Raw genomic sequence first — 499,217 nt, forward strand, 5'->3', positions numbered from 1 at the left:
CTGAGTCGACTATCGCTCTACTGTGCGAAACAGATCGGAATCAGATGATCCGGCTCTCTTGGCTCTACTAGGCTCTAAATTGCTGCTGCTTACCGTCTTCTGTCTGATGGTTCCGACCGTCCGGCGCATGCTAAATGGGCAAAGTGGAATTCGAGGTTAGTCTTGGCGACGACAAGCCATCCGTTTGTTTTACCTCCGTGGTAGTTCCACTTGCTACTACCTTTTATGCAGCCCACAGACGCTCAGATGGTTTGACCAACATTGACTCCGCCCCCAACTTAATCAAACCGACTTATGTTGATACAACCGTTTGACCAACTGTCAAGGTTGGTTGCAGCAACACGATATTTCTTCGCATGTTAGTAGACTAGCCGAGAGTCTAGTAAATATGTGATTAATATGTTTTTTCGAAGATTTTTTTCAGAAATTTCTATAGAAGTTAGTTCCAAGGATTTCATCACGCGTTACCCAGGAATCGCATCACGAATTCTTTCAGATATTTCTCAAAAAAAAAAAAAAATCATCACCAGAAATTCCCCCAAGGATTTCACCAGGACTTTTTTAAGGGTTTGCTCCTAGGACTCCTCCTCAAATTCTTCAAGGAGTAACATCAGAGAATCCACCAAGAATTTCTTCAGTGATTCTTTTTAGCAATTTTTCAACAGATTTCTCCAGGGATCTATACAAAAACTTTCCAAGGTATTTATCCAGTGGTTCATCTAATGCTTCCTTCGAGAATTCCACCAAAAAATCCTCCAAAGATTCATTTTAGAATTCCTCTAGCAAAACTTCAAGCATTTCTATACAGATACTACCCACAATTTATCCAAGGATTCATCAAGTTCCTCCAGAGATTTCATCAACAATTCCTCCAAGAATTCCATCAGAAAGCCTTCAAAGATTTCAAGAGAAATACTGCAAAAAAATTCATCAAACTTTGATTAGCAGTAATTTCTTTAGAGATTCCACTTCTATTTTTTTGAGAGGATCCACCAGGTTATCCTTCGGTATTCCTATAGAAAGAATCTTCAATAAATTCTTTTATAAACTCCACCAGTATTTCCTCCAAAGATTCTTCCTTTTATCTCTGAAGGGACCCTACGAGGTATTCGTCCTGGGATTTCTGCATGAATTACTTCAATCTTAAATAAATTTCTCCGAGGATTCCTAAAGGAATTCATCCATAAATTCCATCCAGTATTTTTTGAAGGATTTTTTCCAAGGAATCTACCAGGAATTACCTTAGATAATCTTTCAGAAACTCTTTCAGAGATTGCTTTAAAAGTTCTTCCAGAAATATATTGCTGTTTGCATTTGAGATGCAAATGTTGAGTAAACGTCCTCCAAATGCGGTAACACAAAACAATCTAAGGAGGGCTAGCAACGATCACATATATCACCGCCGCCTTAGCAAGTAAAAACTATCTTTGACATCGCATTCCTTGTGAAAAATCTTACCGCGATTGGTGTTACCGCATTTAATATTTGCATTTCAAACGCACACAGCAATACTAAGGAATCTCTCCAGGAAACTCTCTAGGAATTAATCTATTGATTTCTTTGGTGATACCTCCAAGAATTTCTGAAGATATATATCTCCATGGATTTTTTTTTTTCAGAAATGAAAAAAAATCTTTTAGGTCTACTTTAAGGATTTATCCTGAGGCATTTAGAGAAAAGTGTTGTTTGAAACTCTGAGTAAATGTTAGTTAACTCCCTGCAGGAATTATTGATAATCCTAAAGCACAATCCTAGTAACATTTTTGAAGTGTTTTATGGTTGAACTTCTGGCGAAACTCTGGTAGATTTTTCTAGTGGAAATTCCCAATAAAATCTATTGAAGAACTCCTTCAGATGGAATCATAGGAAAACTTTTGATGTAATCCCTGGAGTAATTCCTGATAGAACCATTAGAGAAACTCTCGATAGAATTCCTGAAGAAATTCCAGGTGGAATCTCTGAAGGAACTCCTAATGGAAACCCTAAATAAAGTCCTGATAAAGTCCTTAGAAGAACTCCTTATGAAATCTCTTGGGAACTCGTGATGAAATGCCAAAAACACCTGTAGGAATTCCTAATTGAATCCCTATTGGAACTCCTGATAAAATCCTTAGAAGAACTTCTGATAAAAATCCTTGGGAGCTCCTATTGAAAGACTCAGGGGAACTCCTGATGTAATCCCTATAGAAACTTTGATAGAATTCCATAAGGAATTCCAGGTGGAATGTCTAAAGAAAATGCTTATGAAACTCCTAAAGGAACTCTTCTTGAAATCCCCAGAAGAACTCCTGATGTAATTCCCAGAAGAGATCCTGATGTTATCCCTAGAAGAAACTTCTGATGTAATTTCTCGAGGATCCAGGAGAAATTTCTGATGAAACTTCTGATACAATCTCTAGAGGAACTCCTGATGGAATCGTTAAGGGAACTCTTGTTAAAATTTCTGAAGAATTTAATGATGATTCCTGAAGGAATTCCTGACGAATTTCTAAAAATATTCTTACAGGAACTCCAGATGAAAACATTGGAGGAACTCCTGATCAAATCCCTGAAGGAATTCTTGATAAAATTCCTGATGGAACTCCTGATAGAATACCTAGAGAAATTCCTTATGATATCCCTAGAAGATCCTGATAGATTTCTTAGGTGACCTCCTGATATAAACTCTGGAGGAAGTCCTAATAGAATCTCGGAAGAAATGCTAGCTGGAATCTCTGAAGGAACTCTTGGTGGAATTTCTGGAGAAACTCCTGATGAAATCCTCAAAAGAACTCTAATGGTAGCCCTAAAGGTACTTCTAATAGAATCCTTATTGGAATTCTTGATAGAATCCCTGGAGGAACTCCTGATGAAATCCTTGGAGGAAATCCCAAATCTATTGTTGAAAGAGTTCCTGATGGAATCAATGGAGAAATTGCTGATGAAATTCATAGAATAACTAATGACGGAGTCTCTAGAGAAACCCCTGATAGAATCTTTGGAAGGAATTCCAGGTCGAATCTCTGAAGGAACTCTTGATGGAATCCCTGGAGGATCAAAACGCATTTTGACTTTCCACTCCTGATGAAATCTCCAGAAGCCCTAAAGGCACTCCCGATAGAATAGCTACAGGAGCCCCTGATGAAAAATCCATGGAGGAACTCCTGACGGAATCCTTGGAACAATTTGTAAAGATATACTTGAAGGAACTCTGGATGGAATCATTGGAGAAATTTCTGTTTAAATCCCGAGAAGAACTTCTGATGGAATCCCAAGAGAAACGACGGACAGAGTCCATGGAGGAATTCCAGGTGCAATCTTTGACATATTTCCTGATAGAATCCCAGGAGAAACTTCTGGTGAAATCCCTAGTTGAGTTCCAGAACACCTGATTGAATCTCTGGAGGAATTCCAGATGGAATCCATGAAGAATTCTTGATGGAATCCCTAGCTAGACGAATATCTGATGAAACTCCCAGAAGAATTCTTGATGGAATTCCTAGAGGAACTTCCGATGGAATCCCTAGAGCTAGTCCTGATAAAACCCCTGAAGGAAACCTTCGTGAAATTTATGATTGAATCTTTAGAAGCTCTCCTGATGGAGAGTCCGCGGCTACAAAATAAAACCTTGCTGAAGGTTTCTGGTTTAAATTTCCGGTCGGTCAAGGATCTTTTCGTAATAGAAATTTCCTTGACTTACCTGGGCATAGAGTATCATCGTACCTGCCACACGATATATGAATGCGAAAATGGCAACTTTGGCAAAGAAAGCTCTAAGTTAAAAACTGTGGAAATGCCCATTGAACTCTAAGCTGAAAAGCAGGCTCTGTCCCAGTGAGGACGTAACGCCAAGAAGAAGACGAACTCCTGGTTCTCAGAGGAATCACTGATGGAACCCCTGTAGGAACTCCTGATAGAATCTCATGAGGAATTCCAGGTGAACTTTCGGAAAGAATTTATAAAAGAATTCTTACAGGAATTTCTTGTTAAATCACTGGACACAATGTTGGTTAAATTTCTGGAAGAACACCTGGTGGAATCATGAGGGAGTTTTGGAAGAATTCCTAATAGATTTTCTGAAGATGTTTCTGGAGAAATTAGTTGAGGAATAATTAAAGAATCCTTGGTGAATTTGCTAAAGAAAACGGTTAGAGATAGTTGGAAACGATAGTGAAATATATAGAAACAACTCAAGAGCGTGCATTTGATAGATCACTATGGCACCGATGCTGCGTAAATTCACGCATTTTGACTTTCAACCCATCTGCATCGGCAGTTCATGGGACGTCGAAGATTCAATTTGACATGATGACGTCGGTGTTCGTGCAACATCCCTACATACGGTACGATCGGTTCGTCGAACATTTGGCTCCGCCCACCGGTGGTTTGAGCAAAATCAAACTCGTTTGATTTTAGCCGACCGATTCGTCAACCGTCAAATTGGTTTCACAAACTGTCAAATTGGTTCGTCAAACTGCATCACAAACGGTCAAACATAGCACCAACATGTGCATCAACCTGGGGGGTGGAGTCAATGTTGGTCAAACCGTCTTAGCGTCTGTGGGGTGCATTACGGCCCTTCGGTTGCTGTAATGTGAAACAGTCCATTCGGCTCACATCAGCACGATTACGAATTCTGTTAGATGAGTTGGTTCGGCAGCGACTGTTCCAATACAGCCACCTTTCATGCGTTTGTGTGCGGTTAACATTACGTTCCATGTTTTATGCGAAACGTATAGCAGCAAGAGGCAGTGAAAATACACTGCGAATATCGGTTCGGTTTTTTCGACTGCTGTCATGTCGAGGCTGTATATTTGGAAAGCCAGATTGATACCCTTGAGAAGAACCATGGATAAACCCCACCTCTTAGCGAAACTTTTTGAAAACAAACGAAGAGCTGTTTTACACTTCTAATTCTATTTACGATCCAAATTCTAACGCTCCCTCTTTTTACGCTCAAAATTCCAACTTACGCTCCCTCTTTTAACGCTACAATTATTTTTGCGCTCCCCCAGTTAGGGACGCAACTGTATTCGGCTGTATCTCGCATGAATTCTGAGAAAAATCCAACTTCGGCGAGAAACTTATTTTAAATTTTTATCGCACCGACATCACCAGTCTTGCATCTGGATCGCACATCAGATTCAGAATCAGATGCTATGGCAGAAAAGGGCAGGGATATTTGGCTGACGCCTCCCAAACAGTATTGAAAAGTGCTACTTTTCAGCACCGACAACAGTGCTTTGTGTCAAATTGTCTCTGTTTGAAAAAAAATCTAAACCTTTTGTTTCGCTCTTTCTTTGTTCTACCTTTTGTCCTTTTGACCTTTTGTCATAGATTCAGTATTTAGATACTATGAAAGGAATCTATCCCAAAAATGCTTTCTGGATTTTTTCCAAGAAGTTTGCAGAATATACCAGATGGTTGGGTGACAAAACATCGAATGCCAAATTATTCAAAGGACAAAACGTCGCAAGAAGAGGATAGAAGGCGAACGAAATTTTCTAGGGATAAATTATTTTTTCCTAGGAAGAATGATTTTAACTGTATAAATTTTTAAGCATTATTTTTTAAATTCAACAAGATATGTCTCCAGGCATTGCATGAGAATTCCTACAATGATTTCTACAGAAATTTCTCGAAACAAGTCTCTGAAGTTTCTCATTTCTCTCGAAATAAATTTAAAACCATTGAAAAATATATTCAAAAATTCTGACAGCTGTTTGAACAATTTTCAAAGGTTCCTACAATAAATTGTACAGGAATTCAACCAGAAGCCTCCTTTTTAAGCGACAAAATGTCGAATTGTCGAAAAGACAAAGCGTCAGAGAGGGCAAAACGTTGAAAAGACAAAACGTCGCAAGCAGTAATTTTGTGGTCGGTTGGCTAACGTTTGGCTCAAAATAATTTTTTTAATTCTCTAGAGAGAGGATCATTTATCCAAGTTATTTTCGTTTCCTTTCAATGGATCATTGAAATAACCAAAACGGCCGCTATGGAAAGCACAGATAGCGCCACCGTAGCCTTGTGTGTTTGACAGAACAGCAATGCTGTCACAATGTTAAATCCCATATACAGTGGCGCCTTTGTTTTGATGCGGTGAGCACTTGCAAAAACTACCTTCAATGATCCATTTTATCTTTCCAAAGTCTTTCTACGTTTTGTCTTTAGACTTTTTAACTTTCGATCGATCGGAAATGATTCGCAAATTGAGCCCCAAAAAGAGAGCGTTGATAAAACCCATTTTTCTTACTTTACTGGTGTGCAATAGAATCCCCGAACATCCTATAACAATAGTGCCAACGGGTTTGGAGCTTGATCAGATGGGTTTCATCATGCACTGTTATTCTCCCGATACAATTAGAGCTGTAGCAGTAGACGATAGATGGGCTCTCTTGATGTGTTTCGGATCATGATTGTTACTGAGTACGGTAAATGAGAGATATTCCCAATATTCTCAGAATTCTACCACTGCCTCTAAGAAAACCCCGAAAAATCATTCTACGTATTGATAGCAAATATCTGAAAATAGTATTACTTATTTAAAGGAAAATTCCTGGAAAATATATTCGATGTAATTTTATAACTCTTTTAAATGCTTCTGATGATTTTTTTTTTGTAAAAGTTGTGAAGAAATTTCTGGATGAATTCCTAAAGGAATTCTTTGAATTTTATTTGAAATTATTCCAAGAAATGCCTCAGAGGAAAATTTTGGAGGAGCTTCTTAAAAAATTGTAATATGAATCTCTGTGAGAACATAGATGATCTGAGAGTAATTTTGAGAAACCTTTCACAGCTTAGTGTCAACGTCCGTGGATACAAAACAATGCCATGCTGAAAGCGTATCGGTTCATTTCCAGTCGGCCCAAGAGCTTTGCGTAATGACAATTACCATGACTTCCTGCCACATGATATACGAATAGGAAAGTAATAAAAACTGTTGAAGTACACTGAGAACACTAAGCTGGTTAACAGGATCTGTTCCAGTGTGACCGTAAAGCCAAGGAGTGTATTGGGTGTATGTAATTAAGATTGTTCGGATAAATTCCAGAAGAGTGAGGAATCTTTGATGGAATTTATGGAATAGTTGTGACTGAGTTTCAGATATTGAATTCTGAGAAAATCGAGAATAGGGTGTTTTATGAATTTAGGACCGATCGTTACGCGTATATAATTTGGTCATCTCCATTTGATTTTGCCGTAAATGGCCAAATTATATTCGCGTAACGGTCTGCCTAAAATACTTTGATCACCCTATCTCTCACTTATCGCTCTCTTTAACATTCATGATCGGCAACACATCCTTAGAGTCTGTATATCATCTTCTGTTACATCTCTGATTAGATCGGACAGTGCTTGTTAAAATCTATCTAAACAACATGAGCAGAAGAGAATAACTTCTGAATACCAAACGATGGTATTCCATACCAGACAATTTCTCCAAGCTTTTCTCTTGCAGTAAACTTTTTGACAAGGTCATTTTGAACAGAATGATGGTCCACCTCAATGAAAATTTATTTTTTTGTCAATGAACAGCTCGGTACTGATTAATTACAGATGGAAATCCAGGCTACGTCCATGATTGGACGGCACAACCTGCCACATCAGCATGCTTTGTTGCATTTCAATTAATTTCCCCTGACGGGCAAAGATTGTTTTATTCGTGATTTCAATCACAGCGGGTTAGGTTCAAAATGTAGTAATATCCAGTTTGCATTAATCAGACACACACACACACACACACACACACACATTCAGTCTGAATTGCATTGGCGTGTGCATGGACCCAACTGTACGATACTGAAAGTAGGTGTGCATGAGATAAATTTTAATAAGTGTAGATTTGTAGATCTAAGTAGACATGGAATAAATGGTCTCTTGTTTTGGGTCGTGAATCTTATGAACAGACGTCTTTTCTTTACGTGCATCCGACACTACATTTTGGCGACGAGGTTCAAATTCGGAAGTTATAGTTTAGTTCAATTACGAAAGAGATAGCGAACTTGTGCGACAGTTTTATAATTTTATTGTGGTGTTATTGGCAGTGAAAGGTTTATGAGTGTAGTATGCGTATGGTGGTGGTGATTTAGATCAATTGCAAGGAGCATGAATCAATGACAAACGACGCATGGAAGAAGGTAGGTGCTATTACAGATGAGAGAACCGACCCGATACTATAACCAACTATAACGTAGTGGTAGGTGGCCGTAATAATATAGAATGTTTGATAGAATTTTGTGGATGCTGACCTATAATAGGTTGGGAACAGGCTTTGGCAAATTCATTTTTTTTTCTATGATTGCATTGTTTTGGATGAAGTGAAGTAGCAGCGGATGAAAACGTCAAGGAAGCGTGACATATTTTCAAACAAACAAAGGTTGCTATGATGTTCGGTTCAATTTGGTACTTTGTGTTGCGTGGGGTGTGATGAATAGTTTTGAGTGATTTTGAAAAGAATATGCACGATGTAAAAGCAAACAAAATATTAAACGCATAATTTGCTTACAATTTTAGAGTACCACCTTTGTTATTTATTTGGTTTAGATTTGAGTTCGAAAATGATTGGGATATGGAATGTTTTTAAAAAACTTTTCCCCATGATGATAACTTTGGTTAATGATAACTTGTAGTGTTGTTCTATATTGAACCATGATATAGAAAGCAATTAAACATTTGTAGAAATGGAACAAATATATGATGTTGCCTAATGTGTATTTCGAAACATGTGAACAAGGAGGGAGAGAAGTAGATGTTGTTCTTTTTGTATTGCTGGTATTACCTCTGCTATCATTATTTGATCAATTTCGTAGATGTGTTTACTTCTTAACCTGGGCATGGATTGGAATATTAATAAAAGAAATAAAGTAAAATACAGCCAAGGGGTATATAGAGATGCGGAGTTTATCAGTGATGGTTTTAAAGGACGTATAACTCAAATATAGTAGTCACTAGTGTTATTTGATTAATTTTAATACAATGTGTCTAATAAACAAATCAAGTCAATTTTATGTGTAATACTGGATTACTGATATGGTGTTATATGTTAAAAGTTGTTTCTGCAGTAAGAATGCAATGTTATATAAGTTTCTGCAATAAGAATAGAAAGTTTCTGCAATGAGTAAAAAAAGTTGAGCAATAGAATATCACTAAAATGATTACCTGATCAGTTTTGCTTTTCTACCATGATTGAAACCTGGCATCTATGTGCCTGCCAGAATAACTTGATGGTATTATTTCTGAATTATGGAGAAAAATTTCAATCAATCAATCAGCGATTGTGGATATTATGATATATATTTATGGGTAATAAAGTGAGCAATTGTTTTACTATATTTGATCGACAACTATATGTTATGGAGAACAACTGTATGCTGATTTTGATCGGTAGTTGTAGACGATGGAGAGCATCTGTATGTTATTTTCGATATGTATTTGAAGTCTATCAAGAGCAACTGCGTGTATTTTTTAATCAACAATTCTGAAACGTGGAAAGCATCTGTGTGCTATATGTTGATTAGCAATTGTATGCCATGGAAGTGCCATAAAGAGCAGCTGTATGCTATTTTTGATCTACAATTCTGGAATGTGGAGGGCAACTGTGTGCTATTTACTAAACGGCAACTGTGTACCATGGAGAGCAACTGTGTGCTATTTGATTGTCCATTCAAGAATGTGGAGAGCAACTGTGTGCTATATGTTTTGATCGGCAAGTGTGGACCATGAAGAGCAACTGTGAGCTATTTTGACCTATCAATTCTAGAACATGAAGAGCAACTGTGTACTATTTACTAAGCGGCAACTGTATGTCATGGAGAGCAACTGTGTGCTATTTTGGACTGGCGGTTCTAGAACATGGAGAGCAACTGTGTGCTATATGTTGATAGGCAACTGTGTGCCATGGAGAGCAACTGTGTGCTATTTTTGATTGGCAATGTTAGAGCGTGGAGAGCAACTGTGTGCTATATATTGATAGGCAACTGTGTGCCAAGGAGAGAAATTGTGTGCTACTTTTCGTCGTAATTGTAAACTATAAAGAGAAAATGTGCTATTTACTGAGCGGCAACTGTGTGCCATTAAGAGCAACTGTGTGTCATTTTCGATCGGTAAATATTTAATGTGTAAAGCAACTGTGCATTGGTTGGCAATTATTTAGTGGGCATTAACTGTGTACCATTGAGTGTACTGTGTCAAAGAAACTGTGTACTTTAAGGTGGTTGGCATATGTTGTGCTATCGAGAGAAAACTATAAATTATTCACTGAGCGGAAAAATATGTACTATTAACATTTACAGAAACTGTGTGTCATATTATTATCAACAACTGCATGCCGTTGAAAATAATCGTATATTGTATTATGATCATGATTCTCATGGTTATCAAAACCATGATGAATTGTCACAGTATATCAAGATGAACAACTGAAGGGATGAATAAAGAACTGTGTTGTGATTACGTTACGAAATTTGTCAACCTATTTGCTAAGACCAACCATGTATGACAATTTCGTGCCATGGACGTAATGAGGTCAGAATGATCATGAATAACATATTTTTACTATCATTATCAAAACATTATCTCTGAGATTAAAATTATGAATTTTGATTAATACAGCATGAACAAATATTACAATTATGTGTAATACCAAGCAAAATTATTTGAATATAAAAATAAATAAGTTTTAATTCATGCAAAGAACAAGTTGAAGATAAAATAGTGTTTTACATTCGTATTTGTATATTTGAGTTCAATGTGTGTGTAAAAACAAGCAAGTAGAAAAATATATTTGAAAACATATAAAAAAAATCAATTAAAAAGGGAGCTGTGCACAACAGTTTTGAATATATTATGGCAACTTGTGTTGGCAAACCTAGTCATTATTAATGTTCATAAGAAATCAAATGTTTATTTACGCTTGAGGATGACAAAACTTATTGAGTTAAGGCGATGTCGGTTATCTATTAGAAGCACGAATAAACATGATTGAAGACAATAGTGTGCTCATTTAAAGAAATATATAAATTTGTTTATATAACATTGCAATGATTTTGAAATAATAACCAATTCTATCTATATTTATGTTTCTAAATAAATAAATGTTAAACAGATTTCTCAAATGTTTGAATGGCAGTTTCTCGGCTGAATATTTTATAAACTTGAATATGAAAATTCTTAATGAATGGTTTAGTAAATAAATTTAGATTATCCAAGATACGATGGGTATGAGAATGAATAAAACACACTAAACGTCTCTTCGGAATGTATAAAATGGTACATTAAAACAAGGTACCTAAGCCTTAGCAAAAGTAGAATAGTTACTGTACCATTATCAAAAATCTTTCAAAGAATGCTAGTTCAGTTTGTACGGTTCTGTTGTGGGTTTCATTGAAATCAAATTAGTTAATAATTGTGTTTTAAGAAAACAATTCAGTAAAACAAAACATATGAAGCTTTTTCAAATGCGTAAGCTTAACAACAACGTGCGCGATCGTCTAGTAGGATAATGCTGACAATGACACGTTTGAGTTCAAGCGAAGTTTTCTTAGATTCCATGAAACAATTCTATTAGGTTTGCAAGTTCAACAATTGGTAACTGTTAAAACAGCAATTCGTAAAAATACAGTTGTCGATTGCGGAAAAAGAAGAAGCTTCAATGACACATTCAATTGCATCAAAATTACCTTTATTAGAAATACCTAAGTACTTCAAATGATATTTTGACAAGAGTCCTAGGCGGTCTATATTACTGGATAGAATGCATATTAGTATTAAAAATGCTATAAGTTAGGAAATGGTGAAATCAACAGGAATACAATTTAACAGGTAAAAGAACAAGAATCAGTAGGATCTTTAAGAAAGAAAAGGTAGAGAAATAGAAAAGAAAACAAATAAAAGAGTTCAAAGTAGATTTTATTGATGGATAAGAAAAGTAAACTTAACACATTGGAAAAAAAATAAAATATCATATTGATATCAAAAACAGTTTTCAACAAGTCAGTCAATTAGAAGAACGGAAATGTTCTCAACGACAACTTCCGTCACAATCAAGATTTAAAAATGAAAAGGAAGAAGTTCGATAAATGGGAAAAGTTGAACATTGGAAACAATAAGCTAAGTATCTTAATGCTAGAAAAACGATAAATATTTCTATTTTTTTCAGGTAATTGAAACTCAAAGATAACATCATATAATATCTGAGACTATTAGGTCTACGACTAGGGAACCATATTCTCACCAATTGAATTCGACAGTGTTCCATATCAATCCAGGATCTCTGTTGAAAAATCGTTTGAACACCTAATTTCTACGTGTTGACGGCGCTGGAATGGAAAACATGGCGGCAACACATAATGCTTATTAACTTAAAATAGTTCTGTACGTCAAGAAAACAGTAATAGTAATAGTAAGCAAACAAGAAAATTGTAATACTCAAACTAATTTAAAGAAAAGGAGGAGTTGTACGATACTGAAAGTAGGTGTGCATGAGATAAATTTTAATAAGTGTAGATTTGTAGATCTAAGTAGACATGGAATAAATGGTCTCTTGTTTTGGGTCGTGAATCTTATGAACAGACGTCTTTTTTTTTTTTGCATCCGACACTACACCAACACGATTGGATCTGAATTGCAAAATTAATATATTCTTCCTGTAGCAGCTGCGTCACGGAGAACACTTTGGCTCAAGCGGAAATGCATTCCAAAATGTTCCTGAGAAGACACCCATTTAACGTCTCTTCCAATGAGAAACCGCATGCCACAACCCGAAATTCATCATTCGTACGCGCGTGTGTAGCGAAAAGGTTTCATTAGCTTAAGTACATCGCAGCAGCAGCAGCAGCAGCTGAGCCATTACCATCTCCACCCCGAAGAAAGGAAGAACTGCATTCTGGATGGGTTGTGGATTTTGACAGCTCTCCGACCGCCATCTTTCCACGTTTAACAACCCAGAGCTTTCACCGTACAAGCCAACCAACCCAGCCAGCATCAGACAAATGGAATTTCGTAGATTTATTGCTGCGGTTCGTACATGTCTAGACACACTTGCATGGAAGAAAAGCCGAACGTTTGCTGGGAAGTAGGTACTTGAAATTACGTCGGAAAAATGGGGTTTTGCATTCGTCCAGCTCGGCTGGAAATGGATTCGGGGAAAATCCTTGGCAGAATTGGATCCATATGTGGCAGTTCAGCTGAAACGTTTATGACGGGCTTGTAATGAAAAAGAGTATTGTTACCCAGAGCTAAAATGGTTGAATTTTCATATTTAATAATTTGGAAAGAGTCTTGAAGAATTAGAACGAAATCCTACTCAGGCTTCGGAGCAAATCCTACTCAGGATTCAGAGTGAATCCTGCTCAATATTCGGAGCGAATCCTGCTCAAGATGCGGAGCGAATCCTGCTCAGCAATACAGCTCAGTAATTGGAGCGAATCCTGCTTAGGCTTCGAAGCGAATCCTGCTCAGGATTTGGAGCGAATCCTGCTCAGGATTCGGAGCGAATCCTGCTCAGGATTTGAAGCGAATCCTGCTCAGGATTCAAAGCGAATCCTGCCCAGAATTTGGAGCGAATCCTGCTCAGGATTCGGAGCGAGTCCTGCTCAGGTTCCGGAGCGAGTTCTGCTCAGGATTCGGAGCGAATCCTGCTCAGGATTCGGAGCGAATCCTGCTCAGGATCCGGAGCTCAGGATTTGGAGCGAATCCTGTTAAGGATTTGGAGCGAATTCAGATCAGGATTCGGAGTGAATTCTGCTCAGGATTCGGAGCGAATCCTGCTCAGGATTCGGAGCGAATCCTGCTCAGGATTCGGAGCGAATCCTGCTCAGGATTCGGAGCGAATCCTGCTCAGGATTCGGAGCGAATCCTGCTCAGGATTCGGAGCGAATCCTGCTCAGGATTCGGAGCGAATCCTGCTCAGGATTCGGAGCGAATCCTGCTCAGGATTCGGAGCGAATCCTGCTCAGGATTCGGAGCGAATCCTGCTCAGGATTCGGAGCGAATCCTGCTCAGGATTCGGAGCGAATCCTGCTCAGGATTCGGAGCGAATCCTGCTCAGGATTCGGAGCGAATCCTGCTCAGGATTCGGAGCGAATCCTGCTCAGGATTCGGAGCGAATCCTGCTCAGGATTCGGAGCGAATCCTGCTCAGGATTCGGAGCGAATCCTGCTCAGGATTCGGAGCGAATCCTGCTCAGGATTCGGAGCGAATCCTGCTCAGGATTCGGAGCGAATCCTGCTCAGGATTCGGAGCGAATCCTGCTCAGGATTTGGAGCGGATTCTGCTCAGGATTTGGAGCGAATCCTGCTCAATATTCGGAGCAAATCCTGCTCAGGATTCGGAGCGAATCCTGTTTAGGATTCGAAACAAGTTCTGCTCAGGATCCGGAGCGAATCCTGCTCAGGATTTGGAGCGAATCCTGCTGAGGATTCGGAGTGAATCCTGCTGAGGATTCGGAGCGAATCCTGCTCAGGATTCGAAATGAATTCTGCTCAGAATTCGGAGCGAGTCCTGCTTCTGAGTGAATCCTGCAAAGAATTTGGAGCGAATCCTACTCAATATTCGAAGCGAATCTTGCTCAGTATTCGGAGTAAATCCTACTAAGAATTCGGCGCGTATCCTTTCTTAGATTCGGTTTTAATCCTTCTCAAGATTCGGAGCGAATGCAGCTCAAGCCAAAATCATATGAAAGTTGCGTTGATATTCTTGAGACAATACGCTTTCCACATTCTTAGAACTTTTACAGTAATCTCTGCTGGTATTTCTCACCAGACTTTTTACTCACCTAACTGGATTGTGGATTTATTGCCGGTCTTTTTTATGACAAATCCCTTCATAAATAAACGTAAACCATTGTCATTGCCGAACTTTGCAACAATATTCCATAAAATCAAACAACATAGACCTTCAATCAAAAAAGTAAAAGTCACTCCGAACAGCACTTTGGTATCTACCTTGCTTCGGTGACAACGCTGCTGGTGAGCATTCTAGCAAAGATTACCTAACATTCACACAAACTTTTGCCACTTTTATCCTGCCTCAGCACTCTGGAACGTTTCAACATTCTAAAGCGCGAGAAACACAACGCCAAGCAACGGCTTAAACTTTTGCTTTTTTTGAAGATGCTTTCGTTGAAAGCTGGAATTCATTTTGTGCCATTCGCTTGCTTTTGAAGTCTGGTGGTCCGGCTCGATCCAAGTGGGCTGAGTTGAATGCGAAATATGCTTCTGTTTTTTATACTGTCCTATCAGAGACAAGCAGACGCCCTCAAATCGATCGATGTGTACTAATGTATGTAATTGAGCTGCCCTCAATGTGATATTGGAAAGTTATTTTTTATCTTGCATGAGCCCTAGATACTTAACTTCATCTGGTCAATTGATTGGAACCCCTCTCATCGTGACATCATGTTTACTTGAAAGTTTCAAATATAGAGCTTTTGGTTTACGTGGGAATATTGCAAGTTAGTTTTTGGAAGCATTGGAAGAAATCTTTCATGTTTGCAAGTATGAAGAAAAATATCCAAACTCTTTTGCAATATTCTCTTGGCACACTAGCAGTTCTAAAGTATTGGATTCCAAAATGGCGTTGAATATCGGAACAGTCTTGAACCGTTGATCAACTTTATTGAAGACATGGAACTTTTATGTCGTAATGTTATTTCATCATATTCCATGGTCGGAGAAAATAACCGAAAGCCCATTAGCATATTTTTTTACTATGTGTTTTGTCTACCTTTGCACAGAAATTTATGTTAAAATACAAAAAAGTCATTGGTCACTAGATGGAATGCAAAACTTCAGCCTCCTAGATTGCCTCCTTTCAGCCGATCAATTTCCCAAACTTTTATTGCTCCTGTCCTGGGAGGGAGGCACCGATACTACACACGAAATATAAGACAACGTTATTTTGAACTGCAAGATAACTCCAGCTTGCCAACAACAATCAAGGCAGGCTTCGAGAAAATCGGTAGTTTCCTTTTGTTGTGCACCTTCGATCTTTCCTGACAAACATGAAAAAAAGGCCACAGTTTTCTATGCACTAAATATTCATTTTCATTGGAAAAAGTAGAACGATGCGTTTTTCAATGCTTTATGTTCAATCAGATTAAACGGTGCTCACGTGACATTACTTGCGTTATGTGCATGAATTGATTTTCATTCGATTTTTATCACTTTTGAAGAAATACGAAAATGTGTTTTAATCAGTTACGCGCTTTTTTCATGTTAGTCCAATGTTTGAGATCTGGGCTCACAGTGACAGTTCGTGACAGCGGAATCTCGGCTCACTATGACGTACAGAAATTTTGTATTGGTTTCTCCCTCCCAGCTCCTGTCTATCGCCTGATGTTTGCTAGCGTAGGACAAAGTTCCCGAAATTGCACTTACCTATTTATTTTGCCATCAAGTTGTGTTAGAGCGTATGGGAAAAACCGAATCTGCCAGGAAGCGAGAAAATAGGCTACCATCATATGAGTGGAGTTTGTTTCCCCACCTTCCCATACGTATGAGTGCTGCTTTGCATTGCCCGGGCGCAAAGAACACTTGACAGAAGTATAGAAAAACTAATTCGTATAAATCTTGCTTTCGTTCATGAACATTTTATAAACAACTATTATTTGCTCATAAATCAATGATAACGGATGCTTGCACACATTTTCGTTCGATTTAGTTCCCGCTCGGTTGTATCGGAAGTTTTGTATGGAATGGTGTTTTTTTTCTCTCAGTTGTCATGAAATGTATGTGGCAGTTTGATTGCAGTTAGAATTATGGTTCTTTTTCTCTGTCTATTCTCCGGAGACCATCAAATAGCTGTTACACGGGAATCGTATTCGATTTTTGCTCTCGTTTGTTGCTCCGCAGAGCCAATACCAATAATGACAGCCATGTCGATTTAGTAGCGATCAAAGCAACCCAAACGTCAACTGGACTTTGTGTTTTTGTTCTACTTTAAAACCTTGGATTATGATTTGTTATTTTTTTTGTTCTCAATTTACCGAACTAGTTTTTACTAAGTTCGAACTTTGAAGTTACACATTTCAATGGATAATAATATATTGGAAAGAGATTATTTGAGGAAATAATTTGATTTGTTGTGATCTCTTGCTTTGTAATTAAGTTGAAACATGTTTACTCTCGTGTATTGCAAGTCAGTCCAATCATCATGTATGTCAAAATTTAACCGGTATCTTTCAGCTGCACTAACAAGAGAATATTATTTTTTAGATAAAATAAGGAAAAAATACACCAAGTCAAATTGTTCCATAATGACAACTGCATTCAACTCTTCCTTACTGGATATTCGATATCTCGATATCGAGCTAGAGAACCATAGTAAAAGTTGGTTTTCATGGCTACCTCGATGGTTCCTAGTATCGCATTTGCACTGGTTTTGTGTTCTGTTACACGATACACCCTGAACTCGCTGGTCCCTTCAATGTCGAATTATGGAGAGTTGAATGTATTTTAATTAACGAACCAATAAAATTTACGAAATCTAGTTTATGAATTGAGGTTCCAGTGTATTTCAATCGAAAGCGTCGATCAAAGTAGCCTAAATCCCATTTCCTATTGTTTCTAGGATTTTTGTACCTCGTCAACCATTTGACCAACCCGGAAGTGTTCCCTGAAATCCTCCGCCCATCAAATTAGGCATTGGCCTCACCGCATACGTAATATATCCTTTCTATCCTTCGAACGGATCCTGTTCTGGTCAACCACAAAGTCTATGCAAATCAAGTAGGCCTTTGTGTGTGTGTGCTGCTGCGGTAGTTGCGGCCTACTGCGACCATAGTAGTGCGGTTTCCCGATCGACTCCGAGGTCAGTAGTAAATTGAACGGAAATTGGCAAATATTAGGTTTGTGTCGAACAATGGCCGCTCGGTTTAGGGGGGAAGAAATCCGTCTTGCGGTGGGTATCAATTTCCATTCAAACAACGTCCAGCGATGGAGTTTGCCCCGAGTGTGTGACAAGGATGTGTCCAGAGAGTGAGAGGAGAGAGAGAGAGAAAGGGTGAGGGAGTGACTGCTTCAGGGGTTTGTGGTCAAGGCGAAGGCTGAAGCCTGGGGAAGCATGGCGGAAGGTTAAAGTTCTGATTGATTCAATTTCCCATCAATTGTCTATCGTCTTAGGTCTATATCACTCTCTAGTCGGCTAGCCATTGAGGCAGGGAAAAGTCAAAACTGATAGCTGTGGTAATGCTTGGATGGAAGAATTCGAGAATGTGCCGATTATTCAGAACGACATTTTCCGGAGATAAGAATGATGAATTGATGAACCGGGGACACAGACAAGCGCATTGAAACGTTTGAAAATTCTCTCAAATCCCGTTGCACAGTGGTCCAGGAATCAGTTTTACGCGGAAAGATGCATTTTGAGCTTAAGAATAAAACATAAGACGAAAACGGTCTTCTACAAAGTTGTTTGTATTAGTAAGGCCCTTGAAGAAATTATATAATAGGACATGCTTCAGCAAAGTTGTAGACCATTCAATTTCAAGCAACTTTGCCAAAAAAAGTTTTTTGCATCTCTTAAATTGACTGATTTAGAGCTTTTTTCCTACGGTGACATAGGGTGGTCCGAACAAATTTGGTTTTCTGGCTCTAACGTTTTCAATTCAAATATCGCATCAAAGTAGTCTATGTAACACTTTTAGAGCTTTGAAAAATGCGTAATTTGGTGAGTGAAGAAACTTGCTATCCTTTTCGTTAGGGAGTTATTGTCGTTTTTCTCTCAAAAACACGCCTACTTTGAATGTGATTATCTCTGATTGGGGCAAACATAAAAATATCTTTTGACGGCATTCAAAAGACAAAATAACTCTAATAAAACGTTCTAAAAACAAAGGATTTCTAGCTGAAAAACTTTAATAACTTTTGAACTAAAGTAGATATCACCAATATTTTGTATGAAAATTTGCGTTTTATTAAGCCCTAAAGGTCGTTTATTGGTCTATTGACGAGAAATCTGAAATAAGAAAGATAGGGCTCCAAATCTATTTTGAAGATTTGCATGGTATGTATTTCTTTATTAAGCGAAGTATGCACTTCAACAGAAAAGTAATCGCCTATCTCGATGCGTAGGAAATTTCTTGCAAGAAATGCTCAAGAAAAGCATTTTTCTTCGATCGCAGTATGCAGTTGAAAAGAAATGTCATTTCAAATGCAGCTCACTGTAGGAAATTTCTTGACCATTTCTTGAGCATAAATTTTTACTTTTCTTGAGCGGAACAGCATACTTAGCTTTATTTTGCATTTTGAGCATGAAAATAAAACTTTAGACAAAACTGATCTTCTACAAAATTGATTCTAAAAATGAAAGCTTTCATAATGTGTCATTTAAAACTAGGGTGGTCCACACTATCACATAAATAATATACTTAACTTTTTTATTTGCAAAAATAATGGAATATACTCTTGGACAGAGTAGTAAAATTTGAAATTTTTATCAATTTTGCCAAAAAAAGTTTTTCTGTAGCTTAAAATTTTACCAATCTTGAGCATTTTTTCCCAATCATCGCAGGGTGGTCCAACAAAATTAAGTTTTTCAACTCTAGTTTTTTTTAATATTAGTTTCTCGTCGAAGTTTTCTATGAACGACTTTTAGAAAATAACAAAACGCAAATTTTCATGCAAAGAGATTGTTGATATCTATTCTGCCGTTAGACGCATAATTGTCCCATGTTCCAAAATATGAAGCCGAGAAAAACGCGATTGAAGATTTTGGCACATTCATGCTCCGTATTGATAGAGGTTAAGATAAATTTGAAAAATTTCTTCAGTTGGTTTTAGCGAACAAATATGAATTTTGCTATGAAATTAAAAGTGGGACGGTTATGCCTAGAAATACTGTGATTTGGGGGAATTACTACGCATAAGAGTCCCACTAACTGTAGCAGACTGATTTTGACCTAGCACACTGCTTTTGATAGTAGCTTTGACGTGAATTTTATACTGAAAGTGGAAGATCTGAATTGTACAGCCTATGATGAGGGTCCGTACGAAGGCTCATGTGGCATTTAGCAAAGTGGAGCCGTATGAGGGTATGTATATGATTGTGATTAGAAAGGCGTTTGAATGCAAAATTGTGAGAAAAGTCGTATGTGAAAAGAAGAAAAAGTGCGTTGAGTGGTGCCACATTCACTTATGAGAAAAGGGTCTGAGGTCATGGGTAATGTACACCACTTACAGTGCATGAGCTGGTTTTAGTGTGCCGTCGGTGGTGCGGTATCCCCACACTCTCCGAGTAACATTCACAGGAGTCTGAAATATATCAGCGGCCGCAGTAGTAACGTTATGCTAAGCTGCTTTCACCGCGCGTTCGAAAACAACTTGTTCTTAAAAGTTATATAATAAAACTCTATGTTTTCTTCACATTGGCTACACATTTTACTATATCACATTCGAATTGTTTCGTTAATATCAACAATAGTTTATAGACCCCTCTAGCAAGTCTTTGGTTCTAGAAATGCTTCTGGAAGCATCGCGTTCAAAAATCTTAAAGTGAGATACTCATATTGATATGATTCCGGACACATCAGTAATTGGCAACTTTCCCCAGGGAACTTTGAACCTACTATAGAGTGGTCATGCCAGCTGGTTGTTATGAAAATTCTTCCGCAAGCATCAAATTAAACAATCTTGAAATTTGATACCCATATTGACATGGTTTTGGATTATTAAATATTGGCCATTTACGCCAATTGGTTATTAAATATTGGCCATTATTTCTAATTGGTTCTAATTTCAAGTAGAATCGGTAACATCAGAATATCAATTTAAACTCTGGTACCGCAGGTTGGCGTTTACTTGGAACTAAAAAAGTTTGGCGTTCGGACTGGACGGAATATGACAAACGTCAGAAACGCCGTGCACTACAGCAAAAAGCCAAAGAAAAGGCCCAAAAGCGGAAGAAAGCAAAGAAAAGCTTCAACACTTCTAAGAGCACGACAAATACTATTATGAACAACAAAGAAAAGCCGTTAAATGTTTTACCAAACTTTATGAACTATAACGACAGTCACTTCAGGGGCAGAAGTAACGGAAAAAGTGATCATGACAACAGCCAAAAACCAAAGGTGTTCATAAACAGATGTCGAAAAGGAAACAATTTCCTTCCACCTGACAGGGAGCTTCTGGCTGTAGCAAAGGATCGATACTCGAGACCGCCAACGAACTACCCACCTATACAATTCCAAAGGGGGGAAACTCTAAACCCCTATCCAGTCTGCAATGGTCAACAACGTCACGTTCCCGCCACCAACCAACCAACAAACTGGATGGAGCCGAGCTGTCCTTCAACATCAACTGCATCATGCAAATCGTGTGGATGTACTAGGTACTCGTGTTTTCAACGAAACTGACGCTCTCCCTAGATGAAGAAAACAACAATGACGTGTTAGATCTAAATATATCTTCAAATTTAACAAGTACCGAATTGCAAGATGAAGAGGTTACTAATCTAAGTAAATCAGATTGTTCTACTACTTTTAAAACTTCTTCACAGTTAGGTACAGAAGTTTTGGTTTATTGCCAAAACTTTAACCGTATGAAAAGCGCTTCTAAGATGAAAGAAATCCATAGTAGAATTTTAACATGTCCTTACACAGTTATTTTGGCAACAGAAACTAGCTGGGATGAAACTGTGAATAGTGAAGAAGTTTTTGGAAATAATTATGATGTTTTTAGGAATGATCGTGACTGTCAAACGTCTGAGAAGAAGTCAGGAGGAGGAGTCTTAATTGCTGTTTCTACATTGTTTAGTGCAGAAATCATAGAAACCACTAAATTTAAAGAGTTTGAGCATGTATGGGTGAAAGTACACATAGCAGGCGAAACGCATGTGTTTGTGTCTGTGTATTTTCCGCCGAAAAACGCTCGTAAAATAGTTTATGAGAAATTTTACAATATTGTTGAACATGTTATTGGCGGATTTCCTCCCGAAACAAAAGTGCATATATATGGAGATTTCAATCAACGTGATATTGATTTCTTCCCAGACGTCGACAACGAGAGCATCCTGCTGCCAATATTTGGAGAAAATGAGGCTTTGCAATTTATATGTGATACATCGGCAAGTCTAGGTCTAAACCATATTAACCACGTTAAAAATCAGCAGAACTGTTATTTAGATCTCTTAATGACCAATACTGATGAAGATTTCTGTGTGGTAGAATCATTGACTCCCTTATGGAAAAACGAACTTTTTCATACAGCTATTGAGTTTTCTTTATTCGTGCATGGAAATAACAGACCTAAAGATTGCGACTTTGAAGAAGTTCATGATTATCGTTCAGCAAATTATGACAATATAAGACAGAAAATCAATCAAGTAAGTTGGCAAAATGTGTTAAGAAACGAAGAAAATGTTGAATCTGCCGTTAAAATGTTTTACAAAATTTTAAACGACATAATACACGACGATATACCCTTAATAAAAAGAAGAAGGAATCATAACTCAAAGTATCCTATATGGTTTAGTAGAGAAATCAAAAATTTAAAGAATCGTAAGCAAAAGGCACATAAAATATACAAAAAATGTAAAAATGATGCAAATTTAATTAGCTATTTAAATATTTGCGATCAATTAAATCTTGCCATTGATACCGCATTTGAAGAGTATAATGAACGAACTGAGCGTGAATTGAAATCATGTCCTAAAAATTTCTTTAATTACGTTAAAACAAAAAACAAATCTAACAACTTTCCATCTGAAATGCACCTTGATGATAAAATTGGTGTGAACCCTGAAGAAAGCTGCAATCTGTTTGCAACATTTTTTCAAGACGTTTACACTACTTATTCGGAAAATAATCGAGATCGTGAATATTTCTCATTTCTTCCGGAAATCCCAAATGACATTTGCGTCAATCAAATCAAAGTACATGATATTGTAGATGCACTAAAAAGTCTAGATGTCTCCAAAGGTGCTGGACCTGACGGGATTCCACCTGTATTTTTGAAAATGTTATCAATCGAACTTGCATCTCCGCTATTTTGGCTCTACAATATGTCTCTGCAATCAGGTAGTTTCCCTGAAACATGGAAAAGCTCATTTTTAGTGCCGATCTTTAAAAGTGGCAAAAAATCTGACATACGTAATTATCGTGGGATAGCCATTATCTCTTGTATTCCAAAGATTTTTGAGGCAATAATAAATAAAATTTTATTCGATATGGTTAAAAACAGAATAACTCATACTCAGCATGGTTTTTTTAAGGGACGCTCAACATGCACAAATTTGCTGGAGTTCATTCATTATTCTTTGACAGCCATGGATAATGGAAACCACGTGGAAGCTCTCTATACAGATTTCAGTAAAGCTTTCGATCGCATTGACATACCAATGTTGCTTTTTAAGTTAGAAAAAATAGGATTTCAACCGGACCTTCTTAAATGGGTAGAGTCTTATCTTACTAATCGTCAACAAATAGTTAGATACAAAGGAGTAAAATCTATTCCAATTAAAGTTACATCGGGAGTTCCTCAAGGGTCTCATTTAGGGCCATTATTCTTTATTTTATACGTTAACGACATTTCCTTCATTCTGAAAAAAGTGAAAGCTCTCATATATGCTGATGACATGAAACTGTTTCTTGAAATAGTAAACGATGAAGATATACATACTTTTCAAAATGAAATTGATATGTTTTACAAATGGTGCAATAAAAGCCTTCTCCAATTGAACGTGAAAAAATGTAATTCAATATCCTTTAGCAGAAAGCGTAGTATACCTAACACAACAGTCTACCTAGGGAGTCAACCAGTAGAAAAATGCATAAGAATAAGAGATTTAGGAGTGATTTTAGATTCCAAAGTTACTTTTATAGATCATTATAATACAATTATCAACAAGGCAAACAAGATGTTAGCATTTATAAAACGATTTAGCTATAATTTTCACGATCCATACACTATAAAAACATTATACATAACCTATGTGCGTTCAATTTTAGAATACTGTAGCATAGTTTGGTCACCATTTTCATCAACCCATGAAAATCGTATAGAATCAGTTCAAAAACAATTTCTGTTGTTCGCACTTCGAAAATTAGGTTGGACAAGGTTACCTCTACCATCTTATGAAGCACGATGCATGCTCATTAATATTCAAACATTGAAGAAACGTCGCGAATTTGCAATAGTCTCGTTCGTAAACGATATAGTTTCGCATCGTATTGACTCGATGACACTTTTATCAAAATTAAATTTTTATGCTCCTTCAAGACAACTGCGAAGTCGTAGTATTTTTTATACAAACCATCACCGCACAAATTATGCCAAATTTGAGCCTTTAAATCAAATAATGTCTGTTTACAATAAACATTGCGAAACCATTGACTTTACTATGACGAAATCGGAACTAAAACAAAAATTTATGTCATATCAAAATTCGAACTAGATTAAGAAAATAACGTTTCCAAACTATATAATATTAAGTGTAAAATTGTAACAAAATGGTCTACTTCTGATTGACGACATGAAATAAACTTCACACCGCAAATAAATACAAAAAATACAAGTGACAGAAGAAATGTGATTTATTCATGAACTCGGAAAACTCGGATCATCTAAATTGTCCGGGTGGCCAATATGTATGGCATTTACCGTCGAGTGTTTTCAAATACATCCAAGTTCATTATTTTTTAAAAAGTTATGAGCGTTTGAATTTATGTTAAATTTTGCCTATCTCAATCAGTAGGCATATTCTTGGTTTAAAGTAAAACATGTAATGTTCTACATGGGATGTCAAAGTAAATTGATGTTATGAAAACAATTTTACATAGCCTAATAAAAATTATAAATTTGGCACTTCATTTGAACTTGGTGCGGAGAAATACATAGTGGGACAGATATGCGTAGAAATTCAGTAGCGAGACAGTTATGTGTAGAAATTCAGCAGTGGGACAAATTGACTTGGTATGCTTTTCATACAGTCTTCGAACAAAGTATATTTTTTTAGATGGTTTTCTAGTAATATAGGTTAAAATGGACCATTTGGCAACAAAAACTCAAAAACGACGAAAAGTAACATAGGACAATTAGGCGTATAACGGCAGTATTTTAGTTCAAAAGTTATGGAAGTTTTTATGATAAAAAATATTTGTTTTTCAAGACATTTTATGAGAGTTAATAACACATCGGTAATTTTTTTATATAGTATACAGTTTTATTTTGTCTTTTGAATGCCGTCAAAAGATATTCTTTTATGTTTGCTCTAATCAGAGATATTCACAATCAATTATTATTATTATTATTTGGCTTTACATCAATTATCCTGATAAAGCCTCACCAACAATAATTCGCCAATTCACTCGGTTCATGGCCGCTTCTCTCCATCCTCGACTGTGGCCCACACTCTCCAGGTCCTGGTGCACCTGGTCAATCCACCTAGCTCGCTGCACCCCACGCCTTCTTGTTCCGACCGGATTCGTAGCGAACACCATCTTTACAGGGTTGTTGTCCGGCATTCTTGCAACATGCCCTGCCCAGCGTATGCTTCCAGCTTTAGCTACCTTCACGATACTGGGTTCGCCGTAGAGTTGAGCGAGCTCGTGGTTCATCCTTCGCCGCCACACGCCATTCTCATGTACGCCACCGAAGATCGTCCTTAGCACTCGGCGTTCGAAAACCCCAAGAGCTTGCAAGTCCTCCTCGAGCATAGTCCACGCCTCATGCCTGTAGAGGACTACCGGTCTTATGAGCGTTTTGTACATCGTACGTTTGGTGCGGGGGAGAATCTTTCTTGACCGCAGTTTCTTCTGGAGCCCATAGTAGGCACGAATTCCGCTGATTATGCGTCTTCGAATTTCCCGACTAACATTGTTGTCAGCCGTCAACAAGGATCCGAGGTAAACGAACTCATCCACCACCTCGAAGGTATCTCCGTCTATCGTAACACTGCTTCCTAGGCGGGTCCTGTCGCGCTCAGTTCCGCCAACCAGCATGTACTTTGTTTTCGACGCATTCACCATTAGTCCGACTCTTGTTGCTTCGCGTTTTAGGCGGGTGAACAAATCTGCCACCGTTTCAAATTTTCTCCCAATAATATCCATGTGGTCCGCGAAGCAAACAAATTTTCCGGATCTCGTGAAAATTGTGCCTCGACTGTTAAGTCTGGCTCTCCGCATAACACCTTCAAGCGCAATATTGAACAACAGGCACGAAAGTCCATCGCCTTGTCGTAGTCCCCGCCGAGACTCGAACGAACTGGAGTGTTCGCCCGAGATCTTCACGAAGTTTTGCACACCGTTCATCGTTGCTCTGATCAATCTTGTGAGCTTCCCGGGAAAGCTGTTCTCGTCCATGATTTTCCATAGCTCTACGCAGTCGATAATATTCACAATCAAAGTAGGCATGTTTTTTGAGAGAAAAAGAACAATAACTCCCAAACGGAAGGTGAAAGCGATTTTCTTCACTCACCAAATTACGCATTTTTTAAAGCTCTAAAAGTGTTTCATAGACTACTTTGATGAGAAATTTTAATTGAAAACTCTAGAGCCAGAAAAACAGTTTTGTGTGACCCACCCTATGTCACCGTAGGAAAAAAAGCTCTAAATCGGTCAATTTACGAGATACAAAAAAAAAACTTTTTTTGGCAAAATTGCTTGAAATTGAAACTTTGCTTGTATAATATAATTTCTACAAATAAGAAAGTAAGTTGCACAATTTCTATGAAAACGTGGACCACTCTTATTTTCAATAACACCGAACAAAGGGCCTTACTAAAACAAATAACTTTGTAGAAGACCGTTTTCGTCTAATGTTTCAATCTAAAGCTCAAAATGCATCTTTCCGCGTGAAACTGATTTCTGGACCATAGTGCATTGATGAATCTCATCAAAAATAAAGTTATAGAGGGTTTCTAAACCAATCTCAATTAAGAGAATGTTTTCGACAATTCCTGGGATTATTTACAGAACTATTCAAAAAAAAAACAACAACAAATATTTAAGCCCCTGGCGATTATAGAATTCTCAGGGGCCTTCCTTAGCCGAGTGGCTAGAGTCCGCGGCTACAAGGCAAAGCCATGCTGAAGGTGTCTTGGTTCGATTCCCGGTTGGTCCAGGATCTTTTCGTAATGGAAATTTTCTTGCCTTCCCTGGGCATAGAGTATCATCGTACCTGCCAGATCTTTAGAAGATATGTTGAAAAATGAACCTAACTCAGAAAATGCATAAGAAACTTGATATGTAATAAAAAATACTTGTTATCCGCTTGAAGGTTCAAACCAAAAGAGAGCGATCTCACCTTTATTACTAATAACGACACCTTTTGCTATAATCCCATACAGGACGTCTTTTACCACAGTTAACATTTTATTTGCTATAATGCCATGGGAACGAGTTCGACCCATTAGGTATACACTACAACTCTTTTCCCTTTAGCTTAGAAACTATTCTCTATCTTAAAGCAATCTTGAATCTTTTTACAAATGCACCTTTCAATACAATATTCGACCACATTGGAAATCCTAATTCAGATCAGTGAACATGCTTTCATAAACCTTAATTGCTTATAACAAAACTTTAATTTGATACCAAAATTCAACACTTTGCATGCTCTAATAAATAATATTGATTTAAAAACCATTTCGAGTACAAATTCATTTTGATTGCCTATTTTAATTCAGATCTCAAACACAACTTCGACAAAAAACAAATACCGGCCATTCACCACGACTAATCGACTAGCACAATCAACCACTTTAACATTTTCAAAACATCTTTTGTATGTGATCAAACTTATTGCGGACACTGCTGCCCCGCAATCAACATCCATGTTGAATTTACTACCCTCTACAACCATTTCTACCATACAAGGTCCACCATCGTTAATCCCTGATTCAAGGTGAAGATGAATCAAAGCCAAAGTTCAAATTTTCAAGAACACGTATCTGGAGAACCAAACATCCGTTTGAGCTGAAAACCTAATCGATTGGTCACCACCAGCTAGTGACCAATCGATTAAGTTTTCAGCTTTCAGGATATTTGGTTCTTCAGATCCGTGCTCATGAAAATTTGAAGTTCGGCTTCGATTCATCTTCACCTCAATCATCATACATGCAAAATAGTCTGAATCTTCCGAATCACGAATGCTCAAACGCTTGAAATCATAGCTCTCATTCTTCTCCGAATCCCTCTCCTGAAACGAATGGACATCATTTTCTTGAACAAAATTCACAGCTCGACGATTTTTTAATTTAAAACAGTTACGCTTAACGTGCCCGCGTTTCTTACAAAAGTTACAAATGATGTTAGCATGCATATCTTCATTGTCAGATCTACGACGTTGTTGCAGTTGGTATGATGGACAATAATTTCTGTTATCAAAACGATTTCGGTTTCCGTAATGGCTCCTATCTATTTGATATTCTCGTCTTGGTGAACGGTTTTGATTGTGACTGCGGTTTACAAACCTACGTGACTGCTGCCTACTATTCCTACTCGAGTTCCAATCGTGCTCACTATGACTATGACCCAAACGGTATTTCACGGAATTTATACACCAAGCACCACCCAGGTAACAATTTGATGCTGTTCAAACGCTTCTGCAACTAATTTTAAACAGCCTTTGTTTGAATTAAAGCTGTGCATAGTCAACACATTCGATTGTTCAGCTCCTAAGCATCTAATTCTGGCGGCTTTATCCAGCCTTAAGCTTATTAGAAGCTTTTTGGGAAGCTGAGTTATTGCTGAATATGCGCTTATATCGAACCCTTCTTAATGAAGACCATTCTATATTTAGAATAGAAGGCAGCTATGAAAAGCTTGAGGATCGCTTGTCCATCTTCTATTCAGCTATTAAACAAAATATTAATAAAATATTTATATATTCCTTTTTTTTTCGAGAGTACTCAACGGCGCTAACATTATCAAATACACAGTAAAGATGTATGCTAGATTTATCTTATTGATATAATTGTACAAATTAACAATTATGAATGATCGAAAATTGAACTCAGATTCACTGATAGGTGAGTGGCTACAACCTTACTATCTGCTGCACTTGAGGCTGTATGAGCATCACCTAAAGCGAGAGCATTAGGGGGATTAGGGGCATAATGAACATACGGGGCGAAATGGACACCCCCTCAATATCTGAGAATATGCATACTTCATCAAAAGTTCATACACCGCATGAAATCTGTATTGCATTTGAAGGGTTTGACGGTATAAAAGATTATTTTTTGCTTCAATTGTCCTTCAAAATTTGACTTAAAGTTTTTCTCAGTTTCAAATTGACACATAAGCAAGGCCGAGGAAAAATCCAATTTTTGAGCAAAGTAACGAACCCAGAAAGGTTCTTTTTAGTTATTATGTTTGAGGAAGAGCCCTTTTACATATTGGAACGATTGACAGTCATTAAATATATTGGAATAACTAAATTTCATGCAGGTGTTCATTTCGCCCCGATACCTTTTTACCAGCCTTGTTTTCGACCAAATTGTCTATCTCGCTTTTCTGACATATGATATGATTTTTATCATCATGAATGAATGTAGCACGTCATACTAACATCAAACTAAAAAATAGCGACGTGTAAATTAAATATATTGCCATTTTATGGTCTTAAAACGAACATTTGCTTAACGTGTCCATTATGCCCCTAATTCCCCTACTTGTCGTCCGTTCTGAATAAAGGCTACAACTTTTTTGATTTAAAGTTGTATTGAAGCTGGAGAAATGATACTATCACTACGCTGAAACACTTAATGAGCTGTCATAAATTTGCTATTTTTACAGTGTTTCTTTGATACCATGTGAAGTAAACACAATTTCCGAACCAAAATTGCAACTTCAACTATAAATTACTCTTGCTGTTTAACGTATACAGTGACAAGTCAATTATTTATATTGATTTCCACCAACATTTCAATGAGAAGCTCTTTGAAGTCGCACAAAAATGTTACAAATATGATAAATTCTCAGGCCTTACAAACGTAGAGATTAAAACATAATCCTAAAGATGAGTTCTAAGAACGATTACCGATAATTGTAAGCCCGTGTGCGATTGAAACAAACAGGTGATGTGGGCTATCGGCTATCTCAGTTTTTCATTGCAAACGAGTGTGTTAATTTTATCCAATATTTCGAATATTGATTGAGAGTAGAAACATGGTCGATCGATTGTGACAAATTTAGCTTTTATTAACAACACCTATGTGATAACTCTATGGATAATAACAACAGTGTATACAAAGTGCAATTGGAAATTGGATGCTAGTCATGTTAATCAAAAATATTCCAAATGACATAGTTGTATTAAGCCTGTTTACTGGTTGCATAAAGTTTTAAGCAACTATTAATCAATGTCATTCATAATAGCTGAACTAAAGAGAATAATAAAGATGGACAATATTTTATTCAGCTTCATGTTCAGCATTGAGGGTTTCGCTGAATACGGAGGTTGAATAAGTTTTTGTTCATATGTGTGTTCAGCTGTCATCGTGTTCAGCCTTAAAAACCATTGACCAGCTTATGTTCAGCATTCATTGTTACTTGGGTATCTTGTTTTTTCATGTGCAGCCTATGCCTGTGCATCATATTAGGCTCAATTTTATCAAACCGATTTTTAAGTTTATCAATCATATCGGCGTAGTCAATATCTTTCACATTTTATCCTGGATAAATCAATTTCACTTCCTCAAAAACCACTGGGCCACTCATTGTTATAAAAAGACTTTTCTTCACATTATTCAATTGATAGAGTATGTCCATACGTTGCATATATTGTGCGAAACTGGACCCTCTAACAAAATGGTGGACCGTGCCAATCAAGAAAGACATAATGGCGTAATTATTCACAAACAATAGACACTAAAAGAATATAATATCAGTAATAAAAAATAACGACTTACGTGACCTTTTCTTACGATGCTGATCTGGAACAATCAAGTTGAATCCAATATACACTCTTTACTCTTTCTAGTCACTGGTGCTCACTATTACTTAGCTTTCTTATGCTTAAAATTTGCTCACGGACACATGAAATCGATCACTATCCGATACAAATCGGCCTCACAATGGTGTTTCATAGATTTAAAAACGTTTCATTCAGTGAATGGAATAAACCATTCATGTACAATATAACATATTGGATACAATACAGCGTATTGTAATTGAATGTTGAAGCAACATTATTCTTGTTTGGATATACAAAAACAATATAATATATTGTAACAGAACATTGTATTGTTTTTAATTGGATTTATACCTTACAATTTTGGTCTAATTCCTATTTTTGCGTAAAACAACTGTTGCTTTTTTCTATGTAGCTTTGCGGAAAGAAGTAAACAAAACAAGTTCAGAAAGCAAGAAATGTTGGTTGGAACATATTCAAAAAGTAAAAATAAGTAGTTTTTTAGAAGTCACTTGACATTAGCTGTAACGACGAATGCAACCATGATAAATATCTTTACTTCTATAATAGTTAAAATTATGTTGCTACTTTTGGCACGAATATCAGATAAGTTGGGGGACAATCCATACAAAATACAAATTCTATACTTTTCAGCACTAATTGAATTACAGTTCGTTGAATTGTTTTTGTATTGCATAACACTACACGAATTGCTAATCAAGACAATACACATGAACAATTTATCGCATTGTATTTTCAAAATATTTGTATGAGAAAATATCTATATATGTATTGTTACGATACTTAACCACCCATACATTATATTGCAAAAATCCCATATACCATACAGTGAATTGTTCAAAACAGTATATTGTACTGTAATTGTATTGTTACTTTACTATATACTGTATTGCATTTCCAATATATTGAATAGTACTGTAACAATACGTTATATTGTTTTTGTATTGTATTTTTTATCCGGGCATGCACCGTCAATTTCACAAATTTTCTTTTGAAAGTTCTTTTTTGTTAACAAAATTCTACAACTAGGGTCGATGCACCAATAGCCGCATAGCTAAGAACAAATATTCGTATAAAATCTAAAAATAACGCTAGCGTCATTATTTTTACATCATCTGAAAGCTTTTTATCTTGGTTTTGTGGGAAAAATATGAAAACTGCGAAAAATCATATGTTTGCATTTGTTATCGCTTATCGTTATGGCGTACCACAGGGTAGTGTATTAGGGCCCGTTTTATTAATTATGTATATAAATGTCAAGCGGTTTTTGTGACATTAATCTTTTTGCAGATGACACCGTGATATTCATTGCGGCTAAAAATCTTGATGATGCCGTTGCACATATGAATGCAGATTTACGTTCTCTGAGTAGATGGTTGAAGTACAAACAGTTGAAATTGAATATAAGTAAAACTAAACTTATGTTGATATCGCGGAATCGAACAAATATAGACGTCTCAATACAAATTGACGATGAGACAATTGATCGCGTGCGCGAAATTAAATATCTTGGCGTGATTATTGATGACAGATTAAAGTTCGATGCTCACATCGACAATGTTATCAATAAAATAGCCAAGAAGTATGGAATTCTCTGCCGATTAAAAAACGATTTAACGATTGCTAGTAAAGTACATTTGTACAAATCAATCATCTCTCCACATCTGGAGTTTTGCGCTTCCATTTTGTTTTTAGCAAATGAAACACAAATATCGAGAATGCAGCGTAAAATAATGCGTTTGATTTTGAGATGCAACAAATTCACTTCCTCGTCTTTCTTATTAGGTGCTCTTCAGTGGTTATCGGTGAAGCAAAGAATTGTATTCTTGACGATGGTGTTCATTTTTAAAGAAATTAACGGTTTATTGCCTCGATATTTGTGTGATCGAATTGAGAGAGGAAGTGACATTCATAGATATAATACTAGAAACGCGACTGAATTAAGAACACCACAGTTTTTGTACGGTGCTTCACAAAACTCTTTGTTTTTTAAAGGAATGTATATGTTCAATTCGATGCCTATACACATCAAACGTGCTGCAACTCTATCACAGTTTAAGAGACTATGTATTTCACACGTCAAAGCTGCCCTCTGAACAGCTACATGTTAACTTTTTTGCACTTGACTAATATTGTATCTTGACGAAGTTTTGACTAACGGATATTTTGTATTGACTATATTGTAAAATATGTTTAATAATTATTGGGGCACTAACAAACTACGATGTTCGCCTAGATGATGATGATGGATTTTTTTATATATTGACGTAGTTATAGTTTATTCCTTTTTATGTGTAGTCTACGGAGGTTTGAGTCCCGCGCGCGGTACACAGGTATAAGCGACTGTTTGATTAATTATCATTTGAATTGACAATTTAGGCTGTTGGTGGATGCCATGCATTAGTAGTAAGTTTTCTGGTTGAATGTCGAATATTTCTTGAAAATTCAAATGTTTCCGATAATTTTGACATCATCGGCGGGGCTATCAATTCTGGCAATGTTTTGGATTTTGTTGAACTTTCTTGATCACTATTAAAACTTATGAAAAGTGTGGTTGAGACCAACAGAAATATTACCATTTTTTTTGCTGTATAGTATGGGAACTTCTAATGTTGTTTATATCTGTTGAAATAATCAGACCGTTTATTGTTTGCAAATCTGGTTAACATTGATCATAATTGATTATCTTAAAGATATATCGTCTCGCTCAAACCTTTGTAGGGGTATGTGGTGGGACCATCATCATCATCATCATCATAAGCCTTTTTTCATTCATTATCGCATAGACAAACATGTTTTCTATTAAATATTAGAAACAGCCATCCCTTTTTTTCTGGAGTTAATAAATCAATTTTTATGAAATGCTTGCTTATCTGCATTTTTTTTTTTTTGCGGGGTTTCATACTTGCAAATACGTTGCATACATAAGGGCGTTGGATCAGATGTTATTGTTCGATTATAGTATACATGCTGATTCAAAAAATGTGCATTTGTAAGGTTCAAATTGGCACGCAACTACAGCTTGGCATTACAGTCACCCCACAGTTATGGATCAACTAAGGGTCATTTTTCAGAACAACATATGATTAAAAATCATGGTGACGCTGTACAAAACAAAATTACCTCCCTGACACTGCAGAATATAGTTGTTTTTGAGAATACATCTCAAAATTCGCAGTTCTTTACGAAAAAGTGTCGATTTTGACAGAAATTTCAAACGATGTCCACCCCACAGATGTGAATCAGTGGGAGAGGAGGATCCCTATCATGGATCAAATCGACTCATATTATGGATCAGAACACTATAAAAGCAATTTATCTGCGAGGGAAATGAATTGTGTGTTAGTGAAAGCATAAGTTTTGGCGTTTGTTTCGGAATCGTCTTATCTTTGATTCATAACTGTGGTATGGTGGTCAATGCCCCACAGTTATGAATCAACGCTTCGAGGAATACGGTTGACGTTTTATTTCCTACGGTCGGAAAAAATAAGCTTAAGCATATTGTAATTTATTGCAATGCTGTACAGATTTATGGTTCACAAAGGTAAAATGTGTTCTCCATAATTGCAACTATATTTGATGAGATATTACTGTTTCAATCCATCTCTGATCCATATCTGTGTGCTATCCATAACTGTGGGGTGACTGTACGTTTGCTGGAATTTAAATTCAAACGGCTGCTAGTGTTATGAAATAGGTGAGGCCGTTTTGCCCCACGAGTTGATTAAAGTTTAAGTCCTTCATTACGCTTTTTAAGGATAAATTCAACACTTTTTTCGTATGGAATACAAACTACGAGAGTGCACAAGTCGATTCTCTGTGATAGTTTCAAAAGTTTTGTTGTTTATCGGCCTGAAAAATTGCCTAGGAAATAACACAACATTACAACGAAAACAGCGAAAAATGTTTTTTCGAGTTTTTTACGATTTTTGCCAGGAAAACACTTAAAAATATATATTAAGAAGCATTTTAATACATTTTCCATTATCTCGGGTGAAAAACAACGTCCCAAGGCACGTCGTTCGTTCAAAACAAGGGTGGCGCGTTTTAACCCAACGGCGCAGTTTACACTCAGTTCCCCTACTCATAACGACACCATTTGCTATAATCCCATACAGAACATGTTTTACCACAGTTAACATTTGATTTGCTATAATGCCATGAGAACGGGTTCGACCCATTAGGTATACACTACATGACTGACTAGCGATGCACGGCAGTACTATTGTTAGAAAAAAGCACTAACTGAGTAACAATATCTGTTACAGTTCTGTTGTAATCCACTGGTCGGGAAGCGATACCTATTACCGTCCTACATCAGTACGCGCAAACAAATTTTGTTGTATAATCCAAGGACAGGACGTGACAGCTCAACTAAGACTGCCCCGTTGTTTTTCAGACGATAACCTTGACGATGCAAAAGCCAGTGCTACCAGAATCTTTTTTGAGATAATCTTGTGAACAAATACAAATCTCAAGGCTCATAATTTGGTAGTTTCTTGCACGCTTCATTCATTCAATGCAATAGAGAATGCCAGCTTTTTAAAACATCAGGTTTATTTTCAAACCGACCGAGAAAATTGACACAATTTCCATTATTTTTCTCTCAATAAAGTATTTTGTATTTATTCTAGCATTGTAGGAGCACAGGAGTAGACTTAACATCAAATATTATTAGATTTGAAACAAAAATATTTTATGTAAAATTTTCAAACTTTTGGTGAAAACTCTAATTTATGAACTAGCAACACGGCGTGACTAGCAACAAAGTACCCTGTTGTAACTCAACTCAACGATGTGAAAGTAGGCCTTTGCCAAAACGACCAATGAGAAGTGGTCTTTTTGACAAACAATTGGTTTTGTTTTTGTACTTTTACCTGACACGTCTTGTCTTATGTATAATCTACCGAATCCATGGTACAATTAAGAACTGCACCAACGATTTTCAACTGACTACATTAATCAGTTAACTCAACCAGAACATAGTCAACACAAGAAACTATATTCGGTTTATTTAACCAGAGTTGCAGTATTTATGACTGGAAATATACTATATATATATAACACAATTATAACTAAAATAATGACATTAGTTCAGAAATTGCCAACAGGACTTCCGACTCAATTGGTTACAAAATAAACATTTTTCTTAGGACATTCTTCAAAATCATTAGGTGCGAACATTGGTTTGCACGCGATAAAACTAAACGATCACAGTCCCGAACATCTGCGACATTCCGGCATCGAATGGTAAAACAAAAATGACAAACAAGCGCACGTGTTTCGAACATCATCTCCCGAGTCAAAAACGGGGTTGTTCGATGTCAACATTGATGTCAAATTGAAGTGTATCGAATAAGAATGGTGAAAGAAGTGGTATGGGAAGGTAGTAATAGTCGTCAAAACCAACCGTTGACTTCCGTGTCATCAACTCACCAGCATCAGCCCCGGGTTACTGCGATGGGAAATTATCTGAGAAAATTATTCAGTCATTCCAGTAGTGAACGGCCCCGGACTCTCTCAAAACAACATAGTTGGTATGTATATTTAGAAGCGTTGACGCCCTTGCTGATCCAAGTAAACTGCGCTGTTGACCCATCACATGGAAGCGATTGAACGCTGACTGCATAATTAAGGCAACAATATTGTGCAACAATGTTGCATCGGCTTTAAAGGGGAATGCCACCGTGATATGAAACATGTTTGTATGATTCCGTTAGCTAACAGTATGGGTTTTCATCGAATCGAAGCATTTTTTTTTCTCGAAATTGAAACGGGATAACGAAAACCACAAAAATATGAAGTTCCAGGAAGGAGATTCAACCCCCCTCCATCCCCTTCCTTCTTTCGATAGTGACATTCTCTGGCGTCAAATGCTTGTGGCTATGCCACCACACCATAACGACGGACAGTAAATCAAATCTATCATCGTTTTATGTTTTTGTTGACACGTGAGGATTCCCGCGGATGAACAAGAAATCTCTGTCGGACAGGCGGCTGTCACAATAAATAAAACTGATCACGGTTGCTTGTGGAGGAACGTTCATACTGGAAATATTTTTAAAATGTTTCGTTCATTGTGTGACGCATACAAACGTATTGGTTTATTGGAAAGAGACAGAAAAGGGTGTTCACTGAACCATGATTTTTAAGAAAATCGTTCTGCAATTTCTCATCGTAACAGGCTGTACCACGCAAATTCGTCATAAAGCTGGAAAGGCCTACTTTTGCACTCCGAATATAGCATTAACAAAGAGTGCAAGTTCGTAATCCATATGATTTGCGTAAAGAATCACGACGTAACGCACTTCAGAAAATGTGGATAATAGTAATTTACGGAACAAGTTGCAGAACAATGACTTTTACAGCACGAGTCGTAAGTTTATCCTACAAGGCTTGCCGTGTAGGATAACTACGACAAGTACTGTAAAAATCGAGTTCTGCAGCGAGTCGAACAACATTTTTTGCAAATTCGTAAAAGTCCACTTGAGGGTATCAGAAATTATATCCGAACGCATTTACCATTATTTTACAATTTTTGAAAAATTATTGTGAAATGATTCATTACACAATCCAAAACAGTTGCGTAATGCGAAAACGTTGCGTTGTGAATTATTACAGCACACGTTTCAGTTGCGTAATGACTATTCCCGCACTGCATACTTCAGTGCAGGAAAGTTGGCCGTTCCATGACAGATTGGCGTGATGAAAAACAGCCTATTACGATGAGAAATTGCAAAAAAAAGTATTTAAGTATTAAAGTATTCAAGGATAAAAAGTATTGTACCTTTTAATTTCGTTATAATATCTTATCCTTTGTCAGATAAAGGGTGTCCACGATGAAATTGCCACACAATAAAATTGCTCTAACTTTTTAACCGTTGTGTAGAATTTAATGAAAATTTGGGTGGATTTAGTTTATAGTGCATTATTTAAAGTCCAGTGATCAAAACTCGCGGGAATGGAGTCGAAAGAACAGCTCGTGCGTGATAAAATCTTGCGCATTCATCACGAGAACCAGGATCTCTCGCATCGTTCCATCGCTAAAACGTTGGGAATCGCGAATTCCACGGTGTCGCGAGTGATTGAGCGGTTCGAGGAACGATTGACCACCGATCGGAAGCCCAGAAGTGAAGGAAAAAGTATTCCGTAAGTTGAATGCTGCATCATGGACGACGAAACATATGTGTTTGGCAAGCCATCTGCACGTGCGGGAAGCGGAGTGCACCTTTCGTGACCCAGGATACGATGAACGGACAGGTGTACATGAAAGAGTACCTTCAGAAGCGGCTGCTTCCTCTCCTGAAGGCCCACAACGTCCCAACAATCTTCTGGACGGATTTGGCCTCATGCCACTACTCCAAGGACGTACTGAAGTGGTATGCGGACAATAAGGTCAATTTCGTGCCGAAAATGTTCAACCCTCCCAACACTCCGGAGCTCCGCCCCATCGAGAAGTGCTGGGCGATCATGAAGCAGCACCTTCTTAAGCGACCTAAGGTAGTGAAGACAGTCGAGGAACTGAAGAAAGTATGGGTTTACATGCAAAAAACGGTTAATTCACAGGTTGTGCAGAATCTTATGGCCGAGGTTAAGGCCAAGGTGCGGGCATTTGCGTATGGACTGTAAACAAAATACGAGTAAAATGGTAAAATGAAGTTTAATAGTTATATTTCAATCCCTGAAAATTTGATGACAATCGGATGAAAACTCGAATTTTGCTAATCAATTTTGTGTGTGGCAATTTCATTGTGGACACCCTTTACGCGAATTTAGACTACCAAGAGAAGAAGACTTCAGTGTCAGTTACTTGCATCCACTGCAAGTGGTAGTCGAAATACACGTATCTGACTAACGATAAGCAATTAAGGTGGATGGAGTTTAAAGGTACAATACTTAAGTCTACATTATTGAGATTGGTGCTTGTATCACAGATAAACAGACGTAACACTTAGAACAAATTCTGTTAAAATCCATCGCCCATTTTACATTATCATCATCTGGTGAGCATGTTGCACGAAACACTGTTTTGTACAACAAGACCTGCAGATGGTGATAGTGTGAAACGTCAAACACGAAGAAAAATGATGTGCGCGCCTCTAGATTTGAGATTTGGAACATAGCAAATTTAAGATGGTCGTTAAATGAATGATCGATGGAAATGTCTGTTTGTCTGTGGTTGCATTCTATAATTCGATATCCCTTTAACTCGATGGTCCCTTAAATATCGAGTTATGGGGAATGGGCTGTATCAAGATATGCTATTCATTTGTCGTCAAATTCTGCTTGGGATCTGTTTTCATGATTTCACTTTTAAAATGGATTTTCCATTCCGACGGTGTTTGATTTCCTTTCATCGAGAAAACAAAGTATTTCCATAGAAAGGAAAAAAATATATCATTTAAAATTCATCCGTCATTCCGTCACTTTCACTGAGTTCCATTATGTCCGCGAAGGATTCCGTTTAAGTGTTTATACAACTACCCCCCTTCGCACCTAATTGTTCATTTGTCATTCATCATTCATAACGCTTCGAAGTTGTTTGAACAAAAGAAAACCGGTGCGCGCTCGTGCGATGATCCTGTGAATTCATTCGCTCATCACTCATTTTTCTTTGTTTTCCTTTTAGATTTTCATTCAAAAGAACGCAACACCGGCGTCGAAACAAAATTTTTCACCTGTAACAACATAATTACCGAGCGATGGACGACACGTGGGTGGCATCGCGCTCGAGAGCGGCGCTTGCTGAGACCAGGTATTAAAAGCATCCGAAGGAGCAAAGCTGAGAAATTGTTTTAATTATCCAAGTTGCCTTCTAGGAAAATGTCGTCGAAGAAAAAGGAGTCAAACTGAAGACGTATATATCTCGTGTTCAGTATCATAAGGGCGTAACTGTAGTGATCGATTTTTTTCGTCGATCTTCTCTTTATTAAAGAGTCTTTAGTAAGTTAGGGGTCGTCCATAAACCACGTGGACATCTATGGGGGGGATCTAACCAGTTACCACGGTTCATACAAATTTTAAAATGTTTGTATGGACAAAAGACCACCAGGGGGGGGGGTGGTCTTAAAGTCCACAAAAATGACCACGTGGTCAATGGACAGCCCATTATTTGATCAGATATATGTTCTCGATTGTTATTTTTGATTCAATAGAAAGTACTCATCGTCCTTCATCATCCTGCATCATAAAATGTTCCGTAAATCGATTGCATTTTGTTGCACCAAAGTACTTCGTTTATAAAAAATTAAATTCTAGCGAAAAACAACCGCCATCATTCTGAACGATTGCCACTGTCACTTTTAAAATGGAAATAGTTTTCCAGAGTGCTTTCGGTTCAATGAGAAAACTTTGCCAACTGTCTGTCGCAAAGAAACGGTGGTGAGCCATCGCCACTTTGGCAGCCCTAAGAAGCTTTTGGTGACGCTGACGACGGAGAAAGTCGTTTTCCAACCGTCTCAAGGTACTCCCTCTGCGATCCAGGCTGTGGTTTCCCCCGCTCAACTCAAGGCAGACGTGATTGAAAACATAGTCACCACAGCACAGCCAAAGGTGTCGCTGACACTTTCGGTTGTTATTGACAACTAGAAGTATAAATTTTCGTTGGTTTCTTGTTTGTAACAGCTAATAACATGCATATAGCAGTTATTATTGAAACTAATTTGAAACTTAAATCCAAACTCAAAAGAGATCCAAACTTTTTTGTTTATCGTAATGATCGACTGGATGGATCATGTGGTGGAGTTGATATCATCATTCATAAGCGTATAAAACATCAACTTTTATCCTCATTTGAAACCAATGTTTTTGAATTTTGGGTGTTAATGTTAAAACACAGTATGGTAGATATTTTCCTTTTCAATGCACTGAGTAACAAGTTTATTAATTTCAAACTGACATGTCGAAATTGATTCGCAATAAATATTTTTTTTTATTGTTGATTTCAATGCCAAACATCGCTTATGGAATAATTCACCAAGCAGTTCCAACGGTAGTGATGACTACTCTTCAGGATATTTCTCAATACAATACTCTAAAACAATTTGAACTTGTATTTACTCTTCTAAGAACCCTTCTACGATTGATTTAGTTTTAGCCAACTTTAGTCACCTTTGTAGCCAACTGATTACTCACGCTGATTTTGATTCTAATAATGTTTCTTTTACATTTACGTATCCCATGAAGCGGAGTAGTGTTTGGTCCGTTGAATCTGTTGCTAGCTCCTTTGGGGCGAGCGACGGAATCCGGATCAATTGTGTCCGGTTCGCGTAAAAATCGCACTATCGGTATCGGTCACCCGTGTATAAGCTCACGAATTCGTTTCAAACTTCATCTTTATCGTTCACCATGTCGTTCACCAAAGCGAATTCTTTCCCATATTCAAACTCCCAGTGTTTTCTTGTAGAAGTGCAGATGACTCCTCGGCTTCTGTAAAGCAAGTAACACGTCAACATTTCCCTCCCATCCTCAAATTGAGCTGCATTCGGACGCAGCCGGCGCCGGTATTGTTTGTTATAATAATGAGAGTACCAGTACTTACACACTGAAGATGCTACTGATCCTGAGTGGCATCTGCTGGTTCCCTGTGTAAGTTAAGCTGTTCTTGCAATAACGGAATAGCAACTGCGGGCGGTCAATCATGCTCATGCTCATGCTCATTTACGTATCCCATGAAGCGATTCTCAATCATATCAGTTCCACTTTCAAAAATTCACGAGTCGACTGGAATAGGGGGGCTGGGGGCAAGAAGGACACCTTAAGATATATAGGTTCAAATCATGGTTGATTAGAACAATTTTTGATGATTATTCCAGTGTAGGGGCAAGCTCACCTCTTGTTCTAAATGATGTTATCGATAAGTTTCAAAAATATAAGAAACACATGATGATTTGAGATTTTTGAAAATGTCCCTTCTTATGAGGTTTTTAAACGAGGCACGGGGCAAGAGTGCCACTCGTATGGGGCAAGAAGACCACCAGAGCTAAATGCCACAAACTTTGTATATTATTATTTCCCCGCCTAAACGATAAATTGTAGAAAAAGTAAAGATAAAAACTGAGGGATAAAAGTTGACTTACAGTTAAAAAGTAATTTTACGAAAATAATTTAGTTTTCATCTTATTTGACTGCAACAATAATAGTAAAAATCTTCAGAAAAAAATTTGAATGTCAGAGGTGGTTTATTTTGATTTTATTTGGTAGGAAACATCGATTGAATGCAATATTAAACAGGAAAAATAAAAGTTCATTCGATTTTATATGAGAAAATTGCGGTGTCCCTCTTGCCCCATAAGACATACTGTTATTATATATGTAAAATTTAATGTCAAAAGGACTTTTTCGAAAAATATTCCTCACAGCTATATTAAACAATTGAAAATCATCAATACTGTGCGGAAAAATCAATATGTTTTGTATTTATTGGGAGTCATACCTTGTTTTCCAGTCTTACATTCTTATAATATTTCGCATATTTTGCGTTGGTGAGTTAAAGAAATTTTTCTAATTTTTTGTACTAAACATGTTTAACTGTAATATTTACACAACCCTCAATTAGTACTCAATTTATACTTTTCCTGCGTTAAAAATCAAAAAAATTGGTTTGAACTACGTGAAATTAGAGGTAGCACTATTGCCCCGGGTGTCCTTCTTGCCCCATGTCCCCCTACATATGAAACATACATGGATAGTAATTTTGATGTAAACATTTCTTCGCAAACAAAACTTGATATTGATCATGCTCTCGAAACTTTAAAAAATTCCATTGCTGCTGAAGGGGCATTGCAGTACCAAAATATGAAGTGAAATTCAAATTCTTTATTATAGGCGATGATCTTAAACTCTTGATTCGTCTTGAAAATGCGAGAAGAAGGCAATTTCAACGCACTCGCGCTCTTGCACTGTGAAAACTTAACCCCTCTACCGGCAGCTTTATTTTTTACCGATTGGTCATCTAGTTTCGAAGATATTCCAAAATTACTTGGGGAACCGACGCGTAACCATAACCCACGTAAATATCTCAGGCTACAGAATTTTTATCGTATTCGGATATTCACTCCTCGTAATAATATATTAATGTGGGTATGTTATGAAAAATTGAAGCAATTTGGTGCAGTCGTCTTTGAGTAATAAGCATAAGCATAAAGCATTGATGACCGTACAATTCGTAGTTGCTACTCCGTGATTGACCAGAATAATCGAAGTTGTATAAGGAACCAACAGATGTAGCTTGGGAATAGCTTTCCATCTTCAATGTACACTTTCGAGAACTCCAAACATTATAAAGTCAATAACGGCGCCGGCCACGTCCTTACGGTCATCGGGGAAAGGTGGGATTATGAGTGTGACATCCATTGTTACTAGAGACCGAGATCACCTCTGCATCTCCAGGGTTGTCACAGGGAGGAATTTGTTAGTGGGGAGGGTTCAAAAGCTACATAATCAGGATTCACCTTGGTAAGTGATGCGATTCATGCAGCCTTAGTTCAAACAGTCACCTATTAGTCACTACAGACAACGTGTTCCTAAAGTAAGTCTACACTTTCAGTTTCGAACCATTCAAAACGATTTCTGTAATGAAAAATGTTGGATAAGAGATAAGGTATGTGTATTTGAATACTTTTTAAACAATTACAAGAGTCTTTGCCGACACTTATTGTGAAAAAACATTCATGTTTTGTAAAAAAAAAATAAATACATAAAAGTGACTTTTCTATCGTTGTCATGATTAAAAAGTGTTTCACAATAAAATATACCGTAATTCGGGGTGTAGTTGATCAGTGGGGTGAAGCTGATCATTCCCGTACCCATTAGTTTAGTCTCTCAAGAGAGCTATAATTCGATTTCAATCATGAAAATTTCTATTATGTCGCATTTTCTGATAGCTGCTCTTGATTTTCCTGGATTTGGATTGATATTGAAAATAATTATACCATGAAAAAAAGGATTTTTTGAAAATTTTTGATGAACTGTTGAAGGATTCTTCTCCTTACAATCGACTATTACCAAGGCCATATAAATACACCATACAAATAAACTGTCACATCTATTTCAGATTTGTGTTTTGAATCCAGTTTAGATTTTACATTGAGGATAAAAATTCATTTCAAGAGGAGAAAATGTTCTTTTCGTAAACAGGTTGCCTTTTTGAGAAAAAAAATGCCTACATTTAGGCGTTTAATGTGGTTTATTCTGTAATTTACAAACTTTAAATCCAAAATTTATCGATTTATCAACAAGTTGTAAAATTTTTGAGGCTTGATTCGGATTCAGTGACCCCATATTTAGTAAATAGCATGTTTCTTTATTTTTGGAAACCTATCACATTTATTGATCAACTTTACCCCGGAATCAAAAACTTCACTTTTTGGATTCTAAAAATTATTTTTTTTATTATTAAACCATTTTGTCAAAATTTCCTCTACATAATTCGATAAACATCCAACAAGTACTGGTTTAAAAAATATTTGGATTATAATACATGCATCCCATCAGATCCTATTAAACAGAACCGCTCAGAAGTGATCAACTTCACCCCATATTACGGTACTTTAAAAATGAAAGCATGAAACGAGCTCACCAAATTGATCCATAGCCATAAACTACTTTATCAGCATACTTGATATACACACGGCGACGCGAAAACCGAACTAGCTTGCATGGGCCTTAAAATGCACTGCCCAGCAAACGAAACGCATGGCAGAAAAATAGACGTCACTCCGGCGACGCGAAAACCGAACTAGCTTGCTTAGGGCTTCAAATCACTGCCCAGCAAACGAAACGCGTGGCAGAAAAATAGACGTCACTCCGGCGACGCGAAAACCGAACTAGCTTGCTTGGGTCTTGAAACGCACTTTGCAGCAAACGAAACGCGTGGCAGAAAAATAGACGTCACTCCGGCGACGCGAAAACCGAACTAGCTTCTAATTTGGTGCAGTCGTCTTTGAGTAATGAGCACCACAGTAATGGTACCACAGTAGACAAATAAAGATATTGAAAACCCTTAAAACCTCATATCTGAATTTTCAGATTTCTCCAAGTATACTGAACCCATTTGTATGATTTTTTCAGAGTAGCTCCTTATTACCTGACATTTTATAGTATACATTTTATTTTTTTGATAAATTGACCAAAAACAAAATGGCTGCCGAAGGCATTATATATAGAGAATGTCGGTCCCCCAAGGAATATCGGAATATCTTCAAAACTAGATCACCAATAATTAGTATCGACACAGATTCTCAAACAAGAAAAGTTTTTTGAGGTCTTGTGAAAAAATGGTGCAAAAATATTGAGAAACAAAAATGTTATCGAGGTTTGAATATATGTTTAGCAGTAAAAAATGAAGCTGCCGGTAGAGGGGTTAATGGCAGGATCTGCAACAAGAAATGATAAACGTGTTATTTAAATAAAAAACAAAATCCCTTTTGTAAAATATCTATAATTTGAAATAAAATACTCAGAAACCAAATCAAGCATTGAAAAGAAAACCAAATTTTAACTAACTAATTGCGAAATAGCTCAAAAACTTGCTATGCAGTTTGAAAGCCCGCAAAATTTTGATTTAGGATTCACTAGTTCAATTGAAAATCAAGTTACTCAGGATTTCGAAAACATTCTCAATCAAAACAAAGTTTTCAAATTTTTTTGGGAAACTGATTTACATAAAGTGCGAACTATTATTTAAAAATATCAAAAATATAAAACGATGATGGCATATTACGTGGCACATTTTCATCTAAAAACTGCCACAGAGAGCTTATTATTTTTAGTGCGTTATATACCAATGAGAATATTGAGTTATACATTAAGCTTAAGTTTAATGAAAGCTTTTTTATTTCTCCTGTAAGCAGATGAAATCAACTCCCTTGTATAAATTCTGAACTGCTACGGCAAATTATATGTTATATAGTGTTAACAATAAGTTAATAAAAGCTCAATTGAGTTTTAGCATCAGAAGGCCGCCTCTAAAGGCACGTTCCCCACCAGTTGGAAGATTTGTGCCATAATGCATGGATGCAAGTGTTGCCTAACAAAGAACACCGAGATATAAGAAATACATGTGATGTTTGAAATGATACTAATGAAGAAATTAAAAAAAAATCTCAAAGAAAATTTCCAATTCTATAATACCAGAAATAAAAACAGTAATTCTTCAAACCTATACTATCCCAATCAAAAACATCTCATAAAAATGAAGAAGCCAATACAATAGATTGTATTAGATTGCAAAGTAATTCTAAAATTGCTTCGGAATTTCTGAGAACGCATAAATTTTGCGGGCACCTATTGAAAATTGCTTGGAACGCTCTAAAACTCCCTAGCAAAACTTTGGAAAACTTTGACTGCCCTTCAAATACGTCGGACACTCTTTAGGGTACATTTAAATTTAAATACCCTTGTATAACGAATTGATTAAGTTTACGAAGTAACTTTATTAACGAATATCCGTCTTTCACAAGTTTTTCAGGCGTTTCTAGATTACTCACAGAAGTTTTGAAGGGTTCAATGCAATATCTGAATTTCCATTCCAAATTTCTAATGTCATATGGAAAACGCCCTTAAAAATACTAGGAACCCTTAGGAATCTCTAAAAACGGAAAATACTGACTTTTGATAATCCTTTAGGAACCTTCTGTAGATCTTCTTGGAGCTTCAAGAAATCTCTCTCTGGGAGTAATGGGCGTAGCTAGTGAAGAGCAGAGATGGGCCGTTAACACAGCCCGCCCCCCCTCCATAACCAACGAAAAACAAAACAAAATGAACTAATTTCCTACTAAGGTAAATAATATGTTCATTGAATTGAAAAAAATGTCTACAGAACTCATATTAATGTAAAATTTCGTCATGATGAACTTTTTTGATAATTCTTGAAGTCCAATTTAAAATCAGACTTCTGCCAAAGATCTTACCGTACATAATTTGGAAGTTTTATTAACATTTTGCAGTGGATCTTGCAAGAAATCTGCCAAAAACCTGATAGAAAACTCAAAAGGAAGGCTTCACTTCAAGATTTCCTTCTTCAATTCTTTCTAAAAATCTTTTAATAAAAAATCCTCCAATTTTATTTTGCTACAACATTTATACCGAACCAGGAATTTCACTGAAAACATTTTCAAGCATTGTCTTAGACAGGGATTGGTTAAAAATTTCTCCACGGATTTTTCGACAAATTTGCCTTGAAATGTTTTGAAATATTTTCCTAGCAATTTCTACAGAAATGCTGATTGTGCTTTTTCAAGGATCTGGTTTCCTAGGGAAAGTTCTAATAATTTTCCTTATATATTTTTCCTAGCACTACTGCTCGGATTATTCTAGGAATTTCTCCAGATATCGAATAAAAAGAAGATATAATAGTTCTTGTAAGAATTTCTCTAGAACTCCTTTAGGGACTTTCCCAAGAATTTTATCTTAAAAACTTCCTAAGAGTTATTTTAGTCGTGTTTTTAAAGGAAGTTCCTTAAAAATTATTTTATGGATTTCCTAAATTTTGAAATTCCTAAGAGTTTCACATTTCAAGAATTTCACCAGAAGTTCCTAAAATTGTATGTTGTGATTCATTCCGGGTATTTTACAAAAGTTTATCCAAAACATCTGGCAAAAGTATCTTCAGGAATTGATCCTCTGACTTCCCTAAAAAAAATCTAAGAATTCATCCAAATACTGGATTAGGAATTTTCCCAAGGAAACATGAGATAGTTCGGAGATTTTTTCAGGACTTTATCTAGTGCTTCCTTTGGGCTTTGTTTTTATAATCATAATTTATCTAGGAATATCTCTAAGAACACTTCCAAAAATAAATCTGCAAAATCCAGAGGAAATTTCTCATGATATTATTTCCTGGATGGTATAAGAGATACAAGAGAAATTTTCAGTAAAATCCTGGATAAACCCTTGGAGAAAGAATCTCTAAAGAGTTGTAGAAGAAATACAGAAATTTATGGATGATTTTTTCAGGAATTCTTGGGAAAATGTATAAATAGACTTCAGAAGAGTCTTTTAAAGTTTGTTCAAAGAATGCCCAAGAAAATAACTGTTAGGAGCTTCGGGAGCAATTCAGAGAAAAGCTCATATATGAACCTCTGTAAAAGTTTTTGTGACAGAAATGCCTAAAGGAATGTCTTTGAAAATATGAAAGAAATGTTTTCAGTTTTTCTCGAAGACATCCCTGAAAAAAAATGTTTTTTTTTTTTTTTTTAATCTTTATTTGAGTGTATTTTAACGCACGAGGGCTAGTTCTACACATGAAAAAAAATGTGTATTTCATGAAAAATCTTTAATGAAATTCATCCGAAGATATCGATGGAAGAACCCTTGTTAGAATTCTGGAAAAAACATGGCAGATTGCCAGAGAAAATACTAGGAAAAATGTCTTAAGAAAAATATGAATGAAATTTCTAAAAACATCTTTAAATAATAATGCCTGAAAAAAAATTCCCGTTATTCCTGAAACACTCCCTTTGTGTAATTCCTAAAGGAATTCAGGAGGTTATTATAGAAAGAATCTGTTGAGAAATTGAATATTTCAAAAGTACTTAAGAAATCAACAATTACAACAAATGTTACAATGAAATTAATAAATTTTGCTTTGTATTTGTAATCGGGTTGGTAAATGGCTAGGCTTGGCGTATCATTGATACGCTGGTACTTGAAGGAATAAAATATACCCCTGTAACATGCATGCCACAAGTCATGAAACCCTGCCTTGCCATACAGCGTGAGAAACCAAACGTTCCCATGCCCTAAAATTATCTGACTTGACACAAACGTGTCAGGATAAAATTCCACCTATTTAAATGCTTTATCGATAACTGCACACGCCTGATTTTCCTTCTCCTTCTATCACTCTTTCTCCGTCTAAGTACAACTCCAAGTGCCTCCCGTAGGAAGGATGTACAAATTGATTGAATAAAGCGCAATACAGTTATCAACCACCAAACGGTACGTTTCGCGTAATTTAGTGGATCCGAAAACCAAAGTATTCGTGAGACGTAACACCCCTCTGTGCGGTCCTTAGCCTCTTGCCCAGCAACTCTTATCCCTACCACCTCGCTGTACTGGCCGAGGTATGCGTAACCTTAGGGAAGATCGGGTAACCAACCCCGGTGGGAACTCTGGTCGTTTGCTGACAGGGAACGGGGGGTTTGCAAACCTTGAGCGTCTGAACTCCATGTTAGGAGCGGCTGATCATCGTCCGAGTGCCAGAGAAGGACTCTAAGCTAAACTGCGCACTATGGCTCTCCGAACATTTAGGGAGTCCTCCGGAAATCTAAGGAATTGGTGTCAGGCCCTGCAAGCCAGCCATAAAAACATCAAGCAACGAATAATCAACGAGAGAATACGAACCAGGACAATCGGAGTAAAGGGACTAGCGATTGGAAGCTCGGTACGTGGAACTGTAAATCACTCAACTTCATCGGGAGCACACGCATACTCGCCGACGTGCTGAAGGACCGTGGATTCGGCAGCGTAGCGTTGCAGTAAGTGTGTTGGAAGGGATCAATGGTGCGAACGTTTAGAGGTAACCATACCATCTACCACAACTGCAGCAACACACACGAGCTGGGAACAGCTTCTACAGTGATGGGTGATATGCAGAGGCGCGTGATCGGGTGGTGGCCGATCAATGAGAGAATGTGCAAGTTGAGGATCAAAGGCCGGTTCTTCAACTTCAGCATAATAAACGTGCACAGCCCTCACTCCGGAAGCACTGATGATGATAAAGACGCTTTTTACGCGCAGCATGAACGCGAGTACGACAGCTGCCCAAGCCACGACGTCAAAATCATCATAGGCGATCTAAACGCTCAGGTTGGCCAGGAGGAGGAATTCAGACCAACGATTGGAAAGTTCAGCGCCCACCGGCTGACGAACGAAAACGGCCTAAGACTAATTGATTTTGCCGCCTCTAAGAATATGGCCATTCGCAGCACCTACTTCCAGCACAGCCTTCCGTACCGATACACCTGGAGATCACCACTGCAGACGGAATCACAAATCGACCACGTTTTGATCGATGGACGGCACTTCTCCGATATTACCGACGTCAGAACATATCGTGGCGCTAACATTGACTTCGACCACTACCTGGTGATGGTGAAACTGCGCCAAAAACTATCCGTCATTAACAATGTACGGTATCGACGCCCGCCTCGGTATAACCTAGCGCGACTGGCGTGGAGCGATATAAGAGAAAACGAAAGCAGCAAACCCGCCTATTCCGGGATAAAAAGCGCCGCCTGGAAGAAGCGGAATGTGAAGAAATGGAACAGCTGCATCGTTCACAAGAAACGCGAAAGTTCTACGAGAAGCTTAACGCATCCCGAAAAGGCTTCGTGCCGCGAGCCGAAATGTGTAGGGATAAGGATGGAAGCATCTTGACGGACAGACGTCAGGTGATTGAAAGGTGGAAGCAGCACTACGATGAACACCTGAATGGCACGGAGAACACAGGCGCCGAGGGTTACGACAGCGGAGGAAGTGGCTACGTCAGCACGGCGGATGAAGGAAACCAACCTGCCCCCACATTGAGGGAAGTTAAGGATGCCATCAACCAGCTCAAGAATAACAAGGCCGCTGGTAAGGATGGTATTGGAGATGAACTCATCAAAATGGGCCCGGAGAGGTTGGCAGCCTGTCTGCACCGGCTGATTGTCAGAATCATGTAAACGGAACAGCTGCCGGAGGAGTGGAAGCAAGGGGTCATATGCCCCATCTACAAGAAGGGCGACAAACTGGAATATGAAAACTATCGTGCGATCACTATCCTGAATGCCGCCTACAAAGTTCTATCCCAGATTATCTTCCGTCGTCTATCACCAATAACAAATGAGTTTGTGGGAAGTTATCAAGCTGGTTTAATGAACGGCCGCTCGACAACGGACCAAATCATCACTGTACGGCAAATCCTCCAGAAATGCCGTGAATACCAAGTCCCAACGCATCACTTGTTCATCGATTTCAAAGCGGCTTATGATAGCATCGACCGCGAAGAGCTATGGAAAATCATGGACGAGTACAGCTTTCCCGGGAAGCTCTTAAGACTAATAAGAGCAACGATGGACGGTGTGCAGAATAGCGTGAAGATTTCGGGCGAAAATTCCAGTTCATTCGAATCCCGCCGGGGACTTCGACAGGGTGATGGACTTTCGTGCCTGCTGTTCAACATCGCGCTAGAAAGTGTCATGCGGAGAGCCGGGTTCAATAACCGAGGTACGATTTTCACAAGATCCAGCCGATTTGTTTGCTTCGCTGATGATAAGGATATTGTCGGCAGAACATTTGGAACGGTGGCAGACCTGTACACCCGCCTGAAACGTGAAGCGACAAAAGTCGGCCTGATGGTGAATGCGTCAAAAACAAAGTACATGCTGATATGCGGAACCGAGCGCGACAGAGCCCGTCTGGGAAGCAGTGTTACGATAGACGGGGATACTTTTGAGGTGGTTGATGAGTTCGTCTACCTCGGATCCTTGTTAACGGTCGATAACAACGTTAGTCATGAAATACGGAGACACATCATCAGTGGAAGTTGCGCCTACTATGGGCTCCAGAAGAAGCGGTCGAGAAAGATTCACCCTCGCACCAAATGTACCATGTACAAAACGCTCCTCTATGAACATGAAGCATGGACCATGCTGGAAGAGGACCGAGCAAGCACTTGGAGTGTTCGAATGAAGGGTGCTTAGGACGATCTTTGACGGAGTACAGGAAAACGGTGTGTGGCGTCGGAGAATGAACCACGAGCTCGCTAGGCTCTACGGCGAACCCAGTATCCAGAAGGTTGCAAAAGCCGGAAGGGTACGCTGGGCAGGGCAAGTTGCAAGGCTACCGGACAACAGTCCTGCAAAGATGGTGTTCGCGTCGAACCCGGTTGGCATAAGAAGGCGGGGAGCACAGCGAGCGAGGTGGCTTGATCAGGTGCAACAAGATCTGGAGAACGTGGGCCAAAATCGAAGTTGGAAGGAAACAGCTATGGACCGAGTAAATTGGCGTAACATCGTTAACGAGGTTTTATCAAATTAATTGATGTATATATATGTAATTGATGATTAATTGACCAACTAAATAAATAAATAAATAAATAGATTGCTGAGGAAATTTCCTTTCGATTTCACAAAAAGACTTTTGTTCTACGATGCATACTTCAGGAGATATGAATTTTTAAACTTTAAGGTAAATAGGGAAATCGTGAAAAGTCATCTAAAGTTTTCCGGGAAAATAGGCCACTATAATTTTTTTGAATTTCACTTTGGTCATGTATCCACGAGATCTACCTCTGGTGAAAATTTCATACAAATCGGAGAACCTCCGGCCCAAACCTGTCCGATAATGAAAAAAATGTCCTCCTACTGTTCATGGTAGACGGTGATTCTAAAGCTGCTTTCGGAAGCATGAGCTATATAAGTATTAAAACTGTTTTACCCAAAATGATATAATTCCGTGCACGTGTGAAATTGGTTACTTCAATCGGGACCTCGAACCTACTATAGAGTGATCAGTGGCGGTCGGTGGTTCTGTAAATGCTTCCGGAATTATCACCTTTAAGAATCATGAAGTGTGATGCCCATATTGATATGGTTGCAAATATGTTTTTAGTTGGCCACTTCCCACTATAGATTGGTCAATGCGTCTTATGGTTCTGAATATGCTACTGAATGCATTTGAGTTTGATGCTCACTTAGAATTGAGGGGTCATGCACAAATTACGTCCCGCTCCGAGCGGGGACTAAACTAAAAGACAAAGATAGAATTGACGTCTTTAACATTTAAGTTTTTGTGGTAAATGACTGGACAATGGCAGGTATAAAATAGATCTCATTTGTGGTCCTTAGCCTCGTGTCCAGTAACTCCTATCCCTACCTCCCCGTGGTGCCGCCTGTGATACGAGTAACCGTAGGGAAGATCGGGTAACCAACCCTGGTGGGACCTTGGTCGTATGCTGACAGGGAAGGGGGGCTCCTCTCTTCAGAAGGTGTAGCTTATCAGAGCGTCTGTTCTACATGTTAGGAGCGGCTGATCATCGTCCTAGTGCCAGCGTGGGACTCCAAACAGTGCTGTGCACGATGATCCTCCGGCGAGACAGGGGGTTGGTGCAGGCCTTACAAGCCAGCCGTAAAAATCATCAGTACAGGAAGCATACAATGTAAATTCGGACCGGAACAATCGGCATAGTCCCAAACATCCAAATCGGACTAACGATTGGAAACTCGGATCATGGAACTGTAAGTCTCTCAATTTTTTGGGAAGTACCCGCATTCTTTCCGAATTATTGAGGGTCCGCAAGTTCGACATCGTAGCGCTGCAGGAGGTTTGCTGGAAAGGGTCGACGGTGCATACGTATAGGGATGGTTATACCATCTACCAGAGCTGCGGCAATAGACATGAGCTGGGCACAGCTTTTATCGTGATGGGCGAAATGCAGAGGCGCGTGATTGGGTGGTGGCCAATCGACAACAGAATGTGCAAGTTGAGGATCAAAGGCCGTTTCTTCAATATCAGCATAATCAACGTGCACAGCCCTCACCTAGCAAGTGACGATGACGATAAGGACGCTTTCTACGCGCAGCTGGAACGTGAATACGACGGCTGCCCAAGCCATGATGTCAAAATCGTTATCGGAGATCTCAACGCTCAGGTTGCCCAGGAGCAGGCCCGGATTTGGGGAGGTGCCATGGGGGCAAATGCCCCGGGCCCCCCGATTAAAGGGGCCCCCCATGGAACCAAAATTAAGAACAAAAAACATTTTGAAATACTTTTGAATATTTTCTCTTTAGATATTTGAACATATAATTCAAACAGTATGGTTCGATCAATGATTATCCTTCAATATATTACAAGAAAACATGAATGTTCAGTCACAATTTTCAAAGTCTTCTCTTATTAGTTTTGAGAAACATGATCATTGATATGATCTTCAACAATACGGCTAAAACTTTTAAGCACTGTGCAATTTAAAGAGTTTATTGGGTTCCTATAAAAACATTAAAATTTAAATATATTTGCAATTCTATCAGAAACTTGTTTAAGTCAGTATTTTTAAATATCTATTCTATTTTGTATGCCACAGTCGATGAAATTTTCTTTGAATTCAGTAGGCTTAGCTTTGCTTCAGTAATGGCTAAGTTTTCATTATAATCCATAGAATTAACAGTACTGGCAAGAAAAAAAGAACATATGGACCGATGTTCATACAAAATGTTCAAGTTCAGGAAAATGTATAAGAGCTTTTTACGAACAGATTGGCCTGAAAATTGATTTCCATCTCATAAATAACTTGAAATTGGATTCATTGGAAATTATTCAAATACTATTCAAGAGTTTGGAAGATATTAAAATAAAACCTATTTAAAAACAATGCCAAAAAATTCAAATAAGAAAATTTTTAAAATGTAAATTTTTAGAAGTAGGCATGTTTCTACAATTTTTTTTTCACTTAGATGAAATGCAAACTTTGTAGAAGATTACACTTATCGTAAATTGTTTGATTTCAAAATATCTTAGTATCAAAATTAGGAATTTTTTTTTCAAAATGGGAGAAATTCAAAAACTTCGACGATTTTGCATTGAATTTGATGATTTATTCACAGATCTAATTTGAAGCTATCTCCAGAACGCAGTTAAAATTTCATATCAATTGGTTTGCTAGAAGCAAAAGACTCCAAACTTGACCATTTTGTATAAAAATCAGCTTTGCGAACTTTACTCTTACCATGTATTTACATTTTTTTTTACAATCGGAAACAAACTGGAAACTTGTAGTAGGTAAACAGAATCAAGAGGAACGGCTTTTTTGCTCCATACAAATTATATAAAAGTCAAAAAGCGACAGTCTTCTACGAATTGTAATATTTTCCCCGTTGTAATATTTTCCCCGTTTTCCCACTTAATTCAGAATGCCAAATCTCGGCTTATTTTAACCGAGATCCGCACAGCACAGTAGTCGGAAAATTACCTGGGATCTCAGCAAATAATAGCCGAGTATCAGTAAATCGTGCTTCGTTGCTAAGCAACCAGACAATTTGTTAGGTGAGTCTCGGTTAAAATCAGGAAACCGAGATTCGCACAGCTGAGCTCGTGAAAAATATCTAAGTGTGTAAAAACACTATTGGAAAGCTCAAAAATAGTTGAGTTTTTCAATGTATAGTTCACAACCAACTTTGTATTTGGGCCCCTCATATCTTTGGGCCGACAATCTTGTTCAAAACTCAAATTCAATACGTTTGTTTGTGGAATCCCAAAACGTGCTGAGTTTTGTATAAAAGGGCCCCCTCTATGAGATCTGACCCGGGCCCCCCGAAGCCCAAATCCGGCACTGGCCAGGATGGGGAATTTAGACCGATTATAGAGAAGTTCAGCGCTCACCAGCTTATGAACGAAAACGGCCTTAGACTGATTGATTTCGCCGCCTCCAAAAACATGGCCATACGTAGTACCTACTTCCAGCACAGCCTCCCGTATCGGTACACCTGGAGATCACCCCAACAAACTGAATCGCAAATCGACCACGTTTTGATTGATGGAAGACACTTCTCGGACATTATCGACGTCAGAACTTATCGCGGCGCAAACATCGATTGGGACCACTACCTAGTGACGGTTAAAGTGCGCCAAAGACTCTCCGTTGTGAACAACATTCGGTACCGACGCCCGCCACAGTACAATCTGGAACGACTCAAGCTACCCGAAGTCGCAACTGATTACGCGAAAAGCCTTGAAGCAGTGTTGCCGGAAGAGGGAGGGCTCACCGAAGCCCCTCTTGAGGACTGCTGGAGTAGTCTCAAAGCAGCCATAAACAACGCAGCGGAAGGTGCCATTGGGTTCGTAGAAGCAAATCGACGGAACGGTTGGTTCGACGAGGAGTGTCAGACGGTTTTGGACGAGAAGAATGCAGCGCGGGTGATGATGCTGCAGCAAGGCACCCGTCAAAACGTGGAACGATACAAACAGAAGCGATGACAGCAAACCCATCTATTCCGGGATAAAAAGCGCCGCCTGGAAGAGTTGGAGTGCGAAGAGATGGAGCAGCTGTATCGTTCTCAAGAAACACGAAAGTTCTACAAGAAACTAAATGCATCCCGCAAAAGCTTTGTGCCGCGAGCCGAAATGTGCCGGGATAAGGATGGAGGTATCTTGACGGACGAACGTGAGGTGATTGAAAGGTGGAAGCAGCACTACGATGAACACCTAAACGGCGCAGAGGAGGAAGATCAAGACAGCAGGAGGAATGGCTTCATCAGTATGGCGGAAGAGGGAGACGTGCCAACTCCCACAATAGGTGAAGTTAAAGATGCTATCAAACAGCTCAAGAACAACAAAGCAGCTGGAAAGGATGGTACTGGAGTGGAACTTATAAAATGGGCCCGGACAGGTTGGCCACTTGTCTGCACCGATTGATAGCCAGGATCTGGGATACAGAACAGCTACCGGAGGAGTGGAAGGAGGGAATAATATACCCAATATACAAAAAGGGTGACAAGTTAGAATGTGAGAACTATCGAGCGATTACCATTCTTAATGCAGCCTATAAAGTGCTTTCCCAGATCATCTTCCGCCGTCTATCGCCACTGGCAAGCAGATTTGTGGGAAGTTATCAAGCCGGTTTTGTTGACGGGCGATCGACGACAAACCAAATCTTTAAAGTGTCGCGAATATCAAGTCCCTACGCACCACCTGTTCATCGATTTCAAAGCGCCCTATGATACCATCGACCGCGAAGAGCTATGGAAGATTATGGACGAGAATGGTTTTCCCGGGAAACTGACTAGACTGATCATAGCAACGATGGATAGTGTACAGTGCTGTGTGAAGATATCGGGTGCATTATCGGACCCGTTTGAAACACGCAAAGGACTTCGACAAGGCGATGGTCTTTCCTGCCTCCTGTTCAATATTGCGCTAGAAGGTGTTATGGAACGGGCGGGCTTCAACATGCGGGACACGATCTTCAAAAATCCAGCTAGTTCATTTGTTTCGCTGACGACGTGGACATTGTCGGAAGAATGTTCGAGGTGGTTGCTGAACAGTATACCAAGCTGAAACGTGAAGCAGATCGGGTTGGATTGAAGGTAAATACGTCGAAGACGAAGTATCTGCTGGCTGGAGGAACCGAGCGCGATAGAGCTCGCATAGGCAGACGCGTGACGAAATTCGAAGACGTATCATTGCCGGAAGTCGTGCTTACTACGGACTCCATAAGACCTTGCGGTTTGGTAAACTTCACTTCCGTACTAAGTGTACCATGTACAAGACGCTGATAAGACCGGTAGTCCTCTACGGGCATGAGACGTGGACAATACTCGAAGAGGACCTGCAAGCGCTAGGAGTTTTTGAACGATGTGTGCTAAGGACGATCTTCGGCGGAGTATGTTAGAACGGCGTATGGAGGAGAAGGATGAACCACGAGCTTGCGCAACTGTACGGTGAACCCAGTATCCAGAAGGTCGCCAAAGCTGGAAGGGTACGATGAGCGGGACTCGTTGTGAGAATGCCGGACAACAATCCCGCAAAAATGATGTTCACCTCAAATCCGGCCGGTACAAGACGAAGGGGAGCGCAACGAGCTAGGTGGTTTGACCAAGTGGAGCAGGATCTTGGAAGTGTGGGGCGATCGAGGAATTGGAGGTTAGCAGCCATGGACCGAGTTAGTTGGCGTAACATTGTGGCGCAGGTCATGTCTTGGAGGACGTAGCATTTAAGTTTTGAATTTTGGCCAGTTGTACCAATCAAGGGTGTACGAATTTCGATCCAAGGCAAGAGATTTCAATTCCTGTTTTTTTAAGGTTTCTATTCAAATTCAGACTCATTTTAGGATTAATTATGTCTTAAAATATATAAAAGTTCTAGAAAAAGAGTGATCAATTGCCTAAATCCAAATATTTTTAGCAGAGGTTTTTATTTGGCTTAGTGCTTAGGTGTACGGATTTCGGTCCAATGCTAAATGGAACCATACGATTCCATTTTTTTAAAGCTTTGGAACATTTGAGAACCTTCTTGAGAACATCTGTCGTGGACAAAACTCAATGCCAAAACCTAGTTTAAGAACTGAAATACCGCGTTTAATGAACTTGTTTGCTTTAAGGTAGCATAAAAATCCCGATAACCACTTGACCAGTATTCATTGGCAATCGCCCTGCACTCGAGTTTCAGTGGAACATTAATGTGAGCCCCCCCCGCTCATTTTCCATTCAACAAGCTGTGTGCTGTGCGTGCTCATGAGCAGACTTTGTATTGCACCACTTGATAGGCAATCGAAATTATGCTCGGTGGCAGAAATAAGCTCGACCTACCCCGCAATTTATCACACAAGTGATTGCGGTGCGGCCCGTTAATTGCGTTCACATTTTTATTAATATTTTTTCATTCTGTCACACAAAGTGGAACACGTGGCAAAGATTGGCGACAATTTATTACCTATTTAACCTACATATTGAAAATGCATGGTAGTTGTTATCAATATTTGTGATATGGCTCAGTTAACTTACCTGCGAAACAGGAAAAGTTCTTTCGATATATAAGACAGAAACAATGAAACTTGATTATTATTATTATTTGTTTAATTCGCTTCTCATCTTCTTCAGATTTCTTCTTTAGTACGTACGTAACTGTTTCCACTTTATTTACGGCTTACTTGTTTAGTATTTTGTTACATTTTTTCATCCCACCTGTCCTTCACGTTTTACATTCCTACACTAGAGCGGGATACAGAAGTTCTTACATGTCAAAATCTCTAAAATTTAATGCTTTGTTTGATTTATAAAATTTGATTCAGTTTATCTGCCATATGATTCAACTATTCTCCTATTAGTATCGCGTCGCTTCCGATCTCCTTTTGTTTCGTGTAGTAATTACAAAGTAGTAAAAAGAATTCTCAGCTTCCAAACTTCAACCTAACTGCTCAACAAATATCTACAATTTTACGTTCGTTACAATTCAACTAATATCGCCCGTTGATAACCAGTGTTGCCACGATTCAACGAATCCCCTCATCATAAGATCTCTCATTCCAACCTGTCATCCAGTAGTGGCACCCATCTCATCACCTTTCTCACTCATCAACAACCAAGCGTATAGTTACAACTTATACTTAGATCCAGCCCTCGAGCGGCACCGTCGCTCTTTCTCGCGTTTCTGCCTCTAAGGAAAAAAAACAGAAGAACTAATTGCAATAACCATTATTCCCGTCGAGCGTAGCGCGCGCAAAGTTTCCTTATTACCGCGTCGCCGCTGACCTTTCCTCGCCCAGCTCCTCCTGACCCGGTCGATTACTGATTAAACTTGGGATGAACTGGACTCTCTCGGAAACTACTACTATACTTTCTTCGGCGAATTCTGTTTTTTTTCGCGCTTCTATTCTTGGGGCATCATCGTGTTACGACGATGGCGGAGTTACGGTGGGAGTCAATTCTCTTTGTTCCAAGCGCGCTAATTATTATCTGCCGGCGCTCATTCGCTCGCTCGCACCCCTTGGATCATAGTTGGCGCTGCTCTGTGCGTTTTTCTTTGTTGTTGGGAGCGAAGGACTACAGGGTTGCCAGAAGCACAAATTATTTTAATGCGCGTCGTTCAATTAGTTAAAAAAAATCTAAACATACCTAAATGTAACTCTCAAGTTACGTTATGTAAAGTTTGCCTATATTGGTAGATCAAATGATTAAAAATGTTAGACAATGTACGTTATTTATGTGATATGCAAAACAGATCGAAATGGTAAACTGTTGAAATATTTGATGTCAATAACAGGTTCTACTCAAATTTTCCTTAAAATTTGGATCAAAAACAACTTCTACTCAAAGACGAATGTAGCCCAAAAAATTTTTAGTTAGGAATGCTTTTCGACTGTGCCACTGGGCGTTGCATGCTAGTGCGTTGTCTAGTGTGGTGCTTCCTTCAAAGGGCAAAATGCCCACTGGAAGTCAGAGCCGTAGCGTGGCCTCACGGCGCCCTTGGCGAACCTCCCTTTGGGCGCCCCCAAGTCAATTTCGTTTTCATAATGCAAGTTTGTAAGTGATTTTCGTAAAACTTCCCATGTAAAGTTGATTTAGAGTGGGAAGGGCTCCATGTATGTCGATTTAATGTTATAAATTATAACATCAATATGGCTCATGAGGTGCTCTTCCTCACTTTAAATTAGTTTCAACTGTAGTTATACAGTAATGCTATCTTTATTCATACCGATTACACGATTCAATTGCAGCTTCAGCAGCATGGTTAGTTGGGATAAATTTCAATAGCCATTGAAGACTCTTTTGAAATTATTATCGAAATCAACAAAATAAAATCATGTTGACACTTAAGTATTCACTTGTTCAGAGTACATTTAAATATTTTGTAATTATAAATAGAAGGTGTACACGATAGTCCTTCTTTAGAACTGTTGAAGATTATCTAAAAGATGCTCTGAAGTAAACACAAGAAAATTCATGAGGTGCATCTGCAGAAATAACTAATAAATTCTTCTTCAAATCGTTGGACCATTTGTTTTAATTTATAAATGTCTTGAATACAATGTTTATACATTGGATTCAAAAATAATTGCAGAGGCTTTTAGAAACCTTATGATGAATTTGCATAACAACTCTTCCTCAAAACATTTTTTTTAGTTGTTTTTCAAAGAGCCTCCCAATAAATGGCAGCAAATTCACCAAATCCTTTAAATAAGGTTAAATCATTTTTTTTTTTGTTTCGAAAAATATATTGTTAAGAACTTCAATTTCTAAATAGTAACATGTAAAAATTGGAAGTTATTCTATTAATTGATAAAAAGCGATGATGATGATGATGATTATTATTATTTAGCCACCATCAGCGCAAGGATTACCTATGGCTGCAGAATCATACCGGGATGGTATGATCTACCTGATGGTTTGTTGTAGCAGGGCTAGTTAATATCTTTGAAGACCTTTGGAAGACAACACTAAGGCTGTTTTCTCATGACAAAAGACTGGCGACCCCACGCACTTTCATCCAGTCAACAGTTCAATTAACTCCCTTTGGCTACCCCTCCCCAATACCCAATATAAAGTAAAATATCATATATAGTGTTATTAAAGTATCTTACCGTAAAATTATAAAAATAAATAAATTAAAAATTATACTCAGCTTAATCCAAATAATCTCAAAAAAAAAAAACGTCCGGGAAAGTATTTCAAGCTTGAAAGTCAACCAGTTTGAAACATGAAATGAACATCGAAAAATGGAATGCTTCTAATATTGAACGACCTTTTGAATATTTTGCATCCAACAGATCCAAAAGTTCTCCTCCAGAACGGATTAATCTGGAAAACGGATCACTACCAAAGGCTCGTCACGAACTCCAAATCTAGAAAACGAATCACATCCAAACGCTCGCCACAATCTCCTGGAACTTGTATCCGAAACGCCACAGCACACACGGAAACCGAAACCTCGAACAGCATCTATGGTTCGGAAAATTTTCTCCTCCTGAAAACGGAGAAAAAAGTTGGACGTTGAAAAAACTTGACTTGTTAATTCAAGGCCTACTAAAGTATGATTCTATTAATTGATAAAAAGCGATAGAGACAATCGCAGAATTCGGTGCGATTTTTTAAGCACTTTTCACTCAATAGCCTGTTCTTAGTGATGTTTGTGTAAGCAATTCACTAGAGTAAGACTGTAACAGTTCTAGAACACCCAACAGGTGAAAAGTGATCTAAAATTTATTAGTGCTATATCATCTCCACATAATCAAAAATTTTAGAAAAAAGAAATAAACAATTGTCAGTCATGTCCATACTAGGAAAAAAATTAATTCTTTCAAGCTCGTGCTTGTTCTTCACTGACATGAAATTCTCTGAAAATCTTGTTCTGGTTTCTGTGAAAGTTAATATTTTTTGAATTTTCTGACGAGCTGCTCAGAAGTTTATAAAAGAAACTCTCCCACCTTGCATCAAAGGCCTGTTCAGGATTTTCCGTTGAAAACTATGTTCCTCGCTCTGAGAACCATGGGAAAGAATATGTGAATTTCATTCAGGATTTTTTGAGAATTCAGTCTGTGATTCAGTGAGATTAGGTTTGAAAAAAATAGCTGTTACGCAATAACTTTCGTTCACACTCGACAGAATTTTTGTTTGGGTTGTGTTTTCAAAATGTCTTTATGATTCTCATCAAGTTCATTTGAATATTTCCTTATCAATATGAACCTCTCATCAAACACAAGTTATAAAGACTTTTGAAAGAACAAGAAAGATCACTATCATGCAATGTTTGAAAACGATTCAGAAACCAAATATTCCATTACACTAAGTTTTTTTTAACACGGGGGATACGTGCCGTGCAAAAAAATTCAGGGAACAAAAAACGAGACTATTTCCGGAATTTGTGTAAAAATAAACCGTGTTTATACTAGAATTTGGTAAAAAGAACCGTGTTAATTCTGAAATCCGTGTGAATAAGAAAAAAAGATGTTGTTGTAATTCCGAAATTCATGTAAATAAGAAAAAAAATCGGTGTTGATTCCGAATTCCGTGCAAAAAAAAGTACCGTGTTAATTTTGAAAGGCGTGTGAAAAAAGCCGTGTAAAAAGAAAATGTGCAAAAGAAAACCGTGTTAAAAAAAACATTAGTGTATTACATCTTTGAAATTGTGACCTGAAAGGAGCTCTAATTGAATGAATCTCTAGCTCGTTTGACGCATTTTGGCGCCCCCCAAAGGCTGGCGCCCTTGGCGGGTGCCAACCTGGCCAACCGCACGCTACGGGCCTGCTGGAAGTACCAACGTGTCCGTGTCTTTTTGAAGAGGTGCGTTCAATAGCAAAGATGTTTTTTTAATGACTACGTTTTTTAATAGTTGATAACGCACCAGCAACTTGTTGGTCACCAAGGTGGGGATATAATCAAATGCTTCTACCTCTTCACCCCTGCTCTTTTGATTGTCTTCAATCCAATCATCGTCCGTATCGTATTTAAATTAGAAGCTGGTAGGACTTTGTAAGAATGTCCGCTTTCTTATGAGTTGGAACGTAAACAAGCTTTAATTTCCCTTCTGCAACCGTTTCTCGGATAAAGTTAAATTTGACATCTATATGCTTTTGTTTCCTCTTTCTCTGCCACAGCAATGGCCCCCTGATTGTCTTCGATATTTTGAACAGTCTGCAAAGCCATCTCCGTGAACGACATTGCCACTGCGCGCTGCTTCTTGTATAATAACAGGGCAGCACAGCCAAATAACTTGATCAAAAATCTAGACACACATTTGCGATCTAGCACATCACTAGCGTAGTCAGAGTCAACGAACACCTTGACTGGTGATTTTTGCGAATTTCTCCCGAGGGTCAGCTTCGTACTCTTGATAGCTTGGAGGTAGCGTAATGCAGCCCACAGACGCGCAAATGGTTTGACCAACATTGACTCCGCCCGCAAGTTAGTCAAACCAAAGACAAATTAAAGACCCCATGTCCCTTGCAGTTGCTCAAAATTTTATGGCTCATGTTGCTGCAACCGTTTGACCGACTGTCAAAGATCGTTGCAGCAACACTATAATTCTTCGCATGTTTTGAATGATTTCGGCAAGATTAGAGGATATGTTTTTTTTTTTTTTCAAATTCTGTGGCTTTGAGGCGAATATTTCTACGGTTTTTGGGTAAAAATCTTACACAAGTGCAGTCGACAGCTCGGTCTTGTGCCGAATAGACGTCTTTTGTTATCGCCGCGTGCGTTTCGATTTGTTGACGTATATCAACTACTAATTTCACAAATTTCTCCAACATCTCCTAACTGAAATACCAGTGGTGTATAAAAGATCAGTATTTACCGTGACAAGCAACTAGATACTGTCCTCGGGGGTTTACTAGCTTGGATTGTCGGCCCTTCACCGGGGCTTGTAAACAAGCAGACCCATCTATTGTTGCTGTAGTGGCTATTGTTTTGTTGCTGCAGGAAATATTAGGCAGCTGTCCTTGCTATCGTTGAACGCTATCTTTCGGTCCTCCGACTATGTCGGATCAGGACCAATTCCCTCCCTTTGATGATCCCGGAGGAGGCCCCTCTGACGCCTCTGCACGAAACATTATCCACGGTTCCTACGCAGAGAGAACCGTCCCTACGTGGCTAGATCCCAGTGATGAACATGGAAAACTCACGGTACTAAAGCTGGAGGGTGAAAACGGTCCCTTACCAAGCAAGCCCTTTCTCTTACGCACATCTGTGGAAAAGTGGATTGGTGGTAAAATCGAAGGCGCGTTTCGTGAAAACCGTGGTATTTCTTATGCGCTCAAGGTTCGAAATCCAAAACAAGTTGAAAAACTAATGGCAATGAAAACATAAGCTGACGGTACAAAGGTTAAAATTAGCAAGCATCCCGTTCTCAACAAATCCAGATGTGTTGTTAGCTGCCTGGACGTCAAAGACGCAAGTGACGATGAATTGATGGACTGTCTTGCTCCCCAAGGGGTATCCGAATTCCGCAGGATCAACCGTAGAACTGGGAAAGAACAATACGAAAACACCGCTTCGATTACACAGCGGAACAAAAATGACATATTTGCGTGTCTCAAGGATCAAATTATGTGTCTCTAGTAGATTTGGGGCTTCTGAATCTGATTCCGTTCTCAGAAATGTTCCAGCACGTCACAATTTTTAGCTACAGGTCACTAAAGTTGCATAAAACACTGGTTTCATTGATGTTTACATACAATTTAAACAAAGATTTATCGGAAAATTTTATTATCTAATCCACCAAGCATGCAAAATAAAACTATAACTATCATTTCATATTTAATTTGGTTGAAATTGCACGGTTAAATTTAGATTAAATCGATTTTTTCAACATGCTTGCAGTCTCCATATAAAGTTCTTAGTTTCTCTTATATGGAAAAATACAATACTTTTCTAAACCAACAAAAAATAACTTTTGAGCATCGGAATTATGATGAACTTTGTAGAAAAGTATTGTTATACACATGATTTTAGAGTTCTGAGGCGAATTAAGTAAATAAATTGCCATACAAGCTGACAAACTTGCATGCAAGTTGCCTGAAATAGTCAAATTTAGCATTTTCAACAGCCAAAATCTCAAAAACTAGACGTGGTAATGGATTCAGCAACCCTTAATTAAGTAAATAGCGGTATTTTGGTGCTTGAGACAAAACCGTGTTCCGCAGTGTTATCCTTACTATTGAGGGAACCGTCGTACCCAATCATATTGATTTTGGTTGGTTACGATGTAAGACAAGTCCATATTATCCGGCTCCGATGGTCTGCTACCAATGTTGGTCGTTTGGGCATACCAAGAAACGCTGCCAACAATCACAACCCACCTGCGGCAACTGCTCTCAAGGACATGTGACCGACGAAACCAACAGATGCAATACGGATCCGTTTTGCAAGAGATGTAATTCAGCTAGCCACAGCTTATCCAGCAAAAAATGTCCAACGTACGTCGAGGAAAATGCGATCCAACGAATCAGAGTCGACATGGGAGTCACCTACCACGCAGCCAAACAGATCTTCGAACAATCCAACAGCTCACGATCGTTTGCTGCCGTTACTTCGGCAAGCAAGGATCATACAATCGCGGATCTGTCTTCCAAAGTTGATCGTCTTTTGCAGGAAACGGCAGCCAAAGATAAACGAATTGCGGCACTTGAATCTGCATCGATTTACAACAGAAAACGTGGGAAAAGCCAAATTCGACCAACTTATCCAGAAGGTCAATCAACTAACTAAGGAGATTGAGACTAAGGATCAACAAATCCTGGCTTTGGAGAAAGCACAACATATCGGATCTCGCCTTGATTTGGTCCGACAACATGGAACAATAGAAGATCTTATCGAAGAAGTTGCTGCATTGAAGGGTGATTTAGCAAAAAAAGAGCGAGAAAATCGACTACTTCGTGAGCTATATGGGAAAAAAGTGAATCAAAATATTGCAATTTTAGGGATAACTTTCCGTTCTGCGGTTGAACAGAAAGCTACCGCAGCAGTCTTATTACTGATTTGCCCAAAGCATCATCGATCGGCTGCGATGATACCTTGGAAACCACGCTAATGACTGTTGTTTTCTGCTGTTTTTCAAAGCTTTGCACTCTACTAGCACACTTCGATTAGATGGCTCCGTTCAATGATACAATGATTTTCAAGCCTGCGGTAGAACTTTGACAGCTGCGGTAGAACTTGGCGGCTACCGCAGAACGGAAAATTTTCGAAAGAACCGTAATAAGCAGAGCACGCAAAATCTCAACTCCCTTTCTCCTAAATCCTCAGACTCTCTCTCTTCACTCAAAAATCAGTTTAATCGCTACCATCTCCCGATTACGAACCAATCCAATCCTCCAATGTTTCCAACGACGAAGTACGCAAATGGTTACAAACAACTGCGGCAAACAATCCGGTGACCGACGATAGAAAATACAAGAATAAGAGCAAAAAACCAACAGCGTCTGATGAGAACGAACCCATTTGTACACCAAGCGTCGCTCCAGTAGATAAGACGTCGAAGAGAATCCATTCATCAACCGACTCGGATGACTCGATTGGCAGATCTAAAACTAAAATCAATGTCAAATGCCCCGACGATATATTCGTCACCTCTTCTGATGGTGATGACGAAACGATGCAAAGTTAATCACGCCTACGATCTCCCAGCACTCCTCTTCGCGAACATCGAACTAATACTATCGATTAGCTCTAAATTACCAATGACTAATACTCATTACAATAGAGCTGCGCATTCCCATAAAGAGGAGTCAACTGTTACCCCCACCACTACCAACGATACTGACATCAACACACACGAAAACAGAACCACGTGTGAGGCTTCGGGTAGCCGGGGCCCCTGCAATGCGGCCGTCTTTTCCCAACCGGAACTACAAGACTCCTCTCGACATTCCAACTTTCCAACCGTATTTGAAACGCAAAAGGGTTCCACGGCCTATACTCCACAATTCCCGCTATACTCCAGTGGTAGTCGAGGCCCCGTCAGTGCGGAAGTCCAACCCCCACCGGAACTGGCGGACACCCCCCGACACTTCAGGAGTAGCGGAAGAGGGACGGATAAGGGTCATGCAACCCATTCCCCTAAGGACACCGTGGGAGCTAAATCACTTGCAACAAACGCTCAAGCAACCACCGGATCCAAAAACAATCAACAATCAAGACGCTTAGCACGTATCAGGAAGAGGAAATCTAAAATCAGCACTCCATCAGCGGACAATGAAAATAACTTGCTTAGCAGGATTGGACTGGATGCTGCCAGCTTGGCACATGACAAAACGGCACCATTACCGGAAGCGGCATGTAATGCTGCTATTTACGACGCCATTCATCTACTTCGCTATGGCATCGAAATACCCCAACAAAGTAGCTCTTCATATCTGCCCAGTAAGAGAATTTCATCTGTTGAGCAACAAGCACTTACCGTCAGCAAATGTACACCACAAAGGACTACCACAGATATGAGGAACTCGAACACCCGCTTCGCTGTTCAATGGAACATAAACGGTTTCACTAATAATCTTGCAGATTAGGAGATCATATGTAAAAATAACCCACCAATTGCCCTAGCGCTACAGGAAGTCCACCGCACCAACTGCCAGAGGTTGGACAGATCGCTCTCAGGCAAATATCGCTGGATTTACAAGTGTGCCTCAAACATATATCATTCTGTAGCCATTGGAATCCTAGCACAACTTTCTTTCACCCAAATTGAGCTAAACACAGAACTCCCAATCATTGCTGTTCGCCTCAATGCACCTTTCCCCATATCTATAGTATGCTTCTATCTCCCCTGTGGAAATATAGCAAACCTTGAAGAATCACTTCTGAATGTCTGGAACGAAATCCCCGAACCTAGGATTTTGCTTGGAGACTGTAACGGCCATCATCAGATCTGGGGTAGTCCAAAGTCCAATCCTCGAGGCATGACCATGGTATCTGTGGCTGAATCTACTGGATCTACCATACTCAACGACGGAACGAAAACATTCATCAGAGGCCAGATCGAGTCCATCGTGGATATATCCATGGTTAGTGCTACTATTGCAAACCGTTTCTTGTGGAGCGCCAGTGATGATCCAATGGGAAGCGATCATTTTCCAATAACCATCTGTCTCAATGAGCAACCACCAGCAACTTCACGTCGGCCGCGGTGGATTTATGATCAGGCGGACTGGGCATCCTTCCAAACACGTATGGACAGCATGCTCGAGGCTAACGAACCAAGCAATATATCCGATTTAATTGACACCATCCATCAAGTAGCCTCTGAAACAATTCCTAAAACCAGTTCAATCCCAGGTCGCAAAGCTCTCCCCTGGTGGTCACCAGAAAATAAAAAAAATCGTTAAAGCCAGGCGAAAGGCGCTTAGGAGAGCCAAAAGAATCCCAGATGGCAACCCACAGAAAGAAATCGCCTTTAGCACATACAAAATTTTACGAAACAACTGCCGACAGTCTATGAGAGACGCCAAACATCAGAGCTGGACGAAATTCCTCGATACAATCAATGACCAACAAACCTCCGCCGAATTGTGGCAGAAAGTGAACGCTTTAAACGGCAAACGCAGCTTCGCAGGTCTTGCAATCAATCATAAAGGAGTCACTACGCGCGATCCCTCCGAGATAGCTAACATTCTAGCTGAACATTTTGCCAGCATGTCTGCAATTGGGCGATACGACCATGCTTTCGTTCGTATCAATAATATTACCATGGACTCCCTCAGCAGCTTTCGGATCCCTCCCGAATCTCATCATGAGATTAATCTCCCCTTTTCATTGGCTGAACTAAATTTTGCACTTCAACATGGAAAGGGAAAATCCGCCGGGCCGGACGAGGTAGGATACCCTATGTTGAAATATCTCTCTGAAAGCGGTCGATCTCTTCTACTCCGGCTGTTAAATAATGAATGGACTAGAAAAACCCTGCCGGCCAATTGGAAACATAGTATAGTTGTTCCTATCCCAAAAAACTCGGGCTACTCTAACGAACCAGATAGCTTTCGGCCAATTTCTTTAACATGTTGCATATCGAAAGTCTTAGAACGAATGGTGAACCGCCGGCTGATTCGTTACCTCGAAGATGGCAATTATCTAGATCATCGCCAACACGCGTTCAGGCCTTGCCACGGAACAGATACTTATTTTGCCTCGCTAGGGCAGGTTTTAGACGACGCCCTCAACGACAACAACCACATTGAGATTGCAACTCTCGATCTGTCTAAAGCCTATAATCGCACATGGACTCCAAGCGTTCTTAGGCAGCTGGCAAATTGGGGCCTCTCCGGCAACATACTCCACTTTATCAAAAACTTCTTGACTGGTCGAACTTTCCAAGTCTTCATAGGCAATCATCGATCGAACGTTACCGGTGAAGAGACTGGAGTTCCTCAAGGCTCCGTTATCGCGGTCACTCTATTCCTAGTTGCCATGAATAGCATTTTCAAATCATTACCGAAAGGAAGATTTATTTTTGTATACGCGGACGATATTGTCCTAATCGCTGTTGGAAAACATCCGGTGGCACTCAGAAGGAAACTACAAGCCGCGGTAAATGCAAATGGGCACATTCATCAGGTTTCCAACTATCAGCGGAAAAAAGTGCTAGGTCTCACATCTGCACTTTTAATCACCGTCCACCGAAAAAGGCCATTACTATTCACAACACACCGATACCGTTCAAAAAGTCACTACGAATCCTAGGCGTCCGTGTGGATCGTCGACTTACCTTTAACGATCACTGCAGTGAAGTAAAAAGGAACTGTAGGACCAGGTTGAACTTATTGAAGATTCTTTCAAGACCACATACGACGAATAACCGCAATACGCGTTTAAAAATCTCCAGGGCCATTATTGAGAGTAAACTTTTTATGGCTCTGAGTTAACATGCAGAGCTTCCGACACACTTAATAGAACATTGGCTCCTGTATACAACAATGCCATACGGATAGTTTCTGGCCTACTACCCTCAACCCCAGCGATAGCAGCGTGTGTCGAAGCTGGTATGCCACCATTTAATTACGCGCTGGTCACCGCAGTGTGTAGAAAAGCAGTCAGCTTTCTAGAAAAAACCTGTAAGAGCCAATCTGAAGTCTTCATCCTCAAGGAGGCTAACAGACTTCTAATATCAGTGGCCAATCAGAGACTCCCTCCAGTTGCAGTAATCCACTGGACAGGAGCAAGAAATTGGCGCGCTCCTTTACCCAATGTCGATCTTTCAATCAAAAACAACTTTAAAGCGGGAGATAGCTTCACGATACTGCGTTCAACATTTGCACATCTTTTGGCCACAAAATACGCTTACCACACACAGCGGTACACCGATGGATCAAAAGCTCGGGGCGCAGTCGGAATCGGTATACTCAGTGGGAACCAAAACTTCTATCATCGTCTACCTAACATGTGCTCCATATTCTCTGCTGAGGCCGCAGCAATATACCTAGCAGCCTCCTTACCCTCGGATGACCCTATTGCTATTTTCACTGATTCTGCTAGTGTCATCTCAGCACTCAACTCACAGTCTTCTCGTCACCCATGGATACAGGCAATTCAATCGATTCTCAACATAAACAACAATATAACCTTCATCTGGATACCGGGGCACTGCGGTATTCAGGGGAATGAATCTGCAGACCAGCTGGCTGCCATAGGTCGTTCGAATAGAAATCTCTATAACCGAGAGGTCCCGGGTTCCGATGTGAAAAAATGGGTGGCCAATACAGTACGGTTGGCTTGGTTTCAAGAGTGGCATTATAGACGTAATCCTTTCATACGTAAAATAAAAGGAGAAACACACAAATGGGAGGACGTACCGAAACTGAAAGACCAACAAATCTTATCGAGATTGCGCACAAGTCATACGAGATTATCCCACAATATGGGAGGTGATACTGAATTCCCTAGACGCTGCGACCCATGCGGGGTGCATAACTCGGTCGAGCATTTCATATGTGAATGTCCGATCTTTAATTATCCTAGAGAACTCTATAACATCGGCTCAATACGGGACGCTTTGAAATATGACCCATCTAGTGAATCCGCCACAATCTGTTTTTTGAAGGATGCAGAACTATATAACAACATCTGAGATCTCGAAAACCCGACGACTTCAAGAAATCATCGAGATATCCAGCACTATCCTGTCCAACCGATAACTACGGCCCCCTCATACAAACCATAGTATGAATATTCTGATAATGATAACAAATATGTGTAATGATATTGTAAAACTAAATTGAAATGTAATCTACCCAGGAGAGCACCTTTTGCCCTGTTTTTTTCTCAAAGAGGTGAACCCGCTTAAGGCTGAAAGCCTCTATAATAAAGAAAATCAAAAAATCAAATCATCTTACACAAGTGCACTTCAAAGAACAAGTATAGCAAAAAAATTGAAGAGCTATGAAAAAAAATATGTAAACCCTGCATTTATCGTCAAGTTTACACAAATATTCTTGTTTTTCTCCTCAAATTGTTTCCAAAGTCTCATTCCCATTGCCTATTCAGTTTCCCAAAAGTTTTACAGAAACAGTGATTATTTTAAACCTTCGCAAGTAGTTAAATTTCGGCCCAATACATTTTAGGCAGATGATGAAGTCATAATCCCGGTATTTCAGTGATCCAACTCATTTGTACTTCCGTGAGTTGTTTCTATAATATCAAAACACTAATAATAATTAAAATTTAAAAAAAAATCCATTTGATAAAATATTACGATGTTGCTGCGCACAAAAAACGGTTGCTGGTTTGAGAAGTTGTCAAAATGCGTTGCATTTTTATTCAATGCACGGAATCCTCAACTAAACTTGTTTGATGTTTAAGCGATGCTGTATTTAGAAAGAATAAACACATCTTAATGAAGTAAGAGAACACATGGCACCGTAAAACGACAAAACAGTAGACTTGTGATTTCATTCACCATCGTTCTTCCTTGAACCAATCTCACCCTCATTTTTAGTGTTTTAGACACCGTACCGAAAAAAAAAATGAAATTTTTGTGGAAAAATCAAATAGATCCCAGAAAATACGTTCTTAATCTTCTACTAATATAACAAAAATGAATAAAGTACATACGTTATACTTTGTAAAGGAGAAATTTAATATTGACGGATTTCACGCCAACTCGACAAAGGGATTGGCAGCACCCCTTCAGAATTCAATTAAACTTTCTGGGTGTGAAGACTATGTGAAACTAAGATACTTTGCATACTTTGTTTATTTTTTTCAAAATCGATCTAGACTAACATTTGGAAAGGGTCAAAGTTTTTTTTTTAACTTTTTTTATAAACCCGTATAACTCGAAAACGTTAAGACCTACAAAAAAGTGTTGTATGAGGGGCTGTCGTGAAATTTCCTGACGTTTAAGTAAAAATATTAAAAAAATAAAAACACATTTTCTACACTGAAAAAAAAAAATTCAAAACTTCAAAGTCGATTTAAAAAAACGGCTATTTCAGATTTTGATCATCCTTAAGCAAAAAGTTTCGTAATTAAATTTACTAAAAGTCGTCCATACATTGCAAATTGGGCATATTTTAGAGAAATAAGTTTTTCTAACACCGAAAGTCCCAAAGATTTTTTTTTTACTTATTTTTATAAATCCGTATAACTCGAAAACGGCAAGACCTACAAAAAAGTGTTGTATGGGGGACTGTCGTGAAATTTCCTGACGTTTTAGAAAAAAATATTTTAAAAATAAAAACACATTTTCTACACTGAAAAAAAAATATTCAAAACTTTAAAGTCGATTAAAAAAACGGCCACTTCAGATTTTTATCATCCTTAAGCAAAAAGTTACGTAATTAACTAAAAGTCGTCCAAACATTGCAAATTGGGCATATTTTAGAGAAAAAAGTTTTTCTAACATCGAATTTTTTAAGTCCAAAATGAACTTTTTATTTAATTTTTATTTCGCTTCAAATCGTCTAGTATGATCATTTTTTCAAGTGATAAATGAGTTTTAATCACAAAAAAGATTATATTTGTTTTATTGGGAGTAGTTAAAAGAAATAAGACGGAATTATACAGTTTTTTTTAAATTAAATTCAATTGATCTCGCACCATACCGCTTATGAGAAAATCAACTCCTTCTAACAAATCCGATGGGTTTTTTATGGTTGGAAAGATATCACAATAATATTTAATTTCTTATTTGGTCAAAGCCAATCTTAACAGGTGTCTTGAAAGGGTCAATGTTTTGCTTATGAAAAAAGTCGTGGTTTGTTTTTATTTTTATTATTGCTATATATCCTAAAACGTAGTATCTGCACATGAATATTTACATTATTTTTGGGCTTTATTGAATAAATTGAATATTTTCGGTTCATCCTCTGAATTGGTATACCGTTTGGCTGCAATTTGTGTATCACTAATAGGCATAAAACAATGATATTTTTGGGTACCAGGGACAGTTTTAACCTTATCAAACAATTCCACCAATTCCTCTGACATTTTAACATATTGTTCATTAGATATATAACAGAAATTTAATTTGGTGATACATGTATCAGTTTGTTTCACTGCCCAGTCGAATAGTTCTCGCGGAGATGAGATTGTTTTTCCATAGTATTTTGCAAGACTTGCTCTTTTTGCCATTCGCTTGAGAGTGCCACCAATAGCGTCACAGGGGCCTTTGCCGAAAGATGTGGCAAAAAAGTGCCACTTTGCTTCCAATCCTTGTATTTTCTTGAAATTACATAAGCTGGCAATTTTTTTTCTATTTTTATAATGAGCTGCAGCTCCATCTGACTAAGAAATAACTTTTGATTTGTTTAACAAAATTTATCAATTTTGAAATAAATAGCTGAACTGCTACTGTGTCATGGGTCTGATATTATAATAAAACTAACATTTTCCAATTTATTCTTTTTTATGATAAATTTAGAATTGGGAATTATTCCAGTGATATCCTTGAGCAGCGTTTTTCAGAAAAGTCGCTAATTACCAGTATTTAACCTTGTTTTAAGGAGTCTTTTTTGTTTCGTGAAAAAGAAGACTGTTATTTGCAAATAAAATCATGAGTTATGAGCTTATCAACTTTTTTTAGGTAGATAACAATACAAACATATTCATTATTTCTTATTCATCTGGCGTTTAACGCAGGTACGTTTAGTAAGTTATTTTTCACAAAACTTTTTCTAGAAGAGAATTTAATGGGATATGGATAAGGTTGTAACTTTTCAATGTTTGCAATACTGTTGTGATACCTTTAGAACCATAAAAAATCGTCGGATCGTTAGAAAGAGTTGATTTCCTCATAGGCAGAGGCGAAGTTCATTGACTGCCTTCATTTAAAAAACATAATCATTGTATAATACCGTTTTTTTTTAACTATTCTCGATAAAAAATACAATTTATTTTCTGATTCAAACTCATTTATCACTTGAAAACACGATCATATTTGACGGTATAAAACAAAATCTTTGAAAAAAAAATTTCAGTTTTGGACTTAAAAAATTCGAAGTTAGAAAAACTTTTTTCCCTAAAATTTGCCCAATTTGCAATGTATAGACGACTTTTAGTAAATTTATTTACGAAACTTTTTGCTTAAGGATAATCAAAATCTGAAATGGCAGTTTTTTTTAAATCGACTTTAAAGTTTTGAATTTTTTTTTCAGTGTAGAAAATGTGTTTTTATTTTTTCAATATTTTTTTCTCAAACTTCAGGAAATTTTACGACAGTCCCTCATACAACACTTTTTTGTTGGTCTTGCCATTTTCGAGTTATACGAGTTTATAAAAAAAAGTAAAAAAAAAATTTGGGACTTAAAAATTCGATGTTAGAAAAACTTTTTTCTCTAAAATATGCCCAATTTGCAATGTATGGGCGACTTTTAGTAAATTTAATTACGAAACTTTTTGCTTAAGGATGATCAAAATCTGAAGTGGCCGTTTTTTTTTAAATCGACTTTAAAGTTTTGATTTTTTTTTTCAGTGTAGAAAATGTGTTTTTATTTTTTTAATATTTTTCTCTAAAACGTCAGGAAATTTCACGACAGTCCCCCATACAACACTTTTTTGTAGGTCTTACCGTTTTGTGAGTTATACGGGTTTATAAAAAAAAAGTAAAAAAAACTTTGACCCTTTCCAAATGTTAGTCTAGATCGATTTTGAAAAAACAAAGTATGCAAAGTATCTTAGTTTCACATACTTTTGACATCCAGAAAGTTTCATTGAATTCTGAAGGGGTGCTGCCAATCGCGTGTCGAGTTGGCGTGAAATCCGTCGTATAGCAAAAAACTGAAGAGCTATGAGAAAAAATATGTAAACCCAGCATTAATCGTCAAGTTTACACAAATTTTCTTGTTTTTCACCTCAAATTGTCTCCAAAGTCTCATTCCCATTGCCTATTCAGTTTCCCCAAAGGTTGAAACAGTGATTATTTTAAACCTTCGCAAGTAGTTAAATTTCGGTGCAACATTCCACGCCCAATACATTTCGAGCAGATGTTGAAGTCATAATCCCGGTATTTCAGCGATCCAACTCATTTGTACTTCCGTGAGTTGTTTCTTTAATATCAAAACACTAATAATAATTAAAATTCAAAAAAAAAAATCCATTTGATAAAATATAACGATGTTGCTGCGCACGAAAAACGGTTGCTGGTTTGAGGAGTTGTCAAAATGCATTGCAGAGAAATGCAGAAGAGAAAGAAATTTAATATTGTTAATTTTTTCAAGTTTCAACATACAAGTTTGTTGATATATTAAATAAAAACTACTATTTCTTAAAATGTATATTGTGATTAATTATGTGTAATAATATATTCCCTAACACATGAATTATAAATTTTAGTAATATCAGCGTTATTAGCTGAAATATTTCATAAATCATATTTTTCCGTTTTGACCCCAGACCCATTGTCACCCCATCGACGGTACCGGAAGAAATGGATATTGAGGATTTATAATTCGTACGAAGTACCTTGGCAAAACTTTAAAATTATGAGGGGTCTCCGAGGCTGCCTCCAAGAACTTCATGAAAATTTCTCAGAGGAGTCCTAATCCATCAATTACTCGCAGTATTTTATGCAGATTGCTTTCCAAGAAATTCCTAAGGTAATATTAGAGAATCCTTCCTCAGGTATTTTTTTTAAATGATTTCTCTAATGGAAATAACAGCGAAACTCTGGTGATATTCCCACTGTTAACCCTGAAAGAACTCCTGGTGATATTCCTTAGAAAACTCTCTCGAAAAATTACTGGTGAAATAATTAGAGAATATACTGATGAAGTCTCTGAAAGAATCGAATGACTGGTGGAATCTTTATAGGAAATTGTGGTCGAATCCCTTAAGACATTCATTTTGGGATCTTTGAAGATCATGTTGGCGGAAACCTAGGAGGATTTTCTGCAGATTGTTAGGATTTTTTTCTTTCCCGATTAAATCACCAGAAAAGTATTGGTGGAGTTTTTGAAAGGAATTCTAATGGAATCCCTTTAAGAATTTCAGCGGAAATCCTTGAATGATTTTTTATGGATACCATGAATCTGCGTAAATTCAAGATGCAGTTCATGGAGAATCCTTATAGGTATTCTTGGAGGATTTGTGTGGGGAAATTTTAGTTGGAATCCTTAGAGGAATTCCTAGAAGAATCCCTGAAGGATTTTTTTTGAATCCCAGGAGGAACTCCTGATAGAGTCACTGGAGGATATAATGGTGGAATCCCAAAATACTTCTGAAATCTTTATAAGAAATTTTTGGTAAAATCACTGCAGGAATTCATGAATAGCCCCAAGAATCCCTGGAGATATTCCGCGAGAAATTCCATGAGAAATTCCGAAAGGAATTCATTGAGCAATTCTGGTGACAAAATCCTCATAAGAAATTTCTGGTAAAATCCCAGGAGAAATTCCTGATAATTCTTGAGGATCCTTGGAGATATTCCGGGAGGAATTCCTTAAGGAATTATGAGAATAATTTCTTGAAGAGTTTAGAGTGGCATCCCTTGATTAATTCCGGGAGGACTCCCTCGTATAATTCCTGGTAGTATCTCTTGAAGAACTCCCTAGAAAAATCCCTGGAAAAAAATTCTGGTAGTATCCCTTGATAAATTCCGTGAGGAATCCGTAGTGCATAACCTGTTGAAACCTAGAATAACCCTAAAAAAATCCTGAAGGGACCTTTACAAGAATTCCTAACAGTATCCCTGACAGAACTTCTGATGGAATCCCAGAAGGTGTTCATGATGGAATCCAAGGAGGAATTTATAATGAAATTTTAGAGGTTTTACAAAAGCAATCCATGGAAGAACTTCTGATGTAATCCCTGGACGAATTTCTGATGGAATCCCTAGAGAAGGACTCCTGCATCCCTAGAAGAAATTCTGATTTAATCCCTGGAGTCATTTTTAATGGAATCTCTGAAGGAACTCCTGACGGGATCCTTATAGGAACTGCTGATAAAATCCCTGGAAGGATTTTTGATAATATGTCTGGAGCTTTTAATGACATCCATGAAGGAACTCCTGATGAAATATTCAAAAGATTTCCTGATGTAGGGGGAGATCCCCCAGTACCGGACACTTAAGCCACTAAATTCATAATTCGTAAAATATTGGTTTTATGTGCTCGTGTTACGCATCTATGATAAATATTATCATTTTTATAGTGTACAAAAATAAATTTGAAAATATAAATATGAATTTTGACATTGCATTTTGATTATGTAATTTAGTACCAAATTGATCGATCTTGAAAGGTGGCACCCAATACCGGACACGATCTGGAAATGCCTCGAATTCTGTAAATTTGAACATCATTGAATATGTTTACTATAGGAATAGTATATAATTGCCAATTCAATGCATTTGCAACATTTACAAGAACAATTTGAGCATTTCTTAGTTAGCAAGATGTACATAAAAAACCTCTTTCTTATATGATGAAAAATAGCACATTTTACGATGTTGTTCTGAATGTACATTTTCCTTATTTTTATTGCATCTTTAATACCATGATCGACGGAATCCATGAAAAATGAATGTATTTTGAGACACTGGTGCAATAATTACAAAGATATCATATAACAAATCAGGCTGTCCGAAACTGGGGGACAGGAGGTGCTTAACCAAAATTGTAATTTGTCCATATTTAGTCCAATTATGGTACAAAATACATTCATACTATCAAAATAGGATTATGTTCGAATATGCTTGCGTGATCCAAAGTATTTTTTCATATTCAAAATAATTACTAAATAGGCTCAAAGTTAAGGCAACACGTAAATTTTTTTGAAATTTTCAAACTTTTGTACTTTTTTAAGAAGGCATGCATATTTCAAGGATGTGTTGTTCTACGCAAACATTAGTCTCCATAATAGCTTCCTTTACTACTAATACACCATCTTGATTGAACCATGATTTCTCAATGTTTCGACTTTGTCCGGTATTGGGTGCTGTCCGGTACTGGGGGATCTCCCCCTAATCAGTATGGATAGTTATTGACTTCTATCCAAACTAAAAATCTTCAACAGTGCTTTATTTACCTTTTAAGGCAACATTGCTCACATAGCACAAAGAAGCACATACAAATCTCAAGTAAATTTTCAGAAGGACCTATGTAACGCGAGATTTTTCATTACACATTGAAAACAAAATCCTAGGCTCGAAAATCATAGTGGAATCCTTGGAATTATTTCTGAATTAATTCACACTCATACAAGAATCCCTAAAAACACTACAGTAGGTATCTTCAGAAGAATCTCTGCATTGATGCTCTACAAAATTCGTAGAAGAATTCCTGGATGATCCACTGGATGATTTCCTACAGACGCTCATGGAGGAATGACTAGATGCATTTATAGAAGCATTCCTGTAATAATACCACTGAAGAAGACTGCAAGTGGTAGTCGAAATACGCGTATCTGCCAAAGATAAGCATTTAGGAGCGGAATTAAAAGGTACACGGTACTCCATCTACTTGTAAGTTTCTCTACTATTACCATTTCAATCATTGGCTCTGGCAACCCTGATCGTAGCTGGCGTTGAACTTTTCCACCCCAAAACTTAATTCACTCGCAACTCCCAGCGCCTGCTGTTGCGTTCCGGAAAAATTTAATACTTACCTTCCCGTTCACTGACACTACCTCTTCCTCCTTCACCCATCCAACCCATCCCACACCCAATCTGTTTGTGTTTTCACTTGTTGTATCATCAAACTTTGGGGGCGGCAAGCCATTTCCATCTTCTTTGCGCTTTCCCAGTTTGGAAATTTCGATTCCCCCTTCTCCTCCGTCATCAACGTTATTTACAAGGAATGACTTCTCCGCCGACCGATGATTCCCTTCCGCATCGCGTCACGCCCCAAACAAAGTCTCCCGCGACCCGGACAGCGGCCGACAAGCTATTTACACAAATTTGACACCTTCAGCTGCCCATAATCGCATATCAGTCCCATATTTGCTAGATTCCTTGTTTCGCATGGGACAGTTATGCGTTTAAGGGCAGTTCACTGCCGCGCGCGCTCGTCTTTCTGTATGCTTCAACGCCTACTTTGATTTACAACCGTTTTGCTCTTGCTTCGTTCGTTCGTTCGTTCTTTTGCTCGCGATTCAGTTTGTTTGTAGCTCATTAACACTTTTGATTTCTTCGCTAAATATTTATGAATGCTTTGCTGCTGGCTTCTACACTTTGATTTTTCCGTTTTCGGCTTTGATTTATATAGGTGCATGTTTCGTAAGTTGCATTTTACTCGTTGTTCAGTCCCGCCGGCTTCCCTAAGTGGGAATCGCGTTTCGTCTCGCTAGAAGATTTTTGGCTTTTTTTTTGGTAGGAGCAATAGAGTGTGTCAGAAAACAATCTATGTTCGAAAAGTCATGGTGCTAAACGCTAGAATGAAAGATATGATTATGATTATGATTTGGCTGGATCAGGGACGCGTTTATATGGGTCTTAAAGTGCAAGAAAAGTGTAGAAAGAGGCCGTTTTCAAATGATTTGCAGCACGCTTGGATTATTTTTTGATAAAGTTTGAAAATTTGGCATTTTTAATCACAAAAATTGTAATAAGCAAAATATCAATATCTTTTGAAATTCAATTATTCAACCAAAGACAAATTAAAGACCTCCATGTCCCTTGCAGTTGCCCAAAATTTTATGGCTCATAAGGTAATCTAGAATGCCGTGAAAAGTGTACTGCGATCTGTCAAATTTGGGTACCTTTTGCACTACCGAGGGACCAAATGCAGTACTAGAAGTGGAACCCAATCTGAGCCCGAGTGTGACGGACCTGATTCAACCATTGATTTTGTCAAATCAATACTTTTTAGCCGTGGATGACTTCAGGGAAACGTGCACCATTTCAGAAGAATATTGGCATCAATTTTGTATATGAATTTGGAATGTTAACGATCTGTGAGCTAGTATGTGGGGATGTGCACCATATAAATACTACTTTTTTGCTATTTCACACATCTGGTTCATTATATAATAATTATTATAGGTTCAAGAAGACACTTGATTAGGATTTGATTCTTTGCTCCATTAGATAAAGCAATGAGCAATTCAATCCAGTAACATTTGATTTCAACAAGGATACAACTACGGAAAAATGATGTGTCTGTTAAGTTTATATGGGCTGAATGGTCTAATAAACTCTCAGCAGAAATACAAAATTCATATAGGTTGGATACTGACATATAAGTGGTCTTACATGCGCTAGCTGGTTTCTCAGGAAATTATGTCTGCTTCTTACTTGTTAGATGAAACAATTTCTGGTTAATCAATTTCAAATCATTTAAAAACGGTCTCTTTCTACACTTTTCTTGCACTTAAAGACCCATATAAACGTGTCCCTGATCCATCCAAAAATGTTTTTGTCGAACAGTGTTATTTATAGTATTTTTGTAAAACAAATCAGCTTTCTAAAAAATCGTTTAGAGATTCCACCAGTTCTTCATCAACATTTTTTTTTAACATTTACATATTTTTATGTTTTGTGCAGATGTTTTCGATGCTGCTGTTTTTGAATATTTTATTTTCAACAGCTAACTCTCCCTTACTCGATATTCGGTATCTCGATATCGAGTTAGAGAACCATAGTAAAAGTTGGTTTTCATGGCTACCTCGATGGTCCCTTCAGGTACCACTTCTAGTACTGCATTCGGTCCCTCAGTAGTGCAAAAAGTACCCAAGTTTAACAGATCGCGGTACACTTTTCACGGCATTCTAGATTACCTTATGAGCCATAAAATTTTGGGCAGCTGCAAGGGATATGGAGGTCTTTAATTTGTCTTTGGATCCATGATTCGCATTGGCACTGGCTTACAGAATAGAATGTACCTCAATACCGCCATAACACGATGGTCCCTTCAATATCGAGTTAAAGAAAGTTGGCAGCAGAGCTGGGAATGGTAATAGTAGTAGGCTTGAGTTTTTGCGAAAATCACGTGGCTCTTCTAATACAGTAGTTCAAAATTGTGAATCTCATCAAGTAGCCTATGTTGGGTACATGAATTTTCTAAATCAGTAGTGTCATTGAAGGCTGTAAATGCGGGAAATAGAACATTTTTCTACAGTAGTTTTGGGTTGCCCTTAGCAACGGGTGTTTTGCTATTTTCAAGGCGTTTTGCCTACATCAGCGATACGCGTGAGTTTCACTGGATCCGCTGACTGTGATTTGCCACGCTTGCCTACGGTAGTGTGAATTTCAGAACTTTCCCAAGCTCTGGTTGGCAGTATAAGTGTTCCTAGGCATCTGTGCGATTTTATTTTTATAACTTAACTTTTTATAAAGAACATTTTAAAACCTATAAAAAACGACTTTTTGGTGATTTTCTGCTAAAAATTCATCCTAAAATATATGTACAGGTCGGACTCGATTATCCGGAGTATCGATTTTTTTTCACTCCGGATAATTCAATTCTCCGGATAATCGAATCACTAAAAGAAAAAATTTAAATCTGCGATAAAAGAACTCAAATATTATCTTTTTTCGTTGTTGTACTCATATGATGCAGTGGCGTAGCCAGAAATAATTTTTAGGAACATGAGGGGTCTTGAGAAGAAAAAAAAAGTTTTTGAGTGGCATAAACAAAAAACCTCTTTTTTGAACCCCTCTTTTCTTACATACGTCCAAAACTGCTAAACTATTCATATTGTATATTGCAATATTAAATTATCTAAAAATTATGCATAAAAACTGAAAAAAAAAACGTCAAAAAATATATTCCGGATAATCGAATCCCGGATAATCAAGTCACCGGATAATCAAGTCTCCGGGTAAACGTGTCTCCGGATAATCGAGTCCGACCTGTATGATTATTTACAACGAACATTCTCGTGAAAAATAACGGAAAATTTGCCATTTGAGTAATTGACATGAACACATTTTTTTCCTATCGTTGTCTTTATTTGTCATGATTGGACTCCCGATAACTGCAGCGATAAACGCGCAACTATTCGGCAATACAAAACTGAAGGTCGTGGGCTCTGTTGCTTTCGTGTTTTAAATTATCTTGATTTCCTAGGGCATAGAGTACTAAGATATTTGCCACATGCCTATAAAAACACATGCAAAAATGATCAATTGTCAAAGAAAGCTCCCAGCCTTGTGTGACAAATCTTGTAAAAACTATGTCTGCTGCCTTGTTGCTTTAATCAGTTAATTATCGATGGATCATGAGCATGGTTGTTAACCATATAGACTAAATTTATTGTATTCTACTAAGATTTTTGCACAACTACCATTGGCGTTTGAACAGGCTGGCCAGGGGAGCAGCAAACCAGAATTTTGGATAATAATAAATATAAAAGTAAAAAAAACTGTTCTTATATGAAACTACTTTATGCGAAACGTTTATTATGTCTGACGTTCATATGCGAAACGTCTTAATGCAAAATGGTTCACCCCCTTACATGACGCTTATCATCAAGTAATAAGAGGCTTAGAACTTTTGCCTCAAATCTCTTGTGAATTAATCCAGTAATATTGTGAGATTTGTTCATACATTTAACATACGTCCACAAATTCACAATTCCGGAAAATGTTACATTTTCGAAAGTTATACTGGAAATTCCTCTGTGAATTCTTTCAAATAGATTCTCAAAAAGTCATTGAAAATTCTTACGCGAAGTACACCAAAAGTTCTTCATGTATATTTTCAAAAGACATCACAAATACTACTTCAAATCCACTGACTTGCCTTTAAATCTTCAGTGGAAATTTGTTGAAAAAACCTAAAAATACTTTCGCTTCCATAATAAGCAAATCGGCAAAGAAATCTGTGCAGAAATATTTATCAAAATAACAGGGAGGAGGAAAGGGATATGAAAAGATATTCGTAAAGATATTGATAAAGAGATTTCCTAAAAATTAGAAATAGTTTAATTAATTATTTGCACAATCCATATCCAGGAATTTAATTCTTATGCAATTCCAAGGCGGTACTCATAGAGGCTTCCTGGCACAATTCCCAGGAATCCGTAAGTCAAGGAAGAAATTTTGCTCGATTTCGAGGATAATTTCTAATGATAGATCTTTTTGAGAAATTTGCCTATTTTAATTTATTGGAGGGGTTTTGATTATCCAGAACTTGTGTTTCGTTATTCCGTTGTCCATCTGTTGTTTCTACCTGCTTTAACATATTATAATTTCTCTTTCCTTCGCATGGCACTTGCCTGAACTTCGTACAAAAATATTTATGCTCCGTATGCAGAATTGCAGAATTCGTATACATTTGATTCCTGGTTTTTTAAAATTCATTATTCAACAAACTTTCAAAGTAATGCGAAAAAATTCCTCCAAGATTTAAATTAATTACGAATTTCGCTATATGACGTATTTGGAAATATTCTTCAAAAAAAAAACGGCCAATTCTTTCGCGTTAAGCTTCCACAGCTCTACCATAATAAATAATACATATCCCTACAAAAAAGTTGGTTTGTAATTTCTGCAAGAATAAAAAAAATACGTCAATTACGTCAATTTGTTCTCCATACTAGCACGAAACTTCATAGTTCATGCAAAAGATTTAAGATGAAGAACGCCGTTTCAAAGTTCATTATAAAAGAGAAAGAAAAATGAGCAACACATTTTGAAGTTATTTCTATAAAACCACTTAAGCTTTTCTGCGAAGTACATCGTCAAAAATTTCATCAAAAAGTTTCAAAACATCTACGGTGCATTGATGATGTTTCCTTAAAGAATTGAGTACATTTTCCAAGTGCAGTTTATGCTGATATTATCCAACAACTGTGTGTAACTCAAGAAATCTGATTTAAATTGGATATGAAGTGACAGAATCCTTAAAAAAGATTGAGGTTTTCCTGGAGCAGCTTTAGAATCAAAAATAAGGAGTGGATAGATTTTCAGATGTTATTTTTGCAAGATTTCCGAGATTACCATTCGGTATTATTTATGGAGCAATTTCTAGTACCGTAAGGACGCCATTCACCGCTCATTGAATTATTTTGAAAAATCTGAACAAATTTTCGCAATATTAGTCACCAACATGTATTAGTATACCAGAATAGATTGTATCAGAATGCAATTCATATGATTTAATTCTATATACTATTTATAAAAAATAACTTTAGGCTGTTTACGGCGGTGAACATGAGTTGAACAATGATTTTATTATGGCAGATCGAAAAATGCTTCTTAGCTGCTACGCTTTAATATGATGTTGTACTATAGTACAATGATGACAACCAGCTAATGAAAGTAAATTAATTCCAACTAGTTGCTTCTATAGATCCTCATACTTAGGATGGGCGGTGAATGGCTCCCTACACATGTATCATTGGCATACATGTTATTCAGTACCATTATACGTTGTTCATATTTCAACTTCTTTCCTACAAAAACAAATGTTTTATCTTGCGTCTAGCGCAAAAAGTTGCAAAAAATATCGAAACACCGATTTTTGACAGAATTTAATGTGTTGAAATGCTGTTAAATGAGCGGTGAATGGCGTTCTTACGGTACCTCAAAGATACCTGATGGAATTTATGGAGTTTTTTTTAGAAGTACAAGAGTAAAATACAAATTCTTTAGTAGAGCTTTCTTTAAAAATTTCCCAGAAGAACAGTTCATACTCTACCAGAAACTTTACAGGATTGTTTGATGTTTTTCAAAATTTTCTTCTGAGTTTTGAAGATATTATAACACATTTTTTTCGAGATAGTGTTAAATGAATGCAGGGAGCAACATCAAATTTATGCTTAGTGAATTTGAGACTTTTCTATGACAAAATTCAGAAATATCTGCTAAGATCCTCTCTGAGAAAACACCATCAACATTTTCCCAATCTTTTAAATCTAAGACGAAGTTTGCCAGGACCACTAGTTGGCAGGAATTCGAATAGAAACTTCAGGAGAACCTCAAGGCAATCTTGAAAAAAATTGTTAGTGAACACTTTGAATAATTTGAGGAATGAATCGTTACTTTGCGGTCTTGAAGACAACTTCGGTAAAACTTCTAGAATTTCTTGTACTTTTCCATGGAGAAATCGTGGATGGATGATATTTTAAACTAACAATAGGAATTTATATGTAATAAATACGTAGAGGACCTTCCTGGAGAAATGTTAAAAGAATTTCTAAAGCATTCTATGGCGGAATTCTTAAATAGATTTTTTTAATGCAATAGTTATAGAGATAGAGATTCTTCGAGACATTTTCTGGTATGATCAGGCCACATGAAAAAGTTTAATAAATAAGAACTACTCATCCCAGGCATTATATTCCGTGGTAATCTCAGGAGGAACTCAGTGAATCCAGGTAAAATAATTATTGGATGAAGCACTAAAAAAGTACGTAAATTATTCATGGAGGAATCCTAGGGGCAATTCTCGGAGGAATCTCTGAAAATCACATGATTGAATACCTGAAAAGTTCGTGGAAGAATAACAGGGAATATTCCTTGTGAGGTTATCTAATAACACCATGGAGTACAAATATTAAGATCTACAGGCGTAACCAGCGATCTACCATAGGATTAGAGATTACATGTATATCCATGTAGGCCTACTCTTTAGAATATATGCCTTCATATCTACACACGTAACCAGTGAAATCAATTGACCTAATGAGTGATTTTTTTTAAATATCGCAGACAATGATGACATCCAGACAGTCTCACATTAGAAGTAAGTTCTACGAAGTATTTAGTTCAACGATTACTTAAGGTATTCCAATAACCAATGATCTCTCGAATATTCATGAACAACATGTCACCCATATAGACTCATAAAAGTATTTTCAGTCAAATGTAGAGTTCAACGAGCAGATCTTTTTCAAGTGTAGCTCATAGATCCACAATCGTAACCGAACCAGTGATTTCGAAGAATTATGAGTTTATTCTCATACGTTTCCGTTTAACAATATCCTAACAATGTTTTTTTTTTTATAACGACTGTTGAAGGTTATCCAAAATCTACTAGGAATACAGGTTATCATATCTACTAGCGTAACGCGTGACTTCTCAGAATATTTCGAGCAAGGATAATAACCATACAGGCTCCTATATATAAACTCTACCGAGTCTCGAATTCAATGACTAGTTAAAGTTACGCATTAGCTCTTTACGCCTTAAAACGTAACCAATGATCACCAGAGTGTTTATGAACAACATTTATACACGAATAGGCCATATATAAGTATGAAGCTCGTTTCTAAATTTCCGAGAGATCTTTGGTTACGCCTGTAGATAAGAAAGCCTAAACCCATGGTTAGGCGCAAACAATTGTTGAACTCAAAACTTGAAAGGACATATTGAGTAGGTCATGTTTGGGTGTAAACTTTATTCATTAAGGTCAGATTGGTAGCTGGTTTTGCTAGTAGACCTTAAGGGCAATATTCAGATGTGTTCTTGAATTACCTCATAATTCGTATGACACCGCGTTTTTTGGATTCAGATCAATTGATAATGTGAATCAATGAAATACTTACGATTACGTGTGGAAAATCTGCACAAAACTTCAAAGAAATATAATTTTAAATTACCATTTATCATAAATCAATCTGGTAGAACCTAGAGCAGAGTTGCACAATATCAGTCTGACGGCTGATGGACTAAAACTATCAATATCACTCTCGGACTATCATTCTGATTTGACAACCAATAGCAAATGCTATAATTATGCACACCTTTCCTTCTATGGTTGAGCACCATAACTTTCCGAACACTGTTTTTGTCCTGGAACACCCTAAGAAGGAAGCAGAACCGTATATTTTGTTGATCTAGTTGACTAGAGATTTGTGTTAGCGTTTTGATTGCATGTATGTATATAAAAAACATAAAACAAGATGGCAGAATCAACAACCTAATTGACAAACCTTGATTTTTTGCAGTTGGTGGTCCTTTCACTGTTTTCAACTATCGATATAAATCTTCTTGCGGTCCTCCGCCCCCGGGACGGTTCCGCCTCCGTTGAGTGTCGTGGTCGTCCCCAGAACCGCCCCGGATATAAAGCTCGGATGTCCATCAACCGTCGTCGTGACCGGCTGCTGGTTCTGATGGTTATGTTGATGGTGATGATGATTATTATGCAGGAAACTGTTAGTCCCTCCCGTGCCTGTGGCGGCGGCCACTCCATCTCTGCCATGTTCATCGTTCGGGATGGAGAAATGACGGTACGAGATGAATTCCGGTGCCATCGGTTGCTGTTGACGCTTGGCCGCATCTAGCCTTTGCTTTTTGATTTTCAGGTAACCCAAGACCGAAACGAGGACAATGAACACGATTATCCCGAGGCAGCAGCCAACTATTAAACCCAGTCGACGAGTTAAAATCGAATGAATAATTCCCTGGCTGGACATTCCGTCGACCTCCGCGAGAGGGTTTGGTCCAATTGAATCCAGCGTTCGGACTTCGGTGCATTTCGACGTTGGCGTGTCCATCATCAGCGAGAGCAACGTGTTCGAAAAGGATGTATCCAACTCGCCCGCCATGAAGCCACCATTTTGATTATTTAAAACTTGGTTTTGAATCTGATTCGATTGGTTCAGTAGGCTGTTGATGTCATTTTGGTACGAGAGCCAGTTGCCCAACCCGAGCACGCAGATCAAATATCGTGTATTCGATGACAGGCGATCCAATTTAGCGGAATTTGCCAATCGGTTCAATGTTTTGCCGCGGAACTGTTAGAAAAAGAGGGGAAAACAAATCAAATGGTTGCCATGATGAAACATTCCACAGTGGGCAAAAACTGGCCGAAAGCAGCAAAGAACGTGTACGCTCCCTAATTTAAGAAAAAAATATTCATTGTAAAATGTATTGAAATATGAAAATAAGAGCTAAATGGACATCAAGAGTACATCTGCGGTGATCACCTTTGGTCAGCTTTTACCCACTGTGCACCCTGTCATCATGGGGAAAAAGCATGGCATGCTAAGCTACTTACATCCTCCACTGTGTCCAGCGAGTGGAATATCACGTGGTACCCGTGCAGCCCAGAATGTTCTCGACTCTGCCACGAAACGAGCACCGAGTACGGCTGGATGTCCTGGATGGCAATCTTCAGAATCATCGGAACGTCGCAAAATTCGAGCGGCTCCATGGCCAGCAAACTTTTTCCATGAACTTCCGTCGGCTGCTCGCAACGCACGTTTTCGCTGGTCCATTTCCGGTGATCACTCAACCACTCCCACAACTCCTGCGTCTCGCACGAACAGTTCAGATGGTTCTCTGCACGGAAAGAAAAAAAAAGAACAGAAAATGTCATAATCATTACCATTTTGACGTCGTTCCAGAATCGAACCAATTAAACCCTTTCCCGACGCCATTCCCAATCAATTTTAACTGCACATCAAAACTTCACATTCATTTTCATTTCTCGCAGCAGCAGCAGCAGCACACTGGAAATTGATCCGCAATTTGCTCCGTTTAACGAGAGAAGGGTCACACTGCCCACGGTGGGTATTACGGTTTTATTAACTGTTGCCATCATCGAAAGTAGCGCAAACTTTTATGCTAACGAGGAGAGATTAGCAAACGGCAGTCCCTCCTGGAAATCGTTGTCGTCGTCGTTTACCGGATGGAGCCAACATGGTTCTTCGCCCGTCGTAACAATTACGCCAAAATGGCCCCCCAAAAAAGGTCGACGGTTGCCATGGCGAGGATAATGGCAGTAGGCGATGACGGTACCGGCAACGCATCAAGTAAACATGTCTCAAGTCGTTCAGTGGAACGTGGATTTCTGTTATGATCTGAATCCGAGGAAGATGAGAAGGTTCGTCTATATTTGCTACAGAAAATGGCTTTGTTGAAATCTTCTTCGAAGCCAGATAATCATCCATCGAAAAGATCAAATTTCATCAACATATACTTTCGAGTTTCTAATAGGAAATCAATTACTCCGATGATAAACTCACTAGAATTGCTCATCGACAGATTTACTAGGATTTCATCTAGGCCTGACAAGATATAAAGAAGAAGATTCAAAGAACCACGATTAAATATTAAAAACAATCTCATCCAGAGATTAGGAAAAACTTAATCCAAAGGTTCGAGAAAATCTCAAACAGAGATTTGTGCGTTTGTCAAGACAGAAAGAATCTCGTCAAAATATTTGAAAGAATCTCGTTGAGCAATTTGAAAGAATGTCGTCCAGGGATTCGACAAAATTTCGTCTAGAGATTCGACAGTATTTCCTCAAGATATTTGAAAGCATCTCGTCTAGAGATTCGACAGAATGTCGTCTAGAGATTCGACAGAATCTCGTCTAGAGATTCGACAAAATCTCGTCTAGAGATTCGAAAAAATTTCGTCTAGAGATTCGACAGAATGTCGTCTAGAGATTCGACAGAAACTTGTCGATGGTTCGAAAGAATCTCGTCTAGAGATTCGAAAGAATCTCGTCTAGGGATTCGTCAGAATCTCGTCTAGAGATTCGACAGAATCTCGTCTAGAGATTCGACAGAATCTCGTTTAGAGATTCGACAGAATCTCGTCGAAAGATTCGACAGAATCTCGTATAGAGATTCGACAGAATCTCGTATAGAGATTTGACAGAATCTCGTATAGAGATTCGACAGAATCTAGTATAGAGATTCGACAGATTCTCGTATAGAGATTCGACAGAATCTCGTCTAGAGATTCGACAGAATCTCGTCTAGAGATTCGACAGAATCTCGTCTAGAGATTCGACAGAATCTCGTCTAGAGATTCGACAGAATCTCGTCTAGAGATTCGACAGAATCTCGTCTAGAGATTCGACAGAATCTCTTCTAGAGATTCGTCAGAATCTCGTCCAGAGGTTCGTCAGAATCTCGTCTAAGGATTCGTCAGAATCTCGTCCAGAGATTCGACAGAATTTCGTCCAGAGATACGACAGAATCTCGTCCAGTAGTTCGTCAAAATCTCGGCCAGAGATTCGTCAGAATCTCGTCTAGAGATTCGACGGTATCTCGTCTAGAGATTCGTCAGAAATTCGTCTAGAGATTCGACGGTATCTCGTCTAGAGATTCGACGGAATCTCGTCTAGAGATTCGACAGAATCTCGTCTAGCGATTCGACAGAATCTCGTCTAGAGATTCGACAGAATCTCGTCTAAAGATTCGAAAGAATCTCGTCGAGAGATTCGACAGAATCTCGTCTAGAAATTCGACAGAATCTCGTCTAGAGATTCGACAGAATCTCGTCTAGAGATTCGACAGAATCTAGTCTAGAGATTCGACAGAATCTCGTCTAGAGATTCGACAGAATCTCGTTTAGAGATTCGACAGAATCTCGTCGAAAGATTCGACAGAATCTCGTATAGAGATTCGACAGAATCTCGTATAGAGATTTGACAGAATCTCGTATAGAGATTCGACAGAATCTAGTATAGAGATTCGACAGATTCTCGTATAGAGATTCGACAGAATCTCGTCTAGAGATTCGACAGAATCTCGTCTAGAGATTCGACAGAATCTCGTCTAGAGATTCGACAGAATCTCGTCTAGAGATTCGACAGAATCTCGTCTAGAGATTCGACAGAATCTCGTCTAGAGATTCGACAGAATCTCTTCTAGAGATTCGTCAGAATCTCGTCCAGAGGTTCGTCAGAATCTCGTCTAAGGATTCGTCAGAATCTCGTCCAGAGATTCGACAGAATTTCGTCCAGAGATACGACAGAATCTCGTCCAGTAGTTCGTCAAAATCTCGGCCAGAGATTCGTCAGAATCTCGTCTAGAGATTCGACGGTATCTCGTCTAGAGATTCGTCAGAAATTCGTCTAGAGATTCGACGGTATCTCGTCTAGAGATTCGACGGAATCTCGTCTAGAGATTCGACAGAATCTCGTCTAGCGATTCGACAGAATCTCGTCTAGAGATTCGACAGAATCTCGTCTAAAGATTCGAAAGAATCTCGTCGAGAGATTCGACAGAATCTCGTCTAGAAATTCGACAGAATCTCGTCTAGAGATTCGACAGAATCTCGTCTAGAGATTCGACAGAATCTCGTCTAGAGATTCGACAGAATCTCGTCTAGAGATTCGACAGAATCTCGTCTAGAGATTCGACAGAATCTCGTCTAGACATTCGACAGAATCTCGTCTAGAGATTCGACAGAATCTCGTCTAGAGCTTATACAGAATCTCGTCTAGAGATTCGAGGGAATCTTGTCTAGAGATTCGACAGCATCTCGTCTAAAGATTCGACAGCATCTCGTCTAGAGATTTGACAGAATCTCGTCTAGAGATTTGACAGAATCTCGTCTAGAGATTCTCCAGAATCTCGTCTAGAGATTTGACAGAATCTCGTCTAGAGATTCAACAGAATCTCGTCTAGAAATTTGACAGAATCTCGTCTAGAGATTCGACAGAACCTCGTCCAGAGATTCGACAGAATCTCGCCTAGAAATTTGACAGAATCTCGTCTAGAGATTCGACAGAACCTCGTCCAGAGATTCGACAGAATCTCGTCTAGAAATTTGACAGAATGTCGTCTAGAGATTCGACAGAATCTCGTCTAGACGTTCGACAGAATCTCGTCTAGAGATTCGACAGAATCTCGTCTAGAGCTTATACAGAATCTCGTCTAGAGATTCGATGGAATCTTGTCTAGAGATTCGACAGAATCACGTCTAGAGATTCGACAGAACCTCGTCCAGAGATTCGACAGAATCTCGCCTAGAAATTTGACAGAATCTCGTCTAGAGATTCGACAGAACCTCGTCCAGAGATTCGACAGAACCTCGTCCAGAGATTCGACAGAATCTCGCCTATAAATTTGACAGAATCTCGTCTAGAGATTCGACAGAACCTCGTCCAGAGATTCGACAGAATCTCGTCTAGAAATTTGACAGAATGTCGTCTAGAGATTCGACAGAATCTCGTCTAGACGTTCGACAGAATCTCGTCTAGAGATTCGACAGAATCTCGTCTAGAGCTTATACAGAATCTCGTCTAGAGATTCGATGGAATCTTGTCTAGAGATTCGACAGAATCACGTCTAGAGATTCGACAGAATCTCGTCTAGAGATTCGACAGAATCTCGTCTAGAGATTCGACAGAATCTCTTCTAGAGATTCGTCAGAATCTCGTCCAGAGGTTCGTCAGAATCTCGTCTAAGGATTCGTCAGAATCTCGTCTAGAGATTCGACAGAATTTCGTCCAGAGATTCGACAGAATCTCGTCCAGTAGTTCGTCAAAATCTCGGCCAGAGATTCGACAGAATCTCGGCCAGAGATTCGTCAGAATCTCGTCTAGAGATTCGACGGTATCTCGTCTAGAGATTCGTCAGAAATTCGTCTAGAGATTCGACGGTATCTCGTCTAGAGATTCGACGGAATCTCGTCTAGAGATTCGACAGAATCTCGTCTAGCGATTCGACAGAATCTCGTCTAGAGATTCGACAGAATCTCGTCTAAAGATTCGAAAGAATCTCGTCGAGAGATTCGACAGAATCTCGTCTAGAAATTCGACAGAATCTCGTCTAGATATTCGATAGAATCTCGTCTAGAGATTCGACAGAATCTCGTCTAGAGATTCGACAGAATCTCGTCTAGAGATTCGACAGAATCTCGTCTAGAGATTCGACGGTATCTCTTCTAGGGATTCGACAGAATATTGTCGAGAGGTTTAAAAGAATCTTGTCTAGAGATTCGACAGAATCTCGTCTAGAGTTTCGAAAGACTCTCGTTTAGAGATTCGAAAGAATCTCGTCTAGAGATTCTAAAGAATCTCGTCTAGAGATTCGACAGAATCTCGTCTGGAGATTCAACAGAATCTTGTCAAGAGATTCAACAGAATCTCGTCTAGAGATTCGACGGAATCTCGTCTAGAAATTCGACAGAATCTCGTCTAAAGATTCGACAGAATCTCGTCTAAAGATTCGACAGAATCTCGTCTAGAGATTCGACAGAATCTCGTCTAGAGATTCGACAGAATCTCGTCTAGAGATTCGACAGAATCTCGTCTAGAGATTCGACAGAATCTCGTCTAGAGATTCGACAGAATCTCGTCTAGAGATTCGACAGAATCTCGTCTAGAGATTCGACAGAATCTCGTCTAGAGATTCGACAGAATCTCGTCTAGAGATTCGACAGAATCTCGTTTAGGGATTCGACAGAATATTGACGAGAGGTTCGAAAGAATCTTGTCTAGAGATTCGTCAGAATCTCACCTAGAGATTCATCAGAATCTCCCCTGAAAATTCGTCAGAATCTCGTCTAGAGATTCGTCAGAATCTCGTCTAGAGATTCGTCAGAATCTCATCTAGAGATTCGTCAGAATCTCGTCTAGAGATTCGTCAGAATCTCGTCTAGAGATTTGTCAGAATCTCGTCTAGAGATTCGTCAGAATCTCGCCTAGAGATTCGTCAGAATCTCGCCTAGAGATTCGTCAGAATCTCACCTAGAGATTCATCAGAATCTCGCCTGGAAATTCGTCAGAATCTCGTCTAGAGATTCTTCAGAATCTCGTCCAGAGATTCGACAGACTCTCGTCTGAAGAATTTTCAGAATCTCGTCTAGAGATTCGACGGAATCTTGCCTAGAGATTCGACAGAATCTTGTCTAGAGATTCGACAGAATCTTGTTTAGAGATTCGACAGAACCTCGTCCAGAGATTCGACAGAATCTCGTCTAGAAATTTGACAGAATGTCGTCTAGAGATTCGACAGAATCTCGTCTAGACATTCGACAGAATCTCGTCTAGAGATTCGATAGAATCTCGTCTAGAGCTTATACAGAATCTCGTCTAGAGATTCGATGGAATCTTGTCTAGAGATTCGACAGAACCTCGTCCAGAGATTCGACAGAATCTCGTCTAGAAATTTGACAGAATGTCGTCTAGAGATTCGACAGAATCTCGTCTAGACATTCGACAGAATCTCGTCTAGAGATTCGACAGAATCTCGTCTAGAGCTTATACAGAATCTCGTCTAGAGATTCGAGGGAATCTTGTCTAGAGATTCGACAGCATCTCGTCTAAAGATTCGACAGCATCTCGTCTAGAGATTTGACAGAATCTCGTCTAGAGATTTGACAGAATCTCGTCTAGAGATTCTCCAGAATCTCGTCTAGAGATTTGACAGAATCTCGTCTAGAGATTCAACAGAATCTCGTCTAGAAATTTGACAGAATCTCGTCTAGAGATTCGACGGTATCTCGTCCAGAGATTCGACAGAACCTCGTCCAGAGATTCGACCGAATCTCGCCTAGAAATTTGACAGAATCTCGTCCAGAGATTCGACAGAATCTCGTCTAGAAATTTGACAGAATGTCGTCTAGAGATTCGACAGAATCTCGTCTAGACGTTCGACAGAATCTCGTCTAGAGATTCGACAGAATCTCGTCTAGAGCTTATACAGAATCTCGTCTAGAGATTCGATGGAATCTTGTCTAGAGATTCGACAGAATCACGTCTAGAGCTTATACAGAATCTCGTCTAGAGATTCGATGGAATCTTGTCTAGAGATTCGACAGAATCTCGTCTAGAGATTCGACAGAACCTCGTCCAGAGATTCGACAGAATCTCGTCTAGAAATTTGACAGAATGTCGTCTAGAGATTCGACAGAATCTCGTCTAGAGATTCGACAGAATCTCGTCTAGAGATTCGACAGAATCTCGTCTAGAGATTCGACAGAATCTCGTCTAGAGATTCTCCAGAATCTCGTCTAGAGATTTGACAGTATCTCGTCTAGAGATTCAACAGAATCTCGTCTAGAAATTTGACAGAATCTCGTCTAGAGATTCGACAGAACCTCGTCCAGAGATTCGACAGAACCTCGTCCAGAGATTCGACAGAATCTCGCCTAGAAATTTGACAGAATCTCGTCCAGAGATTCGACAGAATCTCATCTAGAAATTTGACAGAATGTCGTCTAGAGATTCGACAGAATCTCGTCTAGACGTTCGACAGAATCTCGTCTAGACATTCGACAGAATCTCGTCTAGAGCTTATACAGAATCTCGTCTAGAGATTCGATGGAATCTTGTCTAGAGATTCGACAGAATCTCGTCTAGAGATTCGACAGAACCTCGTCCAGAGATTCGACAGAATCTCGTCTAGAAATTTGACAGAATGTCGTCTAGAGATTCGACAGAATCTCGTCTAGAGATTTGACAGAATCTCGTCTAGAGATTCTCCAGAATCTCGTCTAGAGATTTGACAGAATCTCGTCTAGAGATTCAACAGAATCTCGTCTAGAAATTTGACAGAATCTCGACTAGAGATTCGACAGAACCTCGTCCAGAGATTCGACAGAACCTCGTCCAGAGATTCGACAGAATCTCGCCTAGAAATTTGACAGAATCTCGTCCAGAGATTCGACAGAATCTCGTCTAGAAATTTGACAGAATGTCGTCTAGAGATTCGACAGAATCTCGTCTAGACGTTCGACAGAATCTCGTCTAGACATTCGACAGAATCTCGTCTAGAGCTTATACAGAATCTCGTCTAGAGATTCGATGGAATCTTGTCTAGAGATTCGACAGAATCTCGTCTAGAGATTCGACAGAATCTCGTCTAGAGATTCGACAGAATCTCGTCTAGAGATTCGACAGAATCTCGTCTAGAGATTCGACAGAATCTCGTCTAGAGATTCGACAGAATCTCGTCTAGGGATTCGACAGAATCTCGTCTAGAGATTCGACAGAATCTCGTCTAGAGATTCGACGGAATCTCTTCTAGAGATTCGTCAGAATCTCGTCCAGAGGTTCGTCAGAATCTCGTCTAAGGATTCGTCAGAATCTCGTCCAGAGATTCGACAGAATTTCGTCCAGAGATTCGACAGAATCTCGTCCAGTAGTTCGTCAAAATCTCGGCCAGAGATTCGACAGAATCTCGGCCAGAGATTCGTCAGAATCTCGTCTAGAGATTCGACGGTATCTCGTCTAGAGATTCGTCAGAAATTCGTCTAGAGATTCGACAAAATCTCGTCTAGAGATTCGACGGAATCTCGTCTAGAGATTCGACAGAATCTCGTCTAGCGATTCGACAGAATCTCGTCTAGAGATTCGACAGAATCTCGTCTAAAGATTCGAAAGAATCTCGTCGAGAGATTCGACAGAATCTCGTCTAGAAATTCGACAGAATCTCGTCTAGAGATTCGACAGAATCTCGTCTAGAGATTCGACAGAATCTCGTCTAGAGATTCGACAGAATCTCGTCTAGACATTCGACAGAATCTCGTCTAGAGATTCGACAGAATCTCGTCTAGAGCTTATACAGAATCTCGTCTAGAGATTCGAGGGAATCTTGTCTAGAGATTCGACAGCATCTCGTCTAAAGATTCGACAGCATCTCGTCTAGAGATTTGACAGAATCTCGTCTAGAGATTTGACAGAATCTCGTCTAGAGATTCTCCAGAATCTCGTCTAGAGATTTGACAGAATCTCGTCTAGAGATTCAACAGAATCTCGTCTAGAAATTTGACAGAATCTCGTCTAGAGATTCGACAGAACCTCGTCCAGAGATTCGACAGAACCTCGTCCAGAGATTCGACAGAATCTCGCCTAGAAATTTGACAGAATCTCGTCTAGAGATTCGACAGAACCTCGTCCAGAGATTCGACAGAATCTCGTCTAGAAATTTGACAGAATGTCGTCTAGAGATTCGACAGAATCTCGTCTAGACGTTCGACAGAATCTCGTCTAGAGATTCGACAGAATCTCGTCTAGAGCTTATACAGAATCTCGTCTAGAGATTCGATGGAATCTTGTCTAGAGATTCGACAGAATCACGTCTAGAGATTCGACAGAACCTCGTCCAGAGATTCGACAGAATCTCGCCTAGAAATTTGACAGAATCTCGTCTAGAGATTCGACAGAACCTCGTCCAGAGATTCGACAGAACCTCGTCCAGAGATTCGACAGAATCTCGCCTAGAAATTTGACAGAATCTCGTCTAGAGATTCGACAGAACCTCGTCCAGAGATTCGACAGAACCTCGTCCAGAGATTCGACAGAACCTCGTCCAGAGATTCGACAGAATCTCGCCTAGAAATTTGACAGAATCTCGACTAGAGATTCGACAGAATCTCGTCTAGAGATTCGACAGAATCTCGTCTAGAGATTCGACAGAATCTCGTCTAGAGATTCGACAGAATCTCGTCTAGACATTCGACAGAATCTCGTCTAGAGATTCGACAGAATCTCGTCTAGAGCTTATACAGAATCTCGTCTAGAGATTCGAGGGAATCTTGTCTAGAGATTCGACAGCATCTCGTCTAAAGATTCGACAGCATCTCGTCTAGAGATTTGACAGAATCTCGTCTAGGGATTTGACAGAATCCCGTCTAGAGATTCTCCAGAATCTCGTCTAGAGATTTGACAGAATCTCGTCTAGAGATTCAACAGAATCTCGTCTAGAAATTTGACAGAATCTCGTCTAGAGATTCGACAGAACCTCGTCCAGAGATTCGACAGAACCTCGTCCAGAGATTCGACAGAATCTCGCCTAGAAATTTGACAGAATCTCGTCTAGAGATTCGACAGAATCTCGTCTAGAGATTCGACAGAATCTCGTCTAGAGATTCGACAGAATCTCGTATAGAGATTTGACAGAATCTCGTATAGAGATTCGACAGAATCTCGTCTAGAGATTTGACAGAATCTCGTCTAGAGATTCGACAGAATCTCGTCTAGAGATTCGACAGAATCTCGTCTAGAGATTCGACAGAATCTCGTCTAGAGATTCGACAGAATCTCGTCTAGAGATTCGACAGAATCTCGTCTAGAGATTCGATAGAATCTCGTCTAGAGATTCGATAGAATCTCGTCTAGAGATTCGACAGAATCTCGTCCAGAGATTCGACAGAATCTCGTTCAGAGATTCGACAGAATCTCGTTCAGAGATTCGACAAAATCTCGTCCAGAGATTCGACAGAATCTCGTCTAGAGATTCGACAGAATCTCTTCCAGAGATTCGACAGTATTTCGTCCAGAGATTCGACAGAATCTCGTCCAGTAGTTCGTCAAAATCTCGGCCAGAGATTCGACAGAATCTCGGCCAGAGATTCGACAGAATCTCGTCTAGAGATTCGACGGTATCTCGTCTAGAGATTCGTCAGAAATTCGTCTAGAGATTCGACGGTATCTCGTCTAGAGATTCGACGGAATCTCGTCTAGAGATTCGACAGAATCTCGTCTAGCGATTCGACAGAATCTCGTCTAGAGATTCGACAGAATCTCGTCTAGAGATTCGACAGAATCTCGTCTAAAGATTCGACAGAATCTCGACGAGAGATTCGACAGAATCTCGTCTAGAAATTCGACAGAATCTCGTCTAGATATTCGATAGAATCTCGTCTAGAGATTCGACAGAATCTCGTCTAGAGATTCGACAGAATCTCGTCTAGAGATTCGACAGAATCTCGTCTAGAGATTCGACGGTATCTCTTCTAGGGATTCGACAGAATATTGTCGAGAGGTTTGAAAGAATCTTGTCTAGAGATTCGACAGAATCTCGTCTAGAGTTTCGAAAGACTCTCGTTTAGAGATTCGAAAGAATCTCGTCTAGAGATTCTAAAGAATCTCGTCTAGAGATTCGACAGAATCTCGTCTGGAGATTCAACAGAATCTTGTCAAGAGATTCAACAGAATCTCGTCTAGAGATTCGACGGAATCTCGTCTAGAAATTCGACAGAATCTCGTCTAAAGATTCGACAGAATCTCGTCTAGAGATTCGACAGAATCTCGTCTAGAGATTCGACAGAATCTCGTCTAGAGATTCGACAGAATCTCGTTTAGGGATTCGACAGAATATTGACGAGAGGTTCGAAAGAATCTTGTCTAGAGATTCGAAAGAATCTCGTCTAGAGATTCGAAAGAATCTCGTCTAGAGACTCGAAAGAATCTCGTCAAGAGATTTGAAAGAGTCTCGTCAAGAGATTCGAAAGAATCTCGTCTAGAGATTCGAAAAACTCTCGTCTAGAGATTCGAAAGACTCTCGTCTAGAGATTCGAAAGAATCTCGTCTAGAGATTCGAAAGAATCTCGTCTAGAGATTCGAAAGAATCTCGTCTAGAGATTCGTCAGAATCTCACCTAGAGATTCATCAGAATCTCCCCTGAAAATTCGTCAGAATCTCGTCTAGAGATTCTTCAGAATCTCGTCCAGAGATTCGACAGACTCTCGTCTGAAGAATTTTCAGAATCTCGTCTAGAGATTCGACGGAATCTTGCCTAGAGATTCGACAGAATCTTGTCTAGAGATTCGACAGAATCTCGTTTAGAGATTCGACAGAACCTCGTCCAGAGATTCGACAGAATCTCGTCTAGAAATTTGACAGAATGTCGTCTAGAGATTTGACAGAATGTCGTCTAGAGATTCGACAGAATCTCGTCTAGAGATTCGACAGAATCTCGTCTAGAGCTTATACAGAATCTCGTCTAGAGATTCGAGGGAATCTTGTCTAGAGATTCGACAGCATCTCGTCTAAAGATTCGACAGCATCTCGTCTAGAGATTTGACAGAATCTCGTCTAGGGATTTGACAGAATCCCGTCTAGAGATTCTCCAGAATCTCGTCTAGAGATTTGACAGAATCTCGTCTAGAGATTCAACAGAATCTCGTCTAGAAATTTGACAGAATCTCGTCTAGAGATTCGACAGAACCTCGTCCAGAGATTCGACAGAACCTCGTCCAGAGATTCGACAGAATCTCGCCTAGAAATTTGACAGAATCTCGTCTAGAGATTTGACAGAATCTCGTCTAGAGATTCGACAGAATCTCGTCTAGAGATTCGACAGAATCTCGTCTAGAGATTCGACAGAATCTCGTCTAGAGATTCGACAGAATCTCGTCTAGAGATTCGACAGAATCTCGTCTAGAGATTCGATAGAATCTCGTCTAGAAATTTGACAGAATCTCGTCTAGAGATTCGACAGAACCTCGTCCAGAGATTCGACAGAACCTCGTCCAGAGATTCGACAGAATCTCGCCTAGAAATTTGACAGAATCTCGTCTAGAGATTCGACAGAACCTCGTCCAGAGATTCGACAGAACCTCGTCCAGAGATTCGACAGAACCTCGTCCAGAGATTCGACAGAATCTCGCCTAGAAATTTGACAGAATCTCGTCTAGAGATTCGACAGAATCTCGTCTAGAGATTCGACAGAATCTCGTCTAGAGATTCGACAGAATCTCGTCTAGAGATTCGACAGAATCTCGTCTAGACATTCGACAGAATCTCGTCTAGAGATTCGACAGAATCTCGTCTAGAGCTTATACAGAATCTCGTCTAGAGATTCGAGGGAATCTTGTCTAGAGATTCGACAGCATCTCGTTTAAAGATTCGACAGCATCTCGTCTAGAGATTTGACAGAATCTCGTCTAGGGATTTGACAGAATCCCGTCTAGAGATTCTCCAGAATCTCGTCTAGAGATTTGACAGAATCTCGTCTAGAGATTCAACAGAATCTCGTCTAGAAATTTGACAGAATCTCGTCTAGAGATTCGACAGAACCTAGTCCAGAGATTCGACAGAACCTCGTCCAGAGATTCGACAGAATCTCGCCTAGAAATTTGACAGAATCTCGTCTAGAGATTCGACAGAATCTCGTCTAGAGATTCGACAGAATCTCGTCTAGAGATTCGACAGAATCTCGTATAGAGATTTGACAGAATCTCGTATAGAGATTCGACAGAATCTCGTCTAGAGATTTGACAGAATCTCGTCTAGAGATTCGACAGAATCTCGTCTAGAGATTCGACAGAATCTCGTCTAGAGATTCGACAGAATCTCGTCTAGAGATTCGACAGAATCTCGTCTAGAGATTCGACAGAATCTCGTCTAGAGATTCGATAGAATCTCGTCTAGAGATTCGATAGAATCTCGTCTAGAGATTCGATAGAATCTCGTCTAGAGATTCGACAGAATCTCGTCCAGAGATTCGACAGAATCTCGTTCAGAGATTCGACAGAATCTCGTCCAGAGATTGGACAGAATCTCGTCCAGAGATTCGACAGAATCTCGTCCAGAGATTCGACAGAATCTCGTCCAGAGATTCGACAGAATCTCGTCCAGAGATTTGACAGAATCTCGTCCAGAGATTCGACAGAATCTCGACCAGAGATTCGACAGAATCTCGTCCAGAGATTCGACAGAATCTCTTCCAGAGATTCGACAGAATCTCTTCCAGAGATTCGACAGAATCTCGTCCAGAGATTCGACAGAATCTCGTCCAGAGATTCGACAGAATCTCGTCTAGAGATTCGACAGAATCTCTTCCAGAGATTCGACAGTATTTCGTCCAGAGATTCGTCAGAATCTGGTTTAGAGATTCGACAGGATCTCATCTCAAGATTCGACAGAATCTCATCTTGACATTCGACAGAATCTCGTCTAGAGATTCGTCAGGATCTCGTCTAGAGATTCGACAGAATCTCGACTAGAGATTCGACAGAATCCTGTCTAGAGATTCGACAGAATGTCGTCTAGAGATTCGACAGAATCGCGTCCATAGATTCGGCATAATCTCGTCCAGAGATTTGACAGAATCTCGTCCAGAGATTCGATAGAATCTCGTACAGAGATTTGACAGAATCTCGTCTAGAGATTCGACAGAATCTCGTCCAGAGATTTGACAGAATCTCGTCCAGAGATTCGACAGAATCTCGACCAGAGATTCGACAGAATCTCGTCCAGAGATTCGACAGAATCTCGTCCAGAGATTCGACAGAATCTCGTCCAGAGATTCGACAGAATCTCGTCTAGAGATTCGACAGAATCTCTTCCAGAGATTCGACAGTATTTCGTCCAGAGATTCGTCAGAATCTGGTTTAGAGATTCGACAGGATCTCATCTCAAGATTCGACAGAATCTCATCTTGACATTCGACAGAATCTCGTCTAGAGATTCGTCAGGATCTCGTCTAGAGATTCGACAGAATCTCGACTAGAGATTCGACAGAATCCTGTCTAGAGATTCGACAGAATGTCGTCTAGAGATTCGACAGAATCGCGTCCATAGATTCGGCATAATCTCGTCCAGAGATTTGACAGGATCTCGTCTAGAGAATCGACAGGATCTCCTCTAGAGATTTGACAGAATCTCGTCTAGAGTCTCGACAGAATCTCGTCTAGAGATTCGACAGAATCTTGTCTAGAGATTCGACAAAATCTCGTCTAGAGATTCGACAGATTCTCGTCTAGAGATTCGACAGAATCTCGTCTAGAGATTCGACAGAATCTCGTCTAGAGATTCGACAGAATCTCGTCTAGAGATTCGACAGAATCTCGTCTAAAGATTCGACAGAATCTCGTCTAGAGATTCGACAGAATCTCGTCTAGAGATTCGACAGAATCTCGTCTAGAGATTCGACAGAATCTCTTCTAGAGATTCGTCAGAATCTCGTCCAGAGGTTCGTCAGAATCTCGTCTAAGGATTCGTCAGAATCTCGTCCAGAGATTCGACAGAATTTCGTCCAGAGATTCGACAGAATCTCGTCCAGTAGTTCGTCAAAATCTCGGCCAGAGATTCGACAGAATCTCGGCCAGAGATTCGACAGAATCTCGTCTAGAGATTCGACGGTATCTCGTCTAGAGATTCGTCAGAAATTCGTCTAGAGATTCGACGGTATCTCGTCTAGAGATTCGACGGAATCTCGTCTAGAGATTCGACAGAATCTCGTCTAGCGATTCGACAGAATCTCGTCTAGAGATTCGACAGAATCTCGTTTAGGGATTCGACAGAATATTGACGAGAGGTTCGAAAGAATCTTGTCTAGAGATTCGAAAGAATCTCGTCTAGAGATTCGAAAGAATCTCGTCTAGAGACTCGAAAGAATCTCGTCAAGAGATTTGAAAGAGTCTCGTCAAGAGATTCGAAAGAATCTCGTCTAGAGATTCGAAAGAATCTCGTCTAGAGATTCGAAAAACTCTCGTCTAGAGATTCGAAAGACTCTCGTCTAGAGATTCGACAGAATCTCGTCTAGAGATTCGACAGAATCTCGTCTAAAGATTCGACAGAATCTCGTCTAGAGATTCGACAGAATCTCGTCTAGAGATTCGACAGAATCTCGTCTAGAGATTCGACAGAATCTCTTCTAGAGATTCGTCAGAATCTCGTCCAGAGGTTCGTCAGAATCTCGTCTAAGGATTCGTCAGAATCTCGTCCAGAGATTCGACAGAATTTCGTCCAGAGATTCGACAGAATCTCGTCCAGTAGTTCGTCAAAATCTCGGCCAGAGATTCGACAGAATCTCGGCCAGAGATTCGACAGAATCTCGTCTAGAGATTCGACGGTATCTCGTCTAGAGATTCGTCAGAAATTCGTCTAGAGATTCGACGGTATCTCGTCTAGAGATTCGACGGAATCTCGTCTAGAGATTCGACAGAATCTCGTCTAGCGATTCGACAGAATCTCGTCTAGAGATTCGACAGAATCTCGTCTAGAGATTCGACATAATCTCGTTTAGGGATTCGACAGAATATTGACGAGAGGTTCGAAAGAATCTTGTCTAGAGATTCGAAAGAATCTCGTCTAGAGATTCGAAAGAATCTCGTCTAGAGACTCGAAAGAATCTCGTCAAGAGATTTGAAAGAGTCTCGTCAAGAGATTCGAAAGAAATCTCGTCTAGAGATTCGAAAGAATCTCGTCTAGAGATTCGAAAAACTCTCGTCTAGAGATTCGAAAGACTCTCGTCTAGAGATTCGAAAGAATCTCGTCTAGAGATTCGAAAGAATCTCGTCTAGAGATTCGAAAGAATCTCGTCTAGAGATTCGAAAGAATCTCGTCTATAGATTCGTCAGAATCTCGTCTAGAGATTTGTCAGAATCTCGTCTAGAGATTCGTCAGAATCTCGCCTAGAGATTCGTCAGAATCTCGCCTAGAGATTCGTCAGAATCTCACCTAGAGATTCATCAGAATCTCGCCTGGAAATTCGTCGTCAGAATCTCGTCTAGAGATTCTTCAGAATCTCGTCCAGAGATTCGACAGACTCTCGTCTGAAGAATTTTTCAGAATCTCGTCTAGAGAATTCGACGGAATCTTGCTAGAGATTCGACAGGAATCTTGTCTAGAGATTCGACAGAATCTCGTTTAGAGATTTCGACAGAACCTCGTCCAAGATCGACAGAATCTCGTCTAGAAATTTGACAGAATGTCGTCTAGAGATTCGACAGAATCTCGTCTAGAGATTCGACAGAATCTCCGTCTAGAGATTCGACAGAATCTCGTCTAGAGATTCGGACAGAATCTCTCGTTCTAGAGATTCGACAGAATCTCGTCTAAGAGATTCGCAGAATCTGTCTAGAGATTCGATCAAGAATCTTTTAGGGAGATTCGACAGAATATTGCGAGAGGTTCGAAAGAATCTTGTCTAGAGATCGTCAGAATCTCACTAGAGATTCATCAGAATCTCCCTGAAAATTCGTCAGAATCTCGTCTAGAGATTCGTCAGAATCTCGTCTAGAGATTCGTCAGAATCTCGTCTAGAGATTCGTCAGAATCTCGTCTAGAGATTCGTCAGAATCTCGTCTAAGAGATTGTCAGAATCTCGTCTAGGATTCGTCAGAATCTCGTCCTAGAGATTCGTCAGAATTCGCTAGAGATTCGTCAGAATTCACAGAGATTCTCAGAATCTCGCCTGAAATTTCGTCAAGAAAATCTCGTCAGAGATTTCAGAATCTCGTCAAGATCGACAGATCTCGTCTGAGAATTCAGAATCTCGTCTAGAGATTCGACGGAATTCTTGCCTAGAGATTCGACAGAATCTGTCTAGAGATTCGACAGAATTTGTTTAGAGATTCGACAGAACCTCGTCGAGATTTCGACAGAATCTCGTCTAGAATTTGACAGAATTCGTCTAGAGATCGACAGAATCTCGTCTAGACATTCGACAGAATCTCGTCTAGAGATTCGAAGAATCTCGTCTAGAGCTTATACAGAATCTCGTCTAGAGATTCGATGGAATCTTGTCTAGAGATTCGACAGAACTCGTCCAGAGATTCGACAGAATCTCGTCAGAAATTTGAAGATGTCGTCTAGAGATTCGACAGAATCTCGTCTAGACATTCGACAGAATCTCGTCTAGAGATTCGACAGAATCTCGTCTAGAGCTTATAAGAATCTCGTCTAGAGTTCGAGGGAATCTTGTCTAGAGATTCGACAGCATCTCGTCTAAAGATTCGACAGAATCTCGTCTAGAGATTTGACAGAATCTCGTCTAGAGATTGACAGAATCTCGTCTAGAGATTTCCAGAATCTCGTCTAGAATTTGACAGAATCTCGTCTAGAGATTTCAACAGAATTCGTCTAGAATTTGACAGAATCTCGTCTAGAGATTCGATCGGTTATCTCGTCCAGAGATTCGAACAGAACCTCGTCCAGAGATTCGACGAATCTCGCCTAGAAATTTGAACAGAATCTCGTCCAGAGATTCGACAGAATCTCGTCTAGAAATTGACCAGAATGTCGTCTAGAGATTCGACAGAACTCGTCTAGACGTTCGACGAATCTTCGTCTAGAGATTCGACAGAATCTCGTCTAGAGCTTAATACAGAATCTCGTCTAGAGATTCGATGGAATCTTGTCTAGAGATTCGACAGAATCACGTCTAGAGCTTTACAGAATCTCGTCTAGAGATTCGCGGAACTTGTCTAGAGATTCGACAGAATCTCGTCTAGAGATTCGACAGAAACCTCGTCCGGATTCGAAGAAATCTCGTCTAGAAATTTGACAGAATGTCGTCTAGAGATTCGACAGAATCTCGTCTAGAGATTCGACAGAATCTCGTCTAGAGATTCGACAGAATCTCGTCTAGAGATTCGACAGAATCTCGTCTAGAGATTCTCCAGAATCTCGTCTAGAGATTTGACAGTATCTCGTCTAGAGATTCAACAGAATCTCGTCTAGAAATTTGACAGAATCTCGTCTAGAGATTCGACAGAACCTCGTCCAGAGATTCGACAGAACCTCGTCCAGAGATTCGACAGAATCTCGCCTAGAATTTGAACAAGAATCTCGTCCAGAGATTCGACAGAATCTCTCTAGAAATTTGACAGATTCGTCAGAGATTCGACAGAATCTCGTCTAGAGTTCGACAGAATCTCGTCTAGAGATTCGACAGAAATCTCGTCTAGAGCTTTAACAGAATCTCGTCTAGAGATTCGAGGAATCTGTCTAGAGATTCGACAGAATCTCGTCTAGAGATTCGACAGAACTCGTCCAGAGATTCGACAGAATCTCGTCTAGAAATTTGCACGAATGTCGTCTAGAGATTTCGACAGAATCTCGTCTAGAGATTCGACAGAATCTCGTCTAGAGATTCTCCAGAATCTGTCTAGAGATTGACAGATTCTCGTCTAGAGATTCAGACAGAATCTCGTCTAGAAATTCGACAGAATCTCGACTAGAGATTCGACAGACTCGTCCAGAGATTCGACAGAACTCTCGTCAGAATTCGAAGAATCTCGTAGAAATTGACAGAATCTCGTCAGAGATTCGACAGATCTCGTCTAAAATTTGACGAATTCGTCTAGAGATTCGACAGAATCTCGTCTAGAGTTCGACAGAATCTCGTCTAGACGATTCGACAGAATCTCGTCTAGAGATTACAGAATCTCGTCTAGAGATTCGTGAATCTGTCAGAGATTCGACAGAATTCGTCTAGAGATTCGACAGAATTCGTCTAGAGATTCGACAGAATCTCGTCTAGAGATTCGACAGAATCTCTGTCTAGAGATTCGACAGAATCTCGTCTAGAGATTCGACAGAATCTCGTCTAGGGATTCGACAGAATCTCGTCTAGAGATTCGACAGAATCTCGTCTAGAGATTCGACGGATCTCTTCTAGAGATTCGTCAGAATCTCGTCCAGAGTCGTCAGAACTCGTCTAGGATTCGCAGAATCTCTCAGAGATTCGACAGATTTCGTCCAGAGATTCGAGATTCGTCCAGTAGTTCTCAAAATCCGCCAGAGATTCGACAGAATCTCGGCAGAGATTCGTCAGAATCTCGTCTAGAGATTCGACAGGTATCTCGTCTAGAGATTCGTCAGAAATTCGTCTAGAGTTCGACAAATCTGTCTAGAGATTCGACGGATCTCGTCTAGAGATTCGATAGAATCTCGTCTAGCGAATTCGACAGAATCTCGTCTAGAGATTCGACAGAATCTCGTCTAAAGATTCGAAAGAATCTCGTCGAGAGATTCGACAGATCTCGTCTAGAAATTCGACAGAATCTCGTCTAGAGATTCGACAGAATCTCGTCTAGAGATTCGACAGGATTCGTCTAGAGATTCGACAGAATCTCGTCTAGACATTCGACAGAATCTCGTCAGAGATTCGACAGAATCTCGTCTAGAGCTATACAGAATCTCGTCTAGAGATTCGAGGGAATCTTGTCTAGAGATCGACAGCATCTCGTCTAAAGATTCGACAGCATCTCGTCTAGAGATTTGACAGAATCTCGTCTAGAGATTTGACAGAATCTCGTCTAGAGATTCTCCAGAATCTCGTCTAGAGATTTGACAGAATCTCGTCTAGAGATTCAACAGAATCTCGTCTAGAAATTTGAAGAATCTCGTCTAGAGATTCGACAGAACCTCGTCCAGAGATTCGACAGAACCTCGTCCAGAGATTCGACAGAATCTCGCCTAGGAACTTTGAACAGAATCTCGTCTAGAGATTCGACAGAACCTCGTCCAGAGATTCGACAGAATCTCGTCTAGAAATTTGACAGAATGTCGTCTAGAGATCGAGAATCTGCTAGACTTCGACAGAATCTCGTCTAGAGATTCGAAGAACTCGTCTAGAGCTTATACCAGAATCTCGTCTAGAGATTCGAAGGAATCTTGTCTAGAGATTCGACAGAATCACGTCTAGAGATTCGACAGAACCTCGTCAGAGATTCGACAGAATCTCAGAGACCTAGAATTTGACAGAATCTCGTCTAGAGATTCGACAAGAACCTCGTCTAGAGATTCGACAGAACCTCGTCCAGAGATAGACAGAATCTCGCAGAATTTGACAGAATCTCGTCTAGAGATTCGACAGAACTCGTCAGAGATTCGCAGAACTCGTCCAGAGATTCGACAGAACCTGTCATGAGATTCGACAGAATCTCGTCTAGAAATTTGACAGAATCTCGCTAGAGATTCGACAGATATCTCGTCTAGAGATTCGACAGAATCTCGTCTAGAGATTCGACAGAACTCGTCTAGAGATTCGACAGAATCTCGTCTAGAAAAAACCAATTCGACGATTCTCGTCAAGATCACGAATCTGCAGAGCTTATACAGAATCTCGTCTAGAGATTCGAGGGAATCTTGTCTAGAGATTCGACAGATCTCGTCTAGAAGATTCGACAGCATCTCGTCTAGAGATTTGACAGAATCTCGTTAGGGTTTGACAGAACCTCGTCTAGAGATTCCTCCAGAATCTCGTCTAGAGATTTGACAGAATCTCGTCTAGAGATTCAACAGAATCTCGTCTAGAAATTTGACAGAATCTCGTCTAGAGATTCGACAGAACCTCGTCCAGAGAATTCGACAAGAACGCTCGTCCAGAGATTCGACAGAATCTCGCCTAGAAATTTGAGCAGAATCTCGTCAGAGATTCGACAGAATCTCGTCTAGAGATTCGACAGAATGAATCTCGTCTACGAGATTCGAACAGAATCTCGTATAGAGATTTGACAGAAATCTCGTTAGAGATTCGACAGAATCTCGTCTAGAGATTTCGAAACAGAATCTCGTCGTCAGAGATTCGAACAGAATCTCGTCTAGAGATTCGACAGAATCTCGTCTAGAGATTTCGACAGAATCTCGTCTAGAGATTCGACAGAATCTCGTCTAGAGATTCGACAGAATCTCGTCTAAGAGATTCGATAGAATCTCGTCTAGAGATTCGAAGAATTTCGTCTAGAGATTCGACAGAATCCGTCCAGAGATTCGACAGAATCTCGTTCAGAGATTCGACGAATCTCGTTCAGAGATTCGACAGAATTCTCGTCCAGAGATTCGACAGAATCTCGTCTAGAGATTCGACAGAATCTCTTCCAGAGATTCGACAGTATTCGTCCAGAGATTCGACAGAATTCGTCGTAGTTCGTCAAATCTCGGCCAGAGATTCGACAGAATCTCGGCCAGAGATTCGACAGAATCTCGTCTAGAGATTCGACGGTATCTCGTCTAGAGATTCGTCAGAAATTCGTCTAGAAGATTCGAAGGTAATCTCGTCTAGAGATTCGACGGAATCTGTCTAGAGATTCGACAGAATCTCGTCTAGCGATTCGACAGAATCTCGTCTAGAGATTCGACAGAATCTCGTCTAGAGATTCGAACAGAATCTCGTCTAAAGATTCGACAGAAATCTCGACGAGAGATTCGACAGAATCTCGTCTAGAATTCGACAGAATCTCGTCTAGATATTCGATAGAATCTCGTCTAGAGATTCGACAGAATCTCGTCTAGAGATTCGACAGAATCTCGTCTAGAGATTCGACAGAATCTCGTCTAGAGATTCGACGGATATCTCTTTAGGGATTCGACAGAATATTGTCGAGAGGTTTGAAGAATCTTGTCTAGAGATTCGACAAATCTCGCTAGAGTTCGAAAGACTCTCGTTTAGGATTCGAAAGAATCTCGTCTAGATTCAACAGAATCTCGTCTAGAAGATTCGACAGAATCTCGTCTGGAGATTCAACAGAATCTGTCAAAGAGATTCAACAGAATCTCGTCTAGAGATTCGACGGAATCTCGTCTAGAAATTCGACAGAATCTCGTCTAAAGATTCGACAGAATCCGTCTAGAGATTCGACGAATTCGTCTAGAGATTCGACAGAACTCGTCTAGAGATTCGACAGAATCTCGTTTAGGATTCGACAGAATATTGACGAGAGGTTCGAAAGAATCTTGTCTAGAGATTCGAAAAGAATCTCGTCTAGAGATTCGAAAGAATCTCGTCTAGAGACTCGAAAGAATCTCGTCAAGAGATTTGAAAGAGTCTCGTCAGAGATTCGAAAGAATCTCGTCTAGAGATTCGAAAAACTCTCGTCTAGAGATTCGAAAGACTCTCGTCTAGAGATCGAAAGAAATCTCGTCTAGAGATTTCGAAGAATCTCGTCCTAGAGATTCGAAAGAAATCTCGTCTAGAGATTCGTCAGAATCTCACCTAGAGAATTCATCAGAATCTCCCCTGAAAATTGTCAGAATCTCGTCTAGAGATTCTTCAGAACTCGTCCAGAGATCGACAGTCTCGTCTGAATGAATTTTCAGAATCTCGTCTAGAGATTCGACGAATCTTGCCTAGAGATTCGACAGAATCTTGTCTAGAGATTCGACAGAATTCTTCGTTTAGAGATTCGACAAGAACTCGTCCAGAGATTCGACAGAATCTCGTCTAGAAATTGACAGAATGTGTCTAGAGATTTGACAGAATTCGTCTAGAGATTCGACAGAATCTCGTCTAGAAGATTCGACAGAACCTCGTCTAGAGCTTATACAGAATCTCGTCTAGAGATTCGAGGAACTTGTCTAGAGATTCGACAGCATCTCGTCTAAAGATTCGACAGCAATCTCGTCTAGAGATTTGACAGAATCTCGTCTAGGGATTTGACAGAATCCCGTCTAGAGATTCTCCAGAATCTCGTCTAGAGATTTGACAGAATCTCGTCTAGAGATTCAACAGAATCTCGTCTAGAAATTTGACAGAATCTCGTCTAGAGATTCGACAGAACCTCGTCCAGAGATTCGACAGAACCTCGTCCAGAGATTCGACAAATCTCGCCTAGAAATTTGACAGTCTCGTCTAGAGATTCGACAGAATCTCGTCTAGAGATTCGACAAGACATTCGTCTAGAGATTCGACAGAATCTCGTCTAGAGATTCGACAGAAGTCTCGTCTAGAGATTCGACAGAATCTCGTCTAGAGATTCGACAGAATCTCGTCTAGAGATTCGATCAGAATCTCTCGTCTAGAAATTTGACAGAAGCTCGTCTAGAGATTCGACAGAACCTCGTCCAGAGATTCAACAGAACTCGTCCAGAGATTCGACAGAACTCGCCTAAGAAATTTGACAGACTCGTCTAAGAATTCGACAGAACCTCGTCAGAGATTCGACAGAACCTCGTCCAGAGATCGACAGAACTCGCAGAGATTCGACAGAATCTCGCCTAGAAAATTTGACAGAATCTCGTCTAGAGATTCGACAGAATCTCGTCTAGAGATTCGACAGAATCTCGTCTAGAGATTCGACAGAATCGTCTAGAGATTCGACAGAATCTCGTCTAGAATTCGACAGAATCTCGTCTAGAGATTCGACAGAATCTCGTCTAGACTTATACAGAATCTCGTCTAGAGATTCGAGGGAATCTTGTCTAGAATTCGACAGCACTCGTTTAAAGATTCGACAGCATCTCGTCTAGAGATTTGACAGAATCTCGTCTAGGGATTTGACAGAATCCGTCTAGAGATTCTCCAGAATCTCGTCTAGAGATTTGACAGAATCTCGTCTAGAGATTCAACAGAATCTCGTCTAGAAATTTGACAGAATCTCGTCTAGAGATTCGACAGAACCTGTCCAGAGATTCGACAGAACCTCGTCCAGAGATTCGACAGAACTCGCCTAGAAATTTGACAGAATCTCGTCTAGAGATTCGACAGAATCTCGTCTAGAGATTTCGACAGAATCTCGTCTAGAGATTCGCAGAATCTCGTATAGAGTTTGACAGATCTCGTAGAGATTCGACAGAATCTCGTCTAGAGTTTGGACAGAACTCGTCTAGAGATTCGAACAGAATCTCGTCTAGAGATTCGAACAGAATCTCGTCTAGAGATTCGACAGAATCTCGTCAAGAGATTCGACAGAATCTCGTTAGAGATTCGTACAGAATCTCGTCTAGAGATTCGACAGAATCTCGTCTAGAGAGATTCGATAGAATCTTCGTCTAGAGATTCGATAGAATCTCGTCTAGAGATTCGACAGAATCTCGTCAAGAGATTCGACAGAATCTCGTTCAAGAGATTCGACAGAATCTCGTCAGAGATTGGAACAAGAATCGTCCAGAGATTCGACAGAATCTCGTCTAGAGATTCGACAGAATCTCGTCCAGAGATTCGACAGAGAATCTCGTCAGAGATTTACAGAATCTCGTCCAGAGATTTGACAGAATCTCGCCAGAGATTCGATCAGAATCTCGTCCAGAGATTCGACGAATCTCAGAATTCTTCAGAGATTCGACAGAATTCTCTTCAGAGATTCGACAGAATCTCGCCAGAGATTCGACCAGATCTCGTCCAGAAGATTCGACAGAATTCTCGTCTAGAGATTCGACAGAATCTCTTCCAGAGATTCGACAGTATCTTGGTACAGAGATTCGTCAGAAAATCTGGTTTTAGAGATTCGACAGAGATCTCATCTCAGATTCGACAGAATCTCTCTTGACAATTCGACAGAATCTCGTCTAGAGATCGTCAAGACTCGTCTAGAGATTCGACAGAATCTACGACTAGAGATTCGACAGAATCCTCGTCTAGAGATTCGAGATTCGAATCTCGTATAGAGATTCGACAGAATCTCGTATAGAGATTTGACAGAATCTCGTATAAGAGATTCGACAGAATCTAGTATAGAGATTCGACAGATTCTCGTATAGAGATTCGACAGAATCTCGTCTAGAGATTCGACAGAATCTCGTCTAGAGATTCGGACCAGAATCTCGTCTAGAGATTCGACAGAATCTCGTCTAGAGATTCGGACAGAATCTCGTCTAGAGATTCGACAGAATCTTCGTCTAGAGATTCGACAGAATCTCTTCTAGAGATTCGTCAGAATCTCGTCCAGAGGTTCGTCAGAATCTCGTCTAAGGATTCGTCAGAACTCGTCCAGAGATTCGACAGAATTCGTCCAGAGATACGACAGAATCTCGTCCAAGTAGTTCGTCAAAATCTCGGCCAGAGATTCGTCAGAATCTCGTCTAGAGATTCGACGGTATCTCGTACTAGAGATTCGTCAGAAAATTCGTCTAGAGATTCGACGGTATCTCGTCTAGAGATTCGACGGAATCTCGTCTAGAGATTCGACAGAATCTCGTCTAGCGATTCGGACAGAATCTCGTCTAGAGATTCGACAGAATCTCGTCTAAAGATTCGAAAGAATCTCGTCGAGAGATTCGACAGAATCTCGTCTAGAAATTCGACAGAATCTCGTCTAGAGATTCGACAGAATCTCGTCTAGAGATTCGACAGAATCTCGTCTAGACATTCGACAGAATCTCGTCTAGAGATTCGACAGAATCTCGTCTAGAGCTTATACAGAATCTCGTCTAGAGATTCGAGGGAATCTTGTCTAGAGATTCGACTGCATCTCGTCTAAAGATTCGACAGCATCTCGTCTAGAGATTTGACAGAATCTCGTCTAGAGATTTGACAGAATCCCGTCTAGAGATTCTCCAGAATCTCGTCTAGAGATTTGACAGAATCTCGTCTAGAGATTCAACAGAATCTCGTCTAGAAATTTGACAGAATCTCGTCTAGAGATTCGACAGAACCTCGTCCAGAGATTCGACAGAATCTCGCCTAGAAATTTGACAGAATCTCGTCTAGAGATTCGACAGAACCTCGTCCAGAGATTCGACAGAATCTCGTCTAGAAATTTGACAGAATGTCGTCTAGAGATTCGACAGAATCTCGTCTAGACGTTCGACAGAATCTCGTCTAGAGATTCGACAGAATCTCGTCTAGAGCTTATACAGAATCTCGTCTAGAGATTCGATGGAATCTTGTCTAGAGATTCGACAGAATCACGTCTAGAGATTCGACAGAACCTCGTCCAGAGATTCGACAGAATCTCGCCTAGAAATTTGACAGAATCTCGTCTAGAGATTCGACAGAACCTCGTCCAGAGATTCGACAGAACCTCGTCCAGAGATTCGACAGAATCTCGCCTATAAATTGACAGAATCTCGTCTAGAGATTCGACAGAACCTCGTCCAGAGATTCGACAGAATCTCGTCTAGAAATTTGACAGAATGTCGTCTAGAGATTCGACAGAATCTCGTCTAGACGTTCGACAGAATCTCGTCTAGAGATTCGACAGAATCTCGTCTAGAGCTTATACAGAATCTCGTCTAGAGATTCGATGGAATCTTGTCTAGAGATTCGACAGAATCACGTCTAGAGATTCGACAGAATCTCGTCTAGAGATTCGACAGAATCTCGTCTAGAGATTCGACAGAATCTCTTCTAGAGATTCGTCAGAATCTCGTCCAGAGGTTCGTCAGAATCTCGTCTAAGGATTCGTCAGAATCTCGTCCAGAGATTCGACAGAATTTCGTCCAGAGATTCGACAGAATCTCGTCCAGTAGTTCGTCAAAATCTCGGCCAGAGATTCGACAGAATCTCGGCCAGAGATTCGTCAGAATCTCGTCTAGAGATTCGACGGTATCTCGTCTAGAGATTCGTCAGAAATTCGTCTAGAGATTCGACGGTATCTCGTCTAGAGATTCGACGGAATCTCGTCTAGAGATTCGACAGAATCTCGTCTAGCGATTCGACAGAATCTCGTCTAGAGATTCGACAGAATCTCGTCTAAAGATTCGAAAGAATCTCGTCGAGAGATTCGACAGAATCTCGTCTAGAAATTCGACAGAATCTCGTCTAGAGATTCGACGGTATCTCTTCTAGGGATTCGACAGAATATTGTCGAGAGGTTTGAAAGAATCTTGTCTAGAGATTCGACAGAATCTCGTCTAGTGATTCGACAGAATCTCGTCTAGAGATTCGACAGAATCTCGTCTAGAGATTCGACAGAATCTCGTCTAGAGATTCGACGGTATCTCTTCTAGGGATTCGACAGAATATTGTCGAGAGGTTTGAAAGAATCTTGTCTAGAGATTCGACAGAATCTCGTCTAGAGTTTCGAAAGACTCTCGTTTAGAGATTCGAAAGAATCTCGTCTAGAGATTCTAAAGAATCTCGTCTAGAGATTCGACAGAATCTCGTCTGGAGATTCAACAGAATCTTGTCAAGAGATTCAACAGAATCTCGTCTAGAGATTCGACGGAATCTCGTCTAGAAATTCGACAGAATCTCGTCTAAAGATTCGACAGAATCTCGTCTAAAGATTCGACAGAATCTCGTCTAGAGATTCGACAGAATCTCGTCTAGAGATTCGACAGAATCTCGTCTAGAGATTCGACAGAATCTCGTCTAGAGATTCGACAGAATCTCGTTTAGGGATTCGACAGAATATTGACGAGAGGTTCGAAAGAATCTTGTCTAGAGATTCGAAAGAATCTCGTCTAGAGATTCGAAGAATCTCGTCTAGAGACTCGAAAGAATCTCGTCAAGAGATTTGAAAGAGTCTCGTCAAGAGATTCGAAAGAATCTCGTCTAGAGATTCGAAAAACTCTCGTCTAGAGATTCGAAAGACTCTCGTCTAGAGATTCGACAGAATGTCGTCTAGAGATTCGAAAGAATCTCGTCTAGAGATTCGAAAGAATCTCGTCTAGAGATTCGAAAGAATCTCGTCTAGAGATTCGTCAGAATCTCACCTAGAGATTCATCAGAATCTCCCCTGAAAATTCGTCAGAATCTCGTCTAGAGATTCGTCAGAATCTCGTCTAGAGATTCGTCAGAATCTCGTCTAGAGATTCGTCAGAATCTCGTCTAGAGATTCGTCAGAATCTCATCTAGAGATTCGTCAGAATCTCGTCTAGAGATTCGTCAGAATCTCGTCTAGAGATTTGTCAGAATCTCGTCTAGAGATTCGTCAGAATCTCGCCTGGAAATTCGTCAGAATCTCGTCTAGAGATTCTTCAGAATCTCGTCCAGAGATTCGACAGACTCTCGTCTGAAGAATTTTCAGAATCTCGTCTAGAGATTCGACGGAATCTTGCCTAGAGATTCGACAGAATCTTGTCTAGAGATTCGACAGAATCTCGTTTAGAGATTCGACAGAACCTCGTCCAGAGATTCGACAGAATCTCGTCTAGAAATTTGACAGAATGTCGTCTAGAGATTCGACAGAATCTCGTCTAGACATTCGACAGAATCTCGTCTAGAGATTCGATAGAATCTCGTCTAGAGCTTATACAGAATCTCGTCTAGAGATTCGATGGAATCTTGTCTAGAGATTCGACAGAACCTCGTCCAGAGATTCGACAGAATCTCGTCTAGAAATTTGACAGAATGTCGTCTAGAGATTCGACAGAATCTCGTCTAGACATTCGACAGAATCTCGTCTAGAGATTCGACAGAATCTCGTCTAGAGCTTATACAGAATCTCGTCTAGAGATTCGAGGGAATCTTGTCTAGAGATTCGACAGCATCTCGTCTAAAGATTCGACAGCATCTCGTCTAGAGATTTGACAGAATCTCGTCTAGAGATTTGACAGAATCTCCTCTAGAGATTCTCCAGAATCTCGTCTAGAGATTTGACAGAATCTCGTCTAGAGATTCAACAGAATCTCGTCTAGAAATTTGACAGAATCTCGTCTAGAGATTCGACGGTATCTCGTCCAGAGATTCGACAGAACCTCGTCCAGAGATTCGACCGAATCTCGCCTCGAAATTTGACAGAATCTCGTCCAGAGATTCGACAGAATCTCGTCTAGAAATTTGACAGAATGTCGTCTAGAGATTCGACAGAATCTCGTCTAGACGTTCGACAGAATCTCGTCTAGAGATTCGACAGAATCTCGTCTAGAGCTTACAGAATCTCGTCTAGAGATTCGATGGAATCTTGTCTAGAGATTCGACAGAATCACGTCTAGAGCTTATACAGAATCTCGTCTAGAGATTCGTTGGAATCTTGTCTAGAGATTCGACAGAATCTCGTCTAGAGATTCGACAGAACCTCGTCCAGAGATTCGACAGAATCTCGTCTAGAAATTTGACAGAATGTCGTCTAGAGATTCGACAGAATCTCGTCTAGAGATTCGACAGAATCTCGTCTAGAGATTCGACAGAATCTCGTCTAGAGATTCTCCAGAATCTCGTCTAGAGATTTGACAGTATCTCGTCTAGAGATTCAACAGAATCTCGTCTAGAAATTTGACAGAATCTCGTCTAGAGATTCGACAGAACCTCGTCCAGAGATTCGACAGAACCTCGTCCAGAGATTCGACAGAATCTCGCCTAGAAATTTGACAGCATCTCGTCTAGAGATTTGACAGAATCTCGTCTAGGGATTTGACAGAATCCCGTCTAGAGATTCTCCAGAATCTCGTCTAGAGATTTGACAGAATCTCGTCTAGAGATTCAACAGAATCTCGTCTAGAAATTTGACAGAATCTCGTCTAGAGATTCGACAGAACCTCGTCCAGAGATTCGACAGAACCTCGTCCAGAGATTCGACAGAATCTCGCCTAGAAATTTGACAGAATCTCGTCTAGAGATTCGACAGAATCTCGTCTAGAGATTCGACAGAATCTCGTCTAGAGATTCGACAGAATCTCGTATAGAGATTTGACAGAATCTCGTATAGAGATTCGACAGAATCTCGTCTAGAGATTTGACAGAATCTCGTCTAGAGATTCGACAGAATCTCGTCTAGAGATTCGACAGAATCTCGTCTAGAGATTCGACAGAATCTCGTCTAGAGATTCGACAGAATCTCGTCTAGAGATTCGACAGAATCTCGTCTAGAGATTCGATAGAATCTCGTCTAGAGATTCGATAGAATCTCGTCTAGAGATTCGACAGAATCTCGTCCAGAGATTCGACAGAATCTCGTTCAGAGATTCGACAGAATCTCGTCCAGAGATTGGACAGAATCTCGTCCAGAGATTCGACAGAATCTCGACCAGAGATTCGACCGAATCTCGTCCAGAGATTCGACAGAATCTCGTCCAGAGATTCGACAGAATCTCGTCCAGAGATTTGACAGAATCTCGTCCAGAGATTCGACAGAATCTCGACCAGAGATTCGACAGAATCTCGTCCAGAGATTCGACAGAATCTCTTCCAGAGATTCGACAGAATCTCGTCCAGAGATTCGACAGAATCTCGTCCAGAGATTCGACAGAATCTCGTCTAGAGATTCGACAGAATCTCTTCCAGAGATTCGACAGTATTTCGTCCAGAGATTCGTCAGATTCTGGTTTAGAGATTCGACAGGATCTCATCTCAAGATTCGACAGAATCTCATCTTGACATTCGACAGAATCTCGTCTAGAGATTCGTCAGGATCTCGTCTAGAGATTCGACAGAATCTCGACTAGAGATTCGACAGAATCCTGTCTAGAGATTCGACAGAATGTCGTCTAGAGATTCGACAGAATCGCGTCCATAGATTCGGCATAATCTCGTCCAGAGATTTGACAGAATCTCGTCCAGAGATTCGATAGAATCTCGTACAGAGATTTGACAGAATCTCGTCTAGAGATTCGACAGAATCTCGTCCAGAGATTTGACAGAATCTCGTCCAGAGATTCGACAGAATCTCGACCAGAGATTCGACAGAATCTCGTCCAGAGATTCGACAGAATCTCGTCCAGAGATTCGACAGAATCTCGTCCAGAGATTCGACAGAATCTCGTCTAGAGATTCGACAGAATCTCTTCCAGAGATTCGACAGTATTTCGTCCAGAGATTCGTCAGAATCTGGTTTAGAGATTCGACAGGATCTCATCTCAAGATTCGACAGAATCTCATCTTGACATTCGACAGAATCTCGTCTAGAGATTCGTCAGGATCTCGTATAGAGATTCGACAGAATCTCGACTAGAGATTCGACAGAATCCTGTCTAGAGATTCGACAGAATGTCGTCTAGAGATTCGACAGAATCGCGTCCATAGATTCGGCATAATCTCGTCCAGAGATTTGACAGGATCTCGTCTAGAGAATCGACAGGATCTCCTCTAGAGATTTGACAGAATCTCGTCTAGAGTCTCGACAGAATCTCGTCTAGAGATTCGACAGAATCTTGTCTAGAGATTCGACAAAATCTCGTCTAGAGATTCGACAGATTCTCGTCTAGAGATTCGACAGAATCTCGTCTAGAGATTCGACAGAATCTCGTCTAGAGATTCGACAGAATCTCGTCTAAAGATTCGACAGAATCTCGTCTAGAGATTCGACAGAATCTCGTCTAGAGATTCGACAGAATCTCGTCTAGAGATTCGACAGAATCTCGTCTAGAGATTCGACAGAATCTCTTCTAGAGATTCGTCAGAATCTCGTCCAGAGGTTCGTCAGAATCTCGTCTAAGGATTCGTCAGAATCTCGTCCAGAGATTCGACAGAATTTCGTCCAGAGATTCGACAGAATCTCGTCCAGTAGTTCGTCAAAATCTCGGCCAGAGATTCGACAGAATCTCGGCCAGAGATTCGACAGAATCTCGTCTAGAGATTCGACGGTATCTCGTCTAGAGATTCGTCAGAAATTCGTCTAGAGATTCGACGGTATCTCGTCTAGAGATTCGACGGAATCTCGTCTAGAGATTCGACAGAATCTCGTCTAGCGATTCGACAGAATCTCGTCTAGAGATTCGACAGAATCTCGTCTAGAGATTCGACAGAATCTCGTCTAAAGATTCGAAAGAATCTCGTCGAGAGATTCGACAGAATCTCGTCTAGAAATTCGACAGAATCTCGTCTAGATATTCGATAGAATCTCGTCTAGAGATTCGACAGAATCTCGTCTAGAGATTCGACAGAATCTCGTCTAGAGATTCGACGGTATCTCTTCTAGGGATTCGACAGAATATTGTCGAGAGGTTTGAAAGAATCTTGTCTAGAGATTCGACAGAATCTCGTCTAGAGTTTCGAAAGACTCTCGTTTAGAGATTCGAAAGAATCTCGTCTAGACGGAATCTCGTCTCGACGGAATCTCGTCTAGAAATTCGACAGAATCTCGTCTAAAGATTCGACAGAATCTCGTCTAGAGATTCGACAGAATCTCGTCTAGAGATTCGACAGAATCTCGTCTAGAGATTCGACAGAATCTCGTCTAGAGATTCGACAGAATCTCGTTTAGGGATTCGACAGAATATTGACGAGAGGTTCGAAAGAATCTTGTCTAGAGATTCGAAAGAATCTCGTCTAGAGATTCGAAAGAATCTCGTCTAGAGACTCGAAAGAATCTCGTCAAGAGATTTGAAAGAGTCTCGTCAAGAGATTCGACAAAATCTCGTCTAGAGATTCGACAGATTCTCGTCTAGAGATTCGACAGAATCTCGTCTAGAGATTCGACAGAATCTCGTCTAGAGATTCGACAGAATCTCGTCTAGAGATTCGACAGAATCTCGTCTAAAGATTCGACAGAATCTCGTCTAGAGATTCGACAGAATCTCGTCTAGAGATTCGACAGAATCTCTTCTAGAGATTCGTCAGAATCTCGTCCAGAGGTTCGTCAGAATCTCGTCTAAGGATTCGTCAGAATCTCGTCCAGAGATTCGACAGAATTTCGTCCAGAGATTCGACAGAATCTCGTCCAGTAGTTCGTCAAAATCTCGGCCAGAGATTCGACAGAATCTCGGCCAGAGATTCGACAGAATCTCGTCTAGAGATTCGACGGTATCTCGTCTAGAGATTCGTCAGAAATTCGTCTAGAGATTCGACGGTATCTCGTCTAGAGATTCGACGGAATCTCGTCTAGAGATTCGACAGAATCTCGTCTAGCGATTCGACAGAATCTCGTCTAGAGATTCGACAGAATCTCGTCTAGAGATTCGACAGAATCTCGTCTAAAGATTCGAAAGAATCTCGTCGAGAGATTCGACAGAATCTCGTCTAGAAATTCGACAGAATCTCGTCTAGATATTCGATAGAATCTCGTCTAGAGATTCGACAGAATCTCGTCTAGAGATTCGACAGAATCTCGTCTAGAGATTCGACGGTATCTCTTCTAGGGATTCGACAGAATATTGTCGAGAGGTTTGAAAGAATCTTGTCTAGAGATTCGACAGAATCTCGTCTAGAGTTTCGAAAGACTCTCGTTTAGAGATTCGAAAGAATCTCGTCTAGACGGAATCTCGTCTCGACGGAATCTCGTCTAGAAATTCGACAGAATCTCGTCTAAAGATTCGACAGAATCTCGTCTAGAGATTCGACAGAATCTCGTCTAGAGATTCGACAGAATCTCGTCTAGAGATTCGACAGAATCTCGTCTAGAGATTCGACAGAATCTCGTTTAGGGATTCGACAGAATATTGACGAGAGGTTCGAAAGAATCTTGTCTAGAGATTCGAAAGAATCTCGTCTAGAGATTCGAAAGAATCTCGTCTAGAGACTCGAAAGAATCTCGTCAAGAGATTTGAAAGAGTCTCGTCAAGAGATTCGAAAGAATCTCGTCTAGAGATTCGAAAAACTCTCGTCTAGAGATTCGACAGAATCTCGCCTAGAAATTTGACAGAATCTCGTCTAGAGATTCGAAAGAATCTCGTCTAGAGATTCGAAAGAATCTCGTCTAGAGATTCGTCAGAATCTCACCTAGAGATTCATCAGAATCTCCCCTGAAAATTCGTCAGAATCTCGTCTAGAGATTCGTCAGAATCTCGTCTAGAGATTTGTCAGAATCTCGTCTAGAGATTCGTCAGAATCTCGCCTAGAGATTCGTCAGAATCTCGCCTAGAGATTCGTCAGAATCTCACCTAGAGATTCATCAGAATCTCGCCTGGAAATTCGTCAGAATCTCGTCTAGAGATTCTTCAGAATCTCGTCCAGAGATTCGACAGACTCTCGTCTGAAGAATTTTCAGAATCTCGTCTAGAGATTCGACGGAATCTTGCCTAGAGATTCGACAGAATCTTGTCTAGAGATTCGACAGAATCTCGTTTAGAGATTCGACAGAACCTCGTCCAGAGATTCGACAGAATCTCGTCTAGAAATTTGACAGAATGTCGTCTAGAGATTCGACAGAATCTCGTCTAGACATTCGACAGAATCTCGTCTAGAGATTCGACAGAATCTCGTCTAGAGCTTATACAGAATCTCGTCTAGAGATTCGAGGGAATCTTGTCTAGAGATTCGACAGCATCTCGTCTAAAGATTCGACAGCATCTCGTCTAGAGATTTGACAGAATCTCGTCTAGGGATTTGACAGAATCCCGTCTAGAGATTCTCCAGAATCTCGTCTAGAGATTTGACAGAATCTCGTCTAGAGATTCAACAGAATCTCGTCTAGAAATTTGACAGAATCTCGTCTAGAGATTCGACAGAACCTCGTCCAGAGATTCGACAGAACCTCGTCCAGAGATTCGACAGAATCTCGCCTAGAAATTTGACAGAATCTCGTCTAGAGATTCGACAGAATCTCGTCTAGAGATTCGACAGAATCTCGTCTAGAGATTCGACAGAATCTCGTATAGAGATTTGACAGAATCTCGTATAGAGATTCGACAGAATCTCGTCTAGAGATTTGACAGAATCTCGTCTAGAGATTCGACAGAATCTCGTCTAGAGATTCGACAGAATCTCGTCTAGAGATTCGACAGAATCTCGTCTAGAGATTCGACAGAATCTCGTCTAGAGATTCGACAAAATCTCGTCTAGAGATTCGATAGAATCTCGTCTAGAAATTTGACAGAATCTCGTCTAGAGATTCGACAGAACCTCGTCCAGAGATTCGACAGAACCTCGTCCAGAGATTCGACAGAATCTCGCCTAGAAATTTGACAGAATCTCGTCTAGAGATTCGACAGAACCTCGTCCAGAGATTCGACAGAATCTCGTCCAGAGATTCGACAGAACCTCGTCCAGAGATTCGACAGAATCTCGCCTAGAAATTTGACAGAATCTCGTCTAGAGATTCGACAGAATCTCGTCTAGAGATTCGACAGAATCTCGTCTAGAGATTCGACAGAATCTCGTCTAGAGATTCGACAGAATCTCGTCTAGACATTCGACAGAATCTCGTCTAGAGATTCGACAGAATCTCGTCTAGAGCTTATACAGAATCTCGTCTAGAGATTCGAGGGAATCTTGTCTAGAGATTCGACAGCATCTCGTCTAAAGATTCGACAGCATCTCGTCTAGAGATTTGACAGAATCTCGTCTAGGGATTTGACAGAATCCCGTCTAGAGATTCTCCAGAATCTCGTCTAGAGATTTGACAGAATCTCGTCTAGAGATTCAACAGAATCTCGTCTAGAAATTTGACAGAATCTCGTCTAGAGATTCGACAGAACCTCGTCCAGAGATTCGACAGAACCTCGTCCAGAGATTCGACAGAATCTCGCCTAGAAATTTGACAGAATCTCGTCTAGAGATTCGACAGAATCTCGTCTAGAGATTCGACAGAATCTCGTCTAGAGCTTATACAGAATCTCGTCTAGAGATTCGAGGGAATCTTGTCTAGAGATTCGACAGCATCTCGTCTAAAGATTCGACAGCATCTCGTCTAGAGATTTGACAGAATCTCGTCTAGGGATTTGACAGAATCCCGTCTAGAGATTCTCCAGAATCTCGTCTAGAGATTTGACAGAATCTCGTCTAGAGATTCAACAGAATCTCGTCTAGAAATTTGACAGAATCTCGTCTAGAGATTCGACAGAACCTCGTCCAGAGATTCGACAGAACCTCGTCCAGAGATTCGACAGAATCTCGCCTAGAAATTTGACAGAATCTCGTCTAGAGATTCGACAGAATCTCGTCTAGAGATTCGACAGAATCTCGTCTAGAGATTCGACAGAATCTCGTATAGAGATTTGACAGAATCTCGTATAGAGATTCGACAGAATCTCGTATAGAGATTTGACAGAATCTCGTCTAGAGATTCGACAGAATCTCGTCTAGAGATTCGACAGAATCTCGTCTAGAGATTCGACAGAATCTCGTATAGAGATTTGACAGAATCTCGTATAGAGATTCGACAGAATCTCGTCTAGAGATTTGACAGAATCTCGTCTAGAGATTCGACAGAATCTCGTCTAGAGATTCGACAGAATCTCGTCTAGAGATTCGACAGAACCTCGTCCAGAGATTCGACAGAACTTCGTCCAGAGATTCGACAGAATCTCGCCTAGAAATTTGACAGAATCTCGTCTAGAGATTCGACAGAATCTCGTCTAGAGATTCGACAGAATCTCGTATAGAGATTTGACAGAATCACGTATAGAGATTCGACAGAATCTCGTCTAGAGATTTGACAGAATCTCGTCTAGAGATTCGACAGAATCTCGTCTAGAGATTCGACAGAATCTCGTCTAGAGATTCGACAGAATCTCGTCTAGAGATTCGATAGAATCTCGTCTAGAGATTCGATAGAATCTCGTCTAGAGATTCGACAGAATCTCGTCCAGAGATTCGACAGAATCTCGTTCAGAGATTCGACAGAATCTCGTTCAGAGATTCGACAGAATCTCGTCCAGAGATTCGACAGAATCTCGTCCAGAGATTCGACAGAATCTCGTCCAGAGATTTGACAGAATCTCGTCCAGAGATTCGACAGAATCTCGACCAGAGATTCGACAGAATCTCGTCCAGAGATTCGACAGAATCTCTTCCAGAGATTCGACAGAATCTCTTCCAGAGATTCGACAGAGTCTCTTCCAGAGATTCGACAGAATCTCGTCCAGAGATTCGACAGAATCTCGTCCAGAGATTCGACAGAATCTCGTCTAGAGATTCGACAGAATCTCTTCCAGAGATTCGACAGTATTTCGTCCAGAGATTCGTCAGAATCTGGTTTAGAGATTCGACAGGATCTCATCTCAAGATTGGACAGAATCTCATCTTGACATTCGACAGAATCTCGTCTAGAGATTCGACAGAATGTCGTCTAGAGATTCGACAGAATCGCGTCCATAGATTCGGCATAATCTCGTCCAGAGATTTGACAGAATCTCGTCCAGAGATTCGATAGAATCTCGTACAGAGATTTGACAGAATCTCGTCTAGAGATTCGACAGAATCTCGTCCAGAGATTTGACAGAATCTCGTCCAGAGATTCGACAGAATCTCGACCAGAGATTCGACAGAATCTCGTCCAGAGATTCGACAGAATCTCGTCCAGAGATTCGACAGAATCTCGTCCAGAGATTCGACAGAATCTCGTCTAGAGATTCGACAGAATCTCTTCCAGAGATTCGACAGTATTTCGTCCAGAGATTCGTCAGAATCTGGTTTAGAGATTCGACAGGATCTCATCTCAAGATTCGACAGAATCTCATCTTGACATTCGACAGAATCTCGTCTAGAGATTCGTCAGGATCTCGTCTAGAGATTCGACAGAATCTCGACTAGAGATTCGACAGAATCCTGTCTAGAGATTCGACAGAATGTCGTCTAGAGATTCGACAGAATCGCGTCCATAGATTCGGCATAATCTCGTCCAGAGATTTGACAGGATCTCGTCTAGAGAATCGACAGGATCTCCTCTAGAGATTTGACAGAATCTCGTCTAGAGTCTCGACAGAATCTCGTCTAGAGATTCGACAGAATCTTGTCTAGAGATTCGACAAAATCTCGTCTAGAGATTCGACAGATTCTCGTCTAGAGATTCGACAGAATCTCGTCTAGAGATTCGACAGAATCTCGTCTAGAGATTCGACAGAATCTCGTCTAGAGATTCGACAGAATCTCGTCTAAAGATTCGACAGAATCTCGTCTAGAGATTCGACAGAATCTCGTCTAGAGATTCGACAGAATCTCGTCTAGAGATTCGACAGAATCTCTTCTAGAGATTCGTCAGAATCTCGTCCAGAGGTTCGTCAGAATCTCGTCTAAGGATTCGTCAGAATCTCGTCCAGAGATTCGACAGAATTTCGTCCAGAGATTCGACAGAATCTCGTCCAGTAGTTCGTCAAAATCTCGGCCAGAGATTCGACAGAATCTCGGCCAGAGATTCGACAGAATCTCGTCTAGAGATTCGACGGTATCTCGTCTAGAGATTCGTCAGAAATTCGTCTAGAGATTCGAGGGAATCTTGTCTAGAGATTCGACGGAATCTCGTCTAGAGATTCGACAGAATCTCGTCTAGCGATTCGACAGAATCTCGTCTAGAGATTCGACAGAATCTCGTCTAGAGATTCGACAGAATCTCGTCTAAAGATTCGAAAGAATCTCGTCGAGAGATTCGACAGAATCTCGTCTAGAAATTCGACAGAATCTCGTCTAGATATTCGACAGAATCTCGTCTAGAGATTCGACAGAATCTCGTCTAGAGATTCGACGGTATCTCTTCTAGGGATTCGACAGAATATTGTCGAGAGGTTTGAAAGAATCTTGTCTAGAGATTCGACAGAATCTCGTCTAGAGTTTCGAAAGACTCTCGTTTAGAGATTCGAAAGAATCTCGTCTAGAGATTCTAAAGAATCTCGTCTAGAGATTCGACAGAATCTCGTCTGGAGATTCAACAGAATCCTGTCAAGAGATTCAACAGAATCTCGTCTAGAGATTCGACGGAATCTCGTCTAGAAATTCGACAGAATCTCGTCTAGAGATTCGACAGAATCTCGTCTAGAGATTCGACAGAATCTCGTCTAGAGATTCGACAGAATCTCGTTTAGGGATTCGACAGAATATTGACGAGAGGTTCGAAAGAATCTTGTCTAGAGATTCGAAAGAATCTCGTCTAGAGATTCGAAAGAATCTCGTCTAGAGACTCGAAAGAATCTCGTCAAGAGATTTGAAAGAGTCTCGTCAAGAGATTCGACAAAATCTCGTCTAGAGATTCGACAGATTCTCGTCTAGAGATTCGACAGAATCTCGTCTAGAGATTCGACAGAATCTCGTCTAGAGATTCGACAGAATCTCGTCTAGAGATTCGACAGAATCTCGTCTAAAGATTCGACAGAATCTCGTCTAGAGATTCGACAGAATCTCGTCTAGAGATTCGACAGAATCTCGTCTAGAGATTCGACAGAATCTCTTCTAGAGATTCGTCAGAATCTCGTCCAGAGGTTCGTCAGAATCTCGTCTAAGGATTCGTCAGAATCTCGTCCAGAGATTCGACAGAATTTCGTCCAGAGATTCGACAGAATCTCGTCCAGTAGTTCGTCAAAATCTCGGCCAGAGATTCGACAGAATCTCGGCCAGAGATTCGACAGAATCTCGTCTAGAGATTCGACGGTATCTCGTCTAGAGATTCGTCAGAAATTCGTCTAGAGATTCGACGGTATCTCGTCTAGAGATTCGACGGAATCTCGTCTAGAGATTCGACAGAATCTCGTCTAGCGATTCGACAGAATCTCGTCTAGAGATTCGACAGAATCTCGTCTAGAGATTCGACAGAATCTCGTCTAAAGATTCGAAAGAATCTCGTCGAGAGATTCGACAGAATCTCGTCTAGAAATTCGACAGAATCTCGTCTAGATATTCGATAGAATCTCGTCTAGAGATTCGACAGAATCTCGTCTAGAGATTCGACAGAATCTCGTCTAGAGATTCGACGGTATCTCTTCTAGGGATTCGACAGAATATTGTCGAGAGGTTTGAAAGAATCTTGTCTAGAGATTCGACAGAATCTCGTCTAGAGTTTCGAAAGACTCTCGTTTAGAGATTCGAAAGAATCTCGTCTAGAGATTCTAAAGAATCTCGTCTAGAGATTCGACAGAATCTCGTCTGGAGATTCAACAGAATCTTGTCAAGAGATTCAACAGAATCTCGTCTAGAGATTCGACGGAATCTCGTCTAGAAATTCGACAGAATCTCGTCTAAAGATTCGACAGAATCTCGTCTAGAGATTCGACAGAATCTCGTCTAGAGATTCGACAGAATCTCGTCTAGAGATTCGACAGAATCTCGTCTAGAGATTCGACAGAATCTCGTTTAGGGATTCGACAGAATATTGACGAGAGGTTCGAAAGAATCTTGTCTAGAGATTCGAAAGAATCTCGTCTAGAGATTCGAAAGAATCTCGTCTAGAGACTCGAAAGAATCTCGTCTAGAGATTTGAAAGAGTCTCGTCAAGAGATTCGAAAGAATCTCGTCTAGAGATTCGAAAAACTCTCGTCTAGAGATTCGAAAGACTCTCGTCTAGAGATTCGAAAGAATCTCGTCTAGAGATTCGAAAGAATCTCGTCTAGAGATTCGAAAGAATCTCGTCTAGAGATTCGTCAGAATCTCACCTAGAGATTCATCAGAATCTCCCCTGAAAATTCGTCAGAATCTCGTCTAGAGATTCGTCAGAATCTCGTCTAGAGATTTGTCAGAATCTCGTCTAGAGATTCGTCAGAATCTCGCCTAGAGATTCGTCAGAATCTCGCCTAGAGATTCGTCAGAATCTCACCTAGAGATTCATCAGAATCTCGCCTGGAAATTCGTCAGAATCTCGTCTAGAGATTCTTCAGAATCTCGTCCAGAGATTCGACAGACTCTCGTCTGAAGAATTTTCAGAATCTCGTCTAGAGATTCGACGGAATCTTGCCTAGAGATTCGACAGAATCTTGTCTAGAGATTCGACAGAATCTCGTTTAGAGATTCGACAGAACCTCGTCCAGAGATTCGACAGAATCTTGTCTAGAAATTTGACAGAATGTCGTCTAGAGATTCGACAGAATCTCGTCTAGACATTCGACAGAATCTCGTCTAGAGATTCGACAGAATCTCGTCTAGAGCTTATACAGAATCTCGTCTAGAGATTCGAGGGAATCTTGTCTAGAGATTCGACAGAACCTCGTCCAGAGATTCGACAGAATCTCGTCTAGAGATTTGACAGAATCTCGTCTAGAGATTCTCCAGAATCTCGTCTAGAGATTTGACAGAATCTCGTCTAGAGATTCAACAGAATCTCGTCTAGAAATTTGACAGAATCTCGTCTAGAGATTCGACAGAACCTCGTCCAGAGATTCGACAGAACCTCGTCCAGAGATTCGACAGAATCTCGCCTAGAAATTTGACAGAATCTCGTCCAGAGATTCGACAGAATCTCGTCTAGAAATTTGACAGAATGTCGTCTAGAGATTCGACAGAATCTCGTCTAGACGTTCGACAGAATCTCGTCTAGAGATTCGACAGAATCTCGTCTAGAGCTTATACAGAATCTCGTCTAGAGATTCGAGGGAATCTTGTCTAGAGATTCGACAGCATCTCGTCTAAAGATTCGACAGCATCTCGTCTAGAGATTCGACAGAATCTCGTCTAGAAATTTGACAGAATGTCGTCTAGAGATTCGACAGAATCTCGTCTAGACATTCGACAGAATCTCGTCTAGAGATTCGACAGAATCTCGTCTAGAGCTTATACAGAATCTCGTCTAGAGATTCGAGGGAATCTTGTCTAGAGATTCGACAGCATCTCGTCTAAAGATTCGACAGCATCTCGTCTAGAGATTCAACAGAATCTCGTCTAGAAATTTGACAGAATCTCGTCTAGAGATTCGACAGAACCTCGTCCAGAGATTCGACAGAACCTCGTCCAGAGATTCGACAGAATCTCGCCTAGAAATTTGACAGAATCTCGTCTAGAGATTCGACAGAATCTCGTCTAGAGATTCGACAGAAACTCGTATAGAGATTTGACAGAATCTCGTATAGAGATTCGACAGAATCTCGTCTAGAGATTTGACAGAATCTCGTCAAGAGATTCGACAGAATCTCGTCTAGAGATTCGACAGAATCTCGTTTAGAGTTTCGACAGAATCTCGTCTAGAGATTCGACAGAATCTCGTCTAGAGATTCGACAGAATCTCGTCTAGAGATTCGACAGAATCTCGTCTAGAGCTTATACAGAATCTCGTGTAGAGATTCGACGGAATCTTGTCTAGAGATTCGACAGCATCTCGTCTAAATATTCGACAGAATCTCGTCTAGAGATTTGACAGAATCTCGTCTAGAGATTTGACAGAATCTCGTCTAGAGATTCGACAGAACCTCGTCCAGAGATTCGACAGAATCTCGCCTAGAAATTTGACAGAATCTCGTCTAGAGATTCGACAGAATCTCGTCTAGAGATTCGACAGAAACTCGTATAGAGATTTGACAGAATCTCGTATAGAGATTCGACAGAATCTCGTCTAGAGATTTGACAGAATCTCGTCTAGAGATTCGACAGAATCTCGTTTAGAGATTCGACAGAATCTCGTCTAGAGATTCGACAGAATCTCGTCTAGAGATTCGACAGAATCTCGTCTAGAGATTCGACAGAATCTCGTCTAGAGATTCGACAGAATCTCGTCTAGAGCTTATACAGAATCTCGTGTAGAGATTCGACGGAATCTTGTCTAGAGATTCGACAGCATCTCGTCTAAAGATTCGACAGAATCTCGTCTAGAGATTTGACAGAATCTCGTCTAGAGATTTGACAGAATCTCGTCTAGAGATTTGACAGAATCTCGCCTAGAGATTTGTCAGAATCTCGCCTAGAGATTCGTCAGAATCTCGTCTAGAGATTCATCAGAATCTCGTCTAGAGATTCGTCAGAATCTCGTCTAGAGATTCGTCAGAATCTCGTCTAGAGATTCGTCAGAATCTCGTCTAGAGATTCGTCAGAATCTCGTCTAGAGATTCGTCAGAATCTCGTCTAGAGATTCGTCAGAATCTCGTCTAGAGATTCGTCAGAATCTCGTCTAGAGATTCGTCAGAATCTCGTCTAGAGATTCGTCAGAATCTCGTCTAGAGATTCGTCAGAATCTCGTCTAGAGATTCGACAGAATCTCGTCTAGAGATTCGACAGAATCTCGTCAAGAGATTCGACAGAATCTCGTCTAGAGTTTCAACAGAATCTCGTCTAGAGATTCGACAGAATCTCGTCTAGAGATTCGACAGAATCTCGTCTAGAGTTTCGACAGAATCTCGTCTAGAGATTCGACAGAATCTCGTCTAGAGATTCGTCAGAATCTCGCCTGGAGATTCGTCAGAATCTCACCTAGAGATTCATCAGAATCTCACCTGAAAATTCGTCAGAATCTCGTCTAGAGATTCTTCAGAATCTCGTCCAGAGATTCGACAGACTCTCGTCTAGAGAATTTTCAGAATCTCGTCTAGAGATGCGACAGAATCTAATCTAGAGATTCGACACAATCTTGTCTAGAGATTCGACTGAATCTCGTCTAGAGATTTGACTGAAACTCTTCTTAAGATTCGTCAGGATCTCGTCTAGAGATTTGACAGAATCTCGTCTAGAGATTCGATAGAATCTCGTCTAGAGATTCGACAGAATCTCGTCTAGAAATTCGACAGAATCTCGTCTAGAAATTCGACAGAATCTCGTGTAGAGATTCGACAGAATCTCGTCTAGAGATTCGACAGAATCTCGTCTACAGATTGAAAAGAATCTCATCTAGACATTCGACAGAATTTCGTCTTGAGATTCAATAGAATCTCGTCTAGAGATTCGACAGAATCTCGTCTAGAGATTCGACAGAATCTCGTCTATAGATTCGACAGAATCTTGTCTAGAGATTCGACAGAATCTCGTCTAGAGATTCGACAGGATCTCGTCTAGAGATTCGACAGAATCTCGTTTAGATATTTGACAGAATCTCGTCTAGAAATTTGACTGAATCTCGTCTAAAGATTCGACAGAATCTTGTCCAGAGATTCGACAGAATCTCATCAGAATTTTGTGAAAACAATCGAAAGAACCCCATCCAGCGATTAATCAGGAACTGATAAGAAGATTTCTCAGAATCTCTTTCTAAATTTCCTCAGAATCTAGTTCTAGAAATTCAAGAGAATCCCATCCAGAAATTCGAGATAATCCCAGCAAATCACCCAACGTAGATTTAATAAAATCTAATTTAAAGGTTCGAGAGAATCTCGTTCATGAAATCAAAATCCAAAGTTTCGGAAAGAAATTCGTGAGAATTTTGCCAGAAGAGTTGAATTAGATCTCACTTTGAAATTCGAGAGAATTTTGCGAAAAAACTTCTCAAAGTGAATTCTTTTTCGAGATTCTAGCGAGCTTCATCTCAAGATTCGAGAGAATCTCACCATGTTATTCAATTGAATCACGCCTTGAGATTTGAAAAATTCTTACGAAGATGAAATCTCATCATTTTTTTTCTCATCCGCAATTTCTTGTTTCATATATTCCTAGAAGCCAGTCACGCTCTTTGAAATAATCTATTGAAATCAAACAATAAAAGAATCAACTCACCTTCCAATCGCAGCTGCTTCAGGTGCGTCTCCAGCGGTTTCAGCGCCCGCAGCGGCACATCCTCGAAGAAGTTTTTCCGCAGGTCCAGCGTAACCAACACCCTCAGCGTGCGGAACGCATCCGATGAAATACTCCGAATCCTATTCCCGTTCAGATACAGCTCCTGTAGGGCCACCAGATGGCGCAGGGTGTTCTTCTGGATGCGTTCCAGTTGGTTGGAGGAGATGTCCAGGATTTTTAGGCGCTGCAAGTCATCGGTGAACTCGTCCAGCTCTTTGATGTTGTTGTTGGAGATGTTGAGGATTTCTAGAAGACGCAAGCCTTGAAGGCGCTCCTTCGGGAGCATTTCGATTTCGTTGACGCTCAGATCGAGGATCTGCAGGTTGGACAGGGTGACGAAGGCACCCGGCGAGACGCGGTTTATTCGGTTCTGGACCAGGTAGAGACGTTGCAGGGCCGGGTAGATGTCGAAGTCCTTGGAGGTGAGGATGGTCAGGTTGGTTTGGCTGATGTGGAGTTCCTTGAGGAAGGGGAATCGACGCTGGTCGGCGTCCACGGACATGGTGTGATGGATTCGTTGGAGTGGGTTTCCGGTGAGGTTTAGCCACGCCAGACGGGCGAGGGAGAATTCGGAGAGAGCTGCGTTCGGGATCTGATTGAAGCGGTTGCATGAGAGGTCGATGCGTTGGAGACTGATCGAGTGCTTGAAGAAGTTTTCGGGGAGAGCGAGAAGGAGATTGCCGCTGAGGTCTATCATGTCCAGGTGAGGGAGGATTGCCGTGTTGAATCCGGTTAGGGAGGATATGGAGTTGTCCTGGAGGTCCAGGTGACGGAGGTTTGGGAGGCCGTGGAGTTTGAAGAAATCGACGTTTGTCAGTTGATTGTTGGACAGGATTAGGGTTTCCAGAGTGGAAATGTTAGATAAGGCAATGTGGGGGAAGTCGTTGATGCTGTTGTTTTGCAGACGAAGTTCTTTAAAGACATTCAGATTGTTGAAAATGTTGCGTTTGAGGATGCGGAGGAAGTTGTGGCTCAGGTCCAGCTTGACCAGGTTGTTGTTCTTGCTGAACAGCGAGTAAGGGAGGTCCCGGATGGAACATCGCTCAAGGACTAGAACCTGTAGTGAAGGTAGTCGCTCTAGGGTATTTTCTCGGACCACTGTGAAATTGTTGGACGCCAATCGGAGGGTTCTTAGGGAGCTGGCATCAATTTGTTTGATGTCTTCGGACCGTAGCCGGTTGTCGTCAAGGTTCAGCTCGTTGAGGTTCTGCAGACCCTTGAAAGCTTCTGATTCGATGCGAGTCAGTTCACAGCCTTTCAGATTTATCACACTAACGGAGAAGTTCTGGTGGAATACATTGGATTCCAAGATTCCTAAGGGATTGTGACTAAGATCCAGTACGCGTAGCTTCTGGAGGGATCCAAACACGTTCGAGGGTAACTTCTGGATTTGATTCTTGCTAATCAGTAGCTCGTCCAGCTCTACCATGTTTTTGAAGAGCTTTTCGTTCAAGTTGGTTAGTCTATTGTAGCTTAGGTCTAGAAATCGTAGCCGTCGAAGTGAGTTAAACGCATTGGATTCAATACTGGATATGGAATTGTTTTTCAGATAAAGTCGTTCCAGTTGTACCACATCTACAAACAGGTCTTTATCTAAGCTGTTGAGTAGATTGTTCTCCAGCCAAATTGTTTGCACACTGCTCTGACCTTGAAAAGATCGTCCGTGGAGATACTTGATGGCATTAGAGTTAAGCTGAATGGAAATCAACGCAGACGACGTCATCGAATCCAATTCTCCGAACAGTGATGGATCACTGCTGCCGGTCTTGGCCGTTATCAGCTTTCCTCGTGCCGTCAAAGGCTGCTGCAGGTGATTGGCTGATGTCTCCGTCGAATAAGAGAACATTATATCAATCTCATCCAACGAGTTTTCCTGCAAATTGATATATTGGAGCAGCTGGCAGTTCTTGAAGGCGTTCCTCTCAATCACCCTAATTGCATTATTTTGCAAATGTAGCTCCATTAGGGCCCCCAACGTCCCAAACAGCTGCTCCTGGATCAGCCGAATTTGATTGCCATTCAGTCGAATCTCACGCAGATTGAGTAACCGCCGAAAGACCCGCACATCCAACTCGCTGATCAAATTATTATCCAAGCTCAGCGACTGCAGCTTACCGGTCGTTTCGAAGAATCCCATCGGAACCCGCCGGATGTGGTTCCCACTCAGATACAGCTGCTCCAGACTGTACAAACTCGACAGAGCCTCCGCGTCGAGCCGTTGAATTGAATTATTCTCTAAATAAATAACCTGCGTAATTTTTAAGGGGAGAGATGGAAGACGAAACGATACAGTGAATGCGTGAGTAAACCAATTTGGAGTGAATGATTGGATGGGGTAATCAGACGCAATTTATGTGATATAAGACAGGTTGAATGATACTTTGTACTTTGTGCTCGGTAATGAGAGTAGAAAGTGAAATCTCGTTGATTGCATTGTGAAATAACAAAGTAGGCAACGACACTGAATAGATTGAGCAATCTAAGTAGGCTACACGCAATCTATCTCTGCAAATTACTCACCTTAATACTACTCGAATTGCTAAAACAATCATCCGTCAGTTCCAGGATATTATTCTCACTCAGGAAAATCTCCCTCAACAGAGGCAGATCAGAAAACACTCCGCTCACGTAGTGTATATGATTGTGACTTAGGTCCACCGTGTGCAGCTTCCGATTCGCCGCAAACACTTCTGCGTCCACGAACACGATCCGGTTGTGACTCAAGTCCAACGACTGCAGCTCCTTCAACGACACAAAGCTGTCCCGGTGCACCAATTCAATAAAGTTATTATACAACGACAACGTCTTCAAGTACGGGAACGCCCCAAACACATCACTGTACAGTTCGGCGAAATTGTTCAAACTCAAATCCAAGAACACCAACGACCCAAACCGCGTATAACTGTCGTCCTGCTCCAACGAGTTGATCTCGTTCATCGAGAGTCGCACCGAGCGGAGATTCTCCAGGCGTTTCAACGCCGACGTCGGGAACTGCTTCAGACGGTTCTCGGAAAAGTCCAATTCGGCGAGGGAATCTTCCAGTCCAACCAAGCCGGTTTCCGGGATACGCTCCAGTCGGTTACCCTTCATGTTTAGCTTGACCAGATGCAACCCGTAGAACGCGTACTCGTCGATGGTGGAGATTTCGTTCTGCTCGAAGTCGAGCACCATCAGCTTCTTCATGCCGGCGAGCGCTTTCGTGGGCACCTGGGAAATATAAGAAGCATTAAGGAGTTAAGGATCATAGTTGGCGAGGAAACTAAAGATGAACGGATGAGTTTGCAATCAGGGAATTTCGGGCATCTGCGTAGGCTGTGACATTACAGCTACGTAGCTTTCGGTTCAATAAATCTTCATTTATAACAAAACCGTTAAAGATCGATGACTGGCGAAATAGTTTTCTTATTCCTCTATTATTTATTATAGTTTTAATTACAATTTGCACCAAACATTGACTACTAGGCAGTTATATTTTTCTTTAATTTCGTGAAAACGAACGTTTCTGTAGAGATCCAGCAAACATATAAAAATTTGCGATAATTTAATTTAGGGATGTATCAAAGTCTCGTACAGGGATATGAAGTTATTTCATCTCAAAATTTCATACAATTGCTTAGCATTTGTCTACATTTTTGTCATTACGTATCTTAAGTAGAAATTCTAGTGATTATTTGGCATCTCGTGTGTAAAAGTACAAGAATCAAAACAACGAAATGCAATATAATTTTATTTGAAGATGATTTGAATGTTGCATGGACATTTTACGGATGACTATTCAACGCGTATTCAATATCCCATTATTTCGAGTAAAATCTGAGTAATTTGAGTAATTCCTTTCAAAATTTTTGAAGAAATCACTCAAAAAATTCTTCAAAATCATGATATGTCAGAGATTTATTAAAATCTCGATTTCAGATTTGAGAAAATGACTATAATTTCATTTAAAAAAATAAAAAAATGAGCGAGTTCCATCAAAATTTCTGAAAATTCGATAAAAATAATGTCAAAAACTCGTCAGTATGTATCTCATTTCAAAAAATCGTCCAAACAAGTCTCGACAAAACATTGAACAAAACGTAAGAACGTCTGTAGTTATAAAATCACTCTTGAAGATTGATCGGAAACATGACTAGAGATTCAAAAAACTATTCAGAGATTTGTCAGAATCTCATGTAGAGATGTTTCAGATAGAGTAATAATTCATTAAAATCCAGTATAGAAACTCCTAAGAAATTCGTCTTAAGTTCCATGTAAAAAAAAACACACATCAGCCTAGTTGTAAAATCCTTAGAATCTCGTGCAAATATGCCACCAATTTAAGGATTTAGCCTTTGATTTAATGTTATCAAAAGAACCATCACAAAACAATAAAAAAATGTTAGAATCTTGTCCATAAAATCCCCGGAAACTCGTCTAAAGACTCGTCTCTTGTAATGGTTCGTAAGCATTTCGGCTTGAGAATTGTCAGAAACTGCTTCAAATCATGAACAAAATTGAGTAAAACAAATAAAAGGAATTATAGTTTACTGATTTGTGAGAATCCTATCCAGAGAACTCAACGTTGGAATTTATTCAAAAAAAAAAATCAATGGAACTTCGAAGTAGATCGTCTACAAATTCGATGTAATCTGATTTAGAGACTGAACGGAAATTCGTCTGAGAATTCGACATAACTTAATTTGATGATTCTACAGAATAGCGTTCTAAACATTGACAAAATCTCGTCTAGAGATTGAGAAGGTCTTGAAAGGCAGCAACTTGTCTAAAGCCTTACAAAACTGTTTATTTGCGAATTCAAGAAAACCTCGTCTATAGATTCAACATATTCTCGTCTTGACATCTCGTCTATAAGACATATCTATATTTATTTCTATAGAGATAAATCTTGTCTAGAGTATCGTCTTAATCTCATATAGAGGGACTTCTGAATCTTGTCTATATATTCATCAGAATCCTGTATAGAGTTTCATCAGAAGATTTCGGCTAAACCTTGTGTAGAAATTCTTCCTAACCTCGTCTAGAGAATCAATTAAATCGCATCTCAACATTCATTTGAATCTCATTTAGATCCACATAAGAATCTAAGAATCTCGTCCAAAGATTCGTTCAAATATTGTCTAAAGATTCATCAAGATCCCGTCTAGAGATTCATCACATTATCTTCTGGGGAATCATCAGAATAAACTCTAAAGAATCTTGAGATTCGTCTGAATCTAGTCTTAAAATCGTATAAATCTCGTCTAGATACATTTGAATCTCGTTAAGAGATTCGTTTAAAACTCGACTAGAGATTCATCTAAATCTCATCTAAAGACTAGCCAGAACCTCGTATAGAGATTCGTCTGAAACTCGTCTAAAGATTCAAATTAATCTCGTCAAGAGATTTTTCTAAATCTTGTCTAGAGATTCACTATAATCTCGTGTAGAGATACGATTTAGTCTCATTTAAAAATTCACACGAATGTCGTCTAGAGACAAGTCTGAATCTCATCTACAGATTCATCAGAATCTCGTCTAGAGTTTTGTGTGATTCCCGTCTATAGATTCGTCTGAATCTCGTCTAGAGATTCGTCTGAATCTCGTCTAGAGATTCGTCTGAATCTCGTCTAGAGATTCGTCTGAATCTCGTCTAGAGATTCGTCTGAATCTCGTCTAGAGATTCGTCTGAATCTCGTCTAGAGTTTCGTCTGAATCTCGTTTAGAGATTCATGTGAATCTCGTCTAGAGATTCGTCTGAATCTCGTCTAGAGATTCGTCTTAATCTCGTCTAGAGATTCGTCTGAATCTCGTATAGAGATTCTAATCAATCTCGTCTAAAGATTTGTCTGAATCTCGTCTACAGATTCGTCTGACTCTCGTCTTAAAATACGTCTGAATCTCATCTAGAGATTCGTCTGAATCTCGACTAAAGATTCGTCTGGATCTCGTCTAGAGATTAATTCGAATCTGTTCTGAAGAATCATTAGAATCTCGTCTGCAGATTCATGCGAATCTTGTCTAGCCATCCATTCAAATCTCATCTAGAGATTCATCCGAATTTCGTCTAGAAAACATCCATATCTCGTCAAAAGATTCATCAGAATCTCATCTAGACATTTATCCGAAGCTCATCTAGCTATTTATTCGCATCTCTTCTCGAGATTCATTCGAATTCAGTCTAGAGGTACAAGCTTATCTCGTCTAGAGTTTCATCCGAATCTCTACTAGTGAGCTATTCTTATCTCGTCTAGAGATTTATCAGAATCAGAATCAGAATCTCGTCCAGAAATTCATCTGAATCTCGTGTAGAGATTCGTCTGAATCTCGTCTAGAGATTCGTCAGAATCTCGTCTAAAGATTCGTGTGAATCTAGTCTAGAGATTCGTCTGAATCTCGTCTAGAGATTCAAGTCAATCTCATCCAGAGATTCATGTGAATCTCGTCCAGAGATTCGTCTGAATTTTGTCCAAAGATTCGTCTGAATCTCGTCTAGAGATTCATCCGAATCTCGTGCAGCGATTCATACGAATCTCGTCTAGAGATTCATCCGAATCTTGTCTAGAGATTCATCCAAATCTCGTGCAGCGATTCATACGAATCTCGTCTAGAGATTCATCCGAATCTTGTCTAGAGATTCATCCAAATCTCGTCTAGAGATTCATCTGAATCTCGTCTAGAGATTCATCTGAATCTCGTCTAGAGATTCACCCGTATCTCGTCTAGAGATTCATCCAAATCTTGTCTAGAAATTCGACAGAATCTCGTCTAGAGATTCATCCGAATCTCGTCTAGAGATTCATCCGAATCTCGTCTAGAGATTCATCCGAATCTCGTCTAGAGATTCATCCGAATCTCGTCTAGAGATTCATCCGAATCTCGTCTAGAGATTCATCCGAATCTCGTCTAGAGATTCATCCGAATCTCGTCTAGAGATTCATCCGAATCTCGTCTAGAGATTCATCCGAATCTCGTCTAGAGATTCATCCGAATCTCGTCTAGAGATTTATCCGAATCTCGTCTAGAGATTCATCCAAATTTCGTCTAGAGATTCATCCGAATCTCGTCTAGAGAATCATCCGAAACTCGTCTAGAGATTCATCCGAATCTCGTCTAGAGAATCATCCGAATCTCGTCTAGAGATTCATCCGAATCTCGTCTAGAGATTCATCCGAATCTCGTCTAGAGATTCGTACGAATCTCGACTAGAGAATCATCCGAATCTCGTCTAGAGATTTATCCGAATCTCGTCTAGAGATTCATCCAAATTTCGTCTAGAGATTCATCCGAATCTCGTCTAGAGAATCATCCGAATCTCGTCTAGAGATTCATCCGAATCTCGTCTAGAGAATCATCCGAATCTCGTCTAGAGATTCATCCGAAATGTGGTCTAGTGATTCATCCGAATCTCGTCTAGAGATTCATCCGAATCTCGTCTAGAGATTCATCCGAATCTCGTCTAGAGAATCATCCGAATCTCGTCTAGAGATTCATCCGAATCTCGTCTAGAGATTCATCCGAATCTCGTCTAGAGATTCGTCCGAATCTCGACTAGAGAATCATCCGAATCTCGTCTAGAGATTCATCCGAATCTCGTCTAGAGATTCATCCAAATCTTGTCTAGAAATTCGACAGAATCTCGTCTAGAGATTCATCCGAAATTTGGTCTAGTGATTCATCCGAATCTCGTCTAGAGATTCATCCGAATCTCGTCTAGAGATTCATCCGAATCTCGTCTAGAGATTCATCCGAATCTCGTCTAGAGATTCATCCGAATCTCGTCTAGAGATTCATCCGAATCTCGTCTAGAGATTCATCCGAATCTCGTCTAGAGATTCATCCGAATCTCGTCTAGAGATTCATCCGAATCTCGTCTAGAGATTCATCCGAATCTCGTCTAGAGCTTCGTCCGAATCTCGACTAGAGAATCATCCGAATCTCGTCTAGAGATTCATCCGAATCTCGTCTAGAGATTCATCCGAATCTCGTCTAGAGATTCATCCGAATCTCGTCTAGAGATTCATCCGAATCTCGTCTAGAGATTCTCCAGAATCTCGTCTAGAGATTCTCCAGAATCTCGTCTAGAGATTCTCCAGAATCTCGTCTAGAGATTCTCCAGAATCTCGTCTAGAGATTCTCCAGAATCTCGTCTAGAGATTCTCCAGAATCTCGTCTAGAGATTCTCCAGAATCTCGTCTAGAGATTCTCCAGAATCTCGTCTAGAGATTCTCCAGAATCTCGTCTAGAGATTCTCCAGAATCTCGTCTAGAGATTCTCCAGAATCTCGTCTAGAGATTCTCCAGAATCTCGTCTAGAGATTCTCCAGAATCTCGTCTAGAGATTCTCCAGAATCTCGTCTAGAGATTCTCCAGAATCTCGTCTAGAGATTCTCCAGAATCTCGTCTAGAGATTCTCCAGAATCTCGTCTAGAGATTCTCCAGAATCTCGTCTAGAGATTCTCCAGAATCTCGTCTAGAGATTCTCCAGAATCTCGTCTAGAGATTCTCCAGAATCTCGTCTAGAGATTCTCCAGAATCTCGTCTAGAGATTCTCCAGAATCTCGTCTAGAGATTCGACAGAATCTTGTTTGGAGATTGATCAGAATCTCGTCTTGAGATTCTCCAGAAGAGGTTTAGAGGTTCGACAGAATCTCGTCTACAGATTCTCCAGAATCTCGTCTAGAGATTCTCCAGAATCTCGTCTAAAGATTCATGCGAATCTCGGCTTGAAATTCATGCACATCTCGTCAAGAGATTCGACAGAATCTCATGTAAAGATTCTCCAGAATCTCATCTAAAGATTCTCCAGAATCTCGTCTAGAATTTGATTAGAATTTCGTCTAAGAATTCATCAGAATCTAATTGAGAGATTCTTAAGAAGCTCTGTCTAAAGATTTTTCCTGATGATTCCTGATGGACTCTCTAAATAAAACTCTAGCGTTCCCGGAGCAAAAGGAATTTATGGAGAAATTTTAGGAAATGTTTCTGGAAGAATAGAATCACTTAACGAGTTACTGAAAACCCCCCTTTAGGAACTTCTGAAGGAATTCTTAGAAGAATTTATAATGGAAACCCTGGGAGGGATTAATTTCTGTATGAATCCGTGGATTGAAGGGATTCCTTGATCCTGCAATATCCTGGAGGAATCCCTGTAGAATGTGCTATAAGAGTTTCTGGATGAAATCCTGGAGAATTGAATCTCTCGAGAATATTCTGGAGGAAACTTTCAGAAGGTATCCCTGGAAGAAATCCTGGAAAAAATACTGAAACAATCTCTCTAGAGGCACTATGAAGGAGGAAATTTCTGAAGGAAGACCTGGATGAATCCTTGGAGTGATTCCGGAAGATATCAATAGAAAATCCATGAAAGAAGTCCTGAAGAAAGTCTGGAAGAAATTCCCAGAGATAATCCTGAAGGAATCTCTGGAGTATTCCCAGAGGGAACTCACTCTTAGAGGAATTCCTGACGAGACTCCTGGAAGAAATCCTGAAGGGATTGCAGCAGTGGCGATTCCCTAACCTCAAATCTACCTGTTCCACGAATAAAAATTCTTGAATTTTAGCAACAAATTTTCATTTAATGAGTAAAGATTTGTTAGAAAGGACGATTTCAATAATTACCTTTTTGATTTCTTTTCTACATTTGCCGAAAAAGTCATTTTTAAAGTCGTAGAACTCGCCACTGGATTGTAGAAAAAACCCTGAAGGGACTCCTTTAAATAATCCCTGAAGGGCTTCCTAGAAGAATCCATAAAGAAATTCCTTGGAGGTATTCCAGGAATCCCTGGATTACTCTGAGAAATCCTCCAGTGATTCCTAGAAAACCTCCTTGGACTTCCAAGAATTACTGGAGGTATTCTCGGAGTAATCCCCGGAGCAATCTCAGGAAGAATTCTCAGAGGAATCCCCAGAGGAATTCGAGGAGGAATTTCTGGATGAATTCCTGCAAGAATTGCTTGAACTCCTTTGCTTTTTGAAGGAGTTCTTTGAGAAATTCCTGGAGAAATCCATAAAAAAAATGTAAGAAAGATACCTGTAGAAATTCCTTGATGGACTCCTAGAGGACACTCAGAGAATTTTCCAAAAGGAATTCCCGAAAATAAAATCAGTTAAGGAATCTCTGTATTGTGTCCCTAAATTAATTCCCGAAAGGAATTCTATATTATTTCATAAAAAGTTACTGAAATAAAAAAAATCTTGTTCAAAATTTTTTTTCCAAGATATTACTTTGCGAATTCATTTAAGAGTTTATCGACCATTTACACCATACATTTTTCAAGGCATACATCAGCCTTATTTTTTTCAAAATTCATCCAACTGAAAATAACAACTTCAAACATTTATAATTTTTTCCAGGTATTCCACCACAATGTCATCCACTACAGGCTCTAAACCAAAAATGACTGTACAAACATTCATAATCCTTTAAAATTACTGCGAGGAATCATTTCAAGAACATTTTCGTAACCTTTTTTCAGAATTGCTTTTAGAGTTTTACCCAGAATTTATCCAGAAATTTTCTAAGGTTGCTTGCGAAACTCAGGCATCAATTATGCAAATGGCATCTCCGGGAACACTTGATAAAATTCCATCATGGATTACACGGAACAGGTTCCTGTCAGGAAGTAGTTTAGAATTTCGTAAGCCATAGTGAAAAATATTTTTGAATTCATATATGTAGTTCATTTCCAAAAATGGTCTTATATATTGTTTTGGCACCTCGAAAACCCAAACTTTCCAAGGTGCTGCAATATTGCATATTGCATACGGTGTATAAATTGCATACGATGGACGAAATTTATCCAGACATTTCTCATTGGGTTGTAACAAGAATACTTCCAAATTTCTTCAGAAATTCATTGGGAAAAATATCTAGAAAAAATCCAATGATAACTCCAGGCAAACTACAGCATTTCTTTTGACATAAAAGTTCTATTTTTGGTACTGTTAACTACACTTCAAGGAAGCTTCATATTGTTCCCAATGTTAATCTAATCTGGAATTCCTCAGATAATTACTTCAAGAATTTCTTTAGTAATTCTTCAGAGTTTTTTTTTAATAACTCATCGAAAAATAAATCATTTCTTTAGAATTCCATTTCAAAATTTGTAATTAAAAAAAACTGTTTTAACCTCAAAGCTCGTCAGAGTTTAATAAGGAACAGATTATCTACAAGAAACGGCACGCAATTGAATCTTCTATAGTAACACTGCAGTGCACTGGAGGGGCCTTCCTTAGCCGAGTGGTTAGAGTCCGCGGCTACAAAGCAAAGTCATGCTGAAGGTGTCTGGGTTCGATTCCCGGTCGGTCCAGGATCTTTTCGTAATGGAAATTTCCTTGACTTACCTGGGCATAGAGTATAATCGTACCTGCCACACGATATACGAATGCGAAAATGGCAACTAATGCAAAGAAAGCTCTCAGTTAATAACTGTGGAAGTGCTCATAAGAACACTAAGCTGAGAAGCCGGCTCTGTCCCAGTGAGGACGTCAATGCCAAGAAGAAGAAGAAGAGGAAGATAGTAACACTGGTGATTCTGTGAAATCTTATCAATATTTTCACTGGGATGTCTTTCAAGATGTTTAATAATTTGGTCTATGAATCTCGCGACAGAAAAATATGGAAAATCTCGAACATGTATATGTTAGTATTTTTTGCTGAGATTCACTATACTCTGACAAATGTCTAAAAATCCTTATTAAGGATATGCCTTCAGATAATAATACAGTTAACTCTCCCTTACTCGATATTCCGTATCTCGATATAGAATTAGAGAACCATAGTAAAAGTTGATTTTTATGGCTACCTCGATGGTCCCTTGAATCGCATTTGCACTGGTTTTGTGTTCTGTAACTCGATACCTCCTTAAGTCGATGGTCCCTACAATATCGAGTTAGGGAGAGTTGACTGTGTATAATAATTGGAATGAAATCCCTCAAGAAGGAATAACTTGTTTGGAAAAATATAATTTAAACCCCAATCTGAATTTTTTTTTCCAAAAACTTCCATGCAGAACCATATTTGAACAATATATACATTATACCTGCATTATTGAATTGTACCGCAAGCATAAAAATTTCTCCAAAACATCCATTATAACTTTACAATCCACAAAAGATGCAAACCGTCCCCAGATTGCAAATCCATTCGTAATGGAGTTCGGGACCGCAAGCAGCAAGCACATGTCAACTGGGATTAGCAAAAGTTGTCCTCGCTGGCAATCGCTTTAACTGTAACCTCCTAAATCGTTTCCAGTAAAACTTTCCGCTCACCGAAAGCGGACATGTGTTTGCCAATTCCGTTGCCCACAAATCCAAAGTGCCCAGAGTGAAAATACAAAAAGAGGGAACTCACTTGTGTCAATTTTCCATTTACAATACTTAAACTCTCTAAGTGCGCTCGTAAATTATTCAAACTGTTCTCCTTCAGCTGCTGCAGGTTGGAATGGGAGAACTGAAGATGCCGGATGTTGACGTCGTTACCGGTGCTGCTAGTGCTGCTGCTGCTTCCGCTTCCTGCGAGGAACGAGGACGTGTGTGCCGAAGCATGGGACGCCGAGGCAAACAGATCCGCGGTAAGGGATTTGACCGAGCGGTCAAACTCGTACACGGACAGTGACTGGATGGGCGACGAGATGAGCTGCAGAGTCGAGCGCAGAGCCACCGCAGTGATGCTCGGGCACTCGAGGAACAGTCCTGTGGAGGATTGGGAGGAAAGCACTCATGTTATAGGGGATCTGCTGGTAATGGAGACGTTGGTTTGCCGTTCGTCGTATAATTGTCCCATGTTATGGAATATGCAATCGAGAAAATCTCGATTAAAGATTTGAATATATTTCCCAGACAATTAGAATTCACGTGAAAAGACGATTAATAATTACAAATTTCTCGCATAAAGGAGCAAAGAATAGTAAGGAATAGACGCGTCACGCAAAGCTAAGCGAAAATCCTTGGGAATTTGACATTTCTCGCGTTTAGTATCACACAGGCATTGATGCATGGATGTTTTTTTTTCTTCGTTGATTTTCTCACGAAATCCAATATATTTTTGTAACATAATACAAACGAACATGACGAAAGACGATGATTTCAACTAAATCAATACTAGGAGTCAAGCTCAGTTTCCCAGCCAACTAATTAGCTGAAGAGAAAATCGATAGGGGGAGATCCCCCAGTGCCGGACAGCACCCAATACCGGACAATGTCGAAACATTGAGAAATCATGGTCCAATCAAGATGGTGTCTTAGTAGAAAAGAAAGCTATTATGTAGACTAATGTTTGCGTAGAATAACACATCCTTGAAATATGCATGCCGGAATACAATAAAGCAAATTACAAAGAAGCCAAACGTAGACTATGTACAATTAATTGGCAACATATCATAAGTATTGAAGGAAATGTCGACACCGAAGTAGACAAGTTCCATTCAATTATTCAACAAATAATTAATAAATAATAAAGCAATTGTGGGCCTCGTGGCCGTGCGGTTAGTGTCGTCAGGCATTTAATCGCATCGTGTCATGGGGTGCGGGTTCGATTCCCGCTTCAGCCATTTGAAACTTTTCGTCAGGAATGTTTCACGGTTGTGCCACTGGAGCATGCTTGTCCGTTGTCTAGTGTTAAGTTTTACAGTCTGTGCAGCTAAATGGCTGAAGACGGTGTCCGTGTCCATGAAACTGTGCCAACAAGAAGAAAAAGACGTATACAAAATAACAAATTACCGGTGTGGTTTAGCCCACATCGGAAAAACCTAAAGAACAAGAAACAAAAAGCGCATAAATTATACAAAAAAGAAAATACTGCCACCAACTTACAAAATTATCATGACATATGTAACCAACTCAACTCAGCCATTAACTCCGCACATGAAGAATATAATCGTAAGGTCGAATCCGAAGTCAAAATTAAAAAGTAGCAATTTCCCTTCGCGAATGCATTTTGACGGAAACGTAGGTGAAAACTCTTCCGATATCTGCAATCTCTTTGCAGATTTCTTCCAAGAAGTGTATACCACCTACTCTGAAGAAGACCGCGACCGCAATTTCTTTTCTTTTTTCCCAGAAATTTCTAATAGTATATCTATTGAAAAACTATCACAACAAGAAATCTTATCGGCACTAAAAAACCTGGACGCAACTAAGGGAGCAGGACCGGATGGCATTGCACCCGTGTTCTTCAAAAATCTCTCAGAAGAACTTACCCTTCCCTTAGAACGCCTTTTCAACATGTCTCTAAATAATGGAAAACTCCCAGTAGCTTGGAAATCTTCATATTTGGTGCCTGTTTTCAAATCAGGTACAAAATCTGACATACGGAACTATCGCGGAATCGTTATTATCTCATGTATTCCCAAACTCTTCGAATCTCTCGTAAACTACAAAATTTTCCAGCAAGTAAAAACCCAAATTACTTGTAGGCAGCATGGTTTTTTAAAGGCCGCTCAACATCTTCCAATCTGCTAGAATTTGTATCTTTTATTCCCAACGCAATGGACAATGGCAAGCACGTAGAAGCCCTCTACACTGACTTCAGTAAGGCATTTGACCGAATCGACATACCATTATTAATCTTCAAATTGCAAAAAATAGGAATGGAGCCAGGACTCTTGAGTTGGATCCAGTCATATCTATCACATAGGAAACAAATTGTGCGCTTTCAAAATAAATTATCAGCACCCATTTCTGTAACCTCTGGAGTACCCCAAGGTTCTCATTTAGGCCCACTTCTTTTTATTTTGTATGTAAACGACATTTCCTTTTTACTCAGAAAAATAAAATTTTCTTATATATGCAGACGACATGAAGCTCTTCATGGAAGTAAGTAATTCTAGCGAAGCAGAAGAATTCCAGAATGACATTAACTTATTCTTCACTTGGTGCCAAAAAAGTTTACTTCAGCTCAATATCAAAAAATGTAATTCAATAGTATTTACTCGAAAATATGTAACACCACCAATTAAAGTATTTTTAGGAAATCAAGTAGTGCAGAAGTGTAAAATTGTAAGGGATTTGGGCGTAATCCTAGACTTTAAACTCACTTTTGTAGAACATTATAATTCCATAATAAACAAAGCAAACAGCATGCTTGGCTTCATTAAGAGGTTCAGCAACAATTTTCAAGACCCATATACTATTAAACTATTGTATACTACATATGTAAGACCAATTCTGGAATACTGTCACCTAGTATGGAACCCGTATCATGTCGTACACGTAGAACGCATAGAATCAGTACAGAAGCAATTCCTTTTATACGCCCTTCGGAAATTGAATTGGACTGTACTGCCACTTCCGTCGTATGAAGCACGCTGCATGCTCATCAACTTGGAAACACTTAAGCAACGCCGGGAATTCGCAATGATTCTTTTTATAAACAACATTATTTCGAGCCGTGTAGACTCTGCTGCACTTCTTTCTCAACTAAACTTCTACACACCCTCTCGGCATTCGGGAACAAGAAAATTATTTTCAGAAAAATCATGCAGAACGCATTATGCTCAAAACGGACCAATAAACCGTATGATGCGTCAATATAATGTACATTGCGAATTCATTGGCGTTACTATGTCCAAAGAGCAGCTTAAAACACAACTAAAGAACTATAGAAGTAATCCATAGCATGTAAGAAAGTATTGTAATTATTGTATGTAGTCTACCTATGCTTGACGAAATAAATAAATAAATAAAAGTTTAAAAAAATAGAAAAGCTTGAAAATCTTTAAAAAATTGACGTATCCTCTTAATTTTGAGTCTATTTAGTAATTATTTTGAATATGAAAAAATACTTTGGATCCCGCAAGCATGATCGAACATAATCCTAATTTGAAAGTATGAATATATTTTGTGCCATTATTGAACTAAATATGGACAAATTACAATTCTGGTTAAGCACCTCCTGTCCCTCAGTATCGGACAGCTTGATTTGTTATACGATATCTTTGTAATTATTGCATTAGTGTCTCAGAATACTTTCATTTTTCATGGATTCCGTCGATCATGGTATCAAACATGCAATAAAATTAAGAAGAATGAACATTCAGAACAACATCGTAAAATGTGCTATTTTTCATCATATTTGAAAGAGGTTTTTGATAGGCATCTTTCAAACTAAGAAAAACTCAAATTATTCTTGTAAATGTTGCAAATGTATTGAATTGGTAATTATAAACTATTCCTATAGTGTACACATTCAATGATGTTCAAATTTACAGAATTCAAGGCATTTCCAGATCGTGTCCGGTATTAGGTGCCTCCTTTCAAGATCGATCAATTTGGTACTAAAATACATCATTAAAAGGCAATGTCAAAATTCATATTTATATTTTCAAATGTATTTTTGAACACTATAAAAATGATAATATTTATCATATATGGGTAACACGAGCCCATAAAATCAATATTTTTCGAATTATGAATTTAGTGGCTTAAGTGTCCGGTACTGGGGGATCTCCCCCTAAAGATAAATCTATCACTGCAGCTACGCTTTTATGATACTGAACGCGAGGTTTAAGTATCTTTACTTGTTACCCAGTAAACACACGATCGTATATGATGGGATATAAGAGTACAAATGTGGAGGCGATATACGTACATCTTGCATGCAGCCTTATGGCGCATGTACGTATATAGCCTCCACATTTGTACTCTTATGCGCTATTGTATATGAGTTTGTGTTTACTGGGTTTCCTTCCCGAGCAGTTGGAAATTGCTACTGAATACCAAACATAGGTACCGTAATTTCGGGTGAAATTGATCACTTTTCACTGTTTTCCATGTCTGTTTTCTATGATGTTGCCAATTCCAAACAACTTAATGCAGGATATACTCAAATTTCCATACAGTTGTGATTTTAGTGCAGAAAATCGTCTTCAAAATAAAAAATCAAGGAATTCCATTTCGGGGTGAAATTGATCACTTGTCAAAACCATTATTGTTAGTTTTGAAAACAACTTTACTTATTTAATTTGAGCCTCCTGAATCCAAATATGCTTGCCAAATTCTTAACAATGCATAATTTATGGAAATAATAAACAATTAATTTTCAACAATACCGCAGAAAACGCCTAAATGTAGGCAATTTCTGATGGAATCTTCTGATATCAATAAAAAATTCAATTATTACAAGAAAATGAACAAATTGGTACGAATTTTGATGATAAAATTCGTTTTGGGGATATATTTCAAGCACCCTTACAAATTTTCAGGTTGACACCATGTCCAAGTCCTTGTTTAAAACTATAAGTTTATTGATGTCTGCCAATACCACACAGAACACGATTATGGAATTTTCAATTATTTTCATAGAAATAAATATTCCTTAACACTAAAAGCTTCACAACATGCAATTCGACAATAGTTAAGACAAACAACGTTCATTTACATAGGTTGCATTGATTTCTGTGCTCTATTAGAGGGAAATAAAATCGTGTGACACAGTGATCAATTGCACCCGAATTTACGATATTCCATAACAGATAATTTCCAATACTTGCAACCTGAATGAGGTATGAATGAGCCCTGCAAAAGAGGTAAAATACTTCAAATAATATTTCATGCTTTTCTACTAACATCATACTGATAATTAGATCAGGTATGGTAAATAATACACAATGGATTTTTATATAAAAGTTAAATTTTTAATAGTAGTTCAATACCTTAAGCATTCCTCAATATCTGCCCAGACATTCAAAATGTACGCATAACGAAATCACCGTTATGTGATGCTCATTAGAGTTGCCAAAAAACCGTTTTTGCTCCACACCGCTCATATTGCTCATAGGGGAACTTACGTATTGTCGGCAGCCTAAGCAGCTGAACTATTAAGAAGGCAATTATACACAACAACAAAGCACAACAATTAGCATAAGCCACCTGAACTGCACTTGAGCACACTTCATTTAGTAATTATTATGCACAAAACACTATTTTGTTCTCTAAATCATCTAATTTTCCTCACCAAAGTCACGAGGCACTTGTTCTTTCTTTTAAATGCAATTACTATTGTCGGCAACAAAATTGTTCTCTTCGGCAATCCAAAAATGTACAAAAACTAGGTTATGTATTGGTAAATTTTCGTATTTGTTGACAATGCCTAAAATTGAACGTCACTCATTATGTTCTACTCGTTGAAAGGGCCAATGCAGAAAAATACGAATCTATGACAAAAGGTCGAAAGGACAGAAGGTCGAAAGACAAAAGGTCGAAAGGACAAAAAGTCGAAAAACAAAAAAAGGGGGACAAAAGGTCGAAAATCTTTTTTCAAAGAAGGAAAAAAATCCCACCAAGCAAATCATTTTCGACCTTTTGTCCATAAACCAGATAGACGAGGGGAGTGCGCAATTGCCTATCGATCACAAGATTCTTGGTTCGATTCCAGTAACAGGCTTCAAATTTATCCCTCTCATTATCACGTCTATCTTTTGATACTATCACTATGGGTAAGGATAGGGATACTTGGATTTCAAAATGACGTCGAACATCGATTTTTGTCATCCCCTCGTCGCGTCCGTTCCGAAAATACCCATATTGCATGGGTTTTCAACAATTTTCCTTGACCAGAGGCCCCCATCTTGGATTTCAAAACGGCGTTGGATATCGATTTTTGTCATATCCTCATTGTGCCCAATAGCATATTGCATAGATGATAGTATCATCGTCTATCTGAACCATATTCAATTGCGATGTATTTAATATTCACGATTTTTTCACGGCAACCTCAGGCAGGCATAAACTGCCTGAGGTTGCCGTGAAAAAATCGTGAATAATAAATACATCGCAATTGAATATGGTTTTCTGGCAACATAGTCCAGTTATAAAAAGTGATTGCCGAGGAAATCAAAGTGCATTAATTTCAATTTGTGATTTAAAACATAAAAATTAAGTATTTTCGAGTGCTTTATATACAAATCAAAAATTCAATAGTGCATAAGTGTCCGGTGCGTAGCTTTTGTGAAAAAATTGGCATTGGAGCGGAGAATTGGATCTTTTAAAGTGGTGAGTTTTTGTAAGCTGTCCTTGTGTTGTTTTATTCGGCAGCTCACGAATAAAGATAATTTCGTAAGCATTTATTTGACTTAATGATAAAACCAATGTTATATAATATTTGTGTGAAAGATGTGATTTACATGGAAGATTATAGTTCAAGGAGTATGTTGAGTACATTGAAGTTAACTCGTGTTCCGTAGATAAATTTAAACAAGGACGATAAGTTAGTGCTGCCGAAAATACCCTCAGGGTGCCAAAGCCATCATTTACCCTAAGTCCAAAGAATTCGATTGAGATATCATCAAATGGCCTTCTACGCACACAAGTAGAGGCGATTATGTGCATATTTTATATGCTGAAAGTTGGCATGCTATGCGAGTTTATAGATTTTATTGCGAACAATTCTGTATCTTTATGCGACTTAATTTATGATAACAAAGCTAATTTGACAGCTGTTATGGATTAATTCGAATTACTTAGAACGTGTATACGGAACGAAACAAAATTCACTGATGAACTGAAAAAAATAGCACTTTGCGTGATTATTGAGCTGAAATCGACTTCAGGTTAACTTCATGAGTCCTCTCATGGCGTAGGGGTAACGCGCCCTAACTAGAGATCAGGGAGTCGTGAGTTCGATTCTCACTGAGAAGACGTGTAACTTTTTCGCAAAACTTCACATCAATTTGTCCATTTAAACCAATTGCAAAATATATGTAATGTTTAGCTTTTTGGTAGTTGTTAAACTTCCACTCGGTTGGTTAGCCGTAAACCATGATTCATAATTAAAAACAAGTATGAAAAAATAGCGTTTTGCAAGGAACCTCGTCACTCAAACGATTTCTTCCACCGTTTAGTGGATGTGTGGTGAAATTTGTACAATTTAACGAGTTCTCATGTTCATTTCTTTGCGACTTTGTGTTGTCTGGGTGTTGAATATCTCAACAAAGTATTTTAATTGTTTAAAACATATTTTTTAATACCATGCAACATTGTGTGATATATAAGAAACGGAAACCGTGCATAAATCGAGACAAAACTGAGCAGTGATAAATCGAGAAACTACGTTTTTTATTCCTCCTCGGGTTCCTATGCAATATTCACTTTGCGTTTTGCGCTTACTCTGGCCGCACCCTAAGTTGGATCAATCCGTAGCAGCTGTCAAATGAGTTCTGTTATCATAAATTAAGTCGTACAAGATTTCAAATTAGTTCACAGTAAAATCTATACACATACAATGTATACCATTTTTCATCATATAAATATGCACGTATATTGCCTTTAGTTTTGTAAGTATAAGGCTTCTTGACGTCATTTTATGCACATCGCATAACAAAAAAGGTATTATTTTTATTCTCATTTTACTTAACCTATTGAGAGCTCTTTTTCGCTAGCTTGGACATCACCAGAGCGAATTCAAATGGGTTGCATGCATGGCCTGATTCGCTACTCGATACATAAGAACGCACATGCACAAAAAATCGCTAACAGGAAACGCGAAAAATATGTGTATGGCGAAAAGCATCTAACGAATCACTTCTCAAATTTGGGAACTATTATCGAAAAAAAAAAATTTGGTATTGGTTGTGCGTGATGATAATGGCTGTTACGCTTACCGAAAAAAAAATTTTTTTTTTACTTCCACTCACAAGTAATTTGAAGTTAGATGACTTTCCGCATACAAAATAAAAGGAGAAAACTTCTGCTGTTCAACTGTGGACAAGAGCAAAGCAGGTAATCCATTGACAACTGTTCTTTTAGTACAGTGTCCGGTGCCTATTCTTCTTAATCGATCGCATCTATCAGTGGATCTGATCCGAAGCTGCGCCTGTTTTACACTCCACCATCGCTAGTAGATGAAAGAGCAGGTGATGTGGCGTATCAGTCCAGAGAGAAGTCCATTGTTCCTTGCCGTTGGTCGGTTGTCGTGTTATCCGGGTTCGCTCAGAAGAGGGTCAGGTTGTCAGTCCGCTTTCAGAGAGCCATTATGACAGGTGGAGCTCGTACCGTTGTCTTGCGGACTGACGAAGGGTTTTTTGTTGGGGGGAGCTGGGAATCAAACCCATGACCATCCGCTTATGAAACGATGCCACGTTTCCCTCCTAAAGAGATGATTTTGTTATACGTAGGGGATCTTACGTATTCTCGGCAGTCTAAGCAGCTGGACTTTTGAAAAGGCAAATATACACAACAATTAAGCACAAGAATTAGCAGGCGACACCTGGAACACACTTGAGCACTCTTTATTCATTGGTTATTCTACACAGAACACTATTTTGTTCTCTAAATCATCTGTTTTTTCTCGCCAAAGTCACGAGGCACTTGTTCTTTTATCGGAAATGCAATTACTATTGTCGGCAACTAAAATGTTCACTTCGGCAATCCAAAACTGTGTAAAAACGAGCTTATGTATTGGTTACTTTTTGCATCTGTTGACAATGACTGAAATTAAACGTCACACATCATGTTCTACTGGTTGAAAGGGCCAATGCAGAAAAATACAGACTACACTGAAAAGAGCTTTGCAGTTATAAATACTGTAACAGAGAATCAAATTGAATGCACAACGCCACTTAATTTGTGCAGACTAAGGCGCCGTTCACACATTAAGTAACGCTTTAGTGGGATGAGAAGTAAGCTCAAATGTTGCGGCTCATACATATTTTTTTTCATACAAAGACCGTTACGGAGGGGGAAGCGGATCGAAAATTGAATAGTTTAGCGTTACGTCATAAATGGACGCTTCCTAAATTCGTTTTCATTTATTTCATCGAATATTTTTTGTATCAAGTCTCACAGCATTTCGGCAGTGAAAATTTACATGCCATAGTTATAAACTTGCAGCAGGTGCGATTCTAATCAAGAACCAACCAAACAAACAAGAACTTTAGGGGGTTAACCTAAGCGCTCGCACCGGCAATTTTCAGCAGACCAGAAATGCGTTTGATTTAACCATGTCCGTAGTCGAAATCAGATTGTTGTAAATTATTTCTATCAAATGCACCAGTAATGTGGTGAGATGTACCGTATGTACCTAACTCAAAATACAACTTGAAATAATTTCGAATTGATTGCTTGTTAATGAGATAGGCAAATTTAAAAGTTTTCGGGGACGATTTTCCTGAGGGCCGCTAGTCATACTGGAGATGTGTTATCCCTAAAATCTAAAAGAGATGAATCCAAATGTCCTTTTATTATTTGAAGCAACCTACAACTAAGTGGCTTCAAGTTAGACTGGAAATAGAAAATTATTCGGTTCAAATACAATGAGTTCTATGGACATTTCTCTTCCGTCATAAAGCTTGAAATACAGCTCTCTTTAAGACATCTCAACACATTTGGCTTGGTTTTACAAATATTTGGTTTCGGAAATGTGTCAAACTTACTTCTTAAGTATATAATAAGGTAATGGTTAAAACCATGCAAGGATGTTGAATTTATTATGCTTGATTGTATAAAGACATGTCCTCAAAGTTTGTATGGATAATTCGCGGACACCCTGTAGTAATTTGGTCTGAAATTCCATGGTAGTTATTTTTTATCTTTATTAACGAGATTTTTAGCCCTGGGCTAGTTCATATCGGGACCAACGGCTTTACTTCCTTTCCGAAGGAAGTCGTCACTCAATTTTTTGTGACTATCTCGGGGATGGGATTCGATCCCAGGTCCTTGGCGTGAGAGGCATGTATTCTAACCACTACACCCCGCCATGGTAGTTTCAAGAATGGGCGTAATCAGCTAAAATCAGCTACCACAGATTTTTTTTCCCGTGTAATATTGTGCTCTGCAAGGAAAATCCACGGAACGGATAATTTGGATTTCAGAATTGCGTTTGAATTGCGCGTAATATTGTCTGCGCGTTACTGCCACAGCTGGATGTTGATTTAAAATGAGCGCCGGAATATTATCCCTTTTATTCGCTCCTGATCCACACCATCCGTCCGCATTCCAACAACACGCATGACTTTTGTCGTCACAAAAGGAAGAAATCACAAAAGAGAAAAAGATGGACACACCGTCCTCTGGTTAGTGCCGACGACTGTAACTCATTACTTGCTACACACTGGTTTCCTCTCCTTTGAAAGAACTGAAAACAACGGCACCAGTGTCTGTCAAAGTTTACAGGTACTTTTGTCGTGAGTGACATTTGGCCAAATTATAATCTGAAATATATCAGCAAGCATTGGGAGTATTAAAATACTTCAATGTAGTATTCCTCACGGCATAACAATAAACAAGGCAGACTCTTTACTGGTGTAAACTTGAATTTGGACATCAGGACTACTAGATCATTCGTTTTCACACATTTGTTCGAGATGGATAGGAATGACGTCATCAAGTAGCTGTCAGTTTTCGGAATATATCACCTTCTCATTATTGTAACCGTGGTAATCCTTGAAATTATCTACAACTACAGTCGAATTTCGTTCTTTGCACTACCTTAAGGTGGGCTACGTTTCAGTTGGGCTCCCGTTAGTTGGGCTATAGCCCACCTAAAACGAAGTCAAACGTCATTTTCTGACATAAGACGCAATTTATCAATGTTGATAGCTCCGTTTTTTTTGTTTAATGTTATTTGACAGCTCGAAAATTAGCCCGATTAGTCACAGTCTTGCACTAAGTGAGCTACAGGTTTAGCGCAACGAACGAAGCTTGACTGTACCATCAAAATATTAGATTCATGGAACTAGTAGTTTATTTGTAATAAATCATCGAAAAAATCTTGAAAAAGGCGTTTTTAAATTGTCACTTTTGAGGCTACACAGATAATCTCGCTTTTAGAAGGACGAATACTATTTTGAAATGATGAAACGATTATTGCAATACGAAAGCTGTATGTATCGTCTTAGCATCACCCCACATTAAGGCGTCGATAGACAAAAGGAGTGCGCACGAGCCTATCGATCACAAGGTTCTTGAAGCGATTCCAGGATGCCGCGAAAACTATTTTTGTTTCGGTTTTATTACGTATATTTATGAATTTCAATCCGATTTCTTGTGGAGAATTTACATAAGGGGTTCCTATGTTTAACGATAGTTCACTTTCCTGAGTGTAGTTTGTTTGGCCCTATGTCACCCTCTCGAAGGGGTGAGTTTGTGCCAATTTTCATACGTTTCCTATTTAAAGGAAAATAATCAAATTTCAATCATTTGTTCAGCATTTGCAAAGTATTCTCATATTTAGCCGAACATATCATGCAAATTGCGAAAGTTGTTTAAATATAAATGAGGACTTACGCATTTTTGGCCAAATCTCACCCCCAACGACGGTACTTGCGCAGTTGTTTTCAAATTTCTTTAAATGCAAAAGGTAAATAATTTCACTGTGAATTGAACTATTCGCTGAATGGCTCGATATGGTTGTGGTCTGTAAAGGTTGCTGCTCTTGAATGCTCTATCACCATGTTATTCCCGAGAGAGTGAATGGAAACATTAAAAAAAATTCCGGTTGCGATGTTTCACGATTTTTTGTTGGTTTATGATTAGCACTCTCCTAATATTGTTCGATCGGCTTGTTCGGATCAAAATCCAAACTTTGCCAGTAAAATTTATTTGCGTTCATATTGCATAGTGCATTGTGGAATCTGTTTTTGCTTCGTAGTCGCGAATTGCCTGTAGAACAACAGAAGTGTTGCCAAAATACTTAACCTATTAAAAGTGGTATATTTTATATGTTTCTCAGTATATTGATGTTTATGCGCTACAATACGCAGATAAGGAAAGTATTGATAGGCTCAATTATTACCAATGCATGCTTTGTTGCCTAGTTCCAATAAATTGATTAGTTGTGTTCAACTTTTTGTATGAGTTTAAATTGTGAATAATAAATACACCGCAATTGAATATGGTTTCCTGTCAACTTTGTCCAGTAATAAGAAGTGATTGCCGAGGTAATCAAAGTGCAATAATTTTAATTTGTGATTTGAAACACTAAAATTAAGTATTTTCGAGTGCTTTATATACAAATCGAAAGTTCAAGAGTGCATATGTGATCGGTGCGTAGCTTTTGTGAAAAAATTGTAATTGGAGCGGAGAATTGGACCGTTTAAAGTGGTGAGTTTTTCTTAAGCTGTTCTTGTGTTGTTTTATTCGGCAGCTCACGAATGACGATAATTTCGTTAGCATTTATTTCATTTGATGATTAAATCAATGTTATATAATATTTTTGTGAAAGATGAGAACCACATGGAAGATTATAGTTCAAGGAATATGTTGAGTACATTGAAGTTAACTTTTGTTTCGTAGATAAATTTTAATAAGGACGATAAATTAATGCTGCCGAAAATACCCTCAGGGTACCGAAGCCATCATTTACCCTACTTTCTGGTTATTCAGTTTATGTCTCGTACAGTGACCTAGATTTGTTTAGCCATGCTCACTTACAGGGACAAAAAACATACTCAATATACTCAATCCCCTGACATTTATGCCACCATCAAAGTTGGACCAATGCACGCGTTCAGAGTGGATTTAGATAAGAGTGGCGTCAGTGTCAAAATTGGAACAGCGCACAATGGTCGGAAAAAAGTGAAGTTTGGCCAAAACTATTTTTATCGCCTTAATCGATGAAATATGTAATCTGAATATGTTATTTGGCGTTTTTGTTGTTTCAGAAGGGATTATTCACAAATTACGTAACTTTGAAAAAAATATTTTTTTAATTTAAAATTGTTATCAAACCGGGCTGAAAGCACAAATTTTGTTTATATTTGATTGAGTTTGATCAAAATGTGTATGAATAGTGGTTAAATAAATTTTAAATAAACTTTGTATGAAAAATATCGTCAAAATATATGTAAAATATTGAATTATTCAAATATCTCTAACTTGCAAATCAGCAAATTTCTGCAAAAATTTTAAAGGTTTTTTGTAAGATCTAAGGATGCTTTTTGATGTGCAATATTCGAAATGGCGGCGACATGACGCGACAAGAGTTGTTTTTCATATTCAAAATCACCAAAATTACTAAAATGTAATATTGAATAGTATTAAAACTTAAACCAAATACTTTTTTTCCATCCTCATGCTCGATAAAAGTGTTGAACCATAAGCTATCAGATAGTGGGTAACTTTGGGGAAATATTGCATTCCTAAATCATAGAAATTTAAATTTTAGTTCAATTTCAATTAAGGATCATAATAATATAACAAATGAGGTATATTTTAAAATTCAAAAAATCATAAAAATCTCAAAAAAGTTTTTCCGTTCCAATCGAGCAGGAGATCTGTCAAAACTGGAACATGACGTCACTCTTGTTTACAGGTACTCTACACGCATTCACTCGTCGACGTTTAAGCGGTGCCGTGTTATTTACGTAACCATGGGAACGAGTGAAGTCGGCACCGCTCAAACATCAAAATAGTGAACTCGTGCATCGGTTGTTGTTGTTTGTTGAGGACTTTATGCCGAGGGTCATTCGTTCCGCGAGAAAATTTTCGCGCGTAAACGAGCACCCCTACTCTTTCAAGTAGAGCAACAAGGACAGCAGAGTGGGCGTCGAATCAGTTCTCCAAAACAGCTGTTGGTGACGTTCGGCTGCGGGCTGCACGGCTCGAAAAATGAGGGGTGGCTGGATGGAATGTTTAACAAAGTATGTTTCACTAAACATAATTCAACTTGTGGTAATTGTTTGTAATGCTCATATTACAGGTTCAACGAAACAATTCAATAAGTGGCAATAGTTTATTGCGCGTAAGGTATGTATAGTCATTCTAATTATGTGATCCAACAATATTGACAACATTGTTTCATGTGGATGGAATACATTGAGATTCCCCTCGATTTCCGACGACTGTTTCGAAGAGTCTTCCAAATAGCCGGGATAATCCAACATTCAAGTGGATATACAATAATAATTAGCAGAAGAGCGTTAGTTTTGAAAAGCTGAAGATCAATGACATTCATATAATTGAAAAAAAAATGCTGTGATATGGGAAATGAACGATTAAGTTAAAAGGAAACTGACAATCTTGCGACAAGCGCTTTTTCAATCTTTGTTGTTGTCAAGGTAAGGATAATGACTTAACAAAATCAACAAAGATTCTATACAGCGAGTGCCAATATGAGCAATATTTTATGAAACGGATCGAAAAATTTCAAGAACATGTTTCTATCGGAATATGCTTTTTTCCATACAATAATAGGGTTTCAATGCTAGTAATGGACCCCTTAGTAGCTGAAATTCATTCTAGGCGCTTTTCCGCAATGAAATCTCAGACGCATATACGTTTTGTGGAGTCTAACAACAAATTCAATTTCTTTACTTCATAGTACGTCTATGAAACATACAAAATCATTCAATTTTTCCAGCGAAATATGCATTTGAAAAACTGTTGTCCGAATGCCTATTATGGACCCTCCCGGGGTCCATAATATGATTGTTTACAATTTTGACGTTGCGTATTATGGACCCTCCCTTTGATTCCCATGTAATCCGGCTCGCTGCCGACGAGCCTATTATGGACCCACCTGGAAATGCGTATTATGGACCCTCTTGTGTCGTTTCATTTACAAAACTTTTCAAATATCTGTATTTATGCGTCTCAAACCAAATATTGTGCCACTAACTTCTGACTAACAATGTAATCGAAGTTCCTCCGGTGGATTTTCATAGGAATAAAGTTGCTTTGAGTGTTAATTTTATGTTTTTCTGTAGGGGGTCCATAATACGCAAAGGGTCCATAACCGGCATCGACTCCCTAAATACTTTTTCATGAGCAGGTGATGTACAACACTTACACTGAAAGAAGAACGAGGGGTAAACGAAACTTTTTTTTATCCAAGACGTTCGATTCGCTTACGCTCGTTTCTGAGACAACATTCAGTATTTAGTCCACAACCAATTTGAAAGTTAATCAGCTTGATTTGTGGTTTCCGTTGTTTCTTTCTGAGGTATTCAGGCAGCATTCATGCCATATAACGCTCAAAATGGAAATTTTCGATTGCTCCGTAACGCTGTTTGTATGAAAAATTTAAAAATGTTGTATGAAGCGTTGAATAATTTGTGAACGGCGCCTTGGAAAAAAAAAGTTTACTAGTTCAAAAGTTAGTCTATGGAAAATTGTCTCCATGGTGACTCAATCGTGATTAAAATGCTTGAATTTGGATGCAACATACCAAATATGACGAACAATGTCATGCAAATATGCCATAACACGGAATTTTTCTCATTCAAAAACCAGAATTAGAATAAAAATAAGTTGTACAGGTAAAGAAATGTAAATCACATCTAATATTTCTGTAGCATTGAGGCATGAAACATGCTATATTGCTTATATTACAGAACGTCAAGCGATACCAACGGCATTAATACACATGATAATATAAAAATTGTAAATTTCATATTGAACTTCGCGTTTAAATAGCTTAGTCTCCATTGGACATAATCACTTTGGTTCATTAATAAAATTAATATATATTCCAGTGAAACTTCCATGAGTCGATGGCTCAACGGATCGATGCATGAGTTCACTAATTTAAAGTTTGAGCAGTGCTTAATTCACTCGTTTCCATGGTTGCATAAATAACACGGCACCGCTCAAACGTCAAATGGGGGACTCGTACATCGGTTCATATTGACTAATGGAACCATGGGTCACTGCACTGTTTTGATTTTGGATGAGATTTTGACGTTCACTGGCCTTGTTGTTTATAAATATTTTGAAAAAGTAAAAGAGAGCGACTGATTTTTGTGCAGAGCCACATACTACGCCAAAATTTCATAAATGCTATGATGGTCCCCTGAAAAAGCTTTCCAAAACATTTTTGTAAGTAAGTTCGAATTTCGAGCGTAAAAATATTTAGAAGCGAAAAGTAAGTTAACGGTTGTTCTCTAGGAGTTTTAAGAAGAGATGGGGTTTATCTGTGATCCTGTTCATGGGTGACACACTTTTGGAATCCAAGATGACGACTTCCAGTTTGTAAAAATCATTTGGAACTCTTGCATGTCAGTTCTCTGTGGTTGAAGTATGTCCAGTTCAGATGTTCAGAATTTGAAGATCCATCTGTCAGATAGTGATTGAACAAGATTTATTCATTATTCGTTCAACAGGTGGCAGTAGTGCCAACTTAATTTTCAATCTTTTGAATCTCAAATTATCTAGAGCCAAAATGTCTTTCATTAAGCCGAAAGAATGGTGGTTCTAGCATCCAAAGAAAAATTCGGTATCTTCAGTACAAGCGTTTTTTTTTCAAATCTACTCTTTAAAATAATGGCTTAATTCTCGTAGTTCTCGTTATAACTGAATGTTGCATGATGTTAGTGATGGAACGATATAAAAACGTGTCCTGTAACATGTAAAATTACATTTTACGCTTAATACACCTTGAGCATATAATGTAATTTTACATGTTAAAGGGCACGAAAACGATGGAACTGCGATCGACATTTCCTATATGAGACACTAACGTATTTAAAACTCGACACAAATTTACATCATTTGGGTCGTTTCTTTTAAGAGCATTCAAAAGACGTAAAATCATATGATTGTTTGGGAGTGTGTAGTTATAACATTGTGAAGTAGTATTCACAGTTGATGTTAAAAGATCTAAGCAATCTTTTGTTTATGGAAACTACAGTCTACTCTGCATTATTTCTTTTTGAAGTGACCCTCTACTCATGGAAATTTGTAGTTAAGGAACATAAATTCTAAGGGATACCTTTTGCAGGATCCATTAGAGTAGCCCTGACATTTAATTTTTAATTTGATTCCATGAGTCGAGATTTCACTGCATGGACCGATGCACGAGTTCATTAATTTACCGTTTGAGCGGTGCCGAATTCACTAGTTTCCATGGTGCCATAAATAACACGGCACCACTAAAACGTCAAATAGTGAACCCGTGCATAGGTCCATTGTTAAATATTTACAACAATAGACGAGTTCACTCTTTGATATTTCAGGAGTTATTTACGTGATCATGGAAACGAGTAATTTTGGCTCCGTCAAATTCGTGAACTCGTGCATTGGTTCATTGTCGCTTGGGTTGAGCCATATTCATTCGTTTCCAAGGAAATGAAAATAACACGGCACCGGTCAAACTTCGAATCAATGAACTTGGATAATTATCCAGATTACCAAACTATCTGGAATTAGAGAGCAGAAAGTTAATTATTCCAGAGACTCATCAGGACGCCCCAACGAACCGAAACAAAACAAAATAACGTTATTTCAGTCCAATAATACAAGATTCCGTTTGAAATTGATAAATGAATTATAAGTCGACTTTTTTCATCAATTCGTTACGAAAAACTATTGAACAGTCTTTTTTTGGACTTAGTTTTTGACGAAATTTCATGAGTCACAAGCAAAAGCATATGCTTTTGCTTATGAAACCTATATGTTTTAGAACCGTAAATAAAATGGCCACTTTCACAGGGCAATTGGGTATCTGGAGTAACCTAGCATATGATCAAGTTATCCAAAAACACTTCTTTAGAATGGGTTTGTTTAATCATGAATGAGTCACAACTGATCTTCAACGCGTTTTTTCGGAGTCACAGACTATTAAAAACTACGTACATAATATTTTGTTTGCGTTGTACAATTATGCGTAGAAACACAATAGCAGTACCGTAGTAGCTATGCGTGAAAATTCAATTAATTGACTTGGTAGTCTCTTTATGTAGTTCTATCATAAAGCTTACTTTTTCTAAAATTATACTTTCAAATAAACTTCTTAGTGGCAAAAAGTCAAAATAGACCAAAAGTAACATGGGACAATTATGCGTTTAACGGCAGTCATAAGAAGTGATGCGAGGCAATCGCAGTATGCGCAGCTTTCGTATGGGATTTCGCCGCTTGCTGTGTTTTACAAGAAAGGAAAACCTTGTGCGTGACATACTGCGATGGTTTCTGGGAAAGAGAACAAAAAAAACATCTACGACACGTACCGTCCTCGAACTTGTAGCACGGACAGGCCGAATTCTCGGCAAAGCTCGGACATTCAATCTCGTTCGAGGAAGACGACGAGGAAAAAAGTTCTTGTTCTTCCAACTGTTGCCGCTGCTGCTGCTGGTGATGTTGAGCCGCCCCGCTGCCGCTTCCTCCCGTTGATCCCCGTCCACTACTCCGCAGCTGAAGAATTTCCTCCATCCGGCCGTAACTTATCCGCTGAAGAAGGACCAGACCTACCAGCAACCAACAGCGCCATAGATACTTGTAGTAGGGCTGAGTGAGCCCCAATTTGGGCCACCGTAGCATCATGCCGTCGACGTTCGGATTTCTCTGCTCGCTGTCAAGCTCTTCTGAACAACGGGATGGGAATGAAGCATCTTCTTACCTACCTATTGTGATGGGGGAAGTGATTCTGATTGTTCCCCGGGTGCTCTACTCTAACCGGAGATTGTGGGTTCAACTGGAAGTGTTAGTGGTTTATTCACTATGCTATGGCTCATTGGAGCCCAGATTTCACAGCTTGGTTGCATTCGTTGATGGACGTATACCTGGGGAGGAACGAGAAAGAGAAAGAAAAGTTTCGTTACATCGTGGAATGAGAAAGTTTTGCCATTCATAGATTTATATAAGTACATCATGTATGTCAGAGGTCCTCAGCGAGATATGTATGGATTTGTTTAAATAGCCTACACGGAAAAAACTCGTACAATTGAATGGATTTACCATAATGTTGTAATAGTTCGAACTTTGGATCAGCTATAGTGTCTCTAGTACCGTAATCCGGGGGAAAATTGATCACTGGGGTGAATTTGATCAAGTCGGTAAGAAATAGCATTTCTTTTCAAGGATGCTTAATTCTTCGTTGGCATCACAGACATTCAATGTTTTCTAGTTTATAGACGTCTAATGATGATTATAAACTATTTTATTTTTATTATGGTCAGTTTTGCATAGAAATATTTACAATTTTTGAAGTTGTTGCCAATACTGTTGGAAATGTCGGTACTAAACAAGCCTGCATGCAAACTTTGAGTGTTAAAAATGTTGTGTGAGCTTCAGTGTGAACTGCTGAACGCATTTTTGAAATCGTATACCATTACAAGAATAGTTTTTTGCTCATTAAACCATTCATTGTTGCATAACGTGCTGGTTTCAAGGGAAATTGCATACATTTAGGCGTATTATGTAGATTTACAAAGTTTAATTTTACATTTATAAGGTTTAATCACCGCATGACTTTATTATTATGAAAATTTATTGGCTTTTTTCGGTGAACACAACACCTATACTCAGAGTGAAAGGGAGTAACGAAAGTAATGAAAAGACAAGATGGATAGAATCGCAAGCGAGCGACGAGATTCTATCCATCTTGTCATTTCATTACTTTCGTTACTCCCTTTCACTCTGAGTATAGGTATTGTATTCACCGAGAAAAGCCAATAAATTTTCATAATAATAAAGTTTTGCAAACAAAAAAAAATGATATTTACGGGTTGTAAGAATTTTGACATCATTTTCGTATTCAGGAAACCCACATTTAGTAGATAGGGAAATTTTACATTCTTAAATATGCTCTATATGCTCTATATGTGCGCCGCCACGCCACGCCGCCGCCGCCGATCCAATTTACGTCACGCCGACGGTTTTTTAAATTTGACCTATTTTTATAGAAAAAAAACTACAAAATAATCCAATATTGCTTAAGGAATTCCTATGGATATTCTTACAGAAATTCATCAAGGAATTGATCCAATAATTCCTCCACATAATCCTCCAGGAACTTGAGGAATGTCTCTATCAACTCCATCTTTGAAACTTCCAGCGATTCTTCAGGGATTTATCCTGGAATACCTACACGAGTTTCTTCTTGAACTCTTTCAGAGTTTCCTGTATGAATTCCTTCGAATGCTACTTCAGAATGCCTTGTAGTTATCTCTTGTTATCTCTTGTATGCCTGTTTTTGCAAATCCTCCAGTAATTTATTCATCCATAATTCCACAAATATTTCAAAGATTCCTCTGGCGTTTTTTATTTCCTCATTTATTACTTGAGACTTATTACAGCAGTCTACTTTGAAAACAATCGTGTTATAAAGGATAATCAAGGGATTTCTTAAAAAATAAAAACGAAAATCCTCTACCAATTATTCTATAAACCTAAGCTACCCATCCGGGATTCTTTCACATGTTTCTGCACGAATTCCTTCAATCATTTATCTAACAAATGCTTCAAAAATTCCTCCAGTAATTATATCGAATGTTGCGATAGGGGTTCATCGAGAAATTATTGCAAGGATTCCTGCAAGAATCCTGCCAGTGTGTTTTTCTAGAATTCATCAAAGGATACCTACATATATTCAACGAATTCATGAGTAGGTGAGCGGCTAAGAATTACTTTTGAGATTTATTCAGAGCATTCTCAATCGAATCTCTAAGAGTTCCTTCAGAAATTTTAACATGGGTTTCCTCTATCGAATTCTTCCGGTATACCACCACAAATACTTTTTCGACATATGTCAATTGTTCATTCAAATTTTTTCCAAGGAAAACCCTTAAATGATTGTTCCAGAATTCTCTAGTAAATTCTTCATGATTCTGCATATTTTAATTTCAAAAATTCCTTTGGTAATTTCAACAACAACATTTTCAAGAAATTTCTTGCGAATCTTCAAAAAAAAAAAAACTATTAATTCTTTTATGGTGGCTATGGATTTTTATATGAGCGCAACTGTATTTTCAATGGTAATTTGTACTGAATTGATAAACTTAATAAGTAATTATTGTTAAAGAAAGTCATTCACCAAACACACCGTTTGTTGTTTTCATAAAAAAATTAAACAGTTTTTAATTGCAAGTAAAAATTATCGCAATTTTTACCAAAAAATTACATTATGCACATATTTATCGCTTTTTCCGAGCGGATTTCTAAACTTGTTATTGACTTAACTACTTTTTGTGAATTGGGAATATTAACAGAAAATAATAACAACAATTTGCTTATGAAATAACATAATAACCAAGTCAATAACGTAAATTTTTGGTTGTCGGCTATCTCAGTCTTAATCTGCGAACATTTTAATTTATTTTGCCCGACGTTTCGGCCATTTGTTGAGGTCTTTTTCAAGGAAAAAATGGTCAATCGTTTTTGTCCTTATTGAATCAATAAGGACAAAAACGATTGACCATTTTTCCTTTGAAAAAGGTCACAACAAATTACCGGAACGTCGGGAAAAAAAATCAAGTCAATAACTAGTTTAGATTTTCTTTTCTGTTCGAGTTTCGGTTATTTTGCATAGTATGCATAAAACAATCAATATTTATATGCGTTTTTGTTAGGATTGGTATTGATGTTCCTTATAGTGCTATTATCTCAAGTTTAAATCGAGAAAATGTATTGTGTTTGTTGGAAAAAAATGGTGTGGTATCATGGGTACCGCCCACTATAGATATGCCTCTCAATGCTCCTTCAAATTTTTTTTCAAAATTCTCGAAGCAAATTCACAGATCTCATCACCTTTCACATGCATAAGCATAATATCGCCATATGATACCGCATGTAAATTTGTTCAAAATTGATCATGATGCACTAGTTCATGAATTTCTTCAAATTAATTCTTCCAAAAATAGTAAAACCTCATCTACGTCTTTCTCTAAAAATTTTCCAACCATCCTTAAATTTTTTTCAGCGGAAATTCTTTAGATAATACTCCAGTTGTTCTATTTGGATTTCGCAATGATTTCCGTTGAGATATGCTCTAAAGATTCATCCAACTCCTTGATTAATACTTAAATGGTTGGGTGACAGCACGTAGAATCCCAAAACGCCGAATGCCAAAATGTCGAAAGGACAAAACGTCAAAAGAAAGAAATTAAAGGAAACGCAATTTCTTGTAAGAATTATTCTTTTCCAAAAAAAAAGATTCATTATGTGCAAAAGGTTATTCAGATCATATTTAATCGAATCTGATGTGAAAAAAGAAGTCTAATAAACAATGTTTCAAATTCATCGCTTTCGACGTTTTGTTTTTTGACATATTGTTCCTAAACCACCAACAATAATGCTTACAAGATTTTTTCTTGCATTGCTGAAGAGGTTCATCCAAAGTTTTCTCCAGAATATCATCCATGCAAGTCATTATCAGCCCGTATATTGCTACTAGAATTTTGAAAAGATTCTTGATTGTTTTTTAGGATTACTTTGAGGATTTCTTCTAATATTCTTGCTTGAGTATTTCGAAGAGTTCTGCTGAAGGTATCTGGGTCGATTCCTGATCAGTTCAGGAACTTTTCGTATAAAAGAAAATTTACATGCTTCTCTTGGGCAAAAAGTATCATCATACCAGCCACACGAGACACGAATGTGCAAAAGGCAACTTTGGCAAAGAAAGCTCTTAGTTACCAACTGAGGAAGTGTTTGTAGAAATCCAAGCTAAGAAGTAGGCTATCCTAGGGTCTGTACCAGTAGGAATGTAAGGCAGGAAAAAAGAAGACAATTTTCAATTTTCGATGTCCAATTTTCTCCACGCCGATGAACGCCGCCTAAACTTGTAAACGGCGTGACGCCGATGACGCCGCCGCCGCCGGTACAAAAATACCCTCACGCCGCCGCCGATTAAAAATATTTCGGCGCACAGGTCTAATTAAAACTAATTTTATGATATGTTAAATTTTATTTCATAAAAAACCGATTACACAAACTGATGTAGGAGCGGTTCCACAGAAAATGACGACTTTTTTCCCAAATTTCATTTTTATATTTTTTGATTTGGATGAAATTTTGCAAATGCTTTCTTTATGCCCAAAAATGCCTTTTTGCATCATCGGCTCGCCATTTTGACTCTAGCCTTACTTTTGAGAAGAGCCTAAGAAAAAAATCCTTAATAATTTTCAAAAAATTATAACTTAGAAACGGTTTGTCCGATCAGTTTGGTGCCTTCCGCAAAGTTTTAGGTTATTGTTAGGACTATCTGGAAAAAAATATACACTGTAAAAACAAAATGTTGTAAATTTTTATATACCGTCAATGGGGGTGACAATGGGTCTAGGGGGTGAGATTGGGTCAAAACGGAAAAATTTGTTTTGTGAAATATTTCAGCTAATAACGCTGATATTACTAAAATGAATAATTCATATGTTAGGGAACATATTATTACACATTATTCATAACAATATACATTTTTAGAAATAGTAATTTTTGTGTACTACATCAATAAACTTGCATGTTGAAACTAGATAAAATTTACAACATAAAATTTCTCCTGTACAAAGTATCACGCATGCACTCTAGCTTCTATCGTTGTATTAGTAGAATGTTGAAAGTCTTTTCATTACACATCACAGGTATTTTCCGGAATCTGTTTTATTTTCCCACAAAAAAATATTTTTTTTCGGTACGATGTCTAAAACATTGAAAATGGGGGTGAGATTGGGTCAAGCAAGAACGATAGTAAATGGAATTCCAAGTCCACTTTTTTGACATTTTACGGTGCCGGGTGTTCTCTTTTTTCATTAAGATGTGCTTATTCTTTCTAAATACAGCGTCTCAGAAACATCAAAAAAATCTACTTGAGTATTCCGTGCATTAAATAACAATACAACGCATTTTGACAACTTCTCAAACCAGCAACTGTGTTTCGTGCGCAGCGACATCGTACATTTTTATCAAAAGGGTGTTTTTTTCTAAATTTGATTATTTATCAGTGTTTTCATATTATAGAAACATCTCACGGAAGTACAAATGAGTTGTATCGCTGAAATACTGGGATTATGACGTCAACTTCTGCCTGAAATTTATTGATCGTGGAATGTCGCACCGAAATTTAACTATTTGCGAAGGTTTAAAATAATCACTGTTTCAGTACACCTTTGGGGAAACTGAATGGGCTTTATAGCAATGGGGATGAGACTTTGAAGACAATTTGAAGGAAAAACCAAGAAAATTTATGTAAACTTGACGATAAATGTTGGGTTTACATATTTTTTCTCATAGTTCTTCAATTTTCAGTATAATCTTTATTTTAAGTGGGTTTATCATACTTGTGAAACATCTTAGATATCTTTTTGTCTTGTTTGCATCGTTTTTTGTCAATATTTTTCAGTTGTGAATGGTTTTGAAAGCATATTCTCAAAAACAAGTTATTTCAATTACAGTGACCCAATGTCACATAACTTTTTTGTCCATGATTTCTCCATCTTGACCCACTATGCAAAAAACTTCATTTTTTGTCTGCTTCAACGTATAAAAAAATAAAAAAATCATAAATACGATTTTTGAGAAAATTGATTTTTAAGCTTTATTTTCGATATATAAAAAATTACAACATTTTTTTTACAGTGTATATTTTTTCCAGATATTCCCAACAATAACCTAAAACTTTGCGGAAGACACCAAACTAATCGGACAAACCGTTTCTAAGTTACAATATAATGATCGAAAATTGAAAATTATATCATAATTTTGTATTAAAATCGCTGTATCTTTAAAACGGTAAAAGTCAGCCTGATTTTTCCGTTAACCTTTTTTGTTGTAAATTTTGCGTACTTTCATAAAATCGAGTTGAAAAATATTTAAAAAGTTTATTATGACCATTTTCAATAATTCACCTTTTTTCAAAAAATCATAACTTTTTTGTCCATGATTTCTCCATCTTGACCCACTATACAAAAGACTTCATTTTTTGTCTACTTCAACATATAGAAAATAAAAAAAATCAAAAATACGATTTTTGAGAAAATTGATTTTTAAGCTTTATTTTCGATATATAAAAAATTACAACATTTTTTTTACAGAGTATATTTTTTCCAGATAGTTCCAACAATAACCTAAAACTTTGCGGAAGGCACCAAACTGATCGGACAAACCGTTTCTAAGTTATAATTTTTTGAAAATTATTAAGAATTTTTTTTTTTTTTGGGCCCTTCTCAAAAGTAAGGCTAGAGTCAAAATGGCGAGCCGATGATGCAAAAAGGCATTTTTGGGCAAAAAGAAAGCATGTGCAAAATTTCATCCAAATCAAAAAATACAAAGGTAAACCGACATTCGAATTCAAATGGAACCGCTCAGAGGTCATTGGAGTACTGATTTTACCAAAATAAATTTGACAATCTTTGAATTCTCAATGATAACATTACAAAAAGTTGTTAAATAATGATCAATTTGCCCCTGGATTACGGTATCAGAAGGCCGGCTCCAGAGGCACGTTCCCCGCCATTTGGGAGATTTGTGCCATCGCCATGTTTGAGCCTATTTCATCATCTACCCGATGGGAGAGGAAAGGGAAGGGGAAGATGGGAGGAAATAGGAGTGGGGTCCCTTGAAGAGGGAAAATCGCATAAGCGAATTAAGAGCATGTAGCTCCATACCACAATGGGTTCGAACAGCGCCCTAAAAAGGGCACTGCAAAACGCATGAGCGTAAAGAGAGCCTATAGCTCATTACCACAGCGGGTTAAGAATAACAGAAGGTCCTGAAGATTCAGGTTACTGAAATCAGTTTCACCTAATAAGTGTTTACCAAGTAATTGGAATCGCCATTACGCGAGAACTTGACAGTTACATATCAGGTGATAAGAAGTTCCATAATCGGAATCACAACTATCACACACAAATGTATCAACACACTGAATATTTGCCATGTGGAGAAAATCCATGGAATTTGGTCACAACCAATTCACAGTTTGTGGAGTATAACAAATGCATAGTCTGCGAATTTACATTCTTATGTTCATATAGAGATGTAGGCGATTTCCTACAATAAGTAATCCAAGATTAGAACTACTTAAGCATTCCATCAGACTGGAGCTTCTCAAATTGATATCTGAGCTGCTCCAGATGATGTGATGAGTATCAGCATCACTGCCCACAATCAGCAGAAGGCCTTTTCATAGACAGTGAACGATAACTCGTTTGAAATCATCCATTGGGGATGGTTCATCATGTGGTAAATACACCACAAAACGAAAGACGTATTTCCTATTGAGGTCACATATAGAAATATCAATTGTGACAGCACATACATCTCTGGTTGTTAACTCAGAAATGAGTGTAGCGACGTCAGCGCTATTCACGAGCACGTATGCACGAGGCATGGCACGCGAGTATGCCATTTCATGTTTCTGAAAGTAGCAAAAACTGGGTCCACTAGGTTACCTAGATAAAAGTTCACAAAAGTAAGGTTTTTGAACTACCGCCACTTGAGCTGTACCATTTGCATGAGTCTACAAAGATTGATCGTTGCTGACATTTTATGCTGGAGATTGATCTAACTAAGCTATCCTAGCCGTAGCCACTACCCAAACTAGGCAGGATTAAGCTTTTCGCCATCTCAGAACGAAAAAGATCAGCAGCGAACAAAAACCAGATCGGTAGCTCTTAAAAGTCGCCAAAGGCGAAAAGCACAGATTACACTGCATAAAACGCATAATGCGAAACCATAGAGGTGAAAATTTAAACTAAATTACAATGTTTTAATAATCCCACCCTTATTTAGCCTCAGGCTTGAGACTGAAGAAGGGCAGCCGATTATCTCGGAGAAACACAAGGTCACCTGCACCATTGCTCCGGGTAGCACAGGAAGGGCATAATACTGTAGAGGGCGCCCTGGAACTCCACAGGCTCCGTTTGCGGCTAGGTTTTATTTAGACCCCCCTAACCATTCATTCTTTGGCACGGTAAGCTTAAAGCCGTATGAATTAGGGGTCACCTGTGAGGTGGACTTTTACCACCGGAACAGGCAGTCCGTAGTGTTAATTCTTAGCCAGTTGAAACAACCGCTACCGACACTACGCGGCTATCTAGGCTGATCGGGAAAAGGAAGTTAACATTGATGATTAACTCCTGACGTGCCCAAACAGCCACCAATCTTTGAATTCTCAATGATAACATTACAAAAAGTTGTTAAATAATGATCAATTTGCCCCTGGATTACGGTACTCTGAAGAAAAAAGTCGTTGGTTTTGAGCACCATGTCTCCAATACTCTAATGCTATAACTTTTATACGCATACACAGAACATGTGTCAAATGTACAAATTGAAGTTGAAATAGTGAAAAGAAACCACGTGCTCCAGTGGGGATCGAACTCATGACTCCCTATTGGAAGTACTTATTTCAACATCTAAGCTGCGGATTCCCTTGAGAGACCCCGATTCTCGGAGACGAATTACTAGCATGTGTTTTGGGATAATCGAATTCATGTGGCTCTGCAGCTTGTAATTTGAAGTACACATTTAGAATATTAATTCCTTAGGCCTGGGAAAGCTTGAAACTAGGCAATTTGGGTAGGTTTTAGTCGCACCGTATCGATCCCTAATCGCCTAATTCAGTCTATAACAGACTTCGAAAGCAATAATCCTACATAAATGTCAGTACTAAGATTGCAATCTGTAGGGATGCCTAGTAATAGCGGATATAGTATAATTTCAAAAACTTTCCAAATTTCAATGAAACCCACTAATTATTCATTTGCTCTCTCACTTAGATTGCAGCGGATTATGAATTCTGCTCATCCTAAGCCCACCTTGGGTTGGAATTATTCCATCTAATGAAATAATAACATATGGCACCGTTTCGCCCTTCAATGCGGAACCATATGTCGTATCCTAATTCTACCCATATGAAATCATCTTTCCTTCCGTAAAATGAACCAAGTCAAGAGCTCTCTCCGAATACCCGTCACCGAAGCTCTATGTCTGGAACGTGCGGAGGCATAATAATAACTGCAGCAGTAGTACATTTCATCCGCCAGATGTAGTTTGCCGAGCATGTACAAATTACAAGCTGAGTATGTTTGATAAAATTAGTTCTGTTTAAATACGGTGCTCTGCGAGCCGGAACGACTCCTTCCCAAAGAAGCAGCGAGCTGGCGAACGACCGAACGAAGCGTGAACCGGTTGACTGTTGGCTGAGTGAATATCAGCGTCGTCATCAGCAGTCGTAGAATCAAAGCATGCCATGGCACATCATCCGCATGACGTTCGTTCTTGAGATCCACTCCTTGACTCATCTCGCTCGCCGCCATGGTGCTTGACAGAGCCACTATGGGCCAGGAATCGATATTTCACATTAAAAAAAATCCGAGCACTTTTATAATGACCAAATATTAACTTTGTTGAATTCTGAGAAGAATTTAAGTATCTCTCACTCATCACTCTCTGTAACAATCATGATCCGCACATCATGAGAGTCTGTTTATCGTCTATTGCTACAGCTATGATTGTATCGGAGGTCACAGTGTATGATAAAGCCCCACTAAACAAACTCCAAACTTGGGGGGCCTTGTTACTATCAAATGTTTGGTGTTGTTTATCGTTCCAATGAAATACGTTGCACAAAACCCAAAATAATGAAATAAAACACCTACCTTCAATGGTAAACGAGAGAGAAGAAAGGATTTTACCATTTTACCATTGCTCTATATTTCGAGCTCACTTTCTTTGCTTTTATTTATCAAACTTCGTGCAACTTGCGATACATTATGCAGCCCACAGACGCTCAGACGGTTTGATCAACATTGACTCCGCCCCCCACGTTGGTGCTCATGTTGGTGCTATGTTTAACCGTGTGTGATGCTACTTGACGACCAATTTTACAACCGATTTTACGGTTGAAGTCCCATGAACTGCCAATGCAGATGGGCGGGAAGTAAAAAAATGCGTGACTTTACGCAGCATCGATGCTAAAGTGATCTATCAAATATGCGCTCTTGAGTTGTTTCTATATATTTCACTATCGTTTCCAACAATCCCTAACCGTTTTCTGTAACAAATTTTCCAGGGATTCTTTAATGATTCCTCAACCAATTTTCCAGAACCAGGAATCCAGGGATTCGGTCAGGAATTTTACCAGGATTTTCTCTAGGTAATGTCTTTAGGAATTCTACCAAAATTCTTTCATGGATTTCATCGGTAATTCCTTCATGAATTCACCAGGTTTTAATCAATATTTTACCGTATTACCACAAGACTTCCTTTAGAAATTCCTTCCGAAAGTTTACCTGGAATTCCTCATGGAATTCCATCAGGAGTGCCTTTACCCTCTCCTTCCCATGGCTTTGGTTGACTATTTTTATATAAAAAAAATCGTTTTTATGACAAGTGCTGAAACAAACAATATTACGCAAAGGCTAAATCTTTTGAAATCGGTTTGAATGTCTTTTTTTTAAATTAATTGAATTATTTATCAATAATTGTATTATTCAAATAATAAGTTGACTATGAGATTGATCTAATGTACAAAGAATTTTATTCTGATCACTATGGCATAGCATTCACCTGCATGGATTTGTCTCGCGTTCGTCGAACATCAAAGGAACTACCAAGGGAAAAAGAGGGTTAAGGAATTCCATCAGAAGTTTCTCTAGGGATTCCTTAAAAAGTTCTTCCAGGGATTTCAGGGATCGGAAGTTCTTCTATGGACTCCATCGGAATTTCCTCTGTAGATTCCACCGGAAGTTCCCCTAGGGATTCCATCGGAATTTTTTTCTGGGGATTTCATCAGATGTTCGTTAACGGATTTCATCAGGAATTCTTCCAGAGATTCCATCAAGAATTTCTCCAAAGATTCGATCAGGAGTTCTTTCAGGGATTGCACCTGTAACTCATCTAGGGATTCCATCAGAAGTTTCTCCAGGGATTCTGTCAGGAGATATTTCAGAGATTGCACCTAAAGTTCCTCCATGGACGTTGTCAGGAGTTCCCCCAGGGATTTCATCAGGAGTTCTTATAGGGATTCTATCAGGAGTGCCTTAGGGCTTTCATCAGAGTTCATCTGGGAATTTCATCAGGAGTTCCTCCAGGGATTCCATCAAGAATTCCTTCTGAGATTTCATCTGGAATTCCTCAAGAATTCCATTAATATTTCTGCTAGGAATATCATCAGTTCCGCTATCGATTCTATCAGGAGATCTATTCGGAAACTTATTAGAAATCCTTCCAGGGATTTCATCAGGAGTTCCTAAAGGGATTCCATCAGGAGTCCCTCCAATGATAAAGAGTTCTTTCAAAAATATCTTTAGAAATTCCTCCAAGGATTCCATCAGCAGTTCCTATAGGGATACTAACAGGAATACCTTTAGGGCTTCCATCAGAGTTCTTCTGGCAATTGCATCAGGAGTTCCTCCAGAGTTCTTTCTGAGAACCACTTAGAATTCTTCCAAAGATTATATCAGGTGTTCCTCCAGAGATTATATCAGGAATTCCTTGAGGAATATCATCAGGACTTCTTCTGGGGATATCATGAGGAATTCTTCTAAGGATTCTTACAAAGAATCCATCAGGATTTTTTTGCAACTGGTACTCCTTCAGGATTTCCATCAGGAGTACCTCTAGCAATTCCATCAGAAGTTCCTCCAGCAATTCCATCAGCATTATCCTTCAGAGATTCCACTTGGAATTATTCCAGGGTTTCTGTCTGGGGTTCCTTTAAGGATTCCCTCTGTAGTTATTTTATGAATTTCATCATAAATTCCTCCATTGATTCCATCAGAAGCTCCTTCGACAATATCTTTAGGAATTCCTCCAAAGATTTCATCAGGAGTTCTTCCAGGGATTCCATCAAGAGTTCTTTCTGAGATATCACCCGGAATTCCTCAAGCGACCGCAGGTTCCTGTAGGGATTATATCAGGGGTTCCTCGAGGAATTCCATCAATATTTCTTCTAGGAATATCATAAGGAGTTCCTCTAAAGATTCTATCAGGAGTTCCGTCAAGAAACTTATCAGAATTTCCTCCAGAAATTACAGGAGGAGTTTATCTAGAGATATCATCAGGAGTTCCTTCAATGATTCAGGTGTTTCTTCAAGAATATCTTTATCTTCCTCCAAGTATTCTATCCGAAGTACCTCCAGAAATTCTATCAGGAATTCCAATAAGGATTCTATCAAGAGTTCCTTCAGAGATTCCACCTAGCATTTCTCCCAAGATTCTATCAGGATTTCCTCGAGAGTTCCCCGAGAAATTCCATCAGGATTTCTTCTAGGCATATCATAAGGAATTTCTCTAGGCATTCTATTAGGAGTTCCATCAGGAATCTTATTCAGGAATTCTTCCAGGGATTTCATCAGGAGTTCCTATAGCGATTCTATTAAGAGTCTTCAAGTGATTTCATCAGGAGTTCCTCCAATGATTTGATCTGGAGTTTCTTCAAGAATATCTTTAGGAAATTCTACAGGGCGAACAACAGTAGTCCTTCTATGGGATTTCATCAGGAGTCCCCAAGAAATTCCATCAGGTGTTCTTCTAAGGACTTTATCAGAAGTTCCTCTAGGGTTTCGATTAGGACTTCCTCCAGAGACCCTACCTGGAATTTCTACAGGAGTTTATCTAATGATTCCATCAGGAATTACTCTTGGGATTTCATCAGGAGTTCTTCAATTGGGAGTTTCTGTACGGAATCCAAAAAAAAAACTTCTAAGACTTCATTATAAAATCCTCCTGGGATTCCATCAGAAGTTCTGTCAGAGTTTGTACAGGAATTCTTCTAAAGCTTCTTTCAGGAATCCCTTTAGGGTTATTCTGGATTCCATCAGGCAACTTATTATGAATTCTTCCCGAAATTTATTAAGGGATTCTTCCAGGGGATTCTCTAGAGAATTCTTCAAGAGATTCATGCAAGAACTCTTCTAGACAGTTCTCCCGGAATTCCTTAAGAGATTCTTGCCGGAATTCCTAAAGGGATTTCTCCCGGAATTAATCAAGGTATACCTACCGAAATTCCTAAAGGAATCAATCCTCAAGGAATTCCTCCTGCAATATCCCCAACGATTCGCGAGGGTTATCTGGAATTTTATCAGAAATTTCTTGCAAGGATTTCGTTTTCCGGAATTATTCAAGAGATTCCTTCCAGAATTTTCAAAGGATTCCTCGTGGAATTCATCAAGGCAGTGCTTCCCAAACTGTGCGCCGCGGCGCCCTGGGGCGCCTTAAATCTTTTTCAGGGGCGCCGTGGGCCGATTAAAAGTAAGGCCTGGCAAACCTTCTCAACTTATGTTATAATTGTATTACATTGATCGAAAGCATCAGACGAAAGTTGAATACGAAAATCGAACAAAGAAGACAATTAAGCTGCTCGCCACAGAAGTTGAATGCAACTTTTTGGGAGTGAAAACATTAAGATAGCTTTGAGATATCGCTCACCAGTTCAAAAAAAAAAAATAATATCTATGTTCAAAGTTTTTCAAATTCCATGTTCCAAATTTATGTTGACAAACATTGTAAAGGTATATACAGTAGACGTTCGGTAACTGCAACATGTTTACGTTTCACTTAGCGAACGAAATTCGATAACTGCAACGACTGACAAACGTCAACAATCCATCAACTGACGTAAAATGAACGTGAAATTCATTCGACTGTTCATTTGGGCTAACAGGGGCTAACATGGCGCACCATTTTGACGTTTGGTGGTGCGATAACTGGAGATTTGTTGCAGTTACCGGACTTGCAGTTAAAAAGCATTGCAGTTAAACCGTTTGCACCGACCGAACGTCTACTGTAATAGAGTTTTCTGTAGGATTAGTTAGAACTTTCTCAGAGTTTATATATTGATGAAGTTCTGAAACAACATCCTCTATAAATGATATCAAATTGTTATTACGCTATAGTCACAACCTTGCTGGTAGGGACCTCAGTAACAAACAGATCTTCAGACTGGATGGAGTTACATTGTGTTGTTAAAAGCTCCACTATGATTTTTTCATCTTGCTTGCTTGCTCTTCCTCTGTTTACCTGTGTTATACTACACATCTTCATAGAAACGGAAGAACTTATGTTATTAATTGTTTAAGAGAATTGCAGTTCTAGGCTGGCTCATTTCTGCGATCATATGTCAAAAAGTAAACTAACCTGGAAAATGCCATAATTTTTATTCTCCTTATCAAAATTAAAGTCGCTTAGTTATATCGAGAAGGGGGTTGCACAACACTGGGAGAAACAATTTAACTTTTCTTATTTCTCATTCTGATGCAAAAATGTTAACCATGTTAAAATCTTTCGCAAATGTAAAGACATTTTCATAGCCTCGAATTGAAAGGAATCCTTTGACGATTTTTTTTTAAATCCTGCTTCGATCAAAATTTGTCGTTTTTTCTATTTTTATGCTTTTACAATACAAGCGGCGCAAATTTAGCTAGAATTTAAAGTTCACTACAGGATCCAGAAACACCAGAAACTGTGATAGTTCAAAATATAATTTAATATTTTTTTCAGATTCCTATTTTTGTAAAAAAAATGTGCAATTGTTTTTCATATCTATAATTTTATTGAATTATCAAAGAACGTACTTTTTGCAAAAGTAGATTTTGTTCTAGCATGAAAAGTCTGGCAGAAACTTTGTCGAAAATATTCATATTTTTGTATAAAATGATAATAGTGCGCCGCGCTTCTGATAAAAAATGTCAAAGGGCGCCGTGATTACAAAAAGTTTGGGAACCCCTGCATCAAGGGATTCCTCCCAGATTTCCTTAGGGAATCAATCCCGGAAATTCCCCCACGAATTATCAAGGAATTTCTCGTGGAATAACTCTACGGATTCTTTTGGGTTTTCTGGAAATCCTCTAGCGTTTACCTCTAGATTTTACCAGAAATTTCTTATAAGACTTTCACCTGTAGTTTGGGGAATCCCCCAGCATATCATCCAGTGACTCTATCAGGAGTTCCTCCTGGGATTCAGAACAGGAATTCCTTCAGGGGTTCCTCTAAGAACTCCACAAGAGGTTCCTCCACGGATTCCACCAATATGAACACCTTGATCCCAAAACGGGTAGTATCCGTTCAGAAATGCCTGTAGTTTCGCTGGAGGAATTCTTAAATAAATCTTTGGAGAATTTTTTGGTGGAATTCTTGAGAGAAGCATTGGATGAATCACTGGAGAAATCCCTTGGGAAGTTTTTGTATAGATCCCTGGAGAAATCTATTGAAAAATTACTAGAAAGAATAGTTTAAGATATTCCTGGTGGATTTTTTGAAGTAACTCCTTGTGAAATTTAAGAACGCTAGGAGCAAGCCCTCAAAACAGTCCTGGTGAAATCCTTGGGGAAATTTCTGAAGATGAATTTCTTGAGAAATCTCTTGAGAAGTATCTGAAAGAATTCGTGATGTGCTTCCTGGGTAACGTGTGATGGAATCCTTGGAACTAACTTCTAGCAGAATTCCTGAAAGAATCTTCGAAAAAAATGTAATAACAATATCTGGATAAATTCTAGGAGGCAGCCTAGGAGTAAGCCCTGAAAAATTACTGAAGAAATTACTTGAGGATTTTTTTTGAACAGATCTCTGAAGGAATCAGTGGAGGAAATCCATAATATTGCTGTTTGCGTTTCACATGCAACCCATGATCCATATCACCGCCAATCTAGCATAGAAAATCGAACTTTGACTTCGCCTTCCTAGTGAAAAATCTTACCGCATTTGGTGTTCCCGCATTTGATATTTGCATTTGAACGCGCACAGCAATAATTTGTAGAGGAACCTTTGAAGTCAAATAATTCCATCTGTGAATAAATTTCTAAAGGAATTATTGATAAAATTCGTGGAAGAACCCCAAAAAGAATGTTTGGTGTAATCCTAAATTAAAACTCATGGATTCCTAGAAAAACTTCAAAGTAGAATAACTGGGGGAAACCACTGAAAGATTCTGGATAGAATGAATCATACCCATATCAATGACTGCTCAGAATATTCCACGAAAGAGACGCCTAATTATTTCAAAGTTTTGCCGGATTACTTCGTACGGATTATAACTAAAATTCCTCTTAAATATTTATTTGGTAGAATCGTCAGAGCGTCTGTGGGCTGCATTATGCACCCCACACACGCTCAGTCTGTTTGACCAACATTGGCTTCGCCTCTAAGTTAGTCAAAACAATTTATGTTCATATAAACGCTTTACGACCTGTCAGATTTTGTTGCACCAACATCATTCACTATGTTTGGAGTGATTTTTGGTCATAAAGTATAGATGGAAAGGAAGATATTTTCGATTGTTGCGTGAATGCGATGCCGCAGAGAATAAACGGAGTTCAATCTTATAGTGCACTCTTAAAAATAATGAAAATCACTGAATGACACATGAAATTACGTAAAAATGTGTTCTGAAAGACGTATTAAACGAAAAATGTAATTTTACATGATGAAGGACATGAAAACGATGCTACTATGATTGACATTTCCCGAATCAGATACCATCGTATTTAAAATGTGACACAAATTCACGTCATTTGGCTCGCTTCTTTTATGTGCACACAAAAGACGTAAAATCACATGATTTTTTCGGAGTGTGTGGCTCTTAAAAAACTTGTGGATTATTGTGGCTCATCATTAAACCGGTATTTGATCATTAAAAACATGTAGGGAGCAGGATTTTGAACAATTCGGCTGATGAAAACCCCTAAATGCCAAAAAAATCAGGAAAATAATCAAGTAGTTCTTTACTCCAGGTGTTCATCCAGGGATTCCGTACTGAAATTCTCCACAAATCGATAAACAGAAACTTATCTAGGGAATCCTGCAGAAATTCTTTCAGTAATTCTTCCAATAATTTCACCAATCCAGAAAATCCTACACGGATACCTCCAGAAGTTAACATCAGATAATTCTTCAGCAATTTCACATAGAATTCCGCCATGAGGAAGGATTCAAAAAAAAACCCTCCAGAGGCTCTTCAAAAACAACATTCAGACATTGCACCACGGAATCCTCCAGATATTTACATCATACAAGGAAATTCCTGCAGCAAAACCTTCAGGGATCGTGCATAAATATCTAGGGATTTCTTGAAATCCACCAGAAATAAACATAGGAGGTTTCTTCACAAATTCTTTCAAGAATTCCCAACCAACTTCCTAAAAATGTTCCTATTTTAGAAGTTTGCCAAAATAATTCAACCAGGATTTTTTCAAAATTTCTACGCCAGGAACTCCACCAAAAGCGACTATCAGATATTCTTTCAGAATTTCTCCCAGATATGACACAAGAAATGCATCCACAAATTCTACCATGACTTCCTCAGGAAACCTCCACCATTTCGGTAAGTGATTCCTTCAGAAATTCCTAAGGAAAATCCCTGACAGATTCCTACAGCAAGTTTTCCAGGGATTCATTCAGACATTCCTCCGGAAAATCAACCAACTTCCTTAATTATTTCAAGCGTTCTGTCATAAGTTTATTAGTGATTCCTTCAGAAATCCCCCAAATAATCCGGATTCCTCCAAAAATATCTTCAGTAATTCTTCCAGAATTTGCAGAAATTATTTCAGGAATTTCTAAAAAAATTATAATGAGAGATTCCTTCACAAATTTTACTGAGAGTTCATGCAGAAAACTCCAGTTCTCTTTCAGAAAATTCTCCAAAGAGATTACATTAGAAATCTCTTCAGAAATTCCTCCCTAGATTTTTAATCATAAGAGATTAATCCAGAAAATTCTTTATAAATTGACTTCAGAGCTAACTTCTGATTTTTTTTAAAGATTTCCCTATCAAATTTCTTGACATATTCCTCTAGAAATTCTTCCTCGAATACCTTCTAAAATTCGTCTGGGAAATTCTTCCCGGCATAACTCTAACAATTTCTCCAAAATAGTCTACAAAGAATCACAAATTCCTCCTGAAATTTTTCTAAGGATTTATTCAGAAATTCGTGCACAGGTTTCTTGCAAAAAATCATACAAAGATTCCTTTACGATTGTTTCATAATGTACTCAAGAGATTTTATCACCGATATTCCTCAAATCACTCCATCAGGAGTTCCTCCAATAGTTCATTTAAAAATATCTCTTTAATATTTATAACTAATTCCTTCAGATTGTTTTCCTTGAATTCCTCTATGATTTGCTTCAGGAATTCCTGTAGGAATTACGACAAGAGATTTTACAGGAATTCCGCCAGCAATACGTACAGAAATATTTCAAGAAGAAACTTCGAGAACTCGTCTACGTATTCCTCCAGTGGTTGCTTCTGAAATTTACAGCCTTTCCTCTAGAAATTACTCTAAAACTTCTACCAGAATTCGGAAGAATGTCTGTGAGAGTGAATCGTGCAATTGTTGTAGGAATACCAAAATGAATTGCTAAAGTACAGTTAGGAGGATAACTTGAAGATATTCTTCTTTGTGAAATCCCTTAAGATATTTCTGGAGGAATCTCTGAAGAAAATTCTTCAAGAACACCATCCAAAATACCTGAAAATATTCATGAAAGAGTTTCTAAATGAAATTCTAGAGGAATGTATTGCAGATTTCATGGAGAAATTTCCCTAAGAATCACAGGAAGAAACCCTGAAGAGACCCCAAGAACAATTCCAGGAGGAATTTCTGGAAAAATCTCTAGAGGAATTCTCAAAGGAAATGCCTGCAGGTATCATGAATTGCTGTAGGACTGTTGTACAAATTTCTGAAGTAATTCTCTTTTCGATCTCTAAAGAAGTTTATCGAGAAATCTCTGTATACTTAGAGGAATTCCTTAATGAACTTCCGCAGAAGTTTTAGGAGAACTTTGAAGGTTATTCCGATAGTATAACCGAGGGAATTTCTAAATAAAACCCTGACGTAATTTCGTCTTCTTCGCAAAGAATCTCTACATGAATTTTTGAAACTCTTCCTAAGCGATTCCTTGAGTAACCCCTAGAGCATTTTTGGGAGAAATCCCAGGAGTAGTTTCCGGGAAAAAAATAATTTTTAAACCATCCCTGGTGGATTTTTTGGATACATTTCGGAAAAAAAAATTCCGAAGCAATCACTTGAGGAAATCCTGCAGGAATTTATGGAAGAATCCATGGAGACACGTTTGGAAGAATCCGTTAAATGATTTTTTTTTTTGGAATTTCTGAAAAATCTCTAAAGGAACCCTTATAATCTTTTATACACGTTTTGAGGAATCGCTGGAGGAATAACTGGAAGAAAATCTTCAACAATAAAATTGGATACTTGGGAAGATATCTGAAGGAGAAACTTGTAGAGTAATTTCTTAAGAAATGGCTGGAGAAATTCATGGAGTAATCCCTGCAAATATTCCTCAAAAAATATCTGGAGGAATGCCCTGAAGATTTCCTGAATTAATCCCTCGAGGAACTCATATAGGAATACATGAAAGAATTTTCAAAGGAATTTCTTAACTAACTCCCAAAAAAATATTTAGATTTAAGAACTATTTTAAATTAATTTGAGAAAATATTTTCAGGAAGAATTTTTTTAAAGAAATATTTGAAGAAAAACGTTTGAAAGAATGTTTGAAGAACGAAATTCAAATAATATTCCTGATAGAACCAGGGTAGTGCAGTTTATAGAAGATTTCATTAAGAAATAACTAGGGAAATTTTCAAAGAATTGCTTCAACAAATTCCTGGAGTAATTTTTAGATTATTTTCTGGAGGAATGAAATATATAAATATAAACAATTAAAATAGCGATTTAAATGACTTTTTGTTGCAAATGTTTTTGCTTAAAAATTCCGTTGAAACGTGGCTAGCCACGCTGGGTTAGCTAGTATAAATATAACAATTAAAACAATGACTTACATGACTTTTCGTTGCAAAAAGTAAATAGTGACCAAGTCACTAAATAGTGATTCGCTACCAGCCCTGAGAATTGTTGGAGGAATTACTAGAGCTATACCTGGAGAAATTACTCGAGGAACTCCTGGAAAAATTACTCATAGAATCCCTTAATCAGCATGTTGAGAAATGTATGAGTTCATTGAGTGATTACTAAATTATTTACGGTAAATTTCAAGGAATTCCTCCAGGGATATCATAAGCAGTTCCTTCAGGCATTCCATCTGAAATCCCTCCATCAGGAGTTCCCCTAACTCTTTCAACAGGAGTTTTTCAAGGGATTTCATCAGGAGGTTCTCTAGTGATTGCAGCAAGAGTTCCTATAGGGACTTAATTAGGAATTCCTCAATGGATTTCATCAGGACTTCCTACAAGGATTCCATAGGAAGTTCCTACAGGGATTACATCAGAAGTTCTTCTAGAGATTACATCAGGAGTTCCTTCAAAAATTCCATATGGAATTTCTACAGGGGTTCGATCAGAAGTTTCTCTAGGGATTCTATCAGGAATTGCTTCGGAGATTGCACCTGGAATTCCTCTAGCGCTTATAACTGGGGTTCCTCGAGGAATTCCATCAGAATTTCTTCTTGGGATTTTTATAAGAAGTTCTACCAGGCATATTATCTGGAATCCCTCAAAGGATTACTTCAGAAGTTCTTCCAAAACGTTCTGGAAAAATCCTTCTAGGATTCCGCTTAGAAGAATCCATTAACGAATTTTTCAAGGAATTCGACCACAATTTCCTGAAAAAATTCAACCAATAATTTATTCAGAGAGATTTTCATTATTTTCTTTAATTATTTCATCGGTATTTTCTCAAGAGTTCTTCCAGGGTTAACAATGGAAATATCACCAAAGTTTCACCGTAATTTCCACCAGAAAAATCTACCAGAGTTTCACCAGAAGTTCTACAAGAAAATACTTCAACAGCTTTACTAGGATTTTTTTGAGAATTTATTCAGGGTTATTAAAAATTCCTCCAGGGAATTGACCACAAAATTTTCAAAGAGTCCACCAGATTTTTCTTTTCTAAAAAGCCATCAAAATTTTCGCGAGAGAATCTACAAGGAATTCCACGAAGGATTGAACTAGAAATTCTTCCTTTCTCTACTCTAGGTATTCCATCAGGAAGCTTCTACAAAATTCTATAAGAATTTAACAAAGCATTTATCTGAATGCCACTATCAATTTGTGTAATTTGTGCTAATGTAAGAACAACACGACATTCAAGAAACGCTACGCGAGACAAGACTTATAGTTCTTACTAACGTTAAGAAAGCTCAAAGAAGGGTAATTTTCTGTCGACCGGTTTCGTGTACCTATATAGCCCATCTACGGGACAATCTCCAACCGCAGGAGTCGGACATTGTCCCGTAGATGGGCTTAATAACGCCCGAAACCATTAAACAGACAGACAATTTTGAAGCTTTCTTGACGTTAGTAAGAACAATAAGTGTTCTGTCTTGTCTCGCGTCGCGTTTTGTGAGTTTCTCTGAATCCCTTCAGGTTAAAACCCCGGAGGAACACCTGAAAGATTTTTGTTGGAAAATTTCTGGAAAATCCATGGAGCGATTTCTTGAAAAATCCTTGGAGGAATCACCCAATAATTCCCTGGAGAAATTCACTGAGCAGTCCCTGGATAAATTGCTCAATATAACTCCAGAAGCAATCCCGAAGGATTTTCTAAAGGATACTCTAAAAACCTGCCAGAAATACTGGAAGGAAGCGATGGATAAATTCCTTTAAGATTGATTCTGGAAGTAATTTCTGAAGAAATCCCGGGACGAATGCCTCGTAGGGTCCCTTTAGAGATACCAGGCAGAATCTTTGAACGAAACACTGGAGAATAATATAAATGAGGCTATTGAAAATTCCCTAGAAGAACTTCTCAAAAAATTGAAAGCGGAAACTCTGAAGGTATTCTCGTATAGGAAATTTTGGTGTATTCTTTTCCAATATTTCTTGTGGAATCCCTGATGGAAACTCTGGAGGAATTCCTTAATGAACCCATGGAGAAACTCTGAGCAGAATCACTGCAAGAGCTCCTGGAGTAAATCTCTGCATATATTTCTGTATGAATTTTTGAAGGAATTTCTAAAGAAAACCGAGTATGAACTCCGAAGTCGCTGGAAGAATGAAGGATTTTCTGAAGGAATCTTAGGGAAATTACTTGAAGAATTATTGGAAGATTAACGACAGAAGTAATTCGTGGTGGAGATTACTGGTGCAATTTTCGGTGGAATCCCTGTAGTTATTTCTTGGGAGGAGTTCCTTGAGCAATATATTTAAGAAATTCCAGAGGAATTCATGGTGGAATCACAAAAAAAAAACAATTGAAAGAATCTGTTTAGTAATCCTGAAGTTTTGCTGGAGGAATTCTTTAATAAATCTTTGGAAGTATTTTTATGTGGAATTCTTGAAAGAAGCATTACATGAAACATTAAAGAGCTCTCTTGGAGAGGTTTTGGATAAATCCCCGAGAATTTCTGATGGAATCCCTAGTATTCCTAGTATTCCCATATTATATTTTATCATTATCCATGTTTCCGGTACTTCAATTTGGAAAGTTCCGCTACGACCATTGTCCAACAATCGTAGAAGTATTTCCCCACAGTCACAGAATTTGGAAAAAAAAACAACGATCACATATCAACTAGACTTGCCGAGATCACTCAAAACAAGCGAAGAAATATAGTATTGCTGCAACGAACTTCGACGAATGTTGATCAATCCGTCTGAGCGTCTGTGGGCTGCATAAGATGTTTTTCTTCGCTTGCTTTGCTCGTGCTTCCAAATCAAATGAGAACGAATTCTGTAAAGGCTGCTGATCAGACTTTTGGACTTTTGTCGCGAACTTTTGATTCCTGGCCCATAGTGCCAAAGGGGGAGGTAGGCATTAGTGGCTCCACATTTACATTCGAGGGGATAAGCAAAAACTTTCCGTATAAGCCGTATCCTTTGCTGGAAGTATGTAGTGTATATTACAACGGTCCCCCCCCCCCCTCATGCTTCACCCAGAATGATAGTTCCTCCTTGAACCCTTCCACGTGGTATGGTGGCACTCGTCGGGGTGGACACGGAACGGCCACACGGGGAAGAAAAACAAACTTTCTCTCAAAGACGTCGGAGGATCGCCTCTCGTCTCTCGTTCGCATTACGAATTGAATGGATGGATGAAGGTTAGATCAACTTGGTTCGGCTCAGGCCAGTCAGCAGCCGTATGGTGTTGGCTGGCTGGCTGACTGGAGGAATAAATTAGATTTTCCGATGAAAAGACGTCTCCGACCATCGTGCTTTTGTTGGCCCTGGTATATGTGTGCTGAGCGATTCTGGATGTCAGTCTTGTACCATAGTTGAGCTTTAGTTGAGCAATTTATTCCGAGCATGTCCTCATTCAGGAAAATCGATTCTTCTGCCAGTCAGGGCCGTGTCTTGTAAGACGGAATCCCGGGCCCGTCCTCGATTAATGCGGAGAAACAAGTAGTGCTTATCCACAATTGGATGGGCAGCTTTTCTTTCGGGGGGACCAGCTCCCATTACGGCCACACAAGTCGTTTCCTAATGATGCGGAATTTCAATGAATGTTTTCCCTCAGTGCCATATGACCACCAGTGCTGTTCGGATGAGACAAGGGCTTGTGGGATGGTGGATCCTAGTAGGCTTGTTAGTATTGCTATTGTTGAGGAGAAGTTCCGATGGAATATTCAATTATGAAATGGTTGGAAGCAAGCACCGGAAGCAGTTGTTGTTGGTGAAACGGTTGTGGTTGAACAAATTGTGTATATCACAAGTTGATATTTGAAGGGCACATTTATGAATATCATCTAGGCTACAATCTCAAGCCAACCGGCCATGATTGCTTGACTGTCTTTCGATGAATATTCTCATGCTTATGCAGAGAAACCAACCAGCTTTCCATGAAATTTAAGCGACTAGAAAATATAACACGTTCAAATAATTCAAAAAGAGATGACTTGATTAAGAGACAACTAGAATTTTAGAGGGTGTCGTCATATCCCAAGTAGCACTGGTAACAAATGCAATATTTAGAAAATAAAACAAATTACATTGTCGTTGCATTTCAGATAATTTGTAAGCATATCTTATTGATGATTTTCAATGTTGGTTACTAAACCATTACATTGTAACTTACGCTTTGTTTACATTACATTGGTGTTGCATTTTTACTTGCATGTAACTTAACCTAGAGCTGTCAAAATGAATAAGTTACATTGGAATTGAATCTGTGGTTGCAAAGAAACAAATAACACGCTAGGTTACATACAGATTGCTAAGTCACATGTGTGTAACAACATGAAGTTTGTTTACCATTTGTCAATAGGGGAAGGGGTGAAAAAATGAACAGGATGGTAAAATGAACACCGAACTTGTTACACCATGAACAACAAATTTCAATAATTTTTATTACGCACGGATGATTTAGAGCATAAATAAGAGTGTTTTTGTTGATACGGAGATAAATTGAAGTCAGAACCACGTTCAGAAATTAAAATTGATGTAATTTTAGGCACGGAGATGTTGAGGTTTTTCAATGAGGTGAATATCGTAATGATATGACGTCGAAGCAGAAACCTTTAGAACTGTTCGAAGGGATTATAATCATTCATAGATGTTTTTTTAGGACTATGATAAAAAAAATCATAAATGTTTGTTTTGCTCGTGTGTTTTACCACTAACATAAAATGAACATTTCCATAATATTTTAACGATGATGAAAGTATGTGAAAATTAGCTGCCTTAGTCTTAATTCGTATCGCTGCGTTAATCAACATCTCTATTTTTGATGTTGTGCGATAGAACTAGTTATAATTAATAAACAAATTAATAAGTGAAGGACAATTTCACATATCACAGAACATCGAGTTACATTTGTAATGTTCTCTTTACTACTTTTGTGGCAAACGCCCAATCTTTGAGCTGATGACACGGAATGACGAGAATTCGTTTAAGGGGTCAGGATCCGTCATCAACTCGATAATTTTCAAAAGCAGTTTTTTTCGTTCAAAATCATGAATATATTCATGTGTTCACTGTATTTTATTCTCCAACCGAAAACACAGTGAACACATTTACGAAAGTCAGTTTTGAACAGAAAAATTGCTGTTGAAGTTTCGATGATTACGATGACGGCTCCGCTCACCCCCCCCCCCCCCATAAAACACCAAAACAGCTGTTGAATTCAAATTCTAACCAAACGTAATGCCACGCTGAAGTAACGCGCACATTAGAACCTTACAAGTGTAAATCTTTCGCATCAGCATGTATCTACTATTGAACAATAACATCAGAACAAACTCCTGTAGGCATGCATAATATATGCAGAATCGATGAAGAGAAATCACTCATGTTAGTTAGGCCCTATTGAAGTGACAGCACAGAAATGCACAAGGGGCTACCATTAGTAACGCGGTTATTTTTCCCAATTTTAGACCCACCTTCCCCCTAGTAGTCATTTGTCCATACACAAAATTTACAATTTGTATGGACCGTGGTCATTGGGCAGAATTTCTCCCTTCCCCCAATAAATGACTACGTGGTTTATGGATGACCGATAAGCACGCATTTTTCAATTGATTTATTAACCCTAGAAATACTCAAATGGATGGATGTTGTTTCTACTATTTGATTAAGAACATATTTTTATATCCGATTATAATAAAAAGCATGTTTTTCATATATAAATCGCTATTTTCCTTATCATGGCCATATTACCCTCAGTCCCCAATATTGGCACAAATTGATCAATTTCTAAATTCAATTCGTTGTTTCACCTCAGGACGCAAGATTGCATTACTTCCTAGCGTATTTTTAGTGAAAAAATGTTAACAAACCAGCATTTTGTCACCTTTATTCACAGAAGAGTGGATCGATGAAGAGAAATCGATCATGCTACTGGCGCCCTTCTTATAGCACACGCTTGAATTTGCCTTCTTTCGAGCTATTTGAGCCATAATAAGCACGTCACAAACCATGTGCTTTCTTGGACGGAGCATTTTATTTTCATACTTTTGTAAGGTTCCAGTCAATTGGCTTAGGGGATTTTTGCACATTATTTGATGATTTTATCGCAAATTAATTGTTTTTTCCATTAAAAGCAAGACGATATCGTTTTAGGTGTTCATTTTAATACGCCTTCCCCTATTGACAGCAGTGTAATTTATTGGCAGTTTCAGTATAGTTACACATCAGTTTCAAAATAACCTAAGATTTCTGGGTAACTAATGTGTAACAAACGAGTAACTTGCTGACAGTGGTTAACACTACATGTCAAAAGTTTCATATGTGTTGTAAATTTTGATATAAGAACTTTACTATTTTATGACTAGTTATTGTTTTCGTAGATATTTTTCTAGTGATTAATTAAATTGTTGAATTTACAATTTGCAGCCTCTCTAACAGCCTTTTAATAGTTGTCATCATTTTAGATTGGCTGTCCTCAAACAGTTATTCGGAAGTGTATCTGCGGCAACATGAAATTAAATGGCGATTTATGATAGGCAACCCAGAAAATCCAACTGTGGGACACAAAACAACGTGATTTTGGAATCACAATCTTCACAAACAATTAAATTAAAATAAAAAACACTGCTGATTTGAGTAACAGTGTCAATTTCCATTTTTTGTATCAGTTCTAATGGAATAATATCTCAACAATCCAGGTATCATGTGTTATTCAATATAAAATTATTATCTATTTTATGAGCGGCATCAATTTTGAGCAAGTAAAATGATTGATTTCACCACAAATTCAGATCGGCATGTTAAATCTGTTATGTACTTGTGAATAATTACGCGTTCGAAAATCATACGTATTACTTTTATTGATATTCAATTCTAAAATGGTTGTTCGGTTTCAAAACTGTCAGAAAGTAACAATAACTTCAACGCCGTTTCATTTATTTTGTCGCAGGAAAACCCATGCGTAATCAACAAATTACATAGCAGTCGCTTGTAAACTTCTTATGTAACAAACAAACAAGTTACATAAGGCTCGACTTTTTGCGCTTTTTCGGTTACATAGCAGTATTTTTTCATGTTGCAAATGTATCATATTGTAACTATTGAATATGTGAAGTAGCCGTTGCTGTAAGCTACTTGTAACAATATGTGCTGCTTGCGATGCTATATGATCAAAGAATCTCACCCAGGGTTTTTGATAAAGAATTCGTTGCAGTCTCTTCAAAAGTTTCATAAGAATCTCGACCAGAAATTTGTTAGATATATTTCAGACATTCAAACGAAATTCGTCAAGAGACTCGATCGCAATCCGCCTAGGAAATTTATAAAATATCGTCCAGAAATTTTTATAGAACATCGTCCAAGTGTTCTATTTTATCTCGTCTATAATAATCGAAAGAATCAAATGTAGAGATTTTCATTACGAATTCTAATAGAGATACGATGGAACGACGCAAAGTGAATCCGTAGAATGTCGTTAGATTAAATTGGACAGATTCTCGTTTAGAGATTCGACAGAATCTCGTCTAGAGATTCGACAGAATCTCGTCCGGAGATTTGACAGAATCTCGTCCGGAGATTCGACAGAATCTCGTCCGGAGATCAAACAGAATCTCGTCTAGAGATTCGACAGAATCTCGTCTAGAGATTCGACAGAATCTCGTCTAGAGATTCGTCAGAATCTCGTCTAGAGATTCGTCAGAATTTCGTCTACAGATTCGTCAGAATCTCGTCTACAGATTAGTCAGAATCTCGTCCACAGATTCGACACAATCTCGTCTAGAGATTCGACACAATCTCGTCTAGAGATTTGACACAATCTCGTCTAGGGATTCGACAGAATCTCGTCCACAGATTCGACAGAGTCTCGTCTAGAGATTCGACAGAATCTCGTCTGGAGATTCGACCGAATCTCGTCTAGAGACTCGGCAGAATCTCATACAGAGATTCGACAGAATCTCGTCAAGAAAATCGCCAGAATCTCGTCCGGAGACTCGACAGAATCTCGTCCGGAGATTCGACAGAATCTCGTCCGGAGATTCGACAGGATCTCGTCCGGAGATTCGACAGAATCTCGTCCGGAGATTCGACAGAATCTCGTCCGGAGATTCGACAGAATCTCGTCCAGAGATTCGACAGAATCTCGTCCGAAGATTCGACAGAATCTCGTCCGGAGATTCGACAGAATCTCGTCCGGAGATACGACAGAATCTCGTCCGGGATTCGACAGAATCTCGTCCGGAGATTCGAGAATCTCGTCCAGAGATTCGACAGAATCTCGTCCGGAGATTCGACAGAATCTCGTTATCAAACCGATTCGACAGAATCTCGTTTAGAGATTCGACAGAATCTCGTCTAGAGATTCGACAGAATCTCGTCTAGAGATTCGACAGAATCTCGTCTAGAGATTCGACAGAATCTCGTCTAGAGATTCGACAGAACCTCGTCTAGAGATTCGACAGAATCTCGTCCGGATATTCGACAGAATCTCGTTTAGAGATTCGACAGAATCTCGTCTAGAGATTCGACAGAATCTCGTCTAGAGATTCGACAGAATCTCGTTTAGAGATTCGACACAATCTCGTCTAGAGATTCGACAGAATCTCGTCTAGAGATTCGACAGAATCTCGTCTAGAGATTCGACAGAATATCGTCTAGAGATTCGACAGAATCTCGTCTAGAGATTCGTCAGAATCTCGTCTACAGATTCGACACAATCTCGTCTAGAGATTCGACAGAATCTCATCTAGAGATTCGACAGATTCTCGTCTAGAGATTCGACAGAATCTCGTCTACAGATTCGACAGAATCTCGTCTAAAGATTCGACAGAATCTCGTCTAGAGATTCGACAGATTCTCATCTAGAGATTCGACAGAATCTCGTCAGGATCGCGTCTAGAGATTCGTCAGAATCTCGTCTAGAGATTCGACACAATCTAGTCTAGAGATTCGACACAATCTCGTCTAGGAATTCGACAGAATCTCGTCTAGAGATTCGACAGAGTCTCGTCTAGAGATTCGACAGAATCTCGTCCGGAGATTCGACAGAATCTCGTCAAGAGATTCGACACAATCTCGTCTAGAGATTCGACAGAATCTCGTCTAGAGATTCGACAGAATCTCGGTCTAGAGATTCGACAGAATCTCGTCTAGAGATTCGACAGAATCTCGTCTAGAGATTCGACAGAATCTCGTCTAGAGATTCGACAGAATCTCGTCTAGAGATTCGACAGAATCTCGTCTAGAGATTCGACAGAATCTCGTCTAGAGATTCGACAGAATCTCGTCTAGAGATTCGTCAGAATCTCGTCTAGAGATTCGACAGAAATCTCGTCTAGAGATTCGACAGAATCTCGTCTAGAGATTCGTCAGAATCTCGTCTACAGATTCGTCAGAATCCCGTCTACAGATTCGTTAGAATCTCTTCTACAGATTCGACACAATCTCGTCTAGAGATTCGACACAATCTCGTCTAGGGATGCGAACGAATCTCGTCTAGAGATTCGACAGAGTCTCGTCTAGAGATTCGACAGAATCTCACTGGAGATTCGACAGAATCTCGTTTAGAGACTCGACAGAATCTCCTACAGAGATTCGACAGAATCTCGTCAAGAATATCGTCAGAATCTCGTCTAGAGATTCGACAGAATCTCGTCCGGAGATTCGACAGAATCTCGTCCCGAAAATTCGACAGAATCTCGTCCGGAGATTCAACAGAATCTCGTCCGGAGATTCGACAGAATCTCGTCCAGAGATTCGACAGAATCTCGTCCGGAGATTCGACAGAATCTCGTCCGGAGATTCGACAGAATCTTGTCCGGAGATTCGTTTAGAGATTCGACAGAATCTCGTTTAGAGATTCGACAGAATCTTGTTTAGAGATTCGACAGAATCTCGTCTAGAGATTTGACAGAATCTCGTCTAAAGATTCAACAGAATCTCGTCTAGAGATTCGACAGAATCTCGTCTACAGATTCGACACAATCTCGTCTAGAGATTTGACAGAATCTCGTCTAGAGATTCGACAGATTCTCGTCTAGAGATTCAACAGAATCTCGTCTACAGATTCGACACAATCTCGTTTAGAGATTCGACAGAATCTCGTCTAGAGATTCGACAGATTCTCGTCTAGAGATTCGACAGAATCTCGTCTAGAGATTCGTCAGAATCTCGTCTAGAGATTCGTCAGAATCTCGTCTAGAGATTCGACAGAATCTCGTCTAGAGATTCGACAGAATCTCGTCTAGAGATTCGACAGAATCTTGTCTAGAGATTCGACAGAATCTCGTCTAGAGATTTGACAGAATCTCGTCTAGAGATTCGACAGAATCTTGTCTACAGATTTGACACAATCTCGTCTAGAGATTTGACAGAATCTCGTTTAGAGACTCGACAGAATCTCATACAGAGATTCGACAGAATCTCGTCAAGAAAATCGTCAGAAATCTCGTCCGGAGATTCGACAGAATCTCGTCTAAAGATTCGACAGAATCTCGTTTAGAGATTCGACAGAATCTCGTTTAGAGATTCGACAGAATCTCGTCTAGAGATTTGACAGAATCTCGTCTAGAGATTCAACAGAATCTCGTCTAGAGATTCGACAGAATCTCGTCTAGAGATTCGACAGAATCTCGTCTACAGATTCGACAGAATCTCGTTTAGAGATTCGTCAGAATCTCGTCTACAGATTCGACAGAATCTCGTTTAGAGATTCAACAGAATCTCGTCTAGAGATTCGACAGAATCTCGTCTAGAGATTCGACAGAATCTCGTCTACAGATTCGACAGAATCTCGTTTAGAGATTCGTCAGAATCTCGTCAGGATCGCGTCTAGAGATTCGTCAGAATCTCGTCTACAGGTTCGACAGAATCTCGTCTAGAGATTCGACAGAGTCTCGTCTAGAGATTCGACAGAATCTCGTCCGGAGATTCGACAGAATCTCGTCAAGAGATTCGACACAATCTCGTCTAGAGATTCGACAGAATCTCGTCTAGAGATTCGACAGAATCTCGTCTAGAGATTCGACAGAATCTCGTCTAGAGATTCGACAGAATCTCGTCTAGAGATTCGACAGAATCTCGTCTAGAGATTCGACAGAATCTCGTCTAGAGATTCGACAGAATCTCGTCTAGAGATTCGACAGAATCTCGTCTAGAGATTCGACAGAATCTCGTCTAGAGATTCGACAGAATCTCGTCTAGAGATTCGTCAGAATCTCGTCTACAGATTCGTCAGAATCTCGTCTACAGATTCGTTAGAATCTCGTCTACAGATTCGACACAATCTCGTCTAGAGATTCGACACAATCTCGTCTAGGGATGCGAACGAATCTCGTCTAGAGATTCGACAGAGTCTCGTCTAGAGATTCGACAGAATCTCGCCTGGAGATTCGACAGAATCTCGTTTAGAGACTCGACAGAATCTCATACAGAGATTCGACAGAATCTCGTCAAGGAATATCGTCAGAATCTCGTCTAGAGATTCGACAGAATCTCGTCCGGAGATTCGACAGAATCTCGTCCGAAAATTCGACAGAATCTCGTCCGGAGATTCAACAGAATCTCGTCCGGAGATTCGACAGAATCTCGTCCGAAAATTCGACAGAATCTCGTCCGGAGATTCAACAGAATCTCGTCCGGAGATTCGACAGAATCTCGTCCAGAGATTCGACAGAATCTCGTCCGGAGACTCGACAGAATCTCGTCCGGAGATTCGACAGAATCTTGTCCGGAGATTCGTTTAGAGATTCGACAGAATCTCGTTTAGAGATTCGACAGAATCTTGTTTAGAGATTCGACAGAATCTCGTCTAGAGATTTGACAGAATCTCGTCTAAAGATTCAACAGAATCTCGTCTAGAGATTCGACAGAATCTCGTCTACAGATTCGACACAATCTCGTCTAGAGATTTGACAGAATCTCGTCTAGAGATTCGACAGATTCTCGTCTAGAGATTCAACAGAATCTCGTCTACAGATTCGACACAATCTCGTTTAGATATTCGACAGAATCTCGTCTAGAGATTCGACAGATTCTCGTCTAGAGATTCGACAGAATCTCGTCTAGAGATTCGTCAGAATCTCGTCTAGAGATTCGTCAGAATCTCGTCTAGAGATTCGTCAGAATCTCGTCTAGAGATTCGTCAGAATCTCGTCTAGAGATTCGTCAGAATCTCGTCTAGAGATTCGTCAGAATCTCGTCTAGAGATTCGTCAGAATCTCGTCTAGAGATTCGACAGAATCTCGTCTAGAGATTCGACAGAATCTCGTCTAGAGATTCGACAGAATCTCGTCTAGAGATTCGACAGAATCTTGTCTAGAGATTCGACAGAATCTCGTCTAGAGATTCGACAGAATCTCGTCTAGAGATTCGACAGAATCTTGTCTACAGATTTGACACAATCTCGTCTAGAGATTTGACAGAATCTCGTTTAGAGACTCGACAGAATCTCATACAGAGATTCGACAGAATCTCGTCAAGAAAATCGTCAGAATCTCGTCCGGAGATTCGACAGAATCTCGTCCGGAGATTCGACAGAATCTCGTCTAAAGATTCGACAGAATCTCGTTTAGAGATTCGACAGAATCTCGTTTAGAGATTCGACAGAATCTCGTCTAGAGATTTGACAGAATCTCGTCTAGAGATTCAACAGAATCTCGTCTAGAGATTCGACAGAATCTCGTCTACAGATTCGACAGAATCTCGTCTAGAGATTCGACAGAATCTCGTCTAGGGATTCGACAGAATCTCGTCTACAGATTCGACACAATCTGGTCGAGAGATTCGACAGAGTCTCGTCTAGAGATTCGACAAAGTCTCATCTAGAGGTTCGACAAAGTCTCATCTAGAGGTTCGACAAAGTATCGTTTAAAGATTCGACGAATCTTCGCTTTAATGATTCTCTTGAAGAGTTTAATTCTTCAAACGAAGCATAGATAAGATTCATGATTTATTCCCTTCATAGGAGTCTCGAGAAACTTTGTACAACATAAATGTTATTAGACAAAGTGCCACCGAATTTCTAGATGATTTTAATTTAATCTTTAGTCGCAACTCTGTTGAAGAACTAGACGAGATTCCATCGAATTTCTTGTCGTTATCTAGTTGTTCACTTCACATTCTTCGATGTAATATCTCTGGATTCCGTGAGACAATTCGGTCTATAAATCGAGAGCAAGTGTCGTATCGTACAGCTTTCCACGCAAAGCATCCCATCGATGTCCCAAGCAGTCCAAAACCGTTTCCGATATGTCGCAGTTGTGTCGTGTGACATCAAACCACCTTGGTTTGACGATAAAATTTAACTGCCGTTCGTCCATTCCATGGCTTGCTTTGCCGGCGGTGTTCCTGACAACTTCAATTACACCCCGAATTTATGGGTTTCAAAACAAACGCCAAACTTTATGTTTGTACAGAGTGTGGCCCCGGGTTTGGCGCGTGGGATTCCGGTATCAAAGCGAACTCCGACACGGGCCCCATTCGTCGTCTCGTCCACCAAGGAAAAAGGGCGTTTCTGTCGGAAGGGTCCCCGGAAAACGCGACTCGCCGGCATGACACTCGCCACGTCGTAAAGCATTCGCTACTTTTGTGTTGCTGTTGGGTGAGTGTGTTTTGCTTGTTCAACCCCCCGTTTCCCCTCCCTTCGGGTCGTTTTTTTATGTCGAGCATGAAAATGTATGGAAAAATATGATGCTGAAAATGGACCGAGAGCTTCGACGCGGTCTGGGTTGACTAGCAAAACAAACAGACCGGATCGGAACCATTGGGTGCATATTCGCTGCAGTATATCTACAGGACAAGATCGTGAAAATGTGCCGAGAGCCGGGAGGAAAATGTGCTGCACACATAAACCTGCTACGATGAAAAATCCGAAAAACGAAGCAAACGGGGAGAAAAATAAACAGCTGACATATGCATAGATGCATTGTGTGCGGCAAATGGCAGCAGGCGGCGGCAGAACGTCTCCCAAGCGTTTGGATGGGCGAGATAATCTGGAATGTAGTTCAACGGCTCACGTGGAGCTGCTGTCGATGGTTATGTTGACTTTATAAATAAGATTTCCGAACCGTTTTTTTCTTTGTGTGCATTTTTGTATCGATTCTTTTTACTGCAGGGGATTACACTGAGTACATGGCGTTACAAGACTTTAGAAAGGTTCTCTTTCGTTGCAATAACAAGTTGCGTCAACACAAGATTGAACAGATTGGAATGAATGTCTGTTAGAAATTTAGTCAAAGCCGTCTTCGATCGTTCGGTTTTTCAAAGGAAAATCAGCTGGATTTTAAATGTTTCTCTCTTGGAGTTCTATCTCTTTAAAGTTTCTGAAGAAGAAACATTATTGGACCGATCCTCCACCCCCCACCCCCCCCTCACCTTCCACCATTCGGTCAAGGACGCAGCAAAACGAGTGCCAAAAGTTCTCGTGGCTTCTCGTCGACTGGAGCAAACCGATGGAATTTTTCCAAATTACGTCAAGAGGAGATTGAAGGAAATTTGCCGAACCGACACAGACATCGTTCCGTTCCGGTGCTGGAAGCAGTCAGGAAATTTTCCGCCTCTTGAGCAGCCAAAGGTAGCTGGTAAACAAGTGGGGGTTTGCTTAAATTTAGAATGTTTCTAATGAAGTGAATAAATTCCAGACCAAACACTCACCTGCCTGGCCGTCCTGTTCTGTCATTGGCTGTCATCATGTTGCCATGGTTTCAGACGCCCCGCCAGAAGAGCCAATCATCACGTTCTTTGCGGTTTTTTGATGGGTTGGGGGAGGACGAGTGATATGGCATTCCCTTAGCGAAAATTTTTCATTTTATTTCAAAAATGAGTGAGAAGAAGACTTCCAAGTAGGGCAAGAGACAAAAATGGTTCTACCAAATGTTGGTGAATTTACAGATGAGGAACATTTTGAACCATGTTCCTCTCTTTCTTTTCGAGAAGAGCTCCTAGATAGAAGCACAGAAATGTTGTTTTGATAGCACGATGACAGCTTTTCGGTGGAAACTTTTCCGGGCAGTTGCCTGCTATGATTGAAGTGATTTCGCTTGAAGCACAGTTTGTTTGAAGCTTTTAAAGAGTTTTTCGCAAATTTGATGTTTGGTTGAAATTGTTATTTAAGATGCCACTTTCTGTGACAATTTCAATTCGACCAATAAATTACTTGCAAAAGTGTAAATACACTTGGAGATTGAAGGTTTTGATTCGTTTACTAGCTGAACTGCAAATTTCTTATTGAGAAGTGAGATTCTCTTGAGTGACTCGAAGTGAGATTTTTTTTATCTCGAGACAAGATATTGTCGAATGTTAAAGCGAGGTTAACCAAATTTAATGGCATGATTACTATAAAAAAAAACATCAAATCTTCAGGCGAGGTCGAATTTTGAGGCGAGATAGTCTTCAGAATCATGAGGAGAGATTCTTCAAATATCAAGGTAAGTTTCTCTGGAATTTCGAAGGGAGATTCCCTCAAATCATAAAATAGGATCGACTGATATCAAGGCAAGATAAACTGCCGCGACACGTTACTTTCTTTTCAATAAATGCAATAGTGAAATCGTGAAGCAAAATTCTGTAAAAATTGTGAGGAAATCTACTTAGTGATCCCGAGATGAGATTCTTTACAATCTTGGTACGAGAAATTCAGGAATTCATCAATCAACATTATCTGGAATCATATTTCTCTGAAATTTTGAAACAAGATATTCTCAACTTTCGAGACAAGATTCTGCTTGATTAAATCTCGTCTAAAGATTCGATAGAACCTCGTCTAAAGATTCGATAGAATCTCGTCTAAAGATCCGAAAGAAATCCGTCCAGAGATTCGATCAAATCTCGAGATTCAATACGATCTCGTCTAGAGAATCGATAGAATCTCGTCTAGAGATTTGATAAGATCTCGTCTAGAGATTCGATAGAATCTCGTCAAAAGAATCGATGGAATCATGTCTAGACATTTGACAGAATCTCGTCTATAGCTTCGATAAAATCTCGTCTAGAGATTCGATAGAATCACGTCTAGAGAATCGATAGAACCTCGTCAAAAGATTCCAAAGAATCTCATCTAAAGGTTCGATAAAATTTAGTCTAGAGATTCGAAGTATCTCGACCAAAGAGTTGATAACATCTCGTCTTGAAATTAGAAAGAATCTCGTCTAGAAATGCCAAAGAATCTCGTCTAAAAATTTGATAAAATTACGGTTAGAGATTCTATAGAATCTCGCCTAGAGGTTTAATAGAATCTCTTCTAGAGATTCGATAGAATCATGTCTATAGATTCAATAGAATATTGTCTAGTGATTCAATGGAATCTCATCTGGAGTTCAATGATATCTCGTCTAGAGATTCAATAGAATCTCATCTAGAGATTCTATAGAAATTCGTCAAGAGTCTAGAGATTCTCCGGAAACTCGACTAGAGATTCTCCGGGATCTCGTCTAGAGATTCTCCGGAATCTCGTCTAGAGATTCTCCGGAATCTCGTCTAGAGATTCTCCGGAATCTCGTCTAGAGATTCTCCGAAATCTCGTCTAAAGATTCTCCGAAATCTCGTATAGAGATTCTCCGGAATCTCGTCTAGAGCTTCTCCGGAATCTCGTTAAGGGATTCTCTGGAATCTCGTCTAGAGATTCTCCGGATTCTCGTCTAGAGATTCTCCGGAATCTCGTCTAGAGATTCTCCGGAATCTCGTCTAGAGATTCTCCGGAATCTCGTCTAGAGATTCTCCGGAATCTCGTCTAGAGATTCTCCGGAATCTCGTCTAGAGATTCTCCGGAATCTCGTCTAGAGATTCTCCTCTCCGGAATCTCGTCTAGAGATTCTCCGGAATCTCGTCTAGAGATTCTCCGGAATCTCGTCTAGAGATTCTCCGGAATCTCGTCTAGAGATTCTCCGGGAATCTCGTCTAGAGATTCTCCGGAATCTCGTCTAGAGATTCTCCGGAATCTCGTCTAGAGATTCTCCGGAATCTCGTCTAGAGATTCTCCGGAATCTCGTCTAGAAGATTCTCCGGAATCTCGTCTAGAGATTCTCCGGAATCTCGTCTAGAGATTCTCCGGAATCTCGTCTAGAGATTCTCCGGAATCTCGTCTAGAGATTCTCCGGAATCTCGTCTAGAGATTCTCCGGAATCTCGTCTAGAGATTCCATCCCGGAATCTCTTCTAGAGATTCTCCGGAATCTCGTCTAGAGATTCTCCGGAATCCTCGTCTAGAGATTCTCCGGAATCTCGTCTAGAGATTCTCCGGAATCTCGTCTAGAGATTCTCCGGAATCTCGTCTAGAGATTCTCCGGAATCTCGTCTAGAGATTCTCAGGAATCTCGTCTAGAGATTCTCCGGAATCTCGTCTAGAGATTCTCCGGAATCTCGTCTAGAGATTCTCCGGAATCTCGTCTAGAGATTCTCCGGAATCTCGTCTAGAGATTCTCCGGAATCTCGTCTAGAGATTCTCCGGAATCTCGTCTAGAGATTCTCCGGAATCTCGTCTAGAGATTCTCCGGAATCTCGTCTAGAGATTCTCCGGAATCTCGTCTAGAGATTCTCCCGGAATCTCGTCTAGAGATTCTCCGGAATCTCGTCTAGAGATTCTCCGAAATCTCGTATAGAGATTCTCCGGAATCTCGTCTAGAGATTCTCCGGAATCTCGTCTAGAGATTCTCCGGAATCTCGTCTAGAGATTCTCCGGAATCTCGTCTAGAGATTCTCCGGAATCTCGTCTAGAGATTCTCCGGAATCTCGTCTAGAGATTCTCCGGAATCTCGTCTAGAGATTCTCCGGAATCTCGTCTAGAGATTCTCCGGAATCTCGTCTAGAGATTCCTCCGGAATCTCGTCTAGAGATTCTCCGGAATCTCGTCTAGAGATTCTCCGGAATCTCGTCTAGAGATTCTCCGGAATCTCATCTAGAGATTCTCCGGAAACTCGTCTAGAGATTCTCCGGAATCTCTTTCAGAGATTCTCCGGAATCTCTTTCAGAGATTCTCCGGAATCTCTTTCAGAGATTCTCCGGAATCTCGTCTAGAGATTCTCCGGAATCTCGTCCAGAGATTCTCCGGAATCTCGTCCAGAGATTCTCCGGAATCTCGTCAAGAGATTCTCCGGAATATCGTCTAGAGATTCTCCGGAATCTCGTCTGAAGATTCTCCGGAATCTCGTCTTGAATTCTCCAGAATCTCGTCTAGAGATTCTCCGGAATCTCGTCTAGAGATTCTCTGGAATCTCGTCTAGAGATTCTCCGGAATCTCGTCTAGGGATTCTCCGGAATCTCGTCTAGAGATTCTCCGGAATCTCGTCTAGAGATTCTCCGAAATCTCGTCTAGAGATTCTCCGGAATCTCGTCTAGAGATTCTCCGAAATCTCGTCTAGAGATTCTCCGAAATCTCGTCTAGAGATTCTCCGGAATCTCGTCTAGAGATTCTCCGAAATCTCGTCTAGAGATTCTCCGGAATCTCGTCTAAAGATTCTCTGGAATCTCGTCTAGGGATTCCCAGGAATCTCGTCTAGAGATTCTCCGGAATCTCGTCTAGAGATTCTCCGGAATCTCGTCTAGAGATTCTCCGGAATCTCGTCTAGAGATTCTCCGGAATCTCGTCTAGAGATTCTCCGGAATCTCGTCTAGAGATTCTCCGGAATCTCGTCTAGAGATTCTCCGGAATCTCGTCTAGAGATTCTCCGGAATCTCGTTTAGAGATTCTCTGGAATCTCGTCTAGAGATTCTCTGGAATCTCGTCTAGAGATTCTCCGGAATCTCGTCTAGGGATTCTCCGGAATCTCGTCTAGAGATTCTCCGAAATCTCGTCTAGAGATTCTCCGAAATCTCGTCTAGAGATTCTCCGAAATCTCGTCTAGAGATTCTCCGAAATCTCGTCTAGAGATTCTCCGAAATCTCGTCTAGAGATTCTCCGGAATCTCGTCTAGAGATTCTCCGGAATCTCGTCTAGAGATTCTCCGGAATCTCGTCTAGAGATTCTCCGGAATCTCGTCTAGAGATTCTCCGGAATCTCGTCTAGAGATTCTCCGGAATCTCGTCTAGAGATTCTCCAGAATCTCGTCTAGAGATTCTCCAGAATCTCGTCTAGAGATTCTCCGGAATCTCGTCTAGAGATTCTCCGGAATCTCGTCTAGAGATTCTCCGGAATCTCGTCTAGAGATTCTCCGGAATCTCGTCTAGAGATTCTCCGGAATCTCGTCTAGAGATTCTCCGGAATCTCGTCTAGAGATTCTCCGGAATCTCGTCTAGAGATTCTCCGGAATCTCGTCTAGAGATTCTCCGGAATCTCGTCTAGAGATTCTCCGGAATCTCGTCTAGTCCTAGAGATTCTCCGGTCTAGAGATTCTCCGTCTAGAGATTCTCCCGTCTAGAGATTCTCCGGAATCTCGTCTAGAGATTCTCCGGAATCTCGTCTAGAGATTCTCCGGGAATCTCGTCTAGAGATTCTCCGGAATCTCGTCTAGAGATTCTCCGGAAATCTCGTCTAGAGATTCCTCCGGAATCTCGTCTAGAGATTCTCCGGGAATCTCGTCTAGAGATTCTCCGGAATCTCGTCTAGTAGATTCTCCGGAATCTCGTCTAGAGATTCTCCGGAATCTCGTCTAGAGATTCTCCGGAATCTCGTCTAGAGATTCTCCGGAATCTCGTCTAGAGATTCTCCGGAATCTCGTCTAGAGATTCTCCGGAATCTCGTCTAGAGATTCTCCGGAATCTCGTCTAAGAGATTCTCCGGAATCTCGTCTAGAGATTCTCCGGAATCTCGTCTAGAGATTCTCCCGAAATTCTCGTCTAGACGATCTCCGGAATCTCGTCTAGAGATTCTCCGGAATCTCGTCTAGAGATTCCCGGAATCTCGTCTAGAGATTCTCCGGCATCTCGTCTAGGGATTCTCCGGCATCCTCGACTAGAGATTCTCCGGAATCTCGTCTAAGAGATTCTCCGGAATCTCGTCTACGAGATTCCTCCGGAATTCTCGTCTAGAGATTCCTCCCGGAATCTCGTCTAGAGATTGTCCGGAATCTCGTCTAGAGATTCTCCGGAATCTCGTCTAGAGATTCTCCGGAATCTCGTCTAGAGATTCTCCGGAATCTCGTCTAGAGATTCTCCGGAAATCTCGTCTAGAGATTCTCCGGAATCTCGTCCAGAGATTCTCCGGAATCTCGTCCAGAGATTCCTCCGGAATCTCGTCCAGAGATTCTCCGGAATCTCGTCCAGAGATTCTCCGGATCTCGTCCAGAGATTCTCCAGAATCTCGTCCAGAGACTCTCCGGAATCTCGTCCAGAGATTCTCCGGAATCTCGTCCAGAGATTCTCAGGAATCTCGTCTAGAGATTCTCCGGAATCTCGTCTAGAGATTCTCCGGAATCTCGCTAGAGATTCTCCGGAATCTCGTCTAGAGATTCTCCGGAATCTCGTCTAGAGCATCCTTTTGATAGGCCTAGAAACGCCCTAACATAAAAAATCGAAAAAGATTGTATCTATATTTGGTTTCATGCAATGAAAGTTAGACCATGAATTACAATTTTCACGTCAAAAAACAACAAATAGCCATAACTTTTCCAAATCTTTATCGAATTTTATGATATTTGGAGTGAAAGTCTCTTACTTAAATAGCATTCGAACAAAAATGACATTTTTAAGTTTTGCTTTAAAATGAGCTAGAAATCATAAAAAGAAACTCTTGCCCCACTCGAACTTTTGCCCCACTTTACTCTATTTGTCCAGCGTGGTACCAGAAACATAAATGCTCATTACTCAATGACGGATGCTCCAGATTGGAGTGTTCGAGGAGTGAATATCCGAAAACGATATAAATTCCGTAGCCTGAGAACTTAACGGAGGTTAGGGTTAAGCCGTCGGTCCCCCAAGGAATTTTGGAGTGTCTCCGAATCCAGATGACCAATGATCAATTTTTACACATATTCTAAAACTAGAAGAGTTAAAAAATTAAAAATATATCGTGATTTGAATATTTTGTTGACGCTAAAAAATGAAGCTGCCGGTAGAGGGGTTAAAGATTAGTTATGCAATGCAATATTCACGAAGTGAGTATTGTCGAATTGAAGAAGTATTAAAATTTTCTGGACAAACTTTCATATGCATATCATTTTTGGGCTCAGCTTGTACCAATCTAGAAACCATCTATAATCTGTATTTAGAGATCTGAACCGAGCCCCCCAAAGCCAAATCCCAAAATCTCGTCTAGATGTTTGTTAGAATAAGCAATTTCAATTCAAAAAATGTGTCCGCATATTCCTTTTTTCAGGGGTTTCAAACAAATACATCAATTAATCTCAGAATTTCTTAATAAATTTTCGAGAAATACGATATTTTTCCCGAGTACGACAATTCTCGATGAATCACAGAAGATAAATTTGCTAAAATTGGTTTCTGAAATGTTTCAACAATAAATAAATCTTGTTTGCTCTTTGTGATCAAATGCAATAAGATTATGATTTTTTATACAGAATCTCGTCACAGAGTCATGAAACATCCATTCATGTAGATAAGACTGTACCGCCAAATCCCACGAGAATCGCTGCCCGCAGCGAACGACCAGTTCCTACAAATCCCTTCATTAAAACGGTTGCCACACGTATGCTCCGGCGTTTTCCTATTTCCGCGTGGACGTGGACACATGGACAATACACAATGTACCGATCCATCGTTTTCCAATCACCGACTTTTACGACCGAAAGATTACTCTTCAATCTCAAATCGACGATAAACCCCAAATCACTGCCACTAAATTTTCACCCAACCGTCGTCATGTCATGCCCTCCGCATCCCGCACAAGCACAGAATGACAAGCAGGCCACACTCGGACCATATTTTTCCATCGCATATCGCATCGTCGTCTCCGAAGGGAAAATTCTCGTCTGCGGCCACTTCGATCCCCGTATGCGAGGGAAATCGGTACACGCAGCGTCCTTCGATGCATCTCTCTATGAAGACTTGGAATTCTCCTGAGGTGCATTTTGCCCCTTTGACCCCCCCCCCCCAGCACTAGACAACAACGCGTACGCAACAGCAGCAAGCCATGCGAGAGCAATCAAATTCGCAGCATGTACGAGTAAGGCTCCAACTGCTTCCTTGTTGACCATTGGACGAACGCTCAAGTCCAAGTCGAATATGGGAATCAAAGGCACACACCAGCCGTTGGAGTTGGAGAACAAAAGTCAAATACCATTCCGCCCGTCCATTCGGGGCAGCTGCCGCCTTCGACCTCCACCGCCTGCTATGATATGATTGTCCAGACGTGCTCTCGACAGCCGAATGGACGCAACTGGCCCAGCTATGGACCGAGGGCATCCGTAGGAGAGAATGGGGAGAATATTACTGTATTACAAAAATAACATTTTCGTGTTTCTCATGGATAAAAATATGTGTCTAGTGCATTTGGAGCTGCTAAAACTGATATTTTTTTCCATTGACTTCACTGGTTTCATCAATTTTTACATTAAATTAAAAAAATACAGTCAACTCTTCATAACTCGAGAACACAAAACCATTGCAAATGCAATCCAAGAGACAATCGAGGTAGCCATGGGGCTCTGCACTGTTTTGATTTTGTGTGGCATTTTGACGTTTACTGGCCTTGTTGTTTACTAATTTCATGGAAGAGTAAAAGAGAGGGATTCATTTTTGTGCAGAGCCCCATTGGTTCTCTAACTCGATATTGAAATACCGAATATAGGAAGGGAGAGTTTTTTTTTTTTGTTTTCCCGCCACTCACACCCCCACACCAAAAAGCTCATCTCACAAAAACAAAATATTGAGAGAAGAGCCTCCTGGTAGTGGACTCATCTATTCTCAGCTAAATTGAGCAACACTTTTTAATAAGAGGAAAAATCTATGTTTATGAGCTGAGATGAAAACAAGCTAAAAACTATACAAAAAAGAAAAATTAGCGAGTTCTAATTTAAACAATAATCTATACGATATCCCAGTGGAGAGAAATCTCCTTTTAAGGGATTCATAGATGATTAAATGTTATTTTGATGATCATCGAAAACTACAAACGCAAAGGCCTTTTAATTTGTAACATGCATAGCAACAAATAACTGATGGTGTGCTTCTAGAGTTTACCGTGAAACGTTTGTAGTTTGTTCTAGCAATCAAGAAAAACATTGTAGAACACATAAAGATACCAGTTATCCGGCACCCGCAAGCTGTCAGTCTTACTATGGGTGTCATCTGAGTTCACAGGATTTTTCTATCTTAAATGCCAGGTTAGCTACTGTTGTATTACTGTGTTTTCTAGGCATGGCGTTCAGAAATTTGAATCATGCATATATTACGAAATACTTTTCTACTAAAACAAGAACTTAAAAAACGCGGTATTTGCAGCTTATTCGAAGGCACCAACACCAAAAGATAATAAATAGTAATAATAATTTGACAACGGCAAGAAAAAAAAGTTTGTCGTGTAGTAGTTTTGTGATGGTTCTGATTTTTATAGAAGGAAATCATTACTTTTAGTTTTTAAGTACTTTTTGAGATGAGTTTTGAACAGACTTTGATTGATAGTTTCTTTAAGCTCAATTGATAAACTATTATATCTCACTGGACCAACGCATGAAATGCGTTTTTGACCTGAATTAGTAATAGCTCTTATACGCGTTAAATGACCATGTTGTCTGGTATTATGCAGTCGGTTACCACCATCCATTACTAAATTACAGTGAACATTAGGATTATGAAGAATATAATGAACTAAGAGGAGTGTTTGCAATTCACATAATGCTAGTAAAGGCAGAATATTATGGAGTTCGTTTGAGTATAATTCCAAGGTGGGATGCAAAATTGGCAGTTTAAAAATTAATTTGAAACATCTATTCTGCAACACTTGTAGTTTTATAAGTTTGGATTTACAAGCGCGACCCCATACAGATACTAAATATTGTAGACGGGAATGAATATGAGCGTAGTAGAATTTTATCAAAACATGGCGAGGTATAAAACTAACAACTTTTCGTACGATTCCGCAAAAAGAGGCAACTTTTCTTTCAACGTGTTTTATATGAACTTCCCATGATAGAGTAGAATCAAGATGAACTCCTAGATACTTGAATGAGGTAACATATTCAATACATGTTGTTCCAATTTTGGGTTCTGTAAGATTGCCAATTGATACATATTGTTGCCTATTGGATAAATAACTTTTTATTAAATTCAACGCAAAGCCTCTGACACCATATCGCTCTAATTTGCCCTATAAAATATTATGATGTAACGTATCGAATGCTTTCTTTAAATCTAAAAATAGAGCTCCCACAGTTTTTTAGCATCAATTTCATTAATAATGGAATCAACGAGTTCTGTAACAGCAGTAGTAGTACTACAACCCTGTCTAAAGCCGTATTGTAATTTGTTAATTATGTTGTGCCTCTTTAGAAAGGATAATAAGCGATTGACTAACATCTTTTCAAAAATTTTGTTGAAAACAGAGAGAGTTGATATGGGACGATAGTTGTCGGGCGAATGCGGATCACCCGCTTTGAACACTGGGACAACCTTAGCAATTTTTAAGCAATCAGGATATATTTCATTTTCGAGCATAGGGTAACAGTCGTATTTTGGACCCCCTAAGGAAGTGATTTTGGTTGTTTGTCACAATTAATTAATTGCACAGCGTAACCAAGTCAAAAAACATGCTACAATGTAGAGAAAAGCTTCCTTTACGAGATAAAAATGCCCACACGGTCATGAAGGATCCAAAATACGTCGAAAATAATAGAATTGTGAAGCACTGTTTTTCATTATTTTGGACACACCAATACATTTTGGACCCTCAAAGTATATATGTTGGACCTTCGGCATTTATTATCGATTGGGCACAAAGTCCACGATACTGGTTGTTTGATATGCTTGCCCATGGTCTAATTAATCGATTGACAATGGATAAGCGAAGAAACTCCACGCTATTAATCCAGAAATTTGAAAAAAGTTTTTGTTTACATTTGAAAAAATTGTGACGGCTTCAATTTCTGTGTGTAACGTGTTGCAACGGTTGCATGGATGGACCGATTGATTTGAATTAGTTTCAGATAAATAAATACATTTTTCATGTACACACGGTTGATGCAAGTGCGAAATAGTCCTATCTTTCTAAATGACTTGCGAATTGAGTTGGCCTTTTGAATTAATCTAGGAAATTTGTAGGAAAACGGCCCAGGGGGTCCAAAATATATAGAGGTCCAAAATATATTGGTTACCCTAGTATTGAAACACCGGCACAAAATTTTAGAAAAAGTGGAACAATTTTCTTTGATAAGCCTAGCAGGAATGTTATCATAGCCACAAGCTTTTTTCGAATTCAAATCATTTATTAAAAGTGTGACTTCATTTTCAGAACAAGGTTGAAGAAAGATAGATTCCTGTATGCAGTTGATGGCAGAATAAGGGTCAGCTGTATTCTGTAATGAAACTTCATCAGCAAGGTTGCTGCCAATACTGGAAAAATAATTGTTAAGGATTTCGCAAGTGTGTTGGTCGTTCTCAACTTCTGTGCCATTTACAGTCAGGCAAATTTTATTTTCACTTTTAGAAAGTCCAAATAGAGAGTTAATATTTTTCCAAAGTTTAGAATGTGTTGTATTACTAAGAATATTTTCATAGTATTTTTTCTTACATGTTTTTTTAAGCCTATCTACTTTTTTTGAAATATGTTCTAGCATGATCTTTGTTTGCTCATCTAAAGGATGCCGTTTAGTTTTATTTAGATATCTACTTTTAAGTTAAATTAAATACCACAAATCGAAGGTCATCCAGGGACATTGGGTTCTTTTTATTTTTGCTTCCTTTGACACTATCTTTATGCACCGATCATAAATCAGTTTATAGTTCCTAATTATTTCTTCAAGACAATTGCTCACATTATCAACAACTCCAATGCTGTCAACATAATTTTTAAAATCAAAGTTTAGCTTAGGATAATCAATGATTTTTTTGTTAGTATAATCTTATCAAATTGTTTGGCCAGATTGAAACTTGATATTATGGGCAAATGATCGCTAGCGTCGTTCAAGACAGTATAGTTAGTTAACCGATGTGCGTATTCAGATTGACATATTATGTGGTCTAGTATGTTAGAGCTTAAAGGCCTTGTAATAAAGCTATTGGTACATATAAAGCCGAAGGATTCTAATAAATTTCTATATTTTACAACCACATTGTAATTTACCAGATTGATGGGGACATTCATATCACCAACAATCAAACAAGGACGATTTACAGAGGACTTTTGCAACCATGTTTCTATTTTGTCGTGAAAACGGTTAAACTCAAAACAAGGAGGGCGATACACACCATGTATTTCATAATACAAGCCTTTTACTTCAATTTCGATACTTATATGATGCAATCCATCATCAACCAAGTTTTCCTACACTTTATGAGATAACGTTTTGCGAATAAACACAGCCAAACCACCTGATGAAGATTCTCTGCAAGAATAAATGGGATCAAAATTCCTTATGTTAAACAAAGAGGTATTTCCACATTTTAACCAGGTTTCACTAATTACAATAACATGAACAGGAACATTTAATTCGTCTAAAAACTGTAGAATACACTGTGTCCATTTAGCTTAAGACCACCTACATTTTAGAACAAATGAAACAAATTTTGTTGAACTTCAAAGTAGTTGTGAATGTTTTATTGAGTACTTCAGTTGTACAGTATTTTGTAATGATTAACTTACGACTAATGAATAAATCTAATTTTTTAGAGCAACTTTATTGATTTCTGCTGTCCATTTTATTTAGGACCATTTCATATATTGTTCGCTTTTACACAGTAAAAGCTATGTAAACAGTGAAATTAATGTGTCAATAATCGGTCACCTTACCATTCCTGTTAATAACCTGGAACATTCGGTTCGGCATACTGTTAACCAAGTTTTCCAGTACAGTCTTCTCAATATTTCCCCATGCCTCCAAATTAGCTGATTTGAGCTCATCAACAGTGGCGTACTGCTTACCTTCAGCATAAATCCTGCGTACAAGGATTCCCCAGAGGTTTTCCACAGGATTTAGGTCTGGGGAGCGCGCTGGCCAGTCCAGCAGATCGATTTTGTGGTCCTTTATCCACTGTTTGGTTTCCTTGCTTGTGTGGATAGCAGCATTGTCCTGCTGAAAAGTGAACTTTTTGCGTCGAAATCTGCGCAGGAATGGTAGAAGACGCGTTTCTAGCACCTGGATGTAGTCCTTGCTGTTCATTTTGAACGACGTGAACGCAAGGTCCAGCTTTCCAGATGCACAGAATCCTGCCCAAACCATGCATGAACCGCCACCAAAATTTCTTGTGGTGAAATATTGTTCTTCTTTCCGCAAATCTCTCCAGTATTCATTAAATCCGTCGGGACCATCCAGATTGAACTTCTTTTCATCACTGAAGATCATCTGGAAGTAAACAAAAAAGAAAACATACTTTTTAATAAACATTCCTTAATCACGCTGAAAATTGCTTTAAAATAATACGCCCTTTTCACAACTTACCATGGTCCACTGTCGATTCATGTTGGCTTTTGCAAAGTTCAAGCGTCTCTCGATGTGGGATGGAGTAAGGTTTGGAGCTTTTGCCTTTTTGGCCCTTTTTATGTACGGACTTTGGACCAAAACTTGACGAATAGTCTCCCGGCAAACGTTCAAATTCAGCTCCTGCTTAATCTGCTTCAGCGATTTTTGGGAGTTCGAAGCGGTTCTAACGATTTCACGTTTCTCTCGTCCGGAAAGCTTCGATTTGCGAGGTTTCTTCCGATTTTTGCCATATCCGGAAGGATTTTTCAGATAAGTTAGGACCACTTGATGTGACCGGTTAATCCGACGAGCAATTTCTCTGATTTCAACTTTATCCCAGTGAAATGCTTCTATTTTGCCTTTCTCCTTATCCGTCAGTGCTTTTCCCTTCGACATAATGAACTTTTTCTTCTTAAAAATTTCAAAACACACGTAAAACACTTGTGGTCTTAACTTAAATGGACACCGCAAAAGTATGCGAAGGACGAATAAACACTGATCCTTCATCATCATCCACCACTACTCGTACATTCGACTGCTTACACAAATACAAGCAAAGTGTCATAGGGTGGGTCATAAATATAAACTGTTTTCCTATTGGATCTGAAAAAAATCAGGTGGTCTTAAGCTAGCTGGACAAAGTGTACTATCTATCTTTCGAAGATCATTTAGCCCTCTTACATTCCATTGTAATATCTTTAAGGACGTTGATCCTGTATCGGATATACACATATTATTAAAATCGTCAATACTATCACAAGAATAATTTTTTAAATTTGCCATTAAACTAAGAATAATAATAAAACACAGAAAGACAATTGAAAACAATGGTTTTATTTACTACAACACCTAATAAAATCATTCAAATCTGCCCTATTCCTAATTATTTCTACATTACAATTTTCGCTTTGTTTAACTAAGATTGTACCATCTCTACCTGGCCAAACGTATTTGATTCCAAGTTTTTCTTGACAAGAACGCAAAGCTTTCAAGATTTCTAAAGATAAAGGTGTCAACTCATCGCGAATATTAACATTACTTGGTTTCCCGTTAATAATAAATCGATTGTCTATAGCGGTAGATTTTTAATTCCCTGTTTCAAACTTTTTCTTAATAATTCTTTCTTTATCTGCCTTGGATTTAAAAACCACTCTTATCGGTGCTGTTGAGTTAGGCTTTATTGTTTGAAATATTCGCTCAGCAGAAACAATTGAGTCAGCGCTTAATTTTACCCCAACTTTTTCAAACACTTTATGTGACAATTCAACAACATTTTCGTTTGGAGTACAAAGCAAGCCAGTTATTACAGCATGATTTGAATTAACGTTTTTATCGGACTTATCTACTTTGTATTCGAGAGTATGAACTGTACTAGCTAGTGACGAATGTAATCTTTTCAGCTCAGCTATTTCTAGCTTGAGACACTCATTTTCAGCCTTAACGACCTATCAGTCACTATAAAGTCAAATTTTTCTGCAAGAAAATCTTGCGATTTCTCAATTGCGGTAGTGATAGATCGCACTTCTGATCTAACAGACAACATTTCTTCAGAGATTTTCGACACAACAGTTTGTATATCATTGTTGAGCTCGGATGTAATAGAAGGCTTGCTATCTTCAATTTGTATGATACGTTTATAATATTCTGAACAAGATGTTGTACAAAAGAACATACCTTCTTTAAGACGACGAGCGGCATTTGCAGATATATTTTTACATTTAAGTGAGTATGTGAAAAGCAGTACATACAACTAATTAATTTACTAGAATCCAACTCGACTTTATTACACTCTTTACAAATTACCTTGGACTTTTCCATAATCGCGGACGTAGGAACACTTTAAAATATCAAAGAAGTCTGTTCAAAACATGTAGGTTAAAAACAAAATAATAATAATAATAATAATATAAGTCTCTAAATAAGTTAACAAACACGCAAAATAAATAACAAGGAAAATAAATATCGATCAAAATAAATAACAATTAGTGTAAAAAATAAAAAATAAAAAATAAATGAAATAAAATAAATACATAGGGTAGATGTACCAATAGTGGAGGTACTAAGCACTTTTGAACTTCATTTAACCGCTTAAATTCAAGAAGCGCAATTAATGTACATGTTAATGTTGTAATGGGAAGTGACGACCATTGACTTAATGAGAAAAAATATTGCATCGCAGTAATCCACGGCATGCCAGTGAAAAATAATACCTCCACTATTGGTACACTGTTCCTTTAGTTGCGGTATATTTTTAATTTGTGTTCCTATAGTTGCGGTATCCGTGGTTTTCTTATGGGATCCTCCACTATAGGAACACTTTACCACAACTATTGGTACAAGCAAGAACAGTTGTAGCAATTTTAGTGATATTTCATCAGTTTTAAAGCAATTTGAACGCTCTTTTCAACTATTCCGTGTATCAACAAGCCAATACGTCGATTGGCAGTGTCGGTTCTGTGGTTAATGTAATAAAATCAGTTAAAACGGCACTACCGCAACTATAGGAACACCCACAACTAAGGGAACGCTTACCCTATCGCTCTAAGAAAATAAAATAAAAAATTAAAACATATCATTCCATTTTCTATTTATATTTTTGCAACACATGTAGTTTGTAGAGCCCACCACCAGCTACGCTTATGATATACTTGCATGAAAGTGTGATCAAATATTGAACACAACAATGAAATAGTAGAACATACTGTATGCAATCACTATAGAGGACACTGGATAGAACACATGTGCAGAAGTGCAACACAACAAGACGAATACTAGCTTGGATAAACTGTTGAATGTGTATTCACACCACTGGTTTTGTTTTAATTACGGCAAGAAACAAAATTTGCACCGATTACGATTTTAGCTGTAATACACTAATTGTAACACTGTTTTTATTAGTTATACAACACGATAGTAATATTATTCAATCCTAGAGGAACAGCAAATGATTTAATGTTCACAAATTCACTTTGAAATTTTTTGACTAGGGAAAGTGTACCAGTTATGGCCATAGTGGTTCCCTATTTGGCCATATGCAAAATTTTAATAACTTTTACATTTTAAATCTTTTTGAATGTTTTAACATCAAGATTTATCCTTAATTTTACTGCTAAAACACAAAAGATTTTTCAAAATGTAAAAGCATACAAGATAACACGTATGGCGAAATAGGGAACCACTATGGCCATAACTGGTACACCTACCCTATTATAACACACAAAAATTTTCAAAATTTGAAGGCATTAAAGTAATCACGTATGGCGAAATAGGGAACCATTATGTCCATAACTGGTACACCTACCCTACATATAATCTCTTGAGAGAAAACAGTTTTACATTCTGAGAAAATATGTTGAGATCAAGTCGACCCAGTCTCCCCTACACTGTGACCGCATATTGGTCCGTGCTGTGGCTTCGTCTCGGCGCCGCCAACGAATGGTTGGCGGTTATCAGATATGGACGAGGATGGATTCTTTTTCGCTCGCCTATGCCGCTCGGAGGAACATCATCGCTTGTAATAACTCACCATCATCATCGGTCGAACCGTCGTCTCGTTGAACAACAGAGGCCGGGGTCTGCTGAAGAGTGATATTGGATTATTCCGAAAGATCCCAGCCGACCGATAATCCTACATATCTCCGTTGTCCTTTGTCGTGGTGGCACTACTGTGTCTGTCCATCTGTGGGTCACTTGGCATGGTTCCGACATTCCAGAGCTTGTCGTTTCTTTTTTTTTTTTGTCCACACCCGTTGATCGAATGACAAGGGGCGAGAATTTCATTTGGACAACATTCTTGCCGGTTCTGGCGGCTGGTATACGACATCATCGCCTGCTGCGATGCATTTGCCAGGGATTGAGTGAGAATGAGTGAAACAATCCGTGGAATGTGCTCCTATGACACACTGGGTCACCACCGCCATCTCTGATGGATGCGATATTTATGGAAGCGATTTAGTGAAGAATTATATTCGCACAAATATGTTTCTTGCAGGGAGTAAATGGATTTTCATCACATCCACGGACGGTGTAAGCGTATGCGACAAATAAAAAAAAACGTTCATCGTTTCCGCTCATGTGGCTCTTTTAACGGATGAATCTGGTTCCGGATGGATGGCGCTCCAAACGAGTTGATGAAAACCGTCGCTCTGCATGGAGCGACAATCGCGCCCCCTGCCTCTGATAAATCCACTATAGTACACGGCTGCTGTGAGTAATGGGGGTCATGTCGCGAATTCGGCTGGATCTCGTCAGAGTCGCAATGGTCGTCGTTGTCGTAGCTATCATAGGCGGAGCCAGGGTTTCCATCAGAGGGACGAGTGATATCAAAATTTCATTCGCAAATTTCACGCTTAAATTACCATTTACAACACTCTCTGCAACCTCGGAGTGATCATCCATTTCAAATTTCTTCATGGAATCGTAAACGTAAACAGGAGTGAACATGGAACGAAACCACCCTTGGAATTTTCACATATCTATAGATCCAAATAGTCATTCACTTCCAAAATTTAATCGATTGGTCATAACCAGGTATGCTGTTCCGCTCAAGAAAAGTAAAAAATTCTGCTCAAGAAATGGTCAAGAAATTTCCTACAGTGACCTCCATTCGAAATGACATTTCTTTTTAACTGCGTACTGCGATCTAAGAAAAATGCTTTTCTTAAGCATTTCTTGCAAGAAATTTCCCACGCATCGAGATAGGCGATTACTTGTCTGTTGAAGTGCATACTTTGCTTTATCCAACATAAGGATACACATGTTTTTGGATTTTTATTAGGATGACCATTTCCAAAAGAGGGTGACCAGAAAAATCGCGATTTTGCAATTTTTATTTTTAAAAAACATAACGGTCAAGCAGTTCAAGCTTGACAGATTTTCAATTTTCTTGGACGACATGAAAGCTGAAGATTTTGAATTTTAAGTCTGATTCGCTGCTGACAAGTAATTTCTTGGCCTATCTTGATGCACGGGAAATTCCTGGAAGGAATCGATCAAGGAAGCACTTTTTTTTCTGATTGCAGTACGCAGTTGAAAAGAGATGTCAGTTCAAACGGGAGTCGCTGTAGAAAATTTCTGCAAGGAATTGGCGAGAAATTTCTTTAGCGATTTCTGTTCAGCAGCAAATCAGGCTTTAAAGAAAAAAAAAATTTCACAAAAAATGTTTTCACATCAAAACAAACCAATAATTTCCGTTTTTTCGTGTTTTGAAGGCCTCTGAACCAAAGAGGCTGTTGCTGTTCTCATTTTTTTCTTGAAAGTTCAGTAAATTTTACGTTTACTGACAAATTTTCAGCGATGTATGTTTTTATTATTTTTGAGATATATTTTTTTAAATAGAAAATCAATAATTTTTCATCGGCACACACTGTAGGTCTGAGTGGAAAAGATTTTTTATCAAAAAAAAATCATAACATTTGAACAGCTCAACCGATTTCCAATATTTTTTTTTATGGAATGAAAGCTTAAAATTTCAACTTTTCAGAAAAAAATATAAAACTCTGAAAAAAAAAGTTTTACATGAGAAAATTAAAAAGATTCTTTAAAAAATAGAATTTTCTATATATTTTTATGTAAAAATAAATCGGAGTTTTATATATTTTTCTGAAAGGTTGAAATCTTAATAAAAAGAAATCTTCATAAAAAAGATTGAAAATCGGTTGAGCTGTTCAAAAGTTATGATTTTTTTTAATTAAAAACCTATTCCGTTGAGACCTACAGTGTGTGCCGATGAAAAATGACTGATTTTTTAAAATTATTGTGTTTTTATATTAATGTAAAAAAACAATTTTTGTGAAATTCCATATTTTTCTTGAAAATTCAAAATTTTTAGCTTGCATCCAAGAATATTGAAAATCGGTTAAGCGGTTCCTGAGATTAGGGAAGCAACCACTCGCCTTTCAAAAGGGTTTTTTGGACTCAATACCGATTTTATTTGCTTGAGATTCATAATCATGATTTTGATTAAATAACATTTTAGGTGAATTTACATCGGTGCCCGGGATTCAAAGCTTCTGGGAATTCGAATCAATTCGGTAGGTACATTTTTTAATAGCAAACAAAAACTAAATAATACCGGCATTTATTTTTTCCGCTCTTTAAAAATGTATAAAAACGATTTTGGGAAATATCTTATTATGGGGAATGATTTTTTAGGGAATGAGATTCTGGGGAACGTCATTCTGGGGAATGTCGTTCTGGGGTATGACTTACTGGAAAATGTCCTACAACTTACCAAAATAAATACGTGATGCGAGCGTTGGAACATTTTTCCAGCAATTTCTGAGAAACTATTGGGGAGATTTTTTATAATATGCTTGAATGAACACACGAAATATTTTTTGGAAAAGTTATTGGATAATTGATTTAGAAGCATTGAATGTGATTCTAGATGGTTTACTTTAAATAGAAACAGAATGAACTATAGAAATCTTTAGAGGAAACATGCTCTTAAACTGGTAAAACTCTCAGAAATTTCACGCAGATTTCCAGGAGATATTGCAATTTTTATTCCTAAAATAATGTCAGGAGTGATTTCTGGAAGAATTCGAGAAGTGTTGAATATAAAAAAAATCAAGGACAATCTCTAATTGATTTCAAGTATCTAAAGAATTCTTTAAACACTCAAGAGGAATTCCAAAAAACAGCTCAAATTTCAAGAAGAACCACTAGAGGGGCATTAAAAAGAAAATCTTTAACTAGCATACCCAAAGCAACCACTGGAACATTACTGCCCATAACTGCATAACAGTCATATTCGACATTTTTGATAAAGTGGAGTTAATACCATGGAGAGTCATCAAATGATAAATACTTTCAATCAACTTACTGAATTCTATGAGATTTGAAAAAAATACCAAGTTATTTTGTCACATTGGTATATATAACCGCATAACAGTCACACTGAGATTATAAATGAGCCTTGTAATGTAATAGCAATGAATTTTTTATCAGAATTACTTTTTGACTATTCACCCAGTATGCTGTATGAGTTGTACAAAATATCAGCCTCAAATAAGCACTTTTGAGTTCCCGGTAATTTTTAGAAATTTAAGTTTCCTCCCATACTGCCATAGAATGCACACTTGGTATTCCATTTACTCAATGCCTACTTTTGTCGAATGTTACAAATATGCAGTTATGTAACCACGGTATACACAACAAGGTAGGCTCTTCCCACGTGTAAACAACGATTTTCCATCAAAAATGTGTCGTCATTCTTATCGTCAAGCATGAGGTCTTGAGGATAGTAAAGAAGAGCAGGCCTTGCTTTCTTTTGCTCTCATTCAAGTTTGCGATAGGAATGACGTCACTGCCAAATGTCATTTTTCGGAGTATAATACCTTGGTTCTTTTTACCGTGGGTTTTACCATATCGGCTTCAAAGAGCATTCGGTGCCATATATGCTCATCCGGATATAAGGTTAGTGGGACTCCGATCGTCATCAACAATCAAGCTATCCCTGTTTGTAAGACAGTAAAAGTACAAATCATGGGCCATGGATTTTAACGTATGGGATTCGATCGAAAGTTGTATCCGCCGTAAACAAGAATAAGGGGGATTGTCTCCCATTTATAATCGCTATGTATGAATAGTTTCGGTTCGGGCGAATAGTTTCGAGGCTCGGCCTTCTCCATTCCGGTATTTAATTACTGCTACACTTTTTACGAAAGCGGCCGCTTTTGCAGAGAGGACCGCTGGAAACGACAGAACCCGCCTCCTAGAGGAGGCCGACATCCTGCTGGACAGCATAGCCGGCATGACGCTTCCTCCTGTCACCAAACTCTTCTCTCAAATTTGACGGCAGAATACACGCTAAACTTCTTCCGCTCAAAAATGAGTGCAGAGCGCACAAAATCGGCCTGTCTTCATGCAGCACAGATTCTGTGTACACAGTTTTGTGCAAACGGTGGTAAACAAACCGAATGACTAGTATCCAATCTACGAAGTATACCGTAACTACGCTAACGGTGGTAAACAAACCGAATGAGTGAAATGCGCACAGAGGAGCAACGCTAGGAATACGGAATTCGCTTCCATTTTTGTTTTGCTTCTGAAAACATTGAAAAACCATTCAAATTTTGAAGTTTTCAGAGATGTTTTCATTCGAATAGCCGAAGCGGAAGCAAATGGGGAAAAAAACTTATGAGCAGGCTTAGCGTGTTGCGGATGACAAGCTCGCAGTAAGCTTAGGTCTTCCCGAGTAGTGATCCTTTGTAGAGAGATAAGCGGATGTAAAATAAAATGATTTGGCAACAGATCAGCAGTGCTGATTTTGCTCTGTGTCGAGAATAATATTGTAACACGGACATGACTTCCTTATTGCTAAAAAGTGTATTTTGTTTCGTTATAGATCTTTAAGCTACATATCCAAACTAATGAACAGCTGATAAAATCAACAACTAATAATCGCATTGACAAAAATTTTAAAAAGAAATTTTTTTCATATTTTTGCTTCATGCAAAATTATTTTTACCGAAAAAAATTCAAGGGGATTACATTACTCTTCAAGAATAGTTCAAAACAAACATAACGCATGTACGTTTGGCTCACACTTTGACAGCTCTCGCTGTCACACGCAGCTCACACTTTGACAGAAATGTCAGCTTCCGCGAATCCCTCTAGTAAAGGATTACTATTCCCGAGCAGTGTCCCATAATTTACGCTGCTACCAAGCCAACCTCCCACCCGATCAAAGCAAGTTGCTACTACGCTCTCCAATAGAAAGCTCCTCGTCATCCGTGGATTCAGTGGATAATCCGCCACGCATCGCCCGGCGTTACTATCATGCGGGATCCAGGACACTGAGGCGTTCCCGGAAAATAAAAGAAAGTGTTGATGCTTGAGCGGATACTAATTCAATGAAGACCAGAAAATCGTTTCCCGGTTGAGAACTGACCATACGCGGGTTTCCCACAATCTTGGAGGGACACCTTTTCATCGAATCTGCGAGATCTGCGATACAAACAACGCAGTTGAAACCTAACCTTCGGATGTCCGCTTTACGAAAATTCCAGGCAGATGTAAGGACTGTTCATTAAAGAAAGTGGACACCTGATTGTTAACATTTTGGTGTGAAAATTCCAAGGAAAAAAATTAAATTTTGTTTCAGTGTGTACTCAAGGGTTTATTTTGACAGCAAAAGAAAGTTGATATCAAACAGTTGTAAATTCCAAGCGATAGGTCGGTTTAATATGGCGACACGCAGATTTATTCTGCACAAATGGTGTTCAGAAAAGCTGTCGTTCCAAGATTTGGCTTAAATTGCGAAGTGTCCAAATTCCAATTTTTCAACACTGTATCGAAAACAGATGCTTATGACGACGTGCAATGCATCCGAACAGAAAAATTTGGGAAAATAGTTATTTATGCAACAAGTTGCAAAATGATGATTTTTTCAGCACGAGTTGTACATTTATCCAACGAGGCTCGCCGAGTTGGATAAATACAACGAGTGCTGAAAAAAATCGAGTTTTGCAACGAGTTGCATACAACATTTTTTGCTATTTCGAAAAATGCCGTTTCAACTGGATGAACTCTAGAAGCACAAAGAAACATATCAATAGAACCCACATGGGCATACAGCCAAGCGTAGTTTCAATTTAGTATTTTTTCAATCACGTAGGCCGTGATACAGCAGTACCCATGAATGTCACAAATTTTCTCGCTCCCATCATTATAGATCAGTATCATGCAGATCTATATTCCCTATTGGAAGAATAAACAGGTAGGAACGCTCAGACAGTAGCTGACGATCTGATCCCACATCAGTCGCTAACCTGTGTCGGAACCAGATCGCACAACGAATGTAGACTCTAGTGAAGTGACTCGCCGTGTAAACCAAATGAAAAGTCACTTCACTCGAGTCGAGAATTGCCACCTCGTATTGTCGTATAGACAGAATCAGATGCAATTGTGCTTATTCTGTGCGAGACGAGTAGGTGAGGTGTCGACTCGCTTCCATTTGATTAACATTAGTCGCCTAACGACACTCTAGGTGAGAACGACTCGTCTCGACTCACACGCCGCGCAGAATAAGCATGGCATGAAGAGAGTGGGTTGACGCCTTTCAAAACAATACTGAAAAGTGCTACTTTTCAGCACCGAAAAGAATGCTGAAAAGTAGCTGCTACTTTTCAGCACCGAAAAGAATGCTGAAAAGTAGCACTTTTCAGCACTGTTTCTTTCGGTAGGAAAAGTAGGCCGTTATGTTGATCAACTTCTCAATGAAAAGTTGATTGATTTACAACGGAATTGCAAAAAAGTTTTTTATGGCAAGCAATTTGCTCCTGCGGTATGAAAAGTACTACATTTTTCACAACGGGTTCAATCAATGGCGAAAATTCCAGAACTGAATGCATTTAAAAACGTCTTCTGCCCATCTACCGAAAGTATAACAAGCCTCCATTGTTTTGGCCAGGCCTGGCATCGACTCACTATGTTTCAGCTACTTTGGAGATGATCAAGAAGAAAAAAGTCGAATTTGGTGAAACATGGCAGATTCTACCGAATTGCCCATAACTACGCCCCATTTGGAAATATTGGGCAATAATCAAACAACATTTTAAGAAGGATGGAAGATAAGCAAGTTCCATGGATTTTTTCAAGAAAATGTGGTAAGCAACACAAACAAAAGTTACAAAGAAAGTTGTGCAGACCCCGATGGGAGGCATCAAGAGAAAAGTCAGAGCATTATGCAGGAATGCTCAATAAATGCTCAAACTTATGTGAATTTGTTCGAGATTACTTTGATTTCCATGTACTTTAAGAGAACTCATGAATTTGTTCGAAAATAAACAGTTTGCTTTAAAAAATACGTGTCCACTTTCTTAAATGAACAGTCCTTACGAGTTTTCAGGCAGCATCCGAGACGCTCTTTGAAAATACCCGACGGCGCCTGCATCGATATTTTTTCGTCAAAGATACGGGACTCTATTTTAAAATTTTGTTTTCTTGCCATCCTCATCTAATATTTGCGGCAAACCTTTTGACGTTAACTACGTCTTACGGCAATATACTGGGTGTCAATTGAAAATTTAAAATTTTGCGACCGTCACGAAATTATGAAAGATTTTGAACGCTAATAACTCAGTCATTTATCGATAGATTTTAAAAATTTTCCCTCCAATCGGTCGGAAGTGTATACAGCAATTTCCTCGAATGGAGAAAACTATTGAATATCGACAATAAACTATTGAAAATTTGGAAAATGTCGACCCCTTTCTTACGCAACCAATCACGTGCAAGCAGTTTTCCACGCTTCTTTTGCGTTCCGCTTCGCACTATAAAAGCAGACCGATTCCTGCTTCTTCGCTCATTCTTCTTTTTGCCGTCAGACTGTGAACATGGTCGGCGAGCAAGTCTCTAGTGCCTTTCGCATTCTCAGCTCAGTTTTCAATGGAACGCGAATGGAACAACAACACGCCGCCACGACTGAAGCCGCTTGTTGAAGCGCCCATCGTCATCGCCACCGCAAACCTCATCGGGCGAGGAGGATTTCTACCAGTGCGCCGTCAAAATGTGTCCGTGTTACGCAAATTCAACAATTCAATCGGCCCTTTCCGGAGCCAACAAATGTGTTTTAAAGAGTTAATTGTGTAATATTCTCTAATGTGTATACCACATACTTGCTATAATTTCTAAATTCATCTCATAGCAGCATACAATAGTTGATTTATTACGAATAATTGACAATACTGCAATTTGAGGATGTTTCCGAGGACGCTGCTGCAGTGCCGTCGGGATGCAATAACAGCATAATGCTAATCTTGTAATTCCCTTACCCAGACATCAGTTTCATATAGCCTATTTCCCAGATAAGAAAACGAAGAATTTGAAAGGAGGAGCATCACCTGCTATTCTAAGGGTATAAAGCATCCCTTCTTCGTTGAATACGGTTTCATTCTGTTTTCGCTTTCGAGCTGGTAAGAGCTCCTCCAAACCTGCTCAGCTCCTCGCTACCAGAGACAAGCTGTTTGTACGAGATGGCTGAAGAAAATCGACCAAAGCCGCTTGTTGAAGAGCACATCGTCATCCGCACCACAAATCTCATCGGGCGAGGAGGATTGCAACCAGTGCGCCGTCAAAGTGTGTCCGTGTTACGCAAATTCAACAATTCAATCGGCCCTTTTCAGAGCCAATAAATGTATTTTAAAGAGTTAATTGTGTAATATTTCCTAATGTGTATACCATACTTGCAATTTGAGGATGTTTCCGAGGACGCTGCTGTTGTGTCGTTGGAACGCAATATATTAACGTGAAAATCTGCCTAATAAAGATAAATAATAATAATATTAACGTTAACTACGTCTTATGGAAATATACTGGGTGTCAATTGAAAATCTATAGTATTGCGACCGTTACGATATTATGTTAGAGTTTTAACTAAAGGAAGGCTGCAACTATGACAATCGACTAAAATTCAAATGCAGAAAATCACTTGGCGTAGTTAACGTCATGCGGTCGTGTCTTGTACACAACCCCCCCTGATTTTTTTCTAACTCTTTAAATATCGTCCATTCTGAACTTCTATTTTATTTCACCCTCAGTTATTATGATGTAACTTTTAACATGTGGCTATTGCCTTTTTTACGATCCCGCGATACAGAGCAAGTAATAACTCTGTTATAATCGTAGAAATAATCCAAATACTTTGATGTTTTTTTTAAGGCTAGTCCTTCTGACTCGTCCTGTTTATCCGACTGGGGTTGATCCTGCCAACGGCAGAAAAAAAGGAAAATAAAATAATTTTATCACACCTCTTAGTTTAAACTAAAATTTTGGGTATATTTTGTTTTACGTGTCCTTCCAGAAATGTCAGATAGGACCAACCCCAGTGTCAGCATTTTTTATAAAGTAAAATCCCAGTGTAAATTCGTCGGCGAAGTGAACGTCAAACATGATCCAAAGTGTCAAGGTTCAAATTTGGAATAATTTTTAATTTTAAAGCTCATATATGATCAAGCCTTTAATTGAGAGGGAAACTTTGCCAAAGTAGTAGCACGGACACGCTCTGTCGTGTTATTTAACAAAATCAAGAATTTATCACAGATAACAGACGTTTAAGACCGATTGTAAAACTGTGTGAGACAGTTTACGATCATTTCAAATGGAAACACAAGTAGCAACATCGCACGTGGAATTTGAACAGGACCATAAGAATTGTATGACTCATGAAGTGCACATAGCTTATTTCATTGAGATCAAGAGGTGCATCAAATCGGTTTGGACTGACTGGCTTCTGATTAGTGTTTGTTGAAGAAAGTATATCAGCGAAACAGAAATCTGTTTATGCTTAATTCGATTTTATGGTCAAAAGAACCTTAATCGTGTGCCCATTTTGCTCTTCGGGACCACAATTTATAATTTAAATTTCTTCAGCAAACTTTTGATAGTAGATACATTGAATATATAACTATAATTTCGTGAATAAAAAAAATATCGCTACATTTGTGGTAAGTTATAATTTTTGGAATTTTTAAAAAGTCAGACATGCATGGATTATGCAAATCAGCCAAAATTTTGACCACAGATTCTTATTTAATGCCAGTCAAGATATGAGTGTGCACTAGTCAAAGATCTTTTTCAAAATAGTGGACATGCCCAGTGCTGGGAATGGTAATAGTAGTAGGCTTGAATTTCGCGAAAATCACGTGGCTTTTCCCAGTACAGTAGTTCAAAAACGTAAATCTCATTAAGTAGCCTATGTTGGGTGCATGAATTTTCTAAATCGTTAGTTTCATTGAAGGCTCTAAATACGGGAAATAGAACATTTTTCTACAGTAATTTTGGGTTGCCCTTAGCAACGGGTGTTTTGCTATTTTCAAGGCTCTTTGCCTACAGCAGGCTAGGCTTTGTTTGGCTACTGTAGAAAGAATTTCAGATTTTTTTTCCCAACCCTGGACATGCCTAACGTACAATCTGCTTGATTATACATTTTTGAATCTTGTAGATGGCAAAACAAAAAACACAGAATTCAGACTCTTTTTGGAGGCCAATCAAGATGCGAGTGAAGACTAATCAAATATCTTTATTAAAAAATGGACATGCCTAATGTATAATATACAGGATGTCCGTAAAAACTTAGATGGTTTGGTTATATGAAATCAGGCGGACCAAACTCAGCATTGCTACATACATGGTTTGATGTCTTGACCGATTATATTCTTAAACTTGGAAGTTTGTAATATTTCCGACTTCAAATGTTTGTAAATTAACCTAAATGTGTATAGCGGTCATAGCAAACGCCATTTTTGGAGTTCTATGACGGAAAAAACTTAGAATGGCCATCTCAGTACGGAGCAAATCATTTCAAAATTTTTGAAAATTTCATTAATAAGTTCTGCGCTAACATAGAGATGTATTGAAAAATGGTAAATCGACATTGATTTTTATTGTTTTCAATGTTAGACAACCATTCCCATATTCTGTTTTTTCGAATAATTCACGGAGGAATTTTTGGGGAAGAATTCCTGTTATGAATAACGGACAATTTTGTGGGAAATTTGTGAACAATGCATACAGAAACCTCAAAACATAACAAAAACATGCTTATGCCTACAGAATTTGTGAAAAGGTTTAAAGAAAAATCTTTCGAAAATATGGAGATTTAAATATGGGATAGTACACTAATTATGTCACGGTAAATTTCAACTTTTTTGACCGCTTCTGAGGGGCATGTTTTTTATGTGAGTCCTCCGAATTTTTTGTAAGGCTTGTCTCGCTTGGCTTGACAACCTACCCTACCCCCCCCCATGGAGTGTGACGTAATTTGGGTATGAGCCCTATCTTGAGATAGAAAGTAATTTTGTTTGCAATATTTTTGACAGCAACTTATAGATTTTTATTTAATTTTTTTTGACATTTTTTGTTGACACATATCTGAGATTTGTTAGGAATTCAAGAGTATCCCAAAGATCATAAGATTACGCAATACATTATTGGTAATAAACAATTGCGTCATCTTTAAATCGTTTTACCTTCTTTGCTTTAAATTTTACTAGAAATTATTCAAAAGCTTCGTAAGGCAAGTAAAACGTCAACATATTTTGTCAAATCCTCAAGTTTCTGCCAAAAATATTGCATACAAAATTACTTGTAATCTCAAAATAATCCCCCAAAGAAATTATTCGAAGAATTTGTCCTGCAACTACATTACAAATTCTGCAGACTTAGTATGAGTTTTTGAGCTTTCTGTACGAATTGTTCAAAAATTTCCCATGCAATTAACCGTTAAATGTGGCAGGATTCTAGATGGCTACGCCCATGGACGCCATCGTCATGGAGAAATTATAGCACGCCTGCCCTGATGTCAGCACGAGCCAAAGAAGATATCCAGTTTCTAGCTGTGGGCAAAGTGCTGCGATGCGAGCTAACAAAACAAAACTCGATTGTAGATATGGATGGAAACGACGTCGACGACGACGACGACGACTATGACGGATACAGTGGCAATGGATGAGAGGACAAATTACAGGAGGATCACGTTCCAGTTCAGTTCCGGAGGCGGATGTCGTAATTAATCAAAGAACGCTGTTCGCTTTCTATTTCCCCTGAACAGTGGAATCGCCTTTGTGTGCTGTCTAGCAAGAGATTAAGTGAATTGATTTAGTTTTATTTCACGTGGATGAAAGCGAACGTGTGCGTCGTCGTCGTCTGTCGATGGATGAAAAGATTCTATTTTGGTATCGTTTATTTGAGGGGTGGAGCAGGCAGACGCATCCAATTTCACCGACGTGATATTCGTTCGACGGACGAAGTGTAAACGATCTAGTAGGCCATGCTCCGCTTTGATGAAACATGTAAGTAATTGAAACTATGCTGATAAACGTCGAAAACCATCGCAAAAACTTCTATTTTCTAGGGCGTCATTCATCCGGAAAGGCCACCGTCAAATTTTGTGATACGGCTCACTGGGTTGCGCCTTGAGCTGTTCAACTATTTTTACTCAGCATAATTGACAACTCCTCCGAATGGCGACTAAACGTACATGACAGGGCATATTCATGCGTACACCCATGTACAGTGTTGGACAATACATTTGCTAATTTTTCGATTTTCTTTACAAAATTGTTAATTTCGGTAAGTTGTTTAGCAGTTGTTTAGGAACCGTTTCAAATTATATTTACTAAAGTGAAATTTTTGGCGGAAAAATATAAAAGATTTATTTGAAAGTAAAAAAGCTCACACAAAAACTGTGTTTAGAATACTTTTTATCTAAATCAACAGCTAAAGAAACAATTATCAAGAAATAAGTTATCCTTATATTCCCGAAATGACATGGGGAGTTTAAGCGGTGTTAAGATTTTTCAATAACATTTCAGAAAATGTCACTCTATAATTTAAAAATGTACAACTTTTTGAATAATTCAAAAATTTAATTGTTTTCAACAATTCGTCAATTTTCCGATTTTTCGAATTGGCTTGAGTCAAATCATTATTAGTTTTGAACTTTTGGCGGGAAAAATAATTTAAAATACGTAAAAACTATAACGTAAAGTTATATCTGACGTGCTATAAAAATGTCATTCAAATCAGTCCAGTATCTTAAATCGAACCCTCTGAAGTTGACTATTTTGTACGGACAACCAAAAGAGTTGCAGATGTATTGTTCACTACTGTACATATACCACAACTGTGGCAGACTCATTATCATGGCACTTCAGAGCACCCCGCACTGAATATCGTCGCAATAGGCAATAGGCGATGCCCGTGGTGAACAGTAACAACAACAACGTCACAAGCATTCGGGGCACGTCAAAATTATGCTGCCCTATTCCCCTCCATCATCCACTTTTATTAGCGTGTAGAAATATTCCCCAAATTCAGTTTTCCGAAATGCTGAACTAATTTGGAGCCCTTGTCGACGACCATGCCCTCCTGCCTTCCAGTAGTTTTGCCCACAAGGCGGCAAAATATGAAAATTTTCAGTAGGCGACGAACGACGATGGCGACGACTACGCTAAAAAGCTTTATGGTTGCTATGAGACCACATCAGTGCGTGAAAATGGGTCGTGTCGTGGCAAAATTTGACGCGATGATGCTGGCAGGCAGCAGGGCCAAACCCTTTTCGAATGCGTTGCGATGCGGCACTGTAGGAGACCTTCCAACCCGAAACATCGCAGCAGGCTACGCGCTGTCATGTTCTATGAGGCGTTCGATAGATGATGAAAACGGCGAAGAATGCATTGCTTCATGGATGTGCTCTGAAATGAGACATGCCTACTTTACGAAAACGATATCTTATAGTTATCTGTATTGTTTATTGAATTAGAATTTTAAGCAAAAAATTGGGCATTTTTGGGGATACTCCTGACAAATATTGAAGATAAACTCACTCTTAGACGAGATTCCAGATATTCTCTATACCAGATACCATATAATCTCTAGATCAGATCCTGTAGAATCTCTTGATGAGATTCCAGAAGATCTCAAGACTTTCAAGCACATTTCAAGAACAAATTTAAGAATTTCTGGATTCTGGAGAGATTCCAGAGAATACCTAGATGAGAACGCAGAGAATTTTAAGACAAGTTTGAAGAGAATCTCTCGACGAGGTTCCAGAGAATTTCTAGGCAAGTTTCCAGAGAATCTCTAGACGAGATTTAAGAAAATCTCTATACGAGTGTCCAGAAAGTTTCTAGACGAGATTCCAGAGAACCTCTAAACGAGATTTCAGGGAAGCTCTAGACGAGATTTCAGAAAAGTTTTAAACGAGATACCAGAGAAACTGTCGACGAAGTACTAGAGATTTTCTTGACAGGATTCGAGAGAATCTCTATACGAGATTCCAAAGATTCTTTATACAAGATTTCAGAGAATCTCTAGATGGGATTCGAGAGAATCTTTGCACACGATTTCCGAGAAATTCCAAATGAAATTTAAAACAATCTCTAGACGAGACTCCAGAGAATCTCAAGACGAGATTCCAGAAAATATCTAGAAGAGATTCTAGAGAATCTCTAGACAATATTCCAGAGAATCTCTAAACGCAATTTCATAGAATCTCTAGATGAGATTCCAGAGAATGTTTAGACGACATTCCAGAGAATCACTAGGCAAGATTCCAGATAATCTCCAGACGAGATTTCAGAGCATTTCTAGACGAGATTCAAGAGAATCTCTAGACGTGATTTCAGAGAACCTCTAAACGCGATTTCAAGGAATCTCTTGACGAGATTCCAGAGAACCTCTAGAAGAGATTTCAGAGAATCTTGACATGAAATTCCAGAAAATCTTTAGACGACATTTAAGAGAATCTCTAGACGAAATTACAGAAAATCTTTTGACGAGATTCCTAAGAATCTGTAGACGAGATTCCAGAGAAAGTTTAGACGAGATTCTTGAGAATCACTAAGTTTGATTCCACAGAATCTCCAGACGAGAGTCCAGAGAACCTTTAGACGAGATTGCAGACGAGATGAAATTACAGAGAATCTCTAGACCAAATTCCAGAGAATCTCTAGACGATATTCCAGAGAATCTCTTGACGATATTCCAGAGAATCTCTTGACGAGATTCCAGAGAATCTCTAGACGAGATTCCAATGAATCTTCTTCTTCTTCTTTCTGGCGTTACGTCCCCACTGGGACAGAGCCTGCTTCTCAGCTTAGTGTTTTTATGAGCACTTCCACAGTTATTAACTGAAAGCTTACTATGCCAATGACCATTTTTGCATGCGTATATCGTGTGGCAGGTACGAAGATACTATATGCCCTGCGAGGTCGAGCGAATTTCCAACCCGAAAAGATCCTCGACCGGTGGGATTCGAACCTACGACCCTCAGCTTGGTCTTGCTGAATAGCTGCGCGTTTACCGCTACGGCTATTTGGGCCCTTCAATGAATCTATAGACGAGATTTCAGAAAATCTCTTGACGATTCTAGAGAATCTCTCGACAAGATTCCAGAGCATCTCTAGACGAAATTGCAAAGAATCTCCAGACGAGATTCCAAAGAATCTCTACACGAGATTCCAGAGAATCTCTTGACGAGACTCCAGAGAATCTCTTGACGAGATTCTAGAGATTCAAGAGAATCTCTTGACGAGATTCAAGAGATTTGCTTGACGAGATTGCAGAGATTCTCTTGACGAGATTCCAGAGATTCTCTTGACGAGATTCCAGAGAATCTCTAGACGAGATTCCAAAAAATCTATAGACGAGATTTCAGAGAATCCCTGACGAGATTCCAGAGAAAATCAAGGCGAGATTTCACAAAATCTCTTGACGAGATTCCAGAGAATCTTTTGGCGAGATTCCAGAGAATCTATTGACGAAGATTCCAGAGAATCTCTTGACGAGATTCCAGAGAATCTCTTGACGAGGTTCCACAGAATGTCTAGACGAAATTTCAAAGAATCCATAGACGAGATTTCAGAGAATCTCTAGACGAGATTTCAAAGTATTTCTAGACGATACTTCAGAGAATCGCTTGACGAGATTCCAAATAATCTTTAGGCGAGATTCCGGAGGATCCATAGACGAGATTTCAGAAAATTTCTAGACGAGATTTCAGAGAATCTCTTGACGAGATTCTAGAGATTCTAAGAATCTCTTGACGAGATTCAAGAGATTTGCTTGACGAGATTGCAGAGAATCTCTTGACGAGATTCCAGAGATTCTCTTGACGAGATTCCAGAGAATCTCTAGACGAGATTCCAAAAAATCTATAGACTAGATTTCAGACGAGATTCCAGAGAAAGTCAAGGCGAGATTTCACAGAATCTCTAGACGATACATCAGAGAATCTTTAAACGAGATTCCCAAGAATCTCTAGACGAGATTCTAGAGAATCTATTGATGAAATTCCAGAGAATCTCTTGACGAGTTTCCAGAGAACCTCGAGACGAGATTCCAGGGAATCTCTTGACGAGATTCCAGAGAATCTCTAGACGAGGTTCCAAAGAATCTCTATACGAAATTCCAGAGAATCTCTATACGAGATTCCGGATAATCTCTAGACGAGATTCCAGAGAATCTCTAGATGAGATTCCAGAGAATCACTAGGCAAGATTCCAGATAATCTCCAGACGAGATTCCAGTAATCTCCAGACGAGATTTCAGAGCATTTCTAGACGAGATTCAAGAGAATCTCTAGACGTGATTTCAGAGAACCTCTAAACGCGATTTCAAGGAATCTCTGGACAAGATTCCAGAGAACCTCTAGAAGAGATTTCAGAGAATCTTGACATGAAATTCCAGAAAATTTTTAGACGACATTTAAGAGAATCTCTAGACGAAATTACAGAAAATCCTTAGACGAGATTCCTAAGAATCTCTAGACGAGATTCCAGAGAAAGTATAGACGAGATTCTTGAGAATCACTAAGTAAGATTCCACAGCATCTCCAGACGAGAGTCCAGAGAATCTTTAGACGAGATTGCAGACGAGACGAAATTACAGAGAATCTCTGGACCGAATTTCAGAGAGTCTCTAGACGAGATTCCAGAGAATCTCAAGACGTTATTCCAGAGAATTTCTTGACGTCTCTTGACGAGATTCCAGAGAATCTCTTGACGATTCTAGAGAATCTCTAGACAAGATTCCAGAGAATCTCTAGACGAAATTCCAGAGAATCTTTAGACGATATTCCAGAGAATCTCTACATACGATTCCAGAGAATCTCTACACGAGATTCCAGAGAATCTCTACACGAGATTCCAGAGAATCTCTTGACGAGACTCCAGAGAATCTCTTGACGGGATTCTAGAGATTCTTGAGAATCTCTTGACGAGATTCAAGACGAGATTGCAGAGATTCTCTTGACGAGATTCCAGAGATTCTCTTGACGAGATTCCAGAGAATTTCTAGACGAGATTCCAATAAATCTATAGACGAGATTTCAGAGAATCTCTTGACGAGATTCCAGAGAAAGACTAGGCGAGATTTCACAGAATCTCTAGACGATACTTCAGAGAATCTTCAAACGAGATTCCCAAGAATCTTAAGACGAGATTCTAGAGAATCTATTGATGAAATTCCAGAGAATCTCTTGACGAGTTTCCAGAGAACCTCGAGACGAGATTCCAGAAAATCTCTTGACGAGATTCCAGAGAATCTTTTGGCGAGATTCCAGAGAATCTCTTGAAGAGATTCCAGAGAAACTTTTGACGAGATTCCAGAGAATCTCTTGACGAAGATTCCAGAGAATCTCTTGACGAGATTCCAGAGAAACTCTCGACGAGGTTCCAAAGAATCTCTAGACGAGATTCCAAAGAATCCATAGACGAGATTTCAGAGAATCTCAAGACGAGATTTCAGAGAATCTCTTGATGAGATTCCAGAGAATCCCTTGACGAGATTCTAGAGATTCTAGAGATTATCTTGACGAGATTCAAGAGATTTGCTTGTCGAGATTGCAGAGATTCTCTTGACGAGATTCCAGAGATTCTCTTGACGAGATTCCAGAGAATCTCTAGACGAGATGCCAAAAAATTATATAGACGAGATTTCAGAGAATCTCTTGACGAGATTCTAGAGAAAGTTCAGGCGAGATTTCACGATATACTTCAGAGAATCTTTAAACGAGATTCCCAAGAATCTTTAGACGAGATTCTAGAGAATCTATTGTTGATATTCCAGAGAATTTCTTGACGAGATTCCAAAAAATCTCTTGAAGAGATTCCAGAGAACCTTTTGACGAGATTCCAGAGAATCTTTTGACGAGATTCCAGAGAATCTCTTGACGAAGATCCCAGAGAATCTCTTGACGAGATTCCATAGAATCTCTAGACGAGGTTCGAAATAATCTCTAGACGAAATTCCAAAAAATCCATAGACGAGATTTCAGAGAATCTCTAGAAGAGATTTCAAAGTATCTCTAGACGATACTTCAGAGAATCGCTTGACGAGATTCCAAAGAATCATTAGACGAGATTCCGGAGAATTCCTAGACGAGATTTCAGAGAATCTCTTGACGAGATTCCAGAGAAACTCTTTACGAGGTTCCAAAGAATATCTAGACGAGATTTCAAAGTATCTCTAGGCGGTTCTTCAGAGAATCTCTAGACGTGATTCCAGAGAATCTCTAGATGGGATTCTAGAGAATCTATTGATGAGATTCCAGAGATTATCTTGACGAGACTCCAGGGAATTTCTTAATGAGATTCCAAAGAATCTCTAGACGAGATTTCAGAGAATCTTTTGACGAGATTGCAGAGAATCTTAAGAATCTTTAGAAAACATTCTAGAGAACGTTTAGATGAGATTCCAGAGAACCTCTAGACGAAATTCCAGAGAATCTTTAGATGGTTCCAGAGAAACATCAGAGAATCTCTAGACAAGATACCAGTGAATCTCGATAAGCTTGCAGATATATCTAGACGCATTGTAACGCATTTGTAAATGAGCTTCCAGAGAGAATATCTTGACGAGCAGTTTTGGAACAAGAAAACGCGAACGAGATTTAAGAAGATATTCAAAAACGGATTCTGTGAACCTAAATTTTAAAGGAAGCTTAACCAGATTCCAAAGAAATCTTTGAATGATCCCAAGACTATATTCCACGGAATCACTAGACGAGATTCTAGATAGTTGCATCTTCAGTTTTCAGAGTATATATTCTTCACTAGATCCAAGAGTATATATCTAAAAGAGTTTTCAGATAGGTAACTCAAGACGAGATCCTAGAAAAAATGTATCTATGCAAAATTTTTCAGAGAATTTCTGCACGAAATCCAGAAAATCTCAAGTTGAAACCCAAGATAAAATTGATGGAATAAAAACCAATGTACAGTGCATTAAAATCATAATTCAATAAGAATTTCAGGAATGTCTTCAATATTTACCTTAGAATGGGTCATACTATATAGACTGCAAATTGCCCAATACCTTATCTCACCCATAGATTGAACCCATCAGAGATTACATAATTGATTCATAGAAGCAATTCAGATGCATTTCTTGCCTCAAGATACAGAACAGAAGCTGCCGAGAGCCAACGTAGTTGCGTAATTATTTAATACTATTATAAGTACTCTTCACTCACATTCAACGCACAAAGCAAACTCGTCTTCCTCCAGTAGTGTCGAGCTGGATGTTGTCTGATTGCTTTACGCTTGAATGAACCTTGTTCCACTTACAACATGCTGTCAGTACAAGTGATCTCACTCGTCCTCCTCACTCCTAATGGGATTTTTCTCCTTCGCCAGCATCATCATCTCATCTCCCGATAAGATTCCTCTTCTGCTCTCGTTCAATGAACATCATAAAAGCGATTCCCTTCAAAGATTGCGAGGAACCACACTCGAGCGAAACAGCACTTTGCAGAGTTGGGAGCAATGTTCCAATTTATTTAACAAGGGACCGTTTGTGCTACAATTATCTCTCTCGACTAACTGCGATGTTAATTTTTCATTTTGTCGAACGCACGCACGCACGCAAGTTTGCCCATTAGGGTGCCTTAGAGAAAAAATAACAGATTTAGGTATAAGAATTGTGCACATGGTTAAAATTAGAGATTGAACAATAAACCAAGCATTTTTTTATAGATGTTGTAGAACTTTGCGGCCATAAAAAATTGAAAAAATAAACTAATATCGCACGAATGATCAATAATGCTCATAGAAAAATAGAAGGCTTTGACTACATCAGCACAAAATGAAAAAAAAATTCCATAAGTCGATCGGACGGCAACTCTAAGCAATTGTTTAGAAAGGTCATATGTTCTATACAAATGCTATAAATATGCATCTTTCTTTCTGGAATTGAGCTTTATGACTTTTCTCAAACATTTTTACTTTTCATTCTGGGGCACCCTAATGTCACGGTCTGACACGTTTGACGGAATAGGGATTCCACAGCACTTAATTTAACGCACGACATCAAACAATTTCAGCGAAATTCGATCAAATTCCAAAATTGCTCTCGCATATGCGCCACATTCCCAAGCTAATGAAATCGATTAATGGCTTCGCCTCCTCCGATATTCCATTTGAAGAATGAACGACTATGGCCTAAATTTCCTCCCACAACTCAACACTCCGCCGCTTCCAGTCATAATCGTAACACTAAAAAATAACACCCCAAAATATCCGAAGCGTCTCGATAAACTTTTTATTATTTTTACATTCCCCCCATTGAAACCTTTGGCAGCTTCCAGCCGCTTTTCGACGCACCAATCAAGTTGTCATTGAAAATTGATTCACGACTACGGCGACCGCGAAAAACGACGCTACCATAGCATGCCATGCACAAACCATACAACCACCGCCATAAGTACTTTCCAAAAGACCCCCAGATAAGACCATAAAAGCCTCCGAAAAGCTCTCGGGCCCAGAATAAACTATCAAAATGAAATTGCTTTGCCTCTTCTCCATAAGCGCGCATTTACGCGCACCGAACCGGAAACCGGGTCTTGAGGGAGGCATCCTCTTTTCTTTTCGATCGAGAAAATGATGTCCTGTCTGTGCGTCTGTTGTGTTCATGCCCCTCGCGCGCTAAACAACTGGCAGGAGACCAGTTCCGTTCGGTTTTGATTCAACTCACGTACCGAGCGGAACATATTTTTTATCACCCCTCCGACCCCTGGCCCCGTGGCAGCCAGAGCCTACTGTTGCCCATTGGCGTAGGTAGGTTTTTTTTGTGGAGGGGGGTTTCTAAGGGGGCATACTTTCCTTGTGTAAATGTTTCCATGAATGTTAATTCTTCGCCAGAATCATGGATTTGATAACTCTCATAGTAGTAGATTTTATCAGGATTGCTCTCCAGCCAAATAAATGTTGTGGATGCTGGCAGATCTCAGTCAAATATTTGACACCGATATTCTCACCTATGAATTTTTCGAAAGATATTTTGAGCTTAACGTTAAGTTTGATGAGTGGAAGTATAACATAAAATTTGTAATATATCAAATTTCACCAAGTGCAGAGCTAATTGGGCACTTCCATGATTCACTTAGGCATGGGGGGTTTTTATCGACCGAATTTTGTGAAATTTTGCAATGAGAAGCACTGCGATACGACACATATTGTGGCCAAATAACCCCACTGTCGAAGTGAATCAAAAGTACCAATAATAGGATCCGGCTTTCTATATAAATTTAACTTCGATATACTCTGTGGAGTTTAGTATTGTGGCAAGCAAAAGGGAGCTCCACTAAGAGCACGACATTCTGCTTTTGACGTTACTGGAAGAGCGCCGCCTCTATGATTTGCCATGCCTACTAGATCATTTGTTGTGCGATCTAATGCTACGCTCTAGGAGTCCTGTTAATAGGCTTTTGGTTGTCAACTATAATAAGAGGGTTGGAAGCTAAGGTATTTGACAATGTGCATTCACTGTCACACATACTCCTCTCGTGATTTTTGGAACAGAGAAATGTTGGTCTAGATTTATGCAGAATTTCCTTTAAAATTATCTTAAATTATTCTTTCACAATTACCAACTGTTTATTGAAAACTTTTTTTCTTTTTCTGGTGTTACGTTCCCACTAAGACAGAGCTTACTTTTCAGCTTTGTGTTCTTATGAGCAATTCCACAGTTATTAACTGAGAACTTTCTTTGTAAATCAAACCCATGACCTTCAGCTTGGTCATTCTGAATAGCTGCGCGTTTACCGCTACGGCTATCTAAGCCCCTTCAGAAATTTTAAAAACTCCGAATATAATGAAAGCAATAATTTTTTGTTTAAGAGTTCTATGAAGAAGTCCTTCAACAAAATTGTATCTAAAACTACCTTCAATTAATCTTTTACCCCAGATAGCAGATGTTTATGCTAAAACATAAATCTTGTAAAACACCTGTGTAAATATTTAAAATTGGACACCTTTGAAACAACTAGCGCCGCCACACAGCATATTGCGTCAAACAGTTGGAATATCAGTGTCTTGAGGTGAAGATGCATCGAAGCCAAACTTCAAATTTTCAAGAGCACGAATCTGGAGAACCAAACATCCGTTTAAGCTGAAAACTGAATCGATTGGTCACTCACTGGTGGTGACCAATCGATTAGGTTTTCAGCTCAAACGGATGTTCGGTTCTCCAGATTTGTGCACTTGAAAATTCGAGGTTTGGCTTCGATTCATCTTCACCTTAAAATATTTCATATTCACCACCGACATCGTCATGGGAACTGAGCGATAACAACGCCACCACGATGTTGTTGCTTGTGTTGCCTTTCATAATGACCGTTAATTGTCTTACAATCAGACTTGAACGTCTGTTATCTGTGATAGTACTGAAAAAAGCAATCATTTCTGAGAATACTTGGGAAAATAAATCAATAGTAATTAATGGTAATAGCACTATCGTTAGGAACACCGCAATCATTCTTTTAAGGATGTTCTTTATTAATTATTCAAAAAAACACTATAAATTACTCAAATTAATTGCAGATGTTTCCTCAGATGCTACCAGTAATTTCTCCAGCGTGTACTATGAGGTTCTCCCAACAGCTCCTTTCAAGATTTCTCCCAATTTCGCACATTTTTTTTTTATATTCTCTAAAATACCCCTACAGTGGATAATTCAAAAATCTATCTAAGGTTTCCTAAATAACTTCGTTTTTTCAATATTTTCCGGATTTTGTTCTGATAATGTTCCAAAAGACTTCTGCCAGGTGGTTTACAATGTGCTAAAATTCACAGAAATTTCCACGGAATCGACTAAAAATTCCGGTATATATTGTTCCATTCCATAGACAGATCTGTCTTCTAACATCTATCTTCTATACAAATAAAAATGGAAAAGTGTTTGTGTGTCCCGAAAACGAGAAATTTGTTTGAAGTTGTAACGATTGTGTCGCGCACACAACGTACAGCAGCTTAAACGCCACTCTCGGGTTAGAGAGACTGCTGACGCTTTCTCAAGTCCGGCTTAAGACTCTGTCTAAGGGCGAGTTAATCTAGTGGCTCAAACACTTCGTATTCTTCAACAAACCCAAACGGAAGCTCAACCGAATAGAAAATCAAAAAAAGATTCCGGAATTAAAATAGAATAATTTAATTTTGAAAGTTTCAAACAATCTAGCGAAGCAAGCGTTATATTTGGACCTTCAAACGTATTGCAGGGCAGGGTTGGGAAAAATCTTGAAATTCACTCTACAGTAGCCAAGCAAAGCCTATCACAGTCAGCGAAGCCAGTGAAACTCACGCCCATCGCTGCTGTAGGCAAAAGCCTTGAAAATAGCAAAACACACGTTGCTAAGGGCAACCCAGAATTACTGTAGAAAAATGTTCTATTTCCCGCTGCATTTCCCGCATTTAGAGCCTTCAATGACACTCATGGTTTAGGAAATTCGTGCACCCAACATAGGCTACTTGATGAGATTCACGTTTTTGAACTACTGTACTGGGAGAGCCACGTGATTTTCGCGAAAATTCAAGCCTACTACTATTACCATTCCCAGCACTGTTGCAGGGGATTACAGCGTTGTTTGGATTTCTATACGTACAATGAGGTCCCTACTTTGAGCTCAAAGATCTATCTATCCTTATTAGGGCGTCTGTACCAGTGATAGTGGCAATAGTAACGGGTTGAGGAATAAAAAATCGCCAGAAAATAACGGAAGCTCGTTTTTCATATCTGAATACGTCATACGAAAGCTTTTCTATTCTATTTTACTTAAAAAATAATATTAGAATGATAAAATCATTGAATCGTTCAAAAAAGCATTTCCTCCATTACTGGAACACGTTCCAGTAATAGTGGTATTTGCTAACGTCTGTTCCTATAATAATGGTTTACATTGATTTTCCATTGAAACCCACTATTATAGGAACGTCCCACTATTACTGGTGCAAAGGAGCAAAAAAGTTAAGGTTTTTAATTGTTTTCTACTATTTCCTTAATGATATCCAAGATTTTTTTTATACACATTCCTATTATTTTAACAAGGGCCATGCTAGAAAAATACACAAGAAAATAAAAATTGCCTATAACACGCTTGAACCCGCACTACCACTATTATTGGTACACACACTACCACTGGATCAGCCACCCTATCTAGACTTACAGTTCGGTGCAAATTTTGTTGTGGTAATGAGGTGGTTTCAATCGGTGGCGTGCGACGGATGCGTTGCACTGCCGGCGACAAGATGATAGGCGACGGTGTCACAGGCGACAGGTACGCAACAAGGGGATGTTGCACAATGGGTTCACGCGCCCTGCGCGGAGAGGCGTCGTCACCTCGGATGGGATAAGAGTTTGAATGCGAGCAAACGACGGCGATCGCTTCTGGCGTAGCCGCGGTTGGGTGAGTTCTGCAGGGCTGCCTGACTGAAGGCTTCGTCCGTCTGAGCCTCGCTCAGAGTAGATGAACGTACGAGTGACGTGCGTCGGGGTGATAGTTGATCGCGACTCGCAGGAAGGGGTTCTCTGCCGCTCACCTCTCTCGTAAGCCACCGAATGTTCACTTGAGCAGCACTTGGCGCGTAAATGCACCTATACGCGTGGCGATTCTAGCGCTCGGAGTTTGAGAGTACAAAAAAACCCTTCGTTGAAGGGAAACTGTCCCACAACGAAATTAGTATCCCATCAAATCACCGAATTCTCATTCACGCTTACCTATGTTTTTTGTTCTAATTGCTTAAACAATGTAATCTACTACTCCGTAGATGCTATCGGAATTCTGAAACTCTTTTAAAACTAGCCTTATAAAATTATCTGTCTCATTGGACTAACAAGTCTCACCTCATAGTTTCCAATTATTAGGCACCGAAGAGATTTCAAAACTTTAATGATCACTGATCTAACATTTTTCAAGGAACGTGTTGACTGCTTGGCTTCACTAAAAAGATTGTCGCTTTCAAATATTGTTTGCCTCATCCAGGCCTAGCAAAACGAATTGGAGGTTTTTGGTAAACACCTATTGTTCACATTTAGGTAGCAGTATCTGCAATGCAGATAAAAACTGACCAATCATCAGATGCCGCGTAACCCGATCCAGGGATGCTCTTTTTCGCATTTCCTTTTGGCTTAAGCCGCGAACCCAATCGTGATCCACATTACTCGGGAGTGAGCCATCTCACTTCGCTGACACTCATGCTCTTGATCCGTTTCGCAACCTGATTTGGAACTGTGGAAGAACTTTGAGTGGTGCCAAGCTTTTAGTAACGCGAGTGTAGAAGTTCTCCCTTTTTCTTGGAAGATGGCACCGCCACATGCTGTCAGTTGCATTTTACGTGGAATTCCTAAGGAATCTCATGTACAATGGACAAAAGTCGTTACAAAGTTGCGATACAGATATAGTTCTTAAATTCAACCTAGCAACATTGTATTAACCCAAATTCAGAAATAACCCGAACCTTGTATCGAACGGAAGTATTTCTTACGTTTTTCGATAGTGTGCCAAACCATCCGATTTTCCCGCCGAAACCTAAGCCTGAGCTATCGTTGGACATTTTTTGGTCCGCTCTCCCTACTATCGCCCAGCAGAAGATTGCACAGCAGGAGTCAAATACGAGACACAGACAAGATTTTAGGCCATCGGCATGCGGAAGCAATGCACGAGGCGTACTCTAAATTCGAGAAAATGCACAACGAAGTGTACATGATACTACAGCCGCGAATCGAGCAAGCGCAACAGAAACTGAAATTGCAAGAGTTTCGGAACATCCCTGTGCCCAAAACATCCTCTCAGGCTCCGGTGTATGTACAGGCACCAGCTGATGATCTGCATGCTGCGTTTCCTACCTTTAACGGAACCCTCGGAAACTGGCACAGCTTTGAAATCTTGTATCAGAGTATCATGGCTAGGTACACAAACGAAACCGAAGCTAAGAAAATCCTTCATCTCCGAAATCCGTGCAGGTATCAACGAAGATGTGCCTATGCTGCAAAGAGGAACACTTGATCTACCGTTGTTCGAAGATCCAAGGACTGTCTCTGCAGGAACGAAAGGGTTTTGTAGCGAAATCAAACTTGTGCTTCAACAGCCTGAATGCCAAGCACCGAGTCATCAACTGTCCACAGTCTACTGCACTGTAACGATGCACCCACTGTAGAATGTCCAGACAAACGTCAAGAGAGCGAAAAACCATCAACAGAGTCCGAAGTGCAACCGCAGAAGGCTTGGACACTGGTTCGGACAGCAAAGTCATAACCGAGAAGCTGGCGGATAAACTTCAGTTTAGCATGGTTCCAGTGGACGTTCCAATCAGCGGATTGAACAACAATGAAACACCTGTCAAGCTCTTGTCCCACAGATCACTTCAAACCTGCCGGCTGTAAGAATTGATGCCCGTTCATGGACGATTCATTTCGGATTACATTTTGTTGACCCTACTTTCCATTCACCTAGTGAAATTGATATGATCATCGGAAATGAGGTGTTTTCCGATCTAATCAAGGTTGGTCGAGTGAATCTCGGCATCATAGGCGTTACGCTTGCTGGAACAGAACTAGGGTGGTTTGTAGCTGGTTCGGTACCAATCAAGGAAGAACCGTCTCGCCGAGTATGTCAGCTCAATCGAAATGAGATGATGCTATACCAAACGATGGCAAAATTCTGGAAATTGGAATGTGTGTATTTCGATATATCATTGACTGCAACTAAAGAATGAATTGAGAAGCACTTCAAGACCACGTATTATCGTGAAGATTCGTGAACGGCGTGGCGACTCATTATCATAGCTCGAAAACGTCTCAACAAGCTGATCATACAGCTGGCCAAAAATCCAGCGAAGCGTGGTGAGTCCTACAAATGTTTATCTGAGTAATTTGCTTAAGGTTGTAGCCCGTTGGCTGCTCAGTGGAATAATTTTGGGTGGATAATTATGTCGAGCACGGGGTCGTTTATTTTTATTAGCAACGTCATAAATACTAGGATGGCTGGTTGGCCGGTTCTCCAACCGGTCGATGAACGGTGACCTGGAGAACCAGAGACAGGTCGGTGGAATCAAGCTTTGGCACTACCGTGATGAATCAATACCCGGACGCTTAAGACGACACACATGTTCAAACTCTTATGTAGGTATGTTTTGTTGGAATATTCTTGAAATATTATTGATCAACACATTCTTACAATCCAAATCTTCATAAAAGTGATGAAATATCCGGTATTAAACATGATTTTTACAAGAAAATTATTAAAATATTGATGCTTACCTTGTCTTTAAATCCGGACACCGGATACAAAAAGTGTTTTTAAATCCGGACACTGCTGTATCGAAATCCGGACATCTGTGTTAAAACTTGATATATTTGAATATTGCATATGAGAATCATGTCAAACTTATTGAAATATCACTCCTTGACACAATCGATGAAAAAATTTCCCTTATATTGTTACACGTAAGTAATATTAATGTTTTGGAAACCAGAACTGGAGCGCATGCGGCTTGAGTGTCAACCACTAACGATTTACACGGTTTATCGCACATTTGATCGTATTCTGTTATCTCACACTACTTTTCATATATATGTTTTACAATTCTTCTCCAATGTTCCCATAAAAATCACTTTCACTAGTAAAATTCAGGCTTTTTAAATGATGTCCGGATATAAAACCACTGACTCAAAATCCCGGACAGTCTCTCAACACACCGTAAAATACATATTTGCACCATAATTTTCAACATTTGTTTTAGCGAACATTCAAAACAGCTTCACATAAACAATAAAGTTCAAAACACTGGATAAAAAAAGTCTCACACACTTTTTCTGGGACAGATTGTTGTTCGTGCTTTGGCTTGCGCGTCAACAGATTTTTGAACTTGAATTTGCATGAACCGCGACGAAATGACATTCAAAAGAAACTACTATTTTGTTATTATTTTTTGTCAATTATTTGGCTGTGGTAACTAGATTCAAAATTATAGTACAATGATCTACAATGATGAAAGTAAAATATTGGAATAAAATCAAAACATATTGGCATTCAAATCTAGCTTTAATTAATGAATATTACCAGAGTGTCCGGGTATTGGTACCGTCCGGATTTTAATTCATCACGGTATCTTTGATTTTTTTTTTTTTTTTTGAAAACCAGAAGTTTGACATTTGAAATTTTGATCCCTTCGATTTAAAGGTCGCCTACTCTTTCGCACAGCGAAGCGGTTAGGTCAACTCTCTTAACTCGTAGGGTTTTGATCTTCACTTAAACCGCTCTCAGTGAGTGTGAGTGCGAGTGCCTGGAACGAGTGCTATTAAAATAATCAAATGGCTCTGCACATTTTGACTGCCAACTAAGGATGCAGTCACCAGCAAGGCTGCCAGCACATTATTTACAGGGTCGGATTTAGGTTTTTAGTGCTCACTGGCAGGTTTGTTGAATGAGAAGGAAGCTTGTGGAGGAGCCAACAAGCCACAAATATGGAACCAGCGGTTACAAGGTCATATGACGGAGGTTGCTGGATCCAGTGATGTATTTGAACGCATTCAGTTCGCGTTCCAGTTCATTTTGTTGAACGCAGCGGTGAAGTACACTCAGGCAAATAGACTATCAAAATACATACACGCCAAATATTAATCATATCCGAATCATTACATAAACCATATAGCTTTTTTCCATAATGCTTTTCATACAACTTTCATTTTGAAATCCTATAGATAGAGTTCATTACGAACTTCACATAACTTTTGTATAAAAAGTAGATATCTAGTGAAACCAATTGCAGCTGAAGTCATAGACTGAATCATATAACCTTCAAATGAAACCATTAAAGATTATATTGGTTTATCTAATGAAAACGATTAGATTCTTAATTAGCGATTTCTCCGGGTTTCACTGCATATTTCTAATTAAAATTTTGAAATAAATACAAACGTTTAGGCATTTATATGCAGTTTTACCATTGAACACATTTATTTAGCATTTCATGAGGTACATAGCAGTCATATCAGAGTAGTCTACTAAGGTAATTTCATTTGGTTTACCAGATGTAGTCAACAGCGAAGAAAAGGGAGCAAAAGGTTAGAGCTCGGATGTATCTTCTTCTTCTTCCCTCAGGTCGAAGCTATCGTCTGACCGCTTCTCTTTGGGGCCCTGTAGCAATGACCATATGGCCAATCGGATCCATCACCTAGAATGCTTCTGCTGAAAATATTGTGGCACGCTGCTTCCTTAATCATGAGCATACAATTTCTGAAAAAAAGAAACGACCTCTATGAAACTAAAAATAAATGGTGCTTCGTTTTCCGATACCTACATCGTTGGAATGCAATTTTAGAAAAAGAATTATGAGGCAGGGTCAAAGAGTAATGCCGCATTCTGTAATAGAAGAAAAACATATTATACTGTATAAATATTAGCTATCAACTGTTTTTACAACGTACCTTTGAAAACTTGCAACAACTCAGATAAAAAGATTCACTAGCAAACTGTGCAATGACTGACATGGTCGACTGCAGATAAACAGATAGGGTGCCGGTGCCATTAGTGGACTACCTAAGCTATAAAAAATCATAACAAAATAACGAAAAGCCTCAACAAAGATCTTTTGGCGTCAACAAAAAGATTTCAACCTCTACTATATGGGAAAAATATAAAAATAATTATAAAACTAATATTTTAACATAAAATCGCTTGAGCCACTATTGGTACACGTGTTCCAGTAGTTGCGCTAGTGCTCCAGTAGTAGACGTTCTGGAATAATAAAAGGAATTTTAAACAAAATGGTAAATTTTTGCATAGGTTTAACATTTTTCCCTCGGAACAGCACTTATTATCTATCAAATGAAGCATAAAGATCATCTCTAAGGCTTTTCTTCATTTTTATACATCCATTTTAAAAACTGCTTCCATCCGTTGATCCACTACTGGAACACGACGTCTACTATTGGTGCAAGGGAGCAAATTTTTACATAAACTTAATTATTTATATGACTTTTTGATAAAATAAAAAGCTGAAATTTGGCAAATCGACTAAACTAGAGACGATCTATCCACCAAAAATAGCACATGTCGTTTTTATCGAAAAATGTTCATTTTATTCCATAGTCCAATCTACTGGTACATTACAACCGTTGGTACCGGCACCCTAATAGGATTTTTTCACATTATACAATCATACACCATTTATCTGATTTTGTGATAATCGGCCAGACAATTGATATCCAATATGTTTTATGTGAAGTTCAAATTGCTTTCATATGTATAATATTCAACCTTTATTGGATCCTCATATAGGTGTTAATGGATAACTATGAAATCTATTAAATTACGATTCCAGTATGGATATATGATTTTTCAGATATATGCAATCGGATTAGTTAGTTCAGTGTAAGAATCCCTTATGAAAATTCGCCACAAGGAATCGGATTAGAATTCATAAATTAGCCTTATGAAACAAAAATTTGAAAACAAAAAATGTTTTGGCGGCAACCTGCAATCGAACCATAGGCCCGTGCGTATACCACGCGCCTATCGACGCCTTGATGTAGAGTGATGCTGGAACGGTACATAAAGCTCTCGCATTGCAATAATCGTTCCACTTTTCATAAGGCAAAATGTATGAATTTCGATAGTCCAGTTCGCTGCGTGTAGGCTTGAACATTGTGCAGTTCAAAAATAATCCGTGCTAGCCGAAAATTGAACTCAATTAGTTATGACTAATTTACGGCCTTCCTTAGCCGAGTGGTTAGAGCCCGCGGCTATAAAGCAAAGCCATGCTGAAAATGTCTGGGTTTGATTCCCGTCAGTCCAAGATCTTTTCGTAATGGAAATTTCATTGACTTCCCTGGGCATAAAGTATCATCGTAACTGCCACACGATATACGTATGCGAAAATGGCAACTTTGGCAAAGAAAGCTCTCAGTTAATAACTGTGAAAGTGCTAAGAACACAAAGCTGAGAAGCAGGCTCTGTCCAAGAGAGAACCTTAATGCCAAGAAGAAGAAGAAGAAAAAGATCTTTGTCAAAGTTATGTTTTTGATATGCATAATATCAAGAGTTATATGTTTTTTCTATTCATGATAAATTATGACGAAATTAATGTATTTCCCAAGTGAAATCTCCAATCATATCTGCGATCTGAACAGACCGTTTTTGAACAAGTGCTCGTAAGTTCATTGACTACTGCGTTCAAGTGCATTAAGTTCAAAATGCATCACTGGCTGGATCAACGACTCCGAACTCAACAACGAAAACAAGGGTGGTATTCGATGCGTCGGCAAAAACCACCACAGACCTCTCGCTCATTACTTACTTACTTATTTGGCTTTACATCAATTATCTTGATAAAGCCTCGCCAACAATATTTCGCCAATTCTCTCGGTTCATGGCCGCTTCTCTCCATCCTCGACTGTGACCCACGCTCTCCAGGTCCTGGTGTACCTGGTCAATCCACCTAGCTCGCTGCGCCCCACGCCTTCTTGTTCCGACCGGATTCGTAGCGAACACCATCTTTATAGGGTTGTTGTCCGGCATTCTTACAACATGCCCTGCCCAGCGTATCCTTCCAGCTTTAGCTACCTTCACGATACTGGGTTCGCCGTAGAGTTGAGCGAGCTCGTGGTTCATCCTTCGCCGCCACACGCCGTTCTCCTGCACGCCGCCGAAGATCGTCCTTAGCACTCGGCGTTCGAAAACCCCAAGAGCTTGCAAGTCCTCCTCGAGCATAGTCCACGCCTCATGCCCATAGAGGACTACCGGTCTTATGAGCGTTTTGTACATCGTGCATTTGGTGCGGGGGTGAATCTTTCTTGACCGCAGTTTCTTCTGGAGCCCATAGTAGGCACGACTTCCGCTGATGATGCGCCTTCGTATTTCCCGACTAACATTGTTGTCAGCCGTCAACAAGCATCCGAGGTAGACGAACTCGTCCACCACCTCGAAGGTATCCCCGTCTATCGTAACACTGCTTCCTAGGCGGGCCCTGTCGCGCTCAGTTCCGCCAACCAGCATGTACTTTGTTTTCGACGCATTCACCATTAGCCCGACTCTTGTTGCTTCGCGTTTCAGGCGGGTGAACAAATCTGCCACCGTTTCAAATTTTCTCCCAATAATATCCATGTCGTCCGCGAAGCAAACAAATTGTCCGGATCTCGTGAAAATCGTGCCTCGACTGTGACTGTGACTCCGCATGACACCTTCAAGCGCAATATTGAACAACAGGCACGAAAGTCCGTCGCCCTGTCGTAGTCCCCGCCGAGACTCGAACGAACTGGAGTGTTCGCCCGAGATCTTCACGCAGTTTTGCACACCGTCCATCGTTGCTCTGATCAATCTTGTGAGCTTCCCGGGAAAGCTGTTCTCGTCCATGATTTTCCATAGCTCTATGCGGTCGATACTATCGTATGCCGCCTTGAAATCGATGAACAAATGGTGCGTAGGGACCTGGTACTCACGGCATTTCTGGAGGATTTGCCGCACGGAAAAGATCTGTTCCGTTGTCGAGCGGCCGTCGATGAAACCTGCTTGATAACTTCCCACGAACTCGTTTGCTATAGGTGATAGACGACGGAAGAGAATCTGGGATAGCACTTTATAGGCGGCGTTCAGGATGGTGATTGCACGATAATTTTCACACTCCAGTTTGTCGCCCTTTTTGTAGATAGGGCATATAACGCCTTGCTTCCACTCCTCCGGTAGCTGTTCCGTTTCCCAGATTCTGACTATCAGCCGATGCAGACCAGCGGCCAACCTGTCCGGGCCCATCTTGATGAGTTCGGCTCCGATACCATCCTTGCCAGCGGCTTTGTTGTTCTTGAGCTGTTGAATGGCATCCTTAACTTCCCCCATCGTGGGAGCTGGTTGATTTCCGCTGTCCGCTGTGCTGACGTAGCCATCGCCTTCGCTATCCTGACCTTCTATGCCTGTGTTCCCTGCGCCATTCAGGTGTTCATCGTTGTGCTGCTTCCACCTTTCGATCACCTCGCGTCCGTCCGTCAAGATGCTCCCATCCTTATCCCGGCACATCTCAGCTCGTGGCACGAAGCCTTTGCGGGATTTGTTGAGCTTCTGATAGAACTTCCGCGTTTCTTGAGAGCGGTACAGCAACTCCATCTCTTGGCATTCCACCTCTTCCAGGCGGCGCTTTTTGTCCCGGAATAGGCGGGTTTGCTGTTTCCGCTTCAGTCTGTATCGTTCCACGTTTTGCCGCGTACCATGCTGCAGCATTGCAGCCCGCGCTGCATTCTTCTCCTCTAAAACCTCCTGGCACTCCTCATCGAACCAATCGTTTCTTGAGCTCCGTTCCGCATATCCGACAACGCTTTCGGCAGCGTCGTTAATGGCTGCTTTGACTGTCCTCCAGCAGTCCTCAAGAGGGGCCCTATCGAGCTCGCCCTCATCCGGCAACGCTGCCTCAAGATGCTGCGCGTACGCATTGGCGACATCCGGTTGTTTCAGCCGCTCGAGATTGTACCGGGGCGGGCGTCGGTACCGTACATTGTTGATGACGGATAGTTTTGGGCGCAGTTTCACCATCACCAGGTAGTGGTCGGAGTCAATGTTGGCGCCACGATAGGTTCTGACGTCGGTTATGTCGGAGAAGTGCCGTCCATCGATCAAAACGTGGTCGATTTGCGATTCTGTCTGCTGAGGTGATCTCCAGGTGTACCGATACGGGAGGCTGTGCTGGAAATAGGTGCTACGAATGGCCATGTTCTTGGAGGCGGCAAAATCTATCAGTCGTAGGCCGTTCTCGTTCGTCAGCCGGTGGGCGCTGAACTTTCCAATCGTCGGTCTGAACTCCTCCTCCTGGCCAACCTGAGCGTTCAAATCTCCTATGATGATCTTGACGTCGTGGCTTGGGCAGCGGTCGTACTCGCGTTCGAGCTGCGCGTAAAATGCGTCCTTGTCATCATCAGTGCTTCCGGAGTGTGGGCTATGCACGTTGATTATGCTGAAGTTAAAGAATCGGCCTTTGATTCTTAACTTGCACATTCTCTGATTGATCGGCCACCACCCGATCACGCGCCTTTGCATATCACCCATCACTATGAAAGCTGTTCCCAGCTCGCGTGTGTTGCCGCAGCTCTGGTAGATGGTATGATTACCTCTAAACGTTCGTACCAATGCTCCTGTCCAGCACACCTCCTGCAGCGCTACGATGTCGAAACCGCGGGTCTTCAGTACATCGGAGAGTATGCGAGTACCGTAATCCGGTGTAACATTGATCAGTTTTTAGGATATTTCTTAAATATTTAATTCAAAAATGCAAATGTTCTGAGTTTTATATTTTTAAAACAAGTACTGCCACCCATAGCTCGTGACTACATACTGTATTTTGTTTTTTGAAAGATTTAAGCATGTTTACAAAAATGTTTTATGTGATTTTTTCATTTAGCTGATATGGGGTAACATTGATCATCCATGTAAACAACGTTCGGTAATATTGAAAATGTAGTTACTTACTTAAATCATGGCCCCTGAAGCCGAATATGAAGTCCAAACGCTTACATCTCATTTACTTTTTGAGTTAATTTAAAATTAAAAACACCTCAAACTGCGAAATACGCCTAAAGGTAGGCAATTTCCTAAGGGAATTTTACATTCTTAACAGTAATTCGTTAATGTTGCCTAATTGAACATACTTATAAAAGTTTTGACAGCGGAATCGTTTTGGGCGATGCCATTTTTAGTGAGAACCGCATTTTCCTTGCTCATATCGCTTGCAGAACCTATGTGAGACATGAATCTTCGGTAGTGTCATCCTTAACAATTGAAATCATTGTTTCGCAAACTTGACAAATTTACGCATAAAATTAACGCAATTTTTGCAAAAATCTCAATTTTTGATAGCTCATTAATATAAGAAAGAGAAGCAACATTCATGCTTTGGAAATGTTTCATCAATAAATGATGATACCAACTTTTTACGAGATGAGTCATTCCGATCAATGTTACCCCGCTGATCAATGATACCCCGGATTACGGTACTTCCAATGAAGTTGAGAGATTTGCAGTTCCACGTACCGAGTTTCCAATCGCTAGTCCATTTTCGTCGCTTACCTCTCGCTCATAGACACAGTATAAGATGGATCCACGGTTCAAAATGACATCGTGTCGATCATACTTCGATTTTGCATCCAATCTGTGGTATTGACTGCGAATTCTCTAGCGTTATGACTATGACCAGCTGAAAACCTATGAACTTCGAACCGTAACATATGATGTCACTAGTTCACCAGATAGCCGTTGCGGTAAACGCGCAGCTATTCAGCATGACCATGCTGAAAGTCGTGGGTTCGAATCCCGCTGGTCGAGGATCTTTTCGTAAAGAAAATTTTCTCGATTCCCATGGCATAGAGTATCTTCGTACCTGCTACACGATATACACACACAGAAAAAAATATTTAAATTTGAATGTAGTGTAAGCAGAAGAATATAGTAAAAGTAAACCAAATTCATGTATTATTGTTACAGCATCACGTTTAGTTTTCAACTAAAGATGCTTGAATTTTACATGATCGTGTGAATTTAAAGTGCATTCGATTGAAAAATAAGCGATTTATCGTTGACATTTCAGTTTATTTTGATGCTCCAAATATGTGCATGAAAATAAACTGAAATTTACAACATTTTTTTAGCTTTGCATGCAAAAATGGCCAATAGTCAAAGAAAGCTCTCAGTTAATAACTGTGGAAGTGCTCATAAGAAGCAGGCTTTGCCTCATTTGGGACGTAACGCCAGAAGGAAGGAAGGAAGTTCACCATATCATGCTACAAGAGTCTTGGTCCAACTGGAAATCGACGAAAGTGAAGATTTTGCTCTCGCGAAGGAGATCATTAGGGAGGACAGCTATATCGACAATTTCTTGACTGGCAAACAGCGAGAGCTTTGAGAAGAAGTGATTCAAGTCTATTCAGAGCTACGTCTATTCAGAACTGCTTCGTCGTAGCGAAGTGCATAAGTTTCGTTCGAACAGCGACGATATTTTGGAAGCCATTCCTGAAGAGCTTCAAGAGCAATAAGTCAGTTTCGATGATGGAGGCATCAACAACAGCGTCAAGACGCTGGGTTCGGTCTGGAACCCTCATAAAGATGCCTCTATGTTCCAAACTACTGTGGCTGATTGGAAGAAAGTGCCAACTAAACGTAAAGTTCTTTCAAAAATCAAGCAGCTTTTCGACCCAATCGGGTTCTTGGGTCATGTTATTGTATTTGCCAAGTTGATAATGCAGGACACATGGCGTCTGGGTCTTGAAATGAAGAACTACTGGATGGCCTGCACTTGAATAAAACTTTTTCTTGAATAAAAATGTTCTAATTAATTGCAGAAAAGAAATTGGATAATGAGACATCGATCACTGCAGTTACGCCCTTATGATGCTGAACGCGATAAATAACAAATCTTGGCTAGTATTTTCCATACATATAGTGAGGTCTGTAGAGCAGCTCAATTATTATAGCCAAAGATTTTCAATACAGATAAAAATCAATAACTCGAGCCGTCTGATTTGAAAGCGGCCTTCAAAAGATTTGTACCTGATAAGTGTATCTAACAGTATTCGTACAACACTAATTTGCAAGGGGACATGAGCAAAAACTAGGACCGGTTGAAGGAATTGATTGCTTTCTCAAATTGAATTGCAACAAATGTCACAAAATCTTGCTTCCAACCCCTCGAAAACAGTCTCTAAGTGGTAGCTCTGGAATTGGTCTACTACTCAATAGCCGAAAACTTAACTAATCATCGAGTACTTGTATAACATTAAGAATTATTCACCTCATGTTTCATATAAAATTGTTCATGTCACATAAAATTCTTTAACCTTAATAAGCTAGGTAATTCCATATCAGTTTGTTTTTTTATATCATATATCGATAAAATTTTGGTGGGAAAGGGGGGCTGCAGGGTTCAGAAGGAGGTCTGACCTCCCAAGGCCCCCCAATTCCTACGCCAATGCTATTTCCCCCGACTCACTGTCAGCACAAGCGGTGAGAATCCCCATTTCCAGCGTAGTCAGCGACTGCTACGATTTCTCATCGAATCGAAACTCCCATTCCCCCCGCCCACCAAGCACGCGCTACGCCTTCTTGGCTTCCCCGTGTCGCAAAAGGTCGCGCGGCGAAAATTAAAACAATAATTTCGGTTCCCCCAGAGTGGTCCCCCCGAGAAATGAAGAGCGAGTTTTGTTTCCTCTTTGTGGAGGGCAACATTGTTGTTCCGCGCAGCGCGTGCACAAGAGATTCGGCTTCAAGCGAAAGAAAGAATGTCACATCAAAGTGAGTTTCCCGGGTGGGAAATGCGGAAAAAATGACAGAATCAATGTTTTATTCATTTGGCGATGTCTCTTCTGTATCCGCGCGACAGACTGTGCTCTGTACTGTTCAGTGTCTTTTCTCCAAGGACGGTTTGGGACTTCTTCTTCTGAGGAGGAGGAAAAACTGCAGAGAAACAATCAATATTATTTTATTGTTTCCACTGTAGCGGGCTTAAAGGTGCTGCTCGTTTTCTCGTTCATAAACTTCTTGCCGTTTGTGTCATTTTTTACCATTTCTTGTTCGTCATTGCTCTGGAGAATGACTTAGCGTCATGTTTTTGCCCCTTCCCCCTAACCTAAAGGATCCGTTGAATTCAGTGGGATTTGATACAAAAACGGATAAATCGGTATGTTTATTTTGTACGGGTGAGTGGCGATGCTCTCCGTTATTGCTGTTTATGGACCTTCAATCAACCGAAATTTGCGATTTTTGCCGGTTTCCACGCATTGCGAATGTTCCTTGTTTATTTATTCTAGAATGGGTTATTCAAATAAACGTGGCAACGATCCAGTGTGCAATGAATTTAAATTTAGTGGAATATTTGTTTATCGATAATCCTAGAAAGCCATGATACTCTATTGATCAAAGCAAGCCAGATATGAAGCCACCCTGAACCCAATTCAAGTTTAATTTATTCCAATGTCTGACGTTATTGTGTCTACATAATGATTCGCTCTGGTTACAATCACAGGTTTTCGATAGTGTCAAACAATTCTTCAACCAAAACCAGTTTCATGATTAGATTCCATTGTTGGCTACAACCTATAGGTTAAAATCGATCTCCAGCTGCATGCCGAGCTTGTATCGGCGAGCATACAACTGAATTATGCAAAATTCTCGCACAAATCCCTTTCGGAGCACAAATCAACTTCCCAGCCCGTTACTGCACGCTTGAATCAAATTTTGAAACAATTTTGCCCATACGAAACACGATTAAAGACTGCTCATTCGAATGGATTCCACAAAGGCTACAATAAATTCCAATTATACCCCTGAAATGTACAAATTGTTTATGTACAACCACACAAACAGCCTCCTACGCCTGGAGGACCGACCCCAGCATTCCAAGTCCAGGCATCATGGCCTACTGCCTCCTGTATGTATTGTATCGCAGCAACCGAGGCACTTTTCCCTCACTCTCTCTCTATCACAGTCGATGCATTCATATGTGCAATCCGAAGCGCATTCACAGCCCGAACCTGGGGAATTTATTTCTCAAATTAAAGTTGAATTAACGTCCGTTCTCGCTTCTCGTTAGGCAAAGACCCGGTGCGAGACCCCCGACGGAACGAGATCCGCTCAAGTATTCTAAATTATTCCAAGTATGCACGTCTTCCTCCTGGTTGGTTTGGTTCGGTACCTTCGAGGAATCAAGCACCGGCCCCTCCCACTCTTTCTGCTACCTGTTGGCCTCCCACGCGCGCTTTCGCCACTTGCAATATCACACAATGGGAAGACGATATTGTTGCAGATAAATGCAAATAGTCAAGAGAGGTACTCTCGTTGCTTCAATCGTACAGTGATGCCAGATTTTCAGAGTTCGATTCCGTGGAATTATATTTCACGAAACTTAAACTATTAAAGAGAATAATAAACATAGAGAGACCGTGATCTGTCGTCATGTTGGTCTATCTATCTATCTGTCCTTCAATCCCCCTATCCCTTTAATGATATTACCATTCATTCCTTATATCTAGGTGTTCTGTGTTAGACAACACCATCATCCAAATTTGGTAAAACTTAATTAGCCTTCTATTGACAACATATTTCATTCCATTTGTCGTAGCAGTTCAGAATTTTTACAGGTGAGTTGATTTCACCTGCTTATAAGAGAAAAACGCTTCCAATCGATTTTACATAACTGAATATGAACCTATTAGATATTAAATATATAACCTATTGATTGCGGCAATAGAAGATTACAAGCATTTTTGTCTTATATTATTAAAAAGTTATTCGACATTTATTCCAATCTTTCAACATTGGGTATTCTATGTAACTCATTTCTATTATATGTACCAAAAAGGGAGCTTCAGAGTGATTTTCAAAGTTTTATTTTTAATTCACTGCAGCACTTTCTTTCTGATATTACAACAGCTATTTCATATTGCTTCAGCATACAAGATGACTGTCCTGAAAATGTCTTTGAACATCAAAAACTTGTTCCTAACTAAAAGTTTCGATTTTCAATGTGATTTTTGAAACAAACTCCCTTAGATTTTGTACACGTAGATGCATAAATCCATAAGAACCCATCAATTCCGCATATATCCGTATATCTGGCATCCCCGGTTGCCATATGCGCCTACTTCGACGGAGCCTCCTTCAACCGCCGCCAGCGCCAGTGCCAACATTGCTCTGCCGAACACGATGCCAACCACATTCACTCCGAAGAATGATTTATGCGTATTCACGTTCCACATATGTTGTAGCTCCCACTCGCGTAGATACAATTCACACAGAGTGCAAACGGATTCCCAGGACGAAGTTCTGCTGCAACAAAGATTCCACCTTTGGGCATTGGGCGTAAGGAAAGGCGAGCATATTGCACACGCAGTCAGTGCAGTCGAGTGGGTCCAGAGTGCAATGCGAAGCAATGTGCACCGGCGGCCTTTGTCTGTCAGTTGCGATAGATAATTTCACTCAGTCAATTTAAATTGAGTTAATAAACGAAATTATTTCAAACACGTTTCGGTTCGCTGTACGCAACTATACGGCGACAGAGAGACGTTTGTCAAGATGACCGGCGATAATGATGGCGTTGTACATTGGCCTAGCTAGGATTTTTTTTTCTGGAGGGGGCCTAGGGGGGGCCTAGCAAATACTTGTTTTACAGAAGTAATGTTGGTCCCAAAAATCACGATTTACACAAATTTCGTAGTTTTGACAGATTTGTATTGATTTCATTAATTTGTTATTTTGCCTCATTTCGCGGCTCATCAGTAATATTTATAAATTTTAATTTTCGCTACGAAAAAGATTCGTTCATTTAATAATCCAGTCAAAAATCTTTCAAGAATTCTAGCAAAAAATCTCACAAGGAATGTCCTTTGTGTTCCTTGCTTGAATTTTCAGGTATTCAACCATGTGCTTTGAAGAGATTTCTCTGAGAACGGAATTTCTTCATGAATAATGTTCTTTCATTTCCAGTGCTTTCTCTAAGAACTTCTTTACCAGTATTCACTGAGTTCGTGCTGGGATTTCCACGGAAAATCATTCCCAGACTTTCTGATTTCACCAGAAAATTTCTCGAAGAATCTCTATCGAATTGCTTAAAAAATCTCTTGAAAAATTCCACCAAAGAATGCATTAGAAATTTTGTTAGTCATTTCTCCTGGAAGGTTTTCTAGGTACTTAGTACATATAAATTCCAATTGCTAGTTAAAGTATCCTCTTGTGTTCATCAATAGTTTGTTTGGGGTTTTCAGGAATTTCTGAACATTTCTCCAAAAAATAGTACAAAAAAAATCAAGGAGTCTCACCATAAACGTTTTCAAAAACACCACCTGGAAATCATTTCACGAATTCTTCAGAGAGTTCGTCTACAGTTTTTTCAACTTTGCTTTTGAAGTTTCTTCTAAAGTTTCTCTACAGGATTGTTTGAAAAAATCACAGCAAAAATTATCCAAACTTCCTGCAAAAAAAAACTAAATAATTCTTTCAGGTGTTACTTTAAGGATTACTTGTAATATTTCACAAGAATTTTGAAAGCAATTAAAAAGAATTCAATTTGGAAAAAGTTTTTCATGATTTCTCAGATAAGTTCTCCGAAAATCTATCTGTATGTTTTCACAGATAATTATTTTTTATGTTTTATCTAAAATCAAAGAGCAAGATCTCGCATTCCCTCAAAACTAAGAAATGTTCAAACAATTCTAACATTCCTGAAAAATTCCTAGCGGAATACGTTCAACTGTTCTTTCAAAAACTCTTCCGCGAAAATACTCAAAGATTTCCCAATTAATTTGTTCAGAGATTTCTTAGAAATTATGTCATTGATTCCCTAACATTCTTCCGAAAAATTTACCAAAGATTCATCTAAGCATTTTCCAGAGATGTTTTTTTCTTTAAATTGCACTAACAATCCTTTTTTTTTTGAAGAAATTTTTCACCAGATTAACTAAGATCTTGCAATTCTCTCTTTAACTTCTCAAAAAATTCTCCAGAAGTTTCATCTTGTATGCTTTCAAATTTTATAAATAACTTTATTTTTTGCGCATGGTAATCTCAGGATTCTTTCATAAATTACAATTAAAAATTTATCCACTCTCCATTTTTTGGTTCAATAAACTAGTCCAGGAATATCTCAGTATTTTTTAGGGATTGTTTTATTGCGCAGTTCCCACCTTATTGGACCCCGCACTTCAGAAGTGCGGGCGGGTTCATAAGTGCGGAAACGTCAAACCCTTTGTTTTCGCCGTTGGCGGACAAGAAAAGGCAGAATGATCATCTCAGCATGATTTACACTTTGTTATCAATAATAACAAATTATCCTTAAGTCCCACCAAAATGTGGTCTTCGGCAAAGTTGTAGCTGGGAGGATTTCACATGAGTAGAGTTTGTTCACTTTTCCATAAATTATTATTACGAGCGGTTGGAGGACTGAACACAAAAGGTTGGTCTTTTCCATAGTAATTTCCATAGAAACTTCAAATGGCCTGTGCACAACCAAATTTTTTCCAAATCACTTCAAATTTTGGGAGAATGATTTTCATCATAATTGACACCGTTTAAGCATAGGGGAGCATAAACTTCAAAATTTGCATCAGTCTAGTGAACAGCCATCATTGTATTTGACACAAACAGTGTGGCAAGTTTGACCGTGAGATTGCGGTGCAACGCTTGAGTGACAACAAATCTTGATATAACTGTGCTACAACTTTGTGGTAATCCACAGGTCGGGATGTCTTGGATTATTCCGCCAGAGACTAAAAAAACTCTGCACTGCCAGATTCTTCCGTTTAAATTCTTTTGGAAATCCCTACGGAATTCTTTCAGAAATCACTGTGGAATACTTCCGGAAATCCTGTTGAAAAACTCTCGGGGATTTACTTGGGAATTTTTTTTATGGAAATCCCTCCAAAATTTTTCAGGAAGTTACTTTGAAATTTATCTGAAAATTCCTCCAAAATTGTTGGGAAATCCTCCTGGCACTCTTAAAAAAAATCTCCTTCGATTCTTAGGAAAATCCTGCTCTATTGTTTCCAAAAAACTTCCCGGGGTAATTTCAAATATCCGATTGAAATTTTCTCAGAAATTCCTCTGTGATTTTTGAGATTTTTTGTTCTAAAATTCTTTGAAAATAAAAACCTTCTAAAACTCTGGAATAATCTCTCTGTGATTCTTCTGGAAATTCATCGGGAAGTGTTCTTGATTTTTTCGTGATTTATCAGTTAATTTCCTTGGAAATTTCTTAAAATCCTTGGTCGGAATCTGCCATTTGAATTCAAATAGATATCACTTAAGAAAACTTCTGGACAGCCCTCGGAGACAAATTCTAAAAAATACTTCTGAAATTCTTTTGGAAGTCTTTCTGTAAATCTTCTGGAAGTTACTCCTAATTAGTTCCGGAAATACCTTTTGAAATATGCTTTCGTAAATCATTCTGGAATTCTTCTAAACATCGCACTGGAATTATTTTAGCAAATATTCAAGAATTCATCTCAACATCTATGAATTTTCTGAAAATTTTTTGGGGATTCTTATGAAATAACTTCTAGGATTCTTTTGGATATAACTGTAAGTGACCTAAGGGGCCTTCATGCCTAGTGGTTAGAGTCCACGGCTACAAAACAAGGCATGCTGAAGGTGTCCAGGTTCGATTCCCGGGCCGTCCAGGATCTAATTCATAATGGAAATTTTCTTGACTTCCCTAGAGTATAATCGTTCCTGCCACACGATATACGAATGCGAAAATGGCAACTTTGGCAAAGAAAGCTCTCAGTTAACAACTATGGAAGTGCTCATAACACTAAGCTGAGAAGCAGGCTCTATCCCAGTGGGGACCAATGCCAAAAAGAAGAAGAACTGTATAAGACATTCAAAATATGTTTGGAATTCTTCTAAACATCCAAAATCCTTGAATAATTCTTTTAAAAATCCTTCTGTAATTTCTCTGTGATTCTTTTACAAATCGTCCTGAGATTCTTCCGGAAATCTTCCTATAATCTAAAAAACATCTATCTATAATTCAAAAAAAAATCCCAGAAGAATTTTCAGAGAGTTATTTTTCCGAAGAATTCCGATGGTATTTTTAAAAAATGGTGTAGAATCTTAAGAAAACTTCCGGTATAATCCTTGGATGATATCCGGAAGAATTTCAGTCGTATATCGGGATGAATTCCCAGCAGAATTTCTTGAAAAAATCCAAAAAGAAATGTCTGAAAGAATAGGGATATAGGGGTATAGCGGAAGAATTTCCGAATGAATCATAGGGAGATACTCGGGAGAATTATTACAGTTTTCTTGAAAAATTCAGAATGCTCCTGGATTCTAGAAGTAATTCGGGGAGAGTTTCTGCAAGAATCCTAGAAAAAAACTAGTAGGGAGGATTTGCAGGATCCTCAGAAGAATTTCCGAAAGAATCCCAGAAATTTTTCCAAAAGATTCCTTCAAAAATATCCGGAAGAGTTCTGACAAGATTTTTGGAAGAGTTCCAGAAGTTTTTCAAATAACAGTGGTATTTCTATAAGAATTTCAGAACGATTCTCGGAACAATCCTCGAAATATATCCGAAAATATTCCTAAAGGAATTCCGAAAGCATCTCAAATGATTTCCGGAAGAATTCCAGAGGCATTCTCGTAAGAATCTTGGAAGTGTTTCCGGAAAAGATCCAGAGGTATTTTCGAAGGAATTTTAGAAGAATTTCTAATAGAGTCCTAGTAGTGGAAGAATTGCATCAGGATTTTTGCTGGAAACTTTCATAGTACTTCCGAAAGAATATTGAAAAATGTCAAAGAATTTATTTTCCAGGATTTCAACAGAAATCCTTAAGGAGAAAGTAAAAGTAATTCTTAAATCACAGAGGGATTTCTGCAATAATTCCACAAAGAAGTGCAAAATCAGTCCAAGAGGGATTTTGAAAGATTCATGAGTGATTTAAGTAAGAATCCTAGGGGAATTTTCTAAATAATTGTAGAGTATTTACGGGATAAAAAATCAGGATTCTTGATGTAGCAAAACAAGTGGAGCTGCTTTTAAAACAAACTTTCACATCGATCAACCAAACCATAAAACATCCAAAAGCGGGAAAATAATAATAACCGATTATAACAAATTTAGCGCCAGTCTCTTCCCGTGTGTGCGTGCTTTCTGCTGAGCTGTCAAAGAAGATTTTTGTGCCTTCTTTCTTTTGCTCTCCTTCACAACTCAGCACGATCCACTTCGGAATGGATTGGTGAGCTGTCTGTTTGTTGCAGATAAACACTTATCGTGTAGCGCGATATCATCATTGCAACCAAGATTGGAACTCACCAGAATACGATAGGTTGGATTAACAACAGCCTTAAGGCTCATCCAAATCAACGCCTTTTTCCAGCGACAGCGACGACGACGTGACGAAAATCGTTGTGAATTCGCGTTACTGTGGTCTAGATACGCTCATAAAACTCTGCAATCAGCGAAATCGCGGTGATTGTTTGTCGCTGTCGCCAATTTACTCGGTCCATGGTTGTGTCACTCCAACCTCGATTTTGGCCCAACTAATTCAACTAAAAAAACGGTTCATAAACATGGTACTAAGGTGCAGTGTGCAACAAGGACCGCCGATTGGAAAGTATATAGAAAACCTGTGGTGGTAAAGTAAACGGATGCGTAATGAAAACCTCCCAAACAAAAAAATATGGTGTTTAATGAAAACCACCGAAAAAAAAATGGATTGTAATGAAACCACATGGAAAAAGTATAGTATGTAATGAAAACCACCTGAAAAAAATAGTTTGTTCTGAAAATCACCTGGAAAAAATGAGTAATGGAAACCAACCGAAAAAAATATGGTGTGTAATGAAAACCACCTGCAAATGGATGTGTAATGAAAACATTAGAAAATTGTCGAGCTGTGACAACAGTCGGTAATGTTACCAGATGCGTAAAGGAAACCATGTAAATAGAGTGAAACGGTGTGTTGGGGCAACAGCAAAAGTTGGAATCTGTGGTGTGTAAGTATCCACCCTGAAATTTATTTTTGTTTATTCAGAGTGTTAAGGAAATTCACTATCCGAAACTGGTTAAGGAACAAAACATATAAAACCAATCAGTAATACAGAACATTGACCTTTTGGGACAAGCCTGGTGTAGTGGTTATAGCACATGCCTCTCTACTGAAAATCTGGGATCGAATCTCAACCCCGCTATACTCACTTATGACGTTAAGTTTGCACTTACATCGGAAGAGAAGTTAAGCCATTAGTCTCGAGATAGACTAGGCCAGGGCTATCACGTAAAAAAAATTGAAATCGATCTTTCGTTGAATTTTCAATTGAATGAAATGGAATGGAAAGAGATGAGTATCTAGAAATATACAAGAAATTGTCAAGACCTTGAAAGTTGGTTAGAGCTCGGTTCTTATTTGATACTGCCATAGTTTATTTTCAATAAGTTGCATTGATACAACCAGGCTTGATAATTCTCCTCAACATCATCAGAGTTCGGTGACATACTCTAGAGCAGCGTGCTGCCAGTGCCTCTTTGCGAGGGAGCCAAAAAATGCTAAGCAGCGAGGCAACGAAAAATGAGCGAGGAAGATGCAGCACAAAAAAAAAAACCGAGTTAAATTCCATCAAAAAAGGGTGCTCTCACAACTCCCCGAGGACTGTCTGTTCGGGCGGCAGACTCGAGAGTTCGTTTGAAGTGTGAGTGATGGTGAGCATCGCAACGAGAGAGAGAGAGTGTCTGAAAAAATCCTCGCATTTTTCTGCACTCTCACTCGAATCGCTTGAGGATCTGTGTTGAAAATTTTGAGTTTATTTTTTTCTCCTCAGAAAAAACGGCAAAATCGCCTCCTCTTTGCCTCGCAGAGGAGTTTCTATCAAGCCTGGATACAACAAAAGAACAATTCTCAAGTTTAAATCGATCGGATGCAAGAATTTGATGACACTGGCATCTCGAGAAGCAACACGTGGACAAATTTTTAAGGATGAAGTAATTCCCAAGTAACCATAAGCACTAATAATAAGCCCTTAATCAGATGCGTTCAAGCATTATAATAGCACTACAAATGCTAACAACCTTATAACAGCACTTCCGCTGCATAGAAACCCTATTACGGCATCATTAATGCTTCTAAGCCTGATGCATACAGGCATTATATAAGCACTATATTTGCTTTATATTCGCATACAGGGCATGTTTAAATGCCATTCAGTGTTTTGACAGATATACCACGTGCTTTGTGTTTGCATATAGTGGTAAGAGGGAGTTAAACATAAATCTTCTCACTACTACAATTGCAGGTTTTATGACGGGGAAAAGTGATGGTTTAAATTGGTCACTTTTCTTTCCAAATACTATTCATCGTATGTGGCCGAAGGAGCAAAGGAGCAGGACTTCAACAACTCAACAATACGGGTGTCGCAGGTTCGAGACGCAAAATGAGGAATTTCATCATCATAAAACGAGGATCAAAATGTGGCAATTGCAAGTCCTCAACAGGATGAAAACCACCAAAATGAAAAAGTCTGATACGGAAAAGTATTATTTGAATCATTTTATTACATTTTTGCATACTATTCGAAGTTTCCGTTTTCATTCATTCATTTATTTACCTCGTGTACAAGTTGTTTGGCCGCATGTGCGAAAGCCCTTAAAACCTGGCGAAAACAACTGACGTTTCTCACGTGGTCTTATATCAGCATTAGTGGTGCAGAGAAGCACGGTTATATCTTCGCACTATAATGGCATGCTATTTCGCCTTTTCTGGCAATATAATAGCATTATATGCGTATATAAAACTAACATGCATCAAATGATTACCCAATATGCGCATATAATACTGTTACCGTGCCGCATTATCGTGCTTACTGGTTACTTGGGTTGTTCAATTAGGGTAGCCGGCTTCTAAAGCCATGCCCCCCCACTTTTCCCCGTCATGAAACCTGCAATTGTAGTAGTGAGAAGATTTATGTTGGATTCCCTCTTACCACTATATGCAAACACAAAGCACGTGGTATATCTGTCAAAACACTGAATGTCATTTAAACATGCCCTGTATGCGAATATAAAGCCAATATAGTGCTTATTTAATGCCTGTATGCATCAGGCTTAGAAGCATTAATGATGCCGTAATAGGGTTTCTATGCAGCGGACGTGCTGTTATAAGGTGTGTAAGCATTTGTAGTGCTATTATAATGCTTAAAGGCATCTATGATGCTGATTAAGGGCTTATTATTAGTGCTTATGGTTCCTTGGGTGCACAGAAAGAAAAATCCATGTAAATTCCAGCGTAAAATCATGCACATGAAGGGAATGCCAGAAATATCGCAAATTTACACGTCACATCGTGTAATATTACGATAACATCATGTAAGTTTCCGCTATACTTCGTGTAATCAAGCATGGATTCTAACCGATTACGCGACAATTGGCATAAATTTACATGATGGTGATGTAATTTTACACGATGTGTCATGTAAATTTGCGACAAATTTGGCATTCACTCTATGTGCACGATTTCACGCTAAAATTTACATGGATTTTTCTTTCTGTGTGGAGTCATACAACAACTTCTCATTTAACGGTGAGTATGTTGGAAAATAATTCAACGGCTGCTTATGTGAGTAGTATGTGTTTGAAAATGGATTACTACACATCAAAAACAGATGAAAATAAAATTGACAAAAACAATGTCTGTCGCGTGAATGCCCATTAGACTGATGCCAATTTTGAAGTTTTTGCTCCCCCTATGCTTAAACGATGTCAATTATGATAAAAATCATTCTCCCAAAATTAGAAATGATTAGGAAGAAATTTGGTTGTGCACACGCCATTTGAAGTTTGTATAGAAATTGCTATGGAAAAGGCGAACCTTTTGTGTTCAGTCTTCTAGCTTCTCGGAATAATAATCTATGCAAAAGTGAACATACTCATCTCATGTGAAATCTTCTCAGCTACAACTTTGCCGAAGACCACATTTTGATTGGACGTAAGGATAATTTGTTATCATTGATAACAAAGTCTAAATCATGCTGAGATGATCATTTAATTACTTTCAGAGCAACACTGCTTTTTTGCTGTAGAACATAGTAATCTAGATAACTTTGATTTATTTTTCCCGCCAGGAGCACCACTGTTGCCTGCCGAGCAGTTGAGAAAAATGCAAACCCACTTTATGATTATGAATAGCAATATATCCTGACGTCCTATCAAAATGTGGTCTTCAGCAAAGTTGTAGCTGAAAGGATTTCACATGAGAAGAGTTTGTTTACCTTTCCATAAAATATTATGACGACGAGATAGAAGGCTGAACACAAAATATGAGCGTTTTCCATAGTGTGGAGTTCAGAATCGTTGTTGGCAAGCGGGAGCCCCACGAAGAACCTTTCATTCCATTCTGACGTTACTATGGGAGTGAGGCGTCGAAGTTGTGCCATGTCTACTAGATCATTTGATGTCCGATCCGATGCTACATTCTCGGAGTTCTTTCAACAGGCTTTTGATTATCAGCCATCATAACAGGGTTGGAAGACAAGATCAGTCTATTATTACGTTAAACAAAAAATTTTGGATCTCTTTTGAGTTCATATCCAGGTTTCAAATAAGTATCAGTAGCTGCTATATGTATTGACGTCTGGTATTAGCTGTTAGAAAATCAAACAACGATTCGTTAGGGATTGGGATTGGGATTGGGATTGGGATTGGGATTAGGAATGGAATTTTGATTAAGATAATGATTGAACTTAGATTGAGATTAGGGTTTAGAGTAAAATTTAAAGTGGAATCTAAAGTTTAACTTGAAGTGGAATTTTTCACGAGCACGAGTTCATTTGGTTTGGAAGTGGTATTCGAGATTTGGAGCGGAATATGAATTGGGATTTGATGTAATAATTGGTGTTAGAAGTAAGATTTTGATTGAGTTTTGAATACAAAAAAAAAACAGAAATCGAAAAACAAAGGAATCACAAAGCACTCAAAGTTTTAAATTTTCTTCTCATACTATTGTTTATAATTTTTTGTACATTTATACATGCCCTATTCATTTAAAACAACCGCACAGATAACTCATGTTATTTTTATTGATCTGTAAAAAATATAAACTTAAACGTTTTGCAGTATCTATTTAAGTTGAAAGTTCAAAACAGAAGGCATGACAGTCTCTGCCTTTATTTTTCATATTTTTACATAGCATTTCAAACGAGTGATAATTATTATATGCATAGTAAAGTATACATGAAAACATGGATATTGCGACAATAAAAAAGGTGTTAGTTAGTCATATGGGACAGTTATCCCAGACAACCAGAAATCGCATGAAAGTTCACGTCACAACTCGTTTATTCATACTAATTACATCAAACCCGCAAAACATCGTGGATAAACTCGTCAGATTGATGAGCTTCCTCACATAAAACATTTCTTTTCTGAGTTCATTTGTACTTTTTGTTTCGTCCTGTATAATCGTACAAAGTAAATCTAATTAATCCGTAGCAGCTGTCAAATCAACATTTGTTATCATAAGTTGAGTCGCATAAGATCACAGGTTAGTTAGGTAGAATATTTATACACTCGCATTGTATGTTATTATTCATCACATAATATATGCACGCATACGCCTCCATTTTTGTACGTAGAAGGCCTTTTCGCGACATCTTATAAGTGAAATGTTGCACATACAAAGCCTCCAGGTGATTTCGTTATACGTACATTTTGGTTGTCTGAGATGCTTATATGAGCAGCAGAAGATGATTAAACATGGAACTGTAATTTTCTAGATTCCTAACGTCAGCAAATTGAGACCATCACACACCCTCAACGAAAAGACGAAAAATTTAGTCATCAACGCCTGCTGCGCGCACGATTTATCTTCAAGCGACCCGCATATCCGATTATTATGAACTCAGACCTCAGCCATACCACATAAAACGCCAGTGTCTTCCGACGTTCTCTTATGTTTTGGTGTAAACATTAAGCTTAATGGTTATGGGGAGAAATATTTTAACGACCCACGATCAAAAAGCGACCAGATGGTGCCACTGCCGCGTGAAACACCCTGGCTGGTTGGATGACGCCAACCAACCGGATAGATTAACTTCAAAGACCGTTTCCGAGCGATTCGCGTTCTCGATTGCCTTTGCTTTGTTCTAAAACTGGTGTCTCTCACTCGTTCAGGGTGTTGCTTCTTATGATTATGCTCATTTCGTAGCGTCGCGAAACACCACCCCCCTAAGGAAATTAAATTACCACCCAAAAAATATGGTGATTGCCGAGTGATGGCTCCCACGCGACCAAGACCACACAGTAGGCGTTAATCTTAAATCGCCCATGAAATTGTTCCCCAGGCCACGCGAGACAAACGTGCACACATGACATACTGCGAGCGGCGTAAAACGAACCTCCCGCTGGGTCCATTTCCGCCCCACCTGCTGGGCCAGCAGCACCAAAGTGCAGGTGCTATAAAATTTCTGCACGCACCGTTTTACGACCGTCGTCCCCTTGATCGCATTTGACCCTCGGGAGGATGACAGCGGCGCTTCCAGATGTATGAAATTAATTAACTAATGTTAATCCAGGCCTCGGATGGGCTCCAGGAAACGTGTTGGAAAACTATAGTATTTAACAGCGGCCTAATGGACTGTGGCTAACGCAAAGTCCGGGGCGACACGTTGCGATATGAGTCCATTTATGAGCGGCAGACGAATGGCAATCCACCCACTTCACTAAATATGCTGGGTACGTGCTCTCCGGATCGCAGCATATCGTCAATAGTCTTGAATGGAATACTATGTCAGCCTGCCTGCGGTGGGGCAATTTCGGGTCCTCACTCTGCCTGCGGTGATTAAATTTATTAGCCATAATGGTTGAAGGGATTGTGTTGGCGCAGAGCAACGGTCGGTGCGGGATGGGCTAATTACATTTCGGATATTTTGATGGAATTGGACCAATTTGGTGCGGCAGCGTCTATTTTCGGTGCAAGGGAGACGTTTTACGACAGTGTATGAGAATTTAATTGGATGCGTTTTCGGTGCGAGTGGGTTCGATGCTTTCAACTGCAACATGGGACGCATATGACTTCTAAATGAGACGGTTTCAGAGTTGGATTCATGACACCTGCATGCGTTGCTTAGGTTGTGCACAACGGTCAGATGAACTTACTTTAGTCAAAATCGTGTTCACTTCTTGTTCTTCTTCTTCTTTCTGGCGTTACGTCCCAACTGGGACAAAGCCTGCTTCTCAGATTAGTGTTCTTATGAGCACTTCCACAGTTATTAACTGAGAGCTTTCTTTGCCGATTGACCATTTTTGCATGTGTATATCGTGTGGCAGGTACGAAGATACTCTATGCCCTGGGAATCGAGAAAATTTCCTTTACGAAAAGATCCTCGACCAGCGGGATTCGAACCCACGACCCTCAGCATAGTCATGCTGAATAGCTGCGCGTTTACCGCTACGGCTATCTGGGCCCCCTTCTTGTTGTACACTATGAAAAAGGATATGGATATGAAAAAATCACTAGCACTTTGCCAACACATAACTATATTTAGGTACTCAACTTTTTAAAATGTGAAATCATCGAAAAATACCTAGAAATTTTAATTTCATCTCCTTGAATTTCGACGGTTTTTTACGTTCTGTCCTTCGAATGTGCGGTTTTCCAGTGACAGTTGGTGACAGGTTCCCTTCATTGGCGTAGGAACAGGGCGGGCCAGGGGGGCCAGGCTCCCTCCAGAATCATTCAGGCCCCCCCAGAAATTTTTGATGATAATATACAAAATATGAAAATTGAAGAAATAATAATTTACGTGATTCAAACGTGAAGAAAGATCTTCTGAATGAATTGAAAAATATTCTTGATGAATCGACAAATATTCCTCAGTAGTTACGTTCTTTTGTTTTGTACAACAATCTTGGGAAAACCTCGCTTGTCGTACAAAGCATCAGTGTGGCGGTTCTAACTTTGGTGAATCGTGCGACATCCGAAAGATTAATCGTGTGGCTGTCGCTCAATTGGTTTTCCGCAAGAACCAGCTTGTTGTTGTGTGCGGTTAGCGCAATTTTTCGACATTTCTTTTGCAAAAAATACCGTGATACTAAAACGCGGAAATTTGGTTCCTTAAATTTGTATTTTCTGAATAATGCAGACAATACTGTTTCAAATGTTTTAGCATAAAGCACCATTTTCACTGCCGTATGATATCCCAAGTTTTTTAGGGTGCCTTACTCGAGGTATCCGGTGATGATGATTACCCGTTTAAGAGCTCTCTTAATAAATCCATACATTATTTATGATTCGTATAATGTCCGACAAAATTAAATAAAAAAATAGGCAAAATAATCGAAGGAATCTTTTTGAAAACAGATGGCTCAAATTTTAGGTGAAAATAAGGCTAAATTCATAACAGATTTTTTCAGAGATTTCAGCGTGGGTTAGGCTCTTAAGAAAAGTTCAACAAAATTGATCATAGTTTTTTTTTATTCCGGCACTAATTTCTTTCTTTGATTTCGCTTCAATTTTTTCAAACAATCTTGCATGAATGCAACTTTTCTATGAAAAATTATTATATTCTCAAAAATTTTAGTATAATCAAATTTTGCAAGAAGAGAGTGGCTTTATACATTCTGCTACAAATTTCTTTAAAAACATTCAAATAATATAGTAAGATTAGTTCATACTTTTAACGTGAATTCCTCCTGGAGGACAACCATTCCTCATGTGGCTACGTTTTATCCACAAAAACGTTCACGGATTCAACTAAAAAATCTCAACCTTTCAAAAGTTCAAACTTTTTCTTCGCAATTCCTCAAAAAAGTCATTGATTCTGTCAAATTATTTTATAAAGTTTTCTCAAAAGAATATCACAAATTAGTTCACGAAGTTCATCAAAAGTTATTCGAAAATATTTTCAAAATACGTCACGAATTCTCCTATGTTTTGATCTGAAAATTCTACTTCAAATTCCCGGGTTATACAAGAATTATCAACGAACAGTATGTTTGGAATGTGTCTACGAATCCTAAGAAAAAATTGTCGAAAACCCTCAAACATACTTTTGCTTCCAAAATAAGCATAACGGTGGAAGAATTAGTACAAAAACATTTTTAAGGATCTTCCTTAACACAATACTTTCGAAATAGTTTCATCAATTCTGCCAATAATCCATATTCTAGAATTGAATTCATGTGCAATTCCTAGACATAAATCATAGTGCTTTCTGTCAGAATTCTGGGAAATCCAGAAATCAAAAAAGGAATTTTAATAGATTTCAAGAACAATTTTCAAAAAAGATTCCGATGGAGCTTCTTGAGAAATATGTTTTTTTTTAATACATTAGAGAGGTTTCAATTATCCTGTAGCCATTCTCCTATTGGGAAAACATGATAAATCATCACTTATCTTCATTTGTTCCGTTGTCCATCTGTTATTTGTTGCAACATTTTATTATTTCTCTTTCCATCATATGTCGCTTTCTTGACCAATTTCGTACAAAAAATCTTTTTATACTCCAGAAAACAACATTAAAAAGAATATAAAGGAAAAAAACAATTCTAAGAGTTTTGAAAAATTACAAGATTCTTTAGGTATAATATCTGATAGTCCATCAGAAATTCCACATTTTTTTATTTTGCAATGCAAAAATTTCCTCCAAGATTTAAATACGGTAAAATCTTTCATATTTTTTTAAATAACGCCAATATCTTCACGTTAAACTTCTGCAGTTCTACCATAATTGTTAAATATAGCTAGTTACAATTTTTTTTTGAATTTCTGCAAGTACGAAGAAATGGGTTTTTACTTTAATCTGTTCCTCATCGTATCACGAAAGTTAGAAGCCCATGCAAAACATTTTCTAATATGTTAGATACAAATACCTGCAGTAAAAATTCAATTCCTATTAATGTAAATCATTGTCCATTATAAAGGACGAGTCAAAAAAAAAAAAGATTTGTTGTTTTAAATCCTACAAAACCACATAAGCTTTTCAGTGAGGTACATCGATAGGTATTTTGTCAAAAATTTTCAGACGGTTTCTACGCTAAATTCTTGAATTTTTTGACAAGAATTTGGTAAATTTTTATAAATTCAATTTAAACTAAAATTACCTAAACAAATCTTTAGAAGTTCTTGCAAAACTATAAATTTAAAATAAATCAGATACGGATATTAAGTGATCCGTAGAGTAATTTGTGAAGAAATCTCTAACAAAAATATAGAGGTATTCTTAGAGTAGGTTTTGAACCAAATATGACGAGTGTATAGATTTCTACATTTTCTTTTTGGAAGAATCCCTGAATAAACATTCGGAAAAAATATGGAGGAATTTTTAGAATCCTTGATGAATTTTTTTTTTTAATTCTAGATTGAATGGAAAAATCCTTTAGTAACTCTGTTGGAAAATTTGTATTAAAATATCCCCAGAAGAATTGCTAATGTGATTAAAATAAAAAAACTGGGCTTCGTGGCCGTGCGGTTAGTGTTACCAAGCATTCAGCCGCATCAAGTCAAGGGGTGTGGGTTCGATTTACGCTTCAGTCCGGAAAACTTTTCGTCAAGAAGGTTTTTCGACTGTGCCACTGGGCGTTGCATGCTAAGTCCGTTGTCTAGTGTGGTGCATGCTTCAAAGGGCAAATCGTCCACTGGAAGCATTAACGTGTCGGTGTCTTTTTTAATACTTGGATGGATTTCTGATCAATTTATCGGTAGAATTCTAGGACGAAACCCAGGGAAACAATAATATTATTCTCCGAAGGAATCCGTGAACAAATAGCTCGGGAAACTTTTGAGTATTTTTGCGGAAGAGTTTATAAAAGAGCACTGAACGTCGTATTCCACTTAAAACTTTAAAGGAATGTTTGAACTTTAAAAAAATTTCTCAGGGAGGCATTTTTTAAAGAAATTCTAAACATTATTTTCGTGATAGCATTTTGAGGGAATGCGGGGAGCAATACCTAATTGATTTTTAGATTAATAACAATTCTAGAAGTTTCTTTGAAAGAAAAAAATGCATATGTATCTGTGGAGAACTTCTTTGAGTAATCGATAAAAACCTTTTCCCAATAGAATCTTGTTTAATTGTTTATAAAAACTTTGTGGAATATTAGAAGGAATGCTTAGAGTAACCTGGAAGAATCATTTAATATTTTTTGCAAGAAGTCTAGAATAATTTATGCTGTGATTTTTTTGTTTTTGATTCTGAAAGTTCAGGAAGAATTCCAAAGGCAAAGTTGGAAAAACTGTTGAGACAATCTTTGATGAATTTGTAGGAAGAATCCTTACTTGGTGATTTTGAAGACGATTTTGGTGATTGTTATATTATTAAGGAATAACTGGATAATATTTCAATCTAACAATAAGAATTTGTATGTAATAATTACTTATGAAGGTCCTCATGAAGAAATGTGGAGAAATGTTTAAAATTTGAAATTCTTCAAGATATATTTTCAAGCAATTTGATACAGATTCTTCGAGAAAATTTCTATTCTTCTAAAATTCTGCAAGAGATATTTTCAAGCAATTTGATACCGATTCTTCGAGACAATTTCTATTAAGATCAGAAAGCCTAAAGAAATTTCAGGAAACAAACTGTTGAATATTAACTACTAATCCTTAGAATGATTTACATGGGAATCACAGGAGGAACTCAGTGAAAACTAATAAATGAATTTTTGGAGAATGCCTCAGAAAAGTATGGAAATAAATCATGAAGAAATTTTCGATCTGAACAATTCGTTGAAGAATTACAGGATATTCGTCGTTGATTCTTTAGAAGAGTTCTTGGAGAATTTTTTGACTGGATTGAACAAAGAATTAATATTTTTAGTAGTTAAAATTGAAAGCAATTATTACTGCTATGAGACAATATCACAAACAGATAAAATTAATACAATCTATGCAAACAACGAAATTTGTAAAAATCTATGCAAATTACGAAATTTCTGAAGGCTGTGACCGACATTTCGTGGACAAACCAAGAATTTTCCAGGCCCCCCCTAGGCCCCCTCGAGGAGAAAATCCTAGCTACGCCAATGGTTCCCTTGACTGTTGAGAGCTCGCAATCTAAGCAAGCTATCTCCTCTCTCTCTCTCTTTGTTTGGAAATAATTCTTTTTCGATATTCCGTAAATTCGAATACCAAAACATCGAAAGGAAAAAAAAAACGTCGAAGGGGCATAACTTCGAAAGGAGGTAACATAAGTAGTGAAACAATTATCGACGGTGGTTGATAATTGATTCACTACTACGCAGTAACACAGTCATTGTCCTTTCCTATTCCTGTTGCAACAATCTAATTCCGCAACAACAGTTCATCATAACCTGAACAGAATATGACAATGATCGCTCACAACATGCGAAGTGAATGTCTAGGCTTTAAATTGCAATTTTCGAGAACTTTCTCCGAGTTGGTAAGCATTACCTTGCGGTTAATCACGAGTTGGAAAGGTTGCAATAATCGTGCTTATTCTGCGCGGCGTGTGAGTCGAGACGACTCGCTCTCACCGCGAGTGACGTGAGACGACTAATGTTAATCAAATGAAAGCGAGTCGACAATTGTCACCTCATTCGACTCGTGTCACCTCACACGCCACGCAGAGTAGGCACGAATGTTGTCCCCTGTGTTTGTAATAACGATTTTTCTTGAGATTGTATGTTAATCCACAAAAGTGAGCATGAGCATGAGCATGATTGACCGCCCGCAGATGCTACTCCGTTATTGCAAGAACAGCTGTACTTACACAGGGAACCAAAATACACTACTCGCCGGGGATTGGGGCTGGTGATGAGGATAGAGTAACTGATGAGGAACTTGTAGGGATTGCAAAATCCCTAAGCATGGGGAAGGCACCAGGTCCGGACGGAGTTCCAAACCTGGCCCTCAAAGTCGCAATCTTGGAGGCTCCCGGTATGTTCAGATCTGCTATGCAGATATGCCTGGACGAGGGAGTATTTCCAGATGCGTGGAAGAGGCAGAGCCTGGTACTATTGCCAAAGGCGGGGAAACCACCCGGTGACCCGTCGGCGTATAGACCAATTTGCTTGATTGACACGGTGGGGAAAGTGCTCGAGAAGATCATCCTCAACAGACTGTCGAGGTACACCGAGGGTGTAAATGGTCTCTCAGGCAACCAGTTCGGCTTCCGGAAAGGGAGGTCCACTGTAGACGCTATTCTGGCGGTTAAGAAAACCGCTGAGATAGCACTCCAGCGTAAGAGGAGGGGTATTCGCTACTGCGCAGTAGTGACTCTGGATGTAAGGAATGCATTTAATAGTGCCAGTTGGGCGGCTATTGCTGATGCGCTCCTGCGTCTGGGGATACCCGAGTACCTGTACAAGATTCTCGGAAGTTACTTCCAGAATCGGGTATTAGTCTATGACACAGAGGTGGGTCGGAAGTGCTTTCACATAACCTCAGGAGTCCCGCAAGGTTCCATCCTGGGTCCGGTGTTATGGAATGTCATGTACGACGAGGTGTTGAGATTAAAATTCCCGGCGGGTGTGGTCATCGTTGGCTTTGCCGACGATATTACGCTGGAGGTTTACGGTGAATCGATCGAAGAAGTGGAATTGACTGCAGCCCACTCGATCGCAATTGTGGAGGAGTGGATGAGCTCCAGGAAACTGGAATTGGCTCACCACAAAACGGAGGCTGTTGTTGTCAACAACCGAAAGTCGGCGCAGCAAGCGGTGATCAGTGTAGGCGACTGCACAATCACTTCGAAGCGCTCCGTCAAACACTTGGGGGTGATGATCGACGACAAGCTTACCTTCGGTAGCCATGTCGATTATGCCTGCAAGAGAGCCTCCACAGCTATTGTGGCACTGTCCCGGATGATGTCCAATAGCTCTGCGGTGTACGCCAGCAAGCGTAAGCTTCTGGCCAGTGTCGCCTCGTCCATACTGAGGTATGGTGGCCCGGCTTGGGGCACGGCTTTGAGTACCGATAGCTACCGTAGCAAGCTAGAGAGTACTTATAGGCTAATGTGCCTGAGGGTTGCGAGCGTGTACCGTACCGTGTCACACGATGCACTTTGTGTCATCACCGGTATGATGCCTATTGGTATCCTTATCATGGAAGACATAGAGTGCTTCGAAATGCGCGGCACAAGAGGCATACGCAGGACTGCCAGACTGGCCTCCATGGTCAAATGGCAGCGTGCGTGGGACAGTTCCACCAAGGGAGTGTGGACTCACAGGTTGATTCCGAGGTTAGATATCTGGGTCAACAGGCGCCATGGGGAACTAACATTCCACCTAACACAGGTCCTTTCGGGTCATGGATGCTTTAGACAATATCTACACCGTTTCGGTCATGCGGGTTCTCCCGAATGTCCAGTTTGTGCAGGTTTAGAGGAAACGGCGGAACACGTTTTGTTCGTGTGCCCGCGTTTCCGCACAATGCGTGACCGCATGTTTGCCACATGCGGTCGGGACACGACTCCGGACAATTTGGTCCAGAGGATGTGTGCAGACGAGTTTGGCTGGAATGCCGTTTCATCGGCTATCACCCACATCGTCTCGGAACTCCAAAGGAGGTGGCGTGTGGACTCGAGGAGTGACTAGTGCAGACGCTAAACAACAGGTGGTCCAAGGGTTCGCAGTCGGCTACGTAGGTCATACCGGTGCTCTACGGTCGAAATCGACCCTTACAGCGATTAAGTGGCCGCGGGGAGAACATCCTGGTAGCGCTGCTGTCGTGGCGCCGGCCTACTGGGTGGATACGAGCCCTTGGTTGTTCGGGGCAGGTGGAGGCCCCTTCGTCAGCAATCCCAGCTCGTGCTAGCTGATAGGGCCTGAGCCTTCAGTAGGTCAAATTGCGAAGCCCGCAGTATCAGTTCTTGATACCTGCGGTGCAGCTGGGCGCGGGCTTAGTGGTCGACCCTGCCCGCCTTCAGCGGACAACGGGAGGTGAGGACCACCTGGGAAGCTGGCAATGCGCCAGCATGCTACCTTGGTGGACCCCTATAAGCGTGTCATCGATGTTCGTTGCTGCATGGCTACGCAGCTAACCTGGAGGATGCGATGTGCAATAGCCCCTCTCCGAAGCAATGCCTTCTTGGTGGTCCCGGAGAGACGAAGGGTTTGGCGGCAATGGAAATGGTTTAGTGGGTCGGGGGTGTAGTCCTGTTTACTGCTTGTACGTAGTAAATGGTCCCCAACCCCACACTCCCGGACCTCGGTCCGGAGTCTGTTGAGCAGATTATCCCCCCATTGCTTAGAAGGAAAAAAAAAAAAATACACTACTCGGGATCAGTAGCATCCTCAATGTGTAAGTACTGGTGCTCTTATTATTGTAATGAACAATACCGGCGCCGGCTGCGTCCGAATGCAGGTCAATTTGGGAATTGGAGGGAAATGTTGACGTGTTACTTGCTTTACAGAAGCCGAGGAGTCCTCTGCACTTCCACAAGAAAACACTGGGAGTTTGGATATTGGAAAGCATTCGTTTTGTTAATCAAACCCGCATTTGATCTTTCACTTCCTATTCTTTTAAAGGGCGCTTACTAAATTTTAGATGAAAATCATGAACATTATAGAAAATTAATAAAAAAAAAAACCATTCAGGTTATCTTGGAAAAACTAAGAATCAACTTTCAGTATAGTGTACGAATAGTGCGAAAGTCAATAAGAATAAGTTTAAAATTCATTTGAGAAAAGATGTAAAATAACTAAGGGGCGATCCATTAATTACGTAAGGGTTTATGGGGGGAGGGGGGGTTTGAGATTTCTTACGCGGCAAATTGCCTTACGTAATAAATGGACCGCCCCTAAAGGGATTTAAAGCTTTTTCAGGAATCCTTGTTGGAACACCTGGAGGTATTGCAATTTCAGGGAAAACTTTCCGTTTTACGGTTTGTAGTAGATAAAAGACCCATGGAAAATATAAAGGTAAATGAAAAATAATTCAAACTTGAATCAGCAGTATTTAGCGTGTTTGACATCCAACTGATCATTATAATTTGCCCGGAAGGAAGAAAAAGGCTATAGAAAAGGAGAAATGACAAACGGGAGAAATCTGGTTGTGCAAGATTAAGCGTCCTTCTCAAATATACAGAGAGCGTGTTTGGCCGCATGAGAGAGGGTTATACTCGGGCCGAGAACGGACGACTAGGTTGCGCTGGTTGAAAGATTCGGATCGATCAGTTGAACGTGAGTGAGATTGTGAGATGGGAAAACGAACGATGGGTCGAGGCCGTCGAGGCCGAACTGAGGGTTCGGTTCGATGAATGAAAAGGTTGAATGCGAAAAAGAGTGGGGAGATATTTCGGGGCGTTTGGCTTCGGGTAGATAGCAGCGTGAGTGAGAGTGGGTGATGGGGAACGAACGACTGGTCGAGGCTGGACTGATGGTTCGGTTCGACGAATGAAAAGGTTGAAGGCGAAAGAGATGGGGAATATTTCGGGACGTTTGGCTTCGAGAAAAATAGCGGAGGTCTCTCGGAAGAAGCAACGAAGCGAACCGACCCGAAGCGGCTTCTGACTGATCTGGGAATAGGTTCGTCGTCGCGGTGACGATACGGGTTTTCCATTCTGTTGACGAACGTTATAGCAGTTGGACGCGTTATTTTGTTAGTAAAACTTGGCTTCAGAGTCCCAAGTTGTATTACCGTTTAGTTTAACCGGCGATTTCGGAGTAGTTCGCGACGAAAATGAGAAAACGTTACGACACGGTTCAAAGAAAAACTACCGCAGCTGTCACATCACTGATTTGCACTGGTAAATCATCAGTAGGCTTGGATACCGTCTTGATGATTATTGTTTGTTTCTATTTTTATAGCGTTTTCTGTTTCTAGCATATAATGATTAAATTGTTTGCTTCAATGATAGAATGATTGCAAAGTCGGCAAACTTAAACAGCTGCGGCTACCGTAAACCGTAAAAAGGTGTTAACAAACGCAATATCTCTTTTCAGCAACCCTGGAAATTATCTCGAAATTGTTTCCTAAAAGCATCACTGGATGCATTTCTGTATCAATTCGTGCTATAAAGCACCATAGGACCCACCATGGACCTACATGGAAATGCTAATTATGGATCTTCTTGTGTAGTTTAGTTCATAAAATTGGTCAAATATCTGAACTGCTGACTAACAATGCAATCAAAGTTTCTCCGATCGATTTTCATAGGACCAAAGTTGTTTTGATTGTTAATTTTATGTTTTTCTGTCGGGGGTTCATAATACGCAAAGGGTCCATAATCGGCATTGACTTCCTATCTTTTGGAGAAGGATCTCTTGGAAGATTCCATGCGCATTGCGTGGTAACAGAGTATTTCGTTGATTGCATACTGAAAACTGTCATGTTATTTGCTTTACCACTTTTGCTTCAATTACTTATGGAAAACTATTTTGGATGAAAAAGCTGTTCAATGGGAAGTCAGAGAAGAAAAGATATGAACTTTTTCATTGCTGGCCACGCCAATCTTCTCCGTTAAGCCTAATTTGCTACTGAAAAGGAATCGCTAAAGAAATTTCTCGCCGATTCCTTGCAGAAATTTTCTACAGCGACTCCCATTTGAACTGACAGTTCCTTTCAACTGCGTACTGCGATCAGAAAAAAAAGCGCATTCTTGATCGATTCCTTGCAGAAATTTCCCATGCATCAAGATAGGCCGAGAAATTACTTGTCAGCAGCGAATCAGGCTTTACGAGGAAAGGATAACGATGATATGACACCTACTTAAAGAGAGGCCAGCGACCCACCGACCCCCTCACAGTTGTCAAGAAGTTGGATGATACCCGACGAGTAGATTACATCAATATTGTGGCACAAATAACAAATTTTGTTTAATTTTCGTTAGAAGCACATCAAGTTGATGGAGGAAATTATAACATTATTAAAACAAAATCAGTTCTAATAACAAAGTCTGTTTCAATTTAAAACATAATTATGACACAATTTGTAATAAAACATTTGAGATTAATTGCTTATAACCAATGTTGTTATAATTCTGTTATGCAATATAACAAAATAAGTTGTAGTAATATAGAGTAATTTGAGAAATTAATAATTCGTTTGTTATGATAATTTGAAACATTCATATGAAAATTTACAAGTTCAATTAATCGTAGAAGATTGTACAAAATATACTAGTGCATTTCCATCAGTGTCATTATGACCATCACTAGAGCGGATTAGCGTTCGCTTGAATCACAAACAAAGGAGAAAACGAACATGAAGATGCATACCAACAAGAACGGATGCCAAGTGGCTGAACTGAATGAATGCAGAAAAGAGAGAGATCGATTGAACTACAACCAGTGTTGCCACATTTATATCTGTACCGAAGGCTCAAAAATCTTTTTTATCTGTACCAGAGATTCCAAAAATCTGTAACCAAAATCTGTACCACATCCAACATAAATTGATGAAATAACCCTCAAAATCCTAACGAATATGGATATTTACCATTTTATTATTGCAATAATTTTACTTATTATAATAATATTATTAAATTCTATGAAAATAGTATTTTTCAATAAAAGTTTCGTGGGAATTAATCCCAAATTTCACGCATCTTTTGGATTTTGTGATACAAAAATCGTCAATTCCAAAAATCTGTACCAATCTGTACTTTTTCGTGAAAATCTGTAATATGTACCGTACAGAATCTGTACCAAAATTTATCAGAAAATCTGTACCTTTCCAGATAAATCTGTACTTGTGGCAACACTGACTACAACTGGTGGCGGCAAATGGAACGACGGTAACGACGAATCGAAGGAGCAAAAGAGAGGGAAAGTATTCGGCATCGCGTTCGCAGCGAGAGTTCTTCAGTCTATTAGCAAATATTGACGCGGACGGTTTGTTTTCGGGTGCGCTGTGAATAAATTGTTTATTTTGTATTTGAAAAAAGTTACAATAGTTTTATTTGAAAGAAGGAATACGACATGGCGCAGTCGGTAGACGTGTATTTAAATCGATTCATTTGTGATATGTGAAGTGCTGGTGAAAATTATGGTGTTGGTAAACTTTGTTAGTCAAACAATGGTTAAAACTCATGGAAACAGCAAATTGAAGCGTATAGATGGCGGCTATTATTGCAAATGTGAGCTTTGAATTTACTTCTTATGTGGATTGTATGCATGAAAATTGAAACAATAAATGATGAATGATCGTGAAAATTGTTTGAATAAAGTGCCAAGCGAAACGCGGTAATCCGTGCGTCGTCGGTTTTGGAGGACGACAAAATGCAAAATGCACAACCACTCCCCTTCCCCCCCTCCAAGCAGAAACGAAAAAAATACAAGCTTGTTGCGAGGCGGAGTTGCCCTCCACGAATTTTACTTAATATTGCTTAGCGCAAGAGCTGAAATACAGTCGTTCTTTTTGATCTTTCGACGACCTTGACGCTTGCTCCTGGGCAGTGCGTCAAGAAAGCCCGAGCTGTCGTCCGTGTTTTTTTTTTTTCGGGTCGCGCGCCTATTTTTTTTTTTTTTTTTCTGCGTGCTAGCCGAGCAAACGAGTGAAGCTGAAAGTGGATTGTGGCTGCTCAGTCAAGGATAACGGATCAATTGGTGAGCTCGTTTCATGCTACTATTTCTAATCTATAAAATATGTATGACTGCACATTTAATCGTTACAATGGTGTGATGTAAATATGATGTTTCAACAAACTATGGATGGTTCGTCACTGTGAGTGTCGACACAAACTCTGATTCATGATTTATTTATGTTTAAATTTTTTTTTTTTTTCAGAACACCCCTTATATACCTTTATTTTTGTAATTAAAAAAACTTTGAATGGTTCGACACTACAAGTGTAGACTTGCGAAAGGTTCACTTTATTCAACAAACTTTGGATGGTTCGCCACTGTAAGTGTCGGCATAAGAATAAGAGTGTTCACCAATTGAGTCTTTTGTTTCTTTTCAAACGAGTAAAATATAATAACACACGCTTTCGTACTGACAGCTGTAGGAATGTTACATTTAGGTATTTGTTCAACAAACTTTGAATGGTTCGTCACCTCAAGTGTCGGCATAATTTTCCTCTACATAGAAATTATATGAACAATTATATTTACGTATAAGCATGTATATATCTCACAAATCATTGTTTATCATGGTCTAATCGCTTATCAAAGTGAATCCTTTGACCCAACGATCCTCCCCATTAACAAACATCCCTCCCAGTAACCTTTGTGGAGATGCAGAGGCAAACACGGTCTCCAAATAGCAAAGGTTACACACTAACATTCCTTCCCTCAATCCCACCTGACTTCAAGGACGTGGCCGGCGCCGTTATTGACCTTGTATAGATAGAGGCACTGAATTATGCACACTGAAGAAGATTATGGCCAATCCCAGCTGAACTTCTAGTTGATTCTTTGTGCATTTTCACTGACTTCGGTCAATCACGGAATAGCAACCATTGATATGTGTAGTCAGTCTAAGCTAAGCTAAGCTAAGCTAAGCTAAGCTTAGCGCAAGAGCTGAAATACAGTAGTGAACTGATGTTTGAAACATTGATTTTACAGCAAAAAAAAAACAGTAGTAAACGATATGCTTATAATCTCAAAATGATATGAAGATGAATTCATTGTCAAAATTCACTCGTCTCTCAAAAACTAAACAAATAATCAAACATTTTGTCTAAATATTGTAGTATTGAATTTGATTGATTCACTTGTTTCACAACAACAATATATATGACTATTTTTTATCTATTCCTCTTGTTTGCAAAACCAAACTTTAATATGAACACCAAATTGATTGAAGATAACAATATGGTGTTTGCTCAATACAATACAGATGAGCGGATGCCTGTTTGATGCTTATGAGTATTATAATAAAAAAGCAGAGCGAGTGGGCTACTGCTAGCAGTACAGATGAGCGGATGCCTGTTTGATGCTTATGAGTATTAAAATGAAATGCAGAACGAGTGGGCTACTGCTAGCAATACAGATGAGCGGATACCTGTACGATGCTTATGAGTATTAAAATGAAAAGCAGAGCGAGTGGGTCACTGCTAGCAATACAGATGAGCGGATGCCTGTATGATGCTTATGAGTATTATAATAAAAAAAGCAGAGCGAGTGGGCAGAGCCTGGTAAGCTCCATCCAAGATAATTATGTTAAATCAGCATTTAGAATTCAAAACCATAGAACATGTGAATTTCGTTATCGTGAGAAGTAGATCGGAAGTTGTCTGGTTCTTGTTGTTTCACTGATTGTTCAGGAGCCTGGTAAGCTCCATCCACGAAAATTATTCAAGGACAGCATTTGAAATTATTGGTTTGTAGAATATATAAATTTCGTTATTGTAAGAAGTTTTCTGCTTCGGTTGCTTCGCGTATTTTTGTGTTGCTTGGTAAGCAACAAATTTTGTTATTGTAGGAAGTTGCTAAGAAGTTTTCTGGTTTTGTTGCTTTACGGATTCTTTTGGAGCCTGGTAAGCTTCATCTAAGAAAAGTATTTAAGATCAGTGTTTGGTTTTAGAATATGTAAATTTTGTTATTGTAGGAAGTTGCTAAGAAGTTTTCTGGTTTTGTTGCTTCACAGATTCTTCTGGAGCCTGGTAAGCTCCATTCAAGAAAAGTGTTGAAGATGAATGTTTGGTTTTAGAATATGTAAATTTAGTTATTTTAGGAAGTTTGATAAGAAGTTTTCTGGTTTTGTTGCTTTACGGTTTCTTCTGGAGCCTGGTAAGCTCCATCCAAGAAAAGAATTCAAGATCAGTGTTTGGTTTTAGAATATGTAAATTTCATTATTGTAGGAAGTTGCTAAGAAGTTTTCTGGTTTTGTTGCTTCACAGATTTTTCTGGAGCCTGGTAAGCTCCATCCAAGAAAAGTATTCAAACTAAGTGTTTGGTTTAAGAATATGTAAATTTCATCATTGTAGGAAGTTGCTAAGAAGTTTTCTGGTTTTGTTGCTTCACAGATTCTTCTGGAGCCTGGTAAGCTCCATTCAAGAAAAGTGTTGAAGATCAATGTTTGGTTTTAGAATATGTAAATTTAGTTATTTTGGGAAGTTTGCTAAGAAGTTTTCTGGTTTTGTTGCTTTACGGATTCTTCTGGAGCCTGGTAAGCTCCATTCAAGCGTGGTGAACACATTTGACGTAGGGATCGTTTACTGCTTTCAGCAATTCAGCACAACTAGCCTTACTGCGAGCAACTAGTTTGTTCCTAACCTGCTTTTTCACTTCTTGATAGGGGAAATCAGGGTAAAACCGACACTGTGAGTAAGCTCGACACCCTTTGATTTTTCATGTTTTGAGCAGATTTTCATGCAATTGCCACCACGCTCTATCTTAACCTGTGAAATGTTGTGTTTCGAATGACATTACAACTGACGCTACCAATAAACTGCCAAAATAAATAACAAAACCATATTGGATAACATAGAAGCAACAGCAGTTGCAATATTTCGCTGTTCTTCTTTAACTATTTCGTATGTGAAATTTTTATAATGTCATTTTTTGTTCTGCGTCTACATAATCATTTACTATTATTACGTTGATACAACATGAAGAAGAAATTAATTTTTGGTTTTTCGACAGCTGAAAATGCTATTGAAAAATAAATGTACACTCGGGTTAAGATCGACACTTTCATTTGGGGCAAAATCGACGCCTTTCTTTGCTTCATAATCTAACTTCAGGGAATCTTTCTAATCGGAAGACTATCTCTGTAGTTTATGTGAGTCTTTATTTTCGAATTACAGTGAAGTTCATGGATGGCGAATTTGTTAACATGTAAAATATGACACTTTATGACTTGCCACAAGCTATCATTAAGTATTAAAAAAATATTTCTATGTTATCACGTTTCAACTAATTTGATGAAGCTTGAAGAAATTTTTCTCATTTTAAATTGAAGAAATAATAGCATTTATTATTATGTTATTGTTTTCAGTCATTTCCGAAAAATTTATGGTAATATTTTTAGTAAAATGTAAGGAGAGAAATTGCGTCAAATATTTCAAATGGAATACAATTTTCATGCCGTGTACGAACTTTTGATGAGATATGCATATTCTCAGAGTTTAAGTAGGTGTCCATTTCGTCCCGCTGTTCATTATGTCCCTAATCCCTCTAATACAGAATTAAGCGAAGCATTTGCAACTTTATCGTTTTCGTCCAAACTACATATTCATGTTGTCTATGAATTGTTTTCAATGGTATTTTCTAAACACTTTGAATCCAAATTATATCGTGTTTGAGTTTCGAATGAGTTCTGAACAAACTGATATGAAAGATTTTTAGAAAGACTAAAAGATGAACATGAACATGAACGTTTTCAGCAATCTTTAAAAAATCTGTCCGGACTATAAGTTTACTTATTTATTTCCAGTCGGGTGCGCAAAACTACGGGGAACATAAATCATATAAACCATGATAACCATAAATCTACAAAAGAGCAAAGTGTAATAGCCAACCCATTCTCTTCTAATAACGCCTTAGAAATTATGCACTAAACATGACGCATGACTTTAGAGAAATACTTAATCTGGTGAAATTCTCAAGAAAAAGAAATTTTTAGCAGAAGCAAAATCTCGGTAAAAAAAAACTTTCGATTGGTTCTATGAAGCTTGCTAACAATTTCGGTATAAATCCATAACAACATCTTTCCAGCAATCCACCTGGCTATGAATACCTCCACATTCACTCATCTACCAAAGATCTTACCATGAATTTATTGGAAATCTTCTAAGAGGGATGGCTTGAAGAATGCGCTGCAAATACAGTACTGGACAGAATAAAGTACGCATTGACCGTTTTTCCATACAAAATGGTCAAGTTTGGAGATCTGAATCTCAGCTTCTAGTGGTCCGATTGATCTGAAATTTTCACCACAGCCTAGATATAACATGTTTTTTACTCAATTGGAACAACACTGTATTTGAAACACAATCTTTTAAATTATTGAAAATCTCACAATTTGTAAAAAATTGCATAATTTTATTTTGAAAATATTTTGAAAACAATCAGTTTTACCGAAAAATGATGTTCTACAAACTTGTGTGTCTCATCAAATTGCAAATTTTTGCAGAAGGATATATTGCTCTAAATATTTGCATTTAAAAATTATTTCTATTTAAAAATTTTGTCATTTTTATAAAAATTTCAGATTTGCGATAACATAAAGGTTTGTTAATGAAAAACTATGAATTTCTAGCCTAGCAAATTTGAGGTTACTTTCAAGCTGCGGTAAAAATTTCAGGTCAATCGGACATCTAGAAACCGAGATATAAGCCTCCAAACTTGACTATTTTGTATGGAAAAACGGCCAATGCGTACTTTATTCTGTCCAGTACTGTATATATTTCCCGGATCTCAATAATATATATTTCCTGGATGTCAAGCGAGTAATTCAAACAAATTTAAACCTAGTTTAAGTATCTCCATGAATCCGCCAAACAGAAACACTTAAATTACGGTCCAGGACTGTTTTATAAAATTTGCTACAAAGTGTATTACTACTAGTCAACTTCTAAGTAATTTACCAAATAACATGCAATAATCTGATCAATTATCGCATTGAAATGTTTCAAAGGTGTCAATGATGTTTTATAAGATCTCCTTTGAATCGGCCTTATGTCTAACCGTCAGAAATCTTCAAATCATCTCACAAGAATTCGTTTTAAATTGCAAGGAAAAATTGCCAACAATCTCTCTGACAAACCAACCGTTTTGGTTCGCTAAAAATACTAGAAACTATAACCTATCCATCTAGCATCTCAATCAAAGTTTGGAGTTCTAGCTGTCAGGCAGTTGTGCCCCTTGTGACAAAGTTTTTCATAAATCTTTTCAACATTTCGAAATTTCTGTAGCATACTTTAAAAAATTTTAAACCTATCAAATGATTCAAAGGAACCCCGTTATGACTGTGCTGCAGTAAAAGTTACTGGTCAATCGAAGCACTAGAAGCCGAGATCCAAGTTCATAAATTAGATGTATGGAAAATGACCTCCTTCAGAAACACCACGCTGATGCTGTGAACGATTAGCGAGGTTTGTCGCCTCTGTGGCACAAAATACAACATCGCAACTACTGAAGTGCAAAATCTCCAATAAAAAAGGGGCCAGTCTCCAATCTTTGTGATTTAGAAGGAAACCTTGGTTCTCCTATTTGAGTTTAACATCTCTTGCCTAAATCCCCCAAAGTCGGAGCAGCTGACCACGATTGACGACACCCTTTGCTTTCTCACTTGAATCAAAAAGCCTGGGCTAGAGGCTGCTTCAATTTGCTGCTTGTCTAAAGCATCGAATGGATAGATCTTTAAATGGAGTTTGTTTGCGCCGATCGCCCGCTGTATTGCGCTGATGCGATACAGATCATATAGTAGATAACTAGATTTTGCATTTCAACCACTACTACTACAAGATCACTAAATTAACCATTAGTGTCCGAGTTAGAAGATATAGCTGCTCTACTTTTCCCCAAGCAAAATGTGAACCTATTTCATGCTATACCGATCGCTTCACGATCGCCGATAGGCGCGACCAGAGATAACGATCGGACAGTGAAAAACATCGCAGCCGGTCAGTAGCAGTGTTGCCACAAGTACAGATTTATCTGGAAAGGTACAGATTTTCTGATAAATTTTGGTACAGATTCTGTACGGTACAGATTACAGATTTTCACGAAAAAGTACAGATTGGTACAGATTTTTGGAACTGACGATTTTTGTATCACAAAATCCAAAAGATGCGTGAAATTTGGGATTAATTCCCACGAAACTTTTATTGAAAAATACTATTTTCATAGAATTTAATAATATTATTATAATAAGTAAAATTATTGCAATAATAAAATGGTAAATATCCATATTCGTTAGGATTTTGAGGGTTATTTCATCAATTTATGTTGGATGTGGTACAGATTTTGGTTACAGATTTTTGGAATCTCTGGTACAGATAAAAAAGATTTTTGAGCCTTCGGTACAGATATAAATGTGGCAACACTGGTCAGTAGTAAGGTCAGAAATTTGTATGCTATCAGTCTCAAATAAACCACCAAACGATACAGTCCGTTATTCAATCACATGTCGCGAGTGCAATTTGTAATCTTGTGAAAGCAAATTAAGACCAATAAATTACGTTCCGTTCGTCAAAGTACGTTCGCGGGTGTTGCATGTTCTCTAGCGTGATCCGACGGCTAAATTCAGTGCGTTTAAGTGGACCAACGAACATTTTTGGTCCGAATCGAACCGGATCGTCGGGAATCGCACAAGTGCAGTGGAAAAAGGTGCCTTCTGACCCGCCACGTGGTCGCTGATTGTTCTCTACGAGAGAGAACAATAGGACACGGACGTCCTCAATATTGAGTGTGCTGCTGCCATCGTCCATCTTTACCCGTTGGAGAGCTGCTACGGATCGAAACCGTCTTCGGAACTTCCAGGCGACACCGGACGGATTTGCCAAACACCAGGATAAGTACTGTGGGCAGGTTTGTCTGTGGCGCGGATCTTAGTTGCATGTGAGACCGTGCTGACGGAAATTCAATTGAGCCAACATAAATTGAAATTGAGTGAGATTAAATAAAAAGATTCTTTAATTGCTTGCATGATCAAATTGTGTCGTCCAACATTTTTTGCTGAGTTGAGCCCTGACCAGTCCGCCGTCTCCATTGGTTTGTCCGCTTCGTAGGTTGGTTTGCATTGTCCTTTCCCCAGTCAAAACCCCCATTGTCCAGTCAAACCGCGTGGTCGATCCGAGTGTCGCGTTCGAGTGAAGTGCAAGTGTGATATAATAGTGTTCGATTATGTCAGTGAATGATGATTACCGACTGCTGTGTAAGCAGGAACGTTCTTTGCGGATTTCTCTGGAGAACATGAAGGAGTTTGCTCATGCCCATCAAGCAGGGGCCGACAGACATGACGTCGATCTCCGCATCGCCAAACTGGATGAAATATGGGAGAAATTTGTTGGTGTGCGACTGAGGATCGAGATGCTGACCGAAGATGTTGGAGATGGTGATATTTCCACTGATACCGAGGAGTCAGAGGAGGCCAAGCTGCAACGTCACATCAGGTTGCAGAAACAGCACGATCGTGATAATGCGAGAATAATTAAGGATTTCGAGAACGAAGTTTACCAGCTGAAGAAAGCCTTTTTCAATTTACTTCAGGCTGGTCCAAGCTGCGTGCAGCAGGGTCAGCTGCACCAAAATGCAGCTGTGCCGCAGTCTAAGGTTAAGCTACCCGAGCTAAAACTGCCTACCTTTAGCGGAAGGATGTCGGATTGGGTTACATTCCGTGACACCTACAAGAACTTAATCCACAACGACAATTGCCTTTCCGACATGGATAAATTCACTTATCTCAGAACCTCTCTCACGGGCGACGCACTGCAAGAGATCGCATCGATCGAGATGTCTGCTGTCAATTATGCCATTGCGTGGGAGGCATTGGAAAATGCATTCGAGAATAAGAAGCTGCTGGTAATGACGTATTTGGATTCGTTATTTGCACTCGAGTCTCTTCGACAAGAAAATTTCGAATCGTTGAGTAGGCTAGTGAACGGTTTTGAGAAAAACCTTCAGATGCTCACCAAGATTGGTGAAGACACGGAAGGTTGGAGCACGCTGTTGCAGTACATGCTTTGCAAGCGTCTGCATCCCACAACATTAAGGCAATGGGAGTCGCATTACAACTCTAAAGAAGTTCCCAAGTATAAGGACCTGATTAAGTTTTTGAAGAGTCACTGTTCGGTGCTGCAGTCTATCACTCCTGGAAAGCAGTTCCAAGCTGAATCGAGGAAACCTGTACGACCGTCGATAAGTCATGCTGGTGTCCAATCAACAACTTGCTGTCCATTTTGCGGAGAATCTGCTCACTCCGCCTTTAAGTGTGCAAAGTTTTCCAAAATGCGAATTGCGGAAAGGGTTGATGCCGTGAAGAAACACTCGCTTTGCTTGAATTGCCTGTCCTCGGGACACATTGCTCGTTTTTGCACTCGAGGATCGTGTTTCCACTGTGGTCAACGTCACCACTCGTTGCTTCACGCGAACTCGTCGACCACCGCAAATTCATCAACAAAATCTGGACAGTCAAATGGGAATCAATCGATAAAGAAACCACAAGGACAGAACTCGCAACCACCACAAGCTAAGCCAACACCAAACGGTCACTCAACAAACACTCAGCCTACACAAAGTGGACGCACAGATCCACAAAACTCCACCAATTCAAGTAATGCTCATTCACACACTTCCGCCACAGACTGCCCCAGTACAAGTTACCACACTGCACCTCTCTCAACAACACGCCATGTTCCACACACTGTTTTGCTCTCTACCGCTGTCGTAAGCCTTTGCGATCAGTTCGGTAACACCATACTCGCTCGTGCGTTGCTGGACTCTGGGTCTCAGCGATGCTACATGTCTGAAGCCATCTCTCAAAAGCTCAAGTTCAAACGAACTCGTGAGCACCTACCGATCGCTGGTATCGGTGGGGCGCGAACTGCATCCACTAAAGCAGTTTTCGCTGAAGTTCATTCGCTCGTTTCAAAATACGTGACAAACCTTAAATTTCACGTTTTGCCTCGAGTAACTGTCGATCTCCCAACAAGAAGCATCGATATTCGATCCTGGAACGTCCCGAAGGAGTTGATTTTGGCCGATCCAACATTCCACGAATCTGGAGCAGTGGATCTGATAATTGGAGCTGAAGTTTATCTAGAGCTGATGATCGCCGAACGTCAAATCAAGCTAGGCGATTCCGGTCCGGTACTGCAGAACACGCTGCTGGGCTGGATCGTGTCCGGTGGAATTCCGAATGATTCAATCACCCTGCCATCCGTGTCAGCATGCGCAACCGAAAGAATTGAAGAAGAGTTGGCGCGGTTCTTTGAGCTGGAATCGTGTCGCACCACTAGCACGCTGTCTTTGGAGGAATCAGCATGTGAAACGCATTTTGAGAAAACGACGAAAAGAGATCCAAGCGGCCGATTCATCGTCCAGTTGCCGAAGAAACAGTTTCTGGTTGAGCGTCTGGGAGATACGCAAGCCATCGCCACTCGTCGATTCTTGGCACTCGAAAGAAGATTGGACATGGATCCAGCCGTGAAGAAAATGTACATCGAGTTCATCGACGAGTACCTCCGGATGCAGCACATGCGCGAGGTTTCACCAAGAGAGTTGAGCACTTTTCCAATCACGTACTTTTTACCACATCATGCGGTGTTCAAGCCCGACAGCACGACTACTAAATTGCGTGTCGTGTTCGATGCGTCATGCTTGAGTTCCTCTGGAGTTTCATTGAAGGAAGCGTTAATGGTGGGTCCTGTAGTCCAGGAGGATCTCACCTCAATCACATTACGTTTTCGCCTGCGGAAGTACGCGATGACAGCCGACATCGAGAAGATGTATAGGATGATTAATATGCACCCTCTGGACCATCCCTTGCAATGTATATTGTGGAGAGAAGAATCTACAAAACCAATTCGATTTTTTGTGCTGACTACCGTCACCTACGGCACGTCATCTGCGCCGTACCTAGCAACGCGCTGCCTGAAGAAGTTGGCGGAGGATGAAAAGGCTAACTTTCCTGCTGCCACGGAGACAATTATCTATGATTTTTATGTGGACGATATGCTGAAGAGCGTCGACAGCGTTGAGGAAGCAGGGCAGCTTTCAAGAGACCTGATTCACGTTCTGGGAACGGCCGGACTTACGCTGAGGAAATGGAGCTCCAATTCTCGAGAAGTGCTGGATCAGATCCCGCCTTACTTACGAGATGAACGTTCGTCATTAGATCTCGAACTCTCAACCCCCACCGTCAAGACCCTTGGAATCAAATGGGAACCTCGATTGGACATTTTCCGGTTCACTGTACCTCAGTGGAACACTGCTACTGAGATTACTAAGAGAATTATTCTGTCCGATTTCGCGAAGCTCTTCGATCCACTTGGTCTGGTTGGACCTAGCTTAGTTCCAGCCAAGGTTTTTCTCCAGGACCTTTGGAGAACAAAGTGTTCCTGGAACGATACTCTACCGGACGAGCTTCAAACTTGGTGGAGAGAATTTCGAGAAAGTTTAGAAGGCCTCACTCATCTCCAAGTCCCTCGTTGGATTGCTTTTGGAAGCGACACAATATCCGCCGAACTCCACATGTTCTGTGATGCGTCCAAGAAGGCGTATGGTGCCTGCATTTATCTGCGATGCACATCGTTCGACGGGAAGGTTACATCAGCACTGCTGACAGCAAAATCCCGAGTGGCTCCACTCGAAGACCTAGAAAAGAAGCGAAAACAAACATCTATTCCTCGCTTAGAACTATCGTCTGCACTCACAGGTGCACATTTATATGAAAAGGTCGTCCAAAGCATAAAGATCACGGCACAACCGTATTTTTGGACTGACTCAATGATCGTCAAATGCTGGATTGCTGCTGTTCCATCGCGCTGGGCTATGTTCGTGGCCAATAGAGTATCCGAGATCCAGCACATCACCCGTGGAGGTATCTGGAATCATATCGCGGGACTAGACAATCCTGCGGACGTTCTGTCAAGGGGAATGGCTCCAGATCAGCTGAAAGATTACGGAATGTGGTGGCAAGGACCACCTTGGCTGTGCTTGGACAAAGCTTCCTGGCCAAAAACTGCAACCATCAACTCTGACGATTTAGATCCTGCGTTACTCGAAGAAAGAACAACGGTATCAGCTCCAGCTCAAGTTGTCGAACCCAGCCCGATCTTTGGTCTACGATCCTCACTTCAAGATCTAGTTCGCACTGTGTCCCTTATTCGGAGAGTCACGTACAACTGTAGAAACACTAGCGATCGTAGAATTGGCTTCGTAACGCACGAGGAACGAGCAGAAGCCTTGCATCAGCTTATCTCACTAGCGCAACAAGAGAGCTTCCCAGAAGATCTTGAAGCGCTGCGCAGAACTGGCGAAGTTAAGTCAACGTCAAGACTGAGGAAGCTAACTCCACGCATAGTAAATGGAATCCTCCTGGTCGGTGGCCGATTGCAGAATGCCAACATTTCAGCAGGGCGGAAGCATCCTGTCATCCTAGACAATCATCACCCACTATCGATCCTTATCGCCGTTCACTATCATCAGAAGAATCTGCATGCTGGACAGCAACTCCTGGTGGCCAGTATGCGGGAAAAGTATTGGCCATTGTCAGCACGTAACCTGGCTCGGAAGGTCATTCATCGTTGCGTCAGATGTTTTCGCGCACGACCGACGGCTCACGAGCAACTCATGGCGGACTTACCAGCAGAACGTGTCACTCCAGCTCCACCTTTCATGCGCGTAGGAGTGGACTACTGTGGTCCGTTTTATATTCAGTATCCCTATCGCAAGGGCGGTCCAATAAAATGTTTCGTCGCAGTATTTGTGTGCCTTGCTGTGAAGGCTGTTCATTTGGAAGTGGTTGGAGACCTCACGACTCAAGCCTTCATTGCGGCATTGAGAAGGTTCGTCTCTCGCCGAGGTCGACCCGAAATTCTGATGTGCGACAACGCAACAAATTTCGTTGGAGCACGACGTGAAATAGATGAGCTTCGTAAATTGTTCAACAATCAAGATTTCATCAAGGCGGTTACTGAGGAGACATCTTGGGAGAACATCAACTTCAAGTTCATCCCTGCGAAGTCACCCAACTTCGGAGGCCTTTGGGAGGCCGCCGTGAAGTCGATGAAGGAACACCTAAAGCGTACCCTAGGCAACACAGTTCTCGTATCGGATGAGATGGCCACTCTTGTGGCCCAAATTGAAGCATGCCTCAATTCGAGGCCAATTACGCCACTTTCAAGCGATGCTGATGACCTGGAATTCCTAACCCCCGGGCACTTTCTGGTGGGTAGGCCACTTACAGCAATGCCGGAACCATCTCTGCTAGACATCAACGAATCGAGGCTTTCGAAATGGCAGCGCGTGCAGTACTTCCTCCAACGCATTTGGAATCGCTGGTCAACCCAGTATTTGTCGAACTTACACGCTCGTACGAAATGGACCAGACAGCGGAATAATCTTTTCGTCGGCGTCATGGTGCTGCTCTGCGACGACAACGTGCCGCCTCTGAGGTGGCGGATGGGTAGAGTCACCGAGATTCACCCAGGGAAGGACGGCAACATTCGTGTCGTCAAAGTCCGTACGAAGGACGGAGACTTTCTGCGAGCAATATCCAAGGTTTGTGTCCTGCCAATACAGGACAACGAAGGAGCGCGATCTGCAACGCGCGAAGAGGATTAAATCCTTTTCCATCAAGCGCCGTCCGGGCGCTGCGGAGGCCTTCGGGTCTCCGCGTTCCAGTTAAGTTTTTGTTTTTTACATTACGATCAAAAAGCTCAGGGAATGTTCTGTCCTCCATAGTTCATCCACGGCGGCCGGAGCCGTCCACCCGATTTCGTGAATTTCCGTATGCCAATCCATCGATTTCTGTCCATCCGAGAAGTTCATCAACTAAACAAACATCAACTCAATTCCTGTAATGCTCACCGAAGAAGTTGTTGCGTCAAGTATTTCGTGGGGGTTGAGGAATCCCCACACAAAGTTACGTGTTCTGTATTTTGTTCATTCATTCGTGCAATCAAACACCATTCCGTTTGATCAGCAGGGTTTTGTGGAGAAGATCATCGCTACTGGATTAATCCGACGAACCCCTACGTCTGCAGTGAGCCCGAGATGACTAGAGCTGGGTTTCCTTCGGTTCGCATCGAGCATCATGCGACAAACGCCAGTGCCATGAGCAACATTCCTACACTCGGGACAAGTCAGCAGGGGTGTCGACGGCGCCTTGGCGCCTGCGGAGGCGGACGGCCTCCGCAACCCAGGGAAGTCATTCTATATTTCTATTTTATTGTTAAAAAATCGCCTCTCATCTGTTTCATAGCTACCTATCGAGGATCCCTCAGCCGAGGCCGAAGTGTCCCACCGGAGACGAGTCGTGGAGAAATCCGTGGACGGTCCTCACGATTGATCAATAGATACTACGCATGCCTAGCCGAATACGAAAAATGACGAGACGACGAAGATCAGCAGTAACATAAAATCCCACACCAGTAGTCGATAACTGATTCTAGAAAGTAACCAGCAAACCTTATGTATAGATATCTTTATTTCTGTCAACGCACTAGAATATAATTAGCTATTAGTTTGTTGAAATTAGGTCATTTCAAGGCGGCCGGTATGTTTGCGCCGATCGCCCGCTGTATTGCGCTGATGCGATACAGATCATATAGTAGATAACTAGATTTTGCATTTCAACCACTACTACTACAAGATCACTAAATTAACCATTAGTGTCCGAGTAAGAAGATATAGCTGCTCTACTTTTCCCCAAGCAAAATGTGAACCTATTTCATGCTATACCGATCGCTTCACGATCGCCGATAGGCGCGACCAGAGATAACGATCGGACAGTGAAAAACATCGCAGCCGGTCAGTAGTAAGGTCAGAAATTTGTATGCTATCAGTCTCAAATAAACCACCAAACGATACAGTCCGTTATTCAATCACATGTCGCGAGTGCAATTTGTAATCTTGTGAAAGCAAATTAAGACCAATAAATTACGTTCCGTTCGTCAAAGTACGTTCGCGGGTGTTGCATGTTCTCTAGCGTGATCCGACGGCTAAATTCAGTGCGTTTAAGTGGACTAACGAACAGAGTTTTCAACATTATCCATTTCACCCTTGGCAGAAAGCAAACATCCCGGAGAAACGCACTTGCTTCGTTTTCTCCACGTTTAACGATAGTTTTGAAACCCCCTTTGTTTGAAGGAAGGTATGATTTTAGAGATTCACTTTTCCTTTTGTTCGCGTTTATTTTCTAGATATATTTTCTTATTATATGTACAACAAATACTATGAAAATTTCTCACTTGTTATTCCATAAAATAACTAAAAATATCCACTTAATGTTTTGTCATTTCATCCACCTTGACGACGGTCGTAGGTCTTATACAATTTCAATTTCAAATTACTTTCAATATTCAGAGGTGTAGTATTCACGCGATGGATAAACCTGTTATTGCAATGGAATTCTCCCTAGAACCGGTAAGAGTTATAATATCGCAACAAATTGATGAAGTTTATTAAACAAACTTGAAACGATCAAGCAGCATCGCGCAGCTTTGATTTAAAAAGCCATCGCTCTCGTTTCTGGTACGGCATTCGCTACTTCGTTCTCCAGCAATGCGTCTCACAATCAGTTCGTTGCTTTTGGTGTTCGTACTCGTTGCATGGGTTCAAGCCGGGAGCAATCAGAGAATCGCTCAAGCAAGTAAGTCCTGAGCCTAGATCGCACTCTATCTAGCCTTCCCGGGTTCTGTAATCTCACTAATCAATCGATTAATTCCCAAACAGAATGTCAAGACTACCACCACCGGGCAAAATCAAACGAGTTAGACAATTGCCTAAGGGGAGAATATCCGCACATCGCCTTCATTGGGTGGAAAACGGAAAATGATCCCGACATTGGCTGGAAAATGGAAAACGATCACGACGACTACAACTTCCTTGGATTTGGTAATTTAATCAGCGAACACTACATTTTAACTACTGCCCGCAGCACATCGTTCCAGCAGAAGAAACCGGATATTGTCCGTTTGGGGGCGATGGATTTGGACTACTGGAAAAATCCTGACGCTACAGATTATGAGGTGTCGGAAGTCATCACCCATCCGAACTATAACGAACGTTTGGCCTACAATGATATCGGTCTGGTTCGGCTGGATGAGCCCGTAAGCTTCTCGGAAAGTATTCGTCCGGTTTGTTTGTGGGATTCACTTCAAATGAACTTCACTTCGCTTGTGACCACGGGATTCGGTCGGGGTGAGTAACTGCGGTGCCAAGGCTCGGAGAACACACAAAACTACAGCTTTTGCGTGTCTTAAGGATCAAATGTGTCTCTAGTGTAAATTTGGGTTTGATGAATCTGATGCCATTTCAAGAACGTCACAATTTTGAGCTGTAGATCGCCAAAGTTGTACAAAATACTGTTTTTTTTTTTCAATACGTCGAAAACGACAGTGGCGCTTACGCCATTCTTGCGAGCATGAGCAGTGTAGGATATAGTTTAGTATAAAACGCACGATTAAATTTTGATAAATCATCGAACTGTCGTTCTGCTGTACTTTGTACAACAGTTGTGAATTAAATGCTATCATTTTGCAACAGAGGGTACCTATCGACAATATATTTTTCTCAAGATTCGATTAATATTGGGAGGATTCTCTTAAAATACAATATGAAGCTTTATTTGAAGTGTAGCTAACAGTACCCAAGCTATAATTTTTATATTAGAAGAAATGCTGTAGTTTGTCTGGAGTAATCGTTGGGTTATTTTTATTTTGCAAAACAAAGATTGTTGAATTTTGAATCCATTTCTAATTATAACTTGTCTCTGAATACATATTGTGGAACTCAGTAACGGCAAATAAAAAATAAAGACTTGCAGTTTCCCAAAATTTTATGGCACATAAGGTAATATAGCAAAATCTAGAGTGCCGTGAAAAGTGTACTGCGATCTGTCAGACTTGGATACCTTTTGCAGTACTAGAAGTAGTACCCAATTTCTAAATCAGTGAAATTTTGGGTAATACTAGTTTAGAGTGTTCGCGATCTGTCAAGTAGTTTTCAAATTACATTCGAAACAAGAAGAGCTACGCCAGCAAATCATGGGCGCGGTGATTGATAATCCTGGTCAGTCGCACTGATAGATCGGAAAAAGGCTTGGAATCCACCATTCCACCATGTCCCGCGTTGTGAAGATGTTCCAGGAGACGAAGACCATCGAGTGGAAGCGATGGACAAATTCGCGAAGATGTACCCGTTGTAGCAGGCGATCTGCGAGTGCGGACGGTACGCAAGCCGTTCGTTACAACCGGCACCATAAACGGGCAGATTTATCGAGAGGAATTCTTGCAGAAGCGCTTGCTGCCCTCCTCCGCTCTCACCGTGGTCCCACGCTGTTCTGGCCGGATCTCGCTTTGTGCCATTCGCTTTAACGAAGGTACGGTGCTGCCATCTGGAAAAAGTTTACTCTGGGCGTGAAGCGTCGAAAATGTTACCCGGCAAGGTATAGGAAGTGAAATTTCAAATGGTTATATAAAATTAATTACGATAGCTATTTAAAATCTTTTCAGTACATGTTGATAAACTTTTGATGGGCTACATTTTAGGCACATTATTTTGTTTTTTATGTTTTTTTCCTTAATATTCTGTGGATTCTATACTGCCCATAACTGCATATTTGTAACATTCGACAAAAGTAGGCATTGAGTAAATGGAATACCATGTTTGCGTTGTATGGCAGTATGGGAGGAAACTAAAATTTCTTAAAATTACCAAGTACTGAAAACTGGTTCTTTAAGGCTGAAATGTTGTACAACTCATATCACATGCTGGGTGAATAGTAGACCTGTTCATATTTGAAAAAATGTCTGGTAATCTACCGGTCAAGCAGTATCCTGAATTCTCATACTTAGAACAATGTCTGGTCAAATTTTCAGCTAATTTGATAAAGATTCCAGTATGCTTCAAGTTAAAAATGTGTTTTAGGGCTAATTTCAAGGTTTGAAAAATCATAACTAGCATGTGGAAAATCAAAACCATTTGATATTACCACTTTTTGAAAGCTAATTCTATTCTGTTCAAGTTTGTCGAACACGCAAATTAGATTAAATTTAGTTTAAACATTGTTTGACCATGATTTGTTCTCCACAGTATCCAAAAATCACAGTTTTCTGAATATATATGGTAGAAAAAAAACACATATTGATATTAGTTTTTCAGAACCTAGTCAACAGGAATCGAACAAAATAAATCTATGAATTCATTAACCATTAACAGCTTACATGTTGCTTAAGGCAATAAATTACAATAAATGCCCAAAGATCGAACGCCGCATCGCAACCTGATGATAGTTAAATCATGCATGACACATGTACCGAAAACGAATGAAATCAACAAGTTAGCATTGCTTTTTCTTTCCGAGTGATGATTGTTTGGATCGCATTTCATTGACGATTCTGAACGATTTGAAAACAATCATCATCATCGACTAAAAAAAGCAGTGCTAACGTGTTCATTTTTTACACCCGCCAAAGCTCACGGTGAAGGAGGGTCTGTAGCCTTGAGGTTACGCTTTCGCTTCATAAGCGGAAGGTCATAGGTTCGATTCCCAGCCCCTCCTCAAAAAAACCCGTCCAGCCACCAGAAGACGCCTCACGGAGGACTGTGCTTTGGGGAACACATCCATCCTCCGTCAGTATCAGATGGTGACTGAGACAAACTGACCCTCTTCGCAGGCAGCTAGCCTCACTAATAGCAGAGCTCTCTCCTACCTGCTCGCTGTGAGAGTAAAAGAGTAGGAGAGAGTGAAACTAGATGTAAATACAGGTCGGACTCGATTATCCGGAGACTCGATTATCCGGGGACTCGATTATCCGGGATTCGATTATCCGGAATTTTAGACTCGATTATCCGGAATTTGTTTTTTGATGTTCATGTTTTTCAATTCTTATGCATAAATCTGAGATAATATGGTATTGCATTATACAATATGAATGGTTTCGCAGTTTTAAACGTATTTAAGAATAGTAGGGTTTGAACAAGTGTTTTTTTGTGTATGCTGATAAAAAATTGTTTTTTCTTGTAAAGACCCCTACTGTTCCTAGAAATAATTTCTGGCTACGCCACCGCATCATATAGATAACACATCGAAAAAAGATAATATTAATGTTCTTTTATCGAAGATTTCAATTTTTTTCTTAATGTATCGATTATCCGGAGGATTCGATTATCCGGAGCGAACAAAAAATTGATACTCCGGATAATCGAGTCCGACCTGTATAGATAAGTTGAAAATAGATCTGTATCGATAAAGAAGCTACAGATCAACTGAGTCCGGCACAGTAGTGGCCACGAGCACGGAGTGCTAATAAAAAAAAAATATTAAAAAAAAAAAAAAAACTCACGCTGTGGCTTACCCACAGCGGATCTATAAAAGTGCTTCTTATTTTTTTATTTTTTATAATTTATTTTCGTAAGATAAATTGTAACTTAAATCGGGATGGAGTTTAAGATATGTATAGTCATCATGTTCTGGAAATTAAAAATCCGAAATTTTCATACAGGTGTGTTTTTCAGAGAGAACACTCCCTAAAAATAGTAATTTTCAAGAACCTTGAAGCACAAATCTCAACCAAACTGTGTTAAAACTTGCTCCAATCATAAAAGTGTGTTCGACAAAAGTTCGTAGAATTGAATCAACTACTATGTAGAGGTATTTTCAATCATTTTTGGAGTTCCGTTTGATAGTTAAGAATTTTTGAAGCTGGAAATTAGCTCAAAAACACATAATTGATTTGAAGCACACCTAAATTATCTCCAAAATGACTGAAATTTTGACCAGAAGTTCATTTTGACATAAAAATCAAAGAATTGGTTGACTGGGAAATTTCCAGACAAATGAATAGGTCTAGTGAATAGTCAGAAAATAATTCTGATGGGAATTTCATTGCTACTACATATGATATGCGGCTCATGTATAATCTCAATGTGACTGTTGTGCGGTTACAATTGCCAATGTGACAAAACAACTTGGTATTTTTTTCGAATTTTCTAGAACAAACTCACAAATTTCAGTAAGTTGATCGAAAGTATTTTTCATTTGATGACTCTCCATGGTATTAACTCCAATTTGTCAAAAATGTCGAATGTGACTGTAATGCAGTTATGGGCAGTACAGGTTATCATAAATTTATCCCCGTAAACTTAACAGAATTTAACAAAATTATGTTGTAAATTTTTTAAATGCATTTGAAAATTGACTTCCTATGCTTCGCCGGAGCTTCACGCATAGGGTTAACTGTAGTAAATGCCTTCGTCATCGCTAATTACGTGAAGCCTGTAATGGATTGGTACGAAGCGAAGGGCGTTAATGTGGTCCCGAAGGAGGCGATCCCGCCTAATACATCAGAACTTCGTCCAATCGAAAAGTTTTAGGCGATAATGAAGAAGAAGAAGTTGAAGAAGAGCGGAAAACATTCAAAACCGATGAAGCTTTGAAGAAATTGTGTATGAGAGATAGGCAAAGCCTCGCCCAAAATCTCGTGAGCAGTGTTAAGAGAAATGTTCAGCTTGCGGGAGAAAATTCAATAAATGAATTATGCGAAAACATAGCTAATATATAGTTTTTTAATCCCTGAAAATTTGGGAAGTATCTGATATAAAATGAGTTTTTGGTAATCTATTTCGTGTGTCTCATTTTTTTCGAGTCCAGTCTTTAATGGGGCAAACGATCGCTTAGTGGATTATCCCCAATATTCCCACATAAACCAAAAGCTCTTTTTTTGAAACCTTCAAGTAGACATGTTGAGTAGGCACAATGAGAGGGTTTTCTATAAATTGTTCAGTTTGAAGTTAAGTACCAACTTCATGGCACAAATCTCCCAACTGGTGGGGAACGTGCCTTTGGAGCCGGCCTTCTGATAAGTACCAACTTAGGACCCATCTTTCTGTCTATCTATCTTCTATATAAATAAAAATGGAATGGTGTTTGTATGTCACGAAATGGCTTGAGAAAGGGCTATCGGATATTGAAAATTGCCCCATAGTTATTTTCCCGTAGTGTTCCGAAAAAAAAAACGTGGGTGAATAAAACTGTCATTTTGTACGGGACGATTTATGGCATTTTCAACAGCCTACTTGAGGGCAAGACAAAGTTTGCCAGGACCACTAGTGAGCGGTTCCACAGAAAATTACGACTTTTTTTCCCAAATTTCATTTTTTCTATTTTTTGATTTTGATGAAATTTTGCACATGCTTTCTTTATGCCCAAAAATGTCTTTTTGCATCATCGGTTCGCCATTTTGACACTAACCTTACTTTTGAGAAGGGCATAAGAAAAAAATCCTTAATAATTTTTAAAAAATTATAACTTAGAAACGGTTTGTCCCATCAATTTGGTGTCTTCTGTAAAGTTTTAGGTTATTGTTGGGACTATCTGAAAAAAAATAAACACTGTAAAAAAATGTTGTAATTTTTTATATTTCAAAAATAAAGCTTAAAAAAAAATTTTCTCAAAAATCGTATTTTTGATTTTTTTTTTATTTTTTTATATGTTAAAGAAGGCGAAAAATGAAGTCTTTTGCACAGTGGGTCAAGATGGAGAAATCATGGACAAAAAAGTTATGATTTTTTAAAAAAAGGTTGATTTTTCAATATGGGCTAAATAAACTTTTTGAATGCTTTTCGACCCGATTTTATGAAAGTACGCAAAATTTGCAACAAAAAAGGTATATGAGAAAATTTTACTAATTGCTACCGTTTCCGAGATACAGCGATTTTAAAATTAAATTTACTGAAAATTCACAACTTTTGGTTGTTTTCGGATGTTTTTCGAGTTGATAAAATAAAGCATATTTTTTTACTGAAAGCATTTTATTTAATGTTCTTATACAATGATGGAGCATACAATCATAATGTTTACAATTGGAATTGGACGTTGGAATCCGTTGTCTCAATCAATGTTGCTGACGTTGCTTCTAATGTCTCCTTACTAGAAACATTCAAGTTGGAGTTCGATGATTCTATTGAAGTTGCTGACGTTGCTTCCAATGACTCCTGACTAGGAATATTCATATTGGAATCCGTTGACTGGTATTGAAGTTGCTGATGCTTCTATTGTTTCCTCTTCCATGCAAACATCTTCCTCTTCACTACTTGATAATTCATCACTGCTTGATAATGCTGTTCTTTTGGCCAATTGTAAACGACACGAATCGCAAATTTTAAATTGTTTATTAAGCTGATTTTCATCTGCAAATCCTAGTTCAACTAATTTGGCAATATTACTTGCCGTGAGATTTCTGTAACTTTTTGAACACTTTTTTGAAAACACATTTACACAACCTTTTTTGATGGTGTTCATTTTATACTTCATTGATCTAAGCTATCTTTTACTTTTCACTTGATTATCACTCGCTTGTGTCTTTGCTGCATCAGCACTTTTTTATACCAACATGGGTACTTGAATCAACTATCAGGTACGTTTCTGTCCGACCACAAAAATATACCAACGTGCTGTACTTTAAGAAAACATCAGGTATATTTGTGTGAGACAACTGGGCACGTTACTCCTCTACTCATAAAGCTTTTGTTTTCGAATGGAAATATTTCATTATCTTAAATCGATATAAATGCATTTCACGTATTGATTGCTTTATATTCGTTATTTTGTCATTGTTTAACTTTTACCATTTTGTTCCATATTTTCTTGATAATTACATATCAAAATATCACAATGTTGAATGTTGAAGTTGTGTTTCGTTAAAAATATAAATAAATCTTTTTTACAGGGCACATTTTATATTTCGCCTCATACCATGAACAATTACATTTTAGTCAAAAATTATCTGCTCTTTCAGACAATGAACAAATTTCTAGGCTTATGAGCCTCGAAAAACATTCGAAAATGACCGAAAATTGAAAATTATATCATAATTTTGTATTAAAATCGCTGTATCTTTAAAACGGTAATAGTTAGCCTGATTGTCTCATATACCATTTTTGTTGTAAATTTTGCGTACTTTCATAAAATCGAGTTGAAAAACATTAAAAAAGTTTATTATGATCATTTTCAAAAATTTACCTTTTTTAAAAAAAATCATAACTTTTTTGTCCATGGTTTCTCCATCTTGACCCACTGTGCAAAAGACTTCATTTTTTGTCTACTTTAACATACAAAAAAATCAAAAATACGATTTTTGAGAAAATTGATTTTTAAGCTTTATTTTCCAAATATAAAAAATTACAACATTTATTTTACAGTGTATATTTTTTTCCCAGATAGTCCCAACAATAACCTAAAACTTTGCGGAAGACACCAAGCTGATCGAACAAACCATTTCTAAGTTATAATTTTTTGAAAATTGTTAACGAATTTTTTCTTAGGCCCTTCTCAAAAGTAAGGCTAGAGTCAAACTGGCGTACTGATGATGCAAAAAGGCATTTTGGGCATAAAGAAAGCATGTGCAAAATTTCATCCAAATCAAAAAATATAAAAATGAAATTTGGGAAAAAAGTCGTCATTTTCTGTGGAACCGCTGATTTAGAACATCCATGTACTCAACATAGGCTACTTGATGAGATTCACAATTTTGAACTACTGTACTAATACAGAGCCACGTGATTTTCGCAAAAACTCAAGCCTACTACTATTACCATTCCCAGCACTGGCCAGGACCACTACTGCCGTTATACGCATAATTGTCCCATGTTCCAAAATATGCAATCGAGAAAAACGCGTTTAAAGATTTTAACATATTTAGGTCTCGTATTGACCAGGTGTGTGGTAAATTAAATTAAAATCTTTACAATAGTATAAAGAATAGCATGTTCATTAGAGTCAAGAGTTTGTATTATGGGAATAAAGTAAATTTAGCTACGAAATTCAAAGTGGGACTGTTATGCCTAGAAATACGAGGTTTTTGGTGAATTTCTACGCATAACAGTCCCACTGAAAGTAGTGACCAATTATGTGCTAAGCATACTGCTGTAGATGACCGTTCTTACGTATAGATTGTACCGAATGTAGAGGACGTATAACCTCAAGACTATGTTAAGGCACCTAATAAAGGCTCAAGTGACATGTGCCAAACGGAGCCACGTGTGGGGAAGTGAAGAAATACGATTTTATGGTATGGAATAGAAAGCTAAGTTTTCTGTATGTGTGATAATGAGAAAACGTATGAGTTAGTGAAAGTAAGAGTGGATGAGTAAATTAGAGAGTTTATAAGATGTAATAAATTCCTATATCGACTCATCCAGCTGCAGGCTTGATAGAAACTCATCTGCGAATTCAAGGTTATTCTGCGGAATTAATATTTAACTCAAAATTCACGACACAAATCATCACACGGTTTGACATTTCTTTGGGCTTCGTTTGCTAAATAATGACATTTGATACATCGCAAATTAAGTTTAAGAACCGCCGCGATTAGTGTGGTCTATTTCATCGGCAACCATCAGTCGAGACGGTGTACAACAAAAGGACACCGCGAAGTGACTGTTTAGCGGGCAGGCTAACCTCAAACCGACCCCATAACGATTACGAAGTACGCGAAGGTACACCCCGACATCAAGAACCCCACCCCCCCTCTCTGGGAAACCGACCATTGCGGAACCCCGAAGGATCGTCCAAGGCGATAACCAAGAACCCCCCCCCCTTGGGTCAACCGACCTCGAGTGGATCGCGAGGTAGCAACCAGCTACCAAGGACTCCAGCAGCTGCCAGTTTTCACCGACGGGCCCAACACTGACACCCACACAAATTCGTAAGTAGAGTGTACTTGGCAGGACTCTAGATAGGGCTGTCAGGGACGTTAGGGCAAAAACGAATAAATCGCCGTCGAAACGTTATCTTGACTATGTTCTGGAGATATTCTTGAAAAATTTTGTTGAAGATTTCTTTAAGGAATTTCTCAAAGATTTTCTGGAATAAATCCTGAAGGAATCTTAGGAGAAATCACTGGAGCTCCGTTTCTATTCTTATTACGGACACCCTTGATGAAGTGTACTCTAGCAAATGATTCAGCTTATACTCAACTTTTAAACCGTGGGTAAAGAATTTGATTTCGCAACTTGGAAAACCTTGAATAAATAGAAATGTGTGGTCTTTTCATGTTACTTATATTCGGACGTGAATCAGTGATAGGTACAAATGACGGCCTACTTCGCCTTAATGCATATCTTTGAAAATTGCTTATACAATACGCCTACTAAGTGATTAATTGTGAACGATAAATTTTGAAAGGTTTTGGGAAGTATGCACTTCAACAGAAAAGTAATCGCCTATCTCGATGCGTGGGAAATTTCTAGCAAAAAATGCTCAAGAAAAGCATTTTTCTTTGATCGCAGTAAGCAGTTTAAAAGGAATGTCAATTCAAATGGGACTCACTGTAGAAAATGTCTAGACCATTTCATTCCGCAGAAATTTTTACTTTTCTTGAGCTAAACAGCATACTTAGCTTTTTAAGTGAAACGATTTCCATATAAAGTAGTGAGTACGGAATTTGAATCAGGAAGAAAATTCCTGAAGGTGTTCTTAGATGAATCCTGATCAACAATTTTGCAGTTAATCCTAGAAAATCTTCGGAGGAAGAGTTTTTTTCCCTCTCGGGTTACTCGTTCTTTTCTGTCGGGCAGTGCGTCGAGAACGCCCGAGAAGTCGTCAGTTTTTTTTTTTCGGGTTGCGCTTTCTTTAGAGTGCATGGAGAAAGCCCGAGTAATTTTAGTTAGTTTTTCCTCGGGTCACGCGCCCTTTTTTTTTCAGAGTGCTTTTATATGACCGAGCAAACGAGTGAACCTGAAAGTGGATTGTGGCTGCTCAATCAAGGATGAAGGATCAATTGGTGAGCTCGTTCCATGCTTTTTTTTTCAAATCTGTAAAATATGTATGACCGCACATTTAAGGTGAAAATGAATCGAAGCCAAAGTTCAAATTTTCAAGAGCACGGATCTGGATAACCAAAGACCCGTTTGAGCTGAAAACCTTATCGATTGGTCACCACCAGCTAGTGACCAATCGATTAAGTTTTCAGCTCAAACGGATGTTTGGTTCTCCAGATCCGTGCTTTTGAAAATTTGAACTTTGGCTTCGATTCATCTTCACCTTAATCGTTACATAAATATGATTTTTCAACAAACTATGAATGGTTCGTCACTGTAAGTGTCGGCATGAACTCTTATTCATAACTTTTGTGTTTTATATTTTTATATAAAATCCCTTACCTTTATTTTTATAAATAAAAAAAGCTTTGAATGGTTCGATCTGTTTGTCTGTGCTAGAAGTGTAGACTTGCAAAACGTTAATTTTATTCAAAAGACTTTGAATGGTTCGCCACTGCAAGTGTCGGCATAAGAATATTATGTGATGGTCCAACCAATCGATTTTTTTTTCTAAATTTGAGTAAAATATCCTAACAGCTGTAGAAATGTTGCTATTAGCTATTTGTTCAACAAACTTTGAATATTTGAAAATTTTTCATGTCAATTGAAAATATTGTATTCCTAAGTAGGGGAAAAGGTGGAAAAATGAACAGGGATGGTAAAATGAACACCATACCTTTTACCGAGAAAAAAACAAATTTGATTGAATTCTTATCACGTACGGACTTTTTAGAACAATAATCGGAGTATTTGGGTTGATACGAAGGTCGATTGAAGTAAAACATATATGCCACTTGCACCGAAGAACCAGTTATCCGTAATAACCCAGTATGTGGCCAGGTCATCTGAAACCTCTTGAACTATTCTTCTTTTGACTTGATTTGAAAATTCAGCATGTTTGATATGTCGCAAGTCTCAGAACCGCCTTATAATGGCACCTTCCTCTGGGAAACAGGGTATCCAAAATAATCTGGCATGTTATCAAGTCATCCAAGAACCTTTGAGTTACACTTCTTTAGCCTTGATTTGGGAATTTATGAAGTTTAATATTGCCAGCTAGGTTTCAGAACTGACAGTTTAGTGGCCATTTCCCCCAGGGAACCGGGAATTTGGAACAATCCGACATGTGGTCAGGTCATTCAAATACATTTGAACCACCTTTGGACTTGACTGGGGATGAACCTGCCTACGGCAGAAAATCCCTTCAATAAAAAGTAATTCAATTCAATTCAATTCAATTCTTTGGACTTGATTTGCAAATGCATGAAAATTGATATGTCGCAAGCCAGGTTTAAGATTCGCCAATATAATGGCCAGTTCCACCAGTGAACCGATATTCGGAACAACCCAGCGTGTGGCCAAGTCAACCAAAAACGGTCGAAATATTTTTATTTGGACTTGGTTTGCTAAATCATGAAGTTGATTTGTCGCAAGCCATGAACTCGAAATTAAAGTAATTACTGATATTTCAAATGGGATTACTTCAGTACACCCCGTGACGAATCCAAAATTACGGTAAATTTATAATCGATGGCCGTGGTTTCAAAAATAAGAAGAATTTTGTGATCGACCCTGAAAATTCAACTGAAATGCATTGAAAAACAGATGGGAAATAATATTTTGATATTGAAAATTTCAATCAAATTTGACGCCAGGCTCGCAATGCACATTGGACCGAATCGACAATTTAGCCGGAAAAAAGTCTTTTCTCTGTTCTCGTCGATTTTAGACGTTTGATGTCTTCAGAGAAGTTATTCATAATTGAGTTTTGCATCTTTTAAGAAAAAAGTTGAATAGAGTGGCCCTTTTTAAGTTAAAATTTTGACTAAAACTTTTTTGTTTGATGAAATTTGTGGCTGCGGTCTTCTGCAAACTTTTAGAAAATGTTATTTTGAACAACTTTGTCGAAGACACTTTTGATCTAACTCTTCATTTGAGCTAAGTAAATTGATTTTGAAAGTTTTAACTTAGGGTGGACCCAAAAAATCAGTTATTTTGATCTAACTTTTTTATTTTCAGTTTCACGTGAATGTGGTCTTCGGAAGAGTTGCAGAGCAAGTAAATATACACATTTTTGCTGAACATTGCAAGTTTGTAATTCTTATGATTTTGAAGTTATAAGCTAATTTAAATGAAAAACTTTGAAATCTTTAGATGCCCATAACTCATGGAGTTGGTTCGATAATTTTTTTCTTTTAGTGGCAATCGAAAGGCCATACGATAGGCAACTTTTGCTGCAAAAACTGTGAGCACGTAATTTTTGTAAATTGAGAAAATTCACTTCTAAAATACACTTAAAAAACTCTAAATTTGCTTGTAACTCAAAAGATTTAAAAGTTAACGGCGTGCTGTCTTCAGCAAAGTTGTAGAATTTAACAAGATCTACAACTTTTACATACACCACTTTTTAGAGAAATGTGAAACAAAATATGAAGAAATGATGTGGGTCACCTAATATTTATTACTATAAATCATTAAGTTAGTATATCAGTAGTCGCTTTCATATACTTGCTGTTGTAAACTTTGTATAGTATTATGATTTTATTATTATTTTGTCAGTACTCAGTGGTATAATTCACATATAATTCAAAATGTAAAATGGTGCCAGTGCAACTTAAGAAACTTTAAATGTTTCGTCATTGTGACTGCTACTATTGTGATTGAATACGTACAGTAGTGTCCTGGGGTACAGAACTGTGAAAATGGTGGAATAATCTAACATTATTGAAGAAGCCAAGGTTATTAAAAAGTGTGCAGTATTGGAAAATTATTTATAGAATGAAAGTACAATTATATTGCTACTACTTGAATAATTTTGTATGAAATAATAGTAAAATGTATTATAAAGTTCTATTTTTTTTTATTTCACATTTCTCCATAAGGTTTGATATGAAAAAGTTGTAGATCTGGCTAAAACCTACAATTTTGCTGAAGACAGCACGCCGTTAACTTTGAAATCTTGTGAGTTACAAGCAAATTTAGAGTTTTTTAAGTGTATTTTTGAAGTGAATTTTCTCAATTTACAAAAATTACGTTCTCACAGTTTTTGCAGCAAAAGTTGCCTATCGTATGGCCTTTCGATTGCCACTAAAAGAAAAATTTTATCGAACCAACTCCATGAGTTATGGGCATCTGAAGATTTCATAGTTTTTCACTTAAATTTGCTTATAACTTCAAAACTACAAGAATTACAAACTTGCAATGTTCAGCAAAAATATGTATCTTAACTTCCTCTGCAACTCTTCTGAAGAGCACATTCACGTAAAACTGAAAATAAAAAAGTTAGATCAAAATAACTGATTTTTTGGGTCCACCCTAAGATAAAACTTTCAAAATCAATTTACTTAGTTCAAATGAAGAGTTAGATCAAAAGTGTCTTCGACAAAGTTATTCAAAATAACATTTTCTAAAAGTTTGCAGAAGACCGCAGCCACAAATTTCATCAAACAAAAAAGTTTGAGTCAAAATTATAACTTAAATAAGGGCCACCCTATTCAACTTTTTTCTTTAAAGATGCAAAACTCAATTACGAATAACTTCTTTGAAGACATCAAACGTCTAAAATCGACGAGAACAGAGAAAAGACTTTTTTCCGGCTAAATTGTCGATTCGGTCCAATGTGCAATGGCTGAATGATGAATGCATCTCGATAATACAAATACATAAAACAGGTTGTGTTCCACATGGGATGTAAAGCCAACGTAAGAAGATGTTCAAAACGATTTTCTCAATCACCAGCTAATTAAAAACCGCCTACTGAATATTTTGTTCGAGATCAGCGCAGCGAATTGTTATGCGTAGAAATGCAATAGTGGGACCAGGGTTGGAAACAAATCTGAAATTCATTCTACAGTAGCCAAACAAAGCCAATCGCAGTCAGCGAAGCCAGTGAAACTCACGTCTATCGCTGCTGTAGGCAAAGAGCCTTGAAAATTGCAAAACACCCGTTGCTAAGGGCAACCCAAAATTACTGTAGAAAAATGTTCTATTTCCCGCTGCATTTCCCGCATTTGGAGCCTTCAATGACACTAACGATTTAGAAAATTCATGCACCCAACATAGGCTACTTGATGAGATTCACGTTTTTGATCTACTGTACTGGCCACGTGATTTTCGCGAAATTCAGGCCTACTACTATTACCATTCCCAGCACTGAGTGGGACAGTAATGCATGGAAATTCAACAATGGGACAAACTGACCTGGCTTGCTTTTCATTGAGTTCCCGAACAAAGTTTATTTTTGGTAAGCGTTTTCTAAAACTATAAGTAAAAATAAACTGTTTGATGAAAAAAAGTCAAAATGCATGAAAAGAAACATGGGACAATTATGCGTATAACGGCAGTACAGCGCGAGTGGAATTATTTCAGCGAAATGAAGCTGAATAGATTGTCATTTAAGGTGAAGATGCATCGAAGTCATACTTCAACACATCAAACGAACAAGAGAACCAGAAAATTGTTCGTGCTGAAAACTTGACCGGTTGGTCACCTGCTGGTGGTTGCAAAGAGGTTGAGCTGAAGATTTTAATGAACTGTTTGTAAAATCTCTTCTGGACTAATATGTACTTTAGAAAAATCTCTTACAGTTAGTTCTATTATTAAACACAACTCACTTTTCTTCTACCACTATTTCTCAACTATTTATCATCGAATGAAGCTGATTTTTTTTTTGAAGTTTAGTTATATTATAGGCTTATTTTCCACAAAAAATATCCTATGAAATAGCTACAAAACAGTTAAGCAATTGTAGTTGGTTTAATTTGGGTGGCAGGGTATGGTAGGAAAGTTAACTTAAGATTTTAAGATTTTTCAATGTATTACCATCTATCATCACCATGTAATGTTTTCATCTCTGAATCAAAGTCTTAGTTCACTTCTATATAACATAGAGGTTTTCATCATTATAGAGGTGCAGATTAAAATATATTTTTCCATTGTGAATTAATTAAAAGAGTAGTTAAAAATTAACAAATACATCTAAAATCCATCACTAACCTTGCGAAATGACTTTTTTTTCTCACGACGGATATTTTTGGCCCCATACCAACTTTTTCTTGTCTGTTCTTTTTAGATCTTTTACTGTGTACATTCCAGGCCCAGATTTGCCCAATCTCCTTTTCATCATACTTTCATTCATAAGTGTTATAGAGAATTAAAAAAAAAAACCATAGCGAACCTGTAATTAATCGAGTTAAGTTTTGATTTTTGTTAGGTTATTTCATCAGAATAAGAAAGTCTTATCTGAAATGCGATATGCTATAATTAACATATTATTTTGAAAAGTTACATTATCTGTTTATTTCATTGAAAAAATTTATATTGTTAAATTTGTACTTAATTAAATGCTAGTTCTATTGAAAATTTGATAAATCCCGGGATCTCGGGATCCCGGGATTTCCCTGGACAAGCGTAGATTTTTGTCCCGAATCCCGGGACGAGCATAATGGCCGGGAAATGGACACTCTAATTCCAGCCCAATCTATCCACGGTGTGTTTCGTATAGCAATTTCAAAACAAAAAACTCGGCATGTCTGAAATTTTGACACAAGAAAGCCATGATTGTCCCCTTTCATTTGCAACCAAAACGAAAATAATCGGTCCGGGGGTCTAGAACAATTTTTTTTTTTAATTTTTTTACGGAGTTTGGGAGATAACTTAACCTTAGTAAGGACCTTGGGTCGTTTTCGACCCATTTCTTAATTGAAATCATTGTAACCTTAACATATTTGACGTTTTCTGACAATTAGGTATTTTTTGTGGGAACATTCATTTATGCGGAAACAAAAGTTTTGAATGGCCCCTTGGGGAGCCTCCATTAAAAAAAGGTTTCAAATTGTGACTTAGGGTCGTTTTCGATCCGAAAATTCAAATAGCTTGAAAAAATCAATGTGATGACCGAATTTAGTTCTGTTGGGCTTAAATGAAAGGTACACATGTCGATTTTCGGAAACCCTTCCGGAGATCCGGAATTGCGTCACTGTGGCCACCGGGAACCTGCTACATTTGAAATAAGTTCCTTAAGAGACCCTTACTTTGACAACCTGTAGTTTCGTAACTAAACAAGTAGTCTGAACCGTCGTCATATTGTTGAATAGGTATTTACGTGGACTGTTAGATAATAGAGATTCTCAAATCATTTAGTTATTCATACCCGGTTCCGGAAACCCGGAACATCCGAAGAGTAAGTTTCCATCGCAATTTTGTATATGTAATTCACATCGGTATTATTCGGTTGATGGATATTTTGGCATAACATTTCTCTGTAATAAGGAACCAATTACCGGTGCACATCCCTTGAAAAATTCGGTCCAGTATGGTCCATGCGGAACCGGTTCCTGGAGTCCCGGAAGGTGGCCAATCTGGACAATTCGATGAAATTACTCCGATTTATGCCAAAAAAACCAAATGAATTGTGTCCAACTCATAACGATTTATTATGTTTGAAGGTATTTTGCGAAAAGAATGAATTGATGGTTATTCTGGTCCGTTTGGAGCATCGAAATGATCACCGGAAAACCCGTAATATGGAACCACTAAGTTTTAGCACCAAAACTAGGCATGCGACGGCTCAAACTAAATGATTTTGAATCCCTGTGACTCTTCTAATTCAATTATAGCGACAACTCGAACGTCTTTTGGTGGAAGATAAGCATTGAAAGTCGTTTGAGTTGGTGCTTTTATATGTTTTGAACACAACATAGCTATGCGAAACATAGAACTTGAGATCTGCTGGATATAAATAGCAAACAAGTCTGTATGCACTAAAATTCACCGTTTTTGGCTCCTTTCTGGTGTAATCGGAGACTTTTATGATTCACCTGATATTTTTGTTACAGCTTCGTATGATTTCGTTATTAAGCTAGAAAAATCGTAAAGTTACTGAGTAACATTTTCAAAGCTGATTGAATTTATTTGTTTTATGAATTACTATAGGATTCCGTACAACTCTAATAGTACTATGCTAAAACTGAACATTAAAACACTTATTGAGATCTCTAAGCAAAATGTGATCGTAACACGATCAATCTTTCACAGGTAGATTTGTTTTGAATGAAACCTATCGATGTTTGTATGAATTCATTTGCATTTTTCATACCATCAATTTAAAAAGGAAGTGTATATTCGTCAGCATTATTAATAATATCATTATCTGGCTGCTAATCTGAGAATATTTGTCAGCAATTCTGTTTGTTTTATCATTGCAAACAAAAGCCATGTTCTGTCAATTCTTGTTTTTTTTTTATACAAAAGTTGAATCCTCTTATTGCTGTGTGCATTTGAAATGCAAATATCAAATGCGGGAACACCGAACGCGGTAATATTTTCAACAAGGAAGGCGAAGTCAAATTTTGAATTTCTATCCTGGGTTGGCAATGATATTGTACATGGTTGCTAAGTATCCTTTGGTTACTTTGTGTTGCCGCATTTGAAGTCCATTTAGACTGCACTTGCACGTCAAACGCAAACAGCAATATATCGGACAACTTCACTAATAAAAGAAAAATCGAATTCACAAATTTGCATCTAACACTTTCAGCTTCCAAATTTGCTTCTTCTCTTTGGAAGCATAATAATGACTGTAAATTTCGATCTTGGCCTGTAATTTTTTAGGTCTAGAGCTGTCTGGAATATAATCTACAAGATATTGACACTATATTTTTGCAACATTTTCATCTAAATCCGTTTCAACAGTTCACCTAACCAAAATTTATTAATTTACGGTGCATTTAAAATGATGATGATGATTTAAGATGATTTTTCACAAGAAATGCGATGTCAAAGATAGATTTTTCTTGCCAGGGCGGCGGTGATTTATGTAATCGTTGCTAGGTGTCCTTTGATTATTTTGTGTTACCGCATTTGGAGGACGTTTGCTCAACATTTGCATCTCAAACAACAAAAATTAAAAAAAAAAATGGATTATTTTCATTTAAGCAGCAAATGAAAGAGGAAGCTCTTGTCTTTCATTGGTCCAAATTTGAGGCATGCCGATTTTTTTGTTATAAAGTTACATAAAAAAGACACCGTGTATCAAATACAACTCATTAACGGGAAACCGAAAGCTCGTCTTAAGAACAAGTTCAAACAAATGTTCAGGCCAGGCCAATATGTACTAGTTGTTGTAATACCAGAAAGAAAGCAGAGGATTCAAAGTAAATTTTTGAAAATGATTCTGAAGCTCCCTTCCTGTTATAGCACTAATGAGTTATACAGAATATCCAATGTTAAAACAACAAATGTCGATTCTATACCATTACCCGGAATACCATTACCCGGAATGCAATTTACCGGAATACCACTTACCGGAATGTACCATTACCCGGAAAACCCATTTACCGGAATGTACCATTTACCGGAATGCACCATTACCCGGAAAGCCAAATTTTCCATTTTCGACGACCTTTTTCAGTACATTTGTGTACAATTTTATTCTCTTTCAATGATGCTCAGCACAAATTAGCATATCCACAGTTATTAGTTGAGAGCCTATGTAAATCGACCACTTCTGCATTCGTTCATAGTTTGACAAGTATGTAAGTACTCTAGCTTTGAAACGTCGTCAAATTTGCTAACCAAAAATAATTTTGAACCGGCGGTATTCAATTCTACCAACCTCAGCTGAATAGCTTCACTTTACCGCAACGAATATTACGATGGTCAAATAACTAAGTAGCTTTTGAAAACTCCACTGCCGAAGTGAATCAAAAGTGCCAAGAATAGGATCCGGCTCCCTATAGCTTAGCTTAGCTTAGCTTAGACTGACTACACATATCAATGGTTGCTATTCCGTGATTGACCGAAGTCAGTGAAAATGCACAAAGAATCAACTAGAAGTTCAGCTGGGATTGGCCATAATCTTCTTCAGTGTGCATAATTCAGTGCCTCTATTTATACAAGGTCAATAACGGCGCCGGCCACGTCCTTGCAGTCAGGTGGGATTGGGGGAAGGAATGTTAGTGTGTAACCTTTGCTATTTGGAGACCGTGTTTGCCTCTGCATCTCCACAAAGGTTACTGGGAGGGATGTTTGTTAATGGGGAGGATCGTTGGGTCAAAGAATTCACTTTGATAAGCGATTAGACCATGATAAACAATGATTTGTGAGATATATACATGCTTATACGTAAATATAAATGTTCATATAATTTCTATGTAGAGGAAAATTATGCCGACACTTGAGGTGACGAACCATTCAAAGTTTGTTGAACAAATACCTAAATGTAACATTCCTACAGCTGTCAGTACGAAAGCATGTGTTATTATATTTTACTCATTTGAAAAGAAACAAAAGACTCAATTGGTTGGGACATCATAGAACACTCTTATTCTTATGCCGACACTTACAGTGGCGAACCATCCAAAGTTTGTTGAATAAAGTGAAACTTTCGCAAGTCTACACTTGTAGTGTCAAACCATTCAAAGTTTTTTTAATTACAAAAATAAAGGTATATAAGGGGTGTTCCGAAAAAAAAATGTTAAACATAAATAAATCATGAATCAGAGTTTGTGTCGACACTCACAGTGACGAACCATACATAGTTTGTTGAAACATCATATTTACATCCCACCATTGTAACGATTAAATGTGCAGTCATTCATATTTTATAGAATAGAAATAGTAGCATGAAACGAGCTCACCAATTGATCCGTTATCCTTGACTGAGCAGCCACAATCCACTTTCAGCTTCACTCGTTTGCTCGGCTAGCACTCAGAAAAAAAAAAAAAATAGGCGCGCGACCCGAAAAAAAAACACGGACGACAGCTCGGGCTTTCTTGACGCACTGCCCAGGAGCAAGCGTCAAGGTCGTCGAAAGATCAAAAAGAACGAACCGATCGCGGCACTTTTTAACTTACTCCAACCGAACTCCCCGATCACGCCACTTTTTCACTTACGAGATCGACGCGCGACATGTTTGATCCTGCCCTCGTCGCTCGCTCCGGCAAAAGCAAGCGTCAAGGTCGAAAGATCAAACAGAACTCAAGAATAGGATCCGGCTCCCTATAGATCGAAAAACTATGTCTCCAAATGAAAAGAATTATTTTTGTTATGTATATTTGATGTCAAATATTAACGAGGTCAATATAAATAAAAAAAATCGCCTAACGATTAAGGTAGGGTGCATTGCAGTAAAAATAACATCTCAGCATTTGCAAATGTTTGGATTTATGATAGTTTTCTTATTCCCTTCAAATAACAGTTTTGAATTCAATTTAAATATTGTACCAAAAAAAAACACTAATCTTGCAAGGGAAGTGGCATACAACAGTGCAATTCTCATTTTAGCTTTAACCCGTATAGGCCTGAGTGAAAGAAAAACAACCAAAACTCTCACCGCTCAGCGAATACATAACGGATTTCAAGAATTTTTTGTCAGTATACTCGTACACATATTAATTTACGAAAAGTGTCCAGAGGATCTCGGGAATGTTCCTGTGGCTGGAGTTATTCCGATGGGTCACTGGGACATGTCAGGTGAAAAAGGTGCTGTGCGTTTGTGCCTCTGAAAGTAGGCAAATTGCAAGTCTAGACCGACACGACGAAAGTCGCTGCGAAATTACGTCGCTGTGGTTAGACACGCTCATCAAACTGTGCATGCAGCGCATGTGCATGTCACTGTCACCGTAAAAAATCGCCTCGATTTAGGGGAGTCTTTATGGTTTGGGGAAATCTACAAAATCCAGAAGAAACTAAGAGTGCCTTGGTGATCGAGAGTAAGGACACTATACGCCATGTGACGTCCATCTCTGGATTCCGAAATATTGAACCTCAATAGATCTACTTTTCCTTTGAATTTGCTTGATTGTGCTATTTTTCTACGAATTTCATAACTCTGAATGTATGTACCCCGAATCCAATACTAGAAAGAACAGTAAGCAATCATAAGAAGAAGATATTCGGTCATTTTCGACTAAACACATTTTGCCAAAAATTCCAAGATCGGAGGAACTCGAAAGAACCGCCAACGAAATAAAGAAGGATGAATATCAGATGACCCCAAATTGGGTCATTCTAGAAAAAGGGATATACGGAGGATTTGAATTCGGTTAATTGACGTTTACAGAAACGACATTCGGTGAATTGAAACTCGGAGAAAAGTAGCACAACCAATCGAGTTAAATATTGTAATCATTGCTTATTAATTAACATGTGGACACTTGGAGAACCGACAGTCGAATGTCAAAAGTAAAGTTACATAGTTGTAGCTAAATTTATCCAGTTCAGCCAATACAAGCTGCAAAGGTAAGTTGAAAGAACAGCTTATTTTTAAAAGAAGGGTAAATCATCTATAAAATGCAAATATATGAAGATGGTGCATATTAACATGATCAAGTATGAAGATATCTTAGACTCCTCTTCGATGCTCATGTATTTTGAAGGAAGAACATCCCCTGACCATTATCGCTGGTAATCATTTTAAATATTTCTAGTCAAAATACTAACCTGAATGACCATAAAATGGTTGAAAGGACGTTAATGAAAAAGGCGAGAAATAGAGAAATAATTTTCCGGTAAACGGTTTTTCCGGGTAATGGTTTTCCGGTAAATGGTTCATTCCGGTAAATGGTTTTCCGGTTAATGGTCTTCCGGTAAATTGCATTCCGGGTAATGGTTTTCCGGGTAATGTCGGAGAACCACAAATGTCGAATTAAATTATTAATAATTTTAGACATTGATCGTCGCAATATTCTATTGCTATGATTAATGCGTTATATATTTTGGTTCAGTTGGGTTCAGCTTTTTTGTCTTATAAGCAGGTGAAACCAACTGAATTGTAATATGATATTTACAAAATATTATTAAATTTTTATTTAGTTTTACCATGTTAGGATGATAGTGTTGTTTAACACAGAACAACTAGGTATAAGAAAGTAATAAAATGATACTAATGAAAGATTTTAAACAAAATATTACTTTTTTTTATAAAAAAGTCAAGTAAAATTATGATTTGAATTGGATTCCTAATTCATCATTATATGTTAACCAATATTAGAAGCTAAATCCTAACGCATCCTTCAGGACCACACGATAGCCTCAATCCAGTCGATGTAGCTGGCCACTCTGGTGTAAATATCCGGAAACTGTAGCCCCCCGCTTATTCTGCCATGCGATACTATTCCTACCACGTATGCCGCGCACTCTTTTGGATCGAAACTGATTTGAGCTGGCGAACCCGAACTTCCTAGGCAGATATCTTTTTGATCCGATTGCGATAGGCACAGTTGGTGATCCTTCACTCCGTCGGGTATCTTTCGATTTGGGCCATACTGTTGATCACAAACGGACTTATCCATTATGTTCAGATTGAATTTCTGCAGCTGGCCGGAAGTGGACAAATAGTCTAAAACGGTTTGAAAATGATTGTGTAAACTGTTCTCCTGGCTAATAACACCGAAATCACTCACCCGTCCGATCCAGTCCCGTGGTCACAAGCGAAGTGAAATTCATTTGAAGAGAATCCCACAAACAAGCCGGGCGAATGCTTTCCGAGAAGCTTACGGGCTCACGTAGCCGGACCAGAGCGATATCATTGTAGGCCAAACGTGCGGTATAGTTTGGATGGGTGATGACTTCCGACACCTCATAATCCTTAACGTGTTGGTCCTTCTGGTTCAAATCCACCGCTCCCAAACGGACAATATCCGGTTTCTCTTGCTCGAACCGTGTGCTATGGGCAGCGGTCAAAATGTATTGCTCACTGATTAAACTTCCAAAGCTAAGGAAGTTGTAAGCAGTGGGATCGATATCCATTTTCCAGCCCATGAAGGCGACGTGCGGGTAGTCTCCAACTCGAACGCTATTTTGGAGGATCAAAGAAGCCGGACGATTGCAATTGGTTGGGTTTGATTTCGCCCAGTTGCGGAAGTCTTGGCATTCTGATTGGGAACAAATCGATCGATTAGTTAGATTACAGAACCCGAGAAGGTTAGATAGATTGCGATCGTGGAACAGGACTTACTTGCTTGAGAAATTCTCTGGTCTGCTTGAGCTCGAACAAAAGCAACGAATACGAGCGCGAAAAGCAATGAACTGATTGTGAGGTGCATTGCTGGAGAGTGAAGTAGTGATTGCCATAATCAAAACGAGAGCGATCGCTTTTTAATGCGATCGAATAACTCTTACCGGTTCTAGTGGGAATTCCCTTGCATTAAATAACAGGTTTATCAATCGCGTGAATACCACATTTCAGAATATTGAAATAATTAATAATTAATCTTCGAAGCCGAGTCTAGTACATGACACTGAAGACTGCCTTACAGTTGAGGTCGAAATACAAGTATCTGCCAAAGCTCGATTACTTTTTCAAATCGACGTAAGTAACTTTCATACGGTTTTGAGAAAATTTATTAGGAAGAATCACAACCTGCCTTCTAAAACTGTTTTAAAATGAATCAATTTTTTCACATATTTTCGCCGTGTACATCGCTTAAATTCTGCATACCGGCTGATAGGCACAATCTGGGAAACAGAACAGCTTCCGGAGGAATGGAGGGAAGGGGTAATCTGCCCCATCTACAAAAAAGGCGACATATAATATTGTGAAAACTTCCGAGCGATCACAATTCTGAATGCGGCCTACAAAATCTTATCCCAGATCATCTTCCGTCGTCTGTCACCTGTAGTAATCGAGTTCGTGGGAAGTTATCAAGCAGGCTTCGGCCGATCGACAGCGGACCAGATCTTTACTGTACAGCATATCCTCCAAAAATGTCGTGAATACCAGGTCCCAACGCATCACCTTTTCATCGAATTCAAAGCGGCATACGACAGTATCTACCGCATAGAGCTATGGAAAATCATGGACGAGAACAGTTTTCCCGGGAAGCTTACGAGACTGATAAAAGCGACGATGAAAGGTGTGCAAAATTGTGTGAAGGTTTCAGGCGAACACTCTAGTTCGTTTGGATCCCACCGGGGACTACGACATGGTGATGGACTTTCGTGCCTGTTCTTCAATATTGCGCTGAAAGGTGTTATGCGGAGAGCCGGGCTCAACAGCCGGGGTAGGTTTTTTACGAGATCCGGTCAATTTGTTTGCTTCGCGGATGATATGGACATTGTCGGCCGAAAATTTGAAATGGTGGCAGACATGTATACCCGCCTGAAACGCGAGGCAGCAAAGGTTGACTGGTGGTGAATGCGGCCAAGACAAATTATATGGTGGGACCGAGCGCTACAGGGCTCGCATAGGTAGCAGTGTTACGATAGACGGGGATACGTTCGAAGTGTTCGACGTGTTCGTCTACCTTGGATCCTTGCTGACGGCTGACAATAACGTTAGCCGTGAAATACGGAGGCGCATCATCAGTGGAATTCGGGCCTACTATGGCCTCCAGAAGAAGCTGCGGTCAAAAAAGGGTCACGCCCGCACCAAATGTATCATGTACAAAACGCTCATTAGGCCGTTAGTCCTCTACGGGCATGAAACGTGGACGATGTTCGAGGAGGACCTGCAAGCACTTAGAGTCTTCGAACGTCGGGTGCTTAGGACGATCTTTGGCGGTGTGCAGGAGAACGGTGTGTGGCGGCGAAGGATGAACCACGAGCTCGCCCAACTCTACGGCGAACCCAGTATCCAGAAGGTGGCCAAAGCTGGAAGGATACGATGGGCAGGGCATGTTGCAAGAATGCCGGACAGCAACCCTGCAAAGATGGTGTTCGCTTCGGATCCGGTTGGTACAAGAAGGCGTGGAGCGCAGCGAGCTAGGTGGGCGGATCAAGTGCTTATCGATTTGGCGAGCGTGGGGCAGAACCGATGATGGAGAGATGCGGCCACGAATCGAGTATTGTGGCGTGAAATTGTTGATTCAGTGTTATCTGTGTAGATGTTAACTAAATAAATGAATGAAGATAAGCGAGAGGATTAGTCGAATCGCAGAAGCCCCATCCAGAATCAAGCGGCCGGGAATCGAACCCAGACACCTTCATCATGGCTTTGCTTTGTAGCTGCGGACTCTAACCACTCGGCTAAGGAAGGCCCCGAAGTACCAGTCAACTTGATAATTTGACCTATTTTCAACAGGATTTTAAAAAATGGCTTCAAGGGGCGAAAGTATAAAAAAAAAAGTTTGAGAAACTCTGCTCTACAAGGGCATTGACATTAAATACTGAATCTAAAACACATCCAATAATACACAATAGGATCGTTGAAGATAAATCGATCATGCGACTTACGCCCTTATTCTAGCACACGCTTGAACTATATATAAAAAGTCAAGTAAAATTATGATCTCAATTGTATTTATAATTCAACATTTGCTGTCAGAAGGTCAAGCCTAACGCATCCCTCAAGACCACACGATAGCCTCAATCCAGTCGATGTAGCTGGCCACTCTGGTATAAATATCCGGAAACGGTGACCCACCGCATCTTCTGGCATGCGATACTATTCCTACCACGTACGTAGCACACTTTTTTGGATAGAAACTGATTTGAGCTGGCGAACCCGAAATTCCTTGGCAGATATCTTTTTGATCCAAATGCAAGAGGCACAGCTGGTGATCCTTCATTCCGTCGGGTAACCTTCGATTCGGGCCATACTGTTGTTCACAAACGGACTTGTCCATTATGTCCAAACTGAATTTCTCTAGCTGGCCGGAAGTGGAATAATGGTCTAAAACGGTTTGCAAATAATTGTGTAAACTGTTTTCCTTTTTAACAAAACCGAAATCACTCACCCGTTCGATCCAGTGCTGTGGTCACAAGCCAAGTGAAATTCATTTGAAGAGAATCCCACAAACAAACCGGACGAATGCCTATCGAGAAGCTTACGGGCTCACGCAACCGGACCAGAGCGATATCATTGTAGGCCAAACGTGCGGTATAATTTGGATGGGTGATCACTTCAGATACCTCATAATCCTTAACGTGTTGGTCCTCCTGGTTCAAATCCACCGCGCCCAAACGGACAATATCCGGTTTCTTTTGCTCGAACCGTGTGCTGTGGGCAGCGGTCAAAATGTATTGCTCGCTGATTAAACTTCCAAAGCTAAGGAAGTTGTAAGCACTGGGATCGTTCTCCGTTTTCCAGCCCATGAAAGCGACGTGCGGATAGTCTCCTACTCGAATGTTAATATCCTGAATCAGTAAAGAGGGTCGGTTGCAATTGCTTGGGTTGATTTTCGCCCATTTGCGGTAGTCTTCGCATTCTAGTTGGGAAATAATCGATCGATTACAGAACCCGAGAAGGTTAGATAGAGTTCGATCGCGGAACAGAACTTACTTGCTTGAGAAATTCTCTGGTCAGCTTGAGCTCGAACCCAAGCAACGAGTACGAGCGCGAAAAGCAATGAACTGATTGTGAGATGCATTGCTGGAGAACGCAGTAGCAACTGCCGTAATCAAAACGTGAGCGGTCGCTTTTAAATCAAAGCGACGACATGATGCTGCTGAAACGATTTGTTTAATCATGTTTACGTTTGTTTAATAAACTGTATCAATTTGTTAGCAAACGCAATCGTATAACTGTTAGGGGTCGTCCATAAATGACGTAGCATTTTAGGGGGAGGGGGGGGGGTGCATTACGAATTTGTGACGATGTGGGACGAGGGGAAGGGAGGGGTCCCAACTTGTGGACGTAGCATTTTGAATAGTTTCGGTAAGAAGAGTAGCGCTGAAAAAAATTAAAACAGTTTTTTATCAAACTTCTTTAGCTGAACTATGAAACCTAAGTTATAAAATGATGATTCAGCTTCAAATCATTAATATGATAAGATCCAAAAAAGTTTGAGAAATATTTTATTTTCCTGACAAACAGGTGTTATGAAACTTTAAATAGTTATGTGAATATTGTATTGTATTCTTGTCCCAACTATTTAATTCATAAATAAAAAAATTAAAAGCTTAATAAGTTAAGTAAAAATCAATGATTTATAGACTTGGAAAGTTTTTTTTTCCATTTGTTAACAAGACATATAATCAATTGTTTAAGTTTAATGATTATTTTCCGTTGGAGATTTATTTCCGCAAATATATTATATTCTCAATATGCCCATTTAGACAAATATAAACGTTATATAAGTAAAACATGATATCTATTCAGTGCGTTCAATGTTGCAGGAGATCTCCGCATAGTCCACTCAACGATTTGTTTTGATACATCAATGCTCTTGATGGAACAGCCTGGATAATAATGAGGACAACAAATTCGAGTGTTATCCTTGATTTGTTAACTGTCCTTTCATTGTCTAAATCACTAGGTAGTTCTGCGGAAGAGCATTTTAACTATTTAATTGTTTCATTATGAGTAATGTTAGAATAGTTCAGAATGGGTGACCGTGATGAAGTTTAGTTGAAATATTAATGTAGTTGAATGTATAAAAATATCTGATTTTTGAATGTTTTCAAATATTACATTTTTTTTTCTCTATCGGCTGAATGGATTTGAATTTAGAGAATAATGACGGAGCTTCATTCCAAATTAAATTATTTTGTTGATCATATTCACTAATATCTGTTGCGTTACCACGAATAATTTAATAAAATATATTAGGGGATTGTTTAAATTATTTCTGTTTAATATATTATAAAATATATTGAACTCTTATTAATTGATGTTTTTTATCAACCCGAACAGGCTTTTATCTTTTTTCCACATTTTTAGCTGTAAATTTGTTTTAGGTTGTAAAGCAAAAATACTACAAATCAAATTTAACCTAAATATAACAAAATTAAAAATAAACTGGAAACCAACATCATATTACTTCAACAGAAAATATGTTTGTTTAAACTATTTTCCAAATGTTTTTTGAGCGCTACGAAATATCAAACTGTCATACGTCAGATTATCCTGATGTTGCAGTCAGTGATTAATTATCAATTAATATAAAACTTTGTTTTTAATTTCTGGATTGTAATGTTTTATTTTAGCTCAATTGCTGAGGAAACCAAAAAAAAAACTTCAAGGGGGCGTATTTTACAAGGGGGGGGGGGGGTATCAGCATTTGTGACTAAATGCTACAAGAGGGTGGGGGTGTAAAAAATCAGTGAAAAAATGCTACGTCATTTATAGACGGCTCATTACCAGTTCAAGTGGGAATTCCCTTGCATGCAATAACAAGTTTATCAATCGCGTGAAAACCATATTTCAGAATGATGAAATAATTAAAAATAAATCTTCAAAGTCCGGTCTAGTACACGACACTGAAGACGGTCTTATAGTTGAGGTTGAAATACGCCTATCTATCAAAGGATACAATCTTAAATGGAATTACATGGTATAGTATTAAAAATTCAATTTTCATTTGTTTTTATAAATAATAAAGTTATTTGAATTTAAAATTGAATAAGACCTACGACCGTCATTGTACTCGATGAAATGACAACATATTAACTATAGGGTGTCCCAGAAAGTATGGGCACAACTTTGATAACAAGAATCACAATATTTTTTCAAACAAACAAATATTTTTATATTTCTGTATATTTCTTTGGGGCATTTTAAGTATTTTCTGTGAAAATTTTGTTTGATAAAATAACCTTTTACATTTAAATTTTTGATTTTAGAAAATCAATTCTTATCTAGCCTACTTTTGTTGGAACTTTACTAGTAATGAATCCTTTATGGTGGTAAGCTCCATCGAAGTTAATACGCCAATCGCGTATTATCCTCGATTTACTATGGTAAAATCGAGGATAATACGCGATTGGAGTATTAACTTCGATGGAGCTTACCACTATTAATGAATGTTCGAATCCTCTGAGCAGAATCTCAAATAGAGAAACTTAAAAGTAGATGGAGTACCGTGTACCTTTTAATTTCGCTCCTAAATGCTTATCTTTGACAGATACGCGTATTTCGACTACCACTTGCAGTCTTCTTCAGTGTCAGTTACTCGTATCCACTCAGTTCGTGGATACGAGTAACTGACACTGAAGAAGACTGCAAGTGGTAGTCGAAATACGCGTATCTGTCAAAGATAAGCATTTAGGAGCGGAATTAAAAGGTACACGGTACTCCATCTACTTTTAAGTTTCTCTATTTTTTAAGTTTCTCTAGTAATGAATGTTTTTATCAGAATCCTTTGAAATAGTGAGTTCAAGTACATTGTATCTAAGATGTTCCACAAGAATTTTTGATTTAAATTCTATTTGGCTTTGCTAGGAAACATTTGACAAAATAGTGAAATTCTAAAAAATCTTTAATTTCCCTCTTCACATAAGAAAATTTCACGAAACCATAGCTTTTCAGGTATTTTCAATTAAAATAAAAATTATTCGTTTCAAATTCAATTATGTCAAATATCTATACATTTGGATAGGCAACAAACATTTTGAATTTTTACATGTTTTAATGGACATACTACGGCTTGTTTCTGATTCTTTCAAAAATCGACCACAGCTGAAATCGGATTTTTAGTTTCTATCCAAATTCCATATACTTAAGTTACTATTTTCGAATAAAACAAGTGATGGTCTGGTCATTTAACGTATCGGCAATGATATATATTCTTTCAGATTTTTGTTGTACGTACTCTATGACCTAGCAAAAATTTTGTACGACAAAGTCGCTCAAAAATAACGCGATTTGTACAAAGCTGATAAAAGAGGCTTCCAGAAATGTTACACCATCAACAAAGAGGTTGAGAAAAAATCGCTCAAAAAAATCGACGTGATGCTGCTAGATCGTTTGTTTAATCGTTTCCCTTTTGTTTAATAAACGCTATTAATTTGTTGGCAAATGCGATCGTATTACTCTTACCGGTTCAAGAGGGAATTCCCTTGCATGCAATAACAGGTTTATCAAACGCGTGAACACCACATCTTAGAATATTGAAATTGTTAGATTATTTGAATATAAAATTGAATAAGACCTACGAACGTCATGAAATGAAATAAGAAAATATGAAGTGAATATTTTCAGCTATTTTGGGGGAACATTGATGCGGTAATTTAACCAGCGGTTTTAAAAATCGTGATTTTTGGTACTTGCGAATCCTTGACAAGAGCTCCACAACATCTCATTCAATATCTACCCTTGTTTCGAAATATCTTAAACTAAAGTTCAGTGTATTTTCACACTATACATTTTGTCGAAAACTCGTCCCAAATGTATTCAACCACAACTGAAACAAAAACGAATAATTATTTCAGGGCTGGTCGCTTCGGAATGTCGTAAAATTTTAATTAATCGATTCGTTCATAATAGATTACAGTTCATGAATGCTGATTATCGACAACGATTAACTGATCCGATTACTTATCCCCTTACCTTTTCATATTTTATCGCAATAAAAATATTCAAACCCCGATATTTTTTTTGTTTCTCGATATTTTTGCACTATTATTTCACAAGTTCGCAAAAAAAAACTTTCTAGTTTTAGAATCTGTGTATTGATTATTGGTCAACTGGATTGGATCCTGAGATATTCCGAAATTTCTTGGGGGACCGACGCGTAGCTAAAACCCCAATAAATATATATATATATATATATATATATATATATATATATATATATATATATATATATATATATATATATATTTTTTTTTTTTTTTTTACTGTGGATAAATCAATGGCTATGACCTACATTTAAACCGTGTAATTGAGCGGTAAGAATTTTGCAAATAACCGTACTCCCTTCCATTTTGTATGATCTCAATCATTAAATATTTCACATTTCAAGACAACTACTGGAGCTGCCCTGGGAGGGAGGCACCGATACTACACACGAAATATGACACAACACTTTTCCAAATTGCAAGATAACTCCCGCTCACCAACGACAATCAAGGCAGGCTTGGGGAAAATCGCTAGTTTTCTTTTATTGTGTACCTTCGATCTTTCTGGACAAACTTGGAAAAAGGGCCAAAGTTTTATGTGCATCCAATTTTAATTATGATTGGAAAACAGTAAAAAAAATGCGTGTTTCATTATTTTATATTCGATCAAATTAAAAGGTACTATCGTGGCATTGCTTTTGGGTGTCGCGGGAATTGATTTTCAACCGACTGTTGTCAACTTTGTTGGAATGCAAAATTTTTTTTTTGATCAATTACGCGCTTTTATCAAGTTTGTTCTTTCTTCAAGATCTGGGCTCACAGTGACAGTTCGTGACAGCAGAATCTCGGCTCACTATGACGTACATAAATTTTGTATCGGTTTCTCCCTCCCAGGAGCTGCCCATTTAAGTATGCGGAACATACATGATCCCCGAGTTTTGTAGAAAACCCCTGATTGGCTTCTTTAGAGATCTCCATTAAAAATTAAATCATAATAATGCAAACATCTAAAATAACATATTTATTGATAACGGAGTAGTAAACTGATAATTGTTATTATTAGGGTCCAGATTTTCGTGCAGCTATCAATGCTCTGCTTGCCTTCACAAGGCATTTTTCCCTTTCTACGAATTCCCCCTGACCCTGAGGTTCGATTCACTTCTGCTCAGGCTGCGAGTACATGAACAATAATTGACCATGATAAACGACTAATAATAAAATTTGGTTTATTCACAATTACCCAACGTTACCAGTGAAGGAGATCGCAGTAGGCAGATGAAGAATTAGTAGGCAGCGCGAACAGATGTTTTGAAAACTGATCTGTCATGTTTTTATCCTCTCCGCAAACTATTAGATTTGGCTGGTGAAACGGCTGAAGAAGTTTTAGAAAAAAAAAGTGCCTATAGCGGAAATAAAACGGTTTATTGTGCTGATTCTGCTGATTAACCCCTTTTCCGCTTCGTTAAATCCCAAGCAGAAGGTGAAAATGCATCGAAGCCAAACCTCAAATTTTCAGGAGCACAGGTCTGGACAGCCGGACAGCGGATAGGGCTGAGGGTTTGATCGAATGGTCACTCGCTGGTCGATCAGATTTTCAGCTTGAACCACTGTTTGGTACTCTAGACTTGTGTTCTTGAGTATTTGAATTTTGGATTCGTTTCATCTTCACCAGAAAAATGTTTTATTTTGCGTCGTCGTGTAGCCGAAGTTGTTTTTACTCGTTTTAGGGGGGTCGATGCCGGTTATGGACACTTTGCGTATTATGGACCCCCTATGGAAAAACATAGAAGTAACACTCAAAGCAACCTGATTCATATGAAAAATCACCGGGGGAACTGCGATTGCATTGTTAGTCAGCAGTTTCAGGCAAAATATTTGGTGTGAGACGCATAAATACAGATTTGAACAGTTTTGTAAATGAAACCACACAAGAGGGTCCATAATTAGCATTTCCCGGTGGGTCCATAATAGGGACGTAAGCAGCGAGCCGGATTACATGGGAATTAAATGGAGGGTCCATAATAGGAAACGTCAAATTTGTAAACATTCCTATTATGGACCCCGGGACGATCCATAATAGGCATTCGGACAACAGTTTTCCAAATGCATATTTCGCTGGAAAAAATTGAATGTTTTTGTATGTTTCATAGACTTACTAGGAAGTAAAAACATTGACCTTGTTATTAGACTTCACAAAACGTATATCCGTCTGAGATATCATTGCGGAAAACCGTCGAGAATGAAATTCTGCTAGTAAGGGGTTCATTACTAGCATTGAAACCCTAGTTTGCACGCGTTCTGAGTGCAGTCGAGTTCAGGTTTTCGCCGGAGTGATATTTTGCTTTTTTTGAAATGAGCATGCTGATTAAAGTGAATATAGCTAAATCAAGGATGGAAGTTCAATTTGGTGAGCGCGTTTTATGCTTTTATTTTAAATGTACAATATATTATGAAACGTATTAATATCATGACAACGGTTGGAATGTTATTCAAATGAATTGAATTAACAAAATACAGTCAACTTTCCCTTACTCGATATACTGTAAATCGATATTTCCCCTAACTCGATGAAATTCACAGTCCTTTTAGTTTGGCATACTACGTTCTCTCTATAAGTCGATACCTCCCTCACTCGATGCGTTTTCTTGAGCTTGATTGGCCGCCCGTGGATGCACTCCAGTATCGCCAGATCAGCTGCACTTACACAAGGAACCAACCGAATGACTGCTTGGGACTAACAGGCATCCTCAGTGTATAAGTGCTGGTGATCTTCTATTTTTAGGCAACAATGGCACCTGCCACGTCAGAATGCAGACCAATGAGGGGAAGGGGGAGGAATTGATGATGCATTGAACTGACTCCCACGTAGACCGTATATTCCACTGCATCCACGTCAGTTCATGCGGAAGTGTATGGATTAAGGGAAAGGCATGGCAGAGAGGTTTGCTTTTGTGGTTAGCAGACTGCCTATGTAACAGGCGTAAGAAAGGCGTGCGCGTGGAAGTAGGAAGCGTTAGGGAAACGGTTTCTTGTCCGTCTCTGGTTCTAGTGTTTGCTATGAACGAATAGTTTGAGTGTGATATATTTAGAATGGAAGATAGAAGCAAGTGAGAGATATACAACTACAAAGTACGAGGAAAGGGACGGGCCTGGGATTGAACCCATGATCTTCTGCATATGAAGCAGAAGCGGTAGCCATCAGACCACCAACCCCGTCACTCTTGTATCAAATGTCATCTTTACCAACAAATACTCAAATACCTGTTGAAAATTCTGTGCGAGTCACAAAACCAAAATTAAAAATGGAGATTTTTAGTCGCAAGTAAGGTGCGAACGATGACTGTGGCAGAAGGTTTTATCTGGATTTAATCTCATTTTCATTACCCTTTCAGATGTTGAAAGTTAGGCTTGGATCAGCACTCCCGTACAATCCCTTATATGCATGCGCCTTGTGCCGCAGCTCGCCCAGCGTCATAGGTGGCTATAATCCGGTGTATTTTAAACGGTGCAAAGCTCTTCATTTCTAATGTTGAATATCAGATCTTAATGATTTAAGCAAATTGAAATGATTGTCATTGCAAATAAATAAAGGTAACTTGGCATGTCCTTAAAAATAGCCATTTTTTACCCGACTTGACCCAGTGACCCACCGGAATAACTCCGGCCACAGGAATATTTCCGAGTCCCTCTGGCCTCTTCTAGAAACTAGATTTGTGGGCCAGTTAACTGACAAAAACCCTCTTGCATCCGTTAAGAATTCTCTGAGCGCTGAGGGTTTCAGTATTTTTGCTCTCACTCAGGCCTATACGGGTTAAGTATGTTTCGTGGTTTTAAGATTGTTTGTTCACACAAAACACAATGTTTTGGAGACAAGCAGTACAGTCGCTTGTTTTTTTTTCTTGCTATAATCGACAAATAACACTGCGGAACACGTCAAGCACCAATATACCGCTATTTACTTAATTCAACCACCCCTTAGGTTGAATCCATTTCAATTTTTAAAAATATCATAGCACATCTAGTTTCTGAAATATTGACTGTTGAAAATGCAAAATTTGACTATTTCAGCCAACTTGCATGCAAGTTTGTCAGCTTGTATTCCTATTTATTTGCTTAAATTGCCACAGAATTCAATCTTTAAGCATATTACAATACTTATCAACAAAGATCATAATGTGTTTGATGGTTAAAAGTTATTTTTTGCTATTCCGTAGCTTATTAGCCTACTTTTCATAGAAGAAATAACCAAGTAGGCCGTTAGCTACTTTTTCTAACAAAAGAATCAGAACTGTAAAGTGTTACTTTTCAGCACTGTTTTGGGTGCTGAAAAATTTTCAGTACTGTTTTGAGAATCGCCAATCAATTAACTGGATAGCTTTAACAACCATTCTTTGAATTGCTATGTAATTTTCAATGACAAGCTACTTGCTCTATATCCATTATTGGACAATCCAAATACGTGTGTGGAATTCTGATTCGGCATCGGGTCGTCTACCGTGGTGAATCAAAATCCGGACGGTATCAATATCCGGACACTTTGATTGGAATTAAAAAAATAAATACGAAATCCAACAGTAAATAAAGGTTTGAATTTATATTCATAACATTTAATATTTCTGTTCACTTCAATTCATAGTTTCATCTAGTAGGCCTTTGCAATGAATTATTAAAAACAAAAACAAATAGGTGGCACCAGTTGAGCGTCATTCCCCCAAAGAACCAAATCGCTTTCGACAGGAACGAAACAAGAAATTATACAATTTTAGTGCTGTACGCATCTGTGAAGTGTATGTAATAATAGTTTTCAGCTGTGAACATCGAAGAGAGAGAAAATTTGGTGCAAATAAGCATTTTTAGTGTGAAAACAGGCTGCCCCAAACGCTGTCCTGATTTATAAGCCATTGATCATAAACCCGGACATATCGTAAAAACCTAATATTTGGAGCGTTTGCAAATTTTTTTGATGTGAAAAGATGTAAAACTGTATAATTATATAACAAAAAGTGTAATAAGGTAGAATAGAATGGGTGTACGCAAGAAAAATGTTAATACTGAGGATCTGTTCTATGAAACGCAAATGCAGGTTAATGAAAAAAGTGCAGGTAAAACAATAGTAATTTTTCTCAACATTTTGTTCCTTAACATATTTCTAAGTATATTTATGCTTCTGATTCTATTATATTGGAGATTTAATAGTAATTGTACAATTTGATATATTGTAAGATCGCCCAATTTTAAGGAAAAGCATTTCGCATAAATTGGATTTATCTCGGAATTCATGCACGATATCCTACTTCGGAAGTAGGGCGCATTCGAGCGCAACCACGGTATACACAACAAGGTAGGCTATAACCACTTGTAAACAACGATTTTCAATCAAAACATGTGTCGTCATTCCTATCGCCAAGCAGGAGGCTAGAAGGATAGTAAAAGAGAGCAGGCTTTGCTTTCTCTTGTACTCGTTCGAGATTGCGATAGGAATGACGTCACTAACAAGTGTCATTCTCCGGAATATAATACCTTGCTTCTTTTTATCGTGGAGCGCAACCAGATTCGAATCGAATGCACCACTTCCGATGTTAGGTATCTCGCATAGGATCTGCGAAAAATCCGACTACGGTGAGGAACCATTTCTAACTTTTTTACCACGCTGACAATAATAACAGGTCCGTCCGACTCGGGCTCAGATTGGGTACCACTTCTAGTACTGCATTTGGTCCCTTGGTAGTGCAAAAGGTACCTAAGTTTGACAGATCGCAGTACACTTTTCACGGCACTCTAGATTACCTTATGAGCCATAAAATTTTGGGCAACTGCAAGGGACATGGAGGTCTTTAATTTGTCTTTGATAATAATGCATTTAGCATCTTACCTAACCTGTCCTCGAATATCGAATCCCACGCTTCTATCAATTCGTCATCAAACGTCAACATCCCACCGCAAAATCGCTAGTGTTTGGAGGGGATTTTAATCTCCAAATTGCCAAATAACCTCCAAATCATCACCTTCAAGTTAGTTTTAATACCCTCCGTTATATGAAATATGGTGGCGCGTCGATCGTCGCAAGTTTATCGTTAAACAGTCAATAGAGCGTGAAAATTTGTGACAGTCATGTATTGTAGCTTATTTGAATGAAACTAAAATACGACGCAATGGATATCCAAGTGGGTTCTCTTGAAATTTGTTGTTGATCCTAGATGCAATCGGATTAAACTGTTTATTTTTCATAATACAGTGGGATTCCGTTTTTGGCATGCTCCGTTTTTGGCATGCTCCGATTTTGGCACCCCCCGATTTTGGCAACAAAATGGATCCGTTTTTGGCAACATTTTTCAATACCATTAAAATTTGTAAATTTTTGTAAATATTATCGTGTCTGTTGCTTTAGTCACTTGAATAGCATGTCAACTCCACACCGATTACATTCCAGATCTGCATTTTCGTCGATGTTTCCCCAAATCTCACCAACTACTAAGGACTCGCGTACGCGCTTATTTACTTCATAATGGTCATTGGTCATACATAGGCAACGTTTCATGAGACCAATAATCTCCACCAGTATCTCAACTTAAGACCATTCTTTTTTCATAGGCATTCATATTGAGTGACCAGCCCACTTGAGTCTGCCAGTAGGTGATACAATAAAAAAACACTGTTCTTCAGATTTGGAACAGCTTGTTCGAACAAAGCACAAGCACCGACATAAGAGCAACGAAAATCTATGACTCACACAGAGTTACAATCATACATTTTGTCTCGCTGTCTTTATTATTATGGTTTTATATACATTGCGTATGTAAAAACACACCGCAATAATAGATACAAATATGTACAGCAAAATTTCGTGTATCATAACTTTTTTTAAATTTCATTGAATAACATGACAAATGCAAATACAGTCCAAACTACAATTTATTTTCAATAATACCATTGGAGCGTGCGATAAATACGACTGAGAGTGTTTTTACTTTTTGTCTGTGGTATTGGTGTGTATATTGATCTTTCTGCGTCAACTATTTAAAGCTACAGTATTGGACAAAACATTTGCAACTTTTTCGATTTTCCATACAAAATGACCAACTTTGATACACTATATCTCTGTTATATATGGACCGATTTGAATGAAATTTTCACAGAATATCAGACTTATTTTGAATTTTAATATATATTTTTGAGTGGTTTTTCCAATCACAAGTTGAAAAGCAGTAATGGTTTGACTAAAGTGACTTTTTTGACGATTTTTTATGGTTGACATAACTAAACATATTGAAGGAATAGCTTCATGGTATCTTCAGCAAAGTTGTAGATTTTGACGAGGTGAATAAGTTTGCTGAAGACAGTTTTTGTGTTGGGCTATCAGATTTTGAGATAAAAAGTTTTGCATTTTTCGTCGAAAATTACACTTTAGTCAAACCGTTATTACTTATAAACACGTGATTGGAAAAATTATTCAAAAATATATGTTAAAATTCAAGTTATATCTGATGTTCTGTGAAAGTTTCATTCGAAGCAGTCCATAAATAACTGAGATCTAGCTTACCAAAGTTGGTCATTTTGTATGGAAAATCGAAAAAGTTGCAAATGTTTTGTCCAATACTGTACGTTCTCTCTTTTCTATAGACTCTATAAGGCGTTAGATTTGTTAAGAGTCGATCCAGAATTCTGTACAAGATTGTTAATCAAGGATACGGGTCTCAACATCATCAAAATGTTCCTTACGAGCTAAGTCTATGAGTTTTCTAACTGTACCCTGGAGAATCCTTAAGGGATTCTTCGTTTTTGTGGGGCTTTTCAGAAATTTTAACGAATTCATGAGGATATCTGCAGATTACAAGTGGACTCTGAGAGCTTCTAGAGGGATCGTTAGAGTGTATAACTGGTTATGGAGGGTAACGTCCAAAATCTTGTGATTTCTAATAAACTCTAGGGCGTCTTGTAATTTTTTTTTTTTTTTTTTGTGAATTTCTAGTAGTTTTAATAGTAGTTTTAATAGTGGACTTTTAATTTTTTTTCATCGGAGACTTGAGAATTTACGGCAACATCGCAGCGGAATTCCAAGATGTTAACTCATAGCAAAGTCCTTAGCAAGATCCTGAGAACTCTATGCGAGATACTACGGATGCTTGGCAAGATGCTTCAGAGCTCAAGCGTTTTTTTCTGTAGATTTCTTATGAGAACCTGAAGATTCCTTTAAGGTTCTTGAGGTTTCATAACAGTATCCTGTAAATTTCAGTTGATTTCACAAGGCAGGTGTAAAACATATATCAAGTTGAATTAAAAATTAAGGTACCGTGGGGTAAGTGGATACAGAAAAATCAATAGTTAACTTCATTATTACGTACAGCTAACGTGAATAATGTAACTCAAACTTTTTTCTGTGGATAACAAATAAGGGACTATTATACTTCAAATCGTCATTTATTTCGATTTTTCTGATTGTTATGTATTGAGTATGAGACACTTAAAAATTTGCGCCAAATGATCTACTTGCCCCACCATGGTGGGGTAAGTGGATCACCTATAAAAAAAAATCTGTTCTTGAAACAAATGTAGTGTGATTATGTTTAATAAGAATGATATTACCCTCGCTCTTGTTATTAGTGCTACTTAAGTTACATTTTAATACTTTAAAATTAAAAAGTATTTTTATTAAATCAAAATATTATAAAAAGTATGTATATATTAATTCATACTAATTTGAACAAAAAAAAAAAACATTGTAACTAGAAAAATTTGGAGAAAATTCTTCCTTTTAAACGCATAAGTTAAACAGAAGTATTGTAAGATTATTCTTAAAGATATTTTCGAAAAACACTCATGGTTTAAAAACATTAGTTACATTTACTTTTGAATAACAAACTGAAATCCTTTTATTTTATTTATGAATATATGTGTATCATCTGTCTAGAACAATTTATATGGTCAAATAAGGTACGATACTATGCTTTCGATTGGAAAATAAGTTTATTTTGCTATTTTACAACTCAGCTTAGATAAACCACGAAAAGTTTCGTGTGAATTTTGAAATTATTATTCTTTTAATATTTTTTTCATACAAGAAAGTTTAAAAAAAACTTTTAGGTGGATTAATTCAAATTCTCTATGGACAATTTGACAAATTCAAGCTGGGAATGGAACAAAATAAAGGAAAACAACATTTGCGGATATTATAGCTTATTAAATTTCTCGTAAGCAGTCTGCCAATAAATGATAATTATTCTTGATCCACTTACCCCACCCCATTAAAAAGTAGGGGTAAGTGTACCATGTCCAATATATTTGTATTTATTTATAAAAATGACATATTTTTCATTGTGATTCATTCAATTAGAACTAAAATGCTCACCATGTGTCGAAAAAAATAATAGAATTCGATTTTAGACAGAGATACAATGAATTTTTGATTGATGGAAAACAATTTTCAAATTAATTACTTTTTGCAGCTAACAAGTTTGCTTGTGTTAGTGTACGTGTAGTATCAGTTTTGCAATAGTTTCAGTGTGGGCGTAAGAATATAACCTAAAACGAAGCAATGGTGCGAAAACATTCAACATATTCAAGTATTTATGCTTTATATTGACAAATGATCCACTTACCCCACTGCTACACTTCCCCCACTGTACCTTATTTCAAGTAAAAATGAATTCTACACAATTACAAGACATTTATGCATCTTCTCATGTTTATGTTTGCCCTTTTGATACTGTCAACGATTCATTATAAAATGCTTCACTTTATTAGAAACATAAATTGAAGGAGCAATTCTAAACTCATCGAATTTTTCAAATTTTACGCTAAAGTCCAAAAGTTAAACTGATTTTAAATGTTCATTTAATTAGGAAAAAGGTTATGCCGTTTTGCAATACCCAGCGCTTTTGATTCGCAAATACGTGTTTAAAAGAAAACATTTTTGTTTTCGTTTTCTCTCATAGTTTTAAGAAAATGTCCTGTTCTTCAATAAAAGTCACTTATGCGATTATTGGTTTTACAAGGCCCTCTTATACAAAAATTATGCATAAAGCTTCTAAAAAATAATTGGAGACGTTGAGGCGTAAAAACGCGACCAGAATATCGTTTGCCAGATTTAATATTACGGAGCTATAGATCCATAGCATAGTATAACCCTTCGGGAAAATGCTTCATAGTGAACCTTTTCGAAGTCTCAACGCCTTATGATTCCATAAAAATGATGTATTAACATTGTAATGATGCTTTCAAAACCAATAGTCGAAAAATAAAATTTGAAATATGGGTTCCGATTTTGGCACGGTTCCGTTTTTGGCAACTGAAAATTTCAACTTTGTTGCCAAAAACGGAATCCCACTGTAGCAAAAAATGTTGTATGCAACTCGTTGTAAAACTCAATTTTTTCAGCACTCGTCGTATTTATCCAACGAGGCTCGCCGTCTGACTCGTGCTGAAAAAATCATCGTTTTGCAACTTGTTACATAAATAACTATTTAGTGGTTCACAAGAGTGTTGTATTTTGCCATATAAGAGAAACGAAAAAAAAATGTATGGAGACTGGAAGCACGCGATCCCAAATTTACTAGAGACACATAATTTGATTCTTGAGACACGCACAAATGTTATTTTTGTTACGCTATGTAATCGATTTCAGTTAATCGATTATTTCGATTATTGATCGAGACAGGTATCGCTGAAAAAATAATCGATTAACTTGCGACATCCCTAGCTCCACGCAACAATTTTATTTTAAAAGTACTCTGCGAATTCAAGAGTCTGAAAATCTCTGCGATAGTTAACAACCTGTTTAATAAGATTGCTATGACAGTAAACAGGTGTTTACGTCAATTCATGTAATAATCGTTCATCACACTGACCGTTTGGTCGGATAAAATGATGTATGTTCTTTCAGTTGGCAAAATTATAGAATTTGTTACTTTGCCATGCAAACAATATGTTTCCATTAATTGCACTCGCCACATACGTCAAAATAGAAGATCATGATTTCGAATATCCTTTATTTTATAGGGTAAATACTATTGCGCACCTATTTTTGTAGCTACTCTTACTATTTTTTTTTCTCAGCTTTATGATGATGATCTCATTATTCAAAATGAACAAAACGCTGATAGTGAAACATTGGTTTTTCTGAGTAAATTCGAGATGGCGTAAAGAACTGCCCATGATTTAAAAAATATAGCTTTTTTGCTAACTGTTTTGCTAACTGGCGTACGAGGGGTCCATCAACTCGAGTGAACTGGAATGACCCTTCTCTAGTTTTAGCGATTGTGCTACTTTTCCCCGAATGTCGGTTCCTCGAATGTCGGTTCCCCGAACGCCAGTTCTCCAAATGACCCGTTTCCCCGAATGCCTTTTCCTCGAATGGTTTGTTTCCCTGAAAAGTAGCTGCAGTTCAAATAGGTGCTAGAACAGTTTTCAGTGAAATGATGCTGAATCAGAAAGAACGATAAGCATGTTGCCAAAAATGCTGAGGACGGTAAAACTCGTAAAAACCGTCAATCAAATAAAGAAGGGTGCATATCAGATGACCAGTATGTTCACATCCCTGAAATGTATGAAGATATGACCAATATGAGTGCCGGGATATTCGGGGAACTGGCATTCGGGGAACTGGCGTTCGGGGAAACGACATTCGGGGTAAAGTAGCACAACCAGTTTTAGCATATGCTAGCGATCAGTGACATAAAATTACAGTTCTAACGATATGTGCCGATCGTTGTTATGTAAGCAGTAATACGTAGCATACGGTAATAAATTATGGTGCAAAATTTAGCTTTGTTCTTTTTAGCATTGGTTTTTTGAAAAATTTTATTGAAAAAATAATAATTGGTATTGATGAATCAAGCTGTTTTTTTGACTGTTTTTATAAATCTAAGGCATTAAAACTGTTCTACAAATAAGTACAGTACTTTTCAGTGCTAAACATGCCTTTTGATCTTTGTTTGCGTACCTTGGATTTATTTATTGAACCCGTTGAACCCGAATATTCAATGATAATGGTTGCACCACGAACAACCTTCCTTTTGTTTCTTTTGCAAACTTCCTTAAAAAAAAAGTGTATTCAAGAAGTTAATATGAGTTGCCCTAACCGTAGCCAATACCAAAGATTGAATCATTGATGATTTCAGCACATAGCCATAGAACATTAATATGAAACATGGAACCGTTGGAGTGACACCAAAGGCGAAAAAGCACAGAATACACTGCATAAAACGCATTATAATGATAATTTTAATCATGTCTGTACTACCACCCCACCACACCGATCAGAAAAGGAAGTTAACATTGAAGGCAAACAGTCTCAATCAAATGATGTTCTCTTGGAGATTTGTATAGTAATGAGTATCGATTGAGATTGAGACAATAGGATCCTAAAGCCCTGTCCCAATTTTAGTATCAAACGCTTAAGTTTAGGGCAGAAACACATGTTTACTCAATTTTTAAATGATTTTCATTGATTTAAGTACAAAAACATTTTTCTATGATTTATGAGATTTTGTCACGCCCCTTGGTTTAAACTCAAATTTTGGGTATATTTTGTTTTCCGTGTCTCTTCCAAAATGTCAGATAGGAACAACCCCAGTGTTAAAACTATAAGCCCTGTGGCAATTTTGTCGAAAAAGTGAATGTTGCATGATCACAAGTGTCAAGGTTCATATTTGGAACTATTTTTAAAATTGAATTTAAAAAAAATATAGCCGTTATTTGAGCGAGAAAAACTGCTAAAGTAGTTGCAAGAACATGCTCTTTCGTATTATTAAATAAAAACAAGAATTCATTAAACATTTTAGGACCCAATTCAAGTTTATACATGAATAATTTCGTCGGCGACAAACATAGTGCTATACATAATCTGGGTGAAATGAAATTCTTTAAATAATAAGCTTGCGTAGGAACCTCTAGTATGTGTAGTGCTGATATTTAAACTTATCAATCGCAATAAATCCGTATTGAATTGCGCACTAATAACCCATGCGATTAAATTAATGAACAGACTTGCTGATTGTCATTACAATCCCGTTTATCATGTGAGGCACAAAATTAATGCCTGGACTGCGAACGGCCCCACCTCATTACCAGGACCATCGCTGAAAGCCCCACAATTACCGTGGACAATTATGGCAAAATTAAATTCCCCTGCATCCCCAAACTGCTCCGTGGCCAATCCTACCTGACCCGGACTGACGTGAGTTCGTTTCAATTAAACCTGACAACCGCAGTCAATAAAGTTTAAAGTTATATTAGGTCGTATCTTTGCGACAACCTGGATACATGGGCGTAACTCGGATTTCCATTAGGATGAAGTAAGGGGGGTGCCAACGTCCCAAAAACTTTATTTCCTAGATTGACAAAAACTACTTGACTTATTGATACATTTGCATTTTTGTGTGAGGCAATCGGGTTATACAGCCAAACCTCCATGAGTCGATATCTGAAGGGACCATCGACTCATGGAAATATCGTGTCGTGGAAACAAATCTCTTGGAAAGCTGTTTGAGGAGACCATCATAGTAACCATGAAATTTTGTTTCTCGTATGGTTCCATGAGTCGATATCGACTCATGGAGGTTTCACTATAATGAGCTTTTATGTCAAATAGGAACGTGCATAGAAATAATTCTATCTCTTCCATGAAATTAGTAAACAACAAGGCCAATAGACGTCAAAATCCAATACAGAAGCCTCAAAATATGAGATTTTAAAAATTCTATGAATTTTCAGAGTTATATGCTTTGTGTCAAACCCGTTAATTTTGATAATTTGGCCTGTCATAGTGAGACTAAGGATGGTTGCCCCCCTCTGGATATGTCATAACAGAATATAGGTATACATATAGGTACCTACTTTAAGCTTCCATTGTGAGCCGCTTCCTCCGTCACACTTCTCTCCTACGCTTTGTTTCACTCAATTGCCACCAAGGCTTTTCCGTTGTTGTTCACGCACCAACGCAACATCCCATCAAGACAACAACGGAAGCATCACCAAACAACAACGACAACAACAACAACGGTAATAACATCTGTCAGCCTTCCTCTCTGGATCGTCGTGCGTGCCTTTACGTTTTTTTCCACTTGCCGCACAAAAACAGCTGCTGGCAGCTTTAATTTATAATCGTATTATTTTCCCACTTCCTGGCCTACTTTGCTACACGTGTTGTGACGCCCCTTCCAGCATTCAGCATTTTCCTTCACTTTCTGTGGAAAATATGGTCACCACCAAACAACTCCAGCAGCACACGACATCATCATTATTACCATAAACTCTCTAGCCACTACACAGATTTTTCCCTCTTGAGCACGATTCTTTCTTCGTCACACGTTTCTTCACACTGGCGCACGCATTTCCTTTTTCGGCAGCAACGTCGCGCTGACAACAACGGGGATCAAAATCATTAATCTTCTCACAGCTGCACTCTCTTCGCCTACTTCGACGACAACAACAACACGTGCTGCGCTTTAATTTTCCGGCTGCCGAACCAATTCACTTTGGCAGTCTCGATTAACTAACCATCAACCCGAGCCAATGATCGGCAGCAGGCCTTGCAGGCAGGCAGGAGGGTCATCGATCCATCAATCACCCACATCCCCAACACAGACATCAGAGGGCTGGCCCAGCGTTTTCTCGTTCAATCTTCGCGCAAAACCTTGAATCGAACACCATTGGCTATATGCACTGCCTGTTTTGTTTTCTCGCCTGTCTTAAGTGGATCACTAATGGAATTTTTCCGGTGTCAGTCAAGGAGCGCTCGTTCCCCTTGTCATCACCATCTAAACCACCCAAGAACACATTTCTCTCGCGAATTGCGTCGACTTTTAAGAATCGCTTTTGTTCAATTTACAACTCACTTAGAAGCAATTATCTTCCACTTGCGCGAGCTCCGTATGACGAGAATTGAATCGCCACTCAGTTGGCTGTGACTGGAATATCTTCTCGTCCAAGTCAGCGTTCTCGCGTTTCGGGGAGGGATCGCAGTAATCCATGACACCACACCGCTTTCCTAAAACTTCGTTCGCCGGTTTTCGCCAGAAAAGTTATGTAATTTATGCAATTCTTCTCGCTGGCTTCACTTTGAACCAAAACGCACGAGGGGATGGGTTCGCGTTCATTTAGCACGAGAACGACCCGAACCGCACGAGTGACACACCATTACGAATCGATATTTTCGCATTATCATCTCACACTCAGCATCCGAGGAAAAATCGAACGTCAAACATTGGTTTCATTCAGATACGACGGGGAAGCGATAATCCGTGCCCCCAAGCTAACAATCGATGATGATGCTGTGTGAATTCGAATCGTGAAAGGGGGGATATAATCCTTTGCCTACATTCAGGCTGAACGAGCGAACAGTTCGCCGGATCCGTTCTAGATAATGATATTTGAAGACAACACCTTTGTGCCAAATGTCTGTTGTTGCACCACAGATTCTATGTTAAATTCCTGAACTGTCCAAGCTAAAAGTCCACAAAAGCGGAGGGACTTCGACAATTTTCCGACCGTACCGGACGAGAGTGAATGAATAACTGAGTCCGCATTCGAGACGAACGGCCACCATATCAGAGATGCTGATTCCACCCAGTCATCGCAGGCAGTCGTGTCATCATCGCGTCGCATCCTGTCGCTTCGGAACCCGCTCCGGCACCGGACTCCGGAGAAAAACCGCACAGGTTATAGATTCCTATCCCCCTCAAGCGAAGGGAGAGCATCGCACGTGTGCGAGAAGTAAACGAGAGAGCCGCATCCAAGTTTGCCAGATTTCGGCATCGCAGTAGGCCGTGTTTATGTTTACCAATGCGTTGACTGTGGCTAGACTTGGGCGCCGACATGGTTTTAATCGCAGGCGGCGTTAGAGCACTTTTGCACCGGCGACTGGTACCAAAAGAGGTCTACAAGCAAACTGCCACGAATACCAACGCACGATCAATCACAAGTCGATTTCCTCAGAATGAAAACATATAAATGTATGTTAGACGTCATTTGAACTTTCAGTTTGGGACAGTCCAACAATGCAGTGATGCTCGGCAACAATTCTGTTTATTTTTGCTTTCTCACAGCAAACAAAAGCAATGTTGTGACAGTTTTGACAGCAAACAAAGAAAATTTTGTCAACATTGCACAACTACGCAGGTAATTGGATTGGTCTATGTTCTTAGTGATCCGAGGACTAAAACATAACTCTTAGGGCAACTTCACTGGGGGTCCAAATCAAGGGTAAATTCAAAAATTTTGAACCATTATAAGAATTGGAGCTTGCACCGGTGTTGCAAATAATGTTCCAATTTCATTTCATATCACTTTTTTGGTGTACTTTTCTACTAACTGCCTGATCCATTTTTGGTCGGATTTGGACCAAGATTTAAGGTGAAAATGTATCGAAGCCAAAGTTCAAATTTTCAAGAGCACGGATCTAGAGCACCAAACATCCGTTTGAGCTGAAAACCGAATCGATTGGTCACCTCCAGCTTGTGACCAATCGATTAAGTTTTCAGCTCAATCGGATGTTTGGTTCTCCAGATCCATGCTCTTGAAAATTTGAACTTTGGCTTCGATTCATCTTTACCTTAAGCTATTCCAAAACTGGTTTGACACATGTTTGTTTACCAGATCGGATGTTCGCTTTTGTTTGACTCGAAAAACCTTGGCTCTTTAGTGTTTTTCTATAGCAATTTTACTAAGCATCATCAAAACAAAAATGCCATGCAGATTTTCGTTCTCAAAACTGGTCAAAATGATGAATTCAGACCAACGTAGGCATTTTGGACCATTATGGTCCTCTCGGAAGAGGACACCGGTGAATCCGGATTTATATAGGAGTGTTGATGTGAAAATGGCTGTATCTAAGTCATATACGAATCAAATCGCATTCTGTAGCCAGCGTTCGGCAGCAAACCCTTAGGCTTATGTTTTTGGTAGCGCTGGAAGTTTACGCATCCCCCCTAGCCCATCCCCCTCGATGTTTAGTTTAAAATTTTTATGATTTTTTATGCAAAACTATAGAAATTTTGCTTACTACCGCAAAGAGGGTGTTTTCAAAGCAGTTTATATCTACCACATATATCACAATGATGGCAGAATTCCTTCCTGGCAATGACCTTTCTGGCCCTTCTGAAACTGATCTGGACAGCGGTGAGTACGAATTTTTTGGAAGGACTTTTATAGATGGCAAAATATTGGCCATACGTCAGTCCAAAGAGCATTCGAAAGGTGCATCGTAAGTCTACTTTTTGAAGATCGCGATTCAATAGGAAGTACACACATCCGTTGGCGAATCTATGATTTCAAATTAGTTGAGTCCTGATATGTTGAAGAGATTACCAAGAATCCAATAGAAGCTTTTAGAGTTACTATACGAACTTCTGGAAATTCTTGGAATACGAAATCCAGGGATTTCAGTAGGAATACTTCTTGCATGCATGTAGGTATTCCAGGGTATTTTTCGATTCTGGTAAGAAATATTACAATCAAAAGGAATTTTGGACTTTCGATAGGAGTTAGTTTTAGTGGGAGTTGTGGTGCATGTTCTATATTTTTGAATTTTGGATCCCAATTGGTGTTCAGAAATCTTAGAGGATGCTTCAAGACACCGGTATGAATTTTGAGATTGCAATGGAAGTTCTAAGTTATCCGCGTTGAGTTCCGGTTGAAACCCATGATTTCAATGACAATTCCCCTGAGATTTCATGTAAGGTTTGCTGGGACTCCAATTGGAAGTTTGTGCTTCTGGTGGGAGTTCTTAGGCCCTGAAAGCAATTCTGAGATTTCTATGGGTGGGAATTTTAAAATTTTGCAAGGATTTCTGCAAATCCTGTAGGAACTCTCAGGATTCTTATATGAAATCTGGGTTTTCGATGAAAATTATGTATTTTTAGTAAATCCGGGATTTATAGGAACCTACAGAAACCGTGCAGGTTTTATGGGAGGTTTTACAAATTCTTGGTGCGAATGCTGGATTTCAATGGGCGATCAGGAATTTCGGCGCAAGTTCTGGGCATCTAGTTGAAATCTTTGGATTCCTGTGAGAATTCTGCGATTTTGATGGGATTTCAGTAGAAATTGAGAGTTCTGATGTATTAAGATTTAAGAGGTTACTAGAGTTTTAGAAAATTCGTACATTTCGGTAAGAATTCGGGTGTTTTTGTGGTATTTCTAGAATTCCGAAGATCATCCTGGAACATTGGAAAGAATTTTGTGATTCCGGAGAGAATCCTGTCTGGAAATTTTGGAAGGAATGATGAAATTTGAAAACAAATTTTTCGATTTCTGAAGTATTGGTATTTCGATGGAAATTTTTGGATTTCGGTAGGAAATTCCACGATTTCAGTATCATTTCTTGCATTTCGGTATAATTTCTTGCAATTTATGGTGGAGCTCTTGGGAGTCTTTATTCACTACCAATGAAAGCTCTTGGAATCTGAAAGAAATTTTGAGATGTCAATAGAGATTCTGGGATTCCCGTATGACGTCAAGGGTTTCAGTTGAACTACACAGAAATTTAGAGTTTTAGTGTAGGTTTTCAAGAATTTCGGTGAGAAGACATTATACTATAGAATGTTTAAAAATTTGAGAAGAATCCTATGTTTTCAATACGAATTCTCAGATTCCGAAAGCGAAAATGTTAGTTTTATGGTATAGTTTCTGTAAAAATGGCAATCTGGATTTTTTTAGGGTATTTTATTATCCTAATCAGCATCTAGGGGTTATGGGGGAATTACTAACATTACAAGGAGAATTCAGCCATTTCAATAGGAATCCTGGTACTATGGGAGAAATCCTGGGTTTTCAATGTGTGATTTCAATCTTAAATTTCGGTGGAAATAAATGGAAGTTTAATAATGGGTATTGTGACATAAGCTGGAATACTGGAATTCCGATTATTACTGGAATTTGGAAATAATATATATGATGGAATTCAGATAAATAGTGAATATAATATAATATCTGATGTTGTGGTAGGAATCCTAGGATTTTGATAGTGATAGATAGGGAGAACAATAGTTGTGAGATTTCGATGAGAAGCCGATTGAAACTGCATTGGAAGTACAGGTTCATATTGTGTGTACACAAATTTCGGCTAAATTTTCTGAAGAAATTAAGAAAAAAATGAAAATTGTTGTAGGATTTCAATACAGCAATTTAGAGATACAGGGATTCAAGAAAAATCTCATGGATTGGATTTTCGTATTCCAAACAATAACGATTATTGGAGAATTCAAACGGCATCCGCTTGAGATTTTGGTGGAAATTCTTGGATTCCTGAAGATCTTTTCTAAATTCCAAAATTCCAATCGTAATTCCAGAATTTCAACCGTTTCTCCTACTATAGTCATAAGCCAAATTTCATATGCCATTCGACATCTAAAATATACCTGCCAATGCATTCAAAATTCCCATCAAAGTTTCAGGTGATTTTCAAGTGTTTCTTTCGGAATGCAAGAACTTTTGAGGTATTTAATATTTTACCCACTATCTCATCAAAATCTCAGCATTACTTTCGAATTCCAAGAATTCGTCAGAACACTCATCATATATCAAGAACTTCTATCAGGATTTCCATAAAAATATCACAACTACTTTTGGAATCAAAGATTCTATGCCAAAATCCCAGTAGTTCAAACCAAAGTATTGGATAGATACATTTTCAAATATAGGAACCAAGCATGCAATCGATTTCTCTGAAATTCCAAAATTCCCATTGAAATGCATGGACGTAATAAACAAAATCCAGAATGTCTATATCATTACCAGCACTTTCTCGGAATCCCAGAACAATGTTCATAAAACCTATCTCCCACTGCAGTTCAACCAAACTCCAAAAATTTCTATCGAAAATCCAGATCCTCAAGATATTAGATTCCTTTTTTTTAATTTCCCGAATATTTGGAAAAAAAAAACATTTGCCAAGGGTGCCTGTTTTTGATGTCTATTTTCTGATAAGTGAAATTCTGATGACATTCCGATTCTTAGATTTTTTTAGAGTTTATAAGATTTCGGTTGGTGGCAATCTCAAGGTTGAGGAAAGTTTTCTGGGAATCGGGTAAAACTAGAAGAATTCAATAGGAATAATCTTGGATTACAGTAGAAATTCTAAAATATCGTTTAGAGTTTTGGTAATAAGATTGAAATCACACATTGAAAACCCAGGATTTCTCCCATAGTACCAGGATTCCTATTGAAATGGTTGAATTCTCCTTGTAATGTTAGTAATTCCTCCATAATCCCTAGATGCTGATTAGCATAATAAAATACCCTAAAAAAATCCAGATTGCCATTTTTACAGAAACTATACCATAAAACTAACATTTTCGCTTTCGGAATCTGAAAATTCGTATTGAAAACTTAGGATGCCTCTCAAATTCTTAAACATTCTATAGACATTATAGTATTCTCACCGAAATTCTTGAAAACCTACAATAAAACTCTAAATGTCTGTGTAGTTCAACTGAATCCCTTGACGTCATACGGGAATCCCAGAATTTCTATTGACATCTCAAAATTTCTTTCAGATTCCAAGAGCTTTCATAAAGACTCCCAAGAGCTCCACCATAAATTGCAAGAAATTATACCGAAATGCAAGAAATGATACTGAAATCGTGGAATTTCCTACCGAAATCCAAAAATTTCCATCGAAATACCAATACTTCAGAAATCGAAAAATTTGTTTCAAATTCCATCATTCCTTCCAAAATTTCCAGACAGGATTCTCTCCGGAATCACAAAATTCTCTCCAATGTTCCAGGATGATCTTCGGAATTCTATAAATACCACAAAAACACCCGAATTCTTACTGAAATCTACGAATTTTCTAAAACTCTAGTAACCTCCTAAATCTTAATACATCAGAACTCTCAATTTCTACTGAAATCCCAGAACTCCCATCAAAATCGCAGAATTCTTACCGTCTCTAGTTTCTACTCATTTGAGGTAAGTAAAAGTAGGAACAATATTCCATCGCTACTGTTTTTTAACATTATTTATTCCTCTTCCAGCTTCTTCATTCCTTATTTCTCATGGGAATCTTTTAGGAATCGCTTCAGGAATTCATCCATGGATTTCACCATGAATTTCTACGGGAACGCATCTGAAAATTCCCCAACGAAGTCCTCCTACAGAAAACTCCAAGAGCTTTTTTCACGAACTATTTCGAAGTTCCCCCGATGTGTCTCAAATGATTTCCTCCAAGAATTCCTACGCGGTTTTCTTCCAGGAACTCCTTAGGGGTTTTTCTCTGGGGATTCCATTATCAAATTGGTTAGGGGATTTTTTAATAGAACTTATCCGGGGATTTCATCCAGGAATTCCTTCGGGGATTTCCTCTTGAAATTCTGCTGGGAATTTCCTCTAGGAATTATCCCGGGGATTTATCCCAGGAGTTCCTCAAGTGATTTACTCCAGGAATTCATCCGGGGATTTTCTCCAGAAATTCCTGCGGACTTTTGTTCCAAGAACTCCGCCGGAAATTTTCACCAAGAACTCCTTCGGCACTTATCTTCATGAATTGCTCAGGAGATTTCCAACAGCAATTTTTTTTTTCGGAGATTTCGTCCAGGAATTCATTAAGAAATTCCTCCGAAGACTATCTCCAGATTTGATCGGAGATTTTTTCAGAGGATTTATCCGGAGATTTCCTCCAGGAATTCCTCCGGGGGTTTTCTCCAGAAATTCATCCGGGCATTTCCTACAAGAATTCCTCCGAGAATTTCCTCTAGGGATTCCTTCGGGGATCTTCGCCAGGAATTCCTCAGGGTAATTCCTCCGAGGATTTCGTCCAGGAATTCCTCTGGAGATTTCAAAGATTTCTCCTAGGATATCCCCAGGAACTCCTTCGAGGATTTTTTCCAGGAATTCCTCAGGGGATTTCCAACAGCAATTTTTTCGAGGGTTCCGTTAAATTGTAATAGCAGAGTTTTCCGGTGATTCCTTCCAGAAATGTCTCCGAGAATTTCCTCCAGGATTTTTATTAAGAAATTCCTCCGGTGATTTTTTCCAGAAATTCCTTCGGGAATTTTCTGCAGAAATTCTTTCGGTAATATTCTCAACAAATTCCTTTGAGGATATTTTTCCAAGAATTTATCGGAAGAATTATTCCAGAGATTCCTCCGGGGATTTCAAGGATTCCTCCGATGATATCCTTCAAGAAGGATTTTGTCAAGAAATTTCTGTTGGGATTTTGTCCAAGAATTCCTCCGGAGATTTCATTACAAAAAAATTCTTCGGGGATTTTCTCCAGAATCACCTTCAAAGATTTTTTTTCAGAGAATTTATCCGGATAATACCTACAGGAATTTCTCTAAGGATTTGTGTCAGGTATTTCTCAGATGATTTCCTCCAGGAATTTCTCCGGGGATATCCTCCAGAAATTAATCCGGGCTTCCTCCAGCAATTCATACGGAGATTTCTTCCAGGAACTACCAGGTTTACTTCTTCTGGCGGTGTTTACTGCAGGAATTAATCTGGGAATTTCTCCAAGCAATTCTTCCGAGTTTTTATTCCTGAAATTTCTCCGGAGATTTTTTCCAACAATTCCTCCGAAAGTTTCACCCCAGACCTCCTTCAGGCATTTTCTGCAGGAATTTCTCCGGGGGTTTTCTCAAGAAATTCCTTTGGGGAAATTCTCCAGAAGTTTCTTCGAGGATTTTTTCAGAGAATTTATCCGGAAATTTCCTCCAGAAATTTCTCCGGGGATTTCCTCTGAGAATTTCCTCCAGAGATATTAAGAACTGCTCATGAAAGAACTCCTCGGGGGATTTACTCTAGGAATTCTTCAGGGTATTTCCTATATTGATTTCTCCGCAGATTCAGTCCAGGAATGCCTCTAGGAATTTCTTCCACAATTTTTTTTCGGGGATTTCATTAAGAAATTCCTCTGGGGATTTTCTCCAGACCGAGAATATTTTTCAGAGAGTTTATCCGGAGATTTCCTACTGAAATTTCTCAAAGGATTTGAACCAGAAATTTCTTCGGAGATTTCCTCCATGAATTTCTGTTGGAATATCCTCCATGTATTCCTCCGGGAATTTCCTCAAGAAATTGCTCTTGGGATTACCTCCAAGAAATCTAGTATTTTATCCAGAAATTAATCCTGGGATTCATCCCAGGAACCATTCTAGAGGTTGTTTTCCTCTGGCGATTTTCTCCAAGAACTAATTCGGAGTTTTCTCCAGAAAATTCCTCCAGTCCAGAAAGTCCAGTATTTTTCCAAGAATTCCTCCGGGAATATATTTTAAGAACTCCTCAGATAATTTTCCCATGAATTCTTCAGGGAATTTTCAATAGCAATTACTCCAGGGATTTCAAACACCACTTTTTCTTGAAATTTTTTGCCCAAAAAATTTCCGGGATTTTCTAGAAATTCTACCGGTCATTTTCTCAGAAATTCCTCCGGGAATTTCTCTGGAGATTTGCACCAGGAATTGTTCCGAAGATTTCTTTAAAATTTCTTTAGAGTTCCTCCAGAATAAGCTTCGCAGTTTTTCCAGAAATTCCTTCAGAGTTCTTCGGATTTCCTTCATGGTTCTTTCGGACTTCATGAATTCTACCGTAGTTTCTACGGGAATTCCTTCGGAGCTCCACCGGGAATTCCTTCGGATTTCCTCCAGGAATTCTCAAGGAAATTTTTCAGTGTTTTCAGTTCCAGAAATTTCTCGGAGATCCACTAGGAATTCTTTTGGATGTCATTCAGGATTTTCTCCAGAGTTTGCTCCAAGATTTTCTCCACAGTTCGTTTTGAAATTCCTTCGGAGTTTGTCTAAAAAATATTCCGTAGGACCTCAACTCCAAAATTTTCTTCAGAGTTCTCCATGAAATTTCTTTGGAGTTCTTCATGAAATTTATTTGGAGTTCCTCCGGAAATTCCTTTAGATTTTATCCGGGATTTTTTATGGAACTCCAACGGAAATTCCTTCGGATTTCCTCTATAGCTACCCCTGGATTTTTTTTTTACATTTCTACAGGAATTCTTCAGAGTTCCTCTAGTAATTCTTTAGAAATCCTCTGGGGTTCGACTAGGAATTCTCCTAGAGTTACTCCGGAAAATTCTCTACATTTCCTCCGAGAAATCCTTCAGAGTTCCTCAAGAAATTTCTCAAGAGTTTCTCTGACAATTCCTGTAGACGTTCTCCGGTAACTCCTCCAGAGTTTCTCATGCAATTCCTCCGAAGCTGCTCCGAGATTTTTTTTTAGTTTCAGAAATTCCTCCGGATTTCCTCCGGCAATTCCTTTGGATTCCATCAAACAATTCCTCGGAACTTCCTCCGGATTTACACGGAGAGTTCTTTGAGAGTTCTTCAAAAAACACCTCTAAAGTTCTTCCAGAATCTTCTCTGGAGTGCTTCCTGCGATTCGGCTGGGTTTCATCCAGAAATTTTTGGAAAGTTCTTTCAGACCTCCATCAGGAGTTCCTTTGAATTTTCTACTCAGTTTCAGCAGGATTTTTTTTTTCGGAGTTCCTCAAGCAATTACGAAGTTCCTCCAGACACGCTTCCAAAGTTCCTCTAGAAACGCATCAGGAGTTTGTCCAGGAACGACTCTAGAGTTTTTTCTAGGAATGCCTCCGAAGTTCGTCCAGGAATTTCTCCGGAAATTTTGTCATACTTCCTTTGGGAATTCCTTCGGCAACGGAATTCCTCTAAGATTTTTTTCAGACTTGCCCCAGCAATTTCTCCAGAGTTCCTTCAGAAAATCCTCCCGAAATTCTTTTAATTTGTTTTTTTTTCAGGAATTCCTTCGGAGCTCCACCGAAAATTCTATCGGATATTCTCCACCAGGAATTCGTCCGGAGTTCCTCCAGAAATTCCTCGCATTTTGTCCAGGAGTTCATTTGGAGATCCTCTAGAAATTTCTCCGGAGTATCTCTAAAAATATTCTGCAATTCCTTCAGTAAATCCTTCTGAATTCCTCCAAGAATGCTTCTTGATGTCCTTCAAGAATTAGTTTAGAGTTCGTCAAGGAATTTCTTTGGAGTTCCCTCGGACTTCTGCCATTGTTCCTCCAGGAATTATATCGAATTTCTTATGTGTTTTTCCAAGAATTCCTCCGGAAGGTTTTCCAGAGTTCCTGCTGGAATTCCTCCTGAGTTAGTCCAAGAATTTCTTTCTTCCAGAAACTCCCCCGGTGTTCCTCCAGCAATTCCTCTGGATTTCATCCAACAATTCCTCGGAATTCCCTCTGGAGTTCTACCGGGAATAACCCGGAAAATTCTTCCGGAGTTTCTCTAGAAATTCTTCTGGATCTGATCCACCAATTCCTCAGTATTTCTTTTGGAGCTCTATCGGGAATTTCTTCGGATTTCCTCCACAGTTTCTCCAGGAATTTCTTCGGAGTTACTCAAACGATTCAGGAATTCCTCAAGAAATCACTCCGGGGTCCCTCTACCAAATCCTCCGGGAAGTCCTTCGGAGCTCCACCGGAAATAACCTTAGATTTTCTTCATCGTTCCTCCAACATTTCCTAGGGAGTTTCTTTGGGAATTTCTTCGAAGTTTCTTCAGGAATTTCTTCGGAGTTTCTCCAGAAACTCTTCCGGGGTTCCTCCAGGAATTTCGCAGGAAGTTCCATGAGAATTTTTTCAGACTTCCTCCTGAAAATACTCCAGAGTTCTTCCGAGACATCCTCCAGTGTTCTTTCGGGAATTTCTCCAGAGTTCCTTCAGGAATTCTTCCACGCCAGCCACACACTATTTCTAGCGATCGGGAATTTCTTACCAGTTCTTTCGGCAAATTTGAATGCCTTGAAATTCCTACGGGAATTTCTTTGAAGTTCATCCAGGTACTCTTTGAGGTTCCTTCCTGAATTCACCTGAAGTTTTTTCCCCAACAGTTTTCTAGTAAAGAATTTTTGAATTATCACTGCAGATATTTTTACATTAAATACTAGAAGAAATTATAGTCAAATCCTGAAAATTTTAGCAGGCATATGTTAAGAATTTCCCTGCAGGACTTGGAGCATTATTAGAAGATAGGACTAAAGAATTTTATTGAGGAATTCTAGAAAAAAAAAACTTTGGGCTTCGAGGCAAATTGATAATAGTGAATACAGGTAGAATTTATATTGGGGGCTTAGCTTAGTGGTTAGAGTCCATGGCTACAAAGCAAAGGCATGCCGAAGGTGTCTGGTTTCGATTCTCTGTCGATTCAGGATTTTTTCGTAATGAGAATTGTATCGACTTCCCTGGACATAGAGTATCACCTATCTGCCACACGATATCCAGTGAGGTCTAGCATTCCCGCAAAAATCTCGGAAAGGATTGTTGATATTATCCATAGAAGCATTCCTGGAGAGACCTCTAGAGAAATCCATGCAGTTTTTATAAAAATGGCTTGATGAAAAGCATTCCAGAGATATTATAAATTTTGCAAAACTTAGATATTATTCGGCATGGAAAGAGAACACCGGCGGCGTAATGTGAATTGACGATTGGCGCGCCGCCGATATCTCGTTCGGCATCGGCTGTGGCGTGGCGGCGCACAGGTCTAGCTGTGACGCCTCATCCGGCTTACAATGTGCACTACAGACCTACTTCTTCTCACTATTTTCTATAAACTGTATTCTATGCATAGATCTCCATAGGTAGGAAACATTGTTCCACCATAAAAGCGCCAAGCAGATTAGCGTGCGTTGTTTTGATTCGCCGCTCAACCACCACCCACCATCCCACCTTACTCCCCACCCACATAAACATCGCGATGCTCCTATGCTATTGTATCAAAATAAGCGGCCAACGGGAAAATAAACATACAGCATTACAAATTGATGCTCGTCGGATGAAAGCAATCCATGCTCTCGAATCACACACCCATCCCAACGCCACCCATCATCGGCCACTGCCTCGGTCAGTACAGCTGTTCGCCTTCGCTCTCGCTCTCGAATTTCCACGCACTCTCCGCGAGAACTCTCACCCTCGGGTACACTGTTAATTCGAACCACTCGGCAGCACCGGCAAGCTTGCGCACTGTGTGCCCCAGCTCCAATGGGGTCGGAATCGCCTACTACTAGGCAACAGCAGCAGTAACATCGAAGCACACCATGATTCGAGTTGGGGCTGTTTGTTGTTATCGTCAAAACATCTGATATGCGGATGCGATGCAAGTAGGCGTCGGTGCACGAAAATAGACTCACCCTACTCTGCCGCCGATGGGGTGGAAATCTGATGCTGAGTATTGAACAAGCATTGTTATTGGTGATTGGGGAAGGGGTGTCTTTTTGAGCAGTCAATATAGGTCCGTCCCACTCGGGCTCAGATTGGGTACCACTTCTAGTACTGCATTTGGTCCCTCGGTAGTGCAAAAGGTACCCAAGTTTGACAGATCGCAGTACACTTTTCACGGCATTCTAGATTAGGTATATAAATAAAAATGGAATGGTGTTTGTATGTCACGAAATGGCTTACGAACGGGTCAGCGGATTTGGATGATTCTTTCTTCATTTTGTTCGTCAAGGGTTCCGACGTGTTTGTGTGTATAAAAGTTCCATGATATTCACCGGGAATGTCGGAAAAACGAGAGTGAACGGAACTGTCATTTTGTATGGGACGATTCGTAGCGGTTTTCAACAGCCTACTTGATGGCACGACGAAGTTTGCCGGGACCACTAGTAAGCCATAAAATTGTGGGCAACTGCAAAGGACATGGAGGTCTTTAAATGTGTCTTTGGTCAGAAGTTGCGATGCGTTAATTTTGATTTACAAAGCAGGCGTTGTAAAATATGTAATTTAATAGAAGTCAATGTTTAGGAAATGGGGAACGTTTATTTTTTAATTGAACATCAGAAGCCCGGCTCCAGAGATACCTGCCAATCGGAAGATTTGTGCCATGGCCATATTTGAGCATATTTCATCGTCTACCTAATGCTGCCCACAGACGCTCAGATGGTTTGACCAACGTTGACTCAGCCCCCAAGTTAGTCAATCTGATTTATTTTGATGCAACCGTTTGACCGACTGTCAAAATTCGTTGCAGCAACACACATATTTCTTTGCATGTTTTGAATCTCGGCAAGTCTAATGGATATCTGATTTTTATTTTTCGCATTCTGTGGCTGTGGGGAGAACTGCCGATCTACGCATACTTGTCCCGAGGTACATAAGGTTTACATAGAACATGGGACAAGTAGGCGTAGAAGGGCAGAGAAAATCTCTACGATTTTTGGGTAATAATCATAATAAGGAAAATCAGAACTTAACAAATTTAAATAACGGATATGGATGAGGATTTCCAGTTATTATTCGCAAGAAGTACTCCTGGAAACTCTGAATTTATGAGGGGTCTCTGTCGGGGATTATTAGTTATCGATATGGGAATAGCTATGGGATTTTTTTCAAACATCCTATCCAGAATATTTTAGTAGTTTCCTCTAGTTATTCTACTTTTATGTTTTTCTATGAGTTATACAATATTCCATCAAAAATACTTCCTGGGATTCTACCAGTAATTTTATCAATCATTCCTCTAGAAATTTAAGCACAGATTCAACCATAAATACCTTCGTGGAACATCGTTCAAGCATACCTTCAGGTAGCATTATTTTAGAGATTCTTTCATAGGTCCCTCTACAAATTATTCAGGATTTCCTCCACTGATTCCTTCAAAGATCAATCCAAAAAAATCTTCAAGTAATTTCTTCAGTAACTCTTCATGGCTTACTCCAAGGCTGCCTTGATGGATTCCTCCAGAGATTGCTATAACAATTTCTTTAAAGATTCCATCATGAACTCCTCTAGAAGTTAGGAATCACATCACGAATTCATCAAAAAACTGATCACCAGAAAATCCCTCAAGAATTTCACTAGGCCTTTTTCAGGGCTTTCTCTTAGGATTCCTCCTTAATTTCCACAAGGAGTTGTTTCAAAAACTTCCACCAAGGATTTATACAAAAACTTCCCGTCTTCAGTCATTCATCCAATGCTTCCTTCAAGAATTCAACAAAAAAAATCCTATGAAGATTTGTTTAAGAATTCTTTAGGAATTTCTAAACAGATTCTATCAGAATTTTTTCCTGCGATTACACCAGGATTTTTTCTTGAAATTATTAAGGAGATTGCTCAAGAAATCTCTTCCAAGAAATTTATACAGGAATTTTATCAAAAATACTAGCCACAATTTTCTCCAGCAATTGCTAATATCAAAAATCTTCCAGTGATTCTTCTATGGATTTCCCTAGTAATTCCTTTGCAGATCCTTCCAGAAAATTCATAACCGGTTTTCTCCAGAAATTTCTTCAAAATTCCTACAGAAATTTACTCCTACAGAGATTTACTCCAGAAACTCTTACAATGTTTCTACCCAGAATTTCTCCATGGATTCATCAAGTGACCCTAGTGCGCAAAGCCAAAATAATAAGGGCATTTTTGTTGGATGCCTTCTTTGCAAGATTAGTGCGTTTGAAGTTTTAAAGCAATCTTAGAAGTAAAATTCCAAACTGTTTCACCTTAAGTGTTCCTGGAGAACTCCCTTGAAGAGTTCCTGGAGGAATCTCTTGAAGAATTCTCTAGAAAAACCTCTGTAAAAAAAAGTTCTGGTAGAATCCCATAAGAAATTGCGGGAGGAATCCATAATAAATAGCCTGATGGAACCCAGAATAACTCTAGAGGAATTCCTAAAGGAATAGATAAGAATTCCAAATAGAATCCTTGACAGAAGAACTCCCAGAAGGTGTTCATGATGGAATCCCAGGAAAATTTCATAATGAAATCTTAGAAGTATTTTTAATGGAATCCATGGAAGAACTCCCGATGGAATCCCTGGAGGGATTCCCAATAATATTCCTGGCAGAACTCCTTATAAAATCCCAAGAAGAAATCCTGATGAAATTCCTTGAGGAACTCCTAATTTAATATCTAGAGAAATTCCAAGTGCAATCTCCGAAGGAACTTTTGATGCAATCCCTAAAGAAACTTCTGAAAGAACCCCTGTAGGAATTACAGGTGAAATTCCTGAAGAAACATAATTTCATTCCAAATTTTTTCCTCTTTACCACACGTAATGGGTCCTGATGGAATCCCTGGAGAAACTTTTGATGTAATTGCTAGAGGAACTCCTGTTGGAATCCAGGTGCAATCCCTGAAGGATCTTCTGATGGAATCTGGAGGAGTTCCAGGTAGAATCCCTGAATATAATCCTGACGGAATCCTTAGAAGAACATCTTGATGGAATCCCTAGTGAAACTTCCGATGAAATCCCTAGAAGGACTCTTGATGGAAACCCTAAACGATCTCCCGATGGAATCCTTCGGGGAATTTATGATTGAACCTTCAGAAGTACTTCTGATGGAATTCCTGGACGAACTCGTGTTTAATTCCCTAGAAAAAAAAACTCCTAATCCCTAGAGGAACTACTGATGAAAATCCTGTAAGTACTCCTGAAGCAATCGTTGGTGGAAATTCTGATCGAATTTCTGGTGGAATCCTCACAATAACTTATGATTGAAGCTTTTGAAGTTCTCCTGATGGAATCCCCGGAAGAACTTTTTGTGGAATCCCTTGAGGAACTCCTGGTACACTCCATGAGGAATTTCAGGTGCACTATCCGAAGGGATTTCTGAAGTTATTCTTACAGAAATTCATTGTGAATCCAATAGGCAAAATCTTGGATAAATTTCTGGAGGTACACCTGGTGGAATTATGAAGTAATTATTGATGAAATCCATTAACGAGTTTTGGTAGAGTTCCTAAAGAAATTCTTAATCTTAATTAACTTAACCTAGAAAAATTCCTAGTGGAATGCCAGTGAGATTCCTTGTAGAAAATCTTGGTACAAACTCTGGGGAATTCTTTACTGATCATTTAATGGAATCACAGGTAGAACTGCTGGTATATTTGCTAAAGAAATAGATCAAAGATTGTGGGAAATCACTAGTCTGAAAGCTATCGTCCAATCAGTTTGCTATCCTCCATCAGTAAACTTTTTGAAAAGGTTATTTTGAACAGAATGATGGCCCACATCAACGAAAATTCAATTTTTGCCAATGAACAGTTCGGATTCCGCCATGGACATTCGACCACTCATCAACTTTTACGTGTAACAAATTTGATCCGTTCCAACAAATCTGAAGGCTATTCTACTGGTCTTGCTCTTCTAGACATAGAAAAAGCATTCGACAGTGTTTGGCATGAAGGTTTGATTGTAAAATTAAAAAACTTTAATTTTCCAACATACATTGTTAGAATAATTCAAAGTTATCTGTCAAATCGTACACTTCAGGTTAATTATCAGAACTCCAGATCTGAAAGACTTCCTGTAAGAGCTGGTGTTCCTCAAGGCAGCATTTTGGGACCAATATTATACAATATTTTCACATCTGACTTACCTGAGTTACCTCAGGGATGTCAAAAATCTTTGTTTGCGGATGACACAGGCCTCTCCGCCAAAGGACGAAGCTTGCGTGTCATCTGTAGTCGACTGCAAAAAAGTTTGGATATTTTTTCTTCATACTTGCAAAAATGGAAGATTTCTCCTAATGCTTCCAAAACTCAACTAATAATATTCCCACATAAACCAAAAGCTCTTTATTTGAAACCTTCAAGTAGACATGTTGTCACGATGAGAGGGGTTCCAATAAATTGGTCAGATGAAGTTAAGTATCTAGGGCTCATGCTAGATAAGAATTTAACTTTCAAAAATCACATTGAGGGCATTCAAGCCAAATGTAATAAATATGTAAAATGTCTCTATCCCCTTATTAATAGAAAATCAAAGCTTTGTCTTAAGAACAAGCTTTTGATATTCAAACAAATTTTCAGGCCAGCCATGTTGTATGCTGTACCAATATGGACTAGCTGTTGTAATACCAGGAAGAAAGCTCTGCAGAGAATTCAAAATAAAATTTTGAAAATGATTCTGAGGCTTTCTCCCTGGTATAGTACCAATGAGTTACATAGAATATCCAATGTTGAAACATTGGAACAAATGTCAAATAAAATAATTAATAATTTCAGGCAAAAATCGTTGCAATCTTCTATTGTCACGATTAATGCGTTGTTTAGGTTAAGTTAGGTTAAGTATATTAAAAACTTTTTTTTTTCCTCTTATAAGCAGGTGAAATTAACTCACCTGTAAAAAATCTGAACTGCTACGGCAAATGAAATGTAATATGTTGTTAACAAAATGTTAATAAAATCTTAAATTTGTTTTACCAAATTAGGATGATAGTGTTGTCAAATAACACAGAACACCTAGATATAAGAAATGAATGTAATGTTTGGAATGATACTAATAAAGAAATTAAAAAAAAAAAAAAAAAAAAAAAAAAAAAAAAAAAAAAAAAAAAAAAACTAGTCTGAAAGAGTTCCTAAGAAAATCCCTGCAGGAATTATAAACCTTTCAGAAAAATTTACACGTCATGCTTTAAGGGTAAAAAATGACCCATGATTTGGAAACGCTCCCAAAAATCCATTTTTGAACAGGTATTCATTCTTTTAGCCATTCTGGGCACAATTCTTCAAGAATTTCATCCAAGAGTTCTACCAGAGTTACTACCAGGAAAATCGTTGCATGAATTACATTCAGGATCTCTCTAGATTATTCTATAGGAATGCCCCTGGGATTTCTCGAGGGTTTTTTTCTGAGCCTCCAAAAAAAAGTATCCAGGAATTCCTCTAAGAGTTCCTCTTGGAATTCTTCCATAGATTCTCCCATGAATTCCTGCTGAAATTTTATCATGAATTATCCTAAAAATTTCTCCAGGAATTAGGAAAATGTATACAAAAATTTTTGTAGTAAAATCACTACATCAATTCCTTTCGAAATCTCTTCATGGATCTCTATGAAGATTTTACCTGGGATTTCTACAAAAAAAAATCTCAATGGATTCCTCTAAGGATTATTCCAGGGTTTTTTTTAAAGAAAAATCTCTACATGAAGTTTTCTTTTAATTTATCTAGGGATTCTACCAACTCTACAGTGATGCTTCCTGGGATACCACCAAGGATTCTCCAGGAATTCCTCCAAAGATAACTCCAGGAATCCTTCAATAATTAACTTATATGTTCCTTCCTACAGGAGTTTCTCCAGGGATTACTCTATGAAAATCTATACCAGAATTCCCGCCGATATTTCTCCAGTTTTTTTTTCGGAATTCCTCCAAGCCTCCAGAAAATGTCTAATTGGGTCATGCAGGAATTTCTTCAGAATTTTCTCCAGAAATTTCACAAAGGATTCGTTTAGAGATTACTCTAGAGTTTTTCAAGAGGTTCCTCTAGGGATTATTCCAGGAACGTTTCCAGAAATTTATCAAAAAACTTCTAAAGGAAAGGATTTCCAGGAAGAATCTTTAAAAAAAAAGTCAGAGTGGAAACCTGGAGAACTTCTTATTCAATTCGACGAATGCTCTGGAGGAATTCATGGGTGAATCTCTGTAGGAATTGGAAGAGGAATTCTTAGAGAAATCTCCGGAGGATTTTTTGAAGGCCCAGAACGAATCTCTGGAGAAATATCAAAGGGAATCCCTGAAGGATTACCTGGAAAAATCATAGGAATAATTTATGTAGTGAATTTCCTGGGAGAATTCCTGAAGGAATCTCCATAGGAATTTATGAGTCCATAAGGCCATTCCTAACGTTGTTTTGAGTAATATACTGGAGAGTTTTTCGATTAATTTGGAAATGGTCTTCCTTTCATACTTTCATACTTATAGAATAATCAACTATAGAACAATCATTTGAAAAATGTTTTGGGGAATGCATGTAACATAGTTTTTTTTTTTTTTTTTTTTGGGCGGAAGAAATATTCTTGGGAATTTCCCAGGAAACGGCTTAAAATGAACTCGAATATTTGTATGGATTTTTTTCTCAATACTGAGTTTCCTTGTAGAATTCTGCATGAACTTGCTGTAGCAAAAATTTGGAGAGAAATCTCAGAGAGAGTTTTTAAGGATTTGTTAAGAGAAGAATATTAAAGAAAGGAATCATTGAAGCAATCTTTTCAAGAACTTATACATCTCTACAGAGAAATTTCCAAAGAAATGTCTTGGAAGTATCCGTGAATATTTTTTTTATGATTCTAAAGAGGATAAAATTGATAAAGATCAGAAGGAATCCGTACAGAAATAGGAGGAATATTCACACACAAAACATGTAGCAGGAATCCCGAGCAAAGCGGATAACTGGATGATATCAAAATGATAACATCTTGTTATCAAGGATAACCGAATGATAACAAAATTTGTTATCATTGTATCCGTGACAGACATTTTTGATAACAGGTTGATAACAAAATAAGTGGGGACGGACCTGGTGTAGTGGTTAGAACACTCGCCTCCCGAGATGAGCTAGCCCAGGGCTAAAAAATCTCGTTAATAAAGATAGAAAATAAAACAAAATAAGTTATCACACATCTTTTCTAAAACATTTTTTTAAAGCGTGTATTATTGAACAAAGTTGACTTTTCGCAAACACAATTTAGTAAAATTATTTGAAAATCTCTTCTCACAATATTTTTTCTTGATTTATTACCATAATATTCAAAAATATATGATGATGCAAATTTAGTTATCAACTTGAACTCAGTGATAACATAATTTACTTAATTGACAAACAAATTTGAATTCTCATTTTTGTTATGTTGGCTGTTGATTCAGCCAAAGTGATAAAAAAATCAGTTATCAAATGATGATAACCAGGTAACAAGATTTGTTATCATTTTGCTATTCAACTTTGCTCGGGATACCTACATAACTTTTTGGATTGTACCCCGTTTGGCATGAAGTCGTTTGGCATAAGATCGTTTGGCATAAAGTCGTTTGGCATAATGGTCGATTGGCATAATGGTTATTTGGCATAATGGTCGTTTGGCATAATGCCCGTTTAGCATAATGATTGAATTAGAATGAATATCGACATTTTCGAAGCTTTTACCGAGATTTTCGTAGGCTCTCAATAAGCGTGGGGGTCGTTCAAGGATATTCCAAGCTATGAATGTCAAAAATTGTAGAGAGCATAACTGAATAAAACTCGTGACGGGTCTGGTGGATGATCTTTTCGGAATAATAATTTTCTCACCATCTCAGAACATAGAGTATCGTTGAGCTTCAAAGGGAATTTCGAAATTTCGAGCACTGTCGCTGAAGTTGCAGATCTAGAATGACTCCGATGTACTTTACGTGATCGTTAATATCTTTCTCCTCACACTCAAACATTCAATTCTGTATTTTTGACAATAGACCATTTTAAGAAATGATAATAATCTTAACATTACATGTCGCTTACATACATCCATATACCTTATGCTTTGGAAACGTTATTCATGTGTTGTTATATCGCGAAAAAGTCTACTGAGGTCACAGTCAGATTTGTACCTTAACATCAAAGCCCAAGTAGTCTTTCCAGCTTGTTGACCATGTTGATTCACTTAAAGAGGCATATTTGCTATGGATCTAATCATCGATAATGCGTTCCAGACATTGGTATAAAATTCTTCGCTTCTTCATATGACTCTTTTCGAAATAAACTGCACAATAATACCACGGTAGGATCAAGGAACAAAAAATAAAATAAAATTTTCCGCTAATTTTCATTGTTCCTACTGATGCCAAGTAATGTTGAACTTCTGTCCCACTATGCAACTCACGTATATTTGAATGGAAAGGGATGTTCTACAAGTGTATTGTAGGGTAAAGAATGCATTAGAATTAAAAGTGAAGAAATGAGAACGACCAGTCAGCATATTGATCGTAACGAAATTTTGGAACAAATCATGAATTATATCAACAGTCAAGAAGTGTCCAAGATTGAAGTTGCTTCTTTCAAGGAGAAATAGGTCAAGATTTCGATTGGACTTTGTTAAGTATATTTTTTCTAGTTCACTTTTCTTTCTTTTAAGTTTTAACTTTGATTAATCACTTAACTTTTTATGATTTATTTATATTCCCGCAGTTTTCTCGATATGGAAACTGACGGGGAATCTTCAAATTCTAAATATGATGATCATTCTGATCTTCCTGCTTCAGATACTAAACCATTTAGAGTTAAAATTTTTCCTTCCACTTTCATTGGTCCTTATCCTGTATATTTTAGAAAGAAGGATAAACCAATTAATGTTCTTTTGATTTCGGCTGAAGTTTACAAAAAATATAAAACTGTTAAATAAATTAAAAAAAAATCGCTGGATAAATTAAGGGTAGTTTTTGGTTCTTGTGGAGATGCTAATGCAATGCTAATGCTAATGAATCTAATTTATTTGGAAATTCATACCGCATATATGCCCCTTGCGATTCATGCGAGATAAATGGCGTAATTTATGACGAATCATTGAGTTGCGATGACATTCGTAATTATGGTTTAGGAATTTTCAAAAATAAATCTATTGCTCCCGTCAAAATTTTAGACTGTAATCGTTTGTCTAAATTAACTTTCAATGGGAATGAATCAAGTTATATTCATTCTGATTGTATTAAAATAACATTCGCAGGTTCTGTTCTTCCGGATTTTGTTTCAATTAATAATGTTTGTTTTAGTGTGAGACTTTACTTTCCCAAACTTATGCATTGCACGCATTGTCTTTTATTTGGACACACTTCTACTTACTGTTCAAATAAACCTAAATGCTCCAAATGTGGAGATTCACATTCTTCATCTGAATGTGATAAACATTCTGATGCTTGCATTTATTGTAAACAGACTCATTTTTCTATTAAGGATTGTTCAGTTTATAAAACTAACCAACAAAAATTTAATCAACAAATTAAATTCAAAAACCGATGTTCCTATTCAGAGATCTTAAAAGCTTCTGGGGATTTTACTTCTTCTAATATTTATGATGCATTATCTGACTATGATAATGATGATTTAAATAATGAGTCTAATCAATTTATATATAAACCTCCCACAAAAAGAAAAAGAGCTAGCTTATTATCTAACAAAAATAATGAAAATTCTGATCCTCAGCCTTCTACATCTTTTGATAAAAATTTTCCTCCACTTAATACTTCGTTCACTTCACAAACGATTCCTGGGTTTCAAAAAGTTGAAGGTGAAAATACATTTGCTAATGAAAATTTCGAAAATTCCATTTTGAAAATTTTGGAACAAATTTTAAGATTTATTAGGATTTAGAGATTTTTGGAAAAGTTTGATGTTTACCCTTTTTTGCGTTTATTTTTGAAAAGATAAATTCTTTTGGACCCCTCCTTTCTTCATTATTTTCAGTGTAATGGCTACTACTAATAAATTAAATATATTATAATGGAATTGTCGTAGCATTATACCCAAAATTGATAGATTAAAAGCTTTATTATTAACTCACAATATAGATATATTTTGTTTAAACGAAACTTGGTTAGTGGAAAATAAACACTTACATATTTTGACTTTCAATATTATTAGAAAAGATAGAAATGTTTCAGCAGGAGGAGTTTTGATTGTTGTTCGTGAAAATATTCAATTTAAATATTTAAATTTACCTTTCAATTTTTCAATTGAATACATTGCTACACTGATAGGCAAAATAAAGTGCCCACCTCACCAGTTTTCGAATTTCTCTCATTGGTTTGGTTCAAATTAAAGTTAACACACTTGAATTTTTTTTTTATTTTATTTTTGATATTCTTTTAAAGTTGCACTTACGAAAGTTTGATAAAAAAAAGAATTTTACTCAAAGAAAAAGAAAATCAATTTGTATTGAAAAAAAAAAACACAGTGACAAAATAAAGTGCCCACTTTCTTCTTGACCCCAGAAAAGATGATTTAAGAAGAATAAAAAGCAATTTTATAGTTAATGTGTCCTCCTTTGGCCTTAAGGACTTGCTGGAGGCGCTTCGGCATGCTTTTCACCATGTTTTGTAGGTGTTGTGGTTCTAGATCTTCCCAGGCGCGCTCCAAGGCTTCAAAATAATTATTTTTGTTGATTACACCAGTTTTGTCAACCCTGGCACCGAGAATCGCCCACAAATTCTCGATGGGGATGAGGTCTGGGCTTTGTGGAGGCCATTCCAGCGGTTTAATCCGACAAGACCGGAAGAAAGACTTGGTTTTCTTGGCAGTATGCTTCGGATCGTTGTTCTAGAGAAATATGAATTTCTCTTCAAGGCCCGTCTGGATCAGCGAAACCTCCAGATTTTCCCGCAAGATGTTGATGTAGGAATCTGCCGTCATTATTCCGTCGGTTTTCACGAGGCTTCCTACTCCACTCCATGAAAAACACCCCCAGACCATCACATTTCATCACATCACACCTCCATGCTTAACCGTTCCTTGGATGTGGCGCTCTGCACCACACACGACCCCGCCGCTTTCGGCTGAACAGCTCGAGCTTCAGGAGCGCTAATTTGATCCTGGATTTGATTGATGAATTGAATTTGAATATTCTCAACGATGGATCATTTACCAGAATTGCTGTTCCTCCTACTCATCATACATGTATTGATTTATCACTTTGTTCTAATAGTTTAACATTCCTTTCTTCTTGGAAAATAATTAATGATCCTAATGGTAGTGACCATTTACCTATTTTGATCGAAGTTTGTAATAATGACAATAGACAATCATCTAATGAATCCCTTAAGCCTGATTTATGTAAAAATGTTGATTGGATAAAATTTTCGGATCTTATTTCATTTTCGTTAACTCATTTTGATGATTCATTATCTCCACTTGATAATTATAAACAATTTTGCGAAATTATAATTAAATGTTTATTAAAATCTCAAAAATATAAAATACTCCAATTTCTCCAAGGAAAAAATATCCTTCATTTTGGTGGGATAGTGATTGTTCTTCGGCTTTAAAAAATAAATCCGACGCCTTTAAAAAATTTCATCGTTTTGGATCAAGGGAAAATTATTTTTAATACTGTAAAGCTGAAGCTAAATTTATTCAAATTACCAAATTTAAAAAAAGGAATTATTGGAGAAATTTTATAGAAAACCTTCATAAAGAATCTTCTCTTTCTTCTCTTTGGTCTGTTGCTAGAAATTTAAGAAATTATAATTCTTCTTCTCCAAATATTCAAGAATATTCTGAAGATTGGATTAATAAATTTGCCTCTAAAATTTGTCCTCATTTTGTTCCTTGTTCCATAAATTTTAAAAATTGTCAAAGATATAATTATTTTCCTGAACTTAGTGCTTCATTTTCATTAGAAGAATTAGATTTAGCATCACCTGGTACAAAAAACACGTCTCCGGGAATTGATAATATTAAATTTATTGTTTTGCAAAATTTACCACATGATGGAAAAATGCATTTGTTAGAATTGTACAATTCATTCCTATTTCAAAATATTCTTCCTTCGGAATGGCGTTCTATTAAGGTTGTAAGTATTGTGAAATCAGGCAAGGATCCTTAATTAGCTGATAGTCGTAGACCAATAAGTTTATTGTCATGTCTTCGTAAGCTTATGGAAAGAATGTTACTTAATCGTTTAGAATTATGGGCTGAAAGTAATAAATTTTTTTCTTCTTCCCAGTTTGGTTTCAGAAAAGGTTGTAGCACTCGTGATTGCACTGCTCTTCTAGCTTCACAAATTAATCTTTCGTTTAATAAGAAGCAGGATATGGTTTCAACTTTTTTTGATGTTTCTGGGGCTTATGATTCTGTGATATTAGATCTACTTTTTGAAAAATTAAAAAAATTCAATATTCCAAATATAATTGCCAATTTTTTATATAATTTATTTTCTTTCAAAATTATGCATTTTTTCATAATGGCTCTTCCAAATTGATACGATATAGTTATTTTGGTCTTCCTCAAGGGTCTTGTTTGAGTCCATTTCTATATAATTTATTTACCAGTGACATATCATCTGTTATTCCGAATAGATGTTATTTTTATCAATTTTCCGATGATAAAGTTATTTCTATCAGCGGTAATAATAGAGAAATTATTCGTCATTTTATGCAATGTGCATTGAATAATATTGAAATTTGGGCAAACAATAATGGTTTTTCTTTTTCTGTTTCTAATACTAAATTTATTTTATTTTCCCGTAAACGTTCTATTGTTAATATAAATTTATATCTTAATGGCCACAAAATTGAACAAGTTGATGATTACAAATATCAAGGAATATGGTTTGATTCAAAATTATTGTGGAAAAAACATATTCAATATATCCAGATAATTTGTGCAAAAAGAATAAATTTCCTTAGAACCATAACAGGTACTTGGTGGGGGGCTCATCCTACTGATTTAATTACACTTTACAAAACGACCATTAGATCTATTATTGAATATGGATGTTTTACTTTTATAAATGCTAGTCAATCGCATTTTTGTAAGCTGAAAACATTCATTTTAGGTGTTTAAGAATTTGTTTAAAATTAATGAGTTCAACTCACACTCAATCTATTGAGGTTTTAGCTGGAGTGATTCCACTTAAAACTCGCTTACATGAATTAAATTGTAAATTCATGTTAAATTTTTTTGTGAAAAAAACACCCAATAATTGATGTTTTGAAATGTTTAAATGATATTAATCCAACTTGCAAAATTTTAGATTCTTACAAACATTGTTCTTCTTTGAACATTGTTCCTACAACAATTTATACATTCAATTATCATAATTTTGATATTAATGTGCACTCGTTTCACGCTATGATCGATTTATCGTTATATGAAGAATTAAAACAAATTCCTAATAATGAGTATTTTCGCTTCGCTCCTTTATTTTTTCGGCGTAAATTTGTTGGATTAGATTCACATCAATTTTACTTTTCTGATGGATCATTAATTCAAAATGTTGCTGGGTTTGGAGTTTAAAATTATTATTCTGCTTATTTTTTCTAATTACAATCTCTTTGCTCAGTTTTTATAGCTGAGCTAACTGCCTTGTATTTTACTTGTTCTTTGATTAAAAAATGTACTCCAAATATTTTTATTATATGTTCAGACAGCTTATGTAGTTTGAAAGCACTCAATTCCATTAATTTCAATTCTAAAACTCATCACATAATGTTGTTGCTGAAAAAATAATTATATTATTTGCATTCTCAGGGATACATCATTAAATTTATTTGGGTTCCTGCTCATTCTAACATTTATGGCAATGAGCAAGCTGATTCTTTAGCAAAATTAGGGGTTCGTTGTGGCAGTATGTTCAACAGACAAATTTCTTCATTTGAATATTTTACAGATTTAAAACAATATTCTTTAAATAATTGGCAACTTTCATGGGACTTTAGTGATAAAGGACGATGGTGTCATTCAATTTTACCTAATGTTAGTCGATTTAGTTGGTTCAAAAATTTTGCTGTCGGAAGAAATTTTATTTGTACATTATCGAGGCTTATATCCAATCATTATATTTGTAATAGTTATTTGTATCGTATCAACATCAATGATTCTAATTTGTGTGATTGTGGTGTTGCTTATGAGGATATTGACCATATTGTTTTTCATTGTACGTACGTACCTAGAATTACTTTCTTTAGAAATTTGAAAATATATCATCGTTTGCTCCCTCAATCTGTTCGTGATATTCTGGGAAATTAATCCTTACCCTCGTTGAAAATACTTTATATATTTTTAAATGATGCTTTGTATTTCGTATGATTCTGCTTCGTTCTTTTTCCTCTTTTCAGGTTTGATGGAAACATTTTCAATAAACTCATTTAAGGATGGCATCAAGTTGTTTTCGAGTCATGACCCTTTTTCAAAATTTTTGGCTCTGCAATGGATAAATGCCGCCTGAGCCTTTAGATTTATATGTTATTATTATTATTATCATTTTGTAATATAATTTTGAAAAGACAAAGAGGTTTTTTGCCTTTTTGAGAAGAATTTCATAAGGAAATCATTCAAAGGGGCTTTTCCCTCTTTCAAAATTTTTAGTTAAAAAATAAAATAAATAAATCAACAGTCAAGCCTCCATGACTCGATATCTAAAGGGACCACCGACTCATGGTAATATCGAGTCATGGATCATAAAAGCTATGGAAAGCTGTTTGAGGGGACCATCATGATAACGATGAAATTTCGTCTAGTATGATTCCATGAGTCGATATCGAGAGATAAACATCAATTCATGGAGGTTTAATTGTAATACAAATCATATTCTTTCGGCTCCGTAGTGCTTGGTAACACATATGAAAAATATGAAAAAAATAATATTTTGAAATATTTGATTGGATTCTTTCCGATCAGTATGGGTTCAAATTTTGAAGCATAGATAGCTTAGAAATTCAGTGTCGAAAGGAAATCCAACCAACATTTTGAACCTTTCCAACCGATTGCCCGAATCGCATCGACGAAGGTACTAATGTCCATCATTTTGCTATCACTTTATCACTGCGGTCTGGGTTCACCTCACACGAAACGCACCCTTCGCTCACCCGCTCAGACTCATCAGCACCTTCACTTCATCACCATCATGGATCATCATCGCCGTGATTGCCCGGAGGGAGGTGAGACCAGCTCTGCTCTGCCCAGCGCCACCCCATATCCAAATCAAAATGCCTTCATCAACAAGTGGAACTAGCTGGGCGGTTCACAGTGGTACAGATAAGAAACAAAAACATTGCAGAAATGCCACATTTCTAATATTTTACTGTTTTTAGCCAATGAAAGTGTTTTGGGACATGATTTAGGGTTGAAGACACTATAGTAACACTTTCTTGTTTTCAAACAACAAAATTATAATAAAATTGTTGTTTTTATACATTTATTTCAAATTTCCGTATGTGTTCTTAACTGTCTGATGTTATAGACTATTGTTTGGTCTTGTTTTTCAACTTGAAACGAAGTTTGGAAATAGAGTTTTCGCCAGCTTTTTGTAAAACTGGACCTCTGTGGTGGCTAGACGAGACGATGAGGCGAATGAAATGGTTATTTGCCGTAGCCATGGCACCTTCACTCACCGGTTGATTACCCGAGCAGTAGAAAATTACCGCAGAATACCAAACTAAGATATTACCTACTTAGGTATTATAGCTCAATTCAATTCTTATTATCTGAACAACACAGTTCGAACGAAAAGTGTAAATTTCTGAGACATATAATACACATAATTGGAGCGTGGTATATAATGGATATTTACATGACATGTCATGTAAGCTTCAATTATATGTCATGTAATCCAGCAGGATTCTGTGTGATTACATGACATATAACACAAATTTACATGATTCCAGACTTAAATTTACATGACGTCATGTTTACAAATGAAGTTTACATGACGTGTAATCGTCATTATTTTTAACTGTCAAGTTATGATAGAGCCTAAAAGGTAGAATACCTGAAAAAATATCTCATGCATATTCTACAAACACCAAACTAAGAATTAGATCAAGTATTGCAGAAACTCAATAATAGATTATGAATTTTCATATAAAAGTGAACATTTCTAAGTGGGAGTTCGATTTGATTGTCGATCGGGTAAGGACGCGTTTGTTGCGCTCCGGTTTTATTCGATATTTGGTACACGTCGGTCGCGAGTATTTGAGTCGATTATGTTTATTTTTAAGCAATAAAAAATCTAATTTGCCAGGGCGTTTGTGTAAAAAACAATAGCCGCCGCGGCGCGCTGTTGGTATCAGTGGTGCGTGTGATATTGTGAAGAGGAAGAGAAGTTGAAGCACAACCATTAGTGTAGTTCTGGGGAGAAATGCAGCGGAGAGCACCCTAAAAAATAAAAAGAAATTAAAATGAAATGAAAGACCACACACGCACTGTGCCATAGATATGTGTTTGTGTTTCAGCGCATCTAACTGCTTTTGAATTGAGTAACTGGGCGATAGTGATTGGTATGCGTCTGATTCGTGTGCGCATGGAGTGCAGATTCAGGATGGAGTGGATGGAGAGTTGAGCAGATGCGGTGTGGTCAGGTCCGTCACACTCGGGCTCAGATTGGGTACCACTGCTAGTACTGCATTTGGTCCCTCGGTAGTGCAAAAGGTACCCAAGTTTGACAGATCACAGTATACTTTGAACGGCATTCTAGATTACCTTATGAGCCATAAAATTTTGAGCAACTGCAAGGGACATGGGGGTCTTTAATTTGTCTTTGGTGTGGTGATGTGGCAGTGATGAGTGTACACAATTTTTATGAAGCAAAGGCGATATGATGTTAGTGAGGGGTACATGTTCGAGAGGTGCGGTGCTTGCAGTGGTCGTAATACCGACCTGTATTGACTGTTTAACGAGAAACTTGCGACGATCGACGCGCCACCATAATTCATACAACGGAGGGTATTAGAACTATCTTGGAGGTGATGATTTCGCAATTTGGAGGTTAACATCACCTCCAAACACTAGCGATTTTGCGGTGGGAAGTTGACGTTTGATCACGAATATAAGTGTTGCTGGCATCGGCCGTCTCCACCGGCGTCATTTCAAGACTAACAATTCAAAAGGCCTCATCTCCAAAAAGTAAACAATGAGAAAAATGCAATCTTGTTTTGTCAAACAATACAGTGTCTTACCGATTTTGGCAACAAGGCTCAATTTTTATGTTGCCAAAATTGGGATGTTGCCAAATTCGGGAATTTTGAAATGCTTTTGTTTTTATCATTCTAATCTCTAAAAGTATCAGAAAATGCATGGCAATTACTACGAATGATGTGAAAAATGTCTGGGAGCCTTCTTCAGTGCAGCTTTTGATTTAAAAGCAGAAACATGTACTGATTATATGTGCCATCTGAAAAGCACACTTGTTCTACACAGCATAAGCGTGGTATTACTTCCAGTGGCCATGTGCGACTGTGCTATAAAACCAGACCATATCAAAAGTAGCAGATTATGAATACAGGTTCGGTTGAGGATCCTTTCGGGTAGGTTTATTTTAGAGATTTCTTGAACATAGAGCGCAATTTTGGTGACCACACGTCTTAATAGTGAAGAAGGTTCTAAGTGGAAAAAAGTGGGAGTTTTTCTAAATAACTTCTTACCATCAATGTTATCACGGTTGAAATGTAATGTCAACTTTTTTTGTAACGACTGGCACCGCCATGCACCCAGAAATAGAGTTAATGCCGAGTTCTTATCAAGCATTATGCTCATTTGCTGAGATTCGGGAAAAATCAAGCTGAGAGTTGCAAAATTAATTATTAGAGGGGCTTTCCTGAGCCGAGTGGTTGGAGTCCGCAGCTACAAAGCAAAGCCATGCTGAAGGCGTGGGTTCGATTTCCGGTCGTTCCAGATTTTTTTCGTAATGGAAATTTTCTTGACTTCCCTGGGCGTACTTGCCATACGATATACGCATGCAAAAATGGCAACTTTTGGCGTAGAAACTTCTTAGTTAATAACTATGGAAGTGCTCATTGAAACAAAGCTGAGAAGCAGGCCCTGTCTCAGTGAGGACGTAATGTCAAGAAGAAGAAGAAGGATTGGAAGATATTTCTTGAAACAAAAAATCATGTTATAGAAGAAATAATGTGTGAAGAGCAACGCGAGGAGTTACAGTCGAAGCTCGCTATAACGACAACTTTTATAGCGACAAAAGCTCTCTATAGCGACATTTTTCGGTCCCGTGGAAAATATTTTGATGTTATAACTATTCTCTATAGTGACATTTCTCTATTACGACGGTCCCTTGCGATGTCGTTATAACAAGCTACGACTGTATATTCAAACTGAAAGTTATTGAAAATTTTGCTGCCGAAATTTCAAATTTCATTTATTTCATTGCGTTTCATTTTTCTAGATTTATTTATTAGATTTTTTTACGAACTCGTCAAGAAACTGCTTGCAAAATATCTATTGTGCATATGAATTTACTCATGGATTTCACCATTTGATGCTTCTGGTAGAAATACAATCGCTACATGTATCTCTAATGTTTTGATTTGATTTCTGTAAGATTCTGTAACATCCGTAAAAATGAAAACGGATAGCAAAAAAAAATGTAGCTTAGATGCGGGGTCAGTGGAAAAAAATTGTAGTACAGGTCGGACTCGATTATCCGGAGTATCGATTTTTTTTCACTCCGGGTAATCGAATCACTGAAAAAAAAAAATGAAATCTTCGATAAAAGAACATAAATATTATCTTTTTTTTGTTGTTTTATTTATATGACGCGCTGGTGTAACCTGAAACTAGGAAAAGTAGGGGTCTTTACAAGAAAAAAAATTTGTTCTGACCAGCATACACAAAAACCACTTTTTAAACCCCCCTGTTTTTTTTTTTTTTTTTTTTTTTTTTTTTTTTTTTTTTTTTTTTTTTTTTTTTTTTTTTTTTTTTTTTTTTTAGTTTCATTTTATTTATTTTATTCATTTTCTTATGCATCCTTTTGGGTAAGGGAAAAGCTTTTGGGAGGGGGCTTTCAAACTCCCTCCGAAAAGCGTAAAAACCCTATCATCTTTTCTTTTTACAAAATACACAAATATAGATACATAATTAACTAATCCTATTTGCACCAACCAGTGAGCAGATAGCTCTTTGAAGATGGTGCACAATTCACATTTCAGCGCGATTTTTTAATTACACTAATTTATAAGGGTAAATAATAGTTAAATAAAAATAATTAGATGATACATAATTTCACGGTGAATTCAGGAGCTCAAGCATGTCGGGGCCCAGATAGCCGTAGCGGTAAACGCGCAGCTATTCAGCAAGACCAAGCTGAGGGTCGTGGGTTCGAATCCCACCGGTCGAGGATCTTTTCGGGTTGGAAATTTTCTCGACTTCCAAGGGCATAGAGTATCTTCGTACCTGCCATACGATATACGCATGCAACAATGGTCATTGGCATAGTAAGCTCTCAGTTAATAACTGTGGAAGTGCTCATAAGAACACTAAGCTGAGAAGCAGGCTCTGTCCCAGTAGGGACGTAACGCCAGAAAGAAGAAGAAGAAGAAGAAGCATGTTGGAATACGTATTTTTATTTCAGTTGGCCTTTCACAATAATTTAGATGTCGATTGTCTCCGAAGGGTCATGAAAATAAAGAGAAAAAATAGGTTTAATTCATAATTATATTCATAATTCTAATTGATTCTAGTTAAATTTATAAAAGGAAACAATCAATGTTTTGTTTGAAATACAATCTCAACTGGGACTTAAACGTATAATAGCTACGAGAGCTCTTGATCGAGCTAGGTAGCTCATTGTACAATTTACTTCCAAAGTATGTAATTTTCTTACGACCAAACTCAGTTCAAGGACACGGGAGACTAAAATTCCCCTCCTGTCGAGATGCTCTTGTAGATTGTATTCTTGAAAGTGTATAGTTGTGGTGTAAAGGTATATTCGTAGATATCTTGTGCATTTGTTGTATTATTTGGAATGCGTGTAGGGCTTTTAAAGGCAAAACAGATGTACAATTGTCACTGTACAAAAGATTTGTAGGGTACAAAATGGGTTTTTTGAAAACTATCTTGAGACATCTGTTTTGAATAACTTGTAACTCTCGCAAATTGGATTTACTTGAATTACCCCAGTTTGCAACAAGATATGAAAGACGCGAGTGAATCAATGCAAAATATATATTTTTCAAGCAAACAGAAGGCAGAAATGCAGAGACCTTCCTTAAAATACCGCATAATGAACTAACTTTCTTCTTGAGCATCTCAACATGGGGTTTCCAACTCAGAGTAGAATCAATAACAAGGCCTAGGAAAATGTATTCAGTAACTTGATCTAAAACTTGCCCTTGGACAACTACAGGATCATGATGTGGAATTCGTCGCCTTGGTGAATGAATCAGCATATATTTAGTTTTCTTTAGGTCCATCGATAATACGTTTGACTTGAAGTACTCCAGTAGCATCGTTACGTCTTGCCGCATGTTATGTAGAATTGTTTCATGGTCAAATCCTTTGTAGAAGATGCATGTATCGTCAGCAAATAGCCGAAGTTCTCCAATCAGACGAAGTCCCGCCAAGTCATTTATAAACAACAGAAACATAATTGGTCCCAAATTACTTCCTTGTGGAACTCCTATACGAATCGACTGCATATCACTTTTGTGGGCACCAATAGACACATATTGCTTTCTGTTCATAAGGTAACTTTCAAATAATTTTCGTACAGAGCCTCTGATACCATAAGCTTCCATTTTTGCAATGAGTAAACCGTGCACGCAGAGAAAACAATGTTGATATCAAATATATTCTGAGTCATACCAACAATATTTCTGTATTATCTGCCGGCTTATAATTGCGTTTCATTATTTTAATAACTACTATCAATTTGGTTTAACAATTTTTATTTTTGATTTTGACATTTAGCTTCAATACGGTTCAACAAAATTAATTTTTAATTCAAAACAACATTTTTTTAAAACAACAATATTTTCGCATTAAAATAAAAAAAATCTTTTTTGAAACAAAGCCGTGTTCTTTTTTGATTCTATAATAAATTTATTTCAAATAATAAAACCTGTTTATTGATGCCAGCCCTCTCCCCTCACCCCCATTTTTACTTTTTTGACATGAGGACAAACGACTGTAGTTTCGAGAATTAATTTATTTACATTTTCATGAGTTCAGTTCATAATGATGAGCAAATCTAAAAATGGCCATATGTACCTGCACCGCTCCTAATCCTCAATTATTGAGTGAAACTGCTCCGCACCGCAAGCGACGAGGTGGACTTATCAGCTCAATTTCTTACCGCTGGGTTAGCTCCAGTGTTTCACGTAGGAGTTAACTGCAATCATTAAAAATGACTAATTTAATTGAAAACTATAGGAAATGATGGTCATAACTTACCATAATTTTCATAGATTCCGATGTTTCGAAACTATTGAATTTACCGATTGATCGCATGGAAATCGTAATCTGCATTGCAATTTCTCCGCGTTGGTCGTTTTCACTTTTACACAAGAGCGTAAGACAAAATGGCAGATCAGAATCAACAATAAAACGAACTGAACCAAACAAATCAACAATTTAAAATGAAGTTTTTTGTCGTTGTTTCAACAATAAATCTGATTTAAAATGCTGTCAAAAAATTCAAAAATATTTCTGTTTTGTTTCAATGAAAATCATTGCTGCTTCAACGCAATTCGTTTAGTTACAACAAATTGAAAGTATTTATCGAAAGTAACAAACATAATTATTGTTTTGAACAGTTGTTAATTCTCTGCGTGTGGTCAATTGTGTCAAATGCTTTCTTTAAATCAATGAACAAAGTGCCTGCAAACTGTTTACCATCCAGAGTATCATAGATGCGATCTACTAAATCACACGATGCAGTAAGAGTACTGGATCCTTCTCTAAAGCCATATTGATGCTCGAACAAGATGTTGTAGCGAGTTAAGTATTTCATTGTCCTTGACACTATTAGCTTTTCCAGAATTTTGTCGATGATCGATAGTGTAGCTATTGGACGGTAATTATTCAAATCCTTGTGGCTTCCACTTTTGAAAACCGGTATAACTCTTGCTATTTTTAAGGAATCTGGGTATTGACCCGGTTCAATTATTTCATTGAATATACCAACAATCATTGGAACAAAAACATCGAAATGAAATTTTATGAAACTCACTGGTATGTTGTCGTATCCAGCTATTTTTTTGGATCTAGTTTGTTAATAAGGTCAATTACTTCATTGCTCGTAGTAGGACTTAAAAACATAGAGTTCTGATGATTTTCTATAGTGTGCATTCTTAAAATGTTACGATCGCTTCCAATTTCTGATGCTAAGTTTGCTCCAATACTGGTGAAATGATCGTTAAAAATACTACAAATCTCTTTTGCATCATTTATTGTGCGACCATCTTTCTCAATTTCAAATGAATTTTCTTGTTTTGATTTTCTTCCCAATGTTTCATTTATCAGTTTCCACGTAGATTTCTGATCATTTCTCCGCAACAAATTCTGGTAAAATTCTCTTTTGCTATAAGCTTTTTTCTTGCTAAGTAATTTCGATACATGTTCAAGCAATTCTGCTGTTCTTGAATCTTGCGGATTTTGGCGTTTCTTTTTGAACAATTTTTCTTTTTGTTTAATAAGGCACCATATATCCATTGACATCCACGGGCAGTGACTAAATAAAAGCAAATATTTAAAAAAAACTGCAAAACCATTCATGTTGTACATTGCAATACCAAATTATCTCAGATTTATGCATAAAAATTGCAAAACAAGAACATCAAAAATCAAATTCCGGATAATCGAGTCTTAAATTCCGGAGATTCGAATCACGGATAATCGAGTCCCCGGATAATCGAGTCTCCGGATAATCGAGTTCGACCTGTAATCATTTATTTTTTCTTCTTCTTAATTGTAGAGAAGAATCATATAAATGTTAACAATGTCCAAAGAATTTTGAGCATGGGCTTTTTACTCACTCTTAGAATTATTCTAAAGAAGTTTTTCAATGACTACTTCAAAACCCATTCTCAACAATTTTCCCAAATTGTCAACTAGTGTTATGAACAAACTTTCTCGATGTTTTCCTCAATAACTGTTACTAAAAGTCCGACAGAAATACCCAACAGAAATTATTCATCAACTATTCAATAAAATCTTCTACGGATTAACTAATCAATGATCACGAGACAATTTGAAAACATTTTGAAGATCTTCAAACCGCCACACATAATCCGATTTGTACGTTAATTACAAGCACATAACAATAACAAAACATTAACGATCAACACAGTAAAGCTAATCATCTTAACATTTGATGCTTTTATTACACTTGTTTTTACTGTTGATTTACTATCCTATTCCACCAAATTATTATGCCTTTTAATCAATGTAGCATTTATTTTTACAGCTTGCCTGCTTTATGTCAATTCCCCTTTGATATATGCGCGTTTTACTTATAAGTACATTCAACATTAGCTTTCTAAGCTCGCAATGGTCACCAACATTTTCATTTTGACTTATTTTTGCTTTGTTTGAACTCACAATATTAGGTTTCAGTGCTTAATTATCAATTGAAAATATTTTTCCATGTGTTGCCAAAATCGGGAAGAAAATGTTGCCAAAAACGGGTGTTGCCAAAATCGGAGGTAGACAAAAGCGGGTGTTGCCAAAATCGGGAAGGCACTGTAAATCAAATTTAAATTATGAATTTAAGCATTGTATGTTATTTTATCGTCCCGACTGATTTATAGCTATGAATATTCATTACTATCATTTTAGCAAAAAATCCTGCTAAAAAAACGAGTCAAAGGAAATGAGGCTTTTATTTCACCAAAAGCTGTGCAGCCCTTTTCATTTGTGCCCATAGACGCCGGCCGACGCTGATGAGGCCTGTGAGTTGACGCCTTTGTTTACTCTAAAATGTGTTGAGGCCTTCTAGTTGTGGCTTGTTTTTTCATCATCTTCTGATGTGGCCTTTTGTAAATCCTTCAAAATTGATGATGAAATAAGAAATTTGAAGTGTAGAAGAGTGTTAAGTGGTGAAGTAAAGTACATGGAGATCTCTACAGCAAGAGAAGACTCGTGCGGTCGATTAAATATGTGATTGATTGAATCCTTCGTCAACTATGAACATTATGTATGTGCTACGCGAGTTTGTCGTCGAGAAAATGTATGGAAATATTGATTCAATTGAAATACAATTGCAATTGAACGTTATTTTTCATGCAATTGAAACCAAATCGTGTTTTTGGTGATAATTTGTGAAGTACATACAGGCTGACACAGGTATTATTAGGTAGTATGATACAAAATACATCACTCTACAGGAACCCATATTCGCCGTTTAGACAACCACTGTATACAATAATACAAGGAGCAGTCGCTCCGTAGTATAACCTGCATCTACTTAGTGAATTTGGAACGTTTTTCGCAATCTACATTGCAATTTTGATGTTTGTTTAACAGACCTCAACTCGGTTTCCGTCAGATATAGAAATGAGGCCTTTTTGAGAAAAGGCCGCATTCGCAATGAATATCCTGGTTAGCGGAAAATGAGATGGGGCCTTTTAGAAAAATGTTATTTTTTCAACTTTTATGCATATTTTTAAATGACTATTGTATGTTTTAGTAAGAATAGGCTCTTATACACTGAAATCAGCAGAAAACCGATTTGTTTACATTTTGGACTTAAGGCCTTTTCAATTGTTGGTCTTGATTTGAAGTGAGACAGATGAGAACGGAGAGCGGGTTTGGCGGATGGAAATCTGAGACTCACTATTCTCAGACACGTGAGTATAAGTATTGGTGTGACCAAAATGAAAAAAAAAAAACGTTGTGGGCATCTCAGGTAAATATGTGTACGTAATGCGTTATGCGAGGCTTTGTAATTGCAAACAGGAAAACACACAGAAACATATGAAAGCTATTATTTAGTATGTCAGTTCGTCGATGAGTTGAGAATCTCGCAGTAAGTGGATACACGTTGTTGAATCAGGACAGGAGTACGGCTTGAACAATTTTTCTGGTCATTGACACATATTGATCATTTCAGTGCTCGAGCAGACAATTGCGGTAAATTGATAAGGAATACATTAAAAAGCATTCCATCAATGATAGTTATTTTCATTATATTTGTGTTGTATTAGGTGACAGCCGAAGAATAGCAAGTGATGCAATATGGAGATGACGGTGAATAACAAATACAACCTAATAATTGATCGTATGCCGGAGCTGCACTATACACATGAAGTGATGCAATCTTTGTAATGCGCCAGGAATGTGCGAAACATCTGTATTCATGTATTGATACTTACCGAAATCTGATTATAAATGAGGCTATAGAGCGAGGGGAGTCATGGCCGGAAGAGAATAGGCACGGTGCGATTATATCAGGGTATTTGCAGCATCTTAGTCATGATGGCGTTTGGGCAGGGTCAGAATCAATTACTGCGGTTCGAGATATTCTTGGAGTGACAATAAGAATTTTTTCGAATGTATTAGGACTCCCTATCTTAAAATATCTAGTATCGCCAGTTGCATCCGATTCGATGTATTATGCAATCACTCATCAACTATTGAACAGTCTGGAGAATAGAGAAGAATTTAAAAAGTAAATAGTAAGCATTATAGAAGTTTCGTCAAATTACGCGCGACGAAATCAGGAATTCCTTAAAACGAGGGCAATATCAGCATATGAGAGCAGAAAACAAATTGGTGTTAGCTTGTTAGAGTACAAGACAATAATAACACCAATAATTGTAAACACGTGTTCCATCAAAATAATAATGTATGACCGTAACGGTAACCGGAGTAGATCATGTTAAGCACGTGAATATATACCACACAATTGACGATGGAAGTGGCCGATTCCACAGCATTACGAAGGTATACCAGACATGAGTTGTTCGTGAAATTCGCTTTTCTGACGATGATTATGCTCAAAATTCACCAAGCCTGTGTAGTTGGAATATTCGAGGATGTTGCGACTCAGCAAAACGGGATCTGATAAATAACGCACTGTTGCGACGAAATGTACATCTCGCATGCTTGCAGGAAGTGACTGTGGATGCAGCCGAACTACAGACCAACGATTACGTTTGGTATATCTCAAGAAATGGAGGTAATCATCTAGGCGGTCAAGCGTTTCTACTTCGAAAGGGAGTTGACATTTCAATCGTAGGTTTGGATAACGCTTTCGAGAACATACAAAAGATCGAGATGGTAGTCCCTATTAGAGGTAAAAGGGTTGCCCTTGAGATAATTAACACACATGCTCCAAATCATGGCTACAGTAAATTTTTGAGTGATCTAGGCCGATGTTTTATGACAATCAAACACTTCAAGAATCTCATATGTATCGGGGACACTAATGCTCAGATAAGAGGAGATGACCTGGACGGCGAGCTCTCTTTTTGGAAAATTTTTGGGCCATTCCGAATCGAATGCGAATGGCGAACAATTGAAATTTTTCATTAGGCGACACAATCTTGCTGTAAGGAGTACTATGGCCAACAGGTCTTGTCTAATCACATGGGCTAGAGAAAGTAGGGGCTCTCAAATCGATCATATTATGACAAAAAGAAACTCCAAGTTGTTTTTGAAGAATGTCCATGCTACCTGGGATTCAACCGTAGCCACAGCTTAGCTTAGCTTAGCTTAGCTTAGCTTAGACTGACTACACATATCAATGGTTGCTATTCCGTGATTGACCGAAGTCAGTGAAAATGCACAAAGAATCAATTAGAAGTTCGGCTGGGATTGGCCATAATCTTCTTCAGTGTGCATAATTCAGTGCCTCTATTTATACATGGTCAATAACGGCGCCGGCCACGTCCTTGCAGTCAGGTGGGATTGGAGGAAGGAATGTTAGTGTGTAACCTTTGCTATTTGGAGACCGTGTTTGCCTCTGCATCTCCACAAAGGTTACTGGGAGGGATGTTTGTTAATGGGGAGGATCGTTGGGTCACAGGATTCACTTTGATAAGCGATTAGACCATGATAAATAATTTGTGAGATATAAACATGCTCATATTTAAATATAATATTTTCATTTGATATGAACAATATCTATTTTGAGAAAAATTATGCCGACACTTGAGGTGACGAACCTTTCAAAGTTTGTTGAATAAAGTGAACCTTTTGTAAGCCTACACTTGTAGTGTCGAACCATTCAAAGTTGTTTTAATAAAAAAAATAAAGGTAAAAAGAAAAAGGAGTTTTGAAAAAAAAGTTTAGTCATAAATAATTTATGAATCAGAGTTTATATCGACACTCACAGTGACACAGTGAGTTTGTTGAAAAATCATATTTACGTCTCACCATTGTAACGATTAAAGGTGCAGTCAAACGTATTTTATAGATTAGAAATAGTAGCATGAAACGAGCTCACCAATTGATCCGTCATCCTTGAGCAGCAACAATCCACTTTCAGCTTCACTCGTTTGCTCGGCTATATAAAAGCACTCAGAGAAATTAGGCGCGCGACCCGAGAGGGAAAACAACTGACGACTGCTCAGGCTTTCTTGACGCACTGCCCAGGAGCAAGCGTCAACGTCGAAAGATCAAAAAGAACTAATCGAACGCGGCACTTTTTCACTTTACTCGACCGATGCGCGACATGTTTGATCTTGCCCTCATCGCTGCCCCCCGCAGGAGCAAGCGTCAAGGTCGAAGGATCAAACACAACTAAGCGATCACGCCACTTTTTCATTTTCACTCGACCGACGCGCGACATGTTTAATCCTGCCCTCATCGCCAGCCCCCGCAGGAGCAAGCGTCAAGGTCGAAGGATCAAACACAACTAAGCGATCGCGGTTTTTTTCACTTTCACTCGACCGACGCGCGACATGTTTGATCCTGCCCTCATCGCCAGCCCCCGCAAGAGCAAGCGCCAAGGTCGAAGGATCAAACACAACTAAGCGATCGTGGGTTTTTTCCACTTTCACTCGACCGACGCGCGACATGTTTGATACTGCCCTCATCGCCAGCCCCCGCAGGAGCAAGCGTCAAGGTCGAAGGATCAAACACAACTAAGCGATCACGCCACTTTTTCATTTTCACTCGACCGACGCGCGACATGTTTAATCCTGCCCTCATCGCCAGCCCCCGCAGGAGCAAGCGTCAAGGTCGAAGGATCAAACACAACTAAGCGATCGCGGTTTTTTTCACTTTCACTCGACCGACGCGCGACATGTTTGATCCTGCCCTCATCGCCAGCCCCCGCAAGAGCAAACGCCAAGGTCGAAGGATCAAACACAACTAAGCGATCGCGGTTTTTTTCACTTTCACTCGACCGACGCGCGACATGTTTGATCCTGCCCTCATCGCCAGCCCCCGCAGGAGCAAGCGTCAAGGTCGAAGGATCAAACACAACTAAGCGATCGCGGTTTTTTTTCACTTTCACTCGACCGACGCGCGACATGTTTGATCCTGCCCTCATCGCCAGCCCCCGCAGGAGCAAGCGTCAAGGTCGAAGGATCAAACACAACTAAGCGATCGCGGTTTTTTTCACTTTCACTCGACCGACGCGCGACATGTTTGATCCTGCCCTCATCGCCAGCCCCCGCAAGAGCAAACGCCAAGGTCGAAGGATCAAACACAACTAAGCGATCGCGGTTTTTTTCACTTTCACTCGACCGACGCGCGACATGTTTGATCCTGCCCTCATCGCCAGCCCCCGCAGGAGCAAGCGTCAAGGTCGAAGGATCAAACACAACTAAGCGATCGCGGTTTTTTTTCACTTTCACTCGACCGACGCGCGACATGTTTGATCCTGCCCTCATCGCCAGCCCCCGCAGGAGCAAGCGTCAAGGTCGAAGGATCAAACACAACTAAGCGATCGCGGTTTTTTTCACTTTCACTCGACCGACGCGCGACATGTTTGATCCTGCCCTCATCGCCAGCCCCCGCAGGAGCAAGCGTCAAGGTCGAAGGATCAAACACAACTAAGCGATCGCGGTTTTTTTCACTTTCACTCGACCGACGCGCGACATGTTTGATCCTGCCCTCATCGCCAGCCCCCGCAGGAGCAAGCGCCAAGGTCGAAGGATCAAACACAACTAAGCGATCACGCCACTTTTTCATTTTCACTCGACCGACGCGCGACATGTTTGATCCTGCCCTCATCGCCAGCCCCCGCAAGAGCAAGCGCCAAGGTCGAAGGATCAAACACAACTAAGCGATCGCGGTTTTTTTTCACTTTCACTCGACCGACGCGCGACATGTTTGATCCTGCCCTCATCGCCAGCCCCCGCAGGAGCAAGCGTCAAGGTCGAAGGATCAAACACAACTAAGCGATCGCGGTTTTTTCCACTTTCACTCGACCGACGCGCGACATGTTTGATCCTGCCCTCATCGCCAGCCCCCGCAGGAGCAAGCGTCAAGGTCGAAGGATCAAACACAACTAAGCGATCGCGGTTTTTTCCACTTTCACTCGACCGACGCGCGACATGTTTGATCCTGCCCTCATCGCCAGCCCCCGCAGGAGCAAGCGCCAAGGTCGAAGGATCAAACACAACTAAGCGATCACGCCACTTTTTCATTTTCACTCGACCGACGCGCGACATGTTTGATCCTGCCCTCATCGCCAGCCCCCGCAAGAGCAAGCGCCAAGGTCGAAGGATCAAACACAACTAAGCGATCGCGGTTTTTTCCACTTTCACTCGACCGACGCGCGACATGTTTGATCCTGCCCTCATCGCCAGCCCCCGCAGGAGCAAGCGTCAAGGTCGAAGGATCAAACACAACTAAGCGATCGCGGTTTTTTTCACTTTCACTCGACCGACGCGCGACATGTTTGATCCTGCCCTCATCGCCAGCCCCCGCAGGAGCAAGCGCCAAGGTCGAAGGATCAAACACAACTCACCTGGGATTCAACCGTAGCCACAGACCATAAACTGCTGTATTGTCTTATCAATACTTCTGAATGTTGCTCTGACATTTCGTCAGGCGAGAGATCTTTGAACGATTGTTCACGAATCAAATGGAATTTGAAGTTGCTTCAACAAGAAAAATTCAAAACAAATTACTATAAAGCTTTGGCTGACAAAAAAAATGACATCTTCCAAACAGGAACATCAGAAGTGTGGAAAAACTTTGTTGATAAATTGAAGCAAGCAGCTAACTCGTCAGTATCTGATCTGCATAAAATACCTTTATCACCATCTCGCAGCTGGCGGATGTGAAGAAGTGGTCTTTCAGAAATAAGATGAAACCCTATAATCAGAGCGCAATCAAACAGAAGAAAAATGCAAAGGCTCATTTTCTCGTTTATGTAAAGAGAAGGAAAGCAGAGATCAGAAACAATTTTTCGAAAATTTGAAAATCTACAAGGTTGGTAAAAGAATCAGTAGAGCGCATCAGTATATGAAAAAGCATAGGAAAAACTCTAGTAGCACTCGGAAACCGAACATTTCGATGCGTAAATGGAGAATTGGAGAAAAAGGAAATTTTCTTTTACCAGAAAAAATCGACATGTCTGGTGAGGTACAATGTAACATGCCTGACATCGATGATTTGGACACTATTATCAGAGAAAGTAAGAATAATAAAGCGCCTGGGCTAGATAATATACCGGCCGAGTTAATAAAGTATGCCGATACTGTAACAAAAGATGAGTTCAAAGGTATCTTGAAGCGGATATGGTCAGAAAATTCATTACCATCTCAATGGAGACAATCATTGCTTGTACCGATCCCTAAAAAATCTCACCCTAAAAATGAAAATGATTACCGGAGAATATGTCTGGGGCACAAAATGTATGCATCTTGGGTACTTGAACATCTGATAAAACATACAGTTCCCATTGGACATCACCAGTCGGCCTTTCTTCACGGGAGGTCAACTATGGATCATCTCTTTGTTACTAAACGGATTTTAGAAGAGAAATGGAATGCAGGAGACGACTTGATCATAATGTCACTGGATATGAGTGAAGCCTTTGACAAAATTTCATTGCGGGATCTTCCCAAAATATTGGAGCAAAAGAATGCTCCGATTGAAATAATTCGTAGAGTTGTTGAATGCGTAAGAGAGGAATCTTACCAAACCTTGTGGAATGGACAGAAAACGTCACAGGAAAATCGCCGCATGGGGATAAAGCAAAGATGTCCGCTTTCTCCGTATCTATTCGACTTGATAATGGAGGACGTTCTGCGAAAGACAGAAGCTGATTTGAGAGGCTTTTTCGTCTTGGATCAGGTACATCATATTAGATACCCGATAATACTAGTGTATGCCGACGACATATTGATTATCGCATGTAATAAATAGCCATTAGACAGATTACTACCAGTGCTGAAGAAGTATCTAGAAGAAGCAATTTTAATGCTAAATGATGATAAAACCAAAATAGTTGTAAGGACGCTTACAGGAGAAACACCACCGTCGCTGACAATCAATGGACGCATATATGAGGTATCCAACGAATTAAACTACCTGAGAGTGACAATTACAGATCGATTGTGCCGTCGCAAAACGATTAAATCCCGATGTGAAAAGGCAGTGAAATCGTCAAAAGCAGTGATTGCCTTTGCTAAAGAAAATAAGCCTAGTATTGAAATTGGAAGGCTGTTGTATGATTCAATAATCTCACCAACAACCAAATTACCAAACGTACTCGTAAATCCATGCGGAAATATGAGGAACAAATAGTAGAGAAAGTGGCTAGTTGCTGTACAGGAAACAATGACAGACCAACCGGTGCTGAAATACTACGAGGAAAAACGGTCACCAAGAAGGTTAGAGCACTGCAAATGAGATTTTGGAGTCACATAGTACGGATGGAAGACAATCATTTGTTAAAATTAGCTGCTAAGTACAAAAAAAGACTATAGAAAATTAGGAAGACCATCATTTACTTGGCTTGACGTTATTAAACAAAATGTTGATAGATTTGGAGATCTGAGTTTTCAGGAATGGGAAGATTTAGCAAGAGACAGAGAAAAGGTTACAAACAAAATTGAAGAAATTTATGGAAAAGCGGAATCCACTGATTCAGATGATTGAAGATAATAGCGTTGTTTGAGGAAAAAAATGTATACATAAGTATTAACCAGTAATTCATTCGTAAAACGCAATTAATCATTCTACACCAACTCCCAAATGTACAAATACAGAGACACATAAAAGAAATTTCCGAATTTTTTTTTTTATTCACTTTATTTCATACCCACACATCCATTATTTATTTATTTTTTTGGTTATATTTATCATATTACAAACAATAAAAAAAATGTTCTCTTACAGAAGTGATCCAGATTGATCAGGTAAATTCAAAACCAATTTCAACTCATTTATGATTATATATTACCAATAATGCTCTAAGTTGTCGGATAGAGCTCTTCCTCATTACCACCCTACCCTACTAACACAACTACCTCATCTTGTGATGTCTATGAAGATAGTTTGGGTTCCCTGTATCTTCTAAAGTAGACGTTGAACTAACATTCCTTCCCTTCCCTTAGCGATTGTGAGGACGTGGCCAGGTGTACAATTTGATGCTTGTTTTGTTAATTTTTAATGTGTAGAAAAAAGCGTTAACTCCAAAACGATTTTTTTGCAACACTACTTATTAGATTTCTCAAAACGAAAAGAGTTGAGAATTGCACAGCCACCCACGATTTGTACAGTCGTTTACGCTATGCTGTGCTATGCTATGCTAAAAGTGAGCATTTTCAAGTGTAGTTGAATGCAACAAACAGCCCTCGAAAGCTTTCTAATACCTTAATGAGCCATTATTGATTGGTTTAAGACATATTTTCAATATCATTATTCCACCAATTTGAAGTGTGGACAGTATCTGGACTAATAGTAAGTTGATACCAAAATAAGTGACACATAAATGAAAACGAGTTATTCGTTCCTGCTCGGGCAACAGACTAAACTCACCGAACCGGACATTGAATTGCTTTGCATTCGCTCTTCTGGTGTGGTGCTCTTGCTTCGCTCCGAAACCTATAAATTATCCAACATTGCAATGATAAAGCTTAACTTGTTCTGCTCTTGCTTGCCGTCGTCGTCGTGGCCGGCTCTCGTTGTGAATGCCCATCGAGACAAAACACGTTTATGTATCACAACAACAGCCAGCTATCTATGGGGACCGTGGACCTAAGGAGCATGGATGATGGGGTTGTGGTTGTAATTGAATCCGATCCAGTCCAGGGATGTGCTTCCCATTGTGGTGATCATCGTCGCGTCTTATCACCTTTGGAACGAAAGCTCCTTTCCGGGGCCCGTTCAGAGATTGCGTAAGGTGGATGAAGTGCTTAGCTGAGCATTGCCAACGGTAATCGAGTTGGAGAATGAACCCCAGATGCCATACACATAGATACATAGGTAGATGGCTCCTGGACTTCGCCCTCCATTATTCCAAGAAGACATCGACGACGTCGAGAAACACACAAGAGAGCCGTTGATGAGGAGCCGATAAAGAGCAAGCGTGCATGCTTCGGTGTCTGATGTGATTATTATGTGATTCCCAATCGTTTCATCGTGATTATATCACCTTCGACGGCAACTTAACACTTGGCCGCAACATCAACAACAATAACACCAGCTATTTTCATCGGTCCACAATATCGATCAGGTTTTCGCCAAATAGACTCGATATGAAGTGCGTTTGTCCAAGCCGGTCGTAGCTCATTTATGAGTGCTAGTCGAAGTAATGAATTTATTGGTATTTGGATCTATTCAACAGTTACAATGGTTTTATGACAGCAACAATAACTGGCAAAACACACATTCCAATGGATAACGACACAATATTTTAGAAAATTGCGACAAGAAGAGATTACTTGTAACATTTTCAAAACTGAATGAATTATTTTAGGTTTTATGAGAGTGAACTTCTTTATCCGAGTGATTAGTGTCAGCTATGCAGAAAGTGTTTGGGTTCAATTCCCGGTCGGTCCAGGATCTTTTCGTAATGGAAATTTCCTTGATTTCGTTTAGCATAGAGCATAGTTTCCCAAACTGTGGGTCGCGACCCCCTGGGGGTCGTGATCCAATCTTTGGTGGGTCGCGAAAAAAATCCAAAATACCCAATTTTTTTCATGTTTCCTAAATTTTTGGTCACTGGTTGGAACGTACTCATCCAACCATTCTTACTTTATCGCTAAATCAGTTTATTTCAGTGATCAAGCAAGTGATCAGTTGGCACTATCAATACTACTGTTAGACTAAGATCTAAGCAGTGCCGTAGCATGCGGTTGGCTAGGTTGGCACCCGCCAAGGGCGCCAAAATTATGTCGCACCTGGGAACATTTTTAGAGATACATGTTTAGTAAAGGTGTTTTTGAAGCCATAAACAAATAGCGATTAAAAAACTATGGAGACTGAATGACGCTTCATTCTTCCTATATAATTTATTAGCTCTAGGGGTAGTCGGGGCAGTTTGGCCAATGGGGTGGAATGGACACCCCTTGCAAACTGCATAAATTCTTGAAATTTCATCCGAAATAACATGCAACCCCAAAGCTGATGAGAAAATGAACTAATTGGCATGTTATAAGTCAGTGTTCAAAACTCAAAGAAAAAGAAATAAATTATGTTCGAAAAAACTGCCCATATTGCCCCGAATGGCTCGTTTAAATTTCATCCTTGCACGGAGTGTTCATAAATACTAATAATTTTCAAGTGTAGCAACAAAATAATTGAATTTTTAGATTATATGAGATTATTTTGCAATCAAAACTGGGGTGCTCATATCACCCCATCAGTAAAAATTTGAGTAGAAAAATGACAAATTTTGAAAAATCAATCATTCATTCGCTAATTTTATAGGACAAAGGAAATCATGCGGATCTAGTGTATTCATCTAAAAATTGTTGGGAACATACTACAAACATTTGGAAAATTAATAATATTTTCAACACTTTTATCGACTTTTCCTTAAGGTGGCCAAACTGCCCCACTTTCCCCTATTGATAAACATGGTAGATTGAAACTATTTCTGGAACGATTTTAACAAAAATTACTCGGTACAAATGCATCGGCAGTCGGTACAAAATTCCTGAGATACAAACTTATTAAAAAAAAAACTCTGAATAACTTCAAAAAAAGTTCTCCATAGGAATTACACATCACAGTACATACGATAAAAATATTAGAATCTATAATATTTTCTTTAGAGGTGAACGATCACTTGAAGATTAGAGCCTCTTTCTACTAAAATTAAAAAAAAAAAAAGTATTTGTAAAACATCTACAAAACGAATATGTAGATTCTACCAACTGATAGTTGAAACAGTAGGATTTCACAAAACGTAACACCAACAAAAAATCTTAGAAATACTTATAATATAAACCCAAATAAGTCATATCATAAAAGAATCCTAGACGAATTATGGACAGATTGTAAGGCGGATTCTGTGAATGAAAAATAATGGAGTAGAGTATTTGTTGTAACGACCGTTTTTTTTTTTTGTTTTTTTTTTCCAAAACAATGCTTTGAAATGACTGACAAATGTTTGAATCTGTACGAAACTTTACGTAGCCCTCTTCGTCTGTACAGCCTTTTGACCACTGCTTACATTATTTAGGAATATTGCGGTATTTATTTTTTATAATATTTATTTCATTGATTGATAACATTGCTATTTTATTTCCTTCTGCCATTTTTTTTATAAAATTTTTGAAAATTTTCTTGGTATGATTTCCTTAGAAATCATCTTTTGACCTTAAAAATGAAACTTCAACTCAAATTAGTTATTTAAAATTTAAACTATTTTAAACAAATTCATTGCGCTACGTTGACAACAATTTATTTAAATAATTCTTGTATGATTCAAGCCAACAATATTCGACAAATTTTTGATTATCAAAGGCATTGATCAAGAAATCCGTTGAACATATTCTGCAATTGTCCCTCGTTTTTGAGTCCATGAAATATGACTAATAAAAAATAGCATTAAAGAGATTTACTGAACATTTCTTTTGAAATATTGGACAAATGTGATAAAAACTTATGGAGAAAAAAATGAATCAACAATGTCTACAATGATCTTTTCATTAATATACATACACTGTGTCCATTTAGCTTAAGACCACCTACATTTTAGAACAAATGAAACAAATTTTGTTGAACTTCAAAGTAGTTGTGAATGTTTTATTGAGTACTTCAGTTGTACAGTATTTTGTAATGATTAACTTACGACTAATGAATAAATCTAATTTTTTAGAGCAACTTTATTGATTTCTGCTGTCCATTTTATTTAGGACCATTTCATATATTGTTCGCTTTTACACAGTAAAAGCTATGTAAACAGTGAAATTAATGTGTCAATAATCGGTCACCTTACCATTCCTGTTAATAACCTGGAACATTCGGTTCGGCATACTGTTAACCAAGTTTTCCAGTACAGTCTTCTCAATATTTCCCCATGCCTCCAAAATAGCTGATTTGAGCTCATCAACAGTGGCGTACTGCTTACCTTCAGCATAAATCCTGCGTACAAGGATTCCCCAGAGGTTTTCCACAGGATTTAGGTCTTGGGAGCGCGCTGGCCAGTCCAGCAGATCGATTTTGTGGTCCTTTATCCACTGTTTGGTTTCCTTGCTTGTGTGGATAGCAGCATTGTCCTGCTGAAAAGTGAACTTTTTGCGTCGAAATCTGCGCAGGAATGGTAGAAGACGCGTTTCTAGCACCTGGATGTAGTCCTTGCTGTTCATTTTGAACGACGTGAACGCAAGGTCCAGCTTTCCAGATGCACAGAATCCTGCCCAAACCATGCATGAACCGCCACCAAAATTTCTTGTGGTGAAATATTGTTCTTCTTTCCGCAAATCTCTCCAGTATCCATTAAATCCGTCGGGACCATCCAGATTGAACTTCTTTTCATCACTGAAGATCATCTGGAAGTAAACAAAAAAGAAAACATACTTTTTAAGAAACATTCCTTAATAACGCTGAAAATTGCTTTAAAACAATACGCCCTTTTCACATCTTACCATGGTCCACTGTCGATTCATGTTGGCTTTTGCAAAGTTCAAGCGTCTCTCGATGTGGGATGGAGTAAGGTTTGGAGCTTTTGCCTTTTTGGCCCTTTTTATGTACGAACTTTGGACCAAAACTTGACGAATAGTCTCCCGGCAAACGTTCAAATTCAGCTCCTGCTTAATCTGCTTCAGCGATTTTTGGGAGTTCGAAGCGGTTCTAACGATTTCACGTTTCTCTCGTCCGGAAAGCTTCGATTTGCGAGGTTTCTTCCGATTTTTGCCATATCCGGAAGGATTTTTCAGATAAGTTAGGACCACTTGATGTGACCGGCCAATCCGACGAGCAATTTCTCTGATTCCAACTTTATCCCGGTGAAATGCTTCTATTTTGCCTTTCTCCTTATCCGTCAGTGCTTTTCCCTTCGACATAATGAACTTTTTCTTCTTAAAAATTTCAAAACACACGTAAAACACTTGTGGTCTTAACTTAAATGGACACCGCAAAAGTATGCGAAGGACGAATAAACACTGATCCTTCATCATCATCCACCACTACTCGTACATTCGACTGCTTACACAAATACAAGCAAAGTGTCATAGGGTGGGTCATAAATATAAACTGTTTTCCTATTGGATCTGAAAAAAATCAGGTGGTCTTAAGCTAGCTGGACAAAGTGTATGTCCTGTCCAATTGCTACATAGGATTTCACTGAAATTTTAACAGTAACACATGCAAGACGTGACGCAAGGATCTGGGTAGTAAATCCAGTAGCTTTTTTAACATCCGTCTCTGGTCATATAAACTTGCATTAACGTGTGTAAACATGCTATAAACTATGCTTTCTTGCACAAGTCTTACTTATATAAGCTTTAAGTATGATTTGAGCTTTATCACGACACTTTTTGAGAATTTCTATGGATATTTTTTACAGAAAACGCCATAGAATTTTATGAATCCTTCAAAATTTTCAGAATTATACGTAAACTTGCAAAAAAAAGCTTTAAATAAGGGGCGCTCAAATGACGGTTCGCCAAGGGCGCCATAAGACCACGCTACGGCTCTGGATGTAAGACAAAGTTCCAAGGCTAAAATATTTGGATAATTATTAGAGAACTAGCTTACCGTAGCGAAATTTTTAAAACGAAAAACTAAGTGTAATCTTTCAAAGTGCATATTACCATTGACCGCAAAATCGCCTAAATTTATGCTCTGACCATACTTCATCATGCACGTGTCGTTAATGCTGTTGTAATGTTCTGGTATGAAATAATTACTGCCTGAAACCTTGTTGTAGTGCTTCTTCTGTTGTGAAACATTTCAAAAGTTCCAGAAATTTCTATGAATTAGAGTAGAATCTGCTGAACAGCTGTTGAAGTTATTTATAATTCATTGTCATCTTTCAAAATCACAGTTGAGGTGGATCATCGACTCAATATCAACATCAAATCATGGAACAGGAATGTTTTGGAGAGCTGTCTTAAGAGTCCATCATTGTAAAATTTTGTTTTTAGTATGCTTCCATGAGTCAATGTCATGGAACTTAAAATAAACTCGAATTTTTGGCGCACATCCATCTCATTCATGCTTATCCTGCTTTTGCATGCGTCAAATTCATCTTTGGTTGGAATTGACGAAACCCGTTCTGAATTAAATATTCATCCCCTACCCGATACTATTTCGACCAAACTACAATTTGCTTAAAGTTGGTTTGTTCACGTCTTGGTCATCTACTAAGTTCCTAAAATCGAAAACAACGATGATGAAAAGTTCGAGAATATTCCACGAATTGGGAAGAAAAATGTTCTAGAAAACTCTCTTTACTTTTGTAATGTTCTAATGTTGATTTTTGTAGTACTTGACGATGACTGTTGTTGTTGTTGACTACTCTTAGGTTTCTGTTGTATCGCTCAATGAATCATTTTGATGAAACATTTCAAAGCGTTACTGACAGACAGACAACTCTGGGATTTTATATATATATATGATGTGTCGTGAATAATAGAACCACCAACAGCGTTCTTTAGTTTTTGTCTCTAAATAAACCATACATATTCTACAGTCGAACTTCCATTTGCCAAATAGATTGTCAGCCCATAGAAATATCGAGTTATGAAACAAATATTTTTTGACAAGCTGTTTGCGAGGAACATCATAGTACTCTTATTTCTTTTTCAAATTTTTAGTATAGTACATGGTGTCAAAATCTCAATTATTATCAAAGTTTTCAAGCTCTTCCAAAGTTTCTACGAAAACGTTTAGAATTTGAGCTTAGATTTTGTGGCTGGATGGATAACAAATATTCTTTAATTTCCCATATATTTTGTATGAGAATGATTAGCTGCAAAATTGACTTTCTTGAATTAAGTAAGTAAATAAGCCATAAATTTTCCAAAATATCAAATTTTCTCCGACAGAACATTTTCAAACTTTCAGGGTTCGAACTTATCTGTTCAGGGTTTGAAAGAAACTTTCATGATCAAACAAAAACTGATGTACATGCAACTTCGATTATAATCGAAATATTGATCCCGTGTTATTCCATGAGTCAATATTGAGCAGTAAAACATCGAATCATGGAGGTTTGACTTAATCGGAAAGTTTTGCAAGAATATACTAAATTATAATAGATTAAAAAATAATAGATTTCTAGTCATTCAAACAATTCTTAGTGTTGTTATAAGTTTTTTCTATGTCAATATTTTCATCTTGTAACAAACAGTAGCAAATTAAAAAAAATCACTAGTTGTAATCAAGCATTGTGCATGTCAATGTAAATTATGTCTTGTAATCAGATGCCATTCCCAACAAAGTAAAAAGAGACTTCAGAAGCTTCAGTACAAAACTTGCCTCTGACCAATTTTCACCGGTGGATCGCAAGGAATAGGCTTATTGGCTAGGTGGGTCGCACAACCAAAAAGTTTGGGAACCTATGGCATAGAGTATCACCGTTCATGCCATACGATATACGAATGCGAAATGGCAACTTTGGTAAAGAAAGCTCTCAGTTAATAAATGTGCAAGTGCACATTGAACACTGATCTGAGAAGCAGGCTCTGTCCCAGTGGTAATGCCAAGAAGAAGAAGAAGAAGAAGAAGAAGAAGAAGAAGAAGAAGAAGAAGAAGAAGAAGAAGAAGAATAAGAAGAGAGTTTTAATACAGTCATGATTGATGCCATCGGTGTTAACAATATTGAATACGATTAGCGTTCTATTCCATCTCAATGAAACTTATCCAGATGCACTTAATTCTAATAAAATTTCGAGCATATATTTTTTACGCCAGAAAAACCGACCAACATTGTTGGATTTAGAGGGTTTATTTCTCCCTTATAACGATAATAGTCCGATTAATTAAACTTGTAGGGGGACCTGAGGTAAAATGCACCAGTTACGAGAGATGCACCGAAATGAAGACCAATCAAAATATATGATGTGTTACAACAAATGAAACTATTTGATTTATGTGCACCACATTGGGTTTGAGCAAACTTTTATCCTAAGTTCATTTTTTCAAAAAAAGTATGACTTTTTTTTGGAAAATTAACAATTTTCTAAACATTAAATTTGAGTGAAGAATGCATTTATTTTTCCACAAAACACACCACCACATTGAAATTAGACACACCTGAACAAAGGGACATGCTGCACTATCATGTTTTAAGGTTAATTTCACTTACAAAAAAGACTATTTTAAGATAATATTTGCACACAAGATGATACAATGGTGTATGTTTTTGTAGGTAAAAACTACAAATGTTCAAAGTGCACAGTGGGCTAACTGAAGTCCAAAACGCGACTAAAGACTGGAACGCGCAAAAGTTGTTCGACAAAAACATCGTATCTCTCAGTCAAAATTCATAATACAAAAACCTTATTATTTTCTTTTGGTAGCTTAATTCGTATATTCAAAGGAAAACTGTTCGTTTGTTATTTTGGTTTGCCCAATCCGAACTGCTGTGCCTTCAGGTTAACCCCTTCCATAAAATTTTGCACAATGGTCTCATCGAACGTCAGTTTGATTTAAACTTCTGCTTGTTTTCCATGGATTTATTAGTTATTTTTTTTAATTCCATTTGACCAAGGCTTCATACCATTCGATAGGGCGGATTTATGGGCTGTTGGGAGGGTTGTGGTCTTTGGGTACGAAAACCACGTTGTTCACATCGTACCACTGGATTGCATTTTTCCCATAGAGGCAGCTCACCAATTCTGGCCAAACCAGCACCAGTCTCTTAGGTTGCTTCAGGAATGGTAGCAGCCGCTTTTCAAGGCACTCCTAGACGTATATCTTTTGATTTATTGTTCCCGCAGTGATCCATCCATCCATCTTACTACACACGCGCGCAGAGCGAGTGCGATGATAGGCAAACAGTTTTAACACTAAATAAATCGCACTCGCTCTGCGCGCGTGAGTAGTAATATGAGATGGAAGGATATGGGTTATGAAAAGGGTCTGCGTGTGCTGTGGGGATTTGAATTCGAAACATGTAACCTTCTAAGTTATTGGGTCACCAATTGGTTCAGAAGCTTAGTTGGTAAAGCGCTCGTCTAGCGTCCAAGAGTTCTGGGTTCGAATTCCAGCCGAGCAAGTGGATTTTTTTCAGAATTTCACCCATGATTTAACCATCTTTACCACGCGCAATGAGGTAATTAATTTAATAACCATGCGGATTTTTCAGTTACACCAAATTGTATAAATTTTGTGTCACAATTCATCAGACTTGTATGTTTTAGCTAGAACTAGCATTTGCATCAAGAGTTCCTACTAGCATTTTACCTGTAGAAATTTCACACATACCTATAGAAATACTTCAAGAATTTTAAACAATTCTTTGGGATACTCCACCAGATACTCCTTGAATTCTTTAAGATACTTCAAACAGTGCTTCACTTCCAAGTCTTTTTGTTGAACTATTCTACGATTTTTGCCAAGAGTTGATTCAAAATTTCTATGGAGTTCCTGCGATGATTACTTCAGAAATTGTTTCATTTAATTTTCATGAGTTGCAGTTCAAAAGTTAGAGAAATCCACCTAAACGCATTCTAAGAATTATTTGAAGAATCTGCCATAAGGATAATACAATAATACAATAATTAATCAATTGTTCTAGGCAATATTCCGAGCAAGCCCCCCAATTTTTTTTTTTTTTTTTGTTCAGGGTTTTCTTTAGTAACATTTTCGTGGATACACTCTTAGCTCATTTCATGGTTTTTGAGAAATTTTTCAATTGCTGAATAGTTTGTAAAAGTGTACCGTACTCTGTTGATTTGTCAACTGATGGAAAATGTTTGGGTTGGTTCTTGGATTTTTTTTTTCGTTCAGTAATTACATATAGGAAAAAATATTAAGGAATCCTTTTCAGGTTGTTCTTTAAAAAAGTATTCAAATACTCACCCCTTACTTCATCCAAAGATATCAAAGAATTTTCCAAGAGTTCTTCCCAATTCCAAACAATAAAAGAAGGTATTTTTACTAGTTTAGTCGTAAATTATATTCGTGATTCCCAAAAAAATTTAATAGAAAAGCTTCACAGATTTCATGAAAACAAAAGTAGGTATTTTTCATTCAACTATATCGACGAATTTACCAAGAATTATTCATAAACCTTCTCTTTAAATATTCATGTTTTCATTAAAAAGCTTTTAAGGAATCACTTCAACCTGGAAGGGAGGCACAGATAGTACACACGAAATTTGAAACCATTGTTTTCCATGCTGCAAGATAACTCCAGTTTGCCAACGACAATCAAGGCAGGCTTGACGAAAATTGCTAGTTTTCATTTGTTGTGTACCTTCGATTTTTCTGGGCAAACATTGAAAAAGGGCCACAGTTTTCTATGCGTTCAATTTTCAGTTTTATTGAAAACAGTAAAAAGAGCCTTATTATAATACGTTATATTCAATCAGAATAAATGGTACTTTCGTGACCTTACTTTTGAATGAGCATTAATTGATTCTAATTCGATTTTTGCTACTTTTGATGAAATGTGAAAATATGCGTTGGCTAATTACGCGCTTTTATCATCTTTGTCCATTGTTAAAGATCTGGGCTCACAGTGACAGTTCGTGACGGCAAAATCTCGGCTCACTGTGACGTAGAGAAATTTTGTATTGGTTTCTCCTTCCCAGACTTAAACCATTATCGAATCGATGAACGATTCTCTCTTTGAAATTCTGTGAAGAATTCTTTTGTGGATTCAAATAGGATTTCTCTTGTTTTTATTGAATACGAAAAGAAAAACCTAATGAATCGCCCTAATGATTTCGTGAGAAATGCTTGAAGTAGAAATACTTCTTACAAACATCCAATAATTCCTCAAAGTGAGGAATTTTTACATTCGAGTAGGGTGCCCCGTTCAAGTGTCACAATTCTCAGACCGAGTGAATTTAGTACACTGATGGATTGGACAATGGATTAGTCTATTGGTGCGGAAGTCATTTTATGTAAACACAGACGGGCAGAGCGGAAAAGAAAAAAAAAACGTCAAGAAAAAAAGATCGTAGATAAGTCCATTGGATGAACTATTCAGCTTTTTAAGAGCGGTAATGGCCCTCAAAAGTTAGTTACTTTCTGGTAGGGATCCATCAGTTTGACGTTTAGATTGAGTCCGTTCAATTGACATCGTACTTAATTCACTCGGTTCAAAAATGTTGACACTCTAACGGGTCACACTTCTCAATGCTCCCCACGTGTTTCAGCCCGCTCGAATGTAAAAATTCTCGGACTGAGTAAATTTAGTGCACCGGTGGATAAGTCCATATTAACAGACCCAAGTCAAACGTCAGATCAATAGATCCCTACAAAAAAGTGAGCAAATTATTGGTGATATTAGCGCTCGTAAAAAGCTGGAAAGTTCGTCCAATAAGCTAATCTGATTGAAACTTGGACATTTCTCGATAACTTTTTTCAAATCGACGTAAGTAACTTTCATATGGTTTTGAGAAAGTTAATTAAGAAGAATCACAACCTTTCTTCTAAAACTGTTTTAAAATGAATCCCCTTTTAACATTTTTTTACCGTGTATATCGCTTAAATTTTGCATGCAATCAGCTCGCGTTAAAACACTAGGTAGTTCCTATTATTTCCCACAAAAAATGTATGACAAAATGATAAGCCGTTTCAATCAGTTACTTACGACGTTTTTGTACCAGTGTAAAATCGACTCAACTAGTGTTTTGTTTTGATTCGTGGTTAAGTCACTTTGTCTCTCCATACAGCGGGGCGGCGAAAGTAGCGGTTAGGTTGCGAAAGTGGAGAATCTTACTTTCGTCGTTTTGTAAATCCGGAAATTCATCGTTTAAAAGTGAAAAATCGAGTTGGTTTAGAGCGGAACGTGTAGAATTTCGTCTGCGAAATGCGTAGGATTGATAGAGTAAGTTTGTTAACTTTTCTGACTTGAGTCTGTTTAAATAAGTCTTCGAAGTTTGATGATGAGTATGAGAAAAAAAGTGTTCAAGTCCACAAAGAAAAATATGCTGTAAGTAAAAGGCTGGATATGAACTCAAATTGATTTTTAAGTTGATAACAACAGTCAAGTTTCCATAAATTACTAAGAAAAAAAACTACTAATTGAACTTGAACACTTCGCTTCAATTTTGCAAAAGAAAATCCCTTTGATAAATTTAAAATTTTAAACACATCGAAAAATTTACCAATTTTAAACCCCCTCCCTCCGCTAAGTAACAGATTTTGTATATACATGTTTTTGTATGGACCATAACACTACGAAAGACCCCTCCCTCTCCTTGTTGCGTTACGTAATATTTTACAATCCCCAACATGGAGAAACGCAGACAAATTTGACTTCTTTTAAATTACCATGCGGTCAAAACATAATTTCTAAGGCAAAGGATCGGTTACTATACGTATCTTACAGCATGTCTCTGTGTCAAACAAAATCCTCCCGAGGATCGCAAAAAACCTTTTCAGTTTGGTGATCACTGATTTAAAATATCATTAACAACAAATGCCAAACAATAATAAAAAAATATGTCCATTAAGCATAATTCTAATTTGCGCCCTATTTCGAGCACACTCCATGATTTTATTGAGTTTGACAGTACCACGGACCAAAATTTTTCGGTACACTGACATTGTACTGCAGCTGTCATGATGCTCCCGGGTTGATTTTATAGTTGGATCATAGCAATCTTTGGAGTTGAGCAAATTTTCATGTTGACGAAAAATAACTATTTTCATTTGTGTATCCACGATACCGAAACTAAAAAATACTTTAGATGATGTATTCTTTTCATATTTGGCTTCTTTTTGACAGATAGGCCTATTTCGTCTGCGACTTACACTGCCCATAAAAGCATAACTACTAGAGTGGTTCAAAAAATCGTTTTTGCTCCACACCGCTCATTCGATTCTAGATCAAATTATGAGTGTCCTCCCAAAATTTGAGCTCATTTGGATGAAAACTGAGACTGCACAAGCCCTTTGAAGTTTATATGGGAATTACTATGGGAAAAGCAACCAAATCATTCAATCGGTCATAGTGTTTGCCCATGTGCTCTTGGGGACTAGAACTATGTTGATACTGTGAGATACAATAATCAGTTACAACTTTGCCGAAGACCGTTTTTAAATCTGACGCCCCAGTAATTAGTTATTGATTTTTGAATGAGTTGTAAAACTTTGACTATAATAATTGGGCTGTTCTGCAGGCATCACTGGGTATATGCAGTAAAACATAGTAGCCATGATTTGTGCGTGCTATCTTTCGCGCCAGGTGCAGCAATGTTGCCTGTTCAGAAGTTAAATGAGCACTGCTGAAGAATTTGTGACTGGATATAAATCAATAACTAATTACTGAGGCGTTCGATTTTAAAACGGTCTTCGGCAAAGTTGTAGCTGATAAATGTATCTCACAGTATCAACGTAGATCTAATCCCCAAGAGCACATGGGCAAACACTATGATCAATTGAATGAATTGGTTGCTTTTCCCATAGTAATCGCCATATAAACTTCAAAGGGCTTGTGCAGTCTCTGTTTTCATCCAAATGAGCTCAAATTTTGGGAGTACACTCAGAATTTGATCTAAAATCAAATGAGCGGTGTGGAGCAAAAACGATTTTTTGAACCACTCTAATAACTACTGTCCCATATTAATTTTCGAACCAACACCTTTTTTCACCGCAACATTCATGTGTCAATAAATACTTCACTATGCATATGAAAATTTAAACTCTTTGTTTGAAAATGTTCTGGAAAAATATGAAGTTGGTGCAGTCCCATATTGAAAAATAAAGGCATAACAGTCTCTATATGAACTTTGAACTCCAATAGCAACTACAAAATTGGAATTATGTTCAACTTTATATTTTTTACTGATCAATATAAGGAAAATGAGTATTCTGTGGGGTGGAGCTAAATGAATATGGCATTCAAAAATTGACTAGAAAATTGTAAACATTAGTATGAGAATGCAAACATCGAACTTTGAGCGCTTTTTTATCAATGCCTACTAATTTCATATGGGACAGTTATGCCTTTAGGGGCAGTACAGACTTCTTCAGTGTCGAGTTATTTATATTGACAATCATGTATTATTTTTTAAGTTTTTTATTCAAACTTCATTACAACTTGAAAGTACTCATTCACCTCCAAACCAAAGTTAGCCCAAGTTTCCCCAAAAAAGAAGATGGACATCGATGGACTTCGTGTAATGGAGAGAAATTTACCTCTCACGTGACAGCGACTAGTGGAGATATCGAGTTATGGAAATATCGACTTATGTAGATCACGATGTATGGGATTTTGAAGGGATCGAAAAATCTATCGAGTTCTAGAATATCGAGTTGTAGAGAGCCGAATGTATCTGAAGAATTTCGGGATTTAAAAAATCTCTCAAAATGTTTAAAATGGTGCCAACAATTTTCCTTAGAAATCGTTGAAGGTTATTTTTAGAGATTACTCAAATCTCACAGAGCGTTTCCTTCAATTATTATTAAAAAGACTCATGTAGGTATTTCTTCTGGATTTGTTCTTGATTCTACCTTAAAGCATTAGAATAAAATTCCAGAGGACATATTTTACTGTCTTTGTGAAATATGAAAATCCCCTGAAGAAACATCCTACAATATCTCTATGATTTTTTTGTAGAGAATCTTCCAACAATTCCTGTGAAAACTTCTATCTCAACATTCTCCAAGGACCATCGCTATTATTTTATTGGTTCCTCTTAAAAATTTAGAATATTATGTACTTCTGATTGCTTCGGCTAAAATACTCACTTAATGTAGTACAGAAATATCACTTGGAATACTTCTTGGAATACCTTCAAGGATTTCTGCAGAAGTTCCTTCAGAAATTATTAATATTTTCTATCATATTATGTCGGAAGATTTGTCCAGAAGTTTCTTAAAGGATAGCAATTTCTCAAGTCTTTTTAAGGAGGACGCTTATAGATAATCTTTGACATGATATTTTTTGGGTAACTCAGGCATTACTCTTGTATTATTTTCACAGATTCTTCAAATTTTCTTAAATCAGTTTAAAAGTTATTTAAATTATTTTCCATTGATTGATCTAGAACCCAGATTGAACATAGAAATGAATTATATGGTGAAATTTTGATTAGAGAATTTTCTGAGGAAGTTAATTAACTATATTATAGTCTCAAACGAATATCAAAAATTCGGCTGTGCTACATTCCCCGATTGTCATTTCCCCCCGAAGGCCAGTTCCACGAATGCCATTTTCCCGAATACCCTTTTTCCCCGCACTCATAATTGTCATAACTTTATCCATTTCAGGATGACGAATAAACCGGTCGTGTGATATACACCCTTCTTTATTTGATTTGCGGTTCTTAAAGTTTCACCGTTCTCTGCATCTTGCATCTGAAGAAATTTCTGGTACATATTTGAACTTCATCACTTTGTGGGGAATTGGTTCTTTTGGGAAAATAGCATTCGGTAATAATCAAACTCTTTTAAATTTGGAACAGCCCTAGTGAGGAATCTCTGAGGAAATTTTTGACTTGCTATTCTGGTAAGTCAACAATTTCCTCAGAGATTCCTCACCTATTCGTCCAGAAAATTTCGATGGACTTGAATTTTTGGATTGTTCTACTTTTTTCCGAATATCGTTTACCCGACCGCCACTTCCCCCAATGACCCCTATTACCGAATGCCATTTACCCGAAAGAACCTGGAACAATTCCAGGAGAAATCGACAGAGAAGTTCATGGAGAAATCCTCGAAAGATTTTAAATTTTAGACAAAACTTCTGATAAAACCAGGAACAGTTCGAAGGAAGACTCCGGTCAGTGGGACCATCATCAGTTGAAACTGATCACAATGCACTTGAGATGTGCATGGACTGATCCACACTATCTTGCAGATGCCTGAAAGAGCTTGACTTGGTGTATCTTTTTGAGTTTGTCCATACATTCCTTCAAGAATTTTTTCCAGTATGTTTTAATACATTTCTCGAAAAGTGGCTACAGTATTCTCAAGTTTTGTGCGTTTCTCCAGGAATTCTTTTAAAAAATCCAACAATTTCACCGAGATTTTTTTTTCTATTCTATGCTCTACGATTCATGACTAAACTCTTTCAATCATCCTTTCAATAATGCTCCAAAGATTCTACTAAGAATTCCTCCAAATGTTGACCCTGAAAATATGTTGAGGATTTCCAAATATTTCTGCTAGTTTTTTTTTAGTTCCTTCCTAATTTTTTTCAGGGGCACCATCTAACATTCCTGATAGTATTTTCCACGAATTATTCCAGTGCAAACTCGCGAAGTCTCCTTCAACTATTACCTTAAAATATTCTGCAGTAAATTCGCCACAGATTCCTGTGGTGGATTGTGGTTCACATCTTATTGTTCTGCGAATATTTCCACACTTTTATATTTCAGGAAACGGTAACGGTGGATTCGATTTCCGACTCGGTGGGGGATCTTTTCATCAACAAATTTCCTCGAATTTCTGGACATAGTGGCGACACTCTCAAATTCTTGGATGCATTCCAAAACATACATTATCTCATATCTCACAGATTGTTTTTTTGCTTTCATGGAATTCCAACGGAATTTATTATTCAACCGTTTTTAACGACATAAGCTTGAGTACTTTGCATGAAAATCTCAAACGTTAAATTTTTGAGGCCACTATTAAATTATTTTGCCATCGCTTTGGAGCTCACTGATTTCGATTAGAATACGTATAACAATAAACTTGCTGGTCAAAGTGTCACCAAATTTTGAAAGTCACCTTAAGTTTAATGCTATAGATGAATAGGCCAATTTTCAAACTGCTGAATTTATCCAAATATTATCCAAATATTCATCAATCATCTTGTTGACCACTTGCTGTTTTGAAAAATCATCGCAAGATCATATCGAAATCATATATTCAGGGCAATGTGGAATGGTATTAGTAGTAGGCTTGAATTTCGCGAAACTCAATATTTTTGGGTTGCTTTAGCAACTGGTGTTTTGCTACTTTCAATGCATTTTTCCAACAACAGCGGTAGGCGTGAGTTTCACTGACTATGATTTCCTTTGCTACTGTAGCGTGTATCCCATGACTTTTCCCAACTCTGTAGCTTGATCTGAACGAAAACTTTCGTTTCATAGGTTCATCACTTCACTGTCGATGGCTTTGAGTACAAATAAGGAGAAATTAAATCAATTCTGAAATTCTCAACACAGTACCGACCAACCAAGTCTTCAAGATGCACGAACAAACGTAACGATGATTTAACGGGAATTACGATAAAATCATTCTTCTGCGCAAATCACCCACCATACCAACAATAACGAGCTTTGTGACACACAAATGTGCATCACTGGAAACAGAAGAGAAGCGTTCTTCTATTCAGATTACAGTAAAACCTTCGTGAGTCGATGTTCGATATCGACAAATCGAGCTTAATTAAAGCCAAACGAGCTACACTGCGCTCTCAATTTCAAAACTTCATTGAGGATTCCTAATGTAGGGGGACATGGGGCAAGAAGGACACCCGGGGCAAGAGTGCCACCTCTAATTTCACGTAGTTCAAATCAATTTTTTGATGTTTAACGCAGGATAAGTATAAATTGAGTACTAATTGAGGGTTGTGTAAATATTACAGTTAAAAATGTTTAGTACAAAAAATAGAAAAATGTCTTTATCTGACCAACGCAAAATATGCGAAATATTATAAGAATGTAAGACTGGAAAACAAGGTTTGACTCCCAATAAATACAAAACAAATTGATTTTTCCGCACAGTATAGATGATTTTCAATTGGTTAATATAGCTGTGAGGAATTTTTTTTTCGAAAAAGTCCTTTTGACATTGAATTTTACATATATAATAGCAATATGTCTTATGGGGCAAGAGGGACACCGCAATTTTCTCATATAAAATCAAATGAACTTTTATTTTTCTCGTTTAATATTGCATTCAATCAATGTGTCCTACTGAATAAAATCAAAATAAACCATCTTGGACATTCAAAATGGTTTCTGTAAATTTTTACTATTATTGTTACAGTCAAATAAGATGAAAACTAAATTAATTTCGTAAAATTACTTTTTAACTATAAGTCAACTTTTATCCCTCAGTTTTTATCTTTACTTACTCTAAAATTCATCCTTTAGGCGGGGAAATAATAATATACAAAATTTGTGGCATTTTGCTCTGGTGGTCTTCTTGCCCCATACGAGTGGCACTCTTGCCCCGTACCTCGTTTAAAAACCTCATAAGAAGGGACATTTTCAAAAATCTCAAATCATCATGTGTTTCTTATATTTTTGAAATCTATCGATAACATCATTTAGAACAAGAGCTGAGCTTGCCCCTACACTGGAATAATCTTCAAAAATTATGCTAATCAACCATGATTTGAACGTATATATCTTAAGGTGTCCTTCTTGCCCCCAGCCCCCCTAATCTATAGATTGAATCAGTTTTCGGTATAGCGCGTAGAATACAAGCTTATGTCTTCAAACAGATTATACTCTTCTTATTCCTCTTCTTTGTAGCGTTACATCCCTACGGGATAGAGCCAGATCTTCAGATTAATATTCTTATGAGCACTTCCACAATTATTAACTGAGAGCTTTCTTTGCTAATTGACAAGTTTTGCATTGAGCATTATTATGAACTTTGTTGTTAAGTATTTTTTCAACCCACAAAGTTTGAATTCTGTGAAAAAAAAATAAGCAAATGAATCTTCATACAAGCTGACAAACTTGCATGCAAGTTGACTGAAATCGTTGAATAATGCATATCCAATAGTCAATAACCTAAAAACCGGACGGGAAACGTTTTTGAAAACGGCAATGGATTCAGCATTCAAGTAAACCGAATTCTGCAACATGACATTTGACTTTACAGCCTATTATTATTACGAATTTTTCAGTTTAACGATACTTTCGGTCGTACCACTCATCCTACCAGCCATTTTGATAAACTTTTTAGGCCTATCGATCTAATGGCCTTAGAACTATCAACGTTAAATATCTGCTACTAGGTACTCCAAAGAGCAAACGTTGCTTCCAATATCCACTCATTAAACTTTGACTGTAGCTCATTTCAACTGCGGGAAAGTGGTCAATGTGCTCCTCTCATGTCTTGACCCTCACTATATATGTAGTGCACGTGTACCGCGGTATGCTTGGCCTGCTTCGTTGCGTTGTCCGTCGCCGTGACCAGCCAAAGCCACCTACTTGGATCCGGACAAATAGAAGAGGATGGGATGCCGTTATCAGATCGAACCCGAGTGCGGACGGGTGTGAATGCGCTCGTCGAGCTGTCTCTCCGTTTGACACTCGCACTCTTGCTCCTTATCCGAAGATTGCCATCTCCCTGAGTCCATCCGGAGGGAACCCGGGAACGGGACCGGGTGGCGAGCGGAACGGAGGTGACGATAAATCATATAATTAATTGCTTTATTATCATCAATTATAGATGAATTATTTAATCGGGTATTACTGGTTTCGCACACACTGGAATGAATGGTCATCATCGCCGTCTACCGTTGTGTTTCATTGCTTTCGCATTGTGTTCTGTGAGTACGGAAGATACTTTAAGAATGATTGTGTGGTTTGTTCGGCTAGCAATGAGTGGTTATTTGCATCGTTGGATCACTAATAGCTTATAGCCTGGTATTTAAAATGAGTTACAAGGTTCATTGAGTACAATGAGAGTACATTTTAGCGGTATTTCCAACTCCTTTCTTCTGTTTCTTGGCTTTAGGTCCTCACTACACAGCAAAAACAATTTGTAAATGGAAGATGTGCTAATTTGTATCGTATTAAGCTTTGATCAGTGAGAACCTGAAAATTTTCTTGAAATCCAAGAATCTGTTTAGAGATAACTCTATACTTTTCCAGTGAATCCAGAAAGATTTCGTCGAGGGTCCAAAAATTGCTCCAAGGATCCCCACAGGAGGTTATCCGAAATTTTGGTAATGGATATTTCCACAGAGCACAATCATAACGAAGTTATGTCCAATATTGTTCTCTTTATGTCCATCTTATCTAAACTAACATTAGATAAAGTTCAAGTCGCGATTGTATCGATCTCTTAGTAGGCCATTTCTCAAGCGAGTGTGATAATGAAAATCCAATGCTCGACTGCTGCGATCGATTTCATTATCACCATAGTCGCTGCTGGTATGGTATTTCGAATTCGTTAAAACCGTCCTCTGCATACATTATCATAAAATGACATTTCGGTGCATACCTTCGAAGTCGTCGACAACATATGGATGATGCCAGCTGGGTGACCTTGAAGTTATGAACCGGCTCCGTCTCTCAAGTTACCTTGATCGTCTACAGTCAACTCCCCTCGACTCGATATAGAAGGGATCATCGAACGATGCGGAGAGCTCACATTTGATTTCAAATCGATCAAAGTAGCCGCAAAATGCATCCATTTGGTACAAGTTAACTGTATGCATCTTACCACTAGCATTACCATGCTAAAAGCGTTAACTGTTGAATAAATTTTTCTGCAAATCTCTCCCCCCGCAAACAGTGAAAACAATCTCAACGGAAACTTTTTGCAAATGGTTACAAATCCAAACATTTGCTGCTGCCGCCCAATTTCGACACTAATGACCATTGAAAAGTTTTCTTTCGGCATTCCCTGCTCCGATGGAGAATCGGTTCCAACAATCCATTAATGCCACACACACCCCTCCAACACTAGGCGAAACCTCGCTCACAATGCGGAGGGAGCGGCAACCAAGGGTACTCAAAAATTAAACCAGAGGAAAACTATTTGCACCAATTTAAGCCATAAAATTAAGCTGAGCCCGAGAAAATTTGCAATGAAGGAGTCCCCCGAGTGGGTTTCAGCGCAAACTTTCCTCCGTGCTCCAGACGAACATAATTGAAAAATTTGTTCTCCAAATGTTAGTGCCGGGAACAAAGTTTTTGCCGCGCCACCTACCTACTGGTCCGCCCCTACTGGAATATGATAACGGAGGGACTCAGGGCTGGATTTGCGAATTTGATGGCCCCGGGGCCCGAGTGTTGGGGGACCTATTTACAGAAAATTTGTTTGATACTATTATAATACAATGTGTGCAGATACACTACCCTCCATAAGTATGGAATCGCATCACCTACTATTGTATCTCGACATCCTTATTTTCTGCTATTTAACGATTTTGGGAATAGTTGTTCAGATGCCTTAATGCCGTTTATTATGCGATATTTTTAATGCGCAATGTTGCCTCTATGCTAGTGTGAATGTTATATGGGCGTATTTTTTTTTATTCTGTGTGGACAAATGACCACAAGGGGGCATGTTGGGTCTGGAAACCAAAAAAAGACCACCACAGCTTCTAAGCAAAAAGCCCCCATAAAACTCGACAAAAACATTCATACATTCGATTCTCCACATCTCGATGTTCCATATCTTGATATCTTCCCAGACAACCAAACTGTATGTATAACGAAATTACCTGTAGGCTTCGCATGTGCAAAATTTCACTTATAAGATGTCGCAAAAAGGCCTCTACGTACAAAAGTGGAGGCGATATTAGCGTTGGGCAAATTTGTCCCTAACATCGATGTTACTGAATCGATTCAAATTTAAGCTGTCGAATCGATTCACCGATTTAATCGAATCCTTTGCACCGATGTTTTTGAATCGATTCGAATCGAAATCAAATTGAAATTTATTAACTCGGAATAATACCAAATACATTGTTTTTGCTTTTGATATCTTTCAATCAAATCCGTTAGAAATTCAATAAAACATATTAAATGCTTTATGACGAGTACAATATCTTTGTTCTTTTTCATCACATCATCAAGGAATAATAACTAATTTCACCAAAATGAATCGAATCAAAAAATTGAAAGAAGATTCACCCGATTTCGGGTTCTCCAAACATCGATTCAAAAAATCGATTAATCGGAATGAAAACATCGATTTTCGGAACATCGATTCAAAATCGCCCAACGCTAGGCAATATACGAGCATATATTATGTGATGAATGATAGCATATAATGCGAGTGCATAAATATTCTACCAAACTAACCTGTGATCTTATGCGACTTAACTTATGATAACAAATATTAATATGACAGCTGCTACGGATTGATTCGACTTGCTTTGTGTACGGTTGTGTGTGTTGTGCTGAGTGTACAGGACGGAACAAAATGTGCAAATGAACTCAGAATTGCCTCATCAAACTGACGATTTTATCCACCGTGTTTTGCGGGTTTGATGTAATTTGCATGAATAAACGAGTTATTACGTGAACTTTTATGCGATTTCTGGTTGTCTGGGTCTCCTTATGTCGATTATTTCTTCGGCCCCTTCAGTCTGCATACATTTTCTCTCTCCTTATCTCGATATCTCCATATCTCACTGTGTTCCTGTTGATATTTTGTTCCAAATTTTCTCTCCGTATGTCAATATGACCATAATCGAAGGTTTTTGTGATTCAAATTAATTTCAGAACGCAATATGACATCTGCTTGTTCATTGTTTTCCTGGTAATGGAGTGATTTTCAATCTAGTGTTCATTAAAAATTTGTTCTTTGTTTCGATCTGTTCATATCTCGATGGTCCCTTGGATATCGAGATGTGGAGAGGCGGCTGCATTTAAACTTTCATGAATAATTAGAATCAATGCAATAGTACATTCTTTTCAGAAACGCATCATATGATTTGAAAGATTCATTTCATTTTAAACAAATTCGGAATAATTTACGAAATTTTTGGAAATAAACTCTAATATGTAAAATTACTAGAACAAAATATTCAAATATTCAGAATCAAGAAAGATCCAACAACGATTTGGATAAACAAGTGAAGTGTCATGCTTTTGCTTAAATTATTAACGATTTTCTAACATAACTTGTCCAACTACAATGAAAGGAATTTCTCCGAAGATTCATTTAGGTATTTTTCCTCCATGATTGTATCAGGTGATTCTTCCATCGGTTTCCGATATTTGGAGGAACTCCTAGTATAGTCTTTGTAAAAATAAACTCGAGGTAATCCCTGGGGAAATAACTGGAGGTAATTCGTTGAAGTGGTCAAGGTTTTCTTGGAGAAAGTCCTCTATACATCCTTGGCAAAATCGCTGGAAGAATTTCTGGGAGCATTGGTAGAGGAATGTCTTGAAAAAAATCTTGAGGGATCCTAGTATGAGTCCCTAAATGTATTTCACATGAAATCTCTGAGAAAATCACTAGAAGATTTCTTGAAGTTTTTTCATGAGACATGTCAGAGGAAATTCTTGAAGAATCTGCTGAATGAATCATCAAACGAATTTTGTTATGGATATTGACATTGACAAAAAACAATGAATTTAACCTGAAACCTTATAAAATCTAGTAAGATGAGTTAAATATTAAAATAACATTACCTACAACAATTTGAATTTCTAATCGGTTAACGTTCATAGGGGATTTGAAGTATTTTTTTAACGTTATAAAATAGTTTGACTCTGGTAATGAAAACCTTATAAAACATTATAGATATCTAATGTATTCAATAGTATCAAAATGTTTTTTTTTTTTTTTTTTTTTTTTTTTTGGAAAAAGCACCGCCCACGCCTCAAAGATAATGAAGGCCTGACATTTGAGCTGTAAGTCAGAAATAACTTGAAGTTCAATATATGAGACACTAATGAAATCATTTTCAACAATTTTGAAGTTAAAAACTTCCATTTTAGAAGAAATGACAACTTAATAGAATTTAAATATTTTTGAATTACGAGTATTAGAAAGAAGACATGTATCTATAAATTAATATAATAATAGATAACCTACTTCATAAAATAGAATATATCCTAATATAATATGATAATATCTAACTACTTGCTCAAATTGCTTTCAAGTTTTTAAACAACTTTGCTGAAGACACGAACCTAAAAAGTGGCCATGCTCATGAGCACAATAGCGGCACGTTTTGCTAACCAAACATCAACCTCAAATCATTTTCTGAACAACTTCGATGAAGACGTATCTAGTAGATATGAGTAACTGGATATGAGTAACTGACACTGAAGAAGACTACAAGTCTGCTCATACTCACATAACTGTCCCATATTCTATAGAATTTCCTATATAAATGGGACATCACATCATTGTTCAATCTTTCAATGATTTGATTTTTTTTAATTCCTTTCCAAGAAAATGATCATCGAATGTCATTGTGACTCAACATAAATATTAGTCAGTGCTGGATTTGGGCAATGGAACGCCCGGCACTGATCTCAATAAGGATTCAATATTCCGTGATAGATTGTTCAGTCCAATACAATTGTTGAGCAATCGTGGATCACCTACTGTTATGGATCATTTCTATTTTAATTGCATGTAAAAGCTGGTTTGCTGTCGACAAAAAAAAAACTATTCGCCTATCTCGATGCGTGGAAAATTTCTTTCCAGAAATGTCAGGTCAAATGGGGCTCTCTATTGCAGTGTTGTTAGCAATCACTGTAGTCAACACGTTTTCATAGACATTCGACATCCTTTGCCTTCGGCATTCACAGAACGAGCGATCCAATGAACATGCGAAAGAAAAATGTCAATTGAATATAACTGTCCACGATGGCGTCACCAGAAAACGGCACGGTTTTATTTATTGCTATCATTTTTCGCAATATGTGTGTAACATTCGACATAACAAACTCTATTAAGTTATTATAGTTATCTATGATCGTTTTTTTTTTTCTGAAATCAATGCGAAATTCATGATTTATGAAAATGTCATAGTGTCAGACGACATTCATTCCACAGTTTGTAAGTACCGTAAAACGGGGTAACTTTGATAATGCGGGTAACTTTGATAGTCCGAGACCCACAAAACATTAAACGAAATAACGAAGTTTCTGCGAATCAGTTAAGCAAAACGAATGCAAAAGTAAAGAGTATAAGGATGACACTTCACGTCAAACAGCCATTCCATGAAAACCCGATCTAGTGGGTCACCGAATTCCGTTAAAATTTGCTATTTGGTTCCTAATCCGAAATAAGTATGCACGTGTTTTTGGATTTTTTGATTAGGGTGACCATTTTCGAAATAGGGTGACCACAAAAATCACGATCATGCAAAAATTTTATTATTATAACTTTTGACCCGTGCGACCGACTTTCAATCTTTTTGGACGAATTTCACAAAAATTGTTTTTTTATATGAAAAAAAAACAATAATTTCCTTTTTTTTTCGTGTATTGAAGGCCTCGGGATCAAAGGGGCTATTGCTGTTCTCATTTTTTCTTGAAAGTTCAGAACATTTTACGTTTACTGTCAAACTTTCAGCGATATATGTGTTTTAGTTTTTGAGATGTATTTTTTTTTAAATAAAAAATCAGTCATTTTTTTATCGCACACGCTGTAGGCCTCAGTGCATTAGATTTTTTATTTTTTAAAAATCATAACTTTTGAACAGCTCAACAATATTTCCAATCTTTTTTTATGGAATGAAAGCTTAAGATTTCAACTTTTCAGAAAAAAAATATAAAACTTTGAAACCGGGTCATAGAGTATCTTTGTACCTGCCACACGATATACATATGCAAAAAAAAAATGGTCAATCGGCAAAGAAAGCTCTCAGTTAATAGCATTAGAACACTAATCTGAGAAGCAGGCTTTGTCCCAGTTGGGACGTAACGCCAGAAAAAAGAAAATTATCATTATCGGTATTATGATATTGGTAACCACAAGCACACTGTAATCCAATAACGCTCCAACAGTTACCTCAAGAAGACATTAAAAATGTTATGAGTTTTTTTTTATTGTTTATTCAAGTGATTAAAAGTCTTTTTAAGTTATTTAAAAACATTTAGCTCTTTTCAATGCTTCATTAAACCTTCTAGGATTGAATGCTTAAGTTTTGAATGGAAATCTCGTTGAAACATTTCATTGAAGTATGTCAATAAATTTCCAGGAAAGGAAGATCATTTTAAACTCTAGTTTAATAGTTCTAACAAGTATTCAGACAAAAAATTATTTTGCAATATTATTTATTCAAATATTAATTGTTCAGAATGAAAACAGTGTGCGGCATTTGAAGCAAAATATTGTTCCATACTTTAGAGTAAAAACTGATAGTAAAACATGCTGAAGCATTTTATTTATCAGCACACTTCATGGGTATTTTACAGTTTAATTTTACGAAGAGTTTTTCGTTCGGAGAATCAGCGGTTGAAAAAAAGTACAAGTTTTCGTTTTTTTTCTGTTCTTTGCACCCTTTTTGAAAAAATATGTCCAAGTATTTTGTTCTAAGCCTCAAAATGTTCAAGGAAAATGTAGCGACGATTAGATAATGATTCCTCATCGGATACATGCCAATTCGTCAACTCGTTGTAGTAGGCTGAGATGAGGAATAATGTAACAGTAGGCTAACAGAAAGTAAACGTACAATAAATGTCATTAATATTATAGTTCTCAACTGAACATGTTGAGTTCTCACATTACTACATTGGCGACGAAGATTTGTTCGAACTCCCGTACCGGGTTGAAAAAAAGAGAAGGTGGACGAAGAAGAAAAATATTGACCAAGTTGAAAAACATTTGTGCTAGTACTAGCTAAATCGGGAAGTGGTTGAAGAGCTTTTACTGGAGTCTGAATTTCCGGCAGATTTCCAGACTTGATTTTGGACTAACACTGCCTTATGTAAAGTGACAGCGGTCATTTGTGTGGCGGATGGACGATTGTTCTGGTGAGTTTTGTGATCAAATGTGTTACTGGTTGTGTGAATTTTATGTGCGCAAGTGAACCGACTTTATGCACCGAGGATCCACCGATGTAAAGTAAAATGAACTTAATTATGAGCTCATTGATTGTTGTATGGGATGTTATAATAATAATTGAAAAAAAAAATCAAGAGAAGGTCGTATCAGATACATAATGTGAATATTATTTACATAAATCTTGAGTTGACTAAAAATCACATTTTTCTACGGAACTACTTCAATATAAAATGATCTGCATTTTGATAATTTCTTAATCATATTTGTTTGAATACGCTAAGCAAATTGACAGACAACTATTTTTCAGATGGACTGATTAATTCCATGCTTACTGTAATAATATTTTGAAATGGTAAAAAGACAATGTAAACATTCAATCACTCTAAGACTTGAGATAAAAATTTAATTTCCAAATACCGTACACCCCCGTTAATTTGAACGGTACCTCAATTTGAACATCTAGTCACCCTAGAAACGTGTTTCTGGTTACCTCTTTCACTGTTTTGTTTTGATTCTGCATTTCGTTCCACAGCGTTCCATTCCACTTTACTCCGTTCCATGAGCTTAATGACGTTTGAACCATTTTTAATCTGAACGATGTGCAAATTAGCGGGGTACAAATTAAAAAGTGTTCAGATTAAATGTGGTCAAACCAACGGGGGTACCCGGTATACACTTTTATAATAGTCTTCAGTAAAGTGTCCATCCCGGGACATCCCGGGACAAAAAATCCCGGGATTCGACAAACTTCAGGATTTTTCCGTTTCCCGGGATTTTATTTCTGACATCTCGGGATTCCCGGGATTCCCGAAATGTACGTAGAATTTGAAGAAAACCACTTAATTTCAATGAAAAGCAATGACATTTTTCCTCACTATCGACTTAATTTGCAAAAGTAGAAAAGCATAATGAAAAAAAGAATAAATAAGTAATTATTTTCGTGAAAATATTAATTTACCAAGTAAGAAACACATATTTTTATCTGTCTAGTTGCAATGTTTTACTGCATTTCTTTTCAACATTAGCCATTTTTATAAACCTATTATGAGATAAAAAATGAAAGTACACCTAAACTGCCGCAAATCGCAAGTCAGTACCATCTGTAATAAGTAGGCATTGAGAAAAGTGACTGAGAAGTTTTCAATCTCGTTTTCCATATAAATATTCAAAAAATTCCAGAAGATTGAAACATGTTTCGATCTTAATGAAACTTTCATAATTTGCTTTTCTCTCCGTTACCTACCTCTCCAAGAAATATATAAAAATGACCAGATAACGATTCATTTTTGTGTTACACGATACGAAAATCTGCTGAGGAACTGACATGCGTTTACTTTTCATAATGGGAAAATTCGACTTGGTGTTTTTCCTAATTTTACTGAACAAAAAGTGATTTCTCGTTAGTGCAGCTGAAAGATCATTAGAAGATATAATGAAAACTGATATCAACTAAATTTTGACCAAAATGCAGATGGGACTGACTTGCGATTCACGGCAGTCAACTTCAGTCATTAATTTTCAGTAATTAACTTTTAGCATGATCTACAATACCTTCAATGATCTTTAATTGTTTCTTTTATTCTACAGTTTTTATGACTTTTCAAATGTTTGAAGCAAATTTCATTAAAATTATGACTTAAGTTTTTATCATATTTCCATTCATAAGTGTTATAGAGAATTCGAAAAAAATCTTTAGCAAACCCGTGATTAATCAAGTTTTGATTTTTACGTCATCAGAATAAGAAAGTTTTATCTGAAATATGATTTGCTATAATTAACATATAATTTTGTAAAGTGACATTATCTGTTTATTTCATTGAAAAAAAAATGTATTGTTAAATTTGTACTTCCCTTTCAACCAAAATGCTAGTTTTATTGAAAATTTGATAAATCCCGGGATCCCGAGATTTCCCGGGATAGGCATAGATTTTTGTCCCGAATCCCGGGACGAGCAAAATGGCCGGGAAATGGACACTCTAGTCTTCAGGGATGCCTAGCTCGATTCATCATGGAATTTTTCCTAAATATTTTAATTGTGCATTAGAATTAAGAAAACAAACTTTGTGGCTAATCTGCACTGAAAAAACGAGAAAAAGAAATATTCTTATTTTAAGATTATTAGGAAAAGTAGTACTTAGCGAACTGAAAACGAAATACGGTCTTTCATAAATTGTTATCATTAAACATTGTTTGATATGCATTAAATTAGTCGTTGTTAATTAATATAACTTTTATTTTCAACTTGGAATGAAGCCTCAGTTTATATATATTATTTATATTTAAAGGTTTAATTACTAAAGGATTCGAAGAAAAAGTTAAAGATGAATTTCTATCTATTTGATACAGAAATGAACTGATAGTTTTATTTATGGAAGTTTTGAACACTTGAGAATTTATCTGATGTATTGTTTACAGAAAACTGAAAAAGTCAAGAAGACAATTAACCATAACTTAAATAGATTGTGCAGTTGTGTTATTAATTTTAAGCTATGTTGCTACTGTCTTGAATCTGTTATTGAATTTTTATTGATTTTTTTTATGAACGTGTACCATTCATAAAATTGATTCATTAGAATAGTTATCTAATTTAAACTTTTATGTACTATACCGACCTTTACGTCATCGCAAACTATTTATCCAAATGAAGACTATTTATAATCAACAGTACGATTTAATTGACTTTACTTGGGTCAAATCGAAATATTTAAAACAATATCTTAAGGACGAAAGTTAAGCAATTGAATGTTACAATTAAACTAGCGCATTAAATATTATCTCTAAACTCGTGTGACATAAACAGATGAATAAATAATTATATATATTAATACATTGTGTTATTCAAAAAAAAAAATAGTGTAATAATCTTTCACGTGAATAATCTTGATTTCATTGAGAGCATGAAATATAGAACTATACATCTAAAGTTACAAATTCCCAGATAATGTGTGTGACTAACTTAAAATTACAAATAATTCGTGAAGAAAATAATAGCATCTGAATTGAAAGCAAAGGTTATGAAAGCTGACAATGCACGATGATGTAATATGTATGGTAACTAAGATATGATCAGTATACTTTAGAGGAAAAAGTGACCATCTCCAAGAAAAAAAAATGGTTGAATCAAAGATGAAATAACCTAGAGATTTCACGTATAAGTTACAGTTTTACAGTGAATTTAAGAAGTAAATGGTGCGGCGATTTTTTGTCTAGCAAGATAACAACAAAATAAGGAGTTTAGATGAGTTTTGGGAAATCACACTCGGATTTCTTATGAAAATAGTAGATAATCTGATAATGATCCTAGCCTCTTTCTGTATCCAAATATAGGGGGTAAAGTTATCCTAGTCTATTTGGAGTTGAAGCAGATATAAGAATGAAGAGGATTTCGAATCATAGTCCATTCTAGATTGAGCTTAAAAAGACCTCAGTCAATAAAAGACCAAAATGAAGGAAGGTATTTCAGTTCATTTGGCATAGTATCTAGTCTATCACGAGATGTAGGAAGTCAGCAGAACTTTAGACCATCTACTTAAATAATAAAGAGATATGCATAGGGAACGAAATGTTCTAGTCTGCAATAGAAAGACCAGATGAAGGAGATACGTCTCAGACCATTTGGCAATCCAGTCTACCACAAGATAGAGAAATTGATCTAAATCATAAATTTAATTTTATCTTGTGGTAAAAGGGTACAAAACATTTAAATAACATAAAACAAAATTATTTTGAAGTTTCTTTTACAGATTGTTATTTTTACTAAATTTCAAGAATGAAGCTATACTGCGTAAGAATGATTATCAAGAACTAGAAAAAAAAAGTTTTATGATCAATTCAAAATGTCTACGGTATAGGTCAAAAATCTCTGTTTGGAAAAAGAGATAATAAGTATTGAGAATGTCTAAGTATATAATATTTTAATTTCACAAATGATGATCAATTTACTGCGTATTTATTTCCAACCACATTTACATTACTGTGCTATGAAGAGGGCATTACAACAGAAGGACCAATGGATCAAAACCAATGCTGGAAATACCGTCATCAATCATAGTGTAGCTTTGCTGATCACACCACTGAAGCAATACAACAAGCAAGAAATCAAAATATTCGATGAGACTTGGAATTCGATTTAAGATAAAGTTTTAGAGATCTTTGACATGTATTTACTAAAACTAGGGTATATTAGTTACGAAGGAAGACTCTATGAACGTTTTATATATTTCAATTTTGATTCTGTTGTTATATAAAAAAAAGTTATTTCATATCATATTACTATTTGAAGAAAGGGAGAGATGTAGTAGGCTGAGATGAGGAATAATGTAACAGTAGGCCAACAGAAAGTAAACGTACAATAAATGTCATTAATATTATAGTTCTCAAATGAACATGTTGTGTTCTCACATTACTACACTCGTGACTGATTTTATTCGAGCAAAGCGTTATGTCTAACACTTCTTCTTTAGCAGATACCATGAAGGTTGGGCGATTGCCTATGTTAAGTAATACAAGATCTGTGTACTACTTAAGTATTCCATCAGACTGGAGCCTCTCAAATTGATATCTGACCCAGGCCCGGATTTGAGGGGGTGCCAAGGGGGCAAATGCCCCGGGCCCCCCGATGAAGGGGGCCCCCCGAGGAATGAAAATTAAAAACATAAAACATTTTGAAATGCTTTACACAATTTTAAGGAAGGAAAATTCTTTTGTGACGCTGTAGTAAATACTTTTCTATTTAGTATTCCGCAGTTGATGAAATTTTCTTTGAAATCAGTAAAGACTTGAAGTAAAATTTGAATATAATTGATAGAGTATACAGTAAGAATAAAGTACATGAAGACCGATTTTCATACAAAAATGATCAAGTTTAGGGAACTGTATAACAGTTTCTAACGGGTCGATTGACCTGAAAATTGAACTATATCACATGAATAACTTGAAATTTGATTTAGTTACTGGAAATTTATCAAGAGAAGAAAGAAGTTAGTTAAAGCAGTAAGTAGTAGTAGTTCAAGAAATTGGAAGCTTTTAAAAACTACTATTTTGAGAAAAGTGACAAAATTTTCAAATTGGAATATTTTTGAAATGTAAACATTTATCATAAGGCATATTTTCTATTTTCAAAATATCTAAGTATCAAAATTTTGACAGTTTTGTCAAAATGGGCGGAGTTTAAGAACTTAGACACTTTTGCTTAGAATTTGATGATTTATTTCCAACATGCAGTTCAAATTTCAGGTCAATTGGCGTCGTGTGCTTTATTTTTGCTAGTACTGTAAATAATTTCTTTTTTTTATTTTCAGAGGGTGCGGCAACCAGAGAAAAACTGGAAACTTGTACTAAATAGAATCAAAAGGAGCTTTGTAGAAAACGGTTTTAAAGACTTTTAGCAATTTTTCACTCCATACAAATTATATGTAAGCAAAAAAACGAGCCAAGCTCTTACATTTTATTATATTTATCCCTTTGTACGCAAAAATTACCTCAAAACATTGGAAAGCTTCAAAACAGTCAAATTTCTCAATGTATTTCACAAACGAGCTCACAAACGAAAATGTCACGTATACTGCTTTGAATTTGGGCCCTCGTTCAAAACTCATTTTCAATATGTTAGTTTGTGGAATCCTAAAACGTGCTGAATTTTGTATAAAGGGGCCCCCTGTATAAGATCGGACCCGGGCCCCCTGAAGCCCAAATCCCGCACTGATCTGACCCAAATAATATGATGAGCATTGGCATGACTGTCCACAATCAACGAAAGCCCTTTTGTTACGCAGTGTAGGACAACTTATTTGAAATCATCCGTTGGGGATGGTTCATCATGACGTAAGTATACCGAACAATAGACGTATTTCCTATTGAGGTCACCAACAAAAACATCGATTGAACACATCTCTAGTAGTTAACTCAGAAATGAGTGTGGCAATGATTGCGTTATTAACAAGCACGCATGCACGGCGCATGAAGCGCGAGTTTGCCATTTCAAGTTTGCTGAAGGTAGCAATAACTGGGTCCACAAGGTTTCCTAGATAGAAGTTCCCCTTACAAAAGTAAGGTTTTTGAACTAGTGCAACTTGGGTTGTACCATTTTGCATGAGTCTGCAAAGATTGATGTTGCTGTTCTTTTATGCTGAAGATTATTCTGATTAATTGTAGCAACTACCCAAACTAGGCAGGATTAAGCTTTTTGCAATCTCAGCGCGAAAAAGACCAGCACCGAAAAAAACAGATCGGCACCAATTGAAAGTCGCCAAAGGCGGAAAGCACGGAATACACTATGTAACACGATAATCTCGGAGAAACACAAGGTCACCTGCGCCATTGCTCCGGGTAGTACAGGAAAGGCACAATACTGCAGAGGGCGCCCTGGCACTCCACTGGCTCCGATAGCGGTTAGGTTTTATTTGGACCCCCCTAACCATTCATTCCTAGGCACGGTACTCATCACACCATAAATTAGGGGTCACCTGTGAGGTGGAATTTTTCCACCAGAACAGGCAGTCCTTAGTGTTAATCTTAGCCAATTGAAACAACCGCTACCGACACTACGCGGCTATCTAGGCTGCTCGGGAAAAGGATGTTAAAATTGATGATAAACTCCTGACGTGCCCAAGCAGCCTTGTTATTTTGCATTCGTGACAGGCGCTATGAAGATAGAGAATTCTTTTTTTTCTATCTTTATTAACGAGATTTTTAGCCCTGGGCTAGTTCATCTCGGGACCAACGGCTTTACTTCCGTAGTCGTCACTACTGAAATTCTTAGTGACTATCTCGAGGATGGGACTCGATCCCAGGTCCTCGGCGTGAGAGGCGTGTGTTCTAATCCCTACACCAGATCCGTCCCCTTCCGAAGAAAGAAGGTAGAGAAGTGCCCCTCTCATTTTATGAATTATATTTCAGGATTGAACATAAAAATGTATAAATCTTAGTTACGCGAGTCTATCAGACTTGTACAGGTTATCAAAGAATCAGTTATTGCGTTGGTAGATTTTGTAGACCATGTAGGACTGTCCTTCCAGAAAGTTCTTGGATAGCGAAAGGACTTCCATTGTTTTCGTCAAGATTTGCAGATAAATTCAAACCTTCCTAAGCAAGTATAAACTTCAAATTTCCTCAATAAGGGAACGACCATAAATGACGTAGCAATTTTTGGAAGATTTATGACACCCCCCTCCCCAATCGTAGCCTATTTTCTTATACCTAATACCTAAGACAAGACGTGACAGGTCACAGTACAAAAATGAAACCAATTGCCTGTCAAAAAAGACTACTTCTCATTGGTCGTTTTGGCAAAGGCCTACTTTCACATCGTTGAGTTGGATTTCAACAGGGCACTTTGTTGCTAGCCCGGCCGTGTTGCTAGATCATAAATTAAAGTTTCATAAAAAGTTTGAAAATTTTTCATGAAGCTTTTTTGTTTCGAATCCATTTATTATTCCATGTTAACTTTTCCGCATGTGCTCCTAGAATACTAAAATCAATTAAATATACTTAATTGAGAGCAATATAATGGAAATTGTGTCAATTTTCTCTACAAGTATTGCCAGTTTCTAATATAAACCTGAATTTTTAAAAATAAAGCATCCTCTATTGCACTATATGAATGAAGCGTGCAAGAAACAACCAAATTTTGGGCATTGATATTTGAATTTGTTCACAAGATTTGCTTAAAATGAATACTGGTAGCACTGGCTTTTGTATCGTCAAGGATATCGGCCGAAAAACAACTGGGCAGTCTTAGTTGAGCTGTCACGTCCTGTCCTAGCCTAATACATGGTTCATCACAACATCGTACACTCCCCCCTCCCCCCTAAAATGCTCAGTCATTTATGGACGGTCCCTAAGTAATATATCGTTGATTTGAAACTCTATTTTAGGAAGCACTTTAATGCATGGGTTTATGTATTTATGTATGTCCACAAACACTTTTTTAAAGGAACTATTTAACTAAGATTTCATGAAACATACTTCATTATATTACTAGAAGTACTAAATCAATTCTAAGACCTATACTTCAAGAAGTTCTTGGAAGGCTCAAAACATCACTTAAATGAGTCACAACAATACAACAACCAAATCAAAGCAACATATTGCTCTGGAGTTCTTTGCATATTCAATGGTTTCTAAAGTTCATAGATCACACTTATAGATTCGCTTGAAAAGACTTCGTAATTTGAGGTTTCAGTTTATACGAAACGAAATCAAATACACTGATGATCTAAGAAAATATCCCTTTTTGCTAAGAAACTCGTCATTCAAACAACTTCTGTCACCGTTTTGTGCGGGTTTGGTATTAATTGCAGCTCTAGAGCAACATGGTTACTTGGGTAATATGGTTTATTAGGGTGATTCAAATTTTAAATATGTTTGAAAATCCAATCTCCCATATGCTCCTTACCATGCTAACCATAACAATAGTGATCTGTGAAATTTTCAGCTTTCTATGTGGTGATTTAAAGGTGGCCCAAAGACATGTAGGTTTATATGGAAATTACTATGGAGAAATTTTTAGAAATGTTTTAAATACGCTTGTACAGTAATGTAAGTAGAAACTTATTATCTTATATTGAAATCTCATTCTTCAAACCTTAATGAAGAATGTTGCTGAAAAAACAAATCCCTTTTGAGCTAATTTTGTTTGGGATTTTTGTACATGTTTGCAGGGCTATAATCCCATATTAAGCTAAACAATAGCAAACAAACTCATGAATATCTCTTGTGCTATCCGTCGGATTGAATTTCTCTTTTCAGTAAATGTCTTTATAAAGGTTTGACGAATGAGTTTTTACTTTAGTAGAATAAGTTTGTACTTCCATTATAGTACTAGCGTGTTTGTAACATATCTCAAAACTTCTCCATAGTAATTTCTATGTAAACCTACATTGTCTTTGGGCCACCTTTAAATCACCACCTAAAAAGCTGAAAATTTCACAGAACATTTTTTTTATGGGAGATTAGATTCTTAAAAAATTTTAAATTTTGAACTGCCCTAATGGTTTATTTAACGCTATGGCCGAGATTGGTTCTTCTATTCTACTACCTCATAGATTTTGAATAGTAAATAATAATGATTTCTTATCATGATTTGTAGGGGCCCCTAAAATATGGGGCCCCGAGCCATGGCCCTCTCCGTCACCCCGCAAATCCACCCCTGGAGCGACCAACGACCGTCGACGGAGTTGATGCACAATTGTTCTCCAAAGTGGTGGTACGAGGAAAGCATGTGACATACGACGATGGCGATGAAGATGGACTCTTCTTCTTCTTCGGGACGTGTAGCGGTGGCGGGAAGGACGAGATGGTGTGAGCTTCAATTATACTTTCAATTACATTTCCATTTCTATTAATTTCACTCCACTTTAGTTACACGACCAACACAAGGACCCGCTCAGGGTGGAATGGAGGGGGTTCAGGAGATTATCCCGGCGAGAGTAAGCGATGTGGGACTATTAGTGGGAAGTAAAAAACGTGGAAAATTGCATGTTATCCTTGCAATCATCACTGCGTCATAGCTCACAATCAGTGTTGGCTGAGATTGAAGAACTTTGCACGTGTGGATTATAGAAACGGTGTGCAATTTGAGGGTTACTTTGATGGCAATTGTTTTTTAGGGAGAAATAGAAATCGTTTTCAAGTTTTTTGCGGAATTACACCTGTCTGCCTTCGAAAGTGAAAGTGTTATTAGCCGACTTTGATACACCCAATCTAAATAAACAAAACGCAACAGCAACAATGATTGAAACCGAATGCCACTTGCTTTTAACATGGATTTGTTTTGGAGCTGTTTCTCCATTACAATTTCACGAGGGGTCGATTGCTGCTCCAATTACAGTTCTCATGCCGCATAAACGCATAATTGTGCGCCCGGTTCGCCGATTCGGATCAGCTACACCCGACCGAACCCCGAGTGTGCATTATGGGTAATTGGAAAATCACCCATTGTTAGAATGCAGGCATCTTCTTCTCATTCGCGGACGCAAAAGTGGCAGGCAAATTGAATAATCACCCTCCCGCAGGTGTGGGGTGGAATACAGGAGGATCGACCACCGAAAATACGCTGCACGGTGAAAATGAAGCAAAAAATAACCATTACCTACCACATTGAACCCGGATGATAACATGCTACACACCGCCCGAGAGGAAGCACGTGTCCCCGAGTGGGTGGAGGTGAACAATTGCGAACTAAAAAAATTGATGACGTTAATTTAGATGAAGATGATATTTCACTTAAGTGTACTGAATCCTAGTTTACCTTATTCAAAATTATTACTCTACCAGTTACTGTAATGCATGAGTAGTATCCACATCGCAATTATCGATAGCAAAGACGAAATTGAAGTGAAGATCAGAGGTGCCAGCTTCATGAAAATAATAAAGGGAAAAAGTCGGGTTCGACAGACAAATTCAAGATAATATTTATGATAGATAAAGATTCGAGATCTGGTATTTTTATAAATTTTTACTAATTCAACTAGACAAATGCATTTATCACACAAAAAGAAACCATAGTATTTTATTTTTTGTTTAGTAATGTGTACTCCAACTAACATTGTAGCACTAATTTTCAATTACCATTCGACCGTTTCCGTTCAAATTTGACTAATTTTTCGAAGAACAAAGATCGTTCGGGCTCACCGCAACATCTCTCATTTACTGTGTGCTGAGCGTGCTTGTATACAGCAGTAGTATAGCGTGTGTTCAATTTATCTCTGTTTAACCCAGCTAGTAGCAAGCAGCCCAATTGCTTTCATGCTATTGCATTGGGTTGCGTGATGCTAGCCTGTCGGCGCATTACAGTATTGTAATGTTATGCTCTACCGTACAATGTCTAGCGTATATGAGAAGCACACTTTCTTTGTCTTTGTTAGTTGTAAGTTGTTATCTGTACCTAATAGTATTTCCACCAAGCAGGAGCACTCCCAGCAAACCAATGATCATATAAAATTGTTATTGTAAAATTGTATAAATGTTCAGTTTGCGTTGTAATTGGATACGATGCAAAATTGAGTTGTTTTAAGTTGTTAATGGAGCATATTTGAATTTGCATCCTATCAAATTTCATTTGACAAAATATGTAACTTCAAGTTGTCATTCCCTTGCGATTTCTAGTTTACTTGATTTGGTTATTACTATAATCTTCAATGTATGATTAGATATATGTTCATTTCATGTAAAAATAAAATCATACAGGGTAATCCTCCGTCGCCGTATGCTTCTCAAAATCAGGCATAAACCGAAAAAGAATTATTTGTGAAGAAACAAATATATTGGAAAATTATACGTCACAAACTTACAAAAACACAATAACATCCCTTTGTATACGAATTTCTGCTAAATTTTTTCCGTAATCACTTCACTTTGTGGAGCACGTACTGGGGGAGCGACTGAGGTCCCAAATCGGATCGTATTTATTTCCCATTCTAACAGTGCTGTGAAAACTGCATAATGTTATTCGATGAATATGGTCTATCACACAAAAAGTTCCTTCAGCGTTTCACTTTGTTTTCTTCATTTTGCTTTGGGGGATTTTTTTTTATTTCCGTACAAAGTGGGCCGAAGGGTCTCAGATTTTCATGAAACTTTTTCCACAGGCAGGACTCATCAATATATGAATAAAAAAAATGAGAAAATTGAGAAAAATTCAGGGTCGCTGATTTTTCCGGAAAACTCAGTTACTTTGAAAAATAATAACTCAAGAACAAAGCATCGTAGAAACAAAGTTTTTTATGAAAATGAAAGCAAATTTTCTCAGGAATAAAAAAAAAATAATTGGAAAAAGTTTTCCACAAAATTTTCCACCGTTGAGAAAATTTTTAAAGAAAAGCCGGAAAAACTATGCTCCAACTCGTGGAAATTTTTCAAAAATATATTTTTGAGAAGAAAATTTTACAAGCTTTAATTGCTGAAATTTTTTAAATGTTTTTTTTTTCTTTGTTGAGTAATGGCCAAATTTGTAAAAAATGTGCAAATGTGCCATTTTGAGCCTTTTCTTTGAAAAATCATAACTCAAAAAAGAAGCATCGTAGAAACAAAGTTTTTTTTTATGAAAATGAAAGCAAATTTTTAAAGGAATAAAAAAAATATTAACTGGAAAAAGTTTTCCACAAATTTTTTCACCGTTGAGAAAATTTGTAAAGAAAAGCAGGAAAAACTATGTTCCAATTAGTGGAAAACTTTCAAAAACATATTTTTGAGAAGGTAATTTCATAAGCTTTAATCGCTGAAATTTTTGAAATGTACTTTTTTTTCGTTTTTGAGTTATGACCAATTTTGTGGAAAATGACCATATAAGCCTTGTCTTTGAAAACCCATATTTCAATCGAAGCATCGGAAAAACAAAGATTTTTTATCAAAGCAATTGCAAATTTTCTAAAATATCTGAAAAAAATATATGGGATTGGTTTTAATGAAGTATAAGTCGGAATGGATATTATTTTTCATAAAAAATTACACCGCTAAAAAAAACTGAAAAAAAAACTGTTTCTGCCTCAATTTTTCATTACACTGAAAAGGGATTCTTTCTTTTCTATGGAACAAATAAGATTATTATTATTTTTATTTTTTTTATTTTATTTATTCAATTATTCAGTATATAACTCACATTTTCATCTTAATACTATCTATTTTTTCAACCGGGAAGATTGTCTTTGGTTGCTAACACCAGAAGATTTTCGTTTCTTTGTATTATTAAGAACAAAGCATGCTGTATTTTCTTGGTTTTCATGTGCATCTGAGAATTCACTAGCAAGAATGCTTCGTTCGTCTTTTGGTATAAATGAATGATATTTTTTTGTTCCAGGAAATGGAACAAGGTTGGAAAATCTTTCCTGAAGAAATTTTTCAGCCTCTGAATAGTCATTTTCAGTTGCATAGATAAATTCCCAATCTTTTTTAAATTGGTCTTTCACCTTTTGCGACACAGCCCAGTCGAAAAATGGTTTGGCGTTATTAATTTCTGCTGACTTTCTAATACTAGCATCTCTAGCCATTCGCTTAATGTCTAATTTCAAAAATGTATGCAACCATGAAAATGATTTTAAAATTAAAGCAGAATGGCCATTTTTCCCAACCTCACATGGAAAAGGCCCTTGTGATGGTATCGGTGGCAACATTAAGCGAATGGCTAGAGATGACAATGGGTGATATGAATAAAAAACGTTAAGATTTACTACATGTAGCATCTACTCAAAAACAAAATCCACAAAGTTTACTACACTTTTGGTATGAATAAAAAACTTTTCAAACATGTAGTACTTACTACACGCAAACAAATTTTGTTGTATAATCTACCGAATCCATGGTAGAATTAAGAACTGCACCAACGATTTTTATTCGACTACAAAAATCTGTTAATTTTACTATTATCTGGTAAAAATCACTGAGCAGAGCAGTAAATGTGACCATGTGTATAGTAACATTAACTATAAAGCATTGAATTTTAATCCGTGACACCCACCGTACAACACAGTGTTGTCAAAAGTATAATGCCAAACTTGTCAAATCAAGGATGTTTCTAGTCATAAATACTGCAACTCTGGTTAAATAAACCGGATATATTTTCTTGTGAAGTGATGTTGACTTTGTTTTGGTAGAGTTAACAGAATAATGTAGTCGGTTGAAAATCGTTGGTGCAGTTCTTAATTTTACCATGGTTTCAGTAGTTTCTACAATAGAATTCATTTCAGTGTACTTTCGAACATGAGCAGTGACTGAAGCTGCACGTTAAGAAAGTTCCATTCACAGTGCAGAGTGATTTTGCTCGTAAAGAACAATCTATTCAGAGTGACGCTTAAAATTAATACAATCATGCATATGAAGGAAATGCATGGAATCTAACCGATTACGCGACAATTTGCACATAATCATGAAAGTGCTACCGAAAAGCTAAACATTTCATATAATTTGCAATTGGATTAGATGGACAAATTGATGTGAAGATTTGCGAAAAAGTTACACGTCTTCTCAGTGAGAATCGAACTCACGACATCACGACTTTCACTCGGCTGGTTGGCCGTACACCACGATTCATAATTAAAAACAAGTATGAAAGTGCTATAATTTGACAAGATTTGTAGTGTAATTTTGCGATTAGTCTGGTATTCTCTTTATGTCTATGATTTTATGATGATGGTACCTCAAAGAATTTTCTGGGTGGTTTTCGGTCTTCGCCAACGCCAGTGATTTCTGATTTTTTTAATATTAGCTTAACATCTATGAAGAGATCTTGTACTGAGATTCTGGTGAATTTGCGGTAGAATTGATGCTCCCCGTGTGTTTCCTTAACAGCATGTTTAATTCCGGAAGTTCTAAGTGTTTCTGTGATATTCTCATTATTTTTGTGGGGTTTCTGATAGTACCCTTGGAATTTCTAGAACTTAGAAGGAGAGATTTTTATGGGAATTGAAGTGATTCCATTCCGTTAGAATTCAATGAGGATCGCCCCTAAAATATCATATAAATCCCTTTTGAAATCATTAAAATTCTTATCGATTTCACAAAAAAATCCCATTGAAATCTATAAAATATTTACCGACAATCAAAAGGTTCATATTGAAGCTTTGCTTTGAAATTCCAATGGAACTGGAGATCAACTAAAATCTTAAAGGTTTTTACAATAATTACAAAGATTAATTTTCAGAATTACAAATATTCACACAATAATTCGCCGGAATCCCACCGCAATCTCAGAGATTCTTGCAGAAATACCGTCTCAAAGATACCCACAGAATTCCAAGAGATTAATATCCGGAATCCCATTTCCACCCCAATTCTAGAGTTTTTACCAGATTTCTAATATTTCCGCAATATTCCTAGAATGGTATTCAAACTTCAGAATTATCATAAAAAATCCGACATCCCTATCGGAATCCCAAAGTTCCGGAATTCCAAAGGAAATCTGAGAATCTGACATATCAGAATTTACACGTTAAATTCAGAATTACATTATAAATATCTGAATTCCTACCGACATTCTAAAATTTCTATAAAATAACATAATGTTCGTAATGCCAGAATTCACATGGATATTAAAAATTGCTACTGCCGGTAATCTTACCGGAATCTCAGAATTGGCGGGGTGAATGTTTTTGTAACCTCAGAATTCCTAAGCAAAACTCAAAATACCTTCCGAAATATCAAAACTCATATCGTTTTCCCAAGATTTTTACTCAAAAGTAAATTATTCCATTCTATTCCGCAATCTCAAAGCATGTGTAGCAACCTCTGAAGCTAACTACCATTAGCTTTGTAGTAAATGCTGCCTTTATTCATAGCAATGCTTTGTTTGTAGTATGTTCGAAAGGTGTAGAAAGGAAAATAGCACAAACATGTTCCACTCATGTTCCACATATAGCGTTTACTACCGAGAATGTAGTAAACTCAACTTTACTACATTTTATTCATACGGCCCAATGTCATACACGTTGGTTGTAGTAAACGCCAAATCAACTGGTCTGGAGTTGTCAACACAACTTGATAAATTGTCTATAATATATGTATTCTAAACCATTTGTTTTTACCGAATAAGCGATCACTTTATTGAGTTGTTATCTCAGTTTTTAAACATATTTTTTGGCTGAATAATGAATACAATTGCTAATGCATCATAATCATTTGGGGTCCTTTCGGATTCACGCTGGAGCGGGGAAGAATCGCGTGTTCGATCTTCGGTAGTCAATTTATTACTAAATGGTATTTACAGATATGTACAGAATGTACCTTGTGGTTTCACTATTGTGGTGTTGGGTGTGAGAGGATGGTGTAGATACACATTCGGACATTGGTTGTAGTTACTGTGTATGGTTCCGAGATCGGGTGTGTGGATTGAGAATGAGTTACCTGAACGGTGATGATGATGGTGATGATGTTCGGATATACCGGGTTACCAGGCAGGATCGCCACAGTTAATTATTCCAATACCGGCGGGGAATCCATACATGCCGGCCAGACCGGGTTCGATAGGTTGGTGCTTCGGGTTGATCTTCATTCGTGGTTGATGGTGGTTCGTCGGCTTCGATGAAGGCAGCTTTCAAACGGTCTACGGATATGGGTGATTTCTTCCCATTGATGTCGACGATGAAAACTTTCTTCTTTCGACGGAGTATTCGGAACGGTCCGGCGTATGGTTGTGTTAGAGGTGGCTTGATTGCTCCTGATTTGGACGATTGGCGCTCTGTTGTATCGATGAACCTTCGACTTCTGGCAGGCGATGCAACGAGTGACGAATGTTTTGCAGTCTCGTCTCATTGAAGGCCACACATAACGGTCGGAAACTAGGCGAGTGGTAGCACGTACACCTGGATGAGAGACGCTGTGAAGCTTTTCGATGATCGGGGTTCTGAAATTTTTCGGCACAAACGGTCGGATTGCAGTTGTGGATATGTCGCAATACATCGGCGTCGTCGACAGTGGTGATTGTAGTGCCTTCAGAGCCAAAGATGTATTGGTGGGTGGAGTAGTGAGGAAAGCAGTAAGCTCGGGATCAGTCCTTTGCTGCTTGGCCATAATTTCGAAGTCAATTGGCTCTTTGTTGTTGGTGATGGCTTCGACTCGGCTCAGCATGTCGGCAACCTCGCCAGGAACATGCCGAATATCCGTCGTGTACTCGCTGATGAAGCTCAGGTGCCGTTGTTGAGTCGGGCTCGCTCGTTCGGGTCGTTGCCGGAATGCTGTAGTGAGAGGCTTGTGGTCCGTGTATATGCAGAACTCACGAGCGAGGAGGTGGTCCTTGAAATATTTCACGGCTTCGTACATCACATACAACTCCCGATCGTAGGTGCTTGCTTTTTGCTTAGATGCACTCAACTTACGAGAGAAGTACGCAAGGGGTTGACGACCTTGTTCGGTGATTTGGTGTAGCACTGCGCCAATTGCAGTACCCGATGCATCGACTTCGAGTGCTAATTTGGCATCAGAACAGGGGTGAGCGAGAAGAGCTACGTTGGCCAGGTCTTGCTTGCATTGTTGAAAGGCGGCTATTGTAGTCTCATCCCACTTCAAAGGCGTCCTGTCGTTTCGGACATTTCCTTGGATCATGGCTTGGAGGATTTGTTGATTCACCGCTGCATGCGGAATGAAGCGGCGATAAAAGTTGATTGTCCCCAGAAATCGCTTCAATTGTTTTGCAACGACTGGCTGTGGGAAGTTCAGAATAGCTTCGACCTTTTCTGGTGTAGGTTGAATGCCTTCTGGAGTGACAAGATGTGCTAGAAACGTTACATGGGATTGACCTATCTGGCACTTGCTAGCGTTGATGGTCAAGCCGTTTGCTCTGAGCCGCTCAAACACTAGCCGAAGATGCTCCCTGTGTTGTTCGATGTTATCGGATGCGATGCAAAGGTCATCGACATATGGGAAAACAAAATCTAGATCGCCCAAAATGTCATGGAGATGCCTCTGCAGCGTTTGTCCGGCGTTCCGGAGCCCAAAAGTCATGTACTTAAATTCGAACAACCCGAACGGCGTAGTAATCGCGGTTTTCAGAATGTCCTCGGCTGCAACGGGGATCTGGTGGTAGGCCCGCTGCAGATCGATGCAAGAAAACACCTTTTTGTTGTGTAGGATGTTGGAAAAATCCTGGATGTGGGGTATTGGGTACCGGTCGGGAACCGCATTCAGGTTCCTGTAATCAGTGATGCATTTTGAACTGAACGCGAGCCAAAAGTGAACTGAACGCGTTCTAATTTTGCACGAGAACCTAGTAAGCATTGAACTCTCTTGCAAGATTCTGCACCTGCTCAAGAACGGCCCGTTCACTTCAAAATGCACAATGAAGCTGAAAACACGAAAAACACTACATCATAACAAATTGAATTCCAATCGTTACAAATATATGGCACCTTAAATGTTTCCTAACATCTTTGCAAAACTTTGCAACATTGAAATAAGTCGTGTGTCTGCCATGACGATACTTTTCATTCCGCGTTCAATTTTCAGCTCGCATGGGTTCAAATTTTTGAACTGCACAATGTTCAAGCCTACTTGATCCCCCGTTCAAAAGTTTGAACTGGAACGCAAACTGAACGCGTTGAAATGCAACACTGCCTGTAATCCCCACAAGGACGCCATTTCCCATTGGACTTCTTGACCATGTGTAGAGGGCTGGCCCAAGAACTCTTGGAAGGTTGGCAAATACCTTGCTCCATCAAAAACCTGAACTCAGCTTTCGCTTCATTCAGCTTATCGAGTGGCAGTCGACGAGGACGGGAGAAAACGGGTGGCCCTGTGGTGATAATTTGGTGGACAGTGTTAGCCTTCGTAGGACGGTGGTTCGTATTCAGGATGGTAATGTCCTGGAATTCCTTGAGGATATCAGCGAAAGGCGAGTTAACGTCGAAGGTGGTGATTGTTGGTTCGGAGACGGCGTTGATGTTGCTGATTTCCAGGCTGGTTTGATTGTCGATCAGTTTACCTCGCTTGAGATCCACCAGCAGATCGTAATGCCTCAAGAAGTCTGCTCCGATGATTGGCGACTTACCATCGGCAATGGTGAAGACCCAAACAAAGGGACGGCGGAGGCCAATATCGATAGTGAGACGTTTGGTGCCATATGTTTGGATTGCGCTTCCATTCGCAGCGAAAAGTTGGTTGGATTTCACTGGGTGGAGGAGTTCGCGTGGAGACGGAGGAACAACAGAAATGTCAGCACCGGTGTCAATGAGATACTGCTGGGAGGTTTGCTGATCGTGGACATGAATTCTTCGGATATTTATTGTTTTGTTCAGGGCAATGCTGGTTATTTTAGGCAGATTTATTGGTTCGGGCGAGAGCTCGGCCGTTAGTTTTTTTCGGGACGTTTGTACACGTCATCTTATTGTCGTAAAAAATGCAAGGAATGTGTTCATTCTCACCTTTTTGCTTCTCGCAATTCTTTGTCAGCACTCCATGGCGGTAGTGGAACCAGCAAATCCAGCGGCGAGGTGCTCTTGGTCGGGATGGTTCGCGCTGTCCTGGTGAACGCTGTCTGTTGCGGCTTGCTGAACGTCCTCGGTTCCGAGAATTTCCGGAGAAAGCTTGCTCTAGTCGGCGGGAAAGTGCTTCGATGCGCTGCTCCAAGCTTGCTATGGTCGATTGCTCGGATGACTTGATCGCCGAAATATCGTTGTGGGTGCCTCCATGATCTTATCGGCGACTTTCGCCTGCTCATCAAGCGGGGCGGACGGCATCGAAGCGATGATCGAACGGACGGTACTGGGCAGTGCACGTAGCCACAGATTGGAGAGCACCGTGTCCGTACAACCATCTCCACCCAGACGTCGCATTTCGGAGAGCAGAACACTCGGTTTTCGGTCACCAAGCGTCATTCCGGATAGTAGGCTTGAGAAACGTTGCATTTCCGAGGGTCGGAAATGTTCCATGATGGCTGCTTTGAGCGTTTCGTAGCGGTCATTGTTCACTGCTTCGTTACACTTGGCAATGGCAGTGTGGACGAATTTTGCACGAGGTCCAAGTGCCACAATCACTGCGTAGAACTTTTGCCTGTCCTGTTTTATTTGGTTCACACTAAACGCGGCTTCTAGGCAAATGAACCACGTGTCCACATCGTCCGGGTCGAAATCGGGGTAATTAATTTTCGCGATCACTGTTTGCGACGCCATTGACGAGCCCGCGCCGTTATCGCACTCTTCATTTTTGGTCACACCATCGCCATTGCCGGCCAAGAGATTTTCTTCGGTCATTGTTCACACGCGTGGTTTTGTTGGGGACGAACTGTTCACTTTCGCGGTGGTTTTTTGCGCGGTTTTATCGACGCGAATCGCAACTTGCGGTTTGAAAAAAACGTTTTCGAAGCTAAACTATAACTTTTTTTCCGTCGGGGTTACCAAATTTTGGGGTCCTTTCGGATCCACGCTGGAGCGGGGAAGAATCGCGGAGAATGAGTTACCTGAACGGTGATGATGATGGTGATGATGTTCGGATATATCGGGTTACCAGGCGGGATCGCCACAATCAAATGAGGAGTAAATGTGCCGACGCCGAATTCTCTTGAACGTGGATGGGTAGAAGTACGTGCAGATGAGCTATATTGTTAGATTTATATTTGCCAAATTTCCCTGTCATTCAAGAGCGACTGAACGGCGCAGTGGTAGATTCAAGCCGCTGCTTGTCATATTTTCCAAATTTCGCTATTATCAAAGAAAGAAAGATTTAAGTAAACTGCTCAAGAAACCCCATGTTTCGTTTATTCATAACAATACTCGATTTTAGTTTTCAATGCGATATGTAAACAAAAAAACAAGCGTCATATATTCTGTTGACGAAGCTCAAAACAAGCTTTAAGTGAATATAGTTGAATTCCATCCAGAATAAGTCCAAAAAAAACAAAAATCGTACTCGATTGCCTGCGATTTGTATTAAATTTTGCACATGTTTTTGGTATGTTGGAATAAGTGTTTTCCATAGAAAAGTTGATCATTTTGACTCGAGTGTAACTTTTGAAAATGGCCTATAAATTTTTGCAAGCAGTTTATTTGAAAAATTCTAACTCCGAAACTGTTGATTTTAGAGAAAAATGTTCTGTAAAGAAGTTGTAGTGAACCGTTCGGACTATAAAAAAAATAAACACTGAAAAAATATTTAATTTATTTTTATAAAAAAAATCAAAAATAAAATTAAAATTTTAAATTACACAAAAACCCCATTTTTATTATTTTTTAAATTTTTACCATAGAATCTCGATAATAAACAGATGTTTGGGACAAAGTTTCATGGTGGAGAAATTTTTAATAAAAAAGTTTTTCTAAGAACAACTTTTGGTCGATTTTCAAAATTAAAATTTTTTGTCAAAATAAATACGTTCTGAAAATACAGTAAGCATCTTGAAATGATTCTAAGCCATGATGATTATATGAATAATTTCTCTAGAAGTAGCCATTTTCGAATTATATCGAGTTGAATGCAAAAAATATTATTAAAATATCAATATAGACCATTTTCATTCTTAGAATTCTTGTTTTATGTCGCTGATCGCTAGTATACTGCTAAAATTAAAGGATAGTCCTTTCGGTCTCAAATTGGTGGACCCTTCGTACGCCAGCTAGCTAAACAGTTACGGTATACTTCGTAGATTAGAATTTGGCAACATTAATGTTTCTCTTTGATTATCTAATCCAGATTGCTTTTAGGAACGAGGCTGGGGAGTGAACCTTAATTCAATCATGAAGAAGAATACCAATAGCATGAATCAGCGAAGCAGCGACGCCCTCATAAGTGCTACGGAGGTGGAGGATTCGCCTGGCGATAATCCGAGGGCATTTTTCGTTTAAATTTTTTTTTTATTTTATTCTTTTGACTGCCGGCTTTCAAAAGAGAGAACATTTGTTTTATTTATCGTATAGATTATTTTGTTTCGAATAGTACTAAAATCCGGTTTCGTTAATGTGGAATAAGCTCTGATTATCTGCTCAGTAAAAATTAAAAAGCACATCCGATCCCTCCAGGGTCATCGGAACAAAAATAAATGAACAATAGATAATAAATTAATAAAATTTCGCGTGAATACGATTGACGTATAACTAAACAAAAGAAAGAAATATGCCATTGCAGTGCATGAAACAAACGGTAGAGGTGTAATTTTCTACTCTGCGATAAGCAAAACCGATTTCTCTAGGGTCATCGAAATAAAAAAATAATGTTCCGGGAAACCAAACGCCGTCAAGACAAACAAAATCGCGTGGCATCACTGAAAATTCAGTACAAAACGCGTTCAATGATCCAAAGTTATCATTATATTAGAGGATGCGTGTAAAAATTTCATTTTCGAATTTTGTTACACAGAGGATGTGTTCCATATTTAAGCGAAAAAAACATGAGTCTATCAACCGTGGATTAGAAAAAAGAAAAAGGAATATAAGGTGTGAAAATCTAAACAAAACTTTGAAATTCAACACTTTAACAGTGTAACAAACCTAAGAATGTTAATATCTGAAAAATATTTGTTTTCCATGCAGATTCTTGGATCACAATAAAAAAAAGGTCATTGGATCACAATAAAAAAAATATATATCGATTAGGCTTTCCAACTGGAACAAACTCGCCAGTTTCAGCATTTTACATTGGAATTCTCTTCAGCTGATCTGATAACATTATCTGATTCCGTTCCAACGGGGCACTTGATGAGCACTGATGTCCTCTTGAAGTGTTCCGCTAATCCATACACTTTCACGGTCGCACTAAACTACCAACAATTTCTTTCTAAATACACGCTCAAAAAAGCGTTCTGGAAAACGTGAACTGTCAAAAATACACCGTGAACTACCATGATTGGTCTCGTATACATGATCTAGTTCACGGTGTATTTTTGCTTGTTGACGAGTTCACGCCTGCTGTTCACGGATACGAGAACGGATTTTTTTCTGTGTATACACTATAACGGACATGAGGAAACAATTCCAATAAAACACAATTTGGTACATCAGATACAGCTGAAATCCTTAGCCGTCATCAGCCGATATTTATTTGGAAGAACAAGCGAAAAAATACAAAACATACAATTGTTGACATCCGCATTCGCGCGCGGCACACTGCGATCTCCTTAGTCCCGTACACCAGCTAGCTAAACAGTTTGCGAAAAGACCCATTTTTTAATAAACGCGCCACGCTGTGTTTTTTTTTTTTTGGCAAAATCCGGTTATTTTCCGAATTTTAATGCATCGATTATCTCTTTAGAGAAATCGAAAACTGCAGATACGCCAGTATGAAACTAAACGCGAGACAAGGTATCTGTTTTATGCATTAGAATTTGGAAAATAAGTAGATTTTGCAAAAAAAAAAACCGTGGCGCGTTATACCTCGCTGTTTTGAAAATCCTTGATTATGGTTTCATTCACTTTAAATTAAATTTCTTAGACATGGTTGTCTCAATCCAATGACTGTTATAAGATTGCGTGCTTATTTATACGACTTCTCTGTAAACTCAATTAGAATCAAATTTTCGACGAAGTCCAATGGGGGAGCATATTACCCCGTTCTCCCTTACAGGATATTGTCCCAAAAACACTCGTGTACGTTTCCCACTCATTTTGATAAATGAGTGCTTTCTGGTCCCTGCTCTCTAACCCTGATCTCTGTTCTCTGCTTTTTGCGCTGTGTTTCCTGTTGTCTGTTATCTGCTTTCTGCTTCTACTCTTCTCTCTCTGTATTCTGCTCAATATTGTTACACAGATAATGAGTTGAATTAGAGTTATTGACCTTTTTAATGACAACTCTCTCTACTATATTTTTTTTTACTTATTTGAGAGTTATCAATAAAAAAAAGGCACGGACACCGTCTTCAGCACTTGAGCAGCACAGACTGTAACTTAACACTAGATAACAAGGCGCCTAATCTCGATGAACGGCAGAATACGGGCAGAATATGCTAGGTAAAGCACGTGCACAGAAGATCTACGCCCAGATGTTGACGTTACCACATTGACTCGTTATAGATGTAAAAGCAAACATTCAGCATCTCCCGGGGCTCCAGTTTGTCACTGCTCATCATCAATTCGATGTCCCTGATGGCGTTAGAAAGCAGAAAATGTCAAAGTTTGTCGAAAAAATATGTGAATTTGCTCGTGTGGAAAGCGGAGCACCCCATTCGTGACAACTGCAACAGTCAATGGGCAGGTGTCCCTAAAGGAATGCCTCCAAAAGCGTCTACTTCCTCTTCTGAGGTCACACGATGGTCCTACGATTTACTGGCCTGATTTGGTCTCGTGCCATTATTCGAAAGAGGTTTTGGAGTGGTACAAGGCTAAGGAGGTCAATTGCGTGCCGAAGCATCTCAACCTCCCGAACGCACCGGAACTGCTGCCAATTGAAAAGTACTGGGCCATCAAGAAGCAGGCACTTCAGAAGCATCCTAAGGAAGTGAAATCGGAGGAAGATGTGAAGAAAAAACGAACTTCCATGCCAAAAAAAAGTTGGTCCAAGTATTGTACAGGACCTTATAAGTAGTGTGAAGAGAAAATTTCGTGCATTTGGATATGGAATTGAAATTGAATAAAACAAACATGGGAAAATATTCATAACATGTTTTTTTACTCCTTGAATGTTTGAAGAAGATGGTTGCACGTGCGAATTTAGCCAAATATTTGTGTGTGTCGCAATTTTCATCATCACTCAATGAATAAATGCGCTGAAGACATCAAGATGATTGGAAGCAGAGCTTTTTTGATACATAACTGAATCAAAACTTTTGCACGATGACTTGAATGACTGTTTCATTAGCTTTGAATAGCTTTCAGATTTTTCCGCAAAAAATTCGTAAACGCCCTTCAAAGAATATTAGATTACGATTTTAATGACACCTTGTTTTAAAATTTTGGTCGATCCAATGCTGAGAAAATTAGCTATGTTTTTTCAGTGTGTTTTTTGAAAAATGTCACAACTGTAAGTTGAACAATAGTATACAAAATTCAAAAAATGTTTCTGGAAAAATAAATACGAAGTAAGAATAACTCTTTACCTTTCGAATGCGGCTCAGAGAGTTTCAATTGGACGAGTAATCCCAGAGATATGGATTGAACACTTTTGTATGTTTTTTAGGGGATGAACCAAACTTATGCACGGGAGTGTAAATTTAACTTTGCCTTCTCATGTGTTTTCGATGACAAACGGCAAGAAATATCAAACAATTGAGATCAAAATTGCTGTTGCAAGCTATTCCATAAGAGTAGTCAACATCATTTTTGAACTTGTATAGTGTTCAAGCATCAAATTATCAAAACTATTATATTGTCAATTTGTACACTACTATGTACTGTAACTGATAGTAAATGCTTCGAATGATACATTTCTAGCGTTTGTGTGGTACGAGGAACGTTTTTCAGCATCAATTTCATACAATCCTATGTGTAATTTGATTTTCACCTCCAGCAAACCAACCAAAAAAGAAAAAATGACCAAACCCTCGCCAAAATCTTCTGTTGTATACCTAAGGTCAATTACATGTCGAAGTGTTGCAAGTTTCACCCCTGTTGCAAGATACCCCGTTTGACGGTACTACACATAAAATTTCAGTTGTTAGAACGGGTTTAGACCCCTGGAACAAAACTGGAAGGAGCCAACGGGAAAAACGATTAGGGGAGTCATCAAGTCCATATCCCAACCAACCAAAGCATAAAATTGGCTAACAACTGTTCAGCAATTATGCTTTGCCATCATATGCTTCTCGGGTGCGCAACATAGAGCTACATAGAAACTGATCCAGAAACCACCTCCGTGCTATGCACTGCATATCTCCACCCGTTTTCGACGTAAGTAGGCCACCACGTATGTTTAATTGTAAACTTTGGCGGGTCTTTCAATCGGTGGGTCAATCATGGAGCCAAGCCTACTGATTTAAAAACCCAGAAAAAAATGTAACCGCTATGCACACAGCGATTGATTCACCGTTCTAGGCTGCTTTCTATGATTCTATCTGGGTGAAGGCTATAAAACGATCTCCGCCAACTGGGATGCGTTTCAGTTTGACGCGTATTTCGTTCGGGACACGTGAGTTGTTTCAATAGTTTAAGGTGCAACGCCTCGCGGGTATGATCAATCGAAAATGATTGAAAAGTGTTGTGGATACATGAAATCCTTTGGGGTTCGATATTTCGTCTCGGTGGTGCTGCTATATTTTGTCGACATAGTTGAATCGCAGTCGATTTTTGCGGCTGGCTATCAACCGTTAACCGGTGGGTACAGTTCTGGCGGATATGTGGACCCAAACGCGCTCCCGAAGGTGAACAATGGAATATATTCCTACTCGAATAACTACGCATTGCCTAAGACTACAGTTCAACCACCAAAATGGTACGAACCAACTGCTTCAACGACTGTTAAACCGGACAATTCGAAGTGGTATGCACCAAGTGTTGTGTTCAATGAAGAGTTTAAAGACCCTAGTGAAGTGACCCTCATCGAGCCTGGCGACTTTGACGATAATCTGAACAACGAATGGAGTTTCCAAGATTCTCCGGCGCAATTGAAGCACCCTGCGAAGTTCCATAACGGAAACCGATTTATCAGCAAGCATATGGCCAAAATGATTATGATGGGATTGAAAATGGCGCTGATGTTTCTCGTTGGACTAGGACTGCCCATCGTAACCGCCCTCACCATTCTGGCGTTCGTGAAACTCGTACTCGGCGTCAAGGTCGCAGTTCTGAGCTATGCGCTGTCTGCAGGATTCGTCATTGTCAAGTACTACCTCCACCAGAAACACAAACGCGAAGCGTATCGTACGGCGCTTGCAACTGTACAAACGGTGGCAGACTCAATCACCGCTTCCGGTCTTCCGTTCTGGGGCCCGGCACTGCTTTCGTCGGGAGCTTCTTCGGCTGCGGCCCTCACGGGAGTTGCCGCCCTATTTGGCTTCCTCTTCGGAAACTCAACGAACACTACAACGACTACAGTCGCCCCTGCTCAAGAGGAAGCAGGCAGATACGAGGTGGAGCTCCTGCATTTGCCCCTGCCGGATGAAGGCGAACCCGAGGAGCAACTAGAATCTGAATATCCGGAAGAATCCGCAACTCCAAAGCCTACTGGGATTGAGAGCGTACCCAGGAGAATTGTAGAAACGACAAAAGACTTTCTGAACCGATGGAGGAAATTTCTGATTATATCTTGATTTTGATCGAAGTAGTCGTTGCGTTTTATGTGATCTTCGAAACTGTGGCCCTGAAGGTAGTATTGGTGACAGGAAAACTAATATTGAAGACGGTTTTTGAGCAATCTGAACATTGTATTTACAGTCAAACTTCTATGAGTCGATATTAGAAGGGATCATCGACTAAAGAAACTATTGACTCATGAAACAGAAATGCTTTGGAAATCTGTTCGAAGGGTAATCGTAGTAACCATGAAATTGTCTTTTAAGTATGATTCCTTGAGTCAATATCGAGTCATGGAACATCGACTTATGGAGGTTTCACTGTATTCAGAAATGCACAGTGGAAACTTGACGAAGAGGAACTCGAAAAAATCTGCGTAGTTTGTGTGGTCTGTAAGATGACCCTCACTCTTTGAAAGCCTAATCACTAGAACTAACACTAAAGTCGATCAAACAATCTTTATGTCGACAAAAATAGGTCGTTTTTCCCATTTTTATTCTTCAGATGATTCTTCATGATTTTCTTTGACATTCCTCATACAGTTTGGTGTAAGAATGATTGCTTAAGAAAAACTGCACTAAGAATTCATTCACATATTTCATAACGTCAAAAATGGCATTTTTTGACACCCATCCACCCCCTCGTAACGCTTTTTGTATGAACATTCCACGACACCTATCCACCCCCTTCATTGTTATGAAATTTGTGAATAAGCCCTAAGAAAGCCGTGTTTTTTTACATTGCATTATGTCGACTCATAAGACTTGTTTTGAGCTTTTGATTTTTGAAATAAATAATGAATTTAAAAATATTCAAGATCATTTAATTTATTAAGTTAAATTCCATCGTCAATTTTTTTTATTAGAAATTCCATAGCATTCTTTTCGTACTAAGATTGATCTATATAAATAAAAATGGAATGGTGTTTGTATGTCACGAAATGGCTTACGAACGGGTCGACGGATTTGAATGATTTTTTCTCAGTTTTGTTCGTCAAGAGTTCCGACGTGTTTGTGTGAATAAAAATCCCAGGATATTCACCGGGAAAGTTGAAAAAACGAGCGCGAACGAAACTGTCATTTTATATGGGGCGATCACAAGCATTTTTCAACAGCCTACTTGATGGCAAGACGAAGTTTGCCGGGACCACTAGTTTCAAATACAAAAGATAACCTTATGTCGACTATCGTACCTACTTTTCCATTTTTGATTGATTTGAGTATAAAATTATTTCACATATCTTTTAATCCTCATTCTACTAACAGGGTTAGCTGAGAAGGTATCGACCGTGATTGTTTAATATTACTTTTTGATATGGCTATATTGATCATGCGACCTTATAAATAATCAGAAATCTGACACAATCTGAGTGAAATCCATCCACAAGCATTAGTTTAGTGACAGTATTTCCGTTACATATTTCAATTTCATGTTTATAAACACTTTTCATAGCTGTATGTCGACTCATGGCGCATTGTTCATATTTGTCGACTCGACAGCCTATGTGATTATGTGGTTTCCGTATACATCGCATTTAAGATTGAAATCAATTGTACGTCGACATATCACCGACGATCATTGTGAGTCTCAGTTTTAACTGTCAACTTGAAATAATTTGACGATGTACAAAGTTGCTAATGTCGATTTTTCTGTAAATCATATCAACTTTTGAAAGTAGAACAAAATAGAAAAGCTAGTCGACATATGAAAGTGTAAGTGAACAACATAATAGAACAATAAAAAAAATAACATAAAAAATGGTAAGTAGGAAACTAAATAATCAGTGTGCAAATTTGAGTTTATTTTTGAATAATAAATTTTATTTTTATTTTCTGGTCTTTATAGGTTTTCAACCAACCATCAAGTTCATGACCCCTATGTTTTCTTCTTGGCATCGCCGGAATCGGACGAGAGGATTGTAAATTAGCAGGTAATTATGTTGAACTACTCCGATCGATATAATAATGCCTAAAGTTAACTGAGCTGTTGTGTTCTTTATTCGAATCTCGTGTTTCGAGATTCAGACGAATGTCGTCTCAAGATTCAGTTGAATTTCGTCTCGAGATTTAGAAGTATCTCGTATCGAGAAGCAGACGAATCTCGTCTCGAGATTCAGACGAATCTCGTCTCGAGATTTAGACGAAACTCGTCTAGAGATTCAGATGAATCTCGTCCCAAGATTCCGAAGAATCTCGTCTGATGTCTTGAGATACAGACAAATCTTGTCTCGACATTGACACAAATTGAGATGAACCTCGCCTCGAGATTCAGATGAATTTCGTCTCGAGATTCAGACGAATCTCGTCTCGAGATTCAAACGAATCTCGTCTCAAAATTCAGATGAAACTCGTCTCGAGATTCAGACGAATCTCGTCTCGAGATTCCATCGAATCTCGTCTCGAGATTCAGACGAATCTCGTCTAGAGTTTCAGACGAATCTCGTCTAGAGATTCAGACGAATCTCGTCTAGAGATTCAGACGAATCTCGTCTAGAGATTCAGACGAATCTCGTCTAGAGATTCAGACGAATCTCGTCTAGAGATTCACACGAATCTCGTCTAGAGATTCAGACGAATCTCGTCTAGAGATTCAGACGAATCTCGTCTCGAGATTCAGACGAATCTCGTCTCGAGATTCAGACGAAACTCGTCTAGAGATTCAGATGAATCTCGTCTCAAGATTCCGAGTAATCTCGTCTAATGTCTTGAGATACAGACAAATCTTGTCTCGAGATTCAAACGAATTGAGATGAACCTCGCCTCGAGATTCAAACGAATTTCGTCTCGAGATTCAGACGAATCTTGTCTCGAGATTCAGATGAATATCGTCTCAAGATTCAGACGAATCTAACGTCGAAATTCAGACGAATCTCGTCTAAAGGTTCAGACGGATCTCGTTTAGAGATTCAGATGAATCTTGTCTAGATATTCAGACGAATCTCGTCTAGAGATTCAGACGAATCTCGTCTAGAGATTCAGACGAATCTCGTCTAGAGATTCAGACGAATCTCGTCTAGAGATTCAGACGAATCTCGTCTAGAGATTCAGACGAATCTCGTCTAGAGATTCAGACGAATCTCGTCTAGAGATTCAGACGAATCTCGTCTAGAGATTCATTAGTTAAATCCGCACATTTCGCGTGTAGTACTTGACCGCATCCACCAAAACAGAAAACTCGATCATTCACTGCATTTATCACTTTCGCACAAACAGTACACTGGATAGACTTTTTTGATGCGTGCTCTCTGTATTGTATTGTTGCACGGCCAACGGCCGCTTTGTTCTGTAGGCACTTTCAGTTGAAAGCAAATCGTAATTTCACTACCGCGATGAAATTAAATTGATGATAATTCTCTTCACTTTGCAAGTACTCCGACGTAATGTACACCATTCAACTGGATTTTGCTCACAACGTCTTATGATGTATGATTTATTACGCATTGATTAATATTTCACAGGTTTAGATTGAGGTTTATTCGGCTGATTATTTCACGTCTGCACACTGCGATAGTAGTAGAACAGTGTGATTACACGTTCAATTGAAACTTTCTATGGCGCATTCAAAAGCTAATGAGTTAATCTTAATTCGTAGATATTTCGACAAGAATATTTTTTGAATTTTGTTTACCGTAATCCGCGGCAAGAATGGGAAACACTCACTCAGTTACAAGGCGGGTCCAGCTCCTCCTGGCTACCGAGTACAATGAACCAGCCTTGCTCAGTTAGTGCGCTTCCCTCACTCGCTTTCATTTTCAATAGCAGTTTTTTCGTTCAAAATCAAGAAAATTAACAGCAATATGTGTATACTGTATTCTATTCTCCAACCGAATCACAGTGAACACATTTTCATCGGATAATTTTTAGCTTTGAACAGAAAAACTGCTTTTGAAGTTTCGATGATGACGATGATTACGATGACGGAGCGTTGATCGTTAACCAAGCCGAACGTTTTCAATTTCCAGTGCCCATTCTGCTTCTTCGGCGAGCACTAAGCGAAACAAAAAACGGGAACCGATTCTGAAAGCCGAAAGCAGCCGAATGCAATACTGAATGATTGTTTACATTCTGATTCCGCTCGATTCGCATTTTTTCGCGGGTTTGAGTGCTGATGAGCGTTCACTGATTGGCAAATCAAACCACGGAAAAAAGCAGTTGTTAATTACACCTATCGTTTGTCTGGTGAGTTGCAAGCTTGGTGGCAATGATGATGTCGCGCTACACGATAAGCGTTCATCTGCAACAACCAGACAGCTCACTAATCCACCCGAGGTGGATCGTGCTGAGTTGTTGAGTTGAAGGAGAGCGAAAAAAGGAAGACACAAAAGTCTGTTTTGACAGCTCTGCAGAAAGCGCGCGCGCACGGAAAGAACGCCAGTTTGGCTCGATTTGTAATGATCGGTTATTATTATTATTATTCCGCTATTGGATATTATGCATCCGGTAGAAATCAAGACCAACAATTATTTGAAATTATTATGTTCTCGGGCCTCGAGCGACGCAGCTAGTATGTGAAAAGTGCGTTATGTTCATAGAAATCGTTAGAATGCAGCGCCACACTAAAAAACTGATTTCAAAATGTCGCGAGTTGAGGCGCGTCGCAAGTCTCACTGGCGGGATCCGGTTTGGTGGCGGTGCGACAATATTCTATGGTTTGGTTGATCGATGTTAAAGTTTATTTTAAAAGCAGCTTCACTTATTTTGCAACATGTTGAAGTTATAATTAGTACATAAACAAAAGGGGAAGAACGATTATGCTGGTTGTGCATTACGAAAAAATCTCTTAACTTAAAGCAATGCTCGTCGTTGGTTCTCGTGGAAGGATCATCATGTTTGGCTTAACGAATCTTATTTTAAACATCGAATAACACCACATGCAATTGAACAAGTATGTGATTACAATAGACTTTTGATATTTTCAATTCTGAACCACCGCAAAAAAAATATTGGGAATCAAAATTCTCCTGAGAGGGATGATGATGTGTGGAGGCTCATTCTAATTAAAATTGTCGTTCAATTATGGGGATGAATTAAAATTGTTATTGTTCTATACATACTTATTTATTATAATTACTAGTAAATATTGTTACAGCACAATTTAAGTATTTATATATCAAATAACAAACATAGATATGGTCGGTGTTCAGACAGACTGAACTTGTTGTTTTGATTGAGTAAGAAAAATGTACCCCAAACACGTGAAACATCAAAATATTATATATATTTGCTGTAATAATGAAACTTATCTATTTGATGATACATTTGTATCAAAATAACATGGAAGATTTAAAATTGATGGAGTTCTTAACGTATCCTTAAAGCTCTAAAATCCATCTAGTCTTGATCCTCGAAAACTCATGAGAATGGTATTTTACTCTTTGAACTGTTATTCAATTTGGATATGCTAAAAAAATAAAAAAATAAAATTTATTATTGATGTTACGAGCTTTGTCTGCAGTGAAACTACAAACAATTACACAAGAAAAATATTTGAATCAAAGTATTTTTATATATAAATCATATGGAAAAAAAATATTTTCAGAAACTACTCTAGAAATCTTTGGGAGCTACTCCCGGGATTCTTCCTTAAATCACTCATGAATCCTTCAAATCCTCGCTAGGATTGTTCTGGAAATCTTGAAATTATTTCTGAATTTTCTTCCAGATATCGCTTTTGGATTCATCCAAAAAAAAACGTTACCATTCCGGTAATACTTCTGAGATTCTTTCGGATATCCCTTTGCGATTCTTCTGGACATCTTTTTGGTTTTTTTTTTTGCAGAACTCTGTATGTGATTTTCCGTGTATCTCCTTAACGATTACTTTTGGAATCCAGGAAATTATTTTTATGAAATTCTTGAAAATTGTTTTAGAAATACTATGGAAGATTTTACCAATAATCCTGATGCAATTCTTTTGGATATTTAAAGAGGATTTTATCAAAAAATGTACGACTTTACTCGAAATTCTTCGAGAATTCCTCTGAAAATAACTCTAGATTTTTTTCGGAAATACTTCTGGTATTCTTATGAGAATGCCTCTGGTATTCTTGTGAGAATGCCTCTGGTATTCTTCCGGAAATCACCTGATATGCTTTCGGAAATCTTTTTAGAATACTTTCGAAAATCTTTTTGAAATTCTTCTAGAAATTCCACTGAGATTTTTACGTCAATATCTTTGAAATACTTCTGGGACTCTTACAAAAACCCTGTTGGAGATGTTTTCGGATATCTTTCTATTCTTTCTGAAAACCTTCTGGAAATATGCCATTGCAGTGCATGAAACAAACGGTAGAGGTGTAATTTTCTACTCTGCGATAAGCAAAACCGATTTCTCTAGGGTCATCGAAATAAAAAAATAATGTTCCGGGAAACCAAACGCCGTCAAGACAAACAAAATCGCGTGGCATCACTGAAAATTCAGTACAAAACGCGTTCAATGATCCAAAGTTATCATTATATTAGAGGATGCGTGTAAAAATTTCATTTTCGAATTTTGTTACACAGAGGATGTGTTCCATATTTAAGCGAAAAAAACATGAGTCTATCAACCGTGGATTAGAAAAAAGAAAAAGGAATATAAGGTGTGAAAATCTAAACAAAACTTTGAAATTCAACACTTTAACAGTGTAACAAACCTAAGAATGTTAATATCTGAAAAATATTTGTTTTCCATGCAGATTCTTGGATCACAATAAAAAAAAGGTCATTGGATCACAATAAAAAAAAATATATATCGATTAGGCTTTCCAACTGGAACAAACTCGCCAGTTTCAGCATTTTACATTGGAATTCTCTTCAGCTGATCTGATAACATTATCTGATTCCGTTCCAACGGGGCACTTGATGAGCACTGATGTCCTCTTGAAGTGTTCCGCTAATCCATACACTTTCACGGTCGCACTAAACTACCAACAATTTCTTTCTAAATACACGCTCAAAAAAGCGTTCTGGAAAACGTGAACTGTCAAAAATACACCGTGAACTACCATGATTGGTCTCGTATACATGATCTAGTTCACGGTGTATTTTTGCTTGTTGACGAGTTCACGCCTGCTGTTCACGGATACGAGAACGGATTTTTTTCTGTGTATACACTATAACGGACATGAGGAAACAATTCCAATAAAACACAATTTGGTACATCAGATACAGCTGAAATCCTTAGCCGTCATCAGCCGATATTTATTTGGAAGAACAAGCGAAAAAATACAAAACATACAATTGTTGACATCCGCATTCGCGCGCGGCACACTGCGATCTCCTCAGTCCCGTACACCAGCTAGCTAAACAGTTTGCGAAAAGACCCATTTTTTAATAAACGCGCCACGCTGTGTTTTTTTTTTTTGGCAAAATCCGGTTATTTTCCGAATTTTAATGCATCGATTATCTCTTTAGAGAAATCGAAAACTGCAGATACGCCAGTATGAAACTAAACGCGAGACAAGGTATCTGTTTTATGCATTAGAATTTGGAAAATAAGTAGATTTTGCAAAAAAAAAAACCGTGGCGCGTTATACCTCGCTGTTTTGAAAATCCTTGATTATGGTTTCATTCACTTTAAATTAAATTTCTTAGACATGGTTGTCTCAATCCAATGACTGTTATAAGATTGCGTGCTTATTTATACGACTTCTCTGTAAACTCAATTAGAATCAAATTTTCGACGAAGTCCAATGGGGGAGCATATTACCCCGTTCTCCCTTACAGGATATTGTCCCAAAAACACTCGTGTACGTTTCCCACTCATTTTGATAAATGAGTGCTTTCTGGTCCCTGCTCTCTAACCCTGATCTCTGTTCTCTGCTTTTTGCGCTGTGTTTCCTGTTGTCTGTTATCTGCTTTCTGCTTCTACTCTTCTCTCTCTGTATTCTGCTCAATATTGTTACACAGATAATGAGTTGAATTAGAGTTATTGACCTTTTTAATGACAACTCTCTCTACTATATTTTTTTTTACTTATTTGAGAGTTATCAATAAAAAAAAGGCACGGACACCGTCTTCAGCACTTGAGCAGCACAGACTGTAACTTAACACTAGATAACAAGGCGCCTAATCTCGATGAACGGCAGAATACGGGCAGAATATGCTAGGTAAAGCACGTGCACAGAAGATCTACGCCCAGATGTTGACGTTACCACATTGACTCGTTATAGATGTAAAAGCAAACATTCAGCATCTCCCGGGGCTCCAGTTTGTCACTGCTCATCATCAATTCGATGTCCCTGATGGCGTTAGAAAGCAGAAAATGTCAAAGTTTGTCGAAAAAATATGTGAATTTGCTCGTGTGGAAAGCGGAGCACCCCATTCGTGACAACTGCAACAGTCAATGGGCAGGTGTCCCTAAAGGAATGCCTCCAAAAGCGTCTACTTCCTCTTCTGAGGTCACACGATGGTCCTACGATTTACTGGCCTGATTTGGTCTCGTGCCATTATTCGAAAGAGGTTTTGGAGTGGTACAAGGCTAAGGAGGTCAATTGCGTGCCGAAGCATCTCAACCTCCCGAACGCACCGGAACTGCTGCCAATTGAAAAGTACTGGGCCATCAAGAAGCAGGCACTTCAGAAGCATCCTAAGGAAGTGAAATCGGAGGAAGATGTGAAGAAAAAACGAACTTCCATGCCAAAAAAAAGTTGGTCCAAGTATTGTACAGGACCTTATAAGTAGTGTGAAGAGAAAATTTCGTGCATTTGGATATGGAATTGAAATTGAATAAAACAAACATGGGAAAATATTCATAACATGTTTTTTTACTCCTTGAATGTTTGAAGAAGATGGTTGCACGTGCGAATTTAGCCAAATATTTGTGTGTGTCGCAATTTTCATCATCACTCAATGAATAAATGCGCTGAAGACATCAAGATGATTGGAAGCAGAGCTTTTTTGATACATAACTGAATCAAAACTTTTGCACGATGACTTGAATGACTGTTTCATTAGCTTTGAATAGCTTTCAGATTTTTCCGCAAAAAATTCGTAAACGCCCTTCAAAGAATATTAGATTACGATTTTAATGACACCTTGTTTTAAAATTTTGGTCGATCCAATGCTGAGAAAATTAGCTATGTTTTTTCAGTGTGTTTTTTGAAAAATGTCACAACTGTAAGTTAAACAATAGTATACAAAATTCAAAAAATGTTTCTGGAAAAATAAATACGAAGTAAGAATAACTCTTTACCTTTCGAATGCGGCTCAGAGAGTTTCAATTGGACGAGTAATCCCAGAGATATGGATTGAACACTTTTGTATGTTTTTTAGGGGATGAACCAAACTTATGCACGGGAGTGTAAATTTAACTTTGCCTTCTCATGTGTTTTCGATGACAAACGGCAAGAAATATCAAACAATTGAGATCAAAATTGCTGTTGCAAGCTATTCCATAAGAGTAGTCAACATCATTTTTGAACTTGTATAGTGTTCAAGCATCAAATTATCAAAACTATTATATTGTCAATTTGTACACTACTATGTACTGTAACTGATAGTAAATGCTTCGAATGATACATTTCTAGCGTTTGTGTGGTACGAGGAACGTTTTTCAGCATCAATTTCATACAATCCTATGTGTAATTTGATTTTCACCTCCAGCAAACCAACCAAAAAAGAAAAAATGACCAAACCCTCGCCAAAATCTTCTGTTGTATACCTAAGGTCAATTACATGTCGAAGTGTTGCAAGTTTCACCCCTGTTGCAAGATACCCCGTTTGACGGTACTACACATAAAATTTCAGTTGTTAGAACGGGTTTAGACCCCTGGAACAAAACTGGAAGGAGCCAACGGGAAAAACGATTAGGGGAGTCATCAAGTCCATATCCCAACCAACCAAAGCATAAAATTGGCTAACAACTGTTCAGCAATTATGCTTTGCCATCATATGCTTCTCGGGTGCGCAACATAGAGCTACATAGAAACTGATCCAGAAACCACCTCCGTGCTATGCACTGCATATCTCCACCCGTTTTCGACGTAAGTAGGCCACCACGTATGTTTAATTGTAAACTTTGGCGGGTCTTTCAATCGGTGGGTCAATCATGGAGCCAAGCCTACTGATTTAAAAACCCAGAAAAAAATGTAACCGCTATGCACACAGCGATTGATTCACCGTTCTAGGCTGCTTTCTATGATTCTATCTGGGTGAAGGCTATAAAACGATCTCCGCCAACTGGGATGCGTTTCAGTTTGACGCGTATTTCGTTCGGGACACGTGAGTTGTTTCAATAGTTTAAGGTGCAACGCCTCGCGGGTATGATCAATCGAAAATGATTGAAAAGTGTTGTGGATACATGAAATCCTTTGGGGTTCGATATTTCGTCTCGGTGGTGCTGCTATATTTTGTCGACATAGTTGAATCGCAGTCGATTTTTGCGGCTGGCTATCAACCGTTAACCGGTGGGTACAGTTCTGGCGGATATGTGGACCCAAACGCGCTCCCGAAGGTGAACAATGGAATATATTCCTACTCGAATAACTACGCATTGCCTAAGACTACAGTTCAACCACCAAAATGGTACGAACCAACTGCTTCAACGACTGTTAAACCGGACAATTCGAAGTGGTATGCACCAAGTGTTGTGTTCAATGAAGAGTTTAAAGACCCTAGTGAAGTGACCCTCATCGAGCCTGGCGACTTTGACGATAATCTGAACAACGAATGGAGTTTCCAAGATTCTCCGGCGCAATTGAAGCACCCTGCGAAGTTCCATAACGGAAACCGATTTATCAGCAAGCATATGGCCAAAATGATTATGATGGGATTGAAAATGGCGCTGATGTTTCTCGTTGGACTAGGACTGCCCATCGTAACCGCCCTCACCATTCTGGCGTTCGTGAAACTCGTACTCGGCGTCAAGGTCGCAGTTCTGAGCTATGCGCTGTCTGCAGGATTCGTCATTGTCAAGTACTACCTCCACCAGAAACACAAACGCGAAGCGTATCGTACGGCGCTTGCAACTGTACAAACGGTGGCAGACTCAATCACCGCTTCCGGTCTTCCGTTCTGGGGCCCGGCACTGCTTTCGTCGGGAGCTTCTTCGGCTGCGGCCCTCACGGGAGTTGCCGCCCTATTTGGCTTCCTCTTCGGAAACTCAACGAACACTACAACGACTACAGTCGCCCCTGCTCAAGAGGAAGCAGGCAGATACGAGGTGGAGCTCCTGCATTTGCCCCTGCCGGATGAAGGCGAACCCGAGGAGCAACTAGAATCTGAATATCCGGAAGAATCCGCAACTCCAAAGCCTACTGGGATTGAGAGCGTACCCAGGAGAATTGTAGAAACGACAAAAGACTTTCTGAACCGATGGAGGAAATTTCTGATTATATCTTGATTTTGATCGAAGTAGTCGTTGCGTTTTATGTGATCTTCGAAACTGTGGCCCTGAAGGTAGTATTGGTGACAGGAAAACTAATATTGAAGACGGTTTTTGAGCAATCTGAACATTGTATTTACAGTCAAACTTCTATGAGTCGATATTAGAAGGGATCATCGACTAAAGAAACTATTGACTCATGAAACAGAAATGCTTTGGAAATCTGTTCGAAAGGTAATCGTAGTAACCATGAAATTGTCTTTTAAGTATGATTCCTTGAGTCAATATCGAGTCATGGAACATCGACTTATGGAGGTTTCACTGTATTCAGAAATGCACAGTGGAAACTTGACGAAGAGGAACTCGAAAAAATCTGCGTAGTTTGTGTGGTCTGTAAGATGACCCTCACTCTTTGAAAGCCTAATCACTAGAACTAACACTAAAGTCGATCAAACAATCTTTATGTCGACAAAAATAGGTCGTTTTTCCCATTTTTATTCTTCAGATGATTCTTCATGATTTTCTTTGACATTCCTCATACAGTTTGGTGTAAGAATGATTGCTTAAGAAAAACTGCACTAAGAATTCATTCACATATTTCATAACGTCAAAAATGGCATTTTTTGACACCCATCCACCCCCTCGTAACGCTTTTTGTATGAACATTCCACGACACCTATCCACCCCCTTCATTGTTATGAAATTTGTGAATAAGCCCTAAGAAAGCCGTGTTTTTTTACATTGCATTATGTCGACTCATAAGACTTGTTTTGAGCTTTTGATTTTTGAAATAAATAATGAATTTAAAAATATTCAAGATCATTTAATTTATTAAGTTAAATTCCATCGTCAATTTTTTTTATTAGAAATTCCATAGCATTCTTTTCGTACTAAGATTGATCTATATAAATAAAAATGGAATGGTGTTTGTATGTCACGAAATGGCTTACGAACGGGTCGACGGATTTGAATGATTTTTTCTCAGTTTTGTTCGTCAAGAGTTCCGACGTGTTTGTGTGAATAAAAATCCCAGGATATTCACCGGGAAAGTTGAAAAAACGAGCGCGAACGAAACTGTCATTTTATATGGGGCGATCACAAGCATTTTTCAACAGCCTACTTGATGGCAAGACGAAGTTTGCCGGGACCACTAGTTTCAAATACAAAAGATAACCTTATGTCGACTATCGTACCTACTTTTCCATTTTTGATTGATTTGAGTATAAAATTATTTCACATATCTTTTAATCCTCATTCTACTAACAGGGTTAGCTGAGAAGGTATCGACCGTGATTGTTTAATATTACTTTTTGATATGGCTATATTGATCATGCGACCTTATAAATAATCAGAAATCTGACACAATCTGAGTGAAATCCATCCACAAGCATTAGTTTAGTGACAGTATTTCCGTTACATATTTCAATTTCATGTTTATAAACACTTTTCATAGCTGTATGTCGACTCATGGCGCATTGTTCATATTTGTCGACTCGACAGCCTATGTGATTATGTGGTTTCCGTATACATCGCATTTAAGATTGAAATCAATTGTACGTCGACATATCACCGACGATCATTGTGAGTCTCAGTTTTAACTGTCAACTTGAAATAATTTGACGATGTACAAAGTTGCTAATGTCGATTTTTCTGTAAATCATATCAACTTTTGAAAGTAGAACAAAATAGAAAAGCTAGTCGACATATGAAAGTGTAAGTGAACAACATAATAGAACAATAAAAAAAATAACATAAAAAATGGTAAGTAGGAAACTAAATAATCAGTGTGCAAATTTGAGTTTATTTTTGAATAATAAATTTTATTTTTATTTTCTGGTCTTTATAGGTTTTCAACCAACCATCAAGTTCATGACCCCTATGTTTTCTTCTTGGCATCGCCGGAATCGGACGAGAGGATTGTAAATTAGCAGGTAATTATGTTGAACTACTCCGATCGATATAATAATGCCTAAAGTTAACTGAGCTGTTGTGTTCTTTATTCGAATCTCGTGTTTCGAGATTCAGACGAATGTCGTCTCAAGATTCAGTTGAATTTCGTCTCGAGATTTAGAAGTATCTCGTATCGAGAAGCAGACGAATCTCGTCTCGAGATTCAGACGAATCTCGTCTCGAGATTTAGACGAAACTCGTCTAGAGATTCAGATGAATCTCGTCCCAAGATTCCGAAGAATCTCGTCTGATGTCTTGAGATACAGACAAATCTTGTCTCGACATTGACACAAATTGAGATGAACCTCGCCTCGAGATTCAGATGAATTTCGTCTCGAGATTCAGACGAATCTCGTCTCGAGATTCAAACGAATCTCGTCTCAAAATTCAGATGAAACTCGTCTCGAGATTCAGACGAATCTCGTCTCGAGATTCCATCGAATCTCGTCTCGAGATTCAGACGAATCTCGTCTAGAGTTTCAGACGAATCTCGTCTAGAGATTCAGACGAATCTCGTCTAGAGATTCAGACGAATCTCGTCTAGAGATTCAGACGAATCTCGTCTAGAGATTCAGACGAATCTCGTCTAGAGATTCACACGAATCTCGTCTAGAGATTCAGACGAATCTCGTCTAGAGATTCAGACGAATCTCGTCTCGAGATTCAGACGAATCTCGTCTCGAGATTCAGACGAAACTCGTCTAGAGATTCAGATGAATCTCGTCTCAAGATTCCGAGTAATCTCGTCTAATGTCTTGAGATACAGACAAATCTTGTCTCGAGATTCAAACGAATTGAGATGAACCTCGCCTCGAGATTCAAACGAATTTCGTCTCGAGATTCAGACGAATCTTGTCTCGAGATTCAGATGAATATCGTCTCAAGATTCAGACGAATCTAACGTCGAAATTCAGACGAATCTCGTCTAAAGGTTCAGACGGATCTCGTTTAGAGATTCAGATGAATCTTGTCTAGATATTCAGACGAATCTCGTCTAGAGATTCAGACGAATCTCGTCTAGAGATTCAGACGAATCTCGTCTAGAGATTCAGACGAATCTCGTCTAGAGATTCAGACGAATCTCGTCTAGAGATTCAGACGAATCTCGTCTAGAGATTCAGACGAATCTCGTCTAGAGATTCAGACGAATCTCGTCTAGAGATTCAGACGAATCTCGTCTAGATATTCAGACGAATCTCGTCTAGAGATTCAGACGAATCTCGTCTAGAGATTCAGACGAATCTTGTCTAGAGATTCAGACGAATCTCGTCTAGAGATTCAGACGAATCTCGTCTAGAGATTCAGACGAATCTCGTCTAGAGATTCAGACGAATCTCGTCTAGAGATTCAGACGAATCTCGTCTAGAGATTCAGACGAATCTCGTCTAGAGATTCAGACGAATCTCGTCTAGAGATTCAGACGAATCTCGTCTAGAGATTCAGACGAATCTCGTCTAGAGATTCAGACGAATCTCGTCTAGAGATTCAGACGAATCTCGTCTAGAGATTCAGACGAATCTCGTCTAGAGATTCAGACGAATCTCGTCTAGAGATTCAGACGAATCTCGTCTAGAGATTCAGACGAATCTCGTCTCAAGATTCAGACGAATCTCGTCTAGAGATTCAGACGAATCTCGTCTAGAGATTCAGACGAATCTCGTCTCAAAATTCAGACGAAACTCGTCTAGAGATTCAGATGAATCTCGTCTCAAGATTCCGAAGAATCTCGTCTAATGTCTTGAGATACAGACAAATCTTGTCTCGAGATTGGCACGAATTGAGATGAACCTCGCCTCGAGATTCAAACGAATTTCGTCTCGAGATTCAGACGAATCTTGTCTCGAGATTCAGATGAATATCGTCTCAAGATTCAGACGAATCTCGCGTCGAAATTCAGACGAATCTCCTCTAAAGGTTCAGACGGATCTCATTTAGAGATTCAGACGAATCTTGTCTAGAGATTCAGACGAATCTCGTCTAGAGATTCAGACCAATCTCGTCTAGAGATTCAGACGAATCTCGTCTAGAGATTCAGACGAATCTCGTCTAGAGATTCAGACGAATCTCGTCTAGAGATTCAGACGAATCTCGTCTACAGATTCAGACGAATCTCGTCTAGAGATTCAGACGAATCTCGTCTAGAGATTCAGACGAATCTCGTCTAGAGATTCAGACGAATCTCGTCTAGAGATTCAGATGAATCTCGTCTTGAGATTCAGACGAATCTCGTCTTGAGATTCAGACGAATCTCGTCTAGAGATTCAGACGAATCACGTCTAGAGATTCAGACGAATCTCGTCTAGAGATTCAGCCGAATCTCTTCTAGAGATTCAGACGAATCTCGTCTAGAGATTCAGCCGAATCTCTTCTAGAGATTCAGACGAATCTCGTCTAGAGATTCAGAAAAACCTCGTCTAAAGATTCAGACGAATCTTGTCTCGAGATTTAGACGAATCTCGTCTAGAGATTCAGACGAATCTCGTCTAGAAATTCAGACGAATCTCGTCTAGAGATTCAGACAAATCTCGTCTAGAGATTCAGACGAATCTCGTCTAGAGATTCAGACGAATCTCGTCTAGAGATTCAGACGAATCTCGTCTAGAGATTCAGACAAATCTTGCTAGAGATTCAGACGAATCTCGTCTCGAGATTCAGACGAATCTCGTCTAGAGATTCAAACGAATCTTGCTAGAGATTTAGACGAATCTCGTCTTGAGATTCAGACGAATCTCGTCTAGAGATTCAGACGAATCTTGTCTCGCGATTCAGACGAATCTCGTCTCGAGATTAGATAAATTTGATCTCGAGATTCAGACGAATCTCGTCTGGACATTCAGACGAATCTCGTCTCGAGATTCAGACGAATCTCGTCTCGAGATTCAGACGAATCTCGTCGCGAGATTCAGACTAATCTCATCGCGAGATTCAGATGAATCTCGTCTAAACTATTGAGCTACTTGATGACTCAATAACTCCAAAGCAGTCAAGTTTGGAATTCATATCCTAAAAGCCCACGCGGCTTGGGTGGCTCAGTTGTCATCAATGTTAACGCCAATCCAGTGACAAACATACAAATCAAAGTAGCCACTGCCACCAATCAAACCGATTGGCTGAGGGCTTAATGGGCTTGGCGTTACAACAACAACTGGCGTCAATAAAAACCTGTATCGAATAATGGAAAATGAAAGCCCCACAAGCAAACCCACTCAGTTGCATTACTTTTAATTATCGGATATATGCATGGCACGAAGCTAATTCGCTGCAATTATTCAGTTTGCTACCGCATGCTTCTCGGGTAGGCTAGCATAGAGCTGAACCAGAAAACACCCCTGCGCTATATATCAGCGCATCTGGTTTCCTCCCAAAACAAAGTAGGCCACGCATGTTCGACTGTGGGTAAAGTTCGGCACATCCATCTACGGGTTGCTCGATATCCATAGGCCAATCGCCGTGGCCAGGCCTATCGCTGGATAACCCCGAAAAACAGTGCATTATCAATCCATTCACACATATTCATTCACCGTTCTATCCTGTTTTTGATTCTATTTCCATGCGGAAAAGCTATAAAACGGACCACGCCAACTGGGATGCGTTTCAGTTTGGCGTGTATTTTGATCGGATCGGACAGTGTTGTGGCTATCGGAATTGATCGAGTGTTTTAATCAGGGGATGATCAATCGAAGATGATCAAGGAATGCTGCGGATACATGAAATCCTTTGGTGTTAGATATCTGGTGTCGGTAGTGGTGATCTTCCTCGTGGATATTGCAGATTCGCAATCGTTTTATTCAGCTGCTTATCAACCGCTGGCAACCGGATTCAATTACGGTGGATACGTCGATCCGAGCTCGCTCCAAAAAGTTAACAATGGGATATATTCTTTCTCCAATAACTATACCTTGCCCACAGCGGCACCTTTAAAACCTCAGTGGTATGCGACAACTGCTCCGCAGAAGGTGAAACCAGAAAAGTCAAAGTGGTACGCGCCCAGTGGATATGAGGACCCCTATGATGTGCCCGCCATAGAGCCAAGTGACATCGACGTCAAAGACGAATGGGGTTTCCTGGAACCTCCACCCAGTGCCGTAGCGTGCGGTTGGCCAGGTTGGCACTCGCCAAGGGCGCCGGGCTTCAGGGGGCGTCAAAATGCTTGAGGAACCTGAGAATTTTTTTTGGTGACGCATTTAGTAAAGGCGTTTCTGCAGCCTAATAGTAATTTTATTAAAACAATTTGGAATTCTTCAAGAACCTCCCGTTATTCAATCAATTGACCTTCAAAAGACATTCGAAATACAGTCGACCCTCCACAACTCGATATTTTATAACTCAATACACTCTATAAAAATAATTGTCGGTAAAAATAACAGGATTTTTTGAGCATTTCGGTAAAAAGTTTCCAAAAAGTAGCTTGTAAAATACTATCAGCAAAATAAAAATGCTTTCTTACAGAAGTTAACTTATATGTATTGGAAATACATGAATTTATTCCTTCGATTTTGGGATTTTTTGTCTATAACTCGTATAGAGTCAACTCTCCCTAACTCGATATTAAAGGAACCATTGAGTTAGAAAGGTATCGAGTTACAGAACAAAAAATCAGTACAACTGCGATCCAAGGGACCATCGAGTTAGCCATGAAAACCAACTTTTACTATGGTTCTCTTACTCGATATCGATTTATGGAATATCGAGTAAGGGAGAGTTAACTGTAATTCTATAAATCGATGGTCCCTTGAATTTCGAGTTATGCTTTCTTGCACAAGCCTTATCAGTGTAAGCTAATACACCGATTCTGTTTTTGCACGGGGGATGCGTACCGTGCAAAAAAGTTTTCAGTTCAAAATTTCAAAAACCGTGCAAAAAGAGTAACACCATTTCTCGACGTTTCATGCAAAAATAAGGTTTTGGCGGAAAAAAATGTATGGAAACTTTTTTTGCACGGCCGTGTAAAAAAAATCCGTGCAAAAACAGAATCGGGTGTATTTAAGTATTACCGGAGCCGTATGACGTCATTTTTTTTTTTTTAGAATTTCGATGAACAATATTAACAGGAAACGCTAAAGCACTTTGAAAAGAATCCTTGAAAATTTTCTGAAATTTTACGTCAACCAGGAAAAAAGGAAGAGCTTTGAACGAGGGGCGCTCAAATTGAGGTTCGCCAAGGGCGCCAGAGGGCCACGCTACGGCTCTGCCTCCACCCCTAGTGAATCCACCTATTCCATCAACAAACAATCGTTTCATTAGCAAGAAAATGGCCAAAATTATGATGACCGGAGTCAAAATGACACTGGTAGCACTCGTCGCCCTAGGGCTGCCAACCATAATCGCGTTCCACATATTGGTGCTCGTAAAACTCGCCCTGGGCTTCAAGGTCGTGGCCCTGAGCTCTGCGTTCACCGTAGGGCTACTGGTTGCCAAGTACTACCTGCATCACAAGCACAAACTTCAAACGTATCTTACGGCCATCGAAACTATACAAACGGTGGCAGACGTTGCCACCGCCTCCGGACTTCCGTTCTGGGGTCCAGCTCTGATATCGTCCGGTGCTTCGACAGCTGTGGGTCTCACAGGAGCTGCCGCCCTTTTCGCTGCACTGTTCAGGAACTCCACGAATAGTACTACAACTACTACAACCGCAGCCCCAGAGGTCGTAGTGAACGCCAGAAACCGAATACAGCTCCTACATTTACCCCTGCCGGAAGAAAACGAACCCATACAGCAGATGAAAGCTGAAGTCCTTGAAGAGTTTGAGTCGCCCAAACCATCGGGGATCATCAGTGCAGCCGGAAAAATCATAAAAACAACCAAAGACTTTCTGACTCGGTGGAGAAAATATTTGATTATATCATAGTTTTGATTGTGGGAAGGACATTTGTTTCAAAGATCTTCGAAATCATCACCCCAAAAAAGCTTAACAAAGAGAAACTCGTGCTAGAAGTACAAACTAAATGTCAAATTTTTATCTAGTGATTAGGAGAGTATTTTCTAGAGAAAGTGTATGAAAAATCATCTGTTTAAGATTATTAGAAAAAAATCTATATAAATAAAGCAAAAACAAAGGAAACGAAAGGAAAACGAAGAATTGTTGTTGATGAAATAATTAACAATAAAATTCGTTTGAGAAATAAAATAAATCAAACTGTGCGATGCTATCACCGTATGCATATTGTGGTTAAAAGCATGTCATCAATCACATTTTTTTTTTCAAGATTACTTTCCTTGCATATGTATATCACACGATTCCACAAGAATACTCTATCACAAAGAAGTCGAGGAAATCTTCATTACGAAAAGATCCTATGACATTCAAGATTCTAACCCAGACCCCTTCAGCATGGCCTTGATTTATAGCCGTGGATATAACCTCTTGGTTATGGAAGATCCCATCTATTCAATTTAAAAAAAAAAATCCATACACACTGGTGTACGAAAGAGACAACAAAACAAGATTCAACATGCTCAACCAGCTCCTGTATAATGTGGTCAATAAGTATACAAACTCAATCAGCTCAAAAAAATTGACAGTAAGTCTTCTTCGCATATTTTCCGATTTGATTCTACTCATTGCGTTCTTACGCACTAGATTTTAAATATGTTTCCTAGAATGCCTCAACCAGTTTGACCATGTGGTTGAAGAGGTTAAAGTGGGAATGAATATTATTCAAATTAATTGGTGAAATTATTTCATGCTTTATTCGCCTTTCCATTACTATATCTAACATTGAGAGATTCTCTTCTCTCTCGCTCTCTAGCGATTAAAACAGTGCAATACTAAAATTTTTGGGAAGTCATAGATCGAAAAATAATGTCTTTAGCTAGCGTTTCATATAAAAATACGCAACAGAAGAGGTTAATGTGGCTCAGTTATTGATTAAAGTGAAAGTAAACAAAGAGAACCTTTCAGTGTTAGATAGGTCCTTTTGAAAAGTTACGCGAGATATGTTCGTTGGAAAAACCGTTGTCTGTTTTCCTACGCATTATTCATGAACGTTAAATCTTGGACTTTGGATTGCGAATCAAGCCTAAGATGTTTATTGCAGATTTTATGGTATGCCAATGACTTTTAATTGTAACCACAGATAACAGATGTTTATGCTAGAACAAAAAAATTCTGAAAACCTGTTTAAATATTCAAATTGAAACTCCTTGCAATCACTAGCGCCGCCACACAGCGAATTGCGTCAATCAGTGGTGAATATCAGTATCTTGAAATATTTCATATTCACCACTGGCATCGTCATGGGAACTTAGCGATGACAGCGCCATCACGATGTTGCTACTTGCCATTCAAAATGGCCGTTAATTGTCTTACACAGTTTTGCAAACGGACTTAAACGTCTGTTAGCTGTGGTATGAGTGATGTTGGAATAATAATCGCATAAGTGACCTTTATTCAATAACTGGATATTCCCTCAAAACTATTAGGAAACATGAATGCAATTAAACTTATTTTTGTATTGATACAGAAACGTATTTACAAAAAAAAATGTTCTGAATCTGTGCATCGTAAAATTGAATGATTTAATAATTTAATTAACATTTAAAATCAGTTTATCCCTCAAGCCCTAGCGACAAATTCAACCAAATTAAAGGCTCCCCCAGATCTAAGCGACTTTTTACGGCGACAGCGACAAAAAATCGTCGCGAATTTGCTTATGTTTCGCTGCATGCACTGTTTGATGAGCGTGTCTAAGCCACAGCGACGCGAGTTCGCAACGATTCGCGTCGTGTCAGTCAAGATGGTTCCATAGAAAAGTGCTTGCAGCGAAACAACAAAGAAATCGCGACGATTTTTTGTCGCTGTCGCCGTAAAAAGTCGCGTAGATTTGGGGGAGCCTTAAGTTGAGTTTTGAATTCTCTATTGCCAAAAATTATGGTATTTTTCAAAACGGAGTATTGACTAAGCGTTTTAAAGGATTTTTCATAGAAATTTATATATAAAGTTCATAAAGAAATTAATTCAAAATTCAAAAGTAGTGCTCAACCTGCGACCTGCGGTCCGCGTGAAGTCCCTATGAACCATTAATGCGACTCTTAATTTCGTATAATACACAAATAAGCATCTTATCATTTTAATGCATTTTGAACGTGTTTTAGAAGATGAGCTACATACTTACGTATATGCCACAAACTTACCATATGAAATCGATAGAATTTTACAGGATTTCACAAATAAACCCGAAGAGCTCGATATGGATCTTCGATGGAAGATTCTTAAGATTCCGCTGCGATTGTGCTGTAAATTCTGAAATCTCAGTTAAAATTTTTCAGAAGTCTATCATTCCCAAGCGTACAATTCACAAATTCCGCTTTTGATTGAAAAAAGAAATGCACTTATCTTTTAATCCCTTTTTTATTCAGCATACACTGCTTTTGATACATATCAAGCAAACACTGAATACTCAACCAGATTCAAACCAGCATAGGGATTAATATAAAGAGTAAGGTGGGGCAAAAGTTCGACCTTAGTTACCACTAAGGTCAAAGTTTCCAGGAAAACAATAGCAGTTAAAACAAAACAAATACCATACAGTGAACCTTCAATATATTGGCTATAATTTTGCTGAACAAACTTGTGTCAAAATATTTACCCATTTTTAGTTATAATAGTTTCAAAATTGTTTGTCTTATTCGAACTTATGCCCCACCGGTGGGGCAAGAGTTCGAATCTAGTGTGGGGCAAAAGTTCGCTGGCTAAAACACAAAATAACAATCCTTTAATGACAGGCATACTTTACACCAGCCGTAAACTTAAGTTTGACGAAAAATACACACTAAATTTTCATCAAAAAATTGCCCAAAACCGGGTTAATTGTAATATACTCAAAAATAGCAGTTTTTCACAAAACTAAGAGGAAATGTAAAATTTTGGTGACAATTACCACACGATCAGACAAATTTAACTAAATTTGAAAATAATATGTGGATTTAAGGCAATTTTCAAATTTTTCCGTGATTTTATACATGGGTCGAACTTTTGCCCCGCTGATTCGAACTTTTGCCCCACTATGGGCCAAAAATGGTTTTCAAGCATTTATTCAAAAACTAATACACCTCAAAGCAACCTTATGATAGGCCTAGAAACGCCCTTACATAAAATATTGAAAAATATTTTATCTTCAATTGGTTCCATGCAACGAAAGTTTGACCAAAAATTACAATATTCACGTCGAAAAACAACAAATAGCCATAACTATTCCAAATCTCAATCGATTTTTATGATATTTGGATTGAAAGTCTCTTACTTGAATAGCATTCGAACCACTATGACATTTATAAGATTTGTTTTGAATTGAGCTGGAAATCTTAAAAGGAAACTCTTACCCCACTCGAACTTTTGCCCCACTTTACTCTACGCAAAGAGGAGCTTATGTCATAAATCACATATGTTCGATGATTTCCTTCTCGTTGATTAATTAATCCTTCCGTTACCAACCCCCCTAAACAAAATTTGGAAAAAACACGTTTTTGGCTGTAACTTTTTTGTGTTTCGATATTTTTGCTACAGGATATGCATGATATGTCGGCAGCCTAAGCAGTTGAACTTTTAGGAAGGCAATTATACACAACAAGAAAGCACAACAATTAACAGGAGACACCTGAACTACACTTGAGCACACTTAATTTATTAATTATTATGCACAACACAAATTTTTTTGTTCTCTAAATCGTCTATTTTTACTCACCAAAGTCACGAGGCACTTGTTCTTTTATCGGCAATGCAATTACTATTGTCGGCAACAAAATTGTTCTCTTCGGCAATCCAAAATTGTACAAAAACTAGGTTATGTATTGGTAACTTTTCGTATTTTTTGACAATGCCTGAAATTGAACGTCATTAATTATGTTCTACTCGTTGAAAGGGCCAATGCAGAAAAATACAGACTACACTGAGAACAGCATTGCAGTTATAAATAGAATAGCTGAGAGTCATATTGAATACACAACGCCACTAAATTTGTGCAGACTAAGGCGCCGTCCACAAATTACGTAACGCTCTAGGGGGAGAGGGAGTAGGCTCAAACGTTGCGGCTCAAACACAACATTTACTTTTTCATACAAGGACCGTTGCGGAGGTTCTTATTGCGTATCAATTCTACATGCGGCGATCTGGACTATAGAAATTCATACATTTTGCTTTAAGAATCTATGACAAAAGGTCGAAAGACAAAAGGTCGAAAGGACAGAAAGTCGAAAGACAAAATGTCGAAGGGACAAAAGGTCGAAGAACAAAAAAGGGGAGACAAAAGCTCGAAAATCTGTTTTCAAAGAAGGAAAAATTTCCCACCAAGCAAATCATTTTTGACCTTTTGTCCTTCGACCTTTTGTCCATAAACACGATAGACGAGGGGAGTGCGCACGAGCCTATCGATCACAAGGTTCTTGGTTCGATTCCAGGTAACAGGCTTCAAATTTATCCCTCTCATTTACCATTATAACGTCTATCTTTTGATACTATCAAATGATACTATCACTATGGGTAGTGATAGGGATACTATCACTTCTTGAAAAATGATGAATAGAAGATAGACTATATTATCTCTATCAATTGATAGACGGATGGAGATACTATCAGCATTTCTTATCACTGTTGGATCAAGCATATCTTTATCGTCTATCTTTGGGGAAAATATACTATTTGCAAAATTCTATAGCTATCCCTATCTATCTTATCATTGATACAAATACTGAAACCAAAATCTTGCGCATAATGGGAAAAAGCCAATAAAAATAAATCAATGTATGTTCTCATGGATATTATCGAAACGGGCGCGACAAGGGGATTTTTTTTTTCATCTTTATTAACGTGTTTTGGACGAGGGGATGACGAAAATAGATGTACGACGCCATTTTGAAATCCAAGATGGCGGCCTCCGGTTAAGGAAAATCGTTGAAAACCAATGCAATATGGGTATTTTCGGAACAGTTGCGACGAGAAGATGACGGATTTCGATGTCCGACGCCATTTTGAAATCCAAGATGGCAGCCTCCGGTTTAGTAAAATCATTGAAACCCATTCAATATGGGTATTTTTGGAACGGGCACGATGAGGGGATGACGGAAATCATGAATCATTCATAAATCATGTTTTTGTTCATGTTATATTGAGTTACGTTATAAAGAGGTTACGTTATATCGAGGTATGATTTTTCTAATCCGGAGGCCGTTATCTTGGATTTCAAAATGGCGTCGAACATCGATTTTCATCATCCCCTCGTCGCGCCCGTCCCAATAATACCCATATTGCAAGGGTTTTCAATGATTTTACCAAACCGAAGGCCGCTATCTTGGATTTCAAAATGGCGTCGGATATCGATTTTCATCATCCTCTCGTCACGCTCGTTCCGAAAATACTCATATTGCATGGGTTTTCAACAATTTTCCTTGACCAATTACTGCCATCTTGGATTTCAAAATGGCGTCGGATATCTATGTTCATCATCCCCTCGTCGTGCCCGTTCCGAAAATACCCATATTGCATGGGGTTCAACAATTTTCCTTGACCAGATGCCGCCATCTTGGATTTCAAAATGGCATCGAGCATCGATTTTCGTCATCCCCTCGTCGCGCTCGTTCCGAAAATGCCCATATTGCATGGGTTTTCAATTATTTTACTAATCCGGAGGCCACCATTTTGGATTTCAAAATGGCGTCGGATATCAATTTTCGTCATATCCTCATCGTGCCCGTTCCGAAAATACCCATATTGCATGGATTTCCAACAATTCTTACACTCCTGAAGCCGCCACATTGGATTGCTAAATATGGAATTTAGTTAATTTTCTATACCCATCGTCCAAGAATTTTTATTCTATTTTTATCAATTGATAAAGATAGAACCTCTATCATTGTTATTTGAGATATGTTGTACTGATAGTATCATCATAAGAATTTTTTGGGATAGGGATACTATCACTCTATCCTCTATCTCTGATAGGAACAAGTCTCTCAGTGATACTATCAGGATTTTTTTTCTGTTCGGAACATAAACCACTGCGATCAATAAAAAACCGGGAAAACCGAGACTTGTCACAAGGTTTAAAAATGTAACAAGGACTAAAAAATGTTCGTTTGATTATTATAATATCCTGTTCTCTTCGTTTGAAGCAGTCAGGACTAGGATTCACTGGTAGATCTTTACCCCATAACGCACCACGAAAAGGTGATCAACCCGCGTTATGGGTCTATCAGGATGGACAAGAAGTGATAGTATCATCTGGCTGAACTGGTAGTATCAGTTGTCTATCAGATAGATGATAGTATCATCGTCTATCTGATAATTTTGATGCCTGCCTGAGGTTACCGTGAAATATATTTTTGCAATGAGAATACATATTTTTTTTAGCCGAACACATCAAGTCAAATTGCGAAATTTGTTCAAAAATAAATGAGGACTTGCGGTTTTTATGGCCAAATCTCACCCCCAACGACGGTACTTGCACATTTGTTTTCAATATTCCACGATTTTTTTTCTGGTTAATGAATATTGTTCGATCCATTCGGATCAAAATCCAAACTTTGCCAGTAAAATTGGTTTGCGTTCCTATTATTTTCAGTGTATGTGAAAATCAGAATTGACTTGACACAAAAACATCATCATGCCTGTAGAACAACAGGAGTGTTGCCAAAATAGTTCAACTATTAAAAGACGTGTATTTTATATGTTTCTCAGTATATTGAAGATTTTGCCCAACAATCTACTAATAAGAAAGTATTGAAAGGTTCAATTGTTACCAATGCATGCTTTGTTGGCTAATTCCAATAAATTAATTTGTTGTATTCTATTTTTTCGGTGAATTTAAATCGTGAATAATAAATACACCGCAATTGAATATGATTTTCTGGCAACCTAGTCCAGTAATAAAAATTGATTGCCGAGGAAATCAAAGTGCATTAATTTCAATTTGTGATTTAAAGCACAAAAATTAAGTATTTTCGAGTGCTTTACTTACAAATCAAAAGTTCAATAGTGCATTAGTGATCGTTGCGTAGCTTGTGTGAAAAAATTGGCATTGGAGCTGAGAATTAGACCTTTTAAAGTGGTGAGTTTTTGTAAGCTGTTCTTGTGTTGTTTTATTCGGCAGCTCACGAATGACGATAATTTCGTAAGCATTTATTTGATTTAATGATAAAATCCATGTTATATAATATTTTTGTGAAAGATGTGATTTACATGGAAGATTATAGTTCAAGGAATATGTTGAGTACATTGAAGTTAACTCTTGTTCCATAGATAAATTTAAACAAGGACGATAAGTTAGTGCTGCCGAAAATACCCTCAGGGTGCCGAAGCCATCATTTACCCTATATGACAGAATATTTAGCGTAGAATCGTGTAAACCGAGCGTTCTTGTTTGCAATTTCATTTTCTAGATGCAAGAAAGCATGCAGTATTGGCGAATGTTGGATAGAAGATCATGAAATGTTTCAGTTTCATTCAAGATTGCAAGCATTTTCGAATGCAATGAGACAGTTTACATTATTTTTATTAAGTTTTTATTTATCGTTGAATATTCAGTTATAACTCGTTTTACATGATTATCATAAAAGTTTACGTGTCACGTAAATTTAAGATTTGTTTTTGCTGTTAATGGCTTTGCATGATTAAAGCTAAAACTACGTTATGTGTAAATCTAAGCTATTTTTGGTGTGTAACTCTATAACGATCGGATGTTCCGGGGAATCGGTTCCAGGGCCATTTTTTTTGGAAGCGATTAAATATGTTGTAAAAATCACAAAATTCGATGTGTCGCATGACAAAATTTACCGAATTTCAAGTATTAACTCCAGAACCGCACAACAAAAAAATCTCTAATTTACATGGCACGTAATTTTTTATGATAATCATGTAAAACGAGTTGCAACTGATCATTCAACGATGATTAATGTAAACTGTCTCATTGCATTCGATAATGCTTGCAAACTTGAGTGAAACTGAAACATTTAATGATCTTCCATCCAACATTCGCCTATGTTGCATGCTTTCTTGCATCTTGAAAGTGAAATTGTAAAGAAGAATTCTCGGTTTACATGGTTCTACGATGAATATTCTGTCAAAAATAATGCACATGGATGGATCGACGGCTTGTCATTCCATGTGCATTGTTTATGATTGAATTTTCAGCGTGAAAATCATGTAAACCGTGCCGTTTTGCATGCAACATTCTTCGAGAGAAGACGTTTCGCGTTCGATATTAAGGATTTTGGTAACAATGTTGTATATAATAGATGTGTTTATAGGTTTTATCATTGAATAATACATGAGAAATGGCTTTGCATGATTGAGGCTAATATTACGTTACGTGTAAATCTAAGATTTTTTTGGTGTGTGGCTCCTCGGAAACCCGGATATCGGATCCAAACTGTCCAAATAGGTCCCAAGCATTGCAGCTCACTCCTAGGAAGCAATAACTTTCAAAACCACGACGTGTGATGGGTCCCATGACAATGTTTACACATTATTGATAACTGATCCACACACCAAAAAAACCTTAGATTTACACGTTACGTAATTTCAGCCTCAATCATGCAAAGCCATTTCTCATATATTATTCAATGATAAACCCTATAAACACATCTATTATATACAACATTGTTACCAAAATCATTGATATTGAACGCAAAACGTCTTCTCTCGAAGAATGTTGCATGCAAAACGGCTCGGTTTACATGATTTTCACGCTGAAAATTAAATCATAAATAATGCACATGGAATGACAAGCCGTCGATCCATCCATGTGCATTATTTTTGACAGAATATTCATCGTAGAATCATGTAAACCGAGAATTCTTCTTTACAATTTCACTTTCAAGATGCAAGAAAGCATGCAACATTGGCGAATGTTGGATGGAAGATCATTAAATGTTTCAGTTTCACTCAAGTTTGCAAGCATTATCGAATGCAATGAGACAGTTTACATTAATCATCGTTGAATGATCAGTTGAAATTCGTTTTACATGATTATCATAAAAAATTACGTGCCATGTAAATTTGAGATTTTTTTGTTGTGCAGGAACCGGTTCTTCGGAAACCCGGATACCGGTTTTATAGTGACCAAATGGGGTCCGTACTGTGCAGCTCAATCATAGAATGCAATCATTTGAAAATTCATGAAGTTTGATGTGTCGCATGATAGTATTTACTTGCTTCCAAAGAAGGCCCCGAAACATCCTGAAATTGTGATCCGCGCCATGTACCGTTTTGATTCATATTACGGACACTTAAGGCCTGAGTGTGTTGTAACCGATAGAAAAGCATATAAATTGAAACATAATATATGATACCTCGGTGTTATCATGCTTTCAACACACTAATCTTTCAAATGGCGGCCGAAGATTCGGATTTTACAGCTTGAATTACCTGAAATAAATAGAAATTAGTGAACTTTCCATGATTCTTATTCCGGACGCAACCTCACTTTTGTTTCATATTGCGGACACTTTGTTTCGAATTCCGGACAGCTCACGAAAAGCAAAACTAAAATGGTTAAATTATAAATTAAACTTTCTCACCCGTTAGAGCAACGTCAAAACTAATCACGCATTATAATATTTCATGGATTGCTATGGTAAATTTATATTTAAACGAAACATTTCAAGTGAAACCTTTCTCATACAAAGTAGAGTGTCCGGAATTTGAATCAAAACGGTAGTGACCATGATGGATTTCTAGACATACCGTTTGGATTTATATAACGGACAGCTTCAAATTCCGGACACTCTACTTTGTATAGGAAACATTTCACACGAAATTTTTCAATTTTTTGCCGGTCAAAGGTTCTCACTTTCAAGGCTCGTTTTAACCAGCATTTTCTATAGATATCTAGGAAAATTTTAAATGCCCAACATCCGTAAGCGTCTCTCTAGTGGTTAACACTTTCATTTGATGATTGGATGATTTTCTATTTATGATTTGTTTGACCTGTCCGGAATTTGAATCGAAGTGTCCGGAATATGAGGCAAAAGTAAGGCAGCGTCCGGAATAAGAATCATGTAAAGTCCACACATTTCTATATATTTTAAATTGTTCATGATTCGGAATCGAAATCTTCACTCACCATTCGAAAGTTAAGGAGTTTGAAGGTTCGATAACGCAGAGGAATCATACGGAGTGATTTATTTTACATGTTTTTTTGTGAGTTATACTTCACTGAGGTCTTAAGTGTCCGTAATATGAATCAAAACGGTACATCCCCGTCGTTATAAAGCTAATACCGTTCTGATTCAAATTCCGGACAGCTTCAAATTTCGGACACTCAACTTTGCATGGGAAAGGTTTCAATCGAAATGTTTCAAAATTTGCCGCTCGAAAGTTCCCAATTTGAAGACTCGTTTTAAAATGATTTTTCCATAGCAATACATGAAAATTTACAATGCTTACTAGTTTTGACGTTTTTCCAATAGCTGGTAGTGTTTATTTAACGATTTAACTTTTCCAACCTTGATTTTCACGAGCTGTCCGGAATTTGAATCAAAACGTCCGAAATATGGAGCAAAGTGAGGAGGTGTCCGGAATAAGAATCGCGAAGAGGGCACATATATCTATTTATTTAAATTTATTGAAGTTGTGATATTCAAATCTTCATCTACCATTCGAAAGGTAAGTGTCCTGATAGCATGATAACGCTGAGGAATCATAAACATTGATTTAATTCATATGCTTTCAGGTGACTCACACTTCAAAGAGGCCTTAAGTGTCCGTAATATGAATCAAAACGGTAATTGTGAAGACTTAGGCTGATTTTGCATTGCAAAACCTTTTTTTTGTAACACCCATTCTGATTCCGGTATAATTTCCGGAACCATGTGACCAATCCCAAAATTCTAACAAAGCCCTCAAGGATATCCGCTTCTTGTGCCAAAATTTCGTTTCAAAAATATCGAAAAACAAAAAAGTTACAACCAAAAACGTTTTTCCAACTCTCGTTTATGGGGGTTGGTAACGGAAGGGTTAATAAATCAATGAGAAGAAAATAATTGAATGAATTTAAAAAAAAAATAAGGAGTACAACATGTAAAATCTACAAAGTTATAAAAAAAAACATTATCTAAGAATGAATATAACGATTCGTTTGTAAGTATTGATTTTGTATTATTCAATAGTAAATGATATCATTTCTAAAATTATTTACTACACATTTGTGAATTCGCTACTGATTATAGGGTAGTAACACGTCATTCGTTTTGGCAGCCAGGATGACTAAACCATTTAATTCTAACTAGAATTTGGATCCTTTAACCTTTATAGGCCATTCTCATCGCCTAGCAAATACTCAACGGATTTCAATAATTGGCTTGTTCAGGGGTATCCAATATGGGCGATAAGGTGACCAATAATCGAAAACATAATTTGTTCTGATAGGTTTTTTATGTACATCAGTCCATAGTAAACACTTTTATTAAGATACTCCTGGAATATTAGAGCAAGATCTGTTAAAGTTTTATTGGTGCAGTATGTCAAAGTTAGAGTTTTTAAGAAATATATAGAATTTAGTGCAAACACAAGGTATACATTGAATGGAATATACAGCATAATTGTAATAGATTATACATTTATATGTACACTGTTCGGAATCTTTTTCTTAGAATTATGAAATGAAATAAAAATTCGTACTTTAGGTCGGGTAAATTTGAGGACAAAACTGAAAAAATATATGTGATTTTTAATCGAAACTTCACACTTCCAATACTTTTTTGTCACAAGTTGTCTCAGGCTACAATTTATTTCCAAGGCTACCTCAATATGTAAACTAAAAGATCACTTTTTTGCTTTAGGGTTTTTTTTATTTTCCCAAATATTTTTCACAATTATCCATTACCTAATACCAACTAAAATATAATATTTTTGGCCGCCAGTTCATATGCAAACCGCCCATAGTGTATGACCCGGAAAACCAAGTAAATATCAATTACGAAAGGATCCTGGATTGATCGGGAATCGAACCCAAACACCTTCAGCATGGCATAACTTTGTAGCCACGGATGTAACCACCACGCCAAGAAAGATCCCTAACAAATAAATGAACATGTATCATAAAAATGTCTAATCTTGGAAATCGGTAAAACTGGTAGGAAACAACGTATTAAAATAAATATGGGATTTTATTGAACTATTTCCAAAACTTGATCGATCACACTGGTTAAACATTTGGAAAGGTTGAATGATTCTTTTATTTGGAAATGGTTTTGAAGTAATTGATTCTTTTAGTGGTAATCCTATGAAGTGGTAAATAATAATAATATTTCTCAGAGTCTATAAATGAAGAGTTGCGCGAAGAGTGAAGCCAAACCTACCTATCGAACTGTCAAACCGTCTGTCTATCTATCGAGCAGACCAGCAAAAATAGGGGCTATTTTTGAAGACGAAGGAGAACAATCATTCAAAAAGCCTCTTCGCGCAGCTCTCTGTCATTTCTGAGCTCTTTTTGAGAAACTTCACGGCCTTGTCGGGCACTAAACGCATTGTGTTATAGAGTGAGCGTTAGATTTCCGCTCTATACTGGAACATTTTTCTTCTTCAGTATTTTGCCACTGCCACTGGGTGTTACATGCAAATACTTTGGTTAGTGTAGTGTTTTATTTACAGGGCAAAACAAAAAAATTGAAATTATCCTTATATTATAGATTACTTAAACAGTTGCTCTCCATAGCTTATAGGATTTGTAAACTGCAAATATGAAGGTTATGATCCTGTTGCATTTAAGTATAAAAATCATTTCAAGACAATTTTACGATGTATTGATAGTTTCCAAATAGGAATAATAACTATGACAAATTTAGCAGTTTAAATAAAATGGTTTGCGTTTGCAAGAGCTCCAAGGTATTAAGGTTAAACATACCTTATGAAATTTAATGAATGCATCAAAGTTATTGACCAAAAATATTATGTTTTTTTGTTGGAAAACTATGATTTTATTTATAAAAATCAAACTCCTGAACACTCCATTTTGCATTTCCGTCAAAAATCACACATTTTCATGATTATCTCAGAAATCTGTCGTAGGATCCTCATAATTGTATTTTACTTTTCATATAGGGGAAGGGGTGGTAAAATGAACACCTTAAGGATGATATTTGATGGAAAAACGAAGAATTTGTATGGTTTTATCGCACAACATCAAATATAGGGATATTATCTATAGCAGTGACACGAATTCAGACTAAAATAGTTAAATTTTCACATATTGAACTGATTTTTCAGTTCTGACATATGCTCCATTTGTATTTTGGCTTTAAACCACAGAACTGTAGTCAACGTGAAACCGCGTTAGAAAGTGACAGAAAATTAAAAACGCAACCACCCTCGGCTGTATGCTTTCATATTCGAAAGAAACAATACTTAAATGTTTTTGCATGAATTTCCGTTTGAAGAAAAGATTAAAAAAAATAATGGATTATTGAAACACAACTTATATTATTAACAACAAACAATAAATAAGAAAAAAAAACAAAACTAATTACAGTACAACTTATGATCAAAGCGTAAAAACCTATGGTAAATTGAAGTGTCACAAAATATCAATGAGTGTTTTAAAATATTCGAAATGAGAATCGTCAATTCTCTAACAAATTTTAACATCAAGGCATTTTCATGTTATCTTCAGGCCATTGGATTCATTATATTTTACAGTTAAAATTTCTACAAGACGAATAACATAATATTTATTCTCTATGCCTTGCTTTTCTAAGAATATTTTCTCCGATAACGATACGCAGAATCCATCATGCACATAATAATCACTTTTCCGATATCGTTCTTCCATCACGATCAAACGATTTTAAACTTCGTCGAAACTCGCTTCCAAAAGTCCTTCACGGTCTGAGTGGCTCGTTTGGCAGCCTTGCTGAATCCGCTCTGCGGTGGAGGAGGTTGATCTTTCGGGACCTTGCACTTTTTTCGCTTTTTCGGCTCACATTCGTCGTCCATCGTGGGAAGATGCAGCACTTCTATGCGCCTAAACTCTTCGGAGGGAGCTTTACGGGTGGTTGTGGTAGTGCGGGCTGTCGTAGTTGTGGTTTCGTTGGATGAGGGGGCGGTAGTAGTACTGTTTGTGGTGGTACTATTACTGAACAGGGACCCTATCAAACCAACAGCTCCCGTGATCAAACTTGCAGAAGACACAAGCGATGACAGTAGGAGAGGGGCGTAGAATGGTAGCAAGCTGGCCGCTTGTTGTAGATTCCCACCGGAGTCTTGCTTATTTTGCAGATACTTAGTAGACAATACTCCTAGAGTGAAGGCATTCGTTGAAGCGAGCGTTTTGAGCCCCATCATCGTCTTCGTCAGAATCAAAGCGTAGAGTCCTATGAGGGCTGGTAGCCCTAGCGACAGCATCGTTATTATCAACGCTTTCAAGGCCAACATGATCATGAGGGCCATTTCCTTGCTGATGGGTTGACTTTTATGGACTTTCGTTGGTACGAGGGGCTTTTTCACAATCACCGCGTGCTTCGTCTGTTTGGTGTGTTTCTCGTAACTAAATAAAACAGTTCAACATTATTAGATAACAATGACAACCACACTTATAATACGCACCTTTCTCTGACAGGTTTTACTTCTAAGCTGTTATCAACTTCATCGTCGTCTTCGTATTCACTGTACGAGTACGTGTACCGATGATCCTTAAAAGACGTTCGATCTGAGGCAATTTTGACCGCATTCTTAATTTTTTGAAGAGTACCCTCATCCACATAGTCACCCTCAAATTCTGTTTCACTCGATGTTGGACCGTAAGTTTTCGATTCCACTATAATCACCAACAACATCACAAAGTAGCACTTAGTTCGCCAGGATTTGAAGCATCCGAAACACGTTTTTCCCATTTTCTATATGGCACACCAACAGGAGATCATTAGCACTGCTTCCCGGTTCAGATTTACGCACGACTGAGAAGCCCCGGAACCGTTGTAGCTCGTTTTATAGACTTTTTCGAGATAGAACCGGGGAACGATTGATAATGATAGCTAATGATTTGTCAGATCTTCGGCAATAAGCAGGCCTTGCCAAGTGCCAAAATACCCAGCTGGCTGGCGCACCTGAATGGAGGCAAACCCCCGGAAGAAAAGTTTTCATTGGATGGAAGTAGGCGCCGATTGATTTTTGGATCATTGGCAGATTAGGCCAATAAACTTTTCGGGGGAACACACAGAATGAGCTCCCATTGGATCCCGCGGGTGCGCGTCACTGACGCAAGTTTTGCCCGAATGCGATGGGGGCCCGAAATGGGAATCCAAAACGAGCGGAAAATTGGCCTATTTGGCGGAGCAAAACAAACGAGAAAACTAAATTGACCCAACAATTGGACCAGCCTACGGACAAGGCCACTGGGTGTTCCGTTACAACGATTAGAGATTTGACGTAGTTGGCTGTGGATGGAGAACCACGCCCAGGTCGATCGCCTGCTTGATTGCCTAGACGGAGGTGTGTCGAGACTAATTATCAGAACAGCTGTTTCGAAATTGATCGTGCATTACGCATAATGTAATTTATTACGTTTGAGGTTTACAGTTTTTAAGAATCATCATTTTCTTGTAGCCGAACAGCAAATAATCATAACTAAATAAGCTTCTCACCAACTCTCATGTTGGGAAACGAAATTTTGCCCACAATATTTCGCCAATTAGCCCAGGTCGTGGCTGCTTCTCGCCCACGCTTGTCAGATCTAGTTGCACCTGGTCAATCTACCTTGCTCTGTTGCGCTTCTCATCTTCTTGTTTCAGTCTGTTCCCATCCGAACACCGTTTCGCCTACGTGATTGTTATCCAGTGGGCTTTCAACATGTGCTTCCCATCGTATTCATCCAGGTTTGATCATCTCTAGATTATTTCATCTTAGATTTGGACTTGCCCGTGGTTATGGTTATTCAAACAATTATAGGTGCTCTTCCCGCAAGTTCATTGCGCATCACCGATCTGTTGAGCGTTTTTCGCATGCTACAAGTGGTGTGAGAAGTTCTTTATCCAAATCCTTCTGAAGTCCTTTACTGCCCATAAAAGCATAACCGTCCCATATGGAAAAATCAGGCATTGAGGTAATAGGTTATAAGTGTACGATATATCGGAAGGAAATATCGATATCACCGACATGTTGAATAGGAAATATCGATACCAAAATATCGAATATCAAAAGCATAACATCTATATTCCGATATATCGGAACGTCCCTAGATCTAGGGAAGTATAATTGTTGTAACTAAAAGCAGTGATCACGATGAGACCATGGATGAGACTCCCCTCTTCAACTGTTTCATGGTCGACGTACGCGCTTGGCCGAAATGAAACCTCCATTTCTGTGAATTCTGACTAAATATAATACGTGCCAACCAATTTTGACTTCAATGACTGTCTTAATTTATCCAAGAGATCTTTTGTGCACATGTTTCCAGATTTTAAAGCGTAACCTTGAACAGTCATTAGACTCATGACATCAATATGTTTGATACGATCTGTAGGAGTAAATTTTATTCATAGATCTCCAAGCAATAGTCTCTTGGCAATCTATGAAACCGAGCAGTAAAGTATAACTAGCACCTTTCTATAGCATACCATATTTTGTTATATCCAGTGCCGTAGCGTGCGGTTGGCCAGGTTGGCATTCGCCAAGGGCGCCAGCCTTTAGGGGGCGCCAAAATGCGTCACGCATTTAGTAAATTTTGAAAAAGAGATTTAAATAAATAAGAGAAAGACAAAAGAAATTCCTTAACTTAACAATGGAAATTCTTAACAATTACTTAATCGCTTTCAATGATTATTTGATATTTTGGGTCAATAATTTCAAAATTCAACATTGGGGTTTGTATAGTCACATGCTAAACCTCTATGTGATTTTCCTTGATTTTTTAATAGCCGTTAAAACTGGTTTAAGCATAAATCAAGTTTGTAATGTTCAATTAGAGGTTCATATTGAGAAGAAATAAGGAAACATTCAAAATAAGGCCTTATCAACTTTTTTTGTGAAGGCTTTTTGAAAACACAAAACAATAATTCTTTTGAGCGTTAATGAAAGTTATTGCGTAACAGCTATTTATTCATGTAAGAAACTCACAAAATCTTTCACATGATTCTCAAAATAAGGAGTGTATCGAAAAGTAGTCGCAAACTTTCAAAACAGTCTCAAAAATAATGGGTTGAACCTACAAACAATTTTTTGATCAGAAATGCTTTACAATGTATTTAAAAATGATGATGCGGTGATATTGTTTCAATAAAGTGGCATTTTGCATGATAATTTTGCAAATTACTAACAGATGTCGATGAAAATCTTGCACACCTCTGAAAAAATTGATATTTATTTATTTATTTATTTAACAGTTAATATCAACAGACTTCAAAAGCCCTAATGATAGAATGAACTAAAATTAAAAACATTTCAAAACTTAAATATACTATTCTGCGAAATGTGACACAAACCGCCGACGCAAAGTTGACCGAGGTAGGTGAAAATCGAATGATGCAGAAACTCGGTTGAAAACGCGCTGAATTCCACCAATCGCACCGTTGAAGCCATAGAGTAAAGTGGGGTAAAAGTTCGAGTGGGGTAAGAGTTTCTTTTTAAGATTTCTTGCTCAATTCAAAACAAATCTTATAAATGTCATGGTGGTTCGAATGCTATTCAAGTAAGAGACTTTCAATCCAAATATCATAAAAATTGATTGAGATTTGGAAAAGTTATGGCTATTTGTTGTTTTTCGAAGTGAATATTGTAATTTTTGGTCAAACTTTCGTTGCATGGAACCAATTGAAGATAAAATCTTTTTCAATATTTAATATAAGGGCGTTTCTAGGCCTATCATAAGGTTGCTTTGAAGTGTATTAGTTTTTGCATAAATGCTTGAAAACCATTTTTGGCCCATAGTGGGGCAAAAGTTCGAATCAGCGGGGCAAAAGTTCGACCCATGTATAAAATCACGGAAAAATTTGCAAGTTGCCTAAAATCCACATATTATCTTCAAATTTAGTCAAATTTGTCTGATCGTGTGAAAACTGTCACCAAAATTTTACATTTCCACTTAGTTTTGCGAAAAACTGCTATTTTTGAGTATATTACAATTAACCCGGTTTTGAGCAATTTTTTGATGAAAATTTAGTGTGTATTTTTCGTCAAACTTAAGTTTACGGCTGGTGTAAAGTATGCCTGTCATTAATGGATCGATATTTTGTGTTTTAGTCAGCGAACTTTTGCCCCACACTAGATTCGAACTCTTGCCCCACCGGTGGGGCAAAAGTTCGAATAAGACAATCAATTTTGAAACTGTTATAACTAAAAATGGGTAAATATTTTGACACAAGTTTGTTCAGCAAAATTATAGCCAATATGATGAAGGTTCACTGTATGGTATTTGTTTTGTTTTAACTGCTATTGTTTTCCTGGAAACTCTGATTATACCACTAAGGTCGAACTTTTACCCCACCTTACTCTAATTAGTTCGATGAAGCGGCGTTCTCAACATAACACTGTTACGCAAGGCTCGCGGTTGTACGTTTATGTTGATCTGCTGTAGTAAATAGCTGCAGTCTATTCGGCCTTGCAAGATGTCAGCAACCAGGAGAGCTCTTGACGTATCCCTACGAACTCGAAGCAGCTCCAGACCAATCAGCCGGCAACGATCCTCATAACTTGGCAGACAGAACGGGTTACTCCAAGGCAGTTTGCGCAAGGCGAATCGAAGAAACCGTCGCTGGACCGATTCAACTCTTTCAACGCCGTTGTTATAATATGGATTCCAAACGGGAGAACAATATTCCAGAATCGAGCGCACCAACGATCCATACAGAGATTTCAGGCAATGAACATCGGAAAAATGTTTTGTCATCCTAAAAATGAAGCCTAAAGCCCTAGATGCTTTATCTATGACGTATGACATGTGTTGTTTTTAGTTCAGCTGCGAATCAAGGATAACTCCTAAGTCTTTTATGTGAGTTGTACATTTAACTGTCGTGTTGGACAGCTCATATTAAAAGTAGATGGGCTCTTTTTTCCTTGAAAAAGTAAACACCGAACATTTCTCTGGATTAACCAACATACGGTTGATGCTGCACCAGTTAGCAAATATTACGAGTTGTCGTTGTAGGAAATGACAATCATTTACAGACAGGATTCGCAGGAAAAGCTTGAGGTCATCAGCATACGAAAGACGTGGGGCTTCGAGAACTAGGTTCACATCGTTAAAATATAGCAGGAAGATCAAAGGTCCTAAATGGCTGCCTTGTGGTATCCCAGACGTGGCAGGAAAGGTTTCTTATGTGCAATCGCCGATGGTGACCATCAGCTGACGACCAGAGAGGTAGGATCGAAACCATTGAAGTAATGTACCGCTCACCCCCAGTCTGTGTAGTTTAGCAATAGCAATACTGTGGTTCAGCTTATCGAAAGCAGCTGACAAGTCGGTGTATATGACATCTGTTTGCATCCGCTCAACCATGCTTTCGGTAATAAACGTGCTATGTCTCACAGCAGATTGGTGGTAGTTGACCGGCCAACCATGAACCCATGTTGGTCGTCACTCAGATACTGTTTAGAATGCGATAATAAAGGTTGCATTATGATAAGCTCAAATAGTTTCGATACAGCGCTCAGAGAGGAAATGCCCCGATAGTTGTCCATGTTCCGTTTACTACCTTTATTATGCATCGGAAACATATGAGCTATTTTCCAACAAGAGGGAAAGATTCCACTGGATACAGAGCTCCGGAATAATCGATGCAGTGGCATGAGCAGATTGGAGATATGCTTTTTGAGAAAGGCTGATGGAACTCCGTCTGGACCTGGGTTGAAAGATAGCTTCAGTTGTGATGCGGCAGTCGAGATCATCTCGACGCTGATGTCGATAGTACTCAGAGTCTGATCATACAGAGGAACATTAGTCGCCACAATAGCGATCTGACTATCAGTTAGAGTTTCGTCGGTAAACACATCAGCGAACTTGGAGGAGAATAACTGGCAAATCCGCTGAGGATCAGATGCGGTTAAATTGTTCCACGTCATTGACGAAGGAAGGCCGGTCTCATTGCGTTGTTGGTTAACGTACTTCCAAAACGACTTCGGATGCGACCTGAGTTTTCCTTGAATATTTTGTTGGTAACGAGAATAGCATAAACGACTAATCCGCTTGTACTCATAATTCAGTCTAACGTATTGAATTTTCCTGGAAACGGTGCGATATTTTGTGTATCTCCTAAGAGCGGCTCTCTTGATTGTTTTGAGCTGTTTCAATTCACTTGTCTGCCACGGAAGACGATTAAGCTGTTGACTTCTTTTTGGAACATGTCTGTCTATAACATATCCCAGAACATGTGAAAAAGTAAGAGCAGCACTATTCGCATCATCGGTGTCAAAGATGACATCCCAATCTAGACTAGTCAGCACGTCGGTTATGCTACGATGGTCAGCCTTCCGGAAGTCGTACGATACGGGTTCAGGGAAATCAATAAAGTCCCTGTCCAGAGACTTTGGAATGTTAACTATCAGCGGAGGGTGGTGGGACACATGCTTAACCAAAGGAACAGGAGCCTCGGAAATAAATGGAGCTGTGTCCTGGGTACTAACAAAACAGAGATCCAAGCTGCGTTGGTTTTCATTCAATTCGTGGTTGATTTGAGAGAGAGTCGATGCACTGTAGCTATCGAGAAGATGTATGGCCGCTGGATAGAGTACAGACTGCCGGCTAACCGGAAAGAGAAAACCGCCGTGAGAAGGTTTCCACGAAATACCAGCCAGGTTGAAATCACCCAGCACCATGAGCTCATCGAGTGGGGACGACATTTCAACTACTGAGGTAATCGAGCGACAATGTGTTCGAACCAGATCAATGTCTCGAATACGATCGGGGGGAATGTACACTGCACATAGGTATAGCTTACGGTCATTTAGTTCAACGGCAATCCATACCTGTTCCAAACTGATCCATTCGTCATCCTCTACCATTTTCGCTTTCAATCCACGGCGGACAGCAATTAGAACACCACCTCCAGTCGATTTCCTGCTGTTATGCGGATTTCTATCGCACCGAAAATCCTCATAATCGGATCCGAAAACTTGGTTGGATAGTGTTCGATGGAGCCAGGTCTCGATCATGACAATCACGTCGTAACATGTATCCGAAACTGCTAAATAGTAGTTGTAACCTTCCGAATTAATTCCGCCGACGTTCTGGTAGAAAATAACAAGTTGATGTTTACGACACACGGCTGAACGATGATTATCGATGTCTGATCTGCGTGAAAAGCGATGGGAATCTGCTTCCTTGGAGTTACATCCGGAAAGGTTCGAAGAAACAGTGCTTGTCGGTAAGCTTCTGTTAATGATACCAGCTTGATGAGAAGTTGGTGTAGGCGTGATTTCGGTGGTACTAGAATGCGAATCAGAATCAAGCAGCGAGTTGTCGCAAAAACCGTTATACTTGCCTAAAAAAGAAAGCTGGGAGACCCCCATTCCACATCTAAGCTCAGGGCCAGGACGACTATGTGGAACGCTGGCAGCAATCGGCATGACTGAGATAGAGGAACTGGGGGCTCCCAAAAAGCTTTCCACGGTGCGTCCTGGTGGTCCACAATGCAATTCATGGCAGGAAGCAGGTGCAGTGAACGTTGACCGAATATGATGTGCGGGATTAGTTGATCGTAAAGTACTGAAAGGCGAACCAGTATGAGGTGCAGAATGATCGCTCGATGAACAGTTGATGTTGTACTTGCCTGACAAGACAAGTTGGGAGACTCCAAATCCGCATCTAACTACAGGGCCAGGACGACTATGTAGAACGCTGGCAGCAATGGGCGCGACTGAGTTAGAGGAACAGGAGCCCCCCAAAATGCTTTCATTGGTGCGTCCTGGATGTCCACAAATAGTTGAAGCGTGTCCGATAGTGCGTCGAAGAGTCCAAAAGTTCAGTATTGAGTCAGCAGTTGATACAGTCCTGGAATTCGATTCAATTTGAGGCAGCGAAAGTTCAGCCGAAGAAGATTTATTTGAAAAGTACTTGCCTGGGCAAGCAGGGTGGAAGACCCCATTTCCGCCGCCAACCTCAGGGCCCAGACGACTATGATGAGCGAAGACAGCAGAAGGCGCGACTGAGTTGGGGAGATTAGGGGCTTCCATTATGCTTTCTACGGCGCGTCTGGGTTGTTGTTGTTGGTTGTCAATAGCGGTGATTATGCTTCGTCCGAAATGGTAGTGGGAATCGTTATGGAAATCGGAGCGTCGAAAGTTGGCGTTGGTACAGGTGCTGGGGTACTGAAAGGCGTTCCATCGCGCGTTGTAGTTGACATAGCAGGAGGAAGCCACACTGAGTTTTTTGACTGACCCTCAAATTCCCTGAACAAAATACCTTCGGGCCAAGTGTTGGGATTCAATGCAACATCCTTGAGCTCAACAGGAACACCAACCTTGAACGAACTAAGGTCAGCGCCCTTCTTAACCAGAGACACCACCTTGAGAGGCTCCCGAGTCTGTAAGCCTTCACGCGCCAGATTTTCCACGATATCTTCTTTCACACTAGGGTGAAAACGTGACAAATACATCCAGAACAAATTAGCCGCAGGCTTGACAGCGACTGCAATGTCAGAGGCAATGTTTCTTGTTCCGAGAGTAATCGCATTTGAGGTTTCCGTGTCTTCCCGACGGCGTTTTGAGGGACGCTCCCTATTAGGTGCTGGAACTGGAGTGGATGCATTCACGTTGTTGGCGAGTTGAGCGACTTGATTATTATTCTCCACAATCACTTCGGCAACCTGCTGATTATTCTTCGATATCTCGGCTTTCAATTCAGATATTCCGGTCATCTGGTTTTCGATTACTGTCGAGATTGCACAGCCGAGAGAAGAAAAAACGCTTTTAAAGCGGGTAACTTTCATGAGTTTGGTGCATTCATCACACATCCAAAACAGATTGGGTCTTTCCCGAATGGTGGTGATAAATTCGATATTCAAATTATCGCACTTCATATGCACAACATTGTTGCAGAACCCCATGCATTCGATGAAGTTTTCATTCCTCTTCACCGTTTTAGCGCAACGATCGCAGGCAGTGATAGCAGTCATATCGCCAATACACTTAGATGCCCAATCAGCAACGTTGATCGTTTCAGATATAGATGGCGCACCGAGCGTCGCAATACGCAACAGAATAGGATTCTGGTACTACACTCTAGTAGAGTACGGTAACCAGGAAAGTGAGGCAAGGGATCAGTTGCGTTAAAGTGGAAAAGTGCCACTCGCGGTTCGGATGACGAGAAAATATGGGGAGCGCGATTTCTCTATAAAGTCATCAATCACTTGAGGTATTCCAATCCGCTAAGGAGCATAAACATTTAATGTTCAAGAGCACACACAGCTAGACACTAGTAACTCGATATTACAACGATAAAAAAAACACAAAACTGTCGGTCCGGAGTGTAAACAAACCAATTCGTATAGAGTGTGGTAGTAGATTTTTTGTTTTGTTAATAAATGTGTTAAATTTTAAGAAAAATTGGTTTTTGTTTATGCTAATATATTCTGTGCCACAACTCTCATGACATAGTGTAAAACATATTTTGAAAAATTCATTAACAAGCATTTGAGAGCAAACACAAAAATCGAAAAAAGTCGATTTGTAAGGACCTCGTTTTTTGATTTTTTCTAACTACACGTTAATGGTAATATCGAACGATTGTAATGAATAAAAAAATGTTTTTTGATTGGAAAAGTTTTATGATATATTATGAAGTAACGTAAGCAAAAAATGTTACTCTATATAATTACCGCTGTGTATGACAGAGCTTCAAAAGTTGATTAAACAAAAGTGACTTTCTAACACCGACCTTGTTCCAATAATTGAGCTTTTTTAGAGCAATAATTTATTTTTTTTTTGAATTCCTTTTTACGTGCTGTGTAAAGTAAACATATTTTCCGATAGAATAAGCTTTTCATCCTTTTTTGTTTGATATACATTTTGTTCAATACAAATCATCGAATCTTCAGAAGACACTTCAAAAAAGTAATTTTGTGCAAGATTTTATTTTCCATGCTTTATAAACCTTGTTGTATTTATATTAAGACTGCATATTATTCAATATTTTTTAGCTGCTTCAAAATTTGATGACACGATGAAGATTTGCGTGAAAAAAGCTTTTCAAAAGATGAACTATGCTCTGAGATATACCGTTTTGAATGTTTGCGACTACTTTTCGATACACTCCTTATGGTACACAATCATTAAAGAAAATTCTAAACAGGCGTTTTACATGATGCAAAGTGAGTTTTAGGCGGAGCTGGGCAGATTATTCAAAATAAAAAAACATCTGGGAAAAATTCTCAAAGAACCCTGAATAAAATTTTCAAAGCATTTCATATAAGTGAAGGGCAAAAATGAGGTAAAAAGAATGGAATTAATTTGTTTTCCCAAGTATGAACATATTCTGCACTGACTGAGTTTGTATTTTTTTCAGAAATGTTTGATTTAGGGCAGATGAATAAGCATTTATACATTTTAGATCACCTTACAATATCATTTCTGGAATACACCCCAAGAAGGGGAAATGTTGGGGGTTCTAGAACAGTTGAAATCTTCTTTTAGTAATTTACTCACACGAGTATAACTGAAAAAAGCTATTGAGTAAGCAATGCTTAAAAATCATAGCAAATTCTGTGCATGTCCTCAAGCGCTTTTTGTCAATTCATAAAACATTTTTTTATCAATTTCATAAACAAATTTTCTAACAATTTTCTCTAATTCCACTAGAAATGAAAAAAAACAGCTTTTTCAATTTTTAACTTTATCTAAAGGATATGATAAATTTACTTCCATTTATTGGAAAACTTTTGGGAAAACAACTAAAAAAATATTTTCTAGGGGAGTTGTTAAGCAAAGGCATTGTAAAATTTCTAGAAACATCTGTAATTTTTTTGAAGCAAATGAAAATATAGTTAGCACATTGTATTCAAAAGAATTGAAATCTAAAATAAATGGTCCAGTGATTTCAAGAAGAATTCCATTACAGGTTGTCCGCAAATTATCCGAACAGTAAAATATTGGAAAGATGATCTCGCATTGAAAACAATGAAAAATCCATGTCCATGTACCTTTTATAATACATCTATATATAACACAAAATACAACTTTAAAACATTTAGCAATACCTGATCCAATTATCAGTTTGGTGCTTGTAGAATATGCATGATATAATATTTAAATTGTTTTACCTTTTATCCAGCTTTTTACGCCAAATTGCTATAATATTTGAACCACCCCCATTTGACATTTAGTGCAAACATTATAATTTTTGTATAGCTTAATCGAAGCAAGCTTTGAGGAGCTTGCTAATGTTGACAATGTAATGTCAGAGTTCAACGGGTTTACCGCTCTTGGTATCAGAAAATCCAAACTAGAATAGGTATTTGATTTTCTTAACAAACATTTTCGAGTCGTGGGCGAATGTTCAGAAGAATATTGTCGGGTGGTCAATTATGTTAGCATTAGTTATTCTGCTAATTCAAACTGTTTCGTTTTACGCCTAATTTAGCGTTATGTGAGAGTCGAGCCCAGGATTCGAGTAAAGTTATGTTCTGGACCTCGTGGGATCTCGCTTATAACCGTGTCGAGATTTGTGGATTATACTTCTCAAGACTTAATGGAAATTTTGCAAGGACCTTGTGTGAATACCTCTCAGGGTTGCGCTAGGTTCATATTCAAGGTTCTAAAGAAATCGATATACGTCTATAATTCCGGCTTTCAGATGAAATTTTATCATCAGCATCGTTCTAAGATTTATATTACATTGGTAATCAAGGATGAGCCAAATATTCGTTACATTTTTTATTAAAGGGTCCTAAGAAGGTTGATTAAAATACCTAAAATGAGATAAAATAAAAATTAAACCTTTAAATATAGCAATTATATGAAAATCGAAATACGAAAAAAATCATAACAGTGAAGTAAAAATCTTTGACACATAAATCAACAAACGCATTTCACTGCCTACTAAGACCTAACTATAAAATCTGGGGACAAGGAATGTCAAACCCAAATCACCCCCCGGTGTTTTGAAGCCAGCGTCAAAAGCTGGATTTCGGAATGAATATGATTTGTATTCACTCATGTAAAATGCATATTTTGTAACGACTGTTTAAGGTTTTCCAAGAAGAATTTTTGGTTCAAGCCTTTATCTATACTAGCCTAGCTAGTGATCTCTCAAAATCTGAATAAGGTTTGACCCTGAGATGGTGCGAACTGCATATCAACAAGCAGCCAGGCTGTCACCTGTCGAAACACGTTTACTTGGTCATATTGATACATAAGATTTTCAGTTTTTTTGTGACATATATTTTTAACTAACATATGGTTCGAAACTATCTAATTAAACTAAAGTTCCTAAAAATAATTTCTGGCTACGTCACTGCATTATATGATTATTCAACAAAAAAGACAATATTTCGGAGGATTCGATTAGACAGCGTCCAATTATTACGTAACGCTAAAATTGGAAACTTTTGACCCCCTCCCTTTCTCTCCTTCCATAACGCTTTTTGTATGAAAAATTTAAATTTTTTGTATGAGCCTACTTCCCCCTCCCCATAGAGCGTTACGTAATTTGTGGATGCCGCCTTATCCGAAGTAAAAAAAAATATACTCCGGATAATCTAGTCCGACCTGTACCTTTGTTTTTTCGTCATTACTAAAAATAATCATTGAATAGTTTGACATTATGAATGTTGGCGTACTACAGGGTAACCTGTAGTAAATCTTTTTTTTTTCGTCATTACTTCTTAAAGATGCCCTATACGGTTTTTTATATAAAATTTTCATGACTATTCCCCTAATTTTCATCAAACAAAATTTAATTAATATGTTTGAATAGTTTTTAAACTTTTTCTTTTAAACTTCTATCAATATCGTTTTTGTATTTTGCAAACAATCAATGGTTCGTCAATTCAAGTGTCGGCATAAATCCTAATTCTAACTAAATGTATTTTTTTAGACATAGCTTTCTTTTTAGGTATTACTAACAATAACCTCTGAACAGTTCGTCATTTCAAATGTCGACGTATTTTCCAAACCTTCTATGAATAAAAAAATATTATAAATATATTTTCACCGTGAGACAAAATGAAAAAATAGTTTTAAGGATTTTTTTACTAGTCGTATTTTCCTCCTTATGCATGGATCGCATCATCGACCAAAGGGTACTCCCAGATCTGTTTCCTTCCTCACTATTAAACTACCGTGGTGATTGTGGAGATGCAGAGGTATTTTTGGTCTCTAGAAGCAACAATCATTACACCCTAGCATTCCTTCCCCATCCCAACTGACTGTAAGGACTTGGCCGGCGCCGTTATTGATCAATAATATGAGATCTGCTAAAATTGCACTTCGAGAGTATGCGAAAACTGTTTTGCTTGACATAATTAAATTAGAAAGATTATTCTTAGCAATACATCATAGCAAGCGTAAATCGCAATCGCATCACTATTTGACAACAAATTGTGTCAATAAGATAAGAAATTTTTTTTTTTTAAATTCGCACATAACTTTTAATTAAAAACAATACAGTTAACTCTCCTTTACTCGATATTCCGTATCTCGATATCGAGTTAGAGAACCATAGTAAAAGTTGGTTTTCATGGCTGACTCGATGGTCCCTTGGATCGCAGTTGCATTGGTTTTGTGTTCTGTAACTCGATGTCTCCCTAACTCGATGGTCCCTTCAATATTGAGTAAGGGAGAGATGACTGTACATCTCTGATTTATATAAACTTTATAGCATAGCATGGCATAGACTGATTGTACATGTCAATGGTTGCTTCTCCGTGATTGATCGGAACTGGTAAGAATTGCACTTCGATCCAAATGAAAATGGCCTATTTTAATATTTAAATAATATTTTTTGCAGTAAAATCGATATGATTGATAAATAGCTACTTCTAGAGAAATCATTCATACATTCATTATGGTTGAGAATCATTTCAAGATTCTTATTGCATCATCAGAACGTATTTATTTTGACGAAAACATCATAATTTTTAAAATCGACCGAAAGTTGTTCTTACAAAAACTTTTTTATTAAAAATTTCTCTATCATGAAACTTTGACCCAAAACATCTATCACACACAATCAAGATTCTATGTTGAACATTGAAAAAATATTAAAAATGAGGTATTTGTGTAGTTTAAAATTTAAGTTTTATTTTTGATATTTTCATGAAAATAAATAAAATGTATTTTCAGTGTAGGGTCGATGTACCAATAGCCGCATAGCTAAGAACAAAAATTCGTATAAAATCGAAAAATAACGCTAGCGTCATTATTTTTAAATCATCTGAAAGCTTTTAATCTTGATTTTGTGAGAAAAATATGAAAACTTCGAAAACTCAAATGATTGTATTTATTATCGCGTGTGCCGCTATAGGATTACATGTGCCTATAGTAGCACTATTTCTAATTTCTGTTCCTATAGTAGCACTAGCACGGCGTTGGCAAAATACTTATCAAAACCGTATTTTTACAAAACTTTTATATTTTTCCTACAAAGTGTTGATCAAAAGCTTGCGTTTGATGTAAGAAAAGTTCTTGATTCATCAATTATTTCGTGTAATAAAAAACAGTTTCTCTCAGTAGTGCTACTATAGGAACAATAGGTTTACTATAGGCGCAAGGGAGCTCAAATTTTAGGCAAAACTAATTATTTCGATCATTTTTTGAACAAAATCAAGCTGTGTATCAATGGTACTTAGATAAATAGCTCCTGACCTTCATGTCAAAAAATGTTTTGAAAAGATTTATAGCAAAACGGCCGTAAAAAGCCACTAGTGCGACTATAGGGGACTGTTCACTAAGGGAACACCGACCCTATATATATATATTTTATAGTCCAAACGGTTCACTACAACTTCTTCATGGAACATTTTTTATTTAAAATCAACAGTTTCGAAGTTAGAATTTTTCAAATAAGTTGCATGCAAAAATGTATAGGCCATTTTCAAAAGTTATTCTTGCGTCAAAATGATCTATTATTCTACAAAACCAAAAACATGTGTAAAATTTATTCCAAATCGAAGACCATCAAGCACGATTTTTATTTTTTTTCGGCTCATTCTGGATGGAATTCGTCAGGTAGAGATATTTTAGCTGACATGATGTGTTATCATGGTAACATTATACTAATCGATTATGTAGTTGTCAAGACTTTAACCCACAATTTCCATGCATACATAGAGGACATCTTGAGCATGATTGACCGCCTGTAGTTGCTTTCCCGTTATTGCAAGAACAGCTGTACTTACTCAGGGAACCAACAGACGCTACTCAGGATCAGTAGCATCTTCAATGGGGTACAGATCGTTAGGCCGAATGCCGTTAGGACGAAAGCCATTAGGCTGAATGCCGTTAGGTCGAAAGTCATTAAGTTGAATGCCTAATGGCTTTCGACCAACAACATTCGGCCTAACAGGATAGAACCTCTTCAATGTGTAAGTACTGGTGCTCTTATTATTATAACGAACAATAACGGCGCCGGCTGCGTCCGTATTCAGGTAAATTTAGGGATGGGAGGGGAATGTTGATGTGTTACTTGCTTTATGGAATTAGGGGACGGACCATCCCCGAGATAGTCACTTATGACAAACAAGTTATAGTGACGACTTCCTTCGGAAGGGAAGTAAAGCCGTTGGTCCCGAGATGAACTAGCCCAGGGTTAAAAATCTCGTTAATAAAGATAGAAAAAAAAATCATTATGGAAGCCGAGGAGTCCTCTGTACTTCCACAAGAAAACACTGGGAGCTTGGATATGGGAAAGGATTCGTTTTGGCGTTTGGTGATAAATATATAATTTGAAATTAATATGTGAGATAACTCCCGATACACTCGGCCACAAACAAGAAGCAAAACATGTGCTTGGCATTCAAGTGGGCACTTTTTCTCTCTATCTTGCATCTTCCTGTGCGTAAGTGGACGGGGCAAATTTGTCTGGCTATGCTGAGAGCGCAGAGAGCTCGGTGCAGTGGAAAACTTTGCTTGCATGTGTAGCGTGGCGCGCAGAGCAAGGCACGTGTCAAGCGTTGTAATAAAGCCGAGAAACGAACGAATGGCAAAAGGTGGTTCGTTCTTTTTCCGGGTCACTTTTTATCTGATCAGTGCTGATCAAATGAACCGACTCTCGCCATAAAAGAGCCACGGTTCACTCGTTCTTTTGAAGGAACCGGATCTTTTGAACGGCTCCGATTCTTTTTGCCCATCTTTAGAGCATACACAGGGATAAGCGATACCGATAGTGCGGTTACTAAGCGAACCGGACACGATGCTGATTTCTTTGCTCGCTCCACAGGAGCATGTAATAGATTCAACGAATCAAACAATACTGACGAACTCTGATTTATTTTCCACCCGGACACAATTGATCATAAATCCGTCACTCGCCCACAAAGGAGCATGCAACAGATTCAACGTATCCAACATTACTCGCATACACAAAGGATATCTTACTAAGCACAAACAAATCTTTGTTTTTTCACCTTCAACATCTTCAGGAAGAAATCACTGGAAATTTATCTTGGAATTCGTTGAAACTTCTATTGACATATCTTCATGAAAATTACTAGTATAACTTGAAATTCTTCAGGTAATTCCGCTAGATATTGTATCAGGAATTAAATCACATGTTTTCCTAAGATTCGCACCATGTACAAAGTATTCTACCGTAAGTTTCTCTCTGTATTCGTGTATTTTTCCCAATAAATAATGTAGAGGGTTCTGAAATCTTCTCTTTCAAATGACCTAGAATTTTCGCAAGCAGAATTTACATGCATTTTACCAGAAAAATACCAAAATGGTCAAAGGAATATCCGGATGAAGATTCTAATCTCCCTAGAAGTGCTATTAACTTCGTCAATAATTTAGGGATTTTTTTTCCAAATGCCTCAGTAGATTTTTTTATGATTTTTCAGTAATGCACTCCTTCTTCTTCTTTTTGGCGTTACATTCTAACTGGAACATAGCTTGTTTCTCTTATTCTTATAAGCACTCCCTTCTTGTGGCCTGAGAGCTTTCTTTGCCAATTGACCATTTTTGCATTTTTATATTGTGTGGCAAGCACGAAGATACTCTATCTATGCCCCTAGACAATCTCCCACCTGGAAAGATCCTCGACCGGCATGGATCGAACCCACGACCCTTATCATGGTCTTGATGATCAGCTGTGCGTAAACTGTTTGTACTCCTTGTAGATCTTGGTTCCTATACTCTAATTGAACTCTAATCCATAGACTACTGCAAGCACCGTTCAACCTTACTTTTCTGAAAGTTCTGTGAGCTTGTTCGCTCTCATTTCAGCAAAATGCAACTAAAAAATTTGTGTCTGGGTTCGATTCCCGGTCGGTCCAGGATCTTTTCGTAATGGAAATTTCCTTGACTTCCCTGGGCATAGAGTATAATCGTACTTGCCGCACGATATACGGATGCAAAAAGGGCAACTTTGGCACAGAAAGCTCTCGGTTAATAACTGTGGAAGTGCTCATAAGAACACTAAGCTGAGAAGCAGGCTCTGTCCCAGTGAGGACGTTAATGCCAAGAAGAAGAACTGGTATTGGAGTTTACTATTTTCACGAAAGATTCAAACAGAGAGGACAATTTTCAAGCAGATGCCTTTTCGATTTCTATAGTTTTCTTGAATAAAACGGCCTACTTGGCTTTATCCCAGACTGTTATATTATGCATTGCTCAATAAGCTCTCGTGCCGATAATCTTAAAAGCATTCAAAAATGCTTGTAGATCTCCACAGTTACTTCAAAACATTCTATCCATGGATTTCGCACAGCGGCCTACTTTGATAACACAATCGTCTGCCATCGAGAAAATCGTGTTGCAGAAAAGCGCAAATCAACCGATTCATACGCTAAAGCAAACTCTCTTCCATTTGCTGAAAACTTTTCCGTAATAATTGCTATCAAAAGAGGTGTAGCTACACTGCTGCACTCCATCATAAATGAGAATAGCTACAGTCAGTGGGAGAGAAAATCACTTAGACATGCTTGCCGCTGCTGGCGATGACGTCGGCTTGCGAAAGGTAAAGTTCGATTAACGATAATTGAGAAAGTTTAAAGCAATTGTTCTCACCCAACGGCAGTCCAGAACACACGCTATCACCATTACCGGTCTGCACACCAGCGAGTGATAAAAGGTGCAGTCTTATGGATATCATTCGTAATTGGATTCCGCTCGGGCCCCGGGAGGCAACACCGACAACTTCAAAATTTCACCCAAAAACTTATCCCATTGAGCCGAACTAAGCTAGTTTACCTAAAGACAGAAACTCACACGTGCTCGGAATACGTAATTTGCACGTAAGAAAACCCATTTCTCGGTTGGCGCCGTTCCGCCTTCCACCCCTCTCTACCTACAGCAGGGTGGGTCGTAACACACTTGCGCTTCGACACCCATCGCGTCCAATTCCCACGCCATGCGAACTCAAGTGCACTGCATAATTTTTGGGGGTTTCTTATAATGGGTGTTTGCAGTGCCATCACGCGTGCAGTTTAATTCAGCCAGTCACGTCCCAGAGGGGTTCAACGAACTGTACGCGAAGGGAGGTATTCCTATGCTGACTAGATTTTGGGCTATTGATTCCTTCCTATCCAAAAGTATCGAAAAGTAGGCTGAATACGTGTCAAATTTAGCCCCATCAAAGCAGGCGATCCAGTTTGGTAGTCAGACCAGGAAGTGAACATTGACATTAACACATTTCAGAATCGCTCAAGTCGCACGCGGAGACATCGATGCACAGTAGGTAAAAACTGGCCAAAGCATCAAAGAAAACCCCAGACAACTTTGAATGTACGTATAACAAAATCACCTTTTGCGTTATACAATGCTTATATGTGAAAATATTTTGTATAAGATGATGATGTCAAAAGGTCTTATATGTACAAAAGTGAATATGTGCATATTTCATATGATGAAAGTTGGCATACAATGCGAGTATAAAGATTTTATTGTGGATTATTTGGTAATCTCACGCGACTTCAATTATTATAACAAAGTTGATTTGACAGATGCTGCGGATTGATTCGTCTTACGTAATTCGTAACGAAACGTAACGAAACAAAGTGCGCTGATGAGCTCAGAAAACAGAGTTTTATGCTAGGAAACTCGTCAATCAAATGATTTCATCCAACGGGTTGTGTGGGTGAAACTTAATTCGAACAAGTAAATGACTTTTACATAAATTCTTATGCGACTTCTAGTTGTCTGGGTATATATCTCGTGTCGCAATTGAATGCGAAGCCCCCGCTTAAACGCAAATCACAACAGAACTTCAATGAATTGAAAAAAAAAACTTTAAGGTTCACTTTCAAACTATCGTTACTATCGACCATAAGCCTACCATTGCTGGATAAGATAGATTTATATGGTCGAATAGTGGGTTGTTTAGAATGTTAAAGTTCCAAAATTCTGTTTTTCTCATACGAATTTCGAATAAGAACGACAAAAGAAACGTATCTAGTAAGGATAGCAATTAAGACAGTGGAAAGTTGGTACTATAGTTAAGCTTCAATCTTACAATGATAGTTGTAGGTATGGTTAAAATTAAACTGGCTTTTAATTTCATTAAAAAAAAATAGTAAAAACATAATCAACGTATGGAACAATTGAAACATTTAAAATGTAGTGTTTTTTTCAGTTTTTTGAGTTTACATCAAATTTTGCTAGGAAAACAAGGAAATTCGCCAAATTTCTTTTTTCGGGATTTTTATTAAACGGAGCACTAAAATTGCTTAGTTCTGCAGTAAAAATAGACGGAAATCATTAGTCCGTGAGGCTGAATTAAACAGTGAGGGAGAGAAATATGAAGCCAAATGCGGCAAAAAAGTAAACAGCAGCTCTCCACTGAGTCTCCAGCCGCAAACTACAGCTTAGTTTACAAAAATTGTTATCATATTGTGAATACATTTCAACAAGCTCTGAAACCTTATCAGACTATTTGTAAACTATAATAGATAATGTTATTGGTGATGTCTGAGAATGGTTTAACCGTAACCGGAAGAACGCACGAAAAACACAACAAAAATAGGTTATTTGCATTACTTTCATAGACCAGTTTTTCAAGTTAAAAGAATGGTAATTTTCTATGTGGGCCCATTTCCGAAAAGAAAAACCTGGAGAATCGATTAAGAGGCACCACGTGCGACTGCAAGTTGCCTTATGGGGCTCGTTTAGCCCCAACACCCGTATATTTGAAAATATTTCTAATAATTCATCAATTTGAGTCTAATTTTAAGTGACTATGGCTTCGAAACGCTTTCAAAATGTGAGAGATGTATGTGGGCTTTAGCTGACAGCCTCAACATTATCTGTGATGCCCATTTAGCCAGTAGGTCTCTTATTTTCAATAGTTTTGTCACCATTCAAGAGATAATTTTAAGTGATGATACAGCAGAGTTTTTCAGAAAGTTTTTAAGTTATGAAAATGTTAACAAATTACACTGCGGAACACGAAGAAACATGAAGACGAAGAAGAAGTAGAAGAAGATAATAATTGAGAAAACTTACGACCGTTATACTGCCCTGAACCGTAAGTCAGTCTCATCTGCATTTTTGTCGAAATTGAGCTGAGTTCAGTTTTTAACGAATTTTCCAATGTTGTTTCAGTTGTATTTTAAAGACGACATTATTTGTTCGGAGAAATATATAAAAAAAACAACAAGTCGAATTGTCCCATAATGAAATGTAATCGTATATCAGTCTCACTACAGAATTACGCACCTTTTAACATAAAAATTGATCATGTTTTGATCATCTTTATATTTTTCTTGGAAAATATTGGAGTGAAAAACAAACTTTTAAAGTTTTATTCAGATTGAAACAGGTTCCAATCCTCTGGATTTTTTTTAATATTCATATGGAAAACGAATTTAGAAACTTCACATCCTATTTGCATATTTTTTACAGAGGGGACAAGCTGGGTCTAATTTAACCTTTTCGTCAGGTAAAATAAACTTGCCTGTCGAAACGATAGCCAGAGTCAACTCAATACGTCCAAATATCAGTTATCATATAATTAAGCATGAATAGATTTTTTTAATATTTGAATAAAATGGACAGGAAGAGGATCATATTTCATAAACACTCAACAAAAAAAAAACTATTTTGTGCCAAAACAGCACTCTCATGATACCAGAAGTCCATTATTCTAAACTTCATTATGCGAAAGGCCAATACGGGTTAATACAATCGACAACTTGTATATTTTTTCTGTTCAACATTGATATTTGCAGCTTGTCAGTAATATGATAAAAAATATTACAGTCAAACCTCCATGAGTCGATATCTCAAGGGACCACCGACTCATGGAAATATCGAGTTGTGGAAAAAATTGCCTTGGAAAGCCGTTTGAGGGGACCATCATAGTAACCATGAAATTTTGTTTTTAATATGGTTCTATGAGCCAATATCGAGTAATGGAACATCGACTCATGGAAGTATCACTGTACTACAGCCAGGTCGACTGTGCAGAGTTAGGGTTATAAGATAAAGCAACGGGGACAATCGTTACAACCGTTTCATTATCACGGAATATGCAAAGTCGTAGGTATTTCCACCGGGCTGATTATCCTAGGCTTATGCGCCATCGTCCGCTTTTTTTTACTATTTCATTTATTCAAGGCTAAATCGGATTCGTTCGTTTTGATGGCTTTCGGTAGTGCACTAATGATAAAAAAAAGTTTTTATTTTTTTCAATAAATCCTATACGTTTTGATGCGTTTATTGAGACGTACCATGAATTAGTAAAATACCCCTCCATACCTTCCATTGACAGTTCAATCAATAATTTTAAAAACACCCCTCGCAGTTTTATAGCCAGCGTTATAAGCTGTATAGATAATATTTTCAAAAGTTTGTGTCTGCGTTGTAATCTCAATTAAATATACTTATGTTCTAAGTTACTCACATATTTTTCTTAATATTGTTTCATAGTTTTGTAGTTAAATTTATCTCGCCTATAAAAATCGAACAAAAATGTTTTGAATCGTTTTAAGTATCTAGACGCCACAATACTTTATTTTAAAAGACATCCCCTATCACACAATGCAGCTCACAATCCTCCGATCTAATCAAACATTTCATATGAATCATGGGGGCCCAGATAGCCGTAGTGGTAAACGCGCAGCTATTCAGCATGACCATGCTGAGGGTCGTGGGTTCGAATCCCGCTGGTGGAGGATCTTTTCGTAAAGGAAATTTTCTCGATTCCCAGGGCATAGAGTATCTTCGTACCTGCCACACGACGATCCCGCATAGAAAATTACAATTTGTCATACATTTAAAACAACAAATATCTTGTAGTGGTTAAGGTTAACGTTCCACTAACAGTTTTTAATATGTTGAACAATATGAGAGTTACAGACTTATACTATAGAAAATGGTATGAATAACCTACAGCAAACTGTAACAATACATTAAAGTGTTCAGATATTGTAAAACATTTTGAGGAGGGAATTGGTCTCACAATTTATTACTTATTTTCAACAGTTTGGCGAACGGTTGCACGCAATCGTTCGTGAGCCGATACAAATTGAACACACTTAAGAAATAATCAACACAGAAGCTGTGTACAAGTTGCAAATCCGTGATGAAATGTTTCTGGTTTTTTTAACATAAGGTCTAAATTTATAACTTCCAATACTTTCTGAATCGCAAAACTAATATCATCGCCATTTGTTGATCAAGTTTTGTGAAAACTATGGTCGCGACTTAAAGATTTAGACTACCTTTTGTGCTACTTTTTTCTAGCGTGCAGGTTGTTGTGTTTATTTTGCTAGTGAAAAAAAAGTAAGAAAAAACTTCCAATCTGCCTATTTTTTGGTTCCCGTTTCATCGCCGTCGGACTAAAACCAGCCGAAAGTTATATTAAACATTGTTTAATTGCGTTTTCGTTCTGGTAGTGTAGTGTGTTTTAGTCAATGTGGTTTTCCGGTCTTTTGGATTACCTGTCCTCCAGCAGTCGGATCCTGATGGATCGATTCTGATGAAAGAAAGTGTGTACTCTTGAAGTTCCTTGGCAAATCTCTCATATTAACCAAGATTGCAGCGGAAACCGAAGACGAGGAGTAAAAGGCCATCCGTGATCGGATAGAGAAGCGCTAAAGTCGCCGAATGTCGTTTCACGAGCGACAAACAAGTTCCGATGTTAGTTCGGACAAAAGCGACGACGACAAGAAGGAAGGGGAGGAGGTCTCCATTGCAAGTGACGGAGACACAAACGAGGAGGAAAGAAAAAACGAAAGTCGGGCCATGTCTCCGGCCAATCGTTTAAGCCTATCCGGAATTGCCCCGCCAGATCTCAACGAAGATGACGACGAGGATGATGATTATGAAGATGTGGTTCTGGTGGGAAATTATTTGAAAAAGTGGACGATACTTTCAAAGATTTATTTATTTATTTATTTATTTATTTATTTATTTATTTATTTATTTGACACCGTCTTGGATTCCTTTAATATCCCACAGACTGTTCTAATTATCTAATATTCTTAATTCTACGTTTAAAAATTGTCTTGGACACGTTGAAATCAAATTGATCGTTTACATCATTGAAGCACTGGATGCAGCTAGTGAAGGGACTGTTTTGACCGTAACTGGTGCGGTGTGCACCCGTCGTTAAGAGATATCTTCCACGTAAATTTCGGCTCGGTGCAAAGAACATTACATCGTTGAGAAGAGCAGAGCAGTCAATGTTTCCGGTTATGAGGTCAAATACGAACATTTGTTTCAACTTAGTTCGTCTTCGTGATAGTGTTTCGAGATCGATCAGTTTGCAGCGGCTCTCATAATGAGGAAGATTTTGCGGATCATTCCATGGAAGCGATCTGAGGGCGTAACGAATAAAGCTTCGCTATACTTTCTCAATGCGAATTTCCAGTGTTGTATGGTAAGGCGACCAAACACATGCAGCATGTTCCAGAATGCTCCGCACCAAAGAGCAATACAAAGTTTTCAACGTGTACACGTCGTGAAATGATTGTGTATTACGCCGTACAAAACCAAGAACTGAGAACGCTTTGGCTGTTATGATGTTCATATGTTCGTTGAATTTCAGCTTACTATCAATGATGACACCCAAGTCGTTAATCGTATTGACACGGTCTAAGCAAATACCATTGATTTTGTATTCAAATGGAAAGCAGGATAGGCGACGTGTGAAAGTGATGGTTTTACATTTGCTAATGTTAAGCTGCATACCATTTTCCAAACACCAGAGATGAAGTTCGTCGATGTCAGCTTGGAGCTCGCAGCAGTCCAAGGTCGAGGAAATTATCTTATACATCTTAAGATCGTCAGCGTACAATAACATCGTTGATTTTAGACGAACGGACAGGTCGCTGATGAAAAGCACAAAAGATCCACAGAGGCACAATGTCTGATGGCCCAACACCGGTGAAAAGACGAGGCCATTTAAGAAGAACTTAGCTCTGACATAATAAATTGATAAGATCTACGAATCAATCCGTTTGTTAGTGCGTAAATAGTTTTTTTAGAAGAAATACAATAAAAGATAAAATTATAACATTGTGTTACTTTTCTTATTGAGAATGATTTGCAAGAAATGCGTTTAAAATACATAAGGTACAAGCATAACATTATAATATAGCGTAGGGTTTAAAATCCATAACACACCGTAAATGAGTCATTATACATACATTACTAGTTTTATGCCATTTTTATTGGTCAACAATTTCACTACTGTTTCCGATACGGTGAATTGGGTATAACAGGGATAATATATCGACCGTTTCACATACTGCCATTGAAAAAATTTGTTCGAAAAAATCTGCGTTTTCAAATGGTGACATAATTTAACCGCCTATTCCCCACATTGTTATTTGTTAAATTACAATTTGCCAAACTGTCAAAATTGTTCCGGGTAAGGTTGGTTTATTGTTACTTTGGATGTTGTACGAAACTGTTTACAAATTGTCGCAAACAGTTGCGGATAGTTTGGGAAACAGTAGCTGTATTGTTCCGGTTTATGCGGGATATACACATGCAAAAATGGTCAATCGGCAAAGAAAGCTCTCAGTTAATAACTGTAAGGTGCTCATAAGAACACTAATCTGAGAAGCAGGCTTTGTCCCAGTTGGGACGTAACGCCAGAAAGAAGAAGAAGAAGATATGAATGATATATCGACTTTCGACGTTTTTGAGTTTTGTCAAACTTGAAGGAAAAGTTCAATCCCTTAAAACCACACGAATCATTAACACCCCATTTTACGGTACAGCCTTTCATCACAGTATGTCATTAAGTTTCCTATGTGCTTCGAGGGAATCACATTAAAAAATACTTATGGTTTAAAAATAGCTTTAAACAAACTGTTTAGCTTGCTAGTTTAGTTAACCAAATTATTCTACTCTAGTTTTGACATACCGTCAAACGGGGTATCTTGCAACAGGGGTGAAACTTGCAACACTTCGACATGTAACCGAATAGTCGTTTCGTTCAGCATTGAGTTGAATTATTATGATTTATTCCGCCGTTTATTGACCTTAGGTATACAACAGAAGGTTTTAACAAGGTTTTGGGTATCGTTTCTTTTTTGGTGAGTTTGCTGGAGGTGAAAATCATATTAAAACTTGGATTGTATAAAACTAATCTTGAAAAACGTTCTTCGTACCACATAAACGGTAGAAATATGTCATTCGAGGCATTTGATATCAGTTACGGTACTTAGTAGTGTACAAATTGACAACATAAAAGTTTTGATAATTTTTTGCTTAAATATTATAAAAATTCAAAAACGTTTTTGTCTACCCTTGTGGGGTAACTTGCAACAGTAATTTTGATCTCAATTGTTTGATATTTCCTGCCGTTTGTCATCGAAAACACATGAAAAGGCAAAATTGAACATATATTTGTACAGTAACATTGAAATGTTTGTACCTCAATCAATTCAATCCACTGTTTGTATAAATTTTTGAAAAATTTAAATAAATCGTATTATTATTAGAATCAGTCTTATTTTTTTCATAAAAATAAAGAATAATTTAGAAAATCTGCAAAAAAAATAACTTACAGATCCCTCATTGGGAACTCTCTAGATGAAATATGATGAAAGTTATGTCAAACCAATTTTACATATCAATATGTTATACGTTGCTTTGATTTAAATATGTCTAAAAAATAAGTTATGTGTAGTAAAGCCTAAAATACCATTGTATTTGTAAAAAAGTTGCATTAAAACGTTTTGATGGCTTTCCAATAACTGTCAAGACTTATAATATGCTAGAATTTTGCAGTGTGGACACCCTATGCAATGCCAATGAAGATTTTAATCAAATTGATCCAATACTCATAATACAATCGATAATAATTATTTTTCTATGAGAAAAGCAGCCTGTTTCTGAGAATTATCATGCTTTTACTGTAGACAATTATTGAATGGCCATAATAACGCAATATAGGATAAATTTTTAATAGTGTACTTCAGGTACCATTTTGTGTTGCATGTTACCCCACATCAGGGGTAGCATAAAAAATGCATATTTTTCGTCTCTCCTGATTCCAGAAAACTAAATACTGATAAAATAATTACCGCGTGGTATTCTTTTCGTAGCAATTAGGGTACCAGATGGTTTTTGTTTCATCTGAATTCTCAATTTTTTCGTCCATATAGCTTTGAAGTTGAAAATTGTTGCAAGTTACCCCGTTTGACGGTATTCAAGCGATCAGCGATGAAATACAATTTACGTAACTTTTTTTCTTACGAAGTACGTAAACTAATGCGGGACGATTAAATGGGAAATTGTTTATTAGAATGATAAGTTACGCTTATACAATCTGATTTGTTTTCAACGTCTGCTCTGTCCACTAGTTCAGACGTGTTTAACCTGTAATATATTATAAATTAGTCATACCTGCCGTAAACTTCAGAATACTCTGGAGTACATCTTTCTTCTCTACAAACATGATCTATGAGCATTTGAAACCTTTGTATATGTAATAAAGTTAGAGCAATATGTTGCTTTGATTTTTTTGTTTCATGTATTGTTATGTTGCATTTAAGAAAAGTTCTTAGTAATCTAAGAACTTCCTGGAATATAGGTCTTAAGATCTTGGGATGATCAAGAACATCGGTATAAATCAAAACAATACAATTTTCAAAAAACACTTTGAAAAAACATAGTTAATTTCCTCAGCATTGGATCGACCAAAATTTTAAAACAAGGTGTCATTAGAATGGTTATCTTATATTCTTTGAAGAGCACTCACGATTTTTTTTTTCGGAAACATCTGAAAACTGTTCAAAATCAATGAAACAGTCATTCAAGTCATCGTGCAAAAGTTTGGGTTGTATATCTTTATGCCTATATTCCATTTAGTCCATTTAGTATTTTTGGAATATTAAAAAATATTTTCTTACAAGAGACTTTAAAAGCCAAAACCTTGTTTAAAAAACTAAACTCTTTCGTTTTAGGAACTGATTCAATTTACGAACCCACGATCTAGTTCGTAAATGGAGGTTACAGTGCATTGCAATAAGGGAATTGGAGTTGAACTAACAACACGAGTACAAATACGGATTGAACAACCTTACACACCAAAAAAATCTTAGATTTACATGTCACGTAATGTTAGCTTCAATCATGTAAAGCCATTTGTAATGTATTATTTAATGAGAAATCCTAGAAACACAGCTATTATATCCAACATTGCTAACAAAATCCTTAAAATTGTGCGCTAAATGTCTTCTCTCAAAGAATATTGCAAGCGAAACTACTCGGTTTACATGACTTTACGCTGAATATTCAATCATAAATAATGCACATGGAATGACCCATCCGACAATCCATCCATGTGCATTATTTTTGACAGATTGTTCAGCGTAGAATGATGTAAACTGAAAATTCTCGTTTGCTATTTCGTCTTCAAGATGCAAGAAGGTATGCAATATTGGCGAATATTGGATGCAAGATCGAGAAATGTTTCAGTTTTTTTTTCAAGATTCCAAGCATTCCTGAATGCAATGAGGCAGTTTACATTGATAATCGTTGAATATTCAGTTTTTTTCGTGTTACATGACAATCATTAAAGTTTACGTGCCATGTAAATTTAAGATTTTTTTTTTGCTGTGTAGGCATATACAAATTTCTGAAAAAAAAACCATGACCACTTAAAATAATTTTTTGAATTCATTTCCTATAAAATAAGAGATTTTGGCAAGTGGTCATCGTTAAGTCAGAGTGAATCAAGTACAAAACTTGGGAAAATTGGATTATTCTTTCAGTAGATCAGAAATTATTTTACCTACATATCACTTTGATCAGATTTGATGCATATTACAAACTGCAAGAGATATGTTACAAATTAACTTTGGATTGTCAATAAAAATCCATAAAAGTATGCAGTCAGAGCGAACCAAGTGCTAATTACCATAAAAGCGTAAATGATCAGCGCACTGATGAATGCGTAGAAATGAAAGAGATTTCAAGTGATTTGTCAGATTTTTTCACATCGAATGATTCATCTTCTCATCTCTCAATAGAAACTCATAAATATTACTCAATTCGATGCATTCGATTTTGATTTTTGACCATTTGCCATATTTGGATGAGTGGTCAAAAATTGCAACAATTTCTGTGCAAACAGAGCGAACCAAGTGTCAAAAGCAATAAATTGATTGATTAATATTGCATTTGTTTGAGTCGGTTTCAGAGGCTTTGGAAGTTTTACGGTTCTAGAACTCAAGATTTTCACTTGGTCCATTCTGACTGAACGCATATTTGAATATTTTTGGCCTTCAATGCCCTGACCCTGCAAAACTTCAATTTTCAAGCTATCGTAATGTCACTTATTTTGGGATTGAAGATATGGATTATTGAAGAATTTACGAAACTGATGTTAAAGAATAATCTGTTTATCTTAGAGATAAGCACCCAGATAGACCATGCAAGCATTAAATGTTTGTTATTTTCCAAAAAAAAATGTTCAGTCAGAGTGAACCAAATCACCGAACGGTGGTCTTTAGTTCAGTCAGAGTGGACCAAGTGCACATAGTACATCAAAAAATCTTTCTTTTAGAGGTTTAGGTTATGTTTTTTTCATGATTATCACTTTGAAAGTAATATAAAGATGTGTAGAAATATTGAACCAAAATTTGACCGAGGTAAAAATTTACATAGTGTGAGACTTTGAGCCCATTTTTCTCAAAATATTCAAAATGTCAATTGGTCCACTCTGACTTAACGCCGATCAAATAATGTTTAAGCTGCCATAAACACTTAAAACTAAATTAAAAACTGATAAGATAAGAATTAAAAACTGATAAGTGGTGGCTGAAACCAGGGCTAATCGTTATCC

General features: G+C 38.4%; 4 protein-coding genes across 7 annotated transcripts; 1 reads left to right on the forward strand and 3 right to left on the reverse strand.

The window, feature by feature from the left end:
- Positions 1-85,422: 85,422 nt before the first annotated feature.
- LOC5572022 (protein artichoke) lies at positions 85,423-339,307 on the reverse strand. The gene is made up of 7 exons (XM_021838835.1): positions 337,647-339,307; positions 162,999-163,550; positions 144,476-144,816; positions 134,666-135,352; positions 132,086-134,393; positions 88,135-88,418; positions 85,423-87,871 (listed from the first exon to the last, which is right to left on the reverse strand). The coding sequence occupies exons 2-7, from the start codon at positions 163,309-163,311 to the stop codon at positions 87,104-87,106; spliced, it is 4,701 nt and encodes a 1,566-aa protein (XP_021694527.1). The 5' UTR covers positions 163,312-163,550; positions 337,647-339,307; the 3' UTR covers positions 85,423-87,103.
- On the forward strand, positions 293,290-294,606 carry LOC5572012 (serine protease snake). Its single transcript, XM_001660072.2, has 2 exons — positions 293,290-293,420; positions 293,504-294,606. The coding sequence occupies exons 1-2, from the start codon at positions 293,333-293,335 to the stop codon at positions 293,977-293,979; spliced, it is 564 nt and encodes a 187-aa protein (XP_001660122.1). The 5' UTR covers positions 293,290-293,332; the 3' UTR covers positions 293,980-294,606.
- LOC110674731 (serine protease snake-like) lies at positions 315,487-319,937 on the reverse strand. Of its 4 annotated transcripts, none has more exons than XM_021838840.1 (3): positions 319,816-319,935; positions 315,998-316,468; positions 315,487-315,933 (listed from the first exon to the last, which is right to left on the reverse strand). In XM_021838840.1, the coding sequence occupies exons 1-3, from the start codon at positions 319,901-319,903 to the stop codon at positions 315,608-315,610; spliced, it is 885 nt and encodes a 294-aa protein (XP_021694532.1). In that variant the 5' UTR covers positions 319,904-319,935; the 3' UTR covers positions 315,487-315,607. The 4 variants fall into 4 exon arrangements, with proteins under 4 accessions (XP_021694532.1, XP_021694531.1, XP_021694533.1 ...); XM_021838839.1 differs by lacking the exon at positions 319,816-319,935 and adding an exon at positions 316,552-316,676; XM_021838841.1 differs by lacking the exons at positions 315,487-315,933; positions 315,998-316,468 and adding exons at positions 318,812-319,206; positions 319,271-319,651 and having other exon boundaries at positions 319,816-319,937.
- Positions 339,308-469,431: 130,124 nt separating the features above from the next.
- On the reverse strand, positions 469,432-471,090 carry LOC110674354. Its single transcript, XM_021838642.1, has 2 exons — positions 470,438-471,090; positions 469,432-470,378 (listed from the first exon to the last, which is right to left on the reverse strand). The coding sequence occupies exons 1-2, from the start codon at positions 470,722-470,724 to the stop codon at positions 469,670-469,672; spliced, it is 996 nt and encodes a 331-aa protein (XP_021694334.1). The 5' UTR covers positions 470,725-471,090; the 3' UTR covers positions 469,432-469,669.
- Positions 471,091-499,217: the final 28,127 nt, after the last annotated feature.

Source organism: Aedes aegypti, chromosome 1 (assembly GCF_002204515.2).
Source record: "Aedes aegypti strain LVP_AGWG chromosome 1, AaegL5.0 Primary Assembly, whole genome shotgun sequence".
In the NCBI taxonomy this organism is placed as follows: Eukaryota; Metazoa; Arthropoda; class Insecta; order Diptera; family Culicidae; genus Aedes; species Aedes aegypti.

Excerpts from the sequence above, each read along its gene's own strand:
- LOC5572022 (XM_021838835.1), bottom strand. The coding sequence starts at position 163,311 with ATGATGCTACGGTGGCCCAAATTGGGGCTCACTCAGCCCTACTACAAG. Across the intron at positions 144,817-162,998 it reads GTGCTACAAGTTCGAGGACG|GACTGTTCCTCGAGTGCCCG; the intron begins GTACGTGTCGTA and ends AATCCTCCACAG. Across the intron at positions 134,394-134,665 it reads GCAATTCGAGTAGTATTAAG|GTTATTTATTTAGAGAATAA; the intron begins GTGAGTAATTTG and ends AAAATTACGCAG.
- LOC5572012 (XM_001660072.2), top strand. The coding sequence starts at position 293,333 with ATGCGTCTCACAATCAGTTCGTTGCTTTTGGTGTTCGTACTCGTTGCA. Across the intron at positions 293,421-293,503 it reads TCAGAGAATCGCTCAAGCAA|AATGTCAAGACTACCACCAC; the intron begins GTAAGTCCTGAG and ends ATTCCCAAACAG.
- LOC110674354 (XM_021838642.1), bottom strand. The coding sequence starts at position 470,724 with ATGGGAAAAACGTGTTTCGGATGCTTCAAATCCTGGCGAACTAAGTGC. Across the intron at positions 470,379-470,437 it reads GTAAAACCTGTCAGAGAAAG|TTACGAGAAACACACCAAAC; the intron begins GTGCGTATTATA and ends TGTTTTATTTAG.
- LOC110674731 (XM_021838840.1), bottom strand. The coding sequence starts at position 319,903 with ATGCATCTCACAATCAGTTCATTGCTTTTCGCGCTCGTACTCGTTGCT. Across the intron at positions 316,469-319,815 it reads CCAGAGAATTTCTCAAGCAA|AATGCCAAGACTTCCGCAAC; the intron begins GTAAGTTCTGTT and ends GTTCCCAATCAG. Across the intron at positions 315,934-315,997 it reads CACGGGACTGGATCGGACGG|ACTATTTGTCCACTTCCGGC; the intron begins GTGAGTGATTTC and ends AAACCGTTTTAG.